The sequence below is a fragment of the Acomys minous genome, assembly GCF_964271855.1.
Source record: "Acomys minous genome assembly, chromosome: 16".
NCBI lineage: Eukaryota > Metazoa > Chordata > Mammalia > Rodentia > Muridae > Acomys > Acomys minous.
The window spans coordinates 51,813,350-52,378,043 of record NC_140498.1 but is presented as its reverse complement, the minus strand read 5'-3'; the positions used below and the strand labels follow the sequence as shown (position 1 = coordinate 52,378,043).

At 46.3% G+C, this 564,694-nt stretch overlaps 7 protein-coding genes and 1 long non-coding RNA gene across 18 annotated transcripts; 4 read left to right on the top strand and 4 right to left on the bottom strand.

Moving 5' to 3' along the window:
• Positions 1-13,990: 13,990 nt before the first annotated feature.
• ABCC1 (ATP binding cassette subfamily C member 1 (ABCC1 blood group)) lies at positions 13,991-113,840 on the bottom strand. 2 transcript variants are annotated; one of them, XM_084761261.1, is made up of 31 exons: positions 113,726-113,840; positions 81,013-81,189; positions 79,266-79,391; positions 76,332-76,469; positions 74,875-75,000; positions 69,431-69,492; positions 68,148-68,279; positions 64,799-65,032; positions 64,103-64,280; positions 61,750-61,911; positions 56,841-56,933; positions 54,026-54,229; positions 50,102-50,248; positions 49,009-49,096; positions 46,297-46,372; positions 43,782-43,908; positions 41,757-41,933; positions 39,556-39,723; positions 37,895-38,078; positions 32,186-32,267; positions 30,973-31,108; positions 30,076-30,289; positions 28,712-29,022; positions 22,514-22,713; positions 21,498-21,624; positions 20,253-20,354; positions 19,442-19,588; positions 18,138-18,296; positions 16,662-16,828; positions 15,868-16,062; positions 13,991-15,414 (listed from the first exon to the last, which is right to left on the bottom strand). In XM_084761261.1, exons 1-31 carry the CDS (start codon positions 113,771-113,773, stop codon positions 15,306-15,308), a joined length of 4,596 nt encoding a protein of 1,531 aa, XP_084617387.1. In that variant the 5' UTR covers positions 113,774-113,840; the 3' UTR covers positions 13,991-15,305. The 2 variants fall into 2 exon arrangements, with proteins under 2 accessions (XP_084617387.1, XP_084617388.1); XM_084761262.1 differs by having other exon boundaries at positions 30,973-31,081.
• Positions 113,841-153,124: 39,284 nt separating this feature from the next.
• Positions 153,125-169,976, top strand: CEP20 (centrosomal protein 20). The gene is made up of 5 exons (XM_084763552.1): positions 153,125-153,274; positions 156,672-156,869; positions 158,916-159,000; positions 165,194-165,327; positions 169,485-169,976. Exons 1-5 carry the CDS (start codon positions 153,247-153,249, stop codon positions 169,562-169,564), a joined length of 525 nt encoding a protein of 174 aa, XP_084619678.1. The 5' UTR covers positions 153,125-153,246; the 3' UTR covers positions 169,565-169,976.
• A 10,153-nt stretch (positions 169,977-180,129) lies between these two features.
• MYH11 (myosin heavy chain 11) lies at positions 180,130-292,157 on the top strand. Of its 4 annotated transcripts, XM_084763865.1 has the most exons (43): positions 180,130-180,502; positions 192,116-192,476; positions 199,957-200,113; positions 224,626-224,653; positions 229,739-229,841; positions 231,952-231,972; positions 233,753-233,845; positions 236,577-236,640; positions 237,229-237,327; positions 242,434-242,577; positions 246,334-246,429; positions 248,510-248,628; positions 249,857-250,009; positions 250,868-251,041; positions 252,736-252,909; positions 259,172-259,286; positions 261,238-261,431; positions 263,639-263,760; positions 263,842-263,911; positions 264,044-264,204; positions 266,370-266,478; positions 268,603-268,734; positions 268,854-269,060; positions 269,926-270,063; positions 270,683-270,806; positions 272,421-272,592; positions 273,123-273,335; positions 273,973-274,117; positions 275,706-275,912; positions 277,289-277,393; positions 277,484-277,636; positions 278,268-278,516; positions 280,751-280,963; positions 281,093-281,305; positions 281,531-281,692; positions 282,059-282,187; positions 282,517-282,605; positions 283,480-283,603; positions 284,404-284,612; positions 285,719-285,827; positions 285,928-286,100; positions 288,482-288,520; positions 291,466-291,601. In XM_084763865.1, the coding sequence occupies exons 2-42, from the start codon at positions 192,132-192,134 to the stop codon at positions 288,510-288,512; spliced, it is 5,838 nt and encodes a 1,945-aa protein (XP_084619991.1). In that variant the 5' UTR covers positions 180,130-180,502; positions 192,116-192,131; the 3' UTR covers positions 288,513-288,520; positions 291,466-291,601. The 4 variants fall into 4 exon arrangements, with proteins under 4 accessions (XP_084619991.1, XP_084619992.1, XP_084619989.1 ...); XM_084763866.1 differs by lacking the exon at positions 231,952-231,972; XM_084763863.1 differs by lacking the exon at positions 288,482-288,520 and having other exon boundaries at positions 180,131-180,502; positions 291,466-292,157.
• Positions 292,158-294,504: 2,347 nt separating this feature from the next.
• Positions 294,505-323,954, bottom strand: NDE1 (nudE neurodevelopment protein 1). 2 transcript variants are annotated; one of them, XM_084763868.1, is made up of 9 exons: positions 323,812-323,954; positions 316,129-316,251; positions 315,198-315,351; positions 310,310-310,458; positions 303,690-303,826; positions 301,582-301,761; positions 299,256-299,347; positions 297,571-297,716; positions 294,505-296,275 (listed from the first exon to the last, which is right to left on the bottom strand). In XM_084763868.1, the coding sequence occupies exons 2-9, from the start codon at positions 316,209-316,211 to the stop codon at positions 296,263-296,265; spliced, it is 954 nt and encodes a 317-aa protein (XP_084619994.1). In that variant the 5' UTR covers positions 316,212-316,251; positions 323,812-323,954; the 3' UTR covers positions 294,505-296,262. The 2 variants fall into 2 exon arrangements, with proteins under 2 accessions (XP_084619994.1, XP_084619993.1); XM_084763867.1 differs by having other exon boundaries at positions 294,505-296,145.
• Positions 323,955-330,493: 6,539 nt separating this feature from the next.
• Positions 330,494-378,279, top strand: MARF1 (meiosis regulator and mRNA stability factor 1). 4 transcript variants are annotated; one of them, XM_084763513.1, is made up of 28 exons: positions 330,494-330,606; positions 335,734-335,935; positions 337,052-337,201; positions 338,472-338,646; positions 339,919-340,145; positions 342,009-342,126; positions 342,957-343,129; positions 346,260-346,685; positions 346,878-347,032; positions 347,120-347,278; positions 347,394-347,477; positions 348,381-348,570; positions 349,727-349,905; positions 351,168-351,248; positions 353,975-354,211; positions 354,296-354,415; positions 354,952-355,127; positions 359,316-359,536; positions 360,247-360,389; positions 360,494-360,627; positions 361,846-362,048; positions 362,892-363,119; positions 368,614-368,844; positions 370,424-370,636; positions 372,174-372,234; positions 372,319-372,435; positions 373,346-373,594; positions 375,772-378,279. In XM_084763513.1, exons 2-28 carry the CDS (start codon positions 335,795-335,797, stop codon positions 376,011-376,013), a joined length of 4,833 nt encoding a protein of 1,610 aa, XP_084619639.1. In that variant the 5' UTR covers positions 330,494-330,606; positions 335,734-335,794; the 3' UTR covers positions 376,014-378,279. The 4 variants fall into 4 exon arrangements, with proteins under 4 accessions (XP_084619639.1, XP_084619637.1, XP_084619636.1 ...); XM_084763511.1 differs by having other exon boundaries at positions 337,052-337,732; positions 373,424-373,594; XM_084763510.1 differs by having other exon boundaries at positions 337,052-337,732.
• An 8,426-nt stretch (positions 378,280-386,705) lies between these two features.
• On the bottom strand, positions 386,706-510,045 carry BMERB1 (bMERB domain containing 1). The gene is made up of 6 exons (XM_084763546.1): positions 509,752-510,045; positions 448,911-449,034; positions 405,107-405,180; positions 390,793-390,907; positions 389,496-389,578; positions 386,706-387,968 (listed from the first exon to the last, which is right to left on the bottom strand). Exons 1-6 carry the CDS (start codon positions 509,852-509,854, stop codon positions 387,856-387,858), a joined length of 612 nt encoding a protein of 203 aa, XP_084619672.1. The 5' UTR covers positions 509,855-510,045; the 3' UTR covers positions 386,706-387,855.
• On the top strand, positions 472,606-475,830 carry LOC311586697. Its single transcript, XR_014775625.1, has 2 exons — positions 472,606-472,690; positions 475,007-475,830. It is a non-coding gene; the product is annotated as an uncharacterized lncRNA (long non-coding RNA).
• A 36,944-nt stretch (positions 510,046-546,989) lies between the features above and the next one.
• Positions 546,990-559,052, bottom strand: MPV17L (MPV17 mitochondrial inner membrane protein like). 3 transcript variants are annotated; one of them, XM_084763549.1, is made up of 4 exons: positions 558,677-559,044; positions 555,702-555,772; positions 550,442-550,471; positions 546,990-550,308 (listed from the first exon to the last, which is right to left on the bottom strand). In XM_084763549.1, the coding sequence occupies exons 1-4, from the start codon at positions 558,984-558,986 to the stop codon at positions 550,153-550,155; spliced, it is 567 nt and encodes a 188-aa protein (XP_084619675.1). In that variant the 5' UTR covers positions 558,987-559,044; the 3' UTR covers positions 546,990-550,152. The 3 variants fall into 3 exon arrangements, with proteins under 3 accessions (XP_084619675.1, XP_084619676.1, XP_084619677.1); XM_084763550.1 differs by lacking the exon at positions 550,442-550,471 and having other exon boundaries at positions 558,677-559,048; XM_084763551.1 differs by lacking the exons at positions 546,990-550,308; positions 550,442-550,471 and adding an exon at positions 550,478-552,668 and having other exon boundaries at positions 558,677-559,052.
• Between the last annotated feature and the right edge of the window lie 5,642 nt (positions 559,053-564,694).

The window sequence follows — 564,694 nt, the reverse complement described above, 5'->3', positions numbered from 1 at the left end:
CATTAGTAAGTTGTTTCTTTGGTTTGAAAACTTGTAGAAACATTTATTTCTGAAAGCACAGTCATTGTACAATAGTGTTTGTTTCAGGAATAATACACTCTAACGTGTCTTTATTAAAGTAAAGTCACCATTTCTAAGGAAAACTGAATACACTAAACACACATGTGAAAGCTTTGCAAACTAAATCTAAGCTCACTTGCTATTTTCAGAAATGTGTGAGAATCTTTGATTTCACTAAGAATGGTCAATTATTGAGAACCTGTACAACTGGTTGGTTGACAAAAACCAAGACATCATTCCTTGGTGGGAAAACCCATTTCTAACAAAAGTGAACACATGCAACAGGCATGTTAGTAATTTGGATTTCTAGTTTGAAAACTTGTAGAAACACTCATTACTGAAAGCACAGTCCTTTTAGAAATCTGTTTGTTTCAGAAATAAACTTTAACGCATGTATATTAAAGCAAACCCACCATTTCTAAGGAAAACAGAATACACTAAACGCACATGAGTAAGCTTCCCAGACTAAATCTAAGCTTCCTATTCTCAGAAATGTGTAAGAAATTTTGATTTCACTAAGCACAGCCACTTCTTCAAAACCTGTACAAGTGGGTTGGTTGACAAAACCTGTGCACTCCAATATATCACTATTTAAGGGGAAAAAAATCTGTTACTAAGGAAAGTGAGCACATGCAAGACTCACATTAGTAAGTTGCTTCTTTGGTTTGAAAACTTGTAGAAACACTCATTTCTAAAAGCACAGTACTTGTACAAATGTGTTTGTTTCAGCAATAATACATTCTAACGTGTTTTTACTGAAGCAAAGTCACCGTTTCTAAGGAAAACTCAATACACTAAACAAACATATGTGTAAGCTTCTCTCAATAAATCTAAGCTTTCTACTCTTAGAAAAGTGTGGTAAACTTTGATTTCACTAAGCACAGTAACTTACTCAGAACCTGTACAACTGCTTTGGTTGGCAAAAGCTGTGCACTCTAACATACCATGCATGCCTTAGAGGAAAAAAAAAAAAACCATTTCTAACGAAAGTGAATATATTCAACACTCACGTTAGTAAATTGCTTCTTTGGTTTGAAAACATGTAGAAATACTCATTTCTGAAAGTACAGTAATAGTACAAATGTGTTTGTTTTAGGAAGAAACACACTGTAACGCATCTTCCTTAAAGAAAAGTCACCGTTTCTAAGGAAAACTGAGTGCATTGAACTAACAGATGTGTAAGCTTTTCTCACTAAATCTAAGCTTCCTACTCTAGAGAAGTGTGAGAAACATTGATTTCACTAAGCACAGTCACTTACTCAGACCTGTACAACTCTTTTGGTTGGAAAAGGTGCACTCAGACATCTTTCCTTGGGGGGGGGGGGGAATCCCATTTCTAAGGAATGTTAAGTGAGTCATCACTCTCATAAGTAAGTTGTTTCTTTGTATGGAAAACTTGTAAGAACACTCATGTCTGAAAGCACAGTACTTATATAAATGTGTTTGTTTCAAGAAAAAACACTCTGTAACGTATCTTTCTGAAAGAAAAGTCACCGTTTCTAAGAAAAACAGAATATGCTAAACACACTTGTGTAAGCTTCTCTATCTAAATCTAAGCTTCCTATTCTCAGAAATGTGTGAGAAACTTTGATTTCACTAAGCACAGTCACTTATTCAGAACTTGTACAAGCGGGCTCACTGGCAAAACCTGTGCACTCCGATATATCATTTCTTAAGAAAAGAACCCTTTACTAAGGAAAGTGAGCACATGCAACACTTATATTAGTAAATTGATTCTTTGGGTTGAAAACTTGAAGAAACACTCATTTCTGAAAACACATGACTTTTGCAAATGTGTTTGTTTCAGGAAGAAATGTACTGTAATGTATTTTTCTTAAAGCAAAGTCACTGTTTCTATGGAAAACTGAATACACTAAAGAAACACACGTGTAAGCTTCTCTCAATAAATCTAACTTTCCTACTCCTTGAAAAGTTTGAGAGATGTTTATTTCACTAAGCAGAGTCACTTGTGTGCATTTGTTGGCAAAAGCAATGCACTCTAAAAAGCCGTTCCTTGGTGGGGGGGGGGGGGGAGAATCAATTCTAACGAAAGTGAACACATGCAACACTCAGTAAGTTGTTTCTTTGGTTTTAAAACTTGTAGAAACACTCATTTCTGACAGCACAGTACCTTTAAATCCCCATGTATAATACCTGAATGCACAATAAAGCCTTGAGAAGTTAATTCACTTCTTCCCAAAGTTATTCTACTGTCCTTGAAGGTAATGGACCATAAACACCAGTGGTTATTTTGTAACATATAACCTGTGGAAATAGTGTAAGAGACTTATTTGAGGCCAGATCCAAAGCTGCGCTGCCTTCAGTAGCATGCATTAAATCATTGATACCTAGTCTTCGTCTTCTTGCATGCTTGTTACCTTCTGGCTGACCAAAGAAAGATGGCTCATATTGTTTGCTGTGGCCTTGAGCTAACAGGCCCCTCCTTTCATTTCCTGATGGCAAGAGATTACCTCATACTTCTCTCTAAGATTGGCAATCCCTAGACCAATGTTTTCCCTTCCTACAGAGGCTACAATACCCTGGAAATCTTGACATACCTTTACAATCATGGCCAGAATCTCCTTGTTCTCCTCCATGAGTACCATTTTCTCCAGAGTTAGTGCACCTGCTCTTTTGAGGTCTGGAATTTTCAACCTTACAGTTTCTTTGTAAATGGCCAAATTTATCACAATTAAAGCACTGGGTGTTTTAGTATCTGAGACCTCTAGGTATTATATTTGGCTTGATGCTCCTAAGAGCAAATATTAGCTGTCTCTCTTACCCATTCATCTAATGAGGCTCCTCATGCTTTTAATGGTCTCTTACATTCAGTATTTTCATTCTCACATGCCATGATCTGTTTCAATGCCTGTCTGGTCTCAGGGTCTGGTACGGCTCTATCTAGAGCTGAACCCAGTCTCTGTAAGAATTCTGTGAAGGCTTCTCCAGGGCCTTAAAATACCTTAGTGGTTGTTTTACTAGGCTCCTCAACATGTCCCAAACTCTTAAGGCTGCAACACGACATTGTTCAATTACTACATCTTCAGATTGGGTTTGCTCTCATAAGTCAGCATAACACCCTTCACCAAGAAATTGACCTTTAAAAACATTTATCCTCCTTGTTATATTTTGTTGTTCTATTTTTGTGGCTTCATTTCTCTACCACAATAACCACTGTAACTGTTGAGCAGCTTCTAAACAGCTGACACCAATCCCTTCCAATCTTGGGGAATAAATCTATGCTGTGCAGCCCAGTTGCTTAACATTTGTTTAACAAAAGATGAATGCATTCTATACCATACAATAGACTCTTTAAAATGCTTCAAATCTAGCATATCTACTGAACACCATACCATCTCATCATAAGCTTCACCATCAGCAGCAGCAGGGATATGTTGCACAAAGACTGGAAAAATTGATGGTGTCTATGTAGCTGTAGAGAATTCCTCTATTGGTGCACTTGCCTCCAAAGCCCTCTTAGCCTGCCCAGCTTCCCATTCTGAAATCCTTTTGGCCTCTTTGGCTTCCCCTTCTTCTCCACCCCCTTCCACATGCAGGTGCTCTGAATACCTAGTGCATGGAGCAGGGTGGGGTGGCAAGAGCAGAGAATTCTCATCTTCAGTTATCACAAAAAATAAACACTTTTCTCTCTGTTTATCTGTGTTGCTATTAGCTTCCCAAGTGCTTCCATCTCTACCCATAAACTGTCTTGTACTGTCAACTCTGAAATCTTTTCCAGAACTATAGAGTTTATTAACACTTCTGGTTTTCATATCTTATCAGTCTTCCTCCCAATCTTTTTAAAATGGGATACAGAAAGAAGACAAAGCAAAAACAGAATTTTTTCTCTTAGTACAAAGCAGAAAAAAGCCTGCAACATCAGCTGCCATTTTGCTGACACCTGAAACAGTATCTTTATACCTTGAAAACCTGTATTTTCCTCTATAGTATTAGAAGTTACTCATTATGCTCAAGCGACATTGGGTGCACCTATAGGCTTTGAACTTTTCAAACTTACTTTATTTTGGGTTCTTTAATGGTTATCCTCCCTTCCAACACACCTGTCCTAGATAGGAGAGAAAAGAAGTTAGAGGCAACAGGAGAAGTAGACCTTTATAGACTCGGTTCCTTTGGAGTGATTCCACTGGCATAATCAGTGGGATTCCAGTAGACCCACTAAGCAGCAAACCAGCAATTCAGCAAAGGTGACTGCAACTGCAGTAGCAGGAATCAGAAGCAGCAGCCAGAACCCAGAACCTCAAAGTGTTATTTAGAGTGGTTCTTTCTAGGAGCATTTTGAAGTGGAGCAATGAACAGCCAAACAGTAAGAAGCAACGCCAAAACCAAAAAACCAAGCCTCTTATTTTGGGGCTCATATTATATATATATATATACTCTCAGAGTCCACAGTAGAATGTTTATCAGTTGGCAAAGACCATGCCACCACAAGAGGCAGTTCCTCCTCTAGTGGACAAACATCACCTGTTCTCTCACAAGTCTGTTTCCAGCAGAAAAACACTGCACACCCTCATACAAGTCTGTTTCACATCTCACACTTGGGATCAAAACTAAAATATGTTATATCCTCTACAACTCTTAACTTTCTGGGTTAGGAAAGCATTGCACATATTTTTAAGAGTAGACTAGTCACTGGTGATGGATAAGTCACAGTGAAAATGGTAGTAAAAGTAAAATACCAAGACAATTATAGTACCAGTGCATGGCACACAGATGTAGTGTAACAGAAGCGGCAGAAGATTTACGGGAAAACATAGCACATGAGGCTATTTTTTATAGCAGTACATCTGGACACTGATTGAACATGAACTACACATGCATCTATAACTCAAGCACTACAAAATAGCACCTTTGCAAACCATGCCCACTCATACATAAATCATTGCAAAAACCAACATACTTACTAGTACTTCAGTGCTAACTAATGTGCATTTACAATAAAGCATACCTATGAGTTTCCCCCTCAGTAGCACACACATTCCTACATGCACCATGACTGAGAAACACTGCAAATGGTAGTACCATTACAATCCATGTACAATCCATGTGCAGGTATGCTTTGTACTAGTATATCCTTGTACATTGTTTTGCTGTATTAGTATATCTCAGAAGCTTGAGGCTCTGAGAGGCAAGACACCATTGAAGAGCTTGAGAGGACAGTTACTTTTATGCCTGCCCACTCTGCCTCAGGCTCTCTGGAGGTTGTCCACGTGTGTAGCCCTTCCTCCATAGCCTTGTTGGAAATAGATGTGCTTCCAGGACTTTGGGTTGGGACACTGACCAGAGCTGCTGCTAGCTGTTCAGAGTGTTTCCCTAAAGATTTTTTGGAGGCGGGAAGGCGAGTGCCCCTCCCAATACAACCTTGTGAGCATCAGGGCACAAGTCTGAGACTCTACCTAGGCTTCTTAGCTTCCCACCCAGCATTCCCTGAATGGGTTTCTCTCCTACCCAGATCTGCCTCTAGGAGTGGCTTTCTGTACTTGGGCTTCATTTGCCTTGATGTCTCCTAATGAGGGGCATGTTGGGCAGCATGAAAGAATGGATAAGGAATATATCAGGGAGGATATGGCATAGGAAAGAATGAGATCGATAAGGTAGGGCATGACTAGAAATAGTTGGGTGCATGAAGAAAAAAATGGATGGATCAATGGATGGGTGTTGGGGGTTGGTCTGATGTATTTTTATGCTAACCAATAAACGGCCATTACCTGGGCAGAGCAAATGAGACAGGTGTGGCTAAGGTTCCTGGGCTAGGAGACAGAGAGAATCTTGGGAAGAAGAAAGACCAGAGAAGAGAGAAGAAGGTTTTGCTATCATGGGTTAGATGGAAGAGAAGCACATGGCCAGCATAGATAGAGGATTTGGGCCAGAAGAAAAACATTAGCAAGTATATGGGATTATGGATGGGAGGTAGCTTGATAAAATTATTAGAAACAGGTGGCATGGGATACCTGACCCACTATGGGAAGTAGTTTAGCAGATTAATGTCTGCCCTGTCCCAGGTTAACTAAGACTGTTTTAAAATATAACAGTTGCCTGTGTCATGATTGATGGCTAGCAGGTTATACTGCTGTAATAATAATAATTACAGGCCAAATAATAAACATTATTAAGCTGTTCTGATAAATTAACAACAGATGGGTAGAAGAAAAAATAAGATCTGGGAGGAGGCATAAACTGAACAGGATGTGGGGTAATTGAAGAGTATGTCTAGATGGATGGGGAGTGGAGGAGACAGCTGTAGCATAAAGGAAAGACAAGAAGCAAATCAAACAAACAAACAAACAAACAAAACGCCTGATGGAGAGAAGCTGGAGGGTGCTGAACAGAAGACAGGATAGACTGGTGGATGGTTTGTTGAAGGGGGCAGGCTAAAAGGATATTGAGTGTAGTGGCAAGTCTTGTGCAGAAAAAAAAATCTTTCACATCCATGAGCTCCAAAGACTGCTTGGTGTGGACTTCATGCTCCTGTTACCTGGCAGATGGACATTGTAGTCAGGACAGGACCCAGGAACTCCTTCCTGACTGGGAGCCTACTGTAGCTTCAGTTGGCAACTGAGGATGGTATCTGGATCAATAGGGACTCCATCAGCCATGTGGGTCTGCAACATTGTCCTGAATCACCATCATCCTTCAGGCAAAGCCAGAGGCTGTGGAGAGGAGGTGGAGGAGGGAGTTATGGAATAGCCCAGCATCCCTCCTGCCAGGATCCTGTCATATTCCCAGGTTTTCTATGAATGAATCTGGTCCTGCTTCAGGAGCAAACAGATGAAGGCATTTGGAAAGAGTGCAGCCCGAGGCCTCCATAACAAGACTGCCAGGCCAGCTGCAACACGAACACACTGGCCAGGAAGATAACATGAAAAATGGCCATCCACCAGTGGAAGTACCAGCTGGAAGTGTGAAAGGGCAGGGACATTCCTGGGCTCTGAACAGACTCCAGCAGCTCCTCAGTCCCCTTCTTCCAATCCAGGTCCCAATCCTCCACTACAGGCGCAAGACACAGAATCTCTTTGTCATGTTCCTTTTCATAGCAAAACCCAATCTAGACTCTTTATCCCACTTTATTTTTACTACAAAAATACTATGCTTGATATTTGTTGGAGCTAAGTAATAACGTGTATTCATCCATCTCTCTCTCTCTCTCTCTCTCTCTCTCTCTGTGTGTGTGTGTGTGTGTGTGTGTGTGTGTGTGTGTGTGTGTCACAGTTCAACCTTGAATGTACTCCTCCATTGTATTGTTCTCCACCTTAGTTTCTGAGTCAGGGTCTCTCACTGAACCTGGAGATTATTGATTCTGCTAGACTGGCTGGCCAGCAAGCCCCAGGGATCCTCCTGTTTCTCCTTCTCCAGAGCTGGAATTACAGGTACACGCCATTGTGCTGTCAGGGAATCTGAACTTGGGTCCTCACATTTGTATGTCAGACATTTTGCTCACTGAGCAATCTTTCCAATAATGTTTTTTTTTTTAGTAAAATATCTTAAGCATGAAATGCACATAACATAAACTTTATCATCATCGTTTTGTTTTTCAGTACAGAGCAGTTAATGTAAGGCCTTGTACATGCTGAGTAAGTGTTCTACCACTGTACTACAGTTTATATGGGATAGCACATAGCCTTTTCTGCTTACCTCTGTAAAGTACCCTAATACATAGCTGGTCCTGGTGGTTCATGCTTGTGGTCCCAGCATTCAAGAGATGGACACAGTAAGATTTCAAGTTTGAAGCTAGTCTGAACTACACGGTGAAACACTGTCAGGGGAGAACGGGCAGTTTCATACCCTTAAGACCAGACTTGGGAGGCAGAGGCAGGCAAATTTCTGAGTGCAAGACTGAGTCTATATAGCGTGCTCCAGGACAGCCAGAGCTACATAGTAAGACCTGGTTTAAAACAAACAAAACAAAAAGATGACATCATCCAACTTTGTGGCTGATATGTAAACACTTAACAGGTTCTAATAGCAACGGCTGGAGAAGACTAGAGAGCGGGGGCTGGGGTGATTGATGCTCAATAGGTAAGGTGCTTGCTGTGCAAGTGTAAGGCTGAGCACCCATGTAAGTGCCAGGTGGGTGTAGCAGTTACCTACATTCTTAGTGTTCATGAACTGGAGGCAAGAGATCCTTAGGACAAACTGGCTAGCCAGGCTAGATAAATCACCCAGATCTGGGTTCAGGGAGAGACTCTGCTCCTATAAATTAGGCGGAGAGTGATTAAGGAAGGTGTCTGATATCAACCTCTGGCTTCCGCACATGTGTACACATATGCACCTGCAAGTGTGTGTACACATTGCACATGCAAAAGGAACAAAGCAAAGAAGAAGCCATTTTACAGGCTGGGAAATCAAGGCACAGAAGGTGTGAATGACTTGCCCACAGTCAACCTACAAGACAAAAGAAATTGAATTATCCAAGCCCAGCAGACTTTGATCATCATGGTGGGGACATCAGCAGCTGCCCCCAAGAGCCTGCTTGTGAAAAACTCTATTCTAAGTGATGACACTCACCTGGCCTAACCATGTGGCTTTTTCACAGTATTGATCAGAAGCAACTTCCATGCTTGGCATATGCCCTTCTCCGGAAAATCCAGATCTTTATACTGGATGAGGCTGCTGCCTCCAATAGACCCACGGACAGGGCTACAGATGAAGGGAAACCTTGAGCACCCATTTACTAAGTGCACAGTGCTGGTCATCACTCAATGCCTGTGCTCTGTGACGGCCTGTGATGGGTAGTGTTCCTCCTGTGATGATAGGACCATGGAGGCATATAATGTGTTCATCTGGAAGTTTCTTGGGATGAATCAAGAAGTGCCCACTGTGCAGATGGCACATCCAAGGCCCCAGGGGAAAGAATGCAGCCTAGAATCTGTACTTGCAGGAAACTAGGTCAAGAAGCTGCTCAGAAAAATCAGATATTTAGGGGGGAAATTTGGAGCAGAGCTGGGCTCTCAGTTATCCCAAGAACTGTTTCATGTCTCTCTTCCTTGCAGGGTGCTGGTCATGGACGAGGAGCAGGTAATTGTAGCAATGCAGGCCAGCTGCTGGCCCAGAAAGGTCTGCTTTACAGGCTAGCCCGGGAATTGGGTCTTTCAATAGCCCCTTGAAAGCCAGCTATACAGTCTGCAGTGGCCAGAGATGCCAGAGACCCAAGGTGTCTCAGTGCTCCACCGGGTGTTCAATGTAGACTCCTCTATGGAAGGAAGATGGCAAAGAAAGCAATGGACTATTGGAATACCAACCTGGAAGGACCCAGCATGTCCAGATTGGCCTGGGCAAGGCCTGCACAGCCATGCTCACCCTACAGTCAGTGAGCAGTGACTCTGAGCCCTAGCGGTCTACTCCAAGTCTACACCCACCCCAGGCCAATCAGGCTGTAAGCCCTGAACCTCAGTGATGGTGTGCACATCTACCAACTCCTCTTATTTTGAGGTCATAGATTTCACGTGCAGTTTTAAGAAATGAGAGGGAACCTATAGGCCCTCTTACTCTGCCTGTTTCTGGGATGTCCAATTCTAGGACAAGATCAAGGAGCAAGTTGATACTATGTTGCTGTTTTCTCTATTGCTTGTGCATCTGCCTGTGAAACCAGAGCTTCTGTTGCCATTTTGTGAGACAGTGTGTCCCATAGTGCAGGCTGGCCTTAAACTCTTTGTAGTTGAGGATGGCCTTGAACTTCTGATGCTCCTGTCTCCATCGCCAAAGTGCTGGTGTTACAGGCCTGTGTAACCATGCCCTGTGGGGCTCAAACCCAGGGCTTTGTGCATGCTAGGCAAGCACTCTACCAACTGCGTTACATCCACAGCTCTAGATTCATTTCGACACCTATTTAAAATTGTAAATTTGAGACTCTCACTACAAAGCCCAGGCTGGACTCAAATTCAAGTTCCTCCCGTCTCAACAGCCAGAGAGCTGGAATAAGCTTGTGCCACTATATGCACCTTGATTCGTGACCGTTACCTAGCAACATCGCTGCCACTGTTGGCTGCAGGCTAGGGCTGGTGGGTCCTGTGCATACTAGGTATGTTGAGCAGTATCACTGGGTTCTACTCAGAGATGTCGCTGTGGCAGAGCAATCCCCACACCAGGGCCCCACCACTAGTCTAATCTGCCCTAGTACCATCCATTACTCACAAATACATGCGTCTGGAGAGGATGCCTGCCTGCTTCTAGGATACAGAACCCGCTCTACCCCCATCCATGTCCAGAAGCTTTTCTGATAGCCCACCTTGATACAGGGTTCTAGGGTTGCCTTTCAGCCTCCTTTCCTAAGTATGCCCAGCTCAGAGGCTTTCCACATGGCGAAGTCAGCCTCATCACCACAGCTGCCTTTGCTGTGCAGAAAAGGAAACAGAAACTAGAAAGTGGGATACAAGATGCCCAGTGACAAAGTGGAAACTTGCCCCTGGGCTTCTAATCACTCAGGTCCTGTTGGCAATTCTGCTCTTGGGGATGTAGTAATGCCTGGACTGGGCAGAGGCTGATGCATATCTCTCAGTCCAGCTGGGGATGCTTACGAGGTTCGATAGATACCCATGTCAGTCTAGAAATAGAGCCTGGGACACAGGGTGGTCAGCACATGGGAGCACCAGGTAAGACGACAGCAAGGTGATCCAGCCAAGGTCTCCTGCTGGCAGGGCCCAGCTGGCGGCAGAAGCAGGACTCAGGACCAGCAGGCCTCAGGCACTCATCCTCAGCCTCTGACAGTCCCTATAGGCTTTTCCCCACCTCCTTTCTGTGGTGCTGGAGATGGAACCAATGCTGGGCAAACACTGAGCCACCTCCCAGGCTGGTACTGAAGATGTCTCACCTGTACCAGGTGTCTTCCTCACTACAGATACAGCTGTGTGCCAAGCATGGATGTAAATAGAGGTCACACAGTCATTCAGCCAGTGACAGGCACTGTCATTCACCCTTTCCTTCCTATGTCTCTTTGTGTGTGTACTGACAGTCACTAAATCCATTTGACAGAAAGCTGAGGCCTGAGAATTTTAATGCCAATCTCTCCCCAGCAGCCTACCTTTCCAGCCAATCCAGCCTTCCTACCTCCTCAGCACATGCCCAGAACTGACTTCTGTCACAGACTCCCTCCTTAAGGGCAGACGTGAGGAGCAAGTTTCCTTCCCTTCTTAAACTGAGAGATTTGCTTAAGAAGTTGCAGTTTCACAGAGGAAGGATAGCAGGCTACCAAGAAGAGATTTAATACCCTATGAGCATATACAGAGGGAGGAGGTCCCCCTCAGTCACAGTCACAGGGAAGGGGAGTAAGGGGAAAGCAGGAAGGAGGGAGGAATGGGAGGATACAAGGGATAGGGTAACAACTGAGATGTAATATGAATAAATTAATAAAATATTTTTTTAAAAAGATTTCTTCCACTCTAAAAAAAAGTCGCAGTTTGTCTACGATGTCTCCAGAACCTTGTACAGTGCAAAACACAGACACTCAATACAACTGACTGGGAGAGCCAGGGACAGGAAGCATTAGATAATACAAGCATTCTGATGGCAAGTGGTCTCAGGGTCCAGGCATGGTACCAGGTGTTTTTCAACTGCTTCATATTCATTTAACCCCAGCCAGCAGTGTGACCTCTGTGGCAGGATCTATACTTCCTAGATGGGTCACATTCAGGAGTCCCTGGTGACAATGCACCTAGGCTCTGTGTAGGAGCTGCAGGAGAGGCTATAAAAGATACACTGGGCCTGGAGAAAACACAAATCGCAGAGGACTGTGCAGCAAAACCAGCTGGAACCAGACCTGAGAGAGGACAGGAGGATGTGACAAGCATCACAGCATTGACTCATATATTCATGAAGTAAGTATGGCTGCTGGGCAGAAGACAGAGTATGCGGCTGGGTGGGATGGTTAAGGACAGCCATTGAGAGAGCCTGGGGAGCTCCCTTTTTGCCTGTGCTCTGAAGTCCTAATCTGAGAATTTGATTGTTTTCTTTAACAGATTCTTCACAGGACTGCTCAAGTTTGACCCCAGAACTCAATCCCAACTCTTTCTCCCCTCAGTGAGCTCTGAAGCCGGTTGAGGATCTGGCCTAGGACTGAGGCTCAGAAACACACCTGTCTGTGTAAAGTGGCCAAGTTAAGGTTCTGAGACAAAAGTCACAAGTTCAGGTCACGCCAACAGGTCTTCACGGTCAGGGCTCCCCAACCTCACTGCTTTGACATAGTCCCATTCCTGCTTTGTCCCCAAGCCAGACCAATGGTTTCAGTGAGGGACAGCAACGGCAGTATACACATGCCTGGGGTATGATCTTAGTGCCCACACCCCTCCCCCCCCCCCCCACACACACAGGAAGGGGCATTCTTCAATACCCAAACTCACCTGGACCAACCCAAAAGTCATCTCCCAGTTTTACTACCCCACTATCCAAATCACTGAGCACTATGAATGAGGAGATGGAGAAAATGTCCTTCTATCAGCACATTCCTCCACTTCCTTTGTGTTTTGGTTGTAGCCAAGCACATGGTTGACTTCGCCAAGGGACTAGGAGGGGACACAAGTATCCCCTCCAGTTTTAGAAATGGCTGGATGTCACCCTCATTCCCCGACCCCCCACCTATGAAGACCCAGAAGCCAGGCCTTGAGTGGCAAGGACAAGGGACCAATGTAAGTTCCTACTCTGGAGAGGGGCCCAACTCTCCTTGGAGATTGTCAAACCTGTGTCCATTTTGTGTGCATGTGTGGCCCAGAGACCATTTGGTATTTTTCCTCTACCCTCTTAAAATATATATCTATTTTATCTGTTTGGGCATTTTGTCTACATATGTGCCTGTGCATGTTCATGCCAGAAGAAACTGGAGTTGTAGATGTTTATGAGTTGCAAGCTACCATGTAGGTGTTAGGAATTGAACCCAGGTCCTCTGGAAGAACAGCCAGTGCCCTTAACCACTAAGCCATTTCTCTAACTTATCTTTTTTGCTTTTTTAGATTCATTTCTTATGTGTATGTGTGTAAGTTTGTGTTTATGTGCATGAGTGCAGATGATCTCAGAGGCCAGAAACTAATTACAGGTAGTTATGAGCTGCCCAGTGTGGGTGCTGGGGACTGAATCTGGCTCCCCTGCAAAAGCATCACCCATTTTAACCACTGAGCCATTGCTCCAGCCCCTACTTTATGCTGTCACTGAACCGAGTTTCACTGATTTGGCGAGGCTGGCTAGAGAGCCCCAGGAGCTCTGCTGTTTTCTCCCCAGTGCTGGGACTATGTGCATATAATGTTACATCTGCTTTTGCTGAGGACTGCAATGCAGGGTCCTGTGCACAGAGGGCAAGCACTTTACCAACTGAGCCATCTCACCAGCCCCGTTTCCCAAGACCACAAGCATTCTTATTGCCCCCACCCCACGACAAAGAAGTATGTGGGCCACTTGTGACTTTTGTCTCAGAACCTTAACTTGGCCACCTTACACAGACAGAACTGAGGCACACAGCTTAAGTGCCTGGCCCAGAGTCACACGACCAAAAAAATGACAGGACTTAAACCCATGTATTTGTGTGCTTTGCCATTTTGCCTCACTGCCAGACCCCAGGCAGCTCTTAACCTTGGCCTCCCCAGTTTCTTTTTTATTTTTAATTTGTTTACTCAGAAGAGGACACTGGACCCCTTGGAGCTAGAAGTTCAGGCAACGGTCACCACTGGACGCAGGTACTGGGAATTGAGCTTCGGTCCTCTGCAAAAGGAGCAAGCACTCCTCACTGCTGAGCCGCCTCTCCAGTCCTACCTTGTCACTGTTGACAGCAGCGGTAACACAGCTGTCCTAGCCTGGCTTTTCTAGAGTAGAGGCTGGAAACATTTGTGCCCAAAAGAAAATAAAGTGGTTGTTTAGAGAGAAATAAAATATTTTTTTTACTGCAAATTATCTGTAAATATTCACATTTCCAGTGTCATTACAAAACAGACCCTCAGGAGAAATCTGGGTCCTTTAATGTGAAATGGTATTAATTTAACAACAAAAAAAATAATAAATACATATATTGACACCTGAAGAAAAAGGATGCTTCTCTGGGGCCTGAAATCAGGGCCAAAATTCAAAGCAAGCATGAACTGTGGCTGCCAGCAAGTTCTTGCTACCCATGGGCTCGCTCTCTGCTCTGTGACCCAAACACCTAGAAAAGCACTTTGAAGGATTCAGACTGAGGATCGACTGCAGAGCTGGGCACGGCTACTCCCTGAGTCTAGTACCTCCACCCTAGATGTCAAATTCTGGGTACCATCTCCCTGGAAAGATGCCCAAAACCTGGAGCGGAAGGGGGACATCACTGGGAAGGGTTCTCTTCTTGTCCTGTAGGGAACTCCAGCTCTGTTTCTGGTGCCAGGTTCTTGCCTGTAGGTACCATGCCTTGCATTGACTTTTCCTGCTAACTATCCATAGATTTTCTGTGAGGAGTGAGTCCTCCCCAGTGATGGGCAGAGGAGGTGGAGAACAAAGGAGGGATGGTGGGGCAGGGTGTAAGTCCTTGTGAAGCACGGAGTGTTGCCTGGCTGGGTTCCAAGCCTGCCTGACCAGGACCTGTCACAAGAAAGGCCGCCTCTAAAGCCGGTCCAGCGGGAGCTGTGCTGGGCACAGGGAGCAGTGTCAGGGTGCCTGAAGACCAGATGGCAGGCAAGGAGACACCACTCTGAGGCAACATGTTTTTGGTTTTGCTTTTTTTTTTTCCTTTCTTTTCTTTTCCTTTTGTTTTGTTTTTGGCGGCGGCGGTGGTGGTGGTTTGTTTCTTTCTTTCTTTTTGTTCCCATGTTTTCAACTGCAGGCCTCAAGAAAAGAAGCACTCTTCCATAACCAACAGGACTGTGGAAGTGATACAAGAGCTGGCAGAGCCGGGAGAGGCTTCCAAGGCTTGGCATCCATGGATGTGGCTGAAGAAACATGAGGCAGTGGCTTGTGTTTGGTCACTAGTGTGCTTAGCTGCCCAAGGCTGTGCTGTGGGCTACAGCAGGACCGTGCGTGAGCCTCCAGGGGCCTCAGAAGTGGTGCCAGAGGCCAATGTGTATTTGAAATGGGTGCATGTGTCTCCCAGTCGCTTCAAGGTCAGATCCAGGATGGCACCAAATGGTGACTGCTGCTCTGTGTGTTTCACTTCTTATTAGTTTGGTTTTCCTTTTCTTTCTTTATTTTTTGGTTTTTGTCTAGGAAGCTATGTTCCCAGGGTTGCTGGCTCATCCCTAGACACTGGGATGCTGGCCCTATAGTTCTTACCAGACATGCCAGAGTCCAGCTCACACCAAGCCAGAGTCCTTGGCCATGCTATAAAAGATGCCCCTCTGCTGCAGGAGCTCCGAGGGTGTACCGCACTCCCGAACTTCTCCTTTGTCCAGGACAATCACCCTGCATGGGGAGGGATGCAGATGTTAGCATCATCCAAAGAGATGCATCTGATGTCTGTAGGATTGCTTGTTCTGCAGGAAGTATTATAACCTCTAGGGGCTGGAAAGATGGTATCAGCCTGTCCCGCCCTCCCACCTCCTTCCTGTCGCTTGTACCTAGCACATGGCAGCCTCTGAGATCACTGTTCTTTTTTGCTTAATTAAGTGTCCTGGTCCTTAAGATGGTTTCGAAGCCTTGTTTAAGAGGGGAACCCAGAGCCTAGAATAATATGGGGCACATAACAGGCACCTCACACATATAAATAAGCTGACTGACATAATACTGGACAACCGGCTTCTTCTCGTGACAGAAGAGTCCCACCAACTGGGATTGTCCCTGAGCATAAAGAAGGTGATGAATGACTGCGGACATGGCAGACCCTTCAGGCCTGCAGATCCATTATGCAGAACTCACCTTGTATAGTCTATAATGGTATTAAGCCGATGAGCAATAGTGAGCACAGTACAGCCTTCAAACTGCGTCCGGATGGTGGACTGAATGAGGTCATCCGTCTCTAGGTCCACGGCTGCTGTAGCCTCATCCAACACTAGAATCTTTGTCTTCCTCAGCAGTGCCCGGGCCAGGCACACAAGCTGTCGCTGCCCCACACTAGGAAGGGAGAAAGGCTCAGAGACAGGAGCTCAAATTATCCTGATCGTGAACCAGGTCTGGTGGGGAGAAGGCTAGTGGACAGTCTGAGGGTGGGCTCTGGGGAGGAGAACAAGCCCACTCCCCATATCCCATGCCTGTAACAGGCATTACTAATCAATCATGTTATACTTCCTGGTGAGCTTAGGATCACTCCTGGCATAAAGCTCAGAGGTGATATTCAAAGCATCAGCCCAGCTCAGTGTGGATGACAGAGAGGATAGCACAGGTGGCTCAGTATTCACCATCTCACTGAGCTGCAGAGGCCTGGTTGGACTCAGCTATGTACCTGGCCTTAGCCAATGGGATACCAGGCAATGATTGCCAGTAGACACTGAGCATGCTCACTCTTACACATCATCATGACCACATGGGCCACTGAGGTCAAGCAACTCCAACGGTCAGCTGCACCCCAAGCCTGCCCCGTGAGTGAACCCAGCCCCTGGCTGACCCCCTGCACAGAAGCAGGACGGAAGCTGGCTGTGCTGGTGATGGACAACTGGAGGCAGCACAGAGGCAAGAGGGCGGAATCTTCCCACACCCGGCTCCTGCCCGCCTACCTCAGGTTTTCTCCTCCTTCTGTACACTCGTGATTCAGCTTGTCAGGCAAGGCTGACACGAAGCCCTTCAGGTGAGCCAGCTCCAGGGCCATCCAAACTTCTTCGTCAGAGTACTGACTGAAAGGGTCCAGGTTCATGCGGAGGGAACCCGAGAACAAGACAGGATCCTGTGCAAGAACAGCAGGTGGCTTGTATGAGGGCCTGAATTTAGAGCTTCCCCACAGAGGCTCATATGTTTTGAGCACTTATTCCTCAGTTGGTGGTGTTATTTTGGGGTGCTGTGGAGCTTTTAAGGAGACGGAGCCTGGCTGAAAGAAGTAGGTAGCTAGGAGCAAACACCTGAAGGTCAGACGTGGCTCTGATTCTGGCTGGGCCCCGACTTCCTAATTGCTTAACATGGAGAAGTCATCAGCACACACACCGTACTACATGACCATGCTCTCCCCACTGTGATGGACAGCAATCCTGTGACACTATGAATGAAAATAAACTTCTGTTCATGTAAATGATTCTATCAGAAAAGCAACCAAGAGCATATGATGTTCACACCACAGTGAAGAATGGAATCTTACAGATATGAGGCATGAGATGTTCACACCAGAACAGAAAGAGGTCCCAGGGTCCCTCCAAAGCATGAACTCTGTGGGACTTCTGTAATGGAAAATGCCTGTAACTAGGATTTATGCAAAAGCTCTCCAAACTTTCAGTATACAAATCTTCTATGCTGCTTTTAGTGGTGGTGTTTCATCACGGCAACAGAAAAGTAATTACCTCACTCACTCAACCCCACCTCCAGAAGGCACTCTCAGAGAAATTTAAGGAAAACTCACAACCACAAGCAATGCATTAGAGAACTGCTGGCCACAGGGACTGGTTTAGAAAATTCTTATTTGTAGTTTAGCTCCAGGAACTGTGAGAGATTATCACACTGACTCCTGCAACTGGCAAAGATAAGTGTCTTATATTTTTGGTTGCAAGCCTAGCCTTTAATGGCTGAGCCATCTGCTCAGCCCATAGTCAGTGTCTTACTAACCCTCCACCACCACCAAAACCCACAGATGCTCTGGTTATTTGAATGGAACAGTACAGTGTTTTCATATAATCTACTAGTAGCTCTTGTATATAGCCATGTCTAAATGATGTACTGCCTAATGCCAAGAGAATGCTGGGAAAACAGCTGGGCACACTTAGGGATAAAAGTCTATGTATTAAATGGAGATACAAAACAGGGAGGGGGGGCGCGAGTCGTGGGCTCGGTGATTAAAGGCACATCCCACCAAGCTTGATGGCCTGAATTCAACCCTCAGAATCTACAAGGAAAGAAATGACGCCCGCAGGCTGTCATGGCCTACACACACATGTTCTGATCCCTTCCTCTCAATAAACACATGAATGAAAAGAACGCCATTCTCTATCTACCGTTGGCTGAGTCTATGGATGCAGAGGGTGGGTGTGGCTTCAGTGTGCAGGGCCCACCTGGGGAATGATGGTGATCTTGAAGCGCAGGTTGTGCAGACCAATCTTGGCAATGTTCACCCCATCAATGATAATCTCCCCTTCTGCAGACTCATTGATCCGGAACAAGCCCAGAGTGAGAGATGACTTCCCAGCTCCTGTACGACCCACAATACCAACCTGCAGTACAGAAAGAGGCTGTGGTGAGGTAGGAATGCTTCAGACTCAGTGTTCCCCCAGCAAGTGGCTGGGTCGGAGCTAGGTGGTCATCCGGTTGCTCCAACTACCATCGTGGTGCTCACCCTCCCTGAGCCCCACCTTCAGAGGCTACTTTGACAAAAGGTTGGAAAGAACACCCTTTGCTTTGCAGGCTTCCGAAGGCTAAGGACTTTTAATAAGTCAGTAAAGACGCTCAAAGGAATAGGATGCAGAGGAAGGTTTAATTGAGTTATGTTAGGTTCAGTTAAGAGTGTCAAAAAATTATGAGGTTTTACATGGCTTCCCACACAGTTCCTGAGCCATAATCACACCTCCGATTCATGCAAGCCCCCGAACCAGTCTGCTATGACCTGGGCACCCCAGTGACTGACTTTCCCAGTGTTCAGTGACAGTTCTTTCTCCTATGTTTGAGACAGGCTCTCTCCCCTAGCACCTACGCATGAATTCCCACAGCACATAAAGACTCAGACTATTTTATGGGAACAGGGCCCATGTGATGGACAGCTTAACAAGTCAGTATGTACAGGATGTGGGTGGCTGGGGTGATCTCTGACCAACTTTCTGAGAAAATTCTATGGGTCATAGTCTGGAATGTCTTTCAGGAACAGCTTGGAACCATAAGAAGGTCCTAAAATCCCAGCTCTTTCCTATGTCCCCTCTAGCCACCCTGGTGATGGTTACATGTCCTTACTACTCTAGAGCTCACATACTTCAGTGCCTTAAAGGGATCACATAGCACAGATTACATGTTCTAACTGTCCAAGAAGAGCAGAGAGACCATTATATAAAATATATAGACTTTTTATTATTTATAGTTCATGCAAATGTGCATGTCTATGGGCCTTGTCCTTCAGCAGTTCACTGTGAAACCTGTTGAACACATTCAGCACCTTTATTTCCATGATTCCATCCTGTAAAAGCCCCTAAATCTCACAGTATGTATGTGCTGTGACTAACTACAAGCTGATGTGGGGGTTCATGATGGACCTTAAGTCAACAGAAATGGAGGGTGGCACACAGTCACCTTTTCTCCTTACTCCACTGACTCTGAGTTGGTACGGATGGGATGGGATTGGGGGTGTGGGGGGGGGGTAGTACACACCCACCTTTTCTCCACCCTCGATGGTGACATTTATGTGCTTGAGAACCAAGTCCAAGTCTTCTCGGTACCTCAAGCAGTAGTCCCGGAACTCCACACGGCCTGAATGGGGCCAGGTGCTGGGCGGAGCTGTCTCCTGGATTTGCCAAGGAGCCTGGATCACACAGCAAGAGGGATACGAGGAATGAGCAAGTGCAAGCTGCCATACTCAGCTCTGGGGATCTGAACTCAGGTCCTCACACTTTCACCCACTGAGCTCTCCCCAGCCTCCTTCCGACACGGCCAATCAATTCATTTCTAGCTAACTCTTCAACTTACAAGGAAAAGTTCTGCACAGACACAATTTAATTCCAGTTTAATTCTTCATAACAAGAGGCCCTATAAACCTACACAGCAAACAGCAGGCAGCTTGAGCAGGCAGAGGTTGCCCGGTGAAGGCTGTCAGAGAGAATGTTGCAGTTTACCAGTCAGTTGTGGGGAAACCATCTTAGTTAATAAGACGGTGGTGAGCCTCAAGCAAAAAGTAGTGCTAGGACTTTCTCTGTGACATCATCAGTGAAGGAAAGAATCCCAAGGGCTAAGGCTCCTTAGTGAGTGACACTGCCCACAGGACCTGGGAGTACCTTGAGATTTCATATATGGAAAATAGGACACGTGGATGATTTTCTTCCTTTCAAATAAAGTAGTTCTAAGCAAGTGTTTAAAAAGACAGGACAAGCCTAAGAGGGCCTGGAAGGCATCCAGCTCACCCTCCGAATAAGCAGAGGACACCCACAGGAAGGCCAAGACCAAGGGGCCAGCCTGGGACCCTGCCTTACCTCCTTCTCCGTTTCAGAATACTCCTTCAGTCTCTCCACGGCCACAATGTTAGTCTCCATCTCCGAGGACATTCGAACCAGCCAGTTCAAATATGCAGTTATCTGCAGTGGAGAGAGCCATGTGAGGAGATCTCGTGGGGGAAGTATGGCTTCATCTTCATGAATTATGCACCATGACATCGTTCAAACAAATAGAGAAACGAGTGACCCACAAAGAGGCATCACCTAGAGTGGACATACTGCACCTCTTAAGGATCACACCTGTCAAGGTGACGTATGATCTACACAAGTTGTCAGAAAGAGGTCAGGAGCTGTGACACAGCTGAGGGCAAAGTGCTTGCTGAGCAAGCCTGGTGACGTAAGCTCCACCTCTAGAACCATGTAAAGGTGCAAGGAGAGAAATTACAGAGCTGTCCTCTAACCTCCACATGTGCACTGTGGCACACTCTCCTGGAAGGAAGGGAGGAAGTGGGGAGGAGCGAGGGAGAGAGGGAGAGAAAAGAAGGAAGGAAGGGGAGAGGGCAGTGGCGGGGGGCGGAGAGAATGGATGGAAGGGAACAGAAAGAAAAGGAAGGGAAGAAAGCAAATACCTATAATCCCAGCACTCAGGGAGGCAGAGGCAGGCGCATCTCTGAGTTCAAGGCCAGCCAGCCTGGTTTACACAGCGAGTCCAGGACAGCCAAGGCTACACAGAGAAACCCTGTCTCAAAACAAAACAAAAAACAAAAAACCAAAAAAACAAAAAACAAACAAAAAAACCCAAGAAATAAAAAGAGAAGAGGAAAAGTAGACAGAAAGAGAAGTAATATAGGAAATTGGAAAATATTGTGAACTAGGTGGTTTTCATGTGATAGTTGGTGTCCACAGTTAATCCCAGTGCTCCAGAGACGGAAATAAGAGAATTATGCTAAATTCTAGGCCAGCCTGAGCTAGAGCAATAACCCATCTCAGGCACACAAAAGAAACTATTTTGAACTCAATGTGACCAATACCATAAGATACAATAACACAGTACTCAGAGGGAAACTCATAGCTTTGAAAACACTGAGAATATTTTGACTGAAGAAGAATGTAAGCCATGGGTCAGAATCTCCGTGCTGTAGTCACCAGGCTCTGCGACTACTTCTTAAACTCCACTCAAGCCCTCTCCCTTCCCGACCCCTGCAGCCACCCAAAGCCAAGATCCAGGAATTCAAACTCTGGTTGCCACAAGGAAACCACTCAGCCCAAGACAGAATCTTCTACCTGCAGCGAGTAAGACACCGAGAGGCCCACCAAGCCAGCACTGAGCTTGTGCCGGGAGATGACTGCAAACAGGGCAGCAAACATCACAATGCAGTTGCCCACACACTCAAGGCGCACAGCAAGCCACCTGTAAGGAGATATGTAGGAGTGTATCAGACAAACAGACAGATGCTCGGCTTCGAGCTGGGGCAGAGCTGGGCCCTTCTGCTGACTGAGCTAATTTCCCAGCACTTACAGAGAAAGGCCTTGTGGGTACCACTCATCCAGGATGTGAGAACTGGATGGAGACAGGGGTGTGCACCAAGGGCCCATGGGTTTTGAGGTCCAGGGACTAAAATAGAATTCTCTGGAAACCATCACCATCCTGGAACCTCAACTTTTTCTTTAGAGAGACTGACTTTTTCTTAGGAACTCTTTAAAATCAAAAAACAGTTCCCTGGAAATTCCTAAGATGTCATTGACGTAAAAGCACTGCCATTTGCAAACAAGAGCCTTGGGGCAGGGGCGGATCGCTGGCCTGACATGCACAAGGCCCTGGTTTTGAAAGTACCCACCATAAAATAACAGGATAATAATAATAAAATAAATAAATAAGATCAGTCCCTTGGCAAGAGATGGACCTTAACATAAGAAAGAAACAAGCTGCTGTTTCCAGGGTTAAACACTGAGCTCTTGGGACCACCCCCATCAGCACCCCACAATGCCAAGGTTATGTGGGGACACAAATATGGGTTCTCATACTTGCACAGTAAGCAATTTTAGCCAACAAGCCATCTCTTCAGCCCTCAGACTGTTGCATTTTTGAGACAAGGTCTCATTCTATAGCCTAGCTGTCCTGGAATTTACTAGGTAATCAAGGCCACTTCAAACGCATGCTAATCTTCCTACAGGCATGTGTCACCATGTTCTGTGCACTTTGGATGACCTTTCTGTTTCCATTTCTCCCCTAGAAGAAACGGAGGCTACGAGACTGGACATTCAGCCGATTCCTCTATCCTACTGACCGCTGCACTCACCTGTTGGCCACAATGCTGGGGTAGTAGGCCTTCTGATTCTCATCCACTTTCAGGTCGCTCTGCCTAATGAAACGCTCCTGCTCCTCAAAGGCACGAATGACACTAACACCCAGCAAGGTCTCATTGAAGTGTGAGTACACAGGGGAACGGCTGACAGACTCCAGGCGCTTCAGCTGTCGAGAGGAGGCCACGTAGAACCTCTGTGAGAGAGACGGAGAATCAGTGCTGGTATTTCATCGCATCCTCCTCAGGTATACTGAAAGAAGCTAGACACGGCTGATTCCACCAGGGACCAAAACACTGGAGATGCACTGCTTACCTAGTAAACTTGTGAGACAGTAATGCCATTGACAGTTTCACAGCTACCTGAATATGTATCTGCCACCTACAAACCTAGGCAGTGCTCTTTCTTGCTTTTGGATACAGACAGCAAGACACAAGTGACCTCCTCTTTGGGTCCATGGCTAAAGAGCAAGCAGGAAAGACCTGAGTATCTCCAAACTGCCAGGCCTCTCAGAAGCCCTCCATGTTTGGGGCTTTCCTCTCCCAAAAGCACAGGTTCAGAAACAGCCACTGTGACTGCCAGACCTCTTTAATCTTCCTTTGCTGCTAGCGCCGAAACCCAGTCAGGTCACTGTACTGTCTTAGCTTTTGTTTCTTCTGTACTGTAACAACACTAAAGCCACTCTGCACAGTGGGCTGGGAGGATAATAGCTAAGAGCCACGAGTGCTTCTGTGTGAGTCCCACGCGCTTGCATGTACACAGACTGCGCATGTCACACACACACTCAGACATAGATGTCAATATGCATGGAAACCCATGAACTCCTTTAAGCCAGAAGGAGCAATTGCCTGTGTCAGCAGCCTCTCATGGCTGGCAACTCCACACCCTCCCATTTGCCCGTCCTTGTTCTCCTTCAAATTCATAGCCTCTTCTTTCACTAATCACTACTGCATGCATAGAAGTGCATGTATACAAATAAATAGTCCTAAAAATAACCTGAGTAAAAATAATGCTGCCTATACGTATGTCTTTAGGGCTGACCCTTTGGCACCGGACAACCAGCCGGGGTGCTCTTCCTTGGGAGAACTACCTCTCCTGTTCCTGGCTTTACTCAGTTGTGTATTGTCTTAGGCAATTAGTTGCCTTATTGCTGTGATGAAACACCACGACAAAAAGCAACTTTGGAACTCACAGTTCCATATAACAGTTCATCAGTAAAAGCTGTGAGGGCATGCCGAGTGGTGATGGCGCACACTTTTAATCCCAGCACCCGCGAGGCAGAAACAGGCAGACTGCTGTGAGTTCGAGGCCAGCCTGGTCTACAGAGTTCCAGGACAGCCAGAGCTGTACAAAACCAAAAAAGAAAAAAGATTAAAAAAGGGGGGCGGGTGGAGTGAGGGAAGGAACTCAAGCAGGGCAGGAACCTGGAGGCAGGAGCTGATGCAGAGGCCATGGATGGTGCTGCTTACTGGCTTGCTCCCATGGCATGCACAGCATGCGGTCTTACAGAACCCAGGACCACCAGCCTAGGATGGCACCATTCATAATGGGCTGCGCCCTCCCACACTGATCACTAAATAAGAAAATGCCTTATAGGTTTGCCTATATCCCAGTCGTGAGAAGCCATTTTCTCAATTTAGATTCCCTCCTCTCAGATGACTTAGGCTTGTGTTAAGTTGGCATAAAACTATCCAGCACACCTGTATAGTTAAGGCCTTGTAGGCTTTCTTCTATCCCTTTGGCATGTTCAGAGACTGAGCAACTCTTGTCTTCTTCTACCTCAGTGGGGGTCACCACTGTCCCTTGCTGACCTCATGTACTTGACGATGCCTCCCCCTGCTGTCCTGTGCTTGTCACCTGACAGAAGAAACACCAATGTCACTTCCTTTCTGTGTCCCCTCCCAGATACTGGGCCATAACCGCGTTAGCCTTAAGACCTGTTTCACCTATCCTTGTGCACAGATGCCACATCCACCCTACTCCTGCTCCAGTCAAATGCCCAGCACGTGCTGAAAAACCCCAGTTCCTTCTTTCACCCTCTGGAAGCTACCGGAGGCCAATGAGAGACACTGCACTGACCCCGTGAGTTCTTTTGGCCTCTGTAAAAAGGAAACGAGTGAGAGTGAGGCCCCAGTTCTGAAGGTGCTGATGGGGTCCCTGGCAGGAAGTCACTTGATCATTGGTGGCACTCCTGTCCTGTTGCTGACTTGGACCACTGCAGCAGGGCAGGTTAATAAAGATGACCTCCAAGGGTCTTCCCCGGCCAGGCACAGGGAATACAGTGGTTCCCACCAGGCCATACACAGATGTGGCAGCCTCTGGGCACCATTCTGCCAACTCTGCTGAGCTGAATCAGCTGCCCTGTCCTCTAGCATGGTTCACCCACATTACCTCCAGCCTGGCCTCCTCATCAGGCCACTCTCTCTATAGGCTCTCTTACAGACAGACTCTCCCCTGACCAAATCACTCCATCCTCCACTTCGAATCCCGTTACTACAAAAATCCTAGCGGACATGAATTAAGGTCAGGAACGATCTCCGCACCCTGAGACAACCACTGCAGGAGAGCACATGGGACCAGGCGAGTGCATGGAATTCTCAGCAATGTGCCTAGCAGTTGCCATGAACACCAAATAAGTGCAACAGCAACCATGCTCCAGCCTAGCTGAATTCTGCATCACTGCACCTCCCATGCAACTTTCTCAGGAAAAGCACTTGTTTTTATTTAATTTTAAATCTTATAAGATGATGTGTTTATGTGAAAGTGTGTGTGTGTGTGTGTGCGCAGTATGTGTGTGCATGCCCATGCCAGAATCCACATGGAGAGGTCAAAGAACAACTTTTGGTAGTCAATTCTATCTTTCCACCTTAGGATGTGATGTGAGAATAAGGTTTGTGCGGCAAGAGTGGAGCAATCCCTACCTGCTGAACTGTCTCATTGGCGCTGCTTTTAAAACTACAACAGCAACCACCAAGATTACTGACTATGGTACTCGGACTGAGAATGTGCCCAGAGGCACAAATGTTTGAACACTTGGCCCTCAGTTGGTGGTGCAGTTTGATAGGGTTAGGAGGTGTGGCCTTGCTGGAGGCAGTGTGCCACTGGGTAATACCTGAGGTTTTAAAAGGCACATATGCCATTCCCAGTTTGTTTTCATCTCATCTTATAGTTCAAGATGTGAGCTCTCAGCTATTCCTGTCACCAGGGCTGATGCTTATTGTCAAGATTTGTTGATGTGAAGGTGTTGGACTCTTTTCGCTCTGGAACTCTAAGTCCCAATAAACCCTTCCTCCAACAAGCTACCTTGGTCATGGAGTTTTTATCACAGCCATGGAAACGTAATTAATGCACTGAGAATGGTATAGAAAGAAAGACAAAGTAGTGCCTAAGTTTCAATGTGTAAGGGGCTGTGAGAGGTGTGGCTAAGTGGAAGACACTTGGCTGGCCTAGTGTATTTGAAGCTTTGGTTACCATTCCCAGTACCACAAAATTAAGATAGGTAGATAGGTAGGTAGGTAGATAGATAGATAGATAGATAGATAGATAGATGAAGGAAGGAAGGAAGGAAGGAAGGAAGGAAGGAAGGAAATATGATGAATAGACCTTTCTTGGGGCAGGAGGGCTATGGGCACCTATAAATATGTATCTCAAAGCCAACTTTAAACTATGGTACATATACACTGTTGTAACAGTGACTATAGCATTGATTGAGAGCTACCAAAAGATCAGGGAAGCACAGCTTTGGGTGCAGGCACGAAAGTTTCCAGAGAGGATTAACTGAGGCCAGGTGACCTGCCTTGAATGTGAAAGCCACCACCTCATGGCTGGGGCTCTGGTGAAGACTGAATAAAGGAAAGAGGAAGCTGGCACGGGCATCTTCTTTTCCTACTTCCTGGCCATGCCATGCCCTGCCCACCATCATGGACAGACACTGCTGAAACTGTGGGGAAAAAATTCTCCTCCCTTAAGCTGTTTTGTCCGGTATTTTGTCATGGTAACATAGAACTGACAGCGCAGCTGTGAAGTGCACTAAATCCTCTCAGCAGCATTGCTGAGCAAACACTCAAGGCTCAGGCTGAGGATCCACAGTCACAAGCTTGCCCAGCACACACGAGACTTGGGGCTCCATTATCAGCCCACAAAATAAAAACCACCATCTCACACTCATCTATACCTGGAGAACGCCGCCGTCAAGCTCTCCATGGCCCTCAGAGTTTCTCAGAGGCTCCTGGCAGTGACACCCCTCCTCCAGACCTACCACTCCTCTGCCTTTAGTCACTAGTCATTGCATTGTTCTTAAACCTCCTGTCCATAGAGGGCAGCAAGTGAGCTCTCAGCCTGGTGCTGCCCTTCTCTGTAGCACCTCTGAGGTTTATCCACAGGGTGTGGGGATGGGCAGCTCGTGCCTTGCTAACGCAGCACCATGTTCAGCACACCACTGCACCAGAGTTATTTGCATATGTGCATGTTAATGTGCACAGAAGCCACGGGTCAATGTCAAATCTTCCTTGATCTCTTTTCCAAATCTTGGTATCTGAGACAGGCTCTCTCACTAAACCTAGGGTTCACTCAATGGCTAGACTGTCTGGTTCATGAACCCCTGGGATCTCTCCATCTCTGCCTCCCCAGCACTGGGATTATAAACACACTGTGCCTGCCTTTCTTTAAAAAAACAAAAAAGCAAAACAAAAAAAAAACCACTTTTTAAAAATTTATACTTCTTTATTTTGAGGAGCAGGGGGCATTCATGCTATAGAGCATGCATAGAGGTCAGAGGTCAGAGACAATTTGAGAAAGCTAGTTCTCATCTCCCACCATGTGGGTCCTGCTTGGTCATCAGGCTTAACAGCATCCTGATGGACCAGGCTTGGCTTTTTCTAGGGATCAAGCTCAGTTCTTCATGCTTGCAAAGTAAGTACTTTACTCTTATATAAGGCCCTGAGGTCAAACCATTTCTAGTTTCTAGTGCTATATTGTACATGTTCTGAACTGGAGCCTTCAGGAAGCTTTCCAGGCAGCAATGAGCCCGTTTACCACATTTTGGTAAATGCAGTCAAGATGTTCCATTAAACAGCTGGCACTGATTTAAAGAAGCTACAAAGGAGGTCTAGGATGTGGACTTCTGCCCTACAAGTCAATCTTTCTTTATGGTAATGTCACTGAACCACAGTGTGATGGGGTCCAGGTATGGGACAGGACAGCAGTACCAAGGTTCTCGGGCCCTATGTGATGGTATTTTCAATTCTCCTCCCACCCCAGACAAGATCTTGCTATGTAGCTTTGAACTCTCCATCCTCCTGTCTCAGTTCCCTGAATGCCACCATCCCCCCTACCCCGCGCCACCACAATCTCAACAGGCAACTTTATGGATGACTATACTTGAGCTAGAGCTCTTAGCGCACGCCTCAAAACCACACAGACCCAGGGTTCCACTCCTGACTCTGCCAGATGAGAAAGAGGCTTCCTCTCTGAGTCTCTACCCATTCATCTGTCGCCTAAAAATGTAATCTACACAGAAATGACCCAAGAAAGTACACATACGCAAAGAAAAAAGTAGGTTCTACAGAAGAGACAAGGCATAAACCAGAACAGGCTGCCCCCCTCCCAGAGGAAACTGGCTGCTAAGAGCCACAGTATGCCGTGCCCTCCTTTGCAAATAGCAGTGGTCACACAACTACGCTGGGGGAACAGATGACTTAAGTGGGTAACTCTGGTCCAGTGGCCATAGGTTCTCTGCTTTGTTCACCTGTGCTCATCTCAGTGTCTGAACTACAGATATGACAGATATGATGAGCATTTTAGAGCATGAGACCAACTTAAAGACTGAAGACTATGTGAAGACAGTAAAGCGGAACTTAACAAAAACAGAGGTGTTAGTGGCAGCAGTAACAACCTGGGGTGTTGACTGACCCACAGGGCCACACCAGCCTCTAAATAAGCTGCATCCTAATCTGCTATGAGTATCAGCATCCACCCAGATGAGGCTGTTTTTCATGTCTCCACTATAGAGTTTTGTATTTCAGTCTAATAACAACTGTCTTGGTAGCTGTAAGCTTTCCCCCTAAGATACAACTTAAGAGTAACACCAATGAGAAAGAAAGCAAATATGGCTACTGCAAACTAAAAGTAGCCACGGTCACAGTCTCAGCAGCCCTCCCGGGGATACGGCAGACAAAGGAGCACCTGCAACTCACCTGCACAAAGAAGTAGACAAGGCCCAAGGGCGGGATGATGACAGCAGCAATGGGTGTGGCCAGCAGGATCACAATGACAGCTCCAATGACACTGAAGAGTGACCCCATGAACATCTTGATGACCTGCGGGATCATGGAGTCCACCGTGTCCAGCTCCTTGGAGAAGCGGTTCACTAGGTTCCCGCTGGGTGTACGCTCAAAGAAACTCATGGGCGATCGCAGAACATTGTGCAGCAGGTCCAGGTGCAGGCGACGGGAAGCAAAGATGCCTCCAATGGACACAGCCATGGAGTAGCCAAATATTGACACACCTAGGGCAGCAATAGAGATGTGAATGTGAGATACAGGAGTGTGATCTGGAGGCTGGCTCCAGGTGTCTCAGCAAGCCAAGGGTGATAGCCCTCTGTCACCAGAATTCACTGTATACTACACATTGTGCTAGGGTTTCTGAAGACCTGCATTTTCATCTAATTATAATGAACTAAAATTCAAATCCCCTCTCATAGCTGGTGGCTACTGTACCAGGGAGCACAGCTCTAATAACAGAGGCTGATGCTATGTGAACTCAGGGAAATACTGCCCCCTCTGTTCTTTGCTTTTTCTCAAATACAAGATGAAGGCTGATGTAGTCCCTGGCTCTGTGGGAGAGGAGTGGGGGTTATAGATAAGAGAAACTCAAGCATCACGCCTGACATTCTGATGGCTTATTCCAAGCTACCTCAGAGACGAGGAGACATTTATGGCTCCCCCAAATAGCCCACAGTCCACAGAATTCTTTCTGGACTTCTATCTGAGCCTTTTTTACCAGCAACAGGGGAAAGGAGGGCTCTGGAGCCAGTGTTGTCAACCCTGTCAGCTGGGATCCTCCCCTGTTAATCAATGTGAGTCACCTCATCTGTAAAATGGGGACAGTGACACGGAGCTCAGAGCCACAACCAGTACTAAGTGCCTTCCCAGCAGTGTGCCTGGATATAGGAGATGCTCATCCACCAAGAAGATTCATTTACTGCTCAAATTCATGAATCAAGGCTAGGGGCAGGACATGGGTGTACAAAGCAGTTTTATGAGCACAAAGACCTACAGCTAGATCACACACTGCACAGCACAGCTTCAGAGTGAGCTCCAGATATGGGCTGTTTTCTTCAGTGCCACCTCAGCCACCAATTAGCCATGTGGCTTCAACTGTGTGGCTGTGTAGAGAAAGGATTGGGAGAGAGGGTGGACATGAATTAAGCAAATATTTCAGGGTCTACCTTGTGACAGCTCTACCCACCTGGTCTAGCTCTGTTAGGGGCGGGGTATAAATTCCCTGAGTACTTGGAGACGCAGTTATGAAATTACACATAAAGCAATCACAGCCATACCTTGCAAGATGCCCAAGGCCCCATAGACACTCAGTCGGAAATCCCTGTTCTCCTGAGTCCTATTGACAGTGGAGGAGTGGTCATCTGTCCAGAGGCTCAGCCAATAATTGGAGGCCAGTGCAGACACATGGTTGCATAGGAAAAGGAAGATGCTCAAGAAGGAGATGAAGATGCCGATGGCCTTCATGTAGCTCCAGTACACTGACAGCTGCACCTAGGACCCATAGAGTGCCAGCATGAGGTTAGCATCTCCTGTATGACTCCTCACAGCCCAGCTGACCCTCCTGTGCCCAGATCTGCCATACCCTGCCACCCCATTAGTCAATGATGTCGGCCAGCAGTGGCAAGGCCAGGCTTCCTGCTTCCCACGGACCTTCCAGCTAAGCACCCGGACAGGCTGTGCTCTATCATCTCCACTCAAACACATAAGCACAGAAGGTCCGTAAGAGGCACAGAACTCCATGCAAGTGCCCAGGTGGGTAGGTACCAGGGGAGTTCTTCCCTGAGGAAGTGGTGCTGATGACTTTAACAGCTATGAATGGAAAACCGGCAGGGAAGGGGGTGACCCTCGGATGTAAAGACCCTGAGGGGTGAGGGAGCTCAACACATTTGGGGAAGTGACAAAGATGGAGAGGTAGTTGCAGCTGCCCTATCTGCAGCCTGGATGGTCCCAGTCAATACTCCAGGCTGCTCACATCTAGGTAGTCATGAGCATAGGCTGAGACTGAGGCACCAAGATGGAGTCAGCAGCAGCTCAGATCCCAACTCCAGCAAAAGCCCCCTCAGCACTCTGACCCCGTCTCCAGCAACTGCACAGAGCACCCTGACAGGCTTGCTGTGAGACTCATATACCAAGCAAAGCGCTCTGCCCTGTGCCTGAAATTGTGGTTCACTCACCTGCCCTGTCTGCACTTTGTCTGCTTCCATCAGCTTCCAGGTCTCCTCCTTGGCTCCGGCCCTCTGCAGTTCAGCCGTGCTGCCGTGCTGCTGGCCAGCATCCCCCCCACTGTGGGAGGAAGAGGTGCTGAGATGCCTGTTGCCAAGGAGAGTAGGGTGCAGGTCAAGGAAGAGCCATAGGGAGTACAAGTGCACATATGAGCAGACATATTTGTGGCCCTGTGGCACTCCCCGGAAAAATCAAGTTTCCAGGGGGATGGATGTGTATGTCAGGAATGAGGGGCTTCTGCGATACGTGTGAGGAGCAACGGGCAGAAAGTATGTGGGAACAATATTTCATGTAAAGAAATTATTTGAGAGGTAGAGTTATAGCTCAGTTGGCAAAACGCATGAAGCCATGGGTTCAATCTCTAGCATAAACTAGGCATAGTAGTACACACATATAATCCCAACATCAAGGAGGTAGAAGCAGGACTAGGCATTCAAGTTCATCCTTAGCTACTTATCCAGGATGCGTAAGACCCTACCTAAAAAAAAAAAATCTTGGGGCTGGAGAGATGGCTCAGTGGTTAAGAGTTCAATTCCCAGTACCCACATGGTGGCTCACAACCATCTGTATTATGATCCGACGCCCTCTTCTGGTGTACATGAAGACAGAGTACTCATATACATAATAAATAAATATCTTTTTTTTTTTTAAATCTTGAAGGAGCACAGATAGAACATAGACCCACTGGCTCAGAGCCTCTGGGCACTGGATCAAATCTGAGCTGGGCATTTCTAGAGTTGTACAACTGGTAAGCCTCTGCCTGTTCAGTGTGAGATGGGAAAAGGCCAGAGCAAGCTAGAGCCTAGTAGACTGCAGGCCAGCAGCTGAGCCTAGCTCCCAAACAGGCATCATCACATGATGTGTGACTGTGTGATCACATGCTGGCTCACACAGCCCAACATATCAGGCCCTGCCTCAGGTACCTGAGAAAAGACACAAATCATACAGAAGGCAAGTTTGAGAAGTAGGAACAAATAATTCAAGGGCAGGCCTGTGTGAGTTGTAGGTCAGTGCTGGGAAGTTTCCTGAAGGATGAGGAGGCAGGCTAGATCGGCAGGTATTTCAAACACCTGGGAGCTGTGGTGGGTTCAGTGAAGGTGCCACCTGCCCTTTCTCAGTTCCCACAGGCAGACATACAGGGCCAGGCACCCTCCCCGTGCTTACCTCTGCAGGTGTTTCCCCACTGTGTCTGTCACCAGCATCCCATTCTCCACCGGCTTTGACTCCTTCCCTGAACCACTAACACCTGGCAGGAGACAGGCAGAGGAGAGAATGTGGCACAAAGCGCTGGGCAAGGCCAAAGAAAAGACCAGGAACCCAATCACTTCCAGAGGAGACAACTGTGACTTTGGCTGCCAGGGAGCTTGAGAAGACAAAACCACATTGTTCTCAGCTCCATCCACATCTTGGGCCCTCAGGGAGGTGCAGGGCTCTACTACTGACTATTTGGCTGGGGACACATGGCACCAGGAGCCATGGGTAAAATGCAACAACTCACAATCAAGTTCAGCTTCCTTGCGAGCTGCTGGAGCCAAGGCAGGGAGAGGAGACAAGGCTGAGTGTGCTGGACTCTAAGTATCCAGTAGGGGTCGCTGCTTAACACAGACAAACTTCACACCACCCAAGCGGTGATGTAAGGCAAGGTGGTCATCCAAGACTGGAGGATTGAAAGTTAAACACCAGCCTAGGCTACATGTTGAGACCTTGTCTCAAAAACAAACAAGTGTCAACCACCACAGGTAAGGGCCCAGAGGCCTTCATTGCCAGAGCTCACCCTAGGTGGTCCAATTACTCAGGAAATAACCCAGAGCCTGGAGAAGCAGGCCTGCTAAAACACCCGTGTCTCTACTAAGCCAGTTTTGATGTCTGAACAATAAAGAAGAGACCACACGGGGCACAGCTGCTAGATGCCTGGCCTAATCCCCTGGGTCTCACTAGGGGCACCAGGCATCACTGTCCCTCCCACGGACCAGCCATCAATCTGGACCCCCACCCTACACTGGCTTCTCCATTCTTTGGTACTAAGAGAGAAGGACAGCCAGAGAAGACATCAAGGACAGGGGCAGGTAGGGGGGGTGTGTGCAAGTGTGTGTGCACTCAAGGCAGAGGCTGCTATAGATATAAGCACAGGGCTAGCAACACTGTCGTGATGGCCTAGGGACTCTAAGGGTGACACACAGATCAACAGAAATGCAGAGCCAGGCTCCCTCATGACAGTCCTGAGAGACAGACGGTTAGAGGGAACAAGGGGCCCAGGACAGCCCCTGAGCTAGGGGAGGGCTCCAAGCTGGGTTAGACTTAGCTAACAAAGAATCATTCCAAGGTGAGAGAGGCTCTGTAAATGAGCAGGTCCCTGGCTCCTGCCTGGACCCTTACAAGGACTCCGTTCCAGCAGTCTGTGCGGCTGTTTTCACTTAGCTGTGTGCCCTGAGGAAATACAAAACCTCTCCCAGCCTCAAGCTGCACATCTGTATGTAAAAATGGGAATGTACCTGTCCCTCATATGCAGGAGGCACTGGGTTTATAAACATACACCATACCTGACGTTTTATATGGGCCCTGGGAATGCCGCAAACCCCAAATCAGCTACGTTACTAGGGTAAATAACAGCAAGCAGGCCTTCCCAGACACAAGCATACACGATCATGCACGGCGCACTCCCTCAATGGCTCCAGACAGGCTCCTTCTCCACCTACCAGGTGCCCATGGGCTGCTGGTCCACCTGGATCATCTTAGGGCTCAACTCTACAAGAGGGAGTCTCAGATCTTGGTGCTCACCTCTCCCTTTAACCCAGTGCTCCCTTGGCCAGGAGGTGCTTGCCAGAGTCCGTCTTCTGAGACCCTACACTACTATCAGTGGCCACAGTGACCAAGGCCCACCCCATGATTCTGTCCTAGCAAGAACTCAGTTCCTGAGGCCCACTCATCTCTAGGCCTCTGACTTAGTGGTTACCTGCACGCGTCTTTGTTTAAAATAGGTTGAGTAGGTTCTGTCGCCTGCCCAAAGAGCCCTTGGTCTGAACCTCAACCCGCACTGTTGCATATAAGAGAGATGGGGAGAGCTCAGAGTTACCCCTCCTCTACCCCCAAGGTCACCTGCATCTTTCTTCATGCCAGGAATGTATTAAACAGCCTTTTAAAGTCTGCCCTTTCCCTATTCATCGGCTGTGTGCCCAACACTCCCTGCCATGACCTCTGAAAAGCATGCTGGCCGAAGTCACTTGACCTGTGAGATAAGCAAGCTTGGATCTGGAAATATGTCCCAGAGCCACCCACAAAGCCTCAAGATGAAATGAGTGCACCCCAGACTCCCCACCAAGCATGCAGCAACAGCAGCTGCCCCAGGATGCCCACAGCCTCCTACACCATAGCCCAGATGCTAATGACTTCCTTTGGCTACCACTCCACTGCCTGAAGTCACGATACTTGGGGAACCGTTAAGAGCCATAGGCAACCCCTTCTCTGTACTTCTACTTAACTCACCTGGGAGACTGAAGAGAGAAACTGGGCTTCAGTCTCCCCACCTCACCGGCTCTGGGTAGAACCCTCACTAGCACCTTTCTCCAAAAGCTGCAATTATGTTTAATTATCAAGATAGCAGGGAACCCAACCAGGGTGCATGGACCTACAGTCCCAGCTACTCTTAGGCTGAGTCAGAAGGATGGCAAGTTCAAGGCCAACCTGGGCAACATCCCAACATGGAAAGCAAAAAGAGGACTGAGGATGCGGCTCAATTATAGTATTTGCCCAGCCTGAAGCAGGGTCTGGGTTAGGTCTCCAGCACGCGCAATAAACAATGAAGAAAAAGGAGGGCAGGTATAGCTCAGAGAGCGAGCACTGGCTTGGCATGAGTTCCGTCCCCACATTACTGAGGGGAACCTGGAAAGAGCTGCAGTCACGGAAAGGAAGGCATGGCAGCAGGAGGCAGGTGACTCCATCTCACCACAGCCGCATGAGAAGTCACATGAGGGTGAGAGAAGGCCGTTCAGCTGGAATGTGTCCTGGACCCTTTCTCAGGGTGATGTGAGACTTTTTCTCCGGACACTCCCAGTCCTCAGCCTTCCCCAGTGATGAAGGTACCACCATGACACTCTCTGTAATTTGGTCTGTCTTTCCTGCCAAACTCTAGGACACAGACAAGGTCCTGTCTGCTGTTCTACTCCTAGCTCCTGGTGCACCCCATGCAGTCACACAGCACTGGGAGGGGCTCTATTCAACCCAGCGCACGGCAGGAACTTCGTACATCTCTGAGGGGAGATGGGATGACTGACAAGTGACAATCAGTGACCCGCCACAAGGGGTGGGCACCACAGCAGCTACACTCCATGTACAACGCTGACTGTAAAGCCTGAGGGAAATGAGCAAACAAGTTCAGCTCTTCTGCTCAGATGTTTTTATAGCTCTGTTCACACGATGATCTCTGACCTACACACAGGTGGTGCTGGAGTCTAACTCAGATCCTCATCAGAGCAGGCACTCTTACCCACTGAGCTAAGTAAGGCCCCAGTCCCTCATCAGTATTTTTAAAGCAAACATATTGACACATGGAAGCCATCATTCACAAAATGTCCCTGGTGTCTTTTATAGCACTGAGTAAAGGTCACTGAGCACACAAGCCAGGTGCTGTCCCCACCCCACACCACAGATGCCTGGCTGTGCTCACCTACCACCTTCATACAATAGCACCAGTACTCAAGGAGGTTCTAGAACTTCTCCTAGGCTCAGCCAGCCAGCTTCCCTAAGGGGACAGCTCTATTGCTTCTTAGTGAATTTCTTGTTTTTTTGCCCCAAAACAGACTGGTGCGATTTCAGGCCCTAATGTTAGGCCTCCAGCATCACTTTCCAGCATCTCAGTGCCATGAGGAAAACAGGCAGCTGCTGGGGACTGTGACAGGAAACTGCCACCTTGCAAGCAGAAGGAGCTCTCTGCATCTGCTGCTTAGGGTGATGGCCAGGAAGTGGGGAGCTTCTGGGTTTCCCAGGGCAACAAACAGGAGCCTAGGCTGTCTTCAAATTTGTGATCCTTCTGCCTGGGCTGTGTGAGATAAGACCTCATCTCACCTGGCAGAAGGCTGGGTGGCTGAACTTGGGAAATGAGGCCACCATTGGGATGGGAATGTGGTATTTTCACTGCCAAATAAAGTGACATGCATAGAAAATAAGAAACTGGGGTCAGCAAGGGGATTCAGTGGGTAACAGTGCTTGCCGCCAAGCCCTGAAGATCTGAGTTTGAATCACTACAAGTTGTCTTCTGAGTGCCACACGTGCACACGTGCACACATGCACACACCCTGAACAGATGTAGAACAATTTTTTTAATATATTTTTTTAAACACACACACAGTCCTCCACATTGTGTACAAAGGGCCCTCATGGCCAAGGGTCTGGGGCAGGAAGAGTAAGAGAGAGAGACAAGACACACTTCCTTCACAAACAGGGCTTCAGGAAAACCCTTACACATCAAGTTTAAAATGGACAAATGAAATACAGCGACAGAGAAAATCCGCCACAATCCATCACTTGAGCTAAGAGATAATGACAATTCTGCCTAAGAACAAATAGGCCAGACTTAGGCAGACCTTTGTAACCACAAGGACATGAACACATGTAAAGAACTCATACAATCAGACAGGAAGGCTGACAGGAAGGCAGGCTGTCCCACAGGCAAAAAGACAGGACACAGCTCCCCTCTGGCTCCAGCACACACTGTCTCCATCATTGACTTAGATGAGAGTTTTACCCTTAGGAAACTACAATGGGAGAGGCCCTGGAGTTCGATCCAAAGACCATCTCCATGAGATCTGTCTGGGGACGCATGGGATAACAGACAAGTCCCAGTGAGGCTGTGGCTAGGTGGAAGGCAATCAAACGCATTTCAGACAAGTTTTACAACAGTTGTAACCAAAGCAGGATGCTCAGATCAAAGGAGTGGTCCCGTGGGCTGCAGAGCAAACATTGATTGGCATCTTCCCTGGGCATGTCAACGGGGGCCACTACTCCCAAAGTAGTAACCCAGGAGGTTCTGAAAGTCTGTGTGACTAAAAGGACAAGAGGCTGCCTGAGAAGGCTGTAAAATGGTCTGCAACTTGCCAGCCTCTGATAGAGGGAACCAGGACGCTGGAGCCTGGGGCATTTGCTACCGAAGGCCCCCAGCAACAAAGTCTGCAGAGGCAGATTCAACTGGCACCTAAAATTCAAGCCAACAGCAGAGCCCCAGGACAGTAGGTGGGGCAGCTGCAATGGCCTAGCGTGTGGTGTCCTGTGTCAGAGGAACAATACAGCTATGGTTATCAAGCACTCAGGATGTCCCGGATGCCCAAAAAAAGCTACACTAATCACCAGCACATGCTAGGCTGTCCCTGCTGTCACACTGTTCTTTGGGAATAGAGGGTAAGGGTAGAGATACAGCTCAGAGGGTCTCAAGGAGGGGCCCTGGGACACAAGCTATGAGAAACATGGTCATCATGAGTGTCCACACTGCCTTAGGCCACACCCTATGAGCCTCATGATGTCCTGAGCTGCACCATGCTTGTCAAGTACCCCCTTGGAAATAGAGAAAACTACAATTATTATTGCCCCCATTTTAGTTGTTGAGGAACTAAAAGTCCACAGAGAAAGTGGATGGAGGAAGGATGGAGACTCATCCTGAGGTCACAAAACCAAAACCTGACCCTTCGTTCCTGGGTGTCAAGTGCTAAGAACCATCTCAACCTGACCTGCCAGGTTAAGCTATCCATCTGTTGGTCCCCAAAAGCCTGATGTGTTTGTCTCCCAATACTCTCATGAACTGCACCCCGGAGCACAGGTAAGACCCTCCCATATGTAGCTATGACGATCAGGGCCAGCCCCTGAAAGTCCCACGGCCATTCTTACTGTCATCCTCTGAAGGCAGGTCCTGCTCAGCGCTGGCATAGATGCGCAGGAACTCAGCGAAGGCCCCATCCCGGTTTAGCAGCTCCTGGTACGATCCCATCTCTGAGATCTTGCCACCACTCATAACAATGATGACATCCACTTGGGGCAGGTAGCTGATTCCATGGGTGACAAGGATCCGTGTCTACGGGCAAAGCATAGAACTCACCCCATCAGCACCGTAAAAACACTAACACAGTCCTGTAGAGTGTAGGAATATCTCTGGTGGCATGGCTCAGGTCCAAAGGCTTTGGATACACACACACACACACACACACACACACACACACACACACACACACACACACACACACTCAGGGCAGAGCTTACCCTGTACCAGGCAGGAACAGCAGGGGAGCCTGGACTCCAGGGATGGAGGCAAAATGAGCCACAGGCATAGAGCCAGTGCTTGGGTGAGAGGGACAGTGTAGAAAGAAGGGTAATTCAGAGAGTAAGGGAGACAGAAATCACCCAAGAGCGTGGATGCGAGGATAGTGAGACCACTACACAAATCTGCCCCACTGTGTGTTTGCTGTGCTGGGGACTAAATTCAAAGCCTTCAGCACACTAGGCTTATGACTAGGCTACATCCCCAGTACTTGTCTCTTAAGACAAGCTCTTGCTATGTAGACCAGGCTAGCCTAAGTCTTCCATCTCAGCCTCCCCAGTGCTGAGCTTACAGGTACACGCCACCATGTCTGACTCTGATGTTTGAGTTTTGGACAGTAACTTTCCATACCCTTCCAGCTCAAATCCACCACAAAACTGGTCTACACTGCACAGTTCTGTTTGTTTTGCCATGCTGGGCAAATGCATGTGTATCAGACTATCAAGAGATGACAACCAATCTCTTCTTGAAGAGCCAGGTGGTGATGGCCAGGGTTTAAAAGTCAATACGCACATCACACCATCTTTAAGGGAAGGGGTAAGAATACTTGCTTTGGATCTGCTACTTTTCTCGAACCACAGCATTGTTTCCTACACACATTACTACTTTACAATCAGGATGTAAGAACCAGTATGCTCCTCCATCACCCTAAAAAAACAAAACAAAACAAAACACAATGCAGGACCACAGCCTGTTTCCTCTCTGGCTAAGGTTGACTGGCCATCTTCCTACCCCAAGCCCCATCGTAAGCTCCAGCTGTCATGGGGAAGAAAGGTCCTTGAACCAATAAGGCAGTCAGTACAAGTAGGGCAAAAAGCTCACCCTGTGCAGACCTGGTAAGATACCTGCCTTGGGGAGCAGGCAGATGGCTGGGTTCATAAAGTGCTTGCCACACTAGGATCTGAGTTTGATACCCAGAACCCGTGTGAAAAAGCTAGACATTGTGGCACACCCCTATAATCCTGTCACCAGGGAGACAGAGACAGAAGGACCCCTGAGGGCAGCACAGTTTAAATGGTGAACTGTAGGTTCAGAAAGAGACCTTGTCGGATGGTACCTGAGTAAGGATGCCCACAGACGTCTTTTGGCCTCTACCTGCATATGTACATATATGCACACCAGTATAAAAACAACACACACACACACACACACACACACACACAGACGAAGCATGCAAGCAAGCCCAAGAATCCTCTGATTCTTTTCCAGGGTCACACTGGCCCTAGGAGATTACCTTGTTCTTCAGCAGGCCCATGGGACCAACCACCTTCTCAAAGATGTGCTTCCCAACATGTGCATCCACAGCAGAGAGTGGGTCGTCAAAGAGGTAGATGTCGGAGTTACAGTACACGGCCCGGGCCAGGCTCACACGCTGCTTCTGGCCCCCTGACAGGTTCACGCCCTAGGAAGACAGTGTGGAGTGTGGGTTTCTTGGAATCCTCAGGACCCCAGAATAGAAACAGGAAAGCTGCTGAGTCGGGGGGACCTGACCCCCAAGCAAGTACTCAGGGAAGGGAAGTAGACAGCCAGGCCTCCTGGCACATGTCTATTAGCCCAGCTACTTGGAAGCTGAGAAGCAGAAGGATGTCAAGTTCAAAGCCAGCCTAGGCAACATCTCCAAGTGAAAAGTTACGGATCACGTACCCAGCCTGCACAAGGGTCTGGGTTTGGTCTACAGTGTCACAGGAAAGGGGAGGAGGTAGGAGCTATGACATCTCCAGACCCATCAACCTACTGAAGAGTCTATAGAAGACGCAGTATGTGTGTGACAAAGATATTATTACTTGTATACCTATAGCTGACATCACTACCATTGCTGTTATAAGCTATGGTCTGTGGCGAGCTTCACTCTAAGCTATCATTCCTATTGAAAATTATACAGTGAAGCTGGTGGCACCCAGGGCGCTGAGACTGAGCCAGCATTCCACTCACAGAAGCAGGGTTCAGCACTGACCACCAGCAGCCCACTCCGACAACAGGTGACCAACAGCATGGCCACATACAGTTCAAATGCCCAATGACACCTATTGAATAAACTGTGCAAACCTGTTGAGAAGGACACCTCCCCCTTCCTGTGCCAAAGTGAATCCCAATTCTTTTCTTTCTTTCTTTCTTTTTTTGGGGGGGAATATGGGGGGCCAGCGCCGGGGATGGAGCTCAGGGCCTTTGTACATATTGAACACGTGTTCTACCACTAAGCCACACTGCTGGCTATTTTACGTATTTTATTTAGAGAAGGGATCTTAGTAGGAGGGCTAAGCTGGCCTCAAACTCATGATTCTCCTGCCTCAGCTTCCTACATGCTGAGATGATAGGTCCAGCTACAAAGGTCCCTTCCGATGCCCTTCAGACCCAGCTTACTGACCTGTAGTCAGATGCAATACACAAGATCAATCAATCCTTGACTCCCTTGATTTTGGCACTAAGACTTAAAGGGGATAGTCATATGTCTCCAAGTGCTAGATCCCAGCATCTATAAAATGGGACAAGGCTGATGAGCAGGCTGCCTACTCACCCCAACCTGTCCGGGAGACCCTGGCAATCCTGCCTTAGATCCCATGCCATACTCAGACCCTTCAGTTTGGTTGGCACCTCCAACCCAAGGGCCCAAGGTGACTCAAAGGATTTCCAGGTCCACACCAAGTAAAAGACAGCATGGTCAAATAAGTAAGTTGGTAGGATGGTCCTTAGCTGGAGACAAACTCAGCTCCCGCAAGAAGTCCCTGTCACTGTGGGTAACTGCACGCCCAGCACACAGGCAGGACAACCACTTGCACTGAAGCAAGTGGGAGGCACACATAAGGCCTTCTTCAAGTGACAGTGGAACAGGTGACAAGACAGACGTAAGAGTTTCTCTGCTATGTGACTCGGTTATCAGTGAAGTCCCCTAGCCCCTCTGAGCCTCCCTTTCCTCAGCAACACATTAGGGATCACAGCAAATCCCCCTTCGTGAGCTGCTATGCAGATAACTTAGGTTAAAAATGTCAGCGTGGCAGCAGAGTGAAGAAGTGGGTGTCAGCTAGTCTAGAGCTGTCTGCATTATCACTCATAGACACACCTCCTAGGTGCACTGTGTGACTGACAAGGGCAATCACACTTCTAATGTTTCGTGCTGTGGGTGAGACAGTAGGGCAAAAGCATAGCGCACCTTTTGTTCTTATTCTCTCGGACTCTGCATCACCATGTGAAGAGGCTCCTACCTGGGTGGACACTGATACCTCAACTCAGACCATAGCACTAAGAGCCATATGGTATAGACCAGCCAAACTCACAGCTCTGGGCCAAACGAGTAGAGCCACAGATTATAGACAGCAGGTTCCTGACGATCCACTTGCAGAAGAACAGCATTTTGTGTAAAAGGCAGTGACAAAGTGTGTGCCTGTTTGTTACACAGCAGCAGCTGACTGTTACAAGTTGTACCCATATCATACTCACCTTCTCACCAATCTCTGTCCGGTCCCCGCTAGGGAGGATTTCCAAATCTGGGAGGAGGGCACAGGCTTCCAACACTGCCTTGTAGTAACGTTCCTGCAGCGGGTGCCCAAACAGTATGTTCTCTCGGAGAGAGTCATTCTGAATCCAGGCCTGCTGGGGCACATAGGCCACGGAGCCCTGTGTGGCAGGTAGTGGAAAGGAAAGACAGACAGACTTCATGAAAAGACAACAGCATACACCTGCCTGGAAAAAAGAGCCAACAGCCCAAAACACACACAGCAAGGCCAAGAACGGAGAATGGAGTCGATCCCCAGGGAACAATACAGACAAGGAAGAAATTAATCCAATTCTTTCAAGGGACAGAAAGGCCAGCCTGACTGGACACAGGTGACTCATGTGATGGCAGGGCAGGCAGGAAGGCAGGTGACAGAGACCAGCCCACACATGACTGGTATTGTGCCCACTGTTATCAAAAAAAGGTATAGAAAGCCACAGGTGATTCTAAGCTCAGGGAATAGAAAGCAGTGATCTGAATCTGGATCTAAGTCTTAGAAAAATGAGTCAATTCCCATTCTAACATTCCAATTTCTATGAGCCTCAAGTGTCAGGGCACCTCAACTGTAAACTTCACAAGATATTCAGCCACAGGCCACATCTACCAAGACACTGGGGAAAACTAATGTTTCCAATACACTTTCTGAAATCACCAGCTACAAATAGTTCTTGTACTCAAAACTTCAGTGCCTGGGATGGTAGGAACCCAGAAACTATGCAACAGAATGGGACATGGATCTAAATATGACAAGCAATTTCCTTTTATCAACCTTGTTCATACTGCCTGCCTGTGTACTGCTTGGAAGAAACAACAGGACGCATCCTGAAGCCTGGATCCAGACACTTCCACTTATTTCTAAAAGGGCACTGAACCAGCAAAGAAGGATCTGGATTGAAATCACACAGTGACATAAGTCCACACCCCCAAACTTGAGTTCCTAAGAGAAGGGGATGCAGAGGACAGACAGGTCCAGGCACACACATCTGATACAAGCTGGCTGGAGTAAAATACTTGGGTTTTTGTTTTGCTCCTTTCCTCTCCAGATGCTCCATTGGCTGCTGACACTTTAAGGATCTTATTTACCTAGCAGGCAAGGGCCTCAGAGGGAGTGAGGTACATGTAGAAAGGCCCCAAGGGACTCATTTTTACAGCAGCCTTTTACTCTTCCCACGAGCCAAACTTCATGGAAGCTTAGCTCAGCTCAGAGTATGCTGTAGCTCAAATTGCTAAATCTATACTGTGCCCCCTCCAGGCCCATATTAAGAATTCAACTGACACTAGGTAAAGTATTTAAACTGTGCTGCCACACAACAGGTTCTGAGACAATTCCTGCCACATCTATCAGCACTGAAGTTATGCCCTATTCACAGAATTCCAAAGAAAAAAGAAGCCACAAGATTCTGTCCATAGAGAATACAGGACGAAAGGGGGGGGGGGTCGAGTGTAGGGCTCTGAGGAGTGAGGAGATAGAGTCAGAAGTCTTCACCCCTCTCTAACCTCTGTCCTGATATTTTCAAGCAGATATATCAATGTGCTATGGTCATATTCACCCTTGTGTCCCTCCCTCAAATAGCCCCCTTTCTGCTTTCATGTCTCACGTACACAGAGAGAGAGAGACAGACAGAGACTGGGAGGGAGGGAGGGAGGGAGGGAGGGAGGGAGGGAGGGAGGGAAAGTGGGTGAGCATTATTCAGCCAGGAGCTAGAGATCACGTGAAGTGAAGTAAGGCAAAACCAGAAGGCTGGAGCCATGAATTCCCTCTCCTCCACAGCTCATCAGAGCATCACAGCCTGTTTACTGAGCAGCTACCAGACACCACGCTAGACAAGGAAGTGGGGTGAAGCAAGGAGCAGCCCCGCCTTCCCAGACGAGCAGAGAGCATGAGGGATGGCAGAAGGAGAGGGCTGCTTCCTTGAACAGTTTGAGCCTTCTGGCCAGACCATCTCTCCCCATCCTGGCCCCCATCCTACCTTGAGAGCCACGTGTCCCTCCACCTTGTCCATCTCAGCCAACAGGGCTGACAGCAGAGATGACTTTCCGCAGCCTACTTGGCCCACGACGGCCACAAGGGCTCCTTCAGGGATGGAGAAGCTGATGCTGCAAGGACACAATGAGAAGGCTGATGGCACGGGGCCCTATGCCCTCCCTGCTCAGGTGGAGGCTGATGGCACGGGGCCCTACGCCCTCCCTGCTCAGGTGGCAAATGCTCTCTGTACTGTTCAGTGCCTGGAGACTTCCAAGGCTATGCAACAAGGTAGGCCCTGGCCTAAAGGGCCCCATGTAAATGCATCACAAAGCCTGGCCAGCAGAGTCACCCAGGAAAGCTGATGAGGATATTCTCCTCACTGGGTCCACAGCAGTGTCCCCAGTGACACACCACCTCCAGGCAAACTCAAATCCTCAGGCACCTGGGACTGGTTAAGAAAATCCAGAGGGTACAAGACCAAGGAAACAGGCCAGGCCTAGAAAAAGGTTCAGGAGACCAGTATGTTTGTGTGTGCACATGTGTGTACTTGTGACAGACAGAGGGCAACACTGTTCCTCTGGCTCTGTCTGCCTTGTACTTTTTTGAGACCAGGTTTGTCACCAGCCTGGAGCTTGTCAAGTACACTAGGATGGTTAGCCAGCAAGTCCAGGAATCCTCCTGTCTCCACAGTGCTGGGATCTCAAGCACACACTTCTATACCCAGCTAATGCTGTTTTCTTTAAACATGGCCCTGTTGATGGAACCCAGGTCCTCATCTTGCACAGCAAGCACTTGACTGACTGAGCCCTCTCCCCAGAAATCCCCTACCCCAGGTAAGGTCTCATAGCCCAGGCTGGCTGTCAAGTCACTAGGTAAGCAAGGTTGACCCACAACTCCTAATCCTCCTGCCTCTGTCTCCCAAGGGCTGAGACTACGGGTGTATACCAACCATACTCGACTTTGAAATGGTCTGCTAGCAAATAGAAGTGGTGGCACACAACTTTAATCCCACAGCTCAGCAAGCAGAGACTGGCCTATCCCTACAAGTCTGAAGCCAGCCTGGTCTACATGAGTTCCAAGCTATTTAAGACTACATGGTAAGGCTCTGTCTCAAAAAAATAAAATAAAATAAAAAAATAAAAAATAAAAAAAGAGCTGTAAGTGTTATGGCCACACTAGCGTGTTATCATGCGTGTCATAGCTGCTCCTGCAGCTGACAGCTCTGCACACTGGCCTCCATGTCCAAGCCATAGGTATCCCAGACCCCCACACAGGAGCCTTTCCAGTCCCTGGGCACTGGTTTCAAAGGCAGCTAACCGCACAGATCAACTGATTGATTGTTCTGTATACGCACACATGAGTGCAGGGTAGGGGGCTAACTCAATGTCATTTCTCAGGTACCATCCACCTTGTTTTTTCAAAGACACGGTCTATCACTGGCTTAGAACTTACTAAGCAGGCTACTGAGCCACCTATTTCTGCTTTCCCAGAGCTGGGGTTATATGGTGTCACCATGCCTAGCTTTTGTCACATGGGTTCAGGTCTTGAGTCACCTCTCCAGCTCCTGAACTTCCCAGTGCTGTTGAGACTTTTGTGCTGCACTGTGAGTGGAAGGGGCATGGGACCACCCTGTGCAGGACACCCAGACAGGCAGCCCCTCCCTTCTTTCAGGGGAGACCAGAATATTCTTACAGGCTAAGAGGAGTCAAAGGGTAAACATAAAAGGTTGGATATTCCAAGATGCAGGCGACAGGACTAGGAAGCTGAGTGCCAGAAGCATGTCCGAGGGCATATTGGCCAGGAAGGACAGGGGCGTCACAGATGGAACAGGAAGGATTTATGTTAGCCCTAAGGAAGATCTTGTACCTTGAATGCCTAGTGGAAGCAGAAAGGGAGCAACTCCTTTCTCTGAAGTCCGTACAGTGCTTGATACATACAGCAAGCAAGCTCCCACGTCAGGAAACAATTATTTAGGGGCACAAATCACAAATTTGGCTCCAAAAAAAGTCCCACTGGCCCTGTGTTTTGGATTCCTTAAGGAGGTTGGATCAGCAAGCAAGTCCAGTCACAGTGAATGAGAGGCACATGAAGAGGTGTCCAGGGAGCAGGGACAGGGAGCATGCTATAGGCAGATAAGCAATAAGGGCCGTGTGGGCGGATACCCATGGAAGAACCCCATCACTAAGACAGGGACCCAGCCTAGACACCAGCACACCTGGGCCGCCAGCCATTGGGACTGGCTCAGACGGAAACACCTCCTGAGGCCCTGGATCATGCTTCATCTAAAAACAAATCTTCTCACTTCCCCCTTGTGGCCCAGGAGCATGCTTGCCTGTCACAGTCAGCAGGGGCACCTATACCAGGCACCTTATGAGCTGCTCCTCCCAACCACCAGGCAGTTGTGATTAGACCTTTTTAGATGGGGAAACTGAGGCGCAGAAAAAACCAGGGTCACAGAGGTGGAGAATGTTCAGAGCCCACTATCAGTGTAGGCCATGTGTGTTCACCTCTAGGCTTACCCACTCAGCGTGGGAGGTTCACCCCTGGCCCACGTGAACGTCGCATTCTTCATCATGACACTGCTCACCCCTTCACCTGGAAGACAGCAAGGACAAGGTGTGAGGAGTCATGCAGGGTGACAGGTAAGCACACAGAGGCTCAGGACACGCACTCCTTACTCAGTGCTTAGGGGTGCCGTCCTCTGTCTCAGGCTGGGAGGGCTGAGCATGAGCCGAGCTCAAGGACCCTCGTGTAAATTTCATCCCTCATCAGGCCCCATGCCCTAAGCTGCCCTCTAGTTTAAAGCTAGGGTCTTCCTCCTCTGCTTGAGGCTTCCTATCTTCTTCATCATGACTGCCAGTGCCACCATCTTCTTCAGCATCACTCTTCTGTTTCTCTTCAAGCTTTTCTTCTTCTTCCTCTTCCTCACTCTTGTCCTTCTCTTCTTCCTCCTTCGTATCTGGCTGTGGAGCATCTGTTTTCTTGTACTCCATAGCATTGGACTGAGTGAAACAATCTTAAGAACTTGATCTGTGATTTCCTCTCCCTCCCCTTCCCCTGCAAGTGTGGTCCTAGGAGAGAGGGCCTGGTATACCTTAGGTGGGAATTCAGAAAACCTTAAGACATCACCATCTACAGGTTCCAGTGAATACTAGTCTGTAATTTGAAACATCTAGCAGTAAATAATTACAGTTGTAATGTAAAGGACCCTGTTTCTGTAGAAAAGAAAACATTTAACATAATGGTTGTGAAATGTAACATGAAGCAAAAAAAAAAAAAAAAGCTAGGGTCTTAACCCCTCAACTCTTGGATCCTAAGACATCCTCCCTTTCTATTCCCCTCCCTTAGCCACTCCACTCTGCCCAGCAGGTCTGTCGTACTGTAACTTCAGTGACAATCAACGGAAAACAAAGTCTACCAGGAGACTGTTAGAGAGCAGAAAATGCTGCAGGAGAGGGTGGGGTGGAGGAACCAAAGCCCACATTGTAAGGTCCAGACCCCTGAGGATCCTGCCCTGCTCCATTTGTCTCCCGCTGTTTTCCTTTTGCTTCTGTCTCTAGATTTTTTTTTTAAAGTCCCTTTATTAGCAGCCACCTTGAAAGCTGCCAGAAACACTTCCAAGGTGTTATAGGCCGAAAATCAACATCAAGAGGACTTAAATCAAACTAGCCACAGCTCCCCTAAAAGGAAAGGGCTTGTGTCTCACTGTGGTAGAGTTCAAACAAAGGTGCATGCTAAGCAGGATCTGCATGCACCCTCACAAAAGAGCAAGCTGGGAGCCACGTCAAGAATTGGCCAGAAGCAGCCGCAGTAACAGAGCACCAGCAAATTGAGCTTTAGTGGAGCAGGACACCTCGGCAATAGGAGGGCTGGTCCTGGCTCAGTGGCACTAGCACAGAACTGTGTACAGGTTGGCTGCGGGAGCTCCAAATGGCTGCCAAGTTGGCTTTAGAGAGCCTCGGACAATAGGAAACCATGGAGGAAAGTTCCAGCAACAACTTGGGCTGTAGTTCTCAAAAAGGAACAACTGTCTTCCTAAGGGACTCCTGGAAGTTCCTCGAGACAACTTTGGTTGTCACACTGGGATGGCTACTGAGATGTAGTGGGGAGAGACCAGGGACACTGCTCAATGGCCATAGTTATAAGTAAGGCTGTCCTCAACAGTAACTGTGAACCCCAAGGGGCACCCAGTGTAATAACCTGCTAAGGACAGTGGGGACCAGCTACTACCCTCACACAACAGCACCCCTGTAACTCACACCTCTGATGTCCTACAACAGCCCACGAGGCTCCTGGCACTATACACACTTCATCACCAATAGCCAGGCTCGGTCTTCAGCTGTGTTTACTGGGCTCGGAGCCAGAGGGTAAGGATTTGAACCCCAATGCTACCACTTCCCAGCTGGACAGTGTCTCTGGACCTCTCTACTCCTGTGAGCCAGATCTGTGGCTCCTACAGCACCACACTGGACAACTGCAGTCCCACACATGCACACAGAAGCCTGGGGACAAAGGCTGGCAGCAGAACAGGTGCTCAGAAAACCTCAGCCAAGGACTTTCCTGCTGAGGGTCTCAGGTAAGTTTGCTGACCCTGGCTCCTGCTCCACACACCATGCTATACTGGGTGTATTTGAATGAAACACACATGCCAGAAAAGGCTCACCACTGCCTCTTACAGTGGCTGTAAAATGCCTAGAAACTCCCAAACAAGACCCTAGCTCAGGGGTCACTCAGAAAGAAAGTCTGTGAAATAAACCCAGTGATAAAAATCCATAGGATCCCTGGCTTGGCCTGGGGGCACAAGCTCTGAACTCCCAGCTACTCAAGGAGGCTGAAGATCCCAAGTTTGGCCAGCCTGAGCAACTTAGACCCTGTCTCAAAGAGTAAAATGGAAGCTGTGGCTGCAGCTCAAAAGTAAAGCATTTATGAAGTCCTGTGTTTGATCCCTAGCAGTAAATAAATCAAGCAATTAAAAATGTCCAATGAAAAGCACATTTACCCCCATGATCCGGAGGAGGAAAATGAAGCTGAGTGCACAGACACAGGCTATCCCTCACCCAGGACAGAACCAAGGCCTGGGCTGAAAAGCCCAAGGTGTCTCTCACACTGCAGGAGCGAGGGGCACTAGACAACAGGAAAACCCCTTTCTGGCCCTCTGCAGAGGGTGGACCCTGGGTCTTGTAGGCAAGCTGGGCAGTCAGGCCCTGAGGAGCCCAAGATAAGGTACTCACCATCCTTGATTGACCACCGTTCAATACTGTCTGGCTCCAGCTCCTCATGAGACAGAAAAATCCTGAGACGCTTGAGGGAGACACTTGCCTGCAGAAGAAGCACAGGATGTGTCACCATGGTAGGACCTGGGCCACCTGCCACCCTGTGCCTGGTGCCAGGTACCAACCAGCCTTTGAATAAAACCTGATGTCCACAGAAATTAATAAATGATTTCTTCACGCAATGGACTTTGGAAGGCAGCCACCTCTGCACTGGCAGACTGAGCTTGACTTCAGCAAATTACTGGGTTCTGAGTCCGAATTATGGAAAGACAATTCACACTGCAATGCACAGGGGCAAAGGGTCTGGGTTTGATTAAAAATTCTTCAGCAAAGAAAGAATGAAGAAACCAGGAGAGAGGGATGAAAACAGGAAGAGGGAGAGAAAAGTCCTCAGAGTTTTCAAAGAGCGGATCAGGACCCATTAGCAGAATATGAAATTAAAGTAGGCCAAGACCTGTGGGTTTTTGTTTTTGTTTTTGTTTTAAACACCAGCTAAGAGAGACCAGAGAAACAGAATATTCCAGAAAGATTTTTCAAGATTAAAAGGCAAGTCTTATTCTAATGTCCATACCTCTTATCTGGGCTAGAACTGAATTCTAGGCCAACCTAGGCTACAAAGGCAGACATTCTGTGTCAAGGAGAAAATGTGTTTCTTTCTCAGAGTAGAACCAGGTGACCCCTTACTGCTGACATAAGAGCCATGCTGGGATCAGCAAGTGGATCCATGCACAGAGCCTACTTGAGTCCTCCAGGACACAGCAGCATGAGCAACTTGGAAGAGTGTGCTCAGGGTTGCACAAGTAAATTAGTGGTACAGCTTACTCAAATGGCACTGTGAACACCATGTCTTGGAACACACATGTCCACTCCTTGTTCCTTGTCACTCACACATCTACACAATGTTGCTAATGATGGAAGGATGGTAACAGTGCCATGTCCACTCCTGGTTCCCACTGTCCCCCTGCCCCCTATGTCTTCATGATAAAATGACCATGGGAGAATTCTGAGAGCCCTTATGCTACCTTCCTGGCCCCCTCTGTGGGATACGCACCTGCACAATGCTGCTGATGACCATGGGCAGGATATTGAGTGGGAAGCGCAAGATATTGAACAGGGCTAAGGACACGAAGGCTTTCTCTGCATCTAGGATGTTCTTCTCATCCACAGTCACATACACAGCAAAGGTTGACAGGGCCACCTGCAAACAGGGCGAAGAGGTAAGTGATGGAGCCACAGCTGCACCACCCCCGGAGGGGAGTGAGGATTCACTTAAGTCACACCTCCCTCTCCATGGAGCTTAAAATGGCAAAGCCCAAAGGGAATGGGAAGGGGACAGGAGGGCAGAGGCAGCACTCCTGCATCATAAAGAACAGACCAGAAAGACAGATCATCAGGAGATTTTCAAGCACTTGACCACTGTGGTAAGTATTCAGGAGATGCAGATGACCGTGGGGCCCATTTTGAATGGTACAAAAATACAGCTTAATTGGTAGAGGGCTCTCCTGGCATGCAAGAAGCTCTGAGCTCATCCCCAGCACTGCATGAACCAGGTAAAGTGGTGCATATCTGTCATCCCAACCTGGGGAGAAGGAACCAAAAGGGTCAGAAATACCCGGTCATCCCTGGCTATAGAGGGAGGTCAAGGCCAGTGTAGACTATGAGAGACCCAGTCACAAAAAAAAAGCCAGAAAGCCCCAGCAGTGAAGATGGCACATGACAGGCTGGTTATGTTCCAAAGTCAGGGTTCTCTGAGCAACAGCCCTTTGTTATGTCAACTTCATCCTTTGTCTGGAGAAAGAAGAGTCCTGAACAACCCTCAGAGGGTGGCTTGGTTCAAGAGGGGACAAGTGCCTGTTGAATCTGGGTCTGCACATCCTTTCTCTAATGCTCAGATGGGAGCCTCCCTGCTGCCAAGTAGTGCGTGGGCACCCACAGGGTCCCGTGGGGGTCCACTGGGACACAAGTAGAATAAACAGTTCGGAAAAGCATATACAAGGCAGATCGGTAGCCCTGGACCAGGAGCCAGCGAAGGCTTTCCCCTGGTCATAACCTGAGCAGGGGCTGCCACACACATCCGTGCAGCTGCCACGCACATCCGTGCCACTTCATCTTCCCTAGAAGGGGGGTGAAACTAGAACCTATTCACCCAGAACAAGCACGTCATCTGTGGCCAGTGTGGGCTCTGCTCCTCAGGTAGGTTGGCTCCCCATACGTGACACGGAGCTGACACACCTATGAGGACAGTCAAGCCAAATGCTGGGTGCAAATGCTACATGACCACCAAGGAGGCTGAGTTTATTCCACCTTACACTCTTAGCCAGGTCCCTTGAGCCATGCAGCCAAGGACTCCGTCCTCCTGGAAGCCTGGGTCTGATGCAACCAGCAAGGAGACTTGCTTCCTGTTCTGCCCATCACTAACTAGCCAGCAGTTCCAAAGAGACTTTTAGACCACTGTCAGTAGAATGACCCATAGTGAACAGTGCCTTGGAGAAGTGGCAGAGAGGCTCCGGGAAAAAAGGCAGAGAGCCTTTCACCCAATTCTGTTCCCTGGACATGATTTTGTTCCTCAGACAAACACTTACATTCGCCTTATAAGACAAGTTTATTCCTGCTGGCTGTCAGATCATAGCTACAGAACCCAACCTGGTCAGTGCACCCTAAATCTGGGTCTGTCCCTCTGCCTCGTTTTTGTGCCAGGAACCGGCCAGCAGAAAGGCAGCACAGACCACATATTTTCTCCAAATGTAGGCAGAGGCTGGGCACCTTTACAGTGCCCACGTCCCTGCTGACAACTGGCCTCAACTGTTTCTTGACAAAAGGCGCAGAAGACTGTCCTGGGAGTCCAGCATTTTCAGCCTTTCCTGCTAGTGTGGTTTCAGGGTGAAATCCCTCCAGAGGCTCAAGTGTTGAGATACCTGCTCTCTAGCTTGTACCACTGACTGGGGAGAATGTAGAACCTCTGGGACACCAGGCCCAGCTGACAGATCCTGGCCTCCAAGGCAGGCCCTGCAGGTTATAACCTGACCTTGCTTCCTGATCCACCAAGACGGGAAACAGCCATGCCGAAAGGTCTCGATGCACTACACACCCACACCATCCTAGATGCACAACACACCCACACCACCCTAGATGCACTACACACCCACACCACCCTAGGCAGCACAGTGGACTGGTCTCTGAGTCAAAGCCAAGCCATCCTCCATTAAGCTGTCTCTGTCAAGAGGTTTTCATCAAGCAATTAAAAAAGCAACATATACCCAATTCAGACAGAAACCGAGGGGGGGGGGCAGGGAGGGGCAAGCTCAGAGGTCTGGGATCCTTCTCTCCAGTAGTTCTGGCTTCAGAATGGAGACAAGGGAAAAACATCTTTACACATTCAGTAACAGCCTAGAAAGTGCAGGTTCTATCAAGGGTTATTATAAAATAGTGTTTCAGGCCCATATTATTCTCAGTTGGAACACAGCTCAGGTAAGCTTTGTCACCCAAGCCCATCTGCCACACACCTAATTCTCAACAATGAGGACATCTTCAGTGCCTTTAATTACTGTGCCAAGGTATTTTTGTGGCAAGGCGGGTTATGGACTCTGAGCAACAGCCAGCTGACAGGGTGAGGAAGGATGGGTGACTTGCCCATTTCAGAACACACTTTTTTTTTAAGAGTTAAAAATCAAATCCAGGGCATGAAGCATGTCAAGCTACAGATAGTTCAAATCTACTAGAATACATAAAACTATTTTATAGATTTGTCTTATTTTTTATCTGTGTTTCTCTGCGCATGTGCCGAATGTACGAGTGTCCACAGGGGCTAGAGAGGGCATCAGATCCCTGGGACTGGAACAGTCTCACTGGAGCAAAGGACTTGTCACAGCAGAGACATGAGGGACGGCATATGTCCACACTTTAAAACTTCCTATGTGATCTGGTCATTACAATGAACCGCAGGGTACTAAGTGCTAGCCATGGACCCTCTGAGGAACAAGGACAGGCTGTCCACAGACTCCCTCCCAGAGCTGACACTTCAGATACAGGCAATAAACAAAACTGTAATTGTAGAACGTATATGGCAGCGCCACTGGACACATGATCTTAGGCCACCGACAAGCCACAGCTTGCAATCAGTCAGTAACAAGAAGGCACTGGTCCCCTGAAGTCAATCAGCTATGGCAGCAGCTAACACTGTGTGCATGAACATGTTAACATCCATCTGTGTGTGCATGTGTATGTATGTGCATGCAGAGGCCGGAGGACAACATCAGCTGCCACTCTTTAGGCACGATCCATGCTGTTTTTTCTGTCACTGGCCTGAACTCAGCCAAGTAGGCTAGATTGGCTGGCCAGGATGCCCAGGAATCTTCCTGTCTCTGCCTCTCCACCACTCCTGGCTCTGTTGTTGAACATAGGTGCTGGAGAGTGGGCACAGGTCCTCATTCTTGTAAGGCAAGTCTTCCAATGCTGAGCCATCACCCTAGCCCTGCCATACTTTCTTATGAGACTTTCTCAATGAAGGAAGCTGAAAGCACACGTCTGCATTCTGTAACGGACAGCTGCTGCACTGGCCACATGGAGCTGCCAAGGGTGCAATAAAGAGGCCTTGGAGAGGAGTGATTGGAAGGCCTTGCTCAAAAGGCAATCTTACGTCTCTCTGGTTAGCTTTGTAGTGATGGGGCTAGAAACCAGAACATCATACTTTAGCAAATGCTGTACCACTGAGCTAAACCCCAGCCCTGAAAAATATTTAGGTGAGGGCTCAATGACAAAGGCACTTGTTGCCAAAACTGACAAGCTGAGTTCAATCCCTGGTTGTCCTCTGACCTCTGCATGTGTGCCACAGCACTCATAACTTACACACACACACACACACACACACACACACACAAATACATGTTTGATTTTTAAATTTTTACAAATATTTAGGTTTAAAAACTGAAGAAAACATAACAAAAATCCCCAAATGACAATCACTGCCCCAACTCACCAGGAAAGGTGTGCAGACCCAGGTGAATGTGCCAATAGCCGCCAGGTAGGCAGATTTCTTTAGCACCTTCAGCTCCTCCTGCCTGATGCTCAGAACCTTGTCCCGGAAGGCCAGCTCCCAGGCATACAACTTGAGTACTTTGATCCCATTGAGGATCTCGTTCATCAGCTTGATTCTGTTGTCTTTGCTCTTCATATGTGCCACCTGCAGGGGGAGGGAGATCAGCAACCTTGGCCCTAGGGACACCTACAACTCCTCCAGAGGGCACAAGAGCTGGTCCTGGACACCATGAGGCATGGTGTCAGCTCAAGACCATGGCAAAAGACTCAGCCACTATACACACTGAAACCAGCTCAGAGCTAAGGGATGGAGGTGAGTGAGACAAGCCCCTGAGGCATTCAGGAAATGGAATGTCACCTTATGCCACTGATGCAAACGGGAAAATAATTCATTCCTCTTTTCCTTTTCCCTCCCTTTCCTTCTTCTCCCCCCTCTCTCCTTCCTGTTCATTGCCCGCCTCTAGCTCTCTTCTTCATGGGTTTTACTCTGTAAGCCCAGGCTGGCCTTGAACCCAAACTCCTCCTGCCTCATCTCCCTAAGTGCTGGTCTGGCACTATGATTTTTCTTTTTCTCACAACTGGTTTCCAGCCACTCTCTGGTCATTAAAATACTGAAACGTGCTGGGCAGTGGTGGCACATGCCTTTAATCCCAGCACTTAGGAGGCAGAGGCAGGCGGATCTCTATGAGTTTGAGGCCAGCCTGATCTATAAAGTGAGTCCAGAACAGCCAAGGCTACACAGAGAAACTCTGTCTCAAGAAAAAAGAAAAACAAAAAGAACAAAAAAATCTGAAACATGCCAGGACTGGCTGGCACTGGTTCTGACCACCCATGACAAAGACATACAGTTGTTAAATACTTTAAAACCATCTGGCACATCACCCTGGCAGACAGTTTTCTAAGCATTTCATACATAGCCATGCCATGCTCAGGCAGGCCAGTGTCATGGTCACCCCTGGGTCACAGATAGGGGAGCGATATGCAACTAAACCTGAAAACAAAAAACAGAGAGGAGCATTTTTAGAGGTAAGCCATTCACAGAAGCCTACTTATTCCAGGACACAAAGCTGCATATCCCAAACCTGTTGGCTGGCCTGCACCATGACATCAACCTCAGGCTGCCGCCGCCCCTCCCCATCATAGTCAGACAACATGGAACCCATCACTGCAGCCAAGGACAGCACAAAGCAAACACCCGACGATGAGACAGAGAAACGTGGGAGATGAAGAATGTGGGTGTGAAGGCCACATGGTCCATACAGGAAGAGCAGTAGGCATGGGGTCAAAGGAAAAACCTGCTGTCACAAATGTCTACTGGATAAAAGTACATGGCAAAAATATCACCAGTTCAGTTTTTTTGGGGATTCCTAAGTATGCAAACAGTAAGTCTCTGTCTCTGGTGTCTTCTCTTGGGCTCTTTTCCTTCTGTTTTTTTCTAATTCCAATGTGTTAACTGTTTTATCTTTCATACACATTATTATATTATATTATATTATATTATATTATATTATATTATATTATATTATATTTTCCTTTAGAAGCCTGTTTTGTTTTCTAATAAGACGCAGAAAGGGACTAGATCCAATCAGAGGGGAAGTGGGGAGGAATTGGAAGGGGTAGAGGGAGAATATGTTACATGAGAAAAAAAATCTATTTTCAATAAAAGGAGGAAAAAAGAACTTTTAAAACTTAAAAGAAAAAAAGCACATTATTTCATCAAAAGTCTAATTATACAATTGGTTAGAGCTAAATATTATATGTGGAAAGTTCTAGAGGTAAAGGCCGGCACAGTGGTGCAAGCCTGTAATCCTCACAGTTTGAGGCAGGGAGACTAAAAGGGAGGCCAGTATGGTTTACAAGGACAGGACAAGGAAGGAAGGAAGAAGAAAGTACTACAAGGATCCACATCAGTGTGGGTTCACAAGTGTAGCCTTGGCTGTCCTGGACTTGCTTGGTAGACCAGGCTATCCTCGGAACTCACACCGAGATCTGCCTGCCTCTGCCTCCCAAGTGCTGGGATTACAGGCGTGAGCCACCATGCCCAGATGACTCCATTCCTTCTAACCTACAGTCTTGTGCAGCTTAAATTTTTTTATAATAAAAAAGCACTTACTATGTTAAAACACTTTAAAAGAAACAAAGTATCTCATAAAATGAGAGTCAGCATTACACATATTAGAAACCAAAGGGTGGCTGGAGAGACAGCTCACCATTCAAGAGCATGGGCTACCCTTCCAGAGGACCCAGGGTCAATTCCCAATACCCACATGGCTGCCTCTAACAGGATCCAACACCTTCACACAAAGATACATGCAGGCAAAATACCAATGCACACAAAATAAAAAATCATTTTAAAAAATAAGTTACCAATATGAGAAAAAGAGGTAAAGTTGTTACTAATTTTCTTTCTGGATTGGGGTGCTAGAACCTAGGTCTTTTCTCTTCAGCAAATGCTCCACACCTGGACCCCAGGCTCACCGCCCCCTTACTCTACTCCTAAATGTACATCAATATGAAAAGGAAGTAGCAGGAAGCGAGGGAGGCAGGGAGGCAGGCCCCAGCCACTATGATAGAGTTTCTGCCTTCCAGCTCAGACCAACTCTAGGGCACTGACTATGGCTGCCCTTTGGAAAACTTGCAGAAACTCCAAGGCCACACCAGTCAAAGAAGCAGTGTCCCTGTATCATGGCACCTAATGAGGCTGCCCATCCCAGGCCAGGGCTCAGGGCTCAGCATCATGGAAATGGACATCCTACCTGGTAGGTCTTGGTCTTCATAGCCATCACAGCATTGAAGGGCACCATGAAGATCATCACGGCCACCCCAGCCAGCACAGAAGCGCCCAGGTTCTAAGGAAACACGGGTGGCAATTAGTCACTCAGCAAACAGAGGAGAACCCTAGGCTCACGTCATCTAATGTGGACCATGCACTTCGGGTGGACCTCACCAAGCAAGTAAGATGCCAACCATTTATTCCTTTTATCCAAACATGGCGCATCAAGAGTTTTTAGTGGTGGGGTCCTCCCAAACCTTTTTAAGAATATGCAGGTAAACTATCCCTTCTCCAAAGCTCCTGAGAGCCAGGTAAGCTATACAAATTTGACATTTGGCACCCTAAGGTGCTGGCTAGTTAACCTCCAGCCTTACGACTTATCTGGATGGCTGGAAAGGTTAACTACAAGATTGGCTGGTGGCTGGCACCATGGGACTTGGGTTTCCCGTCACTCACAGAGCAGGTAAGTGAGACTTGCCTCACCTCAGCAGGCACCAACCTCCTTCCTTCTAGAAGGCTAGGCTTTTTGTACTTGACAGGCCGAGCACACATGCCGGTGAGCTGTAACACCCACCTCCCCCATCTTCATACCTGTGGCCCTGACTTGCTAGAAACTCAAGCTTGTTGCTGTTCAAGGCACTTTTGCATGGGTGCCTTATCCTTGCTGGTGTGTGTGTGTGTGTGTGTGTGTGTGTGTGTGTGTGTGTGTGTGTGCGCGCGCACACACGCATAGAGGCCAGAAATTACCTTTGGTGTCTTCCTCAGTAACTTTTCACCTCATTTCTTGAAGGATAGTTTCATGAATTCATGAACCTGGAGCTCGCTGATTTTGACTGAAACAGTTGGCCAGTGAGCTCTCTGCCCTTCTTCCCAGTACTGGGATTTCAGACACGTGCTGCTTTGCCCGGCTTCTTGCATGGGTAATGAGGATCCAAACATTTATGAATTGAGCCGTCAGGTCCCTAGCATCCCTGATGGTTGTTATAATCAATTTGACTCTACTGTCCTAGCAGATCTGAGGTATGGCTCTGGGGACACTGACATATTACATGTCACACACTTCATAGCACTCTCAGCATAGGCTAGCAGAATATTCTATGACCAAATGCATTGATTTAAAAAAAAATATTTATTACAATCATTTGCATGTGTACTTGTGCTGTTGGGCACACAAGTATGTGTGCATGGGGTTCTCATACCCAGGTGAGTGCTTATGTGGGGTACAATATACAGGTGTGTGTGCATGCATTCAGAACTCGAAGTTAGGTGTCGTTCCTCAGGATGCTATCTGCCTCGTTTGTGAGACAGGGTCTCTCTCTGGACTAGAACTTGGCTGGTTAGGCTAGGCTGACAAGTCAGTGAGCCCTAGAAATCTGCCCTTCTCTGTCTCATTTGCCACAATCCTTACAATAGAGGATTTCTGATTTTTTTTTTTAATGGAGAGATCAAAATTGAGCCTTCATGCTTGCCTGGCAAGTACTTTGTAGACTGATCCATCTCCCTGGCCTTACCAAGAAGGAAAAAATTAATGGATTAATTCCATACTTACTATGATAAAAAAAAATGTATTATATGCATGTGTCTGTGTGTATATATGCCACATGTGTGCACATGTAGGCCAGCAGAGACCAGAAAAGGGAATCAGATTCCCCTAGAGGAAGATTTCAGGCAACTGTGAGCTACCTGAAAAGAGTGTTGAAAAGCAAGCGTGGATTCCCTGGGAGAGCAGCTAGCACTCCTAACCCCTGAGCCATCTCTCCTGCCAGTGCACTGCTTTCTCACATAATATACTGAGAAATAAAGTTTTATAACAACTTTCGATACCAGCTTAGTCTCTCCAAGGATCACATGCTCATTTAGCCAATGATCACAGTTTGGGACACTGAGGAAACACTCTGTTACAATAAGTATTTCTGGGGGAATAGCATGGGTCATAGGACCCAGAATAAAAAGCCAACCTGGTCCTCAGCAGCCACCATGCCTGAGTAGAACAGTCTTATTGTGTAGCCCAGACAAGCCTCCAAGTTAGATCCTTCTTTCTTTACGATTCACTAACAATCCTGGCGGCTTCTCAACATCTCCCATGGATTACAGCTCTGAGGAAAAGGTGCACTCCACAGTATATACCTGAACACTTGTATTTAGCTATTTATGTTCTACGTGGGGCTGGAGAGGTACTACAGAGCTTGCTCCTTAAGAACCAGGTCCTGGGTCTCGTGTTTTTCTTTCTCAATTGCATCGTCAAAAAGGTTTTACTCACCACTCATCTCTGTCTACACAAAACAGAGGGACTGATGAGTCAGTGGGACTCTAAGCAAGAGTGCTTGCCACCAAGCCTGGTGACCCCAGGTCCCATATGGAGGAAGGAGAGAACTGACTGGCACAAGTTGTCCTCTGACCTTCAGATAAGCTGTGACACACAAACATGCACACAAATAAATGCAAATTTTTAAAGTTTAAATGTAAACTCCATTCAATGATCCTTTGTTGGTGTGACTGGGTAAAACACCCACCAGAGCCGTGGAGACTCCAATGTGACTTGTCCCCAACAGGAGACAGGGAACAGTACAACTTCAGGCCAAAAATCTACCTCAAAAGATCAAATCAGACACAATCCTATGCTAAGGATACTGGGACTGAAAAAAGGGGGAAGAACTGGGGAGCTGGGTCAGTAGGTCACATGTTTGTCCTGTAAGTGTGTGGCCTGAGTTCAGATCCCCAGAACCCAGGCATGTACATCTGTAAACCCAGAGACCTACAGGGTTGGGGAGGTCAAGCTAGGAAAGTCCTGGAAGCCTGCAGGCCAGCCAGCCTAGCATACATCCTGTCTCGAACAAGATAGACCATGAGTACCAACATCCAAACTTATCCTCTAAGCCCGGGTCAGAACACAGTCTGCGAGTGGATTTGTATGAGAATTCTGAAGGCTTATGAGAATACTCCAACCAAACACGACAAGAATCTTATGACTACAGTTTCTTCAAAACATAAAATTGTTTTCGGAAGGTATTTTCGTGCTCCTCTCAGGTGCAGCATATAGTGAATTTACTTCAGACTACTCGTTATTGCTGCTGATGTTATTCAATTAAATGTTTAAATTATTGTTTACACACCTCTATTACAAAGCATGTTTTTTGCTAATTGGGGTGTGTCCTTACAGCTCAAACTCATGAAAACTTTACTCATGGGACCTTTCTTAACCCTCAGAGTATAAATTGTCTGGGGCTCAGAATAAAGTTGACTATTGCATGAGACTTTAGTCTGCCCTGTATTTTAGCTCCATTCCCCCAGGTCCTACTGCCTCTAGAGCGGTGACACTCATGCCAGTGTGTCCGCACTCACACGTGTGGATGTGCATGCTATGCCTGCGTGCACACACATACATAAACATTAAGAAAAGAATGGAAAGTGGTCCACCTAGGATGGAGTAAGGAGGGTAATTCCTCCACATGAAGATGGAGCTCAGTGGTAGAGCACTTACCTAGAATGCAAAGGGACTCAAGTTCTATCCTCAATACTGGGAGAAAAAGAAGGAAGGAAGGAAAAGAGAGAGAAGGAATTTCTGAAGGAAAGGGGAGGGCATGGGATGAGCCAGGAGCCTTCTGGCTCACCATCTTCCCAATCGTGGAACTACCCATCAGAAAGACTATCAAATCATTTAGCAACAGAGAGGATTCATAACTCAGGGTGGTCAATCAGAGATCTCTCCTTCCTAGGCCACAGCCATGGTTCAGGGGTGGGTACAGGTCTGAGCTGGTTAATCCCAGTGCCCAGGCAAGACCTGTGGAGGTAAGGAATGCTCTACTCTCCTCTTGTATTATTGCTTGTGAAAATGATACAAGACCAAAGCTATGGGCCAGGTGCGGTGGCGCACACCTATAATCCCAGCGCATGGGAACCAGAGGCAGGTGGATCCCTGAGAGTTCAAAGCCAGCCTGGTCTACAAATCAAGTCCAGAGGCCAGGTCTACACAAAATAAACCCTGTCTCAAGAAACAAAAAAAAAAAAAATTTTTTTTAAGACCAGAGCTATAGAAAACATAAGGCCATAAATGAAGCCAATTAAAGAAAGCAGGGTCAAAAAATAACGAGAGAAGAATGGAGCCTCTAAACACTGCAGCTCTGGATCCGTCCATGCCTGGGGGTCCCTGGGCTGTATGAGTACTCCTCTCCCACAATTCCTCTTGTCTGCTAAGGCTAAGATTGATTTCTATTCCTTACATGTAAGAGACTCTCCGCCAATATTCTTAGATTCTAATAAATGAGTTTGTTTCACATTTGAGGTGGTACAGTGGGAGAGAACTGGTGGGTTAACAACATAAAGGGTTAATTACATAGAGTTCAAAGACTAACACAGTTAATCATGGTGATACACGCCTGTAATCTCAGCTCTGTGAGTCTGAGGACAGCATGGTAGACATAGCAAGTTCCAGGGCAGCAAGGACTATGTCTCAAAAGGGGAAAAAAAAAAATGCTGGGTTTAACACTGTACATCTGTCTTCCCAGAGGTGGGGTAGGGAATGCAGAAACAGGCCTGGAGTTCACTGGCCAACTACCCTAGCTATGAGCCCCACTTATTCAAAAAAATAAGGTGGAGAGAGATTGAGGAGAACACCTGAGGTGCACCTCTTGACACACACACATATGTACATATAGCCCACATACATACACACAGAAATGACAACACATACATACCAAGCCACCAAATGGAACTTAACCCAGATGACATAAGGAACAAAATAAAATAACCAGAAACTGGACAATGGACCAAAAATGGTAAAATGTAAAAGACAGCAAAAATCATTCTTTCCCACCTATGCCCTCTCTGTCAGTGCCTAGGTGAAGCCAACCTCTCCTTCCTGCACTAGAAGGAGACCAAGGGAAAACACACACCAGCCATAGGAGGTAGAGGGCCATGATGACTTGCAGAGGAGCTGACCAGATCATGTTAATGTACGTGGCCAAGTCCATGAAGCGCTGGGCGTCCACAGACATGAGGTTGACGATCTCCCCAACTGTGGAAGACTTTCTAGCTGAATTGGTGATCACAAGGGCCTGTGAGATACAGGAGAGGGGAAAAAGTGAACCTACAGATGAAGGTAAAGGTCCTTGAACAAGACTCTGCACAGTGGGAACTGCTTTTCTTTCTCCTCTCCATCCTGAGTGTTCCCCGCACTTTCTAAACCACGGCCTTGCGTGCTTCAATATTCAGGCCCATCACCTGAGGGTAGAACCCTGTGGTTTCTTGGTTTCTTGATCAGCAAGTCTATGTTTAGGCTAGGATTCTGGATTTCTAAGAAGTTTAAATGTCATGTCCATGCTGTTGGCACCAGATCCCAACAGAAGGTTCTTGGCCTTGGCACCAAGACACTGGGAGCTGGACAGTGCTTTGTTTGGCCAGTCTGCATACTGACTGCAAGACAATCTCTGGCCTATACACAGAAAATGCCCTTATCCCAAGCTGTGATATTTAAAGTGTCTTGAGGTGCAAGTAACTGTAGCAGAGACATCCATCCAGGACATTTGCTGTCAAACACAGTTCTACACAATTATCTGAGAAAGTCTTTAAAACATACCTATGCCACTAAGCATGACAGGCTTGACTTCAAAGTCCCACTGGTCTAGGTTGCAGTCTACACACCAAGACTCAAGAAAACAGATGAGGGTCCTTTATTTATTATGTGCACCTGCACGCTGGAAGAGGCCACTAGGTCTCATAGACGGCTGTGAGCCACCATGTGGTTTCTGGGAATCGAACTCAGGACCTTTGGAAGAGCAGCCTGTGCTCTTAACCTCTGAGCAATCTCTCCAGCCCCGGTGAGTGTACTTTATAATCAAGGGTGAAAAACACTAGGAAAACTGCCTCTCTCGCCATCCTGTGAGCCACACGGTGGTACTGCCCCAGAGGCCAGGGCATGAGTGACTGGAAGATTACTGGGTCCCTTTTAGTTACGTACTTGTTTTCTAATGAGAGAGAGAAAGAAATAGTGTGGATTTGAGTATACGGGAAGGATCTGGAAGGCGTTGGAGGAGCGGAAACCTTGATCAAAATATATTTTATTTAAAAAATCTATTTTCAATAAATATTAAAATTATGAAAAAATTTGAACAACAACAACAAAAAAGTAGAGTTGCAGCTACGGCCCAAGCTCTATGGGATAGTCCTGCCAGGCTCCTGTCCCTGATGCATGACAAAGTAAATAAAAACACCAAGAGCTCGTCCTCTTTTCAAAAACAACATGTCTTCTTCAGGTCAAATCCAGGCACACCCAGGGTGTGGAACTAGAATAAAGATTTAATATAGATTGCTTTTCTTTTTGAAAAAGAAAACAAAAGCAAACAAACAAAGAAAACAGCTGGGGGTGTTAGGGCATACCTTTAATCTCAGTATTCAAGAGGCAGAGGCAGGTGGATCTGAGTTCAAGGCCAGCCTGGTCTATAGAGTGAGTTCCAGGAGAGCCAGGGATGTTACACAGAGAAACCCTGTCTCAAAAACCAAAAAATTAGGGCTGGAGAGATGGCTCAGAGGTTAAGAGCACTGTCTATTCTTCCAAAAGTCCTGAGTTCAATTCCCAGCAGCCACATGGTGGCTCACAACCATCTATGATGAGATCTGGTACCCTCTTCTGACATGCAGACAGGATACTGATTAAATAATAAATAATTTTTTTAAAAATACCAAGAAATTAAAAATGAAAAACTGTACACACGTATCAGTATGCACACTCAGACACATGCATCCATGGTGCACATGTGGAGGACAGACGGTGTCCTAGAGATGGGGTCTTATCACTACTGTACCCTAGGCTACCTGGCTCAGGAGCTTCTAGGGATCCTCTTGTCTCCACCTCCTGTGTCACGGCTGGGTGTATACACATGCACTTCCTTGCCAACCTTAAATGGTTCTGCGGATCCAAACTCAAGTTGTCACGCTTTCATTTACCTAGTTAGCTACCTCCCCAGCCTCTGAACTTGAGATTTCCAACCATGACTTCATCAAAGATAGCCAGGCTGTCTAGGAAACCCTGATACCCACAGGGATCATATGAGTTCACTGGCATCTCACACATCAGCCGCTGAGGCCATTTAGTTAAGAGACAAAGCCTGATGGTCCCATGTCCCCACAGCCCCTATCCTTTGCTTCTGAGGATGCCGGGATAGAAATCTCCACCCAGATCCTCGAGAGCCCTAGACCAGCCATCCTGGATGTTGAGGTCACAGGATTGGGTGTGGGTGCCTGGCCTACCTTGCGGTAGACAGCGCCCACCACGGCGGTCTTGATGCGCATGCCGCTGACGAAGCAGATATGAAAGTACTGGTGCAGCATCAGCGTCTGCAGACAGGCGCTGACAAACAGCAGTGCTGTGTAGAAGTAGCCCTGCCAGTCAGGGGCCTCCCTGTCATTCACGAAGTTGATAATCAATCTGTGGGGGGGAGGCCAGGAATTTGAGTGTGATACATACAGCAGGGAGAAATATTTCCAAGTCACCATAGTGACTTCCACCTGAGACAGCCAGAAGCCAGACAACGCTTTACCTCTCAGGGGTGATATGACTGCCAGGTGCCAACCTCTTACAACAAAAACCTCCACCTTGGGATTACCACACTGACAGGTCTGTCTCCCCACCAGGGCGGCACCCAAATAGAACACACTAGGACCAAGGTGATGGAGAGAAAGGCCACAGAGGTCCCTTGCTGCCTTCTTGATTGCTACTTGCAGATACTCGTGAGATCTGCCTGCCCTCTTGCTCTGGACAACCCCACATTCTCCCAACTTTGAATTCAGAAGGCTTCTGTGACTTGCAACCAAAGTGGCTGTAACTCAGATAGTAACTAAAGAAAGCTGGAGAAGATGAAGGTAAGGGTAACAAGCCTGCTCCTGCATGTGGCAGGACTGCCCAGGGGGTTAAGGGGAGCCAGACAATCAGGCAAGAGTTCTTACTTCAAGATTTCAGGGCCAGCAAACATCATCAGGTCATGAAGGGCCTTGAAGAGGAAGCTCATGAGAAAGTAGGGCCCAAAGGTCTTGTATAACACCTTGAACAGAGAGGGGTCCCGGTCCTTCTGGGGGGACTTGACAATCAGCGCCTCGACTTCCTCATTCACATCCAAATGGGAACTTGCCTTGGGCTTGTTGGGATCTTTGGGTGGGGCATACACAATCCGTACAGGCTGCCTATAACAAGAGAAGGGTAAAGCAGTTATCAGGTCTAGCAGAGAGGCAGCCCAGGCATGGAAGTTAAGAAGGGCAGAATCCAAGACAAGTAAGTCCCTTATAGAGTGGGAAATCTTAATGCAGTGGGTATGACCCTAGACTATGGGTTCAGATCCTGCCTGGCCCATCTGCTGGCTGCAAATGCAGGGCTCACAGTAAGGCAGGTGTGGTGGCGCATGACTATAACCCTAGTGCTGGGGAGGCTGGGAGAGAGACAAAAATGAGCGACACAATTAGGCTCTGTTTAAATAAACTGGAAGTCCTACCTCTCTCGCGGATGTACAAAGTGAGAGGCCGTAGCAGCATGGCAGCCCCAAGCTTATCATGAGGCTGTAACTAAAAGGCATGGCAGCATGGCAGCCCCAAGCTCTTCTACAGGTACCTCATCCCTATCAGAAGCTCAGCTGGCTGCTTCACATCACAGGAAGTGATTGATCAGTTCTAAAATCTGTGATGGGAACTAAAGAGACCCAGATGAGCCGTCCTGAAAGAGAAGATGAAGCCGACAGATGTCAAGACAGAGACAAGGAAGTCACACGGGCATCAGAATGGTAGAACTAAAGGCCCAAAATTAAACATCCAAAAGCAGGTGATTTCTGTCAAGCCCATTCATGGGGGATGAAAGAGTTTTTTCAAAAACTAGTGACCGGCCAGGGAAGGTGGCTCATGAGCACAATCTTAGCACTTGGGAAGTAAGGCAGGAGGGCTGTCAAGGGTTAAAAGCAAGCATGGACTACATACCATGATAGCACATTATCAGCAAAAAGTAAAGATTTTTTATTTATGTATGGGCATTTGCCTGCATGAGTTTATGTGCACCATGTGAGTGCAGGTACTTGTGAAAGGCAGAAATGGGATCCCCAGTTCCAGGTGATTGTGAGCTACCTGATGTGGGTGCTGGGGCTGTAAGTTGGCCCTCTGTAATAGCAGCATGAGTTCTTATCCATGAAGCCATCGCTCCAACACTACGGAAGTATACTTACAATGGACCTGACTTCTACAGGCAGAAGCTAAGAACTATGAATCCTTCTGAGCACAGTTTGCACAAACTTACAGTCCTAGCACTTGGTAGATGGAGGCAGGAGAGCCTTGAGGTTCAAGGTCATCCTTAGCTACATAGGAAAGAAAATACCAGCCGAGGTAGAGTTAAGGGCCAAAACTTTATCTCAAAACAAATACCACTTCCACCACCACAAAACAAACCACCAATACTACACAAGTTTTCAAGCAGCCTTGACTCACAACGCTTCACTCAGTGACCATCCTTCTGTATAGAGCTGTAGTTCTGTCATGTCCTACAAAGAAAAGTCCTGACAAATACCCCACCAGGCATCCACAACCTGAAGTTACCTAAGGCTAGAACCTTCCCTCCATCACAGACATAAGTCTATACAGACTATATTCTTACATATTTAAATATACAGTGTTCCCTCTTATCCATGGATTTTACTAGCTCTGTTTTCTTACAAATACCTATGATAAAAATTAAATCTACAAGTGAAATAATTTTTAAAAAATGAAACATTTACAATATCTTGTAATAAAAGTGACACAATATGAGTGTGTTCTGTTACTCTCAAAACATCTTCTTATGCTGGTCTCATCCTTGTGATACTAAGAGATGGCAGATTGAGTAAGGCAACGACAGGCAGTGTGAGGCTGCTAACTAAAGATTACTTGACCGTAAGCACAACAAATCTTAGGATCACTGCTGATAGCTGATAGCTTGCTGGTGAGTAGTGAACATAGTGTGGACACAGTAGACAAAAGCATTTTGTCACCTCAGATGACAGAATACGATGGGATAAGAATAGTGCATAATTTAAAATTTAGGAATAGAATTTTAGACTTAGCATTTTCAGATCATGTTTGATCACAGATTAACTAAAACTATAGAAATGGGGAGACCATACCTCAGTCTTTTAAACCAACACCTTTTAGAGCAATTAATAGCTACTTCATTTTGTTTTACACTGTCTCTTTTTAGATGAGCCGTCCTTTACAAATTTGTTCCTTGCATAGTTCCTCAGCTCCCCTTTGTCTAATGCTGTAACTTCTAAACCAGCAACAACAAGAAAAACCTTAAGATGGCTGAAGAAACGAGTGATTACAGTCAACTATTACAGGGAAAGGGGGTAGGGGAAACAACCTCTGGCTCCCAAATCTCCTGAAAAAATGCTTTTCATCTGTCAGAACATAGCGCACCAGTAGTCTTTAAATAACACTGGAACGTGGAGCTAAGGCCTTGTTGGGCTTCGATTTAAATATATATATATTTAACTTGCCTAAAAATAAAGTGGCTCAGTGGTTAAGAGCACTGCATGCTCTTCCAAAGGTCCCAGGCTCAATTCCCAGCACCCACATGGCAGCTCACAACTGTCTGAAACTCCAAGATCTGACACTTTCACACCAATGCACATAAATTTTAAAATTAAATAAAAATATTTTTAAAACTGGTAAACGGTAAATGGTAACTGGGAAGGTTCCAAAACTAAGAAGAGGGTAAATATCCCCTAATGATAAGGATGGCCATCAAGGCTAGATATGAAACTCAATTCTGCTCTATAAGAACTCTTTGAGCCATGAGATCCCCAAGATGGAGCTTGCAGGTCAATAGTTTTTACATCTTCTCAAGATGTCGACCCTTTAGTAAACCTGGAGCCATATGAGTCGTCCAACATGGGTACTTGGGAAGCAAACTCAAGTCCAACACACACAGCTGAGGGCTGTGGCCAGATGAATCAACTCCCAGCCTGGCAGATGGCCTCTACTCTGGAGAGTAGAGAGCTGATATGCCTCCACGTCCACTCATTCATACCTTTTGGAAAGCTAATCAGTGACTTAAAGATGCAACTTGCAGACAGCACAGGAGTGAGCTGTTGGGAGCTCCCTATGGTGTTAAACACTTCCACTGAACTCCATCTGACAGATGAGGACCGCAGCCTAGGGGAGGTGATGCGGTTTCCCTAGAACCAAGAAGGTAAGGAGACTCGGGCCACCGTGGCTACAGGGAGGAACCAGGTCTGCCTCAACCAAGCCTCCCCTGCCTGGGAGGACACAGTGGTTGGGCACTCACTTTCTGGACTTAGCACATTCCTTCTTCCAGTTATTCACCAGCACAGGCACCACTGCTTCTGACGTGTCCTCCTGATTCAGTGACCAGAGGTCGCTGCTCTCCAAGGGCTGGCGGTAGCCCTGCACCATCATCCTGCGAGCAAGGCACAAAGGGAGACACAATGAGCATTGAAAGAAGAGTGCCGGGGCTGGAGAGATGGCTCAGAGGTTAAGAGCACTGGCTGGTCTTCCAAAGGTCCTGAGTTCAATTCCCAGCAACCACATGCTAGTTTACAACCATCCACAATGAGATCTGGTGCCCTCTTCTGGCCTGCAGGCACATATGCAGTCAGAATATTGCATGAAAGAAAGAAAGAAACAAACAAACAAACAAACAAGAGTGCCATGGGGCTCCCCTCACACACCAGCCAGGACTGGAAAAATCTGAGAATGAGTGGGCATGAAGGTCTTTTAAGGAAACAGAATGGGCCTCAACTTAACAGACAGGTGCATGTGTATCTAGAAAGAAATATTTGGGTGTTTCTAATTTTTGATCTCCTTTATAAATTTTATGTTTAATTAATTTATTTCAAACACGGCCCAATTAGCCCAGATTGGCCCCAAACTCTCTATGTCTCCAAGGATGACCTTGAACTTCTGGTCTTCTGGCTTCCTATGAAAATATCAGCCAATTCTAGGTGTTTTCTTGTTGATGGTCATGTATATTTTCCTTATGTATTTCTTTATGCATATATGACTTTGCTATAAGGGGACAACAACAATACCAACTACTCTGTATCTGTGAGTTTGGCAAAGTTTTGTCTTCACAGGACATATCTTTCTTCTTCGTCATTACTCCTTAAGCAGAAGAATATGGCAGCTGTTCATAATGCATCAGGAGTTGTGCAGCGTCCAGAGATAATTCAGAATACAAGGCCGATGGGGTTAAAGGCAAATGCTAGTCTACTTTATATAGAGGGCTGAGCAATCAGAAAAGTGTGGTATCTGTAGGGTCCTGGAACCAAGCCTGCTAGGGTACCACATTAAATAGTTACAAATTCCTTCAAGCCAAAGGCAAGCCTAAGAGCAAGCCAGCTGAGAGCCTATGCCTGAAGCCAAAGGTGCTCACAGCCTGTATATTAATCATACTGGAGCTCATAAAATTGAAAGCTATTTTCACCTCAAGATATAACGTGCAGACAGTAGGGTAGGAAACTATAGGGAGCTGAGCTGTGGGGAAGCATTCATTCACCACTGCATCCATGCCCCACTATCCACTCCACCTGGAGGCCCAACCTTACTTACCCTGTAATCCACCAGAAAGTGATCCTGGAAAGGAAAGAGGCGCTGGACTCCGGGCACGGATTCTAGGAGACAGAAGGCACATGGGAGGGAGGAGAAGGGAAATCCAAACTTAACTTTGCACATCTGGGAGAGCTGGGCAGAGCTGCCCATTCCTCCTGCAAAGGGCTATGGTCCACATCCTCACACTTCTGCATCCCACATGGACTGCTCTCAAGACCCTCAGGGGAAAACCAGAGCCCATCCCACCATTTTCACCCAACGAATGTTTCTTGAGTACCTACTATGTGCAAGCACAGCACAGCACCATACCAACCCATCTCAGACATCTCCACAGCAACGCCAGCGTTTGCAGAATGAACAGAAGGCAACCATGTCAAGAGGCAGAATAGAAGGCAGCTATATCAAGAGGTAAAGCAAGGCATTCCTCACAAAAGCAATGTATACAGAGACCCAGAAATATGGAGAAGCACGGTAGACCCAGGGACCCAGAAGGGACTTAAGAAGGCTACAACAAAAGGTGAGGCACAGTTCAGTGGCAAAACACTTGCCTAGACTGTGGAAATCCCTGGGCTCAGTATCTGGCAGGAGAAGTGGAAGCAATCTGTGACAGGGGCTGTACAGTCTGTACTGGAGGACAGGGTAGAAGTGTTGGTCTCCATGCCATGGGAGAGAGTCTTTAAAACTCTAATGATACTCTGCTATGCTTGCAGACAAGAGCCTAGCGTGACTGTCTTCTGAAAGACTTCATCCCGCAGTGGATGGAAACAGATGCAGAGACCCACAGCCAAACAAAAGGCAGAGCTCTGGGAGTCTTGTGGAAGAGTAAGAGGAAGGACAGCGGGTGCTGGAGGGGTAAAGGACAGCACGAGAAGACCTACTGAGTAAACGGACCTGGGCCCATGGGGGGCTCACTGAATCACCAGCCAAAGAGCATGCATGGGCTGGACCTAGACCCCCACATGTAGATAGATATGTGGCTTGTTCTTCATGTGGGTCCCCTAACATCAGGAGTAGGGACTGTCTCTGACTCTGTCGCCTGCCTTTGGATCCCTTTCCCCTGTCTGGGCTGCCTTGTCTGGCCTCAGAGGGAGAGGGTTCACTTAGTCCTGCTCCAACTTAATGTGTCATGGCAGGTTGGTACCCATAAAGGGCCTCTCCTTCTCTGAGAAGGGGACGGGTAGTAGAGGGAGAGGTTGCGAGACTGGGACTGGGGACGGATTGCTGTGATCAGGATGTAATGTGAATAAATAATTAATGGGGGGCGGGGGAGAGAAATGTAGGAGCCATAGAGATTTTGAGTTAGCTATCAAAAACTTCTCTTTCCAAGAGCCAGAAGGCCAGCTCAGCAAGTAGGTGAGAGATTACCAGCACAGAGCTCAAGCATTTAATATGCGCACACTGAGATCTCAATTCCAAAATGGCCACCGTGAAGGGACAGCAAGGGTTTTCAACAGGGTTTTCAACCAAGACTGCTGCTCACAGTCTCAGAGTTTTGCTGAGAAAAGGCATTCAGAGAGCAGGACTCTAATCATGGGTACCCCTTCCAGTCTGTGGACCCCAGTTCCACTCCCACAGCTCTAGAAGCTGCTGCTTTGGGGATAAAACCAGGGTATCATGTTTCTGTTTGAAACTTCCAAAGTATTCTTGGCAGAGTCACTGGGCATGAAGCACACAAGGTAAGGCCAGAACACTACGTTACACCCCCACAGCCACTAGTCCAAAGGTGAGCGGGAGCGTTCAAAGCCCTAGAAGCAGTCAGCAGGGGCTCTGGCTGGCAAAAAGGGTGAGTTAGAGAGGCGGTCTTCCAAAACACACCACACTATGAGCCATACACAGACCTATATGGATGCTAAAAAGACACTTAGTAACACAAGCCAGTTTTCTGCTATGCAGATTAAATGGAAAGAAACAAGAATTTCTTTTCCTTTTTCTAAACAAAGCCCCCATCAGGGCAGTCAAAGAGAAGAGAAAAACTGCAGCTAATAAGTGAAGCAATTGGTCCGTGTAATGACACGACAGTTCATTTTGTAACCACAATGCTTTGCTGCAATGTTCAATGATGTTAAGAGAATTGTTATGAGTGACATTGAGCCAGATAATGGGCGTATGTTTTTCAATCCTTATCTCTCAAATATTATTACTGAGTAAAGATTCAAGGGTACTTTATCGCTTTTGCAACTTAGTTGCAAGCCAGCCATGGCTTTCCACACTGCAATCCCAGAAAACTAAGGCAAGAAAACTGCTATGAGTTTCAAGGCCAGTCTGGGCTACACAAATCTTTTTGGGTTTAATTAGGCTATTTTAAAAAATAAACAAAAAATAGGGGTGGGGGATGCTTGACCATCATGCAGCAAGCTCTGGGTCCTATAAAATCGGGTGTGGTAATGCATGGCTCTAATCCCAGCACTCTGGGAGCAAGAGGCAGGGGGTCAGAAATTCACGGTTTTCCTCAGCAGCTACAGAGTGAACACCAGAGCCAGCACAGAAAGGAGAGCCTATCTCAACAAAAAGACAAAAAGAAAATCCATCTACCTAAGCAACGCATATGAAAGTACTTGTCCAGATGTCTTGGGGGTTAAAATTCACAGCCGCTCACTGCACCACAACTGATTTCACATAAATGGCAAACTGCAGCTATCCAGACCAAGAGAGGCCTTCAGAAACGGCAGGCTCCCTGCTCCACTGCTCACTAGACTCACACAGGAGCATCTGCCAGAACAGTGCTCAGTCCTCACCCTAGCCCCAGGAGTGGTAGGTGGAGCCCTGGCACGGGGCCGACATAAGCCCAGGTCCAGCTCCATCAGACCCTCGAGTCTCCAGCAGCCGTGCCTCGTTCCTGCTACTCCAGCCACAAGGAGAGACCCACCAGCAAGCACAGGAAGCTCATGTTCTTGGCAGGACATTCTAGATCTCTCTACACCCTCCAGGAGCTTCATCGACTCCCAGGCCTCCTCCCTCCTCTGGATCCAACCAAGGACATTGAGATTATATCTGCAATTGCAGCCACAAGGCTCTGCTGCACGAGCACAGAGGGAAATCCATCAACTTGGAGCTGGTTTCTTGAAGCCTCCATCTAACTCGGGAGGACTTCTTTGATAACAAAGATATCTGGAGCTATAATCAGCCTCAGCAGCAGCAAATTTCTTAGAAATAGAGAGTTCTAGCCATGGCCTGCACTAGACTATCAAAAGGGTGGGGGTGGGGCAGTAATCTATCCTCTAACAAGCTCTAGGTATAGACGTGTCCCCTGCGGAAAGACTCCTGAACTTCTCTGCTCTTACCCTGTGGGTTTTCACCTATAAACCAGGAGGTTGAACATGCTAAAGGAACTGTACATTGCTATGCCAAAGACTGGTTAAACTCCAAGGCCCGATAATAACACATTTCCAGGTGTCATACTAACACTGGCAATTTGCAGCCCTCCTTGCTGGAACAGAGCACATGCCTGGACCTGTTTCCCAAGCCCCTTTTCCCATAAACTTTCCATTTTCTAATCTTGGTACCAAGTCCTTTAGTATGCATAGACGTTATGTCCTTGCTCTGGCTGTTTGGCCATCTTTCTGAGTGCCACCAACCTCCCCTAAGTCCCACGCATTCTCCTTTCAGCCCAAGGGATTCTCCAAAGCACATCCAAATTGAAGGTAACACTATCAGTGCAAAAACTTTCTTAGTCCCCCACCACGATGAAGTTAAACTTCCACAGTAGGGCTGTGGCTGTTTGGTGGAAGCTAGCCTGGCATACACCAAGCACCTCATAAACCAGGCACAGTGGTCAGCATGGCCACCAGTCAGCATGGCCAGCAGGCAGGAAGTGGGGACTGCAGGACTAGAAATGCAAGGTCATTTTCTACTACAAAAAGAGTTTGAGGTCAGCCTGGGCTACATGAGACCTTGTCTCAATTTTTTTTTTAAAATCCTATATATATTTCTATTCTTGATCACATATATACTGTACTCAATTCCCAGTTCTTTCCTCTCCCCAAGCCTTGTCACTTAATTAATGGAACCCATCAAGCAGATGTATCCCTGAAACACAAATAAGTTCTATCACATACCAGGGCCTTTGTAGATGTTACTTCTCCTAGGAACTCCTCCCACAAATACACACACACGTGAATATATGCACAAACCGTCCTCACTTAGCAGCGGCCAATCTCTCATTCCTCTGAGCCTTGCAGACCTGGCTCTCCTCTCCCTAGAGATCTGACTGTCTATTCTGCAACACACACACACACACTTATCTCTCCTCAAGGACAAAGGTCAAGGTCAGTTCATCGTTAGCCCAGCTCAGCCTGGTGGTGTGGAGAAGGACACTGCTCAATTCTTGAAGGCCGCAAAGCAGAAACGAGGCAAGCAGGAAAGATGGAGCAGTAAGATGGAAGACAGGAAAGATGGGGTTGGAATACTCCAAGCAGCAGAACAGAGTCAGGCCTCTGGGGTGGAGTAGGAGGCTAGCCATGAAGGAAGGGAACCTTGTGGGATCCTGGTGACATACTGTATCTTCACAGGAAGTTGAATTTACTCATTTAACGAAAATTTGCGGGACATTTTCACAAGTGAGCGAGAATATGTTCCAACAAAACTTTACTGACAGCTAGGCATGGCAGAGCAAACCTATAATCCCACCACTTGGGAAGGCGAGAGGCAGGCGGATCTCCAGCCTGAGTTCAAAGTCAGCCTGGTCTGCAAGGTTACACAGAGAAACCCTGTGTGGGAAAGATTAAGCTTTGTCATAGGTGGAAGCAGGCTTGGCGGGCTTTACCCTTGGGGCACACCATGAATACCTTGTGACAGACTGTTTGGAGCCTTCCTGGGCTTGGAATTCAGGAAGCCGACCTGGGAACCCCACCATGGCTATTGTTTTCCTAATTGACCCTCGAAGGGAGAAGGAGACCGCCCTTTGCATGTGACTGGGAAGGTGGGGGGGGGGGAGGGGAAACAACAGGTGGAGGCGAGGAGAGCGCACGGAGAGAGCAACCGGACCGGACCAGCACGCGGGATACCACAGCAGAGATCCAAGACCTAAGATAACGGGGCTCCACAGCCCAGCACTAGCAACTACCAACTACTGTCCTGTAAGACCACGGCCAAGACTCTCATTTTTCTAGAAAGCCTGGGCAGTTGGAGTTCATGTGACTCTAGTTTTCACCTGTGTGGGCTCTGTCCACACTTCCTAAAATCACCATGCTAAGTAAAAGCTACCAACTGGCTTCTCAGGCACAGCAAGGGATACAGCAAAGCAGACTCTCTCCCTCCAGAGACACTCGTGTACCCAGGCACAGGCTTCTACCTGGCAAGCAGGAAGGGTGATTTCTCTATGGGTTCCTGGGAGAGTGGAAGGTGAGTCTGTACTGGTCACATGGAGCTCAGGACCAGTGCCCAATCGGTGTTAGCTTGCACTGCCTACTTCTCTCCCACCTGGGAAATATCTGGGTCCCACTTACCAGATCACGGACAGTTTCGGAGAACAGGGGTGAGCAGTCTGAGAAACAGGACAGCACAAGCTGGACGAGCACAAGGGTGAAGTACACGTAAAATGTGGTGTCTCGAAACACGTCCACTTGGGCATCCTGAGCAGGGGAGGAGACAGGGAACACAGATCACCATAATGTCCCCCCAAAAGCAGAGTCCACGTGCCTCACCAGATCCTCACAGTCACAAAGAACAGTGTCCAGTCCTGGGACCCATGATGGTGTGAGGACTTGTATGGTTGGAAGGGCCACAAGCTGACACCCTCATGGTGTCCTGAGATGCCACAGGGCCTCTGCAGGGAATCCATCATCAAGACCGTCTCCAGATGCAGCCCAAAGACCTCAGACCTCCCAGCCTTCAGAACCACAAGCCCCCTAAAGCTCTCTTTTCTCTAAACCATCCTGATGACGGGATTTGGTTACACCAACAGTAAAAAAGTCCGAAGAGCAGGCTGCAGACACCCACCTCCCCACCACAGGCTTCCTGTTTCCCTCCCTTGAAACAAGACTTAAGAAAGGTGGCTCTATCTCCTATAACTAGACAGCATCCCACAGAGGGGAGTGGTACAGGTCCGGCCCTGCTCCTTCTGGCTACGGGACCTTATCCATTCACTTAATGTTTCTGTGCCCTGGCTTCTCCACGGCCGAGCACATCAGTAGTCCTCAACCATGGGTAGTTTTGTCTCCCAGACAACCAATTCCAGTGTCTAGGGATGTTTGTCATTAACTTGAAGGGGTGCCCCTAGATACCCCCTAAAACACAGGACCGTGTCCCATAATGAAGAAGTCTCTGTCCACTTGTCAGCTAGCACTGAGGTGGAGATGCCTCATCAGCCATTGCGCATAGTTCTCAGATTACTCATGACAAACATGTGGTCCCTGGAGAAGCACTCAGGAAAACATAAACTCGACTAATGCCAGCGGCTGTCACTAACAGAGGCTGTGCTCTCATAGGTGCTCCACAACTGCTCCATCCCTCCTCCGTTCTCATGTCAGTCTCCAGCTCCCAGGTAATAAGAAACGGCAGATTAGCCAAGAAGTGTACATTCTTCAAAAGTTTTAGGAGTGGCACACAGAAGCCAGCCCCAACAACTTCCTGCCAGAGTTGCAGCTGGGAGCACCGAGGTAACATGGGGACATGTCTGGGGCCCTTGGGGAACAGCCACTGGGCAAACATAACTCCCAGCTCGGCTCAGCTCCAGCCCAACCAGCCTACAGAGGCACTGCAGGCAGAGGTCTAGCGTGACTTAGCATCTGCCTGCGGGCATGTGAGAAGGCTCGAGAATAATGTCTGTACCTGATTTGCTGGAGTAAAAATGTTCCTGGAAAAGAAGCAGAGCCCATACGGTCCCTGTCCTGTGGTTCCCATGGCAACATATGGCCAACCGTACAAGATAGAATAAGCGTCTCTCCCACTGACCACCAATTACCTTTTTTAAGGCCGAGATGATCTTAGATCTCAATATGGCAATGGCACACAGTAGGGCTACAAGCCAGAAAGTAAGCATAATCCCCGAGGACTGGACTCCCTTCCTTCGCTCAAGCTGAATTAAAAAGGTGGCAAGCAGCTGGAAGAGAGAGGTATGTAACAGTTTAGAGAACATAGGACCCTAGGGCCCCACAGTAATGCCTGGGTAATGCATGACTCAGGGACCCAAAAGTTCCCTAATGAGGCCCTTACCCCAGTACCATCGCAGCTACCTAAGGAGTCATAGCAATTTTCTAAAGGTCTCCTTCTTTTTATTCTCTCTCTCTCTGTGTGTGTGTGTGTGTGTGTGTGTGTGTGTGTGTGTGTGTGTGTGTGATACATGCACATGTGAACAATTCTGAGTGTCCTGCTCTATCACTTTGCCTTAGTAACTTGACACAGAGTCTCTCATTTAACCTGGAGCTAGGCTGGTGCTCAAGTTGCCTTTGCTTCCCACAACATTAGGGTTAAAGATGTGGGTGGCCATGCCCAGCTTTTTACATGGGCGTTAGAGAGTTGAACAGCTCCTTAAGTTTATGCAGCAAGTGCTCCTAGCAAATCACCCAGTCCGAGTAACAGGATGGGGATGTGAGGAAAGCTCACCTTAGAGCTAAGACCCAGCCTTGAGAGCACATGAAGGGGAGCAGACGCCCCTGACTGTGAGGCTGCAGTTTCCTGGGGTCCTCCACAGCTCACACTCACACGTCACATCCTCTCCATCCCTGTTCCAGGCACACAGCACAAGCCTCCATTTCTCCCTTGCCCTGACTGTTGGACATGCTGTTCTCAACAGGATGGTCCTCTGCCCTCAGCCCTTCATCCTATTCACCCTGTGGCCTTCAGCTCCATCATTCCTCCCTTCAGTGAGGTCTCCTTAACTACAAGCCCAGATCCAAGGCCAGAGCCTGCCTCAAAGTTCTGCACACCAGAACACACAGCTGCAGTCTTTGTACAGAAACCATTTGATGTCTTCGTGCTCATCCAGGCCACACAGTTTTATCTCACACTTAGTCAGGACAAAAACCCGTTAAACCTGTTAACTGACTGCCTACTAAGAGCCTGCAAGGAATCCAGCCCAGCAGGAGAGCCAAAAGTAAGCCAAGAGCTACCACAGATATCAGGACAGCATCGAAATGTGGTGCTACCATTTCCTGGCTTTAAGACCTTAGCCCGGTTCCTTCACCTCTCTGGACTCCCACTCGCTTATCTAAAATATGGGAAGAATATGCAAATACATGGAAATAAGTCATAAACAAGTTAGCATTGTGCCTGACACCTGGTTAACATAGCCATAAGCATCACTGTATCCCCAGTACTGGTCAGGCTGTCCACACCTCTCTCTCCCAAGCCTCCTCCACCCTTGCTTCACAGCACGTCCTTCCGTATACACCGTTTAACCCCAACCCCTTAGATTCTCTGCTCTGAAATCTGCTCTGAGCTTCTCCCTCCTCCTCTTCCAGCTGCCAAGGCCTCTCTGTTCTCTAAAAATCTTCTGGGCCTTTCAGAGGACTGCCCAAAGCATGTGGGTTAATTTGGGTACACTGCTCTGTGACCACAATGTAGCAGCTACACACATGACAGCACAAGGACCCAAACCTGCCTCAGCTACCTATGAATGACCTCAAGCACTGCCCTGGGCTGCTTAGTGCCTTGTCGCATCACCTATTAGGAAGACACAGGTGGCTGTCCCATGGAGCCACTCTCAAAATGACCTCAACCTCAAGGACAACACCAGGAGTCCTGACACACTCTATACCCGCTCACATGGATCTGTGGATTTAAAGTCATACTGTCTGTGGCTGCTGAGGTGTGAGTTCCTGCTTTGCTCACTACTCTGCCTCCCTAAAGTCTCAGAACGTCTGAATCCATCACTCTGGAGAAAGTACTACAAATGACAGTCTGTGAACTGCACTTAAAGATGAAGGGAAGTGCACGGGAGGGAAAGGACTGTGGCACCTGTTGATGGCTCCCCTAAGCATTAGAGATTCTGCATATTTTGTTTTGGAGGTTTTTAAATTATTATTATTGTTGTTGTTGTTGTTGTTGTTATATGTGTGTATATGCATGCACACAAGATATGTGTGTGCACAGGTGCCGTAACGAACATGTGGAAGTCAAGAGGACAACTTTGTGGAGTTGGGTCCCTTCTCCACCTTTGCATGGGAGGTCTTTAGGCCTTACACCACACGCACCTTTACCATCAGAGCCATTTCATCAGTCTTGCCTCTTAGTTTTAGATTTAGGTTTTGGTTCAGTTGGGTTGGTTTTGGGGTTTTTTGGCTTGGTTTGGTTTGGTTTGGTTTTGGTTTTGGTTTTTTGAGACAGGGTTTCTCTGTATAACCTTGGCTGTTCTGGACTCACTCTGTAGACCAGGATGGCTTCAAACTCACAATGATCTGCCGGCCTCTGCCTCCCTGAGTGCTTGTTTTGTTTTTCTCAGACTTATTTTTATTTCTAGGTATGTGTATATGTGTGTACCAAATGTACGTGTGTAACTGCAAAGGTCTGAAGAGGAATCCCCCTGGAGTTGGAATTAAAGGGTTATAAGCCACCCTTTGCACGTAATGGAACCAAATTTGGGTCGTCCGCAAGAACAGCAAGCCCTTTTAGCCACTGAGCCATCTCTCTAGCCTCTATTTCTTGGTTTTATGAACAGGGTCTCAAGTAGCCCAGGCTGGCCTCAAATTCACTTTTACAGCCAGGCTGGCCTTGACCTCCCCATCCCTCCAAGTGCTGGGGTAAAGGCACATGCCACCATCCTGGCTTGTTATGAAGTTTCTCTTTTGTTGATGGCACCCATGCCCTTGCTCACGCTGGGCAAATACTCTAGCCCTCAGCCACACCACAGTCCAAGTCCTCTCATTTCTCACTGCCAGCCCCACCAGCCAACACTCACCATAGTGATGCCCAACAGTGTGGGGCTGACCAGTGACACTGGGGCCAGGAACACTCCCTGACTTCGTTCCCAGAAAGAGTAGAAGAGATCTGCCCAGCAGATAATCCACAGAAAGAATCCTAAGGCCTGGAAGGAAAGGGAACACCATGGCATGTTACGACAACGGTCCTGGGATCTCTCTGAGCATCCACAGAAAAGTTCACCACGAGGACACCAGCTAACCTCAAGGTCCTCAGACAAAGCATCCAGCTTCCTTTTCTTTCTCTTTACAACAGGGATTCACTACATAGCCCAAGCTAGCCTTGAACCCCTGGTCTTCCTGTCTCGGCCTCCTGAGTGTTAGGATAACTGGTGTGCTCCACCATGCCCAGTTGTCTATCTATTCTTTTTTTTTTTTTTAAGATTTATTTATTTATTATTATGTATACAGTGTTCTGCCTGTATGTTCACCTGCAGGCCACAAGAAGGCATCAGATCACATTACAGATGGGTGTGAGCCACCATGTTGTTGCTGGGAATTGAACTCAGGACCTTCGGAAGAGCAGGCGGCGCTCTTAACCACTGAGCCATCTCTCCAGTCCCTGTCTATCTATTCTTATGCCCGTAGTACCTTGCACAGAATCTGACATCTAGCCATAGCTACTGAGATGGCTCCATCCCTGCCTATCACTGATGATACTTAATTTAAAAAAAACAAAACAAAACAAAACAGCCCAGTGTGAGGATAGAAATACTAAAGAATGACGGGCAAGCTAGGTGTGGTAGTCTGAAATCCTAGCAAGGGAGGAACAGAAGCAAAGGCAGGGGATCCCAGGTTCCAGGCCAGCCTGGGTTACAGAGTACAAAGCTGCCTTAAAAAAATAAAAATATAAAATAAAATAAAAAAGAATTAAGGAGCATAAGGGCACAGTAAATGTCACCTATCACAAATGGCTAAATCATACAAATGTGTACACATGGAGAAAACAGACTAAGAAAGAAACAAGTGACAATAATAGGAATCCTGGCCAACAGGAGCCTCGGGAAGAGGAGCCCTCGTGAGGAGGGGCCCTCGGGAGGAGGAGCCCTCGGGAGGAGGAGCCCTCGGGAGGAGGGGCAAGCACAGACTATTATTCTTGCAATTTCCCTGTAGCCTGAAATTATTTCAAGGTGAAAACTTTTTTTTTTTTGGCAAGTTACTGTCATAGTTGTGAATATGGGTGGGAACACACGTGTGCGTGGGTACAGGTGCACATTGAGGCCACAGGTGTTACCACGTGTCTTTCGGTTGCCTTTCATGTTATTCCTGAGGCAAGGCCTCTTCTTTGAAGCTGGAGGTCCCTTTCCACTAGTCTGGCTTGCCAGCTTGCCCAGGGGATGGGCACCTGTCTCCACCTCAACTTTCACAAAGATTCTGGGAAATTCAAATTCTGGTCCTCATATCGTACAGCACTTTATCCAGTGAGACACCCCCTCAGCCAGAAAACACTTTAAGTAAAAATAAACAAATACAAGGAAATTGCTTTAGTAAACAAAGAGTTTACGATACTCTCCTGAGAATCCCTTGACAAAGCGTCCAACAGGGAAGCTGAGACCACGGGAGGTTAAATATTTCACCCAAATGTCCTGTGGCCTGAGTTTTGAACATGTGTTTGGCTCCAAATTTCCAGGCTTGATCTACCACCTTTTTCTGCCTTCTTCACACAAGGCTAGCCTGGGCTACACACCTACCCAGGTGCCCCACCCCACACAAAACCAGGTAACTTACAGTTTTGGTTTTGTTGAGGTGTGTCATCTGGATGTAGCCCCGGTCATGTCGGGAGAGATAAAGGAAATAGAGGGGGAAACAGGACCAGAGGTAGAAACAAGGCACCCATGTGAGGACCGTGTTCTGAAAGCACTTGGTAAAATCGGGGTTGCTGGTGTGCCACGTGAGATTCCAGTCCTGGGAACACAAACACATGCAAAGGTCAGCTGCCACACCTCGAGGGAAGAAACAGACCATGATACCTACCTCCAGGGACCTTTCAACACGAGTATATAAACCTCAAAGGGTCAACGGCCAGAGAGCCTGGGCACCAAGAAACAGGAGCAAAGAACAGGTAATCCTAGAGCCGCAGCAAGATCCCCTGCTCACAAGATAGATGGGGGGCTGGCACTTGAAGGGACCTTGAAGGACAAAAGGTTCTTCTAACCCTGAAGGACTTGGGGATGGGGGGGGACGGGGACTGGGGGGGGGGGCGCCCATACAGGTTGTTTACATGTTTGCTTCATGAACTAAAGACTCCAGACCTTGTCTCCATCAGCACACACAATACCCAAATGGCAGTATTGTGTGTCCGCTGCTAGGCTAGATGGTCACAGAAAATGCTATTCTCAGGAGCTGAGGAAATAGCTAAGCTTCATGCTGAGCACACCTGAGGACCTGAATTCAACTACAGCCTCCGTACAATCTAGAATGTTCTCAGCCTCTGAGACTTACCACTGAATAAACTCACCCTTTATGGTTCTTTCTGAGCTCTGACTGGCAGGTTCAGTTCAGCTGTTCTCGCTCAAACTCCTCTCCAAGCTGACTGACTCAAACTGGTTCCTTTCTGCTTCTAACTCAATTGCTCTGCTTGGCCTCATACTAACTCTGGCAATATGTTCTAATCTTCTGGCTTTTCTCATTCTCTAGCTCATTCTGCCTTTACCTGTGTCTAGTTTGTTCTCTCTTTGCAAACTGTCTCTGTACAACTGTCCCAGTGAACTGCCTCCTCTCTCTCCGATGCTCCCCTTTAAGACACCTCTCCTTCCTCTCTGTTCTCCTAAGAGTTGGACGTATCCTATTCTGTCAAATGTATCTCTGATTCACCACTTTAACTGCCTCTCAATTAGATATCACTTTCAAAAATGGATGCTCCTTTCAACCAACTAATTTCACCTTCACTGTGTGGGATTAAGGGTGTATACTAAGGGAGTGTCTTCATTCCAGCCTAAGGTGTGTGTTAAGGGTGTGTCTGTATTCCAGCCAGAGTAGCCCTGTTGCTGGGTTAAGAACTGTCTACAGAGCACGCTAGTGCATGACTTTAATTCCAGTAATTTACAATGCAGAGACAGGAAGGTGCCTCCTGAGTTTGAGGTCAAGGTGAATTACAGAATGAAATTTTGTCTCCAACCTCCCCTTAAGACCCATTTTCTGGCCAGGCGCAGACACACACCTGTAATCCAGCACTCTGGGAGGCAGAGGCAGAGGCAGGCAAATCTCTCTAAATTCGAAGCTAATCTGTCTCAAAAATCCAAAAGTAAGCCGGGTGTAGTGGCACACACCTGTAATCCTAGCACTCAGAGAGGCAGAGGTAGGGGGATCTCTGTGAGTTTGAAGCCAGCCTGGTCTACAAAGTGACGCAGGACAGCCAAGGCTACACAGAGAAACCCTGTCTCAAAAGACCAAATAAATAAATAATTTTATAAAGACCCATTTTCTGGGGACAGAAACTGAGACCCAAGCAAATAACATGCAGTCAAATATACAGAGCCTGGAGCCTGAAGCCACACATAAAAGCTTGTCCAGAAATAGAAACATTTGCACTGTTTATCAGTTATGTATACCATTGTCCCATCTAAAATCAACATTAGTTGGGGGGCTATGGCGCTGTGGGTACACTCTTTGCAATGAAAACATGAGGATCTGAGTTTGTTTCCCAGCACCCACATAAAAAACCCAAGTGCAGCAGTAAGTGTCTGCAGATCCGGTAAGAGCGAAACTCTGTCTCAAAAACTAAGGTAGGCAGAGGCCTCCACATGTATAAGCACACACAGTGCATGTATACATGTACATATACATACAAAATATCACCATAGAGCTGGGCACTGCTGTGCACTACCTGTATGACTCCGGCACTTGAGAAGGTACAACAGGAAGATGAGGGGTTTGAGGCCAGCCTAGATTACATAACAAGCTATGTTTTATAAAATAAGTAATAACAGACAGTTAAAATCAGCCTAAAGAAGACACGTATGGCTAGGCAGGAACATTTTCTTAGACAGTCAAGAAAGAAACCAAGTCGTAGTTCGGTTGGGAGATTGTCTTGAAGCCAAAGAAACCGGAAACCAGGTTTTTGGAGTTTATAATCTTTGGTCTTATTTGGACTTCTGTCTCTGAATATGTTGTTTCTAAAATACCAGCAACAGCTTCATTGCACACATAATAAGCAAACAGCAGCAGAGCTGGAAGATTGAGATTCCTAAGGTACAAACAAACCAGAAAGCCAGTACTGGCCAGTGCCAATGACAACAGCCAGTGTAGGTTAGGAACTCTGGCTCTGCCAGGCGTGATAACGCATACCTTTCAGGTAGATCTCTGTGAGTTCCAAGACAGCCAGGGCTACACAGAGAAACCCCGTCTCAAAAAACAAAAAACAAAGGAACTCTGGTTCCTCTGGCACCAGTCCAAGCTGCCCTGCTATTGCCTCCAAACTGGAGTAATAAACAGGGACATCATTTCAGCAGTGCAGGGGACGCAAGGTCAGCAGAACAGTTGACGAAGAAGGAAGGGCTGCGGCTGCAGCTCAGTCAGTGGTTTTTACCTAGTGCATGAGTCCCTGAGTTCAAGCCCCAGATTTGCAAATTGGAAAGAAAAAAAAAGCAAAACAAAAAAAACCCACTTTGTCCTTTTCAGGTAAGGGACAATATGCTCAGATTATTCACAAACTGCTCAGGAATAGAGACCCAGGGGTCTAAACCTGAGTTCCCATCTCTGATCTTGAAACTCAATCCTAGGACGCTGAGGGTGCAATACCCTGACTTACAGCAACCTACGTATGATAGCTCTGGGACACGATGGCACAGGATGGCCAACGGGTGCCCACTGGCTTCATAGAGTCCAAGTTAACCTGTGCCAAGCAGACAAGCCACGTACTGGCTCAGAGTGGTGAAAACTCCAAACACTGGCCCTCAACAAGAGTGAGCAGTGGCCGAGATGGCAGGGGACAGGACATGGCTTGAGTCAGACTCTAGCTGTTCATGAGCAGGCTGCAGTTCAGGGTGGGCAGCAGCCATGAGGAACAAGCACCAGGATGAGAGCGGGAGCAAGCCCAGGGTTAGACTAGCAAGACTGGGGACAGTAATCTGAGACCAGCTCTTCACACAAACACACTACACGCCAAGTGCTCGCTCAAGAGTCATGTGCCTCCCTCCATTTCTCCACTGAGAAGCCCTAAGTGTCACAGAAAGGAACATGGTGACAAGGAGGAGAGGCTGCAAGCTCCAAGTCCCAGAGCAACATGTGGGGTCGGGGGCTGGCTCCAAGGCTCTCCAAGTTCCTCCTCCTGACAATGGGCAAGGGCCCAGCTCACAGGCCATTTACAAAGGCCCTGCCCAGAATAGGCCCAGGCTCAGTCACCTGGCCAAGGGGCAGCGCAGAAGCCAAGAGCAGCTGAGGAGAGGTAGCTGACCCTGGATGCTCCCAGCTTCAGGGCACAGGTCTACTTAAGAGAAAGCATGAGGTGTTGTTTCCTATGGTAAGCCTGTAACAATTAGGAGGCCATAGTCCCTCTCCTCAATGTAACATCAGGCCCAGGATCAAGAAAGGCTCTGGTAACATGTTGGCAGCAATGCCACCTGCCTGCTCCACCTACCCTGCTGCACCCTCTGACTCATCAGAACTAAAAATAAAGCCCGGAAACACTGACCTAGGCACAGACAGACTTTGGACCACCAAAGGGAACCAGGAAGTGGTAGAAAATAGTGCCTGTCCTGGCCAGGCAAGCACACAAATCCTCAGGCCAGATGTACAGGCCAAGCATTCAAAAAAGCTAGAAGAGCCCCTCCCATCTCCTTTTTAAGTTGAACCCTTGAGTGTCACTCAACTTCTCTGGCACCAGAGACTGGGGGTGGGGGAAGGAGCAAACACGTACCAAGCACATGGGGTGTGTCTGGGGTCAGAGCAGGGACAGGGAACAGACACTCATCTATTGCCTGAGCATCCTTCCTAGGGCTGAGGAGCAGCACTGAGCCACGGGAATTAAGGTCTGTTGCTTGGTTTATCGGTGCCGGGTATCAAACCCAGGGCCTCGCACAGGCTAAGCAAGCCCTCCCAAACGAGCCACACCACACCCCTTAACTTTTATTTTTAAAACAATGCTTTTCAAGCTAGGGGCCAGTCTGTCTTTCAAGTGACATGTGACATTGCTTGGAAAGATTTCTAGTTGTCCCAGTGAGGTGGCGAGGAATTGTGCCACTGTCATTTGTGGGTAGAAGCCACGGATGTTTAAACAAGCCCAATACACAGAGCAAGGCAGCACACAAACAATCCACATGTCACCAACACTGACTAAGGAACTCCATCCTTGACTGTTCTTACACACTCCCCCAAAAGCAGCCCGTATCAGGCACCTAGGCCTTGGCGCCTGGACACCAGGAGAACACCGAGACCTTCTAGCTCCCTCTAAGGAGTAGTGGGGGAACAGTCGCTGTCCTGGACAAGAAAACACCCCAAATCCTCATGCCTGGTGTGAAGACATGGCAAGGACAGGCTGCAGTCTCATCAGAACTTTGAGAACAGGAGCTGGCAAGAAGATGAACAGCACTTAAACTGGCCCCTGCTTCAGCATGAGCTCAGGCACGCAACAGCCACCCTGACTTCCACTTCCTGTTCTGCCCTTCCATATCTGCCAGCCTCTCACCCAATCAAGACTTACTTACAGGCCCACCAGGCATGATGGAATAGGTCTGCAATCACAGTACTTGGGAGGTTTTGGCAGGAAGATCCTGAGTTCAAAGCCAGCCTGAACTACAAAGCAGACGACCCTGTCTCACACAAACAAGCAGATGTCACACTCAGTTCCAACAATGTGTCAGGTACACTGGGAAGGGAGGCAACAGAACAGCCCCCAAGATACCTGGGTCCTGTCCCCAGACCTGTGAGGAAGTCACCTCACAGCCTGAGAGACTTAAGAGATACAACAAAAAATCTTTCAATAGTAGGGCCGGTGAGATAGCTCAGTGGTTAAGGCACTTTCCACAAAGCCTAATGAATGACCTTAGTTTAGTCCTTGCAACCCACATGATGGAAAGAAAATTCCAAAAGTTGTCCTCTGGCCCCGACACATAGCAGTGACACGCATGCATGTACCCCAAGTAAATAAATTTAATTAAAATGTTTAAATACCAGATCTGTCCGTCAGGACTTGGCCCAGGTGGCAAATGGGAACACAGGTAAAGATTTATACAGGAATATCAGAATCAGAGGACACATGATAGCACATGACTAGTGTCATGGTCACAAGCCTCAAGGACACTAAAGAACACAGACTGACTCATATTCTGAACTGCAGATGGAAAGGAGAAGAATCATGTTGTTTCAGCCACAAGTGTACAGTAATGTGTTGCTGTCATCAGCACCATAGGCGATGGAGGTAGACACTAGAAGTGGAGCCAGTGGCACAAAGGCTTGGTCACTACCCTCACCTAGGTGATAGTCCTACATGCCTAGGACTTTTGTTCCTGCCCTTGCCTGGAAATCAGCAGAGCCCCACAGCCCTGGTGTAACACCCTAGGCCCTGCCTCCTGTACATACCTGTTGTTTAGAGACCAGAAAATAAGGATTTTTTTTCTTTTTCTTTCTTTCTTTCTTTCTTCTTGTTGTTGTTGTTGTTGTTTTGGGGTTAGGGGGGTTGTTTTGTGGTTTGTTTGTTTTTGTTTTTTGTTTTTTGAGACAGGGTTTCTCTGTTTAACAGCCCTGGCTGTCTTGGACTCACTTTGTAGATCAGGTTGGCCTCAAACTCACAGAAATCTGCCTGCTTCTACCTCCCAAGTGCTGGGATTACAAGCATGTGCCACCATGCCCAGCTAATAAGAATTTTAAAAAACAAAACAAAACAAGGTTTCCCTGTGTAACAGAGCCCTGGTAGTCCTGGAATTCTCTCTGTTCCAGGTTGGCCTCAAACTCAAGAGATCTACCTGCCTCTACTTCCCAAGTACTGGGATTAAAGGTGTGTGCCACCATGCCCAGCTAAGAAATTATTTTTAAATTTCACTTTAATAGACAGTGTAAGGGGATGGGGGGACTAGAAAGATGGCTCAGAGGTTAAGGGCACTGGCTGCTCTTCCATAGATCCTGAGTTCAATTCCCAGCAACTACATGGTAGCTCACAACCATCTATAATGTGATCTAATGCCCTCTTCTGGCATACAGGTGCACATGCAAATAGACCATTCATAAACATAAAATAAATAAATAAATCTTGCCGGGCATGGTGGCCCACACCTGTGTTCCCAGCACTCAGGAGGCAGAGGCAAGTAGATTGCTATGAGTTTGAGGCTAGCCTGGTCTACAAAGCAAGTCCAGGACAGCCAATGCCACACAGAGAAACCTTGTCTTGAAAAAAAAAACAAACATTCTCAGGGCTAGAGACATGGCTCAGAGGTTAAGAGCACTGGGTGCTCTTCCCAGCAACCACATGGTGACTCACAACTATCTATAATGAGATCTGGCATGCAGGCATACATTCAGGCAGAACACTGTATACACAATAAATGAATCTTTAAAGAAAGACTGAATCATGTTAAAACAAGGTCTTCCTACGCAGTCCAGACTGGCCTTTAACTCACAGCAACCGTCTCGCTTCAGCCTCCCACAACAGATAGGCACCATTATGCTCTGTCTATGCAGTGCTGGCGGTAAAACCCTGGGCTTCTGAATGTCAGGCGAGCATTCGGTCAGCTGCGCTACATCTCAGCCCCATTGCCCTGTTTGTTTGCTTCCTTTTGGTTTTGTTTTTATTTTCTAAATTTATGAGAAACTAAGGCAGAGACACATACCTGCCTAGAATTCCACAGCTTTCCCATCAACACCAATGTCTAACTGTTGTTCCTGTGGAGACCAATAGGGCAGCAACAGGCTTAGATGAAGTTGTACCCTCAGAAGACAGCACTTAATCTTTCTGGATGTTTCCTGTAGAACTTGACATTGCTTTACAACTACCTTTTCCCCTTCTTTTTTCTTTCCTCTACTTGGTGTATGTGTTGGTTGTTTGTGTATGGCTGGTGGCCCTGGGATTAAACCAAGGACCTTATGTGTGCTAGGCAAGTGCTCTACCACTGAGCTATGTTCTCAGCCTTTGCTTTGTCTGTTTTGTGGTGTTGGTGGTCCTGCATTTTAATCCCAGAACCACATGCATGCTAGGCAAGCTCTCTAAAGCTGGACCTAGTTCAGATATTTCCATTTGTCACCTGGAGCACAGAAGGCCATGCACACCTGAGCACACCTGGAGCACAGAAAGCCATTCACACCTGAGCACACCTGGAGCACAGAAAGCCATGCACACCTGAGCACACCTGGAGCACAGAAGGCCATGCACACCTGAGCACAAAGAGCACACCTTCTCTCCACTGCAGAGTAGGATAGGCAAAAGGAACTCACTGTGCTAACCAAAGCCACACTCACTAGGGTGGTGACCAGCCTTTTGCTATTCCAAACTATGATACAATGTACTCCCTTAGAAACTGCTTCTTTTTTGTTTTTCTCAAGACCGTGTGTGTGTGTGTGTGTGTGTGTGTGTGTGTGTGTGTGTGTGTGTGTGTGTGTTTGGAGGTGGGGAGTATATGCCACAATGTGTATGTGGAAGTCAGGGGGACAACAGGAGAGTCAGTGTCTTCTTTCGGCTATCTGGGTCCCAGAGATTGAACCCAGGTTGTTAGGTTCCCTAGTCAAGCACCTTTACCCCTGAGCCATCTCTCCAACCTGTATCTGATTCTTAAGCTAAAGGAAACATGGAAAGTGTGACTCTCAGACTCACTGCACTTCACTTAGTCCCTAAGCCTCAGGCTAACAAAGAACAAAGGGAAAACCAGGATACACAGATGACTCTGAGAGATAAACCTGAGAAGTAAAGCAGGGCATGCTGGCAGGTATCTAGACCGCAAGTCACTTACACCTCCCTGACGCCACAGGGGAGAGATAAGCAGATACCACAACCAACAGGAACTCAGGGACCCTGAGAAGGTCAGAGCAAGCATCTCGAAGGAAGGCACTAAAGTCGGCCCAAGTAGAAACAGGAAAATAGCAACCCAAGAGGTAACTATGAGGATGGTCACTGGAGGGCCTGAGGATCACCTGGTAACAGACCTGATTCTGGGACGGGTCAACTGAAAGAAAAGCTAAAGCTCCACGCTCTCAACAGATGTTACAAGAGCTTTGGGAACTGTCATATCTAGATAGGAAATTCATGTCTTCTCTGCAAAGCAGCTACAAAGCACAAACTGAAAAATTCACTTTACCCTCAGATTCCTCAGGCACCCACCTCAGAGAACACATGATGGGCCAGAACTAAAGGCTGCAGGACCCACTGGCCATGCCAGTCAACCAATCACAAGGCTGCAGGACCCATTGGACATGCCAGTCAACCAATCACAAGGCTCTGGTCCTGACATCCATTTAGGAAAAGTGAAACAAGTCATAGAAACTCCAATTATTTATTCGCTGAACTTGGCAATATGCACCTGCCATCTCAGCACAGGAGAGGCTAAACAGGGCTATCAAGTTTGAGGGCAATGTCAGCTACATATTGAGATCCTGTCTCAAAACAAAAACAGAAACACTGGGCACATGGTCACAGCTTGTGCTTTTCACAACACAGGAACCCAGGAAGAACCATCAACACCACACAGGTACAGTGCAAGCTAGACCCAGACCTTGCAAGGACTATGGGCTCCTGCACCCCTAGAGACTGGCCCACATGCAGGGTGGAGGTCATGGTCCCCTGGAGTTCACACACAAGTATTTTAGGAAAAGACGTCTATGGTGCACCAGGCATAGTGGATCATGCCTTTAGTCCTAGCACCCAGGAGGCAGCGGCAGGATCTCTGAGTTCAAAGCTATCCTGGTCTACAAAGTGAGACCAAGACAGCCAACGTTATACAGAAAAACTCTGTCTCAAAAAAACAAAAAACAAAAGAGGGGTATACACTGGAGAGATGGCTCAGAGGTTAGGAGCACTCACTGGCTGTTCTTCCAAAGGTCCTGAGTTCAATTCCCAGCAACCATGTGGTGGCTCATAACCATCTATAATGAGCCATCTTCTGGCCTGATGGGTAACATGCAGGCAGAATACTGTATAAATAATAAATAAATCTTTAAAAAAAAAAAGATATCTATGATGTCCTCGGCCTGTGATAAAGATTTGGGGCAAGCTCACCTGGAAGCTTCTGATGTTTAAAACAGATGCATTCATGTTTCTGCTAGAGGCCATCATAGTATGTCCTTAAATTGCCCAGATGTAGCGGTCAGTCAAAAGGTGTGATCCCACCACAAGCCTTTGAGGTAGGTGCTGTTTTCACTCCCCACTCTGGAAACTTAGGCACAGATTACAAAGGCCTGACTCAAACCATGAAGACTGATCCTAGCAAGCTCAGGGGCCTGTGAAAATCTTCTACTCTCCACTATTATTCCAGCTCAGAGCAAGTCAGCAAACACATAAACAGTGTGATATAAATAACCCCAAGAAGCAGAGAGGGATGTGCTAAATGGCACTCTACACAGAAGGACACGTGCTTTAATAATGTATTAGCTCATTTAACTTCATAGCTCCATATGGAGGCATTAGTATGTTGTACATGGTGACGCTGCCAATCCAAGATCACACAGCTAATGAATCATCTGAACATCTGAACAGAATATACAAGTGCTTTGTATCACTGCTTCAGGTATGTTTGCACCTGTGGTTTCTGTGAGAAAGGGTCAGCAATGTGTCATTTGTTGGGATTATAGGCCACCATGCCCAACTTCTGCAGGTCAAACCCACACCTGGATGCAATCTGAGCCACATCCTTACCCATTCAGATTTTAGTACCTCGGCCATTGGTCACTTCCGTGGACTCTGTCTATCAATGCTACAGGCCACACATCCCTGTTGCTCTCTGACCCTGGGATGCAGCTCACAAGTTTGGCAGGGACCTCTTCTTTTATCCAATTGCACCATTCAGGAGGAGCTTTATTCTACATTTCCAGAGTCAAGAAAGAAACACAGCAACTCCATGCTGAGTATGGTGGTTCAGGCCCACCATCCTAACTGCTGGAAGAATTGAGGCAAGGAGAATCAGAGGTTCAAGTCTTGCCTGAGCTACAAAATTAATTAAAGGCTAGGATGGATGACTTAGTGAGACTCTGTCAGAAGAGCAAACAGAAAGGGGGCTGGGGATATGAGTATTTGCCCAACACTGAACAAAAAGAAGTGGAGGAAAAGGAAAAATAAAAAATGAGAAAGAAATACACGTGGGATTATGAGTGTTTGCCCAACACTGAACAAAAAGAAGTAGGGGGAAAAAAGTAAAAATGAGAAAGAAATACACGAAGTTTCTGCTTCTCAAAAAGTAGAACTGCACATGCCCACCTCCGCACTGACGCTCCCTGACGCTCACCTTTAATGGGACGGCTGAGTGTAACTGCCAAGGACCTGCCTGACCAGATCAGGGACTCGGCAACAGCTGCACTGTCTCCAGCGCCAGCGGCCTTCTTGTCTCCACCAGTAGCATGCCAGAGCCAGCTTGCTTTTTGCCAAACCCAGGCAAAGAGATAACAACAAGCTTCCCCCCCCACCCCCATCACCCAGCCACAAGTCACTCACAGCCTGTGACTCTGACCAGGACCCAGGAAAACGTTCTCCAAAGCTGCTGCTTCTGCCAGCATGTATACTAGGGTAAGGCTTAGGTATTCTCTCAACATGAGCTCCCTAGACCCACAGTCATAAAATGTGTCTTTATGCCTACACCCTTTCCCATGTCCCTGTAATTTTCCTTGTTCTGTCCTGCTCAGTTTTACTGCACAACTAGCAGTGCCATGATACTGACATCCTATATCTTACTTTCTTCTAGTATGTATGCATATGTATGTGTGTGTGTGTGTGTGTGTGTGTGTGTGTGTGCGTGTGTGTGTGCGCGCGCACATGAGTACAGGTACATGTGTAGAAATGTGTGTGGAGACCAGAGGTTGACATTGAGAGTCTTTATTAGTCATTATCTTACTCCTGGAAACATTGTCTTTGAATTGAACCTAGAGCTTTCCAGTTTGTTTGTTTGTTTGTTTGTTTGTCTGTTTAGCTAGCCAATTTGCCCTGGGATCTCTTGTCTTTGGTTTCTAAGCTTTGTTCTTTTTTTTGGGGGGGGGGGGGGAGGGCAGGGGTTAGTTTTTCAAGACAGGGTTTCTCTGTGTAGCCTTGGCTGACCTGGACTCACTTTGTAGACCAGGATGGCCTTGAACTCACAGAGATCTACGTGCCTCTGCCTCCCAAGTACTGGGATTAAAGGTATGCGCCACCATGCCTGGCCGGCTAAGCTTTGCTCTTAACTCCATGCCAGGACTAACAGTGCTGCAGTTCCCTACACAAAAGCAGGCCAGTAGCGAGCTATCCAACTACTAGGACAAAGCACAGCTGCATGAAGAAGTGACTTGCCAATGGCCTAGTTCCCAGCAGCAGATACACCGAGGCCAGGCATGGGTCTCCTCACTGTGAACTCCTGATGTCTAAGGCTTTCCTGAGCTGTGACTCCCTCTACACATGAGTAGCAGCCTCACCCCTCATTTGGGGCCACCAAAAGTGTTAGTCCACACTACCATGCATCCCCTGGGGATAAAGTCAACTACACAACACTGAGAGCCGCTGACCAGTCTGGCTGGTTTCAGAGCTTTTTCCCATCTTTTCCAGTATGGCTATATACTCAGTACTCCATATCCACAGGCCCTGCATCCTCAGATTCAACCAACTACTGAAAATGCTCAGAGGGGCTGGAGAGATGGCTCAGTGGTTGGGAGCACCACCTGCTTTTCCAGAGGTCCTGAGCTCAATTCCCAGCAACCACATGGTGGCTCACAACCATCTATAATGTGATCTGATGCCTTCTTTGGCAGATAAAGCACTCATATACAATAAATAAAATAAATCAAAATCTTTTAAAGAAAAAAGAAAATGTTCACAAAGGCCAGTGCGATGTTTCGTGGCAGGAAAAACTGATTCCCTCAAGTTGAGTGACTCACTCAAGTTGCCTGCTGATCTCCACATGAGTACCATGGCACAAGCACACATAAACATACACATACTAAATGGTTTTTAAGTTTAGTATCATACCTGGAAATAAAACTGCACTATGCTGACCATGAAGAGAATATTTTGTCATTATTCAACAAATAATATAGAATGACTGTTTAAACAGGACTGGCGTTTCATTTGGTGCTACAATTCATCTAGAGTCAAATAAAAGTATATGCGAGGATGTGCATGGGTTTTATGCAACTACTAAGTCACTTTACCTGTGGGGCTTGAGCATTCAAGGAATCAGGACTATGAGGTCACTGGGAACTAACACATTGTGGATACTGGTGGGCAACTAAATTCCCTTTAACAGTATCATGTAAACTCATGAATATGACTAGCCTCAGGCTGCATAGACACTTATTTTTTTTTTAAACATTGGTGTGGGGGGGTGTGCATGAATGCTCACACTTGCTCATGAGAACCTACACATTCCATGGCACACATGTGCAGTCTCCTGCTACCACGCGCGTCCCCAGCACTGAACTCAGGTTGTCAGGGTTCGCAGTGACGTGCCCTCACCCTTTAAGTCCTCTTGCGGTCCTCACAGACGTTTTAACTAACTGGAAACTTCCTTTGGGATTAAAATTTTAATTTAATTAATTTAATTAAATAAGTTAAATTACTCAACAACTACACCTAACTGTCCTATCTCCAACCACAACATATAAGCAAATGCTAGCTTTCCTTGCTTTAGAGCTAGAGACGGTCATGTAACACAGTTCCAGCCAAGAAGACAGGAACCCAAGTCTGTAGTACTGCAGGCCAAAGGGCCTCTGGGGTAAGACCTGAGCTTCACAGATAAAAGGAAATATAATAGGCTGGTGCAGTTTCTTCCTTTGAACCTAGAGGTATCGGTTAGAGCTGCGGCAACCAGTTTGGAGCCTGGAGGAAAAGACTGTGAAAATGGCCGGGAGAGCAATGCTAGCAACTATAAGAGGTGCTGGGAATCCTGATGTGTAACAATACAGAGAGAATACCTTCATGTACAAGTCCCCTAGGCAGGCTTTCTGTTTCCAGAAACCAAATGCAATCCTAAAAGATAGAAAACAAGACACAGGGCCTGGGGAGATGGTTCGCTGGGTAAAGCATCTAAGTATCTAAATATCTCAACTATCTAAAAATGATGGAGTGGAGTTAGGATCCCCAGGAAGAGCGGTGGCCCTGCTGTATTCCCAGTACTTAGAAGTCAACAAGCTGGCTAAACAGGCAAACTGGAAAGTTCTAGGCTCAATTCAAAGACAATGTGTCAAGGAGTAAGATAGTGGTGGCTAAGAAAGATTCTCAATGCCAACCTCTGTCCCTCATACACATTTCTACACATGCACCTGCACACACACCCACACATGAGAACACTCACTCACACATTTACATGCAAGAAAATAAGGTGTAGATGTCAGTATCATGGCACTGCTAGTTGAGCAAGATAGAAACAAGGAAAATTACAGGGGCAAGGAAAGGAACCTGCCCAAAGCATCTGGCCAACTGAGAGTCAAGAATTTAAATGCAATTAACATCTTCTGTGAAGGTCACTAACAGAGTTAATAATCCCTTCTCCTATGCATAGCTAATATCAAAATAGCAACGAACAAGGTTTAGGCCCTGAATGCAAGGTCTGTTTCTTCACTGAGACATCATCTGGGAATCTCAAATGAGACTGTCACCTTTGCTTATAGTAGTAATACCCTGTCTTCCTGCATCTGAATACTTCTGTCTCAACAAGTGTCCCCCTGTCAGGGGCTCCTCAGGAACCACCCTGGGATCTCAGTGATCTCATCTGGGTCCCTTAGAAGCTCTTTGAAGATAATAATGTCCTATATATGATTATTGAAAAAAAAAAACAATGGGACATTCCTTTCAAAGAAGCACAGAGTTCCCAGGCTGAAATCTGGTAAATATTCAAGAGCCTCTTGGGGACCATGCATGGATTGGGCCAGGACATGAGGTCATGAGTGGGGATAATGGGCTTTCAATGCCCCATGGGGTGGCTGGAAACTTGAAAGACCAGCCCACCTAAGCCTTATCTCACATCCCCCACAAGTAGCCCTGTGCACAGAGGGTAACAAGCTAGACAAGCCCTGTAGCTAGGGCTGCGGGGGAAAGAGATTGTCATGACAGAGACAAATCACTATAAACAAAACATTTCATTGGGATCATGTTTACATTCATGTGCAAGTAAATATTGTCTAGTTAAGAAAAAATGGATTGTCTCCAAGAGAACTATCAGTGAAATCACAGACTAAAGAATGTGGGGAAACACTATTTCAGATCCCGAAATTTGGGAGACACAGGCAGATGGAATTCTGTGGGTAATAAGCTAACTAGAGCTGCATAGTGAGACCCTGCCTCAAAACAACTAAGAGCCCAAATGGTGGCCAAGCTTACAATCATGGCACCTGAGAGGCTGAGCCAGGAGGATCAGAAAATAACAATGCATTCTGCTTTTACGTAGAGGGGTCTGAAAAGTATATACACAAAAGGGCCAATAGGACTATATCTAGAAGAATATAAGGTACCACTTTCCTTTTTGGCTTTTTGTCTTTGGTAGGGAAGATGTTTGTTGAGGCAGAGTCTCATATAACCCAGGCTGGCCTTAAATTCACCAAGTAGCTTAAAGATGACCTTGAACTTTCCAAGGGCTGGGATCACCTGGTTCTTTATCCTTTTTTAAGCATATTTTTAAGTGTGTGTATCTACGTGTGTGTATGTGTGTGTGTGTCTATCTGTGTGTCTGTGTATCTGTGTGTGTGTATCTGTATGTATCTGTGTGTGCATGTGTGTGTGTGTATCTGTGTGTCTGTGTACCTGTATGTCTGTGTGTCTGTGTCTGTGTATCTGTGTGTGTGTGTGTGTGCGCGCGCGCGCGCGCGCGCGCGTGTACAGGTGCCCACAAAGTTCAGAAACTGGATCCCCTGAAGCTGGAGTTACAAGCAATTGTGAGCCACCCAATGTGTGCACTGGGAACTGAACTCAGAGCCTGTGCAAGAGCGGTATGTGCTCTTAACCTCTGACCCATCTCTCCAGCCCCTGCATTTTTATTATATAAAGTGTCCTTCTCATAATCCAAAAGAAAAGGATGAGTGAAAGGACAATGTTTCCTGACTTTCTATGGAGGGTATGGGGTACCAACCTGAGATGTCACACGTACTAATAACAAGTGTACTGACCCGGAGCTACAGCTCCGCTTCTTTTCACTTTTCCTTCTGACACAGAGACTAAGTTACCCAGGATGTCATGAGCTCCCCATCCTCCTGCCTGTGTAGTCCGGATTACAGGCCAGTGCCCCTTTAAGTAACTCGATCGCTGTGGTGTTGGGAGACTACTAAAACCTGACCAACACGCACGCCCATGCGTTCCACCACCATTAGCTTCTGTGCGGACTCCAGGCTGAACTGATTTAGGTAGAGAGGCTGGTTTGCTTACACCTGAGCTTCAAAGGGAGCTGCAGACTGCGATCTAGACACACACACACACACACACACAGCATCAGAGGTGACCGGATAAAAAAAGAAATAAGGTGACTTCTCCTAGGCGAAGAAAGTTTATCATAGATAAAAAGGGAGACATAGCCAGAAGCAGACATATCTGGAAGAGTCCAAAGTGGTCATGACCTTGAACCTCGGGGGTTAGGGGGAGACCAAGTACAGCAGCCAGGAGGCCAAAGGTACAAAAGAGAGGGCAGGTAACCACAATGTCTGGATTATATAGGGAAGAGCCTCTGAGGGAAGGGCAGGCCAGCCCTGGGCTGGAGTGTTCAGGATAGGGGGTTGGGGGTATGGCAGCCACACCCTGTAACAGGTAGGGTCTGAGGGAAGCTAGGAGAATCTGAAGGCCTGCTCTGCTTTAGTATGTTAAATAGAAACTGGGGTGTGGGAGACACCCCCATACTCACTTTGTCCCGGGCTCCACAGCCAAGTACCCTAAATACTCTAGGCAGACTGCTGGACCAACCTGAAATGTCTCAGACACCTGGATTGGGGTCTAGCTGGATGAGCCAAGAAAGACTCAAGAGGCTCTGGCCTGATTCAGCCTGAATGAGCTCAGGACAAGCACCACACCAGAAATCCCCCTGAACGGTCCCTACTGCCCACCCACCTCCCCTATCATCCCATAATGGAGTCTGCCTAGAGTAACAACTACATGCTATGTGCTATAGAGTCCTGAGATGCCTGTTAGCACACAGCTTGGGCACCAGAGAGATGGCTCATTCAGTAAAGGACTTCATCAGCAGGAAGACAACCTGGTGCATCAGACCACGTCTGAAACCCCAGGGCTGGAGAGGAGGAAAGCAGCAGATCCCTGTAGCTCCCGCCAGAAGTCAGTCTAGTTGCATCTGTGAGCTAAAGGTTCAGTGAATAGATCCTGTCTCACAAAGTGTAAAGGAAGACAGCCAGTGTCCACCTCTGGCTTCCAAATGTATACATACACACAGGCGCGCAGATCTGAGCACACACAAAAATATGTAGCATGACCATGGGACCCATTTTTACAGAGAAGGAAACAGAAGCTGCCATAAATCTAGCAACTAGCCTACTCCACGTGCTGGGAAGTAAGAAGTTTTCAAATCCAGCTTCTCTCACAGTCAGCCTTGATTCCAGCCACACGTCTCCGGGTTTCTTTAGGGTATTACCTTCTCTCCCTCTGGACCCTCAAGCAATAAAAGGACTGACTGCAAGGTACTCTTTTCTCCTCCTCTTCCTCCTACCAAGAATTCTGCCATCCAGAGTTGGGTCAGCTCTATCCCGGCACCCACCATGAAGTGGCCCACCAGACATCATGAGTCATGGGTGAAGACAAAGAACACAGAAAAGCCTACTAAGCTAAATTACCACTGCAGTACCCCAAGATATTGATAAGGGACACATCCTGAGTTAATACATCAATGAAGCCTTATGAAGGGCTCTCAAAGACATGATGACCTAATTGTAAGTACCAGGTCACCTTCCCAGGCCTGGTGAATCCTACTCGCCTGTGGGTCACTGGTCTCCAGTCTTACAAACCTTTACAAAGAGGGAACAAGCAGCAAAGAGGCTACTGTCATTCGTTTTGTTTTGTTACTGGTGCCTCATGCATGCTAGAAAAATGCTCTACCCCTTACCTAAGTTAAGTTCCCGGTCCTCATCTATCTGTTGGTGTTGGATGAGGGGCAGGTGTGTTTCGTTTTGTTTTGTTTTGAGATAAAGCCTCATGTATCCAAGGCTGGACTGGAAATCACTACATAGCTGAGAGCGACGTTTAACCTCTTTCTGATCCTCCTGTCTCTACCTCCGAAATGCTAGGATTTACAGCCTTGCAGCACCACACCCAGTTTATAAAACTGGTACTGGAGATGGAATCCAGGGCTCAATCTACCAACTAAGCTGCATCCCCAGACCTTCATCTTCTTTTAAGAACAGACTCTTAAAACCAATAGGAATACAGCATAGCTCGCTCATGTTCTCTCTCTCCCTCTCTCTCTCTCTCTCTCTCTCTCTCTCTCTCTCTCTCTCTCTCCCCACACACACACACACACACACACACACACACACACACACTACATGATGATGATGACGATGGCAACAACAACAGCTATTCTTGGACCAGGCTAGAATTATGACCTAGCCAACTCTTTTCTGGAAAACAAAGCAAAGGCTGGGGTGTAGCCTTTCTGGATGTTCTGGGCTGGTCCTTCTGCTCTGGGGAAGGCTTCCAAGGAAACAAGCCAACAGGCCCTATGTCCATCATAACAGCAGTACAATGTTTTCTCTCAAAAAAATGGAGGAACAAAAGAGGGAAAAAATGCTATTGTAACTTAAATGTCAAACCACAGCTAAAATGACATGAATTATAGTCTACAGGCACAAGGAAGTGTGGTGGAACAATGAAAGTCGTCATTACAAGGTTATGAAGGATGAGAAATTCTTATGACAGCAATACCACAAAATGGAATGCAAGCTACCAGTGTGGTCACTCATAACCCCAGAGAGGGCTAAGTCTTGAGGGTTAGCACACAAGCAGATACATGTTGGCCTAGGAAAGAATCTTCACAGCACTCAGGAAAAACAGAAGGGCAAGGTCCTTAGTACACGGTACATCCCCAACCAATTACAAGAAAAAGACCCACCACCGTACATAAAGACAAGCAGCCTTGCTTTCACTGTAAGCTACCTCGGCTGACTCTCAAGTCCTCTGAACTCAATAGACCTTGTACTGAGAGCCTCCAGTCTCAGCCTCCCAGGTCTCTGGGATTGCACAACACTGACTTGGGTTTGAACAAATGGGTTTTGTTGGGTGTTTTGGTTGTTGTTGTTGTTTAGCACAGTCTCATGTCAAAAAGAGATTGGCCTCTCTCTCTCACAGCCCCTGTCTCAGCCTGAGATTACTGGTATGCACCGCCACACCAAGCTAGAAATGGGAATTTTCATTCACTAACATTCAGAAAAGACTAGCTATAGACTTCTTGAAAAATAATCAGCTTTCATATTAAAGATTAAAATGTATGCAATTTTGACTCCTGCACAAAGATACATACTTGATAAAAGGAAACTCTAGACAAACAATGGGCCATGTCACAGCTCTGTAATATGGAATATTATATAGCTAATGGAAAAGATTAACAAGATTCTATGTATCTATGTGGGGGGGCAAAATAAAGACTATAATCTATGCAGACTTAAATATGCTATTCGTTTAATAAACAGGTGGAAAAGCATGGCTCCACCAGCTGGTCCAACAGCATCTATACTAACACGTCTGTGTGGTTTGTTTGGCTACAGAGCGTGCATCATCTTTATAATCAAAAAACTCGGTGCTGCAACTGGAAACTTTAAGGGGCGTAGAGGTCATAATGACATCTGAGGATAGGATGTAAGTAAAGCCTTGCATGTTGCTTAACTGTTAATTCAAAGCACTTCTTAATTAATGGGGGAAATAGTCAGTATTTAAGGACAACTTTGCAAAGCTGGACAGGACCCAACAACCCTCATTTAGTCTCTGACCTCAGCTCTCTGGTGTGCAAACTTTAACTTCACCCTCTCACATCCAGAAAAGCAGCTCCAACAAGCTTCCCTGTTTGCTCAAGATTCATATGCCAAGGACACAGTAGGTGTTTTATAAGTTCTGGTGGGATCGTCTGTGGGAGTATAACCATTTTATCAACCTGGTAATTAGCTAGCAAATTTCAAAAGGTAATTATCTCTTAACCAGGCAACCTCTGGTGGAGAAACTTACTCTGCTGAGTCATAAGCGTATATTTGACCACAGAGCATGATCAGGAATGTTCTTTCCCCCCACCAGCCCGACACGCTCCCCCGTGCTGACTAATAAGCTGAAAAACCAAAAATGACTGACAGTCACCAACAGGGAACAAAGTCAGACCAGACAGTGGCTTCTTAGCTTTCCCACAGAAGGAAGGCCTGAAAAGAAATGTTACTTCCTTGTTCTTTCAGATGCCACAGGCTTCACACAGAGGGACATCAGCTCTTACTGTTAAGTGAAGGCTACAAGATACAGAATATTTACAGGGGAAATGTGCACATATAAACACAAGCAGCAAAGATGCGTGCACACAAAAGCGCTTGCTCGTTGCAGAGGGCAGTCGGCAGGGAAGAAATGGAAACCTGATTTTGTACCTTCATATTCTTCTAGATTGTTTACTTTTGGGGTTTTTTTGTTTTTTGTTTTTCTTAAGTAACAGTGCCATCCAGCCCTAGTGGATTGTCATCTCAGCTTCTCTGGAGGCAGAGGCAAGCTGGGTTCAAGGCCAAGCTTGAACAAATCTGAAACTCCCCCACCCCAACAACACACCTATAATCACAACACTTGGGAGGTGAAGGCAGTTAGTTCCAGGTCATCCTTGGCAACATAGGGAGTTTGAGAGCAGCTAAGGCTAAAGGCTGTCTCAAAAAAGAAAGGGAAAAAAAACCACCATGAAGAAAATTGCACTCTAATTTTTAAAGCCATTTTCTAAAAAACGAGTAGAAAATCTTCCTAACCAGAAAGGGAAAGTTTTGTTAGTCATTAAAAGCTGTTTACAGGATCAAAGGCAGCTGGGAAGGTTCTGAGCCATAGATGAGACAGGAATGGAGGTGGAGCACATAAGTTTAATTTAAAGACAAAGAGACCTGGGGCTGAGGTGCAGTTCCAGGAGCACTTGGACTCCATCCCCAGCACACACCCCAATCTGCTCCAACACAGAATGATCTGGCCCTGACTGCCCTGCACAAGCGCTGCTCCCCCCCTCCACCCCGCCCTGACTGCTCTGCACAAGCGCTGCTCCCCCACCCCCACCTGACTGCTCTGCGCAAGCGCTCCTCTCCCCCCCACTGCTCTGTGCTGCTCTCCCCCCACCACCACCGCCCTGACTGCTCCGCACAAGCGCTGCTCCTCCCCCCCCCCAGGCCAGCAAAGCCCCCACCTGGGACTTCCAGGCCCTTTCTGCTTAGGCTTCATGATTCTGTGAAAAGCTTCAAGCAGGACTTCAGTGGTTTTCCTACTGGCCTTGTAATTCCTGAGCTCAAATTCACTGATACAGAGCCAGGGATAAAGCTGCGTTGCCAGAGTGCTCACCTGGCATTTGTGAAGTCAGTTTCCACCCCCAAGTATGGAGAAAATGGGCCGCTACTGCTCCCTTCTAATCCCAGCACTCCGGGGTGGAGGCAGGAGATCAGAGGTGCAAGAGCATCCTTGGTTACGTGTAAGTTCAAAGCCAGTTGGGCTGCATAAAACGGTCTCAAAAAAAAAAGTATACATGGGCTGGATATGGTTTAGCAGTTAAAGAGCAGAGACTGTTCCGTGGAAGAGGACTCAGGTTCAATTCCTAGCACCACATGGCAGCTCACAGCCATCTGTAACTCCAGACAAACATGTAATGCACACTTACACACATAAAACAAAAATAAACCTCTCTCTGCCTCTCTCTCTCTCTCTCTCTCTCTGTCTCTCTCTGTGAGTGTGTATGTGTGTGTATGTGAGCACTCTTGAGTATGCACGTGAGTGTATGTTGGTATGTGAGTGTGTGTGTATGTTTGTGTGAGTGTGTGTGTGTGTATGTGCATGTGTGCACACCCGCATGCATGTGTGTGTGTTTATTCTATGCTACCCTGACCACATCATGCTCCTCAGGACATCCACATGGGTTTTCTCTCTTTCTGGGACACAGCCAGCTCAACCACCAAGACATTGGGACAAACGTCATTTCTTGCTAAGGTGGTTTATACTCACCCTAGTTCCTCCCGTTTTGGGTTTCCGTGTGGTTTACCATGATCTGGAATGGTTTGGGGGTACCCTGGAACAGATCCCATATGTCCAGGACCACATCCTCAATGTCCAGAACAAAGCTAGAACTTAGTAGATGTGCAGTAATAAAATAGGGAGGGGGAGGGGTTGTGGAGGAAAAGGGGAACAAATCCAGGATCTTAAAAGCCACACAAAGCTCTCTAAACTTCAACACTTATCCACAGTCTCTATAAACAAAGTGTCCCCAAGTTGTCACCCAGGAGGCCAAGGAAACTGAGGTTCTCAAAGAGTAAACTCAGGAAAAGAGCAGGGATTAAGTTCCATAAAATCTTCTTATGACTTGAGGGTGAGAGGGTGGCAGCCCAGAGCCACTCTCCCTGGTTGTGTTAAGTCAGGAGTGCACTGCAGCAGACTCTGGACACATTACTGTCTACTTAACCTGAGGCAATTCAAAGTGAGGGAGTAAAAAACCAGGTGTGGCGGGTGGCACACACCTACAGTCCTACCACTGGAGAGATTGAGGAAAAAGAGGGAAAGTTCCAGACATACTGACTATAAAGAGTGACCCCGTGTCAGAGGGGAGGAGAGCTGTGGCATGGCTAAGTGGGCCTAAAGTGCTGCACAGGCATGACGACCTGAGTGTGGATGCACCCACATAAAAGCTGAAAGCAATGGCATGCATTTGTAACCCCACGGTGGGGAGGCAGAGACAAAAAAACAACAAGAGGCCTCTGGGTAATGGGTAAACTCCAAGCTCAGTAAGAGACCGCATCTCAAAATAAAATGGTGAAGCCGAGAAAGACTCAAATGGTATATACTCACTTATATCTGCATATTAGCCCAAGGGGCATGTCCCACGAAAGCCTTCACTTACCAGGAAACCGAGACAGAGCGGAGGACATTCTAGTGGGACTCTAGATGAGAGAATCATGGGAGAATGGCAAAGTAGAAGGATCCAGAGGGTCCTAGAAGCCTACAAGTAGAAGATTATGATAGGCAGATTTGGGCACAGGGGTCCCGCTCAAACTAAGGCACCAGCCAAGGACAATACAGGCGGTAAACCTTAAACCCCTACCCGGATCTAGCCAATGGACAGAACACTCTCCACAGTAGAGTGGAGAGTGGGATATTACTTTCTCACATACTCTGGTGCCTCACCTTTGACCATGTCCCCTGTGGGGGGGGGAGGGGGGAGACCTGGTGGCACTCAGAGGAAGGACAGCAGGTTACCAAGAAGAGACTTGATACCCTATGAACATATACAGGGGGAGGTAATCCCCCTCAGGAACAGTCACAGGGGAGGGGAATAAGGGGAAAATGGGAGGGAGGGAAGAATGGGAGGATACAAGGGATGGGATAACCATTGAGATGTAACAAGAATAAATTAATAAAGTAAAAAAAAAAAAAAAGAAATTAAAAAAAAAAGCCAGGAAATTGAACCAGTCTAGATGGCCATCAACAGATAACCAATAAAGAAAATGCAATTCAAAAAAAAAAAAAAGAATTCCTTTTTGTTCATATCCTCACCACTATTTGTAGTCACACTGACAAGGGTAAGACGGAATCTCAGTGCTGTTTTAGCTTGTTTTTCCATATTGTGTTTCTTACACATTTGAACAAAGGTTCAGAGTCTTTTTCTACTGATGATCTTTACTTATGTGCTGGCATCACAGAGAAACAACAAAGTCTGAAAGCACAGATATTATCTTACATCTGTAGAAGTTGTCCTTCATAAGGTAGCATTCACGTCCCCAGATGTTAGAAGCATGATTATAGATAGTTCCTGCCCTGCAAACAAGCCTGGCAGAGATATTAGGCCACAAAGCTGAAGATGAGGCTCCAATGTTATAAAGTGTATTGGGTGACTGGTCAGGCAGTAAACTGTCTTAAGTCAATTTGTACATTTTGGAAGCTGCTAACCCACACTACTGGTTCACTCAGGAATTTAAGTTTTATTCCTTCTCAAGTCTCTGAGGGGCATTGAAGAGAAGATAGTATAGTTGTATAACCAAGCTTAGTTGGTTAGGGACAAGATCGTTTTAGATCAAGGTAAAGAAGTTAAGCTATTAGAGTTGAGATAGGATAGATATTGAATCTCATTCGGAAATTTAGACCCAACAAGACAGGAAAAACACTTACTTCAAACAAGACGAATGCAGATGGCCAAGTCACTATGAATGTAACATGTTAGAACTCATTATTCTCATGATTGTCACATGGTTCTCCCTGCTGTATGTAGTTTGTTTTATACATGTGTAATAAAATAAAAGTATTTAAAAAAAAAGAAAAAAAATGATGAAGCCGGACAGTGGTGGTACACACCTTTAATCCCAGCACTTGGGAAGCAGAGGCAGGCACTCTGTGTGAGTTCGAGGCCAGCTTGGTCTACAGAGAGAGTTCCAGGACAGCCAGAGCTGTTACACAGAGAAATCTTGTATCAAAAAAATAAAATAAAATAAAATGGGGCTTGACCTAGTATATGGCACAATGACCTTACAATGACCTAGTAAGACACCTGACATTGGCCTTTGGCCTCCACATATGAACAAGAAGGAATGAATAATGATGAATGGCTGGACATGGTAAAGCGCCCTTCGATCTCAGCCCTCAGGAGGCAGAGGCCAGCGAGGGCTACACAGTGAGTCCCTTTCTCATAGATGGATGGACGGACGGATGGATGGATGGATAAGAACAGAAAAAATGAAAGAGTAGGGCCTCATAGCCCTCTATATAAAAGACATTTTCACTGGTGACACCAGACTGTCCCCTACATGCCAATGGGAAGAACGGATGAGGGAAAAAATCACTCTTGGGGAAGGGAGGAAACAGACCAGACCACTCCAAATTACCTCTTCTCCAAGTTCCCTCTCTGACTAAATGGAGTTTAACCTCTTTCACTTCTCTTTAAACTCCAGGGCAACTCCTCGGGCCCATTATCCAGTGAGCTGCACACCCTGAAAGCCCAGGAACTCCAGGGTAGATCTGTCTCAAATTGGTCCTCCACCTTCCTCTAAATGAGTGACTGTGGGTTAACCCCCAAGGGCCATGTGGCACTGCCTGGGGGCATTTTTAGTTGTTATAACAAGTGTGGGTATGCCTGGCAGCTTGTGGGCAGATACCCTACAGTTTGTTGCCAAATTTATGTTGCTAAATACCCTACAGTACCTAGCGTGCCCTATACACCACAAAGAATAGTTTGGTCCAATTGTGAACAGGGCAGAGTTGAGAAACTAGGCCCTGTTCTCCCACACACCTCAACACTCACAGAAATACAGTGTCTTGCCACAATATGGTGTCCTCAATCAGCTAGCCCCAAGAAGAAAAAGACAGGCACACACCTCCATCAGGACAGATGCTATCCCTAACTTCTTGTCAAACCAAGGGAAGCTTGTTCCAGGCTCTCCTTAGGATTCTAACCCACTGATTTACTTTTGTAAAACACTCAGGCAAGCTTTTACAAGCTGGGTGTCTTGTTTTTTCTGACCATTAGATCTGGTCATAACCACTTCCTCTTGGTGGGGAGGCCTGGTGGCACTCAGAAGAAGGGGAAGCAGGCTACCCAGATGAGACCTGAGATCATATAGGGAGGAAGAGGTCCCCTTCTGTCACAGGCCTAGGGGACAGGCATAGGGCGGAAAGGGAAGGGGGGACGGGAAGTTACAAGTGAGGGGATAACAATCAGGATGTAATCTGAATAAATTATTTAAATAATAAAGAACAGAAAACAAAAAAATCTGGTCATAAAAGCCAGGCCTTTGCCTACTTGGGAAACCTAGAGACCACATGCACATCAGCTACCTGCTTCAGAATCCTAGGGCACCTGGAATAAAGACCCACACCTGAGCCTGAGACAGTCTAGCCAGATGCGGGTGAGGTGCAGCTCAGCAGCTGAGCACTTAGTAGATAGTAAAGACCCTGGGCTCATTACCCAGAAACACACACACAAAGCATTAAAGAATGAAACCAAGGGCCAGAGAGATGCCCGGGAGGTTAAAAGCCTGTACTGCTTTTGCCAAGGAGCCAAGTTCAGTTCCTAGCACCTACATCAGGTGGCTCACAATTGCCTGTAACTCCAACTGCAGGGCATCCAATGTTCTGGCTTCCTTAGGCACCCACATACATGTGCACACAGACAGACAGTCACAGAGAATTAAAAATAGGCATGGCAGAACACACCTTTAACCTCAGTATTTAGAGAAAAAAAAAAAAGGTAAGGCAGTAGTGGCTCACCCCTGTAATCCCAGCACTTGGGAGGCAGAGGCAGGCGGATCTCTGAGTTCAAGGCCAGCCTGGTCTATATGTGAGTTCCTTACCAGCCAGAGCGATGTAGTAAAACAGTGTTTCAATGATGACGGTGATGATATTGCTGTTGTTGTGGTGGTAGTGGTGGTGGTGATGGTGTGGTTTTGTTTTTGTTTTTGTTTTTTTAATCTAAAAACCAAGGTTGGGTGATAATGAATGTATTTTAAAAATCTAAAGGTCAGGCTTGGTGGCACAAATCTTCTAATCCCAGCACTTGGGAGGCTGAGACAAGAGGACCAAGAGTTTAAAGCAAGCCTGGGCTACACAGTAAGATCCAAGCCAGCCTTGTCCTAGCCAGACCTTGCCCCAAACAAACAAAGCAAAATAACCTACTGAGCCTGAGTCATCTTAAGGTTGGGCTACGAAGCAACAGATCCCAAGTCAAATACTAACAGACAGATGCCAGGAAGAGAGCCAGCCAGGTGGGAGAAACTATTAGCAGAGACAATGGCCTTCCAAGAGAGCAACAACAAGGAGGAATGGAGTCTACAGGCCTGTTTTCCAGGAGCAGCTACAATGAGGCACAGTGTTGTCCAATATTATTTGAGAGAGGCCAGAAACCCAGGTGTTTGTGCAAATCCTCCAGTAATTAGTGAAGATAACAGCAGTTCACATCATTAAAATAAAGCCCAAAAACCACAGCTGGTGATGGTCTTGGGAGACTCAGGCAAGAGAATCAAAAGTTCAGGGTGATCCTCAGCTTTATAGCAAGTTTGACATCAGCCTGACTATATGAAAGCCTATCCAACAAATTAGAGCTGGTGAGACAGATCAATACGTAAAGGCACTCTGCACCAAGTTTGATAACCGGAGTTCAATCCCAAGGGACCACATGGTAAAAAGAGAAAACCACCAGGACAGGGAAGGAAGGAGGGAAGAAGGGGAGGGAGGGAGGGAAGGAGGGAAGGAGGGAAGGAGGGAAGACAGAGAACTCCTGAATGTTGTCCTCCAACCTCCACACATACCACGGCACTGGTGTACCCACCCACTCCTAAAGCAATAAACAAGTATAAAAAAAAAAAAAAAAAGAGCCAGTCGGTGGTATGAGGAGATGCCCAGGCAAGCGTGCTTAATGTGGGTGGGGCGTGGTGGTGCACGCCTTTAATCCCAGCACTCAGGAGGCAGAGGCAAGTGGATCTCTGTGAGTTTGAAAACAGCCTGGTCTACAAAGCAAGTCCAAGACAGCCAAAGCTACACAGAGAAAGAAACCCTATCTGGAAAAACAAAACAAAAAACAAACAAACAAACAAAAAGATTAAAGACTAAGTAAAATAAATAAAACCAAGCCAGCCTAGAGGTACGATAGATCTAAAACCCAATTAAGAACACATATCTAGGGCACACACACTCAAACACTACAACCAGGCCTACTGGCACTGGCCTATAGTCCCAGCACTCAAAAGACTAAGGTAGGAGGATAGATTGTAAGATCCAGGCTAGCCTGAGCTACAAAACAAGACTTTCTCAAAAGGGAGCAGGAGGGGTCAAGGACACCACAAGAAGATCTAGAGACAACTAACCTGGGCCGATGGGGGCTCATAGAGACTGAACTACCAGCCAAAGAGCATGCGCGGGCTGGACCTATGCCCCCTGCACATGTGTAACAGATATACACATGTGAGTCCCCTAACAACTGGGGTGGGGACAGTCTCTGACTCTGTTGCCTGCCTCTGGATCTGTTTCCCATAGCTTGGCTGCCTTGTGTGGCCTCAGTGGGAGAGGATGCACCTAGTCCTGCTGCAACTTGATGTGCCAGGATTGGTCAGTACCCATGGTGTCCCGTTCACTTAGAAGGGAAGGGAGGAATGGGAGAAGGGAGGGGGGGTGAAGGGGAGTTGTGATCTAGATGCAAAGTGAATAATTAATAGAGAAAAAAAAACAGCAACAAAAAGCCAGACATGGTGGTATGCACCTTCAATCCCAACACTTGGGAGGTAGAGGCTAGTGGCCTGTGAGTTTGAGGCTAGCCTGGTCTACACATCACATTCCAGACCATCCAAGGTGATATAGGAAACCCTGCCTCTAAATAAGTAAATAAGTTTTATTTATTCTTATTTATTGTTCAAATGTGGGTTAAGCCTACTATAAGCAAGGCTGGGGGAAAACAGATGATCTCAGAGGATCATTGCACACACAGAATAGCATTTTATCCTGAATGTCTCGGAGAGGATTCTGAGCAACTTGAAAGCTATTCAAGGGTTTTAGGGCACCTAGTCATTCAACGAGCAACTCCTGAACACCATACTCTGCCCTGGATACTAGGATTTGAGTTACAAACACAGCAAAGTAAGTAAACTCTTTGGTGTATGAGAAGAATTAAGAGCCATGAAGTGGGAGCAGAAAACTGGATGTCTGAGAAGAGGCAGGGATCAGAGAAAAGATGCCTGAGGAGCCCCGTGACTGAAGAAACTAACCAAGAAAGCAGCTACACAAGAACAGAGCTTGAGGGCCCGTGCTCCAGGCTTGGTTGGACAGTGGCTGGGGAGCCACTGAAGGGTGCTGAGCAGAGGAAGGGCAGGTTCTGGTGTGTCTCTCGACAGGCTTCCTCTGGGCTGGAAATGGAATTCAGCAGAGAAGTGCTTGCCTAACAGTTGCCAGGCCCTAGATTCTATCCCCAGTATGGCAGAAGAATACAAATCAAAAGTACACTCTCTGGCTGCTGAACTGATAGTAGAAGCCAGGGGTCAAGGGAGGACAGGGAGGGAAGGAGGCTGGGAGTGCCGGTGCAGGCCTGCTATCCCAGCTACTGGGAAGCGAAGGCAGAGGGATCACAAGTTCAGGACCATCGGGCTACAGAGATGAAGGCCAACCTGCGCCGTTTTAGTTAAGACTTTTGTTTCAAAACAAAAAGTAAAAAGAGCTCAGTCCCCAGCCCTACAAAAATAACAAATAAATGGTATTCAAAGGCAATAACAAGTCATTAGACAGCACTTTAGGCCCCAGGAAACAGCCCTGACAAGTCTGGACACGTTTTTTGGCAAGAACAGGCAGAAAAAGAATAAGAGGAAAGCTGGGCGAGATGGCGCACACCTGTAATCCCAGCACTCAGGGCGGCAGAGGCAGGGGAATCACTGTGAGTTCAAGGCCAGCCTGGTCTACAAAGTGAGTCCAGGGCAGCAAAGATACACAGAGTAACCCTGTCTTGAAAAACCAAAAGAGGAGGAGGAGGAGGAAGAGGAGGAGGAGGAGGAAAGAGGAATCAAGGACAAAAGCTGGAGAAAAAAACCTCAGTAGTTAAAAGTACTGGCTGTTCTTCTAGAGGACACAGATTCAGTTCCCAGCACTTACATGACAGTTTACAACCATCTAACTCCAGTTCCAGGGGATCTGACTCCCATACACAGATATACATGCAAGCAAAACACCAATGCACATAAAGTTTTTTAAAAATTTATTTGTTTTATTTTTTGTTTTTTTGAGACAGGTTTTCTCTACGTAGCCTTGGCTGTCCTGGACTCATTTTGTAGACCAGGCTGGCCTCGAACTCACAGCGCTGGGATTAAAGGCGTGCGCCACCACACCTGGCAAAATAAATTATTTTTAACACCTGAAGGACACGATAGGTTTTGGCCCCCAAAGAGAATGGACCATCTTCCTAAAGGTACTTCAGCTCCTCCCAGGATGCAGTAAGATAAGGATGTCCCTGAATCCCAACACCACCATGCTCCCAAAGTGAACCACCTCTGCAGTGGAAGCTTTGGTTTAAAAACTCAGTATGGGGCTGGAAAGGTGGCTCGGTGGTTAGGAGCACTGTCTACTCTTCCAGAGGTCCTGAGTTCAATTCCCAGCAGCCACATGGTGGCTCACAACCATCTGCAATCAGATATAATGCCTTCTTCTGGCATGCAGGTGTACGCGCATAAACATTCATATACATTAGATAAATCAATCTTTAAAAAAAAAAAACTCAGTTATGCTATGTGAACAGGTTTTTGTTTCAATCCCAAACATGGGATATGGAGTTGCCTTTAGTTTGTCCACAGCTGATAATTGCCTCATGCAGGGCGTGGTCTAAGCCAGCTGGTAACAGCCTCACGCAGCATGGAGAGGTGTGTAATCTTTGCCAGCTGCAGTTATGGGAGTCTGAGGACTGTGGGAGAGTATAAATATCAAAGTCCAGCGAGAGGTTGAGAGGATTAGAGGAGAGAGACAGAGGAAGGCGGCTGCTGGTGCATCCTGCTGTGGTTACCATTCGCTGACACTGGACTGCAAGGCAACGGGCGTGGTAAACGGCAGTGAAAGGAGTTTGAAAAGCAACAAGGTCCCTGTGAGAAGTGGAGGAAACGCTTCCCAAGGCCACTTGCTACCCCAGGAGCAGTTCCACAAGTCACCGAGAAGATGCACAAGTCACTGCATCAGATACAGTTTTCAGGCCGCCCAAGCAACGCCCTCCAGAGCCTGCACCACCGCTCGGCAGCTGCCGACTTTTGTGTATAGCCAAATGTTCTCAGCAGGTGCAGCAAAAATCAACCTTGGAGTCTCACCCAACTGCAAGCACTTACATCTACTGAGTGCTAACTAAGTACCGAGCAGTACTGTTCCCAGTGCTTGCCAAGGATGCATTCATATTACCATTTGTTAGATACTCCATTATTCTACATGGGGAAACTGAGGAAGAGTAGAAAAGTAACCCATCTTAGCTTCAGAACCACCTTCTGAATGCAGGGCACACAGGTACTTACTCTGAGTTCTCCAATATTTATTTCTACTTTAGGCATGAAATTAGCACTTGTCTTTTTCTATATCTTTGGGTTTTGGTTGGTTGGTTGGTTGGTTTTGGTTTTAGAGGTACTGGGAATTGAGTGTGGAGCCTCACACATGCTAAGCAACTGTTGTACCATAGAGCTAAATCTCCAGTCATTTTTAACATGTGATTTTTATTTTTATTTTTTGTTTTATTTTTTTGTTTTTGGCTTTGGTTTTTTGGTTTTTCCAGACAGAATTTCTCTGTATAGCCTTGGCTGTCCTGAACTTGCTTTGCAGACCAGGCTGGCCTCGAACTCACAGAGATCCGCCTGCCTCTGCCTCCCAGGTGGTGAGATTAAAGGTGTGCGCCACCGCCACTGCCACCACCACCCAGCTCACATGGAAGTCCTTACTTGCCATCTGCCCTCTCCTTCATTCTGATTTCTGGACTCCAGAAGGCAGCGAGCCTAGACCAGTGAGAGGAGAGGCACAAAGTCTACAAGGTGAACACTCAGGGAGGGTGGGAACCTGCCTAAGGTGAAGGCCAGCCCCCACTACTGCCAAGCACAATTCATCCAGCTTCCTTTTCTGTGGCAAAAAAAAAGCCCATAGAACAACAGAACACAAAACCAGGTTTCTTGGGTAGGCTTCTTAGCAGATTAGAAGCTAGAGAATACACCAGAAACTTCTTTTTTTTTTTTTTTTTTTTTTTTTGTCATCACTGCCCAGCAATAAAATACATTCAGGTATCGGCTGGCCAAGATGCGTGCCATCAAGCGTGATGACCTGAGTTCAATCTTCAGAACCTACACAATGGAAGGAGAGACCCAAGTCCCGAAGGAGTCTTCCACATGTGTGTGCCATGGTATGCATGAATGCACACATCACACAGACATACATACAAACACAAGATGTATTGTACATGCAAACTGATAGAGAATCATGTCTGGTAACCTACTTTCCCTCCACCACAGGTGAATAAACCAGGAAATACACCAGCATCCATGTAACACTGAGCCAGATCCCACCGGGTCCTTGCAAAATAATTCTGTTTTCTCCACACACCAGGTCCACGGGGAGAGAACACACAAGGTGTTCCCTTTGTAGCAAACAGGCACCAATTTCTTGCGGACTCTTGAACGCAAGTCATGAGCACCGTTTCCAACTCTGGAGGAACCTCCAGCCTCTTTGGCTTTAAAATAGTCATAGCCAAATGTGGCACCCTCTTCACCCAAAAGATTTCACAGATCGACATTCCTAGTGTAGCCTATTAGCGAGGTACCTCAAAACAGAACAAGTACTTGTGGGTGCTAATCGGCAGCTGCTTGGAAACAGGAGTTTTTTTCCTGTTTCTCAAACAAAAACAAGAGTCATCATGTTCAGGCTGTCCTACTGTATTCATTAATAGTCAGGACAGCAGCATACAGGAGTGTTCTCTAACAAGAGGCAAATCGCATTACAGGAACGAGAAATCCACCAGCACTAGGGATTAGAGCAGTCAGCCAGGGAACCCAGCCTAGGATCACTTCGGAAGAAAGCTTCCTGGGGAGGGCCTATAGTGCCGGGCACATCTCCAGAGCGGTGGCGCCTCACTGCCTCACCGGATAGAAGACACTCCCCTGGGTACTAGGGTCCCGAGCATTTTCCACTGCACCCCAAAACTGCAAAAAAGGACCAAAAAAAGGCCCCTCTTTCCGCTCTTGGCCTCTCTCTCTCCTGTTTCCTTAAACTTCCCCGGTAGAATGTAGGCAGAAAGGAAAGAAAGGATAAAAAAACAAAAACAAAAGAAAAACAAAAACATGAAACTAGAGTTACCGGGAAGAAAAACAAACGGTGGGGGAACCCCAACACAAGCGGTGGGAAGTCCCTTTTCTAGAGTCTGGGCTCCTGCATGGTGCTCGGTGATGGGGTATGCCTGGTGAGTGGGGACCGTACCCCCACAAAGGACGGGGGAAAAAAAACCAACTTGCTGCCTCCAGATCTGGCGTTCCCTCCCGAGGGCAGAACCCTAAAGCAGAGAGGCCCAGCTCTCCCGAAACTGAGTCCCCAGAGTCTGAGAGCGGCGGCTGCGCCCGGGCGTGGGCGGCCGGTCCCCACGTCCGCAGACCGGAGCTCCGGCTGGAGAGCCGATCGGTCCGCCCGTCCCAGCGTCCCCCGGTCCACGGGGCCTCCCCGGCTGCCCCGCACCGCTCCCCGCCGTCCACTACCTACCCAGAGTGGATCGGAGCCATCAGCGCTGCAGAAGCTGCGCAGCGCCATGCGGGTGGCCAGCGGAGCTAGGAGCCGCAGCGCCGCGCGGTTGGCTCGCGTCACCAGGATGCAGCCCCGCCCCGCCCCGCCCAGTGCGTGAGAAGAGCGCAGCCTCTCTGTGCCCAGGGCTGGGCCTGCTGCAGGCCCCGTCTGCACTTTTCATCCTCTGATGTTTCCTAAGCTTCCGGGGTCCTCCCGAAGAACCCCGCGCTGGGCCCTGCACGCCCCCTGACTTCGTCCCAAGTGATCCTAACTGTACAGCCTTTCCCCTGCTGCGGGAGAATGCCCCACGCTTGCGTGATTTAGGCCTTTTTCCTTCAGATTCAACTGGCTTGCAACTGACGGGGTAGGGATGCGAGCTCCCAAGAAAGGGAAGGGAAAAGATGGGGAAACTGAGGCGCAGAGAGGTAGGAGGCTCCCTCAGAGCCACTCACCCAAGTAGAAGTTCGAGTAGGAGTTCATTTGAATCAGGAGCCCTATAATTCGATCTTAAACACTGAGATCTCCATCCTAAACACCAGTTTGCTATCCCCTCCTCCATGGTCTGCAAAGTACCCTGGGAATTTCTCCCACTCTGAGCCCAGCCAAGAAATTACTCTTTTCCTTGTTGTTTGGATTCGGGAGATTGGGACACATATTCTCATATAATAACTAAGTCCGGCTTCTAATGGACAACGTAGTAGAGAATTACTTTGAACATTTTTTTTTAACAGACTGGGTTTCTCTATCTAGCCTCTGGCTGTCCTTGAACTCTGGACTCGAACTCAGAGATCCACCTGCCTCTCCCTCCCAAGTGCTGGGATTAAAGGTGTGCACCACCAGGGCTGGCCATGCCTCTACTTCTTGTTACCCCAGCCTAATGTGGTGCTGAGAACAGTACTCAGGGCTTCCTCCATGCTAGGGAAGCGCTCTACCAACCTCTCCAGCCCCCTCGAAAATATGTTAATTTAAATAATAATAATAATAATAAGATCCAAGATGGTGGTGCCTAGGACCCATGGTATCTGGGTAGCAGTACTGCAGTGACTGTGGAATGAGTGAAAGGCCCTGGCTGGATACAAGATTACTTTAAAAACTAAAATAAAAAATCAGTAGCCCTCCTATATACAAATAACAAATGGGATGAGAAAGAAATTAGGGAAACTAGACCCTTCACAATAATCACAAGAAACATAAAATATCTTGGTGTAACTCTTAACCAAGCAAGTAAAAGACTTATATGAAAAAACATCAAATCCCTAAAGAAAGAAATTGAAGAAGACAACAGAAGATGGAAAGACCTCCCATGTTCATGGATTAGTAGGATTAACATAGTAAACACTGCCATCTTACCAAAATCAATCTACAGATTCAATGCAACTCCCATCAAAATATCAACACAATTCCTTACAGACCTTGAAAGAACAATTTTCAACTTCAAATGGAAAAAAAAAAAAAACTCAGAATATCTAAAACAATCCTATACACTAAAAGAACTTCTGGAAGTATCTCTATTCCTGCTTTTAAACTCTACTATAGAGCAGCAGTAATAAAAACTACATGGTACTGGCATAGAAACAGACTGGTGGATCAATGGGATTGAGTTGAAGACCCAGATATAAATCCACACACCTACAGACACTTGGTTTTTTACAAAGAAGCCAAAACCATACAATGGAAAAAAGAAAGCTTCTTCAACAAATGGTGCTGGTCTCACTGGATGTCTACATGTAGAAAAATACAAATAGATCCATATTTATCACCCTGCATTAAACTCAAGTACAAGTAGATCAAAGACTTCAACATAAAACCAGATACACTAAATCTATTAAAAAGAGAGAGTGGGGGATCAGCCTTGAACTCACTAGCACAGGAGACAACTTCCTGAATAGAACACCAACAGCTCAGGTTCTAAGATCAACAATGAATAAATGGGACCTGATGAAACTGCAAAGCTTCTGTAAGGCAAAGGACACTGTGGACAGAACAAAACAGCAGCCTAAACATTGGGAAAAGGTTGTCACCAACCCTACATCTGACAAAGGGCTAATATCCAAAATACATAAAGAACTCAAGAAATTAAACACTAACAAACCAAATAGTCCAATTTTTAAAATGGGTACAGAACTAAACAGAGAATTCTCAGCAGAAGAATCTCTAATGGCTGAGAAGGACTTTTTTCAAAAACTGTTCAACACCCTTAATCATTGGGAAAATGCAAATCAAAATGACTCTGAGATTTCATCTTACACAGAATGGCTAAGATCAAAAAACTCAAGCGACAGCACAAAATGTGCTGGCGAGGATGTGGAGAAAGGAGAACACTCCTCCATTGCTGGTAAGAGTACAAACTTATACAACACTTTGGAAATCAATCTGGTGCTTTCTCAGAAAATTGGAAATAGTACTACCTCAAAACCCAGCTGTTACTCCTGGACATATACCCGAAAGATCCTCCACCATACTGTTAGGATAGTTGCTCATCAACATTCATACCTGCTTTATTCATAATAGCCAGAAACTGAAAACAACCTAGATGTCTTTCAAATGAAGAACGGATAAAGAAACTGTGGTACATTTACACCATGTACTACTACTCAGCTATTAAAAACAAGGAAACCTTAAAACTTACAAGCAAATGGATGGAACTGGAAAAGATCATCCTGAGTGAGGAAACCCAGATGCAGAAAGGCACATACAGTATGATGCACTCACTTATAAGTGGACATTAGCCATATAGTACAGGACAACCATACTACAATTCACAGACCCAAAGAAGCTAAGTAACAAGGAGGGCCAAGGGAGCCCTCCTTAGCTCTCACTCAGATGGGGAAAGAGAACAGACAGTGGCAGTGGATGTATAGAGGGAACTGGGCAGGAGAGGGTGTAGGGGGGGAAACAACCGGGGGGGGGGGGATCAGATATGGGGAGAGTGGGGAAGGGGAGGGGAGAGGGCTTGGAGACAAGCTGGAAACTTGTGACAAGGTAGGCTACAGGGAAGATGTGGGGATTTTTCTCGCTGAGCCTCCTGGCAGGAGGGGATGTGGAGACTAAGGAGATCACCTTCTAGCTGGACAGGACTTACAGTGGCAGGAGGAGATCCACCTAAGAAATCTCACCCAAGGTTTGCCCTGCCTGCAGGATGTGCAGAGACACAGATGGAGTGGTGACTGAAGGAATGTCCAACCAAAGCCTGGCCCAACCTGGAACCCACCCCATGCGAGCGAGCCAACCCCTGACACCATTAACAATACTCTGGTGTGTTTACAGACAGGAGCCTGGCATAACTATCCTCTGAGAGGCCCCACCTAGCAGCTGATAGAGTCAGATGCTGAGAATCACAGCCAAACATTAGGCGAAGCTCTGGGAGTCTGGCAAAAAGAGTTGAGGGAAAGGATAGAAGGACACAGAGGGGACAAGAAAGCCACAAGAAGACCAACAGAGTCAACTAAGCTAGACCCACGGGGGCTCACAAGATGGAAGCACCAACCAAAGAGCACGCATGGACTAGACTTTTTTTTTAAAAGATTTATTTATTTATTATGTATACAGTGTTCTGTCTGCATGTACAGAGGGCGCTAGATCTTATTACAGATGTTTGTGAGCCACCATGTGGTTGCTGGGAATTGAACTCAGGACCTTTGGAAGAGCAGCCAGTGCTCTTAACCTCTGAGCCATCTCTCCAGCCCTCATGGACTAGACTTAGGCCCTCTACACATATGTAAGTGATAGGCAGTTTGATCTTCGTGTGGGTCCCCCAGTAAACTGAGCAGGTGCGGTCTATAACATGGACTCTGTTGCCTGCTTTTGATCACTTCCCTTTAGCTGGGGTGAGTTGGAGGGGGAACCTCCCATTTTCTGAGGAGAAGAGGGGATGGGGGAAGAGGGTGGAAGGGGGGAACAGGAGGAGAGGGGCTGCGATCAGCATGTAAAGTGAATATATAAATTTTTAAAATTACGAATAATAGTAAAGTGAATAAAGTAAGATAAATATAAATTTTAAAGATCAACTACAAACTAGAGAATATATTAGGTCCTGTAGACAGAGCCGTGAACAAGGCAGGCCCCTGCCGCTCCCTTAGGAAGTAGGGCTGACAATCTCAAAGGCAAGGACACTGATGTCTAGACACGTAAGGCTACTTCACACTCATGGTTGGAGAGCTACTCCAGCTTCGTACTTAACAATGTACACACTTTAGCCTCAAATTCACACATTAACCCATGAAGTACATAATACTATTCTTCCTATTTTCTCAGGTTAGAGACCAAAACAAGAAAGCAACTTGTCAAAGATCATTTACGTGGTGAATGACTAAGCCTAGCTTTGGATCAAGGCAGTCCTGCAGGGAGTCATGGGGAGAAAATAAATTAATAACACTCACCACTGTGTGGTGTTGCCTCAGTGCTGCTTAAGATACAGAGACTGAAGAGCTGCGCCAAGGTCTGAGAGTCTAAGCTTTCTGGTGACTTCAGCAACACCTGTCCTCTTCTTAGGCATCTGCCTGAATCACAGTTCCCATTAGCATGCACACAAACAGCCAGAGCAAATAAAAACAGAACTGAGTGTAGGTACAAGACCCACACAAAAACAAAGGCCTTGGTGAGGAAAGAGGGAAGGACACAGGGCTTTTCTGTGGCTCTTTGGCTGGGCCAGGTCCTCCTCAGTATGAGTGAGAATTTGTTTGTTTGTTGTTGTAACATTGTTTATTTACTTCATGCGTGTATGTGTGTGGGTGCGCATATAAACATGTACTTGTGGAGATCAGAGAACAGCATGGAAGAGTGTTACTCATGGAAACATGTGGACTTCAGGGAGCTAACTCAAGTCATCAGTTTGGCAGTAAGTCCTTTACCTCTATGAATGAGCTTCTTTCTTTTTTATTTGTTTGGTTGGCTGGTTGGTTGGTTTTTTTGGTACAGGGTTTCTCTGTGTAGCCCTGGCTGTCCTGGACTCACTTTGTAGACTAGGCTGGCCTCGAACACACAGAGAGATCCAACTGCCTCTGCTTCCCAAGTGCTGGGATTGAAGGCGTGCACTCCATCACCCAGCTATGAGTGAGTTTTTAAAGGATAATTACTTTCAGGTGACAATTCTCAATGCACTGTTACCCATATGTATTTTTTTTTTTGAGACAGGGTCTCTCTGTGTAGCCTTGGCTGTCCTAGACTCAATTTGTAGACCAGGCTGGCCTCGAACTCACAGTGATCCACCAGCCTCTGCCTCCCGAGTGCTAGGATTAAAGACATGCGCCACCACATGTGCAAAACAACCCACCAGGCCCAAATGTGTTAAAAAGCTAGTCCTTGCAGGGACACTTCAATAGCAAACCCTATGTCAAAAGGTGTCAAAAGCTGGCTCTTTGATGAAAAACATATCAAAGGTGCCCTGGAGACAAGCTCTGGGAAGTGCCCTGGGAGTGTCTCCTGCTATCCAGGTACCCTTGGTTTAAAAACCCAGAGGTTGGTACAGTAGTTTGAGCAGATCCGCCGCCATGATGTTCTTCTTATAGGTTTCTAGGACCCTCTGGATCCTCCTGTTTCCCCATTCTCCCATACTTCTCTCACCTAGAGTCCCAATAGGAAGTCCTTGCATCCATCCCAATCTCCTGATAAGTGAGGACTTTCATGGAACATCCCTGTTGGGCTAGTGTCCAATTATAAGTGAGTATACACCATGTGAGTCAGTGAGTTTGGATTAACTCACTCAGTATGATCGTTTCTAGTTCCATCCATTTGCCAACAAATTTCAGGATTTCCTTATTTTTAATAGCTGAGTAGTATTCCATAGTGTTAATTTATCATAGTTTCTTTGTCCATTCTTCAACTGAGGGACATTTACGTTATTTCCAGGTTCTGGCTATTACAAATAAGGCTGCTATGAACATGGTTGAGCATATGTCCTTGTTGTGTGGTGGAACATCTTTTGGGTATATTCCAAGGAGAGGAATAGCTGGGTCTTGAGGTAGTCCTGTCCCAGTTTTTTTGAGAAAGCGCCAGATTGATTTCCAAAGTGGTTGTACAAGTTTGCACTCCCACCACCAATGAAGGAGTGTTCCCCTCTCTCCACATCCTCACCAGCATATGCTGTCACTTGAGTTTTTTATCTTAGCCATTCTGATGGGTGTAAGATAGAATCTCAGTGTCATTTTGATTTGCAGTTCTCTGATGACTAAGGACATTCTTTCTTTAAGTGTTTCTCAATCATTCAATATTCCTCTGTTGAGAATTCTCTGTTTAATTCTGAGCCCTATTTCTTAATTGGGTTATTTAGTTTGACAGTGTTTAATTTCTTGCGATCTTTATATATTTTGGATATTAGCCCTTTGTAACATGTAGGGTTGGTGAAGGTCTTTTCCCAATCTGTAGGCTGTTGCTTTGTTCTGTTGACAGTGTCTCCTCCTTACAGAAGCTTCTCAGCCTCATGAGGTCCTATTTATTAATTGTTGACCTTAAGGCCTGGGCTGTTGGAGTTCTGTTCAGGAAGTTGTCTCCTGTGCCAGTGTGTTCCAGGCTCTTCCCCACTTTTTCTTCTAACAGATTTAGTGTCTCTGCATGAACTCTGGTGCCCCATATTTGACCACTTCCCTTTGGTGGGGAGGCCTGGTGGCACTCAGAGAAAGGATAAGCAGGCTACCAGGATGAGACCTGATAGGCTGCAACCATATGGTGGGGGAGGAGGTCCCCTTCTGTCACAGACCTAGGGGAGGGGAACAGGGTAAAAGAGGGAGGGAGGGAGGGAGGAATGGGAAGATACAAGTGAAGGGATAACAATGAGATGTAGTCTGAATTAATTAATTACAAAGTAAAATAAAATTCTGAATGTAAATTTAAAAAAAAAAAATCCCAGTGGTTGGAGGTTTCTCCCTCAGTAGCTCCCTATCCTTGTCTTTTTTTTTTTTTTAATCATTAAGTTTAGTGAATTAAAATCTAGCTCTTGACTGTCTTTATTTTAATCAAGTGTGGTCAGTTATCTGGCATTTCACAATTCAGAGGCTCCTTGCCCTCCCCCCCCCCCAACACCCCACACCCCCACCACACCACACCTCTACTCCCCCACTCCTCTACCCCTCCCCCCAATCCGCTGGAAGGGACGCAGGTTTCCCATTGTGTGAGCATGGCTGCCCTAGGCTCCCTCCCTGCCCAGAAGGCATTCTTCTCCACAGAGCCTTGGCTGAAGAAAACTCTGTGACCAGATTCTCAGCCCAGCCTCCTGGAGAAAGGAACCCACGAGCCGTATACCAGAGATCTTGCTAGACCCTAGCAAGCTAGAAGCTAGGTAGGGCATGTTCAAATCTGACAGACCTTAGAGTAGAGCTGTATTTTCAAGTATTTTAATGATAAGGCAGCAGACATTAATCACAAACTTTCATAAAGGAAAATAGGTTTGCAACTGTTGCAGAATCCAGGAAGGGCATAAGGGGAGCCAGGCCTGCTCTTTCTGGAAGACAGCTTTTGGTAAGCACAAGCAGAGCTGTGGTTCCAGCCTGGGCTGTGTCGCGAGCTGAAGGAAGTAGCAGAAAACCATGAAGCAGCAGCCGAGACTGGTGGTGCATGGCCATGGCTAAGTGCTGCTGCTCGACCGACCATGAGAACCTGGCCTCTGATCTGCAGCACCCATGCGGCAGGGCCCATCTGTAAGGTAGTCCCAGGGAGATGGAACTCACCAGCCAGCCTAGCCTAGCTGTGAAGTTTAAGCTCAGTGACAGAGGCTGTCTCAAAGATTAAAGTGGGGAAAGCCAGTGAGATGGTTCACCCAGCAAAGGCACTTGCATGCAAACCTAACAACTTGAGTTCCGTCCCCCAATCCCACAAGGCAGCAGTAGAGAGCTGACTCCTGAGGCTTGTCTTTGACCGCAAATGGTCCATATACACTCAAAATAAATTTAATTTAATTTGTAAAATGAGGTGGAAGATTGGACAGGGTGACACATACCTTTGACTCTTGCACTCTGAAGGCAGAGGCAGGCAGATCTCTATGAGTTCTAGGCCATCCAGGGCTACATAAAAGACACTATAAATAAATAAATAAATAAATAAATAAATAAGCAGGCACTTGTGTGCACCACCATATCTCTCTCTCTCTCTCTCTCTCTCTCTCTCTCTCTCTCTCTCTCTCTCTTTAAGAATAGGAAAAAGTGCCATGCATGCCTTTCATCTCTGCACTTGGGAGGCAGAAGCAGACAGATCTTTGTGAGTATGGGGCTAGCCTGATCTACAAAAGGAGTTGGAGGACAGCTTGAACAGAGAGAAACACAGAACACAGAGAAACCCTGTCTCTAAAAACAAAACAACAACAAAAAGAATAGAAAAAAGTAAACCAGGCCTGGTGGCTCAGGCCTTTCATCTCAGCTACCTAGGAGGCTGAGATAGGATGATCAAGGCCTACCCAGGCAGCTCAAGTCAGCCAGGGCAACATAGCAAGGCAAGACCTGGTTTCAAAAAGCAGAGAGTAAGCAGGCTAGAGAGATGACTCAACAGTTAAGAGCACTGACTGCTCTTCCAGAGGACCGGGGTTCAATTCCCAGCACCCATATGGCAGCTCACAAGTATCTATAACACCTGTTCAAAGACATCCAGTAACCCCATACAGAAAATACACACGCAGGCAATGTGCATGAAAATATAAAAATAAATAAATTATCTTAAAAAATAATAAAGAGTAAAACTGTAGCTCTAGAGTGGAGCATACGCTGCTTCCCAGTGTACATGGGGCTCTGGACTTGCCCTCAGTACTGAAAAACAAAAGAGCAAAATTAATATACGAGCTAGACATCACGACACACACCTGCAATCACGACACACACCTGCAATCCCTCCACGCAGGAAGGCAAAGGCAAGAGGATGCATGGAAGTTTGATGCCAACCTGGTCTATGTAGCAAATTCTAGACCAACTACGGTAGAAGAAATGAGCAGGAACCTGCCAGACAGCAGGAAATTACCCATAGGTTAAGCAGGTTGATAGCAGGGTGTTCTTATATGTAACTATATGCATACATACACATATCACCTGTGTGTTCTTAAATGCACTCAGCTTACTTTATAAAATTTATACTATGATTAGGAATTTTAAAATAAGTCAGGTATGATGGTACATGATGGAGGACAGACATTGAAGGATTAAGAGTTTGAAACAAAAAAAAAGAGAGAGAGAGAGAGAGAGAGAGAGAGAGTTTGAAACCAGCCTATATAGTAAGCTCAAGGCCAGCCTGAGCTATACTGCCAGGTCCTTCGCTTGGCTGTCTGTTTGCTGGTTTGTTTGTTTGCCTTTTGAGGGGAGGTCTCATGTACTCCAGGCTTGCCTCAAAATATGCTATGTAGCTGAGGATTACCTTAAACTCACAATCCTCTATCTCTCAGATGCTTAGATTACAAGTGTGTGCTAACTGGTTTATGTAGTGATTGGGATCAAATTTGGGGTTACATGCATGCTAGGCAGGCATTCTACTGACGGAGCTACATCCCCACCCCTAAGAATTATTTTCTAAGTAAAAATAAAAGAATAGGATAAACATAATTCTTGGGGGCATACCAAAAGATGGTATTGGGTGCTGAGGTCATGGCAGTGATCAAAAAACAAGCCCACCTGCCTCTGCCTCCCAAGTGCTGGGATTAAAGGCTTGCACTACTACCCAGTGAGCTCCAGGACAGCCAGGACTACTCAGAGAAACACTGTTTCGAAAAGCAAACAAATCACAAACCCTGCCCTCCCATGAAGAAAGTGGAGGTAGGGGTGTTATTTGGTGGTAGAACACTTGCCCAGCATGCAGAAGGCTCTTGATTTCAGATTTCAGATTTGAGAGTGTGTGTGTGTGTGTGTGTGTGTGAGAGAGAGAGAGAGAGAGAGAGAGAGAGAGAGAGAGAGAGAGAGAGAGAGAGAGAGACCCAGAGACAGAGAGAGAGGGAGAGAGAAGTCCTCATGTTCCAGGGGAGGAAACTGGGGGCCTTCAAAAAAACTCCATCCTTCAGATTTCTTTTGTTAAGATTTATTTATTTTTATTTCAAGAGCTTGTTTTCCTGAATGTATGTATTTGAACTGCATGCATGTCATGCCCTCAGAGGCCAGAAAAAGAGGTCAAGATCTCCTGGGACTAGAGCAACAGACAGTTGTAAGCTGCCATGTGGATAGCTAGGAACTAAACCCAGACCCTCTGTAAGAACAGCAAGTGCTCTTAACTCCTAAGCCATCTCTCCTGCCCCACTGTGGAGACATTGTTGGTTTTCATCATGGATAATAAAGACAAAGGTAGAGACCAGTTTTAAGCTGCTGCCATCTCTCACCTAGATCCCTTATAACTGTCTCCTAAACCCCAGGTCTCCATCTGCCCTCAAGCAAAAAGAGTCCCTCACAACAACCAGAGGGGCCCTACTAATGTAAGAATGCCACACCCAGCATTGGCTCCAATGACTTCCTGTGATACTTAGAGTAAAACAAATAATAATAATAAATGCTCATGGTTAGGAATATGGCACAGAAAAACATGTGCACAGCTTATGTCACATGATTACTCAGAGCAAGGGGGAAGCAGCCAGAGTTCATAGACAGTGAATAGAGAACAAAATGTCACATCTCTGTCTGGTGGAATGTTCTCCACCTCACAAAGGAAATGCTGTCCCTGATTGTTCATGGAGAAACCTTGAGGGTGTTGTCACCCAAGGTTTGATTGCCACCAATCAAAATAAGCTCACCAGAGGCTGGAAAGATGGCTCAGCTGAGCCTAGAGTTCCCTAAGTCCATCCTAACTGTCAAACTGATAGTTTGACAAACTGTAATTTGTGCATTGTAAGATCTTTGTTTTCATCATTCCTGGTCTCTATTCTTATATGTACTGTCCCATGGTGACAACCAACAATGTGTCCTCAATGGGGCAAGAGAGATGGCTCAGGAATTGAAAGTGCTTGCTCTTCTATCATGGGGACCTGAATTTGGTGTTCAGCACCCATGTCAGGTGGCTCACACACACCTCTACCTCAGCTCCAAGGAATCATCAGCCTTTCCTGGCCTTCCCAGGCACCTGCACTCACATACACAAACACTCACATAGACACACAAATCATAAAATGTTTTTAAATGAGCTGCACAGTGGTGGTGCACACCTTTAAACCCAGCACTCAGGAGGCAAAGGCAGGCAGATCTCTGTGAGTTCAAGGCCAGCCTGATCTACAGAGTAAGTTCCAGGACAGGCAGCATTACACACAGAGAAACCCTGTCTTAAGAAAAAAAAATAGAAGAGAAGGAGGAGGAAGAAGAGAATGAAGAAGAGGAGGAGGAAAAGTATTTTAAATGACTCTACATTGTCAAATGTACTGAGATGTCAGAATAAACTTGTTGAGACTCAATAATAGAGATTTTAGGCCAGGAAGTAATATGATTGGATTGACTGATTGATTGATTGATTGGTTATTACAGGCTCTCAGTTCAAGAGTTAGCTAGAACTTGCTTTGTAATCTAGGCTGGCTTTAAAATCTTAATCCTCCTGCATTGGTCTCCCTAGTCCTAGGATTATAGGCATGCCTATATCATGATTTCTATTCATATTTTTTAAATGGTCATTTCCTGTCCTCACCTTGTCAACCTGTATCCCCTGCCCCGTGTGCTGCATTTACTCGATTGGACCAAACTCAAGCATGTCAGCTTTTCACACAATCTGAGAGACAGAGAGTAATTTGAACTGAGAATTTGGAGAAAGAACCCTGACTAGGCCTCCCCACCACGCCCAGTCTAGAAGTCTGACAAGAAACACGTGTGTGAAAGGTAGTGGCCATCTTGATGCCCCGTGGAGCCTCAGACTGGTACAAACATTCAGCAAGCAGAAGCCAAGAGACAGACAGGGAGCCAGTGTTCTGATGGTGTCATTTGCTTCCTAGATACAGCCTTGCTCCTGGAAGTTTTATGAGCAGGAGTCTCACAGTCAGGTTTTCTAAGTCAGTTTGCCCAAAGAAGCCAAAGTGCCTGACAGATTTTGGGCTGGGCCTTCATTTCTCCTTGAGGCTTTGCTCTCCTTGCCTGCACCTGCCTAGCCAACATCCTCACCTTTGACTACTGAATAACTAACTTCACTTCTTCTACCCTGCCAAACACTCCTATAGTCACTGTTCGTAACTCCTCTCACACAGCCCCAAAGAGCAGCTAAAAACAAGCAGATAAACTGATGAAAAGGCTAGGGGTGCAGCTCAGTTGGTAGAGTGCTTGCCTGGCATGCACGGAGCCCTGGGCTCGATCTCCTGCATAGTATAAATACTACATGGTAGACTCCACCAGCCTAGACTATAGTGATAGAAAAGACCAGATAGCCAAGAACTTTTGAGCTAGAGAAAATGAAACCATGCTGGAGAAAAAAAAAAATGACATGATTGTGACTTTCTTGGAGGTTGTCATGTTTACTGGAGATTTTAGTTGGTACTTAATTCTACATATTTATGGAGCAAAGTGTGTGATAGTTTGGTGTGTGTGTGTGTGTGTGTGTGTGTGTGTGTGTGTGTGTGTGCAGTGGTCAAGTCAGAGTGACTAGAATCCACATCACTTTAAACACTTGAAGTATTCAAGTCCTCTACTTCATCAGGGTGTACACCTTTAATCCCAGCATTCAGGAGGCAGAACAAGCCAATCTCTGAACTTGAGGCCAGCTGGTCTACAGAGCGAGTTCCAGGACACCCAGAGCTACACAGAGAGACCCTGTCTCAAAACAAACAAACAAACAAACAAACAAAAAAGTTGTAAATATTGTTGCCTAACTATGCCGTAGAGTGGTAGAGCACACTCTGTGGTTTAATTGTGCTCAGGTCTAACCCACCCACCTTACCACCCCCCTCGCCCTTTGTAGCCTCCCCAGACTCTTCCTCTACTCTCTGCTGGGCTTTCTTTTTTTGTTTGTGTGCGCATGTGTTTTGTTTGAGTTTTGTTGTTGTTGTTTTTGTTTTTCGAATCAAGGTTTCACTGTGTGTGGCTTTGGCCTCGAACTCACAGCCATCCTCCTGCCTCTGCCTCCGCGCCACCACGCCCGGCTGTGTGCCCACGTGCTGCGAAGGCCATAGATTGACACTGGGGGTCGTCCTCCTCTGCTGCTCTCTGCTTTGCTTTTGGAGACCAGGAATCTCACTGAACCTGGAGCTTACCAACTAGCTAGATTGGCCAAGACCAATATATCTTCCTGTCTGAACCTTGAGGGGCTGGGATTATCAGTGTGTGCCTTGCCCAGTGCTTTTACTTTTTATGTGTGAAATGTCTGTTCTATTTAAGTTGGCTGCCACACACCCTGCCACAGAGGAAGATGGGAGGCTAAGCCAGGCAGGGACACCCAGCAAGTAAAGCATTGCAGGCAGGCTGCACTGGGGCCAGGCCCATGGAGCTCAACTCCATTCATGGGTTCATGGCCTCAGAGAGTAGAACCTCACCCCCTCCTCCTTAGTGTTGCCCTGGCCTGAGCCAAACCACTTCTGGGTGCAGTGGCCACTCCCTAGCTGAAGTTGCTGACCTTGTAGGAGTGACACCAGATTTCCTGCATAGAGCCACAGGCGTTGGGAAGTAGAAGCGGAAGGGTGGCACGCAGTTCCTGGAGGACACCAGCTGTACCCTGAGGTCCTGTTCCAGCCCTTGTACCAGAGGCTTTTGCAGGTAAAAGAGATAGAACAATCTTTTGACCAGCATGGACAGTCCCCTTGCACAGGAGCACATCAAGGATCAGCTCTTTGTACCAGCTCTGGTCTTCCTGCTGATCCAGGATCCCAGGTTAGAGGAGCACTCACAGACACAGGTGTCTTGGACAAATCATCATCTGCGTTTGATGTCATCTCTACATAGGGGTCCAGTTGAATTGGTCTGGGTGTCCTTCTGGGCTTTGACTGGTGCAAGTGGAGGGGCTGCCCTGCTCATGGTGCTTAGTGCAAACATTGAGAAGTTCAGTCCTGACCAAAGTTGTCCTAGGGAGTGCACTCCATGTGTCCCCCACACCAGGAGGAGTAGCAGCCATGTTGTCAATGGATGAGACATCACAGCTCTCTGATCTCCAAGGGGCGAGGGAAGTCATTCTGGCTGAACACTGAGTGATTCTTCAGCACCAGCTCTTGGGGGGTGGGAATTGGGGAGATAGCCTGGTTTTAGTTTATCCTGGGACTGGCTGAGCTCTGATCAGAGCCTCAATCTCCACATCTGGGTTCTATGGGTTTCAGGCTCACAGGCCTTTCCAGTTCTGCAAATTCTTTAATACTTGTTGTCTGAGGAGGGGTGCTGGGTGGCATCGGTTGTGTGTGTGCAGCCCCAGAGCAAGGCTCCAGGTTAAACACAGACACAGGAGCAGCCAGCTTGTGCGTCTCAGTAGAAGTTTAGAGAAGAGAGAGGCCAATAGTTTTGAGACTGCTTGAGAAGAAAAGAGGGGAGAAAAGGGGAAGAGGAGGAGGAAGAAGAAGAGGAGGAGGAGGAAGCCTATGGCAGGCTTTTGATATGCTAGGGATCCAAACTCAGGTCCTCACATTTTCACAGCTCTAATCCTAGAACCACCCCCTCACCCGCCCACCCCCAAACCATCCCCCCACCCCCCCACCTCCGAGCCAGCCCCCTGCCCCACCACCACTGCTTCTTCTGCTTAAGAGTAAGACCCGGAGCTGGGTGTGGTGGCGCACACCTTTAATCCCAACACTCGGGAGGCCGAGACAGGCGCATCACTGTGAGTTCAAGGCCAGCCTGGTCTACAGAGTGATTTCAGGACTAAACCAGGGCTAAACACAGAGAAACCCTGTCTTTAAAAAAAAAAAAAAAGATTGTGGAGATTGAGGAAGTGGAGCTACTTGAAGGCATGACGCAGGGAAAAGGAGTAGGTCACAGAATATAAGCAGCTGTTCTATCTCCACCTTTGACTGGATTCCCTGAAGCCCTGAGCTAAAATACACCCTTTCAGGCCTGGAGAGATGGTTCTGGAGGTAAGAGCACCGGTGGCTCTTCCAGAGGACCTGGGTTTAATTCCCAGCTCCCACATGGGGGCTCATAACCATCTGTAACTGTAGTTCCAGGGGATCGGATGTCCTTTTCTGACTTCTGTGGGCACCAAGCATTCATGAGGTACACAATACATACATGCAGGCAAAACATTCATAAAATGAAAATAGATTAATCTAAAAAGAAAATAAATCTTTCTCTTAAGTTGCCTCTATCAGGTAGTTTGGTCACAGCAGAAAAAGAAAATAACACATACATTATTATGTGACAAGATTTCATTCTTCTTATGGATGAATATTTCACTGTGTATACACACCCTATTTTCTTTATTCATTCATCCATTGATGGCCACCAAGTCTGATTCTGTTTTTTTTTGTTTTTGTTTTTGTTTTTTTGTTTGTTTGTTTGGTTGGTTGGTTGGTTTTAGTTTTTGGTTTTTTGATGACAGGATTTTTCTGTGAATCCTTGGCTGTCCTGGACTTGCTTTGTAGATCAGGCTGGCCTCGAACTCACAGAGATCCACCTGCCTATGCCTCCCCAAGAGGATTTTTACAAAGCAAGCTGGCTTCTTTTCTGTCTCTTCTTCCTCTTTTGTAGACACTGGCTTTCCTTGCATCTTTTCCATGCTATCATACATCTTGAGGCACTGTCTACATGAAAGGTGATCCCTAGTCCAGTTCTGTATTCAAAATAGTACAGCAATAGATGCAGGAAGGCAGGTGTCTCTCTCATATATAATTTCATTTTTGAAACCAAAGTATACAGGAAACTAGTAGAGAGAGCTAGATTATATGGCTCTTCCATTTGTAATGTCTGGGGCTGTAACTAAATCAAAGTATAGGAAGAGTATAAATTTTAATAGAGACTGCCAAACCACTCTTCCAAAAAGACTAGTAATGCTCTCACCACATGAGGGCTCATGCGATAGATGGGGTTGAAGTAGAGGCTGGTGCCTGGGTAAAGTGCAAAAGTAAGAGAACCTGAGTTTGAATCCCAAAGACACATAAAGCAGGGCATGGTGGCACACAACCTGTACTCTTATGAAGATACGGGCCAGCGGAGTCCCAGGAAGATAGGAGCTAGTTAGCCTAGAGCACAAGGAAGTGAGTAGCAAAGACAACTTGCCTCAAATGGTGTGGAAAGGGAGGACAAAAATAGGCTGCTGTGTATGAGCACATATGTACTCACGCATACATGCAAACAACACCCACCCACACATGCATACATGCACACAAAACAGAGTTGGGGAGAACAGAATAAAGCCAGGGATAGTCCCCAATCTTCCATGATGCTGGAATACTGATGTTCAAACCACTGGCTCTTCCTGTTGGAAAGACATTTGGGCTCATCTGCTTCTCATCCATCTCCTTGCCCAAGGTTGCAGCTCTCGACAATGAAAACTGATTTTGAGTTCTCTTGTCAGGATCTGGGGTAAAAAACTTCCCGTCTCTATTTTCTTCTCTCTCTCTCTCTCTCTCTCTCTCTCTCTCTCTCTCTCCTTCTCTCTTTTTATTTTTTCGAAACAGGGTTTCTCTGTGTAACCTTGGCTGTCCTGGACTCGCTTTGTAGACCAGGCTGGCCTCAAACTCACAGAGATCCACCTGCCTCTGCCTCCCGAGTGCTGGGATTCCAGCCATCCATCTCTATTTTCATAAGAAAGCACCACCAAGGCCAGGGAGGGATGTGGCCCTGTTGTAGAGTGCTTGCCTACCATGCAAAAGGCCTGGGCTCTAGCCGCAGGAGCACAGAGAACCTAATTCTCTTCTGCATGACAGCTCTGCAGATATTTGAAAACTGTAACAGATGGCCTCTGAGAATGCTCTTTCTGATAACACCCCAGGCAGAGCCACACACAACCTGGCTGTGAAAACAGTGCTCTTGAGGCGTGAGCCTAGCACTTAGCACTTCAGAGTAAGAACTTTGGGGTCTCATAGGCTTGAGTCTGAATTTCTACTGTCTCCTTTCCTAGTTGTTAGACCTTGCCCAGTCGCTGTGTTGGGGTTGGGGGTGTGGGCTGGGGGGCTGTGCATACTGTTCAGTTACCTTTCTGTGGCTGTGATGAAATAACATTCGGAAGTCAACTTACAGAAATTGTTTTGGTTTATGGTTTCCAAGAGATGAGAGTCCAGCATGAGGGGAACCATGGTAGCAAGTAGCAGATGTGGCTCCAAGAACAGGAAGCTGAGAGTGATGATGTCACAAGAAGGAAGTAGAAAAGGTTAACTGCAAGTGGGACAAGGCCATAATCTTTCAATGCTTGGCCTTAATTGCATCCTTCCTCCCCCAAACAGTGTCTCCAACAAGGAACCAAGTGCTCAAAAAATTGAATCTATGAGGGGTATTTCTCATTCAAACCACCACGGATGTCTTCCTCAATCACTATCCATATTTTTTCAAAGATTTATTTATTTTTATGCGTATGGGTATTTTGCCTGCTTACTTGTCTGAACATCAAATATATGTCTGTTGCCCAAGGAAGCCAGAAGAGAGTGTCAGATTCCCCTGCCCCAGACTAGAATTACAGAGAGTTGTGAGCCACCATGTAGGTGCTGGGAATCAAACCTATCATATTTCAGTTATTAGTGTTACTGGGAAGTTTGGGGAGTCCTGCCAGAGATGTCATATGAAACCAGAAACATCATTAATAAAAGGATTTAGGGATGGACTTAAAGGGAAGCTAGAGAACAACTTTATTCATGTTTAAAAGGGAAAAAACCACAGGGCAGTCAAGCTGTCAATCCTGGCAGCTGCCTGGGGGAGAAGAACGGAGAGGAAAAGGAGAAAAACCATGCAGTGACCTGCAGATATGTCTACAGGTCAGCCACATGCAGGAGATGGCTTTAAAGAAAGCCCTATGGCCAGAGAAGGCATATCATAGGTCTAGCCAGGTTTTGAAAGAAAAAGGAAAGTTCCCTTTCTCAGAGGGCCAGGAAAATCCTGCTGAGCTTCATGGAGGCTCATGGGGCAAGAAGTCTGAAAAAAAAAAAGTACAGTATCTCACTGAAGGAATAGTTATGTCATATATCTTTTTAGAATGATTTAAGGTGACCCCACCTTCCTGGAAGCAGTCCTGATGTCCTGAGGGCTAGTCGCCTAGCAAGGCCATCGATCTGCTCAACTGGAATGTTAGGTCTCCACCCTGGCCAGAGATTCCATTCTCCTGACCATAAGAAAACAGTTTCCCCTTAATGTTAATGTCTTTTCTACTGCAGTGGCATTTAGACTTATGTAAAATGTAAAAAGGAAATGGGATGATAAAGTCAACTTCATTTAGAAACTCTAATGAAAAAAAAGTAGAGGATATTTGCAAGGTGTGTGTGACAAAGCCTTTCTCCCTAGAACAAGAAATCTTTTTTTAAAAAAAATCAATAAAATAAAAGCAGACAGTATATGAAAATGACAGGAGGGCTGGGCTGGGACTGCAACTTAGTAGTAGAGCATTTGCCTGGCATGTGCAAACTCTCTGGGTTGGATCCTCAATCCAAAAAAAAAAAAGAAAGAAAGAAAGAAAGAAAGAAAGATAAGATGTCCTTCCCTCCTTCGCTCTCTCACTTCCTTCTTTCCTTTTTACCTGTGGTTCCACGGATCAAACTCAGGGCCTCATGAACACTAAGCAAATGCTGTATCATTGAATACTCCCTTCTAAGGTGAGAAAATCCATATGGCCAATAAAAATAGGAAAAAACGTATTCAGCTTCATTAACAGTCGGAAAAAAGAAAGTTAAGGCCACACTGTCTCATAAAAATATGCATGTAGTATACATTTACTGAATGAACAGTGCATTTTACCATGATCATAAATCAAAAGCCTTAATGTACACACACGAGATTATAAAAATCAGCAAAACAAATGATTGAAAACTCTCTACCATTGGATCCCTCTCGTCAAATATCTACTATTATTAGATGTAGTGTGGCCTCTCAAAGAGCCTGCACTAATAATAAATAGCACCTAAGACTACATGGCCACCTTTCTCTGCTAGTTAGGACCAAGCTTGCATCAATTTGTCAATTAGGATTTGTCTGGAGAAACAGAATGCATGAGCAAAGCAAAAATAACTCAGCAAGGAGGTATCTTTTTTCAAGAAGGGAACATCAAAGCCCAAACAAGGCCATACTCACCAAAATGGCAGGGTTTAGTTAGTGACTCTCTCATCCCATTGGTGGGAACTGGGTCTCACAATTTTAATGGATTGGCTAATGTGTACAAAGAGATTCAGGAGTGGGGCCCTCCTCAGGATGAGTATCTTTTATAGAAACAAAAAGTTTCTCTTATCCTTACTACTAAACTAAGAAATGTATTACTGGGATGTACAATTATAGAAGTTTGTGGGGGAAGCTTACTAAACACAGGTGCCTCTGTGCACGACTGCTACTTTTGTGTGTCATTGCTCTTATTAAGGTGGGTCTCACTATGTACCCCTGAGAGGACTGGCATGCACTACGGCTCAAACTCATGGAGCTTCACCTGCCTCTGCCTCCCAAGTGCTGGCATCAAAGGCGTGCACCACCATAACTGGCATCAGATTATAATGGCTGAGTAGTACATAAAGAAAAAGGATGGGCATGGAGAGACTGTTAGACTCAGACCGTCAGAGTCTATTCCTGGACATCCGTTGAGATTCAGAGTCCAGAGTCGATGCAAAAGCAAAGGACTTTTATTGTCCACCACAGAGTAGTCAAAGCAGTGGGTTTATATACCCTTTACAGAAACAGATTTTAGCAACAGTGGTTAGTACAAAATCTATTGGTTGGAAAACTCATTCTCTAAAGGGATTGGACTGGGGTGATGGGGCGAGGAAGGGAGGAGGGCAGGGCCTTGGGACAGTAGATTGTGGCAGGTGTCTGGATTCAGATATGAGTCGGGTACAAGGATGTGATTATTCTCAGACTAAGGGATTCTGGATAGGGTGGGGCTGAGGCTACAGTGGAAATTTTTCTTTAACTTGTCCTACGTTGGAAATAGTTTTGGCAAGCTGAAAGCATAATTGTTGCACTCTGGCTAAAGCTATTAGCACTCTGGTTAACTTGAATTTCACAAGACAGCCAGTTGGTAAAGTGCTTGCTGTGTAAGCATAAAATCTGAGTTTGGATGCCCAACACCCACCTAAAAAGCTGAGTACTGCAGTGAGTGCAGACAGAAGGACTCCCTGGAGCTTGCTGGCTAGGAGTCTAGCTAAAATGCTGAGCTCCAGGTTCACTGAGAGACACCGTCTCAAAAATAAGGTGATAATGCTGGGAAGAGGCCTAAGCAGTACAGAGCAACTGCTGTTCAAACCGTGTATATGGCTCTTACCAGAGTTTGGTTCCCAGCACCAATAATAGGCAGCTCACAACAACCTGTAACTCCAAGGGACCTGAGCTCACTGCTTATAATCCCCCAAGCACACCTATACATAATTAAAGATGAATTTATTAAAAAGTAATGGGACAAAATCATTGCAGAAGAGACCTGAAGATGATTTCTGGCTTCCACATGCATATGTACAACGTGTACACACAATACATATGGACACAAATAAAAGCACAGGTGGAGGTGGGGTGTTTTGGAAGGTGAGAGTCCAAGATAAGGTGGTCCTGTTGGTTTAGTCCTGAAACTAGCAATAATTCCCACAAATAAAGGCTGCCCTAAAGAAGATGCCTAACAGTCTGGAGGTATGCAAATGAACCTGGAGTTGATGTAACTTGGGTTCTGGGAAGGAATCCAAGCTTCTCAACCTTAAGGAAGCTCCTGCCTGCCTGTCTCACATGCCTGCCCTTGTCTCCAAAGGCTTCTTGTGCTCCCAGCTTCAGTGCGGCTGAAATCGGTGGGGGAGGGGAGTGGGGAGTAGGGAGGGAGCTTCTGGGTATTTGTCCCTGATTAAGCCTAGCAGGCTCAGGATTAGGCAAACGGGTAGCTGTGTAACCTTGCTAGGAATTTCAAAAGCTGGGTTTCTTCCATTCATCCCTAGCAGACCATTTATTGCTGCTGAGTCATGACTACACAGCAATGGGGAGATCCCAAAGCTCTTTGTCATTTGTCCTAACTCAAGCCAGAGCCTTTTGGTTCCATCTAAAAAAAAAAAAAAAGGTCCTGACTTCTTCAGAGCAAATGAGTTCCCTTAAACTCAGAAATGCTTTGAATCAGAGAGAAATGCTTTCACACAAAGCCAGAAAGCACCCAGGCTTGTCCTCTAGCACCTTGGGAGGCCACAGCAGGAAGATCACGCGTCCCTTCAAGGTCAGCATGGTCTACAGAGTGAGTTCAAGGCCAGCCTGGGCAACTGAGACTTCCTCTCAAAATAAATAGCAGAAAGAGGACTTGAGATGTAGCTCAGTGGCAGTGCGCTTGGAAGAAAAAGAGTGCTAGCAAGAAGGCTCAGTGAGTCAAAGCACTTGCCAACAAGACTGATGACATGAGTTCAATCCTTGGGAGCCACAGTGAAAGGAGAAAAATGATTTATGTCCCTTGACCTATGTATAGCATTGTTGCAACACTTGTGCACCTACACACTCACAGGCATCAGCTTAGGTTAGTGTGGGCTACACAGTGAGACCCTGTAAAGATGAAAAAAGAAAGAGGTAGAGGGACTGGAGGGAAGAAGAAGAGGAATGGGAGAGAGAGAGAGAGGGAGGGAGATATTAAGGAGGAAGAGAAAGAAAGGAGAGATAAGGAAGATGAGGAGGAGAAAGAAGAAAAGAGGCGGAAGAAGAAAGGGAGAAAGAAAACAGAGAAAGTATAGTTTCCCTGCAGTTACAGCACTATCTCTATTTGTGTTTTCTATAGTACTTCTCTGTACTTGTAATCATTTATTTCTTTCTTTGCTCTCTGTGGCCTCCCAAGCGAGACTGCAAGCCAGACTTCATGCTTCAAGGTGGTGCCATCTCTCACCTGAACCCCTACATCTGCCTTCTTTCAAGCTTCCTAGTTCCCTCATCTCCCCACCACAGTCTGGGCCCCTTCTAGCAACTAGAAGGATCCTATGAAAGCAAGAAAGCATTAAGCCATGACCTCCCATAATCCTGTAAAGAAAAAACAGTATGGAAATGACTCAGCAATTCCAATTGCAGGAACATGCTCAGAAGTGTGGGCAGACATGTGGACACTCATGATACATCAGCCTATTTCCCCAGAGCAAAAAAGGGAAGCCAGCAGTGCCTATACCTGGTAAATGGACCAAAAACAAAACAAAATAAAAAAACCAACCAAACAAAACCATCTAGCAGAAATGGAACCTTCTCCACCACTTTATGCTATGACATGGATGAACCTTGAGGACATCGTGCCAATCAAAATCAGCTAGTTATGTCTTCAAGACAACAGAAGGAACAGTGCATCACACTAGATAAAATAAACCAGACCTGGAAAGACAAACATTGCTTACTTTGTCTTCTATGTAAAATCTAGGGTTTTTTTTTTGTTTGTTTTGGTTTTTTGTTTGTTTGTTTGTTTACTCTGTGTATCCTTGGCTGTCCTGGAGTCACTTCGTAGACCAGGCTAGGCTCGAACTCACAGCGATCCACCTGCCTCTGCCTCCCTGAGTGCTGGGATTAAAGGTGTGAGCTACCACACCTGTCTGTGAAATCTAGTTTTTAAAAACTATATATGACATGAAAGTAGAAGGAAGCTGGTGTGTGGACAGAGAAAAGTGTCAGCAGAAGATAAGAGGGGGAGACCAGGAAAGGTAATGTGATAAGTTAAGAGCACTTCCTCAAGCCACTTGCAGAGTCACTGACTCTGCTTTCCAGCACCCATGTCACATAGTGCACATATAAACTGAATGTGGTGGCGCATACCTATAATCACAGCACTCAGGGAGGCAGAGGCAGGTGAATCTCTGTGAGTTTGAGGCCAGCCTGGTCTACAAAGTGAGTCCAGGGCAGCCAAGGCCACACAAAGAAACCTGATCTCAGAATGCTGCCCCTGCCAAATTGTCCATATGCTTGTGCCACCACAATAAACTAATACAATAGGACACTAAGATGTTGGCAATGCTCCATTTGCATCTAGGTGCCAGCAACATAACTACTGACCACCTTGAGGGTCTTGAGGCAGGCATGGAAACAGGGAGGGAGCTTGTCTCACGCCTCCATCTCAGGATGAGATTTTAAATCTCAAGTTTGTGGGCTGGAGAGATGGCTCAGTGGCTAAGAGCACCACCTGCTCTTCCAGAGGTCCTGAGTTCAATTCCCAGCAGCCGCATGGTGGCTCACAACCATCTATAATGTAATCTGATCCCCTCTCTGGCCTGCAGGTGTAGATGCAGACAGAACAGTATATACATAATAATAAATAAATAAATCTTTTTTAAAAATCTCAAGTTTGTGATTTTTGGAGTTGGAACATGCTCCACCTTGCTAGTCCCGTGCCAGTTCTTCTGGTGACACTGTCCACAAGCCCCACAGATGATGATGATGATGATGATGATGATATTGATGATGCCAAGGCTAGTGACATGGCCCAGTTGGTAAAGTGTTTGCTATACAAACATCAGGGCCTGAGTTCAAATTCCCAACACCCATGTGAAAAGCAAGGCACTGTAGCAAGCACCGATAATCCTAGCACTGGGGAGTCAGAGACAGGAGGATTTCTGGGGTTGGATGACCAGCCAGTTTAGTCAAATTGGTGGACTCCAGGTTCAGTAACAAACTGTCTCAAAAAAAAAAAAAAAGGTGGAGAGCAATTAAGGAAGACACTTGATATCAGTGTCTGGCCTGCACATGCATGTGCGTGCACACACACACACACACACACACACACACACACACACACACACACACACTTGCATGTACATAAGCCATACACACACACACAAACTAAACAACAATAAAAAGGGGATCAAAATAGAGTAGTTAAAAGACAGCTAAGCCTGGCATAGTATGCATGTCTGTAATCTCAGTACTTGGAAGGCTGAGGCAGGAGGATCCTGGGCTCAGGTATAACCAGGGACGTGTATGGAGATCCCACCTCAACTCAGAACACAACAAAAGAGCAGAGTAACTGATGCGGGCTAAAGCTGAGACAGGACTCACGATGGACAGACTTCCAAACAACGCTGAGCCTGTTGAGTCACAGTTTCTGTATCTCTAAAAGAACTGACAGAGATGTGTTTTGTGAGTATTCCCTGGTACCTGGAGTTTGGAGGGGAAGGAGAAAAAAGTAAGATAAGTTAAAAAAAAAAAAAAAAGCAGAGTAAAGTAGCTTGTATTGGGGATCAAGTTCCATAATAGCATGTTTGCCTCGAATTCACCAGGCCCTGGTTAAAAATAATAAATATGTACAATAGAAGAGGTTGTTTTTAATGTCTGAGTCTCCAAAGGGAAGCTCTCAAATCACATTTCTAATGTATTTATTTTATGTGTGTGCTGGCATGTATGTCACCATGTATGAACAGTGCCATCAGATCTTCTAGAATTAGAGTAACAGATGGTTGTGAGTGGCCAAATTGCCGGGGAACTAAACCTGGGTAGGATCTTCTGGAAGAGTAACCAGCGCTCGTAACCACTGAGCCATCTCTTTATCCTCTTGCTTCATATTCTTAACAAAAGCACTTTGTGATCCTACATGTGCACGTGTGTGTATGTAGGTGTGTGTGTGCCAAAGCCAGAGGTCAATATTGTCACGCTGTATTGCCCGGCATCTTATTTTGTTTAGTGTTTGCTTTATTTTTTTATGTGTATATGCATGCATGCCTGGAGCTGGAGTTACTAGACAGTTATAAGCCACCTCTAATGTGAGTGCTGGAAACAGAACTCTGTCCTCTGCAAGAACAGCAAATGCTCTTAACCATGGGGCCATCTCTTTGGTTCCCACTTTATTTTTTGAGATAAGGTCTCTTGCTGAATCTGAAACTCACTGATTCCACCAGACTGGCTGGCCACTTCCTCCCAGTATTGGGGGTTATAGACATACACCATGACACCCAACTTTTTAGTGTGGGTGCTGGAAATCCAAACTTGGATCCCCATACTTGTGCAGATAGCACTGTGCACACTGAGCCATCTCCTCAATCACTAATATGTACTTTCTAGGCAACATAGCAATGTGGTAAATAATCAAGATTCTGCTTAGCTGGTCTGAGCTTAACTCTCAGTTATTTTTTTAAATTTTATTAATTTATTCATATTACATCTCAATGGTTATCCCATCCCTTGTATCCTCCCATTCCTCCTTCCCTCCCATTTTCCCCTTACTCCTCTCCCCTATGACTGTGACTGAGGGGGACCTCCTTCCCCTGTATATGCTCATAGGGTATCAAGTCTCTTCTTGGTAGCCTGCTGTCCTTCCTCTGAGTGCCACCAGGCCTCCCCATCCAGGGGATGGGGTCAAATATGGGGCACCAGAGTTCGTGTGAAAGTCAGACCCCGCTCTCCACTCAACTGTGAAGAATGTCCTGTCCATTGGCTAGATCTGAGTAGGTGTTCAAAGTTTACTGCACGTATTGTCCTTGGCTGGTGCCATCTCAGTTATTTCTTACCAGAAAGTTCTGACTGGGCAAGTTGTTCAGCTTCCCTTTGTAACTGTTATTGAGTTGTCATAAACATTAAATGTTGCATCTGCATGGGACACAGTCAGTACTAGATAAGTGCCAAATGCTGCAATCGCTGAGAGTAAACGAGTCATTCCCAGACTGTGGCACCACTCTCTGACCTGAGAGAGAATGAAGTCATCACAGCTGCAGAAACAAGAGACATCCTGCCTCAGCCTCCCAACTGCTGGTATGCAGGTATGCTGGACCTCACCAAAATTAAAATTGTTTGTGCATCAAAGGACACCATCGAGATAATAAAATGGGAGCCAGGCGCATGCCTTTAATCCCAGCACTCGGGAGGCAGAGGCAGGTGGATCGCTGTGAGTTGAAGGCCAGCCTGGTCTAAGAAGTGACTCCAGGACAGCCAAGGCTAACACAGAGAGACCTTGTCTCAAAAACACCCGAGAGAGAGAGAGAGAGAGAGAGAGAGAGAGAGAGAGAGAGAGAGAGAGAATGAGAGAATTGTTTACAAATTATTGATAAACTGAGCATGGTGGCATAGTCACCATTCTTGACTATGGTAAGTTTGAGACAAGCCTGACCTATGTGAGACTCTATCTCAATAAACAAACAAGTAAATAAAATCTGATAGTTACATCTTCAATTATTTTAAGAGCAGTACGCATCATCCCAGCACGTTACAAGCAGTTAGTGCCTTGAATAAATGCTCCATTGGGTAGGAAGTAAGCTGCTGAAGTCCCTCCTATGCTTCCACGGCAGTGGGAACGTTTTCTCAGGACAGGAGGTGTTTATTTAAAGTTGGATGTCTAGAGGGATCTGTTTCTCTGCTCTGTTCAATGTCCCCGTAGAGACAAGCCGGAAAAAATTATGAAAATGTAAAGGGCAATAGCTGTGGGCACAGACAGACATCAAACCCTGAACCTACCAGATATGTGGACACTCAATGATGACTAACATGAGATGTTTTTAACAGAAATACTGGTATAGAGAGAAAGAGGAAGGAAGTAAACACATAAGGAAGTCAGGAAGGAAGGGGCAGCTGGTATCAGCAAAGTTTTGTTCTGTTTTGTTAGAGGGATAAAGAGTAGAATGAGATGGGCATGGTGGTACATGCCTCTAATCCCAGTACTTGGAAGGTGGAGGACAGAGCATCATGAGAAAAAAATGAAATGATAAATCACAATTAAGTGCAGACTTGACATGATTACCCTGCCTACTTTGAGAAAAACCTGCCCAGATATGCCCAGGATCCATCCATCCATCCTCTGTGTAGAGGTCAGAGGACAATTGTCAGGAGACAGTTCTCTCCTTCTACCATGTGGGTTCAGAGCTTAAACTCAGGCTGTCAGGTTCAGTGGCTGCCTCACCAATCCTATTCATATATTAAAAAACACTTCCATAAACTGTTACTTATTTTCTATTAATGTTTAATGCATCCTTAGAATCCACATTAGTGCATGTCATTTTTCCCTGGGTAATAGCTAGTTCTTACAAATGTGCTATGCAGTTTATATTTGAGCCTCAAACAATAAACAAACAATATTGAACAAATACACAGAGAGGGAGGGAGGCAGAAAAGGATGTGGAGAGGCCCAGTGCTATGCTGGATGCATCCAAATGGCAATGGATAATACGAATCTTGGTTGCAGCTGGCCACAGTGGTACACTCCTTTAGTCCCAGTACTCGGGAGGCAGAGGCGGGAGGACCTCGGAATTCAAGACCAACATGGGCGTTCCAAGACATCCAGAGCTACACAGAAAAATCCTCTTTTGAAAACAAAACAAAATAAAATAATCTTGGGTGCTAGGTACATAGAAATTCAAATCAGCCTAATTTGTTTCCTGTATCTAACATATCCAGTGGCAGATGGGCTTTAGTCACAAGCCAAGGGCTCAACAGTCTCCAGCATTCAGTCCTGCTTTTGCCTTTGTTGCGTGGCTTCTTGACAGGCTTTTGGTTTTGTTGTTGTTCTTTTTGTTTTTGTTTTTGAAACAGATATTTGTGAGCTGTCCAATGTAGGTGTGAGGCACTGCATAGTGAACTTCCGCAAGAAGACTGACTGTTCTTAGCCAGAGGCACCTCTCCTCAGCTCTGATTATCTATCTAACTATCTATCTATCTATCTATCTATCTATCTATCTATCTATCTGTCTGTCTGTCTATCTTACTGATTAAGGAATCTTGAACCATGGGTTCAAGCTACATTTCCAATTCCAATTCCTTGGCAAAGTTTACTGACATGTTGGTATGGCCTTACATACTGGATTTATTGACATCTACCTCTATTGGCCTGTGTGCTGGCCAGTTTTATGCCAAATTGACATAGCTATAGTCATTTGGGACAAAAAAGAACATCAATTGAGAAAGCTTTCACATCAATTTATCCAGTGGGCAAGCCAATGGGGATTTTCTTGATTGGTGATTAATGTGTGAGGACCCAGTTCATTGTACAAACCTAGGCAGGCAGTCGGTCCGGTGTGGTATGAGAAAGGCTGACCAAGCCATGAATGGCAGGCCAGTAAGCTGTATTCCTCCATGGCCACTGTATCAGTTCTTGCCTCCAGGGCCCTGCCTTGAGTTCCTGGCCTGACTTCCCTCAGCAATAGGCTGTTACCAGGAAGTATAGGATGAGATAAATCTCTCCAAGATGCTTTTGGTTATGTCTTTATGACAACAATAGAAACCCTAACTAAGCCATCCTGTGAGCTCCAAGTGAGTAGAGACCCTAGCTGTTCATTCTAGCATTCTTGGTGTCCAACACACTGCTAATCCAGCAAGATTTTTGAACCAGAGGCAGGGATAGGGATAATAGAGGAGAGGAGCGGCATGGGATGAGGCTTGCTGCCACTTACTGGGTATCCTGGGTACCATGCTAAGTACTACTCATGCATTGACCAACTTGATATGATGTCATCATCCCAAGAGATAGGTACCATTCAAAGGGCCTATCTCTTTCTGAGACACAGTCTAGTTATATTATATAACTATTAAATTCACACTCTTCCAGCTTCAACCTTGCCAGTGCTGGGACTAGAGGCATGCTCTTCGTTGCCGACTTCATCTTTCAATAGTTGCTGATATCAAAAGTCAACGGAAAGACATTCTGCCAAAAGCCACAGAATAAGCAGGATTCTCACTCGGCCTTTTGGGATTACAGAGTTTGTACAAAGAAGGCTCTGCAGCAGCAGCCCAGCAGGGCAGCTGGGTTCTAGTGGGAAGCCAGAGCTCCGTGGGGATCGGGGACACATTTGTAAAAATATTCTACAGAGCTGGTACTTCAGTTCCAGGGGTTCTGATACCTCCAGCTTCCGAGGGCACCTGCACTCGTGCACATACGCACACACATACACATAATTAAGAATATCTTTTAAGAAAAAGAGCATGCTAGGAAGCCAATGGTACAGTGAGGTTCTAGGCAGGGCCCCAACCACCACATTGTCCAGCTAGGTTCAAGATTGGTCTTGCCATGAAACACTGTGTGACCTTGAACAAGCCCTTCTAGGCCTCTGTTACAATGTGTTTCATTTTTTCACAATTATAGCTGACTCGGGAACAAAAAAGGAAAGTCTTGGTTTGGTTTAGAGATGGAGACTCATGCAGTCCACCCAGGTGGGCTCTAGCTGGTTGAGGACCAACAAGCAGGAGCCTGAAGTCCTAATCTTCCACCTTCCACTTCTAAAGTGGAAGATACGGCATCACAGGCCTGTGTGTGTCTCCACTACCACATTTTTAGGGTGTGCTATGGATCAAACCCAGGGCCTCCGGTGTGCTAGAGCAGTTCTTTCCCCACTAAGCTACACCCCCAGCACAAGAAAGGAAAATTCTTACTGGGTCACAGGCAAGGAAAGTGAAGAAATTTTGAAGAATAAGAAGAAAGAGGAGGAGGAGGAGCAGGAGGAGGAGAGGGAGAGTCAATTGTATCTAACATGGAAAATTCTGCATTCTATGGATCTGGTAGTTCATTCCAACCACTGTACAGTTACAAGTTAATAACCTACATGTCGAAAGAAGCCTACAGGGAGTTACCTTTCGCATGAGCTTTATGAGGAAAGTTACAGGCTTATCATAGGCAGCCTTGCTTGAGGTCTTGGGGTGGACTAGTGTTAGAAGTAGTTGCCATGTACAGCATCATAGGAGGTCCTTAAGAAAGACAGACCCAGCTGGGTGTGGTGGCACATGCCTTTAATGCCAGCACTCAGGAGGCAGAGGCAGGTGGATTGATGTGAGTTTAAGGCCAGCCTGGTCTACAAAGCTCTTCCAGGACAGCCAAGGCTACATGGAGAGACCCTGTCTCAGAAAAAAAAAGAAAAGAAAAAGAAAGAAAGACCCTTTAGTTCCCAGGATATCAACAGAAACACTACATTGTGTCCACTGGCAACCACACTAGCTGGAGCTCTGGGGAGAGAGTACCTTCCCTTTGATCCCAGAGGACAAAAGGAGTTTCCGAGTCTTACAGTTTTTGAGGGAAGCAAGGACAAGCTGTACCATGTGATCTAGCCTGGACTACGTGCCAGGAGTCACAAGGCAGGAAGGCATTAGATAAAAGTCAAGTTAGAACTCAAGGCTGTTATTGTTCTAGGGATTAGGGAGGTTGATCATGTTCACAGCTGCCAGTCTGAACCCTTCTGCAAGAGCTGTAAGACCACAGGACACCTTATCAACTGCGTCCAGGAAAAGAGGTTGCGCGTGGGGTGGGGAGCCTGGCCTAATTTTTGGGAGAGGGAAAAAGGCAGCTAGAGATTCTGTGATCTAACACACAGCATAGACACACACACACACACACACACACACACACACACACACACACACACACACACATAGTGTAGCTGTTCGGATCCAGCCACGTGGCCTTGGGTGGGTCAACCCACCCTCCTGGAGCTTGGTGTCTTTGTCTTTCCCATTAGTCCCCTGGGCTCCTGTGAGGACGAAGTAGAATGATACCAGGAAATGTTTCCTATGAGCTGTCTTTGAAAGTAACAGGCCTTTCCCAACACTGCAAATAATTACAGGGCTTATTCTCTTTATTAATAAATCCAGGAAGAATGTGAAACCCTCAGGATTCTGGCTGATGCCTTTGAATCAGCAAGAACTTCACCCATAGAGTCATCTCCCCAGCCTCTGCACCATGCCTTGGCTTGTCTTCAAAGAAGACAATTTCCAAAAGGCTGCTGTCCATATCTGTAAATTTCCACCTACAAGAGGATGTCTCCAGTCTCCAGTGCCTCTCCTGGAATGGAAACCACTTAATTCTTGGTGAGAGGACATTAAATTCCTTTAAGCCCAGGCCACAGCTTTGTTGGTCTGTTTTCTTCTAACAGCTTAACAGCTTGCATTTCAGCAAGAGTTACCGCAAGAATTCCTTAATCTCTAATTCACTTGGTAAACAAGGCTTGGAGTGAGCTTCTTGCTCACCTGTCAAAATGGCTAGTAGAAGAGGCACAAGAGATCATTTTACCTGGAGGACCCATTTTGTTTCCTCTGATGGACCAGCATAAATATCCACCTTAAACAAATAAAACCAAATACCTAGACAGAACAAAACCAACTTTCACTCTAAAACTTCCTTCTCGACAACATTTAAATGTTGTTTCTATCCCTTGTAAATTCCATGGTCTTATTGTATTAGGGAGAACTGGCCTTTGGGCTCATTCAAATCTGAATTTAAATGTCACCCCTCCCCTAGTGTTCTGATTGCTTTGGGCCAGTGACTTCATATTCTATAAATGTGTGAAGTGAGGTGTCTTGTGGGAATTCAGTTAGTCATTCTGCAAATATCTGCTCTCCAAGATACAGATGAGATAGTGAAGGGGTTTTTTGGGTGTTGCTATTGTTGTTGTTGTTGGTGGTGGTGATGGTGGTGGTGGTGGTGTTTTGTCACTTGATGCAGCCTGCCTGGGCACTTGATGTAGTAAAGAGTTCCCAGACAGCACTACCCAGACAGTACTTCATGGCATGGGGCAGGTGAGCTCAGCCTTTCTGTTGGTGCCAGGTACAATACAAGCCACCTTCTGCTGTGGCATGACTGATTCATGAGTCACCTGCCACACCTCAGGGAGTGGAGTAGCTTGGGGATCAGAGGCAGCCAATTTGTTACTGGTCCCTGGGGTAGAGTCCCAGATTTCTTGGGAAGCTTTAGAGGGGGCTCATGTGTGCTGGAGGGAGGGAGGGCTCTGGGAAGCAACACTGTGAGGAAGGAGGAAGATGGACTTCTAAGCAGCCTCAATACAACCTCCACCCTCCCTGGGAAGCTCCATGTTAAGAGAATCCTACATAACTAACCGAAGCTCCAGCTGACTCTAAGAGGAACCAGGTACTGAGAGGACTTGTCCCTAAAAAGCCAATATGACCTTGGCCTTAAGGGTTGGAGCTTGGAAACTTTCTTTTAATTTGTGTAGTTTCTCCATTCTCAATCCTTCTCAATCCCAAAATAGAGGAAGAGTCCAATCTGACCCCAGAAAGTTTAGGGAGAAATGATTGAGTGGCCATGAACTAGAACTTAAGAAACTGTCCAAAGCCAGGTGTGGTGGCGCACACTTTTAATCCCAGCACTCAGGAGGCAGAGGCAGGCAGATCACTGTGAGTTCGAGGCCAGCCTGGTCTACAAAAGTGAGTCCAGGATAGCCAGGACTGTTATACAGAGAAACCCTGCCTCAAAAAACCCAAAATAATAATAATAATAATAATAATAATAATAATAATAATAATAATAATAATAATAATAATAATAATAATAGAAACTGTCCAGACAAAGGACTGCATGAAAAAAAGAAGAAAAGAAAGGAGAGGAAGGGAGTGAGTGTGAGAGGAGGGGAAGAAAGGGAGGGATGGAAGAAAGGAGAGAGGGAAGAAGACAGGAAAAGACAGATGAAGAGAGAGAAAGGGAAGAGAAGAGAGAGAGAAGGATTAGAAGAGAAGAAAGAGAGAGAAAGGAAAGAAAGAAAAGAGTGAGATAGGAAAAGAGAAGTGCTATTCAAGGTGTCTTAGTGTGATCTGCGGCCCTGGAATCAGGCACTGACTTAGTCATTTACCCCCAGTGCCTCACACCTCCAAACACAGCCCCCTTTCTTCACAGCTTCCCACCACTCAGCTGTGTTATAGATCAGAAAGGTGTGCACACTAGAGAAGGCCTCAATCCACACATCTTGTTGCTCTTTTTATTATTTCTGTCTTATTGTTAGGAAAGACGGACAATAACTAAGCTAATTGTATGCCTCTTTCCTAAAAGCAAACAAACAAACAAACAACATAGAACCAGAATGTAGGAGTCAGCAAACATTTACACCTGTCTGAGTTTTGTTTAGAGACTCTCAACTCTTGGTTCGGCTTTATTTCCAGAAATGGATGTCAATGTTATCTGTCAACACTGAAATAAGCTGTCACATTCACAGACATGTCAGGTCCCACATGAACGGGGCTTCCTCCCTTAGCTTGGAATGCTGTGGCACACACAGCTTTGTTTTTTGTTTGTTTGTTTTTTGTTTTTTGAGACAGGATCTCTCTGTGTAGCCTTGGCTGTCCTGGACTCATTTTATAGACCAGGCTGGCCTCGAACTCACAGCAATCCACCTGCCTCTGCCTCCGAGTGCTGGGATTAAAGGCGTGCGCCACCATGCCCGGCTAGCACACACAGTTTAATACATATAAGTATAAAGCTGATGGCTTAGGCTACTGCAATGATAATAAAGCAAAAGATGAGAAACCCATTCTAAATTTCCCAAATAGCTCATGGACTTAGGTTTCATGAAATTCTCTTGATCAGTGGCCATGATCTTCAACCACTTCTACCACTGAAAATCATAATTACAGTATACAGAATTAAGAAGTCACACGGCAGTTTGTCTTTAATTTAATACCACCCCATCCTACTTAGTTGGAATAAAGCTGGTGTATTGTGAAAGCATTTGTTCATACAAACCTGCGGTTAATATCCACAGATCCAAACAATTATTAGAAAATTTAATATCCAAAAATATAAAAATAAACATCAAAACATAAATAAAAATATAAAGCTCAATATGCAAAGGCTTAATCCCTAGACAATATAATATAATTATTTCTGAGACCAGAGCTATGGCTCCATAGTTAACAACTCATACTGCTCTTGAAAAAGACCTAAGCTTGGTTTTTAGCATCTACATCAGGTGGCTAACAATCACCTGTAACTCCAGTTCCACAGGATATAATGCCCTCTTATGGCCTTCACGGGAACCCACAGGAATGCATGGGGTGCGGGGAAAAAAAAACATATTTACATGTCATCAATACGGCACTGAGTATTAGAAGTCATGTAGAGATGGCTTAAGTAGGCATGTCCAACCTAGACCCCGCAGGCCTCATGGATACTGGGATAGCTATGATTGTGGCCTGACACTCTGTAAGTGGTAGTGCCATAAAGATTAGACAGGGCTGCAGTGACGACTCAGTGGTAAAGTACTAAGCCCATAAGCATAAAGACTGGAGTTCCATTCCCAGCACCCATGTAAAAATCCCAGCACTAGGGAGGCTGAGACAGTTGGACCCCTGGGTTTGTTGGCCACTTGGCCTAGTCTACTTGGCAAGTTCCAGGCCAGTGAGAGACTCTGTCTCAAAAAACCAAGTTGGATGTTTCCCAAGGAATGACACCTGAGACTGACTGCAGTCTTTTACATGCGTACAGGCACACTTACACATATGGGAATATGTACCTCTGCTCCCACAAAGTTGGATACCCCTGAAAAGTATCTGAAGATGTGAGTAGGTTTTACATAAATGCTGTGCCATTTTACATAAGATACTTTAGTTTCCTTGGATACCGTTGTCTGTAAGGATCCTTCCACATGGGTGGAGAGGGACACTGTACACTACTAATGCAATTGTTCTAGCTTAGTGTAACCTAAAGAACGGAATCCGACCCTAGGATTTTCATGCAACTTGTTTGTTTGGGTACGAGTTTCAGGAAACTAGCATCTATGTGGGACTATGGAGGGAGAATGAGGAAGTTGGCAAACTTAATGGAAGCTGTGATGCCATTTGGACCGGTAAGACTGGTCTCATTGGAGCCCCCTGGGGACTGTATAGAACAGAGGATGCCTTGGATGTGTCCGTCGCGGACATGGATCATCCACCGCTCCCACCACTCACTGATCAAGGGATGAGCTAACACTCCCATTGCCAGAAATGAGTGTGCACACAGATGAGATGGCTCCTATAAACATGTGCTCAAGGACGGGGAGTACGAGACACCCTGGTAATCAGAAGAAGCATTGTCTCGTGGCACCTCTTCCTAGCTCTCCATTAGAGCAGTGCAGATGCTTGTTTAAAAAAAGGCAATCATGGCTCAGAAGGTAAAGGCACACAATCCTGAAGATCTGAGTTCGATCCCCGGAACTTATGTAAAGGTGAAAGGAGACAACTGACTTCACAAAGATGTCCTCTGATCTCCACATGTTCACCATGGCATAACAATGGTTCTCAAACTGTGGATTGCAACCCCTTTGGTCGCATAGCAAATATTTACATTATAATTCATAGCAGCATCAAAATTGCAGTTATGAAGTAACAACAAAATAATTTTATGGTTGGGGGTCACTACAACATGAGGAACTGTATTAAAGGGTTTCAGCATTAGGAATGTTGAGAACCACTGGCATACACACACACACACACACACACACACACACACACAAGCACACACACCATGTGTATACCTATAAATACAAATTTTAAAAAATGTAAATCAACTCAGGGAATGGAGGCAGAGTCAGAAGTTCAAGGTCTTCCTCAGCTACGTAGTAAGTTTCAGGCTGGCCTGATGTCCTGAGATATAAGAAACCCCATGCCCACCCCACTCCAAAAGAAATCGAAATGTGTCAGTGAGCCAAGTAACTCTATCCTGACAACTGACTCTCAGTCACTCAGTCCTCTTCCTCTGGAGCAGTTTCTGCTTATGTTTTCCTGTGCTTTTTTTTTTTTTTTTTTTTTTTAAGAAGAAGCCCATGTGTATTCAGGCAAATACATACTTTATCTCCTGTTTTAAACCTGTGGCACCACCCAGGAGAGGTGGTGTATACCTTTAATCCCAGCACTCAGAGAGACAAAGGCTGGCATATTGCTGTGAGTTCGAGGCCACCCTGCTCTACAGAAAGAGTCCAGAAAAACCCCACCTCAAAAAAAAAAAAAAAAAAAAAAAGCCTGTGGCACCTTTCACAATCCCTGTGCTTGCATTTTGGTGGCGATAACAAGTGTTTAGAGATCCTTCTTCTGTGCAGAAGATGCTTGCGATGTGGTTTATGCAAGTTCGCTGACCCAGTCCCTGATCTGATGAAGTTAATGTATCCGATATTTTTGTTTTGCTTCTTGAGACAGGTTCTCTCTGTGCAGCCAGGACGGCCTAAAACTCATGATCCTCCCACCTCCAATTCTTGAGCACTAAGAATATAAGTATGTATCACAACTCTAACATTCAGTATTAAAAAAAACCAAAAACTCAAGTAGATTGAGGTAAAGATCACCCTTATAAGTCTCGAGTTCAATTGATTTTGGTAAACATAGTTGATGGTTTAATTATGCTAAAGACACAGAACAGTCTTATCAATCGCCCAGAATTCCCTAGAGTATTCTGAGATGCTCATCCTGAACAGCCAGTGATTGCTGATGGCTTCTGTGGCATGCCTTCCCTCAACTATCACACAGAATGCAGCTGTTTGAACCTAGTTTCTTTCACTGTACATATGTGTTTGAGAGTCAGACATGTGGCATGTCTCAAAATCTCAGCTCCTTTTCATCATCAATACCCCAGGGAACACACCATGGCTATGTATCTATTCAGCAATTGTAAGACATTGGGCTGTTCCCAAGTTGTTACTAAATATGCCATCATTGCACACAAGCTTTTGTGTGGATATGTTTTCACTGGTCTTGGATAACCTCCTAGGATTGGGGTTATAGTATCTGAAACACAAGTGACTTAATACACATTTGCAGAGCTGTGGTTCCAAAGCAACCCTACCATGCCACACACACAATGTCTTTGAAAGATTGCCAATCTTTCTTCATTGACATTTATTCCCAGGGGGAGGCATGTGCCCATGTCACAGAGTGCATGTGGAGGTAGAAGGACCAGTAGTTCTCTCTTTCCGCCATATGGGTTGGATCCAGTGTCCAAACTCAGGTTGTCAGGCTTGATGGCAAGCACCATTACACACGGCGCCATCTCACCGGGCCCATCAATTGCTTTTATTTGAATCTGATTTTGTGCAATATCTTTTTAAATTAGCTGTTAATATACATTGGGAAAAAACAAGTAAGTTAAAGGGTGAGAAAATTTGTTTGACAAGATCAGACAACCTCTGATACCAATTGGTGATGGCCAATTTGCTCTCCTATCAATTAGCATTGGCACTGCCTGCCTTCTACATCCTCACCAACAGTGTACGATGGGAATGCATGTTTTATTTTTAATTCTTTTTTTTTTTTTTTTTGAGACAGGATTTCTCTGTGTAACCCTGGCTGTTCTGGACTCGCTTTGTAGACCAGGCTGGCCTTGAACTCACAGAGATCCACCTGCCACTGCCTCCCCAATTGCTGAGATACAGGCGTGTACCACCATGCCCAGCTAAATTTTTACTACTTAAACAACTAGGATCTTGTATACTATCATGTGACTTTCCTAAGGAGATGTAAAAGAAATGTCTATTTGTTCCGAATAGTGAAGAAGACAGACCAAAGGAAGATTTTTATTGAGCCTAGCTCCGTGAGTAAATGAGTTTACTAGGATTCCTCACAAAAGCGTGGGCGACTTGCTGTAGCTGGAATAGGTATAACTGTTTATTTTGTTGCCATGGCTACAGTCCTCTGTGAATCACCATAATGCTCTGCTTGATGATGGTGATAATCATGTCACGCCCACAGGAAGCAGCAACACTATGATTGCCCTGGGTGAGTCTGAGCTCCTGGTTCAAGCAATCCTCCTGTCAGCATACAGGGTAACTGGTACTACAGACATGCTACCAGAGCCAGCAACATCATGCTTTTTGGGAAAATTTTAGATGACTGCAGTGTGTCTATTTTTGGAGGGCATAGTGACAGATGTCAATTAACACACAGTGATTACAATGGGTCAGTCTCGTTCTGCTTTGCCTCTGTGCCTCATCAGCATATTCAGTAGTGCTGTTCTCGCCTGTAAAATTTAATCCTAATTTCCTGAGCTGCTGACCAGGAATTCAGGAACTGTGGTTTCACAAAAACAGGAAAGTTGGACTGAATGAGACCTTTCTAAGGTTTCAGATCTACCCAACATGGCTAAAAAAAAGTTAGACTAGTTTGGAATGAGACGAGATTCCTCTAGAGTTTTGGTGTTTCCTCCACTGCTTTCTACCTTATAGACTGAGGCAAAGCTCCTCACTCGAACTCAGAGCTTGTTGATTTGGCAATTCTAGCTAGGCACCTTGTCCCAGGGCTCCTTTGTCTCTGCCTCCCAAGTGCAACTTTTACGGGGGTGCTGGAGATAAATCAGGCCTTCTGCCTTATATAGCAAGCACTTTACTCACTGAGCCGTTCCTCTATGTGGATACTTAAGAAAGAAGTATCTCAGGATCCAGGCATGATAATGCTAATCGCAGCACTTGGGAGGCTATAGAAAGAAGGGCTTACTCCAAGTCACCCTATGTACTTTAGAAAAACTTAAAAAATAAAGCCAACCTTTGGAAGATATACATGTGTCTTCCTGAGGAGCATTTAAAAACAAAACCAAGCTGTACCAGTGTGGTGGCACTCAATGGTAAAATCTCAGCATTGTTAGCTCAATGCCAGTCTGGGCTAGAGTGAAGGCCAAAAAACAATGAGTTCTTTTAAGTCTTTTTTTTTTTTTTTTTTTTTTTAAGTTTTTTGAGACAGGATTTCTCTGTGTTATCTTGGCATTCCTGGACTCACTTTGTAGACCAGGCTAGCCTTGAACTCATAGAGATCCTCCCGCCTCTGCCTCCGAATGCTGGAATTACACATGTGCACCACCACACCGGGCTTTTTTTCTAAAGTCTTACTTCTATTTCTTACATTTCATTTCCTTGAAAATATGCTCACTGGCATCCACTATTGGGCTGTCCAGAATTTTAAGGGTCCAGTTTTAGAATCTATGTTGATTGTTTCTTATTTTTAACAGTGCTTGGCCTCCCTGGAGAGCCAACTGCAGTCATACCGCCGCGTTTTGAATGTATTATTCCCATGGTTTTTTCTTCTTATAATGCTGCGTTTATCAGCTATTTCCACAAATAACTCGAGGGCCCCAGATGTACGCTAGCGTAGGGGCTCAGGCCTGGGTTTAGTATCACTTCTACCATTTGCTGGTGATCTTAATGAAGGCTTGTTCACACTATTGAAAACTCAAGTTTCCTCCTCTGTAAAACGGGCATCTTTGACCCGAGGCGTGTAAAAGCTATCTAGTGTTCACTTTAGAGTGATTCTTTTTTTTTTTTTTTTTTTTTTTTGGTTTTTTGAGACAGGGTCTCTCTGTGTAGCCTTGGCTGCTCTGGACTCACTTTTGTAGACCAGGCTGGCCTCGAACTCACAGCGATCCACCTGCCTCTGCCTCCCGAGTGCTGGGATTAAAGGCGTGCGCCACCATGCCCGGCCATAGAGTGATTCTTAAAGTGATATTTCTCAGACTAGCAGCCTCCATCCACAAGCATCCTGAAAGCTGACAGAAAAAACTAGGGTTGGTCCTCGCCTTAGAAAGACCCAAGGATGGGTAAAATCAGTCTGTTCTAATAAGTCTTCCGGGTAATTTTGACGGTGGATTTAGTCTGCGCACTCAGGTTCTTCCACAAGTCCTCGCCAAGCTGAGGTGAAGTGAGCAGTCTGCACCTGAACCTATGGCCAGGGCTGCAGCAGCGCCCACAGGCGACCAACCGCAACTGATTCGGCTCTGGCTCCGCCCTCTTTCCCGCGCCATCGCCCGCCTCACGCGCTCGCTGATTGGTGAACTCTCTTGGTGGCTAGCCAATCATCCGAGCGCAGACACAGACTAAGGTCAGGTTGCGCCTGGAGAGAACAGCGCTCCTATTGGTTGGAGACGCAGAGCAGCGCGTACACCCGGCGGAGGCGTGACACTAGCGGGCGTTGAAAATGGCGACTGTTACCGAGCTGAAAGCTGGTGAGTGCGTTGAGGGGACGCTCGCCTGTGGAAAGCGTCCGGCTTTTCTTCTATGATAGGGATGAGACGGAAGGAGAGAGCGCGGGACACCCCCTCGGCCTTTTCCGGGGTCCTTCTGGGAGAGAGGGGGGCAGGCCCGTGGGGGGGGGGGTAGAGAGCGGCCTGTGCGCATGCGCTGTGTTAGGACCAGGCTGAGCTGGAGGAAGGGACTGGAATCTGCCATCACCTCAGAACGTCAGGGTGTTCAGGGATGATCATGACATGACCACAGCCACGATTGGTGACAGACACTCTCCTCAACGATTTGCGCGGGTCGCTCGTCCGCACAACAACCTATGGATAGGTCCTCTTTGTCTTTTGAGAGAAACCTGAGACAAGAATTGTCCGTCTTGGCGCCATTTTTCAGATTTTTCGGAAGTTTTTTTTTTTTTTCCAAAGTGGTTATGTGCAGGGCACATGTAAGAGGCCCTGCCTTCCATCCCCAGTACTACAAAATCAAAGAGTAGCCATCAACAAACACGTGTATATTGCTAACTCTGAATAGTAATTTTATAGTTAATGTTTGAGTCATAATTGTAGTGAAGGGTCAGTGTGTGATTCTGTCAGTCATTTCATAAATCATCCAAAAACTACTTGATTTCATGCAACAACCCTATGTCCATTTCATACATTAGGAAATTGAGGTGCTGAGAGGTGGGATATTTCACCCGAGATAATTTAACCAGAAATGTGGAAACCCCATCAGGTGCAGTAGTGCACCAGGTTTAATCACCATGCCATTCAGCTTTCCAATGAATAAAACCAGTTCAGAGTTTGAAAGAATTCAGAGACGAAGCCATTGGTAGTGGAAATTTGGAGAGGACCAAGTAGAGTAGCTTGGAGACTGAACTGTAGTAACAACCACTGACTTGCGTGTATATTGGAGACACTGCTGATGACTATTCCGAAAACAGGCACGCCTAACTTCACATAAATCAGTGGAGCTCTTCTTGGGGGTAGAGTGTATTGTTTAAACTTTCCATAGGATTTCAAGATAATTTTGTGGAAAATAAGTCAGGTTAAGACAGATTCCTGAAGAGGTTTTTATGGTAAAATGATAAGAGTCCAGAAAGTGACAACCCTGAAAATTAGGGGTAGCACTGTAGATTTAGGGGCCCCTTTACATATGCTCTTCTGTATTCTTGGTTTCTTCATATGTTTTGTGTCCAAGAGAAACGTAATAAAAACTTGGTTCCTAATCAGTGATCTTATATTTTATGGACCTTTTACTCATTTAAAGCCCTTTCCATCTCACCTAGATCTTCCTCTGAGAGGGAGAGTTCATTACCTCAGAGAAGGCAACTGAGGCATGGATTAGGAGCCTGCCACCAAATCATGAAGGACATGCTACGTCCCCCAGTTCTAGTTTCAACACTTTTCATTTTCTGCTAAGTGTGAGATTGTACTCTGTGTGCTTCAGGGTAGTTGGGACAGGATGCTTGCCAGTGGAAAAGAATCTTTCCGTCAATTTCCAAAGATGGAGCTAGCGAACAGGGGTTCTGTTATGATCCTGAGTATGATAAAGCTTTCCTTTTATGGACCTGTTACAACTGCAAAAACGTTGAAGGAAAGCTTTAAAAATCAAGGAGAAGAAAGATGAAAAGTCTAAGAGTGTATATATTTAATCACATGGCCAAGGATTGTTGTTATTTACTAAAGCTTAGATGCTGCTGTACGTACATAAACGGATATACTGCTTTATGAGTTTTAATTTGTGGCATATGGATGCTTTTGCCATTGTCAGAGCACAGTGCACTGTTAAACTACAGTTTTTCATCAACAGTGTAAGGCACTATATTATAAACTTGTAACATGTAGTGAGCTCTTACTGTATTCTAGGCTTTATGTTGATTGTCTAGAATTGTCATTTAGCCACAAAAGACGATTTGAAAAAGGAAGGTTCCAGATTACTGCTAAAGGATGGTGACACTTCAGCCCAAGTCCCTCATCTATACTAAGTCCTTATACTTAAAGCCGTTATCTCAACTTCTGATGTTTGTCACAGTGTACCTTTTCAAGACATAAGGTCACATTTAGCACACATACTCCTGACTCCTTAAGTTAGTAATAGTATAGTCCCTTATTAAAATCTCATTATATTTCTTTTTTTTTTTAAGATTTATTTTTGTGTGTCTGTCCCTGTCTCTGTGTATGTGTGTGTGTGCGCATGTGTATGTGTGTGTATACAAGAGTGTACAAGAGTGCAATTACCTGAGGAGGCCAGAAGAGGGCATCAGTTCCCCTTAGAGTTGTGAGCTGCCCATGTGGGTTCCAGGAAGCAAACTGAAGTTCAATATGCATTTTCTTTTTCTTCTTTCTTTCTTTCTTTCTTTCTTTCTTTCTTTCTTCCTTTAACTAAGCCATCTCTCAGATCCCTCCTATTACAGTTCTAACTAGCTTGAAATTTCAAAATACTGCTGTTGGGCTAGGGATATAGCTTACATATCATATGTGAGGCCCTGAGTTCAAACTCTGGAACATAGACATTGGGGATGATAGTATCCGCACACCTTTAATCCCAACACTCGGGAGGCAGAGGCAGGCGGATCGCTGTGAGTTCGAGGCCAGCCTGGTCTACAAAGCGACTCCAGGACAGCCAAGGATACACAGAGAAACCCTGTCTCGAACCCCCACCCCCCAAAGAAAATAGTATATCCTATAAACCCAGCCCAGCCTACTTGTGAGATAGAGGCAGGAAGACCAGAAGTTCAGGGTCACACTCAGCCTACATAAGAAGCTTAAAGTTGGCATGGGCTACAGCCTAGGCATGAGGCCAAGCTGATCAGAATTCCCAGCTTCCCAACTACTGGGATTATAGAAATGTGCTACCATTTAGCTGGGTAGCACTTGGGAGGGAGAGGCAGGTGGATCTCTTGAGTTTGAGGCCAACCTGGTATACATAGTAAGTTCCAGGACAGCTGGAGCTACATCCTAAGACCCTGTCTCAAAGGAAAAAAAAATCTGCATTATAATAATAGTGACTCCCTGTTTTGTGGAGGGTGGTTGTCTTCCATACTTATCTTTCTGGACTAAAGGCTATTAGTAGTGGCTGAATCCCACGTGGGAGATTGGGGCACGAGCCAACTGTAATTCTGTTCATTCTTTTTTCCCATCAAACTAAAGATATAGCATGGATAAATTTGAGTTTGCACAAATATATTGAGAGTAGATCATTGTAATATGGGGAATTTAAGTTTTACAAATAAAGCTTATGATATTGATGTCATTGTTTAGCTTGTCTCTTTAAATCAAGAGCTATACTTGTGTCATTCTCCCTTTAAACATTATTGTTTTAGCACATACCTGAAATATCAACATATAGAACATAACAGGAGCATTTATATTTTATATTTAACAGTTTTAAAGGATACCTTGGAAAAAAAGGGTGTATTAGGACATTTAAAAGCAAGGATCCGTGCTGAAGTCTTCAATGCCCTGGATGATGATCGTGAACCCCGACCATCGTTATCTCATGAAAACCTTCTAATTAATGAATTAATTAGGGAGTATTTGGAATTCAACAAGTATAAGTATACAGCCTCTGTCCTCGTAGCAGGTAAGTGGCTATTCATCACTGGAGAAAAGATCTGCTTTACCCCTTTTTCTAATTCTTAGAAAGCATTCAGCCAGAATATATAGTTTCATTACTGTGTCATGCAGGTGACTGAACACTTAGCATCCCATGGGCTCTTGTCATAGCATGAACAAGTTCTGGTGAGCTTTATGCTGTCAGGGAGGGTAGGAGCTGGGGCCTTCTACTGCTGGTTCTCCTTGTGATATTAAGCATGCATGCTCATAAAAGATAATAATTCTGACATGTTGAAGCATCTCTAAAGATAGTATCACTGTTTCCCTCCGTTTGTTATAGCTAGCAATATAATACTATCAACACTCCAAAGAGGGAGGAGGGATATTTGAAAATACCATCAGCTAGGTATCTTGGAATTGGGCTTCCCTAGGATGAAATAGTGACAGTGCTCAGTTTCATATAAAATATTTTGGTGTTTAGATTGATATGGTTGCTTATGCCTATAGCACCAGAAACTCAAGGGGCTAAGGCAGGAGGACACTGCTTCAAAATAAAAAATAGAAAAGAGCTATAGAGCTATAGCTCTAGCTCAGTGGTAGAATATTTGCCAAACTGTGAGGCTAGAGCCTAATTTCCAGCACTGGAGGGGCGGGGGTGGGGTTGGGAGTGTTGGCAAGCAAGGCTGATTCTGTTCATCGGATTTGCCTTTTGCAGATTGCCATATAAATGAAAGCCTATGGTCGATGTCTTTTGATGCTGTCTCACTTGACCTAGTAAAATGCACTGGAGGGCCAGGTGTTCGTAACGCACACCTGTAATTCCAGCACTCTGGGAGGCAGAGGCAGGCAGATCTCTGTGAGTTCAAGGCCAGCATGGTCTACAAAGTGAGTCCAGGACAGCCAAGGCTACACAGAGAAACCTGTCTCAAAAAGCCAAACCAACCAAGCAAAGCACTAGATGTTAAGTCATGTTGACTTTGTCGTGTGAATAGAGAAATGATGTGGCTGTGGCATTTTATCTGCTCTCAGAGACATTTTGGTTGTTTATACTTCTTGGCAGCAATGAATCAAATCCTCAAAAACATTTACATGATCTTGTGAACATCATTTTATTTTTGTAGATAAATAGCTAAAGATGGAATTGCCATATTGTCTGGGAGGTTAATACTTCCCTTCAGGTAATAACCTGGTGGGTTATTCAGGTGGCTCTAGCATTTCACCTTCTCACTCAGGAGGTGGTAGCTCACACATGTACCCTCAGCACTCAGGAAGCAAAGGCAGAATCACTGCAAGTTGAAGGCCACATAGTGAATTCCAGGTTAGTCTGGGCTAGAGTGAGACTCAATCTAAAAATACAATAATCAATTTTAATTTTAGAATTACTATCCCTGAATGGATTCCCCCCCCCCCCAATACAGGGTTTCTCTGTATAGCCTTAGCTGTCCTGAAACTCACTCTGTAGACCAGGCTGGCCACAAACTCATAGAGATCCACCTGCCTCTGCCTCCCAAGTGCTGGGATTAAAGGCGTGTGCCACCATGACACAACTAAAATAACTTTTTTCCCCCAATGTATGAGTGTTTTGTCTGCATGTTAGAAGAGGGCATCAGATCCTCTTACAAGTGTTCAGGAGCTGTCATGTGGTTGCTGGGAATTGAACTCAGGACCTCTGGAATAGCAGCCAGTGCTCTTACTTAACCTCTGAGCCATCTCACCAGCCATAAATGGATATATTTTAAAAATGAGTTGTTTAGTATTACCATGTTTTAATATATAAGCAACTCAGAATATATACTCAAGTCCAGCATTGTACTTTTAGATGCAGAAACCAGATTGCCAGTCACAAATTGGGGATACTGGAGAGCAGGTATGTGTTAGGCTGTAATTAAGTTCAACGTTTCGTTGCATGGGTACATGTTTACATCATGCAGTTGGAGCTGTCTTGGTATGTGCTGTCAGCATTCTCCAAAATCTGAGAAACGTGTGTTCCTGGGAGGTATGGTTATTAACAAAATTGAATTTGCCTTTTAGATTGATAGACCATTCGGTGTTTTCCTGAATTTTGTCCCGGCAGAATCTGGTCAACCTGAAGTTCCACTGGATAGACAGTTTCTCATCCGTGAACTAAATGCCTTTGAAGAATCAAAGGATAACTCAATGTAAGAAGTTTCTAAAAAGAAGTTGCAGATGTTGTATTGAGATCCTAATTACGTACTGCTGGCTGTGGTTCATTTTAATCCAACAGGAGCTTACTCAGGTTTACTACATGTTACACATTGTATGAGGCCCAAGAAGTATAGCCGCAAGTAAATCGCCGAGGTCTTTGCTGTATCTGAACTTGATCTGGCTTCAGAGGACTGAGCACTTAGCTAACCACCTTGCTTTCCTCCCTCCCTCCCTCCTTTTCTCTTCTTCCTTCCCTCCCTTCTTCCCTTTCTCCCTCCCTCCCTCCTTCCCTTCTTTCCTTCCTATGAGGGCTTTCCCCCAATTTGTTTCTTTCTTTTTTTTTTTTAATTTTTTAATTTTTTTTATTTTTTTATTTTTATTTTTTGGTTTTTCGAGACAGGGTTTCTCTGTGTAGCCTTGGCTATCCTGGACTCGCTTTGTAGACCAGGCTGGCCTCGAACTTACAGCGATCCGCCTACCTCTGCCTCCCAAGTGCTGGGATTAAAGGCATGCGCCACCACGCCCGGCTCCAATTTGTTTCTTTCAGTGGTGGTACTTGGTACCCTGTACCCTGAGCAGTACCAGTGCCCTGATACCCTGAGCAGTCCCCCTGGCCCACCCCTCTTCTTCTTTCTTTTTAAAACAGTTCTTCAAGACAGGGTTTCTCTGTGTAGCCCTGTAGGCTGCCCTTGACCTCAGAGAGATCCACTTGTCTCTACCTCTAACGTGCTGCAATTAAAGATGAATGCCACCACTGCATAGGTTTTTGAAACTGAAAATATTTTGTTTCTGTGTATGGGTGTTTTGTCTGCATACATGACAGATTCCCTCAGAGGCCTTGGAGCTGGAGTTACAGGTAGTCGTAGGCCACCATGAAAGTGTGGGTATCGAAGCTGGTCCCCCAGAACAGCCAGTGCTCTTAGCCGCTGAGCCAGTTCTCCAGCTCCCCTCCCCCTCCCTTCACTCCCACTTCTTTTTAAAGATACTCTTGTCTTCTTGATCTTTTATCCTCTGTGTAGCCTTGGCTGTCCTGGACTCATTTTGTAGACCAGGCTGGCCTCGAACTCACAGTGATCCGCCTACCTCTGCCTCCAAGTGCTGGAGTTAAAGGTTGCACTATGACCACCTGTCTCCTTTTTTCTCCTCCTCTTCTTCCTCCTGGTCTTTGAGTTCTTTTCTTTGTATTTAACTCTTATCACTTTCTTCACTTCACTATAGGAACACTCAGATCTCTTCCCTAAAATGAGAAAAAGGCTCCAGGTAGCCTCCTCTCATCTCACTACTGCTTTATACTCTTTGCTGCCAGACCTGTTGCATCTGGCCTCAGCCTCATGGTAACCATCCCCTCTCCTCAGCTGTCTGCATCTTACGTGTTCCTTCTCTTCATTTAAACTGATCATTTCTTAGTTCTTTCCCTGTGTTTAATACCTCTTATATTTTCCCTTAGAGTCCTTAACTGGCTGATGAATTAATTAGCTTGTACCTAGTGCTTGAGTGCACAGCTCAAGCAACTTTTCCTAGCTGAAAACTTTTGAAGACTAAGACTTCCTTTCTAAAAGTTTGTTGAATTTTTTCATTTGTTTTTAGGGTATAATTATGTTTGCTTTATTTTAAACTGTTTTATATATGTATATGCCATTTAACTAACTCTCTCTCAGTGCGGTCCTGTTCCTAGTACCAAGTATGTATCTGTCTGAATTTTTGTAGCATGTTGTAAGCATGACGTGTCTTGTGTTGCTTGTGGTTCTTCACTGACGTAAGACTTCCCCAGTGGTCCTCTTGCTTACTTCATTAACTCCTTTAAGTCATGGGTACTCTATAGGTTCTGTCTTCTACTTTCATTTTTATTTTTTCCACACACCACCGACATACTCTGAAATCTCTAGGGAGCGGTAGATGTGCGCAAACCATTTTCCTGAGTTGGGGCCCATGTGTCTGTTGGCATCTCAAACGCAGTGTGTCCAAAATACAAGCGTGTTCTTTTTGCCTACTTCTGCCTTCCTCATAGGCTTTTCTTTTAACTACTGAGGTTTTAAAGGCGGAGTCCACAGGCTGTTTAAAGGCGGGTTTCTCTCTGCCACTCCTTCACCAGTGTTACCGATTCTGCCTCTGGTTGCCTGTCCATTCTCATTGCCCTACGCCATGCTGTTTACATTGTTTAGGAGCCACCTGACTAGTTTTTCTCCAGTCAGTCTCTCTTTCACACTCGTTTTTTCCTGCCCTCTGTCTTTCTAAGGCAGCTGCTGCATTGTTTAAAACATTTAACAAGTGTCCATGGCATACATGAGCAAGTCACAGTCCTCAGCGTTGCTTCTGGCTCAGTGGCTCTCCCACCTCAGTGGCACACAGTGAGTTGTAGCTTCAGGGTTCTTTGCCTTTGCACGAACTGTTTCCTCTCCTGGAAGCCTGAGATCTCTCTTGAACTTCTATGGCTTCACCTTTCATCTTCTTGGCCCTGTTTGGATGTTCCCACAGGAGTTGGGAGGGAGAAAGCCATCCATAGGTTCTTGGCTATGAACAGTTTGTGCTCACTGCATTGAATTTCAGTTGTCAAGAAAACTGATTATCTCTATAAAAAAATCAAGGAGACCTGGAGAAGGAGAAAAAATATTTCTTAGTTCCATAGTTTCATGTTTTCTTTATATTTTGTTTTTGTTTTTTTGAGACAGAGTTTCTCTGTGTAACCTTGGTTGTCCTGGACTCACTCTGTAGACCAGGCTGGTCTTGAACTCACAGCGATCTACCTGCCTCTGCCTCCCAAGTGCTGGGATTAAATTTCTTTATATTTTGTGTTTGTAATGATATGCCATGACTATGGAAGGTTTTAAGAGCAATCATAAACATAAAGGTGTATAATGGCTATTATGCTACATTTCAAATAAATAAAATGATTCAACTAAATGCAGAGCGCACCAGTGGACTGTTACAGTAGCGCTGTATATACACAGTCATTTCTGCTTCAATTGCACCTGTGAAGGTGTCTATTGGAGGCTGGCTCTCTGCGTCCTTTCCTTCCCATGCAGAACCACACCTTCCCCTTTGTGTTCTCGTGTTGTGGATTATCTTTTTCTGTATCAGTGAGGTGTTTCTAGCATTTTACTATTTTGCCAAAACCTATCTGACACCTGCTACGATGTGGACACTGCTGTAGACACTGGAGATGTGGCAGCCCACTGTTCTGTAGTGCTCCCAAAGAGATTTGGGAGTGCATATTCTATGAGATGTTCATGAAAGGCCACTGAGCCACATTCCCTCATGATGTACACGAGCAGAGCATGTTCTCCAGGAAATTTTGCCACAGAAAGAGCCTGTAAGGGGAGTTGTCACCGTTCCTTAGAGCTAGTGGTCAGGGGTCACTGTATTTGAGCAAAGCAGTGGGTAATGGTATAAACATTCGGACAGTTTTTGAAATGTGTGAAAAGAGTCTTAGTCAGTGTTATGTTGCTGTGAAGCGACATCACGACCACAGCAACTCTTACCATTGCAGCTGGCACACAGTTTCAGAGGTTTAGTTCATTTTCTTCACGGTGGGAAGCAGGGCAGCACACAGGCAGGCTGAGAGTTGTGCATCTGGAACCACAGGCAGCAGGAAGAGAGAAGACAGTAGGTCTGGCTCGGGCTTTTGAAACCCTGAAGTCCACCCCCAGTGACAGACTTTTTCCACCTAGGCCACACCTACTCCAACAAGACCACACCTCTTAATCCCTCTCAAGGATCCGAATATAATGGCCTATGGAGGCCATTCCTATGCAAACTATCACAGTAGCTAAGGGTGAGCAGTTAGGTATGGGGTCTTTCAAGCAGAAGGCAGTAGTTTGCATTTGGCAGGTGTTGGGATTGAATACTGTTAGATTTTTCTGGGCCCTTTGGTAGCTTCTGAGATAATTGCTGAAGATGAGTAAATTGAAAAAGGAAACTGGTGACCAGTTTTATTTCCAGAAAGTGAGGGAGCTTCTGCAGTTCTTCAGGAAATGTGTGTGTAAGGACGGGGATGGTTGTGCACACCCTGGAAATCAAACTTGGTACATGCTAGGTGAATGCTTGCCCACTGAGCACATCCCAGCTATAATATTTTTTTTTTAAAAAACAGGGTCTTTTAAATTTATTTTTGGAAATAAACTTTGCCATCCTGAAATTTCAGGTTAAATGTGTGATTTATGTACTATCTAAAGCAGTTGAAGATATTTTACACTTAAAATTTTTCTAAATCTGAAGCTGACTTTATCAGAGGTCAGAAGTAAAGCTTTTAGCGATCTTTTTTTTTTTTTTTTGAGACAGAGTTTCTCTGTGTACCCTTGCCTGTCCTAGACTTGCTTTGTAGACCAGGCTGGCCTCGAACTCACAGACATCCACCTGCCTCTGCCTCCTGAGCGCTGCTATTAAAGGCATGTACTGCCACACCCAGTGCTTTTAGCAGTCTTAAAACAAGCTGGCTGAAAGGGACAGAGGCATGGAGTCAGTCTTGAGAGAGTTTCCTAAAGGCATCTCACTCTGAACCTGCACTGCTCTCCCTTGGCCTGGAGAAGCTGTTGTGACACACAGTAGTCATGTGCTCCTGTCCCACACTTGACTCCAGAACTCATTGTGTGAGGGGTGTTAAAAGTGCCTTCACTTGAGTGTAGCTCCAGATACCTTATGAGGTTTCAGGCTTCTGGAGGTTCAACTGAGGCCACGGATGTGCTTCAGACTGCCTCAGCTCTTCACAGATGTCCCTGTCTGCGGGACTGTTAGAATATCCTTAGGCTGAGTCTCCCACAATGAGTGATCCAAGAAAGCAAGTAATTGCCCCTTACCATCTTGTCGTGTTGGTAGAAGTAAGTGAGGCTCAGTTAAGTATAAGGCAAGTATAGGAGTGTCATACTTTGAACCATGATGCCAGCTGGGCAGGAGAGGGATATCTCAAAAGTAAATGCATTTACTTGTATTTTCAGGGGTGTGATTGGAAGCAAAGGGAGAAGAACACTTCTGGGCTGTCAGTAGAGCAGCCTTCAGTGTCAAGGGACTAACAGGACTCTGGGTAACATATTTTAAGAAAAAGCATATAAAAGATGGTTATGAATGTAAATGTTGTTTCCCCCTGAGAGACTCTAGCACATTACTACACCTTGGCTTTCTCATTCATCAATTGGCAGTAGTAGAGTGATGGGTAACAGGAAACTGCAAAGCAGCCTTTTAGATATTAGTTACTACCCAGCTCTCCTGTAACCAAAATTCATATGCCATTTACTGTGTGCTAGGTGCACAGCATACCAAACATGTGACCTAGGGATTGCTTACACCCTTATTGGAAGAGAAACAATTGTGAGCTTTAGGAAACTAAGATCTCCCAAGGTCTGCAGATGGCTGTTGGCAAAGCAGGATTTGAAGGCAAACCACATAACCTTGGACATAACCAGTCTTCGGTCCTAGGAAGGTTTTAGGCAGGGCTTGAAGTTGACAAACTGAATTTCAGGTGGATTGATTGGAATTTCATTTAGTTTAGATGATTTTATTTTGTTTTTATTTATTATAATTTATTCAGATTATAGCCGGATTGTTACCACCTCGCTTGTATCTTCCTGTGCCCACCCTCCCCTAGACCTTTGACAGAAGGGGACTTCCTCCCCCATCATGTGACCACAGCCTATCAGGTCTCATCTGAATAGTCTGCTTCCCCTTCCTCTATTTGCCTGCCGGGCCTCTGACATGAACTCTGGTGCTCCTGAGTTTAGATGATTTTAATGGTGTTACTGTGTTTTCTGAGAATTTAAAATTTCTTACTGGAGTTAATTGGTACTTTTCTGTTTTGTTACTTTGTCTGTAAATCCACATTTCTTCTTTTTTAATGATTTATTTATTTTTATGTGCATTGTTTTTTGTTTGTTTGTTTGCCTACATGTATGTCTGTGTGAGAGTGTTAGATCCCCTGGAACTGTAAGCTGCCATGTGGTGCTGGGAATTGAACCTGGGTCTTCTGGAAGAGCTGCCAGTGCTGTTAACCACTGAGCCATCTCTACAGCCCCACTAATTGGTACTTTTAAATTGAGAGTGAACATTTGTCACTTGGATAACAGTCCTATATCTTTTGTGATCTAGAGAGTTAGGTGGCTGTTTCCGTGTCAAGAGTTTACCTTTAAAGTGAATTTTTAAGCTTTTCCTACTTTCGGGAAGTGAATTGATTTTGGTTTTGTCTTCTTCCTGAAACAGTCCTCTGTTGTATGGAATTCTAACCCATTTCCTGCGTGGTCCTCCAGATGGCATTCAGAATGTGCTTCTGACAGAGTCAACACTCCAACCTCCAAACAAGCATCTCAGCTGGAAGCCAAGCAGAAGGCCAACAGGTAAGAGTTCCCAAATTCTTCCTTTGCCTTCATTGAGTTTGATCTTCTCTGGAGTGTGTCTAGTCCAACGTTAGCCTGTGTTACTTAACATCCAGAAAACCAAGTGCTTTGGGCAAAGAAAGTCTTGACTGGGCAAAGTGCTTAGATATCATTTCAAAGCCAAGGTCTTGAAGAAACCCTGATTTTCAGATCCGTGTGGGGTTTTTTTGAGGGTGGGGGGAAGAGCCTGGCTTATCACACGGTATCATTTTCTTTGAAATCAAGAAGTCTCTCCCCACTACCTTTCCCATACTGAAAAATACAAGGCAAGATTACTACTGTACAGAGAAGCCGTGTCTATGAGTGCCTTTACATTTTTAGGACGCTTTCTGTGGTAGATGACAGTTCCTACAGACAACAAATTCTTTTTCAGAATGCTTTGACACGGGCTCTCCCTCTCATTCCTCAGTCTCTTGATATCAGATTCGATGCATGAGCAGCCATGCCCTGCTCAGAATGTTCACTTTAAAATGAGCTTTCAGAGCAAAGTGTGGTGGCTCAGGCTTGTAATACAGGTAGTGAAGACTGAGGCAGTTTAAGGACAGCCTGGGTTACATAGTGAGGCCCTATCTCCAAAAGTAAAACAAAGCTGAATAAGTAAATAAAATAGAAATAATAAAGGTGAAATGAACTTTTGGCTAATTTTATCATGTTGGTAGCAGTTTCTGAGTTTGGTTGTTTGAACCTTTTGGAAGCTGGGTATTTCCCATGTAGGAGAAGAGTGGTTACAAGTAGGGTTCAGGCAGCTGATGTGGGATTTGAAGTAAATTCTTAGGAAATGCCCAGGATGCAGCTTGCTCTGTGAAGGTTTTCTAAGCTGCCATGACCAGTGCTGCCCCTTTTGAGTGACTTGCTACCTCTTGGCTTCTGAAAATGACATACTTGTGAATCTGGGTAAGCCCTAAGGTTACTTAAGACTTGACTGATTCTATTTCTATCTGTTGGGATGCTGAGCTGACTGGGTTGGACAATCATTTTTACTAACTTCCTAGAGAGCCAAGACAGAGAATAGCGACTCAGGACACGCCAAGGTTCAACACAAGGCCTCCATTCAGACACAGCCATAGTGCGACTACAGGATCTTCCCAAGTTCATGCCAGAAATCACTAAGGCTCTGATACTAACGCACTAACCATGCCATGACATGTAGAAACCTGTGAAAGGGAAACGTACAGTTCCCTTTAACCTTCTCTGCCCTTGCCCATCCTACCTCCTCAGATCCCGTCTCTTCCATGGAAGGGGTTCCTGTCGGCCTTCTGTTAGTCATTCGCGACTAATTCTGTGGTTTAAGAATCCACAGGTGTGTTATGGAGCAGCCGGTCTGGGTCTCTGTGGTATAGGATTGTCACAGCTGTTTTTCCCTGATGAACTGAGGCTAAGGTTTTGGCTTTATGATTCTGTAAGGTTTTATCTTTCTCTATACATACCAGGACCTCTGCTGTGGAGGTGCCTAAAGCAGAATTGCTGCTTCACAGACAGCATGGCATATTTGTGCGTATACTTAATGTTATTTAGTCCCCCAGAGAGGCTTTTCTAGCTTGCCCGTTTAAGAATGAATGTGTCCCCTTGACACATTAACACCCAGTAACACAACAACCACAGGGCACTTGGTTCAGTGTTATGAAGAAGCAGAATGTTTTGAGAAGTGACCTTCCTGGCTTGTAACTGTGTTAGAAGCTCCTTAATGCTAGTGTTAATGGCAGCAGGAAGTTGACAATGAAGAAGTTCTGCTGAGGTGGAAGTTGTAGCTAGTTCTGATCACCTTCCACTATAGGGAGGGAGGGTGAGGAGGAAGGCAGGCTGGGGAGAACCGCCCTTAGATGCTCAGGGCTGGTGGAGCACCTGCTCTGCAGAAAACTCCAGAGAACGCTCACGAATGAGGGTGGCTGCAGAGCTAAGGAACAGAGACGTGATTGTGCAATTATTTTCTCTTTTTTTGTCTTTGTTTAAGTTTGCTTGTTTGTTTGAGACAGGAGTTCTCTGTGTAGCCCTGGCTGGCCTGGAGCTAGCTCTATGGACAAGGATAGTCTTGAACTCAGAGGTACGCCTGGCTCTGGCTCCTGAGTGCTGGGATTAAGGCTGCCATCACCATGCCTGCTTGCAAGTTATTTTCTTGATAACCACATTTTTTTCTTGACACACAGTGACTTGGCCGTAAGTCATCATTCATAACATGGTTGCTCTCTGACGGCAGAAGCCACATGGCTCCCACTTGACAGCTCATCTAGCTTGAGTGGAAGGTGGAAGGTGCTGGAGGGTCACAGAGGTACCCACCTTCAACCAGCAGCCTGTCACTCAGTCCTGCACTGAGTGGATGTGATCTTTGAGGTAGAGTAGACTCTGTTCTAAATAAAAGCTGAGATTTTTGCCAGGTGTGGTGGTACACACCTTTAATCCCAGCAGAGGCAGGTGGATCACTGTGAGTTGAAGGCCAGCCTGGTCTACAAAGTGAGTCCAGGACAACCAAAAAAGAAAGGAAAAGAAAAGAAACCCAAAAAACAAAAGTTGAGATTTTATTTTTCCCCAGACAGAGTTTCTCTGTGTAGCCGTGGCTGTCTTAGACTCACTTTGTAGACCAGGCTAGCCTTGGACTCACAGTGATTCACCTGCCTCTGCCTCCCCAGTGCTGGAATTAAAGGTGTGCGCCACCACACCCAGCTAATCAGTGTGCTTCAAAGTACAGAAATAACACAGTTTGGGCCAGCAAGGTGGCTCAGTAGGAGGAGGAGGCACTTACTGCCAAACCCAACAACCTGACAGCCTCAGGACCCCACAGAAAAAAATGTAATTTTAAAAGCCTCTTTATTTTTTAATTAAAAATTTTAAATTTAATTTTGTCTATGTTTGTCTGATTTGGAATTATAAGCATATGCCTGCCACCCACCTGACTCAGACATCTTTTATTGTTTTCAATTTTTTGATGAAGTTTTATATTTATTTTTGTGTGTGGGAATTTGCCTGCATGCATGTCTGTGTACCACATGCGTGCTGGGTGCCCAAGAAAGCCAGAAGATGACATCAGATTTCCTGGAACTAGCCTTATAGGCCATTGTGAGCTGCCATGTGCATGGTGAGAACTGAACTGGGTCCTCAGAAGAGGTGTGGGATGTGTGTGCCTGTAACCCCAGCACTGGTGGAGCAGAGACAGCAGATCTCACTGTGGATCACAGTGGCCTTGAGCTTGCATTTCTTTGTCAGCCTCCCAGGTGCTGGGATTACAGGTGTGTCTCCCCATGCCCAGATTCTCTTTGGATTTTATTTTATTTAGTTGTTATTTTTATTATGCTTATATGTATACTTGTGGATGCATGGACCACAGTACACATGTGGAAGTCAGAGGACTGCTGTGTAAGTTTCAGGGATCAAAGCTGGGGATCAGACTTTGTGGCAAGCATCTTTACCTGCTGAGCCATCTTGCAGGCTTTAAAAACACTTTCCACAATTTGCTGGATATTGTTACAATTTTGGAAAATATAAACTATACCCCCTTTTTTTGGTGCTCCACATGAAGGCTCAGCTAGTGGGAAGTCATAGTAGTTTTATTGTTTTTAGTGGTTCTACAATGCTGATTGCACACTTGTTTCCTCCTGAGTTAATTCCTCATATCTGAGAGAGTGCCTCACGGGGCTCCACACTCCACTCCACTCAGAGGGGAAAAAAAGAAAGAAAATCAAGCAGGGCATGTTGGGGAAGGCTGTGACATTGGCACTCAAGCTGAAGCAGAAGCCAGCCTGCACTACATAGTGAGACCCTGTTGTCACCCTACCCCCCAAATGAAGAAACACTTGAGTTATTACAGTTAGTCCTTAAAAGTAAACAGTTACAATTTCTTCGATGATGTTTAAGAAATGAGAACTCACAAAGTAGAGCCAACAGGATAGCTCAGCAGCTTTGCTGCCAGGCTTAATATCCCGAGTTCAGTCCCTGGGACACACATGGTAGAAGGACAGACCCCATTCCCTTAAGTTGTTGCATGCTTGCTAGCCCTCACCTTCACAAGTCAATACATGTTATAAAAAAACTCATAAAATATTAAGGCCCTATAATGTAACAGGTGTGCTTGCTTTTTGGCCTGTTTTGTTCTAGAGTGAGTATTAACACCTGTATATTTTCTCTAGATGACCACCTAAGGAAGGACACGGGACCAAGCACCACGACTGACGAGCATCATGCTGCTGCACAAGCAATCAGTAGATGACGTGACCACCAGGCTCTCCGACCTCCACTGTGTGTGGAGGAACTGCTGTCCCAATGCCATCAATTGGACCACCACATTGTAAACATTTGAGCCGCTTATGTTTTACTGCATCAGTGAGAAGCTAATATGTCATCTAGCTTGCTGGACGCCTCTGGGGGGAAATGTATTGTTTTCAGGATGTATTAGTTTGTGAAACCTGAAAGGGACTTTTGTACTTCTGTACTTTTTTTTTTTAAGGCCAGCTCTAAGGGCTGTGAATGTGCCTCAGGTAAAGCACTTGCCTCTCATGTGTCCTGGGTTCAGTCCTAGCACTGAACAAAAGAAAACACAAGCTTCAGCTAGAGCTATATGGACCTGTGGGAACAGTCATTTGTGTTTTGAAAAAATATTTAAAGGTATATTAAAATCAGAACTTATTTCTATAAAGTTTGATTTTTTTTTTTAAGAAAAAATACCTAAATTGCTGTCTGCCCTGGCTGGTTTTTTGTGAACTTGACACAAGCTGTAGTCATTTGGGAAGAGGGACTCTCAGTTAAGAAAAAATCCCTCCATTAGATTGTCTTATGAGCAAGCCTGTTGTACATTTTCTTACTTAATGGTTGGTGTGGGAGGGTCTGGCCCATTGTGGCTGCTGTCACCCTTGGGCAGGTGGTCCAGGGTTCAGTAAGAAAGCAGGCTGAGCCAGCCATGGGGAACAGGTCAGTAAGTAGCGCTCCTCTGTGGCCTCTGCATTAGCTCCTACCCTGATACCTCTCAGTGATGGGCTGTGAACTGGAACTGCCAGCTGAAATAAATCCTCTCCTTCCTTCCCAAGTTGATTATGGTCATGGTCTTTTTAACATCAATGAAAGCCTTAAGACACTGTCTGATGTTGATCTTTAAACTAGGTAATAACATTCTTATTAACTATACATTCATTGCTCTGCCTGTATGTACACCTGCAGGCCAGAAGAGGGCACCAGATCTCATTATAGGTCATGAGCCACCATGTGGCTGCTGGGAATTGAACTCAGGACCTCTGGAAGAGTAGCCAGTGCTCTTACCCTGAGCCATCTCTCCAGCTCCCTACTAGGGGATTTAATGAAAAGGTAATTATTTTAATTTTTCTTTAAGTAAAGTAAGCACTTTATTATATAAAGAACGTAAGCATGATGGGACAGGCTTTGAGAGAAGTGCCGCACAAGAACTTTAGTGGGAGCGTTCTCAGAGCTCCATGTGGAACTCCCTTGTATGAGTAGTGACAGCCATGGAGGTGCCGTCCTCTGCTTACATGGACTCTGAGAGACTTAATATGCATGAGTTTTTATTTCGAGATAAGATCATAAAAGATGTTATAGTTCTGTCTCTAAGTGCTACTTTGCTGTTTATCAAGGAGATTTTTCTAGTGTGCCCATAAGCTTATTTCATTGAACACACCTGTTAATATCGATGGCTCCTAATGGGCAAGAGTTGCACAGCATCTTCAGATAAACCATCACGGGGGACACTGCTTAACAATGCATAGCCAGCTGGGTGTGGTGCCACACGTCCTTTAATCCCAGCACTTGGGAGGTAGAGGTAGGCGGATCACTGTGAGTTCAAGGCCAGCCTGGTCTACCAAGCCAGTCAAAGATAGCCAAGGCTACACAGAGAGACCCTGTCTCGGAAAAAAAAAAAACAACAAGAACAACAACAAAAACCAATGCATAGCCAAGTGTGTGCCACAGTAAGAGAGCTAAGCGCTGCTGTCACCGATGTTGGTGACTTGAAATTTTACCAATTTGAGTTGAAACAGCCAGACATAGCCACTCCTCAAAGATGGTCTGAGAACATTACTTACTGCTCATGCAATTAGAGTGTGGCCTTTACCACTCTAAAATTATTAGAAACCCTGATGTGTTAAAGAGGATCCACAACTGCAGAGTCTTACGGTTGAATGGATTTCCATTCAAAGTAAAAATATAAATTATTTAGAATACGTTTCCTGTTGATCATACTTTCAGCAAAGAGAAAAAGCTGATACTGTACTTGCAAGTGCAGGAAAGGGAAGAACAGCCTGTTAACATTGACCAGCTAAGGGTAGATTGGACACATAAAGGGTGCCTCCTTCTTTAGTGTGCCAGTGAAGCTCACTGCCATGGATACGTACCAGGCAACTCCAGACCAAGAGGAAGTACAGAGCATGCAAACGGAGCAGCCCAGGGATAGTGCTGACCCCCATTTATCATGGGAACTTTGTTTCTCTCCTGTTTTATGGGGCACAGTTCAGTGTTCGGGTGGTGAACAGAAGTGCCCTCACCCCTCACACTGATGACTTCCCGTGAACACACACAGGCGATGGTCGTTCAATAGAGGGACAGTTGAAGTCTTGGATGCATGAAACATTGATCTGGTGTTAGAAACTGGAGCTCTTTAAACTGGAATGTATCATTTCTGTATTCTCTTTCACACTTTGAAAGCATGGTGTGGAAGATACTTTATATTGAGTGGGCTGCATCAGGGCGTGTAATGGTGGCTGGATCTCTGTTCTGTTGGTTTTCAATCTTAGTCTTGAAATGCCATTTCTATGGTTTCCATGCTGCAGTTTTGATTTTCCTAGCTTTAGATGATGATTATTTCAGTGTTGACTTTGAGATTTTCTTTGGCTGCATGAATCTCTAATAATTTCTCATAAATTAACTGTTTTTCTATTTTAAAAAATTTTTTAAATTTATTTTTATGTGCTTATATGTCTGTACACCATGTATATGCAGTGCTCACAGAGGCCAGAAGAGGGTGCCCTGGCCACCGGGGCTGGAGTTAAGGGCAGTTTGGAGCCTGTGGTACTGGGAATTGAACCCAGACCCTCTGCAACAGCAACCAGTGTTCTTAACCTCTGAGCCATTTCTCCAGCCCCCTAATTTTCTTTTATTTATTTATTTTATTTTTTACTCTTCATTGTTAGGATATGTACTTAATCCTGCCAGTATAATCTCCTTAGAGATTGAGAAGATATTTTCAATAGGATTTGTGATTTGGTCAGTATTGTCAAGACAGACTCAGTATTTAACAAGTGTGTTGGCATTTGGAGGATTTGTTATCAGGTCAGACAGACACACTGCATTTAATAGAATTGTTGGATGCAGCCCTGTGTGTTCTTGAGTCTCATTCTAACCTGTCTATGCCTAGGCAATGTTTTACTCTCAATAATCATTTAATGAGAGTCAGCTCAGCTCTGTGCAGACTGTCATGTCACCATCCTGTCATCCAGAGAGGACCCCTGAAACAGATGACTAGAGCTGGCTCACTGGGCAGCTGGGGCCTGTGAAGGCAGGACTGGCACATGTGCACACTTGGTATCTTCCATTCCTCCATAGTGTACCACAGCCTTGGGGACCTGGTACGTTTGAAGAGCTTTGAAAAAGGAAAAACAATCTATTTTTGTGTGTGTTATTTTTTTAATTATCCAAATAAGGATGGCTTTTATATTTTTAGAAGCAGGGAACAGCCAGGTCGTGGTAGACTATGCCTGTAATCCAGTCAAGTACGTGGGAAGCTCAGAAAGGAGGATTGGTAGTTCTAAGCCACCCTGACTGTAGCTAGACTGTTGGCGTGCTTCTAAAATCTATTTTTATTTTGGGTTCCTTATATCTCTTTCTTCCTTTTCCACTCCAATCCCTTCTAATACCCCAGCACCAGGTAGGAAAGAAAGAAAGTTAGTGGGGAGAGGGGGTATAATTTTTCTTAGCTGCTTCCTGCTGTTTAGGGTTATCCAGTTCCATGGGGCAAGTCAATCTTAACTTCAGGGTATTTCAAACTTCTTGTCAAGCTCTATTGACAGCAACCAGGAGCAGCAGTGGGGAAGCATCAGCAGCTTTCTTCTTTCTCTGAGCCCCCAGTCTCTCTACAGTCTGGCTTTTATCCCCCTGACAAAGATCACATCCCCACACAAGGTAGTTCCCAGCTGACAAGGGTCATGTGCCCTCTCATGAGGCAACTGTCAGCTGTGTACAAACTTGAGCAGCCCCCAGATCCCACACCTGGGATTAAAACAAAAACATGTTTACATATAACCCAAAACTTCCACAATACCAGACCCTGTGTCCAAAGAAAGAATCAAAGGGTTGAAGAGATGGCTCAGTACTTAACACTTTCTGCTCCTCCAGAGGATCTGATGCCCTCTTCTGACCTCTCTGAGCACCTGCATTCACATGCTCATACCCGTAAGTACACATAATTAAAAATAAAAGAAACTAAGGATCTCTTAAACAACAACAAAACAAAGAATTGAGGCAGTCTACTGTAGCTGTCTCTTCATGTGGGACTTATGAACACTATCAGCTGATTTACTCCCTGTGGCTTCTTAAAAAGGTTTTGTAGGCTGGAATGTTTGTTTTCAAGACAGGGTGTCACTGTGTAGACAGGAATGGCTTAAAACTCTGCCTGCCTGCCTTCCAGAGTGCTGTGATTAAAGGCGTGTATCACATACCTGTCTAAGCTGGGACATTTAAAACTCCCAAGAAAGGAAAAGCAGGTGTGTTCAAGAAGACACAAGCTCAGAAGACCCATCAGACTGTCTTCAGAAGCTATTGATAGCTCACTATGGGCTTCTTGAGGTTTGGGAGAAGTTATCTTCTACATATACAAGAGAAGTTTATGGGAAAACTTGAATTCACACAAATATAGGATAGGAGACTTGGTTATTCAAAACCGCCTATCAAGCCCAGGGCTGGCTTCTGAAGATCATGAATTCAAGCCTGGTGTATATGTTTGTGTAGAATAAACATAGATAAACAAACAAAGATAGCTTTATAATTATGTGCAAGAACACATTTGTATATGACTTGCATGCCTGGCTGATTATGTAAACTCAGTTGTTCCTTTAGCAAAAAGCCAAGTATCTGGAGGACTGACAGTTGAGAATGTGCCTTTAAAGGCATCTGGGACATTGCTTCCCAGACACCTTAGCATTTGATGGTTGTGGCAAACTACCCTATGAGGACTGTGGTCTGCATGGAGTACTTGAAATAAAAGTGAGATCAAACTTCCTGGAGGTGGCTGCCTGAGACAGTGCTCGCTGTGCAGGCATGAGGACCTGAGTTCAGATTCCCCAGCACCTACATGAAACACTGGGCACAACTGCTGGTTCCTGCAGTCACAGCGCTGAGGAGATGGCCACAGGATGATCCCTGGGCCTTGTGGGCCAATTAGTCTAGCCAATTTGGTGAGCTCTGGGATCAGTAAAGGGGCCCTGTCTCAAAAAGTGAAATTGCGGGTATGGTGGCATACACTTTTGCCCCAACACTCTAGAGGCAGACACACAGATTCCAGAGTTTGAGCCCAGCCTGGGCTACATAGCAAATTCCAGGCCAGCCAGGGCTATGTAGTGAATGAAGCCTTGTCTCAAAAGAAAAGGAAAGGAAAGATACATAAACAAACACACACAGTCTGTTTTATCTGAGAACTTTGAAGTGCCTGGCCAAATGAAGTGGGAAGCTCTGGGCACTCTCACTCTCCTCCCACAGACCCTGTCTTCTCCCACTGTCTGAGTCTGCATTAGAGCTGCAATAGTTAGCAAGGAAGAGCCTGCTCTGTCACCTGACAAAGCGTAGTGACTGGTGTTCACTGCGGCAGAACCGGCAGTGTAGCCGTGGTGCCCTGACACCTCTGACCTCCTTTTCCAGGACACGATGTGGCCTGAGCCATTTGCACCTCCTAGGATTGGCAATGTGTCAAAAAGATTCCCTCATATCTTAATGGTTTGTTAGCTCTTTCTAGCACAGAGCTCTGTCTCTTTGTTAGTTACCTTCTTATCTACAGGAATGGTCTGGCTGCCTCTCAGTGCTTGCAGTTAATAAAGTTGCCGAGCGGGAGGCATGAGGATTAGTTTTAAAGGTCTGGGCTACTTCATGAGACCGCATCTCAAAAAAACCAACAACCAACCAACCAACTAGAAAAAAACAATAACAAAACCATGCTGCTATAAATGCCCATGTACAGGACAGGGTGGAGATAAGTTCATCTCCTTTGGGTAAATTTCCAAGAAGAATTTGCTGATGGAGTGTCTTAGTTGCTTTTCTATTGCTGTGGCAAAGTATTATTACTAAGATATTGCCAACTTACCTAAGAAAGGATTTATTGGGGGCTTACAGTTCCAGAGTTCAGAATGACCATAATGCTGGGAGCATGTAGAAGGCAGGCAGGCAGGCACAGTGCTGGGACAGTAGGTGAGAACTTACATACTGAGCCACAAGCACAATGCACCCCAGTGACGCACTTCCTCCAAAATGGCTGCCGCTCCAACAAGGCTACATACATGTCCTAAACCTTCCCGGTTCTACCGTCTGGGGACCAAGCACTGAAACATAGGAGCCTATGGGGGGTGTTCTCATTCAAACCACCATGCGGAATATGTTTCATTTTATTTTATTATTTTTTTTAAAAGATTTATATATTAATTATTATGTATACAGAGCTCTGCCTGCATGTACATCTGCAGGCCAGAGGAGGGCATCAGATCACATTATAGATGGCTGTGAGCCACCATGTGGTTGCCGGGAACTGAACTCATGACCTCTGGGAGAACAGTCAGTGCTCTTAACCGATGAGCCATCTCTCCAGCCCATATGTTTCATTTTATTAAAAAAAAAAAAAACACTAAAACTACTGATAATTATGGAACTCTTCCCAATAGAGACATCATCGGTAGTTACAGGAAGACCAGAATTGGACATGAGTGAAGAGGAAGCAACACAGCAGTGTACCTAGAGACTCACTGGGTCATCTTAAAGGTGACAATTACCACTCATCTGTGCTTGTGAGGAAAGACAGTTCTTCGTGATGAGTTCTGTCACTATGCTTTTTTCCCCTTGAGATAGAGTGTCTCACTGAACTTGCTGGAACTAGGCTGGTAGATAAACTGCCCCTCACAGAAAAACATATGATTTATTTTATATCACTCAGGCAAAGGAGCATTTTGTAAAGTGGCTTTTCTTCTCTTCTTAAAATAAGTGACCTTTTCAACCACAAGAAACAAAACAGAAGCCTCTACTGTTACTCCTAGAACAGGGTCCTCCTGAAGACTTCAGATATGCGAACTCCTCATAGTTTACAGATATTTATAGCGACTGTTAAATGAACACACTGTCTCCGGGTACTGCTCCAGCATTCCAGGAGGGCATGGATGGTTTATACAAGGTCGCCTCTGTCATTAACAACCCAGCAAGGTAGAGAAGCAGGGAGCCTGGTGTTTGCCTTTCCTAAGACAATGACACATAAGGACACGGATAACCCCAGAAGTTCTTAGCTGGTGCTTAGCAGAGCAGAGATCAGACTTGGGGCCTCAGTGATAGAGTGCTTGCCCAGTGTGGCCGAGACTCTGGGTTTAAACCCCACCACCGGAGGAAAACCATAAATGGAGCAGGGGAGATGGCTCAGTCAATCAAGCACTTGCCACTCAAGCACGAGGACCTGATTCCCCACACCTATTTAAAAAGCTGGGTATGGCCATGCACACCAGTGATCCCAACACTGGGGAGGTAGAGAAAGGAGGTTCCCTGGGCTTGCTGGCACTCCAGTCTAGCAGCCTAGCAGAATCAACAAGTTCCAGGTTCAGTGAGAGGTGCTCAAAAAATAAAATGGAGAAGCGACTGATGAACACACCCAGTGTTGACTTCCCAGCCTCCGCACATAAGACATGCATACACACATACACACACACACACACACACACACACACACACACACACACACACACACCACCCCCACCACTCCATGCTGTGAATGGACTCATCACCCAGCCCAGGTTGGAATCCCAGCTCCTCCTCTGTTGGCCAGATGAGTTACCCTTTTCAAACCTGCATCCTCAGCAGCAGATGCTGGGGAACCTACTTCGTGGCATCATCTTGGGCATTAGATGTAAAGAAGGCAGTAAAACTTCCACCTTGTTGGTTGAAGAGGCGACAAAAACAAGGACCTGAATTCCATCTCTAGCATTCCCATAAAGAGACCAGGGGCTGCCAAACTGCACTGGCCAGCGAACCTCACCTAAGCAGCCACGCCTGGGGTCCCTGTGAGAGACTGTCTCAAAAGCAAAGTGAAAACAACAACAAAAGCAGTGTCAGATGTGCACACATCGAATCCCAGCTCACATAAGGCAGGCTGATCTCTGAGTATGCTGCCTGCCTGGTTGACGGAGTTCTAGGCCAACCAGGTTTACATAGTGAGACCTAGTGGTGTGTGGCTCCTGAGAACTGACATCTGATTGACCCATAGGCATGCCTACCCCATGTACAAAACAGTTTCCGTTTTAAATTTTGTTACATTTATTAATTGGGGTGGGGTGGGGGTGTCCCACGGCTACATCTGTAAGTCAGAATAATGTTTCCCTGTTAATCAGTCCTCTCCTTCCACTGTGTGGATCCTAAGGATGGAATTCAATACTCAGACTTGGGCAGAAAGGGCTTTACTCAGAGAACCATCTTATTAGCCCAGTCTCTCCTTATAATAAAGTTATCTTCGTTTCAAAATTGACAAAAGCCTTTAAAAAATAAGTTGTGCCTCCTTGGAATTGACTTCATTGAGACCTACTACAGGAATGCCCTTCCTTCCTAATTTTGGACGGCCAGCTCTGGCTAGGTTCCAGAGTGGGTAGGTGCAGGTGGGTCCTGGGCTTCCCCCTTCCATTCCTCCTGGGCTCAGAGCCGGGACGGTTTCCATTCCTTTTACGTGCAGCTGTGAAGAGGCTTTGGGGGAGCAGCCTCCTCCATCATATAGAGGGCTCCTCCCCCATCTCCACAGCGAGCCAACCAAGATGCGGTCCTTGGCTCTGCTCCATGTCGCCCCGCCCTGCGGGGCTGGGGTGCGGATGGGGTTGGGGAGGATCAGGATCCAGATTTTTCAAGCCGGAGAAACAGGTGAATTTGGTATTGCAAAGATGTAAAAGTGGGTCTAGAGGGACTGAGACACAGATCACTGTGCGCAAAGCCAACGGGAGGCTGCGTGGCTTTTTATAATCCGCGGCCAGCTTGGTGCAAGTTTCGTGAGTTTCTTGGAGCCCACAAAGGTGCAGTGTGTTAAATTCACACCGCTTCAAGGACTGCTTACAAAAAATAGGAAGGAGCTGGCACTCTCCCCTTTTTACAGAGAAACTGAGGTAGAGCAGATACTATTGCTTGCGCATGGTCCTGCTGCTATAAAGAGGACTCGGGGATGGTGGTGGTGGGGACAGAGGCAAGCAGATCACTGTGAGTTCGAGGGCAGCCTGGTCTACAGAGCGAGTCCAGGACAGCTAAGATAAGGTAGAGAAACTGTCTGGAAAAACTGGGAGGTGGGGTGGGCGGGGGGGGGGGGAGATGCTCAGCAGACTTCCATTCAGACAACTGTGCTCAGAGGCTTCCATTGGCCTTGTGGCCAGTTCCCCGATTGCTTCCCAAAGTGAATGTTGGTATTAAACGATCCTGAGCGTGCTGAGGACCCTCAGGGGACTCAGTCTTCTTGTCTGTAAAATGGGGCCACTGGGCACGGTGAGGCTGGGACAGGTTTGGCCAGGGCCATCCTCCAGCTGGAAGCACTGGCTGGGCTGCTAGAGGTTCTGGAGCTCCTGCCTGAGCACTGGGGTCCCCCCCCCCCTCCGCCTAGCGCCCCGCAGGCTCAGCGGGCGGGACCATATTTAGTCAGGGGGAGCCGGAGCCCCGCTGGTATGCTGCGCTGGGAATTCCTGCTTTGAGAATTGCGCCTGGCCTTTTTGGGTTGTCTCCCGCCCAGGCCCAGGAGAGAGGACCAGCCCCGGAGCTCAAGGGTCCGCGCGCTGGGAGCCAGGCGTCCCCGGCCTGGCGTGGGGCCAGCCCTGCCTCGACTTCCTTTTATGGCCTGAGTGTGTGTGCATGTGGCAGGAGGGGGGGAGGGACGGGGGAGGGAGGGAGAGGGAGAGGGGGGAGAGAGAGAGAGAGAGAGAGAGAGAGAGAGAGAGAGAGAGAGAGAGAGAGAGTCTGATTAGGGACATACAGACGAAATGATAGAGACAAACCAAAGCTAGAGAGTATCAGGCCAGACAAAAGAAACAGGGACCTAGATCACACAGGGACTAAGGGACAGAGACTAAGCGCGCCGAGTGGACAAACGTCTTTTGGTGGTGGTTGGGGGGGGGGGGGCAGGTATGAATTTGCAGGGGCCAGAAAGCACCCCATATTCTCTTAGGGTCTTAACACAACCCTCCAAATGCCATGATGCACCCTTCCCCTAGCAGCACTCCGCTTTTCAACTGCGGACACGATACTCAGAGAAGCCAGGCACCCTGGGATTATAACTTAATTTTGGTTGTAGCGTGAATAGAGTTGCAGAGGACAAGTTAGGGAAAGCAACAGTTTCTGCCCTTCCTACACATTCCCAGCAGTCACAGGAGAGTGTGCGGTGACCTGCCTTGCACTTTGCAGAGTTCAAAAAAAAAAAAAAAATCCCCATTCCCGGCCCTTTGCTCTGCACAGTGGGCCTTAGGTCTACACAGTGAGTGGCAGCAGGAGAACGAAGCGGGGGAAGTGGGAACGACGACGTATCAGTATGAGGAGGAAGAGGTTAAAATCCATCTGGAATGGACCTAGGGGAAAAAAAATTCTCAAGTTTCCCTCCAGACTCTGCGTACTGATCTCTTTTCTCTAGGGACCCAGGATCTGGGTGGCTGCAGGAAGCGAGGGACGAGGCTGCGGGCCAGTGTGCTGGCAGCCCCGCTGTGCGCCCCAGCCAGGTGGTTCCCGGGGGGAGGGGGGCTCTGGTCCTCACCTGCAGGGGGCGCCACGAAGGGCAGAGGACCCTCCCACCTCGCCCGGCGGCCGCCTCCCCTTCCCACCCTCAAGCAGCGAGGGCTCTATAAAGCCAGGCGTCTGAGGCGAACAGAAGAGATTTGGACCGCCCCAGCCTGGGACCCGTGCCAGATCCAAGCTCTCCATCCTGTGTCCTCCCGCTTGCCCCACCAGTAGCAGATCTGTAAGTAGAGCTGGTCTCCTAGTGGTAAGGGGTGGTGGGCTTGAGCTGCCTTTAGAGTATCCTCCTGGGAGTGGGGACCCCGAGGGGTCCTGATTGCCCTATCTTATAAAGACAGTGGAAAGGAGCCTGGTGCAGGATCATCCTAGACTCCTGTGACCCCCTCCCCCACCCCCGCCAACTAGCATCCCCAGGTTGGAGGATGAGCAGTACCACCTGGGGAAGTCGGGTGGTAATTTAAAGGTTCTGGTGGCTAGGCCCAATTCCAGGTATGCTAGAGTCTAAATAACAAACAAAATAGACTCCTTAAAAAGCAACTAGTGGTTAGAGACTGCGCTGTGGGAGTGCACTGCGGGTCCTGGGTTCAAATCCCAATGTTGGGAGGGAGAGCAGACTTCCCAGGTTATTTGGACTAGAAGGTCATTGGATAAATAACACACTGACTATTGCACAAAGTAACCCAGAAACATGGGTGAGGGTGTTGGTGGCCCTGAGCAAAGGCTGTGTGCTTGTGTTTTCCACCTGCTTAGGTGCTTGTGCTGGGGATAGTCATTGGAAGACTAGGCAGCTTGTGGTAAGATAAGGTTCAGTTTCTTTCAGTTCTGGTTCCTTCCAGACCCCAGACCCTGCGAACTAACAAAAGAGCTCGTCTCCAGGTTGATGTTGGGGCCCCGGATGCCCAGGTGGGTGCCAAGGCTTGAATTATGCCGGCGCCACCCACAGGTGCACTGAGTAAACAGGCTCTGGGGCTCCGCAATGGGCAGGTTGCTCTTTGTTGGGTCAGAGGAACTAGCAGAAGAAAGTTCTGCTGTTCCAGTTCGGATCTGGAGGAGTCTTGCCATGTCCGGAAAGCACCCGCCCCCAGCTATGCTTGTCAGAGAAGAAAAGAAAACGTTTAGAAAGCCAGAACTAGGCTGCTTTGGTCCTACCACTAGGAACTGAGAGTAGTCTGTGAGCTTGCTGGGAAAGAACGGAAGTCTGGCTGTGTTTAGTAAACTGCTCTGCTTCGCTCTGTTTCCTCTGGTGAAGGTTGGTCTCTTAAGTTTACTTCAAGATGCTATTTTAGACTTGGCTTAGAGAAAGAGATGGTGACCATCAGGCCTGACAGTTTCATGTATTAGGGAGCACCTTCTCTTCCGTGCTGCTGTTGATGGCACACTTACTTTAGCAGCATTTAAGTGGAATTGGGTTCTTTTAATAACTGCGTCCATTTCATCACACAGGTACTGTGAGCCTGTTTAGTATATAAAACAGCTGAAGCTCGGTGAGGTTCAGCGGACTCCTCAGGGCCACACAGGTAGCCAGCCAGTAAGCCTCTTTCCAAGTTTGTCTGATATCAAGTTCATACCTTGACATCTTTTCTCTTTACTGAAAACCAGAACCTACTAGATGCATGTTTCTGGTGGGTCCAGTGCTTCCAGCTTCTATCTCTCTTTGAAAATTTAAACTAAACTTTTACAGACTGTTCACTAGTGGCAGGAGGGTGTGGTGGGAGTCCACGAGGCTGGGGCACTGCCATCCCAAGATCCCAAAACATGCCTGTGCCGAGCCATCCTGGAGAGACCTGTGGGTTTGCCTCAGAAGCACCGTGGACTTTTATTATCATATCTGACACAGAGTCCCTTTTCCGTACAAGGTAGTCACTATGGATTTATCATTACTTTTTTGTGGGAGGATGGGCTGGAGGCACACATGCCCATGTATGGTAGCGTTTTCCATGAGGCCATCGCCAGCCCGCTGTCCAATCACTCAGCCTTTTGATGCAGCCTGGCTGCCTTGAACTCTGGGGACTTCTCTGTCTCTCCCCTGCAGGGACTGGGGGACACTTAGAAAGCAGTGAGGTCCTTCTCTCTCTCTCGCCTCTCTCTCTCTCTCTCTCTCTCTCTCTCTCTCTCTCTCTCTCACACACACACACACACACACACACACACACACACACACATCCTGGTGGAAGTTATCCCCTTTCATCCATGCATCTAATATGAACAGGTGATATTTATACCTGATGAACCATGGAGCAACTATGAAACAGGATAAAGATTACGCTTTTAGAAAACTATGTCCCATTTCAAATACTCAGAGTCATAAGGTCCCACGCACATTATTTTGCCGCCAGGTGTGGTGTCTCATGTCTGTAATACTAGCACTTGGGTGGCAGAGGTAAGAGAAAGAGAGTTTTAGGCTCACCTGGGATACATGGAAAGTTCAGGTCTTCCTGGACTAGTAGGAAACACTAGCTCGGAAAAAAAAAAAAATCAAAACCCAGCCTAACAGTGCATAACTGTAATCCCAGCATCTGAGCGGCGAGGCAGGAGGATTGAGAATTCAAGGTCATCCTCAGCTGCATAGTAGGTTCAAAGTCAGCCTGGGGTACCTGGAAATCTTATTTCTAAATAATGTTGTTGTTGACCACCCTGGTTGTTTTCCCATCTGCAGAATGGGACTGGTGAGAATTGCCAGTGTGCGAAGCAGTATGCTAAAGCTTTTGTAGCACTTACTTAGCCCTCACAGAAGTTAGAAGATCACTTAGCTCACGTATACAGGGTCCTGGGTTGGATCCCCAGGGCTGCAACAAAAAGAGAAAGAAAATAGCAAAAGTCTAGTCTTCACAGTAGCCCTGTGGAACCAATGCTAATAATAGCCTTCACTCCATTTCATAAATGTGGGCTTTGAAAAGTCTTGTTCTACCTCTAAGAGATGAGAGTTTACAAAGCAAGATTCTAGTAACTGCAGGGTTGCCCTTTTGGGAGCATTTGAAGGGTTTAATACAAGGCTGACCCCAGCAAACTTCAGATGGTCATTTATAGTAATATGTCTAGAAGCATGCTCTGTGTGACACAGCTTGTATCAATAAACCAGAAAACCAAAAATGTAGTCTCTCCCGTAAAGCAGAAACTCACCTCTGATTTTCCTTTTTTAAAAACGTAATTTATTTATTTTTATTTTATGTGCATTGGTGTTTTGCCTGCATGTATGTCTGTGGGTGTCAGATGTTGGAGTTACAGACAGTTGTGAGCTGCCATGAGGGTGCTGGGAATTGAACCCAGTCCTCTGGAAGAGCGGTCAGTGCTCTTAAGCACTGAGCCGTCTTTCTAGCCTCTGGTTTTCCTTTTGTGTATGTTACCAGCATATTTCCCAGCCAGTTCTACTAGTATGCTTGTGATCACTTTGTCCCTTTAGATTCTTTTTGATTTTTTGTTTTGTTTTCTTTTTTGTTTTGTTTTGTTTTGTTTTGTTTTTTTGAGACAGGGTTTCTCTGTGTAGCCTTGGCTGTCCTAGACTCACTTTGTAGACCAGGCTGGCCTCGAACTCACAGCAATCTGCCTGCCTCAGCCTCCTGAGTGCTGGAATTAAAGGCGTGTGCCATAGACTCTTTTTGAATCTCTTGTGCCCAGGAGAAGCCTGCCCGCCTCTCACAGTGGCCCCTTTGCTCCCTGGTTCTTGTTCTGTCACCCATGACCTTTAGTCACATTGACCTACAGGCCTCAAGGACCAGGGGGCACAGAATTGGAAAAAGACAAGCAAGAATTTAAGGTCACTTTAGTCTGTGTTTAGACTGCAGAGGAGGAGACCGGCCTAGCATTCTAGGAGGGGGAGCTCAGTTTGCCATGACTCACTCGAGCTTCAGAGAACCATTTCTTATCAGAATGGCCAACAGAGGGCCGGGGCCTAGCCTGCTCCACTCATACCCACTTAAACAGGTCCTCACAGATGAATCCAGTCTGCTATGGGCTGGAAGTTAGTTTTTAACAGCATCCATACTGAACACATAGAGACTTTCTTGTCATGTATCAGGATAACTGTTTTTGTCCCCCTGGAAGACAGCCGGGAGATTGCTCACGGTGCTATGCAAAGAGTACAGCTTTTTATGGAGTGGACTGCAGCGTCTGAGGACTGTAGTATCCAATGTGGTCCTAAAGCTGACCAAAGGATAACTGCACCTTCCTGCCCATCCCCAGTAGTGAAGCATGCAGCCAATGGCAGAGAATCCCAAGTCTCTGAGACCACCAAAGGTCATTGTGGCCATCCCTCTGATTCCAGATAAGCATTTTTAATCCTTTTCACCTGCCTCCATTTTGCCTGTCTTCATATGCACTCCTAACAGACATTCTTACACAGCATTCTAAAATTTTCCTAAGTCAAATTTCCCTTTTTAGTCAAATCCTGGCATTCTACAAAACATTCTTCCCTTACCACAAATCTTCATTATCTTTTATATATATTTATGTCACTGTATGCTTCTTTTTATCTGCTGCATAATATTCTGTTATATGGAAGTATAATATCTTACCAAATGAATACTCTTATAAATATACTGGGTCCATGCCACTAGGTGTAAATAATGTTTGGTGGAGTATCCATGTATAGGCCGACTGTTGCTTAGAAGAAATGCCTAGGACCAGAAATGTTCCAGAGCTTTCCTTTTCAGATACTTCTTCTTAATTTTCAGATATTTACATATACACAATAAGTTATATCTCTCTTTCCTGTGTGTACAGGGCAAGCGCTTTGCTATGTCCCCAGCCCATGACCCTCTGCGTTAATCTCCAAATCCTCTTAGTGAGAGAGACAGAATCATTTCACCTTAGCCATCGGAAAGAGATTCCTTCTCAAGCCTATTGAAAAGCTACTGGGATTCCCAGGGGGGGTGAGGAAGAGGGAGGGAGAGAGAGAGAGAGAGAGAGAGAGAGAGAGAGAGAGAGAGAGAGAGAGAACGAGGGCTAACAGGTTCTTATCCTCTTTCTCCTGGGGGGGGGGGAGGTGCCCTGAGGGGATGTGGTAGGGAGGTATGTGACATTGCAGCCAGGAAATGAGAGTAAAAGGACTGTTAGATTTGAGGTCAAACCTTTTTTTTTTTTTTTTAACCATTTATGACCTTAGTTGTGTAACAGGAAAGTGGGGATGTAAGTGATGCCCACTCCACAGAACTTTCAGGTGGGTGCCACTGTGCAGGGCTGGCAGCTGCAGCTGTATTATTTTCTTCCTCCCTGCATTTTATGAAATTCCCATCCTGATACTTCTTGGTACACTGTCACTGTCCCTCGCTTTTAAAAACTTCAGGCACTGAACACAGGCTGAGGCAAATTCTTCTGACAATAAACTGAGTTACCCTGAACTTTTAAGCTGCCAGAACAGAAACAGAATGTCCATGCCTGAAACTCTATCTGTCCTCAAGTTCCCTGCCTGCCTCCTCAAAATTAAAACAAAAATGAACAACAACAAAACAACTTTCTTCAGGAGCCACAATGTCCAGCTAAAAGGACAGACAAGCTACTTTGCCTCTGTGTGCCTCAGTTTCCTCATTTGTAAACAAGTGATGACATCTCTCTAGGATTGTTTTTGTGATGCTGGGACTAGGATACAGGGCCTAGGGCATTGTAGACAAGCACTCGGCCTCTAAACTATACTCTCCAGCCTTGAAAGTTTTTTTTTCTGAAGTGTTACTGTGTTTTATCGTACTGGGAACACAGGGCCTGGGGCATTCTACCTATCTGTCTGTCTGTATGTCTATCTATCTATCTATCTATCTATCTATCTATCTATCTATCTATCTATCTTTCTATCTTTCTATCTATTTTTAGGTTTTGTGGTTTAGCAACTATTACTGGTATTCATTTATGGGGCTCTGTGAATTCTGTCCAAGGAAAGTACCTGTCCAGTACTGTTCTGGGAGCCTCTCCCTCTCCACAGGTTCATAGGAGCAGAGTGGTGTGTGTGACATGCATGTGATAGTGCGTGTGTGTGTTTGTGTGTGTGTTTGAGACATGCATGTGGTAGTGCATGTGTGTGGGTGTGTGAGTTTGCAGGCTGCAACTCTAAAACAGGGTTTCTCACTGAACTAGAAGTTCCCATCTCTGCTATCAAGCTCTGGGGAATCTGCATGTCTCCAACACCTTGTCAACACTGAGGTTACAGTCACACATGGCAAACTTTGCTTTTTGTGTCACTTATGGGGATTCATGGTCAGGTCTGGATGCTTGTTGTCAACAGAGCCCTGCCTGTTGGCTTTGTCATCAACTGTGTTTGAAAAGCATCCTTGATCCCATTCTGGGCCCTCCCCCCAACCCCAAGTATTCCTGGGCACCAGGGATTCAGATCACCCCTCTGAAAACTTTGGCTTTGACCAAAGCAGTCTTGTGCTTCACAACTGTCAAGGGCAACAAATCCTTGGGGAGCAACCAGCTGCCATCACTCCTTTTTTGGCCAGAGACTCAATCTTTGCACTTGATCTTATTTGTGCTTTTGAGCCCTGGTTTAGATGCGGTTCCTGGAAAAGCTAATCTTCATGTCTTTTCATTTTTCTGTTGAATGTTCTGTGATGTTTTCTAAGTTGCAATTTTTTAAAAATCCTACTTGCTATTGAGAAGGCATGACACACTACTTCCTCCTACCCTCTGAATAAGCAGAGGCCATTTTAAAAGGGTCCCCATCTATTACAGAAAATGTAAAATTTACTTCACACTTCTGAACTATGTGATCAAAGGAAGTTTTATTTTCCCTTTTTAAATAAAAATTAACATTTATTTCATAGAGACAACTTACAGGAGTTGGTTTGCTCTTTTCATTATGTGGGCCCTGGAGATAGAACTCACATCATCAGGTTCCGTGGTAACCATCCTTACTCCCGTGGGCCCTCTTTCTACAGCTCCCTCCCTAAGTGCTTCATTACTTTTTATTTAAACAAACAAACAAATAAACAAAAAACCCACAAAACCAAACAACAACAGAAAGACCTCATGTAGTCCAAGGAGGCTTTAAACTCCCCACATGGCTAAGGATGACTTTGAACTCCTAATCTTTGTGCCTCCACCTCCTAGATACTGGAAGTAGCCATGCCTCATTTCTCAACACGGAGTTTAAGAAATTGTCTAAAGTAAAAGTGGAGATGTGTGCCTCTGACCCTTGCACTCAGGAAGTTAAGGCACGTACAAGTTTGAAGCCAGCCCAGACTACACAGGAGCTCACCAACAAACGAAGCTTCAATTTTCCTTGCTTATTCATTTTTTTAATTAAATATTTTTTATTTTTTATATATACATTTATATTATTACATATATATACAATAAACTACCTATAGCAAGAAGAACCATGACACAATCAGGAATTATATAAATGTTACATTCTTAGTGTTTTGGCTGTATTTCCTATTTTGGTACGTCTAAAATTCTGAATGTAAATCAATCTCCATCTTGTCATTATCAACTTAAAACATCTATCTAGACCTAAAAACATCTTAACCCCTAAACAACTAAGCTTCACTGTAAAACTAAGCTACCTGGCCTTCAACTCCATCAGAGACTTGAAAAGGAATAAACTTGATCACCTTAGTATGCCAGGAGTGCACGTTAGTAGCTTTCCAAATGATAAGATGACAGAGACAGTTTGCTACCTGAATAGTCACCCAAAACTATCTATAACACTGGAGCATCTTCTTCAGCCTTCTGTTCCAATATATCTGACAGACATATTTTTGAGGCAGGAACTATTGAGGACTTGCTTATCGTGTCTTGGCAGAGTTTGGCCGACGACTCTACCTTTATCCAAGCTTGCCCTTTTTAAGGCAGAATTTTGTCTGTGGTAGAAATGAAGACATTTTGCCCAGTGGCTTATTTGCCATGTTTGGAGGCATCTCCATAAGGAGGCTCTTTGATGTTCATCATCTTCTTGGAGGTAGGCTGGGTGTTGCCATGAGTTAACTTGTCTCACTGTCAGTGAACCTTTAAAATAATAAAAACATTTTAAACTGCCATATTCTGCATGTCTCTGAGGTTTTTGAGGACCTTATTTAACTATTTTACCTTATCTTCCTATAGAATCATATCTATCTGCCAAATCTAAGATATATATTCTTGTGATAAAAGTAGATTAGCAATTGGCATGACCATGATTTGATCAACTAACAATTAACTTGTATAGCTTATTCATCCTAAACAGCCCGCAATAGCACTTTCAAAGTACTGGAAGTAAACTTTGTATTATACTTGAGTAGATGGGTACAATACCTCATATTAGAGTAGAAATATATATATAATGTATGTGAAGAATTATCTTACATTTTAATTCTATACCACTGTATCTAAAATCAAACTTATTTTGTACCTATGCACACGATTCTAGACCAGGAATTCTATACCTTGTGAGTGACAACATTCTATACCTTGTGAGTGAGGCATTAAGTTGAGGAGTAGGGTCACTAATCTACTTCTTTGAGGTACTTTTAAATAACATTCTATCATTCTATTTTTGTAACAACTGCATTCAGTTTCACAAAATTTTTAATTTCAAGTTGTTTGTCTGTTCATACATCTTGTTATTTGGAACAAGGTCTTATGTAGCCCAAGCACCCTCAAAGTTGTTGCGTATGGAAGGATAACCCTGATTTTGTTTTGTTCTGTTTTTGTTTTGTTTTTCTATTGTCTTCTTAAGGTCAAGCATTTTAAAACAGGCAAAACAAACATTATTTTTGATCTTTGATTTGATGCACAGGTATATAGGATGCATTCACACGCGTGTGTATGTGTGTGTGTGTGGAGAGAGAGAGAGAGAGAGAGAGAGAGAGAGAGAGAGAGAGAGAGAGAGAGAGAGACTTGTGGAAGTTCTCTCCTTCCACTCTGTGGATCCCAAGGACAGACTCGGGTTATAAGGCTTTGCAGCAGGCACTTTTACCCACTGAGAACCTCTTGCTGGCCCCATCCCCTGGTATATTTATTGGTGGTGATAACACTTACTTGCCTTGAATCCCATCTGGAGGCTCGTTTCTATTGTTTGGCTTTTGAGGCAGATCTTAACTCTGTGCCCCAAGCTGGCTTAGGATTCACAGGAATCATCCTGAGTCAGTCTTCCAAGTGCTGAGACTGCAGGTGTGAGCCACTAGGCCTGACTGCTTCTGAAAGCTGTTTCTACTTTTTCCCCTCTCTGTGTGTTGGTCTTATTGCCAGCCTGTCCCGTCTACAGCCCTCCATCAGCTTTACAGCTAATAGTGTTTTGTTTTGTTTTGTTTTGTTTTTCGAGACAGAGTCTCTCTGTGTAGCCTTGGCTGTCCTGGACTCGCTTTGTAGACCAGGCTGGCCTCGAACTCACAGCGATCCGCCTGCCTCTGCCTCCCGAGTGCTGGGATTAAAGGCGTACGCCACCACGCCCGGCCCTACAGCTAATAGTCTTAAAGTGGAGATCCTGGTGGCTGAGGAAATAGCTCAGTTGCAAAGCACGAAGATCTGAGTTCAGATCCCTAAAGCCCACAAAAAAGCTATGCATGGCAGCATGCACCTGTAAGCCCAGCACTGGGAAGACAGAGAGAGGAGGATACCACAAACTTGCTGGTCGGATAGTCTAGTTCAATTGGTGAACTCCAAACTCAGTGAGACCCTATCTCAAAAATAAGGTGGGAAGTGACTGAAGGTGACATCTGACATTAAGCCCTGGTCTCCATACATGTATACACACATGTGTACTCCCTCACATGAACACATATATACACAGACATGTATACACACATGAATGAACATACTTATACACACATGAACAGGTGCACACATTAAAATACATATGTACATATATATATAAGTGTACACATAAACATATGTTCTGTGTATAAACATACACATACATATGCCTAATTCATGCATTAACACATACACACAGATGTTCACACTAATGCATACATATTCACACATGGATATGTGAATACATACATATATGTTATGTTTTATATTACACTCCGCCACAGGAGTACATCCCAGTCTAGGTTTCAAATGCTTTTGAACAGAAAAATAAGCTATTATCCATATTATTTTGCAGTTCCCTTTATTTTTAAAAATGATCTCTGGATAGTCAATCCCCAGCATTCTCCCTGCAACAGCTTCACTTGGAAGCAATTCACATATAATCTAATTCACTTATCTACTTTTTGATGAGAAGGCTTGAACCCAGGGCCTTGTAAAGCTAAGCGCGCATTTCACCACCGAGCTGCATTCTTAGTCCCTTTCCCACTGAATTTTTTTCAATCCAATTCTTTTTAGAGTCTTCTTATTTGTGCATCCACTACTACAGTAATATTTTCATCACCTTCCAAATAACTATGCACCTGTTAGCTGTTACCTTGAGATTCTTCCCCCAGCTCCTGGAAGTTGCTAATTTACTTTGTTTTCATGGGTTTGCCTATTCTGGACAGTTCTTTCTTTTTTTTAAAGATTTATTTATTTAAAGACTTATTTTAAAGATTTATTTAAAGACGTATTATGTATACAGTGTTTGTCTGCATGTGTGCCTACATGCCAGAAGAGGGCACCAGATCTCATTATCAATGATTGTGAGCCACCAGGTGGTTGCTGGGAATTGAACTCAGGACCTTTGGAAGATCAGAAAGTGTTCTTAACCTCTGAGCCATCTCTCCAGCCCTGGACATTTCATATAAATTGAATCATACTATATGTGGCCTTTCTTTCAGCATTGTGTCTTCAAATTCAGCCACAATGTAGCAGGTGCAGCATTCTGTTTCTTTTTATGGCTCAACATATTCCACTGTAAAGATCTACCATATTTTATTTATTCATTCATCTGTTCATGGACATTTGTGTTGTTTCTACTTTGGGACTATTATAAACTTGCTAGGAACATTTATGACCACATTTTTAGATGCATCAATGCATTTATCCTAAGAATGGAATTCCTGGATTATATGGTAGTTCTGTGTTCAAACATCAGAGAATCCACCATTTATTTTGTAGCAGACCATTAAGATTTAGATATATTCTAGCTGGGCAGTGGAGACACACACTTGTACTCACAGCACTCGGGAGGCAGAGTCAGACGGATCGCTGTGAGTTCAAGGGCAGCCTGGTCTACAGAGCTAGTTCCAGGACAGCCAAGAAAACCTGTCTTGAAAAACAAAAAGATTTAGGGCTGGAAAGATGGTTTAGCAGTTAAGAGCATTGGCTGCTCCTTCTTCCAGAGGATCTGGGGTTCAATTCCCAGCACCCACATGGCAGCTCACAACTATCTACAACTCCACTTCTAGGGGATCTGATATACCCTCACACCAATGCATATAAAATAAAGTTAAATAAAATTTAAAAAGTATTTAAGCATCTTCTATGTCAATATTTACAGAAAAACTTCATTAGCACCAAATAGTAGTTCACTGTAAGCAAATGTCATGGTTTACATATCTAGTCTCACAGAGATGGACGTTTGGATTGCCTGAGTTTCATTATGAGACTACCTGAAGAGCCTCAGAGTTACTGCCCTCTTAGATAACATAACCAATAACGCAGGAAGCTTTCTTCTTCTTCTTCTTCTTCTTCTTCTTCTTCTTCTTCTTCTTCTTCTTCTTCTTCTTCTTCTTCTTCTTCTTCCTCTTCTTCTTCTTCTTTTATACCTTGAATCCCTAGATATAGTGAGGTGAGTGCCTACTAGTCCTCCCCAGCCCCATCCCCAAGACAGGGTTTCGCTATGTAGCCTTGGCTGTCCTGGACTCTTTTTGTAGACCAGGCCGGCCTTGAACTCACAGAGCTCATCCTGCCTCTGCCTCCCCAGAGTGCTGGGATTACAGGTATGTGCCATCATGCCTGGCCAACAAGGGCCTACTTACTCTGACCCTGTCTCTTCACTCCACAGGGGACCACCAGGCACCATGGCACAGAAAGGGCAACTCAGCGATGATGAGAAGTTCCTGTTTGTGGACAAAAACTTCATGAACAGCCCAATGGCCCAGGCTGACTGGGTAGCCAAGAAGCTGGTGTGGGTCCCTTCGGAGAAGCAGGGCTTCGAAGCAGCCAGCATCAAGGAGGAGAAGGGCGACGAGGTGGTCGTGGAGCTGGTGGAAAACGGCAAGAAGGTCACAGTGGGCAAAGATGACATCCAAAAAATGAACCCGCCTAAGTTCTCCAAGGTGGAGGACATGGCAGAACTGACGTGCCTCAATGAGGCCTCTGTCCTGCACAACCTGAGGGAGCGATACTTCTCGGGCCTAATCTATGTGAGTATCTGGGGGTAATGGCCTACCTTCAGTCTCCTTGTGGAACAGAAGGGCCTAGAAATGTGTTTGTATGAGCTGGGTGTGGTGCACGTCCCTCACTGCAGCATTCAGGGACTTGATGTAGAGGGTCAAGAGTTCAAGGCTAGCCTGGGCTACATAATGAGACCTAGTCTCCAAAAGAGTGCTTGTTCTGTGTGTATGAAGACATGAGTTTGGATCCCCAGCACCCAAGTAAAAAGTTGGGCATGGCAACACATGCCTGTGACCCCTGTCCTGGGAGATACACAAACAAGGCCAGCCGAACTGATGAGTTCTCATTTAGTGAGAAGCCTTGTCTCAGAAACTAAGACAGAGAATGAATGAGGAAGACAGCCATTTTTAACCTCTGTCATGCAGATACATGTTCATACACAAACATGTACACACATACATACCACACACACACACACAAGCAAAACTTGTGTTTAGGGTGCAGGTCAAAATTTGGCAGCTTTGACTAAGTGAGGGTCACACTACAAGATGGGGTCACTCAAACCTGGCTTCACAGCTTTGTCCTGCCCTGCCTGGTTCAAGGAATAGAACAGACCATTGTCTCTTGTCTGTAAAATAGGAATGGTCACCTTCCACAGGAGTGTGCAGAGTCCACATGGTCATATGCTTCAGAGTGCTAAAGCATGTGACATGACACCATGGGTGTTGAAGTTGTCTCTCCTGGTCCTTCCTCCATCTTAGAATTAGGAAAAGCTCCTCAGAAAGGCTAGTGCCTCCCTGCCCCTGCGGACTATGGCACATAAGGATCTAAATAGGTTTTCTGAAGGCCCTCTGTGTCACACAGGAATGGCCACATGGTACATAGAATTCATAGGTCCATTGCAGTGGCTTTGAGTCACGCTTTCCAGCTGCCTGCCTCTTAACCAATTGAGAGGTAAGTTTGGTTGGTTGTTTGGTTGGTTATGTTTGTTTTAAACATGAGTATTTATGGGGTCTTTCTTCAGCTAAATCTTAGCCACATGTCATAAGCTTAACAGCTGCTGTACCAGATGACATAATTCTAGAACATTCTCCCCCTTATATTCTGTTGTTCAGCCTGAGCCACCTGATGAGGATAGTAAAGGTTCCGTGTGGATTGTACCAGCTCCTTAGATCACCAAGGACACAGATGTCCCCAGGATTTCTGCCTGGCATCTCTGAAGGTGCTGGTGGGTCCTTTGGAAGGTTCCCTCTTTCTCCAAGATGTTCTTTTCCTCTCTGAACTGTGAGGAACCATGTCAGCCTTATGTACTGAAGCTCTTTCTAGAAAGATCGTGGATATTTCCTGGCAGATGGGCCCTTGAGAATGCCCAGAGTTTTGTTCTTGCTTTGTGTCTGCTATGACTGGCTGTTCCTGGTCACTTGTTGGGTCCCTTGCACATCTTCTGGAGAAGGATGGTCCCATGGCCACAGCATCTCCTTCCAACCCTTCAGAGCATGCAACCTCTAACAATGTGGCATAGCGTTGTCACCTGAGCCTGCGTGCTCACTTCACCTGACAACTCTATGACATGGTGGGAATCAGGAAGCAGGGGGCCTTGGGAAAGTCCCAAGACCAGAGATCACTAGGAACAGATTAAGAGTGTCTGGAGGCTTCAGGTCCCTGCCATGCTTTTCTGGAGGGAATTAGATTCAGCCCTCTTGACCTCAGGACAGTGTGTTCTCTCTGCCTAGTATCATTCTGCTCAAATGAATCACTCATAGGAACTTCTGCCTATGATGAAATAAAAACTGTATGGGCCTGGGATCCAGGAGTGACCCCCAGCCTACAGCAGCATTGTGCACGGTTCCTGTGACTGCCTGTGTCAGGGCATTCTGGGCTCTCAGCTCAGGAGGCTGGCTGATTTTTTCCCTTAATGATAGAATCCTTCCACTGGCCTCCTCCTGAACAAAGGGCCTTTCAGAAGGTCGTAACAGACCTTCTACCCTCTGACACCCAGAAGGTTCTGTCTAAGACAGAGAGCCTGCTTTCTCTTCTGCCTGTAGGTTCCTTGTGGGGCTACTGCACAATATAGGGCACACCTGGCACATAGCTCTGACTCCTGATCTCAGGCCCTCTGGCTCCTTCTGTATATTGTCGTTAGCTAAGGCCTCTCTGCCTGTAATTTGTTAGAGGGCATTAGCTGTCAGCTTTGTTCCAGGTTGTACTGTGGTGGAGGTGGGGGTGGGGGGATGGGCGGGTAATGGGGAGGAGGGAGCTCAATTTGGGACTGTCACATGCCAGGGACTTTCCTGAGTCAGGACACTAGAAGCAGTCACTCCACAGGACCCCAAAGGGTAGAAAGAAGAAGAACTGCAGGCCACCTCTTGGGAAGCCTCGTGAATTAGTTCTTAGAGTCTTAAGGCTTCAAAGACGAAGCAGGGCTATCCACTCAAAAAACTGTTTGTAGAAGCACGTGAGGCTGGGCAGGTAGCCCCATGGGGAAAGCGCTTGCCTGGAAGCAGGAGGGGCTGGGCTCGGAAAGCCAGCTCCCACAGAAGCTGGGTGTGTGGTATACCTCTGTCACCCGAGCACTGCGAGGGTAGAGACGGTGGATTCCAGGACGTCACTGGGTGCCGGCCTAGGCAGTCGGTCAGTGAGGTCTAGGTTCACTGAGAAAGACCTTTTTGTCTCAAATGATAGTGTAAGATCCCCAGTGTTGACCTCTGGCCTCTACACATGCGCACACATGTGCACACATGCACTCATTCACGTACGTCGCATACACCCCCAAAAGAAAGATATATGGCTCAAAAGGCAGAAGTCCCTCCCCACCTTTAACTCCCTACCCTTTGTCTTGGGGACAAATGTGGTTTCCAGGGTTGTTTGTGCAGGTCTGAGAGTCTAACAAGTTTAACAGTGGCGTCACCCCCTGAGCCTTGTGCCAACCATTCCTTCTGCTCAGCTGTGCCTGTGGCCTTGGCTTCTCTCTGCCACACCTACTCGGACCTAAGGCCTATTGAGCAGCTAAGGGAGGCAGAGCTTGCCCTTTTGTTCCAGTGCCTTATCCTTCCCACTCCCACCCTGACCCCCCAAAGAGTAACTAACCCGCCATTTGCCTGGAGACAGGATCTCGCTCTTTAGCTCAAGCTTGAGGTCTGCTCACCTCTGCTTTCCCAGTGCTGGGATTATAAGTATGGTCCCACCCTTCTTGGCTCCTCTGTGTCTCATGAAGAATTTTATACATAATATACATTCAGAACATTATCTGCTCCCTTAAAGTGGCAGCTTGGGCCACATTCTGTTGTGCGTCTGCTACTTTTCTTTTTTGCGTTTGTGTATCTTACTTAACACGCATCCCTCAGAGCAGAGCAGGATCTCCTGCTGTGGCCATGGGCTGCACTGGTAAGGCTCTCCCCTCCTGATGGGCACCTCTGCTGTCACTGGCCTTCCAGCCACAGCACAAGCACATTCGTGATGAAGTGCCTCACTCCAGCACAGACACTCAGAAAGTGTGAATGCCCCCAGACAGCTTTGTAGAGAATGAGGGGTTCCGTTTAGTCTCTGGAGGAGAGAGGAGGTTCAGGGTCACGCCGTGTGCACGCACACCTAGTGGGTTATGAGGCAAAGCCGAGACTGCCCCTGGCACGTGTCTTTTGGTCAGCATCTTCTTCATTATTCCCAATCCTCCTCTCTTCCTGAGGCCAAGGCCTTGGGAGCAGCTCCTGCTTGGTGCTCTGGGGCTGACCATATAAAGTATGAGGAGCAGCCAGGCTTGCTTCCTAATACGGTCACAAAAGGGAGATCCTACTCCAGCTGGGACCTGCTGGTGGCACTGGGCCTTGAGATGCCTAGCTGGGACACAGGAGGAGGAACGTCGGGACCTCTGAACTCAAGCATCAGGAGAGGGACAATCCTGGGCATGAGACCCTGGTTTCCTCAAGAGGATTTGCCAGCTGAGCAGACTCAGATCTGCCTGAAGCATGTGTGTGCTGTGTGGGTGGGCTTGCGGAGGACCATAAGCAAGCAGGAAGACAGAGTGCTGCTCTCCCTGGGAACTCGAGATGGTCAGGTCTCAAACTCGGCACAAATGGCTGACTGAGGTGCCTATTTAACATATTGAAGCAGATGCTCACCCCTGGTTCTCCCAGCAGCTCTTGCTCCCTGTTAAAGAGTCCTCCTGGCTGGCATACCTGGCCTCCTGTCCTAAACTCTCTAGCCCTGAGCTTCACTGGCCTTCCCTCAGCTCTCTTCCCTATGTAACCCAGCCATTTTGACTATATGTTGTTCCCTTCGCCTCATGGTCTCTTGGCTTCTTGGTTTCCTGGCTCACTCTTAGTCTCATGGCTCCTAGCTCCTTTCTCTTGCTTTCCCTCTTCCCCACCCCTACCCTGACCCCATGTTCAGTCTGGAACTTTCCAGATGTCTCTGGCTGTGCTTTCTCTCACATCTACCATAACCTTCCTCTTCAACCCATATCTAGGAACAGCATGTGTCCTCTCTCTCTCTCTCTCTCTCTCTCTCTCTCTCTCTCTCTCTCTCTCTCATTCAGAGGTGGAATCTGGAAGACTTCTTTCTTTTACAAATTCTATTTAGCAAATATTTACTGTGCTGGGTGCTAGAGACACACTAGGGTACAGTTCAGTTGGGAGGGTGCCTTGGAAGCTGAGCCCTGAAAGCAGAGATGGAAATGGGTCTGGGAAGACCAGGGGAAAGGAATTCCTGGCAATGGGAACAGCATATATGGAGGCTCCAAGGTGTCAAATTTTCTGGTCTTATAAGACTAGGAGTATCCAGGCATAATCAGATTGACTGAGAACCACTATATTCAGGCATGGTGCTAAATTCTTCTTCATGTGCATTATTTCAGAGCAAAACCACGAGGAAATGGTTAGCATGTCCCTTGGTTTGCAGATCAAGGTGACTGAGGTTCAGATGGCCTCCCAGTTAGAAGGTAGCAGGTGAGGGTTCAAACTCAAGTCCCCGGTACTCTTAGCTACTGCCTGGGGGTTTAGACATGGCTAGAAGATAGTGGTGGTGTCCCAGACATAAATGACACCATTCTGAAAGAGATGTTGCCCCAGGGAGCAGGGGCCAGGGTTGAGACCTAAACAGAGGGGGTGCCGCTCTAGTTTTCATTCAGATGATGTTGACTGGCATTCCTCTTTGGGAGCCTAGATGGGTGACGGATAGAAAGGGCACAGTTGTGGCTCAGCAGATATCCACTGAACACCTACTGTGTGTCGTTCAAGGTCTCCAGGACATACAGGCAAAGGCAGGCTGCCTCTACACTTGAGGATGTTTCAACTTAACCTTGGCAGTCATTTAGTAGCTATTTAATTAGTACCTACTATATGTCAAGACTTAGGTTGGGGCTCAAGAGGACAGAACAGGAGCTCAGGCCTGTGGAGGTAACTGCATCTGGCACTTTCAGGTCAGAGAGTGCCACATCCTGCTTTCCTGCCTCCCTCTCTGCCTCTGAGCCTTCTATCTCCTGATCTGGACTGCCCTCACTGTCCTTTAAGACTCAGTACCCCAGCACTTCCCACAGTCACCCCAACCCTCCTCAGGGCTTCTCTTATTTCCATTCCTGTTGGTTGGTATGAGTCTCCCGTGACGGTTCCACTCTGTCCTCACCTGGAAGTTCTCGGACAGGGACACTGTTGAGTTATCAAGCTCAGACCTTTGGGGCCACTGTGTCCCTGAGAGGCCTTCTTTTCTCCTCACCAACCTTGCAGCTGTGAGGAGCAGCACATATGGTCCGAGTTTTGGGTTTTGTTGTTATTTCTCACATTTATTCATTGTGTCACTACCACCATCCTTTCTTTTTTAAGGACAGGATCTCATGTAGCCCAGGTTGGCCTCAAACTTGCTTTGTAGTTGAGGATGACTTAGAACTCCTGATGCTTTGAATACTGTGATTATGGACGTGTACCGTGATAGCTGGTTTATGTGGTCCCGGGGATGGGAGCCAGGGCTTTGTGCATGTTAGGCAAGCCCTCGACCCACTGAGCCACATTCCCAGCCTTTGTTCCCTTTCACCTTTGAACCTGTTGTAATATCCCACCTCTTCCCCATTGCAGATTAGCACCCTATGTTACTGTATTTCAGTGGCTTCTCTAGTTGGTGATATGTGTCTCTCACTTCTCAGGATATGCACTCCTAAACTATTAAATTACTTCTAAGAGGCCAGGCATGGTGGCGCATGATCACAGTACTCGGAAGGCAGAGGCAGGCGGATGTCTGTAAATTCGAGGCTAGCCTGGTCTACAAAGGGAGTCTCAGGACAGCCAGAACTACACAGAGAAACCCTGTTTCAAAAAAACCCAACCAAAGAAAAATTACTTCTAAGACTTCTTCAATAAACAATAACATCACCGGGCATGGTGGCGCACACCTTTAACCCCAGCACTCGGGAGGGAGGGGCAGGTAGATCACTGCGAGTTCGAGGCCAGCCTGGTCCACAAAGCTAGTCCAGGATAGCCAAGGCTACACAGAGAAACTCTGTCTCAAAAAACCAACAACCAACCAAACAAACAACCAACCAAACAAACAAACAAAAAACCACTAGCATCATTCAGCCACACTGTCCTCCTTCTATACAAGGTTAGGACAGTCCTACTGTCCACACATTACTCCTTCTTCCTCAGGCTTGTGTGTTAGCTATTTCATTGCTGTTTACAATTTAAAAATCACGTGTTATTGGTATTCTTTAGTCTTGTGTTGTTTTTTTAGACAACACAAAAGGATCCCTGGGTGTCCTTCAACTTGCTCTGTAGACTAGGCTGGCGTGAACTCAGAGATCTGCACACCTCTGCCTCCTGAGTGCTGGGATTAAAGGTGTGTGCTACCACTGCCAACTGGTATTCTTTGAGTAGCATTCTATCTTTCTATCAAATAAAAAATACAACTGAGATAAGTAAAAAGGGAATTTTTTTTGGAGAGCCGGGGAGATGGCTGAGTTGGTAAAGCGCCTGCTGATCAAGCTTGTGTTCCCAGCTCCCACTGGACAAAGCTGGGTGTAGAGAGCCACACTCCTGTCACCCCGATGCTGGGGAGGCAGGGACACAGGGATGCTTGGGATTTATGCTTAGCCAGCCTGGACAAATTGGTGAGTTCCAGGTTCAGTGAGCGAGCCCATCTTAAACAATAAAGAGCAGGGAGTTGGAGAAGAGGCCCCATGTTGGCTTCTGCTCTTCACGTGCTTACACACATGTGCACATGTACCTCACATAGAAACATGTGCACACAGACCTGCAAGTTATGTCCCTGAGGCTTAGTGAGGTAGAGGACCATGGTAGATTGGGAGCTTAGATGTGCACCCAGAACTGTTTAAGACTCAATCCCAGGTGGCCTGGGAACCCAATCTTGCCCTTTGCCTCTTACACCCTGTGTGCTGAGTACAAGGGATGCCACAGAGCTCCTGCTGAGCTGCTGAGGCAGCCACATGGCAGGAGGCTGCTGATCGTAGGTGTGGGAGCTTCCCCGCCCACCCGAAGGTCTAGAACTGAGCCCAGTCCTCTCTTGCAGACCTACTCGGGCCTCTTCTGTGTGGTGGTCAACCCCTACAAGCACCTCCCCATCTACTCAGAGAAGATCGTGGACATGTACAAGGGCAAGAAGAGACACGAGATGCCGCCCCACATCTACGCCATTGCTGACACAGCCTACAGGAGCATGCTGCAAGGTGAGCCTGCCAGCCCCCAGAACTACCTCAGGGCTCAAGCTCAGTCCCCACCCCCACCTGCCTCAGTCCCCATCAGGAATGTGGAGTTTGGCAGGCGGTGCCCTGACTAAAAAAGGGCAAAAGCAGAAGCAACGTCAGTCTGCAGCAAGGAGGGGGCAGGGAGCTCAGGCCTTGAGCAAATACGGGCATACCCTCTCTGGCTTCTGCCGTGCCTGTCTGTTCCAGGGCCTTGGCCCAGGCAGCAGCCAGAGAGGAGGCAGCTGGGAACGAGCTGGTGAGGAGCTGCAGGGTCCTGGGCTGCCACCTGCCAGTCTCCATCCCTGGGATCGCAGTCAGGTGTCTTTTCCTTCCCAGCTTCAGTTTCCTTGTATGTGAAAGGAACAACATTCTCCATGCTACGGCTCTGTGAGACTTGCTGTGGTGGCTTTTCCCATGGAGGAACTTTGCGCACACACTCCAAGTCCAGACGTGGCAGCTTGTGAATCTTCTATCTGGAATCTTTAGGATCAAAGCCATTGCAGATGTGAACCCCCCCCCCCCCACACACACACACAAACACACAGATTTAGGAATATTCTCATATGCATGATGAGAATTGGTGGGGCTACAACTCAAGTCTAAACACAATATTCATTTATGTTTCATCTGTATACAGTTCCAATGTGATTTTTGACAATATTTTAAATAATTTTGTGCATGAAGCAACATTTTGTCAAATGGAATTTTCTCTTTGTGGTTTCATATTTGGACTAAAAGAGTTTCAGATTTTGGGTTTTGTTTGGGGTTGAAGGTTCTTAACCCATGTGAATGCTATTTTGGATCGAGCATTTCTACTGGGAGAAATAGAACGGCAAATACACAAGAGAGGAATGGGGAAAGTGTTAATTTAAATTTATACCTAACTCCAGTAGGATAATTGCCATTGAGATAAAGATGTGAACGAATTATTCTAAACAGGCTCCCTTATGCCTTTTCCCAGCGACCTCCTCAGCACCCCCCAACTCCCCCCACCTCCTCACCCCCCCCACCCCTGCCTGCTGAGGCCACTGCTGTTCTGATTTCTGTCACCACCAGCTTAGCCTTGAACTTCAGTGAGAGACACACTTACATTGTTTACTTAGCATTCTGGAGAGCTCCCTCTCCTCCCCAGACGTCCTCAGCAGCAGCGTGCAGTTACAGCATGAACTCTGGGACAGAGCTGCCTGTGCTAGCATGTGCCTAGCATGCTGTGTGACTTTGGATAAGCTGCTAAATGTCCTGTAGCTCAGCTCTTCCTCTGTAAAAGGGCATAAAGTGTGGTGGGCCAGGCCTGTAATCTTCCCACTTAGGAGACTGAAACCAGATGACTGAAAGTTTGAGATGATCCTAGGCTATACAAGTTAGTCAGTCAGTGGATCATCCATCCATCCAGAGAAGTCTGTTACCCCCTCTTAGGGCTGAGATGAGAATTAAATGAACTAATGAACTATTGCATTTTAATCTTTTCAAAACAGTGGCTGGGACTTGATCAACAAACACCCTTTGTAAGCATAAGGCACTACAGGGCGAACATCCCTAATTCTAAAATCCAAAATCTAAAATGCTCTAAGAGCCAGGATAATTTCATTGCAAATTCTATAAAGTGTAAACTATAGTCCATGAAATTTTGATTGAGCAAAGTTATTCAAAACAGAACATGAGTCAGGTCTAATGGTGCATGAGTAAAATTAAAATCCCAGCACTGGAGAGGCAGATGCAAGCAGAGCTCTGTGACTTCCAGGCCCACCTGATTAACAGAAAGAACTCCCAGACAGCCAGGACTACCTAGAGAGATCCTGCTTATAAATAAACAAAGAAAACATAATATAAAATGACCTTCAGATGGGCTGGAGAGATGGCTCAGAAGTTAAGAACACTTGATGTTCTTTCAAAGAACTTGAGTTTGGCTCCCAACACCCAGGTCAGGCAGCTCTCAAATTCTTGTAACTTCAGCTCCAAGGGATTTAATACCCATTCTGGTCTCCATGAGTACCTGCATCTGTGTGGACATACCAACACACACACAGGTGCACACACATGTGTGCACACACAGGCACACATGCACAATTGCACCCACACATGCACACACAGGCACACACGTGCACACACACAGGCACACATGCACAATTGCACACACAGGCACACACACGCACACACAATTAAAGGAACGAAGTTTCTAAAAGTTCAGATAATATCTGGAAGATGTGTGTGGGACTTGCCTTCCTCCCGACTTCAGGCTGCTTCATTATGAATCTGCAGATTCTCTCAAATCTGGAATTTGAACACCCTAGTTCTAAGCCTTTCACTTAGATGCCAGGAGTGATTCATGGACAGGAGGACCGTATGCAACACGTGGGTACAGGTTAATAGCCTCGAGACCACAGTTAAGACAGGCAGGTGGAACAGCCAGGTGAGGGCCAGGTGGAACCTGCACACTGACGTCCCTCCACAGAGCCAGTCAGCTCAAGGGGACACAGGTCTGAGCCGGGGATTGAGAAGAGCACTCCTGAAATCCCCAAGGGCAGGAGTCCAAGTGCATCTAGAAGATGAAGCCAGTGAGTGAAAGCTCCAGGCTACCAACAGTTTGCCAGATCTCAGATGTCATTGGAACTTCATCTGCCCAGACATGAGCCTGTCATTCTCCCAAAGACCAGCAGGGAGAGCCCTGCAAGATGGATCAGGATGATTTTCTCCAAGGTGGGAAAGCCCTGCTAGGTCTTAGAGTTAGAATCCTGTCTGTGTTGTTTTATGGTACTTGTGGTCCCCTGGGTGAAAGTGTATTTGGAAAGCAGCTTAGACATCTCTTTGGTGAACCATACAGAGCTTTGGTGTTCACATCATTGGGCATGCTTTTGGTCAAATGACTGAGTGGACTAACAACTAACTTAGTTATACCAGTTTTATATATCGTATAACAAGAAGCTACAGGTTAGCCAGGTGTAGTGGCGCACGCCTTTAAACACAGCACTCCAGGAGGCAGAGCAGGAGGATCTCTGTGAGTTTGAGGCCAGCCTGGTCTACAGAGTGAGTCCAGGACAGCCAGGGCTACACAAAGAAACCCTGTCTAGCAAAACCAACCCCCACTCCAAAGGAGGAGGAGAAGGAAGGAAAGAAGAGGAAGAGAAAGAGGAAGAGGGGGAGGAGGAAGAAGAAGCAGCAGCTGCTGCTACAGGTTGATGGTCTCAGAGCTGTTTGATTCAGCAGCTCCAAAGCAGCTCAAATAAAGATTAGTTTAGATAGGTTTAAATTTTTAAATGAGGTATCATTTTTCCCTTGGAATTCTTTTTTATTTTTCTTTTTGGTTTTTCAAGACAGGGTTTCTCTGTGTAGCCTTGGCTGTCCTGGACTCACTTTGTAGACCAGGCTGGCCTTGAACTCACAGTGATCCACCTGCCTCTACCTCCTCAGTGCGCCACCATACCCGGCCTCCTTAAGGCACTACTCTGTTGCCCTTTGGTTTCCATTTCAGTGTGAGATTACCTATTCTTTCTGTGTGGTCAGTCTTAGTTTCTTTTACTCTAATCCTTTAAACTCTTCTCCAAGTCTCTGCTCACCATGGTGGAACTTGCCATCAATCTGTTTTTCATTGTTCTGGAGACTTCCCTTCTTGGTTGTTGGTTGGTTTGTTTGTTTTTGTTGTTTGTTTTTTAAGGTCTTGGTATTGGGACTCAAAAGGGGTCACCAAAATGGATTTCTGGGAACAAGAAGTTTATTCAAAGACATATGCATGGACAAATAAACAGACAACAGTATGTCAACGGCTCTGAGGAAAGTTAAACCTTAGCCCTAGAGACAGACAGACAGGACGGCAAAGGTTCTGAAGGTGAAGCTTCTTATATTCCTCTGAAGAAGGTGTGGTGGTCTCTATAACTTCAGCAGGGAATTGGGTAAGGAAGGTGATGCATGGCTCGTGTCTTTTGATATGTCTTAAGACTGCAAACTCATCTCCCAAGTGAGAAAACCAGGCATTTGAACTCTTAGCTTAAGATTCCTACAGCTCCCTCAGGAGGGCAACTGTGTTGTGGCCTAGGCAGCTGTCTGGTCTGGATGCTAACATTTGTTGTTTATTGCTGTTAGTTCCTCGTTTTTTCACCTCCTGCGCCTGGCATTGAGCCCTAGGTCTTGTGAGTGCCAGCCCAGCATTCTACCGCTGAGCTATATCCTAGATCCATGGGGATGCTTGTTTCCTGCTTCTTTTGTTGTTGTTGGGGTTGTTGTTGTTGTTGTTGGTTGGTTGGTTGGTTTGCTTGAGACAGAATTTCTCTGTGTAGCCCTGGTTGTCCTGGACTCACTTTGTAGACCAGGCTGGCCTCAAACTCACAGAGATCCGCCTGCCTCTGCCTCCCGAGTGCTGGGGTTAAAGATGTGTGCCACTGCACCTGGATATTTCCTCCTGCTTCTTATATGCAAGGGCTTGGCTTTGTAGGAGTGTTCTTAATTTTTCATCAGCAACCTGGGGGCTTTAAAATTCAGTCCTAAAATATTATGGTGCATGTACCATAATTTTACCCTAAATAAAAACCAAATCAAATTCTCAAGTAAAGAAGGTTGACATACGTGTTGTTTTTCTCATGACATGTACCTTGTTGGTCTTGAGGAAACAACAAATTTTTACTCTCTCCCTCTGTGTGTGTGTGTGTGTGTGTGTGTGTGTGTGTGTGTGTGTGTGTGTATCTATGTGTGTCTGCGTCTGTGTGTCTGTGTGTGTGTGTGCATGTGTGTGCTTGTGCATGTGTGTATGTCTGTGTCTGTGTGTGTCTGTATCTGTGTGTGCATCCATGTGTGTGTGTGTGTGTATGTGTGTGTGTGTGCTTGTGCATGTGTATGTCTGTGTGTGTGTCTGCATCTGTGTGTGTCTGTGTGTACTTGTGTATGTGTGTGTACGCGTATGTGTCTGTGTCTCTGTGTCTGTGTGTGTCTGTGTCTCTGTGTGTGTGCACGCACATGTGTATGCTTGTGCATGTTTGTCTGTGTGTGTCTGCATCTGTGTGTGTGTCTGTGTGTCTGTGTGTCTGTGTGTGTGTCTGTGTATGTGTGTGTACATGCCCCCTGACCACACTTGTATGGCTTGTTGGTCATCCAACACTGGGGTTGGCACTATTGTCAGCTCCCTTTTAGAGATGGGGAGACTGAGATTCAGAGAAGTGAAGAACTTCCCGAAGGTCAGACAGTGTCAGACTATTTTGAGCTTTGTGCCTGTTATTCCTAGGACACCTAGGGGTTGCCTGATTTAACAGTGGCACTGAGCTGGGCTTGCCCTCCAGCCGAGGAAAGGCCTTCTGTCCCTGAGGGTCTTGTTTCCTATCTGGGTGTTGAAGGCTGAACACTTGGGAATCCAGAGTCAGACTCAGAAAATTCCAGGATGATCATGGGTCGGAGAGGTGCATTGGAGCACTAAGCCTTCTGACACACACTGGGGATCATCATTGTGGGTCCCTGGAGTGAAGTAGGGGAGGTGTGAAAGGCAGATAAGATTTTACTCTAACATGATGAGTGCAGCACTCAGGAGGTGTGGGCCTGGCTTGTGTCACCACAAGTGCATTGTTATCACCTCATCAGCACCAAGAGGCCCCTGTCAATGGTGAAGAAAACACTCAGCAGGGGCTCTCAGCTCACCCCTCCTCAAACATAAGCTAAGTCTGGGCAGTGGCCACTAAGCAAGTCTCTCTGTTCTGTGGTTAAAATGCCTTAAGGGAACTGGCCCGTGCCCACCTAATCCCTACAACCTGGTCTGTAGATGAAAGGATTAAAACGCAGGCACTGCTAACCCTGGGCCTGGAGAGCTGGCTACCAGCCTCTGCAGTAGTTAGTTTGTAGAGGGCTTCACACGACCACCAAAGATTTGCCTTAGAATTACAAGTGAAACTTGGTGACTTTTCTCTTCTCCCCAAGGCCATGCAGTAGACAGGATACCAAGGAGGAAACTGGACCCAAAGGCATTTGTTTTTGCTTTGGTTTTTAAAGATCTTTTTAAAAATGTGTATAGGTACTTTGCCTGAATGTGTGTCTGTCCACTGAATTCAGAAGAAGGCGCCAGAGCCCTGGAACTGGAGTTACAGATAGTTGTAAACCTCCAAGTGGATGCTGGAGACTGAACCCAGGTCTTTTCTGCAAGAGCAGCCAGTGCTCTTAACCACTGAGCCATCTCTCCAGCCATATTTGTGTTTTTGAGGCATGGTCTCACTATAAGACTTCATGGCATCCTCCTGCCTCAGGCTCCTGCTGGGATTACAGACACATACCAACACACCCATTTGTGGCTTTAGATCTTAATCTGTCCAGGCTACTACAACAAAATGCCACCATAAGCAACAGAAATGTACTTCCTGCAATTCTGGAAGCTGGAAGCCCAGATGAATGCATATACAGGCTTGGATTCTGGTGAGGGCCCATTTCCTGTTTAGTCTGGTAAAGGCAGGCCCATTTTCTTCTTCAAGGGCGGTGTCTGAGCTGCTGTGTCCAAGAGAAAATAAACTCCCTTGGGCTTTGTGTGTGTGTGTGTGTGTGTGTGTGTGTGTGTGTGTGTGTGTGTGTGTGTGTATGCCAGTCCTGTTGGTGATGTACCGCCTCCTAAGGGCCTGGCCCTACCTTAAGGGAGGGAATATCAAAGGTGGAGATTTGGAGAGAGACACAAATGATCAGACTGTGGCGCATTCTAAGTAGAGAGGGGTGACCCTGGCCATGTCCTCTAACCCCCTGACTCAGTCACTGCTGGTCATAAACACGTCTCTAGGTTATTAGTTTCGTCCATTCACTCACTCATACATGTATTCACAACAGTTATAATGACCTGGAATGTGAAATCCTGTCCCACAGCCTCTCAAGGGCCATAATTGCAAGCACACATGGCCACATCTGGCCCCAGATTCCAGTGTTCAGTGAGAGATAGCTGAGATAGCTCAGTGGATAAAGTGACGACCTGAGCTTGCTCCCCAGAACATAGTGTGAAAAAGCTCCTTGTGAGAGCTTGTGGGAGACGCTGAGAGAGGTAGCACCCCAGGGTAACCTTTGGCCTCCACATACATGTTGCATGTGTATGTACATAGCACACAAAACTATGCTAATGATGGTTAATGTGGTACTCACAGCTCTGAGCTGTGTCACGGGGAACTTCAACGTTCTCTCAGTCTAGTCTCATGGAGTAGTTTCTGTGCTCCTGAAAAGTTTGTTTTCCTGATGAAGAAACGGCTATGGCAGGCATAAAAGGCTGCTCAGGATGGGGAGACAAGAAATAGTGTCAAGCTGTTTGACTCAAACATGTTAAACTACAAACATGTCTCCGAGACAGGCCTCAGGGCATGCCTCTGCTTCCAGGAGGGTATGTGGCTCAACTCAATTCTGCCTGGACTGACTGGCTATGGGGATAGGGTATAGTGTGCCACGGACTGCCCCAGTTGGGTATGGGGGTCCCTGGGACGAGGGCCCCAAAGACTTGGTGGGCAAGGATTCGGTGGTGACAAAGACAAGCACAGAGGCAGTTTGAATCTGAGTGTATTTTGTAGGCAAGCAGTCTAGGTTTTTATACACATTTTGAAACAGGGAGTGTTTTGTGGTTACGTTTTCCATGGAGTAGATTCAAGGGGTCAGTGAAGCAATCAGGCAGATAGAATACACAGTACACAGTACATAGTAATAACATCATTGTTTCTAAGACATTAACTTGGCACAGGCAGATATTACATTCTCAGGTTGAGCCAGGGGCCGGAGACAGTCCTCAGTAAGATTAACTTTTTGCTATTAGTTGATGTCTGACACCTTTTTCCCATCTTTCCCCTCCCTCACACACTCCTGTATAGGGGAGAGGTGGACGAGGTGTAGCAGCCAATCTATAGGGTCCTTTGTATCTAGGAGGACACCAGAGACTGCCTTTCAATACATAGGCCACGCCACATGGAGTTTTGTGTTGTAGGAATTAAAATTACACTTTTACTTTCACTCTTGTCCAAGCTACCTTTTCCTTGAATGGGCTCTGCCTTTGGTAAAGACCCTTCATTTAATTGAGGGGATTTTTAAAACCATCTCTTTTTGCTGTAAAGTTCTCCATTGTTTTATTATTCTTAAGAACTTTCAGGATGACTAATAACAAATTAGGTGCATTTGGAGGAGGCGTCTCATTCTGCGGTTTCTAGGCTGGCGCTTTGTCCAATTCACCTCCTGGCACCATATCCATGGTCACCTTGTTGTTGCCTTGACTACAAGTGAAAAGAATAATAGAACAAATAAGGAATACCAGGAAGTAGGTCGCTATCAACACTCCAAGGGAAAGAACACATGGCCTTTTCCAGGAGATTCTGGTCTTTTAGGGTCTTTGCCTGAGGTCCGCAGAACAGCATTGTCATGCGAATTCTACTGGAGGTGGTGTGACAACAGTGCATCGGTTTGACTGAGTGTCCGCGTACAGTTGCTCCTCACCTATCTAGTTGAGCTTCCACGAACAAATTGCCACAAATTGGTGACATACTCTGTTAAATATGAAATATGTGCTATACAGCATACATGGAATAAGATTTGTTATAGAAAGGAGGAGAGAGGGAAGGGGGAGGGATGCCCAGGGGAAGACACAGAGACAGAGACAGACAGACAGACAGACAGACAGACAGACACACACACACACACACACACACACACAGAGAGAGAGAGAGAGAGAGAGAGAGAGAGAGAGAGAGAGAGAGGAGGTAGGTTTGTCCTTTTTTTATCATTAGCACCTGGCACTCTAGAGGAGGCAGGTGACGACATCATAGGTTGCTAGGCAGCCTGGAGGCAGATATGATAATATATATCCCATCCTTCCTTCCCCAACTCCATCCATCTTTGATCTATTGAGACAGGGTCTCGTTGCAGTCCAGGTTGACACCGAATGCAGTATGTAGCTCAGGTAAGCCTCCGGGATGAGGGGCAAGAAGGCACCACTAGATGGAGGCTGACGCACAGCACCAGGGAGCCCACGAGATCAGGTTCTGCCTTCTCTCTCAAGTGGCACCTGCTAGCCACAGCCTCATGTGGCTGAAGGGACTGCCTCCCTCTTTGGGGTCTCTTGAGTGTGGGCATGTGTTCCATTTGTGATGGTAGAGCCCTCATGGGCCCTTAGTGACTAGGTTTCCCCGTGTAAGTGGAGGTGTGGGTGTTGGGCCCAAGTGGGACTCAGAGTTAGCAGGACACTCTCACAGTCTTTGCTGTCCATGGGTTCCTATGGGATAGGAGGCAGGCAAGAATCTTAAAATAATGAGTAAATAGTAAATTCTGAGTAGAAGAAAAGGCTTGTCCAGAAGAGTAACTTTGGGGTTCCTGTACTGGTATGTGGCAACATGTTTCCCGTCCAGGGAGCATGAAAAGTATGTGGCCTCTTGTCTCAGCAGGGCTGACTGAAGGCCTGACCATATGCCAGAGCCCTGAAGTCTAGCTCAGGGACATTAATCAAGGAACCCCTCAGCTCAGAGAAGGGACATCCAAAAGCCAAAGGCTGATTACTTGGGCCTGTCTCCTAGGCTAGGAGACAGTAGGTAGCTCTTGGGAGGTGACTGCGTACTTAAGATGGAGAGCCTCCTGGGGCTGGAGGCAGAAGGCGGTGGGAGGGGGGGGTGGAGGGCAAAGAGCCAAGCCCTGAGAGGCCACCAGATTCCCCTGTCCTGGTGCCCCTCAGTGAGCCAGTTCTAAGAGTTAGAAAATGCCTCCCTGGGCCCAGTGCAAACATATAGCCTATGAGTCAGATAGAACGTGAAAGAGGAGAGAGACCAGGTGCATAGGAACCCAAAGCAGAGTCAGGGCTACTGAGCTGGGATAGAGTCATCTGTGTCTTGGTGTCTTTATTGTCATCTCCAAGTGGTATGAGGACCCCTCTGAGCCATGTCTGAGCCTTAGCTGACATGGGCCCTGTTGTCAGAGGCGGACCCATAATTGACAAGCTGTCACTAGACTTATAGAGTGTATAGAACTTTCTGGAATCTATGTTCTTGGCAGATATGAAGTAGGGACTCACTTTCTTTGGCCTGGGGTCCCCTCCCTCCCTCTCCCGTATCTACAGCAGGCTGGTACTAGGCAAAGGAAGAGAGGTGTGGAGCCTGGGATGCATTCCCAGTTTCACTTGGCTTTCTCCTTTTATGGGTAGCCTGCAGGCCTCAGTCTCAGCAGCCAGCCATCAAGAACTCCATCTGGGGATCAACTGAAATAGCCTGTCCATGAGAGTCAGGGATGCTGGGCACCTGCATCAAGTCCTGTCCTGCTATGCCTCCGTGGGGAATGGCCCCAGGCCCATTATCCCACCCCCAAGCACATCCTAAGACTCAAACATCCAAAGACAATCCCACAGGCCAGGAAGGAAGGATAGACAGGGGTACATTAGTGGTGGAGGTGAGGGCCCAGGACCCAAGACCCTCAGTTAGAAGCTAAGCCACAGTAAAGCCATTATTGGTCACAGGGGCATGAGACTACATTCTTCCTGCCTCTAAGCTGCGTTACTCAACTAGGGGATTCTGGTTACAGACACAGCCTGAAGGGCTTATTGTCACTCTGGGAAGCCACAGAGGTATCCTAGGGTCTGTGCACTGGTGCATGTCCTGGCTCTAAGTGTGGCTACAGCCCCCAGTCATTTCTTTGCCTGTTTGACTCCTGTCTTTTATTTTTTAAGATTTATTATTTATTTATTTATTATCATGTATACAGTACTCTGCCTGCATGTACACCTGCACACCAGAAGAGGGCATTAGATCACATTATAGATGGTTGTGAGCCACCATGTGGTTGCTGGGAATTGAACTCAGGACCTCTGGAGGAGCAGTCAGTGCCCTTAACCTCTGAGCCATCTCTCCAAGCCCCTTGACTCCTGTCTTAGTCACTGCTCTATGCTGCAGAGAGGCAGCATGCCAAGGCAATTCATAAAACAAAACATTTGACTGGAGCCTTGCTTACACTTTCAGAGGGTTAGCTCATAACCATCATGGTGGGAAGCAGACAGGCATGGCTAGAGCAGTAGCTCAGAGTTTTATACCCCAATCTGCAGGCAGAGAGAGAGAGAGAGAGAGAGAGAGAGAGAGAGAGAGAGAGAGAGAGAGAGAGAGAGAGAGAGATTTGGCCTGGCATGAAATTTTAAAACTGTAAATCTCACCCCCTGTGACACACCTCCACCAACAAGGCTGCATCTCCTCCAATGAGGCCATACCCACTCCAAAAGGCCCCACCCACTCCAAAAGGCCCCACCCCCTAATCCTTCCCAAACAGTTGTACTAACTGGGAGCTAAGCATACAAATATACAAGCCTATGGGAGCCATTTTTATTCAAACCTCCACAACACCAAGCTCTGCGGTTAGTTATATAGAAACAAGGAGGCGTGGCTCTCGGTGCCTTGTGTTCCTAGGGCCTGGTGCATAGCAGAGCTTAGATGTGGTGGTTTAAACCAAGTGTAGCAGAAACACCTGAAATCTTAGCTCCTAGGAGGTAGTTGCAGGGTGATTGTGAATTTCAGGACAGCCTGGGCTACAGAAGTGTCCCACAAACAAACATACAAAAAGGAGAAAGTACAAAATTGTTTTTTAAAAAGATTTATTCTGAGCCGGGTGTGGTGCCGCACGCCTTTAATCCCAGCACTCAGGAGGCAGAGGCAGACGGATCGCTGTGAGTTCGAGGCCAGCCTGGTCTACAAAGTGAGTCCAGGATGGCCAAGGCTACACAGAGAAACCCTGTCTCGAAAAACCAAAAAAAAAAAAAAAAAGATTTATTCTGATAAAATTTATCTAGCATAAATAAATCAATTTTAAACATACAAGCCACTAGTCATTAGTGATTTTATAGGCTATGGAACTGTGGATGTAATTTAATAAAAAATTACTATCCTCTCCCCAAATCTTGTGTTCATTGGTGTCACTCCACACTCTCACCCCAGCCTCAGGCAACAGTCAGGTTTGCTTGTTTTGGAAAACCTTTGATTAGTCACCTTCTAGGACCAGCTTTTTCCCCTTGGTGTAGTTTCTTCAAGACTCACAACTGTGGTAGCGGGTGTCAGGACCTTTTCCTTTTCATGGCTGAATAATATCTCACTGAATGGCCATACAACATTTTAGCATCTGTAAATCTATTTATTATTTGATGGATTTTTTTTTTCGTTCATCTTTGAGGAAAGTGTGAATATAATGCTACACTGTCATTTGGGTTTTGCTGTTGTTGTTGTTTCATTTACAAACTTGGAAAAGAAAACAAGAACAACACTGCATGTCATATACATCCTTTCAAAAATGTACTGGAAACTAGCAGGTTAGAGAATGATCCTGGGGAGGTTAATTGTTACAATAGAGAGAGAATATTTGGCTTAAGGGAGAACATGAGTCCTTTACAGAATTAGGAAGAAGCACTCCCTTCTCAATCCGCAGGTAAGTCATCTTCATGAAAATACAAATCTCCATGGATCTCTCCTAGAGTTAAACTGTACAACTTGTACCACTGTCCAGAGCAGCCTTACAGGTTAAGTACACAGTAGACAGTTCCCTGTCCCAACCACAGAAAGATGTGGAGTCAGACACAGAGTCATTGAGGTATTTACTCTCAAATAACATAACAAATACTCAAGTAAAAACTTGTATGTGAAAGTCCCCAGCACTACAATTCACAGCAATCTGAATGTAGAAGCAACCCAAATGTCCATCCATGGATGAATAAAATGTGGCATATTGTGCAATGGAATATTACTTGGCTGTGAACAGGAATAAAGTAGTAAGGTATACTACAATTCAGGTAAGCCTTCAAAACATGATACATGAAAGAAGACGGGCATGGAAGGAGGTGCTGTGGTTTCACCTAGAAATACCCAGAACGGGTGAACGTGTGCACCCAGATGCAGATGGAGCATAGGTATGGGTGGCCAAGGGTTAGTGGGAATGGCTGATGGATAGTGAAGGCCTAACGAGTATAGGGTTTTTGCTTTTTGTTTGTTTGTTTGGTGGGTTTTGTTTGATTGGTTGGTTGGGTTTGTTGTTGTTGTTTGTTTTTATTTTTTTAAGGTAGGGTTTCTATGTGTATCGTTGTATGTCCTGGACTCGCTTTGTAGACCAGGCTGGTCTCAAACTCACAGAGATCCACCTGCCTCTGCTCCCTGAGTGCTGGGATCAAAGGCATGCGCCACCATGCCCGGCTGGGTTAGGGTTTTATTTGGGAGTGACAGAATGTTCTGGAACTACATAGAGATAATGCTTATGTGATATCCCAAGTTGTGAATATCCTCAGTGAGCAGGCTTATGTCACGTGACTTTCACAGCCATGAATAACAGAAGGACCTGAGTGGACAAGGATGTGTGCTAGGGCAAAAGGCCTTGTTCTCACTCTTTTTTCTTTTTCTTTTTCTTTTTTTAAAATGTGAATTACATTCACTGATTTTGTGTGTATGTACTGGCACATATGTGTGGAGGTCAAAGGTCAGCTTGTGGGAGTCAGTTCTCTCCTTCTGCCACGTGGATCCGAAGGTTACCCAAGTCTTCATGTTTGAACACATGCGTGTTTTACCCACAGAATCATCCCACCGTCCCCTGGCTCTCTCAAAGACTGGGTTCAGGAAGGAAACGGAAAGTCTCAGCCATGGAAAGTTCAGCAAGCTCCCCGGGGCCGGGTTGACGGCTGACCCAGAAGAGCACTTCTTCTGCCCACAGCTGTGCTTCCCACGCTTATGTTTCCAATGGGAACGTCTTAGGCCAGAGAGCTGCCAATGGCCCACAGCACAGAGCCTGTCCCTCCTCCTGGGAGGCCTGGGGCCTCCGACCCTGTAAATCACAGAGCCTGTCCCCGCTCCTGAGAGGCCTGGAGCCTCCAACCCTGTAAATCTCTCCAGTTCTTGCCAGGCTGCTGAGAAAGCCTGGTTCCTTCCCCAGATCGGAGGAGAGCCACTGCCCAGGTCTTGCCTTAAAATAATGGTGGTCGGGGCTGGGGACACAGCTCAGAAAGCACAGTGCTGCCTCCCGTGTATGATGCCTCCGTCCCCAGGGCTGCATAAATGGAGACCTGGAATGGCAGGACTGAGGAGGTAGACAAAAGGAATCAGACATTCAAAGTCATCCTAAGCTACACAGTGAGTTTGAGGTTAGCCTGGCCTACGTGAGACCCTGCCAGGGCATCAGGTTGCAGAGTCATTCTTGCTGCCTGGGTTCTAGTCACAGGGCACTGGTTCCTCCCGTCCTCACCTCGATCAGTTAGTGTTTATTATCCTTCTTTTCTTTTCCCTCCCTCCCTTCCTTTCCTCCTTTTCTTTCTCTTCTTTTCTTATCTGCACCCCCTCCCCCCATTGGGTCTTGCTATGTAGCCCTGGCTGGCCCGGTACTCACCATGTAGCCAAGGATGACCTTGAATTTCTGATTTCCTGCTCTCATTATCCATATATCCGTCCTCCTATCTGTCCTCTGATCTGTCCATCCATCTGTCCATTCAAAACAGATACCAGGGCACCCAAACATCTGCTGGGCCCTGGAGGCACAGATTCCTACAGGCTCTATGATGAAGTGAGGCTGAAGGCTATGGGAAAAGGACTAGAAGGAAGAGGTGCTACCTCTGGCATTGCTCATCAGATGTAGCACTCTGCGATCTCTGTTCTTGGCTGGTAGCTGGAGTCTCGGTCACTGTTCCCATATCCCTCATAGGTGAGGGCCTGGCTGGCCCTCTGGGTCACTTTTGAAGTAGGAAACTGTTATCAATGCCTGCTTGACCTTTGCTCTCATGATTACCCCTGTATCAGAGGCTTGGGTGTCAGGCACTGACCTGTCACCTTCCAGAGAGAAAGAGGCTACCTAGGAGCTTGCAGCTGTATGGAAACACTGGCATGGGTTGGAGGAGGCAGAGTGACAGAAACCAAGTGCTTGCAGGGAAGCCAGGGAGGCCTCTGTGCTACCCTAGCCCTGACCAAATGGAAATTCTAAGTCAGAAGATTCAGTCAACGCAGCTCTGAGCATATTCTTAACCCTCCCCTGGGAAGAAAAGGAACTGAACCAAGGCTTCTGTCTTAGTTGGGATGACTGTCACTGTAAGAAACACTATAAAGAAAAGAACTTGGGGAGGAAAGGGTTTATTTATGTACACTCCCATGTTGCTGAAGAAAGTCAAGGCAGAAGCTCCTGGAGGCAGGACTGATGCAGAGGCCATGGACCTGATCCTTATTGGCTTTCTCTCCCTGAGTTGCTCAGCCTGACTTTTTTTTTTTTTTAAACAGGGTTTCTCTGTGTCACCCTGTCTGTCCTGGACTCATTTTATAGACTAGGCTGGCCTCGAACTCATAGCGATCCACCTGTCTCTGCCTCCCAAGTGCTGGAATTACAGATGTGGGTCACCACACCTGGCTCAGCTTACTTTCTTATAGAACCCAGATCCACCAGGCCAGGGACAGCACCACCCACAATGGGCTGGGCCTTCTTACACCAATCACTAATTGAAAAAATGCCTTACAGCCAGATCCTTTAAAAAAATATTTTATTATGTTTCTTTTTAACATATACATTTATATTATTACACATGAATAAAATAAACTACATACAGGCAGAACCATGAGACAATCATGAGTTATATAAATGTTACATTCATAGAGATTTGGCTGTTTGTATTTGTCAAACTTGAGGTAAACACCTTTCCTATCTTGTTGGGTCTAAATTTCTGAGTGAAAATCAATATCATATTTCATTTCAATCAACTTAAATCATCTATCTTGATCTAAAAATATCTTATCCCCTAATCAACTAAATTTGATTGTAAGAATAAACTATCTGGTCTTCAACCCCCATCAGAGACCTGAGAAGGAATAAAAATTAAATGCCTGAGTGAACTGGTAGTGAAGGTTAGCAGCTTCCAAAATGAAAAAATGACTGAGACAGTTTACTGCCTGACCAGTCACCCAACACTCTCTATAATATTGGAGCATCATCTTTGGCCTTCTAGCTCAATATCTCTTGCCAGACATATTTGCGAGGCAAGAAATATTGAGGACTTGCTTACCCTGTCTTGGAAGAGCTCGGCCATCAACTCTGCCTGCATCTAAGCTTGCCCACTTTTAGGCAGAATTCTGTCTGTGGCAGAAAGGAGGACATTTTGTGCAGTGGTTGTTTTGCTACATTTGAAGCCAACTCCATAAGGAGGTTTTTTCATGTTCATCATCTTCTTTGAGGTAGGCAGGGTGTTGTCTTGTTGTCAAAGAATCTTTAGAATAATAAAAACATGTTTAAATGCCATATTCTGTAGGTCTCTGAGGCTTTTGAAGACTTTTATTTAGCTATTGTACCTTATATATCTCTGTTAGATCTAGGATATATATTCTTGTGATAAAATTAGACTAGTATTTGACATGACCATGATTTGCATCAATATACAAAATTCTACACCAATGATTTAAAAATAACCTTTTTTGTGAGTAACAATTAAGGCCCTGAGTTGAGTAGATTCAATAATCTACCTTTTGTTCTATCCTCCCTCTATATTTCTATATCTCCCTTTCTTTCTTTCTTTTCAGCTCCTATCTCCTTACCTACAAAAGAAAGATAAAGGAAAAGAGAAATATCCCTGAGTCCAACCTAGTTTTCTCTATATATAAGACCGATAATAACTTATAACCATCTCCCCATGTAAATAAGCATCTGTAGACCAAGAGAGCAAACAGAAACCTATCCAACCCCCCTTAGAAAAAAATGAGACATTGTTCCCTTAAGGTTTCTTCAGGCTGAATTGGGTGAATAATACCTCAGAAGAGACCCCCCCCCACCCAAAATTGGGAAAATGGATAAGCAAGCCATGGATTGCATTTGTGGTCCAGTTTCAACGTGTTGAGAGATTCCAGGCTTAATAGGAGTCTTGTGTGGGACAGACTGAAATGCTGGACCAATTGGGATCAGAAGCTTCCTACAGCACTGTCCAGGAAGCTGTCCAATTCTAATGGGTAACAGTAACTGAGGCACCTGGGGCTGGAACATGGAGGATGCAGGATGTCCAAGTGCAGCATGCTGAGAGGAATGAATCCTGTCAGGTCTGATCCAGCATCAATGTCCAGTTCTTTTGTTCTGAAGATATAATTTCTCACAAGCATTATACAGTCCTAACATTATAATTGTAGGAGGAATGTGGGATGTACAGAGCAATTAAGGCTGATTCTCTGCTCACTGTATGAGCAGAAGTAAGGCATCTTCAAATCTTCCTTCACGCCACACTAAGAATGGCCTCAAGTAATAGTCACATATGCACAGACCTTTGCACCTCAGCCAGTCTCAGAGCTATTCCCATGTAGTGGGATTAGCAATGTAAGTTACCTGCTTGTTCTGCAGTTAGAATTCTTTGCATCCCATTTGCAGCCCCCTCCCTCATCACCTCCCAATCCCATCTCCCCCCTCATCCCCTTTCCCTCACTCCCCTAGTCCTTAGAAAGGGGAGCCCTCCTCCCCTAACATCCGACCTCAGCTTATCCAGGGCTCCTGTACGACATGTAACCTCTTCCTCTGTGCCCTGGCAAGGCTGCCTGCCAGGGGGGAAGTGAACAGCATCAGGAGGCCCAAGTCCATGTCAGTGGTAGCCCCTACTCCCCATATTGTGGGACCCACAAGGAGACTGTGCTGCCTACGTACTGCGATTGAGCTGTGTCTAGATCCTTGCCTTGCATGGTCCTTGGTTGGTGTATCAGTCTCTGCAGCAACTCTCTCCTCCAGATTTTTTAAGTGTATGTTTTATTTATTATAATTTATTCACTTTACCTCCTGTTTGTTATTCCCTCCCTCTCATCTTCCCATTGCCGTCCTCCCTCCCTCTTCTGCTTATTTCCTTCCTCTAGACCTCTGGGAACAGCCTATCATCAGGGTAGTCTGCACCCCATTCCACTGTGTGCCTGCTACGCTGTATTGCCAAGGGGCAGAGGCCTAGTGGGCCCCTGAGTGCATGGTAAAGGTTCAGTAGCAGTTTTCCCATCCCCTCATTGGCTACATCTGAAAAGGGGGTCTTGGTTCTTTGCATGTGTTGTCCTTGACTGGATCATCAGTTTGTGGAGACCCCCTTGTACCTCAGCCCACAGGCCTTGGTGATCTCCCTGTGGAGCTCCTGCTCTCTCCCAACCTTCCATTCCCCCACTCTTGCCTACACTCTCAGCACTCTGCCCAGTGTCCAGCTTCAAGTATCTGTAACTGCCCCTATCCCCCGCTGGGTGGAGTCTCTCCAAGGACATTTTTGTTGGGTTAAAATCCACTTATAAGTGAGTATATCCCATGTGTGTCTCTTTGGGTCTGGGTTATCTCACTTAGGATGATCATTTCTAGTTTCATCCATTTGCCTGCAAATTTCAATGTTTCCTTGTTTTTAATAGTGGAGTAGTATTCCATTGTGTAGATATACCACAGTTTCCTTATCCACTCTTCAGTTGAGGGCTATTTGGTTGTTTCCAGGTTCTGGCTATTAAGAATAAGGCTGCTATGGACATAGTTGAGCAAATGTCCTTGTCGTAAGGTTGAGCATCTTTCAGATATATGCCCAGGAGTGGTATAGCTGTATGTTGGGGTAGAATTATTCCCAATTTTCTGAGAAAGCGCCATATTGATTTCCAGAGTGGTTGGACAAGTTTGCACTCCCACCAGCAGTGGAGGAGTGTTCCCCTTTCTCCACATCTTCACCAGCATGTGTTGTCACTCAAGTTATTGATCTTCACCATCTGGATAGGTATAAGATGGAATCTCAAAGTCGTTTTGATTTGCATTTCCCTAATGACTAAGGATGCTGAGCATTTCTTTAAGTGTTTCTTAGCCATTTGATATTCTTCTATTGAGAATTCTCTGTTCTGTAGCCCATTTTTAATTGAATTATTTGGTTTGGTGGTGCTTAATTTCTTGAGTTCTTTATATATTTTAGATATTAGCCCTTTGTCGGATGTAGGGTTGGTAAAGATCTTTTCCCAATCTGTGGGCTGTCGCTTTGTTCTCTTGATAGTGTTTTTTGCCTTCCAGAAGCTTTTCAGTTTCATGATGTACCATTTATAAATTGTTGATCTTAGAGCCTGAACTGTTGGTTCTGTTCAGGAAGTTGTCTCCTGTGCCAGTGAGTTCTAGGTTCTTTCCCACTTTTTCTTCTAACAGATTTAGTGTGTCTGGTTTTATGTTGAGGTCTCAAATCCACTTGGACTTCAGTTTTGTACAGGATGAAAATATGTATCTATTTGCATTTATTTTTACAAGTAGACATCCAGTTAGACCAGCACCATTTGTTGAAGATGCTGTCTTTTTTCCATTGTATGGTTTGGCTTCTTCATCAAAAATCAAATGACCATAAGTGTGTGGATTTATTTCTGGGTCTTCAGTTCAATTCCATTGGTCAACTGGCCTATTTCTGTACCAGTATCATGCTGTTTTTTATTACTGTTGCTCTATAGTACAACTTGAGATCAGGGATGAAGATTCTTCCGGCAGATCTTTTATTGTATAGGATTGTTTTAGTTATCCTGGGCTTTTTGTTTTTCCGTATGAAGTTGAGAATTGATCTTTCCAGTTCTGTAAAATATTGTGTTGGTGTTTTGATAGAGATTGCATTGACTACGTAGATTGTTTTTGGTAGGATGGCTATTTTTACTATGATAATTCTCCCAATCCATGAGCACAGAAGGTCTTTCAATTTTCTGATATCTTCTTCAATTTCCTTCTGGAGAGACTTGAAGCTTTTTTTTTTTCATGTAAGTCCTTCACTTGCTTGGTTAGATTTATACCAAGATACTTTATATTATTTGAGGCTATTGTGAAGGGAATGGGTTCTCTAATTTATTTCTCGGCCCATTTGTCATTTGTGTACAGGAAAGCTAGTGACTTTTTCATGTTAATTTTGTATGCTGCCACTTTGCTAGAGTTATTTATCAGATGTAGGAGTTCTTTGGTAGAATTTGAGAGTCATTGATATATACTATCATATCATCTGTGAATAGTGAAACTTTAACTTCTTCCTTTCCTATTTGTATACCCTTGATCTCCTTTAGCTGTCTTATTGCTCTAGCTAGGACTTCAAATACTATATTGAAGAGAAGTGGAAAGAGTGGACAGCCTTGTCATGTCCCTGATTTCAGTGGGACATTGGCTATGCTTGCTGTATATTGCCTTTACTATGTTTAGGTATATGCCTTGTATCCCTGATCTCTCTAAGACTTATAATATGAAAGGGTGTTAGATTTTATGGAGTACTTTTTCAGCATCTAAAGAGATGATTGTGTGGTTTTTTTTCCTTCAGTTTGTTTATATGGTTGATTACATTTGATGGGTCTCCGTATATTGAACCACCCCTGTATGCCTAGTATGAAGCCTACTTGGTCATGATAGATGAGATTTTTGATGTGATCTTGGATTCGGTTTGCCAGAATTTTATTGGGTATTTTTGCATCTATGTTTATAAGGAAAATTGATCTGAAATGCTCTTTCTTTGTTGGGTCTCTATGTGGCTTAGGTATTAAGGTGATTGTGGCTTCATAGAATGAGTTTGGTAGTGATCCTTCTGTTTCCATTTTGTGGAATAGTTTGAGGAGTGTTGGTATTAGTTCTTCTTTGAAGGCCTGGTAGAATTCTGTCCTGAATCCATCTGGCCCAGGGCTTTTTTTGGTGGGGAGACTTTTGATGACTGCTTCTATTTCCTTAGGGGATGTAGGACTGTTTAATTTGTTTGCCTAATCGTGATTCAACTTTGGTAAGTGGAATTTATCAAGGAAATTGTTCATATCATTTAGATTTTCAAATTTTGTGGCATATAGGCTTTTGAAGTAAGACCTAATGATTCTTTGAATTTACTCGGTATCCATTGTTATGTCTCCCTTTTCATATCTGATTTTGTTAATTTGGGTATTCTCGCTTTGCCTTTTAGTTAGTTTGGCTAAGGGTTTGTCCATCTTGTTGATTTTCTCAAAGAACCATCTCTTGGTTTTGTTGATTCTTCGAATTGTTTTCTTTGTTTCTAATTTATTGATTTCAGCCCCGAGTTTGATTATTTCGAGCCATCTACTCCTCTTGGGTGTGTCTGCTTCTTTTTTTTTTTCTAGAATTTTCAGGTGTTCCATTAAGTTGCTTGTATGTGATGTCGCCAATTTCTTTATGAAGGCACCTGGTACTATAAACTTTCCTCTTAGCACTGCTTTCATTGTGTCCCAAAGGTTTGGATATGTTGTACCTTCATTTTCACTTAATTCTAGGAAGTCTTTAATTTCTTTATTTCTTTCCTGACCCAGTTGTCATTGAGTAAAACATTGTTTAGTTTCCATATATTTATAGGCTTTTTTGTTAATTATATTGTTGTTGATGCTCAGCTTTAGGCCATGGTGGTTTGATGCAAGGGATTATTTCAATTTTTTGTATCTATTGAAGCTTGTTTTGTGACCAATTACATGGTCAATTTTGGAGAAGGTTCCATGTGGAGCAGTGAAGAAGGTATATTTTTTTATGTTTGGGTAAAAAGTTCTGTGAATGTCTGTTAGGTCCATTTGATTCATGACCTCTGTTAACTTCATTTTTTCTCTATTTAGTTTCTGCCTCGATGATCTGTCCATTGGTAAGAGTGGGGTGTTGAGGTCTCCCACTATTATTGTGTTGGGATTGATGTCTGATTTAAACTTTAAAAGTATTTCTTTTATGAATGTAGATGCCTTAGTATTTGGGGCATAGATATTCAGGATAATCATATCCTCTTGGTGGATTTTTCCTTTGATGAGAACAAAGTGTTATTCCCCATATTTCTTGCTTCCTGGGTCTTTTTGCTTGGAAAATCTTTTTCCAGCCCTTTACTCTCAGGTAATGTCTATCTTTGTTGCTGAGATGTGTTTTTTGAATACAACAGAATGGTGGATCTTGTTTTTTGTTTGTTTGTTTGTTTGTTTGATCTTGTTTTTGCATCCATTTTGTTAGACTGTGTCTTTTTACTGGGGAGTTGAGGTCATTGATATTGAGAGATATTAGTGTTGGATCTTTTTATTGTGGAGTTAGTGGTGATTGTGTGTGGCAATGTCTGTTTTGGTTTTGCTATTGTGAGATTATCTGTAATCTGAGTTTTCTTGGATGTGGTTGATCTTGTGGTGATGTTTTCCTTCTACTATCTTCTGTAGAGCTGGGTTGGTGTTTAGATATTGTTTAAATTTGGTTTTGTCATGGGATATCTTGCTTTCTCCATCTATGGTGGTTGAAAGTTTTGCTGGATACAGTACTCTGGGTTGGCATCTATGGTCCCTTAGTGTCTGGATGACCTCATCCCAGGCTCTTCTGGCTTTCATGGTCTCTGTTGAGAAGTCAGGTGTAATTCTGATGTGTCTGCCTTTATATGTTACTTGGCCTTTTTCCCCTTGCTGCCTTTAATATATTTTCTTTGTTCTGCAGATTAGTGTTTTGATTATTATGTTGTGGGAGGAATTTCTTTTCTGGTTTAGCCTATTTGGTGTTCTGTAGGCCTCTTGTATGTTCAAGGGTATCTCTTTCTTTAGGTTGAAGAAATTTTCTTCTATGATTTTCTTGAAAACATTTTCTGGACCTTGGGACTTTGCATCCTCCTTTTCATCTACTCCTATAATCCTGAGGTTATACCTTCTCATGGTGTCCTTGATTTCTTGGATGCTTTGTGTCACAAATTTTCTGTTTTAATATTTTCTTTGAGAGATGTATCAATTTCTTCTATTGTATCTTCAGCCCCTGAGATTCTCTCCTCCGTATGTTCAAATCTGTTGGTTATAGTTGTCTGTTGGATTCCTGCTTCCTTCTTTAATTGTTCCATTTTGAGGGTTTTCTCAATTTGAGATATTTTAAAGCTCTCTAATTCTATTTTCATGTCTTGAACTGTTTTGCTCATTTTCTTTACCTGTCAGATTGTGGTTTCTTATTTCTCCTGGATGGCCTCTATTCATTTGTTTGTATTTTCCTGGAATTCTGGGAAAGATCTATTCATTTCCTCTTTATAATTCTCAAATAACCATATAAGCATAGTTTTGATGTCATTTTCCTGAGATTAGGCTGTATTAGGATATCTGTTGATGTCTGGGCTTTTTGGTGGAGGCATGTTGTCCTGGTTTTTGTTATTTGTCTTCTTACTCTTTCCTTTAAGCATCTGCTGAGAAAGCTTGGGCTTTCTAAGCTGGCGGTCACAGGGATGAGTACCTTTGGAAGGCAGCTGCTTCCTATACTGGCTTGGCAGACACTGTCTTCTTGTATCTATAGTCATCCAAGCTCTGTCACCTAGGTTCCATGATTTTGTAGGGTCTCTCTGGCTACTTGTTCTCCTCAGAGAAATCAGTCACAAAGTAGAACAGTGGCTTGGATGCCAGATGTTGTGTGCTTTCCACTGTGTTTAATAATCCTTTGTTCTGCAGGGAGACTATACTGCTCCAGTACTCAAAAAGAGTGCAGTGTGCTTGGAGCTTGTGGTTCCCAGCCCTGGAGGAAGTCCAGCCACAGTGGGGGTTGGGGTGGGAGTGGTGGCTTATTTTTATCATCCCCACTTGTTTAGACTGAGGAGTCCCCAAGTCTGTGTTTTGGATAGTGCCCTGCTTGTTTGCTCACCTGTTTTGCTGTGCTGAGCTGCCGCCCACTACTGTCAGCTATAGCCACCGCCCCTCTGATCCCCAGGGGATCCATGCTCTTTCCTGTATTTGGAGGAGCACTGGATGTTCGAAGTTTGTACCCTCTGAACCAAGAGTTATCCAGTTGCAATGAGGGAGGAGCTTGGTGCTTCTGATTAGATCCTTTCAGTCTATTTCCCAGCCTCAGCAACTCTGCCTACTAGACAGGATCCATACAGTATGCCACCATCTTGTCTTTTACAGCCAGATCTTATGGAAGTATTTTCTCAATTGAAGTTCCTTTCTTTCAGATGACTCTAGTTTGTATCAAGTGGGCATAAAAATAGCTAGCACAGCTTTTTAGGATGACAGGAATGACATAGGGACAGATCTAAGGGAAACTGCAGGAGGAGAGAGATGAGCACTGGTGCTTACAACCAGGCCTATTTACTGCAACACATTTCAGCTGACACAGCAAGATAAATTCTTACCCAAGGCCTCAGATCAGAAAACCTATGGCCACAAGCATACCTGGTCAACCTGCACCCAAGGTGTGCTCAGTCTATAACCTAATCAGGGCAGATGAGGCCCTGGGAGCATCCTAGAGTGGGTGCGGCTGGCAGTCTGTACCTTTGTACGTGCATGAGGCTCAAACCTCTTTCTTTCTTTCTTTCTTTCTTTTTTTTTTTTTTGAGACAGAATCTTTGTAGACCAGGCTAGCCTTGAAATCACAGCGATCAACCTGCCTCTGCTTTGCGAGTGCTGGTATTAAAGGTGTGTACCACCATGCTCAGCACTGGCTCAAGCCTCTTTCAGAAGCCACCTTGGGGACTGCAGTTGTCTTCATGGCTTTGCTTTGGCTCCCTGTGTCCTGTACAGCTGGCCCCTGGCCATCTCCAGTCTGGTCAGAATGTGGAAGCATAAGAACGGAGCCTGCATTGAGCCAGGTCCAGACCCTTGCATATAGAGCTGAGTCTAATTTACGGTTTGTTTTCTCTCTGTTTGCAGATCGTGAAGACCAGTCCATTCTGTGCACGTAAGTGAGACTGTTCTTCCTTTGTTGTCTACTGAAACCAAAGATCACCAGGGTAGAATCTTTGCTGTGTTCACACTTGCAGTTTCCGAGCCCTGCCCCTGGCACAGGGCAGACATGATGGAAGCCAGCATACTTGCATGCTTAAGGATGCTGGTGCCACTCTATCTTTAATTATAGTTTTTAATTTATTATGCATGTGTGGGTGAGTGCACAAGTGCATGCAGAGGTCAGAGAACACCTTGCAGTAGTCATTTCTCTCCAACCACGTGGGTCCTGGGGATCAAAAGCAAGTCATTGGGATTGACAGCAGGTGCCTTTACCTGCTAAGACTGCTCAGCAGCACTGGGGCACAGTGTCTGGCATAACTAACTGGAAACAGAAAAGATGTAGTGATGTTGTGTTCACGGTTTCAGAGGGTTTGGTTCACAACCATTCAACCCCAAACACTTTGGGCAGAACATCATAGTGGTTGGAGGGCGCAGGAGGTTCTTCACTTCTTTTCTTTTTTTACATTTATTTATTTGTGCGTGTATGTGTGTGTGTGTGTGTGTGTGTGTGTGTGTGTGTGTGTGTGTATGAGAGAGAGAGAGAGAGAGAGAACAAGAGACTAAGAACAGAGGAAGGTGTTAGGACTATGGATCCTTTGAGAGAAGGGGAAATAGAAAGCTTCAGCAAACATGGCCAACCAGGAAGCCCAGTGGCCCTTGTCTGTATTTTGTGAATAGAAATTTATTGAAACACATCTGCAACCCACTTGTTTACACAGCTGCTTCTACACTAGGGTGGCCAAGTAGGTATGATGAGGCACCATGGCCCACAATCTTAACTTGCTTTCCGTTGCTATAATAAAACACTATGACCAAAAGCAACATAGCGGGGGGAAGGGGGCTTACTTAGTTTGTATCACAGTCCACATCATGCTCTATCACCAAAGAAAGTCAGGGCAGGAACCCAAGGCAGGAACGGAAGCAGGCAGAGAGCATAGATTAGCACACCTCGTGGCTTGCTCAGCCGGCTTACTTGTAACCCAGGATCACATGTCTAGGTGTAGAGCCACGCACAATGGGCTTGGTCCTTCTACATCAACCCCCTATGTAAGGCAAATCTTGAGCAGGCATCTTTCTCAATTAAGAGCCCCTCTTCCCAGATACGCCTAGGTTTGCGTCAAGTTGACAGAAACCAGCCAGGACACCCATCCAGCCCTGAACTGAAGTGGCTTGCCCACTCCACACTTAAACAGGAGGAAACATGGTGGGGCTTATGGGTTAGCTCAAGGACCAATGATGCAGACCATGGTACTGACAGAGGACATAGAAGCAAGGGAGGAAGTGGCTGTGAGAGGAAAAGCAGCTATGATTGTGTGCCAGTCAACATTCTGAGTGTCCTGTTCTCGTGTTTAACCCTCACAGTGCTCATATGGAATACTACCCATACACCCATTTTGTAGGTAAGGAGGTAGAGGCACAGGAGGTTAAGTGACTTACTATAGGACATGCAGGTGGCTGGTTGAGCAGGTACTAGAACTTAGGCTGTCTGATCCAGGAGCCCCCTGTGCCATTCAGCTAATCAGGGCTATAGGGGACAGATACCTTGAGGCACAGATAATATTCAAAATGGTTGGTACCTAACTGGGCTTTGCAGGATGTGTAGGAGTTAGACATCAGTACCAAAGAACACAGCCATCTCACAGTAGGGGTGGAATTTAGGAGGACCTAGGAGCATACAGCCAATTGGCTCCTTGTTTGAGGCCAGCAACAGGCTGTTTAATGGTGTTTGGCTTAGGGAGGCAAGGTTATCCCATAGTTTCAAAATTATACAAATGAGAATGTACAGTTTCATCACAAGATATCATTAAGAATTTTCAGAAGTTTCCATGAAGAGAAGGGTCTTCTCAGAGTGGTCCCCACAAGACTGTGCAGGTCACACACGCCAAGGGAACGAGCACAGCTGTGGGGTCATGACAAGCCCAAGAGGTCTTGTTTAGCTAAGCCAGGGGCCTCCAGGAATAGGAAGCTTGGGACAAGTTCCTCAGAACAGGACAGGAACTTGGATGGGGACAGTGTTGTCGCCCAGAGTTCCAGGGTCAGGAACGTAGAGATAGGCGTGTCTCTGGAGCCACCCAGAGCCTGCCAACTTCAGACTCCTGGAGCCTGGGACTTGGGTGTATTTGTTGGCAAGGCTGCCTAAGACAGTTTATTTTTATCAGTGAGACTTGGAAATAGTTGAGCCTAGAGGACCACAGGGAAGAAAAGGGTTCCCAGAGCCTGTGGCTGCTGATGTCCCCGCACTGTTGTCAGGAGCAGAGACCAAACGCCAGATGGGAAATGACGGAATGGCAGGAATCAGACCCGGGGCAGGACACGGATATACTAACTGCGAGGGCTGTGTTCAGAACTCAGAATTTTCTCTCCGTGCCCTGACCAGGATCCATCCGTTGGAAGGGAGGTCTACCCACTATCTTGACATTAGCTCAACCGAAGTAACTCATACTATGGTGGGCAGCTGAATGGCTTTGTTCTTTGGTCCTTGCTTTTAGTTTCAGAGTTCGAAGCAGGGTGTCCCTCTGTCTTTCCCCTTCTCATTTATCAGGAGGTAGAAGAATATGGCTTGTCTCATTATTTGGACCCAAGTTCAAATTGCATTGCTCCTCCATTTTCTACCCACGGGAGGACCTGGACCTGGGTCAGTTTACTTCAGTGCCTCAAAGCTTGGAGAACTTCACTTTCTCCCAGAAGGTGATGAGAATAATCGTGAATTTCCTCATTAAATTGCTGGAGGAGGAGGTCCCCCTCCGTCACAGTCATAGGGGAGGGGAGTTAGGGGAAAATGGGAGGGAGGGAGGAATGGAAGGATACAAGGGATGGGATAACCACTGAGATGTAATATGAATAAATTAATAAACTATATTGAAAAAATCGCTGGGAAGAGGAAAGGAACAGAAGTGCTGATACAAGTGACAGAGCAGGAGCTTAATAAACCCCGAGGCCCTGGGTGACGGTTGGCACTAGAAAAATACTGGACAAAGGCAACTCACTGAAGGGAGGGTCTGTTGTGACCCCCGGCGTGAGGTGCTGCCATCGAGGTGGGACAGCTGTCCACACTGTTCCCAAGGTCAGGAAGTGGAAAAGGGACTGCTACCATTCAGTATGGCTCTTCCTCCCACCTCATTTATCCCAATGTAGAAGCCTCCTCTCTGGCGTGTCCAGATGTTTGTGTTCTGCGTGAGTCTAACAGAGCCTGCATGGTAGAACAGCGAGAGTGTGCTGGCACTGTGACCAAGGACCGGACTTAATGTGCCCTTGCCCCACTGTGTGATCTAGAACCAGTTCTGGGCTAGACTTCTTTTCCATACTAACACAGAGGCCATGATTCCTGCCTCCAAAAGTGAGGTTTGTGGTGCTGAGACAAGGATAAAGCAGACTGAGCATGAAAGATGCTTAGTACCCACCCCCCAACACACAATGTTAATAATTGTGTCCTTTGGGAAAGGAGGGGCTATCAGGGACATCACACGACTGTGACCACGCAGTGTATCATGGCTGCTGCAGTGACTCAGTCCTTGGCAGTGGGACCCTGCACCAAGTAGGAACAGCTTGTGCTGAAGCTGTTGGGCTATGACCCTCAAAGACCCATCTCCAGTGGCCCGCGTCCCCCAGATCTTACCTCCCCAGACAGAATTACCAGGCAGGGACTGTGTCAGACACATGGCTTATGGGGAACTCATGTTCTCATTGACATTGTGATGGGTGCAGGGGACAACAGGAAGCTGGTGTGAGGTGGTTTCCATGGAGACTGTGGGGCCAGGTCAGGTGCTCAAGAGTGAGTGGTGGCTTTCTTTTCTCTTTTCCCCAGCTTGAGCAAAGTCACTGAGACTTAAAAAAAAAAAAAAAAAGTCTCTCGTATCACAAAATATGAAGTGAGCTCAGAAAAGGAGAGCGTTTGATCAAAATCTGAGAGGAAGATGATGTGGAAGTTAGCAGAGACCCCTTGGGGAGTCAGCGGTGGTGGTGGAGCTCCTGCAGTGAGCTCTGATGACGCAGGACAGCATGCTCTAGACTCTTCTCTTAGGCCAACAGTATCCCACCTGTGGGAAGCTATCAGCACTTTAGCGTAAATTATTCCTCTTGGTACTTGCCCAAGATCCTCAGCTAAGCTGCCTAATACTCAAGAAATTCTGTTGAGAGCAGAGGACCTTTTTTTCTGCTAAGGGACTCATGGGATATGACCTTAGGCTCTGCTTATCTGGAAGGTACACATTCTTTTTTTGGAAGCCTCTTTCTCGTCCAGCTCTCTTGGGTCCAATTTGCTGGCAATATCTCTCAGTTGACTGGAGCTTGAGCCTTTGTAGCAGAACTCAGGTCCTCCTCCCCTCCTCTCCTGGGCTCCTCCTCGCAGCATCTCTAAAGGACCTGGGTCTACTTGGGTTCATTTGCTGGGAGAAAAAAAAAAAAAGCCAAGCTCAAAGCTGGAGAGATGGCTGTGTAAGTACAGTGTTTGCTGTGCACGTATGAGCCCCCTGAGTTCACATTGCCAGGACCCATGTTAAAAAACAAAGTTGGGCCGGGTGGTGGTGGCGCACGCCTTTAATCCCAGCACTGGGAGGCAGAGGCAGGTGGATCGCTGTGAGTTTGAGGCCAGCCTGGTCTACAAAGTGAGTCCAGGACAGCCAAGGCTATACAGAGAGACCCTGTCTCGAAAAACTAAAAAAAAAACAAAAACAAAAACAAACAAACAAAAAAAAAAACAAAGTTGGGCGGGGCAATAGGGAGACACAGACAGGAGGATCCTTGGGGTTCACTTCCCAGACAGCCTAGCCTAATTGATGAATTCCAGCCAGAGAGAGGGTTGTTTGTCGTTTGTCATTTTTGTTTTATTTCTTTTTCTTTTTAAAGGTGCATGACACCTGAGGTTGACCTCTGGCCTCCAAACATATGTGTATAAACTTCGACCCAAACATATGTGCACCTGCATACAGCCAGTTAATGTCCCTTCAAGGAGGAGCCTCAGTTTCCCACTCTGGAAGTGGCAGTGATGACCATGAGGATCCTGCCTGGCTTGTAAAGTCACCATACTCATGTCTTTCAGGGGTGAGTCTGGAGCTGGAAAGACAGAGAACACAAAGAAAGTCATCCAATACCTGGCTGTGGTGGCATCCTCCCACAAGGGCAAGAAAGACAGCAGTATCACGGTAAGTGACAAGCGCTGTCACCGGGCTTTAGCTCAGGAGTGAACAGAACACCCCAGTGAGAACTCAGCCTGTGGTCCCAAGGTTGGTACCCCTGGGTGGAGTGGTCTGGCTCTGGGGACCCTCTCCCCCTGTCATGGATATGTGGTTCCAAACGTCTGGGGACTGAGCCTGCTCCACTGAGATCTGCCATGAATACTTCTTAGTTATGGCCTTGTTGTCACTGTGACCATATTTTCTGTTGTGGGGGCTTTCCTCTGAACGCTAATGTTCCTGGTCCCTGGCATCTGTCCCTACATGCCACCACATATTTGGAGCCAGCAAATATGCCCCATATACTGTCAGATGTTCCTAGGGGGTGGGACTTAGTCTCAGATTGTAATGATGCCATGTCCTACTCCCTGAAGACAAGGATGCTGGGTTCACTTAACATGTACTGGCTGACTCTCTTGTTGTGAGCCCAAACCACAAGGATGAAGTCCTGCAAGGACTTACATCCATGGATCTGCTAGTACAGACAGAGGATAAAACAACAAAAAAATATGTCCCACGCTGGCCCAGTGGGAGGAGGGCGCACAAGGAAAGGTAGAGGAAGTTTCTAGAACCTTCCCTTGCTTTCCTTCCTCTCTTCCATTTGCTTCCTCATCTGTCCCCTGGGTCCTGTCAATATGGGTGCTGAGGACAGGGAGATGATGAGAAAGGCTTCTTCCATGCTGCACTTCGCTTCTTGTCCTTAGGAGTAGCAGATTAGCACAGTGGCCAGTGAGCCTGGAGCTCTCAGGGACTGGGGTGGGTAATGGAACCTTTTTCCCTTAAACAAGACCAAGGCTATAGACTAGCCTGTTAGGATTATGTGTAGGGGCCATGGGCCTGAGCTTGTGTGGCAGAGAGAACCCTGCTTCTCCTCCACCTACCCTTTTTCCATATAGTGAAAACAAGACATAACAGTTACGGTGGTTCAGAGGGCTGGACACTCTCTCCTGAATATACAGGCACATTTCCCCCCATCAGTTCAGAGACCAGTGCAGGTGCTGGAACTCAGTTGGTAGAATGCTTGCCTAGTGGGCCCAAAGCCTTGGACTCATCCCCAGCATCCCATAAACCAGATGTGATAGTACACACCTGTAATCAAACAATTGGAGGAGGTAAATGCAGGAGAATCAGAAATTCAAGTTCATCTTCAGCTATCTAGTAAGTCTGAGACCAGCATGGGATACACTAGACCCTGTCAAAAAAAAAAAAAAGGAGGGGAGGCAGGGAGGAAAGGAAGGAGGAAGGAAAGGAGGGAGGGAAGAAAAGAAGGAGGGAGGGAAGGAGGGAGGGAGGGAAGGAGGGAAGGAGGAAAGAAAGGAGAGAGGGAGAAAAAGAAGGAGGGAGGAAAGGAGGGAGGGAGGGAAGGAGGGAAGGAGGAAAGAAAGGAGGGAGGGAGGGAGGGGGAAAAAGAAGGAGGGAGGAAAGGAGGGAGGGAGGAAAGGAGGGAAGGAGGAAAGAAAGGAGGGAGGGAGGGGGGAAAAGAAGGAGGGAGGAAAGGAGGGAGGGAGGGAAGGAGGGAAGGAGGAAAGAAAGGAGGGAGGGAGGGAGGGGGAAAAAGAAGGAGGGAGGAAAGGAGGGAGGGAGGAAAGGAGGGAAGGAGGAAAGAAAGGAGGGAGGGAGGGGGGAAAAGAAGGAGGGAGGAAAGGAGGGAGGGAGGGAAGGAGGGAAGGAGGAAAGGAGGAAAGAAAGGAGGGAGGGAGGGAGGGAGACATCCATCAAGGCCCCAGCAATTAGGAAACATGAAATATCTGAGTGTCTAAGAAAGTAAAGGCCAATTGTGATGGTGTGAGCCTGCAATCTCAGCACTCAGGAGCTGAGGCAGGAGGATCATGAGTTCAAAACCAGCCTGGCCGTATAGTCTTACAAGGAAGGAAGGGACCGAGGAAGGGAAGAAAGAGAGAAAGGAGAGGCTAGAGAGCGCAGCAGAGTATGAGGGAAGGAGGTGATCATTGTGGGCTGGAGCTGGTAGCCATGACATGGAGGAGGAGGAGCCCAGCCCAGGGCTCCCACTATGGGGAGGGCCTTGGACGTGAAGGCAGAAGCACTGACCTCTGTTTCATACTATGCTGTCCCACTGCAGCAAGGCCCGTCTTTTGCCTACGTGAGTAACAGAGTTTTCCTGGTGTGACGGGAGGCACCGAGTGGATTAAGACCTGCATGCATCTGTTGCACCCACGGGCCCCTAGTGGATGTGGGAACAGGGCAGACCCCTGAGTCCCTGGCCCTAGACCAGTAGAGGCACCAAATATCATGACGTGCATGGGTGAGGGTGGGGAAGGGGGTGGGAGAGTGATGCCAGAGTGCAGAGTGGGGCATGTTAGCTGTCCAGGGGCTTCTGCCAGAACCCCCAGGGTTGTACTACAGCCTGGATGGATTGCCCGGTTCAGAATAAACTCCCTCATCCCTTCCTACAATGTGTCCACCATCAGTTCCCCAACACAATGGAATGACCCATCACATCTGTTGAGCATCTTAGGACCACCAGGCTCCAGAGTAGCCCTGGCTTGGTCAGTAGGAAACCCAGCCAGGGCAAAGCTATCCTGCTTGCCTTCCTGCCCCTGCTCTGTCCCCTGCACCTGTGTGTCGTTGTGCATGCGGGTGTGTCGTGTGTGACTCTTCTCCTGCATGCCAGTTGCTGCACCAAAGACATATGAAACCTTCTTGGGTTCCTGATGCACTAGCTTTGGTGGCTTGGTAAGGCCCCAGCTATGCCACATACAACCTAGCCCTGCATGGACCCTGCGTATGTCAGCTGGACTCTGATACAGAGCTTGTGAGGCTGGCACATGTATCCCAGCCTAGAAGAGACCCTCCAGAGTGTTCTATGCCACCTAGTCCATTGTAGGTAGATGCTGGGCCATAGTACTTAGTCTCATACAAGAAGCAGGGTGTTATTTGACATAGATGTGTAACCTTTGCCCAGTCACCTAAGTGGCTCTGGGCTACAGTCTTGTTCTTGCCATGCATCAGATGAGGTCCCTATGTTCAAAGCTCTCCTTGGAAGACTTTTCCATGTGCTTGCTAGAAGCCGCTTTCCAGAATGGGGAGCCTGGGGTGGGTGCAGGGTTAGATCCCAAGTCTGCACAGGTAATTGCAATTACTCTATGTTTCTTCCTACTAGCTAAGGAAAGTGGATGACTTATCTTGTCAATTTCTCCAGTGGGCCAGGTCCACTTGGGGCTGGGGTTTCCATGGAGACAAGGCCTTCTGCATCCCCATGTGCAGGCTGCATTGCAGGGGAATAGCTTGGCCAGCAGCAGCCGCTGCCTTCTATGGTTCAGTGTCTCTTTGCTTTCCTGGCATGGCTTACTTTGTTGGCCCTTTTCCTTGCCACCATAGTCACATGATTGCATTTGCATACAGGAGCCTTGCAGAGGGGCCTGGCGGGCTGCACTTAGTCTCAGCTGCATTTAATCTGCTGGACAGACCTTGTGCAGCTTCAAGGCTTTCTTCTGTAGCTGCCTAAAAGGATTTCTGGTGGGTTTGGAGCTCCCAAAGTATCTCTTCCACAGGAAGCATCAGAAGTCTAGACAAGCCCAGAGAACTGCTGCGACTTTTTAACAATTACACATAAGCAGTTGGGAGGGTTGTAGCAGCTTAGTTTGAAGAAGGCAGCTTATCAAGCCTGAACTATGGATTCACTGTGAGCTGCAGGCAGGTTGTACACTGCACACTCGTAGGGACACACTAGCACTGTACGACATAATGACCTTTGTCTCTGGGAAGCGTCTTCTTTCTTCTCTGACAGAAAGCTCTTCTGAACAGATCTTGTACATACAGACGTGTTTGTTGGGGTCTAGGAGGGGCTAAAGACAGGACACAGCCCGTGGCTGAAGGCCCTACACAGTGTTCCCCCATAACTAGATATAAATGAATTTTAGGGGGAGCTGGAAAAGCAGCTTCTACAGGCGAACCCAATCCTGGAGGCTTTCGGCAACGCAAAAACTGTCAAGAACGACAATTCTTCTCGTTTTGTAAGTAGCAGAGCCATATGGGCTTTTCTGGGACTGATGTGGGCACCCCAATGTCATGTATCCTCTAAGAGCACAGACTGCACAAATGTAGGGGCCTCTGACTAAAGGACTGGAGGTAATAAAGAACATTTGTTTCCTGTCCTGTCTCAAGGGCTCCTTCCTCACTCATTCTCTCAATAATCACTGAGCATCCATTCTCAGTCAGGCGTTTTACATTTGTGGCTTGTCTAACTAACATATACTGAGCATATGCTACATATTAGACATATTCAACATTCACTCAGTCACTTGACAAAGCGTGAATTAAGTGCCTGCTCCATAGCACACACACCTGTCTACTCCATAGCACACACACCTGTCTACTCCATAGCACGCACACCTGTCTACTCCATAGCTCACACACCTGTCTACTCCATAGCTCACACACCTGTCTACTCCATAGCACGCACACCTGTCTACTCCATAGCACGCACACCTGTCTACTCCATAGCACGCACACCTGTCTACTCCATAGCACGCACACCTGTCTACTCCATAGCACGCACACCTGTCTACTCCATAGCACGCACACCTGTCTACTCCATAGCACGCACACCTGTCTGCTCCATAGCACGCACACCTGCCTACTCCATAGCACGCACACCTGTCTACTCCATAGCACGCACACCTGTCTACTCCATAGCACACACACCTGTCTACTCCATAGCACGCACACCTGTCTACTCTATAGCACACACACCTGTCTACTCCATAGCACGCACACCTGTCTACTCCATAGCACGCACACCTGTCTACTCCATAGCACGCACACCTGTCTGCTCCATAGCATGCACACCTGTCTACTCCATAGCACGCACACCTGTCTACTCCATAGCATGCACACCTGTCTGCTCCATAGCACGCACACCTGTCTACTCCATAGCACGCACACCTGCCTACTCCATAGCTCGCACACCTGCCCTCTACCAAACACTGATGGATCACCTACTACACAGTCATTTTGGTGAACACTTTTATATAGACTACCCCCTTTTCATTGCTTGAGTTGGATTTTTATTAAGTACACAGCATAGACCTGGCACTGACCTAGGCACCGAGAATCACAGTGAATAATCCTGATGTGGCTCCGGACACAAGAAGGAGATCGACTTTTGGAAGCAGCAGTCAGTGACGTGGGAGATGTCAATATCACATGAACATTTTCCCAGCTCGCAAGTCTGTCTCCTTTCTTACTCAAGACTAATGGGTTGGAGGATGTGGAGGGAGTGTGGCAGAAGCCACAACAGACCAGAATTGTCTTAATGTACGAGGAAGCCAGGCCTCTATCAGGCAATCTGCTTAGTGAGGGACACGGAGGAACGGATGTGCCTGTTAAACAGAGTGTTAAACAACTGCTGTTTCAGGGGTGCCTCTTGGACCTGTAGCTCTCTGGGCCAGGGCCCATGGAAAGGTCCTTGAGGGGATGTCGAGAAGGCTCAGTGGTCAAGAGTACTTGATGCTCTTGCAGAGAACCAGAGTTCAGTTCCCAGAACCCACATGACAGCTCACAACTGCCAGTAACTCCAGCTCCAGGGAATCCGATGTCCTCTTCAAGCCCCACTGGGCACCCACAAAGACTTCACACATAGACACACATACACACAAATGAAAGCAAATTTATCATTAAAAAAAAAGATTCCTGAAAATATGTTTCCCTGCAAACCTAGAAGTTCCTTCCGGGCCTCTCTTGTGCTACCCTGAGTGCCACATGGCCCATTTTCATCACCGCTACCCATGCCAATGGTCCCTGACCCTTATAGCACATCTAGGATTCCAATAAACCATCTTGATGCTCTCCCTCTGATACGAAGGAGAAATGAGAACATTCGGGGATAGACGTGAAAGTGCACACATGTAATGTCAGAACTTGGGCCGCTCAGACAGGAGGATTGTGAATTCAAGGCTTGCCTGGGCTACCTAGCGCAGGAGGATTGTGAATTCAAGGCCAGCCTGAGCTACCTAGCAAGACGGTGACTTGTAATGCAATGGATCCTGGCAGAGAGCAGCTCAGTGTCAAGCTCTTGCTTAGTATACGTAAGGCCAGGACTTCTGCTCATAGCACTAGCAGGCGCTCAGATCACTCAGTTACTAAAGTGCGTGCACTGCAAACACAAGGACGTGAACTCATGGGGAAAAGCACGGTGGCGTGTGCTTGTAGTCACAACCCTGGGGCATCAGAAACTGGCTGACTGTCCTAGCCTGCTCAGAGAGTTCCAGCCTAGTAAGAGACTGTCTCAACAAACGAGATGGATGCTGCCTGAGAAATGACACTTTACCATGTCCCTTGAACATGCAACCCCCTATCTCTGCAGCCACCATACACATATATGCACAAATAGCATTTCAGCCTCTCACTGCTCAGGCCAAAGCAGCCTGGACCACTTGGTGTAGAAAAGCCTGTGACTGACAACACCTCCCAAGAGCAATGTCAGCCTCAGTTTCCCTACCCCTTGGGGACAGCCATGAAGGACTTAGTTATTTCTCGAGACAAATAATGCTCCCTGCATGGGTTTGGCAGGCCTGGGGATCCCAGCTCAGATGCTAGTTGCTGTGGTCCAGCAGGACTGTGAAGTTCTGATTGTTTTTGAAAGTCTCTCCTCCCCCCACTGGTCCCCTGGCACCTGTCCACCTGCCTGTGGCATGGTGTCCATGCTGAGTCTGGCTGCACGTCAACTTGTTCTCCTTTTGGCAGGGTAAGTTCATCCGCATCAACTTCGATGTCACTGGTTACATTGTGGGTGCCAACATCGAAACGTGTATCCTTTGCTGAGCTGCGGCCTCATGAGGGTGAGGGGGCCCCAGGAAAAACAGAACTCCTTCCCTCTCTGCAGACTCTTGAGTTCCTTCTGGAACAATCCTCCTTGTGCCTAACAGGAGTAAGGTTGCATGTAAACCCTCAATGCCTGTGTTGGATTCTTGATTGGTCCTTCCCTCCCTGGGGCTGGTTACTCAACCTCTTTGGGCCTTGTGAGTGAGACAGAGATGACATCAGGAGATGTTTGGAAAACAAATAAAATTAATTTGCTTCGTTTTTATAGCACTGTGTTGGGATAGAGTCAGGGCCAGCTTGGCACCAGCTGTCATGTGGCCTTTATCACCTTCGCTTGCTGAGTCTTGCCCAAGGGCAAACTGAGATCAGCTGCCTTGCACAGGCACATGAATCAGACACAGAGGCCAACTCTGCCAACTCTTGGGTCCCTTGTAACTTCCCAGGGAGCCTCCCAGGTCCTGGGGACACCTGCAGCAGCTGGCTTGAGTTAGTGGTTAGGCTCCTGGGGCTGACTTCCTGAGCTGTGAGCTGAAGCCCTGAGCTGGCCCCAGAGCCCTTAACTCCTCCACACCAGATCTCCTGGAAAAGTCTCGGGCGATTCGCCAGGCCAGGGATGAGAGAACGTTCCACATCTTTTACTATCTGATTGCTGGAGCCAAGGAAAAGATGAAAAGTGAGTGTCTGCCTTGTGATTGGTTCAAGGGTCAGTGACTGGGAAAGATCTGGTGCTGGGGGAAGCAGGTATGCAGTTCCTCACCTCTGGTGCATGAGTGTGGCCAACTCTGTGATGTGGTAGATGGCTATTAGTCACATAATAGGGTACAAACTGTTCAGGACCAATTACAGTCTGTGCCTTTAAAGGAAGAAGATGACAATGACCTGGATGCCCGGTTAGAAAACTTGCCAGGGGGGCTGGAGAGATAGCTCAGAGGTTAAGAGCACCGACTGCTCTTCCAAAGGTCATGAGTTCAGTTCCCAGCAATCACATGGTGGCTCACAACCATCTATAATGAGATCTGGTGTCCTCTTCTGGCTTGCAGGCAGGGTATTGTATACCTAATAAATAAAGAAATCTTTAAAAAAGAAAGAAAGAAAGAAAACTTGCCAGGGGCTAGGTAGGGTGGCACATTCCTTTAATCCCAACACTCAAGAGGCAGAAGCCAGGACACTTTTATGGGTTTGAAGCCAGCCTAGTCTACATAGTGAGTTCCAGGCCAGCCACACCTACATAGTAAGACTCTGCCTTAAAAAACATACCTTCAATTAAAAAAAAAATACCATCAAGTATATTTAGTTGCTTTGGTTTGGATTGGTTTGGTTTTGAGATCAACTCTTACTTTGCAGTCTGGGTGGCCCAGAAATTGCTGTGCAACCCAGTTTAGTCTTGATTTTGTGATCCTCAACCTCAACCTCTCAAGTGCTGAGCTAATTAGGCATGGGCCTCAAAACCCAGCCTTATATTTTAAGTTTAGAGAGGAATTTGGAGGACTTTCCATTATACAAGTCTTGGTGTTGTTTTGTTTTGAGACAGGGTCTCATGTGGCCCAGGCTAGCCCCAAACTCACTACATAGCTGGCCTTGAACTCCTGAACGTCCTGCTCCACCTCCCAAGTTTTGTGATCACAGGTATTTGCACAGTCTCCCTTCCTCCCTCTCCTCTCGCTCTTCCCTTCCTCCTTCCATTCTTTCTTTTGACTCTGGGGATGGAGCCATGGGCTCTGCATACACCAGGCAAGCCCTGTCCTGTAAGTTGAGCCATATTGCAGCCAAAGACTTTTTCCTTAAAAGGCCAAATAGCCACCGTTTACATAGATTCTTCTGCTCAACTCTGCTGCTGTGCAAAAGTAACCGCAGCAATGCATAAACCAACAGAGTGGATATGTTTCAATAAAACTTTACACTTACAAAATCATGAAGCACGCCGAAGTCTGCCAACCTCAAGCTTTTTATTTCCAAAATAATATTTTTATTACTTGGGAATTTCACACAATGCATCCCCATCACACCTACTTCCCAATCCTCCCAGGTCCACCTCCTCACCCTCAAAAAGCCCTCTCTCCTCCCCCACAAAAAGAAAGAAAACAATACACCAAGGCTAATTTGTGTTGCCCATATACTCCTTGGAGCATGGTCAAACTTCCAGTGGCCAGCCCCTTAAAGGAAGGTGAGTCCTCCCTTAGCACCCCTGCCCCTACCAGAAGCCATCACCTGTGAAGAGCTTTCTCTCAGCATCCCTATCACAATATAAAATATTTGTTTATTGTGTATACAGTGCTCTGCCTGCATGTACACCTGCACACCAGAGGGGGACACCAGATCTCATTATAGATGGTCTGAGCCACCATGTGGTTTCTGGGAATTGAACTCAGGACCTAACCTCTGAGCCATCTTTCCAGCTACTCTATCACAATTTTAAAGGGCTCTTTTCAATGGTTTCCTGCCTTGATGATGGGCTTTTGCGGGGGGCCACAGTTGAGGACTCAAACTCTTAAAGGAATATCAAAATTATAACCAGAAAAGGGACACATCCTTTGGTGAACATGAATGGATAGTGGAATTCACATTCGATAATGAAGGTTAGGGTTAAATTAGAAAACTGATGGCAACAACACAAACTTGATATTCATCTATTTTTTGTTTTTGTTTTGTTTTGTTTTGTTTTGCCCCACAGTTAGTTATTTTGATTAAGAAAGTTAGCAAAAGAACTGAGCGTGAAGCACACCTGTCATTTTAACACTGGCAGGTGGAAGCAGGACAGCAAAGTCCGGGCCAGCATGGGCTACATAACGGGACCCTGGGAAAGGAAGGGAGAGAGGGAGGGAGGAGAGAGGAAGGGGAGAGAGAGAGAAGGAAAGAAGAGAGAAGGAAAAGAAGATGAAAGAGAAAGGGGAAAAGTATGAAATGGGTGTGATCAACCTAGCCATGATGAAGCGTTTTGCACAGCCCCTCATTTCATTGACCTCAGAGCTTGGCACTCCGGAGCACCTGATGTGCTATGGATAAAGCGTGTGGGTGGATGGATGCTACACCAGCACATTGATTAATTAGCAGTTCGGAGTGGGAGCCCCTGCTGGGTAGCTTGCAGAAGCTGTTTACCCTTCTTCTCCTCCTTTGGATTCCCAGCTGCATTTTGCTCCATGCTATGCAGCAAGCTCTCCCATAGCTGGGCCAGGGGCAGCTGGGCCAGGGAACAGGGGAGGATCTAGGGCCAATTACATTTGCTTTGCTTTGCTTTGAGTCAGGATCTCACTAAGTAGCCCAGGCTGATCTGAAACTCACAGCAAGCCCCCTGCTTCTGCCTCTGACTGAGATCGCAGGCATGCGCTGTCACACCCAGCCTTATTTGTATTGCTGATGACAGAGCTGGGAAGAGGAAAGTTTGAGAGGCTGAAGGACCTGGGGACCTCTCCAAGCCATGGATAATGGTGAGGCTGGCAAAGGCCCAAGGCCTTGTGATGAGTCCCGTGTTTCTCCGAACCCAGAAGCTTGAGTTACCTTAAGCACATCCAGCCTCGAGTTTATCAAGCAGCTTTCAGGTGACTTGACCCATAAAAGACCTTGTTGGCTTAAAAAGAGAAGCATCTCTCTGATGTCACTCCAAAGTGTCTCTAATTGGCTTAGAGGGGAACAGATGTGTTAGAATGGTAACAATAAGGGGAGAAAAGAAAGAAAAACCCGTGAATGGGAAGGATGGAAAATGAGCAGCCTCAGAGGAACTCCCCAGCTGAGTGGGATTTTGTGGGGTCAGAAAGATGGCGTGCGGGATAAAGCATTGGTTGTACAAGCATGAGGTTCTGACTTCCGGGAGTGGGTGGCAACCTGCCTATAACCCTAGCACTTGCAGGGTAGAGGCGGGCATCTGCAGGCCAGCTAGTCCAGCTGAATCTGTGAGCTCTGGGCTCCGTGAGAGAGCCTGCCTTAAGGAATAAGGTGTGTGTGTGTGTGTGTGTGTGTGTGTGTGTGTGTGTGTGTGTGTGTGTATGTGTGTGTGTGTGTGTGTGTGTGTGTGTGTAGGGGGTGATTAAGAAAGACTTGATATCAACTTCAGGTCTCTACACGCACAGTCACACTCATACATGCAATTCCATACACATGAGAACACATGTGTGTACTATATAAATGCAGAGAGAGAGAGAATTTTGACAGAATAGTCATTTTTTTCTTGAGACACTGTTGCCAAATGTCCTTCCTAGGGGAGACATAGTAATATATCCATCCTCTTTCCTAACCTCCCAGCTACAAAGAGAGACCAGATTCCAGCAAAGTTCACTCTGGGGAAACAGTGAGTTCCCTGGGCTTCCTTACTTCCATAAGGAAGGTAAGGGGTCACCTTCCCCAGGCCCAACAGGTTACCCCTGGAAAGCCTTCACCAGCAGGAATTAGAGCCCCTCTCTCAAGCCAGGCACGAGGGGGCACACCTGTAATCCCAGCACTCAGGGAGGCAGAGGCCAGCCTGGTCTACAAAGTGAGTCCAAGCTAGCCAAGGCTACTCATAGGAACCCTGTCTCAAAGAGCCCCTCTCTCCTAGTCTTCCTTGGCCTGGTGCTACAGCCTCTCCTTCCCCAAGGCCACATTCAGCTAAGGCGGATTTGCACAGTTGCATACACTCAGACAGCTAGAAACTCTGATGAGGGTCTCCTGAGGGGTTATAAACAGTCAGCAAGCCCAGCTGAGTGGCCCACTGCAAGAAGACATGACTGAACTGCACAGAGTGTGCTTGCTTGGCTCCAAACCCATTCACTCCCAACAGTCTGGCCTTTAACTTGAGACTCCCTGCCCTGGCCTTCAGAACATCAGATTTATAAGCTTTTACAGGCACGGGCCATCAAGCTGGACACAAACAAGTTTTATTAGATATAATAATATAAATAAGGGATTGGCAAATATGTTCATTAAAGGGCCAGATAGTTAAACAGCCTTATCTTTGAGGATCATACTGTTTTTGTTAAAGCTAATTGCTATTACAGTGGGAGAGCTCACAAGGAAATAGAGGCAGTTTCAATAGAACTCTATTTACAAAAGCAACCAGTGAGCCAAATTTGTTAACCTCTGATAAGAGGCTCGTCTTCTAATTCAACTAGAAATAGTTGGAAGAAAAAGAAGCAAGGGTGGCTTGTTAGGCAGTGAGTACCATAGCTGGAATTCAGTATATAACACCTAAATTTGATATCCTGAAATATCTTGTTATACACAGGGCAGTACATGATATACTATTTAGAACATGCAAATATATTATTGTTTACTCTATATTGCTTTAGATAGTGATTTTTTAAAATAAAAAATCTAAATGTATGTGCACGTGTGATTTTGAATATAAACATAATACATATGTCCAAAGGACGTGGTGGTGCATACCTATGACCCCAGCACTGATAAGGCAGTCAATACCAGCCTGGGCTACACAGTAAGAACCTGTTTCAAAAACAACAAAAAACACTCTGTGTGTGTGGGGTGTGTGTGTGTGTGTGTGTGTGTGTGTGTGTAAGTAAGTAAAAAGAGATGATTTAATTCTTTAACCATGCTCCTCACTGAGTTGAAACAATCCCAGGTTAAGGGCTGTGGTTGAGCGGTGGAGACAAAGCCACCGTCCACAACCTGCACCACTGCATGAGACCGGCATTGGTGAGGAACTGTACATGACAACAGAGGAGGAGAGTGTTAACTGCCCAGACCTTGAGAAAGGGAGAGAAATGACAATGGCCCAGCCTATTGCTGGGACCCTGTGTCACACTGAAGGCACAAGTGTGTCCCCTTGCTCACTCACTTTCCTTTCTTTTAGGTGACCTGCTTTTGGAGAACTTCAATAGCTACACATTTTTATCAAATGGCTTCGTGCCCATCCCAGCTGCACAGGACGACGAGATGTTCCAGGAGACGCTGGAGGCCATGTCTATCATGGGCTTCAGTGAGGAGGAGCAGCTCGGTGAGTGTCATACGTCGGACCTAGCAGACTGGGTCTGTGGTGCTGAGGGATTCCCTCCTGGCTCTCATCTGGTCAGTATGGATGGCTTTTCTCTGTGTCCCCTACCTCCTGAAAGGAAGAGGGTGAGAAAGAAAAGAAAAGTAAAGTAAAAACCTGCCACATGTGGCTTGTTAGGCAGTGGCTGAAGTAAAGCTCTTTTGGTTGTAAATTGACACAAACTGGCATAAGCAAAAATATGATTGACTCTGTGTTAGTTACTTCTGCTTCACTGACAACACCCCAAACAGGAACAACTTAAGAGGGGGAGGGGTTATCTTGGCTCCATGGTCTCTGAGGGTTTCAGCCCATCATAGAGGGAAAGCATGGTGGAACTGTTCAGACCAGGGCAGTGGGAGTGTGTAGCAGAGCTCCTTAAATTACAGCAGGCGTGAAGCAGAGAAGGAAGGAACAGCCTCCACTTCCACAGGCCAAGCCCTGTCTCCTAAAGGCTTTCCAAATAGCCCCGTTAGGTGGGAACCAAGAGCTTGAAAGATAAGCCTGTGGAGGATGGACCAACGTCAAACCATAGTAACTTCTGTATTGGAAAAACCAGATGTGTGGGTTACAAGTTCAGTAGGATTCAGGCACTCAACTTCTCTAAAAGCTGGTTTCCGGTCCGCCACTGTTCAACACCAAGGTCCCTGTATAGGCTCTAGTTTTCTGGACAGCAATGCAGTTGTATCGCAGTTCTTACTTACAGCCTTAGGGTTTGTGGCCAAAGTGTAGAGGAGCTCTCTATTATAGATAGCCCCACACAGTAGCATCTTACTAGCTTGAGTTAGTGGGCCTAGGTGAGTGCATTCCTTGGATACCTGTTATGGTAGGACCATGTCACAAGGAAGGATGGATGCTAAGAACAGGCTCTTGAGGATGAACGCAGATACATCAGACCGGGATAAGGTAACACAAGGTCTGCGAGGCTCTTCCTGGGAATTCAACTCTCTTGATAAACTGATGCTGGCCAACATCACTCCACAATTGGCTGTAAAGCCCATTTGGCCCCTGCTGGTTTCAGTGCTATGACTCCAGAAACATTTTTCCTTCTGGTTCAGACCAGCTCTAGCATTCAGAGTTAACCAGGGCAGGACTGTAGTAAACTGGCCTCCACATCCCAAACCTCCTGGGATCACAGAAATAGCCACCTGCTACAGTGAGGCCACAGGATGGCTGTGCCAATAGGATAGCCTACAGTCCAGAAAGAAGAATTGACAGATGGGTTGTGTTTGTGGCTCTTGGCCAAGGACCCCTCGTTTCCCCCCCAGCAGCAGCAAAGGCCACGGACATCAAATGTATCTTCTAGGGGACAAGGGTTAATTCGATACCCAATCCAGTTTTAAGAAAATACAAAGAAAGACTAAGTGCCGCCTGGGTCCCAGCCATGTGCTTCTTGTTTTCCCCGGGGTTTTCTGAATGGTACATCCTATGAGACTTTTTTTTTCCTGTGCTGGGGATGGAGCCTACGTTTGCACATGCCAGATAAACATTTTTGGTGCACTATTTAGTGTCATAGGCACTCCCCGAGGCAGCTGTGAGTAGCTTCAGTTTGTAGATAAGGAGAGACTGAGGCAGAGAAGTAAAAAGGTCTGCCCAAGAATGCAGTGAACTGCTGCTGGGGCTCACTCTCAGGTCTGCCTAAAAACACAATAAACTGCTGCTGGGGTTCACTCTCAGGTCTGCCCAAAAACACACAGTGAACTGCTGCTGGGGCTCACTCTCAGGACCCTACTTTTGCCTAACTTCTTGAATAATTTATGTCAGGGACAAGATGGAAAGCAAGGCTAAATGGCCAGGCAATTGGGGGAGGCCAAGGCAGGAGGGTCATCACAACCAGTCTGAGGCCAACCTGAGCTACACAGCAAACTCAAGTAGAAAGGAGTATGGGCTGAGACAGTGTGTCAGAGACAAAAACAAAGAAGCAAGCCACACATGAAGGCATATACCTTTAATCCCAGCACTAAAGAGGCAGAGGCAGAAGAAACCCTGAATTCCAGGCCAGTGAAGACCCTGTTTAAAAAAACAAAACAAACAAGCAAGCAACCCAATAAATAATTAAAATGAAACATAATAAAACAAAAAGTATAATAAACAAAACTTTAATTCAGGCTCCCTCTACTGTTAATAAACAATGCAGTGCTCATCCTGAGATGCTGGTCGGTCTGGCACTCAGTAGGTCCTCAGCTCCTTCTAGTACTCACTAACACCCCTTTTAGCCACAGAAGCACACTGTAAGCCCAGCCCCTGCCCTGGATCCGATAATACTGTCCATTTTCCTAGTTAACTGATAAATTGACTGGATTTTTGCAGGTGAAGGTGACTTTTTGTTTTGTTTTGGTTCTTTTGTGGAACTGACCTTTAACTTAGGATAGTTATCTACAAAAATAAACTTGAGGGAAAGGAACCAAGAAAATGTAAAGCAGATTCAGGTACGGTGGTGCACGTCTTTAATCCAGCACTTGGGAGGCAGAGGCAGACAGATCTCTGAATTTGAGGCTAGCTGGTTTACACAGAGAGAGTTTCAAGACATCCAGGGCTATACAGAAAAGCCTTGTTTTAAAAACCAAGAAAAAATGAAAAGAATTTTTAAAGGAAAAAGTTAAGTCGATGATGGACACAGATGAAACAGAGGTTACATGCACTGCCTTCTGTACATGCCTATAAACACAGCACATGCAAGGGTAAGGAAGGAGGGTGGGGTTTAAGGTCAGCCTGAGCTAAGCAGTGAGATCTGTCTGGAAGTAGAAAAATGTGCAAAGCAATGCCCTGGAGACATAAGCTTAAGCCAGAATGTCCAGCTCTAGGCTTGTGCACTGCTGCCCTCTACTGGTGAGTAATGGGGGTGCTGCTAAGCATCCCATGGATGCACAAGGCTGGCCGCCTTCTGCCCAAGAATTTCTGCTGAATCCAGCAAGGCTGAGCTGGCATTAGATGGCTCACCTTTGTTCTGCAGGCGCTTTGGCAATACCTAGCTTTTGAGAACCATGCGGCCAGCACTTCCTAGCTTACAAAGTTCCTTTTGTGGGTGTTAGTATAAAAGAGAGTACCCTTAGCAATGCCCGGTCCGTAGCAGCCTCAGTAGAGAGGAGCAGGTGTTAGCAACTAGATCTTCCTCCTCCTGACTTGCGTCTGGGCCTCATGGGCCTTATGTGTCTGGACAGCTGCCGTAAGAGAGCTAAAACCCATGGTTTAGCCTTGGCTTTGTCCTCGGTGACTGATCCCATAGTTCAATTAGGACAACTGTTGACACTGATCAGTTGCACACCCTCCACTCACCCAGTCATTTTTTACCCACCCATCTTTACCCATCCTCCATCCACCCACTCATTTGCCCTATCCATTCATCTTTAACCCACCCATGCGTCTCCGTTCAGGTATCCTTCCACCCTCTACCCATTTATCCCTCCTTCATCATCCTCCATCCATCCATTCTTCCATCCATAATAGTCAGTGAGCTACATTTGGTCCATGGCTAAAGCTTGCAGGTCCCTGCTGCATAGAGAAATCCCATGAGATATGAGGTTTTAGCAACTTCCTGACATTACTCAGCTCCCACATCCAGGCATCTTCGCCTGCAAGCCAGGGAGTCAGATGCAAGAACTGAAAACTTGGTCTACGGAAAGATGGCACTGGTTGACTCTGGGTGTCCAGTGATGATTAGATTGCCAGTCTTCAAAATACTGGGCTGTTACTGTCTAATCCACTCTTCTCTCCCTACTCCAGCCATCTTGAAGGTGGTGTCATCTGTCCTTCAGCTTGGAAACATTGTCTTCAAGAAGGAACGAAACACAGACCAGGCATCCATGCCTGACAATACAGGTACTTGTCGCTTGTCCTCAGGAACGGGAGGGCAGGTCCCATTCAGGTACAGTGGTATCAATGGTGCCCTCATCTGTAGCTGCACATGGCAGTCAGCTGTGGTCTAATAAGACAACACAACACAAGGAAGGAGTTAAGAGAGAAAGGCCATCTGCATGCAAGTTTTAAAAAATAATATACTGTTAAAATATCATTTATTGTTACTTTAGTAGTAGTAGTTCTTTTTCTTCTAAAGATTTATTTATTATGTATACAGTGTTCTGCCTGCATCTACACCTGCAGGCTAGAAGAGGGCACCAAATGGGTGTGAGTCACCATGTGGTTGCTGGGAATTGAACTCAGGACCTCTGGAAGAGCAGTCAGTGCTCTTAACCTCTGAGCCATCTCTCCAGCCCAATAGTAGTTCATTTTTAGACAAGGCCTCACTGTGTAGCCCAGGCTGGCCTGAACTCCAAGTTCTCCTGCCTCTGCCTTCAAGTGCAAGGATGGCAGGTGTGTTCCACCATGCTGGCTGCCTGACTTATTACTAATTACTGTTGTTAGCTCCTTATGGTGCCTCCTGCAAAGTTAAACTTTTATCAGAATTGTGTCTATATAGGAGAGCACCAGCATGCACAGGGCTGGTACCATGTGGAATCCCAGCTACTGACTCAGGTTTAGGGCATGTGCCCTTGGCCATGGGGGCTTTCTGCTGTCACTGCCTCTTCCTCCAAGTGTTTCATGACTGCAGATCCTACAGCACAAAGTCAGAAGCCCAGCGTTTCAGGCCAGATGGGCCCTCACGGGGCATCTCTTCTGAGCCCTCCAATGGTTTATTTATTGAATAAGCATTTCCTAATCTGTTGCAGTCTTCCAGGCCTCGGGGCACAGCAGGAAAAAGTCAGCTCAGCTCTTCTTATGGTGCACAGTTTTGCTGAGGAGACAGGCCTCAAGCTCCTGCAAATGAGGGGCACCAGATAAAACACCCATGGATGGACACATGGGTGGTCCAGCTGAGCCCAGCTTTCAGATAAGCCATAATGCTTTCCACCATCAGAATATTCCATGGGGCAGGAGAGGTGGCTCAGAGAGGCTAAGAGCACTTGTTCTTCCAGAGGCCCGAGGTGCGATTCTCAGCACCCAGGTCCGGAGTCTCACAGCTGCTTGTAACTTCAGCTCTGAGGTATCCACACTGTTTTCACCACCTACATCCATGTGTGCCTATTCATACGCATAAGTATGAATACTTAAGTAAAAAAAAATAATGACATTTAAAAAGAGATTCTACTACAGAGTGTTATTTATCTGAAATTCATATCTGACTAGAACCCTGGATCCTCTCCTCTGGGTTTCCCCTACACTGATTCTGACTGTCTTTCTTGGAAATACTCAACCTTTTGTGCTTTTGAGACAATCCCCTGGCTCCTATCACTCTTAGTGCCAGCTGAATATCAGATTTCTAGCTCGGGGGCCACACAGTCTACATATTGTGTTACTTTACAGCCCCACAGAGACCACCGTATTGGATATATATTCAATAGTACCGTCCCCAAATGTGGCACACAAACAGGATCCAGTTCCCCAGGAGAATCCAGAGAGGAACACGAACAGGAACAGATAGCTTGTGAAACAATGGAAGAACCCTAAACTTCATGCACATGTGCCCCAGCCCCAGTGGGATAGACAACTCCTTGTGTGTAGGAAGCAGCTGAGGGTATGGCTCTGTGTGTTTTAAAAGTAAGTTTTTAATTGCAGAAATAGACACAGTGATATTACGAGCCACATGTTTATGACCATAATAGACATGTATGAATACATTTTAGTTTTCCTTTTTTTCTCCCCTTTCTTTTGCTGTCGTTTTTATTTGTTTACCTTTTGTTCTCTGAGGCAGGGTCTCACATAGCTCATGCAGGGCAGAGGTGAGCTTGCTCTTCTAATGCTCCCACCTCCTTCTCTCAAGGGTTAGGATGACAGGTAGCCACCATCACATAGAAGCACTAACATTTTTTAAGGGAAATAAACAGTGACATACCTACCCTCTGGTCCTAATGACACCTGTTCTGTTTGGTGGCAAAGCTAAAATACTTCTTTTCTCACACAGCTGCTCAGAAAGTTTGCCACCTTGTGGGGATTAATGTGACGGATTTCACCAGAGCCATCCTGACCCCGCGTATCAAAGTTGGACGGGATGTGGTACAGAAAGCTCAGACCAAAGAACAGGTAATGACACTGTAGCTGTTCACGCTGCAAACCTTCCATCCATTTTCCCATCCAACTACCTGTCACCCACACACATGCCATATACCTGCTCATCCACCCACCACCCATCCACCTACCCACGTGTCCATCCACCCACCACCCATCCACCCACCCACGTGTCCATCCATCCACCCACCACCCATCCACCTACCCACGTGTCCATCCATCTACCACCCATCCACCTACCCACGTGTCCATCCATCCACCACCCATCCACCTACCCACGTGTCCATCCATCCACCACCCATCCACCTACCCACATGTCCATCCACCCACCACCCATCCACCTACCCACGTGTCCATCCATCCACCACCCATCCACCTACCCACGTGTCCATCCATCCACCCACCATCCATCCACCTACCCACGTGTCCATCCACCCACCATCCATCCACCTACCCACGTGTCCATCCATCCACCACCCATCCACCTACCCACGTGTCCATCCACCCACCACCCATCCACCTACCCACGTGTCCATCCATCCACCACCCATCCACCTACCCACGTGTCCATCCATCCACCACCCATCCACCTACCCACGTGTCCATCCACCCACCACCCATCCACCTACCCACGTGTCCATCCATCCACCCACCTAGCTATCTTCTCACCCATCCACCGTCCACCCAGTTATTCACCATGTATCTGTCTGTCCACCCAGCCACTCATCCAGCTAGTGACCACCCATTCATTATCCACCACCCATCTACCCACCCATCCATCCACACATTGGCTCAACCATCCATCCACCTACTCACCGGCCCACCCACACACCCATCCATTTACCCATTAGCCACCCCTCTACCAATCCACTCATCTATCAACCATCCATCTACCATTCCTCTACCCATCCATCGGATCCTCTATTCATCCACCTATCCATCCACCCCTGTATCCTACATCCAACATTAAAATATCTGAAGTCCGATGCCAACTTTTGAGGACTGCTAACCAAAAGCAGCATCCTTCACACATCACAGACCTGAGAGACCTGGCCTGTGGAAATGTCCGTCTATATTTTCAAGAAGCAGAGCTGACAGCCTCTAATTGATCCTTCGAGGGATCAGGCTCCACAGGGTCCTAATGGATGGTATTTCGTTATACATGCAGCCTCTCCTTAAGTCTGACCGCTCTTCCTGCCACTTACCTGCTGACAGTACCTGTGTTTCCTTCATTGCCCTGCAGGCTGACTTTGCCATTGAAGCCTTGGCCAAAGCCACTTACGAGCGCCTTTTCCGGTGGATTCTCAGCCGTGTGAACAAAGCCTTAGACAAGACCCATCGTCAGGGAGCTTCCTTCCTGGGTATTCTGGATATTGCTGGGTTTGAGATCTTTGAGGTATGTATATCTGTGGTCTTGGTCATCTGTGATAGGGCTTTGAGACATTGTTATTTGGGAGAGGGGCATACAGATAGGCCCTATAGTAGAAAGCTGTCTGGTTAAGGATACACTTGAGTGTGTAAGAGACATACATCCACTATTTGTGTATTGGCTTGTGTAAGTCAGCTGGTCAGCAAAGCTGGATGCAGAAGGCAGGACCGAGCTGCTCTGTTTCCCACCACATTGGCCCCATCTCCAACAGCTCTCCTCTCATGATGCTAAGAGAGTGCCAGAGCTCCAGATGCCACTTAGCAACCATAGGGAAAAAGAAGCATCTCGTTTCTAAGGGCTTCAATCCAAATCCGGAAGTAGAAGTTGAACTGGTTCCTGCTTCCTTGAGTTGAGCCAATGGGTCACCTCCAAGCCGAGCACTGAGCTCAGGTTCTTACCATTCCCTGTAGTACACCCAGAGTGTCCGGGTCCCACTCCCATGAGTTTGAGGGAATTTCTCAAAGAAAGAGGCCGAGAGATGTATCAAAGAGGCCTACTGTGGGATCGCCATGACTTTTGAGCCTCAGTTTCCCTGTATGTGTAATGGTGAGGAGAGAATGTACCTTATATAGTCAGTCCATCTATCTATGGATCACGTGAAAGTGCAAGAGGTGCGGGCCCTGTGGCATGGCTGTGGGTCACTTCTGCTAGCCATACTGTACTTATGCCATCTTACTTGACCGTGCACGTCTCTGGGTGCTGAGATGGCAGTAAGGGCTCTTTAGGAAGCCAGGTCTCGGCCGTGGGGCGTTTTGCAGCCGAGCTCCCTGCCTTATGATCCTGCCCAGCTCTTCTAACCCCTGACCCCACCACGCATCCACACAGGTAAACTCCTTCGAGCAGCTGTGCATCAACTACACCAACGAGAAGCTGCAGCAGCTGTTCAACCACACCATGTTCATCCTGGAGCAGGAGGAGTACCAGCGCGAGGGCATCGAGTGGAACTTCATCGACTTCGGCCTGGACCTGCAGCCCTGCATCGAGCTGATCGAGCGGCCGGTGAGGGGCTGGCCCTGTGCACGCGTGGCCCCTCCGTGCACACCTGGTCAGAGCGTGCTTTCCATGTGGGCGGTGTCTCTGAGAAAGTGCTGGAAGCCTGTAAATGGAGTCCCTGGGAACTAGGCCATGCTTTCTGTTAATCCATGTTTACAATCAAAGTTTGTTTGTTTGTTTACACTACCCTCTTCCCCCCCCCCCCCCCTTTTGAGCCAACTGGCTTGGAACTCAGTATGTAGACCAGGTTAGCATCCAACCCTAAGAGTCCTCCTGCCTCAGCCCTTACAAGTGTTGAGATTAGTCATGCTGGTCCTCAGCAAACTAGTTATTTTTAGCAATTCTGGGCATGCAACCCAGGACCTTGCCCACACTAGGCAAGTGCTCTTTCACTTTAAAGTTTAAAGGTGGTTATTAGCACATATTAATCTTTTTGAGATAGGGCCTCAAACTTACTATATAGTTGAGGGCGACCTTGAATTCTGGGATTGCGGGCATGCACCACCCCACCTGGTTGATGCATGATTATGACAATCCTCCTGCCTCAGCCTTCCTGTGCTAGAATGAAGGTGTATAGCACCAGAATGTAACTTCCCCAGCATTCCTCTTCCTCTTCCCTGTTTGTTTGTTCCCAAAGAGTCTGTGCTTTGTCCACTGATGTATCCAAAACTTCTAGAGTCACAGTATGCAAGCAGTCACTGTGTGGAGGGCCTCTTCTTTTAGAGTTGGGGCTGTAACTACGAATAAGACAGTCATGGACCCTCACCTCCTGGAAAAGCCAGTGGTGAAACCAGACTCCTGGGAAGGCACCATGGAGGACAATCAAGAAATGGTTCTAAGAGGTGGAGTTCTCAAAGTGGAGATAGTTCTTCCAGGGTGAATGGTACATAATTGACACCTTAATTTAGACCCTCTCAGACACAAGAAAAGCTTTGCTGAAAGGGATCCTGGGTAAATTTATAAAGAAGCAAAGCAACTGATTCGTTTCAAATTCTTGTGTAATCAACTGGCAATGGTGGCTCACACCTATAATCTAGCACCCGGGAGGCTGAGGCAGGAGAATTTCTGCAGGTTTGAGTCTAGCGTTGGCTCAACACTCAATATCTAGTTCTTGCAGCCTCATATATAGTGTCTCAAAGTCTGTCAGAGAGCCTGGGAGGCTGTGTCTCAAACAAAACAAACAAAACAGATGGGGATATACAGCTCAGCGGTACAGGGCTGGCCTAGCTGACCCCAGGCCTGAGCTCCATTCTCACTCGGGGTAGGAGAGGGGAATGCAATCTTTGCAGTGTTTGTGTATTACTCACCTCTTTGTTCTTGCTTTCAATCCCTCAGGATGTCTGTTGACTGGAGAGTAATGGGTTAATCGGTTTGAGGGTGAAGGAAAGAGGGCACAGATTTGCCTATGGTATAAGCAAATGCAATGGCAGTGCGGGGGAGGGGGGGACGACAGGGGGGCTCCTGGGTATCACCTCTCTCTTTTTGGAGGAGGAAATAATTTTTTTTCACAGCTCAGCCTGGCCATGAACTGTCTACAGCTGAGGTTAGCACTGAACAGACCCTCCTTGCCTCCCACACACCAAGATTCCAGTCCTGTGCCACCACACCTGGCTGTGTGTGTGGACTCCGGATGGTCGGCCCTTCCTGGTGAGCCTAGGGTCCTCCCGCCTGGCGGTGACCCTGCCCTCCTGTGTTCCCAGAACAACCCTCCCGGTGTGCTGGCCCTGCTGGACGAAGAATGCTGGTTCCCCAAAGCTACAGACAAGTCTTTTGTGGAGAAGCTGTGCTCAGAGCAAGGCAATCACCCCAAATTTCAGAAGCCCAAGCAGCTAAAGGACAAGACAGAGTTCTCCATCATTCACTATGCTGGGAAGGTACGGGTCAGAGGATGTGAGGGGTGCTCTGCCCTGAGGTTACCTGGGTGGTGCTCACAGCTAAGGGTGCTTTGGCAATGGCTGCACCCTCCACAGACTTGTAGTAAGTTGGCTCCCAGATAGGGGTTCTGTATAATTTGTCTAAGTGTCTGTCAGGAGTGGGAGTGAGTGTCTCTCACGTGGCCAACTATGCTGACCAAACCATTCTACACTGGAAAGACTCCAAATGCTGCTTGCTCCATGGCAAGCCAACAGGCAAGGCCCTGGAGTGAGGGGGCCAGTGAGTCTCCTTTAGCTTCACAGGACCCCTGGAATCACCCACTATGCTTCATCTGGCAGGATCCATCATCATCATGGTTGTCAACATTGTTATCATTATCACCATCATCATCTTGGATATTAGTGTGTCCTGAACAGTATAGAAAAGCTACATCTGGTCTCTGCTGGCACTGCACACATACCACAAATAGACACATGAAGCAAAACACCCATACTTATAATATAAATAATTATTTTAAGAAGAAAGAAATTATAGCTTGTTCTGCCTCATAGAATTATTTTATTCACCCTTCTGCTATCCACACTGAATCATGAGAACAGGCAGCGCCCCATCCAAGCAAAGCAGTGGTAGACTTCAGGCCAAGGCGCACACGTGGCCTACTGCTTCTTTCTATCAATGTAACACAGCCAGGCCCATTTGTTTCCATAAGGTCTATGGTTTCTTTGGTGTAATAAGGGCAGAGGTGAGCCATTGTGACAAAAACTATAGAGCTCACCAGGCTGAACATATCTACACTTCGGCCTCTTTGCCAAAAAGTTTCTTGTCTTCTTTATACTCAGTGGAGCTCATGTTCCTTTAAGCTCATCCTGGAAACACTTTTCCCAGGCTCCTGCATGGTTTTTTTCTCCTAGTCTTCTCACAGATCAGACCTTGCTACCACCATAACAACGCCCCGCATCCCATCATAACCCACCAGAGTTGTGTTGTGAGTTCAGTCTGTATTGTAGTCACAGTCATTAAAGTTGGGCATTAAGCAAGTCAGGAATTTCAAAAGCCCTCAGTGCCCTTTACCTCCAAGCTAACAGGCTAGGGATCTGAATATAGCTCAGTGGCAGAGCACGTGCCTACTATGATGGTTAGTCAGGTCTTCAATCATCTGGAAGAAAGTCTCAGCAGGGGTATTACCAAGACTAGGTTGGCCTGTGGGTGTGTTGGGTGGTGGTGATTGCATTGACTCTCAGTTAAGGTGCAAAGACCGACCCTGAGTGTCAGTGGCATCACCCTATGGGTGACAGGGAGAAAGCAGGCAGCATGGCCGTGTGGCTTCGCTGTGCCCTTCTCTCTCAGCAACGGCCTGCAGCCTGGAACTGTGAGACCCAATAGCCCCTTGCTTCCCTAAGCTGCTTTTGGTCAGGGTGTTTATCACAGCAACAAAAACAAACTGGAGCCCTTGCCCTGCTTACACTCTAGGGTTCAGTCCCTGGTACAATAATGAAGTACAGTAAAATACAGCTTTTAAGCTGTAAGGATCCCATTCACCAGTGCAGAAGCCTCTGTGAACTTAACAGTGATATTTCCTGTGCAGCTGCCCAGGAAACACGGGCTGTCTAGGACGGCTTTTGTCACCATTAGCTTCCTTGGCCTTTTCCAGGGCTTACTGTGAGACTCTGACAAAGGTGGCTCCTCAGGGGCTCTGCAGAATAACAAGGTCTTTTTGGCACAAGCTTACCACCGGTGGATGCCCTACTATGTGCAAGATCCCTGAAGATGCTGACCTATTGGTCCCATCTGATGTCTAGAGATGTGTAGAATAGAGGAGATTTGGGCTTTGCAGTGGGTCCCTGGGCCAGGAGCCTGACGGCAGGGTGGCTTTGCAGTGGGTCCCTGAGCCAGGAGCCTGATGGCAGGGTGGCTTTGCAGTGGGTCCCTGAGCCAGGAGCCTGACGACAGGAGGCTTTGCAGTGGGTCCCTGAGCCAGGAGCCTGATGGCAGGGTGGCTTTGCAGTGGGTCCCTGAGCCAGAAGCCTGATGGCAGGGTAGCTTTGCAGTGGGTCCCTGAGCCAGGAGCCTGATGGCAGGGTGGCTTTGCAGTGGGTCCCTGAGCCAGGAGCCTGATGGCAGGGTGGCTTTACAGTGGGTCCCTGAGCCAGAAGCCTGATGGCAGGGTGGCTTTGCAGTGGGTCCCTGAACCAGGAGCCTGACTGCAGGAGGCTTTGCAGTGGGTCCCTGAGCCAGGAGCCTGACGGCAGGGTGGCTTTGCAGTGGGTCCCTGAGCCAGGAGCCTGACGGCAGGGTGGCTTTGCAGTGGGTCCCTGAGCCAGGAGCCTGACGGCAGGGTGGCTTTGCAGTGGGTCCCTGGGCCAGGAGCCTGACGGCAGGGTGGCTTTGCAGTGGGTCCCTGGGCCAGGAGCCTGACGGCAGGGTGGCTTTGCAGTGGGTCCCTGGGCCAGGAGCCTGACGGCAGGGTGGCTTTGCAGTGGGTCCCTGGGCTAGGAGCCTGACGGCAGGGTGGCTTTGCAGTGGGTCCCTGGGCCAGGAGCCTGACGGCAGGGTGGCTTTGCAGTGGGTCCCTGGGCCAGGAGCCTGACGGCAGGGTGGCTTTGCAGTGGGTCCCTGGGCCAGAAGCCTGACGGCAGGGTGGCTTTGCAGTGGGTCCCTGGGCCAGAAGCCTGATGGCAGGGTGGCTTTGCAGTGGGTCCCTGGGCCAGGAGCCTGATGGCAGGGTGGCTTTGCAGTGGGTCCCTGGGCCAGGAGCCTGATGGCAGGGTGGCTTTGCAGTGGGTCCCTGGGCCAGGAGCCTGATGGCAGGGTGGCTTTGCAGTGGGTCCCTGGGCTAGGAGCCTGACGGCAGGGTGGCTTTGCAGTGGGTCCCTGAGCCAGGAGCCTGATGGCAGGGTGGCTTTGCAGTGGGTCCCTGAGCCAGGAGCCTGATGGCAGGGTGGCTTTGCAGTGGGTCCCTGAGCCAGGAGCCTGATGGCAGGGTGGCTTTGCAGTGGGTCCCTGAACCAGGAGCCTGACTGCAGGAGGCTTTGCAGTGGGTCCCTGAGCCAGGAGCCTGACGGCAGGGTGGCTTTGCAGTGGGTCCCTGAGCCAGGAGCCTGACGGCAGGGTGGCTTTGCAGTGGGTCCCTGAGCCAGGAGCCTGACGGCAGGGTGGCTTTGCAGTGGGTCCCTGGGCCAGGAGCCTGACGGCAGGGTGGCTTTGCAGTGGGTCCCTGGGCCAGGAGCCTGACGGCAGGGTGGCTTTGCAGTGGGTCCCTGGGCCAGGAGCCTGACGGCAGGGTGGCTTTGCAGTGGGTCCCTGGGCCAGGAGCCTGACGGCAGGGTGGCTTTGCAGTGGGTCCCTGGGCCAGGAGCCTGACGGCAGGGTGGCTTTGCAGTGGGTCCCTGGGCCAGGAGCCTGACGGCAGGGTGGCTTTGCAGTGGGTCCCTGGGCCAGAAGCCTGACGGCAGGGTGGCTTTGCAGTGGGTCCCTGGGCCAGGAGCCTGATGGCAGGGTGGCTTTGCAGTGGGTCCCTGGGCCAGGAGCCTGATGGCAGGGTGGCTTTGCAGTGGGTCCCTGGGCCAGGAGCCTGATGGCAGGGTGGCTTTGCAGTGGGTCCCTGGGCCAGGAGCCTGATGGCAGGGTGGCTTTGCAGTGGGTCCCTGGGCCAGGAGCCTGATGGCAGGGTGGCTTTGCAGTGGGTCCCTGGGCCAGGAGCCTGATGGCAGGGTGGCTTTGCAGTGGGTCCCTGAGCCAGGAGCCTGATGGCAGGGTGGCTTTGCAGTGGGTCCCTGAGCCAGGAGCCTGATGGCAGGGTGGCTTTGCAGTGGGTCCCTGAGCCAGGAGCCTGATGGCAGGGTGGCTTTACAGTGGGTCCCTGAGCCAGGAGCCTGATGGCAGGGTGGCTTTACAGTGGGTCCCTGAGCCAGAAGCCTGATGGCAGGGTGGCTTTGCAGTGGGTCCCTGAACCAGGAGCCTGACTGCAGGAGGCTTTGCAGTGGGTCCCTGAGCCAGGAGCCTGACGGCAGGGTGGCTTTGCAGTGGGTCCCTGAGCCAGGAGCCTGACGGCAGGGTGGCTTTGCAGTGGGTCCCTGAGCCAGGAGCCTGACGGCAGGGTGGCTTTGCAGTGGGTCCCTGGGCCAGGAGCCTGACGGCAGGGTGGCTTTGCAGTGGGTCCCTGGGCCAGGAGCCTGACGGCAGGGTGGCTTTGCAGTGGGTCCCTGGGCCAGGAGCCTGACGGCAGGGTGGCTTTGCAGTGGGTCCCTGGGCCAGGAGCCTGACGGCAGGGTGGCTTTGCAGTGGGTCCCTGGGCCAGGAGCCTGATGGCAGGGTGGCTTTGCAGTGGGTCCCTGGGCCAGGAGCCTGACGGCAGGGTGGCTTTGCAGTGGGTCCCTGGGCCAGGAGCCTGATGGCAGGGTGGCTTTGCAGTGGGTCCCTGGGCCAGGAGCCTGATGGCAGGGTGGCTTTGCAGTGGGTCCCTGGGCCAGGAGCCTGATGGCAGGGTGGCTTTGCAGTGGGTCCCTGGGCAAGGAGCCTGATGGCAGGGTGGCTTTGCAGTGGGTCCCTGGGCAAGGAGCCTGATGGCAGGGTGGCTTTGCAGTGGGTCCCTGAGCCAGGAGCCTGATGGTAGGGTGGCTTTGCAGTGGGTCCCTGAGCCAGGAGCCTGATGGCAGGGTGGCTTTGCAGTGGGTCCCTGAGCCAGGAGCCTGATGGCAGGGTGGCTTTGCAGTGGGTCCCTGAGCCAGGAGCCTGATGGCAGGGTGGCTTTGCAGTGGGTCCCTGGGCCAGGAGCCTGATGGCAGGGTGGCTTTGCAGTGGATCCCTGGGCCAGGAGCCTGATGGCAGGGTGGCTTTGCAGTGGATCCCTGGGCCAGGAGCCTGATGGCAGGGTGGCTTTGCAGTGGGTCCCTGGGCTAGGAGCCTGACGGCAGGGTGGCTTTGCAGTGGGTCCCTGAGCCAGGAGCCTGATGACAGGGTGGCTTTGCAGTGGGTCCCTGGGCTAGGAGCCTGATGGCAGGGTGGCTTTGCAGTGGGTCCCTGGGCCAGAAGCCTGATGGCAGGGTGGCTTTGCAGTGGGTCCCTGGGCTAGGAGCCTGATGGCAGGGTGGCTTTGCAGTGGGTCCCTGAGCCAGGAGCCTGATGGCAGGGTGGCTTTGCAGTGAGTCCCTGGGCCAGGAGCCTGATGGCAGGGTGGCTTTGCAGTGGGTCCCTGAGCCAGGAGCCTGATGGCAGGGTGGCTTTGCAGTGGGTCCCTGGGCCAGAAGCCTGATGGCAGGGTGGCTTTGCAGTGGGTCCCTGGGCCAGGAGCCTGATGGCAGGGTGGCTTTGCAGTGGGTCCCTGGGCCAGGAGCCTGATGGCAAGGTGGCTTTGCAGTGGGTCCCTGAGCCAGGAGCCTGATGACAGGGTGGCTTTGCAGTGGGTCCCTGAGCCAGGAGCCTGATGGCAAGGTGGCTTTGCAGTGGGTCCCTGAGCCAGGAGCCTGATGACAGGGTGGCTTTGCAGTGAGTCCCTGGGCTAGGAGCCTGATGGCAGGGTGGCTTTGCAGTGGGTCCCTGGGCTAGGAGCCTGATGGCAGGGTGGCTTTGCAGTGGGTCCCTGAGCCAGGAGCCTGATGACAGGGTGGCTTTGCAGTGAGTCCCTGGGCTAGGAGCCTGATGGCAGGGTGGCTTTGCAGTGGGTCCCCGGGCTAGGAGCCTGATGGCAGGGTGGCTTTGCAGTGGGTCCCTGGGCTAGGAGCCTGATGGCAGGGTGGCTTTGCAGTGGGTCCCTGGGCTAGGAGCCTGACGGCAGGGTGGCTTTGCAGTGGGTCCCTGAGCCAGGAGCCTGATGGCAGGGTAGCTGTGCAGTGGGTCCCTGGGCCAGGAGCCTGATGGCAGGGTGGCTTTGCAGTGGGTCCCTGGGCTAGGAACCTGATGGCAGGGTGGCTTTGTAGTGGCTTCCTGAGCCAGGAGCCTGATGGCAGGGTGGCTTTGCAGTGGTTCCCTGGGCTAGGAGCCTGATGGCAGGGTGGCTTTGCAGTGGGTCCCTGGGCTAGGAGCCTGATGGCAGGGTGGCTTTGCAGTGGGTCCCTGGGCTAGGAGCCTGATGGCAAGGTGGCTTTGTAGTGGCTTCCTGAGCCAGGAGCCTGATGGCTGGGTGGCTTTGCAGTGGCTTCCTGAGCCAGGAGCCTGATGGCTGGGTGGCTTTGCAGTGGGTCCCTGGGCTAGGAGCCTGATGGCTGGGTGGCTTTGTAGTGGCTTCCTGAGCCAGGAGCCTGATGGCAGGGTGGCTTTTGGCAGGTGGATTATAATGCGAGTGCCTGGCTAACCAAGAACATGGACCCGCTAAATGACAATGTGACTTCACTCCTCAATGCTTCCTCTGACAAGTTTGTGGCTGATCTGTGGAAGGATGGTAAGCCCCCCTGCCCTGCATGTAGCTTTGAGCCAGAAGGCTGAACGCCTCAGACCTATTGCCCTGGTTTCTGTATCTGCCCTAGACTGGGAGGCCCCATGTGGAAGAGGGAGAGGACCAGGCTAATGCATGCTAATGCTATCACATTGAAACAGCTTTGTCCACACAACATGCATTCATAAGAAGTAAGAGTTTATTCTTAGCCAACTGTGAGTGACTGGCTGAACAACACAGGTTCGGATACCCCAAATGGCACGTCACAATGTGGAAATGGTTTCATGTTTTAATGTCCCAGAACAAAAGGAAGTCATAAATCAAGGCAATCCTTTTAAGGACTCTTGTGGGACCCTGATGGCATTCTTAGCTTTGGAGTCAATGGAAGCTGGTGGTCTGTTAGGACAGCCCCAAAAGTTTCATGTGATAGTCAAATTAATATTAGGTCAGGCATGGATAGAGATGGTGAATGGCCATTTAGGGGCTAACGATAGCCCAAGGTAAGATTTAGTTCTGGATCTGCAACATTCCAACTCTCCATAGTTACCAATCTGCCAGCCTTGTAGGGTCTTTAACATATATCCGCCTCTTCCCCACCTGGAAGATTCCTCCATCCCATTCCTCCACTCACTGAGAAGGTCCTGTCTCAGGGTCTAGGAAGTGGTGCGGCTGGGCATGATGAAGCAGACCCCATCTGAAGTCAGAAGGACTGTACGTTACACCTCTCTTGTCTCTTTGAGCTGTAACCTTGGACATATTACCTAACTTTGTTAAGCTTGGATGTCCTCATTTGTAAACCCAGTCAATACCACAGCCCACTTGCCTCAGGAGTTGTGTGAGGTTGGCTCTCACCAGTGGTTCTCAGCCTGGCACCAGAGCCTCCCTGTCAAATCCCAGGCCAGGGCTGGAGCTTGGGCATATAGAAAGCTCTGGCTCCATCCAGCACTGCATCAACAGATGTGATGGCGGCACCTGCTGGGCCAGTGGGTGCTTCTCATTCCATTCTGAAGAAGGCACCGGAAGGCTATGGTTATATGGCAGAGCACCTGCCCAAAGCAAAAGCCCCCTGTGCTAATAGTACTCCCCACTAGTGCCTGGTCTGCCGAGCACTTACCAGTGTGCCCAGTTCTTCCTCAGAGCACTTGCTGTATCCTCTAAGAATGTCCTTTCCCTGGATACCTATGTATGTGTCAGTCCATCCTTTGTCCTCTCAGACACCAGCTTCTCAGACAGACACTCCCCTCCACCCTGTCTAAGCAAGGTCACTCCTATTCTTTCTCTTGTCCCCCTATCCTCTTTTCCTCTTTCTTTTTTTCCTCTTCCTATTCCTTCCCTCTCGCACTCCCTTTATCCTTGATTTTCCTGAGTATAGCTGATACACTTCATTGTCTGCCTCCTTCTGTTTGAGATGGGCAGCCTATGGGCTGAGGTGGACAGGGTCTTTGGTGAGTGCTTACGGCATACATGGTCAGTTCTCAGGAAGTCCCTGGGGGTAAGAGAAGCATTGAAGGCGTCTGAGAAGCTGAGGGCTTTCTAGACTCTGTGTCCTCACTCTATCCTTAGGAGAGAGATGCTGCTACTGCTTACACTGTTAAAAAAAAAAAAAAAAAAGGATGCCTGAAGCACAGCATGGGGCCAGGGCCAGGCCACCCACTGAGTTACTGCCAACAGTGAGACTGGCTCCTTTGGTTTCTGTGACAAGAACAGAGGATGGTGGCTCATCCGGCCACCCTCAAAGATGCCCAAATCATCACCACTTAGAGGCCCTTTCCCCCCAGCTCTTCCCCCTGATAGCTGTGGAAGCACTGACCATCAGAGGGAAATATGGGGGATGGTACCCCAGACGGGGTCTGCAGTCTCCCATAGAGTATCGCCCACACAAAGCATCTCCCTTGACCACCGTCTTCACGGTTTGGCCCTCTGGCTGATGTCACCCTTCATGTACCTTCCCCCATAGTGGACCGCATTGTGGGGCTGGACCAGATGGCCAAGATGACTGAGAGCTCACTGCCCAGTGCCTCCAAGACCAAGAAAGGCATGTTCCGCACCGTGGGCCAGCTCTACAAAGAACAGCTGGGGAAGCTGATGACTACACTGCGCAACACCACGCCTAACTTTGTGCGCTGCATCATCCCCAACCATGAGAAGAGGGTGAGGCAATCCCCAGCCTGGGGCTTCTGCCTGTGGGGTAGTGCCAGAGGGTTTCAGAGAGGAACGTGGGTGGCAGCAAGGCAAAATGAGGTGGATGGACACAAACAGAGGTTTGAGCTTGAGTCCTGCCCTGAGCACCCTCAAGGAAGGCCTGCATCTACACATGTGGAAAGGATTTGGGACCTACTACCATGCCTGAAAGCAAAGGAGAGCAAGGGATGGAGGGAGAGAGGGAGGGACTCCTTCCAGAGACTGCTCAGCTAGGTCAAGGTGTGGAGTGTACAGCCACCAATCCTTCCATTCTTCCAGCAAATGCTGCCAAGCTGCTATTTGTGACTGACACTTGGAATACAGTGTTAAAGAAATCACTGGGGACACATTCGCTTGTCACAATGGGAAGGGGATTGCGACACCATCTGATAGCGAGAGGCCAGGGAGGTTGCTGGACAACTCATAATGTGCCCCATTGTTCCTACAACAGAATTAGTGGGCCCAAGATGTCACTGGTGTTGAGACCACAGGGACCTTGACACACGGGCTAGAACCACAATGGTAAATTAGAAAACAACAAAAAGCTGGGGTATCTACCTCTGCCTCAAGACCTTTAAGAATGGGTAGATGGGCTGTGAGGTGGCTCAGTGGGTAAAGCCTCTCGCTGCCAAGGTTAATGTCCTGGGTTCCATCCCTGGGACCCATATGGTAGACGGAAAAACTGATGGCCATAAGATGTCCTCTGACCTCCATGTATGCACTGTGCCAGACATGTGCCCACACATATCCCCCACATATGCATCATAAATACATAAAGAATGGGTAGACATCAACTTGGTGAAGTGCATAGTGGGTATGAGTGTGTGTGGAGGCATTTTAGACCAGGGGCTTGGGGTAAGAAAATGTATAGAAGTGAGAAGAGTCTAGGTGAGAAAACTGCAGCTAGGTCACTCTGTATTGTTTTTGTTTGTGTGCATGTGTGAGTACATGCCTGTGGCTATGGATAAACATACACAGTGTACTATAGTCAGGAGACAAGCCTGGCATCATTCCTTAGGTACCTTCCACTTTTGTGTGGAGAGCTTTCTTTCTGGCCTGGAACTTTACCACATAGGACAGTTGAGCTGGTCGGTGAGCTTTTCTCACTCTTCCTGTCTCTGCCTCCTGTCTTACAATTCTAGGATTACAGGCTATTGTGCCCAGCGTTTTACATGGATTCTGTGCATCTGAACTCAGGGTCTGATGCTTACAAGGCAGGCACTTTATGGAGTGAGCCATCCTCCCAGCCCCTTTGTTTCATTTTGATTCATGATGGCATGAAGTAGGGATGGGACTGTCCTAGATTATGGAGGTCCTTTTGTGATGGCTAGAGATTGGCATCCTGTCTCTAGGAAGCCAGTGAAGGAGTTTAAGCAATAGGTCACGAAAATAATTATATTTTAGATTGAATGAGAAGTTAGAAGGAGCAGGCAGGACTGAGGAGAGATGACCAAGTCAGAAAGAAGGTGCTCCGGGTGTCTGGGAGACGGCTCAACCATTTAAAGTGCTTGCTACACAAGTGGGTGTTGGAAGCCCAGAAAGCCACATAAATGCTAGGTGGGCATAGTAGCCTACTTATAACTTTAATCTCAGAAGAAAGAGACATGGAATTTCCCAGAACAATCCAGCTAAGAAACTAGAGATGCTGGTGAACTGAGTTTGAATAAATGAATAAGATAGAAGAGTGATTGAGAATGACATCAACTTTGGGCCTCCAAATATGTGCGTGCATATGCACACACACATGAATACACACATCACACACATGCACATCTCACACATACATATGCATCACATACTCATGCCCATTATCACACACTAAACATGTACATATTCACACACGTGTGTTCTCATAGATCACATGAATATATGCAAACCACATGTGTTTTTAAAAGGAAACTTACTGGGAGAGACTTGGGAGGTAAAAGCTAAGGGTGGTGATGTCCCAGAAGTGAGAGAGAGGATAGTGAGGGAAAACAGCCCAGCTTTTAGCCAGGGGTGCTAGCACCACCAACACAGTGGAGATTATGGGACAAACAGGGGTTTCTAAATTGTGGAAGCCCAGAGATGGCAACAGGGGCCATGTTCCTCAGCTAAACCCCATGAGGACCCCAAGACTGTCCCTGAGGTTTGGGACTTGCTGCTCTGGCAGTCACTGGCCTCTTCCATTTCCACAGTCCGGCAAGCTGGATGCATTTCTGGTGCTGGAGCAGCTGCGGTGTAACGGTGTGTTGGAGGGCATCCGCATCTGCCGTCAGGGCTTCCCCAACAGGATTGTCTTCCAAGAGTTCCGGCAACGGTGAGCCTGCTGGGGTTGGTGGGGCAGGGGGAGCGAGCCTTGATGGAGCTGTGTTGGGTGACTTCTGCCCTGTGTTTTAAGCTATGAGATCCTGGCAGCGAACGCCATCCCCAAAGGCTTCATGGACGGGAAGCAAGCCTGCATTCTCATGGTGCGTTTAATCCAGGATCCTCCCCAGACATCTGGCTGTGACCTCCCAGTTGCTGATCTGGGTGGGACGGCTCTCGTCACCACTGACTAAACAGCCAGTAGAAAGTGGCTCCTCTTCCTCCTCTCTCCTCAGATCAAAGCCCTAGAGCTCGACCCCAACCTGTACAGGATTGGACAGAGCAAAATCTTCTTCCGCACGGGGGTCCTGGCCCACCTGGAGGAGGAACGAGACCTGAAGATTACAGATGTCATCATGGCCTTCCAGGCGATGTGTCGTGGCTACCTGGCCAGAAAGTAAATACAGTTTGCTGTGTCCTAAAACTTCCCCCAAATCCACAGTAGAAACACAACTCCAGAGAAGGGGTTTTCTAGCACTGTACTGAGATTCCCTGATTCCAAGAAGCCATGTCCTTAATCGACAGCTTCTGCCTGAGAGGAAAAGGATGTGTCCAGTTGAAATGCACATGCTGGTTATAGATGTAAGAAGGGCAGAAAGACAGCCAATGGGTTGAGAGTCTTAGATCTGGGTTCTTAGTTTATCTTTTTTTTTTTTAAGATTTTATTTATTTATTATGTACACAGTGTTTTGCCTGCATGTACACCAGAAGAGGGCCCCAGATCTCATTATAGATGGCTGTGAGCCATATGTGGTTGCTGGGAATTGAACCCAGGACCTTTGCAAGAGCAAGCAGTGCTCTTAACCTCTGAGCCATCTCTCCAGTCCCTTTATTTTATCTTTTAAAATTCTTCTCTCATGTATTACATCTCGACTGCAGTTTCCCCTCCCTCTTCACTGCCTCCCCTCCTCCCCATCCACTCCGCCTCCATTTCCCTTCAGAAAAGAACAGGCCTCCCAGGGAGATCAACCAAACATGGCATCTCAAGTTGCAATTAGACTAGGCACACCCCTCATATTAAGGCTGGATGAGGCAACCCAGTAGGAGGCAAACCTGGGTTCTTAGCCTCAACTCCTCATCTTATATGCTCAGGTTTCTCCTGAGTGCAATCACTTCATGACAGTGTTACAGCAGTTAGCGAAATAATACACAAGAAAGTATGGCTGGTTTTCATCTCAGAAGTCTTAGAAGAGTGCCGGGCATAGTGGCGCACACCTTTAATCCCAGCACTCGGGAGGCAGAAGCAGGTGGATCGCTGTGAGTTCGAGACCAGCCTGGTCTACAAAGCAAGTCCAGGACAGCCAAGGCTAACACAGAAAGACCCTGTCTCAAAAAAAAAAAAAAAAGTCTTAGAGGAAAGGTTATTTGACTATATAACTACCCTGTGTCCAAATGGAATTCCTAAGGTAAAGCTTTAGATCTGTTCTGCTTGGTGTCTAGGTGAAAACTCAGGTTCCTAAAAGAAAGATACTCCAGAGAGGTCCCTCAGGGTGCTAGAGCCTGGAATGTGTGCTGTCGTCAAATATAGCCCACACCATATCTGCAGAGCCCTGACTGGGTCAAGCTGATTACCAGAGAGACTCAGTATGGTTAAGGCCAGATATTGGGAAGCCCTTGGTATAACAGCAGACCTAATTTGTTAAATTGTATAATTAGATCTCTGTTGCCATCATTCCTGTTCCAAAAATTGGTATTCTTAATTATAATTGGTATTCTTTTAAAAAATAATTTATTTTATTTTATGTGCATTCGTATGTAGGTGTCAGATCACTCGGAAATGGAATTATAGACAGTTGTGAGCTGCCATGTGGGTGCTGGGAATTGAACCCAGAACCTCTGGAAGAGCAGACAGTGCCCTTAACCTCTGAGCCATCTGTTGTGCAGTCTATAGTTGGTATTCTTAAATGTACCCACAGCCAATGTGGCAGCCACCATGGAGAATGGGTTGATAGTCTCCATTCTATAGTCTGTCTGCCTGCCCCCCTCTCTCTTTCTTTAAGTTAGTTAGTTAGTTAGTTAGTTAGTTAGTTAGTTAGTTAGTTAGTTTTTTGAGACAGGGTTTCTCTGTGTAGCCCTGGCTATCCTGAAACTCATTCTATAGACCAGGCTGGTCTCAAAGTCACAGAGATCTGCCTGCCTCTGCCTCCCAAGTCCTGGGATTAAGGTATGTGCTATCACACCCATTTCATTCTGTAGTTTTCAAACCCAGAAGCATTTAAGAAAGACGGTGCTGGTTTGGTGTTAAGGTTTGAGATTTCTCAAATACTACCAGAACCCAACTGGCACAACCAGGAGTGGGAAGGGTCCCTATAGAAACAGCAGAGAACTTTCCCTCAGGTATCATTTCTAGCGTTGAGTCTGAGGTATTCATGAACCTGGAGTTTCCCCTGTCTACTGAGAAAGGCTCTGGGATTCAGACAAAGTGGCTTGGTTTCTAGATAACATGCTGGTGCTGATGCTCAGAAAGATCTGGATGGAGCCATTGGGGGGAAATCCTATGCAGGGAGTGGTGCCGTGAACCGTGAGGGAACCTCCTCACGGCTCCCTGCCTCTCTCTCCCAGGGCCTTCACCAAGAGGCAGCAACAGCTGACAGCCATGAAGGTGATCCAGAGGAATTGTGCTGCCTACCTCAAGCTCCGCAACTGGCAATGGTGGAGGCTCTTCACTAAAGTGAGTGATTGGCCCTACATCTTCCCAGAAGCCACCTGATCTCCTCCAGTTCCACAACCCCAAGCCCTACTAGGACCCAGATGTGTGAGTGGAGGTGGTCCAAAGTGACTCTGGAGCTAGGGTCTGAATCCAGACCTCACATGCAAAAGTCTTCCCATGTATATAAATGTCCTCCCCTTTGGCTTGTAGGTTATAGCCATGTCATAAGGGAGACCAAAGTTTTCTGTCACCTCAAGAATCTATTTTATGGCACTAGTGTAGCAAACCCACTTCTCTCTGAGGCCCCCTGACAGTCTCTCTTCTGTCCTCCTTTTGTGTATCGCCATCATTTCAAGATGTGAACTGAGTCCTGTGCCTCTTAGGATTGGTGCTTTCACTCAGAATGATTAAGCAGGAAGCCCACACTTGTTGCTTGAATAGGTAGTTCATTTTATTCCTTGCAGCTTGTAGGGCCTCTGCAGCATCACTGGCTAGAGAAAGACGTGTTTGCTGGCTGTAAACTTATATATCCCCTTTTATGCCCTTGGGTGAATACATTCTTTCCCCCAAGAAAGTATTTATTGAGTATCTGCTATATGTTAGGTGTGTGCTAGTTGGCACCATGGTCTCTGGCTTCATGGCTATGCCAGATGATAACACACAGTTGCAGAAACAGATAATGACAACAGCCGCTAGGTGTGCAAAGGGAACCATGGAGTCCATGGACAGAGGCTCTGGGTACCACACAAGTGGGGAAGAAGCCTGAGGTGAGGCTGCTCCCTGCAAATGTTCCCATGAATCCACATTTAAAGGAACTATGCTGAGAAAACCGTCTTCCAACAAGAGAGGCAGGAATGCAGGCCTCTCTGACAGTGGCAGCTGGCTTTTTCCTTAGCAGCCTCACTGGATCCCCTGTTGGTGGAGATAGTGGTAGACAATCACCTAGTAAAAACAATGCCTCTCCAAGACTGATGAACAGCATGAGCTAGGAAAAACTTGTGATTTTAAATGAGGAAAAACAATATAAAACTCGGCATATTCAGTTCAACACTTGCCTTTTTGTTCTCTTTTTTGAGACAGAGTCTCTCTATGTGGCTCTTGCTGGTCTGGAACTCTCTATGTAAACCAGGCTGACCTTGAACCCACATAGATCCTCCTGCTTCTGTCCCCCAAGTGCTGGGACTAGGAGCGTGAGCCACCATGGCCAACTTTCATTCATTCATTCATTCATTGGTCTTTTGAGACAGGGTTTCTTTGTATAGCTTTGGATGACCTGGACTCACTTTGCAGACCAGGCTGGCCTTGAACTCACAGTGATCTGCTGCCTCCGCCTCCCTAGTTGCTGGGATTGGAGGCATGTGCCACCAGGCCTAGCGTCAAGACTATTTTTAAACAGGAAAAAATTATTTATTATGTATACAATGCTCTGTCTGCATGTACACCTGCAGGCCAGAAGAAGGCATCAGATCACATCATAGATGGTTGTGGGCCACCCTGTGGTTGCTGGGAATTGAACTCAGGACCTCTGGAAGAGCAGACAGTGCCCTTAACCGCTGAGCCATCTCTCCAGCCCCTTAAACAGGAAAAATTACTAGAACAGAATGCACTATCCTGACAGTGACTATGACAGGGAAACCGTGGTGGGGGATTTTTCTCTGTTTTCCTAGCAAAGATGAATAACTATCTCCAACTCCCTTGTTTCTTTCTCCTTTCATTTTTCATTTTGTTCTAATAAACTGGTCTAATGAAAGGCCCATGGAGTCAGGGTATAGCTCAGTGATAAAGCACACAGCTCAAGGAACACCCAGCATTGAAAAAAAAAGAAAACCCACAACTAACCAAACACAAACAAAAAACAAAAAATAAGAAGTCCCTTGCCTTTGCCATGCTAGGAGTTTGGACTCAGCAATTCTGTCTTGTGGACGATGTTCCTAGAGATTGTTCTAGAACATAAGCCATATCTCTGGCCTCTACCTGTGGATGCCAGTAGAATCCCAGTTTCAATAGCCAATTATACCCCCGGATATTGTCCAGTGTCGCCTAGATGGGTGTTGGTAAAATCACCTGTGAACCCAATCTAATATTTGATGAAAATGGCTCCCATTTGGCCAACAGTACCAATGACGGCTGTGTACATGTCTGCAGGTGAAGCCGCTGCTCCAGGTAACCCGGCAGGAGGAGGAAATGCAGGCCAAGGAAGAGGAGATGCAGAAGATCAGAGAGCGGCAGCAGAAGGCCGAGAGCGAGCTGAAGGAGCTGGAGCACAAGCACACGCAGGTGTGGGCGAGTGTGCAATGGCCTTGGGGTCAGCGCGCACAGCCGGGGGCTCGGCCCGCAGAGAGACGAGGGTCCTCTCTCGGCTGCCGCCTCACCCCGCATCCTCGCCCTGCATGCAGCTGGCTGAGGAGAAGACCCTGCTGCAGGAGCAGCTGCAGGCGGAGACAGAGCTGTATGCTGAGGCCGAGGAGATGAGGGTCCGGCTGGCAGCCAAGAAGCAGGAACTAGAGGAGATCCTGCACGAGATGGAGGCCCGCCTGGAGGAAGAGGAGGACCGGAGCCAGCAACTGCAGGCTGAGAGGAAGAAGATGGCGCAGCAGATGCTGGTAATACATTGCAGGGGCAGCTTGTGGCGGGAACAGACTAGCTATACCCTCGGTGAGGGCATGCCACGACACACGGCCCTGACGCTGGAACACAGAAAGTGAGGCTTAGCAAACAATGGCCATCTGTCCCACACCACAAAGCTAGGGCAGAAACTGAGTACAGGTCTCCAGAGCCTGCTCTGCCCGCTGCCTTGTCTCCCGGATGTTGACCCCCTTCTTGTTAGCAACTTTGTTTAAAGGATAATTGTGCGGGCTATCGCACTGTAACTACATTTGTATGTCAAACAATCCATATTTATCTTAGTAGTCAGCAACTGGGGAGAGAGGGGCTTAGTGAGTGGTTCTGGCTTATGGCCTCTCATGAGGTCAGCAATCAAGATTCTCACCAGGGCCAGTCACTTAAAGGTTCAACCTGGCAAGAAGATGTAATTCTTTGTGGCTTGTTCTATGGCTGTTAGCGGGATGTGCCAGTTTCTTAGCCACCTGATGAGGCTTCTGGGGCTTCCTCCCATCATGGCTGTGGGCTCCTCCCAGGAGGAGGGGGAGGAAGCCATGCTGCCTTCCACATGCTATGCCTCTGAGGTTACAATCTACTCCTTCCTTCCAATTGTGTTAAGAATTCTTAGCCTCCCACACTCAAGGGCCTAATTCCCCTGCCTCCAGAAGGAATGGGCATCAGAAAACATCTGGGTATGGTACCCATGCTCCAGTAAACACGGGCAGCATACATGGCTCCCATCTCCTCCTTATGAAGGAGACAGCCAAGCGCAGCATCCTCACCCCAGCCTCCATACTGGCTAGCTCCCCATCTCCTCCAGTGGCTGTCCCCGCAGAGCTGTGATCCCTGTCTCTCCCCCCAACACAGGACCTGGAGGAGCAGCTGGAAGAAGAAGAGGCTGCCAGACAGAAGCTGCAGCTAGAGAAGGTCACAGCTGAGGCCAAGATCAAGAAACTGGAGGATGACATCTTGGTCATGGATGACCAGAACAACAAGCTTTCAAAGGTGAGTTAGATGTGCCAGGCTCGCCTGCAATGTCACACGTCAGATGCTGCGACGTCACACGTCAGATGCCCATGGCGGCGGCGGCCCGTGAGAATGGAGGACAAGCGGTCACTTCAGTCATCACAAACCCGCCACACATCAGCTAGGCCCTCTGTGCGCTGGGCCTCTGTGGAGCAGGAGGCCAGAGCCCTGCACTGGGGCTTACACTCTGGTGGGACCACAGTAACTGTTCCCATTGTGCCAGGGTTTGAAGATGCTCCCCCTGTTAGGAGTGGAACAGGAGGGAATGTGGGAAGATGTCTAAGGGTTCTTTCTGGAGGAGGGGCGTGAGAGTAGATTGAGGAGTCTTGGGAACAGGACACTGACCTGACGAGCAAGGGAGCTGAGGCAGAGACCAGCTGTCATGAGGCAGGAGTGAGAAGGTCCCTTAGCTGGACCTGAGTGTCCAGGACACACCGGCGCAAGGCCAGAAGTGGACAGCATGGGGGATTCGTAAAGGACTTCCACCACCCAGAACCCCTGGGCCGGTGATCGGAATGGGGGCTCTCTTTACATTGTTCATATAGAAGCTGCTAGAAATAAAACCACTGCGGTGATGGTTTTCCCCTTGCCCCTAAAGGAGCGAAAACTCCTCGAAGAGAGGGTCAGCGACTTGACAACCAACTTAGCCGAAGAGGAAGAAAAGGCAAAAAACCTCACAAAGCTGAAGAGCAAGCATGAATCCATGATCTCAGAGCTGGAGGGTGAGTGAAGGAGGCCAGTTAAGTGAAGCGAGCTGGGCTCAAAAGACACATACCACATTTTCTCTCATAGGTGGAATCTAGATTGCAATATTTTGTTTATATGCTTTTAGTATTTTATTTTCCATTTTCTTTAAAAATGCATTTATTATTGAGTGTGTGTATGTGTATATATGGTGTGTACATGTGTAATGTGTGTATATATGGTGTGTGTGATATGTGTGTGTGCATATGTGTGTGGTGTATGTGTGCATATGCATGTATATGTGATATGCACATGTGTGGTGTATGTATGTGTGCATGTATGTGCATGTGTGTTGTATTTATGTAGTAAGTATGTATGATGGGATTGTCTATGTGTGTGTATATACATGGTGTGCATATGTGGTGGGGGTGTGCATGAGTGTGTATGTGCAGTATGTGTGTGTGTGTGTGTGTGTGTGTGTGTGTGTGTGTGTGTGTATGGTGATACATGTCACAGCATGCACATGGAAGTCACAAGACAACTTTGTAGAGTTGGTTCTCTCCTTCTACTGTGAAGACCCTAGGGATTGAACTTAGGTTGTTAGGCTTGGCTACAGGTGCCTTCACCTGCTGAGTCAACCGGTTGGCCCTATTTTACTTTATTTTTAGAGACAGAGTCTCATGTAGCCTAGGCTGGCCTAAAACTGACTATGTAGCCAAAGCTAGCTGTGCGCTCCTGACCCTCCTGATGTGTAGCGCTGGTATTACAAGTGTGCCACCACGCTGAGCTCATGCAGGGCTGGGGGTTGATCCCAAGGTCTTCTGCATGCAGGACAAGCACTGTCAACAGCCCAGGATCTAGATTTTAAATAAGTGCATGTACACAGGACGTGAAAGTTGAAGGGGCACATGCAAAGAAAGGGGTGTCAAGGTCGGGCAGGTGGCCGAGCAATAGAGAGAGAAAGGGGGAAAGGACAACACCTTTTCTCTCACATGGAATCAGATTTAAAAATAAAAGGAATACCGTGAGAGCAGAAAGAGGGACTGTTTGAGTAAAGACAGACAACCAGGAAGAGGAGGGAAGAGGGACAAGGGGCACAGTGCCATCATGTGTGTCTGTGAACATGCCCTCACAAAGCCCACTGTTCTGCACTGTTCCTATAACACTAATACATCGGGCTGGACAGATGGTCCAGCAGTAGAGAGCACTTTCTGCTCTATCATGAGAAGCAGAGTCTGGATCCCAGCACCCACGTTAAATGGCTCAGAAATGGCTGGGACTCCAGCCGCACAGTCTCCAACAGCCACTCCTGGCCTCCAAAGACACCCTCACACGCGTGCTCACACAATCTGAGACACACACACACACACACACACACACACGTTCAGATAAAATAAGTCATTTTAAGAAATCTAGTAAGCCTGAAAAATCAGAATGGAACCATTAGGAAGACAGGTTATCCTGGGAAAGACACTGTGCTCCACACTATGCTCAGCACGCCCTGGTGGGAAAGGCGCATTTCCCCAGACTTGACATTCCCTGTCCTGGAGCAGGTTCTCGGGCTGCGTGTGCAGCGCCCGTAGCTCAGGCAGGGAGGCACAGGCCCCCTCCTGGTCCCTCCCTGTACTGAGGTAGCCCCGGCTCTACTGCAGTGAGGCTCAAGAAGGAGGAGAAGGGCCGGCAGGAGCTGGAAAAGCTGAAAAGGAAGCTGGAGGGTGAGGCCAGTGACTTCCACGAGCAGATCGCTGACCTGCAGGCGCAGATCGCAGAGCTCAAGATGCAGCTGGCAAAGAAGGAAGAGGAGCTGCAGGCAGCCCTAGCCAGGTGCGGCAGCGTGTGCGAGTCTGTCTGTCTGTCTGTCTGTCTGTCTGTCTGTCTGTCTGTCTGTCTGTCTGTGTCTACGTGTGTCCAGAGGCCCTCTGCTTTTCCAGATGGCCAGAGGCCCTTGGCATCAATGTCTCGTCTCAGACCAGGTCTTCTGCAAGCTTTCCAGCTGTGCTATCACCCTAGACCTCACATTGCACTTCTCTTCCTTCCAAATTCATTCTCCCTTCAGTGCCCCTGCTCCAATAGGATTGCAGCATCTAGGGCACCCAGAACTCCTCATCTGAATGCCAGTTCTGCATGATCAGAGCCAAAACAATGCCCAGGATATTGGGGGATCCGGGTGGAGGTTGGCTCCTAATGGAAAAGCAAAGAATCACTGTGGCATCCCAGGTGACTAAGTGCCATTCCCATGTGACTAACGAGCCTCCTACACTTGGGACACAGGCAGCCAGACCCAGAATAGTTTTTGGTGGCACTGGGTAACCTTGTCTGTGGGGTCTCAATCCTGGGTGTTCTTTCCCGGGCAGACTTGATGAGGAGATCGCCCTGAAAAACAACGCCCTGAAGAAGATCCGCGAGCTGGAGGGCCATGTCTCAGACCTACAGGAGGACCTGGATTCCGAGCGGGCTGCCAGGAACAAGGCTGAGAAGCAGAAACGAGACCTGGGGGAGGAGCTGGAGGCGCTAAAGACAGAGCTGGAAGACACGCTGGACAGCACAGCCACCCAACAGGAGCTCAGGTGCCGGAGGCCACTGGCCGCAAGCAGACCTGAAATCCATGGCCGTCCGTGGCGGTGTCTACAATATGAGTCTGTTTAATTCTATCTGTGGGAGAGTAGCAGTGCAGAGCTGAAAAACGCTTAAAAAGGATAAAACAGATGTCAGAAAGGACATTCTCTCCGGTGCTACCCAGAGTTATGGTTTTTAAGTAACTTCTTCCTCTGTCTGCTTATGTGCATGGGTGTGTTTTATGTTAAATTAAAAAAAAAAAAACATTCATCCTACCACTCAGAAGTGGAGGCAGGAGGATTGTGAATTTGGGACCAGCCTGGCATATAGTAAGCACATAGTTGGTGCTGAATAAACTCAGGCAGTGATAATATTTAAGGGACCGCCGCAGACCACAGACACACTCTTGCTCATCTTTTGTATGCTGGTGTGCCAGCCTTAAGAAGGTCTGGGAGCAGGTAGCATTCTCCTTGTTTCAGAGCTGAGGCCACACACAGGGCTAGAGAGCATCGGCAAGTCACTCTGGTTCCTGCAACAAAAGGACGACTTCCGCTCTGGGCCAGCAGTCCTCGTGTGGCCTTGCATAGTCTGTCAAGGCATCCCCCTGGCTCCTGCCTGAGCATCCCCCACTGTGCTCGTTTCCCCTAGAGCCAAGAGGGAACAGGAGGTGACAGTGCTGAAGAAGGCGCTGGATGAGGAGACGCGGTCCCATGAGGCCCAGGTCCAGGAGATGAGGCAGAAGCACACGCAAGCAGTGGAGGAGCTCACAGAGCAGCTGGAGCAGTTCAAAAGGGTGCGTGCTCAGGAGGTACCCCCCGAAACCGCATCACAATGGCAGACTTCACCCACTCTTGTCTAGAACTTTGGACGTTGAAATGCTCCAAGACCCTAGAAATTTCTGTGTATTACAAGTAAAAGTTCCTACCGCAGACTTCATGAGATGGGTCATAGCCAGGGTGTTGGTCAGTACACCAAGGCACTTGATAACGCAGACAATGCAACAGGAAAACCTTGTTCAGTTTGAGTCCTGTGGTCCCAGGCCCCAAGGCGCTTCTTACATACAAACGCAAATAGCCTACAACCCGAAGAGCCCTAAGATTCCTGCCTCTCAGATGTAGAGAAACTGTAGCCCAGCTATGTTGTGGGGGGACCTGGAAGTAGGTGGTTTTCTCTTCTTCACCCTCCTCACTAGCTGGAGTTCCCCTCAAGTTTTCTGGTTTCACCCAAACACTTTTTTTCCTTAGGTGACACAAAAATGTACAGGGGCTGGTTAGGTAAAACAGCTTAATCACAGAACCAGCAGGGCAATTTAGAGAATAAATGTAAAAGATAAAAGGGAGTGGTGGTGACCAGGACTAAATGGAGTGGGACTGCCACACTAACAGAGCAGCCACTGACTCCATCGGGGCTGATTTTTGCCTTGGGAGAAGTAAGACCTCTGTCTCCAGCTCTTTAGTTTGTGCTTTGAAAGGCAGAATTATAGCCAGGTGCAGTGGCGCCCGCCTGTAATCCCAGCACTCAGAGAGGCAGAGGCAGGCGGATCTCTGAGAGTTCAAGGCCAGCCTGGTCTACAAAGCAAGTCCAGAACAGCCAAGGCTACACAGAGAGACCCTGTCTGGAAAAAAAAAAGTCAGAATTATTGAAATATGTATAATTACTAAACTGTGTAAACACACCAACCCCCCCCAACACACACACACACACACACACTTTTCTTGTGTTTAGACAGGGTCTTATTCTATAGCCTAGGCTATCTTGGAATTTGTAGTAATCCTGCTGCCTCAGCTGGAATTCTGGGATTACAGACAGAAACCACCCTGGCCTGCCTGCCCGCCCCTTTCTCCTTCTCTCCCTGCATCCCTCTCTCTCTCTTCCTCTCTCTCTCCCTCTCCCTCTTTCTCTTTCTCTCTGCCTCTCTTCCCTCCTCTCTCTCTCTTCTTTTGAGACAGGATCTCACTAGATAACACAAGCCTCATATTCACCTGCTGGGTACTTGGATTGCAGGTGTGTGCCACCACAGCTGGCTAAAGTCACCAACTTTAAGTGTACTTTCCAGTGCATTTTGACAAATGTGGCCATCTGAATAAAGAGTGCCACAGTCTCAAGAGTTGCTAAAACAAAAACAAAAACAAAACAAACAAACAAACAAAACTGGGAATCCAGATTTTTCTCAGGGAAACGTCCTAAAATGTGGTAACCTCTACAGAACAGGCCTCAGGGACATGGTATATTTCTATTCGATTCCTGTAGTTAGGAAGCTGGAATCTCAGGAGTCCTGCAGAAGTTCTGTGTGCCCCTCATGTCTTCTGTTGGATGATACAGGCTGGGGTGGGACAGGAAGAGGAGGAGACAAGCCCACCTCCCTCTGCCTCCCTCCGCAGGCCAAGGCAAACCTGGACAAAAGCAAGCAGACACTGGAGAAGGAGAATGCAGATCTGACCGGGGAGCTGCGTGTTCTGGGCCAGGCAAAGCAGGAAGTGGAACACAAGAAGAAGAAACTGGAGGCGCAGCTGCAGGAGCTACAGTCCAAGTGCAGTGATGGGGATCGTGCCCGGGCTGAGCTCAGTGACAAGGTCCACAAACTGCAGGTAAGGGCAGCTCCCCCACGCTGCTGCCCCACGGCCTCTGCTCGGCCTCCCGAGTGCCCCTGGCTGCCAGCAAGTTAGCTTCCTTCAGATGCACCCTTGCATTCCCCTGTGCAAATTCCTCTCATCGAAACCTCATGCATGCACGCAACGAACATTTATTGAGCACCTACTGAATACCAGACACTGTGCTTAATCCTGAGGTACAAGAACAAGGAAGGAGACAGATTGTCTCTGTCCCATCTAAACTCCAGCCCAGTAGGGTGAGAGAGATGGTCACAGGCTCAAAGAGAAAGTCTGGAAGGAGACCACATAATACTGTAAGGGGAAATACAGGGCAGCCTGGAGTGCAGAGGTCGGGTGGGGCCGGGAACGGCTGTCCTCAGGAGAACTAACACTCAGATGCATGTTTCCAAGCACAGGGGATAGTATATGCGAAGGCCTGGTGGCAAATGGGAAAAGCAGAAGGGGTCAAGAGCCAGCGGTGCTGACAAGTTGAGAGAAGAGATGTACAGAACAGGACCAGAGAGGGAAGCTGTGGCCAGATTACAACGGGCCCCGGATGTCCCACTTAGATGTATGTTGAGGTTTTTCCCAAGAGCCAGAGGCAACTGAAGCTGATGAACAGTGGCACCTGGTTGGCTTTGCTTTTAGCTCCATAGACACATTTGGCCTGAGCTTCCATTCCCAAAGAATGACCCCCAAGTTTGATGAACATTTACTGTGCTCACAAGCTAGGATGAGGGAGCAGGGAAACACCACAGCAGTTCCCTGCATTTGAGAACAGGATTTTATAACTCTACTATGCAATGACACCTAAGGCCTTATTATAAATGGGAGAAGTGAGGTCGGGGCTGCAATTGTATACCCCAGACATACCTGTGCAGAGCTGGTATAGAATTCAGAGATGTAGGACGGGCTCTGCTCTGTGCCTTTAGCATCAGCCTCTTTGGTGATGGCCATGAAGAAGCAATGAGTAGGGGTGGGAGCAGGACCAACCTACAGTCATGGACCATCCTGTTTCTTCTCTGGGGATAAGGAGTGAACAAGTCTGGAGTCACTTTCAGTACTGGGACTCTCAGATCTGTAGCTCATCTCTGACAAACTTGGTGAGGACTTGGGATCCAGTGAGGTGGATCCTAACTGGGTCTAGTCAATACAGTGGGGCTCTGGTAGGCCCAGGATTCCCAGCTTGTAGCTGACGGGTTCCAGAAGGGGCCACTGTTGTCCCTTTACCTCCTTGGTATTTTCTGCCACTGGGCACCACAGGTCTGACCCCACAAAGGTGAGTGATGTACTCTGAATAAAATGGGCTTCTCTTGATGACATGTGATCTGAGCTTCATCTCATTGGTCTCTCACTACCCACCCACCCCCCAGAACGAAGTGGAGAGTGTCACAAGCATGCTCAACGAGGCGGAGGGCAAGGCCATCAAACTGACCAAGGATGTGGCATCCCTTGGGTCCCAGCTTCAGGACACCCAAGTGAGTATCCTACTGTGCCATCTGGGACACCTGTAGTGTCCCCTTCCTTGAGGGCATCCCTGGGACCGCCATGTGTGCTTCCCCTTATAGGAGCTGCTTCAAGAAGAAACCCGGCAGAAGCTCAATGTGTCCACCAAGCTGCGCCAGCTGGAAGATGAAAGGAACAGCCTGCAGGACCAGCTAGATGAGGAGATGGAGGCTAAGCAAAACCTGGAGCGCCATGTCTCCACCCTGAACATTCAGGTGTGGACAGCATGCTAGGGCCCACCATGCATCCTCTCCTCTGCTCAGGGGCACATAGTGGGTCCTCTCCCCTCCTCTGCTCTAGGGCACACAGTGGGTTCTCTCCCCTCCTCTGCTCCGGGGCACACAGTGGGTCCTCTCCTCCCCTCCACTCTGGGGCACACAGTGGGTCCTCTCCCCTCCTCTGCTCTGGGGCACACAGTGGGACCTCTCCCCTCCTCTGCTCTGGGGCACACAGTGGGTCCTCTCCCCTCCTCTGCTCTAGGGCACACAGTGGGTTCTCTCCCCTCCTCTCTTCCGGGGCACACAGTGGGTCCTCTCCCCTCCTCTGCTCTAGGGCACACAGTGGGTTCTCTCCCCTCCTCTGCTCCGGGGCATACAGTGGGTCCTCTCCTCCCCTCCACTCTGGGGCACACAGTGGGTCCTCTCCCCTCCTCTGCTCCGGGGCACACAGTGGGTCCTCTCCTTACCTCCTGGGTCCACTGTGACTACTCTCTTCTCTGGGGTCCCCGCGGATCCTCTCCTCTGGGCTAACATAGGTTATTTGCTCAGTAGCTCCCTCTGCTGTTGGATTTCCTCAGTGAGGAGGACAAGAGTTCACTTCTCAGGGCCCAACGTTTGGCTATTCCAGCTCTCAGACTCTAAGAAGAAGCTGCAGGACTTCGCAAGCACCATTGAGGCCATGGAGGAGGGGAAGAAGAGGTTGCAGAAGGAGATAGAAGGCCTCAGCCAGCAGTGCGAGGAGAAGGCCGCCGCCTACGACAAACTAGAGAAGACTAAGAACAGGCTTCAGCAGGAGCTGGATGACTTGGTGGTAGACTTGGACAACCAGCGGCAACTGGTGTCCAATCTGGAAAAGAAGCAGAAGAAATTCGATCAGGTAGGGCTCTTTGCTCACCACTCTGTCCTCTACTATGCACAGTTCTGTGTGGCACTGTGGTGGCACTAGGAGCCTGAATGTTCCCTGGTCTTTGCTGGAAGCAGTGGAAGGCGATCTTGTCTCAGCATGACATACAAGGGCCACCAGGCCAGGGTGTGAACACATCAGAATGCTCGACGTTGAGATTTTTCTAGGTATGTGCACTGTGAAAGCTGCCCATGGGCGCAGCCTTAGGGCTGGCATAAGTGCTAAAAAAAAAAATGAGAGCCATCTATCCCTTCCGCTAAATGACTGCTCGGGAGCTCTGCTGCGTGCTCCAAGTAATTCCAAGCATGTAATCTTTAGAGTATATTGTTTAATGTCTACTTTTAAAAATGGCCTGACTGCATAGTGAGTTGGCCCTGAACTCACGATGTAGCTATAGTTGACTTTGAACTTCTGAACTTCTCATCTTCCTGCCTCCACCTTTGGAGTGCTGGGATCACTGATGCGCCATACTCAGTTTTATTTAATACTGGAGACTGAGCCCAGGGCCTCCTGAACGGTAGGCAACCATTTTACCTACAGAGGCCCAGCCTCTTCCCTCAAAGTGTGTACTTATCATACCATTTCCCACAAATGTTTCATTATGTGAAACTTAAAGCTGCTGCGTAGTCACTGCCAGAACCAACCATTAACACCGGGCTACATGCCTTTTTGTCCTATGTTTTTCATTTGTGTTGGGGGGGGGGGAGGGATAATGGCAGGGTTAGGGTTACTACGTAACTCTGGCTGACCTAGAACTCTCAATGTAGACCAGACTGGCTTTATACTCTCAGACATCTGCCTGCCTCTGACTCCTGAGTGCTGAGATTAAAGCCACCATGCCTAGCCCTGTCCTAGATATTTATAATGAAGATGAATCACAGAAACCCAATATATTTTACCTTTTTCTCATCTTTTGGGTGCATTTCAAAGCAAATTACAAACATCTGTGCTCTTTTCCCTTAACATTTAACACTGCATATTAAAAGAAAGTCAGGTTGGTGAGATGGCTCACTTGTAAAGCTGACAAGATTCAGCCCTAAATTCAGCTCCTAAAACCTACTTGGTGGAAGGAGAGACCAGATTTCCACAATCAGTCCTCTGGTCACCTTGTGGTACACACACACACACACACACACACACACACACACACACACACGTAAATAAATGTAAAAAAAGAAAAAGAAAGAAAAGACGTTTACTTAAATATTTTTGCAGCCAGGTTTGGTAGCACAGGCATGAAATTCTGACTCTCAGGAAGATGAGGCAGGAGGATTATGGATTTAAGGTCAGCCTAGGCTAGGCTCCATAACAAGACTCTGTCTCAAAACACTAATATTAAGTATTATTATTTTATATCTATGAGGTAAATTTACATATGCTGCGCTGCACACCTTTCAACTCTGCAGTCACAGTGCTCTGCAAGATATACCTGTTATGACCCAAATTCCTAAATACTATCTCTAATGTATGTTACATGTTTATTAAACATGATTTTATTTATACATAATGTAGGGTTATTCTAAAACTCACGGATTATTCTGTGAGCCCAAATGCTAGGGGTTCAGAGGCCACTGCTCCCTCAGCAGGCCTCACCATGTTGAGCTTGTGCAGGGGACCCCAGGTCCCCCCTTTCCCAGCAACCATTCTGCTCTGGGCTGCCATCTGCTCCCAATGGTCTCATTTTCCACTCGAGGGCCAGAAGTTATTCAGTAGTTATTTCTACTGCCTTCCTGTTGCTATTCTGTGGGGTTTGGTGTCACCCGTGCTGTTAGGAGGTCTCTGCTGGATTCTGCAAGCCTGGGTTTAGGTGCCATGGTCTGTAAGACGCTGTAACACTCTTCTTCATCAGATAAGAGTCGTGTTATGATGGAACAGAGACATCTTAGCGTGTGTGTAAACATCACACCCTTAGTATGGCGCATGGGGTAACTTCATAAGAAAGATACTTGTGGCTATGCAAGATTAACAAAAACAAAAATGAACAAAACCAAAACATCCAATAGCACATTGTCCTCAGGAGCAGGCTATGCTAACCCAAGGGGCAGTTTGATCTAGAGTGTAAGTAAGTATCCTAGCTGACTTTCACATGTATCTAAATTGCTTGCACTTCCATTGGGCACATTCAGTGTGGCCAGGTCTTTTCCACATCTGAAGTTTGGTGAGCGCCAGCTATGCTAGGGATGCCTCTGAGCCTTGCGTTCTTTCAGTTGCTAGCTGAGGAGAAGAACATTTCTTCCAAATATATGGATGAGAGGGACCGAGCTGAAGCAGAAGCCAGAGAAAAGGAAACAAAGGCGTTGTCCCTGGCCCGGGCCCTAGAGGAGGCCCTGGAAGCCAAAGAAGAGCTGGAGAGAACCAACAAGATGCTCAAAGCCGAGATGGAAGATCTGGTCAGCTCCAAGGATGACGTGGGCAAGAATGTAAGTGGTTCTGCATCTCAGCGACTGGTGGTGCATCAACGAGGTGCATCAGCCTGGTGTGGGCGTGAGAGGGAAGTGGCCTGGGGCTGAGCTGTCAGGAGCCAAGGCCCTGCTCGCTCTGCTTGCCAGGTACACGAGCTAGAGAAGTCCAAGCGCGCCTTGGAGACCCAGATGGAAGAGATGAAAACCCAGCTGGAGGAGCTGGAGGATGAGCTGCAGGCCACAGAGGACGCCAAGCTGCGGCTGGAGGTCAACATGCAGGCCCTCAAGAGCCAGTTTGAACGGGATCTGCAGGCTCGGGATGAGCAGAACGAGGAGAAGAGGAGGCAGCTACAGCGGCAGGTGAGCCGCCAGCTCCCGTCGGTGACTGCAGACCCCCGCATCCTCCACCTCCACTTGCTGCCAAGATTCGTGACCTAAATTCAGCCCCTAAAACCTACTTGGTGGAAACGTGGACACCCCCAACCCCAGCGACACGCATTGGGTTGTGCTGAGTCCCCCGGAGCTCAGGGAGTGGGCGAGTGAGCTGGGGCATCCCTGTAGCCTGTACCCCTCTTCCTGCCTCAGCTGCACGAGTATGAGACGGAACTGGAAGATGAACGGAAGCAGAGGGCTCTGGCGGCTGCAGCCAAGAAGAAGCTGGAAGGGGACCTGAAAGACCTGGAGCTGCAGGCTGACTCGGCCATCAAAGGGAGGGAGGAAGCCATCAAGCAGCTTCGAAAACTGCAGGTGGGTGATGGGGTGTTCAGGGCGGAAGCAACGGGAACGCAGATGGGGAAGAGGCCACGTGCTTCAGTGTGGAGACTTCCGGAAGCAGCTTGCCTCTAATACGGGTGCAGGTCAGCGGGTGACTCTGGGCTGCTACTTAGCCACACACGGGTGGTGGTTTTCTGAGTGAGGCACCATTCCCGGGCTCTTGTCCGCTCCCCTCGCTTCACATGCAGGATTCTGCCACTGCAGGCCTGGGGCCCAGGCAAGCACCAGGGACTCACTGAGATAAACTGGATCCCAAGGGGTTGGCGTGCAGAGGTAAGTCGCCATATGCAGAGCCAGGTGAGTGAAGCAGACCTTGTGTGTCCCGTTTCACTCACACAGGCTCAGATGAAGGACTTCCAGAGGGAGCTGGATGATGCCCGGGCCTCCAGAGATGAGATTTTCGCCACCTCAAAAGAGAATGAGAAGAAAGCCAAGAGCCTGGAAGCGGACCTCATGCAGCTCCAGGAGGTAAGATGCAGGAGGGAGAGGCTCGCTCTGCTGGCAACAGCCCCTCACAGAGCTGTGGTGGGACCCACACTGCTCCCCTAGGCCTAAGGCACCCAGATTTCCTAACCTCTCCCGGCTTCTTTCTGAATGAGTGATCCTCCCTCCCACAAAGAAAGCCTCCCTGAGCTCAGAAGGGGAACTGTGCTCCGACTGTACAGGACAGGTGACAAGAGCAGGGTAGCTACAGCCTCTCTCTCTCTCTCTTTCTCCCTCTCTCTCTCTCTCTCTCTCTCTCTCTCTCTATCTCTATCTCTATCTCTATCTCTATCTCTATCTCTCTCCTACTTCAGGACCTAGCAGCAGCTGAGAGAGCCCGCAAGCAAGCTGACCTGGAGAAGGAGGAGCTGGCTGAGGAACTGGCCAGCAGCTTGTCCGGAAGGTAAGGGAGCAAGGGAGGCCGTCGGACTTGAGGTGAGAGAACAGCCTGAGTATGCCCTGGAACTCCCACTTCAGTGACAGCAAACTCACCGGAGCTCTGACGGGACAGACCTCGGGCTGGGGAAAGGATGTGCCCCAAGGTCTCCCTACCTACTGATTTGGAAATGTGGCCCTTGGCTCATTCTGAGTGAGTAGTGCCAGGGACAAGAAAAGACAGAGGAGATTGTTCCCACCCCCATTCTGGCTTTGCTGGCGGTGGTGTGTGTGTGAGTCCCAGCTCACCACTTCCTAGCAGGATGCATCTAACTTTGCTCTGGTATGGCTCAAAAACTCAAGAGTCTGTTTTTTAAAGGGGCTTATTTTGGCTCATGGTTTCAGAGGACTCAGCCCAAGGTCTTAGGCTCTGCTGGTCCTGGACTCAGGTTACTACAGAGCACCATGGTGACAGGAAGCATGTTGAAGATGATGTTAATTCATGGTAGACAGGAAACAGTGTGAATTCAAGAAGGAAGTGGAATCCCCAAGGATATACGTCCCCTCCCTCCTGTGACCTGCTCCTTCCAACAAGCCTGTTTCCTGAGGCTTCTCACAGCCCAGGGATTCTATCATGTTCTGAATCCACCAGGAATTAACCCATTTATTAAGCCAGAGCCTCGGCATCTAGTCACTTACCAGAGCCAACCAGTTAGTACCAAGCCCCCGGAGCACGAGAGCTGTGAGGGACATTTCATATTCCAGCCATGATACCAGGTGACCTTGTGTAACCCGGGCCCCCTGCCCCGAGCTTCTTTCCCCCTGAGACAGCACCTTCCCGGGGAGAATATCCTAAGCCTGGTAAGGCCTGTGGGTCCCCACGTCGGCTGCATTCCCTTTAGGAATACACTGCAGGATGAGAAGCGTCGCCTGGAGGCAAGGATCGCTCAGCTGGAGGAGGAGCTGGAGGAGGAGCAGGGCAACATGGAGGCCATGAGTGACAGGGTTCGCAAGGCCACCCTGCAGGTAGGAACTCCTGAGGTTAGGATGAGGGAAAGGGAGGGAGTAACTCCTCAAGCCATTTAAATTAACCTAGAGGGCCCAGGAAGCAGCCTGCCCCTGCCTGGTCCCTAGCCTGTTAGTTCTGGGTGGCTGCTTCGGCCCGACCCAGCGTACGTACTTTAGGCACTCAGCCACTGGACTCAAAAAATCAGACCACCTAAGGGCTACAGTGAAGCCAAACCACTTGGCCATATTCCCCACACTGCAGGTGGGGGGGGGGTCCCTTGCATTTCCTGAAACAGAGTCTAGGTGCAGCCCAGCACTGGCTAAGTAGCATGCACCACAGGTCTGCTTTGTGTTGGCTTCAGGGACAGGGGAGAAGGAAAGGAGCCCTGGAAATAAAGCACAGAGTCCTCCTTCCTCTTTGTCCACCAATGCCATGCCTGTATCTGCCTGTCTTTAGAAAACTCTAAACAGACCTGCAGGGTCTTCTGTAGCCAGCATCATCTGGCTCACTTCACCAGGTGGCCATAGTGAATGGCTCAGGTGTTTCCCTTCACTGCCCTTTGCCCAGCCCCAAGAGTCCTTGGTACCACTTTGGAGTGAAAGCTCCCCGAGCATCCTCTGTGATGGATACCAGGGACCATCTTGTAGCCCCGCAGGGCATGGGCCAGGGAGCATGGGCAGAAAGGATCTGAAGGTCCCTGGCTAAGTCTCGATGATGCAGGAGGCTTCTGAGCTACATCTTGGAGTGGATGGGACATGTGTGCTGATTTGCAGCCCAGCTCTATGCCTTGTGCGTCATGGCCGCTGCTCCTTCCCAGGCTGAGCAACTGGGCAATGAGCTGGCCACAGAGCGCAGCGCAGCTCAGAAGAATGAGAGCGCGCGGCAGCAGCTGGAGCGCCAGAACAAGGAACTCCGCAGCAAGTTGCAGGAGGTAGAGGGAGCCGTCAAAGCCAAGCTCAAGTCCACCGTCGCGGCCCTGGAGGCCAAGATTGCGCAGCTGGAAGAGCAGGTTGAACAGGAGGCCAGGTATGAGGGCGCCGAGGCTCCAGCTCTCCAGAGGGGCGCTCGGGGAATCCTTTACCCTCAGAGCCTCATTTCTGGAATGTGACAATGGAGTGTGTGACAAAGTACCGGGCCTGCCTCTTGGCTGAGAGCAACCCCTCAAAATGTTAGCTGTTGTTAGAACGGTGATGGTCCTCCAGACATGAGCCAGCCTTAGGGGGGCTGGAGGTGCCGGGGCCCACCAGGCCTTTCCTAACCTCTGCCTTCCAGGTACATGAAAGGTCCTGCCACCAGCCCAGACACTGGGAGGCTTCCGGCTTAATCATAGGACACAGCGTCTTTGCAGCCTATTGTTTTTAAGACTCTGTGCTGCTTATACCAGGTTTCCGGATGATTCACACACACCCATGGTTTTTAGTTTATCTGCAGATGTATAGAATGATTACAATTTTAGAACATTTGCATCACCTCAAAAACAAAACAAAAAAAAGAACAAACTTCTTGGACCTTCCTTCCCCGCCGTTCCCAACTTGAACCATCCACTTCGTGTCTATGGAGTGAGTGGCTTGTAAGGAATGTATTGGTTACTTTTCTCCTTGCTGTGACAAACTACCTGACAGAGGCAGCTGAAGATAGGACGGGCTTGTTTTGGCTCCCAGCTCCCAGCCCACCATATGGGAAAGGCATCATGGAACCGCTGGGTGTGGGTTTAGCTCACCTGTAGCTGCTGCTTCTCACACCTTGGTGGGGTTTGGGCTGAACCAGAGGCAAATACCACCTTAAAGTCCCTCCTCCGTTGACCCATCCTGCTAGGTAGGCCACACGACAAAGGTTCCACACTGTGCCAAGCAGCAGCCTGTCCTCCAGGGTATCAAACATTTGTCTGTCAGGGAATCGCACATCAACAAAGCCCTTTAGTGGCTGGCTCGTTCCTTTATAAGTGGTTTGTGGGTGGCTTGTGCTGTAACATGTCTTGATGCCTCACCTTTATTCATTCTATGTCTGGCTAATCCTTGGGGGTGACTCTTGACTCAGAGCCAAAGAAGCTGGGATGCTAAGTCCTTGTTAACATGGCAACTACAAGGGCGCCACATCAGTCTGACACTACCTCCCTCTCCTTTCCATGGCAGAGAGAAGCAGGCGGCCACCAAGTCGCTGAAGCAGAAGGACAAGAAGCTGAAGGAGGCCCTCCTGCAGGTGGAGGACGAGCGCAAGATGGCGGAGCAGTACAAGGAGCAGGTAGCCACCGCTGCTGCGGCATCCTGACTACCCTGGCCACACCCAGGGCGTCACGCCCCACACGCTGGCCTTTGCTGACCCACTGGCCTTTCCTTGGCAGGCAGAGAAAGGAAACACCAAGGTCAAGCAGCTCAAGAGGCAGCTGGAAGAGGCGGAGGAGGAATCCCAGCGCATCAATGCCAACCGCAGGAAGCTGCAGCGAGAGCTGGACGAAGCCACCGAGAGCAACGAGGCCATGGGCCGTGAGGTGAACGCCCTCAAGAGCAAGCTCAGGTGAGGAGCCATGGAGCTGGGAGGGGCCTGCCCTTCATCCATGCATCGGCTCCCCTGCATCCCTGTACCCCCCAACACCCTCAACTCTCTCCCACCCTTGTGATTCATTGAACTTTTTTTTTTTTTGAGTCAGGGTTTCTCTGTGTAGACTTGGCTGTTCTAGACCCACTCTGTAGACCAGGCTGGCCTTGAACTCACATCAATCCACCTGCTTCTGCCTCCTGAGTGCAGGGATTAAAGGTGTGCACCAACACACCTGGCGTCACTGGACATTTTTATTAGTCCAGTACTGGAGCAAGCAGGGCATGGCCTCTGAGAAACTCGCCTCCCATTCTTTAACCCACATGTCCCACCCCCTCCTGTGAGGAGGAGGAGGAGGAGGAGGTAGAGGAAGATTCCATTTCTTGAAGCCTATCCTTCATTACAACGACCAGCCTCACTTCTTACCCTCTGTCCTGGACCTTCTGTCTCAGGGTCTCACCCTCAGCACACTGCCGTGTCTGATAGGGTTGCACTGTGCTGTGTATGGAGGCTGTTTAGCAGGCCCATCTCCCCAGCACTGTGACAACTACAGATGTCTCCAGAAAGGCTGCCAGGTGCCCTGACCACACTACCGTAGGGGTGGGGTTTGGTCCTCGGCTCAGGGCTGCCTTCCTTTCTGTACCCTCTCACCTCACCCCACTGCTATCTATGATTCGAATATCCAGTGAGCCTTGCTTTCTGTCCTTTCTTGCTGCACTTTGGGATGTGATGAGAGACTCTATACTCAGACTGCACTATGGGCATCCTGCCAGTGAAGGCTGCCTGTGTAGCTCCATGTTCCCTTCCCCAGTGGTCAACCTTCACGTGTCCCCTCTATACCCCCTCAGCGCTCCATTGCCCTCTCTTGCTTTGCTGACTTCATTTGGCTGGTACCCATCCCAGCCCTAACTTAATATTTTCTGCACAGCCGAGACACAAACGAGCCAGATGACACCTCCCAACTGCCGCTTCTACTCCGAGCGTGCCGTCTGAGAACCACCTAAATCTCCCCCAACAAATGGATTTCTCACCTCCCATCTCGCTTCCCACTGATGCCCTCACTTCCGCTTTAACTGGAAAGCAGAAGTGATCATGAAAACACACCAGCCTTCCCCTACACCTGCCCTGCAGGGCCAAGGCCTTACTAAACCTGGCCCTCATCTGCTTTGCATCCCCAGCACGCACAGGGTGCTGTCTCACTTTCCTTCAGTTAGTCCATTGAGTGAAGAGCCCTAGGCCTGCTTTCTGCCACCCTTGTCTACACACAATGTGCAGGTAGCATCCTTGGTAGAGTGACATCACAGGACTTGTTGGACACACTCTTTGCCCTGGGCCTCAGAGGGCCCACTCACAGACTGCCCATCTCTATCACAAACCCATCATGCACTGAACTGCCCAGGTTCCATCTTGGTTCCATTCTCATCTTTCTACTTCTTCAGGGATCTGTCGTGAAAGGAGCCTCCAGTCCGTCAAGATGAGACTGTTATGGTTCCTACTTGACAGGCTAGAAACCATCCATCCCAGCTTCTCGGGCTGTAAGAGATGCACCAGTGCTGGGAGCTCAGTGCATAGGAGCTGTTTCCACAATGACCTGAAGGACATGCTCTAGTGGGGCCGGGCCCTCTGTCCCCTGTCCCGAGTGGCTGGGCTGAAGGACAGTCACCTCAGCTACCTGATGTCTCTCTTCTCTCTTAGTCTTAATGGTTCTTCAGGTCATGTTGCCCTTCTCTGTGGGTTCTACCCCATGTTCTTGACCTGAGGTTGTACAGGCCAAGAGAGAACCAAATCATTTTGCCATGCCCATATGTACACAGACACATGACCTCACACAGAGCAGACAAGTAATCAGTGGGTGAGTTTCACAGTGTTCTTGGCCAGGTAAATGGCTTTCTACATGCCTGAAACATTTGCCATGTTGCCATCACCTCCCACTTAGCTACCAAAGCCAACTCTAGCTAGAGACACCAAAGGTACCAGGAGGATTCCTGGGGGCTTTCTGCCAAGCTAGCATAGCCCAGTAGACAATTTTCATGAAGATCAAATCCACACAGCACACCCACCCACCCCTGCACGCGCATTCTGGTCCAACATTGATCTTTGCAGACTGGCTTTTTCAGATGCCTTCACCTCGATCCGATGCTGGAATTTGTAGGTGGAGTTCAAGTGACTCAGTAGGACAGAAGTTTAGGTGGTGCCTGTCTTTATTTAAAGCGCCAGCTTCTCCAGGCTGGCTCGCTCTAGTTCATGTTGACTAAGAAGTACCTTTCATTACTCAACTGAAGCTAGCTAGTGCTTTAACATACTTAACTGGCTCCTTCCCAAGTGTGGATGGTAACTTCTGGGGACTCTCTCTGTTTCAGAGGGCCTCCCCCACAGGAAACTTCGCAGTGAGCCACCAGGTATCTCGTACCTCCAGCTTTACAGCTTGTGTGTTACACTGTCCCTTATTCCTCTGTGCCCAGCACCCCTTCATTGTCCCCATCCCTCTGTGCCCAGCACCCCTTCATTGTCCCCATCCCTCTGTGCCCAGCACCCCTTCCCTTGTCCCCATCCCTCTGTGCCCAGCACCCCTTCCCTTGTCCCTTTCCTTCTGTGTCCAGAACCCTTTCCTTGTGCCTTCCCCTTTCCAAGTCCTTGCAAATTTCTGTGAGACCCCCCAAATCTGAAGGCTTGGATTAGTTCAGAACTGTGAATGTAAGGGGCAGATCTCATCTCTTGGGTCATTTGTCCTTCCCTCTGCCAGTTGTCAAACTTCTAGCAAAACACTTTGATCACATCTACATGAGACTGTAACATTCTGCAATGTTTGTTTTGGTTTGGTTGTTTTGAGATAGGGTCTCATGTAGCTCAGCCCAGCCTTGAACACGAGGGTAACCTTGAGCTGCAAATCTCCCTGTTTCTGCCTCCCGCCCGAGTACTTCAATTACAGGCATGTACGCTACGCTGTTTTATGTACTGCTAAGGATGGAACCAGGGCTTCATGCATGGTAGATAAGCACTTTACCAACTGAGCTACAACCCTGGTCCATGTTGGGATTGTTCCTACCTGCATGCTGAGGCCACTCTTATACTGTCAGGATGCTCAGTGGTGCCACTATCCTTGTATAGGCTGAGATACCTGAGTAGATGTGGCATCTTCCTCTTTACACACAACCCTCAAGAATAGACACGGTTCTTATCTGACTAGCCTCGGTCACAAGTCCAGAACAAAATAAACAGGGCCACAGTGACCACATCTACTCATGGTTAAGCTAGACCTGTTCAAAGGACATGAGCGCTCTGTGCCACAGCAGATGCCAGGGCTTCAGACGGCTTGGACTTGGCTCACTGCCAACTGCATTTCCAGTGCACAAGGCTAGGACTTGGAAGCTACCTGTGGGAGCCTTTTCTGGAGGCCTCATGGCTTGCACACATTCAAAGACAGGCGAATGGACACAAAGCAGATGGGTCCTTGTCACACACCACCACCACCACCACCACCACCACCATCACCAACACCACCGTGTATCCAGGCAACAAAGGCTCAATGGAGTTCCCAGTACCCCATGCTGAGCTCAATGACACCCTTGCTTGTATCTAACTTTGCTTTTGCTGCCAAACACTTAAAGCTAATTGTGGTCTAGCAGAGAGCACCATGCTCAAGGATGTGAAGGAGAGCAGAGGAGCCTCTAGTCAACAGGAAACAACGTCTGGGACAATAGCAGAGCTCCTGCTCTCCTATGGGGGCCTGGTCTTCTCACAGTGCATAAAATAAACTCCAAGTGTTTGCAAAGATCCACAATTCTCCCGGATGAGACCCTGGAGGTTTTGAAAAAAATCTTTGGCAGGGTTCCCTTATTTCTATAACTGAGAGTTGGTATCAACCTTTTGTGTAGAATTTAGAACTGCTTCTTCCAATAGTGACCCACGCTGGAACAATGGCGCCCTGTGGGAAGTTTTGATGAGTAGGGCATGACTTGTCTCTGAGGTCAAGAGAGAAATCTTTTGAGTCAGCAAATAGAGACTATTCCAAAAAGCAAGAAGTATCTAGCACTTTGATGTACACTTATAGTTTCCAGCCCCAGGCCACCATCCATTGAGTTCAGAAGCCAAAATAGCCGTTTGAGGAAAGGGGGCACAGACGGTCACCTCTCTATACTGTACTCGAGGCCCCTTCACCCCCTAACAGGAAGGAAGCCCTTCTGAAATGGCCCTCTAAAGCTGGCCTGGTGCCTTAATTTGGGAGTGGCTACAACTTTAAGTATTTTTCCCTGATCCTTACATCTTAGGAAACCCCAAGAGGTTTACACTGGGAATTCCTCTACCAGCTGACCATAAATCTTTGGGCCTGCTCGTGCCTCTGGTCTATTTCCTGTCTGAGCTGTACCTTGGGCTAAAGAATGGGTCAGTAGGCAGACACACCATAATGGCTTCTCCCTCCAGTCTCCATATGGCCAGCAAGTTGCTTTTATTACCCAATGTTGGCTTTTCTTAACTGTGGTAGAAATGGGTTAGCACCTGTCTTCAAATTCAAATAGGGCTATGCTGACCCAGCAAGAGGATGTGCTGGGTCACTGAAAAGCCACATAACCTTCTGTGAGATAGTAAAAGATAGCTGCAAGTAAACTGAGGTTTCCCCCTTTCTGCCCATTTTGCCCTCTCACTCCAGCCTGTACTGTACATAGCAGTACATCACCCTGTAAAATCGGGTGGACTTGGGATAGCCAGGATGGGACATGCAGAGGCTGAAGACAGGAGCAGTGAAGATTCAGGGCTGCCCTGCCCACTAGAACAAAAACACACCTTGTGTTAACAATTTTTCAAATATTTATTGAGCATCCACTTTGTGCCATGTGACCATGGTGAGGAAAATACAGACTCAAGCCAGATACCATCTCTCCACCATAAAGGAACCTCAGAGCAGGAAGTTCCTCACCAGCAGAGGGCACTGTGTCACCTCTCAAACTAGGGAGTAACTCGCCCTCTCCACTCTGCTTTTGAAGTCTATGCTTTTTTTGTTTTCACGGACAGAAACCCACAGATCAAACAGACCGTCCTCTCACCACCAGGCCTGTGTGCTCCCTTTACCCGCCTTTCCTTTTTTTCTCCCCAACCCAAGGCTCTGGCAGACCAGAATCCTAAGTATCATTAAATGACCAAACCAGACATAAAATCCCATTACAACTGAATAAATGGAACTGCCCAGACTGTTAAGACTGGCTGGGACTCACCCTGAATTTGTTTTGTGACTCATTCATGTTGAGTATGTGTTTGGTCTCAGCCCTTGATAAAAACTACTTCTAATGTACCGGGAGATTTCCTTACTAAAGGCATTTCTGTTTCTATTTCTGTTTAAAACCCATAGGAGAGGAAACGAGGCCTCGTTTGTTCCTTCCAGAAGGGCTGGAGGCCGTAGAGTTATTGAAAACACAGATGGTTCTGAAGAAGAAATGGACGCCCGGGACTCAGACTTCAATGGAACCAAAGCCAGTGAATAAATGGAACCGTGGCAGGGAAAACAAAACACTAACGGACAGCAGAGCCCAGCAGACTGCTTAGCATCTGTCTCCATACGTTCCTAAGCTGCAGACATCACCCACCCTCACCATGAGTCAACCCACAGCCCTGCACAAAGGGTGTGAATTCAGGTTTTTAAATACGCTGTCAGAGAAAACCCAAGTAAGAGATGCAGGTCAGGCCTTACGCTCTGTGGGTAAGGCTTTAGGAAAACAACCAGTCACCAGTCACCAGCAACTTTGTTTATTTAAAATAAGTTACCTAAACGGGTGCCACTGCCCCCAGCCCACTCCAAAATCATCCTGTGTCCTGCCAGCCCTTCCAGTTTGGTAGAAAAGCCCTTGTTTGAAATTTTCCTTCCCTCTCTGCCTGCCACACCTCAGATACACACAGTACACCGAGACCAAGTGACTTTTTTAGTCACGTGACTTAAAGAAGCACTGCTCCAAGGGCTGAGAGCAGAGAGATTGCACTGTCTTATTCGCACCCAGGTTGTACCTATGGACACTCTCACTAATAAAAGGTTATAAGTCACGAGAATGGAGTTGGCTCTTCTGTAAAGCTGTTGACTTTTGCAAACGAAGAGAGCAGGGCATTCTTATTTAATCCTCGCAGTGACCCTGTGAACTTAAGAGTTAGTTCATAAACTGGGGAAACAATCACAGACAGATGCCACATCCCTGAGTCAGGGACTTTAATTTGGACATGAATTAAATTGGACATGAAGGCTGTGTGGCCAAGGTACTAAACACACCTTCAACATGTGTGTCTCTGTACCGGCTGAGTATCTGGTCTGAAAACCCAAATGTCCCCAACACCTCTGAAGACTTTTTTCCACCAGCACTGGAAAACTTCAAAGGGAATTGATCATAACCAAAACTCAGATACACAAAATTACTGTATGAAACCACCTTCAGTCGGGCTGGAGAGATGGCTCAGAAATGGCTTAAGAGCACTGGCTGCTCTTCCAGAGGTTCTGAGTTCAATTCCCAGCAACCACATGGTGGCTCACAGCCATCTGTAATGAGATCTGGTTCTGCAGGCATACACACTAGGAGAACACCGACTACATAATCAATACGTCTTTTGAAAAAAATTACCCTCAGTCATCAGGCACAAGGGTGTATGCCTACCCTCCCAGCACTTGGGAGGTGGAGGTAGGAGAACTGAAAACTTGAGGCCAGCCTGGGCTACACAGTAATGAGCCTCTGTCTCAAGTAAACAAATAAGAATTAGTTTCAAGCTACACGCAGAAGGTATACACGAAACCCAAATGAATTCTGTGTTTAGAATTGGGTCCTGCCTCAAAGCTGCAGAAATATTACAACATCCCATGCACAGAGTCCTAGGTACATCTGGACCCAAGCCTTTCAAGGGCAGCACATTTAACCAATACTTTAAGCACAAGCGTTCTTTGATCTGTTTAAATTACAATACAGTACTTCTGCCCGGCAGAGGGGGTTCAACAGAGCACCCCTACAGAAGTCAGACACATAATATGTGGTGCTGGATCTCCCCATCTGACAACGCAAGCCTGATGACTGGAGTTTGAACCCTGGAACTCATATAAGGGCAGTTGTGCTATAACTACCACGTGAGTGCTGCGGCAGCAAAATGGACTTAAATATTTCAGACTTGTAGACCACATCTGCCTCTATAACACACTCATCTTCAAAGAAAACATGCAAAACTGTTAAAAAAAAAAACAAAACAAAACAAATACCCAAACACTTAGGCATGGTAGCCCATGTCTATAATCCTTGGGGTTGGAAGGCTGAGGCAGGACTGACCATAGCCCAAGGCTATCTCACTCCCATACCCATTTAAGAAAATGTTCTAGCATGAAGCCCTATAGAAACAGGCCAGGGCTCTTCAACTCTCCAGGTATAGTGCCTTAGACAGATATGCTCTGCAGAAGTTCTAGTCAACACAAACATTTCCAAAGCCCAACTCAACAGGTTTAAAAAAAGAAAAAATGAGACAGGAATTAAAGATACTGAAAAAGCCAATCCTCCCACCAGACGCTGATATAGCTGGAATGACATACAAGCATTTCCACCACATCACTGCTAAAAGACGACTTCAATAGAAAAAAATTTTAAAACACATTCAGTGTGCACGGTACTTGCTTTGCAAGCATGAGGTCCTGAGTCCAGACCCAAAGAACGCACATAACAGCTGGGTGCCATGGCATGCTTCTGTAGTCCCACACTGGAGGGCAGAGAGAAGCATTCTTGGAGTCTACTGCCCAGCTTAACCTAATGTGGTGACTCGGGGTTAGTAGGAGACCGTACCTCAAAACTAAGGCAGACACTAAAGGGGGGGCCTGCACAAACTGACGCACCAAGGACATTGCAAGCAGAGAATCTAGCCCCCCCCTGCCAGCCCCCCCCCCCCCCCCCCGCTCAGATGCAGCCAATGGACAGCTTATTCTCCATGTTGGGAAGGTGGGGGAAGAGGGGGGCTGGGGTGGGGGACTGCCTCTGACAAGAACTCTGATGAGTGAGATTTGATCACTACCCCTTGATGGAGAGGCCCTGTGGGAACCCAGAGGAAGGGGATTGCAGGGCCTGACAGGCTGTGGGCAGCTGGTGGGGGAGGAGGACCCCCCTGTCAGACATCTAGGGCAAGAGAACAGGGCAGAAGAGGGAGGGAGGGTGGGAACAGGAAGATAAGAGTGAGGGGGTTATAATCTGAATGTAATATGAATAAATTATAATAAGATAAAATTTAAAAAGACACTGTGTACATACATGCCCATACATTCACCTACACACACCAAACAAACAGTTGAGGAAGACACCAGATGTTGACCTCTGATCCCCATACATGCTCATACATGTGCCTCCAAAACCACACAAGCCAACTACATATACCACAGGCAAAATACTTTTCCCCATTACTTTATTACTTGGCTAAACAAAAAGCAAATTTCATGGTCACGTACACAGCCGTGGACGGATGGATAGATACACACCAGCAGATCAGGCATTACAGACATGGACAGATAGACACACACCAGCAGATCAGGCATTTCTTTTGATTTGTTTTTATTTTTATTTTTTTATAAAAATAAAGTCCATCTTTTCCCAGGCTATTATGTCTGAGGGGAACAAATAGCTACACAGCCTAAAACCACCTTGTGACTGTGGGTAGCACTCGGGAAGTGCTCAATCCAAGTAAGGCCAGTCCTGTCCCCTCTACTACAAGGTGCATTAGTAACACAGTGAATGGTGCTAAGCTCAGGAAATGAGTGTGCTCTTCTCAGCGTGGACCAAAGCGAGGCAGCACTTTACCCCAGAGACAGGAGATGAGTCTGGAGCTGCAGATCCTATGCTGATGTCGCCACATTCCAAGGGAGTGTCCGCCAGTGATGTCAATCTCATGCCTTGTTGTCTGGATGAAGTTCTGTTCTTAGGGATGGCATAAAGAAGGCCAGTCCAACTCCGAGTTGCCCAGGGTCCTGATGCAGATGTCACCCCAACATCAGGGCAGGGGACTCAGGAAAGACAGGAGTTTATCTATAGAGGATAGTCTCCCACTGACCTAAGAGGCAAATACACCTCTAAAAACCTTCATGAGAGGCAGATTAAAAAACATCAAAAGAGCCGGGCAGTGGTGGCGCACGCTTTTAATCCCAGCACTCAAGAGGCAGAGGCAGGTGGATCCCTGTCAGTTGGAGGCCAGCCTGGTCTACAAAGTGAGTCCAGGACAGCCAAAGGTACAGAGAGAAACCCTGTCTCAAAAAACAAAAAACAAAACAAAACAAAAAACCAACAACAAAAACAAACAAACAAAAACAAAAACAAATCAAAAGAATGGGCAGTGGAGCATGTCTTTAATCCCAGTACCTAGGAGGCAGAGACAGGCGGATCTCTGAGTTCGAGGCCAGCCCAGTCTACATTTTGAGGACAGCCAGGGCTACACAGAGAAACAACTGTCTCAAAAAACAAAACAAAACAAAACAAAATGTGTCAAAGGTTTATGACCATAGTTTAAAACAGCCTTTTGCCTCTGTAATCTCCCAGTCCTAGGTACAATTTAACCATGCTGTAAAGGCACTGGGAGAAAGTTCTAGAAGATAGTTCCAGCTGGAAGCAGGCAGCAGAGAGCTCCTGAGCTGGGCCTTCTAGTGCCCTTCTGAAGATTACACATCTTCAAAACACCTCAGGAGGCCATTAAAACTCTAAGTAGCCAATGGCATCCACACCTTAGAGCTGCTTTAGGGGACCAGCTCGTTTCTATGACGCACACTGCCAGGGACTGGGCCACGTTACAGGATGATGCCAAGTCCACAGCCAACAGCTTTAGTCAGATTAGGCTGAACAGCAAAGTGAATGCTGGCGATACCGGCTCTTAACTATCTTTAAGATAAAACAACTAAAAGCTGACTACAAAGTGGGGAAGACAGGTGAGGTGCAGTTCCCATTGGTCCTAAAGCAAAAGCTTGACCACACCCTGGGTGGATGGCAGCGCTGGTGATGAGAGCTGTGAGGCTGGCTTCCCAAACTCCAAGCGTTTTCCTGACCTTCAGACAGAGCAAACCACATTTAACGGATGAGACAACAGTATCCCAGTGGCTAGCACAGGAACCCAAGGGTTCTAAGAGTGAATGTCAAGAGCGGGAACAATTTCTCACAGGGTCTCAGTTTTCTCTCCTGTGAAATGAAGAAAACAATACTGGCTATCTGGTTCCCTGATTCTCAAGGCTGCAGAAAGAGCTCCCATCTCAGAAGACCCTCCCCAAGTATGGACTTCTTGGTCACTTCATTTGGGTCAGGGAGTGCTTAGAAGTGAACCCAGGGACTTGTGTCTACTGAGCAACATTCCTAGCTCCTTAAATAAACAACAAAACAAAAACAAAACCCAATTCAGACCAAAGAGATTGCTCCACAAGGAAGGACGCATGTTGCTCAGTCTAGCAATCCTAGAACCCGCATGGTAGAAGCGGGGAACTGGCTTTTCAAGTTGTCCTCTGACCCTCACATGTGCAAGATGGAGAACACACTTGTGACAAGTGCACATGCGCACACACACCATAGATATAACTAATTCTTTGACAGTTTTGCCTGGCCGGGGTGGTATGTCCGCCTTCAATGCCAGTGCATGGGAGGCAAACACAGGCAGCACTCTGGCCAGGCCAGCCGTGGCTATGCAGTGGTCTCAAAACTGGTCAGAGATCCAGAAGCTAAGCGTGTACCACCGATCAGTCCGTTTCCTTCATGTGCCTGCCTCACTGGCATGGCCTGGGGCCCAGCAATGCCGCCGGCTCCCTTCAGTGAATTCCTAGGTCTAGGGGCAGCTGCAGCTTCCCTTAGGTAAGAAAATAAAAGAGGCGTTGCTAGGCTTTAAGCATCGGGGCCTGGCACTGGCCCCCATGCCCATATGAAAGGCCAGACAGTGCCCTCAGGCTTTTGATCTCAGCACTGGGGATGCAGAGGCAGGTGGGTCCCTGGGGGCTCAGCAGCCTACTTGGTGAGTTCCATGCCAGTAAGACTGTCTCAAATTTCAAGGAGGGTAGCACCTGGGGAGCACCACTTAGGGCTGATCTTGGCCTCCACATATACAAGCACACAGTGCACCTGGGGAGCACCACTTAGGGCTGATCCCGGTCTCCATATACACAAGTAAATAGCGTACCCCAATTCACAAAATGACCTGGGGGAAGTACAATTCCCAGACAAGGGGTTTGGGAAGGACCTCTTCACATTACCAATACAGCTCTCTCCTTGTCTACCTGCCCAGATATCATCTAATTTGGCCTCAAACGAGGGGCTTATTTAAGGCCAGCTGAGGCTACAGAGGGAGACTCTGTCTTATGAAAAGAAAACAGAAGCTAAGGTTTGCTGAAATAATCCTTCACCCTTAAAACGCAAGAGCAGGTCGTGCTGGGGCTAGTGTCTGATCTGGAGCAGCCTGGTACGTCCTGACAGAGATGGTCAAAGGTACTGACCCTTTATCTCCCACACTGGTGCTGCTTGGCCGCCTGTCACCAGCATCTCTGCTTTTGTTTCCTCTCCCTGAGGCTGGCCCAGCTGTCCGGCTTGGGGACTGATCGTATACGAAGTTCCGGCATGATGCTAGTTTGGACTCCAGAGCCTGCGAAGAAAGGGAATTCCATCAGCCAAGCTACAGACACAGGGCTGGATCAGTCGCCAGCTTGGGGAGTGTGCAGGAAGTCAGGCTTTGATCCTCACAGGGACATACACCAGCTATAGCATGTTTGCAACCTCAATCCCCTGGATGTAGAGACATGAGGATCAGAAATGAAAAGTTATATTCAGTTACATAGCAAATTTGAGACCAGCCTGGGCTATGTGACCCTGTTCCCATCACACCCTTCCCCACTTCTCAAAGAAAAAAAAAAAAGCCAGGAACATAAAAGTATGAGAGTCACCGGGTATGGTGGGTGGCACATACCTTTGGTCCCAGTGCTCAGAAAGTAGAGCAAGCAGATCTCTGAGTCCAAAGCCAGCCTGGTCTACATAGTAAGCTCCAGGACAGACAGATACTGTCTCAAACAAAACAAAAGAAAACAAAGCAAAAGCAAACAAACAAAAACACAACAACAACAAAACCCCAGATAGAGTATGGGAGCCAGAACAGAGAGAAAAACCTAAATTGAGGTTCCCAAGATTCTGAGGGTCCCCAGCGGAACCCAGTGCACCTACAAATACTAAGGCTACCCATCTAAAATACCCAGAAGATTCCCAGAGTATTAAGTCTACCTAGTGAAATAAGAGCTGAGCATGGTGGTACAAACCTGTAACCCCAGTACTCAAGGGACTGAGACAGGAGAATTATATTACTGAAAGTTCCCAGCTAGCTTAGGCTTCATAGCAAGACCTTGTGTCAACAACGACAAACAAACAAAAAGAACTACCCTCAGCAAATACTTCTAGAACTGTTTACTTGTTTACCTCATTAAACCTGCAGAGGTTCAAACAAGGCCTTGAACTTGGAGTAAACAAACCTAAATAGCCAGAGACCTATAGACCTATGTGTGTGAGCAGACCCCTGTGTGTGTGTGTGTGTGTGTCTTCTCTTTCTGCCTAAGGATAAGCTGGGCTGACATTAAACGGCCTTTCAGGCACCGTTTCTAAAAATGAAAGCACTACAAAGAATTCTATGTTGCTGCTTGAGGACAAAAAGCATCCTGCCTGTAATTAACATAAAGCCAAGACAGACAGGGAGGGAGGGAGGGAAGGAGGGAGGGGAGAACACCAACCCACTTTTAAATGGCCCTTAGATTTTTTTTTTTTCAAACTAAGAAACAACAGTTGAGCATGGTCCACAACTACCTCAGAATCTGGGAGATTGTGAGGCAGGAGGACTGCTGCCAGTATGAGGCCTGGGCTACAGAATGAGACCCAGTCTTGAAAGGAAGAGACACAAACATAGACACCACCCCATTATCCAAAATTACTTGGAGCAGAAATGGAAGATGCCTAAAAAGGAAAAGGGGACCTGGATGCTGAGCACACAGCTCCTCCACAATCAGAGTCCCACTTCATGAGCTAAAGATGCTCAGAGGCACAGAATGGCCAGCCTAAAATCCAGGAGGTCTCTATGAAAGTGAGGAGGGGCCCTGTTGGGGCAAACCTTCAGAGGAAAAACTCTGCAAAGGCCCAGGCTCACCCCGACTTTCCGAAGCAGGTCACCAACGATGTTTAGGGCTGATATCCGGGCAGCGGGTGTGAGTGGGGTCCCACTCCTGGAGCTGTCCAGGCCTGGATACGCAAGAAGAAGAGAGGGTCACACAACACCCTACAGTCTGTGCACCAAAGACTGAAGTAACCAAACTCAAACTGTGGGGGTTGGGGACGAAGGCTGACACCTTCCCTTTGACTCTGCCCGCCGTCTTATTTCATTAAGGAATTAACTGGGTGACACGTCAAAAGAGTCCTTGGAAAGGTCATCTAAAACATCTATTTTTATAGGTTAATCTTTTTAAACCAACCCAAGGCACATCTAAGAATTTCATATACCCTAGTTGAAATGGTCCATGCCTGTAGTTCCAGCACTCAGGGAAGCAGAGGCAGGCAGATCTCTGTGAGTTCGAGGCTAACCTGGTCTACAAAGTGAGTCCAGAACAGCCAAGGCTACACAGAGGAACCCTGTCTAGGAAAAAAAAAATGTTTGTTGTTTTTTTTTTTGTTGTTGTTGTTGTTGTTACAAAAAGAAGAAGGCGTGCGGGCCAGATACAGTGGCAAATGGCTTAAAAAGAAAAACAAAAAACTCTGTATACCTCGTTAATTTAAGTGATGAGTATGGATATAAGCACAGTGGGAGAAAAAAAAACCCACATTTTGGGGAGGGAGAGACAGGGTCCTTCTACGTCCGGCTGGGCTTACACCCACAATTTTGTTGCTGAGTATTAGGACTACAGCCACGCACCACCACAGCCAGCTGAGCACTCCACATGAGAAGCAGAACCAGCCAGTGACGGCTCAGAGCATAACCTTGGCAGTGATGCTGCCAAGCCCAACCTCCACACATACATCATGGCAACCACCCTTACTTTTTTGTTTTGTTATAAGCTGGTACAGCTGTAGGCCGCACTGAGACCAGCTGAGCCTGAGCCACTAACACAGGTGTGATGGTTTGAAAAAGTACGGCCCAAATAAGCCCATCTATGTGAATGTCTCGTCACCTGGGAGTGGAACTGTTTGAAAGGATTATACAAATTAGGAGGCGTGGCCTTGTTGGAGTAGGCATAGCCTTGATGGAGAAGTGCCACCAGGGGCTGGCTTTGAGGCCCCGTACCTCTCTCTACTTGTGGATCAAGATGTAGCTCTCAGCTACTTCTGAGCACCATGCCTGCCTGCCACCATGTTCTTTGCCACGATGATAATGGACTAAACCTCTGAAACCGTAAGCCAGCCTCCAGTCCAGTGCTTTAGTTTATAAGAGTTGCTCTGGTTATGGTGTCTCTTTACAACAACAGAATAGTAGCTAAGACACCCGGTGAGTCATATAAGCCTGAACACACAGGAAACTGCTCTGGCCTGGGACCCCAGAAACCACACCGTTGTCATCACTAAGGCTCACACTCTTGGCTGATTATGCCCTGAGGACCAAAACCCTGCCATCTATCTGCTAGATGACTTCAGGGACATGGGTGAACACACCCAACAGATGGGACTACCACCTGCAGGGCAGGCTTGTGAGGATAGCTCTGTGAGGTCCTACCATAAAGCATTGTAAAGACTGCCTAGCATACAATGAGCATTCAATAATTGTCTATTTGCCTTCAGTAGCCTGACTGATCAGGTAATCAGCCAAGAGGTTGGGGGCAGAACTCTAGAGTTCTCAGTTTTATCCAACCAATCATATCTGCAGGACTCCCCACTCCCCTCATAAATATTTACTTATTTAGGAGACAGGCTTTCACTATGTAGAGCAGGCTAGCCTTGAACTCTCAATCCTACAGCCTGCCTCCAGACACTGTGATTACAGATGTGATTACAGATGTGCCACCATGCCCAGCCCATTATGCTTTTGGCTTTCATTTGTGAAAAGCATTTAGACCTTTGGGTTTCTGGCCTCTGTGGGTGCCTGAAATGGTTTGCTAGGATGGACCCACATCCTCGGTGGCATGAGTTGAGAGGTTGCTGCCCTTCCAGACAATTTCTATTCTTTATCACAGGATCTGCTATGCCTTGCCTCATTCAAGACCCTCCTGTCACACGTCACGACTGCCTGCCCCACTGAGAATTCCCACACTACTCCCTAAGCCTGAGCCAGACCTACACAGCTATTTATTTATTTGTTTGCTTGTTTTGAGGCAAGGTCTCTCTACAGAGTCCTGGATGTCACTAAGTAGACCAGGCTGTCCTTGAACTCACAGAGCTCCACCTGCTCCTGCCTGTTAAGTGTTAGGGTCCGGCGTGCATCACCACACATGGCGTAAGGGCAAACTCTCTGAGTCAAAGAAAATTCTCCCTCTCCTCCATCTCCTCACCACGTCTGAACATTCCTGGAGTGTTCAAGCCAGAGCTGGGTCCTCGGTGAGCGGTGGGAGTAGATGGGACGGAGCCTGTGGCCTGCACAGCCATGTCTGTCCTCCCGGCTTCCGCTGAGCCTGGCATGGGCGGCCGTGGCTTGTCTTGCTTCTGCTGCACAGCCAGTTCCTGCCGCAGATCTACACAGAGAGAGGAGCCAGAATGTGAGTCCCTGCTTTGTGGATGAGGGCGGGGACAAAAGAGGAGGGCTACGAGCTAGAGACCAAGCTGGAGACCCTGACTGGAGGAACACCCACGTGCTTTCCCTAACAGTTGCGCAGAACAACGCACTTTTCATCTGCATAAAATACAAAAGAATTTAAAAACTATAGTTCGTGCTTTAACATACTAATTGTTTAAAAAGATTTCAACACCGTGGTATAGACAAAGCCTAAGCGAGAGCTTGCTTCCTCCCAGGCCCCTTCTCTCTGGAACACATGGCCAAGTTTTAGCTCTTTTTGTTGTTGGTATTTTCCTCTGGTGTTGCTGTTATTTCCAAGCTTGAGGACAGTTTTATTAGAGTTTAAAATAAAAAAACCCCAAGCAGGCAAGCTTGAAATCTCAGCAGCTACCAGAGGGGAGTTAAGAGAAAAAGGAAGAGAGAGGTCCACATGGTTTGAGGTAGCCAGCGCACTCAGCAATGGCACGAGCGTGGTGTAGAACTTCAGAGGAAAGTAAGCAAGGCCGAGTGCCCGGGGTTTGCCCAGTATTGGAAAGAGAGAAGGGACAAAGAAAAGCAAGTCAGAACAATGGGTTGACCTCTGCAGAGCAGTGAGGCTGTGGCTCACCGAGCGACTGACTGCCTCTTTGCTATGTTTCCAGGAGTAATTCCAGTCCCTGATCCTCCCGAGTCAGCCTCCTGAGCACTGGGACTCCAAGTGATACCACCACCTCACCTTTCCACGCCTCCTCCTTATCCAGGTCACATGTGCTGGAAGCTCCTATAGAGCACTATACAAGTGATCTTAGGAAACTTATCAGGTAGCCAGCCCTGTCTGTAACTAATTCTGTCCCCTTCCAATGAAGGGTCTGACCTATCTTTCCCATGACAACATGTCTACCAATGCCCACTCATTTTAATAACTGCTTAATACTCCACAAAAGAAATTATTGGGATTTACCGGTATCTTCATTAAAGAGGCCAGTAGCTCTTCTGAAATATTTTGGACCACATATGTATCAGATTGCTGAGTTCTTTAAAGTTTGTCATGTTTGCATATCAATCAATTTCTCTCATCCAAGGTTTTTGTTGTTGTTGTTGTTGTTTTAAGACAGGGTCTTTATAGGCCAGGCTGGCCCTGAACTTGCTATGAAGCCAAGGGTGACCTTAACCTGATCCTCCTTAAAAAGGCAGGGCTACGGTGTACACCACGATGCTCAGCCCCACTGGGCACTCCTACTGTTATCCCACATGTTCCAAATTCTAGAACTACTTAAACTTGACTATTGCTTTTTCTCAACCCTATCTAGCAACTACACCATTGGAAGTCAAATTGTTGTTTAAAAAAACAAAAACAAAAAATTAAGGGCCAGGCATAGTGGCATGTGCCTTTAATCCCAATACTCAGGAAACAGAGGCAGGTAGATCTCTATGAGTTCCAGAACAACCAGGGCTGTTACACAGAGAAACCCTGTCTTGAAAAACCAACCAATCAATCAACCAACCAACCAAACAAGAAATCAGGATTTGGGGCAAACTCTCTTAAGCACTCAGCTTGGATGGCTAGCTTGCCAGTGAGCCATTTTTCTCCCCAGGAAAGTCTTGTGCTTCTGCCAGGACTCAAGTCTGCCTAGCGTGCATGGGAGTCATTCCCTAAGGAAACATTCCTGAACCCAGGATGCAGAACTCACGAACAAAGACTGGATCTGTGAACGCCAAGGCTTTTCCTGCAGGCACACACGAGGTGTCTGACAGCTGCTCCAGTAATCGCCAAGAACAGCATGGTTGTTCGGACAATTTGGAACACCCACCTCGGCAGGATTGGAAAGGCAGTGCTGGGCAAGGCCGAGGGACAGCCACTGCCTTAGCTGAGGGACAGCACACGGGGAGGGACAGGGCAAGCCTGACCTCGGGCCTCGTCCTTCAGCCTCTGCACGGAGACGAGGAGATTCTCCTTCTCGTCCAGCTCGCTCTCCAGGAAGGCATTTCTTTCGATGGCTTGGTTCAAACGCTGCTCAAAGTCTTCCAGGGACATGATTGTGGCTCTGGGTAAAAGAAGTACCAAGTTATCCACCAGAGCAATGGCAGGCAGCAGGTGTCAGTGCCTGACGACCTGAAAGGTGTGACAGCAGATGTCCGTAAGTGATCCTAAGCACCACAGGGCCTCCTGGGCCTCAGGCTCTTCACCTACAAAACGGAATCATCAGAGCTGAGAAGATGCACCAGGCTGTCTTGAGACTCACGTCTGATAATTTCCATATCGCACTTAGTGATAACCTAAAGCCCCACCCACCATTAAGACCACACGCCCCACCCAGTCAATGACAGCAACCAGCTCCAGCTTGTGTAGGAATGCTAATTAGCATTCAGAATAGCCCAACACACACACACACACACACACACACACACACACACACACACACACACACACAAACGGCAGAAGAGACCAGCATTCATCTCTTAGTGACTTTAAAGCTAAGAAAGTGATACTACAGAGATTGCTGTCACTAGAGCGCTTGGGCGCCTACTTCAGTTGAGATCCCCAGCACCCACATAAGAAGCTGGGTACACAGCATAAGCCTGTTATCTCAGCACCAGATGTTTTTCTGGCTACGCAGCCAGCCCTATCCAGAACAGGAAGCTCCAAGCTCATCTAGAGGCCTTGTGTCAAATACACGGTGGGGGTTGATTAAGGAAGACACCTGGTGTTGACCTCCGCCACCCTGCCCTCCACACGCACACAAATGCTCTGGGCACTCAACCCCAATCCAGCTGCCGTCCGACAGCCTCTTCTTTGTGAACAGGGTAGGTATTTCACTAGAATACACTGGTAAATGCGGTAAAGGACACAAAAGGACTGTAACTTAAAAACAACAGTAATAAAAAGCATCTACCTCATGTTATCTCTAGCCCAGCGACTTTCACTGAATGTGTCCTCATATGTAAGGCAAGGGTGGTAAGGGCAGGTCTGTGACAGGAGGCCAGGGAGACAGTAAGCGAGACAGTAACCGCAGATTTCCCACACAGACATGCTCAGTCAGTGCTGGCACTCGGTAATTAGAGGACTGTGTTTGCCCCGAGAAGGCACGTGGTATGCTGCAGTGCAACTGCATCTCCTGCAGCTGGAAGCAGGTTTGGAGTGGGGTCCAGAGTTAACACCCTGTTCTTCCCTGTCAGACTCACCAGGGTTCTAGTTTCTTCCGCTGTTGTCGGGGGAGGCTAAATCTGTTAACTCATTCAATATTTCCTCTTAACACCATGTTAGCACCGGTTCTCAAAGGGTCTTTAGAGAAGGCAAGTAGGATAAATTTACCTAAGGTGCCTACTTAGTGTCAACAGAAGGAAAGCACTCAGGAGTCTAACAAACACCAGGATCCATCCCAGTGTCTCTAACATGACAGGTAACAGTGAAAAGGATCAATCATCCAGGAGGGCCTAGATGAAGGAACATCAATGCTTCTGGACTCGGGAGCCCCATGAGGGAAAGAAACCAGTCCTCTGGGCAGGGGAAATGGTTCAATGGTTACAGCAATTGCCACAAGCACAAGGACCAGAGTTCAGATCCTGAGGATCCATGTAACGCCAGGTGAACATGGTAGCCAGCTTGCTATTTCTGTCTGGAAAGGTGGAGACAAAGGACCTCGGAACAAGGTGACTAGCTACACCAACCAACCACTTCAATGAGCTCAGTGTTTGACTGAGAGACCCTGCTTCAGTCAATAAGGCGTAAGAGCGACGAAGATTCTCAACACCAACCTCAGGCCTCACAACAAGCACATGTACACACATAAAACATGCATTTATGCACACTGCACATACAAAGGAAAAGGGAAAGAACAAAACCCTTCAACAGGTTAATGAATAACTGTCACCATCTTATAAGAAAAATACCAATTGGTATCAGTGGCGGGGGTGGGGCACCACAGACAAGAGGAAACGGAGTTGAAAGGCTAGTGGTAAAGAATCACTACAAGAGCCGGGCGGTGGTGGCACACACCTTTAAATCCAGCACTTGGGAGGCAGAGGCAGGTGGATCGCTGTGAGTTCAAGGCCAGCCTGGTCTACAAAGTGAGTTCAGGACAGCCAAGGCTACACAGAGAAACCCTGTCTGGAAAAAAAAAGAATCACTACAAGTATAAGGCTCATACCGCTCTAGAGTCTCAAAAATAAACAAGAGCCAGCTGTGATGATATATCTTTGTAATCCTAGCACTTGGGAGGTTAATACATAAGGATTGCAAGTTCAAGGCTAGCCTGGACTATATAAAGAAACCCTGTTTCAACCCTCTGCCCTCTTCCAAACTAGAAAAACAACCAAAAAAAAAGACAAGTTTTTTTTTAAAGACTGGATAACAAAAGGCTCTCCTAACTGTGACTGTCTTGAACACACAAAAGTCAGATAACCCATACACAGCAAAGCACACAAGACAAAGCATTAGACAAAGCCACAAGAACTTCCAGATACGTTCTACACATGTCACAGACAGACAGATGAAAGTCTTTTAGAAACAACAAACACACATGCACACACAAATACTGGGTGGGTAACACATCCTTGATTCCAGCTCTTCCAAGGTAGAGGAAGGAGTATCAAGAGTTCAAAGTTCCCCTTGACCACAGAGTGAGTACAAGGCCAGCCCAGGCGCCATGAAACCCTATCCAAACGTTAGAAGACCCCCTTTCACTCTCCTCACAACTCCAACTTCAAAATGGACAAAACAGCGTGAGAGATGTAGCTCGGTGGTAGAGCACTTATCCAGCATGCAGAAAGCTCTCTGATACCAAACACTGAATTGGGAGGAAGGGTAGGAGGAGAGGGGGAGGACAGGGGAGAGGGAGGACAGGGGAGGGGGAGGACAGGGGAGGGGGAACACAGGAATGGAAGAGGGAACAAGAGAATGAGGATATAACTCAGAAAATGGGGTACCATAGCTCCAGGCCATTTACAATTCAAGGTTGCGGTGAGCCCATTTATCATCTATTGGACTGGCAGAAATCCTCAGTGTCCCACTGTGTAAAGGAAGCTATCTGGAAAATAGAGCCACTGGGAATATAAACTAGTAAAACAAATGGCCACTGCCTTTCCAAGTCACAAAGGTCTGTGTCCTCAGGCAGGGCTTCTCCCCTTCTGGAACCCCACTGCGCAGGTGCGCATCCTGGGAGGCTGCTCATTACAGAGACCCTGTAAAGGAACTAAGAATAGCAGGGCATACCCGCGCACCCAGGGACCTGGATGAGCAAGTCACAGTATCAGCCTATGTTAAGCACTTAGTAGACAACTAAGTATGTGTTTGGCAGGGGGAAGAACAAGGGTGTTCTGTATCCTTCGACAGACAGATATCTCCAGCATCCATTGTGAAGAGAAAAAGCAAAATGTACAGCTCTGAGTACAAAGTGCTCTATTATGGGGGACCAGAGGTGGAAGAGTAACAACAGAATAACAATGCCTTTTGTTTTATTCTATCAGAATATATTAATTATACATAAAGGTTTCTTTATGACATTTTCATATATGAACATCATATCAATCATGTTACTATGACCACTCACTGCCCTATTTTGTCCCCTACCCTGTCCCTTTATTCCCTTTTGTTTTCATGTCGTGTGTGTGTGTGTGTGTGTGTGTGTGTGTGTGTGTGTGTGCGCGCATGTATGTATGAGAGAGACAGACAGAGAGACAGAGAGAGACAGAGAGAGAGACAGAAACACAGAGAGAGAGAGAGAGAGAGAGAGAGAGAGAGAGAGAGAGAGAGAGAGAGCCAATAAGCCAGAGTGTTGCTTCCAGGTGTATGGATACTTTAAGACTGCTGCACAACTAAAGAAAAGTCTCGCTGGGTATGGTGGCGCACGCTTTTAATCCCAGCACTCAGGAGGCAGAGGCAGGTGGATCGCTATGAGTTCGAGGCCAGCCTGGTCTACAAAGTGAGTCCAGGACAGCCAAGGCTACACAGAAAAACCCTGTCTCAAAACACCAAAAAAAAAAAAGAAAGAAAAAAAAGAAGCCTAGCGGAGGAGGGCTGCTATGTGGAAGCCCTCATCCCTACTGGGTGTGCTTTCCAGGTGTGGCCTTTTTGGGGGAGAAGCACCAACTCCCCGGAAGTGACCTCTCACCTATGTTCTGTACAAAAGCCCAATGAACTCAGTGCTATCCTACAGTGACCTTTGGAAGAATCATGCCTCAGTTAGGAGAGGCAGACATTGTTTAGTCTTCCCCCTATGAAGGGATTTTTAACAATATCCAGTTTAACAGCAGATGGAATGGAACTAGAAACAGAAATAGAATTAATAGAAATATGGGCTGGAGAGATGGTCAGAGGTTAAGAGTACTGACTGCTCCTCCAGAGGTCCTGAGTTCAATTCCTAGCAACCACATGGTGGTTCACAAGCATAATGTGATCTGATGCCCTCTTCTGGCCTGCAGGTGTATGTGTAGGCAGAGCACTGGATACATAATAATAAAATAAATCTTAAAAAAAAAAAAGAAAGAAAGAATAGAAATAGAAAACTAAAGGAAAAACAAGCGAGGGACTATGGAGACAGCTCGGTGTGTGAGCGCTTGCCATGCTAACAGGAGAACCTGGCTTTGGATGCCCAGCACCGGCCTAACGGCTGGGATGAAGGCCCATGCCCACAGCCCCACTGTGTGGGAGTTGGAGAAGAGACCCCAGGAGCTCTCTGGCAGCCAGGTAGTCTAGCCAGAACAGCAAGTTCCAGCTTCAGTGGAAGACCCTACCTCAAAACCTGCGATGGAGAGCAACAGAGGAAGATGCCCAAAGTCAAGCTCTACCCTCCACATGTACCTGCACAAACATGTCAACATAGACCCCAGAAAGAGAAAACCTCTGAGACCCATATGGCAGTATCAAAATGACAGAGGCCACGTCACGCCCCCAAAGGAAAGAAGAGGCAGGCACTGGAGGCACAAGACTTTCATCCGTGCATTTGGAGGTAGGAGGATCTTTGTAAATTTGAGGACAGCCTGGTCTCCACAGTGAGTTTAGGCCAGCCGGAGGGCTTAGTGAGACCCTGTCTCGAAAACAAACAAACAAACAAATGGAAAAGTATTTGGAAAAAGAGTGACCAAAGTTAAATTTAGTGAAAGACACATGTTATCCCTAGCCTGCCTTCAGCAACTTGACACCAGCTGCCAAATGAGACACATACCCTTTCAAAGGTCCCTGCCACCCACTCTCTTGTTTTTGTGTGTGTGTGTCTGTCTGTCTGTCTGTCTGTCTGTCTGTCTGTCTGTCTGTCTCTCTCTCTCTCTCTCTCTCTCTCTCTCATCCCCAACGCAAGACAACCTTTCGTTCCCCCCAGGAGCAGAGCCTACCAAACCACAAGTTGGTGAGAACCCGAGAGCAGCCATAGAAAACAGCTCTTCAGACACCCAGTGAAGCAACAATTACAGAAGACAGTAACATCACCTTCAAGGTCCAAGCCTGTCAGGCCAGAATTCTGCATCTAATGAGAGTATCTTCCAAGCCAGCATGGTAGTACACACCTGAAAAGCCAGCACTTGGGGGACAATCAGGAGCATCATCAAAAATTCAAGGCCAACTTGGTATACACAGAGTTCCAAACTTACCAGAAAGTGAAGAAGAAGAAGAAGAAGAAGAAGAAGAAGAAGAAGAAGAAGAAGAAGAAGAGGAGGAGGAGGAAGAGGAGGAGGAAGAAGAGAAGAAGAGGAGGAAGAAGAGAAGAAGAGGAGGAAGAAGAGGAGAAGGAGGAGAAGAAGGAGAAGGAGGAGGAGAAGGAAGAGGAGGAGGAGAAGGAGGAGAAGAAGAAGAAGAAGAAGAAGAAGAAGAAGAAGAAGAAGAAGAAGAAGAAGAAGAAGAAGAAGACCATAACCTAGAAGGCAAGCTGGGAAGTAGCACAGCTTTGAGTTAGGGGGTGCACAGCAGGACCTTGTCTCAAAAACAAACAGAGGGGAGCGGGTGGGAGTGCCTCACAAGTGTGAAGACCTGAGTTCTAATCTCTAAAATCCAGATAAAAGCCAGACATGTTAGTGAGAGTGTCTGCAGCCTCAGCATTCCTACAGGGAGATGGTAGGTAGAGACGGAAGACAGGAGAATCTCTCAAAGTTCACAGACCAGCTAGCTGACATTCACAGGGTAAAACAAAGGAACCTTGAATCCAAGATGGAAGGTAAGGACCTCAAATACTCAAGGCTGTCCTCTGACTTCTACAAATGCACATCCACATACACACATACGAATGCCCACGGGTGCACATGGATATTCACACACACACATGCGTGCAAGAATGGAGGCAAAATAAAGACATTTTCAGACAAGCAAAAATCTGTCATAAGCAGTCCAATCCTGTAAGAATTCCTGAGAGCAGTCTTTCAAACTGGAGGAAGAGGAAAACAGAAACTCATGCCTTCAGGAAGGCAGGAGGAACAACAGAAATGGTAAACACATTCCATCTTGCCCATGAGCCTTCAGGGCTTTGTTTGGGTCAGCTCTGAGGTCTTCACACTCCAGTTCTGTGTCCGCCACCTCACAAGCCTTTCCTTGCCCTGCCTACCGTTTGGCTCTTTCCAGGTCATCATTGGCTTGCTCCAATTCCCGGATGTATTTTTGCAGTTGATCTTTAATGGCTTTTGTTTGAGCCAGGTCATCCTCCAAGGCTGAGATCTGCCGGTAACCCTCTGAATGCTGCATTTCAAATTTCTCCTACAGGACAGAACAGAAGCAAGTCAGCGACCAAGACTTTGACAATCCATGTTCACACCCCTTCCCTGTCATCACCCCACCACCAAATATGGGGCGTGGCTCATGGATGGTGCTATGTACCTTGTAGACAATTGATGTCTCTCCCTGCCTCCTTCCAACCCAGCAATGGTACCCCATCTTCTTTTCTTGAGATAGTACCTCATGTAGGCCAGACTGGCCTCGAACAAGCTAAGTACCAAGAAGCAAAGGATAATCTTGAACTGCCTGCCTCCACCTTCCAGGTCCTAGAATTATAGCTTCGAGCACCCACATCCTGGAGACGGGAGCTGATGCAGAGGCCGTGGAGGGGTGCCACTTACTGGCTTGCTCTGCCTGCTTTTTCACAGAATCTGGGATGAAACTCGGGCTTTGTGCATGCTAGGCAACCATTCTCAGTCTCTAAATGAGGCACATCCTCAACATGACCCTAACGTCGTTAAGAAATCTCTCTCCCTTCATTTTAGGGTCTCTGAGGTATTTCTTCTTGTCACCCCTAGGAAGCAGCTCCAGGCCTCCTCTCCTAGCCTCCCCCGAGGTCAGTCAATAGAACTTTCTCTCCACAGACGTGAAATTTCAGATGACAAGCAGTTGTCTTAATTAAGGTTATTATTACTGGGATTAAACACCATGACCAAAGTGACTTGGGGAGGACACAGTTATTTGACTTAAACTTCCACATCACTGCTCATCATCAAAGGGTGATCAGGACAGGAACTCAAGCAGGGCAGGAACCAGGAGGCAGGAGCTGATGAAGAGGCCATGGAGGGGAGCTGCTTACTGGCTTGCTCCTTATGGCTTGTTCAGCCTGCAGTTTTATAGAACCCAGGACCACCAGCAGGGATGACTTCACCCATAATGGTCTGGGCCCTCCCCCGGAATCATTAAGAAAATGCCCTACAGTCAGATCTTTTTTGTTGCTTGTTTGTTTGTTTGGTTTTTGAGACAGGGTTTCTCTGTGTAGCCTTGGCTGTCCTGGACTCGCTTTGTAGACCAGGCTGTCCTTGAACTCACAGCAATCCACCTGCCTCTGCCTCCTGAGTGTTGGGATTAAAGGCGTGCGCCACCACGCCTGGCCTACAGTCAGATCTTATGAAAACATTTTTTCACTGAGGTTCCCTTCTTTCATATGACTCCAGCTTGACAAAAAACTAGCCAGGATAACAGAAGATGCTGAGGGTTAAATGGCAGTCATTTAAAGAATGCATGTCCCAACTTTCCCAACCACATGCCTGGCAGTCCTCTCAGCACCTGCCACCTGCCATCCTGTCCACTCTTATCTGGTCCTTTCAGCGCCCAGTGACCTTCAAATGAATCATTCAAGCTGTCCACATCCAAAAGAAGCCACATGCATTCAACCAGGCCTCAGCTACAACTCACTATGACCCTGCTTCACACACGAGCACTGTACTTGGGCAGAGCAACAGAAATGACTTTACTGACTTGTACCTCACAAAAGGAGACGTCGGACACTTAATATGACAAGCATCCTAACTTTTTGATCCAAGACATTTTCCAGCAGTGTAAGGGAAGGGAAGCTCAGTTTGATTGGCCAATGCTTTCCAAGAGCAAGGAACAGTCCAGATGGTACCTCATTGGTTAGCTGCTGCCCTTCTGGAGCAATTAACACTTAGGAACCTACTGTGCACCGGCCTTTGGGCTGGTATGTGTTAATTCATCCGATCCCCATGCCAGAGGTGTAGAAACTAAGACTCAATTACTTGCCGGGCCCAAGTGTGACCTTCAACAGATAACCCAGCCAAAATCAGGCCACCAAAGCACGTACTCTTTTTTTTTTTTTTAAGATTTATTTATTTATTATTATGTATACAGTGTTCTACCTGCATGTACACCTCACAGAAGAGGGCATCATCAAATCACATTATAGATGGTTGTGAGCCACCATGTAGTTGCTGGGAATTGAACTCAGGACCTCTGAAAGAACATTCAGTGCTCTTAACATCTGAGCCAACTCTCCAGCCCTGAGCATGTTCTCTTAAAGCAAGGATATTGAGCAATGTTCATTCAGGCTGTCTTAGGGTTCCTACTGCTGTGAAGAGACACCATGACCATGGCAACTCTTATAAAGGAAAACATTTAATTGGGGTTGGCTTATAATTTCTTAAGTTGAGTCCATTATCATCATGGCGGGAAGCATGGCGGCATGCAGGCGGACAAGCAGACAGGCAGAGAAGGTGCTGGAGCAGGAGCTGAGAGTTCCACATTTGGACCCGTAGGCAACAGAATGAGGCTGCTACAGTAGGCCTAGCTTGAGCATACGAGACCACAGAGCCCGTCTCCACGGTGACACACTTCCCCCCACAAGGCCACACCTCCTAGTAGTGCTGCTCTCTGTGGGCCAAGCATTCAAACACATGAGTTTACGGGGGGGGGGGGGGGGGCATTCCTACTCACACCACGACACAGGCCATCAAGAAAGTTTAAAAAATAAATAAAATAAACATTTTAAAAGGCAAAACAAAAAACAAAAACCTCCTCTTCCTGACTAGATTCAAGAAATAAAGCTGTTGTGACAATCAGTCAGATGTGCCAGGTAACGCCAGGATGCCCAGGATGGAAAGGAGGATGGCAGCCCCCTAAGAATGAAGAATGAGCAGCGTGGCTGTTAAATATTTGCAGGATGTCAACAGGAAGGGGCCTTCAACATTGTAAGGCTGCTAGGGTTTCCTGGCATGGATCAGAGAACAAGCATTTAAGCAAAAGGAAACTGGATCCTAGATTAACCTTGGCCCCAAGAAGATGTGGAGACCCAGATCCTCTGCCTGGATAGAGTCAGATGGTTTAAGTCTGGGACAGGAACATTGCTGCCTCACCAGGCTTTCATCTGGGACTGATGGAGGCCTCAGTAAATGTTGTCTGATGCCTTACAGGCTGCTGAACTCAATCCAAGGCTTGGTAAACACCAGCCACAGGTGACTGATAGGCAAGTACAGGCGGCAGGCTCTCGTCCCTCAGGCTGTGTGTGGAGCCTCATGCCTCTGTCCAGAGGCTGTAATAAAGAGGTGTCCTGCAAGCTCGGGGGTCAGTCTTGGAGTATATAATTACTTAGTAACCGAAGAGTATGCCTGCAGCCGTTAACCTATGAAAGGCCTCTTACTTAGCCTTTGTTCGTGTCACAGACCTTCCCCTCCACAGCTGCCAGCCTCTTAAATGTAAGAACTAGAATGATTCCTCATTGCCTCTTTCAGGGGCCAAATGAAAATACTTCCAGGGTCAACGAGAAATTTGGACCCTACATAGGACAAGGAGCAACAGATAATCTTTGGTGTCGGGACACAGATAGTTTGAATTTGGGACCGGGACAGGCTGAGCAGGCCTTATGAAGCCAGCTCTCCATCTCTCAAAGGAAGTTAGGGACCCTGAGTGTTCTAGGAAGCTTCATAAATCTTAGTTTCTGATATTAAATATTTTTTAAACCTTGAAGCGGCATAGAAACCCTGTCTCCAAACAAACAAATAAATAAACAAACCATGAAACTGAGCTGGCAAGATGACATCTGCAGCTCGGCCCAATGACCTGCCCCACAGGATGGAAGAGAGAACCCACTCGTGTGGATCTCAGGTCACCGGGCTTCACGGCAGGCACCTTTATCAGCTGAGCCATCCGGAAAGACTGTCTCAAGCCTGGGACTTGGTGCTTTTTGTTTCTGGTAGATGAAAGCCAGAAACACTACTCACTGTCTTACAGTGCAAAGCTTGGCCCTGGCGACAGTGTCCCGGCTCGGGTAGTAACACAGTGCTTCCTCTGAGAGGACACATTCCAAGACACTCTGCTCCATCTCCCAGAGCTTCAGACACCATCAATCCATATACGCGCTTTGTTAGTCCTATGTTTGCCTATCACATCGCTTAATTTACAAACTAAGAAATTAACATAATTACAAAACGGAATGATTATAACAGTACACCATAAAAAAATTTCCCATTTAATTTTTTTTTTTGGACTTTGTTTGATGACTAGTAACCCAAACCATGGAAAATTAAGTCACAGACATGGGTGCAGGTAGAGTTACTGCAGTGCCCAGTTAGTAAAGCTGCTAATGACTGGCATGGTCCTACGGAATGTTCTAGAAAGTGATGGTACAGAAGGGATACCAGGAGTTATATGTGGCTACAGAGCTCCTGAACTGTGGCTAATATGAGTAGAAGAATTTTTTTTTCTCATTAGTTTTCAATAGCCACATGTAACTAAGAGATACCACACTGTTCCTTATAATATATAACCAGGAGGCATTCTAAAGCCAGGCATGATGGTGCTTATCTTTAATCCTGGCACTTAGGAGGATAATGCAAGAAGATCAGGAGTTCAAGGCCACCCTCAGCTGCACAGTAAACTCAGAGCTGGTCATGGTGAGCCTGGGCTACTTGACCCAGTCTTGAGAACCTGGAATGCTGACACTTCCGCCTCTGAAGAGCTCTCCTTGCCATGACCTTTGTGAAACCAGTACAGCAACCACCAAAAAAAGGGGGGGGGGCCATGTGTGCAACTTGCTTTTCACAGATTCCCACCCACTAGGGCAGAAAAGGTACGGTGACCACAGACACCTGACAGAACTGCAGGAGGAAGTGGGCCTGGTGCAGTCACTTCACCGTGTAGAACTGCTTCTTCAGCCATGCAACACCTGCTTGCCACAAGCCACCCCTGCCTGCAGATATGTCCCCCAGGACCCCTGGACGCCTCACCTTCACGGTCTCCAGCTCCATGCGAAGGCGATTATTCTCTGACAGAAGGTCCCGGTTCCTGGTTTCAATCTGCTGCAGCTGAGTCTCCAATTCAGCTTCGTATTCCCGACTTCCTTCCTGGAATTCTCGGAGTTCCTCCTGTGTAGTCTCTGCCCTGTAGCAGAATTGCAAATAAATCTATCACAGAATTAATGATGCTGGGTATTATGCTGCAAAGCGGGCTGCGTGGATCATGACTTTATTCAGCCCAGAGGCTCAAGAATTCCAGACCAGCCTGAACTATACAGTGTTGACCCCAACACACAGACACAGATACAGACACATACAGTCACACACAGACACAGACAGATACACAAACACACACACAAACATACACAGCACTCATAGATGTGCCCACTGAGACACAAGTTTCAAATTTTAAAATCTTCAATTGTATTATGTATGTACGAGTGTTTTGCCTCCATGCGTGCATGTGGACCAAATGCAAACCTGGTACCCAAGGAGGTCAGAAGAAGGTTATCGGATCCCTTGGAACTGGAGTTAAGGAGAGTTGTCAGTCACCATGCGAATGCTGGGAACTGACCCTGAATCCTCTACAAAAAAGCTCCAAGTGCTCTTAACCTCAAGCCATCTCTTTAGCAACAGCCTATTTTGACAGACACAGGTAAATCTTCTCCCTTGCCATAGACCTGATATAGGTAAAGCCCCATACAGAGCACACTGACATGTTAGAATGGTTAGGTGCCATAGACTATAGTTCAAATCCCAACTCTACCTTACAGCTGTCCTCTGAGTTCCCAAAGGCTCAGAGGCCTCTGGAGAACAAAGTGATCCTAGTTTCTTCCTGGTCCAGACCATCACATGATAAGCCATGTAAGTGGCGGCCATCACCCTCCCAGGAGAAAACAGTGAGGGATGCTGCAGGACTGACCTCTGCTTGTAGGTCATGGCCAAGTCTCTCCAATAGTTTGTCTCTTCCTCCTCTGATCCAAAAGTCTTTCCTGAGTCCTCCATGGTAAACGGGCAAGAGCTCACTCTCCCTGTGGCATGATGTCTAGGAGAAAAGTTTAAAAATTATTAGCGAGTTCTAGGTAACAGCTGTCCTTTAACTTAAAAACAAAACAAGCTGGGCGTGGTGGCGCACGCCTTTAATCCCAGCACTCGGGAGGCAGAGGCAGGCGGATCGCTGTGAGTTCGAGGCCAGCCTGGTCTATAGAGCGAGTCCAGGACAGCCAAGGCAGAGAGACCCTGTCTCAAAAGACCAAAAACAAACAAACAAACAAACAAACAAAAACAAACAAAACAAAACAAAACTTAAAAGTCCTAAATGTCATGTTTCTCTAAAACCCAAACCCAAATCCAAATAAAAAGCAGCCTACCTCCAGTTACAGCCCAAGGCTGCTGTGTATCTCCCTCCAAACACTTAGCACCTAGCATAGGACCCTCACATCCAAATAGGACACCATCTAGATCCCTGGCTACTCTGGGGGACTATGGGAGAAAGAGATGCATCACTACAAAGCCTCAAGTGAGCACCGGGGACAGAGCTCTGCGCAGGACGCCGACCCAAGCAAATGGCCTAGGTGTGGAGTGTATACTTGGTGAATTTGGACGTGGATATGGCCCCTGAGGAGCCACCAGCAGCTCTGTGATATGCATTCTTGTGTATGTGACCACTCAAGGAGTACATCACTCGACCTGAAAGTCAAGGTGGGTTTCCAAGGTGGCACATGAGGAGCATGTGAAACAGGAAAGAGTTGGCAGGGCATGAACTGGGGAGGCGAAGGAACAGTCCTGGACCTGCAGGCTCTGAGCTGTTCAGACTAGAAGGCTGGGAAGCAAATTTCTAACAGCAGATCATAAACTCCTTGCTGAGGTGTCTTGGGTGCCATAGATTATCTATCTGCTCACTTACTGAAGATCCTCACTCTACATACTGAGTTCCAGGACCGTCAGAGTTACATAGTGAGACTCTGTCTTGAGAGAGAGACACAAACACAAGAGAGAGTGAGAGGCAGACAGACAGACAGCCAGACAGACAGCAGACAGAGAGGCAACAGCATTAATATCTCTGCTTTGTGGCTGCAGATGCAAGGGCACCATGCCTTCCCAGCCATGATACACTATATCCCTTTGAATCAGAGTAAACCCTCCCATCCTTAAGTTACATTTTTGTTGGTTTTTTTGTCACAGCAATAATACAAAATGCACACATGTACACATGCACACACACACACACACACACACACACACACAATTACTCTTCAATACATAACAAACACTATTTTTGGCTTTAAAAAAAATCACTATAGAGCTGGGCGTGGTGGCGCACGCCTTTAATCCCAGCACTTGGGAGGCAGAGGCAGGCAGATCGCTGTGAGTTCGAGGCCAGCCTGGTCTACAAAGCGGGTCCAGGACAGCCAAGGCTACACAGAGAGACCCTGTCTCGAAAATACTAAAAAAAAAAAAAAAAAAAGAAGAAGAAGCCAGACATGGTGGTGCACGCCTGTAATCCCAGCACTTGAGAGGCAAAGGCAGGCGGATCACTGTGAGTTCAAGGCCAGCCTGGTCTACAAAGTGACTCCAGGACAGCCAAGTCTAACACAGAGAGACCTTGTCTCAAAAAACCAAAAACAAAAAACAAAAAAAAAAAAAAACCACTATACTCTTCTCTTCCACCTACTATTTCTCTTTTCCCTAAACCAGAGAAAGCATGTCATTTTGTCACCCTACCCATAGCTGATCAAGGCAGGGAACCTGGAAATGACTTATTCTTCCATCTTCCTGTAGTAGTAACCCAACATCCCTTTAGAGGAAACCCCACTCTCATTCCATGTTGCTCAGGCAGCTGTGACAGCATTCTCTGACCTGGGAGGAAGCACAAGTCTAAGCATGCTTCTCACTTTCACGACTGACACAGGAATGGGGCTAGCTTACGCTGAGACACCAGCTTAAGAGTCGAACCAAGCCCAAACTGAGCCCATGGAAGGGTGGAGCTAACCCACGGAAAGCCAGTGCCAGGCTCGGAGAGAGGCGTAAACAAAGCTGAGCCGGGGAGGGTCTTGACCTAGGCCTTTGGCACAGCTACAGACAGACACTCACAAGAACCAGCCTGCTTGAGAAAGGATCCAATGGACCCAGAGATGGGATCCTACCAAAATCATCACCACCAGGGCAGCTATGCTAGATGGAAAGTTACAGCCGAGAATCTACTCCCTGAGCTCAGTAAACATTGCCAGTACTGCCACCATCGCTGGGGAGACAGGGGACTGGGTAAAGAGCTTGCCCAGTGAGCCCCAGACCTGACGTAGGGTCAGATGTGGTAGCAATGGCTGTAATCCCAGTGCTCTCTTGGCAAAATGAGAGGCAGAGTCAGGATCCTCAGATGCTCATGAGCCAGCAAGCCTGGTGTACATGCTACAAACAAGAGCCCCTCCCAAGGCCTTGACCTCCACATGACCTTCACATGACCTTCACATGAACATGAACCCATACAGAGGAGAAGAGCTGGGGAGAGGGAGATAGACAGGAGACGCTCAGGCTGGCCTGAAACTCATTATGCTTCTCTCACGATGACTTTGAAGTTTTGATCCTTTCGTTTCAACCTTGTAAGTGATAGGGCTGATGGCATGTGCCATGGTGCTCAGCAGAAAAAAGGCTTCTAAAATCACTACTCTCTTCCCTAGTGAAGTTTAAAACTTAAACTTTGGGAAAGAAACTGATGGAAGTTGTATGTGTGGGTTGCCTGGGGGAAAAGGGGAGGGGGCAGAGAAGAGTCTGATCTTAGGTACTGCAGAGAAACTGAGCAGGGACTAGGGCCTCAGCTTGAGAACTGTCACACCAACTAACAGACAAGCAGCACAGGTATGGTGTACATGCCATTCCTTAAATTGAAACCACATACATTTTCATTAAAAAAAAAAATATATATATGGGGGCTGGAGAGATGGCTCAGCGGTTAAGAGCATTGACTGCTCTTCCAGAGGCCATGAGTTCAATTCCCAGCAACCACATGGTGGCTCACAACCATCTATCATGTGATCTGAAGCCCTCCTCTGGCTGCAGGTGACCATGCAGGCAGAGCACTGTATACATAATAATAAATAAATAAATCTTTTTTAAAAACATATACATTAAAAAAGACATTTTAAAGTGAAAGAAAAGGGCATGCCTGTAATCCCAGCACTCGGGAGGCAGAGGCAGGCGGATCGCTGTGAGTTTGAGGCCAGCCTGGTCTACAACGTGACTCCAGGACAGTCAAGGCTAACACAGAGAGACCTTGTCTCAAAAAACCAAAATAAATAAATAAACAAACAAACAAACAAACAAAGTGAAAGAAAACACCACAAGTAAAGAGGGAAGTGGCAACTATACCACTCGGTAAGACTTTTATTTTTATCTGGGAATGTCTCACAAAGTCCTGCAGCACTGCTCTCCACCACAGAAAGCATGCAAAATGTCTCAGAGTTATTTATTGAAGTTTACTAAGTAATAAATTTTCAATAGGCACCAGCCTCTTTAGGCTGTTCTACTCCAGGAGCTGGGCAAGGCAGTCACCAGTGCTTAAAGGAGAAGCAGAGACCGGGATGCAGCTCCATCGGTACAGTGTTTGCCTAGCATGCATCAAGTCCTGCGTTCCATCCCTAGCGTGCCCATAATCTCAGCTCCCACGAAGCAGAAGCAAGAGGATCAAAAGTTCAAGGTCATCCCCAACAAGGCCAGTGGAAGGCCAGCCCAGGACACAGGAACCCTGAGATGGTAGTGAAGGGGGAAAAAAAGAATGAGGAGAAAGAGGACGGAGAAGGGAATGAGGAGAAGGGAAGAGAGAAAAGAACAAAAGAGACAGAGGAGCAGACTCAGCAGGAGGCAGCAGCTGCTGCGCCTCTTGACCATCTCTTAACACCACAAAGGAGTGGTGGAAGCCACTGGACCCAAATGCAAGATGCTTCTTTTAAAGTCAAGTTCAAGAACTGCAAAGTTGCATATACACTGGCAGGAAGTTGGTTTGGACGACAGTCTTTTTAAAACACCATTATAGCAGGCATTAATCAGGTTACAGTACACACTTTTTGTGCCTCCTATCTTAAAAATGGATACTAGAGCAGAGCAGTGGTCCATGCCTACAACCCCCAGCTGCGACGGCAAGTGAGGCAAGATTTCTTTTTGTTTGTTTGCTTGTTTTTTGTTTTTTCAAGACAGGGTTTCTCTGTGTAGCCTTGGCTGTCCTGGACTAGCTTTGTAGACCAGGCTGGCCTCGAACTCACTGAGATCCGCCTGCCTCTGCCTCCCGAGTACTGGGATTAAAGGCGTGCGCCACCACGCCCAGCTCGAGGCAGGATTCTTAACTTTGAGTCCAGCCTAGATGACTTAGCAAGAAGACCCTTGCTGAGACCCTCTCTGGAAAATAAAACTGAAACAAAGAACCAGGGACGTAGCTCAGTCAGGGATCACTCAGCTGGCACACACGGGTTCAATTCCCAGTACTACAAAAAACTAAGGCAATATGATGTCCATTCATATTATTCGTGTGTGACTAACTTGCTTCTCAACGCCATGGGGCCATCTTACGCCTCTGAGGACAAGTCTCACTGCAGTCTAAAGTATCTCTTCCATTCAGGCCACACAAAAGTTTGACAGGGCTGGGAGATGGCTCAGCCATGCAACCATGAGAACCCTGAGCTCAGAACCAACACACGCATGTAAAAAGCTGCACGTTGGTGTTCTATAGCCAGAGTGCTGGGTGGTGGGGAACCAGAGATAGGCGGGCTCCTCATAGCTCATTGGCCAGCCAACCTAGCCGACCAATGAGGTTCAAGTTCAGTGAGACTTACAGACAGACCGACAGACAGACCTGAAACAATTGGGGAAAGACACCTATCATAGATTATTCTGGACTCCACACAAGTATACCGCTGTGCTAACAAGTACACACACCACACAAAAATTTAAAAATAAAATTAAAAAAGAATCTGCTTTCTATAACTTGGTTTTACACCTCTAAATTCATTTCAGCATGGGGTTTCTGTGTGTATATGCAGGTGTTCGTGTACACCTAGTGCCAGAAGTCTACAACAGGCGTCTTCCTCCTCCTCCTGCTCCTCCTTTTTTGTAGGCAAGGTCTCTCACTGAACCTGAAGCTCACAGTTCTGTCACTATGGCTGGGCAGCAAGCCTCAGGTGTAGCCCAGCACTGTACATCAAAGGGGTGCACCTCATACTAGCTTTTTATGTGGGTGCTCAGGACAATGCTTAGCCCCTCCTACTTTGAAATAAGAGCTTTAGCAGCTGACTCATCTCCTCAGTCCCTAGGATTGGTTTTGTCGGAGCACAAGGCTGTCTTGAAAACACACTCATGGCACACACCTCTAATTTCAAAATTCTAGAAAAGAAATAAAGTGATGCCTGAGTGGACAAAGCTAGCTAAGCTGGTCAGCAATGCTCGGATATACATGAGCTAGCACAATACCCTTCTCCGGCCCAATCTGAGCAAGTTCCAGGACAGCCAAGGCTACACAGAGAAATCCTGTCTCAAAAAACCAAATCCAAGCCAGGCATGGTGGTGCACGCCTTTAACCCCAGCACTCGAAGCAGAGGCAGGCCCTTTGAGGACACGTCCTTGCTTGTCTTCATACCTAAGCATGAAGGCAGAAGCTTTGCTTACTGAGTCTTGTGTCACCACAGTGACATCATTTCTGTAGATGCGCACGGTGTCCATCATCACACAGGTTTCTCTCCCCTGCCTCTCCCTTTCAACTCACCCCCTTGGTTGGTTTTGTTTGTTTTGGGGGGTCATTTTTTGGTTTTTGTTTTGTTTTGGTTTGGTTTTTGTTTTTCGAGATAGGGTCTCTCTGTGTAGCCCTGGCTGTCCTGGACTCATTTTGTAGACTAGGCTGGCCTCGGACTCACAGCAATCCGCCTGCCTCTGCCTCCCCGAGTGTTGGCTGGACCTATGCAAAAGATTCTACAAGATCAAATGGCTGAACTTCACCAGTATGGAAAGTTAAAATGTTGCAAATCGGAACCAAATGATCTGGCACTATTTTTTGTCTGTTTGAAAGCTTTCCCCCCCCCCCATACCAGTGTCAGACATAACTTCCTCTCAGTATCAAAACCTAAAATGTGTTCTGAGCCAGCTTTTAAATTTCACCAATCCAAACACTACTAGGGTTTTCTCAGTCGGGTTTTTCAAGACAGGGTCTCTCTGTATATCCCTGGCTGTCCTGGACTCACTCTGTAAACCAGCCTGGCCTCGAACCCACAGAGATCCACCTGTCTGTCTCCTGAGTGCTGTGATTAAAGATGTGTGCCTTTTAAATTTTTCTTTCTTTCTTTCTTTTATGTATGAGTGCTCTATCTGCATGTACACCCACAGGCCAGAAGAGACCATCATATCACATTATAGATGGTTGTGAGCCATCATGTGGTTGCTGGGAATTGAACTCTGCGCCTCTGGAAGAGCAGACAGTGCTCTTAACTGCTCAGCCATCTCTCTAGCCCCACCACCACCACCTTTTTTTTTTTTTTTAAAGGAAAAGAACATATAGTTGAGTAAGAATAAAAACAGAATAACTATTGTTTGGTGGTCATTTTATCCTACTGATCAAGATGCCTGGAAAGTCTTCCTACTGTGGTCTTGGTCCCCTCCAAGTCTTTTCAGTCATTCCTTTAACAGGCACAGAGAGTTGGGCTATGTACCAAGCACTTCCATTCACAACCCCAGTGCAGGCTGCAAAGGCTAACTCTAGGAAATTCCCTCGGAAGGAAAAAGGGGGTTTAATCTCACCAGGCTCACAAGTTCTAGGGTAGAACGTTGGTAGCAAAAATAATATCCTCACAGAGTAAGTCAAGATAGCAAACTACTATCCGAACAAGAACTCTGTAAGGGTGAATTACTTAAACCTCAAAACTGGTTGAATACCTGCGTCATGGACAGATAACCTCAGGCTTTGGGAGTAGTTTGTATCGGACTGTACTTCAAAAGCACCCAGCTGAGTCCTACAGGGTTATCCTAGCACACAACACAGAGAAACAGGGGCAGAGAAAAGTACAAACCTCCACCCGGCCACAAAAGGCTTTATCAGGGAAGTTGAGAAAGGTTCCGGCTAAAAGGCAGGAGGATGCACACAGCATGACACAAAACCGAGATCACTTTGGAGAGATAAAGTCGCTGCGGAGCCGGTTGCCCACCTCAAAGAGGAGGTGAACTGGGCCAACATCCAAGGTAATGGGGTGAGCACTCTCACCCTTTATCGGATAAAGTTTATCCTATCCAAAGTGCTACCTAGGGAAATTTGAAACGTCCGGCTGCCGAGACCTAAGAGGCACCGAGGAGGAGGGTGGATACAGGCCGGTACTGGTGCGGCAGCAGTTGGGGACCCCGGCACTGTGGGGTGAAGGGCAGACGAAGGGACCCGGGGGCCGTGGGGCGGCGCGGGCACCGGTTTTGAGGACGCTTGAGGAAGGGAAGCGGCCAGTAGAAGAGGAACAGAGTTGGCCAGGGCGAGCGGCGGAGCTCACAGATGGAGAGTGGGAAAGTGGGGGGCCGGCTTGGGGGACCCGTCCGCTGGGTGCTGCGGGCGTGGCAGCCCCCGTGCCCACAACCTGGCTCCACTTACCCCGCCCGGGCGGCGACGATCGCGGCGAGGCGCGGGCTAGCAGGGCCCGACCGCCATCCAGCCTAAGCCGGCACTCCGCGGCCCGCGCCTCCCATTGGCCGCCGCGCCTGGAACGCATCTGACTTGGCCAATCAGCGAGTAGAAGCGAGGTTTGGAAACTTTTCCCCTAGGCCGGGGCGCGGTTCCGCCGAGCGGGGGAGGTGCGGGGCGGCGGGGGGCGGCGGGGGGCGGGGGGCCACCGAGGCGCGGGCCACTGGCAGGGAAGGCCATCTGGAGAAGGCCTGCAGGGGGCTCTGCGCGCGCGGTGCCACGCACTCCGGAACACCCGCTGGCCTCTCTCTCCTTCACACTGGTTGCATTTATCCGCTCTTGATGTAGCCCAAGAGGAAACAATGGAGCAGTTGGTAGGAGAAACCCGGGCATTAGGGAAAAGCTGGTGTCGGGTTACACTCGCCCTACCCAAGTCCAAAAGTGCTATACCAGCCCAGAATGCACAAAAACAAGACTGCATAGAAAACGACAAACTTCCGCCCAGCCCACAGCGCCCTTGTCCATCCCACAACTTTACACCGCAAATAGAAGTTTAAACAATGGCTTCTTCTGAGACAGCGTAACTTAGTGTGAAGGAACTTGACTTTGAATCCTACCCCTGCCACTCATTAGCTGTGAGAGTTTGAGGCAAGGTATTTAACTGCTAGTGGGTTGCACAGGGCTAAACTGTAAAACGCTGTGTGCAGCGCTTTGCAAATAGTAAGTACAACATATACATTAGTTGAATGACCGTGTGATAAACGACCGCGTCTCAGTCACAAAGCTAAGTTCTTTTGTGGGCGGTGGTGGCGTTGGTTTTCTTGAGCCAGTCTCATATTGTCCAGACTGGCCTCTTACATGTTGTGTGGGCGGCCTTGACGTTTCGGTAGCCTTGCCCCCACCTCCCAAGTGCTGGGGTTATGAGTATGGGTATGTGTCCCCTGAACACCTAGGCTTTACGAGGATGGAAGCAGAAGGTTTCCGGCACGTTAGGCAAGTGCTCCTCCAACTGAATCGCATCCCAGTCTTTGCTGGTTTTGCTTTTTGAGACACTTTAACTATGTAGCTTAGGCTGGCCTCACATCCCTGAGCATTTTGCCACACTCAGCCTTACTTTAGCCTTATTTTTTGCTGGGATCACAGGCTCAGCTAATAATAATTTCTTAACATTAAGCCATTTTATTTTATCTTTTTTAAGATTTATTTATTTATTATGTATACAGTGTTCTGCCTGCATGTACACTTGTACACCAGAAGAGGGCACCAGATCTCATTCTAGATAGTTGTGAGCCACCATGCGGTTGCTGGGAATTGAACACAGGACCTCTGGAAGAGCGGACAGTGCTCTTAACCTCTGAGCCATCTCTCCACACCCATTAAGGCATTTTAATTGCCTAACAGTACTGAGTATTGTTAGGCACAAGGTAACCTTGCAACCTGGTGAATAAGACAGAGAATCTGATCTCAAACGGTTAATGCAGTAACCAGGTACAGAATTTCAGATGACTATCTGAGAGATGGGAGAGCCACGAAAAGGCATGGTTATTTTAATTTTTGCCAGCGCTGGGCTTGAACCTGGGGCTTTGGCCATGTTATGCAAACACTGTACCATTGAGCCTTAACCCCCAGCCTCCTGTGGTTGTTTAAAAGATGAGAAAATAAAGGCAGAGGAAATCCAGTAAGGAACTTAAGGCTGGCCTTTTTGGACACTTACAATTGTGTTCTGACAAGTAATCCCTGCTGCCTCCTGTCAGGGTGACCTTTCTCTAATTTTGTTTTTGAGTCTTCCATAGGTCCTTAAAAGAACTCAAAGGCATAAACAGAAACTCCACTACTTACATTAAACAAACTGAAGAAAGTACTAAACTGTGTTCACTTTTACTTTGTGTGTGTGTGTGTGTGTGTGTGTGTGTGTGTGTGTGTGCATACACACCACATAAATGCCTGATTCCCACAGAAGCCAGAGGAGCACACTGAATTTCCCTGGAACCATAGTTACAGATGGTTGTGAGCCATCATGTGAGTGCTGGACACTGAAACTAGGTCCTCTGGAAGAACAGACTCCTCTGAACTGCTGAGCCATCTCTCCATTCCCAACCCTATCCCTCCCACAGTGCTTTGCAGTAAACTTTGAAATACCAACAACCGCTGGGCAGTGGTGGCGCTCCCCTTTAATCCCGGCATTTGGGAGGCAGAGGCAGGCGGATCTCTGTGAGTTCGAGGCCAGCCTGGTCTACAAAGTAAGTCCAGGACAGCCAAGGCTACACAGAGAAACCCTGTCTCGAAAAACCAAAAATGAAAGGAGAAATATCAACCATCTATAACCTACATGACAACTTTTTCCTGCTACTTTTAGAATTTTGTTTGATTCATAACCATCATCCTGGTTTATAAACCGAAGCATAAGGCAGAAATGTATCTGTACGGATCCTGCCTAAATGATATCAGTCAAGGCATTTTATCTACTTGGTTGGCAATTTTCACACTTCTCCATAAGGCACTGAAATGCCAATAAGGTCTTTTTACGAACAAAGGTTTGGGAAATGGATTGGGTATTGTGTAAATCCTTACCACCTGTCCCCCTCCCCCAGTCATCCTGACTGAAATCAAGCTTTGCCCACTCTAGGCAAGTGTTCTACCACAGACCTATACGTTCAGCTTATTATGCTTTTTCTTCTGAGTCAAAGGCCTTTTAAGTTGCCCAGGCTAGCCCTAAACTCACCATGTAGCCTAGATAAGCCTTGACCTTGCAATCTTGTCTCTGCCTCTCAAGTAGCTGGGATCAAAGAGCTGAACTACTGTACTTGGCCTTGTTCCCTCTTTTAAAATTCTATTCATTTTCCTTGTAGCTTTTGAGCTGTGACTAAGCAGAGAGTTTAGCTTTCTTCCTCAGATCCTGTGCTCATGGGTGGAAGAGGAGAAGCTTTAGCATAGGTCTTTGAAGACTTGAATCAAATGGAAAATTTGATTAATTAAATAGGAATAAAACTGAAACAGGCACGGTGGCCCAGTGCTCAGGGTCAGAGGCAGGCAGATCTCTGTAAGTTTGAGGCCAGCATGATCTACATACTGAGCTCCAGGACAGCAAGACTATGCAGAGAAACCCAATCTCAGAAAGAGAAAGAGAAAGAATATTAATTTTAAGATATTAAATCTTGGGCTGGAGAGATGGCTCAGTGGTTAAGAGCGCTGCCTGCTCTTCCAGAGGTCCTGAGTTCAATTCCCAGCAACCATATGGTGGTTCACAACCATCTGTGATGTGATCTGATGCCCTCTTCTGAAGATAAAGCACTCGTATGCAATAAATAAAAGAAACAAATCTTTTTTTTTTTTAAAAAAAATTACATCTTTTCATAAGTTTCTCTCCTCTCTCTGCTTTTGCAGATAAGATCTCATCATTATGTGGCTTAGGCTTCTCTCAAATGCATGACCTTCCTACCTAGCTCTCCTTAGTTCTGCAGTGGGGAAGCTCAGAGGACAGTCTCAGACGTTGGTCCTTCCCTTCTGTCTTGATCCTACCGAGTTAGCTGGTCTGAGACCTTCAGGCCATTCTCCTGTCTCCACCTCCCGTGGCCTGGCAGGCATGCTCCGAGGTTAGGTACTGCTTCTGGATTTTTCCATGGGATCTGGGGATCTGAACTCAGGTTGCCAGGCTTACACGGTGACTAGTTTACCCATTGAGCCATCTGCCCAGCCCTGGAAACATTCTTTTAGAAAGATTAAATTGTGCTTCCATTCATCCATCTACCCCTTCCTTGGTCTATGTTTGTCTGTCTATCTGTCTGTCTGTCTATCTATCATTTACAGGTGTTTTGCCTGCATGTATGTTTCTGTACTATGTGTGTGAAGTGCCCAGGCGGGCCAGAAAAGGGTGTCAGATCCCCTGGGGACTGGCACTCAACCGATGTGCCATCTCTCTAACCCTTGGCTTAATTTGTAGAGAAAGTAAAATTGAATCCTTTAAAAAGTATTCATGATTAACTCAGGGGCGGTGGCTCACGCCTGTAATCCCAGCACTCTGGGAGGCAGAGGCAGGTGGATCTCTGTGAATTTGAGGCCAGCCTGGTCTACAGAGTGAGTCCAGGACAGCCAAGGCTTTGTGTACACAGAACTCTGTCTCGAAAAACAAAACAAAAACAAACAAGAAGTATTTGTGATTCTCACTTTCTTTAGCTTTTCACTTAGCCTAACTGGCTGGCTTTATTTAGTACATTACCTATTGACCCTAGCACATCTCCTGAGTAGAAAAAAAAATGCCAAAGTCAAAGGAAAATGTTTCTTCCTTCTTTTATGATTTGTAACTAAAAACCTGTTCAAATAACAAGCATCACAGCCAGGTGTGGTAGTGCATACCTTTAATCCAAGCACTCAAGAGGCAGATGCAGGCGGATCACTGTGAGTTCGAGGCCAGCCTGGTCTACAAAGTGAGTTCAGGACAGCTAAAGGCTACACAGAGAAACCCTATCTTGAAAAACCAAAAACCAAAACAAAACAAACAAACAAACAAATGAAAAGCAAACAAAAACCCCAAGCATCACAATTATCTTTTTTATTTTTATTTTTATTTTATTTTTCGAGACAAGGTCTCTCTGTGTAGCCTTGGCTGTCCTGGAGTCACTTTGTAGACCAGGCTGGCCTCGAACTCACAGCAATCCACTTGCCTCTGCCTCCCGAGTGCTGGGATTACAGGCGTATATTTTTAGTTAATATTGTCAGTATTCAAAAATAGCTAGAATAAAACGGAGATAAAATAAATACCTACAGAGAGTAACATACTTGTTGAGACGCTGAAAAAATAAATAAATGAACAACTGGAATCTTTTTCATGTGTTTTAGTTCTCCCTTGGAAAATTCTTACCCCAACACAGACACAACGGTGTTCTTAGCAGTAACACACACCTAAGCAGGCTGTCATTGTGTGCCTTCTAGAGAATTCAATAGAAACACAAAGGATTCTTCAACCTCATGTCTGAACTTGCCCTCCTGACCCTGGTTGACAATGATGCCAAAGTCTCAAAATGAAAGCACTACATACCTGGAGATTCAAGAGGAAAATGTTCTTGGCAATTTCTGCTTCTTAATTAATTAGCAAAGTTTATTTGTTTCCTGGCAGTTTTAAGTAGAAACTATTTAAAAGTATTACTCAGCTAGCACATCCTAAATTGTGCCTACATTTAGATAATATTTCCCCCTAATTTGCAGCAGGAAATAGCAAACAGCTGGCGACTTCAGAAATAATTTCCCCCTACTGAATCCTGAAAAGGCGTGGTGGATGGAACATGCCTTTATTTCTCTCACTTGGGAGGCACAGGCAGATGGATCTCTGAGTTTCAGACTACTCTGGTCTACAGAGAATTCCACAAGGACAGCCATGGCTACACAGGGAAACCCCGTCTCGGAAAAACAAACAAAACTAAACACAACAAAACAAACCCAACTCATATTTAGGGCAAATAAAAGTGAAGATTTCAAAGCTCAACTGGGGGGGTGGGGGATACAGAGCATGGTTTACCCACTTAAAACAATGTTTTTTTGATTCACAAAGTTTTTATAGCTTTAACGTCTTCATTTTGGTGCTCAACCTGAGAAGTAGTCATTTGTAACAAAGCACTGGGTTTATTAAAAGAAAAAGTTTGCCAGACAGAGCAAATGCCTTTAATCCTAGCCCTCAGAAGCCAAGGGATCCGAGTTCGAGGCCAGCGTGGTGTACGGACCAAGTTCGAGGATAACCCTGGGCAATGCGAGGGAGATGCTGTTTCCAAAAAGGGGGAAAAGGGTAGGATATCATGTACTCTTACTTGTTGGTGACAATATTCAGCAGCAGTGTTTGCATGACTTTATCTGCGCCAGCTGGGCCGAAACTGTGAGAGGCAGAAAATTGCCAAAAGACCATTTGGCAGGTCTTACTGTTCTTTCTCCACTCGCCACTAGGTTGCAGCAAAAGATGTTTTGCAAACAGGCACGATTTAATCGGTAAAAAATAAAGGGCTAGCTACCACGTGACGAGTCAGACGTTAAAACGGCGTCAAACACTTTATTTCACATCAATCTTGTTCCATTCGCTCTCCCCCTCCCAAGACCTTTAAGAGCCTGGACCTTAGCAAATCCCATTAGGCAGGCTTTTTCTCGTCTCCATCACAAAAAGCCTCCCCGTCCTCCGTCTGGAGGCTCCATTCGACCTGGTGTCATCAAGGCAGAGATGAGAACTCCTAAACTGGGGGCTCACGTTAAAAAAAATGAGGCTGCCCCCCAGGGAAAGACTCTATTTAGGGGTTTATCGGGAGGGGACTGAGCCTGACGAGGCTGTAGGGCCGCGAGGCCCCGCCCCCCCCGACTCCCATCGTGCCCCGCGCGAAGAGGGCGCGGAGGCGAGGGCGGGGCGGAAGAGAAGACCGGGCGAGATGCGAGGAGGGGCGGACTTAGAGAGAGGATGGGAGGAGCGAGTTAATGGGCGGGGCGCGGACGGGATAGGAATGGGCGGAGGGAGGCGTGCCCTCGGGGAGGAGCAGAGGAAGGGTGTGGCGCTATGGACCGAGAGGTGAGGCGGAGAGGAACGGAGACGGGGCGGTGCTAGTAAGTTGAGAGGCGTTTTTTTTAGTTTTACGACAGGGGCGGGACGGCGCGGAAGCGGAAGCGGAAGTGGAGGGTGCGCTTGGCGGCGGCGGCGGGAGCTGCGGAGTCGGGAATCAAAATAAAGGGCCTGGGGGGGGCGGGGGGGAAGGCGGCGGGGTCGGAATGTGAGCGGAGAAGGAGCTGGCGGCTGAGGTGAGTCCTCTGTCCCTGTTGGGACTCCGCGGGCGGTCCGGGTGCTCTGGCTGGCAGCGCACCTGGCCTGGGAACGGCGCCTTCTTCCCCAGACCGATGCTTCTGGGGTCGGAGGACCCAGACTGGGACCCGCCGAAGGGGCCGCGGGAAAAAGTCCCGTCTTCTTTGCTCGCCCGGTTTTTTCTGGGGCGTTTTGCTCCCCGCTGGTGCCTGCCTCCCTGCTCGCTCCCGGGCCCTCCAGGTGTCAGTAGCAACCTTGGCTGGGTGTACAAAGTTGGAAAGTTGAGAAAGGGACAGTGGTGTGGCTGCGTTTCTTTTTTGTTTTTGTTTTTGCAGCCTCTTAGCAGCTCCTTTGGATACAGCGTCGGTTTCAGACACTCCTCCCATTAATGTTAGCATGAACGTCTTGGTACTGTTTTTAAAGAGTTTGCCAAGCACCTTTCTGGTGTAACCTAGGGCTTTCTAGTTGTACTAGTATCTTTTGGACTCCACAGGATCTTCCTGTTCCGTATGCAAGGAAATGGCCAGCTAAATCGTCTTCCTTTACATTTCGTGAGTTCTACGTTTGCCCAGCTTTCATTTATTGACATTCGTGAGGCACAGCGGTGTTGCTGGGTTCAGGGGATACTGTAGTGAATGGCAAAATACAGGCAGTGCTGTCATGGCATATTCTAATGGCGGAGGAAAATAGAACATCAAGTAGTCGTTTAGGTAAAAGGTAGAAAACAAACAAATACGTAGAACTGGTGAAATGGAATAGCACACTATGGGAGTTTGCGGCAGGGAGAGGCCATTTGAGAAAAAATTCATCTTCAGGTATCTCTTATCACCAAACCACAAATAACTCTGTAAGTAAGGGGATTGTGATGCTTATTAGACTCACAGGAGATGAGCCTTATGTTTAGAAAGATGACATGCCCACAGCTGCACAGATAGGAAGGTGGCCTTGAGGACTGACATGCAGGCAGCATGTCACAAGCTGCGTTCTCAGCCAGTGTTTGAGTTGCTCGAAGATTGAGAATGACAGAAGGGAAGACTCCCATCAGAGCTTGGCTGGTTCAGTTGCTTAAATGGAATTCCTAGGAATATTTGGGAAAAATTTTAGGCTGCGGGCCACACTAATGTATTTTCTTACATTTATTTGTGCTGAATACTCTGTGTCCATTTCTCTCTCTCTCTCTCTCTCTCTCTCTCTCTCTCTCTCCCCCCCTCTCTCCCTCTCTCTCCCCCTCTCTCTCCCTCCCTCCCTCTCTCTCCCTCTCTCTTCCCTCTCCCTCCTTCTCTCTTCCCCCTCCTCCCCTCCCTCCCTCTCTCTCTCTGCCTACCTATCGACAAAATCTCACTGCGTAACCACCACTGCCTGGAACTTGCTCTATAGCCCAGGCTGCCCTTAAGCTTGAAGCTATCCTTCTGCCTCTGCTTCTTGTGCCACCACTCCTGGTTCTCTGACTGAGCGATGTTGTAGGCACCTCTGTGTAGAAAGAGGTAGGTGAGCCTTTTGACCTCAAGCTAGCTGTGAAGCTTCATTACATTTCTGTTCCTCAGTCAAGTGTTAGACATGGGAGGTCATTTTTAGGATTTGGCTTTGAAGAGGTCTGAGCATGCTGAAATGACGAACACTGAATCACATCACAGCTCTTATGAAGAAGAGTGGAGCATGTTGGGTGATATACAGCCTCGTTTTGGTGGGAGGATTGTGTTTTGTTTTGTTTGAGACAGGGTTTCTCTGTGTAGTCTTGGCTGTCCTGGAACTCTCTGTAAGGCTGGCCTCAATTTACACAGATCCGACTGCTTCTGACTCCTTAGTACTGGGATTAAATGCATGTGCCACCAACCCGGTGTAACCTGGATTTAATTATAAGAACAGGTATTGTAATTTAAACAGTGATGATAGTTAACTTCTTCTCCCAGATTATTTTCAGCTGTGTACTAGATCAATTTTCTGCTAATTCCTTCATTCATCATATAATTACTTTGTGATTACCACAAACTAGGCCTTGGACTGAGTACAGGATACGGTGATGAAATGTAGAGCATACATCACTTTCTAGGTTACTTTCTACAATGTTGTATACAGACAAGGAAACAACCTTCTTTTTTATTTTTTGCCCCCTTCTTTCCCTACTTTGCTTTCTTCCCTCCTTGCCTCTCTTTCTGGGATTGAACCTAGAACTTTCACCATACATCACCACCTATAAACAGAAACTTAAGTTTTACAGTTTCAGCACACTGGCCGAATAGTAACTATATTGGACTTTACAATTGGATCATGTGGCAAAGACTCCAGTCTCAACTACAGTACAACTCAGCCATAAATAATATTTAAGTGAAGGAGTGTAGCTGCCCTAATGAAGCTTTATGGATACTAAAGTTCAAATTTCATGGTTTTTTTTTTTTTTTTTTTTTTTGTCTTTTGAGACAGGGTTTCTCTGTGTAGCCTTGGCTGTCCTGGACTCACTTTGTAGACCAGGCTGGCCTTGAACTCACAGCGATCCACCTGCCTCTGCCTCCCGAGTGCTGGGATTAAAGGCGTGCGCCACCACGCCCGGCTCAAATTTCATGTTTAAGGACACTTTCTCAGGAATTTAAAAAAAAAAATCATAACATATTTAAATACAGGTGTGTTGTTGTGTTGTGGCTCACCCCTGTAATCTCAGCATCTGGAAGGTTGAAGCAGGAGGATCGTTCCAGGTTTGAGGCCAGCTTTCAGGAGTACAGAGTCAGCTCCTGTTCAGGAAAAACTAGATAGACAAACACACACAGGCACACAGGCAGCTGTGGCTGGCAGACCATAGTTTACTTGAAGTACGTTATGAACCATTCTTCCCTTACCCTGTCATGAAAATATAATGTCTCTTGGAAGCATCTTACCAGATACAGCTGAAAGAAATCATCATCTACATGCTGAGATGAAATCTCTGATAAAATAATCTCTGAAAAGGACCAGGGTTGGGCCGTTGTGGCAAGGCCTTACAAGTACCGTCTAGTTGTTCTCACCATTGCTAGCTTTCTTCCTGCCCAAAGAGTGTGCATTGGCTGTGCCTTTGCTGTACTAAGACTCCTAAGAGCACTGGGGTAAAGTATCTCCATGGGCTCTGACCTCCTTAATTGGTGGATGTTTAGTGATCCAGGCTATTACATTGCTTTTTCATTGTAAACAAACCAAGAAATCATTTGGATGGCTTTTCTGGTAGAGGAGAACTCAAAGTCCTCAGAGGTCATTTTATTTGGCCCCTCTGTGCTCATATTGGGCAAAGAAAGGTTGATACTGTGGTTGTTCTTTTACTAAGATTAGATGTTCTCTGCTGGTAACTTCTTTGCTCTCCTAAGCAGAACTTGTAGGAAGAAGTGCCTGAAAGTTAAAAACTATAGGCTGGGTGTGGAGGCCCACACCTTTAATCCCAGCACTAGGGATGCAGAGTTCCAGGACAGCCTGAACTACAAAGTGAGTTTCAGAATATCAACTGCTACACAGAGAAACCCTATCTTGAAAAACAAAACAAAACAAAAAAAGAAAAACTACAGGAAAGTCTGCTTAGAGCCCAGAGGCTTATTTCAGCCAAGTGAAGAGGGGCGTTCTCACCTAAAAATGCACAGTGTCCGTGATTTGGCTCTGTCCTTCAAGCACGGCCATGTCTTGAAAATAAATAGGACTCATCTATGGTCCATTCTCATTTGAAAAGTTGTCGTGGCTGGGGATGACTCGGTAGGTAAAGTGCCTAGTGAGTAAGCATGAGGGTCTGAGTTCATTCCCTCGCACCTGTGAAAGCTGGGCGTGCTGCTGACGTGCCTGTAGTCCCAGTGCTGGGGAGACAGAGACAGGCGGATCCCAAAGGGGCTAGCCAATCTGGTGGCGAGCTCTAGGTTTATTGAGAACCTTGTCTTTAAAAAAAAAATGGAGAAGACGAGGAGGGGGAGGGCTGGAGTGATGGTTTAGTGGGTAAGAGCACTGGCTGCTCTTCTGGAGGACCTAAGTTCAATTCCCAGCACCCACATAGCAGCTCACAACTGTCTGTTAACTCCAGTTCCAGAGGATCTGGCACCTTCACGCAAACATACATGCAGACAACACCAATGCACGTAAAATTTTTTTAAAAAATTAAGAAGAGAGGTAGTATGCATGCAGGGTGGATACCAGGAAGATTGTGGTCATAGAGTTAAGAAAAGGAGAGACAGAGGATCAGTGATCAAAAAGCAGCTGCTGTCCCATCACCTGTTCTCCCCTACCTGCCGAAGGTCCTCGAACCCCCAGGCCTCTGGCTTGGCTGTCATTCCCCATTGGAACTGAGGACGACACCCAAGGCTGACCTCTGGTCTATACACATGTAAGAGTGTCCCCCGACCTCCCATATATGTATATGTTCATGTGGTGTGTGCATATGTGCATGTATGCAGGTGCACATGCACATATGTACACGTGTGTAGAAACCACAGTTTTGTTTTGAGTATCTTCCTCATCCTCATCATTCACTACTTTATTTAGTTTTTAAAAATTACATTTATGTGTGAGTCATTCTCTTGCTTAACTTGGAGCTGATGGGTTTTGCTGGGTAGGGTAGCCATTGAATTCTAGGAATTTCCTGTTTCTTCCTCCTCAGTGCTAGAGGTACAGTTGTATGGCTGGCTTTTATTAAAGTGCTGAGGATCTGAGTTCAGGCCTTCATCCTTGTATGGCAGATATTTTTCTCAACCAGCTCCCAGCCTCAGATCATAGATTCTTTTTTTCTAAATTAAATTTAAATAGTTACAGTCAAGCAACTTTACCAAATTTAGAAGCCTGTAGTGAGCTGGGGTATCCATGCTGCCTTTGTTCTTTAAGGCCTGTCTCTTTGAGACTCATTGCACCACAAGTTCAGCTGAGTCTCACATTTAACATTATATCATGGGTACCCGTGCAAAGAAGTAACATAAGCCGGCGTGGTGGTGCACACCTTTAATCCCAGCACTCGGGAGGCAGAGGCAGGTGGATCGCTGTGAGTTTGAGGCCAGCCTGGTCTACAAAGTGAGTCTAGGACAGCTAAGGCTACACAGAGAGACCCTGTCTCAGGAAAAATAAAAAAATCAAATAAAAATAAAAATTAAAAAAATAAAAAAGAAGTAACATAAACGTTGACTCATTTTTAACAGGGTGGAAGAATGAGAGAAAAGAAAGATGAAAGAATGTTGAACCACGTTGTCTGGCAATGTGATGGAAGGGAACGGAACTGAGGACCCTTGCAGCAGAACACTGGGATGGCTTCACCAAGATAACGATGCTAAGGCGTGGCTTTGGAAATTCTCTGGTTGCTTTTCTCATCCTGAGCAGACGCTGCCTCTTAGTTCCCAAACGGTAACTGCGTGCAAGGCATAGCACACTGAGTAGATGACAGGCACAGGTGCTCTGGGACGGTCTCTCCTGTCCATATCATCCCCTGCACATTTTTATAATCTCTCACTCAGCAAGAACACACTTGCTCAACTGTGTATTCCACTCTGAGTAACATAGGTTTTAAGTGTTTACAATTGGGGAGAACTTGGTTTCTTATTATAAGTCCCAAATTCCAAAGCTTACATAGTAAAATCAATGAAAAGTGTAATATAAATTACATTTAACTATACTTTTTTAAGTGGCTTTGGAGATAAGTTTTCCTTATATAGTCCAGGCTGGCTTGGAATTAGGATCCTTCTGCCTTGGCCTCCCAAGTGCAGGATTACAGACAGGTGTGACCACTGTCCCTGGCTCACCATCTTAGTAAATTAGAAAAGATTAGCAATACCTTTTGGTTCAGGATTTCTTATGAATATTGAAGTCTGTTACTACTTTTCCCTTTTGGTGGTGCTGGGTTTGAACCAACAGTGGATAATTCTAATCACCGAGTCTTTGTGCTGGTCACAGTGTAAGAGCTGCACTGAAGCTTCAGTGACTCCGCGGAGCTATCAGCGGCACATCTGGGCCCTTTGGGCAGATGGCTGGTTTCATTCATAGTGTGTGGAATATCACTCTTCTTTAAGGAAAACCTCACTAAACCCTTTATTTGACACCTACAGGAATAAATGAAAGGAAGCCACTTGCTTATAAACTACCTTCCTCAAATGCTGTCTGTGAAGTCATGGTTTGCATACCTCAGTTTTCTTTAGATAGCGCTTTGAATCAAGGGGATGTTATAGTCCCTAAGGGCTGTGTGGTTAGTGTGGTTTGCAAAGCTGCACACAGAGCCCCCTGCCTGACTGTCTCAGAATTCTGACAGCAGCATTAATTTTACTTGTATGTTTCTTTAGTTGCCTTCCTGCAGCTCTCCCCGAGGGTTGTCCCTGATCTTAGCTGGATGCAGTTCTATTTGTTCAGTTATGATTGAGTATAAACAGAGTTGAACATTGTTTTCCATTTCTTAATGTAGTAGTGTACGAAAGAACAAAACACAGTGGCCTCCAACAACTGACCTGCGTTCTGCTCTTCTTTCCTCAGAAAGAGTACATGGAGAACAAGAACGCTGCTGTGGAGTTAAAGGATATACCATCTCCCCTTCATGTTGCCTCTAAACTTTTCCCAGCAGTTCCACTTCCTGATATTCACTCTCTTCAACAACCTAAAGTACAGCTCTCAGCTGTTCCCAAAGTAAGCTGCTGTGCTCATTGCCCTAATGAACCGTCCACTTCACCCATGCGTTTTGGTGGTGGTGGTGGCAGTAGTGGAGGTTCTGGGAGCTTGGTTCACACGGGCTCACTCTTAGACGCACCGAGCACCGGGACAGTCACGTGTCAAGTAGGGTCAGGGTGTGCTTTCCAGTCTTCACTGCAGAATGCCTCTACTAGGAACAACTTGGTGGGTCTTGCGAGTGACTTCCCCAGCATGTATGTAGAAAGTAACGTACCTTCCTGCAAGCACCTGCCGTGTTGTGGGAAGCTCCATTTCCAGTCATGTCACAGTAATGTGCACAAGCTGCATCAGTTCCCGACTCTCCAGGGCTGCACCTCTGCCGGCTATTTCCCCTGTTCTGATTTCCCAAGCGGGGCTCCCGGGCATTTGGAAGAGCGCCTTTCCCAGTCAGAGCTCACACCTCACTTGTGCACCAACTCTCTTCACCTAAGTGTGGCACCGCCGGTTTGTTTAAAGGGCTCACTGTACTGTGAAGACTGTCTAAACAAGGTCTGTATCTTTTATTTTTTATCTTGGGGCAGATGAGGTTTGGTTCTGTTTAGAAATGGCTCTATCTTGCTATGTATGTCTTTACTGCACGTGGGTTTGAAGATTCTTCATGATGTAGATCACGCTCCATCGCATAGCTGCTTCTGGTACGGAAAGATGCAAAAGGTAACATGGGAGACCATCCAGAAAAGTCAGTGTAGTTAACATTTGTAGCTGGTGCTTTTAAAGCCTCAGGTCACAGAAAGCCGTGTCCTACAGGACAGCTTAGTTGCAGAGTCCATGATGCATTTTACCCTTCTCTAGGATGCACTTAGTCGCCTCCTTATAACTTACACTCAGCTTATACATGGGGCCGTTCATAGCAGGACAGTAACTATACATCGTCTTTTTGTAATATGAGGACCTTGAAACTTGGCCTCAGTCACACTAGTGTTCAAAGGCATGCTTTCCTGCCATTTATGGAAGGTGCCCGTAAGATCTCCTTCATAGCAGATGCGTGCCCCAGGTTGGAAAGGACTGAGCATTTGAGCAGGTTCCTGATCATTTCAAGTTGCTTCTTGAGATGAGACTGTGGATTGGTAGCTGGTCATTCTCATAAAGATTATATGAAAATGCACTTTATCAGAGATTATCAGGGAGGAAGGTAAAATTCTTAGAATGATGTTTTCAGTTGTATATGACTGTAGGTTCTGTACTGATGTATCTAAAACGTCCTCCTTTTTAAAAAATGTTAAAACAGCCAGCAAGAAATAGTATAATTGATGCTGCTAAAATCTGGCCAAATATACCACCTCCAAGTACTCAGCCTGCACCTCGAGCTATCCCTCTGTGTAATGGCTGTGGAACAAAAGGGATGGAGAAGGAGACCTCGTTGTTGTTGGCAACCAGTCTAGGCAAAGCTGCTTCGAAATTTGGTAAATAACTTGGTGAAGCGTAAAAATTGCATTTAAGTTGTCTCTTTCTTTTTTAAAGGCTATTTATTTTTATATTTGCATATGAGTATTTTGCGTGCATGTATGTAAGTGTACTGTATGTGAGCCTGGTACTTGCAAAGGTCAAAAGAGGCCACCGCATCCCCTGGAACTGGAATCCAGAGATTGTCAGCTACCATGTGTATATTAGGAACTGAACCTCTGCAACAGCAGCAAATGTTCTTGTCTGCTGAATCACCTTTACAGCCACCATTTGAGTTGTTTTCAGTATCTGACACAAATGTATTTAACTGCCTGTAAAAATCCCCTTGTGCTTCTAAGGATGCCTTTGCATTTTGAAGTGTATATGAGCCTTCCTTTCCCTCATTTGACAAAACTCTTTCTGTTTATAGACTGAGGCTATGTGAGACCAGAGTCTGTATAGGAAGATAGGAAGATGGGGATTGTATTACACAGCTTCAGTGCTGTCAGAGACTTGGGCTCACTTAGGTTGTGTGTTTTCTTTCCTTTTCTTTCTTTTCTTTCTTTTTTTTTTTTTTTTTTTTTTTTTGAGACAGGGTCTTTCTATGTAGCCCTGGCTGTCCTTGAACTTGCTTTGTCAACCAGGCTGGCCTCAAACTCACAGAAATCCATCTGCCTGTGCCTATCCCAACTGCTGGGACTAAAGGCATGTGCCACCACCACCCAGCTGTAGTGCCTGATTATTAATAGTATTTCAAACCTGAGAGTTCTCAATCAAAATTATTTCTCTAAAAATTGGTTATTGCAATATTTTATTGAAGAAGACATCTCTGAAAGGTTAAACCAGATGTTCATGATGTATCAGAGTAGTTTAAAGTAAGAAGCAATGCCAGTTTCAATTTGTGGTCTCTTCAATGCTTTTCCATATGCACCAGGAAGCCAGGCCTGCACTGAGGTGGAAGCGGGTCCAGGGACTTCAGCATCCACTCAGTTTCTGGTAGTCATTGGAGAAGCACCATGGGTCAGCAGGAGATGCAGTCACACTGAAACTTAAGAGTTGTTGTGGGCATGGCACCATTGATTTGTAGGTTTGTTGCTACTAAAAATATAGGAGTGGTCTCAATGTATCTCTGGTTGTTTCTTGGGCTAGTCAGTGAAGTTAGTATTCTTAAACTTAATAGCAAGCAATAACTCGGTGTTTCTGTTGCTTAGAATGATGGGTAGTTACCTATTATATTTTAGCTTGCTGTTTCTTTTACACTGTGTGTAACTGGAAGCATTAACATTTCTTAGGGTCACCAGAAGTGGCAGTCACTGGACAGGTGCTGGAGACCCTCCCCCCCATTGGAGTTTTCTGGGATATTGAAAACTGCTCCGTTCCCTCTGGCCGGTCAGCAACAACTGTTGTTCAGAGAATCCGTGAGAAATTTTTTAGAGGACACAGAGAAGCAGAGTTTATCTGTGTGTGCGACATCAGTAAAGAAAACAAGGAAGTTATTCAAGAGCTGAATAATTGCCAGGTAAAAGAATTTCTGGGTTTTTTAAAGGTTTTATTTGTTTTGGTCTGGTCTGGTTTTCAAGACAGGGTTTCTCTGAGTAGCCTTGGCTGCCCTGGACTTGCTTTGTAGACCAGGCTGGCCTCGAACTCACAGCAATTTGCCTGCCTCTGCCTCCCAAGTGCTGGAAGTAAAGGCATGCACCACCACGCCCGGCTTGCTTTTTAATATGTGTAATCTCCTGGGGGCCAGAGCAGTGGCTCAGCAGTTAAAAGTACCGACTGTTCTTCCAGGGGACTGAAGTTCAGTCCCTAGAACCCACGTGGTGGCTAACGGTCATCTGTATGTGACTTCAGTTCCAGGCATCCTGTATCCTCTCCTGGCCTCTGCAGGTGCCAGGCACACGTGTGTACATAGACATACCCACATATGAACACACATAAGAAAATTTGAAAGTAATGAAATTTTAAAAAATGTTTATCTGAGCTGGCCGCAGTGGTGTACACCTGTAATCCCAGCACTCTGGGAGGGAGAGGCCAGCCTGGTCTGCAAATGGAGTCCAGGACAGCCAAGGCTACAGAAAACTCGTCTCCAAAAAACAAGTTAATCAGCTGTGGTAGCAGAAAAAGTGCATGTTATTACTTGGGTTGTTTTATTTAAAATTCCAAATCCAAATTGAGTTAGTGATGTTATTGTTTTTGTTTTCAAATGAGAGAAAGCCACACAGTTTTTCCTAGGATGCTGAAATTTAAACATTTGATCTTTCAGTAACTCTGCTTGTACCTTGATGCTCTGTGCTGTAGTGGCTGCGTATGCTGTCTGGTTTGGCTTCATTCCTGCTCTCTGTCTGAGCCGAACATACGGAATGGATGTAGTATTTGCAATTTACAGTTGAAATTGAGGCTCTAAGAAACCACTTTCTTATTGTGTTGCCAAGAAATGAAAGAATTAGAGTAATTATGTATTTAGAGACAAAGTCTCACCAGATAGCTCTGGCTGGCCTAGAATTTGGTATGTAGGTAAGGCTAGCCTTGAACTCATAGATCTGCCTATCTCTGTCTCCTGAGTGCTGAGATTAAAGCATGAACCACACTACATTCAGCATTAAGAACTAAATTTAAATCAAGTCAGGCTGACCTCAAAGCTAAAGATAGAATCCAAATGTTTTGACTCTTAGGTAAATAATGCCATTGACATTTCATATTTTTGCATAGAATTATATATTTATGTACAACATACAAATATATATATCTATATTGCATATCCTATGATACATATACTTACACAAACTGGAGACAGCTTTGTTTGCGTGTAATAGTCTTAACAGGAGTCAGTGTTTTTGGCTTCCACAGGGATGTTATTCCCTCTTCCGTCTGTCATGCAGCCCCAGATCCTGTAGGCTTCAGACAGTAGATGACACAGACAGGTGGTAAAATGCAGTCCCACAGTGTACCTTAACCTTACCATTTGCAGATTGTGGCCAAGATGTATTGTGGGAAGCTTGGTGACTTGGAATTTGATTTTCTCTTCCTTCTTCTTTTCTAAAGGGGGATAAAAGAAGTTCAAAAGCAATTAGAAATGAGACTTGGGACACTAATTTCTCCACTTTTTGTGTGGAGGACTAGTTCTGAAACTACTGAGATCCAGTTATAACCGTCTCATTCCCAACAATAATAATCGGAGAGCTTCTTCCCTTGTGTGTTATCCACTAGGGGCCAGGCGGAGCATTTCTGTAATCCCAGCATTCTGGAGGCTGAGGCAGGAGGATCAAGAATTTAAGGCTAGCCTGGGTTACACAGTGAGACTTGCTTAAACAATTGTGGGCTAAGTATGTGGCAGTTTTCTAACCCTAGTTCCTGTTCAATGACCCTTTTATAATGGTCACAGGTAACCGTTGCTCACATAAATGCTACTGCAAAGAATGCTGCTGATGATAAACTCCGCCAGAGCCTGCGGAGGTTCGCAAATACGCACACTGCTCCAGCTACTGTGGTTCTTGTGTCAAGTAAGTGTCAAAGCATCTGCTAGTTTCAGCCACACTCACTGCACGAGAATTATCAGAAATGTACAAGAATCGTAGAGAGGTGAATACAGGGCATGCAGTGATGATTGTTGACAACTGTTGAGGGAAACAGCTGAGCCTACAGCCTGGTGTGGTGGCTTATCCCTATAATCCCAGTGTGTAGGAGGCCAAGGCAGGAGGCTCGTAAGTGAGGGCCAGCTTGGGCTACATAGTAAGCACTTGATAGAAAAACATTAAGCGAGAAGAAAAAGAGTCGGAATTTTTAGATGTTCTCCATGAGTTATTGGAGGGACAGTTTATTCAATAAAATGGTTTGTGTTGGGTGGGGCTAAGTATTTTCTCTCCCTCAATTTTTTTGGGTTTTTGTTGCTGTTATTGGTTGGTTGGTTGGTTTTGGTTTTTCGAGACAGGGTTTCTCTGTGTAGCCATGACTGTCCTGGACTCACTTTGTAGACAAGGCTGGCCTTGAATTCACAGAGATCCACCTGCCTCTGCCTCCCCGAGTGCTGGGATTAAAGGTGTATGCTATGCCCGGCTCATAATTATAACTTAAAAATGCAAGGTGAATATTTTTCAGATTTTCATTCCCCCAACGTGTTAATACCTACTTCTTGTTAATATTAGAAGGAAGCTATGTCTTGGGTGTGTGATATGATTGTCCTGTCATGTTAACTCTTCGCAGGAAAATGTGTTCCAATCAAAAAGGGGAGAGTAACTGAGTCTAAGGCAGTCCTGCCTGTCTGCTTGGTCATGCCACTAACCGTCCAGGGCTGTCTCTGCTGAGTGTTTCTAATATTTGTCTCTTCTTTCAGCTGATGTCAATTTTGCGCTGGAGCTCAGTGATCTGCGGCACAGGCATGGCTTCTACATCATTTTGGTGCATAAAAACCAGGCCTCTGAAGCCTTGTTACACCACGCTAACGAGCTGATCAGATTTGAGGAGTTCATTTCTGATCTGCCTCCCAGGTTACCCCTGAAGATCCCTGTGAGTAGGCTTCCGTTGCTTTTTCTGTTTTCTATGGTAGAGTTTGGAGATTGAGGGACCACACCATCCTTGGTAAGGGGTCACCAGGGCCAGGGGTGCTTTTCTTTGTAAGAGGTTGATCAGAGTTTGAAATAACCTTGGAAACCTCACATTCTTTCTCTTGAACAGATACAGATGAGTTTTCTTTTTTTTTTTTTTTTTTTTTTTTTTGGTTTTTCGAGACAGGGTCTCTCTGTGTTAGCCTTGGCTGTCCTGGACTCACTTTGTAGACCAGGCTGGCCTCGAACTCACAGCGATCCGCCCGCCTCTGCCTCCCGAGTGCTGGGATTATAGGCGTGCGCCACCACGCCCGGCCTTCTTTTCTTTCTTTTTTTTTTTTGGTTTTTCGAGACAGTTTCTCTGTGTAGCCTTGGCTGTCGTGGACTCACTTTGTAGATAAACCAGGCTGGCCTCAAACTCAGAGCAATCCGCCTGCCTCTGTCTCCTGAGTGCTGGGATTAAAGGTGTGTGCTACCACACCTAGTTCAGATGAGTTTTCTTTAGTGCTTTTCAAACTTGTCTAGAGAACCAGCTTTGGGTTTACCTCAGGGATAGGCACTAATCACTGTCCCCAAGGCTAGAGGTACTTTGTATCATATGGATGAAACAGTGGAGGAAGAATTATTGTTTTGCTCCCAGGTATTATGGGTAGAAAGCATGGCAAGAGCTTACACACTCGTGTGTCTGTCTTCAGATAAACAGAGCAATTGTGAATCTCTTGGGTAGTTTTTTGTTTTGTTTTGTTTTTCCTAAGCTGCAGCAGGCCGCAGAGACTGCTTTTTGCAGTGTTTTTCTTGTCATGCATGGGTGCCATTGGATGTTATAGGCCATACATACTAGGAGAGTGTAAGCACATTCCCAGGAGCAGCATTCTGTTATCATTCTGTTAGAATTGATTTGGGATAAGGGTGATTGCCACAGTGTTGAGCCAAGGGTGATTGCCACATGTGTACATGTTTAGGAATGCATGTGTAACTGTTTTTTGTTTTGTTTTGTTTTGTTATTTTGTTTTGTTTTTTGTTTGTTTGTTTGTTTGTTTTCGAGACAGGGTCTCTCTGTGTACCCTTGGCTGTCCTGGACTTACTTTGTAGACTAGGCTGGCCTCGAACTCACAGCGATCCACCAGTCTCTGCCTCCCGAGTGCTGGGATTATAGGCGTGCACCACCACGCCTGGCTCACATGTGTAACTCTGAAAGAAATTCTAACAGTGATAGAAAGGCCCTCTAGTGTAGGTGTTCCAGGAGGATGACAGTCTTGTACAGTAAATCCATTTTAAATATATAATTTAATAACTTTACAGTCGGCAGGTATATTTTATAAATGATCCTGTGCAACTCATACTGTGACATATACCTGTAATCTCAGTATTTAGAAGTTAGGAGCAGGGTATCGAAAGTTCCAGGCCAACCTCGGTTGGATAGTCTTGTCCCACCAGGGCATCCAGTGTTCTCACAGGAGGTAGAAGTTAGTGCTTAGGAAGGAAGCAGGTTGACAGCAGAACAGAGGCTAAGCTCAGATCTTCCAGCCCACCTGCTAGTCCTAGGTGCCTGCAAGCCCAGCGTCTGCCATAGTCAAAACTATGTGAGGGACAATCCACAGTTGGAGGCTGCAGACTGTGGAGATCTGTGGCTGCAGCTGCATTACCTGCCTTGTCTTTCGTATCTGTCTTGTGCTCTCTAACTGTAAATGCCATTAAATCAGTCATGGTATTTTGGCAGAGAGGTTGTCCATGTGGATGTTTTCTCACTTAGTAGAGTGGTAATGGCACAGTTTTTCTTTCCTGTTCTTCAGTCCAGCCCTTCAGCTTTGTGTTAGCTTTGCCTGGGTTTTGAGTTGGCAGGTGTCACAGGAAGAGTGATATTTTGTTGATGGTTGGTTGACAAAACCCAAGTAAAAAGTAAATTTTCAATACAAAAATAATGTCAGTGTAAAAACAAAAATAACATGTAGAGCACAAATGCACATAGTCTTACCTAAGGGGACCACTGTTTACAGTTAAGCATTGTTTTCCAAATGTTTAAAAAGAAAAAGAAAGAAGGAAAAAAACTTAAAGTCAAATCTCTTTTTTTAACTTAATATCATAACTTGGGTACATTTCCATGTCCATGTAAAATACTGGTATGAATCGCCCATATTTTAGCCATTCGAATGCTGAGTGCCAAGCTGGGCAGTGATGTCACATGCTTTTAATTCCAGCATTCGGGAGGCAGAGGCAACAGATCTTTAAGTTTGAGGTTAGCCTGGGCCATAGAGAGAGTTCCAGGACAGCCAGGGGATAAAGAGAAACCCTGCCTGTCTTGGAAAAACAAAATAAAACAAACAAAAAGGAATACTGACTGACAGCATGCCTGTGCCTGACCATTGATTTGTTTAAGCAGTCTGCCTGTTACTGGATACATGTTTCTACTCAGTTTTTTAGCATTCTCAGCTGTGGTGGCTTTGGGTCAGAAGTCCTGGGCAAGGTCTTACTTGTTCTCCAAGAAAGCAATATTGATTCCTACTCTTATCAGTGAGAAGTACGGGTGTCTTTACTGTGTTTGCCTGTGCAATAGGTGAAAAGTACTATCTGTCTATAGTTACCCCACCCCACCCCCTTTTTTTTTTCAAATCTCGGTTTCTTTTGCTGTTGACCTTGACTATTTTTTGTGGCTCCCAGCTTTAGCACTCTCCACAGTTATCTCCCTTCTCCTAGCATCTTGGCTGTTCTTTTTCTTGATACACACATTCCAGGTTATCTGGAAGGGTTCTAACCACAGAAGTAACATGCTATTGTCTGACCTGTGCAGTTGACTAGTTTTTTATATTTACTGAGTTGTACCTGCAGTTTGAAATGGTTTCCATGTGGTGTCTGCCAGTCAGTGATGATCCCTTCTCGTCCCAGGCAGCTAGTCACCAGTCTAGGCTGGTCTTTTCTGGACATTGTACAGAAACATGATCACTCATTACATCTGTGGAAGCCACGTTACACTGAAGAGATTTGCCCTCTCCCTTTCTGTGCATTAGCTGAGTGGAGACAACCCATGTTCTTACTTTGAAATTGAATGTGCACTTTAGACGGAACCTGATGTAACACTTTTCCTGTACCTACAGTGCCACACTCTGCTCTACGTTTATAACCTACCAGCAAATAAAGATGGCAAGAGCATCAGCAACAGGCTCAGGCGCCTGTCTGATAACTGTGGTGGCAAAGTGCTGAGTATCACAGGCTGCAGTGCAGTCCTCCGCTTCATAAGCCAGGACAGTGCGGAGCGGGCCCAGAAGCGCATGGAAAATGAAGATGTCTTTGGTAACAGGATCATTGTGTCCTTTACTCCAAAACACAGAGAATTCTTTGAAGCCAAGAATTCAAATGTAATTGCCGATAAAACGAAGTCTCCCAAAAAAGTTAAGAACACAAAATTGTGCTTCATCAAAGACACAGGTGAACAGTCACCCAGTGCCAAAGCCATGCCTGGGAAAGGATTACAGGCTAATTCTGGATCTGCTACAAAACCCACAAACATTAAAAGTTTACAGGTACTTCTGACATCTCTTGCTTGTTGAAGTCTGGGGCAGGTTTGCTTTCTTCCTGTGTGTGCTGTGCCTGCTGCCTCTTGTTGTGTCCTCTTACTTTGGGTTTTGCTAAGCCTCATTCACTTGAGTCTTCGTTTCGAATCTGTCCCATCTGGGGTACTTAGGCTTAAGGCCACTGCACTTGTGTCTTTAAAGGAGTTGTGCCGAATGGAATCAAAGACTGGCAGCAGAAACAGTGACCACCAGCAAGGCCATGGGAGGCTGACAGTACTGCCCAACAGCAGCGCAAGCATGTCAGTGCCCACCTTGAACACAGGTGTGACGGAGCCACTCTACAGAGGCAGTCAGAAGTATGTCCAGTCTTTCTTTCTTGATAGCTGCTTCTATGAAACTGTGTGAGACCTATGACATTACCCTCAAATTCTCCCTCCTGTTAGAAAAGAGAACCTCAGTTCCCAGAATGTGACCAGCTCTCCTGTAGAGAAGAAGGAGAGAGAGGAGGCTGTCTTCCAAGTGAGCTACCCGTCAGCATTCAGTAAGCTGATCGCCTCAAGGCAAGGCAGCCCTATGCTCACCTCTCAGTCTTGGTCTCCAAGGTAAGTCCAACTTTCTCGCCAGTAGGGTGATACGTAACAGTAAGGCTGTAGGCTACTGCATTAGTTATTGAGACAGTACAGAGGGAGAGACAGGTCTGCCATCTCTCACTTCCAGGCTCTCCCTTCAGGTTACCATAGCTGACACTCATTCAGAGGCAATGCTTTCCTCCATTGTTTCTTCCTCCATTTGGAAATCTAGGTAAGTCCATGTCAACAGGGAAGGACATTAAGATGTCCTTATGGCCAGGTGTGGTGGTGCATGCCTGTATTCCCACCATTTGGGAAGATCATGAGGCTGGGTTATGTAGTGAGTTCAAGGCCAGCCTGTGTAACTTCGCAAGACCTTGAATAAAAACTACCAGCTAAACAAACAGCATCTTGCACTCTTTGTGTTCAGGGAAGCTGAAATGAAGTGTGCATTGGGTGCTCTTAATATGGCACTTTGTAGGAGGCTGCTGGGAACCCACTTTGTGAGACTTGGCAGATGGGGCTGCCAAAAGGCCAGTTCTTACACTACAAAAGCCAAGCATAGTGTCACATGCCTTTGATCCCAGCACTTGGGAGACAAGAGTCTTGCGTCTCTATGAGATCGAGTCCAGCCTGATCTGCACAGCAAATTTCAGGACAGCAAGAGCTAAACAGTGAGACTCTGTCTTAAAAAATTAAATCACTACAGAAAGGAAATAAATAATTTCAAGTAACAGTCGACACCAGATCCTGCCTTATGTATTATACTAGGCCTTTTAAGTCAGAGGAAGCTAAAAATTTACATAAGCATTGTAGACTAAATTCGTAAGACTAAAATGGAGAAAGTGGAATTTCAATTCAGCAAGGCTTCCTAAATTTTGTCCCTTTTTGCTTTAACTATTTCTGTGAAATAACATTTGATACTGGATAATTTTTTTTATTGAGGTCCACTCATAGTTCTTTAGAGATTAAACCTAAATCAGCATAGGTTTAAGGTGAAACTAATTGCAAAATCAGATAGGGAAGGATTTTTGGTTTGGTTTGGTTTTTTGGGTTTTTTTATTCACTCCAGACAAAGCCAGAATGGCAGCACCTTGGTGCATAGAATGGTTCATATCTTGTGTGTCTTCTGCAGGAGTATGTCTCCAAACCTTTTAAACAGAGGCTCACCACTTGCGTTCAACGTTGCCAATCCCAGCAGTGGTGCCGACTGCACAGAGCCATTTGCAAATGGTGTTGACATCCAGGTCAGCAATGTGGACTACAGGCTGTCCCGGAAGGAGCTACAGCAGCTCCTCCAGGAAGCCTTTTCCAAGCATGGCCAGGTACTCTTGTTGTTTGGGTAATTGGTTTGCATTTTTGGGAGTGGGTGGTATTATCAAGACAAGATCTCAACTCTTTAACTTCAAACATGTGAGAGTCTTGCCTCAGCTTCCCAATTGATGTGAAAGACAGAAGCCACAGTGCTCAGCTTTACTCTTTGAATTTTTACAAAGACTTACTTTAAAATTAATTATGTGGGTTTATGTGTGTCTTTGTGTGAGTATGTATGTGGGTGCCTTTGGAGGCCAGAGGTGTCCAGATATCTTGGAGCTGAAGTTTCAGGAGGTTTTAAGCTGCCTAATATGGATGCTTTGAAGAGTAGCGTAAGTTCTTAACTGTTGAGCTGTTTCTCCAGCTGCCATACCCTGCCCCCCAACTCTTGTTCTTGTGGTTTCACCCTTGGTGCAGTTCAGTGCCACAGGGCCTAATTGAACACATGGGTAGGCCTGGGCAGGTTTGAACTTCTTTTCCCTTATCTGTGTTAGAAGAAATGTAGAACTCATAGTTTTTAGGACCTCACCCCAGAGAAGATGAAGCTAGCCATGAGAAGTGCATGTCATAGGCAGAGGGACTCACTAAGAGCTACGTGCAGAAATACAGAAAGTCTAAAGCAGTGACTCTCAACTTTCCTAAGGCTGACCCTTTAATACGGTTCCTCATGCTATGATGACCCGCCAACCATTGTTGCTCTTTCATAACTAATTTTGCTACTGTTATGAATTATAATGTAAGTATCTGATATGCAGGATATCTGATAGACACTCTGTGAAAGGGTTATATGACCCCATCCCACCCCCAAAGGGTTTGCTGCCCACAAGTTGAGAACCACCAGTCTAAAGTAGTGTTGGCTACTTCTCAGTGTACCCACCCCAGCGTTAAGATGCAGTTTATGAAAAAATGCACCTTTCATAGAACTTGCAGAGAAGTTTTCTGAGTCTGCCTCTGAGCATGGCTTGTGCGAGAGCAAAAAGGCAGACTGACTAGCTCCTTTGAAGATCATCTACACTCTGGTCACCTGCAGTACTTTATTCAGACAAGTTACTCTGTGCAGGCTCTGACGTCTGTTAGCATATTGTTCAACAGTTTACTCTCACTTTTGAAGTTGACAGACTCTAGGTAGATACTGGCAGTGCTCTGTTTTATTTTGTCCTTTTGTAGGTGAAGAGTGTTGAGCTCAGTCCCCATACCGATTACCAGCTCAAGGCCATTGTACAGATGGGAAACCTGCAAGAAGCAATCTGTGCCGTGAACAACCTCCACAGGCACAAAATTGGCAGCAAGAAGATCCTGGTCTCACTCTCCACAGGAGCTGCCAACAAGTCACTCGCTTTACTAAGGTATAAAACAACATCCAAGCCGTTCACTTTAGGATATAACAGCTGACCCACAGACAGTTTGGGAAATAATAAAAATAGATTTTTATCACATTCCCCTTCATCCTGTATGCAGTGTGGTTATTGTTAAATGATAGGGTTTAAAATCTACCCTCTGGCTTTTGTTCAAGTCATTAAGCAAAAGCCAAACACAGCTTGAATTTGGCAGACCTTTGAGAGTGAAGGAACATACTGCATACCCAAAACAGGTCCCAAGACTAGCAGATCTCTGTAGCAAAATGCAGAATTCTTCACTAGAAGTGTAAAGTCCTCATGTACCTCCCTGATGACTGAACCAGTGTGAGCTCTTGGACTGTTCAGAGCAAGTCTTCATGCTGCTTTGGCTCAACTGCTGTGAGGAGCTAGTAAAGTAAGATTCACTGAGTTCTGGAATATTTCTACTTGACCAGTACTTAAAGTTGTGGGTGTTTTTTGTTGTTTGTTGTTGTTTTTTCTTAGAATAAAAATAATACTCAGCTTTTTGCAGTGCTTGGGGAAGTTCAGCAAAATGGAGAAAACCCTCTATTCTGTGGCTCCAGACTATCCGCCCTTTCTAGTTAGATTTGTTTGTTTGTTGTATTTTTAGTACTTTTTTTGTAAAGAGTGATAAAGATGAAACTGTATGCAATTACATGTCCAGTCACATGCAGAAATCCCAGTCCCATATATCTAACATATAAGCCACACATGACAAAAGATAATTCAGACTGTTTGCCTTTGCTCTGAGTTAACCCAGTGTCTATCTCCCCATCCTCCTGGCCCCAGGAAAGTACATGTGGACTTCCTGTTACTGAGTCCCAAGGAATTACTTGATCAGTTTTCATGGCTTGCCCTTAAAATCCTTTTGATTTTCCTTTAACTTTTCTGAAAAGTAAACTCTAACATATCAAAAACTAGTAAGTTTACTTTGCTTGCATTTTGTGTTAGTTTTATGAACCTTTAAAAAAATATACTTGGGAAATATATATATACTTGGGGGCTGGAGAGATGGGTTGGAGGTTAAGAGCACTGCCTGCTCTTCCAGAGGTCCTGAGTTTAATTCCCAGCAACTACATGGTGGCTTACAGCCATTTATAGTGTGATCTAATTCCCTCTTCTGGCATGCAGGTGTACATGCAGGCAGAACACTGTATACATAATAAATACATCTTTAACACACACACACACGCACACACAGTAATATATGGGAGTAGTCTGTCCTCTAACTCATGGATTTTGTCCTACAGTGCAGAAACAGTGGCTATTCTTCAGGATGCTCCTGCCTGTTGTTTGCCTCTCTTTAAATTAATAGACATCTATGAAAAGAAGTAAGTTTTGTTTATTGTTCCATTGATGCAGTGGTAATTGGTGACTTCTATGCAAAAAAAAAAAAACAACAACAACAACAACAACGAAACTCTATAGTACTCAGCCTTAAGAACTTCTCACCAGGGAAAGAGCAAAACAGAGACAGTGCTGTTTAGATTGGAAATTTGACTCTAATACTTTTTTTTTTTTTAAAGCACATTTGACTTGAGTTCCTATCTTAAGGTTTTGTTGCTATGAAGAGACACTATGACAATGGCAAATCTTATAAAGGAAAACATTTTTTAAAAAAGGAAAGCATTGAACTGGGGCTGGCTTACTGTTGTAGATTTGGCTGTTAGACTCTAGAGGGCTCCTCTACCCCAGCTAGTTCCCATATAATTGAGACAGAGCCCTTCTAGAATTGTAAAAGCTTAGCCGGATGTAGTGGATGTAGTGGCGCACACCGTAACTGGGCAGGTATTAACCCTCTAGGCTATTTTGCTATTCCCAGCTACACACCCTAAATTACTTGCCTTAATTGTTCCTGTCTGGGTTCTTTTGTTCTATCAGGCCAGCCTTCATGGCCACATGCTCATAGTCCATATTGCCCCATGGTGACTTCCTTCTCTCTGGCTTCCTCTCCTCCTGCTACGTGTTCTAACTCTCTCTCCCCCTCCTGGCCTCCTGGTCCCTCTGAGACCCCAAGCCCAGGAACCTAAGCACTGCCCACTTCTCTTCTGCACGGTTACAGGCTTCAGCAACCTTATTAACCAATCAACTTTAAATTAGGTAGAGCAAGGTTTACACAAATACCAGTGTATGTTAGAATGTCTGGACAACAACCAGATCTTGGGAGCCAGTAATTAGCATTAGAATACATAGCACTAGACCAACCCCAACAGCTTACAGTTTCAGAGATTTAGTTTGTTGTTGTCACGGTGGTGTACAGGTAGGCGTGGAGGCCAGAGGATCAAGAGTTTAAGGCATTACCCAGCTGTGCCAGGCCAGACGTGAAATGCTCTCGGAAACCAAATAAATGGATGGGTGGATGGGCTAGAGCAGAGGTTCTCAACTTTTATGTAGTGACCCCTTTGGGGGTTGAATGACCCTTTCACAGGGGTCACATACCAGATATCCTGCATATCAGATATTTACATTGCTATTCATAACAGTAGCAAAATTAGTTAGCAAAACAGTAGCTAAAATAGCTTTATGGTTGGGGTCACCACAACATGAGGAACTGTTAGGGGTCACAGCATGAGGAAGGTGGAGAATCAGTGGGCTAGAGAGATGATGACTCAGCAGTTAAGAGTGACACTGACGGCTCTTGCAGGGGACCCAGATTCAATTCCTAGCTCACCCACCTATAATTCTTTCTCCAGTGGATCTGATGTCCTCTTCTGACCTCCAAGGGCACTACACATGTGTGGTGCACAGATATACATGTAGGCAAAACTTACATACACATCAAATAATTTTTAAAAAAGAAAATTCAAGAAAAAGAAAAAGGAAATTCAAGTGCCTGTGGAACAGGAGCCGATGACTGGTGTTGGGTAGGAAGCAAGCTGGCAGGGTAAAAGGTAAAAGACATCTGGTTGAGAGCGTTGTAGGTCAGACGGGAAACAGGAGCATGAAGCTCGAGTGGGAAGCACAGGCCTGGGTCTTGGTTTTGGGCATAAAAGTTCTAGGGCATCGTTGGATTCTCTATAGAGAGTTAGAGTGCATTCTAGAGGCTCTGAGTGAGATGTTGGTTGTGAAAGTAATGGCTGTTTGCTGAAGAGGCGTTAATTCTGATGAGCAGGGAAGCAGATAGGGCCAGAAGAGGTGGGAAGGAGGTAGAATTGGATAGAAGGCCAGGAAAGCAAACAAGGTCCCAGAGATAAGGGTAATTAGGAAAGATAACATGCCAGACATTGGGAAATCTTAGGGGGCTGACGAAACAAGATGAGGTTTGGGGATGACTAGGAACGTAGAGCCAGGAAGGAAGGGGATTAGAACCTGAGTAGAAATCAATCCTGAGAGCAATTATTTTTACTCTAAAGAAAACGAGAGTTTAAGACCAACAATGAGAGCACAGAGAAAATGCTTATCTCCTCGTGTAGGGAGACCTCAAGGATGGATGTAGGGCACTGGGAATGGAACCTGCAGAGGTAGGAAGGAATTGCCAATACCCAGGCCAAGCCCCACCCAGGCCTGGTTGCCCTCAGTCCTCACTCAGCACTATGAGATACAAGTTATCACTGCATTTTAAAGACCACAAAATTGAGACTCAAACTGCTTGTGTATCTTAACTAAGGTTATAAAGGCTGAAGTAGAGTCAGGATGTGAACTCAAGTCTGTCTACATCCAGAGCCTGGGCTTTTATGCTCCAACTATAGCAGGTCCAAGTCAGGGTTGAGGAGTCCAGGTACAGAGGACAGCGCTCCACAGTGCAGGTCAGTGTGGGTGAGGACATCTCTCTAAAGGAGTACACTTAGAGGGCAGTGGTTGGAGGTGACACATGTTGAGAGCATTCCCATCCCAGACACGTAGGTGAAGGAAGACACTGCCATGGGAAGGGGCTACCAAGGGATAGTTTGCTGTCGCCTGGCTGTATGACTTCAGGAGTAAAGGAGCTCAGTCAGTAGTTTGATTTTACTCATGGAGAGATGGGGAAGCCATTCTGTGTTCCTTAGGTAAACAGGACAGGTGTTTCTATATAATCAAAGAAAAACATTCTAAGCCAGCACCTCTTTTCTGTTCTTAGGTATGGACACAAGTTAAATGTGTCTGATTTATATAAATTAACAGACACAATTGCAATCCGTGAACAGGGAAATGGGCGGCTGGTGTGTCTCTTACCAAGTAGCCAGGCCCGCCAGAGCCCCCTGGGCTCTTCCCAGTCACATGATGGCTCCTCCACAAACTGCAGCCCAGTTCTGTTTGAAGAGTTGGAGTATCATGAACCTGTCTGCAGGCAGCACTGCACTAACAAGGACTTCAGGTACAGTGACGTGCTCCAGAGAGTGAGCAGGGAATGCTGTCCACGCCTGAAAAGTCAGCTCACTGTTTACTCTCTTTCCTGCAGTGAGCATGAGTTTGATCCAGACTCTTACAAGATTCCATTTGTGGTTCTTTCTTTGAAAGTCTTCGCACCTCAAGTTCATAGTCTTCTCCAGACCCACGAGGGCACCGTGCCTTTGCTAAGGTGAGCCATGGTAGCCATTGGGAGTAGAGTGCTTGTAGGGTCATTTCTGCAGTCTGCCTACTGATGGAACCAAGGATTAGAAAGAGGGCTCTGTCCTAGGGTTGAAGCTCTGAGGAATGGATTCATGCACTCAGTATTTCAACAAGAAACTGGCTTTATGTTGAATTTCACAAACATAAACATGAGGATAGTTTGGTTTTTGCCAAAAAGAGATGCATCTAAGTTGAAACCTGCACAGGTGCCAGGAGAATGCATCATTTCACCTGTGTTCAGGTTCCAAGGCTGTAAAGAAAATCATACAGTAGAGTACACTGAACTACTCTGGGCCATGGACAAAGGCCAGCTCCAAACTTGGTGGCTCTGACTATCCAAAGTGCTTTATCTCACTCCCTGCTGAACACTGCCTGGGGATTTCTGGAGCTCTTCATTAGACTGTGTCACAAAGGCAGTACTTCTCAACAGATACATGGTTAAAGCCTGCTCTTCAGCCTGCAGTGCCCTTTTCATTATTTTTACTTAACTTTTTGTCCCTTCAGCTTTCCAGATTGCTATGCTGCGGAGTTTGGTGGCCTAGAAATTACACAAGACAGCCACAGGGGTGTCCCCTTGGAGCACTTCATCACCTGCATTCCAGGAGTGAACATTACCACCGCTCAGAATGGTGTCAAAGTAGTGAGGTGGATTCACAACAAGCCCCCGCCTCCCAACACTGGTAAGTGGGCCGATGTCAGGGGTTGAGCCCTAAGCTCCCAGCCATCTACAGGAAGGCCAGGAGGAAGTTGTGGCTTTGAGTTCAAACAGCAGCACCATTTTCACCAGGTGTCTCCTCTAATCATTTTTGTTTTTGTTTTTGTTTTTGTTCTTGTCACTTTAAAACCTGATCCTAGCCCCCTCCCTCCTTTCTTCTCAGGCCTACCTTCGAGCCTCTCTTCTCCTCCTCCCCCATTCCCTCATCTCCTCAGAGAAAGGGAGGCCCCTGAGGGGAACCAACCCACCCTGGTACCTCAAGTCACAGAAGGACTTAGAGCATCTTCTCCCACTGAGGCCAGACAAGGCAGCCCAGCTAGGGGAAAGGGATCCAAAGGTAGACAACGGAGTCAGAGATATCCCCTACTACCACTGTTAAAGGGCCCACATGATGACCATGCTGCACATCTGTTACATGTGTGTAAGGGGTCTAGAGCCTATGCAAGTTCTTTGCTTGATGGTTCAGTCTCTTTGAGCCCCCATGGGCCCAGGTTAGTTTACTCTGTACGTCTCTTCGTGCTGTCCTTGACCCTCTGGCTCCTTCTATCATTCTTCCCACTCTTCCACAAAACTTCCCGAGCTTACCCTATTGCTTGGCTGTGGGTCTCGGCATCTGTTGCCATCAGCTGCTGGATGAAACCTCTCAGAAGACAGTTGTGCTAGGCTCCTGTCTACAAACATAGCAGGGTATCATTAATAGTGTCAGAGGCTGGCTCTTTGCCATGGGGTGGGTCTCAAGTTGGGCCATTTATTGGTTGGCCATTCCCTCAATCTCTGCTCCGTCTTTATCCCTACACTTCTTGTAGGCAGGACAGATTTGGGACGAAGCTTTTATGAGTAGGGTGGTGTCCTTCCTTCTACTGGAAGTCCCACCTGGCTACAGGAGGAGGCAACTTCAGGCTCCATATCCCCCACTGTTAGGGATCTCAGCTAGGGTCATCCCCATAGAATCCCTGAGGATTTCCCTGTCCCATAGATGATTCCACTGATTTTTGTTCTCCCGGTGCCCCCTCCCCCACTCTCCCTACATCTGATCACTGTCCCCACTCCCACATAGCTTCCCCCCCCCCCAATTACTTCAAATGAAATTCAACTTCTACTTCTTCAGGAGATTCAAGCATCCTCCCTTGGCCGCCCATCTAGGCTTCTTTGGTCTGTGGTTGTGGCATGGTTATCCTATATATTATGGCTAGTATCCACTCATGAGTCAGTAGATGCCGTACCTATCTTTCTGTGTCTGGGTTACCTCGCTCAGGATGATCTTTTCTAGTTCCATCCCTTTGCCTGCAAATTGCATATCTTTATTTTTAATAGCTGAGTGGTATTTCATTGTGTAAATGTACCATAGTTTACTTATCCATTCTTCGGTTGAGGGTATCTAGATTAGTCCAGTTTCTGGCTATTATGAACAAAGCTGCTATGACCATAGTTGACCAAGTGCATCTTCCTGTTGTATGGTAGAGCGTCTTTTGGGTATATGCCCAGGAGTGAAGTAGCTGGGTCTCAAGGTAGATCTACTTCCAGTTTTCTAAGAAATGTCCAGATTGATTTCTAAAGTAGCTGTACAAGTTTGCATTCCCACCTGCAGGTAGAGGAGTATTCCCCTTGCTCCCCTCCTCCCCAGCATGGGCTGTCACTTGAGGGTTTTAATCTTAGCCTTTCTGATGGGTGTAAGATGGAATCTCAGAGATGTTTTGATTTGCATTTCCCTGATGACTAAGGATGTTGAGCATTTCTGTGTTTCTTGGCCATTGTCTGTTTAGCTCTGTACCCCCCACCCCTTTTTTTGTTTTGTTTCATTTTGCGCCACCATGCCTGACTTTCTTGAATTCTATGTATTTTGGATATTAGCCTTTTGTCAGACGTAGGGTTGGTGAAAATCTTTTTCCATTATGTAGGGTGCTGTTTTGCCCTGTTGACGGTGTCCTTTGCCTTACAGAAGCTCTTCAGTTTTATGAGGTCCCATTTATTAGTTGTTGATCTTAGAACCTGTGCTATTGGTGTTCTGTTCAGAAAGTTGTCTCCTATGCCAATGAGTTCATAGCTATTTCCCACTTTCTCTTCTAATAGATTTAGTGCACCCGGTTTTATGTTACGGTCTTTGATTCACTTGGGCTTGAGTTTTGTGGAGGGTGATAAGTATGTGTTTTTCTACATGTAGCTATCCAGGCAGACCAGCACCATTTGTTAACGATGCTTTCTTTTTTCCACTGTGTGGTTTTTGGCCTCTTTGTCAAAATCATCAACCTGCTTTTATGCAAATACCATGCAGCTTGAACTCAGGGAGGATGATACCTCTGGAAGTTCTTTTATTGCACAGAATTGTTTTAGCTATCCTGGGTCTTTTATTTTCCCATATGAAGTTGATGGTTGCTCTTTCAAGGTCTGTAAAGAATTGTGCTGGAAGTTTGATGGGAATTGCATTGTATATGTAGATTGCCTTTAGTACAATGGCCATTTTGCTGTTAATCCTACTGACCCATGAGTGTGGGAGATCTTTCCATCTTCTGATCTCTTCTTCAGTTTCTTTCTTCAAAGTCTTGAAGTTCTTGTCATACAGGTCTTTCACTTGCCTGTTTAGAGTTACACCAAGAGATTTTATATAATTTGTGACTTTTGTGAAGGGTGTTGTTTCCTCAGTTTCTTTCTCAGCCTGTTTGTATACAGAGGGCTACTGATTTTTTTAAAAGTTAATTTGGTATTCAGCCATTTTACTGAAGGTGTTTATCAGCAGTAAAAGTTCTCTGGTAGAATTTTGGGGGTCACGTATGTATCTCCTCCGATCTTAAAAGTCTCCAGATGCTAAGGACACCTGCCATGAAGCCTAACAGGCTGACTTTGAGCCCTGGGATCCACGTGGTGGAAGGACAGAACCATCTCCTACATACATGAGTGCGCACGCTCACACACACACACACACACACACACACACACACACACACTTCTCTTTGGCCCTAATGTACCTTAGGCTTGCACCTCTGTTTAAAGCTAGAAGGGTAACCGAGAGCCTGGCCTGAGTCAGCAGCTCCTTCCTACCTGTCCTCTCCTCCCTCAGTCTTGGGCTGCACAGAGCCTATGGGAGACTCCCAACCTCTGTCTTGTGCTTTAAGTCCACCCACAAATCCCTTGAACTTCTCTATAAAGGTTTTTGTCTGATCTTTTTTAATGTTTTGCTTTTTGTTGTTTTGTTGTTGTCATCACTATTACTGTTGGAGACAGTGTCTTACATACATAATCAAGGCTTGTCTTGAACTCAGGATCCTCCCTTCAGCCTACCCTGCCCCAGTGCTGAGATTTTTTTTGGTGGCATTTGTCACTATGCCAGCTCTACTTAGGCCTTTTTTCTTTTTTTAATTCTTTTATATTGGTCTTTTGCCGGCGTTAATGTCTGTGTAAGAGTGTTAGAAGCCCTGGACCTGGAGTTACAAACAGTTGTGAGTTGCCATGTGGTTGATGGGAATTGAGCCCTGGTCCTTTGGTTAAGAGTCCTCTTAACCACTAAGCCACCTCTGCACAACCTTTTGTTGTTGTTGTTGTTGTTGTTGTTAAAGCTTTTTTTATGTGTTGTAAACACTTGAGACTACAAAAACCTGATGATGCAGATCTGTTTATCACAGCATTTAAGAGACAGAGGCAGGAAGATTGCTGTGAGTTTGATCTTCATAGGATGGCCTAGGGCTATATAAGAAGACCCTGTCTTAAAAAAAAATAGGTGTGTAGGTAAATCTGTTTCTGCCTCAAATTTCCATCCTGCTCCCCATGGCTTTCTGAGTAAAATTTTAACTCCATTATTGGTTAATTCCATTCTCATGGGCTACCTTCCTGGTGCCCATCTATACTGTGTCTGTGGGAAAAGTATGATCCACATGGCCAAGTGACAAATGGATCTTTGAAATATAGCCAATGTGGTCTGGGAAGTCCTTGTTAGTCTTCACTTCTGGCATAGCCCTGGAGTGTTTTGTGCTTCTCTTTGACACCTTTTGAGGATTAAGGCAAATGGTTTCCCCATCTGTAGTAAGATGGCCTGGTTATTTTGTTCTGTGGCACCTGTGTTGCTGCATAGGAATACTAAGCTAAAAACAGGAAATCGCCTTTCAGCCGATGAAGTCATGTCTGAGGTCTTATGTGTTTTGTTTCTGTTTCTCTTCTCTAGACCCTTGGCTTCTGCGTTCTAAAAGTCCTGTGGGTAATCCCCAGCTGATCCAGTTCAGTAGAGAAGTCATTGACTTACTGAAGAACCAACCATCTTGTATACTACAAATCAGCAATTTCATCCCTTCATACCATCACCATTTTGCAAAGCAATGCCGAGTTTCAGATTATGGATATTCCAAGCTGATTGAACTACTAGAAGCTGTGCCTCACGTTTTGCAGGTAAAGGATATGAGGCAGTGGTCTTCCCTGACTTCAGCTGCCATAGCCAGATACTCAGACAGAATAATGACCTCATTTCTCAGAAAACTAAAATCTGAGCTGAAATCTTTCTGTAAGGGCTTGCTTCAAAATGCAAGAGCCTTCTCAAGTTTTGAGGAAATGACAAATTTCCAACGTGAAAGAATTCCTTAGAGGCCGGTGGCCATCTTCCTTCTAGTGTCTATGGGCTGGCACCTGCTTTCCAGCAGTGTTCTCTGTAATGCTCATTACTGCAAGGGAGTATTTACTCACAGTTGGTACCTACCCTTTGTGAGTTAGACATTAGTCGCTGGGCTAAGATTTAGCATTGGATCCTGTCTAGACTGCCTATAACTTCCCTGAAGATAACGTTTTCATATTTCCCACTTGTTAAAAACACCTGAAAACCTTTAGCTGCCTTGTAGAGTTGCTGTCAGTCAGCCAGACTGAGCATGTGCTCTTCCTCTTGTGCTCGTGGTCTTCTGAGACAGCAGCACCTTGAAAACAAGCAGCTAAATGATCCTGGCCCCAGACATCTAGGCTGAATTGTGTCCATTTTAAATTGCAGACATTATATATTGACGGAGATAATCTGAGAGTAACAAGAGCAAGAAAGGCAGAGACAAGGTTGACACAAGAACATATCTTTTGAGTTCTTCATAGTATAAGTAATCAGAACATTTCATTTTCAGATTCTTGGAATGGGCTCCAAGCGTCTGCTGACCCTCACTCATAGGGCCCAGGTAAAGCGCTTTACTCAGGATTTACTAAAACTTCTCAAGTCCCAGGCCAGCAAGCAGGTCATTGTGAGAGAGTTCTCACAGGCTTATCATTGGTGAGTTGAATGGAAGCTTTAAAAAAAAAGCAGTCTTTTGTAAAGCTTATTACTATGGTAACGATTTTATTCATTCTTTGCCCATTTCCCATCTTAAAACATAGGTGTTTCTCAAAGGACTGGGATGTCACAGAATATGGTGTTTGTGAATTGACTGATATCATATCAGAGATCCCAGACACAACCATCTGCTTGTCCCAGCAAGATGATGACATGGTCATTGGTATCCGAAAAAGAGGTGTGTGGGCGAATGTTGTCTACCTCACTAATGCCTTTGTTTTTATTGTGCTGTTGGGTACTGACTTCTCTGTGTAGCCCAGGCTGGTCTTGACTTTCACTAGTACTCTGACCTCAGTCTTCTAAGAGCTGGGATTGTGAGCATGAGCCTAGTCAGTCGCCGTTTACTTTTACATGGAATAGTTTTGTGTGTGTGTGTGTGTGTGTGTGTGTGTGTGTATGTGTGTGTGTGTGTTTTAAGGGGGTGCTCTTTTCTCTCTCTTTCCGTGATTCTTAATGGTTTCTTGGGAAGTGCAGCTTGTAAACCTGTCTGGTATGCAGAATCTGTGTTCTGTAGAGGAAGGAAGCCATGTGCCCTATAAGGAAGCACACTGGTTAGCTGTGCACCGTTAATCCCAGCTGATGTTGCTGTGGGTTCAAGGTCAGCCTGGCCTACAGAGCAAGTCCCAGTACAGCCAAGGCTACACAGGAAAACCTTGTCTGGGGGTGGGGGGAGAAAGAAAGAAAGAAAGCTAGCTCACTGGTTTTTAAGAATCTACTCAAAAGGAGAGAAGAAACTGTATCTGGCATTTTATTAACTGCTTTTCAGCTAGTGTAGTGGTTTCTAGTGGCCATGTTATCTGATGCAAACTGTTTTAGCTCTAAGAATTATTTCACTATGCATACTTTGGAAGAAAACAAACACAGAGGAAGGTGGCATTTATCTTTCCAGTTGTAGTAGTTCACTACAGGAAGATAGGTTTGTTAATTATCATATTCTGCCCATTACCAGTGAGAAGGTCTCTGTCCTGAGGTCACAGGCCTCCAGAGTTAAAACAAAGTAGTGTCTGTCTTTTCCTAATTCTCTCCCAGTCAATTTAAAATAGATAGAAATGAAGATCAATGTTTACATATTTTTCTCTTTCATTTTGTTAAATTTTTGATGCCTGATACTCTTTTCTGTGAAATTTAATATCACAAGTTTTGGTACAAAGAAAATGAAAACAACATTGACAAGTCTTCATCTGAATAGTGTTAAATACAAATATTACTGCCAGCAACTTTTAATTAAAGATCAAATAGCTAAACAAAAAACCACGTGAATGTTCAGAAGTGTGATTTCGCAGAAATAGCTTGTGTCTGTCTTGTTCACATGGACAGAACTGACAGCGCCCCTGCAGGGTTGGTACTAAATACTGTGGGTGTAAGCCTGATTTATACGGTGCTGTATTTTTTAAAGAACGAACTCAGGATGAAATAGAAAGGACAAAGCAGTTCTCCAAGGATGTCGTGGACCTGCTGCGCCACCAGCCCCATTTCCGGATGCCCTTTAACAAGTTCATTCCCTCTTACCACCACCATTTTGGCCGTCAGTGCAAACTTGCATACTATGGGTTTACCAAGCTGCTTGAACTTTTAGAAGCCATCCCTGAGATTTTACAAGTAAGTGAAGAGCTGCTACTTCTTTAAGTGTTTTTCTGAGCCGTGTATAGGGAGCTATTGTTACTGTTCTTAGTTATGAGTCTGAAATAGTCTAGTCAAAACTGTGTTGACCTGTTAGCAAATTTAGGGAAATGTGTGATTTGTTCTGTAATCCCAGAATTTATGAGGTGGAGGTGAAGGAATTCTGTGATTGAAGCCAGTCTGGGTTAAACATCAAGACTCGACCTCAAAAATAATCTTCAGCGTGTGTTAGATAATCACTGAAAATAGGATGAGATGGCTTAAATGTTAGACTGTATATTTTTTTGAGCAGCACCATGCTTCCCAAACCCCCTTGGAGATAGGGGAGTATTTGTGCCAAGCTCTTCAAGGAGGGTTGAATTTCTGTTCTTAATTTTACTAAAATTAATTTTTACTCCAAAGGTATTATTAAGCCTTTGTTTTTGTAGCCCGGCGGTGATGGCGCCCGCCTTTAGTCCCAGCACTCGGGAGGCAGAGGCAGGTGGACCACTGTGAGTTTGAGGCCAGCCTGGTCTACAAAGTGAGTCCATGACAGCCAAGGCTACACAGAGAAACCTTGTCTCAAAAAATCAAAAAAAGAAAGAAAGAAAGAAAAGAAACTTCATTTTTGTAAAACACACATAACAGAATTTATACAGCCAGGAAAAGGAACATCTTACGTGTGTGTTTAAGCTCTGAGAGAAGAGCTCTTTGATCTTACAGAACTATGCCTTCAAAACCACATTCCCATCTTACGTGACCAATGTGTAGGTTTCCATGCCATTTAATTCTACAATCAATCATGTGTTCAAACCCCTCCTTACTCCCTATGTGTTTTTTAAGGTTTTGGAATGTGGAGAAGAGAAAATCCTGACTTTGACTGAAGTGGAGCGATTCAAAGCTCTAGCCGCCCAGTTTGTTAAGCTTCTGCGGTCCCAAAAAGATAACTGCCTTATGATGACAGATTTACTTACAGAATATGCTAAGACGTTTGGATATACATTTCGTCTCCAAGACTATGATGTCAGCTCGGTCTCAGCTTTGACACAGAAGCTCTGCCATGTTGTAAAGGTAAGCCAGTGTCCTACTGCCTAGGCTGTGTGGCATGGTCCGTGTGAGCTGCTGCGTGCACTTCGTGCAGCAGTTCTCGGTGTGGCTTGCTGTTGCTTCACAGCTGTGTTTCATTGAACCCTTACTAGACAATAGGAAGGCTTGGCTTGGCACTTTAGATTTATGGTCTTTTATATCTTTATGACCTTTCTGAACTGACAAGGTCACTTTTTATCCTAAAGTACATATGCTCAGGTATAATCATCTCAGCCAGGCTGGCCTGAAGTTGAATCCTTCCAGAGTCTATTATTTCCAAGATTCCTGGGAGACTGTATTATGTATCTTCCATGGATCCTGACTCATTTAGGAGTCATCTTGACAACAAGCCCAAGGTCAGAATTGCCCTTGTGGTTTGCAAATCCCCTTTAGAAGGCAACCTCCCTCCTCCTCCCTGTTCTCCTGTGCTGAGCTGACCCTCCCATGTATAGGTAGAGCAGCTGGACAGTTTCCAGAACATCCATAGACCTATATAACACAGGACTAGGGAAAGACTGCCAGGAGGCGGGGGGGGGGGGGGGGGGGGGGATGGAAAGGGAAGCAGAAAGTGGCACCATCACACAGAGGCACAGAGGAAATCTGGTTATCTACTGATAGGTTAGCGGAGGGGCCATGTCAGGAGCCTTAGGTGGGTGGAGGCACCTGGCTTGTTGCTGAGAACAGCACTTACAGTGGGCTGGGCCATGAGGTAGCAAGGGGAAGTAGCAGCTGGATTTGCCATAGCTTGTGGCTAGCTTGCTTGTGAGAGGGCCACAGCTAATCACATGGGATGAAGGGAGCCAATGAGCTGCTGGCCTGTGTCCAGGTGCTGTGGTTGGGTGTGTTAGAAAGTTCCAAAGAAGGATAACCTGAGAAGTAAGCAGACAAAGGCAAGAAGGACTTCTGGGAAATGAGCACACAGGAGAGAAGGGCTTCTGGGGGAGGAGGAGGAAGAGAAGGAGGTGAGAGATGGACCAGCAGGAGGGACTGCCTTAATCTTTCACAAGAATGGAGGCTGTTCAGTGGGATCTGATAAAACTAATTCTGGTATTTGTCACAGGAAAGGATGCTATGTTACCATTAAAGGAAGGTTAAGGTAACTGTTTACAGAGAAGAGGGGCCGAGGTTTAACATAGAAGAGCTTGGAGGAGGGCTGACGTGTGGAGACGGGTGTGGAGGAGCGCTGTGTACTTGGGAGCTGATGCTCACAGGTGGATGGTAGAGATGGCCACTGTGGGTATGCCTGACAGGTGTGGGTCCAGAAGCTGATGGCTGGGCTCATGGTGGGAGCTGGCCAGATAACCACAACAGAAAGACTTAGGGGCAAAAGAACTTAAATTATTGATAGGAATACCAGTGAGCCAGTGGCCCCTTGGTGCTACAGAAGTGTAGCCTGTAATCCTAGGACCTAAGGAGACGGAAGATTTGAAGCTCGAGGCCAGCCTAGACAGGTGACCAAGTCCTATCTCTAAATTAAAAATAAAAAGGGTGGAGTACAGCTCAGTGGTCAGGGTTTCCCAGCTTGCAAAGTTCTGGGTTCCGTCTTCAGTACTGGGGACGGGAAGAAACAGAACCAAGTGAAGAAAGGAGTCTGTGTGAGATTTAAGAGGAAATGGAGGAGATTGAAGGTAGCAGAACTGCCTAGGTCTAGGGGTGCAGGAATAGATCCATATTCTCCTTTGATTAAGTAATTAAAAGGCAGGCAAGAACTATTACGAGAAATCCTGAGGAGTCCTGCAGAGCCAGTGTTGATACCTGAGAATGGGAAATCTGAGTTTCTTCTTGGGCTTCTTAGTCTCATTAATGAAAAATCTTAGACTCAAAATGGAAGCTAGAGGTCACTTGTTAAGAGTTTTAAAAAACAAACTCCAGGTAGGCAGGCTGTAAATCTTCCAGTGCCTTGAAGAGGAGAAGGGAGAAAGGAGTGGTGGGAGCGGGCAGCCATTTGAGAAGCTGGCATGGAGGTCAGCCACGTGCTGGGGAGGGGAGTTTTACAGAGAGTGTAAGGAAGCCCAGAGCACCAGGGAACATATGCTTAGATTCTGGCCGCATCTGAAAGAAAAGACAGAAGAGAAGAATAGTTAGGCTTTTCCAGGTCAGGATTCTGAAAGATTGGCCAGCCCAGACAAGTCTCATGTTGGCCTGTCAATAGGGGTTGGAAATTCTGGAAAGAAAAAGTACATTGTCTTATGATAAACCCACCTATCATTGAGTTTGATCTTTGTCCTGTCCAACTAAATTAACTATTTTTATGTATAGGGGCATTTTTTTGTTTCTTTTGGTTTTTTGTTTTGTTTTGTTTGCTTGGTTTGGTTTTTTGCCTGCATGTATGTCTGTGTTGAGGGTGTCAGATCCCTGGAACTGGAGTTATAGACAGTTGTGAGCTGCCAAGTGGGTGCTGGGAGTTAAACCTGGGTCCTCTGGAAGAGCTGTGAGTGCTCTTAACTGCTGAGCTCTCTCCAGCCCTTGAATTAACTATTTTTAAAGAACATTAAGTTATAGGGCAGAAGAGGGCATTGGATCCTCTGGGACTGGAGTTGCAAATGGTTGTGATGGGCCAGGCTGGGAATTGAGCCCTGGTCCTCTGGAAATGGAGTCAGTGCTCTTAACCAATGAGCCATCTCTTCAGCCCTCTTCTTAACTCTTCAGGGAGGAGTTAAGGGCGTGTCTTTACCTAGACGTGGATTCTATTCCCTAACAAAAGGTGAGAAGGGCTGAGCAGTGGACTTGTTTCGGTCTTCCATTCCATTTCCACCCTAGACACTCTATGCTGTGCTGTGTGGGGATGAGTCAGTTTGGAAGTGAGTACAGACAGAGCCTGGAATATGTCTCTGTGGAGAGGTGTCTGCAGGGGAATCAAATAGAAGCTGAAGGATTGTGTGTGACAGTGACAGGTCTCCTCAGTGTCCAATGGCCAAGTATTAGTAAGGGTGGGTTTCGGTGGATAGGAAGGTTGTGAGCCAGCACTAGGAGGAATGTGGCTCCGCGGCTTGAGTGCTTGCTCAGCATACGCTAAGCCTTTGCCTTAATTCCCAGTACTGCATAAATTGGATATAGTTATGTACCTTTGTAATTTTGGCACTTGGGAGGTAGAAGCAAGGAGGATCATGAATTCAGGGTTTATTCTTGGCTACCTAAGTGTCCAGCCTAAGCTATGAGAGACTCAAAACAACAAAAACCCAGTTGAGGACTCTGAGCCAGAGCCAAATATTAATTGATGGGAGGTTTGGTTCAAGTAGCAAAGGCAGGAAAAAGTGAGAGGCCCAGTGCAACCCTGGCTGCCTTCTGGAGCCTCGCCGGGGGGCTTGTAGGAGATGCGAGGCATAGCTTCTCAGGCTTGCCTGTGAGGTCATTGCGTGTGTTCTGAGCATCGGTGCTTCCGAAACATGCCCTAGATGACTGAGGTCAAGGGATGGGTTTCAACAGCATTGAGGAAGCAGTTTCGTCTGGCTTTCTTTTAAAAACAGCAGTATTGATCTGAATGGTTACAGTGCCCCCTAAGGCCACTGTGATATCTGGGCCCATGTTGCCTCAGTGGACCATGTTAGGGTCTGCGGTCTCACTGTAGCTGTAGCCTGGGGCCAAGGGGAGGTCCAGAGGCAGTGCTGCACTGGGAGCCATATTGAGGTTAGTGGCCTGCATTGCCGCCTGAGACCATGTTGATGTCTGTGGTCTAGCCTGTGATTGTCTTCCCAGTGATGGTAAAGAGCAAGGAAAGTAATTTAGCAGTGATGTCAGTGACTGTAGGTACATAGTTGTGAAAGTGGAATGTGGAAGGCTTCTGTGACAACCCCTACCCCAAGCTCAAGCGCCACCCCATAAAAGGAACAGCCTAAACAGGAAGCCATTTAAGAGAACTATTTATTTATTTGTTTCTTTGTTTTAGTTTTTTGAGACAGGGTTTCTCTGTGTAGCCTTGGCTGTCCTGGACTCACTTTGTAGTCCAGGCTGGCCTCGAACTCACAGAGATCCATTTGCATCTGCCTCTCAAGTGCTGGGATTACAGGCGTGCACCACTGCGCCTAACTAAAGAGAACTCTAAAATTATGATAAGGATGCAGAAGTGTAGCTTTCCACAGTTGATGGCTTCTCGCTGGGGGAAAAGTTTGACCATGCTCCAGTGACTATATGCATAACACAGATTGGATTTGGCGGGGTGAGTTGGGGGAGCTATTACACGGCAGACATGGAAGGACTAGGAAGTGAGTTTGGTCTAGGCATATAATATGATATTCCCAAAGAATCAATAAAAATAATATGTTGAATTAAAAAAAAAAAGCAGCAGTATTGGCAATGGCTGGGATTCTAAGAAAGTGATTCAAACCCCGTGGATTCATATCTGCTAATTGAGTGTCTGCTTTCTCTTTTGTTTCTTTTCTTTTCTTTTTTTAAATCTATGTTTGTTTATATATATGTGTGTGCTTGCCTGCTTGTCTGTTTGTGCATAATATAAATGTCAATGCATTGCCTGTGGAAGCCAGAAGAGGGCATTGGATCACCTGGAACTGGAGTTAGAAGTGGTTTTACCTCCCTCCTTGCAGTCTGCTTGCCAAGTGTTCTTAACTGCTGAGCCATCTCTCCTGTCCTCCCGCCCCACCCCACCCCACCCCACCCCACCCCCAACACACACACACACACACACACACACACACACACACACACACACCCGCTTCCAAAGTAGGAAATGTGTACAGCTCTACTACCACTATAGGAGTGGTAGGAGTGAGAGTCGGCTACCATGTTCCTGTCTCAGTCCAGAGTGTGCCTGAAAAGTAAAGATGTGCTGATGCTGGGCTGAATCCAGAGTCATAAAGAGGACAAGCGTGTGATTCTCCAGGTCTCACTGTAGGCAGTGAGCCATTTGGTCCTTGTAGAGAAAGCAAAGCTGGCAGGGGTTTCGGGGAGGGGGTTGTTAGCCTCAGGGGAGAAGACTGGATCCACTGGCTGATGGTTTGAGTGCACAGAACCCTGCCACCTGCATTTAAAGGCCCATGACAAGTCTTTGGACCTGAAGATGGCAAGTGGTCTCAGTCACCAAGTGATTGTCTCTGCACTTGGTATTTGGTACCCAAACAATGCCATGTATCTTTCAGAGGCTCCCTCCCTTAAGTTCTTTGTCTCTATCTCTAGGGCAACAGAAAAATGCAGCTTTTTCCGTGGTTACCAGCGTCACTAGCTTAGCCAAGGCATGTCAGCTGGCCGCTGTCTCTTTGCTTTAGGGGAAGGCAGCAAGGAAGACAGAACATAGAAGTAAGGAGAACCATGGCAGTGTTTTCCAAATTACCTCATGATGAGCGTGTGAAATTTGGGCTTATGGGCTATAGGGAGGTGAAAAACAGTTTCTGCTCCCGTGTCATTCCAAGTGTTGGTCAGCTGTCACAAAGAAACCCATGTACTCTGCGTGTGTGTAAGTGCCTCTGTTGGTCTGGTTGGCCAGAATGAGATGATCTGAGTTGGGTTTGCATTCTCTCTTCCTTAGGTAGCTGACATGGAGTCTGGCAAACAGATCCAGCTGATCAACAGGAAGTCCCTGCGGTCTCTCACTGCCCAGTTGCTGGTGTTGTTGATGTCTTGGGAAGGAGATGCCTATCTTTCCGTTGATGAGCTCAGGAGGCATTACGAGACCACCCACAGTACTCCTCTCAACCCCTGTGAATATGGATTCATGACCTTGACTGAGTTACTGAAGAGTCTGCCTTACTTGGTGGAGGTGTGTGTGTGTGAGTGGATCTTGAGAACCGCCATATTGACAGCTTCTCCACTTAGCACGTCTGGGGCTCTGTTAGGCCTGCCTTAGTGTGTGTAGAGTTGGAGGGACACTAGGGGTCTTACTTGGCTGGCCGTTTTTCTTTTTTACTTTCAGTAATTTTTTTCTATCTTTTGAAATTAAAATAAAAGCATGTCATTTCTCCCTTTCATTTCCTCCCCTAAACCTCTCCCATATACCCCCTTCTTGTTCTCAAATTCATGGCCCCTTTTCTTTTTACATTTTTGTATTATTATTTACTGCTAGATTGTTTTGTTTTATGTGTGTGAATGTTTTGCTTGCATTTAGGTATGTGCATCAAATGCATGCTTAGTGCCCATAGAAGTCAGAAGGGGGCTTTGGAGCTCATGGAAATATTAGGTTTCAGATGGCAGTGAACCACTATTTAGGTGCTGGGGATTGAACCCAGGTCCTCTTCAAGAGCAACAGGTGTGCAAAGCAAATATTTGTTAAATGATAAATGGTAAGAAAATTAGTTTTTAAATGACTGATTGATATGCATGCAGTTTTACCATTTACAAAAGAACAACACAGCCGAGTGGCGCACACCTTTAGTCCCAGCACTCAGGAGGCAGAGGCAGGTGGATCGCTGTGAGTTCGAGGCCAGCCTGGTCTACGAAGTGAGTCTAGGACAGCCAGGGCTACACAGAGAAACCCTGTCTCAAAACAAAACAAAACAAAAAAACCAGAAAACAAAACAAAAACAGATTTGCATGCTAAAGTGGATGTGCTTATCTGCTTCCTGTAAGCATCTCGGCTGGCTGTGTGAAACTGTAGGACCTAGAACGTCAGCAGTGTCTTCAGAGTTGAGCAATAGAAAATTGGCATGGGCAGTAAACCATGCTGTTGGAGCACACCATGGATGCAACTTGGCTGAGGTCTGCCAGGAAGCATTTGTTGGAGCTGCGTGTCGTGACAATACGTGTGATGCTAGAATGTGACACAGTGTGGGAAAGTGCTGCTGCAGACCCCTTGAGTTCATTATGAGTTTGGCTCTTGACGTAATCTTTGGTTGTTGGGGTTCAGAAACAATTTTATACTGCAGGTTTTTGCACTCCTCACATGCAGTTTCAAAAGCTGTTGCCAGAAGACACAGGTGTGTGTGTGTGTGCGCGCGCGCGTGCGCGCGAGTGCGTGTGTGTGTTTGCAAGGATAGCCACTGTTGTTCTGACTCACATTATTTCTGGGAGATGAGGTCTAGTGGCCATAGCCACTGTGTGTGTCTATCCGGGTTGCCTTGCCTTTTGGGACTGCAGATTCTCTACTTTTCTTACCTGCTCACATAGTTTCTTCAGACGTCACATGATTATACCTGTTGCCCTGGGTTGTTGAGCCTCTCTGGAAGGCCTTGCTGTGAGCCCACTAGGGCTCTGGGGTACCTTCTGTGAGACCCTCCTAGAGTTCTTTCAGAAGCCAAAGTGATTTGTGTCCTTCTGAGTGTTCCTGGCAGGAGACGCTCACTGCAAAGGGGACAGGGCTGTCACTCAGGAAATTTCTAATTTTTCTCTTTCTTCTGGGCCAGGTATTTGTGAATGATAAAGCAGAGGAGTATGTGAAGCTCACAAGCCTTTACTTGTTTGCAAAGAATGTGCGATCTTTGCTTCACACCTATCACTACCAGCAGATTTTCCTTCATGAATTTTCCGTGGCCTATACCAAGTACGTTGGAGAAACACTGCAGCCCAAAACATATGGCTACAGTAGTGTGGAAGAACTATTGGGAGCCATCCCACAGGTAGGTGTTTTTTTCCTCATCCTCTGAGACAGTGTCTTCCCAAAGAGTCATTACTGACTCCTGATCAGTGATGTAAGGTGTCACCTGAGTACTGCCAGAGAAGACTAATGGTTTTAATATTTCTCAGTGACTTTTCTAAACCTTTATTCCTGTGTTCCTGGTAAGTAAGTTTCAGGCCTTCCCCCTAGAAATGTGCTCAGAAGTCACCTAACCAGACAGGACACCTAAGCAGATGTCCTGAGTAGAAGATGGCTAGAGCAGCATGGCCGTGACTCCCTCTGCTCAGTGAGTGTGGAGAATGCCCAGGTCCACTTCCTAAGCTTGGGAATCCTGGAGGAGCAGCATCACAGATGTCTGTGAGTTACTGTGTAGCAGGGGCACAGGTTGTCACAGTAGGTAAGGGCATGCACAAATGAAGAGTAGCTGGCAGCTATGAGAGGCAATGGAACTGCTTAGTTACATGGCAAGGCTTTGAGTTGGTCCTCAGTACTGCAAAGAATAAAAATGGGAAGAAAAAAAAAAGGTTGCTAGAGCCCTAGAGAGGAGCTGTTCTGAGGGCCTTGCTTCTCCAGAAAAGAGCTTCCCTTTGCTATGGAGAAGGCAGGGGAACCCAGGTTTACCTTTGGAAAGCATCACTGCTGTCCACAGAGGAGCTGAGGGAGGCTGACGTGGAGGAAGGAGCTTATGCATGGTCTTGACTGCTGCCTGAGCCCCAGAAGGATTTGGTGAAGGAGCTGAGCTGGGTTAAAACATATATGAGCACTTGTAGTCAAATTCTAAAACATGGAGTATTCCAAAACCTTCTGAAGGCAACATGACACCACATTGGACAGGCCAACCCTGGCCTCCTGGGATGAATTACAGGCAAAACACTTTCTCACTATAAAAACAAGGGAAAACTCATCTAAAGTGTGGTCAGGCTATGTGCATACAATGCTTATGGTGAATGCACCCAGACCTCCACTAGGTATATGCAAATACTGTTGATTTTGAAGCATTTGAGACAAGGTGCTCAGGCTCTGATGAAATAGTGGGAGAATGACTGGAAGCTGAGGGCAGAGGTTTGGTGAGAGAGCTCAGCGCCCTGGAAGCCAAGACCTGCTTTCACCCTGACCTGCCTAAAGGGGCAGAGAGCAGGCCAGGACTGCTGCTTTACTGTCATGATTAGCAGTTAGTTGATGGGTCTGGGTGATGCTATCCTTTGAGGCTGATTTCAGTTTCTATTAGAAAAGGTAAGTACTCTGATGTGGGAAGCTTAAGTACCAAAGCTACAGAAGATACTATTGAAGAGTCATAAATACCTTTAACACTGTATCTTTTGAGTTCAGATTGTTCAGCTTTTTCTGGAGTGCGTGTTTCTAGCCTCTGTTGTCTGTTGCTTTAGAAGCTAAAGAGCGAGCCTAGAGAAGCTGTTGGCATTCATTGAGTTTTGACTCTGGTGTGTGAGAAGCAGACACAGGAGGCCCCACATTCTTGAATGTTAGGGCTCTTTCCTCTCCTTTTCCACTGTTTAACCAGGAGTATGTCTTGTGTGCAGGTGGTCTGGATAAAAGGACATGGTCATAAGAGAATTGTAGTGTTAAAAAATGACATGAAAAGTAAGTAAGTTCCTGTCCCCTCCCCTGGCTCAATTGTGATTCTCTCACTGACCTTTCTCTCTGATGGGCACCCTTGTCTTCTAGACCGGCTAAGCTCACTTGACCTTTTCCCTGCCAATCATGAAGCCCAGCCTGCAGTCAGCAGTCAGATCCTGGAGGTGCCAGAATCCCATATAGCTTCAGAACTCCGGCTTGGAACAGGTACTAGGTACTAGAGGAAAAGCAATAAAGTAGACAAAACCTTAAAATTCCAGGAGGTGGATCAGGGTGGGACATGTGGAGGAAAGAGGACAGTGGGTAATTTCATTAAAGTTAAACATACATTTTTTAGAATTTAGATGTATTTTATTGTTATGTGTATGAGTATTTTGCCTGCATGTATGTCTATGCATCATGTGTGCATCTGGTGGCTGAGGAGATTGGAAGAGGGAGTTACAGATGGTTGCAAGGCATACAGAGTGCCAGGAAAGGTCAGTGGAAGTAGATGGAAAAGTAGGTGAGTGGAATTCTGGTAAAAGCTGGTCAGTGAGTGGGCACCAAGATTGATGGACTGTGCTGAGCTGGGTGACCAGGGTTCTTGCTAGACTAGATTTGGAAAGGACACAACACAGCACACAGGCCTTACGAGGAAAAGGGCTCAGGGACCTAACCATAGGGCATAGCATACAGTGCTGTAAAAGTGCTCCTCCAGGTAACTGAGTCAGAGGCTTTATGTAGAGTCAGCTCTGTGTCAACAGAAGCCAGCTCCAGAATTCTGTAGACTTGAGCTCCACCACTTAAATATGAGGGATCTAAATACAACTTCACAGGTAGCCAGAAGGATTACTGTGCCTTGTGTTTAGAGAAAAGCTATATTTCCAGCATCTGACACTGCTGAAGTTTCTTGCCTTGTCTGGCTCCTTCCACTGTAGTTTCGTTTCTTGTCCAAAGGCCCTTGTCCTTTTTGGGCCTCTTCAGGGACCAATGTTCTAAGGAACACAAGTCTTCAGCAGACTGTGGGCTTTGGTGTATTGTTTGCCAGGAATCTTCTGATAATGGCTTTGTTGTTATTTGTTTTTTATTTTATATAAATAAATAAATATGTATATATGGAGTGCTTGATTACTTCCAGCTGACTCTGAGGCTGAGGAAAGCCTCAGGAGTAGACCTTCGTGCCCGTGTGAGTACAGCCACTGCCTCCTCTCTGCAGGGTCCAGCCAGATGGAGCAGGAGATTCTGCACCTGGCCAGCAGCTCCCCTGTTGACCTCCTCTGTGCTCCTGTCCCTTCATGCCTGCCATCCCCTCAGCTAAGACCAGATCCTGTCATCCTGCAGTCCACTGATCTCATTCAGTTTGAGGAACACCCTCAAGAGCCTTTGGGTAGGTCACACCCTGTATGTTGGCATTTGTCTGTGGGTTTAGCAAATGACCCCTGATGCCAGTGTAGTAGGTGTCTGGTAGAAAAGGAAAGCAATACTGTCTCAGGTACAAAAGTACCTGTGCTGGTTATTCAGTCCCTTCCTTCCTTGTTGGGGTTTCTGCTAACAGGATTTTTTTTTTTTAAGATTTTATTTATTTTGTAAATAAATGCATTGGTGCATTGGTGTGAGAGTGTCAGATCTTAGAGTTACAGACAGTTGTAAGCTGCCATGTGGGTGCTGGGAACCGAACCCAGGTCCCTTGGAAGAGCAGGCTGTGCTCTTAACCACTGAGCCATCTCTCGAGCCCCGCTAACGGGATTTATAAATCAGGTTTAATCTAAAGTTGAGGCCAGTATCACTGGGCTGAGGAAGAGCCTCTCCCAGTAATGGTCCTATCCCAAGTTGGCCTTCCATCTTTTCCAAGTTTCAGCTGCTCCTTAGGCATCACCTGCCACCTGCTGCACGTCTGCTTAGAGCCCAGTGGATACTGGGGCTTTAGGAAGCTGGTCTGAGCAAGGTACCTGTGGTTTGAGACCCTATAGTCCTGTGAGCTGAAAACCAGTAGAGCTGACCTCTTTTTTGTTGGTTTTGTTTTATTTTTCAAGACAAGGTTTCAATGTAGCTTTTAGCTTTGGCTGTTCTGAACTTTGCTGGCCTGGAAATCACAGAGATCCATCTGCCTCTGCCTCCCAAGTGCTAGGATTAAAAAGCTAACCTCTTAACATTCTGACTTAGTGCCAGGCTGATGTGAGGTCTGTTCAGCTTCCTTAGCCCTGTGTCAGGTGCTAAGGCTGATGGACATTGGAACTCCGACCATGCTGGCCATGGGACCACCACCTCCCCTCCACAGGTTGAGTGACTACAGTCTCTTGACTGTTAGCCTGTCATTCTGCCTTCTTTGCGGAGTCCCAGATGCTCTGTGAAAACCCTTCGCTTTCCCCTTTTTGTCTCTTTGATCTGACTCTTACCTTTGCTGCCCGTACTTCCTTCTCTACTGTAAACTGGCTTCCACTGTACATCGTCTTTGTGAGGCAGTGTTTGACACTGGTATCCTCAGATAGGGCCAGGCGAGTTTGAAGCTACTTCTGACACAGGAAGAGCCAATAAGAACACAGGCTCACTGTGTTCTCCTTTGAAATGAGGGCTTCCGGGTGGTAGAGATGAGATTGCTTCTCATGGGCACTGGCCTTTATAAACATGTACACAGGAGCTCTTCCGATTGCAGAGGAGAACAAGAATCTGAGGAGCACGGGCCTCTGCCCAGTGCCCGAGGGGAAGCTGGGTTTGTGTCATCCCTCTGTCACTATCACTTGGCCTGTGCCTTTGTCATCAGGGGTCCCTTGCTGCACACAAAAGGCATCTAAGACACAGTGGTCTGTCTTCTTCAAACACTTGGGGATTACATGTGACCTAAGCTCTGAAGAAGAACAGCTGACTCCACGGTCCCACATGGCTCTCCCTTGTCTCTGGTTTCAACACCTCGACAAGAGTGTGGCCTCTGTAAGAAGAATGAGCAGCACTCACTAGCACTTAAGGCCCCTGCGGCCTCAGAGAGCCCACAGGAAGCCTACGAGTCTTTGGTCCTAGACAGAGCAATGAAGGAGCAAAGAATCTGAGCAAAGAAAAACTGGCCTTTGATAGGTAGCCAGCATGACCTGTCTAAAAATTTGCAATCCAAAGAAAGGTGATGTATCATTTGATTTTTGTGATATACAATATTGACCATGTATTAGCTAATATCTAAATTGTGGCATAATGTGACATTTGGTAGTTCATTGGTTCGTTTTTTGATTGTTTTTCTTGTTTTTCTTTTTGAGACAGAGTTTCTTCGTATAATAGCCCTGGTTGTCCTGGACCTTGCTTTGTTGACCAGGCTGGCCTCAAACTCACAGAGATCTGAGTGCCTCTGCACCTCTGCGCCTCTCTGCCTCTGCCTCTGTGAATGGTATTTGTAGTTTTTTGAGACAGTATCTTGACGAGTAGCCAAGGTTAGCCTGGTATTGTAACCCTGCCTCAGGTTCCTGGCTTTGGTGGGGTTTTATAAGCTTGTTTTTGCTTTTTAAATACAAATGAACCAGAAGCCAGTACTTCTTATGAGCCCTAGAACTAAATCTCTTTACCTTTCTGTCTTTCTAGGCATTTTAGTTTCAAAACAAGAAGAAAAACCAGAAATTCCAGTACCAGTAAAGAAGGGAAATGTGCCCTGTGACTCCTTACCTTGCAGCCCAGCATCTGCCCCTGCTCCTCCCGGCCCCTCCTCAGAAGCCCCCAAGTCACTGTTCAGCAAGGATGCAGTGGAAAGCCCAGCCAAAAAGCAGCCCAAAAATAGAGTCAAATTGGCAGCCAACTTTTCTTTTGCACCTGTAACCAAGCTTTAACTCCCATTTTGAACACAAAATTAAATTAGGATGGGGGGGAGGAAACTGTCTGCTCTACACACAAAATGGGCTTAAAAACCTCATTTTAAGTCTTGACCCCGGAAGACACTTTCATAGATGGTCCATTGGCCACTGTTCCTTTTGAACTTTCAGTTGAACTTTTTCTTCCTTTCTTTCTTTATTCCTCTCAGCTATTTGAAAGAACTCTGGCCTTCATTAAGGAACCCGTTTACCAGAATTTTCTAGACTTAAAAATTGTAGTGATTGAGAAGAAGTGAGCCAGAATCATTTGGAAGGAAGTGGCTTGACTCCCATTGAGCAACCTCTGTCTTTTGTTTAAGTAAATGGAGTTGTGGTTGTTGAAGAAGTCAAGCATGTGCTTGAACCTGTGGGTCACACACTGAGTGAGCAGCAGGAGAGCCATTTTCAAACTGACTGGAAAGTTACTGGCTTCTAGGTGACTTGTTGGTGTGCCTTGTTTTTTATGTAACTATGTCTGTGGTTGACCAGTGTGGCTTCATCCCAATTTTTAAAAATGTTTCCATTTGGAGATTCCATTTAGTAGCTTTCTAGAAAATTGTTTCACGCTTCCCTTCTCATCTGTCCCAGTTTGACAAGGATCAGTTTAAAGAAAGGCGAGGGTCTCAGTGTCATGGTGAAATGCATTTAAAGCCAGTGTTTGAATGACGGCACACGTTATTGTGTGTTGAGAGGTGGTATTGGTAAGAATCTGATTTTTTTAAACTATGCACCAAATGCATAAACTGTAAATCAGAGCTGAGTAGCGAGGTGCTTCAAGAGGCGTGGTTTCAATACTGTTTCCACTAGGAAGAGATCGGAGTGCTATCTGTAATATGAAGGCCAAGGTTGATCAGCCTAACCTTGTTTTTGTGATTTTTAAAGTTGGCTGTAAAGCTGGGAAGCTCTCCATGTGAAGATGTGTGTCCATGTTAGTTGTCTTGTCATCTTTCAAGAGTGTCTGGTCTTACTGTTACTTTTCAATATTGAAAGCACTTGTAGGTTTTTTGTTTTGTGGTGTCTAATGTTGGCATTAGGGAAAAACCAGCCTTTGTGGCACCACCTTGTGGAATGGCCTTCTCTCTGGGTGCCTGAGGTGTCCACTCATGAGTGGCCTCTCACACCTGTTGGAGAGGCCTGACATTTACAATGGATTGTATTTGTTGGGCAAAAAAAGGCAGATCCATTTGTACAGCAGAAAGAACCTGTTGGCGCACAGTCTTCCACTAGTTAGATGGTTTCTTTGGTGGGAAATGTTTATATTTTTTTTCTAGAAAGCCAGAAAATGGATTCTGATTTCATAGCCAGCATTTTTATACAGTGTCACAAATTAAAGGCTCTAGAGAGATTTTTTTCACCAGTTGAATTTTTGTTGCCAAAATCTTTTGAATGAAGCTGGTGATCTTCAGTGATGTTCTCAGAGCATACCCTACCTAGATGGAGCCGTCCTGGGAACCCGCCACACTCTGGGCAAAGCCTGAAGGAACTCCCTACGCAGGCCTGGCAGCCCTTCTCCTTTGAGGCTTGATAGCACCTCTTTTTCAAGGCCTCATGGCACTTCCTCTGCAGATGTAGTACATAAGAAGCAAAATGGCACATGGGCAATTTCCTTAGGCTTCTAAGCAGTGTAATAAAGTTAATGTTAAGATGTGAGTTGCCTTATTCTCAGACAGCCTGAGGCTCAGCTTACCTACTCAGACTTCAAGCACGGAAGGGATTATGGATTTTAAGAACACCAGGTGTCACTAAAGTCACTTGGGGCCATCTCAAAGGTTCTGTGGGCAACAAAGAATAGTTGTATGCAGTGAGTGGGTGCTTCTTTGCCATTTGTTGGAGTTATCCCTGTGTCTGGAGCAAGTGTGGCTAAACATTGCTGTTTAAAGATGTGAAAACTCGATGGAAGCTCACTGAGTCTGTGATATGTCCATAGTGGACAGTCCGATCACTATTTTTTAAAGCAGAGGCTTAGATGATGATGCTACGATGTATGCACATGAAGATGATGAGTCACTCTTTCTGGGTGGAAAAATGTACCAGATTAGATTTATCTGTTAAAAAGACAAAAGTTATCACCAGAACCTCCTTCCCCATCTTCCCGTCTTGCACCGTTTACCTTTGATCAGGCTTGGGGGACAAGATCTTTTTCTTAACTGTCTACTTTGTTTGAACTTTTTTTTTTCTTTTGGTGGTTCAAGTGCTGTTTGTGTGTTGGGACCAAACAGTTGTGAATAAACTTTATGAGCAAGTATCTGTAATGAGTGCTTTTGTTTGTGGGTTGGGATTACAAACCTGCCCAGTCAGCTCTCATTTTTGGTGTTCTCAACTTTTCACCCCTCCTGAAATGTTATGTGTTGCAGCTGGAAATGTGGGTAGCTTGCTTGGTAGAGTTCTAGCTCAGTATTCATGAAGCCCTGGGTTCAGTTCCTGGCACTGTATAAATTGTCTGCCATGTCAGCATTCTGGAGGCGGAGGCAAAAAGGGGTTTGGGAAGTCGCGTCAGCAACAGCAATTTGTAGGCCAGTCTGGAATGCTTGAGGTAAGCTGGTGTAGCATTTAAGGGATGCTGGGCGCTAAAGCAGGTGGCTAGGCTCTTGGTCCCATGTAAATACCACTTGGATTTTGCGGCCCTGCTTCCTGTTCCACGTGTGGAAGAGATCTTCCTGGCTAGGATGAACCCTGGGCTCTTCCTTTGAACCATGTACTTTCTGTATGTCTGGTTTCTATTCTCTGATAAGCTTGCTTTCCCAGTAAGCAAGTCTGGGAAAGAAAGACTTCCCACACAGTTTCAGCTATGGAATCCCCATAGCACCCCAACTCTTTCCCCATGGGAAGAAGGAGACAAGTTGTTTCTCACTGTAGAATTTGGGAAAATCAGTGTTACAGCTCCCAGTGGCCACTGGACAGTGCCTTCAAAACCTTTCACCATAGCCAAGCTGTGCAGAAAACGAGGGAGTTGGAGAGGTGGCTCAAGTGCTGCCTAGACAAGCATGAGAATACGATGCCCATCTCCAGCACACACCTGCAGTGCTGTGTAGGCGTGGCAGCCAGGCCTGTGACCCTGGCGCTGGGGCTCACTGGCCGGCCGGCCTAGCGGTTGCTAAGGGCCAGGTTCTTTGAGAGACCCTGGCTGAAAGAGCAAGGCGGAGAGTAATAAGACACCTGACACCCAATTGGTGACCTCTGGCCTGTGTGAATGCGTGCATGTTCGTGCTCATGTATGTGTGTGCACAAGGTGCCTACCCCCAGCTTCTCATCCCTGTGACTCCTTCCTCAGAAAATCTGAACTTTGAATGAGAAGTCTCCTTCCACATTCTCACGGCCTCTGCAGGAAAGCGGTGGTTCTCTATGGCCTATAAGGAGGAAAGGAGGAAGAAATCTTTGCGCCCTCCGTCCCTGAAGAGCCTGCTGGGTGGAAGCAGGTGGGACCTGAAGCTGATTGGTTGTCCGTGCAACTTTTCAACCTGGAGAGGGAACCTTGAGTTGTTTGTTGGGAGTCTGAAAGGACCTAGAGCAGCATTTCTCAACCTGTGGGTCACAACCCCTTTGGCTCTCAAATACTAGATGATTTGTAACTAACACAATTACAACTGTGAAGTAGCAACAAAATAATTTTGTGGTTGGGGTCACCACAGCATGAGCAACTATTAAAAGGTCACAGCATTAACAGGGTTAAGTACCACTGGCTTAGAGTGTTCTAATTAAACAGGAAGGAAACGAGTGGATGGGGTTACGGAGGGTGGCAGAAAGACATCCAGTTCATGCATCAGTCTCCTCCCATGGAGGTGGCCATGGTTGAAACTCTCTTACCCCTTGATATACATTCTGGAAGATTTTCTTTGTGTCTTGGGGCTTTATATAACTTTGAATCCAGGTTGTCTGGAGAAGAGAGGCTTGAACCCTGTGCCAGGTCATGGACGGGGAAGGAACCTAGAGATGTGGCAAACCTCATGCCAGCAGATGCTGAGGCTCAGAGATCACAATGGGACCTTCCCTAGAGAGGCACAGGACTGTTGGGAAAGTACATGGCATGGGGCCTTGGCATACAGAGCTGTATCACTCCCTGCACCCCTGCACCTGGACCCCCTGCCCCACCCCTCCTGCTCCCCTCTTGAGAGAGCACCCACTCTCAGAAACACAGCAAAGCTCAGCAGCCTCATTATCTCTAGCTTCCTGTCTGCTGGTTTGCTGATGGCACATACCTGACTCTAAGCTCCCCCTAGTCCTCTTGTGCCCTTATCTTATAAGCTGGATACTGGAGGTGCAGAGAAGTGAAGGCAGTGGCCTGGGCTCACTCAGAGCCCCACTCGGGTTTTAATCAGGTCAGTATAGCTCCACGGTGAAACCTCTGTCCCGTTGACTAACCTTATTAAAGGAGATTCAGTTCCGATTCCAAGTTCGTTGACCTCTGTCTCCCTCACTAGGATACAAGGTGCATACAATCCATTTCCCAGCACCTGCCAAGGACTGCATTAACCAGTGGAATTACCTCACACGTCGACAAGCTGAAACATTCCTGATGACTATTTCTTTCTTTCTTTTTTTTTTTTTTTTTTTTTTTTTTTTTGGTTTTTTGAGACAGGGTCTCTCTGTGTAGCCTTGGCTGTCCTGGACTCCCTATGTAGACCAGGCTGGCCTCGAACTCACAGTGATCCACCTGCCTCTGCCTCCCGAGTGCTGGGATTAAAGGCGTGCACCACCACTGCCCGGCTCTGATGACTATTTCTTAAGTCAGCTTCAGCACTCTGGCCCAGCCATGATGCTCACCTTCCTTGTGCGTGGAAAGCTCAAGACTCCTGGTCCCTGAGCCCAACTCCATCACTTATTTACATGTTGTGTGACCTTGAGTTCATCACTATCCCACTCTGAGCTTCAGTTTCTCCATCTACCAACTGGGCATGATGGTCCTACCACCCTGCAGTGTCTCAGTGGGAGGGAGCATGCCCTTGGCTTCTACACCAGTGCTGGACTGGGTGCTGTGCAGCACCTCCTCCTGAGCACCACTCTGCTCAGTCTGCCTTCTTCCCTGGCACTTTCTGCTCAGTTTGTCTCCCTTCCCTTAAGTCAGTGTGAACCAAGGCCTGAAGCTAGAGGGACTAGGAAGAGGGTGCAAAGAAGGATTGGATTGTGAGACAGCTGACCCAAGACCCTGGACTCTCCCGCTAGGCCTGTGGGAACGCCCAAGAGGGTCTCAAGCAGCGGACTTGGTTACAGCACTGCTTTGCAAATATCACTTCGGCTATAGAGCATAGCATGATCAGTCTAGAGGCAGAGCCGTGAGAAGTCCTCGGCAGGGGGAGTGGTGTGTGAAAAGCTAGGAGATATGCCAACAGAGAGGATGGCAAAGGGAGCCAAGAAACTGAGGGAAGCCTGGGGTCTCAGCATCAGGAGGTAAGTGGTGGACTTTGTCCTTCCACTGTGAAAATCTGTAGCTGCTGTGCAACGTTATTTAAGGAATGAGGGGTAATAAAAGGTTAATGAGTGGTTGTAGTTGCAAAGGTTGACAAAGCAACGACAGTAGCTACCGTAGGAGAGTCCATATTCTTTCTACAGATACTTATGAAGTAGGTGCTGGAGATAGAGCAGTTAAGTGGAAATGAGTAATAGAGAAGTCCAGGGCAACTGGACATCCAGGACAGGGGATACCCTTCCCCAACATGGAAATGCTCAGAAGAAACAGTACCAAGTTAGACCAAGTCAGACCAAATTAACTGACTCTTCCAAAGATTCATTACTAGGGGACCAGATGGCAGTTGGGGGATTCACATGCCACAATATGACTGTGAAAGTCAAAGGAGAATTTTCAGGAATCAGTTCTCCTTCCACCTCAGGTCATCAATCAGCCTTAACCCGCTGAGCCATCCTGTGAACCTGAAGTTGATTAATTTCATCTTTAAGTCCCAGAGAGTAAGTATTTCAGGACTTGGAGGCCATGTGCTCTTTAATACTAGCTCTACCATTTAGCATAGGCGCACCCAAAGATGACCTGTGAATGAGTGAGACTGACCTTTTTCCAATAAGTTTTATTTATAGGGGCAAGAGAGGTGGCTCAATGGTTAAGAGCCATTTGGTCTGCCCTTCCAAAGGACCTGACTTAATTCTCTGCACCTACATGGCAGTAACAGCGGTCATAACTCCAGTCCCAGGGAATCTAATGCCCTTTTCTAGCCTCTGTAATCACCGTGTACAGGAGATGCAGCAACATACATGCAAGCCAAACACCCCTACACATAAAATTAAAATAAAGTTTTTTAAAACTTTATTTACAAAGACAGAAAGCAGGCAGGCCTTGGATGGCAGCTTGCCAATCCTTGTTATAGGATATGCTACTTTAATGTGCATGTTGTATTCCAGTGGAGATTCAGGACAGATCTGAGTTTAAGAGAGAGACTCAGGTTGAAAAACAACTCTAGAAAGCTGTCTTGAGTGTACTTGGCCATCCAAGATGTTTGAGAAGTAGAAGAGAGAAAAGAGACTTCCAAGGATGCCCAAGGACCAGGAAATTTTAGAGGAGACTAGAAAGTCTATAACCCTAGCATTTAAGAGCCAAGAACAGGACACCTACAAGTCTAAGACAGCCTGTGGCCAAGCTGGTTTAAGAACTGAGTTCAACTGACCAGAGGCAAGAGGCCATGTAATAAGCCAGGAAGGTGCCTCAGCTGTTAAAGGTACCTTTTGGTAGAGGCCTCTAGTTCAGTTCTTAGCTCCCAACCTCCTGTAACTCCAGCTCCAGGAGCTCTGACACCCTCTTCTGGCTTCCTTAGGTACCTACACACACACACACACACACACACACACACACACACACACACACACACACACACGTAAATATAAATGAAAAGTTCACAAATAAATAAATAAAATAAAGATTATGAACATTGGTTGTTCTTCCAGGGAACCTAGGTTCAATTCCCAGCACCCAGGTGGCAGCTCATAACTGTCCAAAGAGATTTGGCCTACTCACAACGACATACATGCAAGCAAAACACTGATGCACATAAAAATAAATAAATGTTTTTTAAAGAAAGGTTTTGAAGAAAATTAAATAAAATAAAGGAGGCTGGAAAGATGCTCCTGGGAGGTAGGAAGCACAACCAGAGACTGGGGCATCACAATAGGGAGGGTAAAGCATCCCTCTGTATCACAGGCACCAGAGGCTGAGGCTGACTGTGCACCAGCCAGATGTAACCTAATGGCTGTGCTCCTGGTGAGGGGAGCTAGCCTTGAGAAAGTGTCGAAGAACAGATTAAAATAGAGTCAAGAGGTTTGGCAGTGGCTCGGTAGCAGAGCACTAATGTGTACAAGTCCCAGCCTCAAAAGGAAAAGAAGTCGATTCAGAAGGCAACTGGAGATTAGGAAGATGAACATGGCAAGGCCATGGCCACCTCTAAAGAAGTAAGGCTATGAAGATGCTGAGAAAGATGGCAATGAGAGGGGAGAAGTTTTTTTTTTTTAATGAGAGATGTGTTTAAATGCAGTAAGAAGAATATGGACTCTCAAGGATATAGGAGCATGAGCAATGATAATGATCCCCCTGCCAGATGCCATGGGACTTGAGCCATGGAGTCCTGCCATTTCCTCAACTGCACATTGGAGATAATAACAGAATTTGTCTTGGTGGCCAATGGAAGATACAAACAAACTGATGTGACTATGTAACTTAGTACAATGAATGGGGTTCTCGATGCCCCTTACAAAGGATCACGTCTGGATGTGGAGGATCCTACGGTCTTCAGGGTTCCCCGGTTTGTGGTAGCCCTGGTGACCTGAGAGCATCATCTCTCAATTTCATTTGGTCCTGCCCCGCTTAAAACCCAAATAGATGCTTTTGTTGTTGTCTTGTTTTGTTTTGACAGCTTTTATAGTTTTGTGTGTGAATACACTTGAGTGTTGATGCACGTGTGCAGAGGTGCCCACTGGAGGACACTTCCAAGAGGTGGTTCTCTCTTTTGAGGCAGAGTCTCTCTTGTTTCTGCTGTAGTGTGTATTTCAGGCTGGCTGACCCAAGAGCTTCTGGGTGAGATCTTGTTCTTGCCTCTCATCTCATGTAGGAGTTCTAGGACTGCGAATGCCTTTCATTTCATCTGGCTTTTTTTCTTAGGTGGGTGTAGAGGTTTGAATGATCTGTCTCCCATAAGTCTTGTGCACTTGAATACTTGCTTTCTATTTGCTGGCCATTTGGGAGGAAGGAGATGGGAGATGTGGCTTTTCTGGGGGAAGTATCTCACTAGAGGTGGGCTTTGCAGTTTCAAAAGGCCCCTGCCATTCCCAGTGTTTGTGGTTCAAGATGTGAGGTCTCATCTGCTCCTGGCACCACGCTTTCGCTGCACCATCATGGCCTCTAGTACTCTAGAACCATAAGCCCAATTAATACTTAAAAAAATAAGTTGCCTTGATCATAGTGTTTTATCACAGCACTAAAAAAAGTAACTAATGTAGTGGGATCTGGGGATGAAACTTTTATCAGGCTTTTTGTGACAAGCAGTTTTACCTACTGATGGCCCTAGATAATCATTTTCAAAACCAATAATGGAATAGCAGGAATATAATGCAAGTCTGTTGGGACCTTAGTGGGAGTACTGGAGGCAGGTATTTATGAGGGATTGGCTCTTGGCCCTTGGCTTGCTATGTCTCCATGGGAAAGGGACAATAGAGAGCCCTCTATGTGGTCTTAGTGTTTCAAGTTGAGTGTGAAGAGTCTCTAAGAAGTTGAGTAACATCTACCCTAGTTTCCTGTCTACCTGTGATGGCTCACCATGTCAGCTTGATTGGATTAAGAGGCATGTGGGGGAGAGTTAGTAAGGCACAACTCTGCATCTATGAAGATATTTTTAGAGAGAGACCTACCCTGAATGTGGAAGAACCCCATCTTACGGATGGGAGCCCAGATAGAATATAAGTGGGAAGTGAGATAAGACAGCCATTCTTGCCTACTGGGCGGCGTGGTGCCTTCTGACATTCTCACACCATCATTCTGTCCTGCTCAAGCGCATGGAGCTGCTAAACAACCATGGACAGATCCCTCTGAAGCCACGAACCCCAAGTCTTCCTCCTTTAAGATGTTTGCATCAGCAACAAAGTCTGAGTGATACAGCTAGATCTCTAGAATGTGGCCTTAATGGAGGTTATGAGGTCTGACTGAGTTAAGGGGTCCTAAACTCCATCACTTGTGTCTTACGTGATGAGAGGAGAATGCCTGGGGACAGATGTAGGGATGGGAGCATTGAAGCCAACTATGGCCCAAGGCTTCTAGGAACTAGATGAAGCAAAGAGGGACTCTGCCCATATATAGCATTGGCAGGGAAAGCCCTAGGGAACCCCTTAACTTCAGGCTGGGTTTCTGTGGTGCTGAGCCCCCATTTTGTGCCCATGTATTGTGGTTGTTCTAGGGCACACATATAGCTTGGCTTCACTACTTCTAGGGTACTGAACTCTACTTCTGGCATACTGAAGGAAGACACAGTGTCTCCTCAGGTCAGTATTTTGACAAATGCCCTAGTGAGCATCTTCACTGTTAGGTTGTCAGGATGTGGCATATGGGCTGAAGCAGAAACTCACCTGAGACCGCATGCAGGCCCGGACGCACACTGTCCACCCTACCAAGATACTAAGTCCCACAGCTGGAACTGAAGTCATCTCCAAAGCCATTGTGATAACACTACAGATCCACTCCGGACGTGTGTGTGTGTGTGTGTGTGTGTGTGTGTGTGTGTGTGTGTGTGTGTGTCTTCTTCAATGGATTCAGATGAAAACTGGTAACAAGATCTGGTAGAACTCCAAGAGAAGACACTGGAGGAGAGCGAAGCAGGGACTGTAAGGATTCACACAATGGCCATGGTTTATGCTGAATCGTGGTCATCAGTCCATCCTACCAGACCGACTTACTTCAGCATGTCTAACCTGGAGACTCAGCCATGTCTATTTTGTGTGTGTGTGTGTGTGTGTGTGTGTGTGTGTGTGTGTGTGTGTGTGTTGGTTTTTTTTTTTTTTTGAGACAGGGTTTCTCTGTGTAGCCTTGGCTGGCCTCGAACTCACAGAGATCCGCCTGCCTCTGCCTCCCGAGTGCTGGGATTAAAGGCGTGCACCACCACGCCCGGCTCGACTCGGCCATGTCTAAATTGTGGGTGTGTTTTGTCCAGTAATAAAATGTAGAACATTTTTTTTAAATACATGACAGTATGTCCGTGAGATAGAGTTCTAAGCAGCTATTATAAATATTTGTGAAGGGTGTTTAATGTTAACAAAGAGCTTTTAGTGATGTAGGAGGAGCCTAAGGGGCATAATAATAACTGAAAAGAAAGCTGGGTGTAAAATGTTTTAATGTGATGCGAATCATGACAAAAGAAATGTCTGAGAAAACTTAAGGAAATATGTCAAAATGTCAGAGCTCACCAGAAAAGTTGATTGGTTACATTTTTTTATACTTTCTGTACTTTTTAAATGATATTTTTAAAAATGAATGAGTGCTCTGTCTGTATGCCAGAAGAGGACCTCAGATCGCTTTATAGATGTTGTGAGCCTCCATGTGGTTGCTGGGAATTGAACTCAGAACCTCTGGAAAAGCAGCTAGTGTTCTCAACTACTTAAGCCATCTCATCAGCCCTAAAATGATTTCCTTTGTACATGAGTTATGTCCGTAATCAAAAAAAAAGATAAGAACTTATAAGATGCTGTGGGTTTTTTTTTTTTTCATTTTTATTTTCTCTGATGGATAGTTTGCACATCAGCAAATTTTGACTGGTGCTAACTACTTAGGCCAGTCATAACACACATACACGCACAGAGGTCACACAGGCTGTGCCAGGCTGGCCATGGCAAATGTACATCAAGTTACACAGGAGGAATTGTGGGGCTGGTTCACGTACGCCACCAGACAATGGGACACAGTTGGATCAGGCCTCCTCTCTTGCCTGTCAATTCTTGTTTACAGAGATGTGTGCTGGGCCAGCAGGGTGACGTCCCACGTGTACTCCTTGAAGCAGCCCTCAGTGGGTGAAGAGAATGTGGGATGGCATCTTTTCTGGGTCCCTTTCTCATCCATTCTGGCCTTGACATTGGTATTTGCAGCTCTCTGCTACCTGCTCCAAGCACTGGATCTGCTCTTGGCCACACCTTCCCACCCTGCTCCACTGTGGGCTGGACATGGCAAATCAAGGAAGAGCCTGGAGCCTGGCAGATACTACGCACGTGGTGTGAACTTGTGCCCAGATACATGGTGGGAGGGAGCAGGAGGTGTAACCCTAATACCACACACAAGCTCAGCCTTCATAGACAGGCCAGTGTCTCTAGGAAAGTGGTTACAGTGGAGCCTAAGAGGTGTGTGGGCTGTGTGAACCCCTCCAGGCTGCAGTCCCTGGGAGAAGACAAACAGGGGACAGGACTTGTTTCTGACAGCAAAGCTGGGAAGGTGGATGGGGGATGGGTCCAACATGGTGCTAGATTATTGAAACTCACAGCTATGCACACCTGGGGGTTATGCCCCTTTCCCAGTTCATTCGCATGGTAGATTAGATACACCTAGATAAAAGTGAAGGTATACTGTTTTAAGGGAGGGGCTTTCTTGGTGGCTAGATAAATGATGAGACAGACTCCTGGACTGGGCATGCTCTGGGGAGGGCCATGCGACGGTGAGGGGCTCTCTATTGCTACACTCTGTACAGCAGTGGCTGGGCCCACCTGCCATGCCCATAGCCCCTAATAGCAGGCATGGGCTTGCCTTTAACCCCTTCTGCCTCGGAAAGCTCTTGGACCCCTGTGAAATGGGGGCTATGAGGACAAGAGGGTGGGAGGAAGGGTTCCCACGGCTCCAGGGCACCCCACATAGGGGCTACATGATGCTGCACTGGGTGGCGCCACAGCAATCCTTGATGAGTGCCAGCCCTGTCTTGGCCACTGTTGGCTTGCTAGGTGGGGGCTCTGCCTTCTTCTCTGCCCGGGAGCCTGCAGCAATAGAAAAGCAGAGGGAGAAAGAGAGAAAGGTAAGGAGAAGAAAGCCTTGACTACACTACTGGCAGTCCAACCCAAACCCAACTCATGGCTAGACCTTGTCCTGGCAGTGTGGAGAATGGACCCTCTTGTCATTAATTCTTTAGGTTCCAAGTGTAGCTTCAGCCTACCTCCTAGTCAGTTCCTCTCATCATGCTTTATCTTCCAGGCCTAGCACAGGATAAATGGAAAATTTTGTTCAAGGCACTTCAACCCGAGGGTTCAGATCTTACAGTTTAGGAAAATCCTCATGTTGTCTTTTCAGAAGGCCCTACTGGTCATCCTCCATTTGTCCCCTTTAGAATACTTATTAGATGTAAGTTATACCTTGCCGTCTGTCCTCTCTGCAGAAGCTGTTGTATTTTCCACTGCTTGCTGTTTGTTTAGATTAATGAATAATCTCAAGACTGCCTACCGTTTTATGAAGCATGCTTTCAACTGTGTCTACTTATTCGACCTATTTAATTTTTTCCAGTGTCAGTCTTATGAATGAGATTAGTATTTTTGCAAGTCTGTTTATTCTTTTTCATTCTATTCACCTTGAGCTTTTGTTCCTTGTCTCTTTAAGAATCTCAGTATGCTTAATTCACTGTCTCCTCAAGATAGTTCTGTCTTTAAAGGAAACTCTTTCTCTCTCTCTCTCTCTCTCTCTCTCTCTCTCTCTCTCTCTCTCTCTCTTTCTCTCTCCTCTCCCCCCCCCCCGTGTGTGTGTGTATGTATGTATGTATGTATGTATGTATGTATGTATGTTACCCCCCTCCCCTCATGTAACTCTGGCTGTCCCGGAACTTACTCTGTAGACCAAGCTGGCCTTGAACTCACAGAGATCCACCTGCCTCCTAAGTACTGGGATTAAAGATGTGCACCATCAGTAGCAAAGGATATCTACTTACAACTAAGAGCCCTTACTAATGTAGCAGTTAGAAATATCTGCCAAACACTGCATCAAAAAAAGAGAGACGCTGACAATAGGATCCCTGCTCACTGTAACATCTAGGTGGACATGAGGCATTCCCATACTTGTCTCGTGCAAAACGCTTTCTGCTCCGAGTGTTTCATAAAGCTAAGAATTATTTTCAGAATTGTGTTTCTGGCTCTCCCAGATTACAGTCCTAACAGCAGCTGGAGCTCCTGAAGGCCACAGTAGCCATCCAGTTCCTCTTATGAAAGACATCACTTGGGACTATGAAAAGCCAGCTGCTGGCAGGACCAGCCACTTATGCTTTGGAAAATGACAGCCCTGGCTCCTGTACCAAAGTTACTAAGAGTTTCAAGACTCTTGTAGCAAAACATTAAACATAGAACATGTTGGGGCAGGGTCTGGGCAACGGCATGAGCTGCAGACCCATGAGCCTCCCCTACCTGCTGCCATCCCATGCTCAAGCTGTGTCTATGCAGCATGCCTTATGCCCTCCTGCCTTTTACTTGTTTGAAATCTTCTGTCTGTCATAGGAAAAGAGGGGAAACCATGCAGGAACTCACTGGCTGAAGACTTGGTTACTTTGTCTAGAGGTTTTAACTTGATCCTCAGGAAATCGGCCATTTCCTTGTCTTCTTCCTGTTCCCTGGGAAGATAGACATATAGAAAAGAAGGGGGAAATAAAGTCATAATAAAGAATAAAGAAATAAGGAAAATGCCAATGGGACCAAAGAGGAGGCTAAGTGTAAGAAGATACATGTTGAGGTTTGTAAGTGGCGTGGATGTTACTGTGTGACCTCTATATATGGCGTATCATTCTGTTACGTGAGCTCTCTATCTAATGAAGGCAGACACCACTGTATAAATGCTGGCCCAGCCGGGCGGTGGTGGTGCATGCCTTTAATCCCAGCACTTGGGAGGCAGAGGCAGGAGGATCTCTGTGAGTTTGAGGCCAGCCTGGTCTACAAAGGAAGTCCAGAACAGCCAAAGTTACACAGAAAAACCCTGTCTCGAAAAACCAAAAATTAAAAATTAAAAATTAAAAAAATAAATGGTGGCCCAGAGCTAGAGTGACACCTCAAGGCAGAAGCAAGGACATTCTAGCCCTCAGGCACCGTCCTAGGATTCAGTGAACTGGGAACCTTCCTGTGCCTTCAAGCTAGCCCAGAACACCTGGACTCCCACAAGATTCAGGGTCCATCTCAGAGAGAAAGTCACCTCTGCCTTCAAGGTTGCCAGGAATAAAATAGGTTTTGTGAAACCCAACTGACTCTGGGGAAGTCCTCAGAGAACACAGATGAAGAAGAAGTTGCCTCCTACATGGATAGAGACTCCAAAAGGCTTTGTCCTGGGATGAAAATATCCAAGACACAAAGCTGAACCCAAGGCCTGGCATCTTTGTGGGCCTCTATTTAGTTGTACAGCTCCAGAGCCAGGGGTGCCCCAGGCTAGGACGGGCAGGTATAATAATCAGACAGGAACCTGCAAGAGGGGAAGGAAAGAGGAGGAAAGCAACAAACCTGGGAACGTGGGAGAAACTGTCATGGGGAAGGGCTTTGACCGGAGTTTTGAGAGTTGCTTTGATGTATCCAGTGTATAGGGCACTTGGTCCTCTATCCCTTCCTGCACACCTGCTCAAACGGCAATCAGCTAAGATACACAGGGCTTTGCAAGATTTTGGAGGATGAAATGCTTTTTCTCTTGAATATGAAATGGGTTCTGAGGTCAGAAGGATTTGGTGTCTGGGGACCAACGGCGGAGGCCATGCCTGCTAGGCAAGACCATCAGTCCTAGGGCCAGACAGTGGCTTGTGAATGGTGCAGGGAGTAGAAGCTTGTGATCTGATGGCCCAGGGCCCACCTTAACCGTTCCACCTCAGCATCATCCACCAGGAAGTCTCTCTTCTGCACCAGTCTGTGGATCTTCTGGATTAACTCATCCTCTCTCTGTTTCTGCAGCTTGGTTTTTTCTTTTTCTGAAAGGGAGAAAACAGTGGGGGCAGTTGTGGTGGTGCATGTCTGCAATGCCAGCACTTAGGAGGTTGAGGCAGGAGAGTGAGTTTGAAGCTAAGCCTGAGGCATGCGAGACCCTTTCTCAAGATGGAACAAAACAGGCAGTGAATGTAAGTAGTGGAAACACTGAGTCTGAAGGGAGCGGGTCGGGCATGTGACTGCACTACCGCATTCACTGTGTGAACTTGAAGAGGCAACATGACCTCTTGAATGGTTCTTGATGCATGTAAATGGGCACACATACGTGTCTGTGTGCTCATCCATGTGTGCGCATGCAGGTGGAAGCTAATGGTCAACACTGGGTGTTGTGCTGGATAGTTTTATGTTAACTTGATAAAAAAACAAAAGTCACCAGAGAATAGAGAACCGAACTTAAGAAAATGCCCACCTAAGGCTGGTCTGTAGGCAATCCTGGAGGATGTTTTCTTTATTAGTGATTGATGGAGGGAAAACATAGCCCAATGTGGGTAGGGGCCATGCCTGGGCTGGTGGTCCTGGGTTCTATAAGAATGCAAGCCATGGGGAGCAAGGCAGTAAGCAGCTCCCTCCATGGCCTCAGCATCAGCTTCTGCCTCCAGGTTTCTGCCCTGTTTAACTTCCTGTTGTGACTTCCCTCAATGATGAACAACGATATAGAAGTATAAGCCAAAAAAACCCTTTCTTCTGGAAGCTTCTTTGCTCACAGCACCTCATCACAGCAACAGTAACACTAACTAGGACAGGTGTTGTTCCTCGGGTTCCATCTACCATTTGTGCTCTGTTGGCTTTGTTTCTGTTTTGGAGGGGTTTTTTTGGGGGAGGGTATTGATTTTAGAGGCAGGGCTTTCTATATGTCCCTTGCTGTCCTGGAACTCATTATGGAGACCAGGCTGGCCTCGAACTCGCAGATATCCACCTGCTTCTGCCTCCTAAGAGATTAAAAGCACACGCTGCCATGCCCGGCTTTGTTTTTTTTAATGTGTTTGTGTGTGTGCCTGAGTACGTGTGTGTATGCCATGTGCCCGCAGGTATCTGCAGAGACCAGAAGAAGGCCTCTGATGCCCTGGAGCTGCAGCTATAGGCAGCTGTGAGCTGCTCTATGTGGATTTGGGTACTGAATCCAGATCCTCGGGAAAAAATGGTAAGTGCTCTTAACCATCAACAGCCATCTCCCCAGCCCCCACTTTTATTTTTAGACAGGGGTTTTTCTCTTGTGTCTGCCACCTTAGCACTGAGATCACAAGTACAAGTTACAATGCCTGGTGTGTGTGTGTGTGTGTGTCCGCGTGAGCGCGTGCGCACGCACATGTGTGTGTGTGTTCACATCTGTGTGTGTATGCCTGTGTGTGTGTGTGTGCGTGTGCGCACGTCTGTGTGTGTATGCCTGTGTGTGTGTATGCCTGTGTGTGTGTGTGTGTGTGTGCGCGCGCGTGCACGCACATGTGTGCATGTGTTCACGTCTGTGTGTGTATGCTTGTGTGTGTGTGCGCGCGCGCGCGCGCGTGCACGTGGATGCACGTGCTCTAGAGATTAATGGGCGTCCTCACTCTTGAAAGGCAAGCACTTTACCAACTGGGCCGTCTCCCCAACCCTATGCCATCTTATGGAATGTGCTTGTATAAAATGGGCTGCAGCTGGGATGCTGCCCACAGCTGTAATGCCAGCACTTGGAAAGTTGAAACAGAAGATCATGAGCTTGAAGTCAGCCTGGGTCAGAAACAAACAAAACAAACAAAAAAACCAAACACACTAAATACAATTTTAGGGATTTTCTTTGTGTGTTTGTTTTTGTTTTATCTGCAGAGCCTCTTGCAAGCAGCCCTCCATGGGCACTGAGGGACATTCTCACCTCTAGTCCTGTTTCCAGATCTCAGGCAACTTGTCAGTGCCCATCCCTGGACAGCGGATGGACAAGCTGCTGCTTGTTTTGATCCGGAGAGATCTGGACAGAGGGAGCCCACAGTGGCTTCTACTTCCTAGTGTTCTTAGTTCTCATCTTCCTCTTCTCTCTCCCTCCCCCTCCCCCACTCTCGCTCTCTTTCTCTCTCTCTCCCCCTCTTTCCCTTCCTTCCTTCCTTTCTTTCTTCCTTCTTTCCTTTCTTCTTCCTTCCTCCCTCCTATATGCAACAAGGCTGTCATTAGCAGATGAACTCATTAGTCCTCAACACGGAGCAGATCCCCACTGTCCCCTCCAACCTGAGTCCTTGGCCTCCTCTTACCTTTGGACCCCTGCTGGGTCATCACTGTTTTCTGAGTTCCTTCCAAGGCCAAGCTCCAAGGGTTGTCACAGAGACATCTGATAGGGTGAGCAGTAAGTATACAACAAATGCAATGTCCCTCCCACTTCCTGTGCCAACAGAAGCTGAGGTCATGCTTTGGGGCCCTTGAGGATAAACTGTAATCTAGTGTGGCCTGTGGACATGTATTCAGATCTGTTAGTGTTTTGTTTTGCTCATGTGACTGCACTGTGGGCCTTCTCTGTACTTTACAGGTGAGGAAACAGTCATGATATTGGGTCTGAGACATGGCTCAGTTGATAAACTGTTTGCCTTTTGAGCCTGAGGGCTTGAGTTCAATTCCCAGGACTCACAGAAAGAAAGACAGACAGAAAGACAGAAAGAAAGAAAGGCATAGTTGTACCCACTTATAATCTCAGTGCTGGTGAGTGCTAAAGATAAGATATCCTTTGGTTTCAATTAATGGGCAACTAAGAGTGTTCCTGGAGATTAGACACATAGATGTGTGCACTCACACACAATATTTACATATGCCTTAGTTAGGGTTTCCGCTGCTGTGACAAAACACTATGACCAAAAAGCATGCTGGGAAAGAAAGAGCTTATTAGGGTTACACTTTCACATTGCTGTTCATCACAAAAGGAAGTCAGAAAAAAAAAACTCAAATAGGGCAGGAACCTGGAGGCAGGAGCTGATGCAGAGGCCATGGAGGAGTGCAGCTCACTGGCTTGCTCAGCATGGCTTGCTCAGCCTGTTTTCTTATAGAACTCAGGACCACCAGCTCAGGAATGGCCCCACTCACAATGGCTGGGCCCTCCCGCATGGATCACTAATTGAGAAATTGCCTTATAGTTGGGTCTTATGGAGGCATTTCTTCTATAGAGGCTCCTTCCTCTCTGATGACTCTAACTTGTGTCAAATTGACACAAAACCAGCCAATAAAAGATAGGGCCCTGTGTATGTTAAATCACTTCCAGGTCGCCTGTAACATGGAACACAACACAAACATTAAGTAAACAGTTGTTATGTCCTGCAGGGATCCCGGATCCTGACGAGAAAAAGGTCAGTGAAACTTTCAGTGGGGATATTACTTTTCCAGGGATATTTTCAGCCCCTGCATAGCTGAATGTGGGTGTAAAGCCCACAAGACACACTGGGCTGCCCGGAAAGGAAGGGAAAGCTTTCTCGATGACCCAAATGCCACCGATTACCTCTGTGTGGCAAGCATGGATGATCTGTAGCCCTTGGTCACTGACCATCACCCACTGGTGCATGGCTTCTGTGAGTGGGGCCCATGTGTGATTCCCTAGACTACACTTTGCACTAGAGTCCTCCCTGCCTTATTCTCCAAGGGAGCACCTGCACCCACGGACTGTCACAGAGTCATGGGTGTTAGGATTCTGTTTCAATCCGTCTACCAGTGATGCCATCACTTACCTGGCATGGGAGCGTGGCCCTGCCCAGGGCCATATAAAAGACCAAACCTCCACGTGTGTTCTCTCTCCCTCTCTCTCCCTTCCTCCTCCTCCCTCCCTCCCTCCCTCCATCCATTCTTCTCTCTCTCCCTCCCCTCCCTCTCTCTCTCTCCCTCCCTCTCTTCCTCCCTACCTGCTCTACCCGCTCTCCCTCCCTCTTCTTCTCTCTCTCTGGGGTACCCCTCCCCCTTTTCTTCTCCCCTCATGCTCACTTAATAAACCTCATATAATATCTGCTGCCTGGCATCTTACCATCTTATTTTCTTTTTATTAATCATAACATTGGTGCCATGTGACTCAGATACTTAACCTAGAGGTCCACTCTGCAGTCTTCACAGTGGAATCCCATCTCCCTTTACTGTCCATAACAAACTGAGCAGCAGGCCCCGGGCCACCTGCGGAGAAGCCTTCCGGACCAGCTTTCAAGACTGCCACTGAGGGAACCGGATGCTCTCTTTGTCTAGGTTCCCCAGCGCCGGCAACCCCCCCTCTCCCCGCCCTAACCGGGGCCGCTAGAGCACTCAGGTACTGGGCTTCCTGTCCCTACTGCCTACATACGGGAATAATCTAGGATCTAAGCCTACCCAGGTTTAAAAAAAAAAAAAAAAAGACACTGCTGCACTGCTATGTTGCATGGTTCAGAGGGGGTGGAGTGCGCTGGGGCGGCCAGATGTGCCTGCTACCGCCACTCCCTTCTTCATGACCAGCTTGTGCATCCATGCTGTTCCAAAGCAACCCAGACCATTTCTGGGGTGCTAGAGGACTGCCTGTTCTCTTCCATTTGAAATATTCTTACACATGGCCTGGCCACATGATGCTGCCCGCTTCCCGCCACTGCTCTGGTTCCTTCCCCCTCCTCACCGCAGGCATGCCAGAGATTCACAAATGATGCTCACGCTCAGGGGCGGGGTCAATCACCTACACGCGGTGACTGGTTCCAGACCTCCGGACCTGGACGCAGCTTTGCTTTCTCTAAAATTATTTTCCAACTCTTTTTTTTGGGGGGGGGAGGGTTCAAGATAGGGTTTCTCTGTGTAGCCTTGGCTGTCCTGGACTCCCTTTGTAGACTAGGCTGGCCTCGAACTCAGGTTAATGTGCCTGCCTCTGCCTTAGGTCAATGTGCCAGCCAGAGTGCTGGGATTAAAGGCGTGCACCACCATGGCCAGCAATTGTCTGGTGCCCTCTTCTGGCTGCAGGCACTCATGCAGGCAGAATACTGTATATTTATATATTTATATACAGTATTTAATATTTATATTTATATAAATAAATAAATATTTATATAAATAAATATTTAAATAAATATTTAAAACAAACAAATAAATAAAAATTGTCTCTGATTTCTTTTTCTGCTCAAAAAAGGTAAGATTATTTATTAGGTATACAATTGTTTATTGAGTGTGATGTTTAGATTATTTAAAACTTAAACTCTGTTTATTCCCTTTTAGATGAAAAAAAAAAACCCATTTTTTGTACCCTGGTTCTAAATGTTTATTTCTTATTTCAAGGTTATAAAGGCATATTCAAATTAAGAATATAAATGCTGTTTCTCCCACAGGGCTACTGCAAGCTTCCTGGTCAACTGATTGTGTATAATGTTCTGCTGTATTTTTTGTTTGTTTGTTTGTTTTTGTGAGACAAGGTTTCTCTGTGTAGCCTTGGCTGTCCTGGACTCTCTTTGTAGACCAGGCTGGCCTCGAACTCACAGTGATCCTCCTGCCTCTGCCTCCCGAGTGCTGGGATTAAAGGCGTGTGCCACCACGCCTGCTGTATTAATATTCATTTATTTACAATGCTAAAACTTGATTGTTATGCTCTACCTTCATTCTCAAAGTCTAAAATCACTGCCTTAAGACATGGCTAGCCTAAAATTCTAAATGTGGTATTATTGGTCATACAAAAACTTCTGTTCTCTTTTATGGACTGTGTCTATGTTTCTCAGTCTCCAACTTAATAGAAATAAAACCTAAACTCCTAGCCTTAATTAAGGTCTTAAAAATGATCAAGTCCTTTAACATGTTCAAAAATGTATTTTAGTCATGCTAAAAAAAACCACAATGTAATTAATTACAGATAATTAAATATAAAGAACACTTAACTCAAACTTGTCAGAAATCTGCTGAATATGGCATTTAACCTGTGTAAATTTATTATAAAAACAGAGATTTCCAGATTATAACAGTAGCTCCCAAGGTCTTAGAAGACTTGGATTGTGATTTCTGGCCACAGAGCAAAACTGCTCCCAATGTCTGCCTAACTGTGGACAAACTGGACACCCGAAGAGTTACTGTCTCGTGTTGCTGAACACAAGGTGAGGTCAGTCTCTTCCATGTTCACCGTCCACAAAAACAACGTCTCGTCTTCCCTGCCTGATGCAAGACTGTCTCTGCCCACGGTGCCATGCTGCCACAGAGGACAACTGGGACACTGTCTATTTACTGGGATCTGACTAACTAGTCATCTCTGTCATTTTTATTAATGCATAGATTCCTTTAGGTTACAATTTATCCTTCTCAGGTCTCTGATCACATTGACGGCTAAGCTGATGTTACTTGATAGCTAGAAAACAGACAATGATCTCTTTAGCCCAAAGTAATCTGCCATGTTAGTTCGTTAGTTAATTCATTAGTTAAGACTACTAGATACTAGATCTCTTCTTTAAAAGGTCTTACTCACAGACCTTCCCAGATCTCCTCATATACAGGAGACCAAACTTTCAACTGTCAGGTCTAGATGCAGTCTACCTTGTTACCATTCTTTTAGCTAAGGACAGTGACTACTTACAGCAATTTCACCAATATCCTAAAGCTTCCAAAAAGACATTTATGAGCATTAAAAGGTCTAAAAGGTATTTTATGAATGACAGAAGGTCTAAGAGAGTGTTTCAGGTTGACAAATGCAAGTTAAAAATGTTGAAAGGTCTACATGCAAGGTATAAATGTCAGAAGGGGAGCAGTGCTGGAGAGATGGCTCAGAGGTTAAGGGAATTGACTACTGCTCCAGAGGTCCTGAGTTCAATTCCCAGCAACCACATAGTGGCTCATGACCATCTATAATGTGATCTGATGCCCTCTTCTGGCCTGCAGGTGTACATGCAGGCAGAGCACTGTATACATAGTAATAAATAAATACATCTTTAAAAAAAATAAATGTTAGAAGGCCTAAGAAAGTGTTTTAGGAATACTAGAAGGTCTAAGAAAGTGTTTCAGGTTGGTAAATGCAAGTTAAAAGCTTAGAAGGTCCAAGAGTGTGTTTTAAGTTGGTAGATGCAAGTTATGAAGGTTAAATATCTAAAAAGATGTTTATTTATCCTGTTGTTATGCTATTATTGTATTAACTGTTCAGAGTGTTAACACCGATCAATGGAGCTCTCATTTATTAATCTAACTGTAAAAAACATTCCACTATACGATCCTATCATAGTTCCAAGATTTTAAATTTCCTTTGTCTTTTTCTTAAAATGTCTTATGGAGCAGGGAGTAATGGCGCATGCCTTTAATTCTAGCACTCGGGAGGCAGAGGCAGGATCGTTGTGAGTTCGAGGCCAGCCTGGTCTACAAAGTGAGTCTAGGATAGCCAAGACTACACAGAGAAACCATGTCTTGAAAAAAAAAAGTTTCATTGTGCTAAAATTATATACATCCAATCTTCTGGAAAGCCCCTCTTCCATGATGTGTGCGGATGCTAAAGTGAGCTCTTGCCTTCTGTTCTACAGGAGATGTCTGTCCTCCCTGTGTTACTACTGTTCCACAGAGGCCCAAGAGGCTCTGCCTTCCCTAAGATCACCTCAGAGTATTTGTGCTTTTAACACAAAGTTCTTTTCCCAGGCCTCTACTATGCTCTATGTCTACTGCCTTTTCCTACAGTGTGTTCATGTCTAATAATGTGTATTTCACTGCAGATTTCAAACAAGGATGACACTAACGTGTCCAAAATTTATCTCCCTTTATGAACTAACAAGGATTCTTGTAAGCTACAAAAAAAAAAAAAAAAAAAAAAAAAAAAAAAATCCATCTCAGGTCAAATGGAGTCAAGATAAGTACTGTCAACCAACAGGCTAAGTTTCTCACCTGTCTCCTGCCTCTGAGGGTGGGATTCCTCCCCTTTCCCTGGCTTTGGGACTCCCCTGACTAGTGCTACATTCTTACATCCAACACCTACTGAAAGCTGAGTCTTCTTTTCTGGTTGATGTAAATGCTTCTTGTCATTCTTACCAGCCTACACACAAACCCTTCATCTAGGACCGTCTCCCTTGGGTGAGATCTCCCTCTACCAGCTCGGTTCATTCCCCGCCCCCCTGGCCCCCCTCCCCAGCTCATTCGAAACCATGTCTGCTCTCGCCCTTGGTCTCTGTCCAGCGCTGACGAGCTGCTGGAACACTTGTACCAATCTCATCAAGTTAAACCTTGCTCAGGGGACGCCCTGACAGGTCACCGACTTCTACTCTCCCCATGAGGACCAGTCCACTTGCGGCCTCTCCAGGCTCCTCTAGGATGCCTTCTGAGAATTTCAAACCCCTATGCCCACATTAAGGGCTTCTAAGTTTACACGCCTCTGCAGCCAAACTTGGACATATCCAAAACTAAAGCCTTTTAATTATTGCCAACAATCGGGGTAAAATGGAAGGAAGTTCCCATATTCAAAACTTTTGGGGGGCTGGAGAGGTGGCTCAGCAGTTAAGAGCACTGACTGCTCTTCCAGAGGTCCTGAGTTCAATTTCCAGCACCCACATGGTGGCTCAGAACCATCTATATGATGTGATCTGATGCCCTCTTCTGGCCTGCAGGTGCACATGCAGGCAGAGCATTGGATACAGAATAATAAATAAATAAATCTTTTTTAAAAAAAACAAACAAAAAATTTTTCTTTGCTCTCCCAAAGCTTTCATGCCATTGTCAGCATTGTCTTAAGCCTTTTATCTTTGCTCTCCCAAGAGTTTCAAATGTACACCTATAGGGAATTCTCTCCCTAACCCACTAACTTTGTCTTCTGCCCACATATATGTTCCAGTATTCTGCCAGACCTCTTACTTCTGAGACATCGTCAAGCAGCTACCCACAAGTGCTCCCATCCAACCTCAAAAATTGTGCCAGCTGGACCTGCATTGTTCCTCTTAGCTGGACCTGCATTGCCCTTCCCAGCTGCAGATGTTCTCAGACCCTGGACAGCAAATCAACAGCCCATTCTTCCGGAACCTGGCCAACATTTCAGCCTTTTTACCCCCTGTCACTGCCCTACTGTCAGCAGGAAGTAGTTAAGATGATTACTTCATCCCTTATTCATTTGCAAAAGGCTGAAATGCTGTGCTCCAGGCCCAGGACAAACAGCTCCAGGTTCTCCCAGCACTCCTTGGTCCCTATCTGCTGCAGGACATGGCTGATATAGCCTGTCTTCTACCTAAAGGTTCAGGGCAGAACTTTTCCTTCCTCTTCACCATATAATCTGGGTATTTTGTTGCTATTGTTTTTTTTTTTTCTCTCTCTCTCTTTTCTCCATTACCTACATTTATATACTTTAACTTACCTTATATAAAAACAATACAATGTTCCTCATTTTTTAATTATAGGAAAAGTTAGGAATGTTATTATTCTCTTTCAGTCCACCTACCTGTGATGTCATTGCCTACCTGTGATGTCATTGCCTACCTGCCACGGGGGTGTGGCCCTGCCCAGGGCTGTATAAAAGGACAAACCTCCACGTGGCTCGCTCTTTTCTACTCTCTCTAACCCTACCCTCTCTTACTTCTCTCCCCCTCTACTCACTTACTTTCACTCTCTCTCCCTCTTCTCTCTCTCTGTCTCTCTCTCTCTGTCTCTCTCTCTCTCCTCTCTTACTTCCCTCCCCCTCTACTCTCTTACTTTCTCTCTCTCCCTCTTTTCTTTCTCTCTCTCTGGGGTGCCTCTCCCCTCTTTCCTTCTCCCCCCATGCTCATTTAATAAATCGTGCATAACGCAATATCTGCTGCCTGGTACCTTCTATCTATCATTGCTTTAATTAATAAATATAAAACCAGGTGTGGGATATGGGACTATATTAGATTATCCACAGCAGCTGACTGTGATTTGCCTCATGCTCTAGCAGGAGCATGATTTTGCCAACCACAAATAGTTGTGTGATGTTTGGAATTCTGGGAACTTTTTCAGAGGGTATATAAATGCTAGAGCCAGCCCTAATAGAGGTGGTGAGCTGTTGGTTGTTGCTGGTCACGGTTTGTTAAGTAGTCATGCTCAAAGAAGAAACAGTAACAGGAAGAAATTAGATATCCTGACAGCAAAAGGTGTGCCCCTGTATTTTCAGTTGTTAATTCTGTACCACAGAGAGCTAAATGCTGGCAGGATTTTGCCACTGTCATTTCGATGGTCCACCACTGGGTTTCTATTTGTAAATGCCTGTCCTTCCACACCTGCCCGAAAGATGAAGGTCAGGCAGCCCTCAATGCCTTAGGCAAGCAAAGAAACGAACCAGGCATCGTCTTACTGCTGATTGGTTATAATAAAAAACTGTCAATCACTATCTGGGGCAGGAAGTAAGAGAGCAGAACTTCCTGGCAGGTGGGGGCCCAGGAGGGATGCAAGCAGGGAGGGGGAATTGAAGCAGACATGGAAGAAAGCAGAAGGGAGAGCAGAGCAGGGCAGGTAGGTAAGAACTAGCCACATGGTGGGGATGCAGGTCGGGAAGTTAGGCTAGAGGCTAGCTGAGTATCTGCCCAGCAAAAGGCCTAAAGCTTTCAACTATATAAAAGTCTCTGTGTCTTTACTATTGCACTGCTAGTGGGATCGGAGAAAACCCTGCACTGTAAATGCAAACTGTAAGGGCCTAGGGAAGTGATTACTGAGAAATGTTTTAGATTTCTTTTTTCCTTTAGGCTATTTTTATATTAAGACTTCAAAGCCAGGTGGCAGCGGCACATGCCTCTAAAATCCCAGCACCTGGGAGGCAGAGGCAGGTTGGTAATGAGAGACCAAAAGGAATTAAAATCTGTATCTCAGGGTCACTGAGGCAAGGCTTTAAGAAATAGGCTTAAAGGCCTGGGCACAGCTGCAGGGAGGGCCAACCCTGCCACGTTCCTTCAAGCCCACCGGAGTTAGAGGTTCTAAGAGACCCCGAGCCTCAGTCATGTAGCCACGTTCCCTTCCACCGCAGGAGATAAGGTTGCCAAGGACTCTCCCAGAGAGAGAACAAAGAAGGTCAGAGCTATTATGGTTTGGGCATCCTCTTATAACCTATCACTTTGAACCGCAAGACCTCCTTCTGTAACCTAACCAACAAGCGGCTGCCATGTTGGGAGCCCCTGCTTCGGGGGTGCTGGGGAGAAGGGAGACATATAAAATACCCTCAGACCAGAGCATGGGGTTGCCTCCAGATACCACTGCCTTGGTGATGGTCATAGCTCAGCTTGAGCTGTAAATAAAGATCCTTCCTGGTGATTTTTGAGGTTCTCCAGGGCACAACAGTCTCTGTGAGTTTGAGGCCAGTGTGGTCTACAAAGCAAATCCAGGATGGTCAAGGCTACACAGAGAAACCCTGTCTTTAAAAAAAAAATACTTCAAACAGTCAGAGTTTTAACATTAATCAATGGAGGAGCTCTGATAAGCTATTGATTTGGCCCTGGTAAAGCACTGACTAAAGCGCTTCTCATTTGTTGAAAACATCCCTCTCCAGTCCACATATCCAGCCATTTGAACAGAAAAGAATGTTCATGCTTTTAACCCAGAATCATTTTTTGGCGAGGGGGTCTCTAAGCTTCTACTATGGTTCAAAGACGCGAGTGTACTGCGTTTTCTACAATGTGGATTTCAGTACAGATTGCAAACAGTGGTAATGCTAACATATCTAAAACTTTTATCGCTTTTTGTAAGCTTAAAAAAATTATTGTAAGCTTCTGGAAGTCACCAGGCTTGGATCTACCTGTCAAAGGTCAAATGGACTCCAGATAAGAACTCCTTATTGGTTTCCCCACCTGCCTATTTCTGAGTCAGTCTCTCTCTCTCTCTCTCTCTCTCTCTCTCTCTCTCTCTCTCTCTCTCTCTTTCTCCATCTCTCTGTCTCTGTCTGTCTCTCTCTCCCCCTCTCTTTCTCTCCCTTGTGCTCTCTCTCTCTTTCTCTCTCTCTCTCTCTCTCTCTCTCTCTCTCCCTCATGCTCTTTCTCCTAACCCCCCCACCCCCCTCTGTCTGTCTCGCTCTCCCTCATGCTCTGTATTTCCCCTAACCCTTCCTCCTTCCTCCTCTCTGTCTTGGGACTCCCCTCATGTCATAAACATGTAAGGGCCACCAGCAGGTGCCCAGAGTAGATAAGTATAATGACGTCAGCCATATGCTGAACGAGCGTGATAAGAGTGACGTAAAAGGCCGGGCGTGGTGGCGCACGCCTTTAATCCCAGCACTCGGGAGGCAGAGTTGGGCGGATCGCTGTGAGTTCGAGGCCAGCCTGGTCTACAAAGTGAGTCCAGAACAGCCAAGGCTACAAAGAGACCCTGACTCGAAAAAACCAAAAAAAAAAAAAAAAAAAAAAAAAAAAGAGTGACGTAAAAAGCTAGATTAACAGAAACGTGTGAATTAGAAATGATAAGGTTAAGTTAAGTATAAAAACCCTGAGAAGAAGCAGTCATCTCGCCTTCACCATGACTGCCTAAACACGGCCAGTTCGTGAACAAGATCCACCGACGCAGAAGCGGACCGAACCTCTGACGATCTGAAACCGGAAGCCAGAAAACATCTAACTTCGGACTAGCACCGAGCAGGTCGAGCAAACGACGTCGCGACTCTGAACCTGATGAGCTGGGCACGACTCTTAGATCAGGTCGTATACCCTTATGCTATGAAATGTTAGATGCCACTTCTATTAGGATTAAGATAGTGTTAAGTATATAGATTATGCTGGTATTAGAAGATTGTAACAAATGGAATGGTATTGGTGGTTCGCACTAGTAGTGGCCACCATAGCTTTGGCGTGGTGTTGTTTTTGCATTGCTTTCTTACTGGAACACCCAGTAAGTTTTAATAAACGCCTTTGCTCCACTATCACTAACGTGTCACAGACTGAGTCTCTTCGGGATCCTGAGTGCGGAGTGCTCAGTGCTCGCGACACTTACCTCCAATTACCATGACCACAGTTTCAAATGTACCCTCAAGAGGAAAATTTCCGCTAAACTCCTTAACTTGGCCTTCTTTCCCTAGTCTGTATCCAGTCAATTGCAGGCTGCTCTAAAACTTCCCCCAGTGCCCCAGCCCAAGATGGTCTTGCAGAACCTGGGAGGGGAGCGAAGCAGATGTCTCCCAGCCTGCACTCCTCTTTCCCTTCCTCGCATTCCATCTTTCCTGGGCCCTGACAACAGCACCTTAATTTCAGCTAAGAAGCAGTTACAGAAGAGATTACATCACCTCTTATCCTCAACAAAAGGCTGCATGTCAAGGTCCCAAAGAAACTCAGACAAATGGCTGACTGAGAAGCCTATTAACACATCAAAGCAGATGCTGGCAGCCAGCTTCTCCCAACATCACAAGTACCTGTAACAGAGTCCTGGCTCCTCTCAACACTTCCCACCTTTCCCCCTACACTAGCCCTCTTCAGCCCAGAGGCTTCACTTCTCCTCCCCCACCCTCACTTTTTCCTATCTACTCAGCCCTTGTGCAGAGCCCATTGTTGGCCTCTGCACAGTATACCATGCAAGTCAACCTAGTATACATATTTTACAGGTCTGCTCCTCCAGAGAACTGACTAATACCACAGACACTCAATTGGTGAGTCCTTTGATAAAAAGACCCATGGGATGCTTAACTCAGGGTATTTGGGAAGGGAAGTCACCTAAGGGGAAAGGAATCAGAGAATCAGTACCATTGATAACTGATAGAGGTTTAGCCTCAATATTACAGCCTGTAATTGCTCTACTCTCCTTGTTTCCACACATGATAAAAAAAAAATGGCAATAATGGACTCTGAGTCATAGTGATGCTTGACCTGAAATGCACATTTACCTCACAGATATTTAGATTTGGGAAGATTGATCATACTTAGGCAGTGCTGGGGTCCCTGCACATACTAAGAAAGTGCTCTGCCACTGAACTGTTCCCCTCAGCCCCTCATGACAATGATGTTAGGTGCATTACTCTTCCATTCTTCAGAGAAAGGAAAATCAAATCTTAGAAAAGTGAAGTGGCTTGCTGAAGGTCAAAGGTGGCGCTGCCTGACACAAACTTGTGCTCACCTTGTGCTTTGTTTGAGGTACGACGGCCTCAGTCTGTAGCCCAGGCTGGTTTAGAATGTGTGGGTCATTTCCCTGCGTCGGCCTCCCAAGTGCTTAGGTTATAGGTGTGGCCCACCCCACCCTGCATGAACTTGGGTTTAAATTCTGGAGCCTCTGATTCCTTATTAGGGAAAGAAACAAACTCTCTCTTCCCAATCCCAGAGGTACAGAGGGCAGGCGAGGAGTCCTGAGCAGTGGCTATCAGAGGATGGAGTCACACGTGTTACCTGGGATGGCAACCAAGTTCTGCAGCTCCTGCTTTAGGTCCATGATATCCTTGCAGAGCTGAATGTCATCCATCCTGTGGGGACAGGACACCACACAATGAGTTACACACCTCAGCATTAGCCTGGTTTACACACTTGTGAGAGTGGGTGCTGCCTTCCAATGGGGGACCCTGCCTGGGTGACCAGTGACCAGCTGTTTCTGGGTAAGTGTGGGTAGTCATCACTTTTCTCCTCGTTGTGAGAGAATGCCTGACTAAGAAGTCACTTAGAGCCGGGTGTGGTGGTGCACGCCTGTAATCCCAGCACTCGGGAGGCAGAGGCTGGTGGATCACTGTGAGTTCGAGGCCAGCCTGGTCTACAAAGTGAGTCCAGGACAGCCAAGGCTACACAGAGAAACCCTGTCTCGAAAAACCAAAAAAAAAAAAAAAAAAAAAGAAGAAGAAGAAGAAGTCACTTAGGGGAGAGAAGGAGTTGTTTAGGCTCACAGTTCTGTGGAAACTGGAAGGAAAGCAGGTAGCTCTGTAGCCATAGGAGTCTAGCAGGTGCTTTTACACAGTCCAGATCAGGAAATAGCACTTGGGCAGGAAGCTGGCATGTGGGACCCTCTAGTCCCTACCGCCACAGCTAGCCAGGCCCCCACACCCCAAAATTCACAGATAACTTTCCACAACAGCGCCACCAGCTGGGGTCCTGTGTCTCAACCGTATAAGTCTGACATTAAGGAGAGTTCGCATTTAAACTGTGCTTCCAAAGATTGGGTTGTGAGTGCCTGAATGGTGGGTGTGGGGAAGCCCCGCCCTCCGTAGGCAGCATCCAGTCAGCTGTAGGTGAGGACAGGGGAAGAGGATGAAGAAGGAAGAGAGGGTGTGTACTCTCTCCGATGCTATTTGTCTTCTCTGTCTTTCCTCTCAGTCTATCTCTCTGTTTCTTGCTTTCTCTCCCACTGCCCTTAGACATAACTCCAATTTTTGTCACCTCTTGGAGTCTGGGTTTTGTATCGTTCATACCTAGGGGCTTAGAGTTGTGGACTGAATCATCTGCTTCTAGGTTCAGACACCTCTAGACACAGAAGGAGTCGTAATACCAGTGCTCTAGTTTAGTACTGATTCTTGCAGGTTTCAAAATATGCAGGTTATAAGTATCACATGACATTGTTAACTATACAAAATATTTTCTCAATTCTCTCTTAACTTAATATATATCTTTTTACTTCATAATGATATATAATTCTGCTTCATAATACATCTTGGGCATGGTTCTCTCAGTACGTACAAGTCAACTGACTTTTTGTGGATGCACAGTATCCCATTGTTGGAGGAAGGTCCAGCTGTGTTTTGTTTTCAAATGCTGATTTCAGTGCCTTAAGATCTGGTTACCACCCTGCCATGAATGTTGAACTATCTCCTGTAACCATGTGATGATAAGGAATGTTCCACAATTATCCCTGATTGGCTAAATAAAGATGCTGAAGCCTATGACTTGGTAGAAGAGAGATAAGAGGAGTTTTAGATTCCCAGGCTGTGTTCACAGATAAGAGGAGAGAGGGAGAAAGCAGAAGAGTAGGAGGAGGAAAGGAAGCCAGAGAGAGGGAGGAGTCGCCATAAGGCAAGATGACAGTGAACACATAAGGACAGGCTGATGGAGCAGAAGCCGCCCCTGGAGTCATCAGATGGGCAAGTGATTGGCTTTTATGTGGGGTTTAAAGGTACTGGAACTAAAGTAGTTCAGAATCTTCCCAGCATAGTGCTTACAGCTTAATAATAAATCATAGTCTCCTTGTGTCAGTCATTGGTGAACTAGCTGGTTAAAGAAAACTATTGCTGTAAAAACTTACTGCATTATTTAATATAGAAAGAATAGTTCATCTTTCTACAACATCCCATTATGTTGCTATACAGTGATTGGCCCACTGCACATACCTAGGTTTTTTTTTGTGATAAATTCCTAGACTTGCAGGCAGTGGTGGTGCACACCTTTCATCCCAGCCCTCGGGAGGCAGAGGCAGGTGGATCTCTGGGAGTTTGAGGCCAGTATGGTCTACAAAGTGAGTCCAGGACAGCCAGAGCTACACAGAGAAGCCTTGTTTCGGAAAAAAAAAAAAAAAAAAAAGCAAAAAAATTCCTAGACTTGCAAGCTGCTGATCAAGCAATGTGAACATTTCAGTAGGAACTCACAACCCCTTCCAAGGTTCATGCGTAGGTAATTGGGCTTCCCTGCAATTCTGTTATGTATCATAGGAGGGATATATAGATATATATCTATATAGATATATAGGTATAGACATATGTATATACACACACATATATCTCCCTGGTGTAAGATTGTGTAGTTCAGTCGGTAGAATGCTCTCCTAGCATGTACAAAGGCCTGGGTTGGATGCCCAAAGTGGGTGTGTTTGTGCACATACACCTAACCCCCAGCACTGGAATATGAACGCAAGAATACCAGAATTCAAGGTCAGTCTGTATTAGATGAGACCCTGTCTCAAAAACAAACACAAATTTTTAAAGTTAATTTGCCATTCTCATAAAAATTCTTTACAGTAGCTGCCAGGAACTTCCCCTGAAGATTTCTAAGGTTGGGTTCATACGTTGTTCATACACCTTGATTATCTAGGTATATTTTTAGGCTATCTATGCTACCTGGTCCCTGTGGTGTAGTATGAAATATCTTATATGCCTGGATTAACATTGATTTATGAGAGAATTTTTTTTTTCACATGGTACTATTTGGGAAGATTCTCAGTGGCAGAATCACACTGAGTACAAATGGCTTAAGAGGTCAGTCATACCTGAGACATCTTCAAGTCAGTTCCCAAAGTGTATGCATGTGTACATTTATATTCTGTTTTGAGCATCTACTATGATGGCCTAAGGGCCAAAGCTCTGAGGAAACACCACCAAGACCCAGGCAGCATGAAGATGACCTTTCGTCATATACAGATACAAGGTAGTCACATGGTCACAGATACAGAAAGGTCCCAGGATCCCCTCCTGCACACAGATACAAAATCCACAAATGCCCTAGTCTTAAAATAAGATGGCTTAATGTTCACATATAATCTCTGCACATGCTCCCAGATGCTTTAGTCATCCCTAGATGACTAATGACAGCCAATACAGTCAATACAACTTAGATGCCCTGTAACCAGGAATTGTTTGCTCATTTAGGGTACAGTGACCAAAAGCTAAAGGAGTGGGTGGGGCAGAGCTGGAGAGATTGCTCTCTGGTTAGGAGCATGTACTGGTCTCCCAGAGGACTCAAGTTTGAGTCCCAGAACCCACATTACGTGGCTCACAACCACCTGTAACTTCAGCGCCCTCTTCTGGCTTCCATGAGCACCTGCACTCACATGAATAGATGCATGCACACATACACACAACTTTAAATTGTTTTGATTTTTATTTTGAGACAGTCTTACTATGTAACTTTGGCTATCCTGGAACTCACTATATAGACCAGGATACCCTCTGCTTCTCAAGTACTGGTATTATTATTTTTTTAAGAAGTAAAAATCTAGCCGGGCGTGGTGGCGCACACCTTTAGTCCCAGCACTCGGGAGGCAGAGGCAGGTGGATCACTGTGAGTTCAAGGCCAGCCTGGTCTACAAAGTGAGTCCAGGACAGCCAAGGCTACACAGAGAGACCCTGTCTCGAAAAACAAAACAAAACAAAACAAAACAAAAAAAAAAGAAGTAAAAATCTATAATTGTTTTTTCTTGAATATTTACAACCAAATGAAATCCTGAGGAAATGAGGGCTGGCAGAGTTTCTGGCACTCTGAAGAACAGTACAGCCAATGAAGGGGGATGGGTCTTTTTAGAAACAGCGCTCTGTGCTGGCCCTGGACAGCCATCCTGGGAAGAGGTAGTGGAAAGCTGCTAATGTAAAGGATGTAAAGGTAGGTCAGGGTGTTATAAAATGTAGTGCTGCAAGGGGGTATCTTTGGCAGGCCCGTGTCAAGGTGTACCCCTGAGAAATTACAACATGCAACAGATCTGGTGCAAAACAGATTTATTGGGGGAAAGGAGGAGAGGAGTGAAAACCTGGGGAAGGGATAGAGGCAGACAGTGTGACATGTAGACAGACAGACAGACAGACAGGGAGGGAGGGAGGGAGGGAGGGAGGGAGCAGAGAGGGAACCATGAGGGCAGAGTGTGGGGGGGGGAGTGCACACAACAGAGAGGAAATGCAGAGAGAGGCTGGGGTGGCTGGCAGTCCCTTTGTTCACAGAACACACTTGGCACACCAGGCAGTGGGAGCAGGTAATGACCTAAACAGTTGCTGGGTCCCTGAGAACAGGCTACTGGAACTGCCTTACACCAACACAAAGGACTCGGCTTGACTCCACGCTGGTCAGTACTGGACCACGTATAGAGCTTAACTCTCTGGAACGTGACTCCATTTACCCACTTACTCATCACCACAGCGCCTTCACCAAAAGCACCAGCCTGCTGCCTCCTTCCACAGTGTGACCACAGGTCGGTGTGGAGCCTCGCCTGTTGGGATTCAGACTCAGGACAAGCAGCTGAAGTGCCTATTTAACCAAAGCAGACCCGGCCTCCCGGTTTCTCCCAGCATCCCTCAGTCCCTACCTGTTACAGGGCACGGCTGGCATGGGCAGGGCCTGACCTCTACCCTGAACTTTCCAGCTCAGGGGCTGGGCTTCCTCTCCCCTAGAGGCTCTTCCCTACATAATCCAGACATTTCGGTTCCCATCTCCTTTCTCTCTCTCTCTCCCTCTTCATGTACGTTCTCTCTCTGCCTCCACTCCCCTCCCTCTGCTTTTCTCTACCTCTGCATGACAACTTCACTGACCCCTCCTGTGAGGCTGGTGAACCCACCAGAGAGCTGCCCCCCAATAAGCCCACCTATATACTATGATTCATCTTGAATTGTCTCATGTCATTGGTGGGAGAATACCCATCCTCACCCACGACTGATCACCAGTGCCCATGGTTTTCACCCCACTCACAGCCATCCATATCCCAGGCCCACGGCAGGGATCCGGCCCTTTAGTCTACATATCTTGTTGCTAGAGGCATGGCAGGCCTAGAACGTCCTAGCAGGCTTCCTTGAATGGTTTAGGGCTTGCCGTAAGGGCACAGACTGCCTGCTGGTCTGTCACAGGGCCCCAGACCTTAGCGCAACTGACTTCATGATGGAAATACCATTCAGGCCCTAAACTCATCATGTAGACAGCACCACCTGCCAAAACGAAAACAATGACCTAATCCATCCAAGTCCATCGTTCCGGGAAAGTCTCTAAACGTACTAATGTTGCTTTTTTTTGGCAATACCACTCCTGGATAGGTGGTCATAAATAACATAAGAAATCAGACTGATGGGCTGGAGAGATGGCACAGAGGTTAAGAGCACTGGCTGTTCTTCCAAAGGTCATGAGTTCAACTCCCAGCACCCACACGGAGGCTCACAAACATCTATACTGATATCTGGTGCCCTCTTCTGGCATGCAGGTGTACATGCAGGTGAAACACTGTATACATAATAAATAAATACATGTTTGTTTGGTTTTTTTTTGAGACAGGGTTTCTCTGTGTAGCCTTGGCTATCCTGGACTCACTCTGTAGACCAGGCTAGCCTCAAACTCACAGCAGTCCGCCTGCCTCTGCCTCCCGAGTGCTGGGATTAAAGGCGCGTGCCACCACGCCTGACTAAATAAATGTTAAAAAAAAAAAAAAAAGAAGAAGAAGTCAGGGAAACAAGCTTTGAAGCAGGATTCCTGCAGGCCCTCTGCTTCAGTTCCTGCCCCGACTTCTCCAGACGATGGGCGACAAGCTGTACAGCGAAACAGGCCCTTTTCCTCCACGTTGCTTTTGGTTTCAGTGTTTATCACAGCAATAGAAACCAGATCTAATACACCTGGCAAAGGCAAAACAAATGCCTACATTCATGCATCAGAGCTGTTTGGCTTGAAATGGAGTAATCCGGGGAGGTGAGACACATGCTCAGACAACAGAATGCCGTTTAAGATCTGAGGTGGCCAATACTATCAACTTGGGTGTCTCTAGAATCACACAGGAGACAAACCGCTGAGCATACCTTGAGCCAAACTTGACAACCTGGGTTCAATACCCATAAGAGTGTGTCCTGGGTATCAGTGATCTGGGCCCTCACACATCAGGTGGCTGCCTTATATCAACTTGACATAAAAACTAGCCAGCACACCAGACTTGTAAGCGTCAGTGTTATCCCTGACGTGCTGATGTGTTAAGAAGTCCCCAGGGTGCCCCTGGGTCCAGCCATTACCTATCATCATGGTAGGGGCCAAGGAAAAGAGAAAAGAGAAGCCCCTGAGACATACTTGAAGGCCAGACTGTCAGTTTCCTTCCTGGGGCTTTCAAATGATTTCTATCTTAATTTCCACTGATGTTCCCTGGTTGTAACCAGCAGATCTTTCCTGAATGTGGCACTCATTCCCCAAAAGAACACCGTATCCTTTAAGAACACCTTACTCTTTCTTTCAAGAATATTCTAAACTGAGTTAGATTCTTTTGTGTGTGTGTGTGTGTGGTGTATATAATATTTAAAATTTTAAATTTAATTTACCATGTATGCATATTTTGCTTGCTTATATGTCTATTTACCATAAAAGTGCCTTGCGCCCATGGAGGCCAGAGGAAGGCATTGGACTCCTTGGGACTGGAGTTACAAATATTTGTGAGCTGCCATGTGGGTATCACTGGGTCCTCTGGAAGAGCAGCCAGTGCTCTTAACCACTGAGACATCTCTCCAGTCCCTGTATACGCACTTTTGTGCACGGATGCATCTATGCATGTGCAGAGGCCAGAGGAAGACATCAAGTGTGCTACGTTATCGCTTTCCACATAGCTGGCCCACAAAAATAAAATATATAATGAATGTTACACGCCAAAGAAGGAATTAGCAAGAGGCAGAGAAGAATGAAGGGATCAGAAAACAAATTTAAAAACAGAAAGAAGAGAGAGAAGAAAAAACAAAAAAATATGTTGGCTCTGATTCCTTAATGATTCTACTTTATTAGGAATTTATTAAAAGCATGTAACTCCCTTACAGCCCGACTACCCTAAACAGGAGGGAAAGGAGATTAAGGAGAACAAGAATGAAACCTTCCGTGTATCAGTTCCGCGGGGCAAATCCCTTGGCGTAAATCTCAGGAGTTTAGCAGATCCTCTGTCCGACTGAAGAAGTCGCACCATCTGTGGACTGAACCTGGAGGGCTCCGCCCAGGGAGTGGAATGTGGTGGTTTGAATAGGTATGGTCCCCCTAAACTCATGTATTTGAATGCTTGCCCAATAGGGAGCAGCACTACTAGGAGGTGTGGCCTAGTTGGAGTAGGCGTGGCCTCGTTGGAGGAAGTGTGTCACTGTGGGGACAGGCTCTGAGGTCTCCTATGTTCAAGCTACCTACTGTGACACAATGTCTCCTGCTGTCTACAGATCAAGATGTAGAACTCTCAGCTCCATGTCCAGCACCATGTCTGCCTGGATGGTGCCATGCTTCCCACCATGATGATAATGGACTAAACCTCTAAGCCAGCCCCAATGAAATGTTTTCCTTTATAAGAGTTGCCTTGGTCATGGTGCCTCTTCACAGCAATGAAACCTTCTAGTGGATTTAATATGTTTTTGTTTTGATCCCAAGTATGGGATATGAAACAGACTTGTGTGAGGGTCTGTGGTGTTTGTCCTCTGGAAACAGACTCATGAGAGAACACGTGATGTTTGTCAGCTTAGAAGAAGAACAGCCTTTTGTGGGGGCATGGTCCTTGCTAACTGATTAACATCCTGGTAAGGATATGTGTGTGTGTGTGTGTGTGTGTGTGTGTGTGTGTGTGTGTGTGTATTCAAAACAAGAGGCTTGGCTTTTTTGGTCTTGGCATCATTTCCCATTGTTGGCTGTTCATCGCTCTACTTCAAGATACCCCTAGAGAGAAATGCTTCAGAGAAGGCTGGAGGCTCACCATAAAGAAAAGTCTGCCAGCCCATGGAATTCTCCTGTGTTTGTTGTAAAAAAAAAAAAAAAGAAAGAAATCAGGAAAATGGAGGATGGTTAATGGATTTAAGAGCAGTGAACAGAGTAATTCAACCAATGAATGGGTCCTTTACCGCCTGGAATCCCTTTACCTTCTTTGTTACCTAGGTCATGGTGGTCATGGCTTATAATAATAATTGACTTAAAAGACTGTTTTTTCACAATACCCTTGCAAGATCAGGATAGGTAAAGGTTTGCTTTCTCAGTACCTACTCTGAACAATAGTGGTCCAATAAAAAAGGTACCATTGGAAGGTACTTCCATTGGGAATGTTGAATAGTCCAACTTTATGTCAATACTTTGTGCAACAACCTTTAGAAATAACATAGGCAATTTCCTCAATCTATCATTAACAATTACATGGTTGATATTTTGCTGGCTGATTCTGATGCAGCCACTTTAAAGAAAATGTTTAAGGAAACACAAAGAGTTCTACCATGCTGAGCGTTAGAGATTGCTCCAGAAAAAAATACAAAGAGGGGAATCAATTAGCTATTTAGGCTATAAAATAACCCAATTTTAAAAAATCAGCCACAAAAGATACAGATCTGGAGAGATCAGTTGCAAACACTTCTTTTTTTTTTCTTTTTTCTTTTTAAAAAATAATTTATTCGCGCTGGAGAGATGGCTCAGTGGTTAAGAGCACTGCCTGCTCTTCCAAAGGACCTGGGTTCAATTCCCAGCACCCACTTGGCAGCTCACAACTGTCTGTAACTCCAAAATTTGGCATCCACACCAACGCACATAAATTAAAATAAAATATTAAAAAAAAAAGCCAGGTGGTGGTGGCACACGCCTTTAATCCCAGCACTCGGGAGGCAGAGGCAGGTGGATCGCTGTGAATTCGAGGCCAGCCTGGTCTACAAAGTGAGTCCAGGACAGCTAAGGCAGAGAGACCCTGTTTCAAAAAAAATGTAGTCAGATTACACCCTAATTGTCATCCCCTCGCTTGTATCTTCCTGTTCTACCCACCTTCCTCTTTCTATTCCCTATTCCCCTCCCCTAGACCTGTGACAGAAGAGGACCTCCTGCCCTACAATATGATCACAGGCTATCAGGTCTCATCCGGATAGCCTGTTCCCCCTTCCTCTGAGTGCCACCAGGCTTCCCCACCAAGGGGGTAGTCAACTAGGGGGCACCAGAGTTCATTTCAGAGGCAGTCCCCACTCTCCCCATAACCATGGAAAATATGCTGTCCATTTGCTAGATCTGAACAGGTGGTCTAGGTTTACTGCATGCATTGTCCTTGGTTGGTGCAGTAGTTTGTGCAGGACCCCTGGGGTCAAGATCCACCAGCCTTGATGGTCTTCTTGTGGGGCAGTTGCAAACTCTTAATGGTTTTCAAATTTTAATGGGAGATATTAACTGGTTGAGGCCTATAATTGGATTAGATTTAAACAGTACAAGGTGTCTAATGTCTACAGCAGAAAAAGAGTTAATTTTGGTAGAACAAAAACCATGTGATGCATATGTGGAAAGAATTGATCCTAAACTTGATTGTATTTTGGTTATTTTACCTTCAATCCATTCTCCTACTGGGCTCATTGTGCAAAGAGAAGATAATATTATGGAATGGATTTCCTTAGCATAAACAAAGTAAAAAACCAAAGACATACATAGAAAAAAATTCTGAATTGATTATAAAATGTAGAATAAAGACTGAATCAACTGTCAGGAACAGACCCAGATGAAATTGTAGTGCCTCTTACTAATGTTGATTTTTGTGTTTTTGGTGTTTTGTTTTGTTTTGTTTTGTTTTGTTTTGTTTCAAGACAGGGTTTCTCTGTGTAGCCTTAGCTGTCCTGGAGTCACTTTGTAGACTAGGCTGGCCTCGAACTCACAGTGATCCGCCTGCCTCTGCCTCCCGAGTGCTAGGATTAAAGGCGTGCACCACCACGCCCGGCTCTTATTAATGTTCAGATTATGTCATTGTGGGTAATCAATGAAGATTGTCAAAGATCTCATAGCAATTACTTGGGAGAAATTAGCAACAAATACCCAAAAAACAAACATATGCAGTTCATTAAGAGAACTAGTTGGATTCTTCCACATATTGTAAAGAGAACACCAATTCCAGAGGCACTAACCTTCTACACTGATGCAAACAAGAGGTGAATGGCAGGTCACAGGTCAGATAAAATAACCAAGGTGATCAAAAGCCCATATACCTCAGTTCAAATATCAGAAGTTAATACACTCCTCAGGGTTCTATTAGATTTTCCTGAATCTCAATATAATTACTGTCAACATGCAGAAAGAGTTTTGCATATAGAAGCTGCTGAATTTACTCCTGATAAATCAGAATTGACTTTGTTATTTATGGAATTGTAACAGGCCATCGGAAGTAGGAACTATCCCTTATATGTTACTCATATTCTGTCTCATACAGGTTTACCAGGAACATTGGCACAAGGAAATGAGGAGATTGACCAATTGCTAATAGGAAATGTGTTAGAAGCATCACATTTTCATGAAAAGCATCATGCTAACAGTAAAGGTTAAAGGAAAAGAATATCACTTGGCAACAAGCCAAAGAAATAATTAAAAAGTGTCCCACATGTTCTCTGTATAACCAAACTCCATTGCCTGCTGGAAGTAACTGTAAGGGTACCAAAAGGAATGAAATCTGGCAGATGGATGTGTTTCATTTTGCAGAATTTGGAGAACCAAAGTACATACATCATACCATGATACACAACGCAGGGTTTCAATCGGCAACTGTTTTAAGTTCTGAAAAGGCTGATTGTGTAATTACACATTTATTGGAAATAAAGGCAATTATGGGTATACCTGCACAAATTAAAACTGACAATGCTTCTGTATATGTATTCAATAAGATGATTTTTTGCATATTAAATATAAAGTACATTACCAATATATCACATAATCCTACAGGACAAGCAATTGTAGAAAGAGTTAATTGTACCTTAAAAGAGATGCTTATTAAACAAAAAGGGTAAAGATCCCCAAGGACAGATTAAATAATTCTTTGTTGGCTCTAAATTTCTTTAATGTTGAGGAAAGAGAAACAAGCAGCATCTGAAAGACATTGGGTTATAGAAAAAAGTGAGGCACTAGGACAACCAACGTATTATAAAGACCTGTTGACAATGGAATGGAAACCTGCAATAGTTCTGAGGTAGGGACATGGTTATGCTTATGTATCTACAGGGAATGAAATGGCTCAGTGGTTAAGAGCACTGTCTGCTCTTCCAAGGGACCTGAGTTCAATTCCCAGCACCCGCATGGCAGCTCACAACTGTCTGTAACTCCAGTTCCAAGGCATCTGACACCTACATATCAATGCACATAAAATAAAACTAAATAAAAAAATAAAAAAAAATATGGTTATCATCAAAACTTATAAAGATTAGATCTGACCAGGGAAGACCTCCTACTATCTGAAACGTGAATGTCTTTGTGTAGCAAGGGAATCCTATGGGCCATCTGATCCTATGACACGCCATTCTTTTATACAGCATGGATATTACAGCTCAAACAGACTTATAAAGTTGATACCTTATACCTGCTCAAAAATAAAACAGAAATTTATCTTGAACTGATTAGTGTACCTTGTATATTCTGTATATATAAGTGTAGAAATGTACCTATACTAATACTTTTTAAAGTTTGCTTATTTTCAGAGCAAAAGACTAGATAATAATGAAGAGAAAGCAAGTAGCCCAGGTGATTCATCCTTGAAGCCTGCCTCAGCTACTGTTCCTCAAGAATTTGGATGCATATCAACTTAAAAAGGGCTATGCCAAAGGATTGATCCCACCAAGACTGGAGAGAAAAAGATACAGGTAGCATTTCCAGCACTTGACCAATATCCTAATTTTCTAAGAGTACCCAAAAGATGTTTTTACCCCCAGACAGCAAAAAGTAATTTTAAGGACAGGGCGCCCCCATTCCCAATAGGTGGGTTTGCATTTTTGATGGGTTGCCAATGTTTGTTTTTTTCTGGGGTGGTTGGTTATAAATTAGTAAAGGTTAGATTTAGGAATTTCTTTCTCTTCTCTATCCTTTCTGTCTTATTTTTCTATCCTATCTAGTGTTAGGGGAAAATAGGGAAGAAAGGTATGATAAAGGGGGGAATACAGAATTATAGGAGAAAAGGTAGATTATTGAATCTACTAGAGTCAAATATTTTACATTGGTATTGTATGTTGATAGAAATTTAAGGTTATTTTGTTCAACTTTTGCTTAATGTATTAGACATATGCAGCTCATTTGAAAATGTGACATAAAGTTCTAGTCTTATGAAAGCTAACTATTGAAAACTGTTCAGGATGCTTGGAAATGCAAGTTAGTAGTTAGTAACCTATAAATCTTACTTGTAGTCTTGTTAGACACTAGTTTAGTTAATTATAGAAACAAGCTTTATTTAATCTCTTGTATATGTTTTCAAGGCTAAGCAGATAGTACATAGCTAGAAACAAGCAATTTTTGTCTATTTAGATATACTTAGATAAATAGATAGATGGATAGATAGATAGATAGATAGATAGATAGATAGATAGATAGGATTGTACACTATAGTAAATAGATCGATGGTCTTCATACACTTCAGAGATCTGCAGGATATACCACTTAATAAGAAGGGTCTTTTCTGACAGAGAAACAAACCTTCTCCTGGCAGCACCTCCAAGCTACTTCAATGAAGATGATAGGCATCAAAGAAACAAATGTGGCAAAAAAAAAAAAAACTGTTCTTATCTCTACTGCGGATAGCAGACTGACTGTCCAAACTGTGAACATGCATAACATTGGGAAATTGACTGTCGAACTCTGCAGAGACCAGGTGGGCCAGTCCTTCAACATTTCTGCTTCACAGAAAAGTCTGTCAGATAGCCTGGGCCAGTAGGCTGAAGATTAGATGCCACAATGGTATATCCTTTGGTGACTGTCCCAGCAGTCAACTGTCTCTGCTATGTTTATATGTTTGGAAGGTGGTTGCCTGCACTTCCTACTAGATATTATTTCCTTATTAAGTCTCTCAGGGGGTTGAAGACTAGATAGCCGTAGTATTACTACAATTAAGCTTTAGTTGTTTAGGGTCTGAAAACATGGGGGCTTTTGTTTTGTTTTGTTTCAAGATAGGGAGGTTTCTACGTAGCTTTGGCTGTCCTGGAACTCATTCTGTAGAGCAGGCTGGCCTCAGACTTGCGGAGATCTGCCTGCCTCTGCCACCCAAGCGCACCACCACAGCCCAGCTAAGAGCCATACTATTTTTAAATTTTTATTTGTATCACAAAAATCCCAAGTTAACACTGTGGGTGTGGTCTGGGCATGATCAAGGGATGGAAAGGAGGAGCCTCAGCTATTAGATCACAGACCTTCTTCCCACTCCCACCTACTCCTGAAAAACGTATGAGCTGGACCACTCTATCACAGGATCTGGAGCCTAAACCGTACAAAGCACAGAAGGTCATCTCTGAAGCCCTTGACTGTCTCCATCACCTCCTGCAAGTCTCATTAGAGTTGCTGCAGCAGCAGATGTAAAGTTGATTCTAGTGATGTTTTGTTTTATTGAGATAGGGTTTCTCTGTGTAGTTGTAGCTTGGAACTCAGAGATTTGCCGCCTCTGCCATTCTGAGTGCTGGGCTTAAAGATATGTACCACCACTGCCCTGTAGCTTCTAATAGTTAATGTCAAGTCAGTGTCATGTTTATTCAGCACCGTCATTAGTAGTTTGCTTTTTTCTTTTCTTTTTTTTGGGGGGGGTGGGGTGGGGTAGGGAAGAGGGATACTGGGGCTTGCTGAACTAGGAAGGAACAGCACATACTCTCTGCCAGTGTTCCGAAGCTGGGAGTCAGGTGCTGACAAGGGATATTGGCTGGTTTGGGACAGGGAGTAGGGTGTGGGCTTGGGCTTGAGTCACTTGTCAGTTTCTGTGATGTCATTATTGCAGATCTCAAATTGTCTCCTGTTTAACTACTGGTAAACAAGGCTTTTGAAAATTGAGCCCAGGTCTGGTGGCAGTCACATGTCATCTTAGCCCCTTGCAAGAAGATTGTGTGCTTGTGACCAGTCTAGGCTACGCAGTGAGTCATCTCAGAATTCCAAACCAAAGGGGGCAAACAAACAGAAAGTTCCCAGCAGGCAAAATGAGATACTACTCATCAAAAAGAAAAAAAAAGCCAGGCGTGGTGGTGCACGCCTTTAATCCCAGCACTCGGGAAGCAGAGGCAGGTGGATTGCTGTGAGTTCGAGGCCAGCCTGGGCTACAAAGCAATTCTAGGACAGCCAGGGCTACACAGAGAAGCTCTGTCTCAAAAAGAAAAAAAATGTATTGAAATAATCCAGACTCTAAAGTATGGCATTAAGTGAAGGAAGCTGGTTCCTAAAGACCAAACAAATTATTATTTCATTGACATGGAACTCTGGAGAAGGTACAGTTATGGTGACAGCAGATTAGGTATGAAAAAAAAATGTTTTTTATCACTGCCAAATGTGGTGGCACACACTGATAATCCCAACACTCTGGGCTGAGGCACAGTTCAAGGCCAGCCTGGGCTACATGAAGCCTCTGAGAAAGCCAAAGAAAATGAGAAATTGTTAGAAATATCACATCAATAAGAAGTAATATAGGGCCCACCTCTTCATGTTTTTAATCTCTCCAACATTTGATGGGAAGAAAAGCTGAGTGTTGTGTATGGAAAGATCCACAATTGTGATGTTGAAAATAGTTTCAGTTCCTCTCAGAACTGGCTGTGGTGCTACACACATGCACACACACACACACGCACACACGCACACACACCCACACCACTCTTGTGTTCATTAGTACTTTATACAGATGTTAGCAATTCATCCTTAGAACAATTCTTGCAAGTAGGAACTTTGTCTGTCATCTCTCTTCTGGATAATGAGCCTGCAGGCTGGGAGAGGTTAAGTGGCCCAGAATCCCACAGCTAGTTAAACTATGGAGCCAGGATGCTGACAAACAGCCTGACTCAGGCACCACCTGGAGCTAACTGCTATTCCAAGCTATTTAGCTGACAAAAGTTCATCCTGACCCTCTTCAAAACTCCCCACACCCTGCAGATGGCAGCCATTGCTTGGCTTAGACAGCAGCTGGGACATCATCGATTGGTATTCACTGCAGTCTTTGTGAGGGTTAGAGAATTGTTCCTATGGGCAAACCTTGATTTTTCCACTGCTTTACATGAAAGAATTAGAATGGGGGGAAGGATAGAAGGACTCATCGAGGACAGGAGCTCCACAAGAAAACCAACAGAGCCAACTAACCAGGGTCCAGGGAGCCTTGTGGAGACTGAAGGTCCAACCAAGGACCATGCATGGACTGGACCTAGGCCCCCTACACAGATGTAGTCAGTGGGCAGCTCGGTCCTCATATGCATCTCCTAGTAAGGGGAATGTGGACTAACTCTGACATGGATTCTGCTGCCTGCTTTCCACTTCCCCCTGGTGGGGCTGCCTAGCCAGGCCATAGGGAATGACTCAGCCCTGACTCAACTTGATATGCTGGGGTAGGTGGTGGTGGGGACTCCCCTTCTCTGAGGAGTAGGGGAGAGGGAAGAGAGGAAACAGGGATGGAGGGTGGGACTGGGAGCAGAGGAGGAGAAGGCTATGACCAAGATGTAAAGTGAATAATTATTTAAAAATGAATAAGAAAAGCCGGGCGGTGGGGACTCACACCTTTAATCCCAGCACTCAGGAGGCAGAGGCAGGTGGATCCCTGTGAGTTCGAGGCCAGCCTGGTCTATAAAGCAAGTCCAGTTCAGCCAAGGCCACACAGAGAAACTCTGTCTTTTTTTTTTTTTTTTTTTTTTTTGGTTTTTCGAGACAGGGTTTCTCTGTGTAGCCTTGGCCATCCTGGACTCACTTTGTAGACCAGGCTGGCCTTGAACTCACAGCGATCTGCCTGCCTCTGCCTCCCGAGGGCTGGGATTAAAGGCGTGGACCATCACACCCGGCCTGAGAAACTCTGTCTTGAAAAACCAAAAAAAAAAAAAAAAGAATTAGGATGGGCCAGTTATTCTTAGAGAAGTTTAACAAGGGAGCAGACCATGTCCTGGCTCGGCCAGCCCAGGGCTCATGGGTGAGACCTTCACCACTTGACCATGAACAAATAAATGTATTGTGGGGTCCAACAATGTGGCAGTGGTATCATAACCAGGCTGATCTTGTGGGCAGCCTCTGGCATTTTCTCGACCCTGACCATTTTCTTTGTTTTGGTGTGTGTATGTGTGTGTGTGTGTGTGTGTGTGTGTGTGTGTGTGTGTGTAGGGTCAGAGGACTATTTTGGGGAGTTGGTTCTCTCTTTCCACCATGTGTACTAGGCTTCGCAGCGAGTGTCTTTTCCTGCTAAGCCATCTTGCTGACCCTTGGAGTGCCCCTAACACCGAGCCCTCTCTCTTTCCATGAATTTATACTTGGCCTTCATTTAATTCTAGACAGATTTCTGTAAAAGGAAGAACAGACAAGATTCACACTGTGTTAGATGCTCCTTGGGAACAGTTTGAAGCAACTGGTCATGTGCCCTGCGTGAGGATGAAGCTTGGTGCGCGTATTGTCACCTTATTCCAGCCACTCACTTGTTGGGGCTTGAACACCACTTAGGCTCAACCCAAGGGCAGAGATATCAATTCCGTCCGTGTTCCAACGGCAAAAACCATGAGTTGCTCTTTACTCCCTGCTCCCAGAACCCTATTATTAAAAGGCAACCTGCTATTGTCTCCTCCTGTGTAATCTTAGATGGCCCACCTGCTTATGGCTTTTCTGGCTGGTGATGCTATCTTACACATGTTGCTTGTGGGTTTTGAGCTTAAAATCTGCTCACCCACAAGAGTCAAGGTCGCAGTATCAGCTCCTGAGTGTGTGCAGTGTCCCTAACCGGTCAGTTTGCTGTTCAAATCAATAAAGTTGATTGGGCTAAGAAAACTTGGTGGGTCCTGGGTGTTAAATGTTTGCCAGACCTCACAATATTTTGGGGGTCACGTGGGATCCAGCACCCTGATACCAAAGTGCAACTTTTTGAATTGGTAGTTTCAGGGAGACCTCTGGAGGTGAATCCGATACTCTGGTTCCTATTTTGTGCACTTCCGGTGACTCGTGAGAGAAGCTGGATGCTGCACTGCTCTCTGAATCTACAGAAATGATGAAGGATGCCTTATCCCCTTCCGGCCCTTTTCGGTTGGGGGATCTGGTTTGTCTCTTCCTCCTGTCAGTCTTTTTTGTCTGTGTCTGTCAATGTCTGGTTTTACTTTCATTTTCTGTGTTTACTGTCTGTGTCTTCTTTGTTCTGGATTCTAAGACAGGGCAGGCACAATCCACTACCCAGTCCTTTGTTGAACTTGTTCTTCATCATCTTAAGTATTTCAGAAGAAAGCTTTGTAGTGGAAGTAAACATGTTTTTGTTTTGATCCCAAGTGGGGGATGTAAAACAGACCTGTGTGAAGGTATGCAGTGTTTTTCTGTTGAAAGCAGACTTGTGAGAGAACAGGCGATGTTTGTCCATTGGAAGAGGAACTGTCTCTTGTTGGGGGGTGGGGGGAGGAGGGCATGGTCTTTGCCAACTGATAAACAGCCTAGTACAGACTCTGAGAGCCCAAAACATCCCTGCACTTCAAGACGCTCCTAGAGAGAACCGCTCCAGCAAACACTTTGAGGTTCTGGGCTCCAGCTGCTATTCCAGGTTCCAGCAGCTGTGGCTACAGTCACCTTCACTGAATTGCTGATTTACTGTTTAACTGGTCTGTTTGAATCTTGCTGACCACACCAGTGGAATTGCTCCAAGGAACTGAATATAAAAAAGATGTATCTCTTCGGTTCCTATTAACCTCTTTTCTCTCCTATCTAGGGTAGATGGGTTGGAAGAAAGGTATAAACATGAAAGACCCCCAAATAAAGTAGTTTGGAAAAAGTTCAAAGCCTGCAAAGTTTCTCAGGCTGGTGACAAGGTCTACTCTAGAACACTCGAGACCTTCTTCTATCTTGAGTGGCCCACCTTGAAGACAGATTGGTCCATGGAGGGCACTTTCAATTTAACTGTGATTTACTCCACACAGACCATCATCTATGTGTTACAAGGACATCCAGACCAAGCCCCCTATATTGTGGCTTGGTGATATCTTTTGGAATGATCACCTAAAGTACCGTGAATCCCTCTTGCTGGAGTCCGTTGGCACGCCGTCAGCCCTCCCCTCAGGCTCAGGTCTCAGAGGGATGAAGGAGATTCCATGGTCAAGGACATTCCTCCAGCCTATCATCGTCCTTCCAAGGCTTGACCTTCTGAGCCCCTGCAGATCTCCTCCTGTACCCCCTAAGCCCCTCATTCACCTCCACCTCTAATCCCTCCTAAGTTCCCCTCAGCCAGGTCTGGCTCCAGATATCAAGGAGACCTTGAAGAAGGAGCCTCCTTGTCTGGATGAGTCCTCACCTTACCTCTACATCAAGCCTCCTTGCACAGGGCCCCAAGATGGGGGCCAAAGTGTGGCCTTTTTTGTGATCTATATCTCCTTCTTTACCAGCGACCTCTATAACGGGAAGAATCAACATCCTTCTATTTCATAGAAACCCAGTCTGACCCTGACATCTTGGGCGGGGGGGGGTGGAACTTTAGAGACTGGAGAACTTTGAAAGAGAACTTCTGTCTAAAATTGGATGAGGTTTCAGCCCCAGTATCTAATAAGCAGACAAAACAGATGGCTTGAGCTACAGTGTTGCCTTCCAGAACGCTAGAGGGCCCAAGCCCAGGTTCAGACTTCAAAAGCAACAGTCTTCGGATGACCTTTTTATTGGTTGTAAAATGCAGGGTGGTCAGCCCAGAAAACGTATACACACAAGCAACAGAACAGATTCAGCAAAGTGTGTGTGTGTGTGTGTGTGTGTGTGTGTGTGTGTGTGTGTGTGTTAAAAAGCAAAGAAAAAGAAGAGTCTATCAATTTGAGGGAGGGGTGTAGGAGACATGTAGGTCCTCGCGCTCACAGGTAAGCATAAGGGGAACCAGGACTAAGAAACATACTGGGCTGTCCACTCAAAAGATAGATAACCTGTTTTCTGCCCAGGAGGCTGGAGTATGAGGTGCTTAACAGCCTGGTGATCTTTGAAGTAGCTGTGTATGTGTGGTGGTGGTGGGGGTGTTCTCAAGCCAGATTAGGCACTGTTAAGGTACACTGTGTGGAGGTGTTGTCTCTATATATTCAATTGTTGATTGCTAAACTAGCAGAGAGCTAAGTACTAGCTTGGTATTGTTGTTTCTATGGCCTATCACCTGTCTTATACTATTTTTAACTATTCATTCTTCCTCACTTGCCTACTGGCTGTAAGAAAGATCTGACAGCCAATATCTGGGCAGGAAATGAGTGTGGAACCTCTGGGCAGAGAAAGGGATGCTGGGAGAAGAAGGAGATGTGGGAGATTCAGGGGATAGACACAGAGGGAGCAGGATGGATCACAATGGTGCAGAGAAAGGTGTAGATCATGCCAAGATGGCTGGGATAAGCTTAGAGTAGCTGGAAAACTGCCCAGGATAAAAGGCCTAAGCTTCAAAATATTAAAAATACTTTAATTCATACCACTTGTGGGTCTAAGAACGTCCTGATGTATTTGGCTCCCAGTGTGGGGCACATGAATTCCAAGCTTAGGTGAAAGAGATTCAGGCTTAGGGCCTGAGAAAAGTTCTAGACATGAGAGTGAGATGGGGTTTTCTAACAACTGCACACTGCTCTGTGGCAATGGCACACCAACTCTGTGAGCAGAGGGCACATCAGCCCCTTCAAGGCGTGGTCCATGCTGCAGAGAACAGCTGCAGGCAGTGGAAGCCAGGCCCAGGCTGTCAAGCTTGAAGCAACCCTGTGGCCACACAACTGCTGAAGACTGAGAAAACCTCAGAAATGGGTCAATATGCCTAGAACCAGCAATCCCCAAGAGATAGAGTTTATAGATACATAAATAAATATTAAAGTTTGAAAGCAGAAAAGAGAAATAGGTAAAAATGTGCTTCGTTGCTGAAGAAAAGAAAGAAACTGTGTATAAACAGTCCTAGAGAGAAATATTAAGTTTAAATACTAAAGTAGAGTCTCCGAAGGAAGGAGAGAACTAGAGAGATTAAAAAAGAAAACATTTTTCTGGGTTAAAAAGTGAAAAACACCATGGCAGAGGGCATTTGGACCATGTGTAATTTTGTTTTGATTAACAGCATAGAAATAATTACATGTTCAGTAATAATTGCAATTTCCTATGTCCTCTTTAAGAAAGATCAAAATAAAGCAGATTTTGGTACGGAGAGAGGATTGAGGGAAGATGATAGGACAGAGATTGGAGGATCCTTTAAATCAGAATAGAGAATTTTCGAAGGAATCTGATCTGGAGCCTATGGCATCATCTTATGATGAGAATGCGGCATAGCCGTCCAAGCACATTAGAAAACTCACAGTGAATTTTTCAGTTACAGTAGCTCCAGATGAGAGAAGTCTACAAGGTCATGAGGAATTTGGGCGGCAGCCCATAGTGATGCTAGATCTAAAAAGATTTAAAGAATCAATGATGGCGTATAGCATGCGTTCACCTTATGTAAAGCAGATACTTAATAACTGGGCCATGCAAAATTGTATAATTCCAAAAGACTGGAGAGATTTTTTTATGTCAGGCATCTTAGAACCTGTCCCTCAACTACACCAACTAACATGGTGGATGCTTCAATTATAGAGCAATTTAGTAGGACTAGAGGCATTGATATTATCAAACACCTCCTGCTAGGTGAAGACCAATGTGCGAAATTAAGAATGCAGATTCTGTTTAATCATGTCACGTTAGAGCAATGTTGTGCGACAGCTTTAAATGCTTAGGACAAGGTTGAAAAACAGGGGAAATGAATCGCTGTGAGTTCGAGGCCAGCCTGGTCTACAGAGCGAGTCCAGGACAGCCAAGACAACACAAAGAAACCCTGTCTCGAAAAACAAAACAAACAAACAAACAAAAAAAAAAAAAAAAAAAGAGAGAGAAACAAGGGAAATGATCTGAATCATTTATAAAGATAACCCAGGTTAATTTTACAAAGATTAACTTCAACTCTATCAGATGCAGATGATAGAGAAATTTTACAACTAGAAAGTTTATGGTTTTTGGAGCAAAAGAACCAGACACCAAGGAAGACAAAGCAAGTAACCCAGATGGCCCCGCCTCACAGACTACCGCAATTGCTATTTCCTCAAAAATTACATCCAGAACAGCTTCAAAGTGGCTGGCCTCAAATGGCCTGGCCTCACAGTTTTAGCCAGGACTTTAATTAAGCCCTGCACTTTCCTATCCCACAGAGACTGGCCAGCAAGTGATACGGCTAGCTCTCCCAGGACTTGGCCTGTTTCCCAATTTTCTTAAGGTTCCTAAAAGGTGGAGTGGGTGGTTTTAGGTCGTTTCGTGGGTTATGGACACAGAGGGAATAAGACAGACCACAGTGGAGCAGAGGCTAAAAGGCCTAATCTTTAAAATATTAAAGACTCCTTGTCATTACTTAAACAGCTTGTGGGTCTGAGAAAGTCCAACTACAAAGGATGGTAGAGAGTTGCCAGGGAGTAAGTGCTGTAGCTGGGCACAGGGACATCCCAAGTATATCAATCCGATTAGAAGATTGCTGGTGTTGAGAGGTTTTCTTGTGTGTTGTATGGATGCGACATCTGTCATTAAAAGTGACCTATAGCTGAGGCAGGAAGTAGGTGATAGGACCTATCCTGTCAGGAGAAAGGATTCTGGGATAGAGCCAGATGAGGAGATTCAGTAGGCAAGACGTGAGGAGATCAGATGCGTCATACCTGAGCACGGGTACCCAGCCATGTGGCAGAATGTAGATTAGTATGCCTTATGTTAAGTTTTGAGCTAGTCAGAGAAGAGCCTAGCTAAACGGCCTAGGTATTTGTAAGATTACTTTGAGTTGAGTCATTATTCTGGGGGCATGGGGTGGGAGGAAATTCTCCGACCCACATGCTGGTCACGTGATCGCTGCACAGCCAGTTCTCTGGTTGAAAACAGAAGTTTAGCTGGCTGGATTATAACATGACCTCTGTCTTTACGGAGTTGAGTAGGCTTAAGCCTAATTTGGGTAGGGAGCAGCCCCACTCCTGCTGTGCTCTCTGGGAGAGCTGCCAGTCTTCCCCTAGTCTCTACCTTTTACAAGGTCGTCCTGGTTGGCACGCCCCACCTCCACCCTAACTCTCCAGCCCTGCCGCTGTGCTCGGCTTCCCTTCCCCCAGCCATTCTGATCCCCAATAACCAAAGTAGTTTGGCTACTTTTGGTTCCTGATCTCCTGGCCTCTTGGCTTCTGGCTTTCCCTACTGCCACCTCCACTCTTCCGCATGGCCTGGTTCAGTCTGATGCCCGTGTTCATGTTGGACTCTTTAGGATGCCTCTGCGTATGCTCCCCCTCATGTCCACAATAAGCTTTCTCCTCCACCTTACGTAGGAGTGTCATGTCCTCAAGGAATGTCATGTCCTCATTTCATTTTTTTAAAAAATATTTTTTATTTAATTTTTAAATCTATGTGCATTGGTGTGAGAGTGTCAGATCTTGGAGTTACTGACAGTTGTGAGCTGCCATGTGGGTGCTAGGAATTGAACCCGGGACCTTTGGACCTTTGGAAGAGCAGCCAGTGCTCTTAACCACTGAGCCAACTCTCTAGCCCCCTCATTTCATTTTATTTTTCATTCAGTTTCCTAAAGGAACCCCAGTATTGTTAGCTGGAAGCACATAGGAGCTGATATGAAAAGAGGCCACGAGAAGGGAAACAAAACCCCTGTCAATTATTTTGCGAGCTGGAGTAGAGTAATGTAGTGCGTGGACCCTCTTAGGAAGAAAGAAAGTTCCCCGCCAGACATGGCTTGGCAGGGGTGGCCAAGTGGACTCTGTGACCACTCCAGTTTGCAGAGCCAGGCACCTTCAGGGCTCACCCTCTGGAGATCTGACCAGAACTCAGTGATCTGTCTGTCCAGCAGCCCTTTCTACCATTTGGGGTGGAACGGCTGCTGATACCACCCCTGAGTTCTAGGGAGCGGTGGCTCTGCCACAGCATGGTGTCCAGAGCTCAGCTGCCCCAGGGCTTAGTTTTTGTGTTCCCTCACAGCAGGAATAACTTAGTATCATTATCAATGGCTCATTAAAAACAGGCCCAACTTCTAGTACAGGAAGAACTGCAGCTAGTACAGCTCCCCACCCCAGACAGTTTCTCTGTGTAGCCTTGGCTGTCCTGGCCTCACTTTGTAGACCAGACCGACCTCGAACTCAGAGATCCACCCCTCCTCTGGCTCCCGAGTGCTGGGACTAGAGGTGTGTGCCCCTACACTTGGCTCACTTTTTATTTTCCAAGGCGAGGAAACTCAGCTGAAAGAGGGCACTCCTTCCATTCTGTCTCCAAGTTACTCACGTTTCATCCATTCCAACTTTCTGTTTACCTGACCCCATTCACGCTGGCCCCATTCCAAATAGCTCCATGCTTCCATTACACCCTCTCCACATTCATAACCCTTCTGCAACATGCTTTGTCTCTGGTTAGGGCACTTTCCATTCCCAATGCATCTCTAGCCTTCATGTGCTAATTTTTGTATGAGGTCAGCTAATGGTGAGCCCCCGTCTTCATTCAAGACAACCATTTTGGGTGAAGATGTGCAAGCCAAAACTCTCACCATGACTGCAAGACTCTGCCGTTTGATTTAAATAAACAACAGTCTGGTCTTTTTGAGACCCATTTCTGCCGATCAGCTTTATCTGTTCTCTTGAGGGTCCCGGGTCTTGAGGCTATTCCTAGTCTCTTTAGCCTGTCTACCAAGTTCATCTTTAGCTGGCCAACATTAGGATCCAAAGAAACAGAAAAAGCAGTCTTTTAAGTCAAGTATAATAATGAATATAATGTCCTTGAGAAATCATGCATAGTGCCAGGCACAGTGGAGCATTCCCATTATCCCAGCACCTTGGGAGGCAGAGGCAGGTGGATAGCTGTGAGTTCCAGGCCAGCCTGGTCTATAAAGTGAGTCCAGGACAGCCAAGTCACACAAAGAAACCCTGTCTCAAAAAACCAACCAACCAACCAACCAACAAACAAAAATTATACATAGTAGGAACCGTGGCTGGAAGGTCCCTCGTTGTTTTCATAGCCGCATTTATGCCCCTGGAACCACACAGCCATCGAAATTCATTCTTTGCTCTTTTATGAATTACAAAAATTGCGAGGTGTGGTGCTGCCCACCTTTAATCCCAGCACTCAGGAGGCAGAGGCAGGTGGATCTCTGTGAATTTGAGGCCAGTCTAGTCTACAGAGAGAGTTTCAGGACAGCCAGGACTTCATAGTGAGACCCTGTCTCAAGAGAAAAAAAAACAATAAAGAAAAAAAAAGAAAATGTGCATGGCAGTAATACTGAACTGCTGGCATTTCTCTCTACAGAGCCCAAGTAGGAAGAGCCTGCCTAGGAGAGCCAGAGACGCTGTGCTGTTGCCAGCAGGAGGCTGCTCCAAAGCTTTGGTCAAATTACATTCCATTCAGTGGTGCACTAGCCTCATTAACAAAACAAGGGATTTCATCTTGTCCTTTCCTCAGAAATGGAGATTTTCTCATTTCAGGCCTTTCAGGCAGGGAATCCAAACAGCGCCCAGATTCCTTTGTGTTTATGATTACCAAAACTTCGTTTCTTATATTTGTATTTTTGTACAACATAATTAAAAGGTTAAATATAACAATATAAACAGGTTTGTATTAGACTTAAGAAGGAAAGTAGGGGTCAACAAAGTGGTTTTAGAATATTTCTTCAAAGGATGCATGTTTTTCAAATTCCCTTGGATGCCAAAAGAGGTTAAACCAGAAATGTAATTATTTTGAAGTTTTGGAAGTTTTGACCAAAAACTATTTTTCGGTAAAGGCTGAGAATCTGTTACATCAGACTCTGCAAATTGTAGTAAGAAGTAGGGTCTTCCAGCAAGTTCTTCCTCTATGGAAGGGTCATGTTTTGATAGTGTTCACAGTTTTATTTGCAGTATCAGGTGGATATTCACGACTATGTGGGAAAGCCCAGTTGTTTTCTCCTACTTTCTGTGTTTATTTGTCAGGTATTTCTGAGCATCCTGTTACCTAACAGGAGAGTCTTCTTAAGCTCAAAAGTAAAATTGTCCTGCATTTTAAAGAGCCCAAATCCTAGTTGTCAGTTTAAAACCTTAAAAGTTAACGCTATTGTTAGTTAAGTAGGTTTTGTTTGTCTTTCAGTTTGTGCTTGCCCAGATTCTGACAAGGGAGGAAGTTAGGCAGCTCATGAGAGCCTATCCTTCTACCAAGGCGTATTTTATACAGCACTCCATGTTTCTACAGTGTAATGACGGTGATGGGTTCTCACATCAGCTTGACATCTAGAACTAGGGTACCTGTGTCTGAGATCCCCCCCCTGCCCCCCCCCCCGCCGGCTGTTTGCTGTGTAGAGACTTGTGCTGAGTGCACAGTGCCCCGCCTTGACCAGTCAGCTGAGAAGCATGGCACAGGCATGGCATGGGGCTGTAAGGGCTCCAGGAAATACCACTGGATCATACCTAGAATTTGACTTTCTCAAATAGCCTTTTATACACTTTTTTTTTTCTGGGACTCCCATTACAACTAAAAACTGATAATGGTCCTGCTTCTATTAGCAAACTCTTTAAAGAATTGTGCAATTTATAGACTATGAATCATGTTATTGAAATCCCCTAAAATCCACAGGGTCAAGCTATTGTGGAACAACACAATCAAATACTTAAATGATAATTTAAAGAAGAAAAGAAGGGTACATACATCTACTTAAATCCCCACATACTATGTTACATTTAGCTATGCTAACTTTAAACTTTTTCACTTCAATGGATAATGCTTTTTTAAAAAGATTTATTTATTTATTTATTATTTATACAATGTTCTGCCTGCATGTGTGCCTGCCTGCCAGAAGAGGGCACCAGCTCACTATATATGGTTATAAGCCACCACCTGGTTGTAGGAATTGAACTTAGGACCTGTGGAAGAACAGCTAGTACTCTTAGCCTCTGAGCCATCTCTCCAGGCCCAGGATAATGGTTTGTTTTTTTTTTTAATTCTTTTAAAAATGTGTTTGTATTCTTATTGGTGCTTTGTCTGTATGTCTGTGTGAGGGCCTTGGATCCTAGAGTTACAGACAGTTGTGAGCTGCCATGTAGGTGCTAAATATTGAACCCTGGTCCTCTGGAAGAGAAGCCAGTGTGCCTTGTTTTTGTTTTTGTTTTGTTCTGGTTTGTTTTGAGACAGAGTGTTTTCTGTGTAGCCTTGGCTGTCCTGGACTCACTTTGTAGATCAGGCTGGCCTCTAACTCACAGTGATCCACCTGCCTCTGCCTCCCGAGTGCTGGATTAAAAGCATGCCACCTCTTTTGATCCCCAAGGATAATGCTTTTTGCCCTAAAGGAAGCACAACCTAAAATATGTGTTAAATGGAAAGATCTAGAAACTAACCAGTATGTATGTAGCATTAATATTTCTTGAATATTTCATGGTTCTTCTTGTTGTATATAGTTTATTTTATATGTGTATAATAATATAAATATATATGTAACAAATTTAAAAAATATAAAAAATTACATATTTCTGTTGGGTTTGGCTTTTTGTTTGCTTTGGTTTTGTTTTTCAAGATAGGGTTTTTCTGTATAGCTCTCTGGCTATCCTGAAACTCACTATGTAGACCAGGCTGACTTTGAACTCAGAGATCCACTTGTTTTTGCCTTCCAAGTGCTGGGATTAAAGGCATATGTCACCACAGCTTGGCAGTAAATCTTTTTAAAAATTTTAAAGGGAGGGAGGGAGGGAGGGAGAGAGGAGAAGAGAGGAGACAGGGGGATCAGAAGTTCAAGGTTATCGTCAGCTAATATAACAAGTTTGAGGCCAGCCTGGGCTACATGATACCCTGTCTCAAAAAGCACAGCAAAACTAACAAAACACAACTCAAACATAACCCAAAGAATCAGACTCCCAGTAACGGACATCGTGGTGTCACCCACCACTCTGCCCCTGTCTTTGATAAAGGCCTGTTTCTCAAAAGATTTCACACAGTTGAGAACTGAGCACTGGTAAAACATTGACCTCCCATTCCCTGGGCAAGCTATGACCTCTCTGCCTCTGTCATGCTGAGAGTCAAACTCTTGGTTTAGTCCTTAAATGAACTGATACGGTCACTTATTGTGAAAGACTGATTAATGGTCTCAAAGATAACTATGCTATTGACCTGTGAACCTGCAAGAGGAATAGTGTAGCCATGACTAACATGAAGCTCCAGTTACCCGGAATCATCCAGGTGGGCTGTAGATGGACACACAGGTGTTTTTTAAGAGAAAGATTTGACACAGAAGAGAGAATGTGACAGGGCAATCTCAGCTGAGAGAGAGAGTACAGTGAGGGCTTCAGAGACAGAGGAAGAGGCTACAAGCCAAGAAAAGCAAGTGCTGTGGGATGCTACTCTCTGTATATAAAGGCCATTGCTATCTCTTCTGTGGGTATTCTTTGTATATTGCTGGTGTGTGTGTGTGTGTGTGTTCATATGAGCTCCCAGTTTATGCATATATGGAGGCCAGATGATAACTTTTAGCATTTTTTCCTCTATTGATCTCTATCTCAATTATTGAAACTGTTCTCTCTGAATCTAGAGCTAGTGGCCAGAGCCTAGGGGGCCTGCTTGTTTCTGTTCCATACTGTTGAAGTTATAGGTGCATGCCTCCATAACTAGTTTTTATGTGGGTCCTAGAACCTGCGCTCTGGTTGTCATAGCAAGCATTTCATCCTTTGAGTCATCTCCCTGGCTCACTGTGACCATCGTAATCAGAGCAACTGTGCCAACTTGTAAATGCCCCTCAGGTTGAGGCTCATTGGGATCCCACCATGAGAAGGTGTGAGGAAGTTCTATCTGAGATCTACCCACTGTCTCCAACAGCTCCCCCTAGCTGTACCTAATTCTGCCCCAGCTGAAGAGACCCATTTGTGCAACCCTGAGTCACTGGCCAACCATGCTGGCATGAAACTTTTCAGGAGTGTGTCTGTTTGGGGCCTCACGTAAGTAACTCCCAGCCTTGCTCCTTAAACAGAAGCAATAAGCTTGTTCACCAAGCTAGCTTGGCAAAGTCATTGCTTTGGTCAGCGGGCTCTTTAATCTAAGAGCTTTCTGCTTGAGTATTGTAAACAAGATTAAATAAAGTTTGCCCTAGGTCAAGAGATGGATCAAGCAACAGGGAGTGAACATAGGAAAAAAACCATAGAGAGGAAGAGGAAGTTAGGAGGACAGATAAAGAGATAGACAGGATGTAGAAAGGAGGGACATTAAGTTTGGGGGGTTGTTTTGCTTGTTTGTTTGTTTGTTTTGAGATGGCGTAGGGAAGGAGGCTTCCTTCTTTTGAGACATCAGTTGAGGAGAAAGGCCAGCTGAATGCTTTCTCTGCCTCTCTGAGCTAGCAGGCTTTCTCCCCAGCATCTGGCTCTCAAGTCTTTGTTGGTAACATTGAATTTTTGAGATTTTGTTAAAAAGACATTTGGCACTCCAGTGTATGACACAACCACACAGACAGAGAAATCTCTCCAGCTGTGGACAAACCGAGAAGCCATCAGATTTGGTAAGTCCCCTGGGAAGTCCTCAGGGAGAGAGTCAAGGATGGAAAGTCACATCATACAAGGCACTAGGACTCTGTGTAGCGATACTTTGGGTGGCTTGAAATAGAAGCAGAAAGTGAAAAGCTAAGTGACTTAACTTTAACTGGGTCAATACTGGTTATGATTATTACCATTTTGGTATTTCATATTTTATCCTTAATAGGCATAGTGGATCTGTGTGCATATAAAAAGTGGATTGATAAGCTACAAGCCTTAGAAGAAAAATTAGAGAGACCTAGAAATAAAAATGAGAACAATACTCAGACACAAAGGAACTTAGACAAAAACCTCTGCACCACCATATGATGAAACTGAAAAAAGGAAGCCCAAGGTTGTTAGAAAACCAACCTTAGTTCATCCAGTTTCTGTACAAGACCTACCAGGAGATGACAGGTACCCTCAAGGTTATGAAGGAGTTAAATGGAATCCTATAGATATATTAGTATTGAGGAGATTTAATGAAGTGGTAGTTTCATGTGGTATGTACTCACCCTATGTAAAGAAGATATTAAATTCATGGGCAACTCAGAACAGAATTATCTCCCAAGACTGGAAAGGTTTGTTAACAGCAATATTGGAAGCTGGTCCTTAGTTACAATGGTGAGCATGGTGAAAAAAAGTAAGTTAGGGTCATAGAACAAAGAAATAGGGCCAGAGGTATTGGTATTTCCCAGCATCAGTTGCTGGGTGAAGGCCGATATGCTGAGTTACAAAGCCAGTTTTAGTTTGATAATCACACCTTGGTGCTTTGTTGCTTAGCAGCTTTAAATGCTTGGGACAAGGTTGAAGAATCAGGAAAGAGGTCTGAGTCATTTGCTAAAAATATGCAAGCCTCAAAAGAAGCCTTCACTGATTTTTTTTTCTTTTGCAAAGATTGACTTCAGCTATAAATAGAACAGTATCAGTTTCAGAAGTCAGAAAAAACACTAATTGAATCTTTGCCTTTTGAAAATGCTAATTCAGGATACAAAAGGGGGATAAGACCCTGAAAGTCAAGATCAGCACCAATAGAGCAATGGATTAGAGATACGGCTGATATTGGATCTCATGTTTATGATGCCAATCTGATTGGATTTCTAATTTCTAAAACTTTTAAGAAAAATCAAAATGGCAGATGTTTTAATTGTGGTTAGCAAGGTCACTTGAAAAGGGATTGTAGGCAAAGCTTTCCTAAGACCAGTGATTTTTCTAGAGATAATCCAAAAAGAAGGTCCCAGCCTTCTGGAGTATGCAGAAGTTTTGGCAAATGATGATACTGGACTAATGAGTGCAGATCACCAAGGGATTGGGAAAGTAACCCTTTGCCTCAGGGAAATGGCCTCCTGCAGGCTCCAAACATCCAATCTGAGCCAATCATTTCTTGTTACCATTGGAGAACCTTATCTTCCCAAGCAATTAAAAGATTTAATCCTGCCAGGCAGGGTGGCACACACCTTTAATTCCAGCACTCGGGAGGCAGAGGCAGGAGGATCACTGTGAGTTTGAGGCCAGCCTGGTGTACAAAGTGAGTCTAGGACAGCCAGGGCTACACAGGGAAACCTTATCTTGAAAAACCAAAAAAATTTTTTTCAATGCCTGTTATTAAAAGCAACATTTCTAAACAAACAAACAAACAAACAAACAAAAGAAACCAAACCAAACCAAACCACCAAAACCCACTTCTTTGGATGTAATCAAGGACAGAGAAGCATCAGTAGATAAAACAAAAACTTCAGGAGAGACCACAAAACAAGTATTTTAGAGCCGGGCGTAGTGGTGCACGCCTTTAATCCCAGCACTTGGGAGGCAGAGGCAGGCGGATCGCTGTGAGTTCGAGGCCAGCTTGGTCTACAAAGCGAGTCCAGGACAGTCAAGGCTACACAGAGAACCCTGTCTGGAAAACCAAAACAAAAAACAAAACAAAACAAAAAACCCAAACAAACAAACAAAAAAACCAAGTATTTTAGGAAACTGCTATAAATGATCAGAGACCAAAGCTAAACATAACAAATAAATGGCATTGAAATCAAAGATTTAGTAGATACAGAAGCAGATGTAGCAATAATTTCACCAAAATTTTGGTATCCAGATTGGCCTCTGCAGGAGGTAAATATTCAGCTTCTAGGAATTGGAACTTTATCTCAGGTGAATCAAAGTGCAAGACGGATCAAGTATATAGGGCCAGAAGGACAAATAGGAAAATTAAAGCCATATGTGGATAATACAATTGTTATTTGTTGCAGCAATGGAAAACACAAATTAACACTCCTACAATCTCAGAAACAAACTATAAAATAAAGAATGCTTCTTAGAAAAACATTAAAAGGTATTATCAAAAATAATCAGAGACCATACAGGTTGTACATAAGCAGGACACAAAAGCTATTGCTTTTTCAAAGGTACCAACTTCCCTATCTTAACTAGGCATAAAAAATTTTTTAAGCCAGGCGTGGTGGCGCACGCCTTTAATTCCAGCACTGGGAGGCAGAGGCAAGCGGATCGGTGTGAATTCAAGGCCAGCCTGGACTACAAAGTGAGTCTAGGACAGCCAAGACTACACAGAGAAACCCTGTCTCGAAAAACAAAACAAAACAAAAAAAAAAAAAAAAAAAAAAGAAAAAGAAAAAGAAAGAAAAAAATTTTTTAAAATTATTTTTGAATGATAATTTACCAAAGGCATACTTGCTTTATTGCCATGGAATTAGAAGGTGTTTTCTTAAACCACAAGACTTAATTCCCTATTAGAGTGTTAGAATGTGGATTGCCACATGGCCCATACCATCTTGGTGTGGCTTTTGAGTTTTCTTCTTAAATAAAAAAGATATTTTTGTTTGATATTTAAAATACCATTAAGGGATTTAAGATGTTTTAAGTAAATCCAAAGGGTTCTTACAGTTCAAACTTGTTTTCTAAATCTGTAAGATTTTGAGTGATTTGAGGCTAAGATAGTGGTAGCCATGCCTTTAATCCCAGCAGAGACAGGTAGATCTCTATAAATTAGCTGTTTTCTAAATCCTAGAGAGTTATAGTGAATGAGGTGGTGGCCCATACCTTTAATCCTATAACCCAGGGACAAAACTCAGATACAGCTCCTAATTGGTACACTAGAGAAATCACATACCATATTTACAGATAAAAACCCTCTACAGAGTTACTACAAATGTGGCTAATTTCCAATGGGGACAGGAACAAAGAGCAACTTTTGCAACTGCCGGTAAGCTCATCTTTGTGCACACAACACTGACCAGTATTGAACCAGATGATGCCCTAATTATGGCCATCATGTTTATTGGTTATTGGCAACTGGGGACTCTTCATAAAACAGAAAGGAGCCCACCAACATTCGTCTGTTGGCTTCTAACACAAACACTTTTCATAAATGAGGATTAATAATTATTCTTTTTTTTTTTTTGAGAAACAAATCTAGATATTTTACAAGGCATGGAGATGCTTATACTCAGTCATTGCCAACCACCCTATGGTTATAAGGGTGCCCCTTACAATGGTGGGTTGGATCCGTTCCAAGGTAGAGTCCTTCTGAGGCTTAGCCATGGGGGCAATGGCACTACAGTGGAACTGGTGCCTGTCTGAATTCCTTTATGGACAGGATGTGGAAGGATCCATGCCTAAAGGGGCTCGTATTGAACTGTGGGGACTAGAGCAATGGTCACAACCTTTGGCTAACTCAGGTTTTCTGGTGACTCATCCACCACTGATGGAACTAAAACCAATGGGATGCGGCAGCCTATAGAGCAGGTGTGGAATGGCCAATGCAGAGGGAGGAGCCACAGAATCAGTGCAGCGCCATTGGCTATAAGACAAACACCTGAACAAAAGGAAGATCTCTGTCTTCTCCATTTCATGGTGCATGGTACAGCTACATGGTCATCAAAACAGAAAACCACCAGCTGGCAGACAATGGCAAAGATGTCTGGGAATGGGGGGGGGGGGGCATGAATGGAAATGGTAAAGCATAACAAAACAGTAAAGACATTGTTTTATGTAGTTCATACAAAACGTATGAATATAATGAAATAGTGGACAAACTGGCATCATGCTTAATTAAGACTAGAATATTTAAAATTTCCAAGGAATAAATCCAGAATAAATCATCAAGAATGATAGATTACACATTCAAAAACTTGAAAGTTTACCCCAACACTAAAAAAAATAAGGGAAAATGAAGAACCAAATTAAACCAGGACAGTGCTGTGAGAATAACTATTATAAGGAATCCACAGCCAGGTGGTGGTTCAAGCCTTTAATGCCAGCATTTGGGAGATACACACCTTTAATCCCAATACCTGGGAGGCAGAGGCAGGCACATAAGAATTACAGTGCTTTAAATTTAAAAGCCATTTGTAATAGGCAGACTGAAATTCAAAGTAAATGTCCTTTGTGCTCTAAATATAAATACACTTAAACCTGGAACTTATATAAAAGAGAGAGGGGAATATGGGTATATTTATCCACATTTACTAAGGTGTATTTAGTTTCAATTTTTCAAAAGAATTTTTAAAAATTTCAATTGAAAGATAATACTTTTTCTGTTGCTAAGAAACATTTTGCCCTAGGTAAGATATGGTCTGCCAAAAAAAGGAACCCCACCCCCAAATGAGGGTTGAGGCAGGATTTTGTTTTTATTTTTTCAGAAGAATGAGACCAGTGCGGGGTGGGGGTGGGGGGTGGGAGGACAGATCATCAGGAGAAAAAGTTCCTCCAAAGAGTAAATTGGCCAAGTAGTATTGCCCATCTCCAGCTGGCCAGCCCAAAACCCCAGCTCGGAGCCCCCGACTAGTCCCAGCACCCATGCCACCATCTTGCCAGCAGCTGTCCCATCCTGCTGGACACTTACTGGATGCTGGATGTGCAGGCACTCCCTTCTTTCTTCCCACAATGCTGCTGGCCTGCCCATGGTGGATTCTCAAATGCTTGCCTCTACTGCCCTCTGTAGACATAAGTGGCAAATGGTCTTTGTACGGTCCCAAAGTTTTGGTTTAGAGCAGTGCTCTGTCCTTCTCTAAATCCACACATACTTGTTAAAAGAAAAATCCAAAATCTCTGTCTCATATCAGAAGTGCCACATGGTGTAGGGCAGAGGAAAACAAAAAATAAGGGAATAAATATCCTGTTGCCACTAATCTCATAATCTTTTGGTTCTCATTTGACTTTCTAAAACTTTTCTTAAGGTATAAATATTGTCTCAAAGTCTATAAGATTATTATGTATATATAAACTTTCTGTCATGATACTAGTAGTCATACAGAGTACTAACTAATTCTAGAAATGAGCTGCATCTAGCTTTCTGTATGTGTTTTCAGGTTTGAGTCTGAAGCAAGTGACAAGGAGCAAAGTTTGTGACCCTTGGATGCACTTAATAGATTATGGTGTGAGCTTGCAAACTATACAAAGAGAAGACATGACGCATGCAGCCCGTGGAGTCATAGCGCTGTGACGTGCTCCAAGCTGGGGGTAACTACTGCATGATGCTCACAAGCACTGTACCCCGACTCCTTACATCTCCCTCATCCCCTGAGAACTGAGTTCTATCACGAGCTGGCTAACTGTTTATGTTAATATTTTATTTTATACCTGTACTATCCATATTGAATGCCTACATTGTGATAGACTTTGATTTTTTGTATTTATATTTTCATCTTTACACAAGTTTGTTTTTTTTTAACCTACCATGCTTTTTGGTTTTGTGAGTTTGAATGTGCATCTCTTCAGATGCCATCCACTTTATTTTATGAATCAGGCCTGGATCTCACTGATTAATCTAGGCTAGCTGGCCGGTAAGCCTCAGGGGGCCTCTTGTCTCAATCTCCCAAGGCCAGAATTATAGGCACACACTGCTGCCTCACCACCAGGCGCATCTTTCCTGTGTAGGCTCTGGGGATTGATCTTAGGCTCTCATGCCTCTGTACTGGGCATGTTACTGTGCACAGAGGGCTCCTCAGTGCACCATTTTGCTTCTGTGATGTACTGTGCGCATGCTTGATATTGATGCATATACATAGCTGTATTTTATTTTACCATATAACTAGGCCATAACTAATTTGTGCTTTCAACTGCTGGCAAGGTTCGAGTTGCTTCTGGTTTTTTTCTTTTTCTTTTCTTTGTTTTTTTTTTGTTTTTTGTTTTTTTTTTTTTTTAGATTTATTTATTTATTTATTATGTATACAGTACTCTGCCTCCATGTTCACCTGCAGGCCAGAAGAGGGCACCAGATCTCATTATAGATGGTTGTGAGCCACCATGTGGTTGCTGGGAATTGAACTCAGGACCTCTGGAAGAACAGCCAGTGCTCTTAACTTCTGAGCCATCTTTCCAGCCCCTGGTTTTGTTTTGAGTTTTCTATCGCAAATGCGACTCTTGGGATCATTGTGGGGTCTTCCCTCTGTTGCTCGTGTGTAAGTGTTTTTGTAGGGTAGTGTTCTCCCCACGTGCTTTTCTCTCTTTATTTCTTGATCTGATATAGCAAAATGTGTTTCAAAGCAACAATAACGAAATCAAAGTATTGGGTTTGGGGTGTGGCTCAGCTGTAGAGCACTTACATGGCATGTTCAAGATCCTAGTTCGAAGACTGGAGAGATGGTTTTTAGTGGGTTTATGGGTGGGAAGAAGGCTCTTACTAGGTAGACCTCGCTGGCCTCCAACTCACCATTCTCTTGCCTCTGCCTCTGCCTCCTAAGTACTGGGATAACATATTTTCACCACACAATGAGCCCTAGACAATATTTTTGTGACAGGCTGAACACTTCAGCCTAGTGCTGCATCCCACCCTGGGTCACAGCTCCAGGCCTGAGCTCTCTTCATCCAACCTAAACCCGCCCCACAATCTCCAAAACATTTAGAAAAATTCCTCCGGGGAGTCAGGCTTGGGGGTGGGGGTGGCAGCAATATCCTCCTGTAATCCCAGCACTCAGGAAGTTGAAGCAGGAGACCCATGAGTTTGAGGCTAACCTGAGTTACATAGCAAGACACAATGAAAAAGAAATCCAGCCATTTTGTGGCCTGCTCATTGTTTGTCCTCTCTCTTGCTCCTCTGCCCCGTTCCTGTCCCCTCCAGGCCTCTTCCCCCACTTCCTTTACTGTGCCTCCAATTCTTACATATTTTTCCCCAAGAGAGATGCTTTTTAGATCTTTTGCAATTAAGGGTGTCTCTTCCCACCTGGCTCTGGGAACAGTGACCCATTCTGAGAGATTCTATTTAAAATTAGACTGCAACCGGGCAGAGTGCGGCTAAGGCATGTTACACAAACACACTGTGTTTTGTTTTGCTCTTAGCTTGAAGCTCTTCCTAACAGGTTAAAGGGAAGAGAAAAATACAGACTTTTAAAAAAGATTATTTATTTATTTATTTATTATGTATACAATATTCTGCCTGAATGTATGCCTGCCCACCAGAAGAGGGCACCAGATCTCATTATAGATGGCTGTGAGCCACCAGGTGGTTTCTGGGAATTGAACTCAGTGATCTTAATCCCTGAGCCATCTCTCCAGCCCCCAAATACAGACTTTTAATAATAAATAATAATAATAAAGTTTGGGCCCAGTGGTAAAGTTCAGTTTTGAAATAATTTCATGTAGCCCAGGCTGTCCCTCATTCAGCTCATTATGTAGCCAAGGATAACCTTCTAGAACTCAAGGAACTTCTGATCCTTGAGTGCTAGGGCTATTGGCCTGTGGTGTGGGGGGCGAACCCAGGACTTCCTTTACAACTTGGCAAGATTTCTAGAATCTCCGCTTCACCCCCAGCCCCACAGATTTGCTAGAGCTACATCCAGAGCCAGCCCATCATCAGAGACTCTCGGGACAGCTCCTCGGCCGCAGCTTCTTCCAGGGAAGGAGAGGAAGCCATCACGGTGCTCTACCCTCCCCCAGAGCACAGTGCCAGGGACTGAAAGGAGAGAGTCAGCCAGCTTCATCTGTGCCATGCCTGTTTGCCCCCCTGCTACAGCACTACCAGGGAGACAGAATTGTCCCTGTTGTACACGTGGAGAAACTGAGGCTTCGACAAGGCAAATGTTTGTTCTAGGCCACACAGTTGGTAATACAAACAAGAGCTAAGACAGTTGAGAAACTTAATGATAGAGACCATTGATTTGTCTCCAGCCTCAGTCTGCAGAGACCCCAGGCTATACCACTATCATCTGTATGTCAGAACCTGTGCAAGCCTGGGCAAGTGTCCTGACCTCTCTGTGCTCCTGTGTCTCATCTATATAGTGAGAATGTGATATCATCTGCCTCCAGAGCAGATGAGGATAACACAACACAGGGAATCTTCTTCGCGTGTAGCTATTATCCACATGGTGGGCTGCCCCTCTTGGGATCTCTGCCAGGATCCTAGGACATACGCTCTTCCTCAAACCTTATGCTTCTTAATGAAATGGTTCTAAGGTTCAAACACAGCTTTGGAAGTGTTAGAACCCCAGGACCTCACTCCTGAGACACGCCTTTGCACAGTCATCTTCCTTGCCCGATGCAGTTCTGACTCAGGCTGATTAAAGCAGCAAAGGCCTGGAGCAAGCTGAGAGGCAGGCCACGTGTCCCTTTCAAGAAAATCCAACCAGCAGGTGGAGTGTGGGGATAACCAGGCCACCCCACTGGGAGGCTCAGGACACTTAATTTTCTGGAACCCAGATAAACAGCAGGAACAGGGACAGATACGAGACAGAGAGACGCTGAGCCAGGCAGCCAAGGACTACAGGAGGTATCACAAGCTAATGATGTGATCCCGGGCTGGGATGAAGGAGTCTGAGGTTGTAGCAGCAGAGCAGGATGGGAGAGAGCACAGTGTCCAGGGGGAAGGACAGCCCAAGGCATTAGCTTCCAGCTGCCTGCTGGCTGCTGCAGGGGTTCTGTGGGACTCAAGGGGATCCCTGGTTTCTCCTAGGAAAGTTCATAAAGATCCACAAACTTCAGCAAAGAGATCTCAAATGCCATTTTGTAGGTTCAAAGCCAGAGGGCAAGCTAAAGGGAAGACACAGAGAGAAAACACACTAGGTATTGAGATTGGGAAACACACGCCGCTGGGGGCTCCTTTATGGACCAGGCTACATACCTGGCCCTTGCAGCTGACTGTGGCATATAACTTGACTACATGGGCCTGGGTGTCTTGGTATATCCCTCTGTTAGGAAGCATTTAGTATGTGCCAGGGCCCAGAGGAAGGACTCAAAAAAAAATATCAATATTGTGAATCTCACAGGTCCCCTATAGCTCGCTGTGATCAGATGGTTAGTACTCTGTGCTGTGAGTACCATAGCTACTTTTTCTATTAAGACAAAATAGCTGACAAAGAGCAGTGGAAGAGTGGAAGGACTCATTTGGGCCTACTGTTTATGGGTGCGGTCCATCCTAGAAAAGAGAGCATGGCAGCAGGAAGATGAGACATCTGGTCACATCGCATCCACCATCAGGAAGCAGCGAGATGGTGCTGCTGCCCAGGGGGCTTTCTGCTGTCTCCTCTTACCATCAGTCTGCGTTCTCGGCCCAATGGGTAGTGCTGTCCACAGTGAGCATGGGTCTGCCCTCCTCAGTTTAACCCCTGTGGAAACTGCCCCCAAAACCCCCAGAGCTGTGTTTTCTGGGTGTTCTAAATTCATTCAAACTGCTAATCAAAATGAGCCACTACAGGGGGCCCCAGAAATCCTTGCAGAAACAAGGCTCCACAGCAAGTAGTGGGCTGGCTTTGCTACCTAGGGACTTAGGATCTGCAGGTCCTGGATCGGGAATTCTCCTACAGGCCCATGTGTTAAAGGGTTGATCCAAACATGGTGATGTGAGAGGCAGTGAGCCTTTAAGCAGTGGAGCCGAGTAAGAGGAAGTTGGGTCATAGGGGGGAATTCTTTTGTAGAGAATTCTGGAACCCCATCTCTTCTTCCTCCCTTTCTGGGTTTCCCACTTCATCCCAGGCTCACAGTAATGAGACCAACAGATCCCAGACCTGAAACAATAAGCCAGGACAGTCCTTTATGCATCTGTTATCCCAGGCATTTGAAATTGGAACAGAAAGCTGCCTAGCACAGTGTCTACCCAAAGAAAGGACACCCAACATGACTTGTGTCTGCTCCCTACCTCAACTCAAGGCAACCACTCTGAGGTTGAGGAGATGGGTGTTATTGTAGATGTGAGGGAGAGTTCAGTAGAGGCATCTGGAAGGGTCCAGACTGAACCAGGGCATGGGCATGGGGTGTGTGTGTGTGTGTGTATATGTGTGTGTGTGTGTGTGTGTGTGTGTGTGTGTGTGTGTGTCGTGGGGGGGGTGTTGAGGGAGGAAGAGAAGAGAAAGAATAGAGAAGAGAAGGGAAGACAGGGCAAGAGATGGAGCCAGGAACCAAGAGCTGAGGACTAAGAAAACACAAAATGTGGCTGAGTTATATATATAAAAAAGGAAAAGCTGAGGGAAGGGAAGCAAATCCCAGCCTCTGGGCTAGAGAGGGTTAGGGTAAGGAGCAAGGTGAGAAGTGCTAAGAAGCCAGACTCTGTAACAGGTACTTCAGATGCTGGGAGAACCTGGTGACTAGTGGCTGCTCTGATGTGTTAGTGGGCAGCTCAGTCAGCCATTTGTCTGAGCTGCTTTGGGACCTGACACTGAGTAGGCGAGGTAACGCTAGCAAGCTGAGGCTCAGCAGCAGTGAGCAGGTGCTCGGTGCCAGAAGGTGGGTGTGTAACGTTGATAAGAAGGATGCCCTGGGTGGGTGAAGAGTATTGGCCACATCTTAGAGACTGGGGCAGTGCTGGCTGGTAAGGTTACACAGAGCAAGTCTGAGGTGGCTCCTCCCTTGGTTGACTAGGAGTGATGTGGCTGAGAATCCAGGAGAGCCTGGGGAGTGCTCGGCTAAAGGAGAACCAGAAAATGTAAGTGAGCAACCTCAGGACAGCTGTTTGTCAGAATCCTAGCACATCTGGAAGTGTTCAGGTGCCTCTAGCTAATGTCTGTGGGACTCAGAAGGCCTCTTGGGGTTATCAGAGAGCTGTGGATGGGAGAGAAGTGTCCTCATGACTCCTCATGACAGTCCATGGGTGCAGGTGCTCCCTCGGAGAATAAGGCAGGGAGGGCTCTGCAATGCCATGAGTGGTCTAGATACCAAGTGAGCCATGACTCAAGTTTCTTCAGGCCCTGACAAAGATGGCGAAGAAAGACAAAACCCAATGTTGGCATGTGGGCATGTGGGCACGTGGGCATCCAAGCAGGGGCTCACCTCTGCGCTGGAAGGGCTGGCCAATTAAGGAACAGAGGATCCTTGCATTGAGCTTGGCTTTAGCTTCAGGTTGTGCCTCCCAGACAGACATCATGGGCTCACGCCATTTCTCCTGAACACCATCTACTAGAGTGAGTCATGACCTTGGGTGAGTCATGTCTCTCTTGCCTCAGTTTCTAAATCTACCTACATTTGGTTGGTTTGTGTGAGCAAATTATGCCACGTGCAGGGCATATTGTGTGACACTTCAGAGCCCCACCCCCACCCCACGCAAGGCTCTTAGCTGCCTTGCCTTGGGCCCAGTGATAGGAGAGGTTCTTATACTCAGTGCTCAGGGAAAGGGTAAGTCTCCCTCTCCTACCACTCCCTGGTTTACAAAGGGAGTCCAGGACAGCCAAGGCTACACAGTGAACCCCTGTCTCAAGAAAGCAAAAACAACAAAAACACAAATCCAAAAAACCCAAACAAACCCCAAAACAAACAAAAAAGGGTCTGGGGATAAAAAAAAAAAAAAGCTGGGTGTGGCTGAGAAGGATAACAGTGCACATGTGAGAAATATTCATTGGCTTAAGTACCCAGCACTGCTCAACACGCTGGAAGACGCTGTGCTAAGGGAGAGGGGTAAACCTAGCTGTGGCGCACACCTTCAGTCCCAGCACTTGGGAGGCAGAGGCAGGCGGATCTCTGAGTTTGAGGCCAGCCTGGACAGAGAAACCTTGTCTTAAAACATCAAAGAGAGAGTTGGGGGAGGGGCGGGGGAGGATGATAATGTTCCTACCACATGCGGGTAACACTCCTCAATATTAGGTAGATGCCATTTCTACAACCCTCGTCCCCTTCCCCTCCCCTCCCCTCCCACCTTTCTCTTTTTCTTCTCTCCTTCCCCCCTCTTTCCCTCTTCACAAACTACCAGCCACTGCTCCTGCAGCAGCGAACGCATCCTCCTTCCTGTGCATGCAGGCTGAAGGGGTCTTCAGTCCTCTAAAGCAGCCTTGTGTTCCCTGTGTTATTTTTAATGCACATTAGATGAGGGGCTGTTTCTTACCCACGTTTTGGTTTGCTTATTTCCAGGCAAAGGGACCATTGTTTCTTATCTGTAAACTGAGACTTCTGGAACCTTCTTCCTCAGAAGCACCCTAGCAGCAGCAGTCTTCCCGTGAAGCATTCAGCCATGATCTGGCACAGGCGAAGAGGAATGAAGGGGGGCAATCAGTACTGCCCCCCATTTTACAAAATGTTGTTTGAAGGGGGAACAGTGTGTCCTGTCTCTTCCTCTACCAAATAGCATAGTCAGCACCAGCAGCGCTGAAAAAAAAAAAGTCACCAAAGGAAGGACTGATGGCGTGACTTGTCTGGAGGGCGATGGATGCTCCTCAGTTTCACTTCTGGCAGAAGGGATTGAGCAGACAGCAGCTGAGAGGCTTGTCCAGCCTGGATACCTCTGTTTTGTTTTGTTTTCCATTTTATAAGGATTTAGCTGCACTGACTGTCTTTTTAGAGTTACCACGCACTCCACGTCCAGCAGCCTGGGCAGGATGCATGCTTAGGGATCTGACCTGTACTAGCCTACTGTTTTTGCATGAGCTAGGAGACTCTGCAGTGCACACACAAACACAGCTCTTGCTTGATGGAACTAAATTCACTCGGGCATAAGCATCTCAAGTTACGGAGCTGCCGTGTGCTCCCAAAGCCAGGGAGGGCGGCTGAACCTTGGCTTTGCAAAGCCTGTGTTTGGAGGCCCCGTTCTGATCCCCTTAGGTTCCATGGTGCTGATAAGAGTCCCCATCTCCTAATCCTTTGCTGTGCTTGGGTTCTAAATGCTCATCCTGTGCCTGGTAGGACCCAGTTGTAGAACATATTTTCTCTTGGAAGACTCTCTGCTCCTTCTCCAAGGAATCCTGAGCTCTGCAGACCCAGATCACCAGGTAGCCCCAGAGGAAGGTGCTCTCTCCCCATCAGCACTTGAGGGTACCAAAGCCCAGGGAGTCTGAGCCACCTGACTGGCTTCATGCCGCTTTGCCCGGTCGAAGTCCCTCCCAGCGCAGACAGCGGGCTCTTACCCCACACCAGTCAGTGCCTGTGCATGTCCCCACTTGTAATGAAAGACGGGGAAACAACTGCGGCTTTGGAAAGAGGCTAGCCTGAATTCAACCCCGCTGAACAAGGTGCGCATCAGTATGTAGCATTTGTGAGGCTAGTCTGGGATACATAGTGAGACACTGTTTGTCACAAAACAAAACAAAATAAGGGGTAGTAGATGACAATACCCACTTCTCTAGGTTATAGTGGGAATCTGAGATCCTTTTTTGCATATAGAATTAATATTTGTGCAAAGATGCATTTTATATGTTTTGCATAATTTTTAAAAAGTTACCTCTAAATGCCGTAGTACATCTCCTTAGAACAAGCAAGAGGCGGGCTGTACATTAACAGACTATTCACCTTTTCCTGGAATGCCATTGCTGGCTCACTCAATATATCAGCTTTATATTTCCCCTGGTTCAAAATGAGAGCCTAGCTTTCCACATACACATGTGCGTACACACCCACACCGACACTAGCATGTGTACATGATTGCATAAACACACTTGTGTGTTCAATACCTGAATAAATTATGCATCCGGATTGTGGCCGTCACAGCACCCCCTGCAGGGCCCCACATAGTTAGTATTCTAACGTTCACTCATGAGCTGGTGAGCCAAGCCCAGCACAGCTCCAAGGAGCCAGGGAGTTTAAAAGCATTTCTCAATACAACAAAAACACACCTACCGCTTACAGGTCAGAGAGCAGAGCATTTGAAAAATGTCACAAATCGGGCTGGAGAGATGGCTCAGCAGTTGGGAGCACTGACTGTTTTTCCAGAGGACCTGGGTTCAATTCCCAACACCCACATGGCAGCTCACTACTGTCTGTAACTCCAAAATCTGACACCCACATGCCATAAATAAAGAAAATTAAAATGCCATAAATAACCAGTTTCCAGTATTTCCCACTTAAAATAGCAAAGTTGAAACATAAAGACAAATTTCATAAGACTCCCAGGCCCAGGCAGAGTTCAAGGCCAGCCTGATTTACATATTGAGTTCCAGGGCAGCCAGGGCTATTACAAAGAAACCGTATCTAAAGAAGAAGAAGAAGAAGAAGAAGAAGAAGAAGAAGAAGAAGAAGAAGAAGAAGAAGAAAGGAAGGAAGAAAGAAAGCAGTAATTTTAAAGCCAGGCGTGGTGGCACATGTCTTTAAACCCAGCACTCAGGAGGCAGAGGCAGAGGCAGGTGGATCGCTGTGAGTTCGAGGCCAGCCTGGTCTACAAAGAGAGTCCAGGACAGCCAAGGCTACACAGAGAAACCCTGTCTTGCAAAACCAAAAAAAAAAAAAAAAGAGCATGTGGCATCCATGAGGGTTTCTTGGAGCCTCTAAGGATGACCTCAGTGCATGATGCTCAGTCTCTCCTGTGTTCTCCATGCTGCCTCTGGGCTCCACACACACTGCCTCGGTGCTCCACACACACTGCCTTGGTGCTCCACACACACTGCCTTGATGCTCCCCACCCGCTGCCTCTGGGCTCCACACCTGGTGCTTCTGGGCTCCACACACACTGCCTCGGTGCTCCACACACACTGCCTCGGTGCTCCACACCCGCTGCCTTGGTGCTCCCCACCCGCTGCCTCTGGGCTCCACACACGCTGCCTCGGTGCTCCACACACGCTGCCTCTGGGCTCCACACACACTGCCTCGGTGCTCCACACACACTGCCTCGGTGCTCCACACCCACTGCCTCTGGGCTCCACACCCACTGCCTCTGGGCTCCACACACACTGCCTCTGGGCTCCACACACACTGCCTCGGTGCTCCACACCCGCTGCCTCGGTGCTCCACACCCGCTGCCTCTGGGCTCCACACCCGCTGCCTCTGGGCTCCACACCTCTCCCCTTGCTTCCCTACTCACTCACATGAACCTGAGTTCAGACTCTCGACGGACCAGAACTTCACGGAGACGCTGGATTTTCGCCATCTCCAGCTCAATCTCCTCCGGCATCATGCTGGTCTCAGCCATAGAGATGATGTCCAGCTGGCCTGCGTGAACAGGAGACTGGTGTCAGGGTGTGGAGGCCATGGGGCGTTCAAAAGTTCCCACTAGAAATAGGGGATGTGTTTCCTCATCCCAGCTAGTAGGGGTGCAGAGGCAGGAGGGCTGTGAGTTCGAGCTTTGTCTGGGAAACCTTGAGATCCTTTCTCTCCAAAAGTTAGAATTCCTACAGAGAAAACTGTGCTATTGCTCTGGGAAACAACCATGTCTCAGCAGCCATGACCTACCGCAGGAGCAGAGACACGAACTGGTCTGAGAGCATGTGTGCGAGAAGGAACATGGTGTAAATGTGACTTGTGTTGAGGTTTGGTCCCCAGCGCGATGGAGCCGAGAGAGGGTGGGGGCTGCGATACACGGTCCTCTCACAGCCCTGGGTTACCTAGGAAGCAGCCTGTGGTAAAGCTTGTTCCACTCCCCCAGCTGGCTCACCTGTCCAGCACCCACCTGCTACCCTGATACTATCTGCATCACGACTCGGCATGAGGCATCACCCAGACTTGAACTTTCTGACCTTCACTAAAATCAACCTTTTTTTCTTAGCCAAGGCATCTGTGGAGCCTGGTAGGATGGCTGCAGAGGCTCAGTGGGGTCATGTGAACTTTCTCAAGGCATCGTCACTCCCTGGTCCCAGCCCTTTAGTTTTGCCTGTTTGACCATGGCCACTTTACATACCCAAGCCTCAAAGACTAAGGATGAGTCTAAGCAAAAGAAAAGTCTATGTTGTAATTATTTTAAGGTACTACTAAGTAATGTAAATAGTAGTGATACAAAGTAACATAGGTCTGCTGTGGGAAATTAAAGAGAACTCTGATAGGAAAAAAACAGGAAAAAAAATTCAAGGCTAGTGAGACAGGTAAAGGTTCTTCCCCCGCCCCCCCCAACCCAGACAGGGTTTCTCTGTGTAGCCTTGGCTGTCCTGGACTCTCATTGTAGACCAGGCTGGCCTCGAACTCACAGCGATCCACTTGCCTCTGCCTCCAAGTGCTGGGATTAAAGGCGTGCATCACCACGCCTGGCTACCAGGTAAAGGTTCTTGCTGCCAAGACTGATGATCTGAATTCAAGTATCAGAACACAGATGGGAGGAAAGCCTTTAATCCCAGCACTGGGGAGGCAGAGGCAGGTGGATCGCTATTATCTTGAGGCCAGCCTGGTCTACAAAAAAAGGATCGGAGGAACCACCCCGGCACATTCTCCTCTGACCTCCACACATACACTGTGACACATGTGTATCCTCCCCCCACAATAAATAAATAAGTAAATATAATAAAATATTGTCCACAGCCACACCATCCAGAGAGAGCCATTAATCACACTTAATAGACATCCTTCTGGGCCTTTATTTTTATTTTTCAGTCATTTTTTTTTAACTTTCTTTCTTTTTTAATTTATATGAATGTTCTATCTGCATGTATACCTGCGTGCCAGAAGAGGGCATTAGAGGGTTTAGGTGGTTGTGAGCCACCATGTGGTTGCTGGGAATTGAACTCAGGACCTCTGGAAGAGCAGACAGGGCTCTTAACCGCTAAGCCATCTCTTCAGCCTTTTTTTTTTTTTAAACTTTCAATGCTAAGAATCAAATATGGGCGCTTGTAGGCCCTTAGCCCCACTAGGCTACTAAGCTATACCCTGCCCCTCTTCCAGTCCACTATGGCCAGACTTACACACATCCCCATACATAAGAGCTATATATAAGAAACTATATCAGGGATGGGAGAGATGGCTTAGCACTTAAAAGCGCTGGCTGCTCTTCCAGAAGACCCAGGTTCGATTCCCAGCACCCACAATTCTCTTTAACTCCAGTCCCAGCGAACATGATGGCCTCTTCTAGTCTCCACATGCACTGGGACACATGCAGGCGGAACGCCAGCACACATAAATTAAATAAGTGTACTAGCTATCACATTCAGAAAAACAAAGACAGACACACAGGCACAAGGTTTAAGTTTGTTTGATTCTGAGACCAGAATTCATGTAGCCCAGGTTGACCTTGAAACGACCTTGAACTCCCATCCTGCCTCTGCCTTCCTAGTGCTGGGTGACAGGCCTGTGCCACCGTACCCACCACTGCTCATGGTAGTCCATGTAGTCCATGGGGGTTGTCCACCATGTTAGGGCAAACGAGGTTAAGAATCCCAAATCCAAAACCAAAAATCTGAAATCCAAAGTCCAGACTTTCTGGGCACCAATATGACATCAAAGGGGCAATTCACCCGGCCTCTGTATAAAATTACCCACATGTGGCCAAGGTGTAAAGTCCCCTGCAGGCGGAGTCACAGGTTGTGAGCCACCTGATGTGGATGCTGGGAACCGAACTCTGCTCCTTCCCACCTCAAACATTTTAAAAAGAATAAAGAGGTACTAAAATGTTAGTAGTTTAAAATGTTTATTATGCTGGGTGGTGGTTGCAGTGCACACCTTTAATCCCAGCACTTGGGAGAGGGAGGCAGGTAGATCTCTGAGTTCAAGGCCAAAGCAAGTCCAGGACAGCCAAGGCTGTTATACAGAGAAACCCTGTCTTGAAAAAAAAAAAAGTTATTATATAGATGTATAAACCATTAAGCACATATCCTTCCCCTGCCGGCTCTGTAGAGCTGGTTTGGTGAGTCTCAATTGCTCACCCTTTGCTCTTCTCAGTCTGCATGTATTACGTGCACTTCCCTGGCCTCAGCTGCTCCTCTGCAGTGGCGAAAGCCCAGCCACTTCTACTTGTGGCTGGATTACGAATTGTTTCCCAATGTAAAGCCATGAAGGCAGAACATTTTATATATAATAAATAAATAAATCTTGTTTTTTTTAGTTATTAAGAATGGGGGGGGGAGCCCCTACCCAGATCTAGCCAATAGACAGAACATTCTCCACAGTAGAGTGGAGAGTGGGGTCTGACTTTCACACGTACTCTGGTGCCTCAACTTTGACCATGTCCCCTGGAGGGGGAGACCTGGTGGCACTCAGAGGAAGGACAGCAGGTTACCAAGAAGAGACTTGATACCCTATGAGCATATATAGGGGGAGGTAATCCCCCTCAGGAACAGTCATAGGGGAGGGGAATAAGGGGAAAATGGGAGGGAGGGAAGAATGGGAGGATACAAGGGATGGGATAACCATTGAGATGTAACAAGAATAAATTAATAAAGGAAAAAAAAAAGAATGGGGGGGGGAGATGGCTCTGCTGGTACAGTGCCTGCCATGCAGGCATGAGGCCTTGAGTTTGGACCCCAAGCACCCATGTGGGTGTGTCAAGTGCTGGGACCCAGCTGTGCCCTGCTCTAACTTACTCTATGTTGTATAAAACAGTGGTCTTACCCCAGGCGTGGTGCTGTACGCCTGTAATCCCAGCACTCAGGAGGCAGAGGCAGGTGGATCTCTGTCTACAAAGTGAGTTCAGGACAGCCAAAGCTACCCAGAGGAAACTCTGTGTCGAAAACAACCAAAAATCAAAACAAAAACAAACAAACAAACAATAAATAAATAAATAAAATAGGGGGTCTTTCAGCTCATGCCTTGCCCTAGGATACTCCATTTTACAAGCAGCTTTTGCCCCTGAATGGACCCAGAAATGACACCCTCTGCCAGGAACCACCCGCCCAGCACAGCCAATAAACAACTTTCCCTGTGATTTTATGGTGCAGAATTGACTCTATTGAGCACCTAGGTATATTAAAATCCTATCAGGAAACTGGGCTCAAGAACTTATCAGACACATCGGACCAAGAGAAGTGGGTAATTCCATTACCTGGATCACATAAAGTGACAAGCACCTCACACTACATCACCCCGTCTTCACTCATTACTCACTACGTCACACACTACATCACCCTGTCATCAGATAGTTGGTGTGTGGGTTAAGGGCACACCAGCAGCTGTGCCCGCAGCTTTGGCTCAGCTCCCTCCCCTGCCATTGATGCAGCCTGGTCAGCTGCCTGCCAATCCACTCATTTGCCCACCCGGGCCTGGACTTGACCTATTGTTTCATGTTCCATATCCAGTTTGGCTTTTTACGTCACAGCTGAACTCCACAGCTTTGCTCTCTAACCTGACTCCAGTAGCTCTGGCAGCAGGCCACTCCAGTTGCTTGTCTTATTGATACAGACTCTTTCTCAGCCCATTTCTGAACCCTTTTGAGCTCTCCATGGGCATATAAATAGATATATTTACTGTGCTCTGTGGAATCAGAGAATTAATATTCATAACTAAGACTGGAATTAAAAAAAAAAGGTTGCATTCATCTCAGCGAGGCTACCGAGGCAGGTGTATTATATGACAAATTGCTGTCACAGAAGCCTATAAACTGTGTGAATTTATTGTTATTGGACAAATCTGACATTGTAGAAAGACACAAACATGTTCACCTATGTTTCTGGCATGGTGTGCTCATGACAGCAGGCATCCATAACACCAGCACTGGGGATGAGAGGCATGTGAAAACACGCAGATCCCTGGAGCTTGCTGGCCAGCCAGCTTAACTGAATCAATTAGGCCCAGGTTCAGTGAGAGACCCCGTCTCAAAAAAAATAAAGTGGGGAGCGTTAGAGGAAGACACCTAATGTCAATTTCTGGCTTCCATGTACACACACACACACACACACACACACACACACACACACACACACACTACAACATTCAGATCAGCTGACCATAACTGTATGCAGCTTTGCTGATGCTGGGCACCCAGCTTTTGAAGGGTGACTTGGGATGAATGGTGCTTTCTGAAATCTGATGACATGATCTGGAGTGCTAGGTATATGCCTCACTCTCTGTAGGAACTTGGGCAGTCTGTCAATCACTCTGGCTCAGCAGAGCTCTGTGACCAGATAGTCAGGGGGTCCCTACCCTGGCAGTCATGAGGAATGAACTGCCCTGTATTCTGTATTCCATATCTGGTCACAAGGAACCTTTGAAGGACCACTGCACTTGCTTAACCTGTCACCATTTGTCCTCATCCCATACTAGCGGGGTCAGGATGCCATTCTCTCAGGCCTGGAAGCACCAGGTATCCCAGAAAGCAGCGGAGATGGGTGACTGTGGGGAGGAAAAGGAAGTCCATGAGGAACCTGCGAAGGGCCCGCATTGGCACACTTGTTCTAAGTCACCAGCCACATGGTGTCATATGTCCTGTCCCTGCCAAATCATTTTCTTCCTGTGCAAAACAGGGCCGCAGTTCCACCATGTGCTGCGGGCTCTGTCTTAACGCACCTAAGTCCTGGGCTTAGAAAAGACAAGTGATGGACTGAGCATGCGGCTCAATTAGTAGAGTCCTTGCTTAGCATGCATGAAGCCCTGAGTTCTAGCCCCGGCACGGCACACACCGGGTGTGGTGATGCATGACTCTAGTCCCAGTAGGGTCAGAAGTTCAAAAAACATCTGTAGCAGGCTGGAGATGGCTTAGTGGTTAAGAGCACTGACTGCTCTCCCAGACATCCTGAGTTCAATTCCCAGCAACCACATGGTGGCTCACAACCATTTATAATGTGATCTGATGCCCTCTTCTGGCCTGCAGGTGTACTTGCAAGCAGAGTATTCGCATAAATGAATTAAATAAAGTTTTAAAAAAATCTGTAGCTACACAGTGAGGGGAAAGTAATTTACCCAGCAGCACCTTATTACAGCATCAAAGTATTGTAAAGATGGAATTCAAATGGACCCAGATCATGGGGCCCTCTCACCTTACTCACCCCCAAACCATGAGTCCCATCTAATCAATACTAGATAACTTCCAAGTGTGGGGCACACACATGCTCATAAGCATGTCCTCTGAACCATAGCACAGCACCATTCAGTTAACCAAACTGCTTTTGGAGGCCAAATACTGAGAACTGCAGCACACCAGGGCAGCCCTTACACTTTAAACCAAGAACATCGTAGTGGCCTGTGGGGAGCTGCCGTTAACTGCTTTTAACTTAAAACATTGGGCAATTCCACCTTGTCTGTAGATTACATTTTCTATACCTCTGCCTGGCACGTAGCAGGCTGAGGTCAGCCCAGGCCACTCCACCGGACCTGGGAACTGCTGCCTGACACGTAGCGGGCTCCTCTGGATCCTGGGAGGACACTTGCTTATCTTGCTTCCATAGCTATGTTCCCTCAGAGCTTACTCCCTAATCTTGGAGTTCTTCCTGCCAAGGACGGATGGCTGGATCTCTGCTGTTAGGTTCCCACAGCAACCCTGCCCTTGCCCTAGATATTGCCTATATAAACCCTGTAAGAATGTTCAATAAACGGGCTTGATCAGAATTCAGACTTGCCCTCATTCCTTCGTGTCTCCTGTCCCTTATTTTTACTCCGGCACCCCCTCCCAGGTTCTGTTTGAAGACCCCACCGGCCAGGCCAGCGACCCCTACTAGAGGCTCAGGTTCTGGCAGGATTGCTCAGTGGGTAAACGTGCTTCATGCCAAGTTTAATCCCCAGGACCCACAAGATGAAAAAGGAGAACTCACTCCTGCCAGTTTTCTGATGAGGAGATGCATGTGCTACGGCATGTTTGCACCACCACCCACATGCTCACAATAATTAAATACATATAATTTTTTATTTTATTTTATTTTTTAATCGTTATTTATCTATTTATTATATACACAGTGTTCTGCCTCCATATACACCTGTACATCAGAAGAGGACACTAGATCTCATTATAGATGGTTGTGAGCCACCATGTGGTTGCTGGGAATTGAACTCAAGACCCCTGGAAGAAAAGACAGTGCTCTTAACCACTGAGCCATCTCTCCAACCCCACGTATAATTTTTTAAAACCAGGTTTACTCTATACTTACCCTCTTGTCAATGTGACAAAACACCTGACCAACACAACTTGAAGAGAGAAGTGTTTGGGGCTCAAGGTTTTAGAAGGGATAGTGTCTGTCATGGAAAAAGTGTGGAGGTAGGAGAACGAGGAAGCTGGCCATGCTATTTTGTAGTCTGAGAATAGAGAGGGGTGAATTGGACACTCGGCTATATGTGTGGGAGTCAAACCCATAGAGTGGTGATGCCTGTGTTCAAGGTGGCTCTTCCCTCCTAAGTTACACCTCTTTAGACTCTCACTCAGACACACCCACAAGCGTCTCTTAGATCATTCCAAATCCACTGACTTTGACACTGAAGATGGACTGTCACACTGCACAGCAGCAGCAACCAAAACTGATGGAGTATTTCATACCACACACAGGACCCTTGCCACCTTATTTGATTTCCAAATAGCCCTGGGATGTCAGGACTGTTATCCAATTTCACAGATGAGAAGTTAAGGCTCTGAAAAAGAAGGGATAAGGCTGAGATTAAAACTGAGATCTAGCCGGGCCTGGTGGCACAGGCCTTTAATCCCAGCACTCAGGAGGCTGAGGCAGGTGGATTGCTGTGAGTTCGAGGCCAGCCTGGTCTACAAAGTAAGTCCAAGACAGCCAAGGCTACACAGAGAAACCCTGTCTCAAAAACTAAAACAAACAAACAAAAAACCCCTGAGATCTATGGTCTGGGGCTGTAGCTCAGTGGTAGAGTACTTATTTGGCATGCATAGGACCACTGATTTGATCCCCAATGGCACAAAATAAGTAGATGATAGATAGATGATAGATAGATAGATAGATAGATAGATAGATAGATAGATATGTTCTACTCCAAAACTCTTGTGATCAATTCTATTCATTTAAGGGCCATATTCCTTCTTGAAAATCACTGCCATCATTATATAATAAAGATATCAGAGTACAGGTTGAGCACCCAAAATCCCTACTGATCTGAAAAGATTCTTCCAGAAGGTTAGAAGACCTTTTGGAACATTTTGGATCCTGGCCTTCTAAATTAGAGTTGCTTCAAGCCATAAGGTCTATGCCAATGGTACAAATCTGAAAAGGCCCCCAAATGTGACACATTTCAGATAAGAGATGCTCATCTGTGTATTGACTGCAAAACAGCAGTTCTCAGGATAACGGGCATGGTGATTGTGAAGGTTAAGATTGCTGGGGTCAAGCCTCTGGGCAGGCACCTGAAGGACCATCTAGAGGTTAACAGAGTCAAGGAGACCCATGGTGAATGTGGCAGGCACTATGGGCTGGAGTCCCAGACTGAATTCAAAGGAGAGTGATCTGAGCACCAGCATCCATCTCTTTGCTTCCTGGTGGCAGAAGTAACGTGATCGCATTCCTGCCATGATGTCTTCCCCACCTTGCTGACTGTCCCCTCAATGTGCGAGCCCACATACACTCTGCCTTTCTTAAGTTTCAAGACTTGTTGAAGGTTGTTTAAAAGGCACCCCTGAGGTTTAGGATAAACCAGGGTTAAAGGTCATGTCCAGTTACATAACGAAAGACTTCAAACCCTGGCAAGTCAGATGAGTCTTACATGGTGGTTTCTATTCAGTCTCAACTTGTGTGATGGAAACTAGCCTCCTAAGACACTCCCTCCTGGTATGTCTCCATCAGCGCCAACAACTGGACACTTGAGGAGAATACATCATGAGAGGAGACCAAGGAAGCTTCTAGGCTGGCTAGGAAAGATGGCTACATTTCGTGGCTGAGTTTACTTGCTGTGAGATAAGCACAAAGCATTAAGACGCAGAAGTCCCCAGGGCTCCAACTGCCATTGCTGTCACAGCGCTTCCAAGAGCTGAGTCACTTCTGGGGGAAGAAGCAGCTAAATCCATCTTTTTATCCCCAAATGCCACCCCAGGGGCACACATGCCTCATGAGCAGCAGCAGGGGCAGCCAAGAGATGAGTGCTAGGAATGTCTGGGATGTGCCAACGGGCTCAGCAGTTTATCTTGAGAATCTTGTTAGCCAAGAACAGAAGCAATGAGTAACAGTGGGTGAGAGCTAACAATCTAGAAACTTCCATTAGACTGATGAATCAACTGATTGATTGGGTTTTTGAGACAGGCTCTCACTGCATAGCCCAGGTTAGCCTCAAACTTTTAGTCTCCCAGCCTTAGCCTTCCTGGGGCTGGGATGACAGACCAGCATCACTCCCAGTTTGAAACATCCATGAATGCAGGCTAGGAGAATAAAGTAGCTACTGACAAAAGAAATCTCTGTTAGTGTACGCTGCAGGCACAGCTGGCCAGGCACCCGTGCACCTTGCTGCCACTTCACTTTCCATACTTCACTTTTTATACAGGATGAAGGTTCTTTGCTTTCCTCAACACTCTGGTGTTTGTCAGAACCATCTCTTTTAGCTGAATCTAAAAGAACCAGAGAGGTCATAAGTGATACGGCAAGGTCAACTAATGACTGGCAGGGCTGGGACTCCATGCAGACTTCATTAGAAAGCAGAAGAGTTAAGGTCTGGAGAAATGGCTCAGGGGTTAAGAGCACTGGCTGCTCTTCCAGAGGTCCTGAGTTCAATTCCCAGCAACCACGTGGTGGCTCACAACCATCTATACTGTGATCTGACGCCCTCTTCTGGCCTGCAGGTGTACATGCAGGCAGAGCACTATACATAATTTAAAAAAAAAAAAAAAAAAGAGGAGGAAGAAGAAGAAAGCAGAGGAGCTGCCAAAACTCCAGACCCTGATTAGAACCAGGATCAACATGTCACCTGAACACAGGCCCAAGGTAATAGGATCAGTTCGTCCTATTGGTGAAACCTCCACATACTTACTTAGTTTTTTTTTTTTTTACATTGACCATGTTGGTTGTGGTCTTGGTGTGGTTTTTTTGTTGTTGTTGTTGTTTTTGTTTGTTTTTTGTTTTGTTTTGTTTGAAGTGTTTGCTGTTATTAATGGGCTGTTATTAATGGTTTTGGTGCTAGGGTGTGGGGATCTGAGGGCATCACATGTGCTAGACAAATGTTTTACCACATTGAAATAAAATGTTTTTTTTAAAAATACTTTATTTAAACCAGGCATTGTGGTCTATAGCTTTAATCTCAGCACTCAGGGAGGCTGAGGCAAGTGGAGTGCTGTGAGGCTGTGAGGTCTACAAATTGAGTCCAGGACAGCTAAGGCTACACAGAGAAAATCTGTTTCAAAAATAAACAAAAACAAAAACAAAAAACCAAAAAAAAAAAACCAAAAAGGCTTAAAACCCATTTTATTTTAAAAAATTTAACATGTACATGTGTGAGTATGCATACTTCTGTGTAGACTAGAGGAGGGCATTGAATCCCTGGTCCTGGAGTTACAGGGAATTGTGAGGTGCTGGGAACACTAGTCCTCTGCAAGAGACTCTTAGCCACCTCTCCAGCCCCAGCCCGTCATCTTCCTCAAGAATAAATGTAGCAACCCAATTAAACTCTAGTCCCTGAATTCACATCTCCACAGAATATCTTCCTGAGCTTGATCCAAGAGAGATCCTTTTTCTTTTTTTTTAAAAAAGATTTATTTATTTAGTTAGTTGGTTTACAGTGTTCTGGCCTGCACAGCGGAAGAGGACACCAAATCTCACAGATGATTGTGAGCCGCCTTATGGTTGCTGGGAATTGAACTTATGACCTTTGGAAGAGGAGCCAGTGCTCTTAACCTCCGAGCCATCTCTCCAGCCCCCCCCCCTTTTTTTTTTTTTTTTTGAGACAAGGTTTCTCTGTGTAGCCTTGGCTGTCCTGGACTCACTTTGTTGACCAGGCTGGCCTTGAACTCACAGTGATCCACCTGCCTCTGCCTCCCAAGTGTTGGGATTAAAGGTGTGCGCCACCACCGCCCGGCCCAAGAGAGAGAGTCTTAAATTCCAGAGAACTTAAGCCGAACTAAGCCCTGGTAGCAGCCCAACCTTGCTGTTGTCAGCCATCCATGTGAGAAAGAAGCTTGCTTTAGCCCCCAGGCAGCCTGTCACAGGGTGTGCTGAGTTCCTCTTCCCTCTGATGTTAGTTGAACGAGAAGCAATCAGCCAGTGGCTTTTAATGAATCATCCTTTCCCAAGGAGGTAAAGCAGCTGATTTTAATTTCTAGGCTCCTGGCTGCTCTATCCCTCAAGCCCTGACTCTAGAAGAAGGATGAAGCTGAGGCCCAAGCAGAAGCGAGCACGCTGCACCGTACGCTTCCAAAATGCACCTTTCGGCTCACTCACCTGTGAGGGAAACATCACAGCTGCGGAGCCACGATACCTCTAGATCCTTCCAGAAGTTGTTATTCTCTATCTTAGCCCCCACATTTTTTCAGCTTCTCTGAGTTTCTAGTTTCTCAGCCCCATCTGAGGTGCCCAAGGACATCAAAGTAATCCGAGGAGCTATGGTTTGCATCCTCTGCAGCACCGCGTGTTAAAGGCTTGGCTCCCAGAAGGGCTCTATCAGGAGATGTTGGACACCTAAGAGGTGCAGCTGAGGTTTAGAGACTGTGGATGGGGCAGAGAAACCCCAAGCCTTCCTCTTCCTCTCCTCTCCTCTCCTTCCTAGGTGAAGGCCACAAGCCCAAAGCACACACTGAACCTCCAAAACTGAGCTAAGACAAAATTTTAATCTGTGTTTGTGAATGTGTGTGTGTGTGTGTGCATGTGCATGTGTGAACATATATACATAGGAGCCAAAGAACAACCTTGGGTAATTTTCCTCAGGAGCCACCACCTTGCTTTTTTTTTTTTTAAATAATCTTTTGTAGATTTATTTTATGTGTATGGTTGTTTTGCCTGCATGTATGTCTGCACAACACATGTGTGCCTTGTGCCCAGAGAGGCCAGAAGAGGGAATCAGAGCCCCTGGAACTGGAGCTAGACATGGTTGTGAGCTGCTATGTGGATTCTGGAAACTGAGCCTAGATTATCTAGAAAAGCAACCCTTATTTTAAAAAAAGATTTATTTATTCATTATTCTGCCTGCATGTGTGCCTGCACGACAGAAGAGAGCACCAGATCTCATTATAGATAGTTGTGAGCCACCATGTGGTTGCTGGGAATTGAACTCCGGACCTTTGGAAGAACAGTCAGCGCTCTTAACCTCTGAGCCATCTCTCAAGCCTATAAGAGCAACTCTTACCCAGCCCCCACCTCATTTTTGGTTTGTTGGGTTTTTTGAGTCAAGATCTCTCATTGTCCTGGAACTCACCAAATAGGCAAGGCTGCCTGGCCAGAGAGCCCCGGTGATTGTCCGGTCTCCACCTCCCAATGCTGGGATTGTAATCTTGACAATATAATCTTACATAGATTTTTATGTTTGTGCTGAGGATCCAAACTCAGGTCCTCATGTTTGCCTAACGAACACTTTAGTAACTGAGCCATCTCCTCAGCACCTATTTTTTTTCTCTTTCTAAGTTGTTTTGCCTCGTACATTAGTTACAGGAACAGAAAACGGGTTGAATGACACACACACTGGTGCTCAAGGGCAATGACCTGGACCCGATCCTGACTCTGATTCTTTCAAACAGCTGACCTAGAGCAGATAACACACCCTGCTTGCTAAGCCTCAGTGTCTATGGAGTTCTGTGTGGTACCACATCTGTCTGCCTATTTCTTTGGTTGCGTGACACCTTGCAGCCATTTGTCATACGACGTCCAGCTTGTTCTGAACGTCCTCTCCAGGACAAAGATGTATCACGTGTGGAATATTTCTGAGACTTTGTGGCAGACAGATGCTGCAGCTCCCAAATGGGATTTCTAAAAAGGTTTCCTGTGCATAATGTATGTGTTGGTGCTGAGCTGGCGCTCTGGGACTCTAAAGGATGTGACACTTGAGTCCTGCTGGATTACTGGACCATGCGTAATGTCACTTTGAATTACCCAGTGTCTTTTCTCTCATACTTACAGATGGCCTTCAGTGAGTCACTGGGCCACTATAACACAGTTCTCCCAGGCCTAAGCGAGAGGGCTCAGATTGGTTTCTGAGGCCATTTGGGACCTTACAAGTGAGTGTCCAAGAGAGCTGTTCTGGGACTGAGGATGTGGTTTGCTTGGTAGAGTGCTCACCTGCCATGCACAAAGTCCCAGGTTTGATTCTCAGCATAAACCAGACATGGTGGTCTAGTCCATGCCTATAACCTAGGGCTTGGGGAGGTGAAGACAGGAAAATCAAATGTTCAAAGTCATCCTTGGCTCCATAGCATGTTTAAGGCCAGCCTGGACTACCTGAGAGTCTGTCTCGAAAAAAACAGAGAGAGAGAGAGAGAGAGAGAGAGAGAGAGAGAATGCAATAATTCTGGATGTTGAGTTAAAACTGTGGAAACAGCCGTATAATAAGAAGATAATTTGGCCAATTAGGACTGCTTAAACAACTAATGCTTTGCAGCATCATGGTTCATTCTATTATTCCTGGCTTGTTTTTTTTTTTTTTTTTTCAATTTCCTTCATGAATCCAGATAGTTATAAATCCATCCTGAGCTGTGAATCATGAATCTTCACCATGACTCCCCGACTTCCAATTCACAAACTTACTCAATAATTAGCCAAAGGCCCTGGTCAGGAAGGGGTGGCCGGGAAACTGAACAGCGCCTCAGAAAGCTAGGCTCACAGGCTATAATGTGATCTGGGCAGAAAGAGATTAGGACCATCAAAAGTCAGACTTCAGGTTTTAAAAACTGTTCAGCCTGGAAGACATGTTTCTGGTTGAATTCCTCACAGCCTGGATGTCCACCGAGGAGATAACCCATGTGGATGACAGGATTTTCATCCCGAAGGTCCCAGACCATAAGAATAGTCTGGGAAGAGGGTCGGTGCTCTGAAGGAGAGGTTAGTCATTGCTTTGGACACTTTAAGCATGGGTGACTCCATAGCTTCTGCGTCCTGTGGTTCTGTGCAGAGAGTGAGGTGTTTTGCCAAGGGTGCTGCTCCCACACAGTGCCACTGGACAGATACACCAATGGAGGCTGAGCCCCAGGGATCCAGAGCACTTTGCGACACAAGCCCTAACATCACAGCTGACTTTTAAACTGGGTCCGAAGCCCTAGTCCAGGACTGAGTGAAGACTGTGTTAAGTGTCTTGCGTGGTAGTTCTTGAGGTGGGAACCTGTCATGGTGGTGGTGGTGGGGCCTGGGGGAGGGGGGATAGGGGGTGGGGTGGGGAGTGGCACTGTCTCAGCTTAACTGGAGAGAAAAGATACTGGATCTAGATGATGACGTCATTTCCAGTAAAAATAGAGTCGGAAAGGCAAGGAGATGGCTTAGTCAGTATGCTTGCCACACAAACATAAGGACATGACTGAGCCCCCAGAAACCCCTTAAGAAATGCTGGGTATGGTAGCACATGGTTGTTGGTGTTCTCAGGTGGAGGCAGCCAGCCATGCTAACAAGGTCGTGAGCTCTGGACCCCTTCTCAAAACACAAAACGAAGAACACCTGACCATGACCTCTGACCTCCATGTGTACTTCTGTGCATGCACATGTGAACATGCACACACATATAAAAGCAAAGCACCATCATCACCCTCCTAAAAACAAAATGGGCTAGAATGACAGGTAGCTGGGTTATGCTGAAGATGCTCAGTTACACTTGGGGAAGAGTAGAAAAGCCTAGACTCTGATGTGGTGGCGGGTAGAATATGCTGCCCACATACCCCAAGTCTAGAAATCTCCAGCATGAATCATTGAGAGGCCACGTCAGAAATAGCTATTTTGAGTCCAGCTGGAGAGTTTGGCTCCCATGAGTGTATAAAGCAGGCATGGTGGTACATGCCTGTAATCTCAGGACTCTGAGAGTGGAGGTAGGAGAATTAGAAGTCTGAGTTATCTTTGGCTACATAGCAAGCTTGAGGCCAGCCTGGACTATATGTGACCTTGTCTCAAAAAAAAAAAAAAAAAAAAAAAAAGAGAAGTGGGGAAGAAGAAGACAGTATCTTCGAAAGCTGGGTCTGGAAACCATGACGTGCTGGCTAATCAACCCACCACCTGCCTCTCTTTGTTCAGCCTCTGAGTCACAAATGGTTTTTTACATTCCCAAATGGTTGAGGGAGGAAAACAGATCATGATGTGAAATGCCACAAAATTGTGACTTTAGTGCCCATAAAGAAAGTGTCATTGGAATTGGGCCATGCATATTTGTCATGTATTGTCGCAATGGCTGTTCTGTGCTACAACAGAGCAGAGTGTCTGGGTGGGGACCATATGGCCCTTGGAGGCAAACATATTTACTACCAACCCTTGAGGAAAAGGTCCCTCTCCTAAGTGAGCCAGTCACTGTATTCTGTGTTTGAAGACATTCAGCAAAGATGGGATAGGTGACAGTTCAGTCAATAAAATGACCCAAGTTCCATGCCCAGAACTGAACTGACAAAGCCAGGTGTGATCACATGTGCTTATTACCTAGTTCTGTGGAGTCAGAGATGATCCCTGTGTTCCAGGCCAATGAAACCCCCTGCCTCAAAATATCAGAATGGGGAGCAATGGAGGAAAACATGAGAGGTTGACTTCCGGCTTCCAAATGTACACACACACACACACACACACACACACACACACACACAAATACACATGCATGTGCACACACATACATATCTCTAACTTGTTTCTTATAAACTAAGGTATTAAAGAATTTTAAAATCCATTCATACTGTGCTGGCAAACTTACTGAAACACTTGATATTTCTTGCCAGGTCAAACGGACAGGATTGCTAGTATTTTATATAAGCCTGCTTATTGAGGCTTTTAAAGTTATGAAGCAAAAGTGCCAGCTGGAATTTACATAATAACCCCCATGGCAACAGTGATTGTATATTCAATCCCATAATGGTCACTTAGTCACGTTTTTATGGCGTCACAAACTACATCACCTGTATTCTATATAATGTTAAAAATAGTCCAAGCCATAATTGAAATAAACTTGACAGTAGTAACAGCAATCACTACTTTTAATTAAATTTTTTGTTATATGTGTATGTATATGTCTGTGAGGATAGCTCTTGTAGCATAGGTTTTTCCTCCCACTCTTGTGTGGGTTGGGGGGATTAAACTTGGGTCAATAGGTTCATGAAGCGAGCTTTTACCCTCTGAGCCATCCCACCAACCCTGTAATTGCTGTGGTTTTTTTTTAGCCTTTGCCATGTACCAGAAAGCACCATCAGCACTTTGTTTCTCAGTACATAAAAAAAAAAAAAAAACAAAAAAAACCCTCCAATCCTCCTCTCAGACAGTTCTCTAGACCCATTTTGCCGATGACAAAACTAAGGCAGGTTCAGATGACATACTTTTTGTAAAGTCTGGAACCAATATTCACATTGCACTATGACCTAGAAACTAGACTGTGCTATGGGGCAGATAGTCTCAACTTTGCAGGTTTCTGTAGCCTAAACTGTAGTTGGTAGCATGATCCAACACATCCCTTTGCGTTTTTCTGTTCATGTTTGTTTGGGCATTAGAGCCCCAGATTGAACCTGGGCTCTGTATCCGTGATATGATGACTTGTCAAGACCCAGCCTCAACTAGCAGTCAAACCTCCGGTAACATCCCAAAGTGCCTGAAACTACCAATTAAGCCTTTCACACCTAAATCCTTGCGGGGCACACACTGCCCAGTGAAAAGCAAAACAAGCCAGCCATTTTCATATTACCTGAATCACCCACATGGGCCTCTCACATGATGGCTTTGCTGGGTTCATTTCCTTAGCTGGACAAGAACTTGGCAAGCTCCCATGGTGACAGCCTTGCAGATGGATGGACTAGGTTAGATTCTAGAATGGTGCTCAGGACAAGCTGGGGGCAACAAATCAGCTCTGGGTTTCACTTCATTTTCTTTTTAAAAAGAAAACAAACATCGTCCCTGCTTCCCTCCACTGACTCAGCTTGCTGCCTTCCACTCAGGAGGGAGCTTGGGGAGATGGTGTCACACAGCCAGTTCCCGAAATGGCCACAGTGGCTACAGACGTTGGAGTGTTTACTCGGCCCCATCTTTCAAAATGGAGGTAGTTCTTAAGGTCCTTCTCTGACGGAACTAGCAAGGGGGATGGGGGCGTGGATGAGATTTGAATGGGTGGGGAAATATGAGGGCTTGAGTGGCCAGGCCATACCTCTGCACCCAGAATCTGACCAATCAGAATCCTCCATCATCAGGGGCTTCCCTCCCTCTATCACAGTAACCAGTGCAGGCTGAGACCATTAGCCAAGTCTAAGATAAGAGGCAAACTCCAAACCTTCATCTCTCTCTCTCTCTCTCCGGATTGTGGAGGGTCGTCCTCTACTATAAAACCATCCAAGCGGCTATCACTACTTTCAAAAGCTCCTTAAAATTGGTTCTGTGGATGTTTCCTTATAGGAAGGAGAAAGAGGATCCTTGGCCTCTGATTTAGGATTCTGCCGTCACCTCTCGGCCAGGTGTTTATAATTCTGCCATTAACGCATGCAACCTTGTTAGCATCTTGGGCAGTGCTGGATCGTACAGTGTCTCAAAGTTTTGCTGAAGTGTGTATGCTATAAACATCTAAAAATACAAAAGTCTAGGGCTGGAGAGATGGCTCAGAGGTTAAGAGCACTGACTGTTTTCTGCTGTTCTTCCAAAGGTCCTGAGTTCAATTCCCAGCAACCACATGGTGGCTCACAACCATCTATAATGTGATCTAATGCTCTCTTCTGGCCTGCAGGCATGCATGCAGGCAGAGCACTGTATACATAATAAATAAATAAATGAAATCTTAAAAAAAATACTAAAGTCTAAATAAGTCATGAGGATCTAAAAAGTGATTTAAGGTATATGATACAAGTTACTTTATGTTATTGTTGTACTAAGATTTCAAAAGTTCAATAGAGTTCTGATAAGTTATCAATACTCCTGGTGCTGCTATTAGTATCAGTCATAAGCCCAAGATTTAAATTTTCCTCTGGTTGTCTTTAGAGTATAAACTTAAAAATGCTTCTCATCATGTTAAAAACATCGTGCTAACAACACCCCTGCCCAATCTATATATCCAGCCTTCTGGATATTTTAACCTTGAGCCATAGCTCTTGCTATGACTCAAAAGCATGAGTCTAACCCAGCTGTTTTACAAATGTCTGTTGGCTACTTTTTCTACACTCTGGATTTCAGTACAGATTACACACAATGATAATGTAAGCTTTTGGAAATCAAGAAAGTCGTAAGACTTGGACCCACCACGCACAGGTCAAATGGATCCAGATAAGCACTCCTGTCAACAGGCTAAGCTTCCCAGACCATTGCCTATTCTTGAGGGGAAAGCTCCAAACACAAGTTTCCTTTAAGTTCTTTAACTTTGATTTCTGTCATATATCTGCCTTGGCAGAGTTCCACTTGCCTGGTAAACACTATCCAGAAATCAACTATGGACTACAAACTGCTCCAAAGGTCGTCGACACCACACTAGCCCCAGGTAGCACTATAAAATTAGACAGCCCTGGACTTGGTAAAAAGCTGATGTAGACCAGCCCAGTCAATGTGATTGCTCCAGCTGTGTCAGCCAAGCAGATGCTTGTGATGAGTGCCTATGGCCTGAATCTCCTCCTGGCCTCTCACTAACATTCCAGCCTTCCTGGGCCCTAACAATATCGTCCTCATTTCAGCAGGAAGGAGTTAAGACATACATCGCTCCTCATCCTCAACGGAAGTCAGGAATAGTGGATCAGAAGGATCAACTCCTCTGGCAGAGGAGACAAAATGGCTATTTATAGTAATTATTGGTTTACCGAGATTATAATGGCCTTAACATTTTTGTTCCTTCTATGCTAGCTAAACAAGTATAAGCCCAAGTATAAGCCCAAGATCTAAATTTTCCTCTGGTTGTTTTCAAAGTATAGACTTAGAGATGCTTCTCATCATGTTAAAAACATCATGCTAACAACACCTGGGCAAAATATGTGAGGTTTCAGGAGTAAAATGTAATAAGGTAGTCAAAGCAAGGTAGTCATAACAACAAGGCAAGGCTGCAAAATGGTCTTTACAACCTTTATAAACAGGACGTGCATCTTTCGATGCATTACAAACTTTGTCATCCACCCCACCCCCTAGATAAAGAATATTAAGACCCTGTCAAAGATTTGATAGGGACACATAAGACAAGGGGGAATGATGAATCAGCCTGCCTCCATTTTGGGTTTAAAAGCCATCTTACAGTAAAAACAAACTAGGCCCATTCCTGTTTATAACTAAATCTCTGTTTCTCAAGGATTGGGCTATACCAAACCTTAACTACAAATGGTTCTGAACTGCCTTGTTCGAGGAAACAACAACCATATTTTTGTCTCAAGAGGTTGTAAAGACCATTTTGCAGCCTTGCCTTGTTATGACTACCTTGCTTTGACTACCTTATTACATTTTACTCCTGAAACCTCACATATTTTGCCCAGCAAATCCCCCATTTGGACACCCCCTTCCCCTGAGCTATAAAAACTTTGCCTTTCTCATATCCAGTGCTGATCTCTAGAACTTTAGGAGGAGACACTCCATGTATCCAAATTTTAAAAGCTTGTTTTAATTAATTACTTTGATTAAATTTGGCCGTGATGATTTGGGTTTGTGGCTTTCCTCCTCCCACTTTGGGGTTAAAACAAACCAGAACCTCCTTTGTTCTCATGAGGACTAACAAGGTAACGTATGCAATCTTGACACACCAATACTCCACCAAAGCAGGATCTATAATCATTGCAATAAATGGAATTGCAAGGATTATTTTTACCTGCACTCATTTTTTAACTTGGAACATGAGCAATACATGCTATTTTCAGACCCTCTCTAACTCCCTACAAACATGGGAACCCCTGGAAGTCACCACCTCTGTCTGCTCCCTGTAGATGACCCTTCTCCTCCAGCTGTTAAACTGGAGGTAGCAGTGAGTCACTTCAGCTTCCAGATGCCCTGGAATCAGGAGTCAACTCATCTCCCTGTTGCTGAGTGTGGAAAGCAACCAGCTGCTTCCTTTTCTTCTGCCTTTAAATACACACACACACACACACACACACACACACACACACACACACTCATACATACACACACATACAAACACACTATTTTGTTTCGTTTTGGATTTTTTTGAGACAGGGTCTCTCTATCAGCTTTGGCTGTCCTAGAACTTGCTAGGTAGATCAGGCTGGCCTTGAACTCCTGAGTGCTGGGATTACATAAGGCATGCACCATTACTCCTGGCATATATCCTTTTAAAAGTTACGCTTCTTCTGCTCTTAGCTTTCTCGTTCCAGCTGCTTCCCCTCAGGCTCAGTCTTTGCATAGGGCGCCTTCTTCAGAAGCCACCAGAATATCAATAGAGGGCACAGGTGCCATAGCACTGAGGATGGCAGTCACCATGACTGATTTCAGGTTGCCAGGCTTATCAGAGACATCTTCCAGGCCCCTTGGTGTACTCAAGTTTTTTTTTTTTTAAATATTTACTTATTCATTACTTATGCAGTATTCAGAAGGCACCAGATCTCATTACAAATGGTTATGAACCACCATGTGGTTGCTGGGAAGCAAACTCAGGACTTTTGGAAGAACAGCCAGTGTTCTTAACCTCTGAGCCATTTCTCCAGCCCTCGGTGTACTCAAGTTTTGATTGCAACATATGACACAGAAGAAATCAGGAATTTGCACTTGTGCCATAGTGTCAGTGCTCAAAAAGTTTGTGATTTGGGCTGGAGAGATGGCTCAGAGGTTAAGGACACTGACTATTCCTCCAAAGGTCCTGCGTTCAATTCCCAGCAACCACATGGTGGCTCACAACCATCTGTAATGTGATCTGATGCCTTCTGGCCTTCAGGTGTAACATGCAGACAGAGCACTGTATATATAATAATAAATAAATCTTTATTTTAAAAAGTTTGTGATTTGAAGCATTTCTGTTCGGGGTATTTGGCTTAACAATGCTCAGCTCCAATCACCAATACTGACATTTATCAATATTTGTAGTATCAGAAATTAAAACTGAGAAACGTTATAAATCTTTACTAATTCATTTTACTTGATATATACTCTTAACATGTTAACATCCCCAGAACTGCACAGACTGCATGGCAGCAGATAGCTATAATCTCAGCACTTTGGAAAACCAAAGTTCAGTTTCTCTCTTGTCTGTCTGACGTCTCAGGCTTGCCTCCATGTTCACTGTGTGGTAGCACATTGTCTGATAAGAGATGAATTCTTGCTTCACAGAAAGACATGACTATCAAGGACAGGAGTATTTTAACAGCCTTTCAGAGTGTTGTGTACAGTCTTTTTTCCTGTTACAGCAAAACTCAGGATATATTGATCTCTCCAGGTTTAGTTTTGATTCAAATTCCCAGCACACAGCAGTGACCTTTCACCTTCTATTACATGAAAACATATCGGTCTGTTTTATTCTCTGAAAGTTCTTCTGTCCAAACATATTTTATAATATTGGTATTGGTTTAGAAAAATATTTTATTCACTGACTTATGATGACCTTCTTTTTTTGTTTGTTTGTTTGGTTTTGGTTTTCTGAGACAGAGTTTCTCTGTACAACCTTGTCTGCTTATCTGTCCTGGAACTCTCTCTCTGTAGACCAGGCTGGCCTCTAACTCACAGAGATCTGCCTGCATCTGCCTCTGAGTGCTGGGATTAAAAATGTGCACCACCATCTTCTGGCAATATTGATGTACACTGTAGTTTAGATCTGGAAGGTCCCGGAGAGGGTCTATGTATTAAAGGCACATTCCCAAAGGTTGTAGAACCTTTCAGAGGAAGAGCCTTGGGCCTAGGGAAGATGGTTCAGTCATTAGAGTGCTTTGAACTAGATCCCAAGCACCCACAAAAACTCTGAGTGTGCTGCTGTGTGCTTCCAAGGACCCAGGAAAGCTCTAAGTGTGGTGGTATGTGCTTCTAAGCACCCACAAAAGCTCTGAGTATTGTGGTGTATCCTTCTAAGCACCCACAAAAGCTCTGAGTATTGTGGTGTATCCTTCTAAGCACCCACAAAAGCTCTGAGTGTGGTGGTGTGTGCTTCTAAGCACCCACAAAAGCTCTGAGTGTAGTGGTATGTGCTTCTAAACACCCACAAAAGCTCTGAGTGTGGTGGTGTGTGCTTCTGAGCACGCACAAAAGCTCTGAGTGTGGTGGTGTGTGCTTCTAAGCACCCGCAAAAGCTCTGAATGTGGTGGTATCCTTCTAAGCACCCACAAAAGCTCTGAGTGTTGTGGTGTATGTGTCTAAGCACCACAGAAAATCTGTGAGTGTGGTGGTGTGTGCCTGTAATACCAGCATTAGGAAAGTGGAGACAAGAGTATCATGCTAGGTGTAGTTATGACTTGATCATTATTTTCACTTGGAAATTAAGCATTATATAAGGACATGTGATGGTGTGTCAAGTTGACAAGGGCTAGCCTTGTGATGGATAATCTTGGTTGTCACCCTAGCAACATCTGGAAGTAACTAAAAGCAAGCAGCTGGACACAGCTGTGAGGGATTTTTCTTGGTTGGATTATTGGAGGTGGGAGAGCCACACTAAATCTAGATCACTTGAGGTCAGCAGATGTACCCTTTGGTGGAGGCCACATGAAAGGATGTGGAGGAAGGGAGCTCCTGCTTCTTCGCCTGCTTGCTCTCACTCTTACTGACAAGTTCATCCATCCTATTATTGTGTCAATCAATCCTTCACTGGCTTAGAACCTACTTCTTACAGATTCCAATGCAGACTGGAAGTCGGCAGCTCTCCAAGACTTACCTACGATTCCAGCCCCAGACTGGGCTGCTGAGATGAGCCGACTGAACAACTAGGGGCCTTTATCCTTCTAGGAGACAACTATTGTTGGATTATTCAGAACACATCCTTTAAGCCATGGTTAAACTCATATATGTGATACACACACACACACACACACACACACACACATACATCAGTTCAGCATTAGGAAGGAGGATTCCTGGGGCTTACTGGCTGGCCAGCCTAACTGAATCACGAGAAGGGTCTGAAGGTAATTACAAGTTCCCTTTTTCTTTCTTTGTTTTATTTGTGTGTGTGTGTGTGTGTGTGTGTGTGTGTGTGTGTGTGTGTGTGTGTGTTTCAGACAAGGTCTTACTATGTAGTAGTCCTGGCTGGCCCAGAATTCTCTACCTAGTGAAGACAGACTGGTCTCAAATTTACAGAGATCCTTTTTCTGCCTGGGATTAAAGGCGTGCTATTAGGATTCTGCTTCAGTCCGCCAGCCTGTGATGTCACTGCCTACCTGCGGGGGTGGGGGTGGGGGGGTGGGGGGTTTGGGGGGGTGGGGGTGGGGTGGGGGCGTGGCCCTGCCCAGTATACAAAAGGACAGACCTACCTTGCCCCTCCCTCTTTCTCCCTCCCTTTTCCTCTGTCACTGTCTCTGTCTCTCTCTCTCTGGGGTACCCCTCCCCCCCTTCCTTCTCTCCTCACGCTCATTTTAATAAATGTCTCCAGCCGGGCGTGGTGGCACACACCTTTAATCCCAGCACTCGGGAGGCAGAGGCAGGTGGATCACTGTGAGTTCGAGGCCAGCCTGGTCTACAAATCGGGTCTGGGATGACCAAGGCTAACACAGAGAGAGACCTTGTCTCAAAAAACCAAAAATAAATAAATAAATAAATAAATAAATAAATAAATAAAATTGTCCATCTAATATCCGTTGCCTGGCATCTTATTATCATATTTTTAATTATTAAATTAAGGCCGGAACCTGGGATATGAAACCCAAAGGACCATTGCATTGTCTTCACAGGGGAATCCCATCCCCCTTTACTGTCCGCAACAAATTCCTCTCTCTAAAGTACTCTGCTGCTCTCTCACTTCCGGCTGCCCTGCCGCTGGCTGGAACTCAGACTACCCTAGCTGCACTTGCCCCAGGCCACCTGTGAAGAAGCCATCTTGGCCAGCTTTTCAGACTGCCACTGAGGTAAACAGATGCTCTCTTCATCACGGTTTGCCCCCAGCCCTGCAGAGCCTAAACTTAGCTGCCAGAGCACCCGGGCACTGGGCTTCCTGTCCCTGCTGCCTGCACACGGGCATGGTCTGGGAGCTGGGCCAAGCCAAGTAAAAAAGATGCTGCTGCACTGCTACATTGCACGGTTCATTAGAGTCGGGTGGGAACAGAGATTGCACCCCACCCGGTGCACTCGGGCGGCCAGGTTACCCTCTGCAAGCTGTGTGATTTGAATCAGCGAGCCTGCTACCGGCACTCCCTGCTTCATGGTCAGCTTGTGCATGCGCGCTGCCCCCAAATGAGGACTGCCTGTTAATTCCCTTCCAATTCTCTGTTGCCACTTGTTTAAATTTAACCCCAAATTCCTTCTTTAAAAATTCTTACACATGGCCTGGCCACATGACCGCTAGCTTCCTGCTGCTGCCCTGCGGACCCGCCCCCCCACCCCCCCTTTCCCACAGCAGGTCTGCCAGAGATGCATTTGTATGGTCTCTACTCCTCAAATCCCACCTGCCCGAGGGAAGGCCAGGGGCGGACTTAACCTCCTCTACGCAGCAGCTGCAGTTGCTTGCTAAATCCCCAGCTAAAAGAGTCACACTCTCTGTTTTAAAACTTGGCCTCATTTCTCTAAGACTGTACTTTCCAACTCTTAAAAATAAGAATTGTCTCTGATTTCTTTTTCTGCTTTCAAAAACAAAAAAACAAAAACAAAAACAAAACCATATGATTGCACTGTAAACTCTTATCTAAATATTTATAATTTGTTTATTGGGTGTAATGTTTAGACCATATGATATAAAACATCATTTATAAAATTTCTTAATCATAATTAACCTCTGCTTATCTCCTGTTAGATAAAGAAACCAACAAGTCCCATCTTTATTGTACCCTGATTCAAAAAAAAAAAATTTTTTTTTAATTTCAAGGTTTTAAAGGTTTATTCAAACTAACAAAATAAATGCTGTTTCTTCCACAGGGCACCTGCAAGCTTCCTGGTCAATTAATCTGGTATAATGTTTACAATGTTAAAACTTAAATCTAGCCTTATTTTCTAAATGTGATGTTATTGATCATACAAAAATTGTTCTTCTCTTTTATAGATTGTGTTATACATAGCTTCAAACTATAAACAAAGTTTATCTCTCTAAATGTTCTTACGATAGACTGTGGTCTCATTGCCATCTTAACTAAAAGGCTGGGGGTGGTTCCTAAACCTCCATATAGGAACTGGTAAAAGTAATTTAAAAATCTTTAAAGCCTGAGAGGAGCCTTCCCAACGGTCTCAGCTACAACAAAAACTCCTACGGTGCACATGTCTAACAGTGTGTATTTCACTGTATATTTTAAACAATGATGATGCTAACATGTGTTAAATTTATCTCCCTTTATGAACTTAAAAGGATTCTTGTAAGCTACAAGAAATCCATCTCTCAGGTCAAACAGAATCCAGATAAGTGCTGCCAACCCAAAGCCTCAGTTTCTCACCTATCGCCTATCTCTCAGGGTGGAATTCCTGCCCCTTTCCCTGGTTTTGGGGCTCTCTTCTCCCTAAGTTCCTTTTTGCCACCTTTCTGCACCGAACATGAGCTGAATTCTCCCTTCCTGGTTGGGGATACACTTCCCTTTGTGCATGAGGCCGCGTCATCACCTCTCTGGTCCACTGGGAGAGGAGGTACCCAACCTCAGTGTGCGTGACTGTGGCTGGTCCTTCTCGCTGACCTACAACTAGGACTATTCGCACTGGGTGACACAGCCAACACAGTCTCCCCTGTCACCAGTTGGCCTCCAAAAAATCGTAGTGCACTTGGTGGCTGTGTCCCCGGGCCAGCACAACTGCGGAGCTGTGCTCTTTTGGTAGCTGACCAGCACTGATGAGTTGCTGGAACAGTCTGTGTACCTGTCTTTGGAGTCACAATCCATTTCTGGGGATGCCCTAATGGATCACTGGCTTCACCTCCCCATGAGAAACAGTCCATCCGCCACTTCTCCAGGCTTCTCTGGGAATTTCACATCCCTGCACCCACATTAAGGGCTGCTAAGTTTACATGCCTCTGCAACCAAACTTGGACAGATCCAAAACTAAAGCCTTTTAATTATTGCCAACAATCAGGTAAAATGGAAGGTCCCCATGTTCAAACTTTCTTTGCTCTCCCAAAATGTTCGAGCATTGGCTCTTTCATTATTTTCAAGCCTTTTCTTTTTGCTCTCCCAAGAGTTTCAAATGTACACCAAAAGGGAATTTTCTCCCTAACCCACTATCTTTGTCTTCTGCCCACATATATGTTCCAGTATCCTGCCAGACTTCCTGCATCGCCAAAGCAGCTACCCACAGGTGCTCCAGTCCAACCCCACAGATTGTGTCAGCTGGACCTGCATTGCCCTTCCCAGCTGCAGATGTTCTCAGACCCTGGACAGCAAATGGAACAGCCTGTTCATTAAGAACCTGGCCAACATTTCAGCCTTTTAACCCCCTGTCACTGCCCTACTGTCAGCAGGAATAGTCAAAGACATTGATTACGTCACTCCTTATCCATTTACAAAAAGGATGAAATGATGTGCTACAGACCTAGGACGAACAGCTCCAGATTCTCCCAGCATTCCTTGGTCCCTATCTGCTGCAGGACATGGCTGACATACCCTGCCCTCTACCCTGAACTTTCAGGACAGAGCTTTTTCTTCCCCTTTACCATATCATCCAGACATTTGTTGTTGCTGCTGTTGTTTTCTCTCTCTCTCTTTTCCCCTTACATGACAGCCAAGAGCTGCTTTCAGTTAACCTACATTTAATATATTTTAACTTACCTTACATAAAAACAATCCAAAGTTCCTCATTTTTCAATTATAGGAAAAGGGAGGAATGTTAGGATTCCGCTTCAGTCTGCCATGCTGTCATTGCCTACCTGCCACGGGGGGCGTGGCCCTGCCTAGTATATAAAAGGACAGACCTACATCGCCCCTCTCTCTTACTCCGCCCCCATCTCTCTTATTCCCTTACCTACCTCCCCTCTCTCTTCTGTGCCTGTCTGTCTTGGTCTCTGTCTCTCCCTCTTCTGGGGTTCCCCCTCTCCCTTTCCTTCTCTCCCCATGCTCATTTAATAAATGTATTCATCTAATATCTGTTGCCTGGCTTATCTTATTTTTTAAAGTATTAAATTTGCATCAACACTCCCGGCCCGCATGTTTTCTGGAAACAAATGAAAAACTAGAGAATTCTGACAAAGAATCTCCAGAAAGAAGGTTATTATAAAATATCAAGCCTGACTGGTAGCTCGTGATTGTCATTGTAGCATTCATGAACACAGGGCAGGAGGACTGTCAGGAGTTTAAGGCCAGCCAGTGAGTTCAAACCCAGCCTAGGCTACGGAATGAGACAGGTGATTCTGTGTACTGCACTGTTAGCAGCATCTGTGGCCTCTGTCCATGGGATGCTAGGAGAATCTCTTAGCCAACTTGAGACATCTATGTCTCCAGGCATTGCCAGAGCACTGTGGGGCTTACCGCTCTTGGGAAGCTCTGCTCTACAGGTGGCTGGCTGGCTGCCAAGTGGCGGGGTTTGTGGTCCAGCCCACCGGACATCTTCCAGCCATGTAAGGATGCTCATGAGTCCTTGCCACCTAGTGGTTTGCTAAAAGGTTTCTCTCAATAGCTTCTCTCTGGCAGATCAATTACACTGTTTTGTTTTGTTTTCGAGACAGGGCTTCTCTGTGTAGCCTTGGCTGTTCTGGCCTCGAACTCACAGCAATCCACCTGCCTCTGCCTCCCAAGTCCTGGGATTAAAGGCGTGCGCCACCACGCCGGGCTACACTGTTATTTTTATTTGTGTGTGTATGTGTTTGAGTGCTCATAGGAGAGCATGTTTAAGTCAGACTTCAATGTTGGGTACCATGCTCTATAAATCTCCACCTTTTTTTTTTCTTTTTGAGGCAGTCTCTCACTAAGCCTGTTTCTCACTAGGGCTCGCGTACTATGTCTCCCCAAGGCTTGCTAGCTAGCAAGCCCAGGGACCCTACTGCCTCTGCCCCTCCATGGCATCTTTAAGCGCCTACTGAATTACCTGAGCAGCTTCTATGTTGCACTTTATATTGAAACTAAGATGAGCTGGCATGTAATTGAGCAGGACGATGCTCACCTGGCAGCTTACCCAGGTGGCTGCTACCTCCAGCCCCACAAACAAACAAACAAACAAATTCAGACAAGAACAAACTTCCTAAGCCTTTTCAGGTTGTGAAACTCTGTTACATGTTGAAGGGCAAAGTCAGATGCAAAGACTGCCTGAGGTGATGTGCTGGCCATGGTATGGTCACTGCCTCAGAATTTCCTGCCTACTGGGGCCACAGAGGACTTGAGTGTGTCCTGGGCCCTGCTCCCCTGACGTATCTCTTAGAATTAAAACCCTTAGTCACTGCACCTGACACTTGTGCACTGTCCCTTCTGAAATATGAAATAGATTCAATCACTTCCTAATTGCTTCTCTCCTCACCTCTATTATCCAGGGAGTTAAGTATCTGTGATGGAGCTCAAGGGAGGCCTCCCTGTGCCCACCGCCTGCTCCTCTTCCCCTGCCCCCGCCTTGCGCCGCCCCCCCCCCGCTGTGCCCCGCCCACCCCAGTCCAGCATCTCATCATTTCCGCCACACCTTGCCCTCGCTGTGCCCCGCCCACCCCAGTCCAGCATCTCATCATTTCCGCCACACCTTGCCCTCGCTGTGCCCCGCCCACCCCAGTCCAGCATCTCATCATTTCTGCCACACCTTGCCCTCGCTGTGCCCCGCCCACCCCAGTCCAGCATCTCATCATTTCCCCCACACCTTGCCCTCGCTGTGCCCCGCCCACCCCAGTCCAGCATCTCATCATTTCTGCCACACCTTGCCCCCCCCGTGCCCCGCCCCCCAAGTCCAGCATCTCATCACTTCTGCCACACCTTGCCCCCCACCCCCACCCCCACGGTGCCCCACCCCCACCCCAGTCCAGCATCTCATCACTTCGGCCACACCTTGCCCTCACTGTGCTCCAGACTGGCTGGGGTCCTCTAGTCATGTGACTCACGGCATCTTGGAGTTGAAGCTGCCAGGCTGAACACATGAAAGTTAGAGTTCGCTCAGTTCCCTTTGATTTTAGATAAGCAACATTTTAAAGTAGATCTCAAATATTGCATGAGGCATACTTAACTTTCCAAACTACCTATTGTTTATCTGAAATCCAAAATCCCAAACCTGGCAACCCTCCCTGGGCTTTTCTTTCAATGTACTAACCACACCTTAAAGTTATTTTTCTATTTGTGTGGTTTATTCTAAGAAGCTAGTGGCTGAGTAGTGGCTGTTTTGTTTCCAGCTCCTGGAACTCAGGACACAGGTGGCAAGGAATGATATCTCTGAGCTGAATGGATTGGTGTAAAAAAAAAAAATGGAGCCAGGAAGAGGGGAAGGAGGCCTGGGCAGCAAAGAGCTGCAGGTGTCGGCAGTGAATTTTGCTGAAGGCCCAGGACACTGCAAGCTGCTTCCTACTCCCCAGGAAGCTGCATAGTCAGTACTTTCCCTGGCTGGCTGAGCCCAGGGCTCCTTCCTGTCTGAATGTTTTCCTGTTGTTCCCAAACAGGCCTGGGGATTGCAGTTCAAATCCCCAGCACCCACAGAAATGCCCTGTGCTTGGAATTCAGTAACAGGGGATCTCAGGAGCAAGCTGACTAGACTATACACATCAGTAAGTCCTGAGCTCAAGTATGGAGACCCTGTGCCAATATAGAATAAGGTGGAGAAAACCAAGGATACCAGTCAGCCTCTGGTCTCCATAACAGTACACCCACACAGATAGGAACGTGCATACACACACACACACACACACACACACACACACACACACACACACACCTGTGTCACATAACACATACAAAAACATTTTTTGAAAGAAAGATGTAGGAAGTGAGCTTTTAAATATCACCGCTATACCTGAGACTAACAGCATACACCCTTTCTTGTTTCTTTAGTCCAGAGGGATTTCCTTACTCGATTAAGGCTGCTGCTAGGGTGTACTTGACACTTTAGACTAGTGCGGAGAGTAGGCTATTGGGTAAAAATTCTGGGAAGTCTGTGAGGAATGTATCTGAAGACACGCACAACTCATCCTAAGGTTCCTTTCTATCTTTGTGGTTCAGTGCATGTGAGTTGTAACTGTTCTTATGCATGTGTGCAAGTACCCATAGAGGCCAGAAGAGGGCGTCAGATGTCTTTATCACTCTGCCTGCTCCCTTTAAATCTCTTCCTGAACTTGGAGCTATTGGGAGGTGGGGAAGGTTGGTTGTTTTTGTTGTTTTGTTTTGTTTTGTTTTGAACTAGGCTGGCAGCCAACAATGCTAGTAATCCTCTTATCTCCACCTCTCCCACAGCCCAGGGGTTACAAGCACATACAGGCCAGGCCTGGCTTGTTACATGCATACTGACATCTAAACTCTGCACAACAAATGCTCCTCACCACTGAGCCCCTTGACTTCATCACTGTGAAGGAAGTGTTCCTCCTTGTCTCGAGTAATGTGGGTTTTGTTGTTGCTTGTTTTGTTTTGTATTGTATTGTATTTTTCAGAAAGCTTATAGTGTATAGGAGTATACACTTTAGGTATAGGAGATATGCAGCACCTCCACCTGACAGATGTGCAGCAACACCTCCACCTGACAGATGTGCAGCAACACCTCCACCTGACAGATGTGCAGCAACACCTCCACCTGACAGATGTGCAGCAACACTTCCACCTGACAGATGTGCAGCAACACCTCCACCTGACAGATGTGCAGCAACACCTCCACCTGACAGATGTGCAGCAACACTTCCACCTGACAGATGTGCAGCAACACTTCCACCTGACAGATGTGCAGCAACACTTCCACCTGACAGATGTGCAGCAACACTTCCACCTGACAGATGTGCAGCAACACTTCCACCTGACAGATGTGCAGCAACACTTCCACCTGACAGATGTGCAACAACTGTCTTACATTTGTGTGGCAACTATTTTTTCCATCATCTTTTTATTTGTGTCTTTAAATATGAAATGTATGTACTAAGTGAGCACTCTACTAGTGAACCATGTCCCAAGCCACACCTCCCCCTTCCCCCCCCCCTCTCTCTCTCTTTCTCTCTGTCTCTGTCTCTGTCTCTCTCTCTCCTTCTCTCTCTCTCCAGGGTATCAGGTTGCTCAAGCTGGCCTCACACTGATTATGTAGCTGAGACTGGCCTTGAATTCCTATTTCTTCAGCCTCCACCTCCTAATGGCTGGGATTACAGGAATGAACCAAACCACACCTACCTTCAGCCCATGCACATTTAATATAATTAACAACAAAGCTGACTTACACCTGCTGTCTTGCTGTTTGTCTCTGTGTTGTGTCCTTTTTGTTTGTGTGTGCGTGCTTCTCTGTCACTCCCTCACTACCTTACTCTATGTTAACTGCTAGAGACTGCTTTCCTGACATACAAGAAGCCCTGGGTTTTATCCCCAGCACCAGGTGAGAAAGTTAGAAGGATCAAAACTCCAAGGCTGGGCTGGAGAGATGGCTCAGAGGTTAAAAGCACTGGCTGCTCTTCCGAAGATCCTGAGTTCAATTCCCAGCAACCACATGGTGGCTCACAACCATATATAATGAGATCTGGTGCTCTATTCTGGCTAGCAGGCCTACATGCAGGCGGAATGTTGTATATATAATAAATAAAATAAATCTTAAAAAAAAACTTCCAAGGCTATCCTTAGCTAATGATGAGTTTTAGGGTAGCCTAAATTCTATGAGACCCTGTTTCAAAAAAAAAAAAAGAAAAGAAAAGAAAAGAAACAAATGACAGGAGCTTTCCAGACATGAAACTCAGTGTGATTAAAGCCACCGAGAATGATGTGCTTCACTCAGTTCAACCCATAGGCACCAGGAAATGCTTCCAAAGAAGACAAGATGCCTGAGTTACTCATTGACAAATGAGTAGGACCTTTGGGGAGAGAAATGGGAACAATCTGAGCCTGCACCGGAGGACGTAGCAGGCTGTGACCTTACAGACAGGGAAGTGGGATCAAAGGCCCTGGCTGGGCTGTTGCAGACCCATTTTAGTGGCTTTCTGAAGGCAATGGTGAGCTGATGGGCTCAAGGAAGGTCACATTTGCATGACAGATGACATCAGGATAGGTGGACGGGTCAGTTGATAAAACAGTTGCTGACCTGAATTCCGATCCCTAGAGAACATGTAAAACCCGGATGTAGTAGCTATGGCTGTGATTCTGGATCTCCTATGGCAAGACGGGAAGCAGAGAAAGAAAGCAGAAGCTGCCAGTGACAGCTCGGCATACGCAGGAGCAGACAATAAGAGACCACGCCTCAAACAAGCTGGGAAGCAAGCACCTGCTGCCCCAAGTTATCTTCTGGTGTCCACGTGAGTACACATGGACATACGGACGCAGGTGAACAAATTTTTTAATTAAAAAACAACTTTGTCAATTATTCATAAGCTCCATGAGAAAAGAGCCAGATGCCCAGGAAAGTATTGGGGTCTGTCCAGCTAGAAGAACAGGGACTTCCCTGAGGGTCTCCTGGCTCCCTGACTGCTGTCTCTTCCACTGCACCACTGGAGTTACATTTCATTTCTTGCTCAAGAAGTTTTCATCAGGTCCAAAAAATGAGCCCTCATAAAATGAAGTCAGACGTACATGCCTCCAACATTTCAGCCTTACCAAGAATCTTTACCCAGCAAAGTCCACTCTGAAGAATCCATGCAGAGGATGATGGGCCAGCAAGACAGCTCAGCGGATAAAGGTACTTGCCACCAAGTCTGAGGACTGGCAAGTTTTCCTCGACCTCCACATGCACATCATGGCACATGTGCTCAACTCATGCACATAAGTAAATAGATACATGTAATTTAAAAACTAAAATGTACAAAACAATAAATCTCTGGGCTGGGGATATGGCTCAGTTGGTAAGGTGCTTGCCTAGCATGCCCACAGCCCTAGGTTTGATGCTCAAGACTCTGTAAACTGGGTGTGTGGTACACACCAATAATCCCAGAGGCAAAGGCAGGAGGATCAGAAGTTCTGGGTCAACCTCAACTACTTAGCCAATTTGAGGCACACTTGCACTACATGACTCTGTCACAACAAACACAAACATAGATATCCAAGAAGAATTTAGGAGTTTATGGGGCTGGAGAGATGGCTCAGAGGTTAAGAGCAATGCCTGCTCTTCCAAAGGTCCCAAGTTCAATTCCCAGCAACCACATGGTGGCTCATGACCATCTGTAATTAGATCTGGTGCCTTCTTTTGGCAGACAAGCACACATGTGGGCAAAATACTATATAAGTAATAAATAGATCTTAAAAAAAAAACAATTTAGGAGTTCACATGCTGGACTTGTCTGAGGTCAAAAACATGAAGGTGGGAAAAGTTTTTAATTCCTGCCATTTGGTATGGTTTAAATTTTATAATGAAGATGTGTTACTTCAACATGATTTCAAACAAGCTTCCTGACAACTCCTGTGCAGTCCCTGCGAGAACGCCATGCAATTAATTCAGCAGATAAGTTTCAGCCACTGAAAGAGGAAGGAAGATGTCAACTTGATGAGCCAGGAGCTGATGATGAGAACAGTCAGGCATTAACTATGGTCCTTTCAGAGAACACGGTGGCAAGGGCAAGCCAGACTGTGCAGGTTAAGCTCCTTGGCAGTGAAGACCTTCCTAAGTCACACCCTTTCTCCACAAAGCAAGTCAGTACTGGGGCGTCTGTCACCAGAGCTGCCCTGGTGACAACTGATGGTTTCTGGGAGGCAGCACTTTGCGGTGCTGAAACCGGGAGAGTCTCCGGCAAACCACAATGGCTGAGGACACCAAGACTGGCCATCACTGGAGCTTTTCAGATGTCCTTTTCTACACACTTCTGCGGCTCATCTCCACCTCCTTTGTTGCAGGAGACTGTTGGATTCTTCAGAACCTTACAAGTGCCTTTCATCCCATGTCCATTGTAGCCCAATTCTATCAGACACCGCTGTGTTCAAAGTAGGCTGTGCAGCGGAGTTGTTTGGTGTCACTCTCCATGGTTACTGCTCAGTCTTTCAGCCTGTTCACATCATGAGAGAGTATCCATCTTGTTTCATTTGGAGGAATATATGTTCCTGGTAGGTGCATGTGTTCATGTGTGTGTGCCTGTGTCGTGTGCGTGCACGCATGCCTGCCTCTGCCTCCCGAATGCTGGGATTAAAGGCATGCACCTATTTTTCTACCCAGAAGGCTGGGAAAGAGGTGGTAACTAGCCTGATGATCTGCATTATCTGAAGGCCAGGCCATATCAAGCTTCCATAAGCAGGACCAGAGATGGCTAACAATCAAGATGACCTTTGCATTATTTGTCTGGCCAGCGGCTGCCCCAGGCTCTCCAACCAGAACTGGAGGTGGCTAACAGCCCAAATGACCTCTACACTATCTGTGTGACTGAGACCAGAGCAGACCCTCCCCTAAGCTCTTACAGTAGCACACGCAGCCTGTCTCTAGAATCCATCTTCTTGGAAGAAAAAGCATGTACTTTTAGTTGAGGTTCTATATAACTATGCCTCCTTGTGCACCAGGGATTGTATTACACCAGGAACACTCTTTTCCCCCCAAATTGTACTGTGCTTAAATATGTTTACAACAATCTGACTGGGGTCATATTCCTGAAGTTTGAACCAATCTAGCTAAGTTGTACTGAACCAAGTTTTCTTCTTGCCTTTCAAGGTTCAGGTCTCTGCCCACAGTGCAGCTTGCAGGGATCCCCACTTTTTTAAAAATGTGATTAACTCGGTTGCTCGTTCACTTAAAAGAAAAAGAGAGCTGAGGAGATGGCTCAGACAGTAAAGGATAAAGATCTGTGTTTGATCCCTAGGACTCACATAAAGAACCTGACACAGCGGCATGGGCCTGTGACAACAGCAGTGGGGGTGGAGGCAGGTGGATCCCTGTCTCAAAAGACATGGTGGATGACTCCTGAGAAACAGCATCCAACGCTGACCTCTGGCCTCCGCATGTGCACACACAGATGTGCACTTGTACACACATAAACACACACACATGAAAGATAGAGTCAGAGATGATAGCATCCTGGAGGGAGTTCTAAAAGGAAGGCGGGGAAACACGTTACGTCAGAGGGCTTCTGCATGAACCAAACGGTGGAGGTTTTACTGAGGTGTACCGAAGGTCTGTCACGGTAGCAGGGAGCTCCTCTACAGTCTTCCCTTTGCCACTAACACACACACCACCCAGAAAATGGCACCTATCAAAACTGAGTCCCTAATGTCACTCTACTGCGTCACACTGACAGGACCAACACAACACTCCACACTGTCCTCAGCATCTCTTGTCAGCAACTACCCCTCTTAATTTGAACCACTAGCTTCAGCTCCCTTCTCTCCGTAAGAGTGTACTGTTTCACTAACATGGCCATTGCTTTTTCATGCATTTAATGGATAATAACTGCAAATAGACTAATGCTAGGCAAACATGCCAGGTGTGGCTCCCACCTTGAAGAGAAGTTGATGTAACAACTTCCCCTAAGATGGGAGAGGTGAGCGGAAAGAAGACAGTACTCAGAGAGAGGGCTGCTGACACTGAAGGAGACCCCAGGGAAGGGCAGACTGATGTTTGAGACCTAACAATATGAAGGTTCCTCACCTGAGAACCAAGAGTGAGCTGGGGATGCAGTTTGGTGCGTGTGTACTGTGCCCGGAGCCCTAGGCTTCCACCTCCAGCATGCAGGTAGATGAGGGTCCAGGCAGTTGGAGTGAGAGGCAGGCACGATGCCTTCACATGGCCAAGTGGGAAAGTGGGAGCAAGCAAGCCAAATTCATCAAGAACTGGACTTTAATTGCATTTCCTGTGGTCCCAGTGCTCTTGGTCTATGCAGTTGCCAAGCTTTTGATATGTTCACTATACAGCTCGGACAGGGATGGGGTGGGTTCAGAGAGAGGACGATGAACGGCTGTGCCCTGCGTGTTTTGGGTTTCTTCTTTTACCCAGCACTTAGCGGAGACAAAGAACTACAAAGAGTGTTCGCTAGATTAGATTACACTTTCTGCTACATTCCACTGTACATGTGTAGCTCCAGATTATACAGGCGGCATCTAGTTTAGCACATACAGTTGTCTCTTGAGCTCCTTACCACCAGCTTTGCTCAGCTCTGCCTGAGATTCTCCTGCACTCAAACTCTGGAAGAAAAAGAATGTGATGTCTGTTGGGTCCCAGACTGGGGACAAGCTGCTGAGGTGCCTACTTAATGTATCAAAGTGAGCCGGCACTCAGGAGGCAGAGGCAGGTGGATCTCTTTGAGTTTGAGGCCAGCCTGGTCTACAAAGTGAGTCTAGGACAGCCAGGGCTGTTACACAGTGAAACCCTGTCTCAAAAAAAACCAACAACAACAATAGTATATCAAAGTTGACCTGGCCTCCAGGTTCTCCCAGCATCCCTCAGTCTCTACTTATTACAAGGTCTGGTTGGCATACCCCACCCCCGACCCTGAACTTCCCAGCCCAGGGTTGGGCTTTCCCTATATAATCCAGACATTTTGGTCACCAGCCACCACCCCCTCCTTCCCTCCCTTCCTCCCTCCCTCTCTCCTTCTCCCTTCATGTGTATGTACTCTTTCTCTCTCTGCCCACATCTTCTCTGCCTCCCTGCCTGCATGCCTCATTCCTTGGGACCAATGAACCAACCTGAGAGCTGTGCCCCAAATAAACCTTTTATTATTATTATTGTAATTTGACTTTAATTGGCTCATTTTGTTGTTGGAGAAAACCTATTATCTTGGTACAAAAACCTAGGCGGAGTTGAGTCCCCAGCCTGATGGCCTGGGCCCTTCCTGGCCAGGTCAGGGACCACTCCTTCCCCGCCTCCCTGCCTAATGGCTTTAGAGTAATCCTTTCCCAGCTGTTGCCTAGAAGTACTGGGTACTTCTTCCCGGTCCAGGATGCTGGCATCCTCTGCCAAACTGTGGCTGTGCCAGGGCAAGCCTGCTCTGGAACAAAGACAGTCTTTGTTTCCAGAGCCTTAGGATTCAGAGAAAGATGACCCAAGACTATGCCCACCCCAACCTCACTATACGACCCCAGCCTACCGTACAAGAAGCTGTGAGCTAAGTCAGTCTCCAGAACAGGTTGGGGAAATAGCCACCGCAGGGCCTAAAATTGATCATCAAACACCCCAGGGGTACCTGCTGCGGAATTTATCCAAATCACGTCTGTCCCAGATCTTGTGCCCAAAACACCTGATTTAAATTTTCTGCTGGCATTGGTCAATTGGTCTGAACTCCCTCAAATCCATGTTTAATGGGAACTGTGCTCTCATCCCTCTACTCTGTAGCCAATACTCGATGGTTCATGTCCTACTAGGAGGGATGGTTATGCCAGCAGACCCCCTGGCCTCCAAGGATTTGTGTCCCAAACCCTATATCTAGTGCACTCAACACACACACACCGGCTCCTGCCCAGCAGCTGCTCGAACCAAGCTGCTGACCTGACCCTCCCAATGTGTGTACGAAGCATTATTAGTCTGTGGATTTAATCCAAATTCTAGAGTCTGCTGTGCCCTCCACATGGCTCTGACCAGGCAGATCACGCGCCCGTCCCCTCCTGGCTTTCTACAGCCATCCTGCTCTCAGTGAGCTCTCCATCTCTTCCTTCAGGGACTCAGATTTCATTACAACAACTTGGCTTTATTCGAAGGCCAACATTTGGTGTGTGTGATTTGCAAATTCTCACTGCTATGGACAAATAATCCCCAAATATCTTATATCTAAACTCTCTCTGCTATGCTTAAGGATCTACTTCCTGACTCTTAAAAATCTTTTATTTTTTATTTCTTTGCACACTGCTCTCAAAAGGAAAAACAAATAATATCTTAAGATTATGCTGTAAACTCTTATCTAAGAATGTATAAGTTCCCCATTGGATATGGTTTGAAATCTATATACTCTGCAACAAATTTGGCTTTAAACTTATAACAAAAGATTTATAATTAAAATATCTAGGGCTGGAGAAATGGCTCAGGGGTTAAGAGCACTGTAAGCTCTTCCGGAGGTCCTGAGTTCAATTCCCAGCAACCACATGGTGGCTCACAACCATCTATTATTGGGAACGGATACCCTCTTCTAGCATGCAGATGTACATGCAGATAGAGCACTCATATACATAAAATAAATAAATAAATCTTTCAAAAATAAAATAAAAAACTATATATGATTACATATACACATACATATATATGTGTGTATACATATACATATGTGTGTACATATACATGCTCAATTCTTTTGTTTGTTTGTTTTTCTGTTTTTTTGTTTATTTTTCAAGACAGGGTTTCTCTGTGTAGCCTTGGCTGTCCTGGAACTCTCTTTGTATACCAGGCTGACCTTGAACTCACAGAGATCGGCCTGCCTCTACCTCCCAAGTGCTGGGATTAAAGGCATACACCAACCATTCAACCCTCCTTTGGTGCATATGTACATATGTATGTGTGCGTAACTTTGATTTAACTCTGTGTGTATATATGCATGTAACTTGGATCCAACTTTCAATTAAAAATACGTCAATCTACTAGGAAAACAAATGTTTTAAAATAGCAACCATGTTGGCAACATGGCTAGCAACCTGCTGTGTGACTTCAACATCTTAAGATGACCACATGGTATAAAGCAACTGTTGTAAAACCTCTTAGTCCTAATGAACTCTCTGTTCATTATTATATCTCCTTTTGGACTAAGAAAGCAACAAATTTCAAATATCTTAAATTGGTATGGATTTTTATGTGATGATTTTAGAAACTTAAGATTATTGGGCTGGAGAGATGGCTCAGTGGTTAAGAGCACTGACTGTTCCTCTGGAGGTCGAGTTCAATTTCCAGCAACCACATGGTGGCTCACAACCATCCATGATGTGCTCTGATGCCCTCTTCTGGCCTGCAGGTGTACATGCAGGCAGAGTGCTGTATACATAATAAATAAATAAATAAATAAATAAATAAATAAATTTTAAAAAGATTATATTTGCTACAACATACTGTATATGTGATTCAACTCTGGTTAACAACATACTGGATATGATAAAATTTTAAGGTTATAAAGGTCTATTCAAATTAACAAAAGCTAATTTAAGATGTATGCCTAACCACTATGGCTTTGTTAATTGCTCAATACCAAGCTGCTAAAAGTGCTTAATAATTAATAAGATATATTTAATAATCAAGATCTATAAACTCCTGAGGTTTAATGAGGGTCACAGTAATACTTACCTAGCCTCTTTGTCTTTTAAGGCTTAGCTACTTGGATAAGATAAACCATACCAAAAAAAAAAACCTGCAGTGGTCTGAAGTGATGGCCCAGTGGTTGAGAAAACTGGCTGCTTTTCTGGAGGTCCTGAGTTCGATTCCTGGCAACCACGTGGTGGCTCACAGCCATCTATAATGAGATCTGGTGCCCTCTTCTGGCTTGCTGGCACACATTTGGACAGAATACTGCATACATAATAAATAAATAAACCTTTTTTTTCAAACTGCAGTATTCTATAATAATGTATCTTGTACCCCAAGAAAGTCCTTTTCCCAAGACTGGACATTTAGACAAAAGCTCCCATTCCTTGAAGAAAGTTCCTGCTTGCTAAAAATGAGAGTCATTCTCCTTATATGTGGCAGGAGGAACTTGTGGGCCTCCCACTAACATATGACTTCTGTGCCTGTTAACCTGTCAAGGTCAATGCTGGTGTCTGGGCTCCCTCAGTCCCTGCTCACCAGCCCCACCCCAGCTCACAAGCACGCTTTCTCCTGGACAACCTTGCCAGTGCAGAATAAACATTTTCACCCAGAGAATGGCTGTTTTGGTTCCTTTACTGTGCCCATTTTCAGGATCAGTAAGTTGTCAGTCTCCCTATGGACCTTACCTATGATTAAAATTTTTATTTTGGTGCTAAAAGCACTTAAATTCAAAGATTGTTATTTTTTAAGGCTCAAAGAAAACAAAGATAAAGCTGCAAAACCCTAAATTTATATAAGCTACTAACTAATTGTTAAGGATAATTGAGGAATGTAAGTTGATAATCAGTCACTTTATAAGTGATCAAATCTTTTAATGTGTTCAAAATTATATTTGTGGTCATGCTCAGTACTGATGTAAGTAATTATAGGGATACACATTTTTAGCCACCTGTATATGTTTTCAAGGTTAAGCCTAGGACAGGTAACTAGAAACAAGTAAAGTTTGTCTATCTGGATATACTTCAGATAGACAGATGGTCCTCAAACACTTCAACGTTCTACAAAATAAGGCATGAAAACTGTTTAATAGCCAGGCATGGTGGCACATGCCTTTAATCCCAGCACTCAGAGAGGCAGAGGCAGGCGGATCGCTGTGAGTTCGAGGCCAACCTGGTCTACAAAGTGAGTCCAGGACAGCCAAGGCTACACAGAGAAACCGTGTCTGGGGGGGAAAAACACTTTAAAAGTTCAGAGCTTTAACATTAATCAATGGAGCTATTCGTCTTAATTATAGTAATGGCCTCCACTATACAACCCACTGTTGTCATAGTCACAAGCTCAAGATTTTAAATTTCCTTTGGTTGTCTTTTACATATAGACTTAAAAGAGCCTCTCGTGTGATGCATCCAATCTCCTGGGTAGAGGGAAGCAGCCCCTCCTCCATGACATGTCAGCTGGAAATCAAGAACAAGCGAGTTTTGATCCTTCTGCTCCATGAAAGGCTGAAGAAGTGTTCATGCTTTCAGCCCACAATTGTTTCCCAAGCTGCTACCATGAGAGAGTATTACAAAGGGCGGTTTGCTAATGCTAACATGTGTAAAATGTATCTCTTTTGTAAACTTAAAAAGATTCTTGTAAGCTTCAGGGAACGGACTTGGATTCACTTCTCACTGGTCAAACGGACTCCTGATAAGGACTGACAATCTTCAGCCTGTTTCCCCAGCTGCCTATTCCTGAGTGTGGGATCCCTCCCCGTTTCCCTGGTTTTGGGACTCCACTCCCCCAACGACCAAGGCCATGGACCTAAAAGTTTCAAGTGTACACCTAAGATAAAGATTTTGTCCCTAACCTAGTTAACTTTATCTATTGCCCGTATAGGTCTGTAGGCCAGCTACTCAGGAGACTACAGTTGGTGGATCACTTAAACATACGCCTGGAGTAAAAGTAACTTCATTCTCCTGGCTCAGTGTTATCTGGGAGGCTAACTACCTCCTTCTGCTGGCCGAGGCCTAGTCCTGGATGTTGGCTCTGTTTATTAACAATTAAACTTTATTATACAACCCAACTAGCATACACAAGAAGGAAAAAAGGTTAAAGGGACAGAAGAATGAACCTTCTAGTCTCTGTTTTACGGGATAGGTTTTTAGGTGTCTCTCTGACCCACGAGCTGGTCCGGTCCGTTCCTCTCTCTCTCCGTGCTCTCTCCTCGCCTTCTCTCAACCTCTTGTTTTTCTCTCCCCCACCTTCCCAGTCACATGCAAAGGGCGGTCTCCTTCTCCCTTCGAGGGTCAATTAGGAAAACAATAGCCACGGTGGGGTTCCCAGGTAGGCTTCCTGAATTCCAAGCCCAGGAAGGCTCCAACAGTCTCTCACAAGGTATTCATGGTGTGCCCCAAGGGTAAAGCCCGCCAAGACTGCTTCCACCTGTGACAAAGCTTAATCTTTCTCACACCTGGAAGCTTCTAGCCTCTGTACAATCTAACCTAGGCCTTGAATGTTTTCAGCCTCTGAGATTTACTGCTTAATAAGCTCACCCTTTCTTGTTTTCTCTGAGCTCTGGGCTGGCTGGCTCAACTCAGCTGTTCTGGCCCAAACTCCTCTCCTGGCTGAATTGTTCGACTGGCTCTTCTCTCAGCCTCTGATTTGCTTGGCTTCAAACTCTAGCAGTCTTCTGCTCTTCTGGCTTCTTCTCATTATCTGGCTCATTCCATCTTCACCTGAGTTCTCTCTCTGCAACCCATCTCTCTATTACTGTCCTGGTAAAACTGCCCCCCTCCCCCATTGCCCCTTAAGTAGCTCCCCTCTCCTCTCTCTTCTCCTCTCCTATTCTGTCAAAGTCTTTCTCTGATTTGTCACTGTTTCTGCCACTCAATTAGACATCACTTTCAACATGGTTGCTTCCTTCTACAAACTAACTTTACCTTCATTTGGGGCGGGGGGGGGGAGGGGGATTAAAAACGTGTACTACTATGATGCCTGGACCTATGCTTTTCTTTACCTGACATTTGCTCTATACCAGGCTGTCCTTGAACTCATGTCTGCTTGCCTCTATCTCCTGGGTTAAAGGCATGTTTGTATTCCAGCTAGATCACACAGACCTAGAAGGTCTTTGGATGTGATCTCTTGCCAGAATAGCCATGTTCTGAATTAGCATTCCTCTACACCCCATCCCCACCCCCACCCCCAGAAGATAGAAGCAGGAGGGTCAGAAGTTCAGGTCATGGAAATTCAGAACCATTCCTGGAAACACGACAACAAAAGAAAAACACAAACCCCAGCAAAGCAGGCCTGGGGTACACATCTGTAAATCCAGCACTCAGGAGGCAGAGGCAGGAGGATCAGAGGGTCATGCTCAACTATATATCTAATGCAAAGTCAACAGCAGATCGGGCAGACCTGAGGCCAGGCAGCTCTGCCACTTACCCACAGGTTCTATGCACTCTGAAAGAGTTCCAGCCTGAGGTAGGTTCTAGAGCTACAGCTCAGGGAAGGAGTATTTGCCCAGCACTGCTGAACTGAGACTCTGAGAGCCAAGAAATGCCCCCCCACCCCTCACCCCTCACCCCTCCCACCCCCCACATCTTTACACAGCCCATTTGTATTGACTACAGTCCCTTTTTCTTAGAAACCCTACTAACAGCTGTGATTCCTCGGAACAGGATTTACAAAACATGGCTTTAGAGAAAGGCAAATTGCTACAGGGCAATTCTGTTTCAACTCTGCCTCTGATAGGTTCCTCTGCGGCACCTTCAGATCAGCACGTGCCAGGCCAGCAAGCAGAGGCACGCAGAGCCTTTAGTCCCACCAGCCAGGGGCAAGATGCTCTCCCTGTATTTTTAGATAACAAAAACAGCTGCTGAGCAAAGGCTGGAAATCTGGATACTGTGTTGCAACCCACAGAAGCCAATGGGATTTGTTTTCCTAGGACAGTTTTAGAAATGTGTTAATGGCCAGTAACCTGACCTCTTTAGGAAGTGACACCTGGGTTTCCTTGGTTACATTGGAATCAAACATCTCGGTGCAATCATCCGGTATGTGTAGAATTCCTACTGTGTGGCATCACACATCAGTGACACAGCGGTGACCCTGAGCTGAAAAGATGTGTACATAGTGGATATTTTTAGTTTGTGGGACAGTGAAATTGGTAACAGCAAGTCTGGGGTGAATTCTGTCTCTGTTTACATGAAGATTCACATCTATTTGATATTTATATGGTGTGAATAAAGCATCTGGATTCTCAGCTACTTTTCTGCAGCTCTGCGGACTCCGGGTTTCCAGCACTGCTACTCACAGGACCAGGTTTCATATGAAATCATTTTGTGGCTCTGGAGGTGTGGCTTACTTTGTAGTGTGCTTAACTAGTATGAAAAAAGCTCTGGGTTCAAGACCCAGCACCGCATGAGTCAAGCATAGCTGCACAGGCACACCTATGAGTCCAGCACTTGGAAAGCGAAGGCAGGAGGATCTGAAGGTCAAGGTCATCCTCTGCGGAGGCGTAGCCAGTTGAAGCCAGCCTGAGACGTTACTAAGTACCTGACTTCTCTCTACTTCTTCCGGAATGCACTATCTAGAGATCACCCCTGCAGGTGACCTGCATCTGACCCTCCATTGTCTTTGTAATATAAGTGGCAGGGAAGAGGTAACAATGTACAAATTATTCTGGCCCACACGGCAGATTGTGCCCTGTCTTATAGGAGGCGAGGCCCTCTGAAACATTCGTCTTTATACCCCTATCAACTACATGGTCCTGTATCCCGGACTACATGGTCCTTCATGTGCTTTTAAACCTGTTATTATCACATTGATCAAGATGAATGCGGTCTATATTTGTTTATTTATTTACAGGGGTTTGTGTAGCCCAGGCTAGCCTCCAAACTCATGGTGCACCCTGAGAATGACCTTGAACTTCTGGTCCGCCTGACTCCACTTCCCAAGAGCTGGGAGAGAGTGTAGGTGTTTAATACGACACATAGTTCTTATGTGGTGTTAGGGATAGAGTAGAAGATGGGCAAACACTCCACCAAGTGAGCTTCAGCCTCAGACCTAGACAACATTCTTTAACTTCTGTTTGGTTTTAGTTTTTGTTGTTGTTGTTATTGTTGTTGTTTTCTTTTCTTTTCTTTCTTTCTTTCTTTCTTTTTTTTTTTTTTGAGACAGGGTTTCTCTGTGTAGCCCTGGCTGTCCCAGACTACTTTGTAGTACAGGCTGGCCTCGAACTCACAGTGATTCACCTGCCTCTGCCTCCCTAGTGCTGGGATTAAAGGCATGCGCCACCATGCCCAGCCTAGACAACATTCTTTAACTTCTGTTTGTTTTTAATCTTTGTGACAAGATTTTATCTTTTTTAAAAAAATTATCTTTTATGATGATACATAAATATTATATTTTTGTCTCTATGATATAGTTTGAATCTCAAATGTCCCCCAAAGGCTCATGTTAAAGGTTTAGACACAGTTGGGCATGGTGGTACATGCCTGTAGAGTAAAACAAAGGCTTAGTGGCCAGTCAGCACACAGGCCTATGAGATGGCTAATCGCTCAGTGCCTAGGAAGCCACTGTGGGGGTAGAGTGAATGGAAGTTAGGTCCCTGGTTACACACCCTTGAAGAGGATACTGGGTCCCTGCTTCCCAGTACCCTGAGGTAAGCACTCTGACTTAACCAGACACTCCCTACTATGTCCTGCTCTTCACAGGGCCCACCCACCATGGACCGAAATTTTGCAGAGCATGAGAAAAATAAAATTCACTCAGTCAGTCTCCACAGCAACACAGAACCTCTAGCATGTGGTGTCACCTGAAACATACCCTAGACCTGCCCATTCAGAACAGGCACATTTCTACGGCATCTGCCCGTAGCGGACTGAGTTGTCAGGAGAGGTAGTAACCACTTGATTGTTACCTTTTCTCAATACGATCTGGTGTCTTTCCTTGTTTTTTGTTTGTTTGTTTGTTTTAATAGAAAAGGGAGTAAAGTAATGGGGAGGTTGACCCACAAAACATGAATTCTGCATTTCTCTATCCGTTTCAAGGTTTTGAATGTTTACAGAGTCTTTTACAGTTCATTAAGGATGTCTGGTCCTGGACAAGGGCACCCTGAGTTCATCTGCTTTCTTTCTTTTTCTTTGTTCCTTTCTTTTTTTTTTTTTTTTTTTTTTTTGGTTTTTCAAGACAGGGTTTCTCTGTGTAGCCTTGGCTGTCCTAGACCAGGACTGTTTTGTAGACCAGGCTGACCTCGAACTCACAGCGATGTGCCTGCTTCTGCCTCCCGAGTGCTGGGATTAAAGGTGTGCACCACCACGCCCGGCTCATCTGCTTTTTTTTTTTTTTTTACCTTGGAACAACAGTAGGAGGAAAATTGGGTCAGATGTGTACTGAGAGGATTCAGGGTTTGCTGCTATGATTACATTGGGAAAGGGACTTTTTAAAAATAATTTATTCTTCTTTTATGTGCATTGATGTGTTTTGTCTGCGTGTATGTCTGTGTGAAGGTGTCGAATCCCCTGGAACTGGAGTTACAGAGTTGTGAGCTGCCGTGTGGGTGCCGGGAATTGAATCCATGTAGTGGCAATTTTGGAATCTTGGTTTCTTTAAAAAATATAGAAATAGTATAAGAATATGTTTTCATTTTAATCCCAGGTGTCGGGATAGGGTGCCACTTCACAACAGCTGATTACAATTTGACTTGTGGTCTGGCCGGGATATGATTTTGCCAGCTGTAGATAGTTTCTGCGATTGGAATTCTGGGGACTTTTTAGAGGGCGTATAAATGCTAGAGCCCCAAGAGAGGTGGTGGGCTGCTGGTTGTTCACGGTTTGTTAAGTAGTCATGCACAAAGGCACAAGAAGAGGAAACTAACCTTGAAACTGACTTTGAAAATCAAATTTCCCCCAAGGAACTCCACGTCCATAATCACCAGGAAGTATTCTAACAACAACCCGGCCACCTTTCCAATCCCTGACTTTATTCAGGGATCTCTTTCCTCTCCTCTCCATCCTTTTTTCTCTATTATCTAGTGTCAGGGTTGAAAGGGTGGAAGAAAAAGGGTGGAAAAAAGAAGAACCCACAAAATAGCTAATGCTGGCTACAAACTCAGGACATCTGGAAGAGCAGCCAGTGTTCTTAACCACTGAACCATCTCTCCAGCCCCAGGACTTTTTTTTTTCAAGTTAGCTTTTTTTTTCTTTAAAGACAGAGTGTTACATAGCTCAGGCTAGCCTCAGATTCCTATGTAGTGAAAGATGTCCTTGAATTCTGATCCTTCTGCCTCTGCCTCTAAGTGCTTGGATTACAGGCACATATTACCAAGCCTGGTTTATACAGTGCCAAAAATGGACCACAGGGCTTTGTGCATGCTAAGCAAACACAGGGAACTACATCCTTAGCCTTGCTTTTGAGATATATATATATATATATATATATATATATATATATATATATATACATATCAGAGTCACTTCTGTATCATCTTCCCTCTGAGCTAGAGGCCTCTAGTCTACTTTAAAAGGAAAGTGGAAGAATGGGTTGGTTGTACCAAACGTCACTTTAGGGGCTCTAATGTGCAGCCAGAGATGGCAATCCCACAGGGTAAATGTTCATCGGCATATCCATCTTTGCTCTATGCCTGGTAACACCAGTAGAAACAATCGAGAGTTACCATGGACAATGTGGACAAAGGGTCTCCCAAGGAGATGAAAGGCCACTCAATGCCTAGGAGCACCTGATATGTCAGAATATTGGCATGATCGGCCCTTGTTGCCTTCTCTTCCTCCTCTTCTACCTCATCAAAAATATGCTAATTTCAGTTGGAAAATAAAAAAGAAACAAGGCTTGGCGATAGGCCGTTTTGGTGAAGCACTTGCATGAAGGTCTGAGTTCTATGCCCAGCACTCACAGGGCATATGCCAGCCTTATACCCTGAGCTCTATGCCCAGCACTCACAGGGCATATGCCAGCCTTATACCCTGAGCTCTATGCCCAGCACTCACAGGGCATATGCCAGCCTTATACTCTGAGTTCTATGCCCAGCACTCACAGGGCATATGCCAGCCTTATACCCTGAGCTCTATGCCCAGCACTCACAGGGCATATGCCAGCCTTATACCCTGAGCTCTATGCCCAGCACTCACAGGGCATATGCCAGCCTTATACCCTGAGTTCTATGCCCAGCACTCACAGGGCATATGCTAGCCTTATACCCTGAGTTCTATGCCCAGCACTCACAGGGCATATGCCAGCCTTATACCCTGAGTTCAAGGCCCAGGACACACATGGTAGAAGGAGAAAACCATCTCTGAAAACTGTCCTCTCACCTCCACAAACGAGCTGTGGCATACTCAGACATGCCCTGCTTCCCCCCACCACCCCCCACTGCCCCTGCCACAAGCTGAGATGTCATTTGTCACCCAGGGTGCTGGGAGGTGAAAGCTTTGAGACTATCGGCTGGGCTGCCTCAGGGCAGCAGCCAAGGATCATGTGTGTGGGGTATTTCTAGTCAGCCACTGAAGTATTTTTGCCTGTAAGTGGAAATGACAATCTCTCCTTCACCTTAATTTGTCAAAAGCAGTAAATTTCCTAGGCAGGAAAGCTTGGAGGAAAATCAAAGCCGTTTTGCATGAAAGTTTCCTCTTGCTTCCAAAAGCTCCTAATTGTGTTTTCCTTGGCTTTACTGTGAGCACATGCAACAGTTGTGATTGTCAGTGCCGTGTGTGTGTGTGTGTGTGTGTGTGTGTGTGTGTGTGTGTGTACACAGAACACTGAGACATTGGCAGTGAAAGACAGTGGTATCCTGGGGATGGAGAAAAAGAGAGGGCATAGAAATGCTATTAGAGTATCTGAATCCTGAAGTCAGGTCTGGGAGCCTGTGGGGTGGAGCACAGGGATGGAGTGAGGACCAGCGTCGCTTTGCACCTGCAGATGGGTGTAATCAGAATGTAGCCTCCTGCAACCACAGCATTTAGCAGCAAGATCTGCAGTACTGATGCTTGCTAGAGCTCAGGGGAGCCTTTGAAAACATGATGCTAAAAATGAGCCAGACTCAAAAGGTCACATGCTGGATGAATTCTATTTATATAAAAATTCCCAACAGAGAGAGAAAGAGAGCACAGTAGGCGCTAAGGACCTGGAGAAAGGCCACAATGACGTTCAGAACATGTTAGCTCAAAATATGACACCTTGGCATTCGAGGAAACAGAAGAAATACGGAGGTCACTTGGACCTCCTCATGCTTTTATTCCCTGAAGATCTTCAAGTGGCAGGTGTTCTGTCCCATACCCAAGGGTCAGAGCTCAGCCAGTCAAATGATGGCTGCACAAGTACAAGGACTGGATTTTGATCCTCAGAACCCATGAAAAAAGCCAGCTGTGAGTGATGCCAGTATTGGAGGCCAAGAAGAGAGGGTCCCTGGGGCTGGCTCCTTAGCCAGCCAGTCTAGCTCCATGAGAGACCCTGTCACACACAGAAACAAGGTGGACATTGTCTGAGGAATAACAGCCGGGGTCAACCTCTGACCTCTACACCGTCCCATAAAACTTTATCACGTGGCCCCTAAAACACCAACTTCAAAAGTCTTAAAAATTTAAGCTCCCAGAATATTTTATTTTATTTTATTTTATTTTATTTTATTTTATTTTATTTTATGGGAACATGGTCTCTCTCAAACTCACAATAATCCTCCTGTCTCAGCCTTCAAAGAGCTGGAATTATAGGTATAAGACATCATGCTCACTGTGTAAAAAGTTGAATTTTTTCCCCTCGGTACTGGGAGTGCTAGGAATGGAACCCTGGGTGCTTTGTGTGCTGAGCCAGCACTCCACTGATGGGTTACGTTCCCAGCCTGAAATCCTTCAAGTTCCAATATCAAAATTCAAGTTGAAAATTACATACCCAACGTGGAATAATGAGTCATAATCAAGACAGAAGTACACTAAAAATATTGTATAAAATGATCCGGCTGTGTGTATATGATATATATGAAACATAAATGAATTTAGTGTTTAGGCTTGGGTCCCATCACCAGGACATCTCATTATGCATATGCAAATATATGCAAACATTCCATAATCAGCATTCAAAACACTTCTGGTCCCAGATGCTTCGTATAAGAGACATTCAACCCATGTAGATAAATTCTTAACCTTTTCTCTTGTTGATCATCATTTGTGGTTGGGATCTCAGTCATGAACCTAGCAATAGGACAGAGAAGAAATGCTTTCCTGTGTTCCCACCAGAGTTTCCTTTAGGGTTGAACAAATGTATTAGAATGAGACAGCTAATGTTTGCCCCACTCTGTGAATGCATTAAATAGCAATGCATTGCAAACTTTAAAGTCTAGGCATCAAGCTCAATCAGAGTGCTTGCCTAGCTTGGACAAGCCTGGGATTTCATTTCCAGCACCATATAAACTGGGTGTGAGAGTGCACACTGTAATCTTGGCACTTGAAAGTAGAGGCAAGAGTCCATGGTCATCTTCAACTATATCTCAAGGTCCTAGTCAACCTGAAACCCCGTCTCAAAAGGAAAAAGAAAAAAAGCAAGCTTGGAAAACCGATTGTGCAGTTAATATTGTTAACTTGACCAGCAAACAAGCCTGTGGGCGTGACTCTTTACCTAGATGAAGTTGACAGAAGTGGGAAAATATGTCTCAATGATTATTGATCCTAAAATTGGCAAGAGAAAAGCCAGTTCCAGAGTTTTGAGCCAAATTTGAAGCAAGCTTTAACTAAACAGTGACCAGGATGGACTCTGGTCAGGTCCACGCTGGGATTCCAGGGAGTGGCTACTGTTATGCTTTGTAGAAGCTTACAGAGGCAAAACCCACTATTCACTACATTTCCCATCAGGTTCAGTCAGGGGCAAGCATGCCCCCTGATGTACTCCCTGCCTGTGTACCTCCCTCCTACATGGGATCAAGCACATCCAGTGCAGTTGGTTCAAACAAATGTGTTTAGGGGAGTGAAAACGCGTGGCTTTGTTATTTCCCAAGAACTGCAACTCCCAGCATTCCAGGAAATGATCTTGTCCTTGGACAAATGGAACTTACAAATTAACTTGGGCTCTTCCACTATGGGCAGGGCCATTCCCTGAGCTGGGGTCTTGGGACTGAATAAAAAGAGGAGAGGTGAGCACCAGCATCCATCATTTTCCACTTTCTGACCGCATACAACTTCAACGAGCTTCCTCCTTAAGAGGAGATCCTCACCGTGATGAACCGTACCCTCAAGCTGCCACCCAAAATAAATCTTGTTTTCTTTAAGTTGTTTCTGTCAGGTATTTTACCATAGCAACAGGAAAAGTAACCAGGACACAAGGTCACGGCTAACTCTGTGAATCATGCCTCTGCTTTTTTTTTTTTTTTTTAGAAGATCTATTTCAGCAGAGATGAATAAACCAGCCGAGTCTCCCCTCCAGTGAGCTTGTGGGATATAGCTAGGGTAGAACTGATCCGCCAGGGACCTGGGCAGCTCAGCTCCGGGCGCCTAGCCTAGCTGCTGGAGTCCAGCAGACAGCTCTAGGACCTGTTTGCATTGGTTGTAAGTACCAGGACAAGCTCCATTGATGCTTTCACAGTGTCTGTCCAGAGGCTGAAGATAGATGGGGCCAACCTCGACGGATGGTGGGTCAGTCATCTCCAGATTTACACAGACCTGAAGACACAGAGGGATGGCCCTGGCAATCTGGGCATGGGAAGAACCCAATGGAAATCATTTCAGCACCTTTGCTCCCTGTCAAAATGACGGCTCCTCTTAAGAGCTAAAAAGGATGTCACCTTTGGTCACATCTCCAGCTTTCAGCTGTCTTCATTTCAGTCTCTTGACCAAGGAGCCCATCACAGACCCGAAATTCAGACCTGAACCTAAACCCCAATATGAGGGAATAAGGAAATGTGGCTTTATGAAAAATGATGAGGTCATGAGGGTAGAGCCTTTATGAATGGAATTGGTATCTGTATAGGAGATTTCAGAGCTGGGACAATGTCTCAGCCAGTGAGCTACTTGTACAAACGTCAAGACCTGGGTTTGCCTCCCACACACAAAAAGCCTAGAATTGTAGCCCCAGAGCTGAGAAGCAGAGATAGGAGAGCAGCCCCTGGGGCTCCATAGCTGGCCAGTCCACCAACCTGGTGAAAGAGAGATCAGGAAGAGAAGGGAATGGTGCCACATTTTCAGTCCCAGCACTTGGGAATCAGAGATGGTTGCATCTTTGTGTGTTCAAGGCCAGTCTGGTCTACACAGAGAGTTTCAGGCCAGTCAGGGATGCACAATGACACCTTGCCTGAAAAATTGATTTCCGTATATAATTGAAAAACATAAACAATATTTGTAGAGTTGGGATGAGAAGGATTCTGTCAGAATAAGCTAAATGTCCTCAAATCTGAGACTAGCACACACACTCACACACATACACACTCACCAACACTTTGACCATTTCTGAAATGGTCATCTCTTCTCCCCAGCCTACAAACACAGTTTAGCATAAGTATACAATTTATGTGTATATTTGTATGTGTATGTCCCTATTTTTCTGCCCATTGCGTCACACCCAGCCCCTTGGCATCCAACAGCTAGAAGTGGTCACTCTTCCATGTTACTGTGATTGGAATGTGACCATGTTTCCGTACAGGCCCAGAGTGACTAAGGACCTGTCCTCCATGACACCAGTACTGAGAAGTCCTGTGGTGCCTTCTGGAGGTGCGGGCCAGCAGGAGGTCTTTAGGTCATGGGGGGTATACCTTTAGAAGACTGGGGAACACTAGTCTGTCTCTCTGTCTCTGTCACTCTGTGCCTCTGCATATATGTTTTACACACACACACACACATACACACACACACACACACACACACACATCTGCTCACCTCACCAGAGACCAAACTAACAGAGCCAGCTAATTTTAGCCTATGTTGTGACATAAATACACCTTTTCTCTTTACAAGCTCCTTGCCTCAAGTGTTTTGCTGTCGTAATGCAAAGCTGATTAATATATTTTTCTCCACATTAATAAAATCACAGCACACAGATGTACGCATACCTATTATCTATACATGTACAGGCGTATGACACTGTATACAAAGAGGCAGAGTGAAAAAGGGAAGCAGAAGCAAGGAAATAAGGAAAGAGCATGAATTCTGACAAGAATGAGCTCCCACCGCAGACACTTCCTGGAATTCATATGTCCCTCAGAAATAACTGAGGCAACTTATGCTTGCTAACAGCTGCATAGCACTTCATATTAGATAAGCAATGATTTGTGCACGTCTTCACTTTGTCTAGTGGAAGGTCTTTGTGCACTAATGTTTCTGTTTCCAGTGGACGGACTCATATGGTTTCTCTTCAGAGTGTATAAACGGTTCGGTTGCTGGGTCAAAACACATGAGGTGTGCGTGCGTGTACGTGTTATGCATACGCACGTATTTATGTTCCTGTGGGAGGACGTGAATGTGCACAGGATGGGGAGGCCACATGGTGGTGTCAGGTGTCTTCCACTATGACCCTCCACCTAATACTTGAGACAGTTTTTCTCACTGCAACTGGAACTTGCTGACTTGGCCAAACTCACTGGCCAGTGAATCCCAGGAATCACCCCATCTCCACCCCTGTAGTGCTGGGATTACGGTTATGCAATCTCTACAGCCCCTATATGAATATTTTGAATGTTGAGCTGTTATCTGATTAATTTTCAAAACCAAAACCAAAACCAAAACCAAAAACTGCTACAAATCCCACCAGCATGCTCCTGTTCACTGCATGAATCTGAAGCCTATTTAATGTACCAGTATTTTGCACTTGGTTTTAGACAAAAGACCAAGAAGCAGTGGACCATCATCCGAAATGTAGCTCTGTGTGTGTGTGTGTGTGTGTGTGTGTGTGTGTGTGTGTGTGTGTGTGTGTGTCTGTGATTCTAAAAGGGCTGTAAGATCAGTGCCCCACCTGTGGTAACATCTAAGAATTGGGAATCTGGTACCTGTGGGAACTGACCGCAGCTTCTACCCACAGTCACACTGTCAGTGTTAGTGGTCCCCAACAACAGTGCCATTCCAGCTACTATACTTTGTGATCCTAAAATCTCAGCAGAAAAGAAAGTAAGGATGTTGCTCTTAGCAGATAGAGCCTCGGGAATAAGCTAAGTCAAGCAGATGGACACCCAGCGCACACAAATGAGGACTCTGACTTTCTTTCACGGTTTCATGATTTTTAAAGGTTCACAAAACACAGTGAAATCATTTACACCTCTGCCTCATGAATGAACAGCTTCCCAATTGAGTGACTATTGGTTGAATGAGAAAGGTCTAGATGCTGGATAATATTATAGGCACTGGGCGTTCAGTTCTACCTACATAGCAGACATTTCTTAGACGTGTGTGTGTGTGTGTGTGTGTGTGTGTGTGTGCATGCGTGCAAACTTGTGGATATGTGCGTTGTGCCAGAGGTCAACCTTAGTCTCGTTCTCTAGGTACTGTCCACCTTGTTTTTTGAAGACTGGGTCTCTCACTGGCCTGAGGCTTGCCAAGTAAGCTAAGCTAGCAGGTCATGGGGTCCCAGAGATCTTTCCATGTCCACATCTCAGAACTGAGACTAAAAGTACACGCCATCAAACCCACAGTCTTTACGTGGGGTGCTGTGCCCATTTTACAGATGAGGAGAATACGGAGTGTGAGGTACATTGCCTAAGATGCCAGTTGGGAGGAAGCAGCAGAGTGAGAAAGCAGCAGGCAAAGAATTCCTCTAGGGTGGAGCTTCTCAGCCTTCCCTATACTCTGTGCCTCTGAAGCTAGCACACAGTAGGCATTCAGCCTGACCAGCAAGTGAGTGGTAAGGGAATGAGAGGACTGTGTGGTTAGCCTCTTCGGAGACACTCATAGCAGCGTTCTGAAAGGCCACACTGGAAGACCCTCTGCCTGTGTTAGCTTCCAAACCACATGTGCGTGGAGGAAACAGATGCATGGCATAAGGGAGCCACACGGACCCACAGTCCTATAATGCATACTCCATTGGAAGCATAATTGGAAACATACTTCATTAATCCAAGAGGAAAGAAACCAGAAAAAAAAAAAAAAGAAAGAATCAAAGCAAACTCCAAAGCCAGCGTGTGGACTCTGGCCCCTAAAATTGCCTCCTCCTTACCCTGAGCTGGCGGCTTACCTGAAACGCCCTCTCTTCAAACTGGCAGCTAACCTGAAATGCCCTCCTCACCTTGCTTCACTTCTAAAACCTGCCTGGTTCACAGGCCCAGTGCAAACAAAGTCCGGTAAGGAGCACCAGTCTCTTCTCATTTCCTGCTTGTGTTCCCCTGGAGCACTGGCTGTAGTGTTCTGGGAATTGTATGCCTTCCTCCCGTACCCATATGCTTTTTGAGGTTCCGGGCTGTGACTTGCTTTATTTGCAATCTCTGCAGCCTCTCCACTGGGCCAGGAATAACAGACCTTTGGAGTCAGAGCAGGATAGAATCAGGTTAGGCTCAGTCAGCTACTGACTTTAAGACCTTCAGCAGGTCAAGTATAGTGACACATGTCTTTAATCCCAGCACTTGGAGGGCAGAGGCAGACGATCTCTGTGAGTTCAAGGCCAGCCTGGCCCAATAGTGAGTTCCAGGACAGGCAAAGCTATCTAATCTCCCCCCCCCCCTCTCTCTCTCACACACACACACACACACACACACACATGACCTTCACCAACTACCTTAATCTCTTGCAGCTCCATTTTCCCCAAGCATAAAATTAACACTCCACCTATGTCCCACAATTGCTGTCAGAAGTGAATGAGTATGATCTCACAGCTGGCCTTTGTAACTGCTTACTATCAACAAGCATTTAATAACCATTCAGATACCAAGAGTCCGGCATGGTGCACATGCCTTTTATCCCAGTGCTTGGGAGGCAGAGGCAGATGGATCTCTGAGTTCAAGGCCAGCCTGGTCTACAAAGTGAGTTCTAGATAGCCAAGGCACAGAGAAACCCTATCCCAAAACCAAACCAAAGAACAGATACCAAGAATAAACACCATTGATACTCCCATCATTTAACACATAAAAAGAAAGCAAAAAACATGAGACATCAGATACAAAGGTAAAGGCTCATGCCTGTATTTTTTTTCTTTCTTTCTTTTTTTTGGTATTTCGAGATAGGGTTTCTCTGTGTATCTCTGGCTGTCCGGGACTGCCCTTGTAGACCAGGCTGGCCTAGAACTCAGAGATCCACCTGCCTCTGCCTCCTGAGTGCTGAGGTTAAAGGCATATACCACCATGCCCGGCCTCCTGTCTGTAATTTTGACAGTCAGGAAACTGAGGCAGGAGGATCACTAAGAGTTTGAAGTCAACCAACGAGCAAAACAAACTCTTTAATACCACATCTTCGTAACCCCACATCTGGGCTTCTGTAAGAGTCATAACTCGAGTTTGCTGCCTATCGGCTAAGGATGAGGAAATAACCACATTTACTTCTTCACTCACTCAGTGAGCAGCCTCCTGGAGGCCAGCCATGCTGACTCTTTCCTTTGTCAATCCTTCACACCTCCCCCATTCCCACGTGCTCAAGATGGATGTCATTAGGAAGGAAGAAGGGCTTCTTCCATGCCACTCATAGCCGCCCTCTCATAGCCGCCCCTCTCATGGCCGCCCTCTCATGGCCGCCCTCTCACGGCCGCCCTCTCATAGCCGCCCTCTCATGGCCGCCCTCTCATGGCCGCCCTCTCACGGCCGCCCTCTCACGGCCGCCCTCTCACGGCCGCCCTCTCACGGCCGCCCTCTCACGGCCGCCCTCTCATGGCTGCCCCTCTCATCCCTCTCATGGCCACCCCTCTCATGGCCACCCCTCTCATGGCCGCCCTCTCACGGCCGCCCTCTCACGGCCGCCCTCTCACGGCCACCCCTCTCACGGCCACCCCTCTCACGGCCGCCCTCTCACAGCCGCCCTCTCACAGCCGCCCTCTCACAGCCGCCCTCTCACAGCCGCCCTCTCATAGCTGCCCCCTCATAGCTGCCCTCTCATGGCCGCCCCTCTCACGGCCACTCTCTCATGGCTGCCCCTCTCATGGCCGCCCCTCTCATGGCCGCCCCGCTCACGGCCACCCTCTCATGGCCGCCCCTCTGTGGTCCTACTCTCCCCCAATAGCCAGTGGGACCTTTTCAAACAAAACCCAATCTCAGTTTGTCCCTTGCTTAAAATGCCAGCAAGATGGCTCAGTGAGTAAAGGGGCTAGCTGCCAGGACTAACCACCCCAGTGGAGGGAGAGGACAGCCTCCTGTCCTTAGACCTCCACACGCCCTCTCCCCACACACAGAATATGTAAGTGTATAAACCCATGGAAAAACATGACCCTGCAGCATGTCTCACCATTAACTGGCTTCAGACTTCTCTTAAAACCGTAACTGCGAGTCGGATCTGGCCTGCTTTCTTCTTGACTGCTCATCACTCGTGCCCTGACTCACTGGGCTACAGCTGCCTCAGCCACCTGCCTCTTCCTCGAATACTCCAGAAGTCTCTGCATCCAGAGCTCAGATGGCTTGCTATATGCATGTCAAAATGTTACCACATCCTTCAAGTAGCTACTTCCTGATGAGTCGATGAGCAGTAGTCCTCCCTGAACATGTGGGGACATTTATCACAACTGGAACACTGCTTAGATAGTATCTGATAGCCTTAGTCCTACCCCCTAACTAAACCCTCCCCAGAGGAGGGTCTTTGCCTCCTGTACTGTATGCACATCTCCTAGAACCCTCTCAGGAGTATCAGGCCAGCACTCTCATGGCGGAGGCAGGAGGATCAGGAGTTAAAGGTTATCCTTCGGCTAGCTGGTGAATGGAAGCCAGCCAGGGATGCATAAGACCCTGTCTCTAAACAACAACAGAAGCCAAGTGTGCTATTTTTATAACAAAAAGGAAATAATATTGCTACAACAAAACGAGCAATAGTACAATTATTCCCCTAACCAAAGAGTCGAGGGAAATGAGTCAAACCAAGGAAAATGTGGCAAAACCCTCCCCCTCAACAGTGTTACACAGCAAGTCACACTGCTTCAAGCTCCACGTTGTTTATTAAACTGGAGATTCTGGTCAGTTGATGGTCGGCTTGCCAGTGGCTTCACTTCCTTAGACTTGTAAGTAACACTCATCTTCCTGGAGCTTCGGGGAGGATGGCAGCCTGGGCTGCCTGCTCTCCTGGGGCCTTGCCCACCTTAGATGCCCTTGGCAGCCCATCTCCCTACTCTATCTAGGCCATCTTCCCCTTGTCCCCTCCTGCAGTCCTTAATCACCCTTTAAGGCATGACCCTGACAACAGGCTACCGTGCTCTTCAAAAGCCTTGAGCTTTCTCAAAAAGCACCTTGTCTTCATGTCTCCTTTAATTAATTACAGTCAGTTGAAAGCAATATTTTTATAGATCTTGCCACAGTGAAATGTCACTATGCGTTTTCCAACTGAGTTATTAAAAAATAAAAGCAAACACCTCACTGCTTATAGGAAAATGCTGTCAAAGGTGGCTGGGAGATGGAGTAGAGACAGAAGGAGCTCAACTCTGAGGCCAGTCTGAGCTACCTGGTAAGGGTTGAGGAAGGAAAGGGTTAACAGAAGTAATTTCTTAGACTAGACTCTATTTCAAGTGATAAAATGCTAGATAGTTTCCTAGCATTCATGAGGCCCTAGTTCAATCCTTGGAAATGAAAAAGGGCCCAGGAGGCACATGTGGGTGTCTGTCCAGTGCAGAAGACAGTGTTGGGATGGTTGTGAGCCACCCAGTGTGGATGCAGAGACCTGGACTTGGGTCAAGTGCTCATAACTCCTGAGTCATCTCTCCAGCCCCATTTACCTCCATTTTACAGATAAAGCAATCAGTAAATGATACAGCTTCAACTATATGCCCATGGCAACAGAGCTGGAAAAGGCAAGGGCTGGTTTGAACTTACTTCACCTGACTTCAAATTCCTATTCTTTCATTTTCTTTCTTTTTTAGTGATTTGTTTTTGAGACAAGAGCCTCATGTAGACCAGGTTAGCCTCAAACTCTTTTTGTAGCCAAGGATAACCTTGAACTCTAGATCCTCTGGCTTTGCCTTCACAGTGCTTAGATGACATGTGTGTACCACACGCACCCCACTTCCATTCTGTTCTACTCTAACTGTAGCACCTCACATATCTTCATCTGAAAACTGGAGCTGATGCTGCACCAAGTGGTACAGGCCTACGAGGGTTGCAAGTTCAAACCCCACCTGGGCTGCATCGTAGGTTCAAGGTCTAGATGACTTTAAAATACCACTTGGTGATAGAGTGCTTGTCTAGAATTCATGAGGCCCTGTGTTCAATCTCTAGTACCACACAGAAGTATGACAGTAAGTTAAATAAGTGCTGTAGTTGAGGGGTGGGGCGTAGTTCAGTTAGTAGAGCACTTGCCTAGCATACACAAACCCCAAGTTTGAATCCCAGCAACGCAAACCTAGGCATTGTGGTGCATACCCATAAACTTAGGAGTTGAGACAGGAGGATCAGAAATTCAAGGTCAAGAACTAATTTGATGGTTTAGCCAGTAAGGACACTTGACACCAAGCCTGATGACCTCTACATGTGTGCTATAGTGCATACACACACATACACACACACACACACACACACACACACACACACACACACACACACACACACCACACACACGGTTATCATTGGCTATATAAGCAGGTTGAGACCCTGTCTGTAAATAATTCAGAGTATATAAGTATTCTACTCTAAATACTGAAATGAAAGAGAGCAGTTAATACAATCTCAGCTAAAAAAAAAAAAAACCCAACCAATTCTACCATCTTTCCATTCTTTTCGATTCTTTAGAAAAAACTTTAAATTCAGAAGTGAAGCAGAACTTTTTAATGCATGCCCAGCATTGTAGTGCTGGCTCTCAGTTGTTTGGGCATAGCCCAGTATTACTAATTTCCACACCTCACTAATAAGTAAATGAAGGCCCAGACCTATGGATGGCTATGTAGGTCTCTTGTGAGTTATATATAAACAAAAATCCCCAAATGCCTGATAATAGATAGGAATTTAAATACGAAAACATGCCAGAATCAAGATTCCAAAGTGAAAAGGAGAAGGAGTCTCCTCCACAGATGGAGGAGGAACTACTGAAATCCAGCTGTGCCCCGAGCACTTGCCTGAGCTTTGCATGCGCCATCTTGTTTAATATTCATGGTAAAGCCATATGGTACATGATCTTATCATCTCCACTTTCAAAGAACAGAGGCAGAGTGAGGACCGAAAAGCACCGTGTCACATTGTCACCCAGAGAGCAGAGCCCTAGTCAAACCAAGGATTCCTCCACCGGGCTTGACTTCTACTCTGTGGGGACCCGGTCTTCTATCAAGTACTGTGGACTGCAGGGGCCAACAGGGCCATGATCTGCTTATAAAGCACTGGCCATCTTTAAAACAGACCCAGGAAGGTTCTTGAAACTATGAAAGCAGTAATCCCTTAAATGAGACTGAAGTTCTCAGGACATGGCACTCTACCAATAAAAGGCAGCCATTGATGGTATCATTTTGAGCTTGTAAACCACAGACCTACAACCCCTAGGCTACCTCAACGTGCCGGAGCCCAAGGGTTTAGGAAGGATGAAGCAGGAGAAAGGACCTAGGTTTTAAAGGGGAAAGAAAATGAGAGAAGGAAAGAGTTTGGAAGCATTAGAGCATCACAGCAGGAATGGAGACATTTGAACTTGAAATCCAAATGTAATACAGCTGAGATGTTGAGTCCAGTCCATAGTTACAAATATGTGGAAAACAACCATGCGTGCTCGTGTGTGTGTATGTGTGTGTGTTGCGCGCATACTTGTGTATGCGCACGCACACGGGTGCGCATGCGCGCACACGCATACACGCGCACATACACTTTCTCCCAAGTGGAGATGGGAAAGGAGCATATTTACAATACTTTAGGTACACATAATACAGCGACGGGTGCTGGGGAACAGCACTGACCCTAGAGAGCCAGAGTCAGAGCAGGTAGCTGCAGGGCCCCTAAGAAGGCAAGAGGGCTTCCTCCAGCCTGGCAGGCTACACCAGAGCTGCTGGGCAAGCCACACCAGAGCAGGAGGTAGGGTGGAGGACACTGGGAAGCCCTCAGAGCTGTAGGGACATCAGTAACTCTCCACACTTTGCAGAGTTTCAAGTACTGTGTCCAACAAATTGAAAGCAAAAGTCTTGGATTTATTTAGAGATGTTCGTTAATACCAAAGCACCATAGAGAGAACCGGTGAGTAGAGAGGTCTGTTTCAAAATCGCCTCCAAGGGCTGAATCTAAACCGAATTGGATCACTGAGTCAAGGGCTAACAGAATGGGGCGGTGCACAGGGCTGACCTTGCCCTCTGACCCAGGAGGAGGTGAGAAGACGCTGGGATTTCAGCTATGCCCTGAACCTCAAGGCAGGAAAAGCAAGCAGACACTCCCCCACCTCTAGTAGGTGATCGCTTTCCAAGCTAGCCTTTGGCTCCTGTGCCTCAAGCATCCCAACGCCCTAGCATCTACCTTTCTGGGTGCAGGAAAGACTGTCCATAGCAAAAGCTGCCGGTATCTCAGACTCACTAGTCCAGCCCAGGTTCCTCCTGAATTAGCTGCCTCGCGATTTCGCGAGGAGCCTCCGGGTGCAGCCCAGCCCTGGAGAGTCCCCTCTTTTGTTTGTAAGGAGAACACTGCTGCTGTGCAACACTGGGAGCCCAGCTGCGGGGGCGCTTCCCCAATCTGTTCTCCTGCGTTCTCTTCTGATCTAGGGGCCCCCAGCGCAGCACACGGGACCCCCAACTGTGCCCACCCGTTCCCTGCCCGAACACTCACTTCCCAGTCCCTCCGCTTTCCATGCAGTCTCCTCCACCGCCCCATAGCGCCTCAGAGGCTTCTCGGCTTCCAGATGAACAGACAGAGATTGCTTTAACTCCATTGCTGATCCCGGGGGGGCCAAGTCGAGGAGTCCGTTTCACTCCATCCCTGCTGAAGGCTGCGGGGAGGAAGGCAGCTCAGGGCAGCAGTGTCTTAAGGGGCTGGGCGCTGCTGAGGAAGCTGCTCCATCTCTTCAACCTCCAGCACCCGAAAGCGTCCAACTGGTACCCAGGATGGGGGAGGGATGTATAACACATGCGCAATGAAGACTGGAGGGGGGAGGTTTGGGGGGCTGGGTAGGGAGAAAGAGGAACAGATGATAACTCTCTAGAACAACAAAAACAAAAACAACTGAAATAAAATCACCCCTAAAGGAAGCAAGAATAAGGTTTCTGCCCACGGTGGAGGCAGTGGATAGACTTTGTGTGAATGGATAAGCATTGTGTGTGGTTTGGGATCTGCCAGAGGTTTCAAATGTGATTGGTGAGCCACCGCGTATCTGTAAACGATGGCCTTCCTTTGTGGAGAAGCGCAAATGTGGACCCCAGCTTGTGGGTTCTGTGTTGTTTGCATATATGTGCATGACTTGAATATGAATGGGGGTAACAGCCACCGTGTGTGTGTGTGTGTGTGTGTGTGTGTGTGTGTGTGTGTCTGTCTGTCTGTCTGTCTGTCTGTCTGTCTGTCTGTCTGTGTACACCTGTGTTAATCCTGTGTTTGTACGGACAGGAATATGAGAGGAGAAAATATTGTGGGCGTATGACCAACAAAGCTGTTTAGAACATTTGTCTTCACAAACCTGGAGAATAATCATAGTGACCAAACATGGCAGCATTAAAAATATGTCAGGGCTGGCAATGGGGCGCAATTGGTCCAGCACTCACAGCCAAAACGTGAGTACCCAAGTCTGATCTACAGAATTCACATCAGAAGAGCAAGGGCAGCAATACTCATGTGTGATCCCAGTGTTGGGAGCAAAGATCAGAGGATCCCTAGGCTTGCTAGCCCTGAGACCCCTTACTCGAATGGCCAGTCTACACACAAACACTTGTTTGTTTTTCTTTTAAATATAAAAATTAAGTAAGGTTAGTTGAACAAATCATGGTCATGTCAATTACTAGTCTACTTTTATCACAAGAATATACATCTTAGGTGCAACAGATAGATATGATTTTATAGAAAGATAAGGTAAAAATAGTAGATTCGGTCTTCAACAACCTCAGAGACATCCAGAATATGGCATTCAAAAATATTTTTATTATGTTAAGGATTCACTGACAATGAAACAGGTTAACTCCTGGCAACATCCAGCCTACCTCAAAGTGGATGATGAGCATCAAAGAACCTCCTTATGGAGATGGCTTCAAATATGGCAAACAAGCCACTGGGCAAAATGTCCTCATTTTTACCACAGACAGAATTCTGCCTAAAGAAAGGGCAAGCTTGGATGCAGACAGAGCTGACAGCCAAACTGCCAAGACAGGATAAGGAAGTCCTCAATAGTTCCTGCCTCACAAATATGTCCGTCACATATATTGGGCCAGAAGGCTGAAGATGATGCTCTAACATTATAGAGAGTTTTGGGTGACTGTTCAGTGAATTTTCACTTGGAAAGCTGCTAACCTGCACTCCCTGTATACTCAGGTAATCAAGTTTATTCTTTCTAAAGTCTCTGATGGGGCTGAAGACCAGATAGTTTAGTTTTACAATTAAGCTTAATTGTTTAAGGGTTAAGATGTTTTTAGGGGGCTGGAGAGATGGCTCAGCAGTTAAGAGCACTGACTGCTCTTCCAGATGATCCTGGTTCAATTCTCGGCACCCACATGGCAGCTCACAACGGTATGTAACTTCAAAATCTGACACCCACAGACATACATGCAGGCAAAACACCAATGCACATAAAATAAAAGTAAATAATTATTTATCTTTAAACAGAGGTTTTTAGGTCCAAATACATGTTTTACGTTGATAATGATGAGCTATGATAGATATTGATTACATTCAGGATTTTAGACGCACCAAGATAGGAAAGATGTTTTCTTTAAGGCTGTCAAATACAAATAGCCAAAACCACGAAGAATGTAACATTTATATAATTCCTGATTGTATCATGGTTCTTCTTGCTATAGGTAGTTTATTGTGTATATATGTAATGATATAAATGTATATATAAAAAATAAAAAAAAGATTTAATAAGAAATTTAAAAACTAAGTAAGGGACGAGACTGCAGCTCAGTTGGCAGAATGCTTGCATAGCACACACAAAGCCTTCGGTCCTATCCCTAGCACTATGTAAGCCAGGCTGTAACCCTAGCACACAAGAAGAGGCAGGAGGATCTGTAATTCAAAGTCACCCTTGGCTACATAGGGAGTTTAAAGCTAGCCTGGGCTACACAAGACAGGTCTGAATGAATGAATGAATGAATGAATGAATGAATGAAGTCTGATCAACAGGTTGATAAAAGTCAATACTACTTTTTGAATGACTGCTACACACAGAACACTGGCCAATGCCTCTGTGAAACCTGGCACTCTACCTGCCCTTGCTTTACAGAAGACAGGACTGAAGTGCGGACTTACCCAGACCCCTGAACTGCTAGCGTGCCTCGCCGGCCCGGCAAGCCACATCATGTGATCTTGCATTCTGCCCTTTATTGTTCTGATGTCCTTGACTGTGGTTCTATTTAAGGAGCTTAGAAAGTTCTATGTATGTGCATGAGCTGGGGTGCATGCGGGGGAGGCTTATGTGAGTGCAAAGACCCTCAGAGGTCAGAGGCGTTAAGACCCTGAAGCTGGAGTTACAGGCCGTTGTGAATCACCAGACGTGGGTGCTGGGACCCAAGTCCTGCATGAGCAGGGTGTGCTCCTAACTGCAGAGCTATCTCAGCAGCACCTTAATTTAGTTGCTTTGTTTTGTTTAGGGGGAGGCTCTCTAGGTCATGGGGTGCTGGTTTGCTGTTTGCTAGTTACTCTGTGTTGTCATTGGGGGACAACGGTGTCTGTCTTTCTGACTTGGAAGTGTGAAACAGCCCAGTTTTCCAGGAAGATGATTTCACCACTTAAAAAATTATCAGCAATGAACTCCTAAATAGCTTCAAAGAGTCCCAAAAATGCAAACCTAGATTATAATGACAGGCTTTGTTCTGGAGCTTGATTTGAGATGGGATCTCACCATGTGGCCACTTCTGAGAGGCCCTAGATAAATTAGATAAAAACATAAAATAATATTTTATTTTATTTATTAATGAGGCATAAGAAATGAAACAAGGAGGCTGGTATCTCCGCTATTATTAGTACTGACAAGGGTCCATTCTTCTTCTTCTTTTTGGCTTTTCAAGACAGGGTTTCTCTGTGTAGCCTTGGCTGTCTTGGACTCCCTTTGTAGACCAGGCTGGCCTCAAACTCACAACTATCTGCCTGCCTCTGCCTCCTGAGTGCTGGGATTACTGGTATGTGCCACCACGCCTGGCCCCAGGGGTCCATTCTTAGCATCCAACATGACAGCTCACAATGGTCTGCAACTCCAGTTCCAAGTACCCAGTGCCTCTGTTGGCCTCCAAGAGCTCTGCACACATGTGCACTGACACACAGCCTCAACATCCATACTCAAATAATAAAACTATATTTTTTTTTTCTTAAGGAATTGAAATAATACTGGGTGGGTGGTACAGGACAGTAAGCCCTGGGCTCCGGAGGCAAAGGCAGGAAGTCCAGCCTGAGCTACATAGCAAGACCTTGTCTCTGAATAAGTAAACAGGACCAGCAAGACATTTCAGTGGTAGGCTTGTGCTGCCAAGCCTGATGACCTGAGTTTCATCCCTGGGACCCACATTATAGAAGGAAAGAACCAGTTCCTATAAATTGTCTTCTGACCTCTACATGACATGCGCATACACACACACACACACACACACACACACACACACACACACACACACGACACTGAATATATAAATGCGATAAAAATTTAATTAATACCAGCACTTGGGAGGCAGAGGCAGGCGGATCTCTGAGTTCGACCAGAACAGCCAAGGCTACACAGAGAAACCCTGTCTTGAAAAACAAAAACAAATAAACAAACAAAGTTAGGTATAATAAACTAATGAGAAAATTGTTATTTTATGCCTCTTGGAGTGTTAATTGAGTAACTGGTCTTATGTCACTCTATTAAGCAACACTTTTTAAAAAGTCAACTGATGGGGCTACAGAAATGGCTCAGCAGTTAAAGAGTATTTGCTGCTCTTGCATAGGCCTGGAGTTCCCAGGACCACATTAAGTGGGTTAGAACTGCCTATAACTATAACTCTAATGGATTTGATGCCCTCTTCCGGCCTATAAAGGGACCTTCCTCCATGCGTACATACACCCAAATGGATACATTACATACAGACACAGACATAAATAAAAATATTTTTTAAATATTTATTTATTTATTATGTATGCAGTGTTCTGCCTGGGTATATACCTGCATATCAGAAGAGGGCATTAGATCACATTATAGATGGTTGTGAGCCACCATGTGGTTGCTAGGAATTGAACTCAGGATCTCTGGAAGTATAGCCAGTGCTCTTAATCTCTGAGCCATCTCTCCAGTCCAATAAAAGTATTAAGTTTTTCTTTCTTTTTAAAGGTTTCTTATTATGTATACAGTGCTCTGCCTGCATGTATACCTGCAGGCCAGAAGAGGGCATCAGATCACATTATAGATGGTTGTGAGCCACCATGTGGTTGCTGGGAATTGAACTCAGGACCTCTGGAGGAGCAGTCAGTGCCCTTAACCTCTGACCCACCTCGCCAGCCCCCCAATAAAAATATTAATAAAATGCACCAAGCCATTGGACATGGTGTTGCATCCCTTTAATCCCAGCACATGGGAAGCAGAGGCAAGTGGATCTCTGAGTTTGAGGTCAGCCTGGTCCACAAAGAGAGTTCCAGAACAGTCGGGGCTACACAGAGAAACACCATCTCCAACAAAACAAAACAAAAAAGAAAGAATGAACCAAGCCAAGCATGGTACATTGTACCTGTAATCCTAGCACCTGGTATGTAGAAGCAGGAGGGTCAGGGTTCAAGACCAGCTGGGCTACATGTGACCTTGACTTAAAAACAAACAAAATCAGAAGGAAACAACAGCAAGAAAGAATTGAAAAACACACGTGCTGAGGGCATAGTGTGTGCTTAGTCCTGGGTCCAATCTAATTTTTTAATATAGTTTATTAATTTATTCATATTACATCTCAATTGTTATCCTACCCCTTGTACCCTCCCATTCCTCCTTCCCTCCCAGTTTCCCCTTACTCCCTTCCCCTCCTGGGTCCAATCTAAACAAAACAAGGGCATATGAAGGCATGTATTTCTTTGTGGGGAAAGGGTTTTCCCATGTGCACATGGAAGCCAGAAGTCAAAATGAGCAGTTTTCCTCAATTGCTTTCTATCATACTCCTTAAGACAGGGTTTTTTTTCCCCCCACCTAAACCCAGAGTTAACTAGTTCAGGGATAGCAGGAACCCTCCCGTCTCTGCCTTCCCAGCAACGGGACTATGGATGTTTACAAAAAGTCTCCTGTAGGTTCTGAACTCAGGTCCCCACGCCTGCATGCCAAGCAGCTTGTCCCCTGAACCAGTTCCCTCACCTCCTGCTTGAGGGTGAGTGTGAATTATGAAAATAAGGAGTTCGCTTTAGTGTACTCCCAGTCGAAATTTCAACGGGGAGCCCATCATTAAAGCTAAGTTTGGTAATCTGACCCTAAAACAAAATAAACAAAGCAAAAATAAAACCTGATGACAGAGGAGGAAATTGCAAGCCCCCAGGTGAAGCCCTGTGTATGCAGACTCTTGCATTATGACAGAGGCAAGGCTACAGTTGCAGTTCTCCACAGTGTGGCAAGATAGTTGCCTAGCCAAGCAGAGAACAAAAGTCTCCCTTCTCACATACACGCACGTGTATGTACACACACGCCCCCACACACACACATACACCTGTGTGAAGGACATCACTAAGAAAAACACAATTGAAAAAGGATACTAAGGAAGGGTGCTTTCGGGGTGTACTTGGAGCTGGTGGGAGGCCCCACTGTTGAGTTCTTCCTCAATCTACTTCTGAAACACTTTCACCACCCATTAAGAAGACTACAGACGGGGGTGGGGGGGCCGTAACCTCACCTTCTGCTCTCCTCTGCTCCCTAACAACCCCCTGCTCTCTTCTCCGAAGAATCGTGTGTTCTGAATATAACTCCCAGGCGTGGCACCATCACATGGACTTCTGTGTCTATCTGCTTTCACCACACTCCTCTTGAGGTTCCGCCACACTGAAGCGTGTGCTCATGTATGTTCATGGCTGAGTAGTATTTCTTTTTTGGCTATGCCGCATTTATCCATTCAGCCATTGGTGGACAGTTCAGTGTTTCTGCCTTTTAGCTACTGTGGCTAGTTCTAGTATGAGCCTTATATGTAAGCATTTATTTGAGTACCTGTTCATTTTCTTTGGGATATATACCTAGAAGCAGAATTGCCAGACCATCTGGTACTTCTGTGTTTAGCTTCTTGAGAAACTGCCAAAACATTCCACTTTTCTACCAGGAATATGTACTATCCAATTTCTCCATATGCTCGGTAATGTTTAATTTCTATTTTTGAGACCCATCAACTAATATCTTATTCTGGCTTTTTTCTATTATTTCTCCTTCCTTCCTTTTATCTTTCTTTCTTCCTTTAGCATTTTACTATGTAGCCTAGGCTGGCTTTGGATTCACTGTGTATCCCAGAAAAATCTAGAACTTTTGACGGTCTTAACTCAGCCTCCACACTAGCGCGACAGTTAGGCCTGTGTCACCAAGCTTGACCTTGGTTAACATTAAGTGTACATCATGACCTCGATCCTGTTATTTCAAGGACCAATAATGGTAGAGGTTAAATAATTTTTTGTTTATTTTTATTGAGACAGAGTCTGTACATACCTAGCTGATCTCAAAGTTGCCAGGTATTCAAGGATGACTTTGAACTTGAGGAGTTCCTCTGCCTCCTGAGAGCTGGGATTATGGGTGTGTGTCACCTCAACTAACAATGATTCCCCACTTTATATATTTACATATCTGTTCACATCACTGGGGAAAAAAAATGACAAGCAGCAAAATATTGATAATTGTTACCTATAAATGTCATGACAAATGTTTTGCTTGTATTGTCCAATGTTTCTATGAGATAGTACGTGTTACTTTTATAATCATAAAACTGGTTTTTGTTGTTGTTGTTGTTCTTTTTGTTAGTGTAATTTGTTCTGTTACATTTTATATATGTATAAAATGCATTCTGGATACCCTGACCACCCCTGCCAACCCTCAATGCCCTGAACCCTTTCTCCACATTCATTTCTTTCTGTTTTGTCTTGTGACTCACTGAGTTTAAGGACAGCTGTGTGGCCATGAATTTGGAACCACCAATTAGAGTTGCATGCACACAACTGAAGACAATGGCTGTCCTTCTCTAGGGCCTTTCAGTAGCTGGTAGTATAGCAGGGAAGCCCCTCCCCCACTTGTGGTGGTGGGCAGGGACAGTGCTTTGGGGAGGGTTTAGTGTTCGGAGCCGGCCCTGGGTCATTCAAGGCTAAAAGAATCTACTGGCTATGGAAAGATACTGATGCCCCGTTCCAAAGCTAACTTCCTCCTTTCAGCCTCTGCATAACTTCCTCCTCTCACCCCCTGCAGATGTTATTTAGCAGGTTAGCTCGGGACTTTCTGAGAGATAGTTAGCTAAGATAAGATAGAAATTGCTCCAAGATGAACCACAGGATGTTCCCCTGATGGTATCATCTGGAGGCATTCTCGGCCCCCCCCCCCCTTGCTGCTTAGCTCCTGCCTCCACCCCATATAAGCTTTTGCTTTTGAGTCAATAAACAGACCTTGATAGGAACGCTACTTGGTCTCGCCTCTTTCTTTCTTGTCCCATCTCTCAGGTATGGCTCCCCTCGAGACCCCATAATTACTGGTCCTGCTGGACAGGACAGTTTAGTACACTTGTGTGTGTGTGTGTGTGTGTGTGTGTGTGTGTGTGTGTGTGTGTGTGTGTGCGCGCGCGCGTGCATGTACTTATGCATCAGAGGACAGCTTGCAGGATTTGGTTCTCTCCATCTATCCCATTTATCACATGCACAGTCCAACTCACAGCTTCACTCGGTGGCAAGCACTTTATCCATTGAGCCATCTTGCCAGCCCACTGAGCCAGTCTCGTGCAGGCTGTGTGAAGTAACCACAACTGCCATGAGATGATCTCAGTGGCTTTGTCAGGTCCTAAAGCTGACATTTCTTGCCATTTCCCCTGTTTTCCAACTCTTACATTTCTTCCCCCTCTCCCTTGACTAGCAAGGAGGTAGTACCATGACAATTGAATGCTTAGTCCTAAACTTGGCTTGTTTTTAGAGTCTCCTATAATCTAGCGACCTCAAGATCTTTATGTAGCTAAGGATGACCTTGAACTCCTGATTCTCCTGCCTCTCTACCTCTCCAGTGCTGGACTTACAGGCATGTACCACCACACCTGCCTAAATAATAAGGTTTACAGTGCATGGGGTAAACCTAGAAAAATGTTATCAATGGTTGTTTCTAAAGTTGGGATAAGAAGAAAAGCTTTCCCCTCAATTTTCTGCATTTCCCATGCATCTATACTGAGCAGATGTTGCTGCATCGTTTTGAAAGTGAGTGAATTCAGCTTCTAACACTGTGTGAGAGACATAAATCTATGATCCTGGAGGACCCAGCCACTGCTGCAGCAGTGTGGCTGAGCCAGTCTGTTCCTGTTAACACTGGGCAGTAACGCTTTAAGTTCAATATCTGGCTGCTATGGCACCTGTGCACAGTGAGGCACTCCTGGTGCTGGCAAGTTGCCTCAGCTCTTCTGGGAAGGCCAAGGACTCAGAGGGACAGACGAGGATTATTGAGAGGCAGGCCAGCAGGGGCCAGCATGAGACACTCTCATAACTGTCATCTCCGTTGACTGAAAAGGAGAATACTGCAGTAGCATCCTGATAATTTGATCCTTTATCTAGCATGCTGACAGTTCTGAACATGGGTGCCATGGAGCTTATTATCACAACAGCATGGTTTTCAAAAACATGGCCTTTGATATATAGTAGGGTTGCATGGAGCCTGGAGCCTACCACTTGCCAGCGGTATCACTTAATTTCTCTAAATTTTATTTTCTCCATGGTGTGTGTGTGTGTGTGTGTGTGTGTGTGTGTGTGTGTGTGTGTGTGTAGGGGGGTGGGGAGAGGGGCTGGGCTCAAACTCACTCTCCCTACCTCAGCCTCCTGGGTGCTGGGATTGCGGACATCTGCTGCCATACCCAGTCCCAAGTTTCCCTTTGGTTTACTTGGTGGCTTGTGATATGTGTATGTATTTGTGTGTAAAACTATGCATGTGTGTGTGAACATACTTGTGTGAGCCAGAGATTGATACTGGGTTCTTCCTCAACTACCATACCTTATCTTATGTGTGGGGGCAAGGAGCGGGGATGGAAGCATAGGGTTTTTGTGTGGCCCTGGCTGTCCTGGAGCTGGCTCTGTAGAGCAGGCTGGCCTCAAACTCAGAGATCTTCCAGGCTCTGCCTTCCAAGTACTAAGATTAAAAGCATGCACCACCACCTCCTGACTCCTTAACTTTTTTATTATTTTAAGTGTGTGAGTGTTTTGTTTATATGCATGTAGTATGTATTCCACATGGACCTCTGGTGAGAGAGAAAGTCAGAAGATTCCCCAAAACTAAAGTTTGGATGGCTTTGAACCATCGTGTGGGTACTGGGAATTGAACTTGGCTCCTCTACAAGAGCTACCAGTGCTTTTAACTGCTGAGCTTTCTGTCCAGGCTCTCACACTGAATCTGGAGTCAAGCCTTGGGATGTTCCTGTGTCCTTCTCCTTGGGACTGGGGTTACAGGCTCACCTCACACTCAGCTTTTTACATGGGTGCTGGGATCCATATTCAGACCCTTGTCTTCGCACAGCACATGACTGCCATCTCCCCAACTCCTACATTTTATTTTCTTTGTCTTTAAAAAATAACAACAACACCTTTAGCCTGGGGGGTGTGGCTCAACTAGAAACGAGCTTGCCCAGCATGCAGCCAGACCCGGGTTCAGTTCCAGACACTGCACAAACCAAATGCTGATTCATGACTCTAATCCCAGTGTTCAGGAGATAGAAGCAAGAGGTCAGTTTCAGCTACTTAGTGATTTTGAGGCCAGACAGGCTCGAGATCTTGTCAAAAATAAATGAATAATCCCAGGCAAGGTGACATACACCTCAAGTCTCACACTCATGAGGCAAAAGCAGGCAGATTTTTTTTTTATGAGTTTGAGGCCAGAGTGGTCTACACAGAGAGTTCTAAGCTTGCCAGGGTCACATAGTTAGACTCTGTCAAATAAATAAATAAATAAATAAATAAATAAATAAATAGAATTACATTTGAACACACTATTATAACTAAATGAGATGATAGTAACAGAGCAATAACATGTGCTATGACATATTGAAAATATCATAATAAGTGATGGATGTCAGCCATGAAGGACTACACATTCTAAATCGCAGTGAACTGTTGACACATTAGCAAAATGCCCAGGACATTGCCTGTGAACATTCCACTTTGTTGCTGCATTGCATTGTCCCAGTTCACAGAAAATGAACTGAGCAAACTCCTCCCACCCTCCATCTTCCTCCACCTATGACTCTGTGTTTCGTCCAGCAGGGCTTGAGCCGTTTGCTCCTAGGGCTGTGCAGCTACAGGAACAGCCTGTGTGGGAGCAGGACTGTGCCCGCACTTCCACATCTGGCGGCCATAGAAAACATCCCAGCTGTTCTTCAGAAAAGAACATCAGAAAGATGGCCGCTTATTCCCATGTTGTTGCCCTCATCCCATTTTGAATGATAAAGAGTGGAGAGAAACTGTGAGCGTGGCCCCTGTATCCACACTGCCCTAAGGTTTTCACGCGTGAAATGGTCTAAGCAGCAAGTGCGATGGCTCAGCTGGACAGGCTCTTGCCACCCTACCTGCCAACCCCAGGTCAATCCCTGGGACCCACTTGGTGGAAAGAAAGAACGGACTCTGCCTCCTCACCAGCAGTGTGGTGTGTGTACACACGAGCGCACACAAACACACACCCACACTGCAAAATAAATCATATAAAATAAGTAACAACCCTCTATAAATGTTATGCTGAGCTATACACGCCAGATAGGTGTTAGCACTAATGATGAGTCACACGACACACGTTTGGCGACGTGATACGAGCTTGAACCGCTCCCTTTCAAACCATCAGATCAGGAGGAGCAACTGGACTGCGGTAAGCAGTAAGATAGAGTGAGTGTGCCTGCACTCACATGGCTGTCTCGTGGACAACTGATTCATCAGTCTCCTCCCGTCCGTGGGGTGAATATCTCTAAATGCTGAAAAGTCCCACCCAATATGGGCAATGCATCCTTGTACCCTACCCACGTCTAATGGGTTTCAACAGCCCTAACCTTGATCTCACCCACTTCCCATCCCCACCTACACAGGGCATTACGCTCTGGAAGTGAGTTACCCTGACCCCGATGGGAAACGACTGAAGAGTGCTTCAAGGTTAATAAGTCTGTGTGCCCAGGTGAGTCTGCACATCGTCCTACTGTCAAGACCAGTAGAATAAATGCTAAGACGAGCTTTGAGTTCAACCTGACCTCCACAACTCATCTCTCAGTGGGCTAGGGACATAGATTTTTTTGAGCTAGATCTTGTGGAATTAATAAGAAATAATCTGATAATTCGTCAAACTGATGAGTTTGGAAAACCTAAGGTACATGTATGACACACACATACGTATAGGCATATGTGTAGCGTAGGTAGATTATGAATTTGTGGTTCCTAGCACATCTCTGTTTTCATGCGTTATGACCTCACCTGGGTACTGTCACTCCTACTGACCTGTAATCAACCCCCCTTATGCTCTACTCCCGTTGTACTGAACTGAGGTCATGTTCTTTCCCCTGAGACACTGTGGTCTCTATCTAATGCTCACTCTTTCCACAAATATCATTAACATTTATTCTGTCCTTCGATAGCGGCCAGGACACCACCATCCATGAAGTGTGCCATTTGGCAGCTGACTAGGAGCTCAGGGCTGAGACAGTGGCCATTGGCCCAGAGCTCTGTAAGGGACAAAAGCACCTTAGAAGCTCAGGGCGCCATTCAGCTTTGTGTGGCCCCATGTTTCCCACACTTCTGGGAACAAACCTCTCTTCACAGATGAGAACCATGAAGGCCTCAAAACCATATTCTAGAAAAGTCACACTTCAGAATCCTCATTAGAAAGAGTGTAAAAGTCTCAGCTGAGTGCTGCTGCTGCTGCTGCTGCTGCTGCTGCTGCTGCTGCTGCTGCTGCTGCTGTGCTACTCTCAACAATAGCCCAGGCTAACCTGGAGCTACCTCTGCCTCCTGATTGTCAGAATTACAAGCATGTACCGCCATGCCTGGTTTGTGCAGTGCTGGACATGATGAGTGAGTACTGTCCCCACTGAGCTATCCCCCCAGCCCTCTGCTAGGAACATTTGTCTTATATTCATCTCCCTAGGGGATGCTGTTATTTGCTAGGTTCTGTTTAAGAACAGGCTGCATTTACTTATATGATTATTAACCCTGACTTTCCAGCTTATTAAGCAAAGACCTCTACAATAGTATCTGCAGAGAGCGCCATGACAAATGTCCAAGGAGCATTGACTTAGATGAGGTGGATGACAAGGAAGTAGCATCTGAGCTAGATTTTGAGGGATGAACAGGAGGTGATCTGGGGAAGGTAGAAGGTCCTCAACAGCTGGAACAGCAAGTACAGAGTATGTGTGACTCTGAGGACGTTAGGAAGTCTGATGAAAAAGGCTGTCACACTCAGAACTTGCAAACCTGAGATAATTTCTATTGCCCCTCCTTCCTCCATTTGCTTTAAAAGATGAAGACATGGATTCAGTGATGTTTAGTGACATCCCAGTGAGGTTTAGGGACATACCAGAATCACATCATATCTGATGCTGAGTATCTAACCCAAGTCCAGATGACACTAAGGCCCATATGCTCAACCACAGTGAGGCTGCAATATAGGTACAGGTCAGGGGTCAGCAAGTGGGTCAGGGGTCAGCAAGTGGTGATCTTGAGCATATAGAAAAGAGCCACATAACCTTCCTAGGTCTAGGGACTTTGGAGATTATTTGAAAAGCTCTGGAAATCACTGCAGAATATATTTTAGTTTTTTTAAATTATAGGTTTGAGATAGAGTATGTGCATATGATCTTTGGTGCCCATGGAGGTCAGAAAAGGGCATTAGTCCCCTGGTGCTAAAGTAACAGGCAGTTGTGAACTGCCTGACATGGGCACTGGGTCCTCTGCATGAGCAGCTAGTGCTCTGACCACTGAGCCAGGCCTCCAGCCCCAGGATGTTATGTAAGATGGGAACACAGTACACCTAAGGCTACGGCAGGAGGATTATGAGTTCAGGTCAGCATGGTCTGCACAACAAAAGCCTGTCTGAAAAAAGTTATACAGCTTCTGATCTAGACAGTCTCAGACACCCCAGTGATGCAGATGCCGTGGCTCTTGGACCACTCTGAGCAGCAGGGTACTCACATACACCCCAGTGATGCAGATGCCATGGCTCTTGGACCACTCTGAGGAAACAGCAGGGTACCCACAGACACCCCCAGTGATGCGGGTGCTGAGGCTCTTGGACCACTCTGAGCAGCAGGGTACCCACAGACACCCCCAGTGATGCGGGTGCTGAGGCTCTTGGACCACTCTGAGGAAACAGCAGGGTACCCAGAGTTACCAAAGGCAGTGGCATCAAAGAATGGGGTGGACAAAATAGAAAGGTAATGACAGGACTCATTGATCAGGCATTATAGAGTTGCTATAGCACCTGCCAATTGTAAAGGATAGCAGAATGGATCTACAAAATCTTTACAACACTTGCATGTTTGTTTTTAGAAGAACACTTTTTTTTCTTTCCTCTGAAACAAGGTCTCTTGTAGCCTAGGCTGGCCTCCAAAGGGCTGTGAAGCTAAGGCTGATCTTGAACTTCTGATCCTCCTGACTTGACCTCAGAATGCTCAGAGTTTAGTCATGTACTACCATTCTCCATTGAGCGTAGCTTTCAGGGATTTGTTTTAATATTTATTTATCATTATTATGTATTTGTGGATGGTTTATAACAGACATATGGAGGTCAGAGGATAATTTTATCTAGGACCAGCTCTCCATCTATATTTATGTGGGTCCTACAGATCAAAACAACCTTGTACGAGAAGTGACTTTGCCTGCTGAGGCATCTCACTGGCCTAAATACAGCTTTTTGAAATCATGTGCCACTTTTCTATGGGAGCAGAGTTTAACTCCTGGCACCCACCTCAAGTTGCTCACAACTGCCTGTAAATACAGCTCCTAGAGATCTAGTGCCTTTTTCTGGCTACTGTGGGCACCCATGAGCGCGCGCACACACACACACACACACACACACACACACACACACACACACAAAGTCTTTAGAAAAACTATATACAGTTTTTTGAAGGTGACTCTTGGTCACGTCTGTTACAGGCAGAACTCAGCAGCGAGTCTGACTGCCCCTCACACGCCTCCTATCAAGAGTCAACAGCACAGTGAATGCAATTTGAAAACGTGCCACCGGCCAGTTCTTTCACACCCTGAACCTGTTACTCTTTCCTTAGGACACTTCCTAGCTGCCCCACACACAAAGGAGTCACACTGACTCTTTCGTGTCAGTACTGTACCTCTCATAGAGAAAGGGCTACCCTCTTTGTCACTAGAATCATGTTTAAATGTTTTCCTTGTAGTTCCGTGTTTCCTCAGAATGCCCGGTGGCTGCGGCCAAGCGCTGGTCTCGAGGCAGAAAAGGATGGAGTGTGGGTTCAGCTTCCCTCAGGAATGTCAGACTCCAAGTGGGGAAGGGTAGAGCGCTGAATGAGGTCCGTGCCACAGGATTTCTAGTCTGGCCGGAGATGCAGAAGAAAAAGTTTAAGCTCTTTTAGTTGGAGCCCTAGCACTAGACGGCAGTGGAAGCTTAGGGCTCCAAAACCAAGGCAGGCGGCCACAGAAGCCCAACCTGATTCAGGCAAACAGAATGGCTGATTCGGGAATAGCTCAGGGCAAGCTTCTACAGCGGCCATGACAGTCCCACGTCGACAGCCTGCGATAGTCACTGACGCCCTGTGCTGCAGCAACAGCCTGGCCGGCGGCGTCAAGTCTAGGGGTCTGAAGGTAAGTTCTTCGGTGAAAAGGGAGGCCCTTCTTTCCCCAGGCTTACCGCTCAGAATAAACAGCTGTCTCAGGTGATCTTCAGTGGTGCACACTTTATTTCCCGTGAAACAGGGACGTGGGCAGTGGGGAGGGGTTTTGGGTGTGAATGTGTTTCTTTGACCGGGACTATGTTTGGCGGCACTCTATTTACAGAGCAAAAGGCGACACGTGACTTGGGGTTCCGTCACGTGCTCCTGAGGCAGGCACAGAAACGGAGAGAGCTTTGGCCCATACCGTCCACTCTTAGAATGAGACTTTTAAATCTCAAGGTTTAGATTTTCATGGTTTGAACGTGTGTCATCTCACCAGTTGCTATGGCAGTTGCCCTGGTCCAGGAGCCTCACAGGAGACGGCTCATTTGGCCTGCCATACAATCATGAGGAACTGATTCGAATCTGGTCCTCAGAACCCATCTAAGGAGACAGACATGGTGATGTGATCCCAGTACTAAGAAGGTGAAGATAGATGGAGGCCAACAAGGCAAGCCAGCCAAGCCTGCTTGATGTCTTGCATCCCAAAAATACAAGGTGAGGGGACCTGAGGAGACCCTGGATGCTGACCTCTGGCCTCCACATACACAGGCTAATGTGTGTGTGCACACACAGGTACACAGGTGCTGGATGTATGCCGGCTGTGAAATCATCCCATTCTCTCAGATTCTTCCCACACTTGCCTTGTCTCGCCACGCCTTGCACGAACAAAAGTGCCCGTACCATCGTAGGCCTCATATCTGTGTTAAACACTCTACCCCACTCCCACCCCTGTCACCAACTAGAAATGAGAGGTAGCCTGTTCCCTGTTTCCTAAGCAAAGGTAAAAATAATCACTCTAGGCCGGGTGTGGTGAAGCATGCCTTTAATCCCAGAACTCTTTTGGAAGGCAGAGGCAGGTAGATCTCTGTGAGTTCGAGGCCAGCCTGGTCTACAAAGCAAATCTAGGACAGCAAGGCTACATAGAGAAACCCTGTCCCAAAAAAGCAAAAAACAAGCAAATAAACAAAGCACACACACACACACACACACACACACACACACATACACACACACTCACACACACAATCACTCTAATTGGACAGATGCAGGTCACATGGCCACTGCTAGCCCAAACAGGAGTGTGAAATGCACTAACTAGCTGACACTCCTTTGCACCAGTAAAGTCTATTTCTGCCAGAATTTCCTAATCAGGAACTGAGAGAGTTTGGGAAGGGATGGGGTAGCGGGAGCTTCTGGATGCTTCCCACACCTCTCCAGCGACTACATCATGTCAGGACATGGCACCCAGCCTTGTCCGCAGCTAATGGGTGTGTGAAGGGTGCTAGTGGAAGTTTACCTCTGTCTGCTAGACCAAAGGGCCCTGCGAGCCGGGCTTGTTCTCATGAACCGCAGGCTCCATCCACGACATTGCTGGCTTAAATATCTGTTGGACAAACAGCATCAAATGAAATGATGAAATTAAGTGCTGCAGAGAGACTGGCAAGATGCCCAAACCTGAAGAAGCACAACCGGTCCTCAGGACTCACATGGGGAAAGGAGAGAACAGAGTCCTGCCCCACAGGCTAAACACTTGGTTTGTTTGTTTGTTTTAAAATTTAAGTTGCAAAGGTATAGAGATTTTTTTCAATACCCTCCCAAGAGGCTTATTTCATCATTACAGCAAAGATAAAATTAAAGACCATCTTGCTTCACAGCATTAGTAAGACAAGCAAATTGATAGAGCTAAATTCTAGAAAGGGGCTAATTTAAAATCAGGGCACATACTAGTATATGTTTTAGGAGTCTGCTGTAATTTGCAGGCCCGGTCCTTTCTTCCTCTTATGGCGAGGGAAGGAGAATAAAATCTGTTTCTTCAGGCCGGGTATGGTGGCACACACCCTTAATCCCAGCACTTGGGAGGCAGAGGCTGGTGGATTGCTGTGAGTTCGAGGCCAGCCAGCCTGGTCTACAAAGTGAGTCCAGGACAGCCAAGGCTACACAGAGAGACCCTGTCTCGAAAAAAAAAAATCTGTTTCTTCCTTAAAACTATTGTGTCTTCTGGGAAAACCACACAAGTGTTCCTTACCACACAGGAAAACAAGAAGGAAAAAACACAGGACGAGGAGCTGGCCAGGTAGTTCAGTCATAGAATGCTTGCCACTGGTTTCTGTTGCTTCGATGAAACACCATGAACGACCAAAGCAACCTGGGAAGGAAGAGTTTATTTCACTCACAGTCCATACAACAGGTCATTATTAAAAGCTGTGGTGGCGGGGGGGGGGGGGGGGGGGGGGAACGGGACACTCAAGCTGGGCAGAACCTGGAGGCAGGAGCTGATGCTGAGGCCCGGGTGGGTGCTGCTCACCGGCCTGCTCAGCCTGCTTTCTTAGAGAACCCAGAAGCCAGGCATGGCACCCACAATGGGCTGGGCCCTTCCCTATCAATCACTAATTTAGAAAATGCTGTACAGCCAGATCTTATGAAGGCGTTTTCTCAGCTGAGGTTCCCTCATTTCAGGTAACTCTAGTTTGTATGTCGGGCTGACATGAGACTAGCCAGCACACTTACCATAGATAGGGCCCTGTGTGCAATGGCTGTACCACAGAACAGAAATGTGCATTAGTGTGAACACAAACAAACTTTTATTGTTTCCTAAACAATACAGTGAAGGAGAGGTAAACATGTTTTTTGTTTAGATCATAAGTGGGGGATGAGGAAAAGACTTAATGAGAGAACAGGTGATGTTTATCCCCTTAGAAGTTGAACCACCATGTGGGGGGGATTGGTCTCTAGCCAGCTGAAAAAATCCTTGAACAAATTCTGAGAGGAGGTATAAATGTTAGCCAAAAACAGGAGGTGGGGCCTTTGGAGACTTGGGATAGTTTTGGCTGTTCATTGCTCCACTTCAAGACACTCCTAGAGAGAGAACTGAACCACTCGAGGGAAGGCCTCAGGGCTCCGGGTTCTGGTTGCTCCAGGTTCTAGAAGAAGAAATCCTGCTGATTACGCCAGGAGAATCGTTCCTCGGAACTGATATCATTATGTTTTCATTATTGTATTCTTTAATCTCCTTCTCCTAAGTGAGGTACTCTCAGTTAAGAAGTTTGTAATAAAATATATTTGTTAAGAAAATTGAGCATACAAGTGGCACCCAACGTGCTCTGGGCATCATGGGAAACTTCTAATATTGTGGAGGAAGATAATGGTTTTCAAGAGATGGTAATGCTCTTTCAGGGTGTCGGCAAAATCACAGCTGCTGTTACAAAGTCCTTTCCTGCCTTATACCCAGACAGAATCATTTGCTTTTTCCTTGGTCTTTTTACTTTATAAGATATTTTAAAAGATTGGAAGAAAGACTGGTAAGATGCAAAAACCGGAAGGCTCAGTAAATTCTATGCTTCTTGAAAAGATGGCAGAGTTGGCAGCACAACTAGACAATTTGAAGGTAGAGGTTGAAGCAAACAGAAAACAAATTGCGCCCGTTGATAAAGGAGAAACCAAGAGCAAGTGTTTCCCACAATTGCTGCTCCGCCCTGCTCCACAGGCAAGGTGGTCAGCACCAGTGTGTGGAAGGGGGCGGAGAGAAACGGGAAGCTGGAGAGGCTGTTAAAAAACTACAGGAACAGGAGAGCAGAAAAACAAAAGGGTGTTTGGAGGAAAATGTTCCTATAGAGGAACCCTCCAGAGTCACGCCATCACCATCAGCTTTTCCAGTTACTGTAAGACGCATGCTTGCTCAGAATGGTGCTGAGGGTTATGATGAGATGGCATGGAGTCCAATAGATATGTTAGATTTAAAACATTTTAAGGAATCTGTCATCAGGAATGGACTGCATTCTGCTTTGGTCAAAGAAATGTTGAATAACTAAGCCATGCAGCATAGACTTGTTCCCCATGATTGGAAAAGTTTGGTTTCAGCGGTATTAGAAGCTGCACAACAGCTGCAATGGTTATCATGGTGGCAAAGGGAGGCGGAGAGAACAGAACAAGAAAATAAGAGAAGGGACATAAATGTTAGTAAAGAGCAACTACTTAATGAGTGAGTTAACCCAGAAGCAGAAAGAGTCAAATGGTATATACTCACATCTGGACACTAGCCCAAGGGGCATGTCCCATGAAAGTCTTCACTTACCAGGAAAGTGGGACAGAGGGGAGGACATCCTATTGGGACTCTAGATGAGAGAAGCATGGGAGAATGGGGAAATAGAAGGATCCAGAGGGTTCTAGAAACCTACAAGAAGAACATTATGATGAGTGGATCTGGGCGCAGGGGTCCTGCTCAAACTGTGGCACCAGCCAAGGACAATACATGCAGTAACTTCAAACCCCTACCCAGATCTAGCCAATGGACAGGACATTCTCCATAGTTGAGTGGAGAGTGGGGTCTGACTTTCACACATACTCTGGTGCCCCATATTTGACCACATCCCCTGGATAGGGAGGGCTGGTGGCACTCAGAGGAAGGATAGCAGGCTACCAAGAAGAGACTTGATACTCTATGAGCATATACAGGGGGAGGAAGTCCCCCTCAGTCACAGTCATAGGGGAGGGGAATAAGGGGAAAATGGGAGGTAGGGAGGAATGGGAGGATACAAGAGATAACAACTGAGCTGTAATATGAGTAAATTAATAAAATTTTTTAAAAAGAAAAAACCAAAAAAATCAGATAAAATAAAATATTAAAAAATTGTTTGGGCATGTACTCAAAGTGTTACTATATTGTTATTTATTTCCCATGTTAATGTGAGATATACTGTATCTATTATTTTCTTTATAGTTACTGTAAGATATTAAGAAAATAAAGAATTCATATATGAAAAAAATACAAAAAAAAAGGGCTAGAGAGATGGCTCAGAGGTTAAGAGCACTGTCTGCTCCTCCAGAGATCCTGAGTTCAATTCCCAGCAACCACATGGTGGCTCACAGCCATCTATAATGAGATCTGGTGCCCGTTTCTGGTTTGCAGATGTACATGCAAGCAGAACACTGTATACATAATAAATAAATATTTTTTTAAAATACCAAAAAAAAAAAAAAAAGAGCAACTACTTGGTAAAGGGCGATATGCTGACTTAAAACAACACGTCCAATATGATGATTTGTTGACCAAACAATGTCGTGCTGCAGCCTTAAGAGCTAGGGACATGGTAGAGGAACCTGGCAAGATAACCATTCCCCTTACTAAGTTGTTTAAAGGGCCTGGGGAAGCCGTCACAGAATTTTTGCAGAGATTGGGATCAGCGCTAGATAGAGCAATAGCAGATGCTGACACAAAACTGGCATTAAAACTCATTATGGCACATGAGAATGCTAACACGGAATGTAAGAGGGCAATTAGACCCTTAAAGGAAAGAGGCGCTCCATTGGATGAATGGGTAAGAGAAACATTTAAGATTAGCTTTCCAGAACATCAAAACGATATAGTAGGTCAAGCTATGGCCAGAGGTCCCAGATATCATAACACCTGGTGCTTTCAGTGTGGCAGACTTGGTCATGTACAAAGATTAAAAGTTTCAGACCTTTGGGCCAGGAGTGGTGGTGCATGCCTTTAATCCCAGCACTTGGGAGGCAGAGGCAGTAGGATCTCTATGAGTTCAAGGCCAGCCTGGTCCACAAAGTGAGTCCAGGACAGCTAAGCCTACACAGAGAAACCCTGTCTCAAAAAACCCAGAAAAAAAAGTTTCAGACCTCAAAATAACAGGTGTACTCAATCTGGAGTAAATGATACTTATAGGGCAGAACAAGGAGCATCTGGCCATGATGATTATGAGGCGCCAAGACTTCCAGGGTACTGTAGCCGATGTGGAAAAGGAAAACATTGGGCTAGAGACTGTCAATCCAAAAGAGATGTGCAAGGTTACTGGCGGGAAACAGCAAGAGGGGCCCATCAGCACGGGGCTTCACCAACAACAATACAAGCTGAATTCCCCTGGCCAGTCCAGGAGTAACGGACTCACAGGAAAATGGGAATTAGGTATTAGTGATCTAATACATGCTACTGAAGGCAGTGGAGCCTTGGATCTGGCCTCAGATATATCTATTACATCATCTCCACAGGCTGAATGTTACAAACTGAGTACTGGTGCTTACAGCCCTTTGCCTTTAGGGACAGTAGGAATAATTTTGGGAAGAAGTGGATTGACTTTTCAAGGTCTTATTGTGCATCCCGGTATTATAGATGGAGATTGTAAAGAGGAAATAAAAATCATGGCATGTGTTAATAAGGAGATGCGAATTAATGCAGGGGGCAGAGTTGCTCAGCTATTACTGTTTCCTTACATTACGGGCAAAGCTGCTCCAGTAGAACAAACAGGTGCATTCGGAAGTACAGGGAAACGTGTGTTCTGGCTAACAGTGGTTAATGATCAGAGACCTAAATTAATAATACAAATGAATGGTGTTGAATTACAAGGTTTGGTGGATACCGACACGGACATCACAATTATTTCAAACAAGTGTTGGAATCCAAGTTGGCCACTTCAAAAGGCTTATACAGAAATCATAGGGATTGGCAAATTGTCTCAAACACAACAAAGCGTACAGTGGTTTAAGTGTGTGGGACCAGAAAGGCAGACAGGGAAGCTGAGACCCTATGTGGCTGACATACCCATAAGTCTACAGGGAAGGGATCGCTTACAACAATACAGTATCACTGTTTACGTAGCACTGACACCGTACTAGGCATTATAAGTAAGCTGTTGGCGAAATGAGGAGACGTGTTTGGTTACAAGCAAACGCCACACCACTTTACAGCAGGTCTTGAGCAAGAGGCTCCCTAGCCTTCCATGGACACTAACAGTGACTGGTCCCTCAGGTCTGTACAGGCTTCCAAGTTTTGTTTCTTTGTGTGTGAAAGAGAGATCAGATACAGAGGGGTCTGGGGAGACAAGAGAGACAAAGGATGGGGAGACGTGGGTGAGGTGGGTTCCTGTGCCACAGCGCTCATGTTGAAGACAAAAGAGTAGGTCCTTACCTTACACTCCATTTGAGACAGCATCTCTTTGCCGTCAGGTACACCAGGTCAGCCTGAGAGCTTCCTAGGATTCTGGGGTCTCTGCTCCTGGCCCCCAAAATCTCCTGAATGAGCCCTGGGATTACATCACATGCAAGTTTTTATGTGGGTTCTATGTGGATTCGGAGTCAGGTCCTTGTGCTTGTGACGCAGTTATCCACTGAGATATCTCCGCAGCCTGCAAGCTTTCACATTTAATCCTGACTTACACAGAGGTTGAAAAAAGTTCAGATTCAAGCAATGTGTGGTGCACTTAAGAGGTGGAGGCAGGAGGATCAGAAGTTCAAGGCCAGCTAGGTTACCTGAGACCCTATCTTAAGAAATGCAAAAAAAAAAGAAAAAAAAAAAAGAAAAAGAAAAGTTCAGGTTCTTGTCCAAGATCCTACAATTAGTTCACAGAGGGCATGGTTCTAATGGTACCTGTCTCACAATCATGCTTCTTGCTGTTAGGAAAGGGTTCCTCTCTGTGGCAATCCAACCCTGACAAATCTCGTCTGATCTCAGAAGCTAGCAGGGTAGGGCCTGGTTAACGCGTGGATGTGAGAAGAGATTCGCTTGTGTAAAGCCCAAGGACTTTGCAAGGGAAATGCTGGACTAGCGCACTAGGACTCATCAGCCCATTGAATACTGCCTCTCTGTTGTTCCACGGCAGTGCTTACACAACTGTGGCCGGGGTGCTGGCATGTTTCATCTACCAGAGAATGATAAACTCGGCTGATGTGTGACCCACATATGTAATCAGGGTTGAGAAAATTCTTAATTATTCAACGTTTGCGATGTTGAAAATATAAAGGCCTGATCAGCCTCTGCTTCTCAGTAACGCTGACTCACTGACTTAGAAGGAAAACGTGTATCACTGCTGTGAGAAGAGCAAGAGCAGAGCTGAATCATGCTCTTCCGGGTCAAATGTGCTATTAATAGACTGGGATACAGCGGGCAATGCCACTGGCCGATTGCATCACTTCTTTTGCTTCCATGTGCATGCACTAGGGCTTGAACCTAGGGACTTACGCCAAGTGAGTAAACACTTTACCGTTGTGCTGTGCCACCCACTTCTATTAAGAAAGCACAAATTGGGCTGGAGAGATGGCTCAGAGGTTAAGAGCACTGCCCGTTCTTCCAAAGGTCCTGAGTTCAATTCCCAGCAACCACACGGTGGCTCACAACCATCTATAATGAGATCTGGTGCCCTCTTCTGGCATGCAGGCATACACTCAGGCAAAACACCGTATATGTAATAAATAAATCTTTAGAAAAAAAAAAAAGAAAGCACAAATTGTTATTACTGGTTATTATGGGATAGGCTTATAGTTAATGTGTCTTGACTTGGTCAGTGTCATAGAATAGTATTGCAAACTCCGACACCTGTAGACAGACACGCCACAGAGATGAATGTGCTGTAGGACCAACAGGAGTAAAACCTGTGCTGAATTACGGCTTAACGGAACTCTGCTGCAGTTGTGTGGTCTCTGTCAGGTCCAAAGGAAACCCCATAAGTTCTAAAAGGCAGTCCAGATATCCAGAAACAGGCTCAACCTGCACGACAGGAAAATTGTGGGTGGTTAGATAAGGGCCAGAGCTCTTCAGGAGCTTGTGAAGCCGGTTCCCACCCGCCGAGAGAAGGCAGGCACTTCCCTCACCACTGGCAGAGGGACAAGTGGCTTTCTGTGGTACAGGTTAGCATACCAAGTGCTGGCCTCCCGCCCTCCTCAGTTTCACAAGTACCTGTTACAGATGCTGAAGTTCAAGTTCTCGCCAGCATCTTGGCCCTCCTCATCCTCCCCTACCCCAAACTCCCTCCAGGGCACGGGCTCCCCTCCCCAAAGCTACTCGCTCTCCAGCTATTTTCTTTTCTTTTTTTGTTTTTTGTTTTTTGTTTCTTCATCTTGTCTGTCTGTTTTTCAAGGCAGGGTTTCTCTGTGTAACATCCCTGGCTGTCCTAGAACTCAAAAGGCCCAGAGATCTGCCTCTGCATAATAGGATTAAAGGCCTGCGCCACCACACCCACCTTCTCCCACTGTTTTCAGTGTGTGCTCTCTCTAGCTCACATTCTCTCTCTCTAAGCACAAACCCCCTCCCACTCCTCCCCCCCCCCCCACTTCCTCCCCCTCCACACTCTGTCTCGCTCTGCTTCTCTCATGGCCAAATCCAGTCTGTCAGCCATGTTCAGTCTACTTTCTCTCACTGCTCTGGACTTTTCTAGATGCCTCTGGCTGTTCTCTCTCTCTCTCTCTCTCTCTCTCTCTCTCTCTCTCTCTCTCTCATTTTTGTTTTGCTTTGTCTTTTTCAAGACAAAGTTTCTCTGTGTAATAGCCCTGCTGTCCTTTGTAGACCAGGCTGCCCTGGAACCCACAGAGATCCTCTCTGAGTGCTGGGATTAAAAGTGTGTGCCACCACGCCCAGCTGTTCTGTCTCTTTTATCTACAATAAAAACCTTCCCCTTAACCATATTATGGAGTGACCATGTTGTCAGTTTAAAAGCCTTAATGTCCATTTTAATTTTTGAGGCCAAGTCTCATATAGTCCAGGCTTTCCTTGAACACGATATGCATCTGAGGATGACTTTGAACTCCTGATCCTTCTGCCTCCACTTCCCAGGTGCTGGGATTACAGGTGTGAACCACCACACTTGGCTATCTTCCCATCTTATGAGATGCCACAAACTCACATAGTTGGCAGAGTCCTGGCCAGAGTATTCTCATTCTTGGGGTCCCAACAGGCCAGGCCTGACCACTATAGATAGCCCAATGGGGGTGGGCAGAGAAAGGATGATTCACTGAGACTACAGCACCAAACAGCAGCTCCGTCTGTCTTCATGGCACAGGCAGAAACTCTAGGATTATACAGACAAGTACATGGCGGAAAGAATGGCTCAGGAGGTAAAGGCACTTGATGTCAAACCTGACACCCTAAGTTCAATCCCTGAAACTCACACAGTAGGGGAAAAAAAGAGAGAACCAAGTCACACAAATTATCCTCTGACCTCCACATGCCGTCGGCATGCATGTAGACATGCACAGATACATGCAACATAAATACATGTTTTTTTATAAGTTTTAATATAAAATTCTCTAAGTCTTCAAACCCTTCGGATACCATAAAAAGTATCGTGTAGACTATTAGTTTGCAGCAACTAATCTAAAATATCACAGAAATTTCTCCGTTTTAAGCATAAAAAGGGATGTGGTAGAGAAAATAGAAGCACTCGCACGTAGGTCATTGTTGGATGCCCAACTGCTGTTTTTTTCTGGATCCTGAGAGCTTCCTTCACCAGCACCCAGTGATATCCGGAACATCACATGCTGATCCTCACCACACCTAGAGCACACATGTAACTGGTCCACAGAAAGGAAAGGCTTATAATCCTGGCCACGGTCGGTCAGTCTGAGCAGAATCTCTTGCCCGAGCCTAGCTTTAAGAAGCTCATTGTCCAAAAGTAATATATTCAGGAATATTTGCTTTTCATCAGACCAGGACAGATGTTCCTCCTGAGTTGCTATGGTTCCGGCTACACATTCATCTTGGGGGTAAATATTTGCTCTGAAATGAAAGACGGGTAGTGTGCTCATTGGTGTGTTGTAAATCTCAGAGGGGTCTGGAAACCTCAGTAATTCATTTCCTCGACACAAACTCCATGGAGCTTGTTTTTCATTTATCCAATAAATATTTTAGGCCAAGCTGATATTTTCATCTATTTTACTCCTACACTGGCTATTAACTGTCTCTGCTTTCACTCTTGACCAAGTACTCCATTAACTATGCTATTAAATACAAGTAATAGAGGCCACTGTTCTGGAATAAGCTTCTGTATAAATCTGCCTGAAAATCAAACTGGAGACACTGTGATAAACGGCCACATAACCTGCCTGGCGTGAAACTTTATCTGAGCTTCCTGGAAATGGGGATTAGTTGGGTTCGTTAGCATGACAATGGAGGGCCTGGTCCTAATCCTAACACAAAAGGAGTCTGAAATAACTAATCCTTTATTTTCCTATTATTTCCATCTCCCCACTTCTCAAAGCGACAGGGCTGAGGAGGTGCTTGCTTGACAGGTACCTCACCCTGTGCTCCATCCCCACCACACACTGGCCCAGGTGGAGCATGCCTATAATCTCAGCACCTGGGAGAGGGAGGCTGAAGGGACGGATCTCAGCCAGCCAGGGATACATGAGACCCTGTTTCAGTAAAAAACAAAACAAAACAGCAGTGTGACTGGGCATGGTGGCACACATCTGCAATTCCAGCACTGGGGGACATAGAGAGGTGGATAGTTTAAGGCCTGTTGGTAAATTGCCAGTATGGCCTAATAATGTTTATCAGGCCTATAATTATTATTACAGTAGTATAACCCGCTAGCAATCAATCAAGACACAGACACCTGTTATATTTTAAAATAGCCTTAGTTAATCTGGGGGCAAGGCAGATATTAATCCCCTAAACTACTTCCCATGGTGGAGCAAGTATGGGATACCTGCCTCAATGCCATGCCATCTGCTTCTAATAATTTCTATCAAGCTACCTCCCATCCATAATCTCAAATACTTGTTAATGTTTTTCATCTGGGCCACGTCTCCATCCATGCCAGCCATAAGCTTCTCCTCCATCTAACCCACAGCGGCCTTCTCCTCTCTTCTCCTCTGGTCTCTCCTCTTCCCAAAATTCTCTCTGTCTCTCCGAGCCCAGGATCCTTGGCCACGCCTATCCCATTTGCCCTGCCCTGTGCGTCGGCCTTTTATTGATCAAACAATAGCAATAGACAAGGTGGGTCACAGAGACAAGAAACAGTAATTAGCCTCAAAATACATCAGACCAGCCACCTTTAATCCCAGCAAAGGCCAGCCTGGTCCACAAAGTGAGTCCAGGACAGCCAAGGCTACACAGAGAAATCCTGTCTCAAAAAAAAACAAAAACAAAAACAAAAAAAAAAAACCACCACCACCAACAAAAACCCAAAACCAAAAAACATCAGACCAATCTCCAACAAAGGCCAGTCTCTGCTAAGTGGCAAATTCAACTCCAACCCAGGCTCTATAAGACAAAACTTGCCTCAAAAAAAAATCAATATCAGTAAGTAATATATGATAAAATGGGCAATCTTCTTTCTGTTTTTCCTTTTCTTTCCTTCAAACCCTTCCCTACTAAAAACAACCTGCTCTACTTGAGCCATCAGAATGCTTACTTCATTTTATAAAGAGAAATATTTACCCACCCAATTCCAGAACTGAAAGACAGTTTGCATGGTCCTTTTATAACACCTGCTATAAAATTTGCCAATCTGACCCGTTAATAAATGCTTGTGTAGAACATCTAGGGTCTAGAAAAAGCCTATGAACAAAGCCTGAGAAGTCTAACCTGGCCATAAACTCTGCAACACAAGAACAAACGTCACCGACACAACACCCACATTTTCACCTGTGCCTCTGCCATGTTTGTGATTTATATCAATCGGCTGAACCAGGGAATGAATAAGTATTCTCAATTTTTGCTGATATTTTAGTCCTTTTCTTTTTTAAAAAAGGTTTACTTTATTTGTGTCTGTGTGAGTGTTTTGTACTAATACACTCCTCTATTATCCTCCTGAGCCTTGGGCTTGTGTTTTCTAAGCTAAACTGAAACAATTTAAAAAGCCCTGCAATCATTTTGTCTTTTTCCCCTAGTGACGGAATTTACAGGCATTTTCAGGGATGTTGGGCCTACTGTGTGGGCACTGGGATCCAAACGCCATGACTGCAGAATAAGTTCTGTGAACCCAACACTTGGAAGGCTGAGGCACAAGAGTTATGGATTTGAGGCCAGCTGGGTTAGATTGTAAGGCATTCTGTCGCATCAAACAGAAATATCAAAAATGCCAAAATCAAAAACTAGTGCGGGAGAAGATGTGGGTGCCCTCCCCAGGAGAAGATGTGGGTGCCCTCCCCCATCCGTGGGCCCTTCGCTTCTGGGGTCCTTCGCTCTCACTTTACTTCTTTCCCCTGCAAACTGTTCCTGATGGAGAGGAATCGGCCACAGCACAGTGACCACCCTCCTAGGGGATGGCAAGTACTGAAACTTTGTCTTCACTGTTCAGCTGGACCTAGCTCTGCAATGGTCTGTGTGGCCATATTTCCTTAGTTCTCCCTCCTTGTCCTTTAGTATTCAGTTTTGAAGGAAAAACAACCATCTGCTTCTTTACTCATATGCTCAGCTTGTAACTACTGTCCTCGGTTGATGTTTGCAGAGTCTGCATAGACATCAAGCTTTCTCCAGAGAACATGATGGAGCAAACTCGCTAAGTCCACGCATGCTATACAGACAGGGAGGGGCTAAGTCCATGCATGCTATACAGAGAGGGAGGGGCTAAGTCCACGCATGCTATACAGAGAGGGAGGGGCTAAGTCCACGCATGCTATACAGAGAGGGAGGGGCTAAGTCCACGCATGCTATACAGACAGGGAGGGGCTAAGTCCACGCATGCTATACAGACAGGGAGGGGCTAAGTCCACGCATGCTATACAGACAGGGAGGGGCTAAGTCCACGCATGCTATACAGACAGGGAGGGGCTAAGTCCACGCATGCTATACAGAGAGGGAGGGGCTAAGTCCACGCATGCTATACAGACAGGGAGGGGCTAAGTCCACGCATGCTATACAGACAGGGAGGGGCTAAGTCCACGCATGCTATACAGAGAGGGAGGGGCTAAGTCCACGCATGCTATACAGACAGGGAGGGGCTAAGTCCACGCATGCTATACAGAGAGGGAGGGGCGAAGTCCATGCATGCTATACAGACAGGGAGGGGCTAGGGCCTATATGTCTGCCCCCCCTGGAGGCACCAGCAGCATACAGAAAGTGTCAAGTAGACTCCTGGGAAAACCATCAGGATCAAAACTGAAATTGCCAGTGTCAATCCTAACCTAACAGAAAATAACAATGAAGCCGGGATAACAAAAAGGAAGGGTTCTTCTGTGTGGGCAGTGATAGGGCAGGGATCCAAGGCCCTCCTGAGAGATGCAGACCTCCACCCCATGAGCCTGCAGAATTGATGTCACAGAATTTTAGGAGGAGTCAGCATGAAACAGAGTTGGGGTTTATTCGGAAGGTAAGGACAGAGCAGGGCTCTTAGGAAAAGGGTCGATTAGTACACACTTCAGTGTGGACGTCCCAAGACAGCAGGATCACCTGTAGAGTAGCCATATATACAATTTTGCTGGTATCTGAAGGTACACCTGTAAAGGTTTCTTTCTTTCTTTCTTTCTTTTCTTTCTTTCTTTCTTTCTTTTTTTTTTTTTTTTTTTTGGTTTTTCAAGACAGGGTTTCTCTGTGTAGCCTTGGCTATTCTGGACTTGCTTTGTAGACCAGGCTGGCCTCGAACTCACATCGATCTGCTTGCCTCTGCCTCCCGAGTGCTGGGATTAAAGGCGTGCGCCACCACGCCCGGCTCTTTCTTTCTTTTTTTAATGTATGAAGGTCTGTGTGTATGTATGTGCACATGTATACAGTTTCATCAGATCCTCTAGAGTTGGAGTTAGAGATAGTTGTGAGTCCCCTGCTCTGGATACTGGGAACTGAACTCCTATCCTCCTCCTCTGCAAACACAGGAGGAGCTCTGACCACTGAATCATCTCTCCAGCATCTCAAAGAGTTTCTAAGGGCCCTTGACACACACCACCCCTACCCCACCCCATCCCTGCCCCACCCCTACCCCACCCCACCACCCTACCCCCACCTGCACCCCACCCCTACCCCACTGCCCCCACACCATACCACCCCCACACCACCTAGAGAGGAACCTTAGATACCTCAGACAGGATTGCAAACAGATAAGGTAAAACCACATGTCACAAGTTGGTGGTGTGTTTGAAAGCCTTATTCAAAAGTAGAGCATGATCTTAAAGCTATTTTAACTTTCTTGTTTGCAATATGACCATATGAAAGGAATATTGTCTCCATGTTTGCAGCCATCACAACCAATGTTGCTGACTGTGCTGCACTTGGCAGCTCTCAGAGAGACAAGGCAACAGGTCCTAGCAGGGGACAAGGGAGCAAGTGTCAGATGCTCTGATGGGACAAGGAAGTGGCCAGTCTACACGGGGAAAACAGAATAGGGATGATAGATATTGATGGTGCTGTTCACATCTGTCCATCATGGCAGGGAAGGCGGGAGGCAGGGCTGGGGCCATCGTGGGGCAGTGCTAACTGTCTGCTCACACCTTAGCCGACTAGGAAGTAGAAAGCTGGGAAGAACCCATTTCCTTCAGCCAGGCTCACCTCCTTTGCTGCACTCCCAAAACAGTGCCAGGGACCACGAGGAACATTTCACATTCAAACTGCCTTCATTTCTCCAGTTGTAACCATCACAAACACCTTCAAATAGTGCCGAACGGTCCCTGAGGGCAGCACCACAAAATAGCATGCACTTAAACTTGAGTTTCACATGAGCCAGTGTTTTTTTGGGTTGTTTGGTAGTTTTTATTTTTTATTTTTATTTATTTATTTATTTATTTTTGTCCATCAAAGGATAAAAATCATAACGGTCTAGCTTAAAGTCATGATTGGTTTTATTTTCAGCTCTAGGATCAGATAATATCTCTCTAAAACAGAGTGAGTATTCTGATGGGGCTAAGCAGAAAAAATTGGCTTTATAGACAGAGGAAGGGTGAAGAAACTCGGGACACAGAGCAGATGCCTGGCATTAAAGTCACCCAGGAAGGCAGAGACCAACACAACCTCCCCCCACATCTCCCCACCCCGAATCCCTAACATCAGGATGACTTAGTGGTTGAGAGCATGTTCTGGTTTGCTTTCCTGTTGCTACAATAAAGTGCCACAGTCAAAAGCCACCTGGGGAGATGAGGATCCGAGTAGCCTGCAGGTCACAGTCCACCCTTGAGAGAAGCCAGCACAGGAACTCCAGGCAGGAGCTTGAAGCACATACCAAGGAGGACCAAAGTTTACTGGCTTGCTCCTAGGCTCACTTCAGCTACCCTCCTTATACAGCCAGGCCCACCTGCCTAAGGATAGGGCCACCCATAGTGGGCCGGCCATGTCCTGCTCTTTACCTGGGGACTAGGGATTCAAACTGAGGTCCTCATGCTCACACAGCAAACACTCTTACCCACCTGCTACCTTCTCAGCCCCGGGTTTTATACTATTTTTAAGTGTCTGAAACAGACAGCTTCCCTGAAGGTTGTGTTCCTGTCTGTGTGGTTGACAGGGCTGCTTAGACGGACTCCTACAGGAGGGAAAGTGGAACGTCCTTTTCTGTTACAACCCCTCCAGCAGAATCTGTGTGACAAATACTATCATAAACCTTTGGCGATAACCCCTTCCACCTCCACCCAGGGAGAGCCTCCTGGAATGAGTTTCATGTTCCTGCCAGGAGTAACTGATTGCAGCCCCCCACCCCCACCCCGGTCTCTTTTTTCTCATTTGTTTTGGAATAGTCTGCCTTTGTTTTTACTTTCCTATCAGAACTTTTCAAATGTGACTGTGTTGCTAGGAGACCCCTAACTTGAGACTGCAGCCAAGGGTCATTCAGGCAATATTATCACCAAGTTCCATTCCACTTGTTAATAAAAACACGGCAAAGGATTAGCCATAGTTTATATTATGACTTACAAAAAATAAAGCGTTTAAGAAAGCTCCAGATAGTGACGAGAAGAGCTAAGAAAAAACTGTCTTGACTCACAGATGTTTGGCATAATGAGAGAACACTGACCTTTGATAAAGAGGGCACATGCACTGATACCAATCTAATGACTTAAGAATGATGAGTCAAGATTGACGACAATTTTATTACTTTGCATCCTGTATTTTAAATTGTATGAAAAATAATGTAACCACAAAACACCGCCCCCCCCCCCATTTCCAAAAAACGTGTATAAAAACCTAGTTTGCTTGTCTTCAAAATACACTGAGATTCAAACACTACCGCTGGTTTGTCTGTCACTCGCCTATCTTTGCCGACTGACACTTCGAAAACTCTCATTCCCAAGGACTTGTACCCGACTGAGACAGTTTGTGGCACTTTTCCTTATCAGAAAACCTGCTAGACAGTAATTCCACAGGGTGTAGGGCTTCCGGATCTAGGTTTAGATAATTATTAATATATTGCCTTCCTAGCAATTAGGGATATCTTATCTCCCAGGGCAAGAGAGCGGACTCAGGTCTTATACTTCTATCTGGTAATTAAAGTCCTGCAGTTCTGGTTTTGGTTTTACAAGGTGCTGATTATCAAGGTGAGCCAGCAGCCAATTATCTAGCTAAACTTAACTCCATTTCTAGCCTTCTCACCCTTCTCTTGTTCATTTTCTCTTCCCCATCTTATCTTTAAACACTTTCAAAAATTATATCATGATAACTGAACTCCAAGCCACTGTTAAAGTTAATTTTATAAAATTATGTTTGTTTCTCAGTTTCTCTCTTAACCCAGCTATCACACAAATAATTGAGACTCTATAATATTTTTTAACATGCTTCATAGCACAAGAATTGAGCAGTTAGTAATCTATTCTTAACCTTATACAATAATCTGATTTCCTCCCAGCATACATCCCAGAGTACTTGCACTTTGTAGCTTTCCTGCTCCAGCTCTGTCTCTTGATCTCACTTCAGTCTCTCCCAGGACTCAAACCCCTACTTCCTCCTCCCCAGCTGGCAGGAAGTCCAGCCCTATTCTCTCCCCTGCTCAGCGATTGGCTGTAAGCTGCTTTATTGGCAGTTTGTGGAATAGTGTTTATACAACATTGAGACAGGAGATTCTCAGAACAAGAATTGCAACCAATTATGGGTGATACAAAAGACAGTATTTGAATTACACAATCATTGTGTAATATTATTATGCCTACAACTAAGTATTGACTTGTGTGGCATAGCCTGTAAGCAAGGAAGAGGACGGTTAGAACACAAAGCAGGCAGGTGCTTTATGAAAAGGAGGCTGGGCCTGGCCTTTGAAAGCCAACTTTAGATCATTTGGTAGGAGTGTTTGTCTAGCATGCATAAAGGCCTGGGTTCAATCCCTAGTACTTCATAAAATGCACGGTGGTGCATGCCTGTAACCTCAGCACTTGGGAGATAAAGGCCGAAGGATTATCTAAGGATACCCATGGCTCCATAATGAGTTTGAGACCAACCTGGGATACACGAGACCCTGTCTCAAAAGGGGGGGGGGGGGCGGAGAACAGAAAGAAAGAAAGAGAACTTTAAAATACAGGGAACATAACTCAATAGATGTTTGTTCAATAAATTGACGAATCAATGGTTACCATTACAGTGAAGTATCCTTTTTGCATTTTTGTGTGTGGTGTGTATATGCATCTTTTGGCATGTGTGAGAACAAGCACATGTGGACTCGTGTACGTGTGGGTGGGTGTGCATGTGGATGAGAAGTGATGAGAGTCATCTCCATGCACTGAGGCAGAGCCTTTCATTCAGACCCAGAGCTCACTGATATGGCTAGTCTTGCTGGCCAGCCTGCTCTGAGCATCCCTTCCCTCTCCACTTTACTTTTTCTGTTTTTTGCAGGGGTTGTTTTGTTTTGATTTTTTTATTAATTTATTCATATTACATCTCAATGGTTATCCCATTGTTTTGTTTTGTTTGTTTGTTTGTTTGTTTGTTTGAGACCGGGTTTCTCTGTGTTATGTTGGCTGTCTTGAACTCTCTTTGGAGAGCAGGCTGGCCTCGAACTCACAGTGATCCACCTGCCTCTGCCTCCCAAGTGCTGGGATTAAAGGCAACACTTGGCTCTCTCTCCACTTTTCAAGACTGGAATTACTGTCTCTTCAGCCCTAAAGTGAGTTCTTAACCAGAACTAGTCTCCACCACTTGCCCTATAGATAGCCCTGACAATTCTAGGGAAATAAGATAATCGTCAACAATAGCAACACAGACAATCCTGAAGTCGGGCAACTCTCAGCTTTGGGATTTTAAGCAGCGTTGAGAATCATCAAGCGAAGGAACTGACATCCAAACAGTGTGGGTATGTCAGGGACAGGGCTCAATTACAGCAAATCATTAGTAACCCTCAGCATGCTGCAAGCACCAGAGTGCTAGGAGCACAGGAAGCAGCTAGCTTTGCATGCAAAGGCAGCCAGAGAATGAATGCCATCACCAGGAAATAATCAAATTCCAGGACCTACAGCCTGGATCTGATGAAGGTGATGGTGTGTAGAGCTGTTTGCAGACCAAGAAAGGAGGGAGAAAAGAGACCAGTCCAGTCTTAATAACCAAGCAGAAGCAGAAAGCAGCAGAGAAAGGAACTCCGCCATTCACGGTAACCCGGTCAACATACTGCAGTTGCCATAAGTGCTCATAAGCTGAGCACCTCAGGTCCAACTGTGAAAAGCATAGTCTTCCTCCAAGAATTTCTCGATCCTGTATGCCAGGCAGGTATGCAAATGGATGACTATGCATTGTGGGAAATGTACAACAGGTTCAATGGTCTCTGCCAGGCTGGGAGGGAAGGGCAGGTCAACAAAGATTCCATGAAGGAAAGAGACAGAAAAGCAAGGAGAACTGGACAGAACCAGCTTTTACTGGGTTTACACCACAAAGGCTTCTCAGTTATTGTATGTGTTAGGGGGAGGGGTCTCTGCCAACACCACCATGGCCACAGTAGGCAAGAACGAAGTCCAGTTCAATATGACTCAGTAGCTGGTCTTGGCTCAAACTTGGAGAGTCTGATACTAGACAGTTTATTTTAGGGACTTTTAAGCCACAGTATAATTTGGGGGGGAAAAGTTTCCTGGTGTAATAGAATCCCATATGCATAATAAAGCTTAAGGCATAATTAAATGAAATTCTCCTCAAAGTACATGTCCCCTCTTTTGTAAAGTTGGGTTCTAGAGATAGACTGCCAATGTCGTTTTAAGCTCTGGGAAGATCGGGTGTAGTCTTGGTCAAATAGAGGGCACAGAAGTCACCCAGGCTATTAGCCACCTCCAGTCCTGGTTGTAAGAGTCTGGGGAGCCAGATGTGACCTCCATCAGATAGGGCAAAGGTCACCAGGCTATTAACCACCTCCATTCCCAGCCATCTGAGCAAGAAATCGGTTACTCATCTCTTCCCAACCCTGCTGCCGGGCATGGTGGTGCATGCCTTTAATCCCAGGGAGGCAGAGGCAGGTGGATCTTTGTGAATTCGAGACCAGCCTGGTCTACAAAGTGAGCCCAGGATAGCAAAGGCTACACAGAGAGACCCTGTCTTGAAAAACAAAAAACGAAACAACAACGACAAAAGAACCAATCCTGCATGCTTAGCACGCTTGGTCCCGCACACTTGGTCCCCCTGGTGCTTACCTGTGAGCGCTTCTGGCCCTCTGCAAGTTATGACTCTTCTTCGTATTTGTGACACTCACATCTCATGTTTATCCTTAAACTTTAAAGCTAGTATCTTTACAGTTCAGATTTCCCTTTTTGTTTACAAGCTGCTGAATATATTAAAAGAAAAAATATCAATAGTTTTGGTCAGATTTATGACAATTTAGTCCCTTTGGATCCTAAGACATGTGAGTGAACTTTTGACACCTGGGAAACAGAGGCAGGAGTATGTCTGCTACATAGTTTCAAGGGTAGCCTGGGCTATATCAGAGGCTGCCTCATAAAAATAATTCAGGCACAGAAACCCTTTAGCTTTTTAACTCTCAGAAGATGAACCTAATTGGAAATGAAAGATGCCTCCCGGATATGTTAAGTCTGCATTAGACATAATGTGTTTTGGCAAACACTGTAGAAATGTACATAAAATTCCACTGAGATAAAAGTAAATTGCCCATGTAGAAAAAAAAAATAACATTTTTTTTTTCATAGCTCCAAATGAATCCTGAAGGATGATGGTCTTTAGAAGGGAAACAGTAATCAAGGCACTCAGAAAGGCTTATGACTTAGGACTGTGGCTCTGGGCCATCTATTTCTATAGAAGAGAGATACATTTAATTTGGTCCAATGCAGTCACATCTTTAATCTGAAGGCCCTATTTAGATACACTCCAAAGGCAGAAGTTAATTTTCTTTAACTCTAGGCTTTAATGGAAAGGAAATGGAAAGTCTAACACACACACACACACACACACACACACACACACACACACGCTCATCAAAACAAAAGTAACAATTGTTGGTGAAACACTACCGGTGTTTTCTTCTTTATAGTGTAACCACAACTTTTAGTAACTGTAATTTCTTAGTCTCATTTTGTAGCACTGACTAGTCTAGAACTCAGAGATGTGATTAGCACACCCGACCTCCTTTTCAGAGATTGATTTTTTAAAATTTATTTTTATTTTATATGTATGAGTGTGTTGAGTGCATGTCTGGTCCCAAAGGAGCCCAGAGGGTGTTGGAGTGACAGGCGGTTGTAAGCTGCCATGTAGGGCCTGGGAACAAAGGAGTCCAGGCTCCTAACCACCGAGCCACTTCTCCAGCCCCTCCTTTTCTTTTCTCCTCTAAATTGGTCTTTGTTTTGTTTTGCTTTGTCTTTCAGACGGGCTGGGGTAGCCCAAACTGGCCTTGAACTTGCTGAGGATGACCTTGAACTCCTGGCTCTCCCTGCCTCTGTCTCCCTGCTGTTATGATAGGGGTAGGCCAGGCCACCACACCAGCCAAGTATCTCTAATTTCTTTTAGTCATTAAATGATTTCTTCTTCAACAGATCAGGCAGTAACTACATTTTCCCAAAGAATATACAAATCCCTAGCTGACAAATTTCATTGACTCTACCATAGGCAGATATTTTTCTCAAAATCGCTCACTAAACAGATATTGAGAAAAACATGGAAATACTACAAATAAGCTCTCAAACTGAGTTCTTACAAAAATTTACACCAGCCCTCAAACTGTCTAGTTCTCACCATACTGTGATATAGATAAGACAGTAACTTCTCAGTTTTCCCTCAAATAAAAATGACCACTAAGGTACGATTTAAGCATGGATTTTAATCACAAAGATGCTGTACAGAAGCACTACATTTTTGCAAAGCTGAGGAACGGTCAGAGAATGTTATGTTAGTTCTTCCTCCCTCTCTTCCTTCCTTCCTCGGTGTCCTCCTTCCTTCCTTCCTCAGTGGCCTCCCTCTTTGGCTAATCCCTGAGCAAGCACTGTGCCACTGAGCTACATTCCAAACCCCTAAGTACCTTGTGCATATGGATATTTACACATATTAAAATTATTACAAATATTTACATATTTGTGTGCATCAAAGCCATTGGTCAGTGTGTGTGTATAGTATGCATGTATGTCTATGCATGTTCACAGGTATGGATGTGCACACAGAGGCCAGGGGTTGGCATAAGGTAGCTTCTTTGATCTCTCTCCACCTACTGATTGTCTCAGTAGAGTTCTATTGCTGTGACGAGACGCCACGACCACAGCAGCTCTCATACAAAGAAGCATTTAACTGGGGCTGGCTCACAGTTTCCGAGGCTTAGGCCATTTGGTGCTGGAGAAGTTAGTGCGAATTCTACATCTGAATCCACAGGCAGCAGCAAGACAGAGAGAGACCCGGGCCCGGCCTGGGCTTCAGAAACCTCAGAGCCCACCTGAAATGACACACATCCTCCAACAAGTCCATGCCTCCTAATGCTTTCAAACAGTGCCTCTGACACTGACGTATATAAGCCTCTGGGCCCGTTCTCACTGAAACCACTACCCTGGCGCAATATCCGCTGCTAATCAAGCTAAAGCCAGCTTGCTCCAGGGGTCCTATTTCCACCTACTGAGCACTGAGATTACAGGCAGGTTACCACAACCACCCAGCTTTTAAAAAATGATTTATTATTTTTAAGATTTATTTATTTATATGAGTGCTCTATTTGCATATATGCCTACACGCCAGATGAGGGCACCGGATCCCATTACAGATGGCTGTGAGCCACCATGTGGTGGCTGGGACTTGAACTCAGGAAGAGCAGCCAGTGCTCTTAACCACTGAGCCATCTCTTCAGCCCTGCCACCCAACTTTTAAAAATATACAGCCAGGCTGGACATAGTGGCGCACGCCTTTAATTCCAGGACGCGGGAGGCAGAAGCAGGCAGATCGCTGTGAGTTCAAGGCCAGCCTGGTCTACAAAGCGACTCCAGGGGAAGCCAAGGATACACAGAGAAACCATGTCTAGAAAAACCTAAAAGCAAAACAAAACAAAACAAAACCATACAGCCATCAAGAAATATTCTTACTTCTGCCCCAATATAAAATGCATTAGTATTTGTTACATTTAGAAGGAACGTGCTTATAATTTATACAAACATATTACAAACCATATAAATTACTTGCTTAGAAACTTAAGTATGAATTCTAAAATTGACCTTACACATTCTCAAGATAAACTCAGATTCAGTGTTTCATATCTTGAAGTTTGACAAGGGCACCAGTAGGAACAGCAGAACCGTGGGGGCAATTGCTGAAATTTCTTGAGACAGTCATAGTTTTAAATTTTTATTTTTGTGGTTTGGAGACAGGGACTTCCTGTTTTTTTTCCAGTCCAGTCTTGAATTCCTGGGCTTCGTTAGCTTCCGTTAGCTTCCCAGGTGGACAGACACACTCCATGCCTGCTTCTTTACATAGCTCAGAAACCTGATGGTGGCTGGCTGAGATTAGAAAAACTGAGAAAATGTGAAAGACTGGCTGGTGTTTCTTGTGTCTACTTTAAAGTACAAAGATACTGAATTTTAAAGCACTGAATTATAAGGAATGCTATTAGCATCCTGGGATGCAGCCAATGGCAGAGCGCTTGTCTGGCCATGTACAAGACCCTGGGTTCCATCCCTAGTGTGTTGTATGTACACACACAAAGCCAGTCATGGCGGTTCATGTCTGTAACCCCAGTATTTGGAACACAGAGGCAGGAGGATTACTGCAAACTGTGTACACTGCTACAGTACGGATTAGAGTTCTTCCTTAGAGGAAGGAAATGATTAGTTTTCTAGAGTTTTAATTTGCTATAATTCATTATGAAATAAAAAATTTTATTTCATATACGTAGGAATTAGGGTGTTTGGTCAACTGTATCTTCTCAAAGCCAGAAGATGTCAATTAAAAAGTACTGTACTTGGGTGATATAATATAAAAGTAGATGAATAAGACATGATGGCTCATGCACTTGGAAGGTTGAAGGAAGCCCATCCTGGGGTACATAGTGAATTCCAGGCCAGCCTGAGCTTAAAGAGAGACCCTACCTTTTGTTTTTGTTTTTGTTTTGAGACAGGGTTTCTCTGTGTAGCCTTGGCTGTCCTGAACTCGCTTTGTAGACCAGGCTGGCCTCAAACTCATAATGATCTGCGGCCTCTGCCTCTCAAGTGCTGGGATTAAAGGTGTGTGCCACCACGCCCAGTGAGAGATCCTATCTTAAAAAAAAAAAGTAGACCATATCAATAAAATATTCTATACAGAAGATATCAACACTAGTCCCTTTTTTTTTTAAAGATAAAACCATCTACTTATAAGAATTTTAGTGTAGGCATAATAATAAATCATTATAAAATATGGGGGGAACATTGATAATTCAATCTTCTTGACTGAATTCTATATAAATAGAAACATACTATAAGGACAAAAGGCCATTTGATTCCAAAGTCTATAGGAAATAGCCTGAGAGTTTAGGCTAAAAATATAAATAATCAAAACTGGAGGATTTTTTAAAAATTCAACCTGCCTTATAATATTAGAATAGAAGCTGGGCATGGTGGCATATGCCTTTAATCCCAGCACTCAGGGAGGAAGAGCAAGCCCAGAATATCCAAGGCTACACAGAGCAACCCTGTCTTGAAAAAACAAAATAATAATAATAATAATAATAATAATAATAATAATAATAATAATAATAGTAATGTAGAACTATTAATAATTCCAAAATGATACCTGTCACTGTTATAATTTTTAACCAAAGCATTAGAGAGGTGGAAATACCAGAGACTGGAATGGCTGGGACAGGTTTGGATAAAAGTTAAAATAATCATTGTTAATTTCAAAAGAAGTGGGCCTATGGAATAGTCGTTCTTCATGATGGAGCCCATAGTCGGTCAGTGGACAGGCCTGCTGCAGGTGACTGAGAGAAATGGAGAGAGGGGAGCCCTGGACTCCTCACTTCTCTGGGGACCCTCGAAGGAGGATGAATACGGACTTCAGTGTGCCATCACCACTCTGCTGTGAAAAGCATAGGAAGGTGGCCCAGAGGAAGCCACAGAGTCCAGTGTAAGCTGTCCTCCAGTGCACAGGGACCAGGCTGAAGTTGGCCAGCTGCAATGCAGAGAGAGTCTGTTAGCAGTAGACAGGTAGCAGAGTTTGTGTCGGGGATTGAACTCAGGACGCAGCACCAAATAGGCAAACGCTGTACCACTGAGCCCCGAATTCTATACAGCTTGGCACTCACCTGCACAAAAGGCCAGTACATCAGACCACTCTGGAAGGAAGAAAAGCCTCATTAGGATGCTGTCTAGTTACATAAAACAAACACACAGTTCATTCTTTTTTGTTTGTTTGTTTGGGTTTTTTGTTTGTTTGTTTTTGTTTTTCGAGACAAGGTCTCTCTGTGTAGCCTTGGCTGTCCTGGACTCACTTTGTAGACCAGGCTGGCCTTGAACTCACAGCGATCCGCCTGCCTCTGCCTCCCGAGTGCTGGGATTAAAGACGTGCGCCACCACGCCTGGCAACACACAGTTCATTCTATAAGAGGCTAAGAATGCCAGGGAGGCAGGGTGCCCAGCTAGGATGGGACTGCACTCTGGGCTGACTGAATGAAGACTGCTTGAGGCCTTAAGAGAGCAGGTAGAAACTTGAGGGCACAACTTGTAAGCCGCCAATCCACCTTTTGTTAATTATACTCCTAAGTGCAAAATGACAAGTGAGCCAGAGATTCTGGAAGAAATCAGTACTTTTAAAAGTAATCACATAGATTTATATACTATAATTTCCAAGTGGGTACCAGCATATAATGTGCATATATTGTGATTGGCTGGCCTGAATTTGCTCACTACGTAGACCAGACTGGCTTAGGATTTATAGTGATCCACCTGCCTCTGCCTCCCCACTGTTGGGATTAAAGGCTTGAACCACCACACTTGGATCTCCAAACAGTTCTTTCCTTTGTTTGGTTGGTTTTCTTGTGTTGTTTTGTTTTGCTTTTTGAGAAAAGATTTCTCTGTGTAGCCCTCACTGTCGTAGGCCAGGCTGGCCTCAAACTCAGAGATCCACCTGCCTCTGCTTCCTGAGTCCTAGGACTAAAGGCATGTGTCTTAGCATGTGCCTATGGAACAATATTAGACAAGCAACACATCTAAGCCATCTCTTGGTACAGAGCAAGTTAGGCTGACATTGCAAATTTCTTCCTACATTTATACAGTGTGTGTGTGTGTATCCTGAAGATACTTTCAGGAGTCCTGGACACTGAACTCAAGTCCTCAGCCTGGTGGCAAGTGCCTTTACCCACTGAGCCATCTTACCAGTCTCTCAATTTTTAAAATTGCTTTATTTTTATTTTTATTTGTTGTTGTTTTGACACAGGGTTTCTCTGTGTAACAGCCCTGGCTGTCTTGGAAGTCTCTTTGTAGACCAGGCTGGCTTAAAACTCAAAAATCCACCTGCCTCTGCCTCCTGAGTGCTGGGATTCAAGGCATGTACCACCACCTCCAGCATCACTTTATTTTTATTTATTTGCTTTTACAACTGGATCTTGTTCTGTAGCTCATGGCAGTCTTCTTGTCTCAGCCTCCCGAGTGCTGGTGTTATAACTATGAGCCACCACACTCCACCAAGTAATTTTTTTAAAAAAATACACACGAGTCAGGCTTGATGGTGTATCCTAACATTTGGGAGGGTGTGTGTAAGACAGAAGATGCTGCAGAGACACAGAAACAACTTGAAGGACCTCCCACTGAGCACATCTGGAATGCCTGAGAATACCAGAAATAATTAAACACATTAATTAATTATAAACTGCTCGTGCAGGGGGTGGGGGCAGGAGGCAGAACCCCAGAGTACATACCCACAATAAAGAAGTGGCTGGGAGAGAAGGAGGACAAGTGCCACCCAGTGAACACAGGTGCTGGGGACACTCACCACTCCACAAGCAGGGCAGAATCAGAAATGGATCCAGAAGCTAGGATGTGGGCACAGCTGCCTAGCATGCACAAGGCCCTGAGTTCTGGCCCCAGCAAAAAAGGAAGGGCAAGAACAAGAACGAGGAAAAGGAAGAGGAAAAGGAAGGAAAAAGAAGGGAGGGGGAAAGGCACAGACTGTGGTCCCAGCTACTGAGGAATCCAAGTTACAAGTCTGCCTAAGCAACTTAGGGAGGCCCTTTCTCACAGATGAATGATTAAAAAAGAGCTGGGTGTAGCTCAGTAGTAGCATGCCTGTCTAGCATGCTTGAGGCTCAAGGTCAATCTCTAGCACAGCAAACATAAACAAATATACAACACCCCCGTTGCTAGTACCCCAAATTATCAAGTGAGGGACTAAGAATTAATTGAAGAACACTCTTCGTGGTAAGCCTTTTATTGGGAGTCACAGAACTGCTTATATAGGGGAGGAACCAGCACTTGAACAGGCTGTAGACTCAGAACAAGGAAAATGAAGGCAACCAGTGGAGCACAATGTTTCAACTGTAGAGAAAAACAAGTAATGTTTCAACTGCAGACAAAAACAAGTAATGGTCAGTACCAGCACAGCTGCAGTTCCCCACTCAAACAGGGCCGAGGATATGGCTCAGTTAGTAGAGTGCTTGCCTAACATGCACAAATCTCAGCTACATAATGAGCTCCAGGGTAGCCATAGCTACATAAGACCTTGTTTCAACAATAACAACAACAACAATGATATCAACAATAGAGGTAGGGATGGGGTAGGTAGGGAGTGATAAGTCACTTAATCAACCTATGTGAGGACCTGGATCTGAGCCAAGCCTTGAAAAAGGATAAAAGCATAGGATACACCAAGATTCCCAGGGCTCCGCACCCAAGGCAGTCTGTCCCTAGCACTGAGGGAGCAGATTACCAATATTGCTTCCTGTCCTTTCTAACATTTGGTGTAGAGTAGGGTTTATAATGCCTATAATCTCAGCACTCAGGAGGCTGAGGCAGGAGAATGGCTCTACACAGTAAAGTATGAGCCAGCCTGGTTTACACAATGAGGCCATGTCTCAAAACTTACGAGAAAATCAATAATATATAAATTAACAAAACATGTCAGATGTGTGTATCTGTCTTAAATCTATTCTATTGGGACACCCCAGTCTCTCTTCTAAAATAAACAAGGAAATTGCATCCCAAAGTCTCTGTTAGAGGCACAATTTCTCCTTCAAGAGAAGTAACAAGAGCCCTAAACATCTTCCTTGAAGGAGATGCCCCCAAAAGAGGTGTTCATGGAATTCTGTGGCTTAAAATCTCCCCTCTGTCTTCCATCACCAAATGTACAGTGCTGGCCCAGGGGCTCAGTACCATCCACTGATGCAGGTGATGGCTCAATGCAGCTGCATGTTGCATTGGCTTTTGTATTTTTAGGTGTTGGGGTAACCCTGAGAGTTCCTCCTCCCCCTCCCACTAAACCAACACCTATACTCTACCCTTCAGCTCTGAATAGGGGGCTAAGTACATGTAAAATATTAGGGTCATATTCTACAATACTGAATATTTATCTACCTGATTGTTCTTAGCTGAATCAAACTAGTGCTAGGTTAGAGCTGAGAAATGTCCCTGACTCTGCCAGACCGAAGACAATAAGCCTTCAGTAGACACTTGAGTAGTGTTGAATCAACAGCAATATATACCTCTGTACTAGATAAAGAATACCACAGGGGGCTGGAGAGATGGCTCAGCAGTTAAGAGCACTGTCTGCTCTTCCAGAGGTCCTGAGTTCAATTCCCAGCAACCACATGGTGGCTCATAGCTATCTATAATGAAATCTTGTACCCTCTTCTGTTATGCAAGCATACATGTGGGCAGAACACTGTATATGTAATAAATAAATATTAAAAAAAAAAAAGAATAGCACAGGGACTTAAGTCACTAGGAATATTCCCCGAAAACATTATCCTTCTCTGGAAGCACCTTTGTGGTGAATGGTTCTTTTTTTTTGAGACAGGGTTTCTCTGTTTAGCCTTGTCTGTCCTGGATGCGCTATGTAAACCAGGCTGGCCTTGAACTCACATCAATCTGCCTGCCTCTGCCTCCCAAGTGCTGAGATTAGAAACACTGGGCACACCTGGAAACACTGGCAGCGGGGTTGATTCCTTAGCTGACCCACAGCCTACGATTCCTGTTTTGCAAATAGGTTTAGAAACGTATTAAATAAATTGCTGAAAAGAATAAATCTAATTAAGTCAGAAATCACTGTGAACACCTGCCTGAACACAATGATACTGTGCATTTCCTGTCCCTGAGAAGCAGAGCTGCCCCGAGGTCTCCTCAAATGCATCTATCCAAACATACTCAAGCTAGAAACACTGACGCACTGAGCTACAGTCTCGGTACTTGGGAGGCCAGGGCAGGAACGCAACTTGAGCGGAAAGGTTGTACGCCAGGCCGAGCATGTCAAGATGTTCATTTTCAAAATAAACAAAACGAAATGTAACAAATGAAGATAGCTCTTTGTCAAAATATTGAATTCCAAGATCAGCCAAACTGTAAATCCTAATTTAAGCATGGTTGTTTTAAGCCATTTGAGTGGGATAAACCTGTAATCCCAGCACCTCAAGAGGATCAAAAGTTCAAGGACTGTTTAACCAATAGTGAACTGAGTATCAGTCTGGTCAACTTATAGAGACCATGCCTGATTCAAGGAAAGAAGGAAGGTGGGGAGGGAGGAAGCAAGGGAGGGGAAGAAAAAGAAAGAGGCGGAGGGAGGGAGGAAAGGAGGGGAAGAGAAAGGGAGAGAAAGAGAGAGGAGGAGAGGGAGAAAGGGAGAAGAAAGAGGAAAGGAGAAGAAGAAAAGAAGAGAATAAAAGAAAAGCTAGGAGGGCCAGCAAGAGGGTTCAGTGGGTAAAGGAGCTTGCTGCTAAGTCTGATTACCTGAGTTCAACCTCAGGAATCCACACAGTGGAAGAAGAGACCTCCCACAAGTTGCCCTCTGATCTTCATACTCCTAAGCCCCCTCATTCCGCTAAATAAATACATGTCATTAATTTTTTAAAAGCTCTGGAGGTGGGCATGGTGGCACATGTCTGTAATCTCAGCACTCAGGAGGTGGAGGCAGGAGGGTCAAGAGGTCAAGTTGGGTTATATGAGACCCTATCTCTACGCCAGCAAAGAAGGGGGCAGGCGTAGGAGTCAGGGGTAAAATCCGTGCCTAGCATCAGGCATAGGTTCAATCTCCAGTGGGGGTGGGGAAGCTGTAGTAAAGTGTTCCATTCATTTATCGTGCTTGCGTGCATCTCTCTGTCAGTCTGTGCGCTCATACACTAGCATTTTCACGTAACATGGACAGACAGGCCACAGAAAATGTGTGGCATTCAGGGACAACTGTAAGAATCTGTTCTCCCCTACCACCACGTAAAACCGCAGGAATAGAACTCGGGTCCTCCGGCTTGGCAGCAAGCTCCTTTATGCACTGAGCCTTCTCCTCGCCAGCCCCTAAAGTAAGTGCTCTTTAATGTTTAAAATACGTAGAGCTAATGATTACATTTCAGAGGCCTGTCTTACCTTATATGTATTCCAGAACTTCTGCTTCAGGTCCAACAATATGTCATCCTTTCCCTGAAGAGCGCTCATCCCTATTTACAGAGACACAGCAGAGGGCTTTTAGAAATGGGATGATTACTGTACAAGTGTGTGCTCGAGTGTCATTCCAACAGCATCCAGGCACACTCAGTTCCAACCACTCACTATGTGGCTGTTGACCCAACCGGAAAACAAGAGCATCTCTATTTTTAAACTGAACTTTAAAGGAGCACCAAGTAGCGGGGCTTGGTGGAGCACATCTTTAATCCCAGCACTCAGGAGGCAGAGGCAAGTGAATCACTATGAGTTCGAGGCCAGCCTGGTCTACAAAGTGTCCAGGATAGCCATGGCTACACAGAGAGACCCTGTCTCGAACAAATAAACAAAAAGGGACACCAAGTTACATGGTGGCGTACATGTTTACTCCCAGCATTCTGGAGGCAGAGGCAGGTGGATCTCTTGTGAGTGTGAGGCGTGCCTGGTCTTTTTCCTGCCCCCCCCCCCCCATATATAACCCTGATTATCCTAGAACAGCCTCTGTTTTAGGCTGAGATCAGGCTGGCCTCACACTCAACGATTCCTGCTGCCTCTGCTTCCCAAGTGCTGGGGCTGCAGGTGGGACCCGCCATGCCCAGCTATGTGTTGCTGAGGGTGGAGCCCAGCCTCCAAATTTGAAAAAAAATTCTTTCTCCTTTTTCTTCTTCCTTTCTTCTGTGCTTTTTCTCTTCTTCTCCTTCTCCTTCTCCTTCTTCTTCTTCTTCTATTTGTGGTGAGATTAAACCCATGGCCTCAAGCGTGGTAACCCTGCCCTCTGCCACTGAGCTGCACTGCTGCACTCCCACCCTCACTTCATTCCTTTAAAAAATAGAAATAAAAACTGCTAGTCCTGGACATCCTAGCAACTACAAATTTCCCATTAGTATATTCTTTTTTTTAAGAATTTATTTTTAGCCAGGCGTGGTGGTGCATGCCTTTAATTCCAACATTCAGGAGGCAGAGGCAGGTGGATTGCTGTGAGTTCAAGGCCAGCCTGGTCTACAAAGTGAGTCCAGGACAGCCAAGGATACACAGAGAGACCCTGTCTTGAAAAACAAACAAAAACGAAAAAAAAAAAAGAATTTATTTGTATTTATGTGCATTGGTGTCTTGCCTGCATGTATGTCTGTGTGAGGGTGTTAGATCCTAGAGTTACAGTTGTGTGCTGCCATATGGGTGCTGGGAATTGAACCCGGGTCCTTTAGAAGAGCAGTCAGTATTCTCAACAGCTGAGCCGTCTCTCCAGCCCCCACCAGTATATTCTAGTCAGAGTTTGACATTCAAGAATTAGAGCCAAAACCTTACTTTTAAAGGAGAGTGTAAAGACAACAGTCCTTTACAAATTCTGACAGCCCTGATGGGGGTTGGGAGCAGGCTGAGTGTTACTAGTCAATCGCAGGAGAGTCTTAGGGCAGGACTGAAAATGGAACCAGCAAATATTGTGTGTAGTGCTGTGATCTGCTTACCCAGGTGATGCTAAGCACTTACCTGTGCCACATCATTGCCCCTCCTCACAATTACCTAGCTGAGAAGAGTTAAAAGAAGGGAAAGACAGCTAGCTCACTAGTCACGATGGCATTGTAAAATTAGCAATCATGAGGCAGAGGCAGGAGGATTGCCATGAGTTCAAGGCCAGGCTGCACAGCATGACTTTGTCTGAAACTAAAGTGTTTCAGGAGGCTAATAGTAAGAACCTAGCCAGGTGCCCAATTCCTTCCTCCATCATTTTCCAAGGCAGGCCTGGCAGGGGCACCACCTGACTATCAGTTTCAAGTGGCCACTTAAGCATCTGGCTCGCACGCCCATGCGCCCCGTCACCGTGACATGAAGCCAGGGAGACTGAACCAGAGATCCGAAAGTAAGACCAAGCATAGCTCCAGACAGGTGATATACCAGAAGACCCCAGATCTTCGCCATAGGCTCCTCCCACCCGCTGGACCGGCACTATTTTCTAATCTCAGAGTGACCATGCACAGAAACACTCCATGTCTGTGAGAACTGTGAGCGAAGCCGCCAAAGTGGTAGCTCAAAGTCTAGTTCCTATTTAGAGGCTCCTAAGCCCTTCGCCTCTGCACTAAGCTGTAGTAAGTACAGGAAGCTGTTTGCAAAGCTAGCTGGGAGATCGCACCAGGAACTAGGCATGGAGCTCGGGCAAATCAGAATGCTCTCTGCGGTATCTGTTCTGACATGGCGTTAGCTGCGATGGTAGCAGGCCACCAGGTCATTGTTTCCTGTGGGCTAAAGAAGGAAAGGAAGTGAACATAGCCTCCCCGAAATACCTCCCGGAGGAGGGGAAGTTTCTTCTAGATGGTTGCCTACCCACATTCAGTTTCAGAAGACATTAACAGGCTGGGTCTGGGTGGGACCAGCTTTTCATCCTAGCAACTTGGGAGACTGAAGTGGGAGAATCACAAGTTCAAGGCCAGCCTGAGCAATTTAGTGAGTCCCTATCTCTGCTGCAGAGCCTCAGGTGTAGCTTTTCCCAGAATAGGTGGAGCCCAGGGATGCAGCTGCAATGGGGCTAAGCCAGGGTCTCCTGAATATGCCCTTTTCTGGAGGAAAACACACACACACACACACACACACACACACACACACACACACACACACACACACACACACACACATCCTGAACTCCACCAACCGCAGCCTCTCAGCTTTGAAACCAACCCTCTGATCTCCAGTTTCCCGGCCAACGGGCCCCCAAATTCTTCCTTACAAAAAACCTCAATGTCCAGACCTTCTGTCACCTCTTCAAAATTTCCTTCTAGGCCTCGTTCCAGGGCCGCAGAGTTGTCACTCCTGCCTCAGCCTCAGTGGCTCCAGATCTCTGGTTTCGGCGTCCCCCCCAGATCCCCTAGCCTCCTGTGGGGCCTCCAGTACCCCAATCCCAGAATCTGAATCCCAGCTAGGTCCCTCACCGACATAGAAGGCAGAGAGGGCTACCGGCCCTCCGACAGTCTGGTCACACAGCACCTTGGCCAGGACCGTGCGCGGCGCGCGGCCCGGCAGCGCGCGCTCCAGCAGGCGCAGCCACACGTAGTTGAAGTTGCCGTGGAAGGTCACGGCCAGTGTAGCCACGCGCCGCGTCTGCCGCCAGTCCGCCGGGCCGCCCCGCAGCCGCTGCTGCAGCGCATCACCCGCCGAGAAGAGCCCGGCGTACAGCAGCACGTTAGTGGGCCACGGATAGCGCCGCGCCGCGCGTGGAAACGCGCGCCACCAGCTCGCCATACGGGCCCAGAGTGCCTTCAGCGCCTGCACACCTGACTGCACCGCAGGCGCCAGGGCGATTGGACGCCCCTGTGCACACCCAGCCCGCGTGTCCAATCCCGTGACTGCTGGCCACCGAGAAGGCGGAGCCCCTGCGATGTGCGGAGTCCACCGGGCTCTGACAATTTACAAGAAATCTCCAGAAGGAGGAGAGGCACTCAGACATAAAGCAGATCTGTCATTCCCAAACGCCTGGCATTGTAATAACAAGGAATGGCCGCCGCCGGGGCATTGGAGATGGCCGCATGGCTTTGTGAATGCGTCAAAATCCAGTGGATCCTACACTTTAAAATAGGGATTTGCTTATTAGTTTGAGACCTCCCATCCTGCCTTCACCTCCCAAGCTCTGGGATTACAGATTTGTGCCACGAGGTCTAACTGGTAAATATTATGAGATGTGAATCCTCTCTTTGAACACGTGGGGCTGATATGAAGCTCTGTAGTAGTGACTGCCTAGCATACAGAAGGGCGTGGCTTCAATTCCCCGCTATTGCAATAAAAATGAAGAAAGCAAGCTAACTCGGCTGTCAAAGTGTAAATGCTTGCACGCAGGTAAGTCACTCTTTCTGCACACGATACATTGCCTTGCTGTGTCACTATGGGCCGAATGTCAGAAATTAGGCCAGGTCCTTTCATGAATGAAATAGTGCTGGCTGTGCATGTTACACACATCTTTCAGCTTATGTCTTAATGACCCCTGCCATCCCAAAACAGGCTTGGACACCCATGGTAAGGATTCCAGAAGCAAGGGGGCAGCAGATAGAAGCTCTGATCTTGTGCAACTCATTTTCTTAATGTTTTTCCCTGCCTTTCTCCCCTTCCATGATAGCCAATCTCTCTCATCCAGCATCTCCCCTCTATCTGACTGGAGAGATGGCTCAGAGGTTAAGAGTGCCACCTGTTCTTCCAGAGGTCCCGAGTTCAATTCCCAGCAACCATATGGAGGCTCACAACCATCTATAATGTGATCTGATGCTCTCTTCTGGCCTGCAGTTGTACATGCAGATAGATGGCTCATATATATTAAATAAATAAATCTTTTAAAAATATAGTACCTTTAAAAAGATATTTTTCTTCTATTTATTTTTAAGACTCATTTATTTTTATGTATATGGGTAATTTGTCTGCACATCCCTTATCATGCCAAGTGCCTACAGAGTTACACATCATCATTGGCTGCGAGGGTGCTGAATTAAGCTGGGGTCCTATAGGAATACTATAGGGGTAGATTATTGAATCTATTCTTTTTAAATATATTTTATTAATATATTCATATTACATCTCAATTGTTATCCCATCCCTTATATCGTCCCATTCTTCCCTCCCTCCCATTTCCCCCTTACTCCCCTCCCCTATGACTGTGACTAAGGGGGACTTCTTCCCTTGTATATGCTCATAGGGTATCAAATCTCTTCTTGATAGCCTACTATCCTTCCTCTGAGTGCCACCAGGCCTCCCCATCCAAGGGACATGGTCAAATGTGGGGCACCAGAGTTCATGTGAAAGTCAGACCTCACTCTCCACTCAACTGTGAAGAATGTTCTGTCCATTGGCTAGATCTGGGTAGGGGTTCGAAGTTTACTGCATGTATTGTCCTTGGCTGGTGCCATAGTTTGAGCAGGACCCCTGGGCCCAGATCTGCCCGTCATAATGTTCTTCTTGTAGGTTTCTAGGACCCTCTGGATCCTTCTATTTCCCCATTCTCCCATGCTTCTCTCACCTAGAGTCCCTGTAGGATGTCCTCCCCTCTGTCCCACTTTCTTGATAAGTGAAGACTTTCATGGGACATGCCCCTTGGGGTAGTGTGCAATTATAAGTGAGTATATAACATTTGACTCTTTCAGCTTCTGAGTTAACTCACTCATTATGATCATTTCTTGTTCAATCCATTTGTCCACAAATTGTGGGAATTCCTTGTTTTTAATAGCTGAGTAGTATTCCATCGTGTAAATGTACCACAGTTTCTTTATCCATTCTTCTACTGAGGGACACTTAGGCTGTTTCCAGGTTCTGGCTATTATGAATAAGGCTGCTATGACATGGTTGAGCAAATGTTCTTGTTGTGTGCTGGAGCATCTTCTGAGTATATTCCAAGGGGTGGAATAGCTGGGTCTTGAGGATATTGAATCTATTCTTATAGGCCCTTTGTATATTCATACAATATTAAGGTTATATTTTGGTTAGAGCATACTGTGTATCAATTCCTTTTAAGGTATTGTACCTATGTAGTTCTTAAAAATGCAAGGTGAAGGTCTAGTCCTTTTGAAAACTACTATCACAAACTGTTTAGGATAATTAAGAAATGCAAACTAGAGCTGGGCGATGGTGACACATGCCTTTAATCCCAGCACTTGGAAGGCAGAGGCAGGTGGATCTCTGTGAGTTCAAGCCAGCCTGGTCTACAAAGTGAGTCCAAGACAGCCAAAGCTATACAGAGAAACCCTGTCTCAAAAAACAAACAAACAAACAAAAAACAAAAAGAAAAAGAAAAGAAATGCAACCTAATAAATAGTCAATCAAAGTTGTGGTTTTGTTAGGTGCTAGTTTGGTTAATCAGAGGTATTTTCTAAGTTAATCAGTTGGCATATAGCTAGAAATAAACAATTCATATATACTAGAGATAGTCTTTAAAAATCTCAGAGATCTACAGAATATGGCACTTAAAGATGTTTTATTAATTTGAGATTTTTTTTTGACAATGAGATATGCCAGACACCCCTTTTTTACTTCAAAGAAGATGATGAACATCAAAAAAATTTTCCTTTAGGAGACTGCCTCATATGTGGCAAACAAGCCACTGGAGAAAAATGGTCCTTGCTTCTACTGCAGACAGAATACTAGACAAACTGGATACAGGAATGCTGACTGCCAGGTTTTGCAAGGACAAGGTAGGCAAGTCCTTCATATTACCTGCTTCACAAAAAAATCTGTTAGATATTCTGAGCCAGAAAACTGAGGACGAGGCTCCAATGTTGTAGAGCTATCCTACGTGGCTGTCTAGAAGGCCAGCCAAATCTCATTTCTATAGCTTTGGAAGCTGCTTGCTCTGCACTTCCTTTTTTTCCAGATAATATTTATCCTTCTCAGGTATCTGATTGGGGTTGAAGTCTAGATAGTTCTAGTTTTACAGTTAAGCTTAGTTGCTTACGTTTAGAAAGATGCTTTAAGGTCTAGACAGATGTTTTTAGGTTCATAGACATGAGATGATAAGAGAATAATTTAGCTACAAAGCTTTACACTCACCAAGATAGAATAGATAATAGAATGCTTCTCCAAGGTTGCCAAATACTAATGGACTAGAAATTAGGAATGTATTTTGTACTAGATAGTACATATTTTATTGGTATTAGGGAAAAGTCTTTTATTTAGACAAAAGAGGAAAACGTAGCAGGATAGTTGGCCTGGTTGTGAACTATAAAACCCTGTCTCTTGTTTGACATGGCTCAGCCCTAACACACACCTTTAATCCAAGAACCTTCTGTTTATTGTAAACAGGTGATTATAGTATGATTCATCCAGCCCTAGCACACACCTTTAATACAAGAGCATTCTGTACATAGGATTTATAGGATTTAATAAAGTTAACCCTAGGTCAAGAAGCAGAGCAAGAAATTATCCAACAAGGATTAAAAAGTGAAGAGTCTTTGAGTTGAAGGGTATTTAAGACAGCCAGTGTGGATAAGAATTGGCTTTTTGAGCTTTGAGTTAGCAAGCTTTGGGGTTTTTGGGCTTTTTCTCCTGGGCTTTCACCTGAGATATTGAGCTTTTGGGGCTTTTTCCTTTGAAATATGAACTGAGTAGGAAGGTCAGCTGGCTGCTTTCTCTGCATCACTGAGCCAGCAGATTTCACCCCAACATCTGGTTCCTGAGTCTTTATTGGTAAAATTGAACAATTTGGTATTTTCATTTTTTTGTAACAACAGAGTCCTCTGGAAGAACAGTCAGTGCTCTTAACCCCTAAGCTATCTCACTAGCCCATTTTATGTGTGTCTGTCTGTGTCTGTGTGAGAGAGAGAGAGAGAGAGAGAGAGAGAGAGAGAGAGAGAGAGAGGGACGGGGCGGTGGTGGGGTGGCGTGGGGAGTAGGCAGGTGATGGAGGTCAGAGGACGACTTTCAGTTCTCTAGTTCCACTATGTAAGCCCTGGGAACTGAATCAAGTTGTTGGCTTGGAGACTAGTGCCTTAATCTACTAAGCCCTTTCACCAATTCAGTCCTTTAATTTGGAAATTTTTGGCATAAGGTTATTGTGTAATTCAAATGCTGATTTCTGCATCCCCCACATCTGGTTGCAATCCCTATTCTGAGAATCTCCTGTCTCAATGTTGTAGAAGTACTGCTCCCCAATTGTCCCCTTGATATGTCAATAAAGCAGCTTACAGCCATTCGCTGAGCAAGGGAGAGAATAGGGCTGGACTTCCTGCCAGCCAGGAAGGAAGAGATAGAAGAGGAAGTAGGGGATTCAGCCATAGGCAGAGATGCAGGAGAGATGATGAAGATTCAACTGGAGCAAAGAAAGAATTAAAAAGCAAGTAACTTAAGAGATTTTGGCAAAGATGGAGACAGGATAACATAGAGGGTTAAGAACAGACTTAAACCGCTCAAGATTGTTTGTATGCCTTATAAGCAAATATAAAAGAGTCTCAATTGTTTGTGTGATAGCCAGGTTAAGAAATAGACTAAGAGAAACAAACACTGTTTTATAACAATAACCTTTAGCAGGAAGTAGTCTTAGACTTGGGAAAATGTAGCAAAATTATACAAAAAAGTTGGATATGATGGCAGACCCTCTCATCTCTGTACTTGCAGGGGGAGGCAGGGGGGCTGCTGAGGCAGATTGCTCAGAGTTTAAATCCATCCTAGGCTATAAAACAAAGCCTGTCTCAAAAAACGAAAAGCAAGAAAACAAACAAAAATATACAAAGACTTCCCATATATCCTTGTTCACTTGTTTTGTTTCGGTCAGAGCTCACGCAACACAGTTTAGCCTTAATTCCTAATCCTCCTGTTTCTGCCCCCTGTGAGCTAAGGTTACAGGCTGAGCCACAGTGCCCAGCCACCGTACGCTCTTTACTTGGTCCTCCCCAAATGTGACATCTTACATAACCATGGTATGATTATCAAAACAAGGAAAAAGGTGCTGTTATAATAAATTACCCAGTTTACATGCCAATCTTACTTAAGCTGGTGCCAGGAAGGTACTTTCTCTTGCCCAGCAACTAACCCTGGACTGCTGTACTGTTGCTTTACTTGGGTCTCCAATCTGAATCACAGGCCAGTTCTCTCAAGGATCGTCCCTAACTGCACATCATCTTTTACGAGATGCACTGTTTCCTAGTCTAACGTATACATTGAAGCCCCAAGTCCTGGTACTTCAGAGTGTGATTGCATTTGGAGAAAAAGACCTTAAGGAAGTGATGCAGTTAAAATGAGGTCATAAGGTAGGCCGTACAATCTGTACGGTGTCTTCGTAAGAGGAAATGGGTTCAGCAAGGTAGGTTCATGCAGAAGAAAAACTACGGGTAAGAATTTGATAAGAAGAAGGTGGTTGGCTATTTGAACTGGCTGTGGTGTCCTTGTTTGTATTTCTAGCATTTTGAGGTGGAGGAATAAGGGTCAAGAGTTCAAGATTTACCAAGAAGAGACTTGATACCCTACGAGCATATACAGGG

Excerpts from the sequence above, each read along its gene's own strand:
- CEP20 (XM_084763552.1), top strand. The coding sequence starts at position 153,247 with ATGGCGACTGTTACCGAGCTGAAAGCTG. Across the intron at positions 153,275-156,671 it reads TGTTACCGAGCTGAAAGCTG|TTTTAAAGGATACCTTGGAA; the intron begins GTGAGTGCGTTG and ends TATATTTAACAG. Across the intron at positions 165,328-169,484 it reads GCCAAGCAGAAGGCCAACAG|ATGACCACCTAAGGAAGGAC; the intron begins GTAAGAGTTCCC and ends TATTTTCTCTAG.
- MARF1 (XM_084763510.1), top strand. The coding sequence starts at position 335,795 with ATGGAAGGGAACGGAACTGAGGACCCTTGCAGCAGAACACTGGGATGG. Across the intron at positions 354,212-354,295 it reads TGCACTAACAAGGACTTCAG|TGAGCATGAGTTTGATCCAG; the intron begins GTACAGTGACGT and ends TCTTTCCTGCAG. Across the intron at positions 360,628-361,845 it reads CATTGGTATCCGAAAAAGAG|AACGAACTCAGGATGAAATA; the intron begins GTGTGTGGGCGA and ends TATTTTTTAAAG.
- NDE1 (XM_084763867.1), bottom strand. The coding sequence starts at position 316,211 with ATGGAGGACTCAGGAAAGACTTTTGGATCAGAGGAGGAAGAGACAAAC. Across the intron at positions 310,459-315,197 it reads TGGAGCTGGAGACCGTGAAG|GAGAAATTTGAAATGCAGCA; the intron begins GTGAGGCGTCCA and ends TCTGTCCTGTAG. Across the intron at positions 303,827-310,309 it reads GACCTGGAAAGAGCCAAACG|AGCCACAATCATGTCCCTGG; the intron begins GTAGGCAGGGCA and ends TCTTTTACCCAG.
- BMERB1 (XM_084763546.1), bottom strand. The coding sequence starts at position 509,854 with ATGGAGTTAAAGCAATCTCTGTCTGTTCATCTGGAAGCCGAGAAGCCT. Across the intron at positions 449,035-509,751 it reads GAAAGCGGAGGGACTGGGAA|GCCAGCTGGACATCATCTCT; the intron begins GTGAGTGTTCGG and ends CTGTTCACGCAG. Across the intron at positions 389,579-390,792 it reads GCTGAGGTGGAACGGTTAAG|GGAACAGGAAGAAGACAAGG; the intron begins GTGGGCCCTGGG and ends CTATCTTCCCAG.
- ABCC1 (XM_084761261.1), bottom strand. The coding sequence starts at position 113,773 with ATGGCGCTGCGCAGCTTCTGCAGCGCTGATGGCTCCGATCCACTCTGG. Across the intron at positions 79,392-81,012 it reads ACCTCAACAAAACCAAAACT|GCCTTAGGATTCTTTCTGTG; the intron begins GTAAGTTACCTG and ends CTTTCCTTCCAG. Across the intron at positions 43,909-46,296 it reads GAACCTCCCACGCTGAGTGG|CATCAGCTTCTCCATCCCTG; the intron begins GTAAGCCTAGAG and ends GTGTCCTTGCAG.
- MYH11 (XM_084763863.1), top strand. The coding sequence starts at position 192,132 with ATGGCACAGAAAGGGCAACTCAGCGATGATGAGAAGTTCCTGTTTGTG. Across the intron at positions 274,118-275,705 it reads AGCTGGAGCAGTTCAAAAGG|GCCAAGGCAAACCTGGACAA; the intron begins GTGCGTGCTCAG and ends CTCCCTCCGCAG. Across the intron at positions 277,394-277,483 it reads CCCAGCTTCAGGACACCCAA|GAGCTGCTTCAAGAAGAAAC; the intron begins GTGAGTATCCTA and ends TTCCCCTTATAG.
- MPV17L (XM_084763549.1), bottom strand. The coding sequence starts at position 558,986 with ATGGCGAGCTGGTGGCGCGCGTTTCCACGCGCGGCGCGGCGCTATCCG. Across the intron at positions 555,773-558,676 it reads CCTCTCTGCCTTCTATGTCG|GGATGAGCGCTCTTCAGGGA; the intron begins GTGAGGGACCTA and ends CTCTGTAAATAG. Across the intron at positions 550,309-550,441 it reads TGTACTGGCCTTTTGTGCAG|CTGGCCAACTTCAGCCTGGT; the intron begins GTGAGTGCCAAG and ends TCTGCATTGCAG.